This window comes from Nyctereutes procyonoides, unplaced genomic scaffold, assembly GCF_905146905.1.
Source record: "Nyctereutes procyonoides isolate TBG_1078 unplaced genomic scaffold, NYPRO_anot_genome, whole genome shotgun sequence".
NCBI classification, from domain to species: domain Eukaryota; kingdom Metazoa; phylum Chordata; class Mammalia; order Carnivora; family Canidae; genus Nyctereutes; species Nyctereutes procyonoides.
This window is the reverse complement of record NW_026575042.1, coordinates 33,199,499-33,668,936: the sequence shown is the minus strand read 5'-3', so window position 1 is coordinate 33,668,936 and position 469,438 is coordinate 33,199,499. Positions and strand designations below refer to the sequence as shown.

The 469,438-nt window shown below is 35.7% G+C and overlaps 1 protein-coding gene, 1 non-coding gene and 1 pseudogene across 2 annotated transcripts; 2 read left to right on the top strand and 1 right to left on the bottom strand.

The window, feature by feature from the left end:
• The first annotated feature begins 68,692 nt into the window (after positions 1 to 68,692).
• STAG1 (stromal antigen 1) lies at positions 68,693 to 466,455 on the top strand. The gene is made up of 34 exons (XM_055321295.1): positions 68,693 to 68,899; positions 189,697 to 189,807; positions 200,566 to 200,668; positions 216,750 to 216,914; positions 252,633 to 252,729; positions 284,785 to 284,861; positions 299,033 to 299,237; positions 313,626 to 313,777; positions 315,562 to 315,635; positions 341,068 to 341,191; positions 354,027 to 354,125; positions 354,631 to 354,710; positions 361,359 to 361,466; positions 364,746 to 364,860; positions 371,693 to 371,810; positions 382,692 to 382,795; positions 390,265 to 390,357; positions 390,462 to 390,551; positions 390,694 to 390,897; positions 392,078 to 392,148; positions 393,499 to 393,586; positions 410,635 to 410,715; positions 424,421 to 424,513; positions 426,464 to 426,638; positions 428,888 to 429,027; positions 431,999 to 432,100; positions 435,842 to 435,990; positions 436,695 to 436,823; positions 456,061 to 456,266; positions 459,784 to 459,958; positions 462,102 to 462,212; positions 462,727 to 462,841; positions 464,264 to 464,344; positions 464,431 to 466,455. Exons 2-34 carry the CDS (start codon positions 189,779 to 189,781, stop codon positions 464,452 to 464,454), a joined length of 3,777 nt encoding a protein of 1,258 aa, XP_055177270.1. The 5' UTR covers positions 68,693 to 68,899; positions 189,697 to 189,778; the 3' UTR covers positions 464,455 to 466,455.
• On the bottom strand, positions 247,764 to 247,866 carry LOC129507427 (U6 spliceosomal RNA). Its single transcript, XR_008663997.1, has one exon. It is a non-coding gene; the product is annotated as a U6 spliceosomal RNA (small nuclear RNA).
• LOC129507088 (60S ribosomal protein L9-like) lies at positions 388,832 to 389,371 on the top strand (annotated as a pseudogene).
• Positions 466,456 to 469,438: the final 2,983 nt, after the last annotated feature.

Below are 469,438 nucleotides of genomic sequence, written 5' to 3'. Positions count from 1 at the left end.
ACCATTCACTGCCCTTGCCCCTTTGGGAATGGGGCTGTAATGGATCACAGAAGTTTCCTTTAACCCTTCCCACACCCTTTAAAAAGTCCCTTCCTTAAATTCTCAACTATCCCTAGGTGTGCCACAACATCTTTTCCCCACCATCTTTTGCCTACCATTCCAGCACACTATAATAGATTTTACTTCACAGTGATTGGGAAAATTCATGAGAAAACAAAACAAAAAAATGTAAAAGAAAAATGGGGTTTTAAAAGGGTGAGATGTCTCCCAGAGTCATCATGACAATTCCCTGGGCGCTAGGCAACCATCATACTAGATGGTCTCCTCAATGGATCCTCCAGTGTGAGGGCACCAAGGACAGTTTGAATAGACTCAAGAAAGGAATTCAGACCACTCATAACTGATGTATTCACAAAGAAACTGGAGATCATCTGAGTGTCCAATATAATAGAACTTTTGGATGCCTCTTGATAGTGAAGAGACAATCAAGATCTTTATGGAACAAGTGCTGGTGCTCTCCAACTACAGCTGGGGTGATTTTGAATGAGTCAATATCTTAGGATACTTAAAAGAGTCCTGGACACAGTGTCTAAAAAATGTGTTTATGAAAGAGTTGCTGAGTAAAGCAGCTGTTGATGAGGGTCTGGCTGTTTCTGTAGAAAACCCAAAGAATGTTCCCAAAGTGGGAGGATATAAAAGGCAATAGAGTAATAGTTATTACATTCTCCTAGCACTCCATATCACCTTGGTCTAAATCCAGGACCTGACCATTTCTATGGCTTGTAAAAAAAAAAATTGGTTTAACTAGTTTCTTTCTCCACTCTCCTGCAACACACACACACACACACAACAAAACAAGGCACTATTGTGGCAAAACTTACCCAAAAGGAACCCCAGGGGTAGCTGTTTGCAAACAGAATTAATATCCAAGCAAACACACTATTTGTGCTGAATACAAATAACACCAGAACAGAAAAATCTAACATGTATTTTCAGCCTCTCACCCTTTTGAAGAGAAAAACTGCTTTGTTGTTCAGAAAGCAGCCTGGGCATTAATTGCACTGATCTAGATAAGAAGAGGTACAGAAGCACAGGAGCCTCAGAAGGCTAGACTTATCTACAAAACTCAGCTAGATTTTATGTTTCTCTTGGAAGAAGTGGGGGAGGGTAAGAGAAACGTTTTGAGTCTGAAAGTGAGAAAAACAAAGATGTAGAGTGAGCCAAGCTTAAGAGAGAAGGTTTCTGAGAGATTTGAAAGAGTAAGACTAGGGAGTTAGCACAGCTACCATTCTGATGACATAGATATTGAGAAACAGGGGAAAGGATTTTTAGATGTTTTGTTATATGTAACGAACAAAATTCTTTTGTGCATTGAGAGATTTTTCTTGCAAGTGTCAAAACCTCAAAATAAAACTGACTTAAGAAAAGGAATATTTGTAGCTTAATAATTGAAAAATCCATATCTGGATTTCAGGTATGGCTGGATTCAGAGTACAAACAATGTCATCAGGATATGGCCTCTATTCACTTTGATTTCAAAGAGGTTTAGTGATTTCTTCCCACCTCCCCACCTTTCTCCAGTGTTCAATTTATGTCATCCTTACAGCTGACCATTCCAGTAGAAATGGAGCATCTACTTCTAGGTAGTTCCAATAAAACCTTGGGATTATGTATCATTAACAAATTCTGGATTATATACTTAACCATATTCCTTAGTCTGGGAACAAAGAATGGAGAAGAGGTCATTCTTCAAAGGAAAACCAAGGTTCTATTATCAGAAGAAATCATATAGTGATAGACAGGTGAAAAAAGGACATGTATACATATCTCTCAAACTTCAGTTAAGATTTATCATATTTTTCAATTTTTTTATACTAGACAAGTGCTTATTTTGAAAATGACATGTTGACAGGAACAGCAAAGCAGCTGAAATGTTCTTTCAATCTAAAAAATAAAGTGAAATGTCTTGCTGTTCTTATAGAAAGAAGTACCAGAAAAGATTTTTTAAATATATTTTGTTCTGACTTTCTATATACACACAACCTTTATTTAAGTAAACAGGCCCCTTTTCTAGTCCCAGAAAACAATTCAGATCCTTCAAAGCCCAAAGAAGTTACTAGAGTTTCTGATTACCATTGTGGAAATACTTGCTTCTCCTATTACCACCACTACAACTTCACTTTTATAACTGGACACAAAGTTCAGTACTTGTAGCACTTTGGCCTAAACAACTAAGATTTGGTTTGTATACCCATACAGGAAGGCATACAGCAACACCCCATTTCAGGCGCATTCAGACTTTTATCAGCCTCAGGTACCTGGCATATAACCACAAATTTGAAATAAGTGAGGCAACTTGCTATCACAAAGTATAAGTACTTGCCTTACTCTCCAAATTATGTACAAAATTAAAAATGCAAATACATTCATAATTAAAAAGAAACACCCAACAAACTAGGAATAGGAGGAAACAATCTCAACAAAATAAGGGTCATATATGAAAAACCCATAGTTAACATTATATTCAACAGTGAAAGATTGAAAGCTTTTCCTCAGGAATAAGACAAAAATGGCCACTGTCATCACTTCTATTCAACATAATACTACAAATTTTAGCCAGAGCAATTAGGCAAGAAAAAGAAACAGTGTCCAAACTAGAAAGGAAGAAGTAAAATGAACTCTGTTCACAGACATGAGTTTATATGTATAAAACCCTAAATGCTCTACCAAAGAAAACTGATAGAACTGATAAATGAATTCAGCAAAATTGAAGACTACAAAACCAATGTTTAAAAATCAGTTGTGGGCAACCTGGGTGGCTCAGCGGTTTAGTGCCTGCCTTTGGCCCAGCGCGTGATCCTGGAGACCCGGGAGCGAGTCCCACATCAGGCTCCCTGCCTGGAGCCTGCTTCTCCCTCTGCCTGTGTCTCTGCCTCTCTCTCTCTCTCTCTCTCTCTCTCTCTCTCTGTATCTCTCATGAATAAATTAAATCTTTTTAAAAATAAAATAAAATAAATTTAAAAAATAAAAAATCAGTTGCATTTGGAAGGCTCAGTGGTTGAGTGTCTGCCTTCGGCTCAGGCTCATGATTCCGGGGTTCTGGGATGGAGTCCTGCATCGGGATCCCCACAGGGAAACTGCTTCTTCCTCTGCCTATGTCTCTGCCTCTCTCTGTGTGTCTCTCATGAATAAAAATTTTTTAAAAACCAGTTGCATTTCTATATAGTAATAAACTATTTAAAAGGGAAATTAGGGATCCCTGGGTTGCGCAGCGGTTTGGCGCCTGCCTTTGGCCCAGGGCGCGATCCTGGAGACCCGAGATCGAATCCCACGTCAGGCTCCCGGTGCATGGAGCCTACTTTCTCCCTCTGCCTGTGTCTCTGCCTCTCTCTCTCTCTCTCTGTGTGTGTGTGACTATCATAAATAAATAAAAATTAAAAAAAAGGGAAATTAATAAAATTCTATTTACAATAGTTTCAAAAAGAATAAAATACTTAAGAGTAAACTTAACAGACACAAAAAACTTATACACTGAAAATTATAAAATATTGCTGAAAGAAAGACACAAATGGAAAGATATCCTATGTTGATGGACTAAAAGACTTAAATTTACTAAGATGTCAATACAACCCAAAGTGATCTACAAATTGAATGCAACCCCTATCAAAATCCCAATGATGTTTTTGCAAAAATAGAATAATCTATCCTGAAATTCATGTGGAAACTTAAGGGACCCTAAATAACCAAAACAATCTTGAAAATGAAGAACAGGGACACCTGGGTGGCTCAGTGGTTGAGTGTCTGCCTTTGGCTCAGGAGTCCCAGGACCAAGTCCTGCATCAGGCTCCCTGCATGCAGCCTGCTTCTCCCACTGCCTATGTCTCTGCCTCTCTCTATCTGTGTCTCTTATGAATAAATAAAATCTTTAAAAAAAGAAAATGAAGAACAAAATTGGAGGTCTTTTGTATCCTAATTTAAAAACTTACCACAAAGCTAAAGTAATCAGGACCCCTGGGTGGCTCAGTGATTGAGCATCTGCCTTTGGCTCAGGGCATGATCCCAGGGTCCTGGGATGGAGTCCCCACGGGAAGCATGCTTCTCCCTCTGCCTATGTCTCTGTCTGTCTCTGTGTGTCTCTCATGAATAAATAAAATCTTTAAAAAGCTGCAGTAATCAAAATAGTAAAATAGTGTAGTAGTAGCATAAGAGAGACCTATAGACCAATAGAATAGAGCCCAGAAATAAACTCTTATATATACAGTCAAGAGAAATGTACCAAGACCATGCAATGGGGAAAGGATAATCTTTTTAACAAATGATGTTGAGAAAACAACATGGATATCCACATGCAAACAAATGGCATTACACCATATACAAAAATTAACTCAAAATTGGTCAAAGACCTAAATGTAAGGGCCAAAGCTCTTAGAAGTAAACATAGGGCAAAAGCCTGATCACATATGATTTGACAATGATTTCTTGGATGACCAAAGAAACAAGTCAAAATTAAATGTCTTTTGTGCCATCAAAAGAACCTATCAACAGAGTGAACCAAGACAACTCATGGAATGGGAGGAAGTATTTGCAGATCATTTGTCTGATAAGTGTTTTTAATTCAACAACAAAATAAAAAACTGATCAAAAATTATCAAAAGGCTTGGGTAAACATTTTTTCAAAGAAGATATACAAATGGCTAATTTATACATGAAAAAATGTTCAAAATCACTAGTCATTGGGAAATGCAAATCAAAACCACAATGAGGTACCACTTCATATCTATTAGTTATCATAAAAAAAGAAAAACAGAAAATAGCAAGTGTTGACAAGGATGTGTAGAAATTGGAACCCTTGGGCATTGCTGGTAGGAATGTAAAGTGGAAAACCCACTATGGATAACAGTGTGGCAATTACCCAAAAGGTTAAAAATAGAATTACCATATGATTCAGCAATTCTACTTCTGGGTACATACCCAAAAGAAATGAAAGCAGGAACTTGAACAAATATTTGTACACCCATGTTTATAGCAGTACTATTCACAATAGCCAAAATGTAGAAGCAATCCAAATGTGCAGTGACAGATGAATGGATAAACAAAATATGGTATATACATATAATAGATTATTGCTCAGCCTTTAAAGGGAAGGAAATTCTGACTCTTGCTACAGCATAGATGAGCCCTAAGGGCCCTAGGCTAAGTAAAATAAACGAGTCACAAAAGATAAACATTGTATAAATCTACTTACATGAGGTATCTAGAGTAGTCAATTTGTAGAGACTGAAAATAGAATGGCCATACCAAGGCTGGGTGGGTGGGCGAATGAGGACTTAATATTTAAAGGGTACAGAATTTCAGTTGGGGAAGATAAGAAGTTCTGGAATTGGACCATTGGTGGTTGCACAATAATGTGACTATACTTAATGCCAAACAAAAAATTAAAAATCACGGGAGGAATCGCCAATAGGGAGAACAAGCAGATGCAACAGGAAAGATTATTTCCAGCCTTAGTTGGTTCTCACAGGCACTGTGGATCCCCACAGTGGGTGATCCCCACTGTGGATCACCACAGTCCAGGTGATTTGCCTGTTGCTTTTGGCCACAAGGCTACTTTGCCACCACCATGACAATGCTCTAGCCAGACCAACTAGCACCATCAGCTACTTTCTGTATCCCTCACAGTGCTTGCAGGAACCTCTGCATCCCTTCCATCCATACAGGAGTATCAGTAGAGTCACAAGTGTCAACTTAGTTCTCTGCCTTAGTTCTCTGCCTATCTTGTCTATGTCACACTGCATTTGGATTTCATTCCGCTTTTGCCATCCTATGTTGTTCAGAGCCACCCCGTAAAGCCTTCTGCTCCCATATTTTGAAATTGGTATAGAACCCAAGCCCTCTCTACTTTCAGCTTTCTCCACATTTATTTAAAAGCCTTACTGGAAAAAAATAAAATAAATAAAATAAAATAAAATAAAAGCCTTACTGGAATTTCTACCAGGAAGGTCAAAGTCACAATACAAGAATCTGCCTGCTTACTCCCACTCTCACTCTTTCTTCTCTTTTGTGCACTCAAGTAGAAAATTGAATTTTTTCTTTTTCTACTTTTTTCTTTTCTCATTGAATTCCTTTTTTTAGGAGTCCTAATCCTCCCCACCCTCTTGGTTGGTAGATACCTTTGATTGACTAGAGAGGTCACATACATAGAAATGAAAAAAAAAAAAAAGCATTTTGGTATATTCTTTTAAATTAAGTAAAACAGGTGATTTGGGCAATAAGGGAATATAATTGCTCATGTAACTGAACAGTCTGGAGTTTTAGGCCAGGCTAAATCCAAATGCTGAATTAATGGGGTCAGGTCTCAGTTTCTCAGTTTCTCAAATCCACTTCATCACCGACTCTACTTTTGACAGACTTCTTCCCCCTGCAGTTTCAAGATGACCAGCAGAGACTCTGGAACCCATATGCTTCCCTCTTCGTGTGAAGAGAGGAAGAGCACTTTCCCTCTCCAACTTGTTGAACCAAAGTCCTGATCTTAGTCCGGTTGGACCTGTGTTTATTAGCTTAAGATAAACACCAGGGGATCCCTGGGTGGCTCGGTGGTTTGGCACCGGCCCAGGGCGCGATCCTGGAGTCCTGGGATCGAGCATGGAGCCTGCATGGAGCCTGCTTCTCCCTCCTCCTGTGTCTCTGCCTGCATGGAGCCTGCTTGGAGCCTGCTTCACCCTCCTCCTGTGTCTCTGCCACTCTCTCTCTCTCTTTCTTCTCTCTCTATGTCTATCATAAATAGATAAATCTTTAAAAAAAAACACCATATCACATATCCTATATCCCATTCTTTTTTTTTTAATTTTTATTTATTTACGATAGTCACAGAGAGACAGAGAGGCAGAGACACAGGCAGATGGAGAAGCAGGCTCCATGCACCGGGAGCCCGACGTGGGATTCTATCCCGGGTCTCCAGGATCGCGCCCCGGGCCAAAGGCAGGCGCCAAACCACTGCGCCACCCAGGGAATCCCCCTATATCCCATTCTTAAACCAGAAAAGGGATAGTGTCAGGTTCCCCTGAAGCCTGTGGACCATGGGAATCAACGTTAGATACTATTACCAAGAAAAGAGAGAATGTGTGTTAAGTGACCAGAGACATCAATGTCCACTACCGCTGATGTCTACTAGATCTGATTTGACCTGCTACTCAACAGGTATTTATTGAACAAAATATTTTTTAATGCAAAACAGAAACATCTTAATTGGGGTACCTGGTTGGCTCAGTCAGTGAAGCATCTGCCTTTAGCTTAGGTCATGATCCTGGAGCGCCGAGTTGGGTGCCCTGCTGAGTGAGGAGTCTGCTTTGCCCTCTCTCTCTCTGCCCCTCCCCACCTGCTCATGCTTTCTTGTGTGCTCTCTCATGCTCTCAAATAAATAAAATCTTTTTTTTTTTAAAGAAGCTGTTAGTTCTTCAGATGCCCCTTCTGATCCACACAGCAGGGAAACTACCCTCTGTCCACCCCTAGTGGGAGGCTGGAGGCCTTCCTTCTGAGAGTGATGAGGAATGTTCTTTGGAGAAGGAAAATCTGAGTATCAACACTGGCAGAATTGAGCACAACTGAGGTTAGGGAAATCCATATGGGAAACAGGAGGATATGGATGGTTACATACTGAATACTGAAACCACCAGCCCTCTTCTCTGTCCCGGATCCCAGAATATTGACAGCCAGGCCTGTACTGTCCAAGAGACTGGAACATCTTTCTCTGATCATTTTGACAAGCTCCAGAGAAATACTTCAAAATTTTGACCTGGGGATTTGCTAACCAACTGGCCCTGCTAGACCGCTGTATGGTGAAATTCACCATTGACAAGCCCCAATCCATGTTTTCAAAGACTTCAGTCAGCTTTTTATGCCCCATCCTTAAATGTGAGCAGAGTCCAAGGAAACAGAGCCTATTCAGGAAAGAAAAAAAATGTTTTTTGATTATCAAAGTTCTCAGATGGATATTATATCAATGAAAGAAGAAAAGGTTATATTTATAAAAAGGGATTTAAGGGTCCCTGAGTGGCTCAGTTGGTTAAGTGTCCAACTCTTGATTTTGGCTCAGGGCATGATCTCAGGATCCTGGGATTGAGTCCCGTGTTCTGCTCCAAGATCAAGTCTGCTTGAGGATTCTCTTCCTCTGCCCCTCCCCACTCACATATTCTCTCACTCTCTAAAATAAAAGGGGGAGATTTATCAAAAGAAAAGGGTATATTTATACAAAGAGAACCTTAAAATTTAAAACTCGATAGTAGCATTTTTATTTTTTTATTTTTCTTTTTTTTGCATTTTTTTAAACTTAATAAAAATATTGAAAGAGCCAGTCCCCCATAATATGAAAGTAAAAGTAAAAAAAGGTGGAATATTGGTAAGAAAAGATAAGAAGATTAGAAGGTAAGGCAATTGGAAAAGGTAAGAAAATTAGAAGACCTGCTCAGGAAGTCCAAGATCCAGATAAAGAGTCCAAAAAGAGAGAACAGAGAGCACAGAGGGAAGGAAATAATTCTTGGAATAATTCAGGACAATATTCTAGTTTACAGATTGAAAGGGCCTATAGAGTAGCCAGCACAGTACTCTAAAATAGACCTTCATGGGGGATCCCTGGGTGGCCCAGTGGTTTAGCACCTGCCTTCGGCCTAGGGCGTGATCCTGGAGTCCCAGGATCAGGTCCCACATCGAGCTCCCTGCATGGAGACTGCTTGTCCTTCTGCCTGTGTCTCTGCCTCTCTCTGTGTCTGTCATGAATAAATAAAATTAAAAAAAAATAGGCCTTCATCAAGGCATATCTTAGTGAAATTTCAGAACCCTGGGGACAAACAGAACATCTTCTAGCTTCCAGAAAGAAGTGAACAAAATTTTCATAGAGACCATATAAAAAAAAATCAGGAATCAGAATTCTTGGGCTTCTTAAAAAGCCCCTCTGATGTGCTCAGAGCTTCCAACCAAATCTTCAGTGCTCCACTCTAAAATATGAGTTAAAGACAGAAGCCAAAGGAAAAATTGTAAATGATAATAGCAAGAGACTGAGCCCAATCTAAAAGTCTAAAATTCCCTCTCCTCTCCACCACTCCCTGAGCAGCCACTGGAATAGATGGAGCCAGAGCCAGAGACCTGCCTGGGAGCCTTCTCTTTCTTTTCCCCTAGGCTCCACCTCTGCAATAACTACCCTTCTATGTTCATTGTCTCTGTCTCTGTCTCTCTCTCTCTCTTTTTTTCTCTCCCTCACTAGCTTGATGTGAGGGGTTCAATCATGCTGCTTTTCTTGATAGCAACATTATTAATTATGGCTATCTAGGAAATAGACAAAGATCCCGAGTTCAGGCCTTGACAGTAGAGAGCTGCACTTCTTTGTGGACAAAGAATCAGACTAGATTTAATGACAAAATCTAAATTTGTATAAGACTTTCCCATTTCCTTGAAACATAATGCTCCATTGATTGCAAGCTGAGTCATATATTGGGCCTGCTTCTCACACTGTCAGCGGGAAGTGTAATTCCTGAATGACTCCCAGCAGACATTTATAGATTTTTCAGTCTGTTGAGTTATAAAAGATACCCAAAGTCTTTTTTTTTCCTGAAGACCTTTAAATAAATTTTGATCTCAACAGCTAAGTCATTGAACATAATTATATGCAACACACTGGGAGTAATCTGCATAGAAGCAAGAGTTGAGGTAATGAGGCCAGAAAAATATCAAGTAACTGTATGAAGAAACAAAAAACAGAAGACTGAGGACTAGAGTTTCACCTTCCAGTTTGCTCTTATTTAAGAGACAGAAGAAAGTAATAACCGCTCACAGAAAGAAAGAGGGCAAAATTGAGAATAAGTACCAGGACAGAAATTAAAGAGATTATGTGGAGAAAGGGTGGAGGACAGAGTAAAATATGTTGAGGGATGAAGGGATGTAGCAGACCAGTCAGTGCTCTATCCAGAAAGTCTCAGGTCTTATAGGATAGGACTCCTGACTCCAATTGTCTCAGGGCCTTTGTCTGCCCCAACACTGTCAAGCTAGAAACACCCGGGAATTTATGCTCCCCTCTCCTCATTCCAGCAACCCCCAACCAATGACTAACTAGAGTTGATGTATAAACATCCCAGATACCACATCTCTTTGATAACTCTGAGCGCATGCTCAATGCTGAGTCTCAGAGTGCCCAGGCAGGATCAAGTTCAGTTACTCGCAGTGGTTAACTGACTCGATAGGGCACCATTTATCAGCTTCCTTCCTTTTTCCTTCCCACTTCCCTATACTCTTACTGGTCCTTCCTGGCATCCTCTCCAAAAGACTGGAATGATAAAAGACCATTGATAAGATAGCATGTATGTCCTTGAAAGATCAAGGTCAGTAGAATGGAATAGGCAAAAGTCATACAGATGGATTCTAAGGGGACAGTTGGAAATGAGGAATCTGAGCTGGAAATAGAAAACAACTCCTTCCAGAAGCTTAGCATTTAAATGAGAGAAGGAAATGGAGAAATTAATGGGGCAATGGGATTGGGCCAAAAAAAATTGGTGTTTGTGTCTATCTAGGAGAGATCCAATGCATATTTTTTAGACATTTAACTCTAGGGCCATTTATGTATTCCTGGAAGCACCCCTCCCTTTCTAGTTTCGCTTTCTACCTCTCTTCTATTTTTATCATCTCTTTAGCTAGCTCCTCTTCTTTGCCCAGACTTAAATGTTTGTTTTCCTAAGGATTCTACATTTGGCCCCCTCTTCATTTCTTTCTACACCCTCTCTAATAACCTAAATCTCTACCATGACTTAAACGTCCCCCTATACAGTACTGATTTCCTAAATCTGTATCTTTAACCCCTTTCCTGGGCTCCAGATCCATGTATTCAACAGCCTACTTTATAATTTTCCTATCTATCCAGCTGGCACCTCAAATTAATCATGCAAAAATTGAACTTGCTATCTTCTCCTCAAATTCATTTTTTCCTTATATTTAATTGAGGTACTACCATGTATTCAGTTACGCATATCAATCAAATACAAAGTGAGACTCATCCTGAACCTGACTCTCTCATCACCTTCATCCCGTCAGTCATTAAGTTGAATAAGTCATTTCCTTTTCTATAACATCTCCCAAGACTACCCATGCCTTCCATCTCCACTGTTCCTGCCTGAGTTGTGGCCATTGTCATATCTTGCCTGGACCATAAGGGTCTCCTAAGGGGCCTCACTGCTTTTAGCCTTCACACTCCTGCCAAATAGATTTCCTGCTGCTTAAAACATTTCCAGGCCTTCCTGGTGTGTGTGTGTGTGTGTGTGTGTGTGTGTGTGAGAGAGTGTGAGAGAGAGAGAGAGAGAGAGAGAGAGAGAGAGAGAGAGAGAGAGAGAGAGAGAGAGAGAGAGAGAAGATAGAGACTCTTTGGAGGGGTTATGGTCAGAGCTGGAGAAAATTGTGCTGAGGACCAAGCCTGAAAAATATCAGACTTCTGGGTCTGTTTGCAGTAGGTTTAAAATAAGAATCTGCCCACCATCATGAAAGATAGTGACTCCACTGGAATCTTTCCTTGGGGTCAGCCCCTGTGAATCAGGATAGAGATAGGAAAAACATCCCCCCATATTTTTCAACTATTGATGACAGCCACCAGCAGAAGGTCCAAGGTTAAGAAGTAGAGCTGAATGAAGGTCATGATATAGACCGAAAGGTCAAGGTACAGGGGTCCTTCTAAGACAAACATCTTCAAGTTTAAGGCAAAGGCCAACATGGCAAGCCACAAAAGGGCATTTTTTTTCTCTTAGAAAATTCTTATTTAGAAAGTTTGTTCTGAAAAAAAAAATTTTATAAAAAGAAAGTTTTTTCCAGATTGAGGAGGGAAGCATTCTCATCCCAGCTCCCACACCGGTCAGCAATAACATCTGCCGAGATAGTGATCTTCAACCTGAGGCATGAGCAGTCCTACGGGCCCATGAAGACTTTCTAAGGGGTTCAAAGTCAAGATGATTCTAGGAGAATCAATATTCAGATCAACTTTCTTACTTCTTTTGTTTTAAATGATTGCTGTGGATTAGTATCCTGTAGGTTCTCCTATCCTTCCTACCACTTTACAGTTATCCTCCTCCCTGTTTCTGAAAGAAAGACACTCCTCACCCATCCTGGATCTCACCATGGTGTACCAAAAAAGAGTTTGCATGTGTTGTGGAGGACTTGATATTGTGGTGCTGGTGCTGAGAAAGTGAACCACTGGATAAGAAAACTTTCTGTTCTTTCTTCAACAAAATTGGAGGATCTAATCAAGTTATCAGCTGATGCTCTCAACAAAAATAATGTTTTATATTATACTGTTAGTTTTTGGCATAGGACTTAAGAGGAGTTTGAAGCATTGAGTGATGTTTGTTAATGCCTTCCATTTCCATCATCTTATTTATATAATAAGGTTTTCCAAGGCCTATATATATATAAACAAAGAATGTGATTGATGTTGAGTGCTGTCTCTTTCCAGCAATAAGTAATTTTTGTCATGCATTTTTGAACCAGTTTTTTAGATAGCCCTCCACCTCATTAATAAACGTATTCTGAAATAAATTAATTTTATGTGTAATATTACTTATCAAAGTTTGTGATGTATTTTTGTTGTTTTGATCAATTATTTACTTATGTTAACTGTAGTGATAGCTCAATCTAGAGAAATGCTTAAATAATTAAAGTCTAACAGTCATACAAATGTTTTTAAATTCCACTTTAACTTATATATATAATTTTTGTCACAGGGAAGTAAAAAATTGTGATCAATAAAAATCTTTCAAGCATAAAAATATACTAGGATAAAATCCTGTGGAGGAAGTAAAATGAATATAAGCTAAAGGAGGAAAAAAAATCATGTAAAATTTCCTGCTGAAAAAGTGGTTAACCATATGTCTTTTAAGTGGATATTGACTGAAGGAGGGGATTGAGTTGCTTTGGTGTTTATTTTAAAATGCCAATATTTACAAAGTACCAGAAAACATATCCTTTGCAATGATTAAACTCATGATAAACATTTATTTTATTTTATTTTTATTTTTATTTTTTTATTTTATTATTATTTTTTTATGATAAACATTTTAAAGATCAAAAATAGGGACGCCTGGGTGGCTCAGTGGTTGAACATCTGCCTCTGGCTCAGGGAGTGGTCCTGGGGTCCCAGGATTGAGTCCCAGGATTGAGTCCTGAATGGAGTCCCGGGATGGAGTCCCACATCGGGCTCCCCTGGAGGAGCCTGCTTCTCCCTCTGCCTATGTCTCTGCCTCTCTCTCTGTGTCTCTCATGAATAAATAACATCTTTTTTTTTAAACATCTTTTTTCAAGAAAAGATAAAAAATATGCAAGGGTTACATAGTTTTCAAATTCTTTAAGGGAACTTATGAGCAAAATTGTTTGAAGACTACTAAGTTGGGATTCTGCAAGCCAAGCTGATTTTTGTTTTGTTTTGTCTTAAATTAACCAAGACCACAACGTCACCATGGTAAAAGAACTCCTGGTCCTGATAACTGGCCATTAGTACTGAGGATAAACTTCTTAGCGTTGAGCCAGGCTCAAAGGTTCTATCTGCCCATTTCACATTCCATCAGCTTCATATTTGGCAGCCACCTCTCTTCCCTCTTTCCACTCTGCCTCCTCTGTCAACTCGAAACCAGAGCTGTAAGGAATCCATGCATCTCCCCAAAACTTCCATCACATTTTATACTTCAGACCTTTGCTCAACCTGCTCTCTCTGCCTGGGATGAATTTCACCTCTTCCCTGATTTCCTCTTCTCCATCTAACAGTAAATTTCTCCCACAAACTGTCATACATAACTGGCCCTTAATTTAGGGTGACCTACCACCCTGTTTGCCTGGGAATGAGAGATTTCCTTGGAGTGAGGGACATTCGGTGCCGAAGCCAGGAAAGTCCCATCCTAGTTGGCCACTCTCCTATTACATGTTCAAGGGACTCACAATCTGACTTGGGAATAGTGACCCAACTTTAGGTTGTTGGTCTATGTCTTTTCCCTTCTGATAGATTTCTCACCTGGGGAAGACAATCATTCTTCCATATTCCAAGAGCACTTTCTCAGGATAATACAATTCAAGTGCTTTAAGCATTTAAGTTACTCTATTCCCAATTACCAACTCACACTTCAAAAAGCAGTTATTTTGTGATCTTAAAAGAAACACTCTCTTCTAAGTAATTAAACTCATTAAACTTGCATATTTAATTCCTACCAGTGCATGCCTTAGATCATTATTTCAAAATAATTCATCTACAAAGATTGAGGCTCCCAATCTCCTAAAAATAAGTTCAAGAGAAACATTATAAATTTTCTGTGAATGTATGAATGTGTATTTGGGGATGTGGAAGATAGAAGTTTGAGTTTAGGGGATCCCTGGGTGGCTCAGCGGTTTAGAGCCTGCCTTTGGCCCAGGGCGTGATCCTGTAGTCCCGGGATCGAGTCCCACGTCAGGCTCCCGGCATGGAGCCTGCTTCTCCCTCTGCCTGTGTCTCTGCCTCTCTCTCTCTCTCTCTCTGTCTCTATAATAAATAAATAAATCTTAGAAGAAGAAGAAGAAGAAGAAGAAGAAGAAGAAGAAGAAGAAGAAGAAGAAGAAGAAGAAGAAGAAAAAGAAGAAGAAGAAGAAGAAGAAGTTGTTGAGTCTAACCCTCAGGAGAGTTTCCAGAATTACCCCAGACCAGAAAGTGGTCAGGCACAGAGAAGCCATAGAGACATGTTACCTAACTGAGCCTCAGTATTCAATCTGTACAGTAACCATAATAACACTTATCTTATTGGATTATCAAAAGGATTAAGAGAGGCAGTGTAACAAGTTGGTTAGGAGCAGATTCTGGAGTTTAGCAGGCTGGGTTTGAATTTTGTCTTTATAGCTTACCCACTTTGTGACCATGGCCAAGTCACTTAACATCTCTGTACCTCAATTTCTTTATCTGTAAGACAAGGATAATAATAGAAGTTGCTTCATAGGAGCACATGGGTGGCTGAGTGGTTGAGCATTCACCTTTGGCTCAGGTCGTGATCCTGGGGTCATGGGATCCAGCCCCACATCCAGCCCCTGCAGGGAGCCTGCTTCTTCCTCTGCCCATGTCTCCGCCTCTCTCTGCATATCTCTCATGAATAAATAAATAAAATCTGTTTTTTTAAAAAAAGTCTTTTTTTAAAAAAAGAAGCTGCTTCATAAGCTTGTTATGAGAATTAAAGGAATTAATACATACAAAGTACTTAGAACAGTGCCTGGCACATGATAAGTGACACGTAAGTGTTTTCAAATGTGTGTGAAGTGCCTGGAACATTAATAGGCACCTAGGAAACAGAAGCTATTACAGTATTTATAGACATTCTTTCTTAGAATAACTGGATTCAACAGAAGTTCAACAGATTACTGAACCATGAGAATAGATTTTCTAACTCTCCAATGAGAGTCCTTTGTTCAAATTATTTAGGGCTCACTGAGAAAAGACTTTGAGAGGACAGTTTTTTTTTTATTTTTGTTTTTTGCATTGATAAGAAAATCTGACAATTGACAACAGAATTATTTCAAATAAATTGTTTTATATGCACAAGGCTCATCCTGAAGTTTTCATTGCAAGTATTTTATTTTGGTCAGTGTTCTGCTTGCTCAAGACTGAAAGCAAGCATATCCAGCACAGTTCTGGGTCCAGATCAGCAGGCAGCCTTCCTCAGCAGGGCTCCCCCTGGTACACAGGACTGTGAAACCAATTTTGGATTACCATGGTAACTAAGGGAACGTCTAGAAAATTCTCCAAATGAAACATTCATTCAGGGTATCAACAGGCATGGCCTGAGGGGAGTGCGGAGAGGTGGGAAGACAAAAATGTAGTGTCCTTGACTCAACCAAGCTCACAAATCTGTTGGAGAGAAAGAGTGTAAAATAATCACTACCTTTTTTTCCCTTCACATTTTAAAGCTTCTGAAATCATGTGTTGATGGATGAGTTCATTTAATGTTATGGAGTCCCCCGACCTAGATATCGATTATTAACTTAATAGATTAAAAGACCTCTTACAATCTATAAGTTTTTGGAACTGAAAAAAATTGGTATACTTGTGTGCCATGTGCTACGACTGAAGCTCATACAAAGGACAGAGGGGCCAAGCGGTGGGGGTAGGGGGGAAAACTGCCTGAGTATAGTGGAACTCTCTAGGAAGCTTTTTACAAGCTTCTGCCTTGGTTCTGAATTATTTGGATACAGAAAAAGATACAGGGCTCTACTAGCAGTATGCAAATACAATTGCCTCCTCTTTCTCTCCGTCTCCCCCTCTCTATTCAGAAAGCATGGTACACAGCCTCACCTTATAACACACAGACGACAGAAAGACAGAGAGAATCAGGACTTGGTGGTGGCAAGGGAGTGCTGCCAAGTTTTCAAGAGAAAGCAGTTCAGAGTTCTATGAGGCATCTCCTGATTTGGGGGTGCTGGCATTTAAGTCAAACTTTAAAATCATTGAGCGGTGGGATCCCTGGGTGGCGCAGCGGTTTAGCGCCTGCCTTTGGCCCAGGGCACGATCCTGGAGACCCGGGATCGAATCCCACGTCAGGCTCCCGGTGCATGGAGCCTGCCTCTCCCTCTGCCTATGTCTCTGCCTCTCTCTCTCTCTCTCTCTCTCTCTCTGACTATCATAAATAAATAAAAAATATTTAAAAAAATAAAAAAATAAAATCATTGAGCGGGCCAAACAAAGCTCACCTGTGGGCCAGATTTGGCTCAGTAGTTAACAATTTACAACCTCTGCTCTGAAACTTGGACATTAAGCTTTGAGATTCAGCAAGACCTAGGACAGGAAAGAAGGTGTGGTGCCTTTAGGAAATTAGAAAGAGGCAAATGGAAAAGCAGTGGGCCTGACTGACATTCACTCCTCTCTCCTAGGTCTCTCTTTTGCTTCTATGTTTCTGTTCTCTAGTTTGCAGCTGTGACTGATACATATGTCCTCTACTGAACTCTAAACTACCCCCATTGGATCCCTGGGGACTGTCCTGGGCTCCACCTGGAGTCTCTGCCCTGGCTTCTTGGCCAGGAGCTGGTGCTATTTCTAAGCCGCTGGCACTGCTCTCCTCCACCCAATCCCAAGGCTTCTGGCTGGGCCTGTCTTAAGCCCCACCTGTGCTGGCTGTGACACACAGCTAGTAAGGGCCACAAATAGGCCTTGAACTCAATCTGCCTGAGTCCAGTGTTCCATCCACTCAAATACACTCCTTCCCAGGATTAGTATTTTCCTGCAGAAAGACAAGGTAAATCTGGATGTCAGTTTCTGTCTGTGAACTATAAAGCAAATTTGTGAGCATTTCAATTTTGTTCTTTTTTGCCTTTTTTTGCCATCTCATATTCAGGGCCAACCCAGGCCTTACTCATTAGGCACAGCAGATACAGTCTATAGGGCCCAAGCTAATTTTTAGGGTCCATGAAAATTTTAATTTTCTTTTAAACCCAGAATAAAAACAAAATATAAAAATAATGAATATATAAACATACATAATGCCCCTGAACTGTATGCTTAAAAACAACTAAAATGGTAAATTTCATGTTATGTATATTTTACCACAATAAAAAATGTGAATCCAGCCTGGATTATACCGCTTTTTTACCAATACAGTCCTTTTTTTTTTTTTTGAGATATACTAGACATACAGCGTTAAGTTTCAAGTATACAACATAGTAATTGAGCAACTCTATATGCTATGGTATGCTTACCACAAGTGTAACCATCTGTCACCACACAATGCTATTACAATATATGCCCTATTCATCCCTGTGACTTACTAATCTTATACCCTTCATCCCTGTGACTTACTAATTCTATAACTAGAAGCCTGTACCTCTCCCTTTCCTCTGGCAACTAGCAGTTTGTTCTCTGTATTTGTCTGTTTCTGCTCTTTTGACAACACAGTCTTAAAATATATTTTTTTATTTATTTTTTAATGGAGGAAAGGGCCCTAAAATTGAAAAGTGCCCAGGGCTCATGAAAATCATAAGTCAGTCCTGCTAGTAGTGAGTAGTTGGCTAATTCATATCAATGATGAGTTAGTATTTAAGGACCAAATCATACAGACTGAACTTCTTTCACTGGTCAATGGTTTCCAGGGCCTAATCACAAAGGTTATACACTATGATCCAGGTTCCCAACACCTGCCATCTGGTGACAGCTACAGAGCTCGTTCAGGTGAAATACTGAGCGCAGTGCTCCGAGAGCCTTATTAGCTCCAGTCTCCAATGTAGTTCTCTCACATCTTAGCACAGTCAAGACAGATAGTTGGAGACGGTCAATTTTACTCCAAAGGGCATTTAAAAATTAACAACCGGGCAGCCCAGGTGGCTCAGTGGTTTAGCGCCGCCTTCAGCCTGGGACGTGATCCTGGAGACCCGGAATCGAGTCCCACCTCAGGCTCCCGGCATGGAGCCTGCTTGTGTCTCTGCCTCTCTCTCTGTCTCTCATGAATGGATAAATGAAATCTTTAAAAAATAATAATAATAAATAAATAAAAATAAAAATTAACAATCTCTTTCTCGGACTGGTAAAACAGTCTTCTAGTGGCCATTTCTGACTTGACTTTGCTCCCATCCAACCCACTATGACCTTTGTAAATATATATTTCTCTGGAATAAGATTATTCAGGGACTCCCAAAATTTTCATTATGTCACGAATCTTGATGGAAATCCCAGTTTTACTCAGGGCAAGTAAAATAAACGAACTAATGCCCGTTATAGTTTCGGCTGGAATTGTATCAACATACTTGGTACAATTAATATATTTTGAGAAAACAAGTGGGTTTTTCTTCCAGATGCATAGTTTGTGTTGCAATGAGGTCTTTCACACAGTCCCTCCGGGGGAGAAATCATGAATATGCACTTGGAAGTGAAAAGGCACGAGGATCCCTAGAAGTGTCTCAGCAGTCTTTGCCTGACCCTTCTGGAAGGGCAATGTCATTCCAGCCACAGAGAAATTACTGACTAGTTGATGGGGGGAGAAGGGGTGGGGGACAATGAAGAAATATCACATTAAAATTCAATGCAAAGTGAAAGCTTATCTTGAGCAAGGGTAAATGACTCAGCAAGAAACCTGTTTCCTGGATGTTAGTTACTGCTCTCTGCAATTCCTATATTAAATAAAAAAGCAGATTCTCATTATCCACTTAAAGTAATTCTACGACTCACCAGATGGCAAATAAGCAACAAACACATTTCTTAGAATATATTTTAAATCCTAAAATGAAAGCACTGCTTAGGATCACAAGTGCTTGGAAGATTTGGTCATTGAGAGGAACTTGGCCTTTGGCAGAGTGAAAGAGGTTTTGGTTTTGAAGTCTAGCTCTGCTTGTTTGTTCATCTCTGTAGTACATAGTTATCATTTCACATTCTTACACTCAATCCCTTTTCATCTGGTAACAGTTACCAAAAACCACCCCGGCCCCCACCCTCACCCCTAATTTTTCTTGGGAAATAATAAATACACACACAGTCCACTCAATTTAATTATAGGCTGTGCTATTCTGGATAGGGGTTTACAGCAGTGAACAAATCAAAGTCCTTGATGAAACATATTCAGGAATTCAAGTTTATGTGGTATAGGTAAGTATGTGGTCTGGATTATCCCTTAGTAGAATCTCTTGCCTTAAGCATTCATTCAGTAACTGGTTCAGAAATGTGCATGTGTCTTAGATGGGGTTCCCTAGAAGCAGAGCCTGAGGCAAGGATTCAGATGTAAGAAAGACAGGGAGTGTTCTCAGGAGAAACTTGCAAGGGAGTGAAGGAAGTAGGATAGAAGGAAGAGAAAGAAGACAAGCAGAGAGCTGGTTTCAAGTAAAGCCCATGTTTGGCCTGATTTTGTATATGGAAGGAGAAGCTTGCCTCTGGAATACAAATTATGTTAGTTTTTCTGCCTTGAGGCAAGGGAGTTGCCCTTTTATAACTTGTTATCTATTAGTTGTTGGTCTAGAGATAGAGGCTGTGTTACCTTCCAGGCATTCCTGAGCTAAGAGGTTCTTATCAGCCTAGGGCAACTTTCATTAAGTTAAGGTCACAGGTTTAAGCTGCTGGCCACAACTTTGAAACAGCTGTAGGTGGTCTGAAGAAGTGTAAGGAAGGGAGGGAGTACACCAGCTGACAGAGTGAATCTGAGTAGAGCACTAAAAGAATCTACTACTGCATGTGTCCCAATCAGGCTAACCTTATACAGTGAGAGTCTGTTCTGGAACTTCTGTTGGAACCATTGGGAAAATAGTCTCTCCTTTTGCTCCTTGTGAAATTAGTATGATGCATGCCTGCAGCTGCTTAAGCCCACAATGAGTCAACTGAGAGGAAACAAGTTTAAAGAAATAGAGACAGGGCAGCCTGGGTGGCTCAGTGGTTTAGTACCACCTTCGGCCCAGGGCGTGATCCTGGAGTCCCGGGATCAAGTCCCACATCAGGCTCCCTGCATAGAGCCTGCTTCTCCCTCTGCCTGTATCTCTGCCTGTCTCTCATGAATAAATAAATAAAATCTTAAAAAAAAAAAAAGAAATAGAGACAGAATTCTAATGACATTGTTTGAACCTCACAACCAGCCATACAATCAGGCGCATGGCCTTGGCAGCAGGTGATGCCCATTTAGGCAAAGTGTGAAGGATGATGAGTCCCAGGAGCACAAATATTTGAAGGAAGGGCCAACAGGTGCCTGGGTGGCTGAATTGGTTAAGCATCTGCCTTTGGCTCATGTCATGGTCTCTGGCACATCTGGGGCCCACATCAGGCTCTCTGCTCAGTGGGGAGCCTACTGCTCCCTCTCCCTATGCTTGCGGGTCTGCCTACTTGTGCTCTTCCTGTCAAATAAGTAAATCAAATCTTCGAAGAAAAAAAAGAAGAAGAAGAAGCCCCCCAAAAAACAGAAGAGCAAAGAAGCTCTTATGGAGGATGTTGAGAGGTCAGAGAAGTAGGAGCCAAATACAAGATGAGGTTTTGAGCCTATGTCAGTATGGCTTGCATAAATTCCTTTGTGAAATTAGTTTTGTGAAATGTTTTCGGGTGGCACATTCCCCTTTTTCTAGATCTTTTGGAACTGAAATGGACATGTGTGTATTTTTGTCTTCATGCCAATATCCCCTTCTTGGAGATTCTGATGCCTTGTATAGCTCCTGCTCATCCTATAATCCTACCTCTTCTGGGTTAATTTTCTTAGAACTAATGAAAACTAGAGGCACCTGGGTGGCTCAGCTGGTTAAGCTTGTGTCTTCATCTCAGACAATGAGCTCAGTCGGGGTCCTGGGATCAAGTGCCACATCAGTCTCCCTGCTCCGTGGGGTGTCTGCTTCTCCCTCTACGTCTGCCCCCTCCACTCCTGTGCATGCTCTTTATCTCTATATCTCTATCTCAAATGGATAAATAAAATCTTTTAAAAAAACCAATGGAAACTAACCTAAAGGCAACCAAATTCTCAGGATTATTTGAGCTGAAAAGCCCAGAGATTGTCTCTGATAGACATTTTAACTAAAAAAGCCATACAGTGTGGGCCTAACTCAGCACAGGGACAAGCCAGCACCATAACCAGTAGGAGGGCAAAACAATGGCAGAAGAGACCTCTTGGAAAGACAGAAGAAATTGATCCTCACAGAGAAAACGGGTTAATAAAGCAACTACAAAAGCAGCAGAAACCAAGAGTCATGCAACTTCACGAGAACTAGAAGGGTAGCTTCCTGTCCTGACTTTTCTATTTTCCATCCTGTATCACCTGCACAGCTTCATTTCCTGCCCCCATCTGCTTAAGACATTGTACACTGACCTCTTATAATAATGTGTCCTTCACAGAAGCTAACTCAAGTGGCCTTCTGTTCTATTACAAGTCCTTTCTGAAATATGAGACCGAATGCTTATCGCATCTATGTGGCCTGTTAAATGGTTGTGCATTACGTTTAGACCATATCATAGATTGATTTATTGGTACCAATTCTTTACCTTTGCCTGTATCCACACACTTTGCCATGTGACTTTGAAGTTCCTCTCATTAGAGGCAGAATGTATTTCCCCTTACTGTGTGAAAAGCCTCATAACTTGTTTTGGTCAAAAGTACATTAGTAGGTATTATACAAGCAGAAGCTTCAACTATGTTTATGCTGTTGGACCTGCCCTCTTATACCTCTACCATCACCATGAGAAAAACTGTCCCCAGGCAGCTTTTGGCCCATCAGCCTGAGCCCCAGAGAGAAGACATATGTAGCATATCTGAGTCTTACTCTTAACGAGCAGCCAAGCACAGGTGAACCCACAGCTTGAAGCAGAACCAGCCGACCATATCCAGTCTTGATCAGTCAACTTCCAGACACGCACCGGGGAATAAATGAATTTGGGATGATTAGCTACACAGAATTATTGTGACTATAGCCCACTAATAGGTACACTGATAATTCCTGGAATATTCCAGCCCCGCAATGCTATTATACCTTTCCTACAGTTACTGAAATTTCCTTGGCCTTCCCCTCAGTTCACCAGGGGACCTGTGTGGTGGGCCAGCTTTGTACATCAGGCCTCATAGTATTCCAGCTGTCATGAGGCTCCACTGGACACATGAACTTTGGTTCTCCTCAGGGCTCACTCTAAAAACATCATTCTTAGGGAGCCTGGGTGGCTCAGTTGGTTAACCATCCAAGTCTTGATTTCAGCTCAGGTGATGCTCAGAGTCATGGGATCAAGCCTGCATCGGGTTCGTGCTCAGCGCACAGTCTCTTTGTCACTCTCCCTGTGCTCCTCCCCCTGCTCTCTTTCTCTCTCTCATATAAATAAATAAAATCTTTAAAAATAAACAAACAGGGATCCCTGGGTGGCGCAGCGGTTTGGCGCCTGCCTTTGGCCCAGGGCACGATCCTGGAGACCCGGGATCGAGTCCCACATCGGGCTCCCGGTGCATGGAGCCTGCTTCTCCCTCTGCCTGTGTCTCTGCCTCTCTCTCTCTCTCTCTGTAACTATCATAAAACAAATAAAAATTTAAAAAAAAGATTTTAAAAATAAACAAACAAACAAAACCCCACAGCATTCTTCAAGCTCATGGCTCAACCCTAACAAGCCCTCATCTATAGCAGGTGCTAAATTTTGAAGCCTAACTGTAAAGCAGTGCCAGCTACCTTCTTTCTGCCGCAGCCAAGAAGAGATAGTTAAGACGGCTACTAGACACTATTAGGTAATTTACATAAATTATTTCATTTAATCCTCATAGTAAGTCTTAAAATATGTATTGTAAAATGATATGTTATCTCCATTTTCCATTAGAGATTGAGAGAACTCGAGTGGTGTGTCCAAGGTCATCTAGCTGGTTAATGGAAGAAGGAATCAGGGCTCAGCCTTCTACATCCTAGTTGATGTTCTTTCCTCTGCATAGGTCCTAAATCCCAGTGTATCTAGTGCCCTTCAGTATACATCAATTTAACCTAGCTAGGAGGGGACCCAGTAGTTGTGGATTCTGATTTTCTTACTTCAGAAGGAAGATTGAGATTAAGGTGGCAGAAGATTGGGAATTAGAATCCAAACCTCATGACTAAAATTGAGGACATGTTCAGGGCACTGGGCTGCCCCAGCTCTTGGAAAGGACTAAAATTCCATTGCCAAGGAAAAACCTTATTAACAACCCTATTTAATAAGGTCAGCCACACTATATAAGAGACACACAAAAATTGTCTGGTGATTGTCCAGTGTATTCCAGTTTTTGGAGCATTTTCACATCTAAGATATATCCTTGAAGACTCCCCCAGCCCTGGAGATTACCAATTCCTGTGCCCTGTACCAATTCTCCCTGGACTCTCAAAGTGATTGAGTGGCCCATTCAAAACAGAATTGAGACAGGATGAGGGTCAGCTTTTGTGCTGACCATCAGTTCTGCCTCTTGGCTACATGCAAGCTGAGAGAAGCGCCTTCTCAGAAGCTGCAGCTGCACTTTGCGTGCCGGCTGGGCTGCACTCAGCCTCTGTTGGCTCTTTCTGGCATTTCAAGGAGCTGCCAGCAGGCTGAGGGCCAGAAGAAGATCCCATTAAGGAATATGAAACATATGCTTCACTGTTCCTTTGTTGCTGTTAAGAAGACTGAAGAATTAACCATAAGTGAATTTCTGGAAGTGAACAAGCATAGTACCAGAATCAAAAGTGCAAGAGGAAACACCAACTAAAAGAATTACAAAATCCAAACTTGAAGCAATTGTAAAGTTTCAAGCTGTTGGGCAACTGGCTAACCTGCAATGACTTCTCTCTCCCTTCTTCATACTCCAAAGTTTGAAAATGCTATTAAAAAAAAAAGAAAATGCTATTTTTGAGTCATATCCTCCAAATATTAACAGTATTTTTGCAAGACTAGTGATGCATGAGAAATTCCAATAGAACTTTAAAAAATTGAAGTTAAGATTCTCCAACTGTATTTTTACTCTTCTTCTTCTTTTTTTTAATTATTAGTTTCAGGGGGAGATTTTAACAATTCATCTGTTGCATATAACACCCAGTCCTCATTACACCAAATGTCCTCCTTAATGCTCAACACCCATTTATCCCTTCCATGTCTCATGGTTTGCTCTTCTTAAACACCTGGACAGCTGGGCCATTCAGTTCTGATGAGTTTCTCCTTTGTAAATGTCATGGATATGCCATGGTGAATACTAGTCGGAGATCCCCTTCAATGTAAGATTGCTTCCCCAACTGCTAGAACTGCTATTGGCAGTCTTTAGCGATCAGTCCCTTCAGCGATTGTCTCCTCTGTAGAGATTAGCCTCAACCAAGATCAACTTTTCAGACCTGGCCATACCCAGTAAATAAAGATGCTGAAAATAAAATTCTGGCCACTTCAACCTAACTTTGGAAAACTCTGAAGGGCCATTTTCACTGAAACTCCTTTGAGGGAGCCAAGGCTACGAATGGGCTGGCATCGTAGCTTGATTTCTCCCTCTGTCAGTTTCATTCCCTTTCCTTTAGCAGGAATTGATCCCAAGGTCACTTGCCAGTAAACATCCAGCACACTGAATTCCCTCTTAGATCCACTTCCTAGAAAATATATTTGAGATAGTAAACTGTTTCTATATTTTTTCAACTTTTAAGTAGACATTTTTTTAGAGTAGGTATAGGTTGACAGCAAAATTGAGCGGAAGGAAGAGGGATTTCCCATATACTCTTAGCCCACCACACATGTAGCTTCCCCCACTATCAAAATCCCATAGTAGGTTGGTTCATTTGCTGCAAATGATAAAGCTATACTGACATATCATCATCACTCAAAGTCCATAGTTTATATCAGGGTTCTGTAGGTTTTGACAAATGTTTAATGACAATATCTACAATTTTATTGTCATACAAAACAGTTTCATTGCCTTAAAAAAGCCTTTGTGATTCAGATGCAATGAAACGCTGGGACACCTGCACCCCGATGTTTATAGCAGCAATGTCCACAATAGCCAAACTGTGGAAGGAGCCTCGGTGTCCATTGAAAGATGAATGGATAAAGAAGATGTGGTTTATGTATACAATGGAATATTCCTCAGCCATTAGAAATGACAAATACCCACCATTTGCTTCAACGTGGATGGAACTGGACGGTATTATGCTGAGTGAAGTAAGTCAATCGGAGAGGGACAAACATTATATGTTCTCATTCATTTGGGGAATATAAATAATAGTGAAAGGGAATATAAAGGAAGGGAGAAGAAATGTGTGGGAAATATCAGAAAGGAAGACAGAACATGAAGACTCCTAACTCTGGGAAACGAACTAGGGGTGGTGGAAGGGCAGGAGGGCGGGGGGTGGGGGTGAATGGGTGACGGGCACTGAGGGGGGCACTTGAGGGGATGAGCACTGGGTGTTATTCTGTATGTTGGCAAATTGAACACCAATAAAAAATAAATTTATTATAAAAAAAAAACAAAATAAAAACGTGAGGAAATAAAGACCAAAAAAAAAAAAAAAGCCTTTGTGCTCTGCCTATTCAGCCCTCCTCCATCCTTTATCTCTGGCTACCACTGATCTTTTACTGCCTCCATAGTTTTACTTTTTCCATAAATAATGTGAGATAGTTGGAATCATGCAGATATAGTTTCTTTCACTCAATAATATGCTTTAAGCTATTTCCAGGTCTTTTCATGGCTTGAGCTAATGTTTTTTAGTATTGAATAATAATCCACTGTCTGGATGTACTACAGTTTATTTATCCATTCATTTCCTGAGGAATATCTTGATTGCTTCCAAGTTTTAGAAATTATAAATAACGCTGCTGTCAGCATTCCTATGCAGGTTTTTTGTGAACATAAGTTTTCAACTCATTTGGATAAATACCAAGGAGTGTGATTGCTGGATCATATGGTAAGAGTATATTTAGTTTTGTAAGAAACTGCCAAATTGTCTTCCAAAGTGGCTGAACCATTTTGCATTCTAACCAGCAATGTAAGAGTGTTCCTGTTGCTCCACATCCTTGTCAGCATTTGGTATTGTCACTGTTCCAGATTTTGGCCATTCAAATAGGTGTATAGTGGGATCTCATTGTTGTTTCAGTTTGCATTTCCCTGGTGACACATGATGTAGAGCATCTTTTTTTTTTAAGATTTTATTTATTTATTCATGAGAGACACACACAGAGAAAGAGAGAGACAGAGACAGAGAGACAGAGGCAGAGACACAGGCAGAGGGAGGAGCAGGCTTCATGCAGGGAGCCTGACATGGGACTTGATTCCGGGTCGGATCAGGCCCTGATCAGTGCTAAACCGCTGAGCTACCCAGGCTGCCCTAGAGCATTTTTTTCATATGTTTGTTTGCCACTATATATCTTCTTTGGTGAGATATCTGTTAAGGTCTTTGGCCTATTTCTTATTTGAGTTGTTTGTTTTCTTATCTTTGCATTTTAAGAATTCTCTGTATATTTTGGATAACAGTCCTTTATCAGATGCGTCTTTTGCAAATATTTTGTTCCAGTCTGTGGCTTGTCTTCTAATTCTTTTGATGTTTTTTGCTGAGCAGAAGTTTTTAATCTTGATGAAGTTCAGCTTATCAATTATTTCTTTCATGGATTATATTTTTGGTGTTGTACCGAAAAAGACATCATCTATACTCAAGGTCATCTAGGTTTTCTCATCTGTTATGATCCAAGAGTTATATACTTTTGCATTTCACATTTACTTCTGTGATCCATGTTGAGTTAATTTTTTATGAAGGATATAAGATCTGTGTCTAGATTTTTTTTAACCTATGGATGTCCAGTTGTTCCAGACCATTTACTGAAAAGACTATATTTTGTTTATTTTACCACCTTGGCTTCATGTCAAAGATCAATTGACAATATGAGAGTCTATTTTTGGCCTCTCTATTCTGACCTATTTGTCTTTCTTTTGCTGATATCACACTGTCTATGAGATTTGTCACAGCTTTGCTGTTAGGTCTTTAGGTTGGGTGATGTCAGTCCTCTTAATTTCTTTCTTTTTTTTTTAAGGTTTTATTTATTCATGATAGACACACACAGAGAGGCAGAGACACAGGCAGAGGGAGAAGCAGGATCCATGCAGGGAGCCCCATGCGGAACTCGATCCCAGGACTCCAGGATCATGCCTTGAGCCAAAGCCAGACGCTCAACCGCTGAGCCACCCAGGCATCCTGTCAGTCCTGTTTCAATATTATATTGGCTACCCTGGGTGTTTGTCTTTCCACATAAACTCCATTTGTTTATGGCTTTAAATTCTTAATTGTATTTTTATAGCTTTATTGAGGTATAATTGACATAAAACTGTGTGAGTTTTTAAGGTGTACAATTTGATGATTTGATATACATACATATTGCAAAATGTGTGCCACAATAAGGTTAGTCAACACACCCTTTGCCTTACATAATTACTGTTTTGTTGTTATTGTTTGTTGAAATATGATTGATACACAATATCACATTAATTTCAGTGTACAACATAATGATGTGACACGTTTATACATTATGCTATCCTCACTACAAATGTAGCTACCATCTCTAACCATACAGTGCTGTTACAATATCGCTGACTATATTCTCTATGCTGTACATTTTATTACCATGACTTACTCATTCCATAACTTAAAGCCTGTATTTCCCAGTCTCCTTCACCCATTTTACCCATCCCCATTGTCTTCCTCTCTGGCAACCATCAGTTTGTTCATTTTGTTCTCTGTATTTAAGGATCTTTTTCTGCTTTTGTTTTGTTTTTCAGATTCACATATGAGTGAAATCGCATGGTATTTGTCTTTCTCTGATTTTACTTAACATAAAGCTGTCTAGATCCATCTGTGTTGTCACACATGACAAGATCTCATCCTTTTTATGGCTGTGGGATATTCCAGTGACACCCCACATCTTCTTTATGCATTCATCTGTCATTGGACACTTGGGTTGCTTCCACATCTTGGCACTTGTAAATAATGCTGCAATAAACATACCAGTGCTTGTATCTTTTTGAATAAGTGCTTTTGATTTCTTTGGGTAAATACCCAGTAGTGAAATTAACAGACTGTATGGCATTCCTAGTTTCTTGAGGAACCTCCATGTTTTCCACAGTGGCTGTACCAATTTATATTCCCACCAACAGTGCACGAGGGTTCCCTTTTTTCCTCATCCTTGTTTTTTTTTTTTTTAGAATTAATTTTTATTTTTTTATGATAGTCACACAGAGAGAGAGAGAGAAGCAGAGACACAGGCAGAGGGAGAAGCAGGCTCCATGCACCGGGAGCCTGACGTGGGATTCGATCCCGGGTCTCCAGGATTGCACCCTGGGCCAAAGGCAGGCACCAAACTGCTGCGCCACCCAGGGATCCCCTTTTTCCTCATCCTTGTTAACACTTGTTATTTCTTGTCTTCTTGATCCTAGTCATTCTGACAGGCATGAGGCATATTTCATTGTGGTTTTCATTTGTGCTCCCCTGGTAATTAGTGTGTTGAGCATCTTTTCATGTGTTTGTTGGCCATCTGTATGTCCTCTTTGGAAAAATGTCTATTCAGGTCCTCTGCCCATTTTCCAATTGGATTATTTGTTATTTTGGTGTTGAGTTGTATAAGTTCTCTACATATTTTGAATATTAGCCTCTTATTGGATATATCATTTGCAATTATCTTCTCCCATTCAGTAGCTTGCCTTTTCATTTTATCTATGGTTTCTTGTTGTTGTTCTTATGATGAGAACATTTAAGATTTATTCTCACTGTATCTTTCAAGTACATAATACAGCATTGTTAACTATGGTCACTATGGTTGTACATTAGATACCTAAAACTAATTCATCTTATAAGTTTATACTCTTTGACCAACATTTTTCTGTGCTTCCCTCACTCCACCCCCTGGCAACCATCAATCTACTCAAGTTTATACTCTTTGACCAACATTTTTCTGTGCTTCCCTCACTCCACCCCCTGGCAACCATCAATCTACTCTCTATTTCTACCATATTGATGTTTTTAGATTTCACATATAAGTGAGGTCATACAGTATTTGTCTTTATCTGTCTGACTTATTTCACTAAGTATTCATCTATGTTGTTGCAAATGGCAGAATTTTTTATGGTTGAGTAATATTTTATATAGTTGTATATGTATGTGCATACACACATATTTTCATTCATATGTTGATGAACACTTAGGTTGTTTCCATGTCTTGGTTACTCTGAATAAAGGTGTAATGATCATGGGAGTGCAGATATCTTCTCAAGATAGTGATTTCATCTCCTTGATCATTTTTTAATTGGATTATTTGGGGTTTTTTTTCCTATGAGTTGTATGAATTCCTTATATATTTTGGATATTAACCCCTAATCCGACATAGTACTTTCTTCCATTTTTTAGGTTACCTTTTCATTTATTGATTTTATTTATTTGTTTGTTTGTTTGTTTATTTATGCTCTACAAAGGTTTTCCTTTTCTTTTTTTAAGATTTTATTTTTAAGTAATCTCTACACCAAATGTGGGGCTCAAACACACAACCCAGAGATCAAGAGTCACACACCCAACCAACTGAGCCAGCCAGGTGCCCCTGCAGAAGTTTTTTTTCATTTGATGTAGTCCCACTTTTTTATTTTTGCTTTTGTTCCTTTTGCTTTTGGTGTCATATCCTAAAAATCAGTGCCAAGACTGATGTCAATAAACTTTTTCCTGTATTCTAGGAATTCTTCTAGGATTTTCATAGTTTCAAAGCTTATGTATAAATCTTTAATCCATTGTAAAACAGTTTTTGTGAGTGACGTAAGATAGGGATCCAACTTCACCCTTTTTTTAATGTGAATATTCAGTTTTCCTAGCATCTTTAATTGAAGAGATTATCCTTTTGGCATTGCATATTCTTGGCTCCCTTGTCAAACAGTAGTTGACACTATATGTGTAGGGTTATTTCTGGACTCTGAATTCTGTTCCATTAGCTCATGAGTCTGTTTCTATGCCAGTATCATATTGTTTTGATTACTAGAACTTTGTATTATAGTTTGAAATCAGGAACTGTGATTCCTTAAGCTTTGTTCTTTCTCAGGATTGCCTTGGCTGTTATGGAGTCTTTAGTAGTTTCAAATTAATTTTATGGTTATTTTGCTATTTCTGTGAAAATACCATTGGAATTTTGATAGAGATTGCTTTAAGTCTATAAACGGCTTTGGATAGTATGGACATTTTAATATTAACTTTTTAAATTCATGAACATAAGAGATCTTTCCATTTGTTTATATCTTCTTCAGTTTCTTTCATCAATATCTCATAGTTTTTGGTGGATAGAATTCTTATTTCCTTGGCTAAATTTATTCTTAAGTAGTTTATTGTTTTTGGTGCTATTGTAAATGGGATTGTTTTCTTTATTTATTTTTCAGATAGTTCATTGTTAGTATATAGAAATGCAGCTGATTTTTGTAAGTTGCTTTTTGAGATATTATTGAATTAGTTCATTAGTTCCTAAAGATTTTGGTGGAATCTTTAGGGTTTTCTATATATAAGATTATATCATCAGTAAATAATGACAGGTTTACTCCTTCCCTTCCAATTTGGATTTCTTTTATTTCTTTTTCTTGCCTGATTGCTCTGGCTAGGACTTCTAGGATTGTGTTAAATAGGAATGGTAAGACTGGACACCCTTGTCTTTTTCCTGATCTTAGAGGGAAAGCTTCAACCTTTTTATCACTGAGTTTGTGGTTAGCTGTAGGTTTGTCATTTATAACCTTTACATTGTTGAGATATTTTTCTTCTTCTTCTTTTTTTAAAATTTTGTTTATTTATTCATGAGAGACACAGAGACACAGGCAGAGGGAGAAGCAAGCTCCACGCAGGGAGCCCAATGTGGGACTCGATCCCAGGACTCCAGGATCATGCCCTGGGCCAAAGGCAGGAGCCAAACCACTGAGCCACCCAGGGATCCCCGAGATATTTTTCTTCTATACTCAATTTCCTAGAAGTTTTTATCATAAAAGTATACTGAAATTTGCCAAATGCTTTTTCTGCGTCTATTGAGATCATTGTAAAATTATTATCTTTCATTTTATTGATGTGGTCTATCATATTTTTTTATTTGTATATGCTGAACATTCTTTGTATCTAGAGATAAATCCCACTTGATCATGATGTATGATCTTTTTACTGTGCTGTGGAATTTAGTTTGCTAATATTTTGCTGAGAATTTTTACATCTATATTCATCAGGGATATTGGCCTGTAGTTTTCTTTCTTGCAGTGTTTTTATCTGGTTGTAGAATCAGATGAATACTGGCCTTGTAAAAGGAGTCTGAGAGTATTCCTTCCTCTTCAATCTTTTGGAAGAATTTGAGAAGCAGTGACATTAATTCTTCTTTAAATATGTTATTGTATTCATTCATGAAACCTTCTGGTCCTGGGCTTTTCTTTGTTCGGAGGATTTGAATATGGATTCAATCTCTTTCCTTATTATTAGTCTGCTCAAATTTTCTGTTTCTTCATGGTTCAATCTTGATAGGCTGTTTTTAGGAATGTGTCCATTTTTTCTTAGTTGTCCAATTTGTTGATGTATAATCTTTCATAGTAGTCTCCTTTGATTCTTTGTATTTCTTTGATATCAATTTTAATGTCTCCTCATTCATTGATAATTTTATTTGAGTTCTCTCTTTTACTCTTGGTAAATCTAGCTAAGGTTTCTCAATTTTGGTTATCTTTTCAAAAACCAACTCTTAGTTTTATTGATCTTTTCTATTATTTTTCTGCTTTCTTTTTTTATTTTATTTATTATTTTATTTTTATTTATTTATTATTTTTTATTTTTCTGCTTTTCTGCAGGGAGCCTGATGTGGGACTTGATCCCAGGACCCCAGGATCATTCCCTGACCCAATGGCAGACACTCAATCACTGAGCCACCCAGGCACCCCTGTCTCTAGGTATCTTTTTACTTCCCTTTTGGTTCCATCTTTGGCCCATTAGTTGTTCAGGAGAATGTTGTTTAATTTTCACATTTTTGTGAATTTTCAAGTTTTCCTCTTGTTATTTATTTCTAGCTTCGTACTATTGTGGTCAAAAAAGATACTTTGTATGATTTCAGTCTTTTTAAATTTGCTAAGATTTGTTTTATGACCTAACATATGATCTCTCCTGGAAAAATGTTCCATGTGCTCTTGAGAAGAATGTGTATTCTACTGCTATTAGGTGGCATATTTTGTATATGCCTGTTAGATCCATTTGTTCTAAAGTATAGTTCCATCCAATGGAAACATCCAATGTTTCCTTATTATTTTTCTGTTTGGATGATCTTTCCATTGTTGAAAATGGGGTACTGGAGTTTCCTATCACTATTGTGATATCATTATCTAGTTCTCCCTTCATACCTGTTAGCAATTGCTTAATACACTTAGGTGCTCCAATATTTGATGCATATATAGAGTGAGCGAGTGGAAGGGGCAGAGGGAGAGAAAATCTGAAATAGGCTCCATGCCTAGGGCAGAGCCCCAGGCGGGGCTTGATCTCGCCACCCTGAGAATATGATCTGAGCTGAAAGCAAGAGTCCCAACAGTTAACCACCTGAGCCACCCAGGCACCCCTCTTGTTACAGTTTTTGATTTAAAGTATATTTAATCTGATATCAGCATAGCTATCCCTGCTCTCTTTTTGTTTCCATTTGCATGGAATATCTCTTTCCATCCCTTCACTTTGAGTTTACATGTGACCTTGAAGCTGAAGTGAGTCTCTTATAGGCTGCGTATAGTTGGTTTTTAAAAATCTCTTCATGGGTGCCTGGGTGGCTCAGTTGGTTAAGTGTCTATCTTTGGCTCAGGTCATGAACCCTGGGTTTGAGTCCCACATTAGGTTCAGAGTCTGCTTCTTCCTTTCCCTCTGCTCCTTCCTGCCCCATTCGTACTTTCTTTCTCTCAAATAAATAAATAAATAGAATCCTTAAAACTCTATTCAGCCATTCCATGCTTTTTGATAAAAGCATTTTATGTATTTCAATTTAAAGTAATTATTGATAAGTAATGACTTAGTATTCACATCTTATTAGTTGTTTTTTTTTTTTGTAGTTCCTTTGTTCTTTCTTCCTTTTTTGCAGCCTTCCTTTATGAATTAATGATTTTGCATAGCGGTGTACTTTGATTCTCTTATCTTTATCTCATGTATATCTACTATAGGTTTTTGTTTTGTGGTTACTCTGAGGCTTACTTGAACTATCTCATATCTATAATAATCTATTTTAAGTTGGTGACAACTTCAACCATATACAAAATCTCTATCTTTTTACTACCTCCTTCCATTTTATGTTTTTAATGTGGCAACATCTTTTTACATTGTGTATCCATTAATAAATTATTGTAGCTAAGCTATTTCTTTTTTTATATATATTTTTAAAGATTTATTTATGATAGACATAGAGAGAGAGAGAGACAGAGAGAGGCAGAGACACAGGAGGAGGGAGAAGCAGGCTCCATGCCAGGAGCCCGACGTGGGACTCGATCCGGGGACTCCAGGATCGCGCCCTGGGCCAAAGGCAGGCGCTAAACCGCTGAGCCACCCAGGGATCCCCGCTATAGCTATTTCTAATACTTTTGTTCTCTAGCCTTTATTCTAGAGTTAAGTAGTTGCAAATCACCATAGTACAGTATTAAAGTATTCTGAATCTGACTGTATGTTTACTTACCTTTCTAGCATATTGTATATTTTCATGCTACTAATCAGAATCCTTTTGTATCCGTTTTAAGAACTCCTTTAATCACTTCTTGCAGTCCTAGTGGTGATGAACCCCCTCAAAGTTTTTTGTTTGTTTGGGAAAGTTTTTACCTTGCTTTCATTTCTGAAAGACAACTTTACCAGGTAAAGTATTCTTGGTATCAAGCTGTTTTTTTTTTAAATTTTTTTGTTTTCCCAGCACTATGAATATATCATCCTACTCTATTGGCCTGTAAGATTTCTTCTGAGAAATCTATCTATAGCTTCATGGAGATTCTCTTACAGAAGAGAATTATTTTTTCTCTTGCTACTTTAAAAATCTTTTCTTTGTATTTGTGTTTAAACGAGTTTTTTAATAATGTGTCTGAGAAAGTTGTTTTGGATTGAAATTTTGGGACGACCTATTAGCTTCATAAACTTGGATGTCCAAATTTCTCTCCAGGTGTGGGAAGTTCTCAATCATTATTTGAATAAGCTTTCTACCCGTTTCTCTTTCTCTTCTATTTCTGGGATTCCAACAATGCATAGATTGTTTATCTTAATGATATCCGAGGGGTCCCATAGGCCCCTATGTTCTTCTAACAGGAAAATGTCAGATGATCTATCTTTGAGATTGTGGTTTTTCTTTCTGCTTGGTCCAGTCTTCTGTTGGAGCTTTCTATCGATTTTTTTCAATTCCGTCATTGTTTTCTTCAACTCCAAAATTTGTGGGAATTTTTTATGTTTTCTTTTTGTAGAACTTCTTATTTTGTATTGTTTTCCTGATCTCATTAAATTGTCTCTGTGCTCTCTTGAGCTCTCTGAGCATCTTTAGAACAGTTATTTTGAATTATTTATCAGGAAATTCATATATCTCTATTTCTTTGTTTTCAGTTACTAGAAGTTTAATGTTTCTTTGATGTCCCTGATTCTTCATGATCTTCCTTCATGACCTTGCATAGGTGTCTGCACATTTGAAGAAGTCACCTTTTCTAGACTTTATGGACTGACTTTGGCAAGGAAATACCTTCACTTGTGGATAGGGGCACACTGAGGCATGCTGTGATCTCAGGTCTAGTGGTGAGGGGTGCCATGTGTGGGGGCATGTAGCAGTCCCAAGTCCAGGGTGACACGATGACAGTGGCTCAGGCAGCTGAGATCCACAGCATCAACAACTGTCTGATCTTTGGTGAATGCCATGAAGAGTCTACAATGTCTGTAAGGACTATTGGGTACTTCTAGGCCCACTAATTAAAGATCACTGGTAATGGGTAGAGCCAGTGGTATGCACACATCTTGTAGGGCCAGCTATAGGTGCCTGTGTAGTGTCAGAGGCTGGTTGCGGACACATCGATAGTGGCTAGGGCCAGAGCCAGCAGCAAGGACCAGAGCAAACTTCAGGCATATTAGCAGCTGGGGAGCAATGGCTGTAGTATGCACTTCTGTGGCCACAGGGTCTAACCACAAACATGCACACAACAGTGGATGCTGGTGACAGGAGTTGAATCAGTGGTGTACAATTGCACAGCTGGAGGAACTAGCTGTAGGTGATTCCAGTAGTGCAGACCAGTGACAAGAGACAGGGTTTGATCTGTACCAACATGCAGCTTTGGAGGCTCTTGCTTTTGGCCTGGATTCTTGCAGCTGCAGGGTATTGCTGCAGGTGCATGCCAGTGGAGGCTGATGACAGGACACAGACCAGCAGGGTGCAGGCACCTAGCTGGAGGGGCTAGCTGCAGATGAGTCCAGCAGCATCAGCCAGTGACAGGAGATAGGGCCAGGTCTAGGTCCACAAGCAGCTTTGGGGACCTTGGCCTTGTCAGCATGCACTCCCTGTGGCTACAGGAGTTTGCCATAGGCACATGAACAGCTGTGGAAGTCAACCCCAGGGTCCAGACTGGCATCTTATACTCATGAAGCTTTAGAAACAGAGGTTGACTACCAGTGTGGATCTTGGGCTGGCAGGCTTTAGCCAGGGGCAAGGGAAGGAATCAGAAGGGATGCCTTCGAGTGTGAAAACCTGTGGGGCAAAAGCCACTGGAATCTGCAAGACATCTCAGTGGCTATGCTGGGCATTGGTTTCTGCAGTTGCAAAAGCTACTGAAGTCTTCTGCAGAGCAGGTCACTGGGAACCACATGGTTCCCACTGCATGGCTGTTACTGGTAGCCCTTGCTCTTTTTCTTTTTCCTAGCCATCTATGTATGTCTCAGTTTTGCCAGGCTCTGGATGGGGTGAAAGTGAAGTGGGTCATTTATGCATTGCCCCCAAAAGCTGAGGATGCTGGTTGTTCATCCCACTCTCCCTTTACTGAAGAGTTACACCCTTTCTAGCTGGGGAGTTTGCTCCTGGCACTAAGCAGTGCTGGCCTAGGCAATGGGATAATGTAGGCAAAATGAAACTGTTCTTTCTTCTCTTTTTGTACAGTTGTCTTCAGGTTTTTTGTTCCACTCTTGCTAAAGTTTCTTAAGTGGACTCCTGAGCTCTCCCAGAGCTATTTCTGTTTGTGGATACTTGTTTAATTGTTAATTTGGGAGTAGGGGATTTCAATGCTGTGGTCTACACTATCTTGGTGACATCACCCCTTATACTATTTAGAATCAGTTTGTGAATATTTACCAAATAACTTGCTGGAATTTTTATTGGGATTGTGTTGACTCTATAGAGCAATTTGGGAAGAACTGTCATCTTGAACATGAACTAGCTCTTCATTTATTTAGTTATTTGTGGATTTCTTTCATTAGAGTTTTGTAGTTTTTCTCATATAGATGTTATCTATATTTTGTTAGATTTATTCTTAATTATTTCATTTTGGGGATCCTAATATAAATGATATTATGTTTTTAATGTCAAATTCCACTTGTTTGTCACCACTAGATAAAAAAGCAATTGACTTTTGTGTATTGACCTTGTATCCTTATTTTAATTGCTTATTAGTTCTAAGAGAACTTCTGTTATTGATTCTTCCAGGTTTTCTATATAGGTAATCATGTCATCTGTGAACAAAGACAGTTTTATTTTTTCCTTACCAAGACATGTCTTTTATTTCTTTCTTGTCTTACTGCATTAGCTAGGGCTTCATTCAATATGATTTCAAAAACCAGTGATGAAAAGGGAACATATTTGTCTTGTTCCTGATTTTAATGGGAAAACTTTTAGTTTCTCATCTTTAATATCCTGTGTAAGGTTTTTATAGATGTTCTTTATCAAATTAAGGAAGTTTTCTCACTATTCTTAATGTACTGAGAGTTTTTATCATCAGCAGGTACTGGATTTTGTCATATGTTTTTTCTCCATCTATGGCCATCTGTAGGCCAAAGAGATGTCTCTTGGAGGGAAAAAACAAACAAACAAACAAAACAAAACAAAACAAAACAAAAAACACTTTACTGATTGATACCTTAATCTTGGACTTCTAGCCACCAGAATTGTGAGAAAATAAATTTCTGTTGTTTAAGCCACTCCATTTGCAGTCCAAGTAAACTAACATATGGGCTAGTATTAAATACCTTTTGAATGACCCTCACTCACTGGTAAATTATCAATGTTCCAGTTATAGTGTGGTATATTTTGAGTCTTATATTGTCCTTATCTATATCAATATCCAATATTCAATCAGCCAGAAAGTTAAATACAGAAATTCTGACAAATTCTAGTTCATAAAAATTCCATCAAAAAAAGTTTTTAGGGGATCCCTGGGTGGCGCAGCGGTTTGGCGCCTGCCTTTGGCCCAGGACGCGATCCTGGAGACCCGGGATCGAATCCCACGTCGGGCTCCCGGTTCGTGGAGCCTGCTTCTCCCTCTGCCTGTGTCTCTGCGCCTCTCTCTCTCTCTCTGTGTGACTATCATAAATAAAAAAAAAAAAAAAAAAAAAAAATTAAAAAAAAAAAAAAGTTTTTAAATGTACCAAGCAGTTATAACTATAAACATTGTGTTACTATGTATATTCCCTAAAGGCATGGATGAGAATAAAATTACCTGCTTATAATTATTCATATGTAATGATGGCTAAAATATTCAACAGACTAACCTACAGATCTATATCTTTCAAATCATTTTTTCCACTACCCACATACTTCTATTGCCAGGTTCTATATACAACTTCATATGGCAATCCATCCTCTAACTTCACTTTCATATCATGATCTCAAGTAAGTCAACATATCAGGCAAACAGGAGTTTTTTGGAAGCCATTTCTAACCCAGGATAGCAAGTTAATAAGTTGCTATATATGAAATTGACTAACGAGCATATAAATACACTTCACTAAACTCAAACTATTTCACCAAATCAACCTCCTCTTAACTAGATCCCCAAAATCATTCCACACTACACAATTCAAGAAGTATGACATAGGACAATCAAAAATGGAAAATCAATCTCTTATTTTTACAAGGTTTACAAAAATATATCTCTATAAAAACATACTGCCTGGGTCTTCCTGGAGCTCTCAAAGAGGCCTGCGTATGTCAGGATCTCTGAAGCTTAAGCTCTAATGATTTCACAATAAATCTGCCTCTGCCATTGTGAAGGCCTTGATCCTAATGCCGATCAGGAGCTCATCAAATGGCCCTCTGACCTACCCGCTCCAACTGCCTACCTAATTTTCTGGTCTTTTCCCTCTCAGATTAGTGCAAAATCCCACTATAACAATATTGAAATCAACAGATACTTCAAGAATTTCTGCCCTCTGTCTGTGCCCAAAGCCCTGTTCTGATTAGGTTTATTGTGTTCTTCTTGAGTCTCTTTAGTTTGCATTCTGCTCTCCCCTCACTATTGTCACTGTAGGAAGTGTCAACCTCCGTTTATAATTCTAGATACTTGAATAGACCTTGAAAGAGGGAAAATCACAGAGGAAGCAGAATCTAGGTGACCAAGGATGGGAAACCATGGCCAGAAACATAACAGCTTAAATCAGAAAGAAGAGCTCTGTGGTTTTAAAATATTATCTTTTTTAATTTATTTTATTTTTATATTAAATGTGCTCCTTGTGAAAAGTAAAAATAGCATAGTTAAGTTTAATATGAAAAGTAAGAATCTCCCCTGCTCTGAAGCCCTAATATTTACCCCACAGTTAATCATAACCATGGTTGGGTAATTTTCTCTTCTTGTATATTTGAAGGATTGGTTTTAAGAGAAAGATGATGACTCTGGCTTGAGACACATTTTGTTGAGGATTATGATCTTACAACTTGGTGGCAATGTTCCAAGAAACAGCTGGATATTTTAAATAGGCAGTTGGAGAAGTGAGAGCTAATGAGGTAGATCTGGGATTTTTCTTCTTGCATTGTTAATGGTGTGAAAGTGAGAGAACTGTGAGGGAGAGAAATGAGAGGTAGGGGGAAAAATACAGAGCACAATTCTCAACCATAGGCAACATGGGCATTTCAGAATGGCCAATAGAAAGTAAGGCACTTGAAGGAAACAAACAACAGTCAGCGAGGTAAGAAAAGTTGAGAAAAAAAAAAAAAGAAAAGAAAAGTTGAGAAATGCTCTTGAGTTTTACTGACATGTAAACTCTGTTTCCCTGTGAAAATGCAATATAACCAATGCAGCCAATATACCTACTGATGAGAAGACTTACAGCAAGCATAACTACAGTCTGTGCTGTATTTTACTGCAGAACTTCCTGTTGTTTACTCTTGTTTACCAATCTCCTATTCTAAGTTTCTACATGCTAGGCTTTGGACCTCTTATTTCCTGACACGTGGGGACCACAAGCTCTCCCCATGTTTCAGCTTTCTTTTCAGTTCTGCTCTCAGCAATTGTAAAAACTTCCCTCCTGTCTCAGTGGGGTTGTCAAACTTTAAGGCAGCCTTCATGATCCCCAACTCCTGGTATTTATACTCTTGCATAATTCCTTCCCTTTGAGAGTGAGCTAGACCTAGTGAGTTTATTCTGTGGCATAGATGATAGGATGATACTACCATGATTAAATTATAAAACATTGTAACTTCTGCCTTGCTAGTAGATTCTATTGCCTCTGGGCTTGAACTCTTAGAAGTAAGCAGCCATGTAGTAGAGACCAGTGTAACAAGAAACTAAGGGCAACTTTTAGCTAACAGCCAGCAAGGAATTGGAGCCCTCAGTCCAACAATCCATGGATAATGAATGTTGCTAATAATCATTGAGTGAGGCAGCAGCATGATTGTAGCCTATATGTGTGTTATTTGAAGCCATTAAGTTTTGGGGCAATTTTTAAAAAGATTTATTTTATTTTTTATTTTTTTTAAGCAGGTTCCACACCCAACATGGAGCCCAATGCAAGGTTTGAATCAGGATCTGAGCTGAGATCAAGAGTTGGATGTTTAAACAACTGAGCCACATAGGTGCCCTTAAGGTTTTTTATTTTTAAGTAATCTGCAATGTGGGGCTCAGACTCACAACCCTGAGATCAAGTGTTGCATGCTTCACCAATTTAGCTAGCCAGGCTCCCCAGTATGGGGTAATTTTTATATGGCAACAGATAACTAATAAACACACCAAACCTCTAATTCTGGTTGTCTAAGAAGTGTCCCAAATGTCAAGTGTCCATTTCCAGGAGTGTAGGGATACTAGTGATAGGGGGAATAGAGAAGAGTAGTGTATAGGAGAAGAGTTCTGTATGGACAGGACCAATTGGACTTGATCTGCTGGAAGGTGGGAAATTAAAGAGAAGAGTCTGGGTGCCTGGGTGGCTCAGTGGTTGAGCATCTGCCTTCAGCTCAGGGAATGATCCCAGGACCCTGCCTGTTTCTCTCTCTGCCTATGTCTCTGTCTCTCTCTCTTGTCTCTTAAAAAAAAAAGGAGAGGAGTCAACTTGGCTTCCCAGGTGGAGAATGGGTCTATCCACTAGGGAGTGGTACACAAAGGATGAGACGATAGAGAGTTTTGCATATTTTGATCAGTCCTCAAGCTAGAAAAAGTTTTTTTTTTTTTTGAAGATTTTATTTATTTGACAGAGAGAGAGCACAAGTAGAGGGAGTAGGAGACAGAGGGAAAGGGAGAAGTAGTCTCTCTGCTGAGCAGGGAGCCCCCATCATGGGACTCAATCTCAGGACCCTGGGATCATGACCTGACCTGAAGGCAGATGTTTGACTGAGCCACACAGGTAACCCTAGAAAAAGAGCTTGGTTTCAGATTTCCCTTATCCATTTAAAAGCAGATGTGTTTGGAAAATGTTAAGGGTATATATAAAATAATTCTGAAGCTGGGTCATGGGTACATGAAGATAAACTCTGTATTATATAATTTTCTCAAAATGTGTACATGTTTGAAATTTTCCATAGTAAATTTTATTTCTTTAAGTAGGCTCTATGCCCAGCATGGAGCCCAACATGGGGCTTGAACTCATGACCCTGAGATCAAGACCTGAGCTTAGATCAAGAGTTAGATGCTTAACTGACTGGGCTACCCAGGCGCCCCCGTGATAAAAATTTGTAATAGGAAACAGTTAACAGCTAGATGGATCATCAAAGTCTTTCTAAAGGAATAAGGGAGAGAGAGAGAAAAAGAGAGAGAGAGAGAGAACGATAAAGATAATAGGCAGAATAAAAAAATCAAATAAAAGCAGGACTATTTGAAGCACGGGAGAGGAGAGGATCCTGGGAAACTCCCTAAACTGAAGAGGACATTAGCCAGAGCTTTTAAGGGGGAAGCCATGACCTTGCCCACTGAAGGCTCTAAGACAGCCTGAATTCTGAGCTTACAAGGCAGTCCCACCCTCTGGTAAGATGCTTAGGACATCTCATGAATAGAGATGGTAATAGTGTCACGGGTAGAATCATTGTTGAAAGCCACCTGTAAACCAGTCAGGCAAGAATAGGCCAAGAAATAGCCCTAGAAAATGGATCTGGCTAGGGAAAGCACCCAAGTAGGTAAATTGTACACCTTAAACTTACACTATGTTTTATGTCAATTATACCTCAATAAAGCTGGAAAATACAATTAAGATTTTTTTTTTAGATTTTATTTATTTATTCATGAGAGACACACACAGACAGAGAGGCAGAGACACAGGCAGAGAGAGGGAGAAGCAGGCTTCATGCAGGAAGCCCGACATGGGACCGAAGGCGGTGCTAAACCGCTGAGCCACCCGGGCTGCCCCAATTAAGAATTTAAAGCCATAAACAAATGGAGTTTATGTAGAAAGACAATCACCCAGGGTAGCTAATATAATATTGAAACAGGACTGGCAGGATGCCTGGGTGGCTCAGTGGTTGAGCGTCTGCCTTTGGCCCAGGGCATGATCCTGGAGTCCCGGGATCGAGTTTCACATCGGGCTCCCTGCATGGAACCTGCTTCTGCCTCTGCCTGTGTCTCTGCCTCTCTCTGTCTCTGTGTGTGTCTCATGAATAAATAAATAAAAATCTTTTTTTAAATTTTTATTTATTTATGATAGTCACAGAGAGAGAGAGAGAGAGAGAGAGAGAGAGAGAGAGGCGCAGAGACATAGGCAGAGGGAGAAGCAGGCTCCATGCACCGGGAGCCCGATGTGGGATTCGATCCCGGGTCTCCAGGATTGCGCCCTGGGCCAAAGGCAGGCGCCAAACCGCTGCGCCACCCAGGGATCCCAATAAATAAAAATCTTAAAAAACAAAACAAAACAAAAAAACCTCAGAGACATAATCAATTCTACTGCTGCTCTCATCCTACCTCTCCTCTCAGGTACAGAAAGCATCTGCTGCCCTGCAACTGAGTCCTTGCCTTGACAAAATACATTAATAGCAAAACTGGCTCTCAGGGCTGGAGTGGGGGAAAATCACTGATTGTAGCATTTGCCAATATACATGGTGTAAATCCCAATTTGAACTTGATATCACAGAATACAATTGGGAAGAAACAGGTACAAATAACTTAGAAGCAACCCATTCTCTTCAGGTCCCAGCTAAATCTCCATTTCTTCGAAGTTGCCTTTCTGATTAATTCTCACACCAGTCAAGTGTCCCTGTTAAAAAGTCAGGTAGCTTTATAGTACTTTATACTTTTCCATAACACTTATAACAGTTAATTAGAATACTTATTATATACTTAGTTGTTATATAATTAGTTGTCTATTAAACAAGTAGTTATTTATTTATTTTTTAAACAAGTAGTTATTATATAATTAGCTATTTAATGCTTTCATCTTCTGCCAGAATGTAAATCCCTAAGAGGGCAGGAACTATATCTGTCTCGTTCATCACTGTCTCCCAACATTCAACGTGGTGCTTTACATAGAAAAGACACTCAAATATATTTGTCAAATGAATAAAAGCATAACTTATAGGAACTGCTCCTTTATCAGATTTTCCCTGCCTTCTGTCAGAAGGGAAACCTCTTTTTCAGGGCTCATAATCCATCTTGGTCTCAGCCTCTGGGAGGCACATGCAGATTCCCTGGGCCTCACTCTTTCTAGTGGGGGGTCTATGGACTTTGGTCTCATGGTCTCTTTCTAATTCTAAATGTCTGTTTATAGCACAAGTGCTCAGAGACCATTCATTTTAAAGAATCATTCAGGGGCGTCTGGGTGGCTTGGTTGGTTAAGTGTCTGCCTTCCGCTCAAGTCATGATCTCAGGGTCCTGGGACCTAGCCCTGAGTCAGGCTCCCTGCTGGGCGGGGAGCCTGCTTCTTCCTTTACCTCTACCCACCGCGCACCCCACTCATGCTCTCTTTCTCAAATAAATAAATAAAATCTTTAAAACAAAATAAAAGAATCATTTGGTACTTTAGCCCTAAGTTAAAAGTGTATTTTCAGTAGTGAAAATTAGATGTAATTATTTTAATAACTTTCATTATTTAAATATCAATATTTGTGTTTTTAATAAGTCATCTCATTTTTGATATGTTGTGATAAATTACATGCAATTATTTTATACACTTGGAGGTAAAATACAAAATGATGTGTGCAACATTATACAGTTTCTAGAAATGAATATACCAAAATTTATAAAAACTCAATATTTAGTTTTTAAAACATGTTTATTTATATATTATTTATATATATATTATTTATTTATTATAATAGTCTATGTTTGCTATAGAAAATTTGGAAAAGGCACAAAAATACAGGAAGAAAATAAAAATTATCTGTAATTCTATTGCTATAAGAAATCTATTAACATTTTTGTGTAGTTTCTTCTAGTGTTTTTGTTATCTATATCATAAGGCTCAGTTTTTAGGAAAAATTAAATTGTATGCATTTGTAATTTGTTATCCTGCTTGGGTTTTTTGTAAATTGTGGATATCAATTGGTACTCTGTCCTTGAAGGCCAATTAAAAATAATGATACAAATTTAAAATACACAGACATTTTGATCCAGCAATCCTATTTATTCTGCAAGTATACCCCATGTGCATAAAAATGTGGATGTATAAGAATGTTTTAATAGTAAAAGACTAAAAACAACCTGAATGTCCACATGATACATCCATATGATGAAATACTATTCAGCTATTAGAAAGAAAGTACAGTTGACCCTTGAACAACATAGGATTGGGGGTCCTGACCTCCCATGCAGTTAAAAAATCAAATATACATTTCAATTCCCCCTAATTTAACTACTAATATCCTACTGTCAACTGGAAGCCTGACTGATAATATAAACAGTCAATTAATTTATAGTTTGTATGCTATATGTATTACATACTGTATTCCTATAATTAAGTAAGCTAGAGAAAAGAAAATAATAAGAAAGAGAAATACATTTATAGTACTGAACTGTAAAAAATCCACACATAAGTGAATCCACACAGTTTGAACCTGTGTTGTTCAAGGGTCGACTGTAGCTATATAAATAACCCCCAAGTCCAGTTGTTAGAGAAAAAAGACGTAGAACAATGTTAACAATATGCTCTCATCCATGTAAGAAATAAAAAAGTATAAAAGGGAGATTATATACCTTTATGCTAATATACACACAGAGTATTTCAAGAACCAGACATAAGAAATCTATAAAAATCGTTCCTCTGCAGAGGGATCTGGGCATCTGGAACGTGAGGGAGGCTTAGTTTCTCTTGCAGTGTAAGTTTCTTTTTTTAAAACCACGTACATGTATGTTACCTTTTTTAGTTAGAAAAGATTGAAAATGTTTAAAAGGACCTGCAATTCTAATATTCAGAAATATCCACTGTTAACATTGTAATATATTTTCTCCCAGTCTTTTCCTTTGTGTGAGTATATATTGGGGGTATGCATGGATATATATATATATATATAGATATATATATATATATATATCCATGTATATATGCTAATAAGAAACAATCCCCCAAGTAATGTCAAAATTTGTATAAAACTGAACCTATAATCTTGTATATTAATTTCTGTAATATGCTATAATTACATTGTGATATTTTTGTCAATGAATATTATTTGAAAACAAGAATATTTTAAAGTTCTATAAAAATGTATATGCATCTATAAAATGGGATGCATGCCAAATGAGAGCCTCAGGTGACATCATAAGGAATTCTGGTGCTAGAATGGCTTCTCAGAGTTATTCCAAACTCTTCTCAGAGTTATCCCAAATTGGATTGAGATGGGAAGCCTTTTTATACTCTGGTACTGATCAGTCATTAGTTAGATATGGGCCATCCCAGAAACACACATGCCTCTCTGCACCAGAGGCAATCCCTGAAGCTGCTAACAGCACTATCAGAAACTAAAGTAACAAATCCTTCACTCAAAAGGGATGTGGGCAGCATATGATGCTCAGTATCCATTGATGTCTATTCCTGGCTATGCAGCTAGTCTCAGGGTTATAACTGATAGTCATTATCTCCCTCTTGTTCCGTCCATTCGAGATTCCTCTTACCTCAGCTATCACCCTTGCTGGTCTCAGTGGCATACCTAGCAACATGACTCAGACCCTCATTCTTTTTTTTTTTTAAGACTTTATTTATTCATTCATGATAGACACAGAGAGAGAAAGAGAAAGAGAGGCAGAGACACAGGCAGAGGGAGAAGCAGGCTCCATGCCAGGAGCCCGATGCAGGACTTAATCCCAGGGCTCCAGGATCATGCCCTGGGCCAAAGGCAGGTGCTGAACCGCTGAGCCATCCAGGGATCCCCAGACCCTCATTCTTGAATGGTATGAGCTCCTGGTCACTATGCTGTCTTGGGCTGAGATTGCCACATGTCCATTTCTGGTCAAAACTGGGCAAGGGTATACCAAGAGGTGTCCAGCTGGGTCACCTGAATGCCAAACATATTGCTCCATGCCTCTGTTGTACAACTTTCTCATGCCAGAATGGTGACTCCTATTTTTGCCTGCTGATCCCTGGACTCAAAAAACTTCCTCAGGTTGACAGCTATGTCTTGTAGCTCTGTGGAAGTCTTGCTGTGTTCCTTGGTAAGATTCTGCTCTCTTTGGAGACCTGTACCTTCAACCCTACGAAGCTCAATGTTGGGAGACAATTTACCATGGGTCTCTTACATTTCTCCAAACAGACACTGATACCTTTTGTTCAGAGCCATCTTTTCAGGGATGTTTGTATACTGAACAGCTTTAGAAGATAGAGGTGGAGATTTTGTTTCTCTTCAGAACAAAAGACAGCTTTGTTTACTTTCTAGTGTGATAAAGACTGAGTCTCCCTCTGGGGAAACATTTGGGAACATTGTTTGATAAAAGATCAGAGTACCTCAGCCATGATATAAACCCACTGTATGCACAGTGTCTGTCTAGGCCACTTCACATCTTCCTAATGGTACTTGGGGAATAAGGAAAACCAATGCAAACATAAGTCATGTGCAGCTTGCTATGCTGTGAGCAATACAGTCTTCTGACTCTGACCCAAGAGTCTCATGTCTTCTGCCAGCATTCAAAAGTGGCCGACTTGGGCAGCCTGGGTAGCTCAGTGGTTTAGCGCCGTCTTCAGCCCAGGGTGTGATCCTGAAGACCTGGGATCAAGTCCCGTGTCAGGCTCCCTGCATGGAGCCTGCTTCTCCCTCTGCCTCTGCCTATAGTCTCTGCCTCTCTCTCTCTCTCTCTCTCTCTTTGTTTCTTTAATGAATAAATAAGTTAAAAAAAAGTGGCAGACTAACTTCTTAGATTGTAAATAGGGTAAAATCTCAGACCTTTCACGGTTCTCAACAACTATATTACTAAGAGCAGAAGAATTAATACAGCCTTGGGGCAAAAATGTAAATGTATACTACTATCCCTTCCGCATAAATGAGAACCGTTTCTCCTTTTAAAAAATTATTATTTTTAATTTAAATTAAATTAACCAACATATAGTACATTACTAGTTTCAGATGTAGAGTTCAGTAATTCATCAATTGCATGTAACACTGTGCTCATCCCATCATGTCCCATCACGTGAAGGGCCCTCCTTCATGCCCATCACTCAGTTACCCCATCCCTCTACCCACCTCCCCTCCCGCAGCCCTCAGTTTATTTCCCGTAGTTAAAAGTCTCTCACGGTTTGTGTCCCTCTCTGATGTCTTCCCATTCAGTTTTACCTCCCTTCCCCTATGATCCTCTTCACTGTGTCTTATATTACACATGTGAATGAAGCCATATGAAAATGGTCTTTCTCTGATTAATTTTGCTCAGCATTATACCCTCCAGTTCCATTCACATCTATATAAATGGTCAGTGTTCATCCTTTCTGATGGCTGAGCAATATTCAATTGTACATACATACCACGTCTTCTTTATGCATTCATCTGTAGATGGACATCTGGGCTCTTTCCATAGTTTGACTATTGTGGACATGGCTGTTATAAACATTGGTGTACAGGTACCCTTCATATCACTACATTTGTATCTTTGGGGTAAATCCTAGTAGTGTAATTGCTGGGTTGTAAGGTTGCTCTATTTTTAACTTCTTGAGGAATCTGTGTACTATTTTCCAGAGTGGCTATACCAGCTTGCATTCCCACCAATAGTGTAGAGGGTTCCTCTTTCTCTACATCCTTAGCAACATCAATTGTTTCCTGACTTTTTAATTTAAGCCATTCTGACTGGTATGAGGTGGTATCTCATTGTGGTTTTGATTTGTATTTCCCTGATGCTGAGTGATGTGGAACATATTTTCATGTATCTGTTGTCCATTTGTATGTCTTTTCTGGAGAAAAGTCTGTTCATGTCTTCTGCCCATATCTTGACTTGATTATTTGTTTTTTGGGTGTTAAGTTTGATAAGTTCTTTATTGATATTGGATACTAGCCCTTTATCTGATGTCATTGGCAAGTATCTTCTCCCATTCCAAATGTTGCCTTTTAGTTTTGTTGACTGTTTCCTCTGCTGTGCAGAAGCTTTTTATCTGGATGAAGTACAATAGTTCATTTTTGCTTTTGTTTCCGTTGCCTTTAGAGAAGTGTCTAGAAGAAGTTGCTGTGGCTGAGGTTGAAAATGTTGCTGCCTGTGTTCTCCTGTAGGATTTTGATGGATTCCTGTCTCACATTTAGTTCTTTCATCCATTTTGAGTTTATCTTTGCATATGGAGTAAGAAAGTGATCCAGTTTCATTCTTCTACATGTGGCTATCCAGTTTTCCCAACACTAGTTGTTGAAGAGACTGTCTTTTTTTCCCATGGATCTTCTTTTCTGCTCAGTTGACCATAGAGTTGAGGGTCCACTCCTGAGATCTCTGTTCTGTTCCATTAATCTATGTCTCTCTTTTGTGCCAATATGATACTGTCTTGATGATTACAGCTTTGTAATATAGCTTGAAGTCTGGCATTGTGTGCCTCCAGCTTTGGTTTTCTTTTTCAACATTTCTTTGGCTATTCAGGGTTTTCCTGGTTCCATACCAATATTAGGATGATTTGCTCCAGCTCTGTGAAAAAAGTTGATGATATTTGATAGGGATTGCATTGAATGTGTACATTGCTCTGGGTAGCATAAGCTTTTTAATAATATTTATTCTTCCAATCTATGAGCATGGAATGTTTTTCTATTTCTTTGTGTCTTCTTCAATTTCTTTCATGAGTGTTCTGTAGTTTTTAGAGTACAGACCCTTCACCTCTTTGGTTAGGTTTATCCCTAGGTTTGGGGTATAATTATAAATGGGATTGATTTCTTAATTTCTCTTCCTTCTGTCTCACTGTTAGTGTATAGAAATATAACTGATTTCTGTGCATTGATTTTATATCCTGCCACTTTGCTGAATTCCTGTATGAATTCTAGCAATTTTGGGATGGATTCTTTTGGGTTTTGCACATAGAGTATCATATCATCTGCAAAGAGTGAGAGTTTGACTTCTTTTTTTGACAAGTTGAATGCCTTTTATTTCTTTTTTTCATCTGATTGCTGAGGCTATGTTGAACAACAGTGGTGAGAGTGGACATCCCTGTTGTGTTCTTGACCTTAGGGAAAAAGCTCTCAGTTTTTCCCCATTGAGAATGATATTTGCTGTGGGCCTGTCATATATGGCTTTTATGATATTGAGGTATGTTCCCTCTATCCCTATACTGTGGAGAGTTTCAATCAAGAAAGGATGCTATATTTTGCCAAATGCTTTTTCTGCATCAATTGAGAGGATCATATGGTTCTTGTCCTTTCTTTTGTTAATGTAATGTATCACGTTGATTGATTTCCAGGGGTTGAACCACCCTTGCAGTTCAGGAATAAATCTTCCCTGGTTGTGGTGAAAAATTCTTTTAATGTTCCATTGGAGCCTATTAGCTAGTATCTTGGTGAGAATTTTGACATTTGTGTTCATCAGGGATATTGGTCTGTAATTCTTTTTGGTGGAGTCTTTGTCTTGTTTTGGGATCAAGGTAATGCTGGCCTCATAAAATGAGTTTGGAAGTCTTCCTTTCGTTTCTACTTTTTGAAACATCTTCAGAAAAATAGTTATTAATTCTTCTTTATAAGTTTGGTAGAATTCCTCTGGAAAGCCTTCAGCCCTAAACTCTTGTTTGTTGAGAGATTTTTTTTAAAGATTTTATTTATTTATTTGAGAGATAAGAGATAGCAACAGAGATATAGAGAGAACCTGAGAGTGTTGGAAGGAGAGGGAGAAGCAGGCTCCCTGTGGAGCAAGGAGCCTGACCCGGGGCCAAATCCCAGGATTCTGAGATCATGACCTGAGCTGAAAGCAGGCACTTAACCAATTGAGCCACCCAGGCACCCCTGGGAGATTTTTTTAAAAAGATTTAATTAATTAATTTATTTAACAGAGAGATAAAAGAGTCAGAGAGCACAAGCTGGGGGAGTGGCAAAGGGAGAGGGAGAAAAGCAAGCTTCTTGCTGAGCAGGGAGCCCAACATGGGGCTCAATTCCAGGACCCTGGGATCATGACCTGAGCTGAAGGCAAACACTTAAATGACTGAGCCACCCAGACACCCCTATTGGGAGACTTTTGATTACTGCTTCAATTTCCTTGCTAGTTATGGATCTGTTCAGGTTTTTTTATTTATTCCTGTTTCAGTTTTGGTAGTTTATAAGTTTGTAGGAATGCATCCATTTCTTCTAGATTGCTTAATTTGTTGGCAAAAAGTTGCTCATAATATGTTCTTAAAATTGTGTGTATCCCCTTTAATATTTTTTTGCAGGGCTGGTTTAGGGATCACAAATTCCTTAAGTTTCTACTTATCTTGGAAGCTCTTTATCTCTCCTTCCATTCTGAATGACAGCCTTGCTGGATGAAGTATTCTTGGCTGCATTTTTTTTTCTCATTTAGTACCCTGGGTATATCATGCCAGCCCTTTCTGGCCTGCCAGGTCTCTGTGGATAGGTATGTTGCCAGTCTAATGGTCCTATCCTTGTAGATTAAGAATTTCTTGTCTCAGGTTGCTTTCAGGATTTTTCTCTTTATCTCTGAAATTTGCAAGCTTCAGTATTATATGCCAAGGGTTTGATGTATTTTTGTTGATTTTGAGGGGGGTTCTCTGTGCCTCCTGGCCTTGATGCCTGTTTCCTCCCACAGATTAGGGAAGGTCTCAGCTATGATTTGCTCCAATATACCTTCTATCCCTCTCTCTCTTTTCTGTTCCTCGGGGACCCCAGTCAATCTAATACTGATCTGCTTTATGGTATGACTGATCTCTCTAAGCCTCCCCTCATGATCCCTTAGTTGTTTTTCTCTGTTTTCCTCAGCTTCCTTACATTCCAACATTTTGTCTTCTATGTAACTGATTCTCTCTTCTGCCTCATTTACCCTAGCTGTTAGAGTGTCCATTTTAGACTGCATCTCAGTTAAATCATTTTACATTTCAGCTTAATTAGATTTTAGTTCTTTTATTTCTGCACTAAGCGATTCTCTAGTGTCCTTTATGCTTTTTTCAAGCCCAGCTAGCGTCTTCATAATTGTTATTCTGAATTCCAGGTCTGACATTTTACTTATACACATATTGATTAAATCTATGGAAGAAAGTATTGTGGTGAATTCCTCCTTCTAGTCATTTTGTCCAGAGAAGAGCAGATAAACAAGAGAATAAAAAAGAAAAAATTAAAAATAAAGATATCAACTACAACCCCAGAGAAATATACACTAATCAAGTCAGAAGAGGTCAGACGCCAAGAAAGAAAGAAAAAAAAGGGAAAGAGAAAGAATATAATCAAACAGATATTCAGAACTGAGTAATGCACTTGGTCTGGGTGTATTTTGGTCCCTGCGTTAGTAGACACTTGACCCCACAATTGTAAAGAAAGAAAAACTTACATATATACAGAAATAAAATTGAGGAACCCTGGGTGGTGCAGCGGTTTGGCGCCTGCCTTTGGCCCAGGGCGCGATCCTGGAGACCCGGGATCGAGTCCCACGTCGGGCTCCCGGTGCATGGAGCCTGCTTCTGCCTCTGCCTATGTCTCTGCCTCTCTCTCTCTCTCTCTGTGTGACTATCATAAATAAATAAAAATTAAAAAACAAAAAGAAATAAAATTGAATGCAGTGAAAGGAAGGCAAAAATGAAGAGTATATCTATAAAATGTAAATGTAAAAATTAAAAAAAAGACTTTAAAACAAAGCATTGATAAAATAAGAAACAAGGTAAAAAGGAAAAAAAGAAAAGGAATATTTCAAACGAAACATACAAGAATTATGGGAAAACACCTTGAATTCTATTTTCCCCAAGTGCTGGAGTTTTGCAGTTCTGTATGCTCTGTAGACCTGGTATTAGCCTGATGTTCCAGCTGGTCTTCTCTGGGAGGGGCCTGTTGCAAGGATTCTCTGGTGTCTTTGCCAGGGAGGAGTTGTCAGGGGCCAGTGTAAGCTACGGCCGGTTGCTCTATGTGGCTTTCCTTCCCTGAAGGCTTTCCTATGCCACTTCAGAGGATGAAAATAAAAATGGTGGCATCCCAATCTCCAGAGCCAAAGCTGAAAGATCTTGGCCCCCACTTTTCAGCGAACCCTCAGGGAAAAGCAGTCTTTACTTTTGTGTGCACCAAACTCTACACACTCCTGCTATGTGTGCCCTGGTGGATCGTTCTGGGAGGAGGGAGGAGGGTGGCTGGAGGCCTGTGGCTAGCAAGGCCCTCCAAGGAGGGCAGTCCACCAATGATGCGCATTTCCAAGGTTTATGGCAAATTGAACTAAGGGCCCACCCCCCGGGCTAGCTACAGGTAGTTTCCCTGCTCCAGTACTTGGGAACTCTGCGGGCCCAGGCACCCCCATTCTTTCTGACCCTGGGGATACTGAGTCCACACTATCTTACCTAGAATTTTGTCCCACTTTCCCACCTGAGCCCCTTCAGGCAGGGACATCTCTTACTGGAATAACATTCTAAAAGTACTGATTTTGTGTTCAGGGGCTATATCACTTTCTGATAGTCGACTTCCAGAGGCTTCCTACCTTCCCCCACTGTTTATCTTCCAATATATCTCCTCAAATTCACTTTTCCACACTTCCTACCTTATGAAAAATGGTTGCTTTGTAGAATTTCAGCAATTCTTACATCTCAGGTTGAATTCACAGGTGTTTAGAATGATTTGATGGATATCTAGCTGAATTCAGGGGATCAGATGAAACAGGGTCCCCTACTCTTCTGCTGTCTTGCCTGCTTTAATGCAAATTATTTCTGATTCTCCTTTCTTAGATAGATGGAAAAGAACATATTTGTCAGATTAAAAGTCACATATCATGTGCCTGTGTCCATGTTACTCTGTTCTGGCAATGACACCACATCCCATGTCTTTCTTCAGAATCAATGATTTTTGCAGGGACCAGACCAGTGAGCAAAATGGAGGTATGATGGGGTTTCACCACCTTTCTTCCTTTAGCTCTTTAAGAGTAGCACTATTTTCCACCATTCCCCCCAGCAATGCTGTTTTTTATTTGTGTTTTGGCTAGGGGAGGGGGCAGTTTCAGAGTCTTCCATTTGGCCTTCCCCATTATGGCAGCTATTACTTCATAGGCCAAGGACTCAATGAGAGGTCTGTGTTACCTATGAAGTATACATATTCTGATTATACATTTGAGAAGAAATAACTAACATGTGGGTCTACAGACCAGTGGGCCTACTGTAACCTGGACTTTGGATAGGATTTCACTTATTACCTGACCCCCATATGCACCTACTCAAAGAAGGGGACCCTGGTGATTCTTTGGGTCTCCAAGTATCAAAGTCAATTCAGAATCTGTGATCACAGTCCTTGAAATATTTACATATTCCCATTTTCCCAATGCACAATTCTCTGAGTAAACGGCCTTAGGTACAAAGGTTTTAGAACCATCTTTGGGGAAATACTGAGGAAATCATTACTGTGTACATTTGCCATAGTGTTGCAGGTTCCTTCCTCATGGGGACATGCTTTCTTCTTGAGTTAATAGGCTCCAGGTCTAAAAACAGATTCACATTTTAAAACTTGGCAAGGAATTGTGATGTTAATTGGGGTGACTGACTCAGACTCCTGGTAATATATTTTTTAATTCATCTGATTATACAAACTAAGTAATACCCTCATTGGCTAACCATCTATTTTTTTTTCCCTAGGGACACCATGTTCTATTTATTATTTTTATAATTCTTTGTGGATCACTTCCCCCTGACTGCTCCTCTGATTTTATATTACAATAATTGTCCACCTTGGCTTCTGACAACTAAACACCACAATCCAGCCGCTATAATTTTGAGGTCCTATTATACCTATTGCTATCAATAAACGCAGTTCTTTAATGGCTTCCTTTACTTTCAGACCTGGCCTATAGAAAGTCACCACTAAGCCTCTTAATGAGACAGGTGCCCATCACAGCAGTACATTTCTTATGTCCTTGACATATGGCGTAGCCTCCTGACCTTCTGTAAGTGAAGCATCTGGCAGATTTTTCATTTTTACATAATATATGGTCTCCAGCATTACCAATTGTCTAATCTTTTCAATCTTTCTTCCACTGTTTGCCATGGGAACTCTGGGATTTTAACCTCATGGCATTAACCCCTATGGGGCCATCACTTTTTCCATGCTTCTAGAAACCATCCTAATAGCAAATTCACATGGTCTCCTGTGGTTCTATTTATGATGTTAAATCTTGAGTACTGGGAAAGTGCTCCCAAATCTAGTTTCTCTGTTATCCACCTTATATTCTTTACATTTTCATCAAGTACCTTCAAAAGTCAATCCTACACATACAATCTCAGTTCAACCTGACTAGATATTCAAGTTCCTTTGGGGTAGATCCTTTTCTGCGTTATCATATCCAGCACATTGAGACTGAACGTCATTAAGAGCCACTGGACAGGAGACATCCTGAGAGGAAATCTTTTTGAGGGAGGTAATTTGTTGTCTTGAGGGAAAGAGGTCTCTGCATCATCTCTGAACAATGGGGAAGAGATAGGTCTTAATAGAGAACTTTGAGCTATTTCTAGGAATATCCTCATCTAATGTGTTAAGTCTCATTTTTCCCCTCAACCAGGGCCTTGACCTTGGCTTAGTACACTTGTCTTGATTAGAAATTTAATCTTTGGAGCTTAGCCACTATGACTGAGTTTATTCTTCAGCTTACTTTAGTCTCCCACTTCAGGAGATGAGAGCCACTTTGTATGCTATTGAAAAGACTGTTGTCTTTATTTTTAACTTTCAATTGATGATTAATCACACTTAGCTTTTCACTGTCTTTTTCTAGCACATCAATCTGGCTAAGGAACAGCCACCTGTTTTAGTCAGCTTGGGCTACTATAACAAAATACCATAGATAAATGGCTTGAACAAATTTATTTCTTACAGCTCTGCGAAGTCTGAGATCAAGGTACCTGCTGGTCTGTTCGGTTTCTGGTTAGAGATCTCTTCTTGGCAGGCAGATACCTACCTTCTCAAATGTCCTCACAGTGGCCTTTTCTTTGGCATGCATGGAGAGAGAGGGAGAGAGGAAGCAAGAGGGAGAGAGAGGAAAAGAGAGAGAAAGGAAGAGGGGAAGGAAAGAAGGGAGGGAGAGGAAGAGAAAGAGATCTCTATTTCTCTTCTTATAAGACCATTAATCCTATCAGATGAGGATCCTACCCATGACTTCATTTAGCCTTAATTACCTCTTTTTAAAAAAGATGTATTTATTTGAGAGAGAGAGAGAGAGAGAGAGAGAGAGAGAACATGGAGGAAAGGGCATAGGGAGAGGGAGAGAGAAATTCAAGCAGACTCTGAGCTGAGCATGGAGTCTGAAGCAGGGCTCAATCTTATGACCCTGAGATCATAACCTGAGCTGAAACCAAGATCTGGAGGCTTAACCAACTGTGCCATTCAGGTGCCCCTAGCCTGAATTACCTCTTAAAAGTTCTATCTCCAGATATAATCACATTAGGGATTATGACTTCAACATATACATTTGGGGGATACATAGCACTACTCAATTTCATTGTCCTTATAGTTGCTATTTTCCCTATATTTCTGAAATACTTACCCTTCCACTGGTATACTAACCTGATTCAACACCCATGAAAGTTTCACAAGTGAACTGTAATCTTATGATAAGGGTCCTTATTGACAGGTACCTGTCATTACCATTGGCAGATAATGATCAAGCTCTGAAACCCCATCTGAGTGCCTGTTTTTTAAGATCTCAGTCCTGGCACCAACTGTCATTGCTTGAGTTCTCAGGGAAGAGACTATGAGATAGAATTTAACAGGCTCAATATTTGTTAGGGAATGCCCTTGGAATTAATAGTTATAGAAGGGAGGGGAAAGAAACAGGAATGAGCAAAGGGAGAAAAGGACTTGTATGCAGGTTCCATAGGAAGTTTGGGAGATTAGACTTGACCTTCAGAGTTGTTCCAGGTTGGCTAAGATGGTCAGACTCTTATGCCCCAACTTTGTTCAGTAATTGAATGTGGGACACCCAGGGAAGGGCCTAAACTTGAGTAATGTAGCTTTCTGCAATTGTAGCAATCCTGAAGATACCAAAGACTGCCAACAGTACATTCAGTATACTCAGACAACAAGTCCTTATTGTAGGGGAATCTGGGCAGTGCATCACAATGTTCATCACAGGGGTGAAGCGTTTAAATCTCTCACTCCCTCTGTCTTCATAGACGGGAAAGAATTTCCTTTCTCCATGAAGAAAAAGAATGGAAGTACTGCTCAGTTACTCCTCACAGAAGTGGGGATGATTTCTCTGATGGATGAGATTATGAGAAGGGTTTAAGCTTGAAAGACTAAACCCTTTCTAGGCTTTCTCTGTTTCTCTCTTTGTTGCACTCTTTCTCTCTGTCTTTCTTTATCCTCTGGCTTGTCAGTAGGATTCAACAAATTCTGTGTTCTTTAGTGTTATAAGTGTATAGAGCAGGCCTGAATTCCATGGGAAGGCCTGAGGTTGTCCAGTTCTCCCTTTGGAACTAGGTAATGTATTCAGTTGTGGGTTGTAGTGAGGAGACCAATAGCAAGCCCACTGGCCAAACCAAACCTCTTTCTCTAATTGACTTTATCCAAGCTGATTTTTATAAATTGTATTATGAAAATTTCAAACATGACCAAAAGGAGAGAGAATAATACAGTGAATAAAAATATATTCAATACCCATTTAAACAAATGTTAGGATTTTTATTCAAGCCAGTATTTTAATTTTCTTCTGTTTGATTACTGAATCTTATTTCTCATTTGTTTCCATATTTGGGAAGGGAAGAAAATAGGGCCATTTTAAAGATTAAAGAAAAAATCATGAAACTTTACACAAAATCTGGATTTGTGACTGTCCCTGAGGACAAGAAAAAAGAAGAATAAAGAAAACCTGGCAACATTGGACAACATTGCAACAATCAGCTGGCTCTGAGAAGCAGCTACCTGCTTTCAACTGGGCTCCAACTCCTCCATAAGTCACAATCTCCACCCCTCCCAACACGGGGGCCAAGTGTCAGTTTGTCATTCACCATAAGGCTTAAACTGTTGCTTTTATTACACTGAGTTTCCCTCTTCCCTCTACTTACTTATGTTATCTGCCTGGCTCCTGCAGGCATTTGAATTACTGGCCCTTGCTCTACAGCCTTTTTATAGTCTCCCTAAAGACCAAATCCAGTGAAACATAATCACAATGTCTTATTCAGCAAAAAGTATGTACAAAATATCCATCAGCAGATAAGTGGATAAATTATAATATAATCATACAATGCAATACTATAGCAGCACTAAAATGGAATGAATGATTGATAAATGCAACAACATGGCTGAATCTCAATTATGCTGAGTAAAGAAATAAAACAAAAATGAGTACCTAAGTTATTATTCCATTTATATAAAATTCCAGAAAATGCAAATAACTTATAGTGATAGAAAGCAAACCAGTAGACAGAAAGCAGAACAGTGGCTGCCTGGGGATGGGATGAATAAGTGGGGCAGGGGAAAATAAATTACAAAGGGCTATGACAGAACTTTTGGAGTTGATGAGTATATTGATTATTCTGATTGTGGTGATGGTTCTATGGATTTATATATGTGTCATAGCTCATTAAATCATATACTTTGAATTTGTGCAGTTTATTATATGTTGTCACACCTCAGTAAAGCTCTAACCAAACTAAACCAAACCAAACCTAAGCAAACAAAAAATTCAAAACACAAACAAAAAAACTGTACCAACTATTTGCCATATATACTAGTAGGTGCTCAATAAATGTCTACAAAGGTGTCATTGACAGAAGATATTTGTAGTCATTGATTGCTTACATTGATTCGGAAAGAAAAATCTGCAATTCTGATCCTAATAGCTTGCTATTAAATTTTTATCCCTAGAAATGTCATAACACTCAGATTAAAGAGAAAGTCCAAAGGCTTCTGGAAATGGATAACAGTGATTGCCTCTGGAAAGGGGAAATAAGATGTCAAGGGAAAAGGAAAGGCGAGTAACTTTTACTTTTTTAATTGGTTGCATGCATGTAATATTTCTATTAAAAAGTTCTTTTTTAAAAATAACTTGATTATAAAAAAGCACTAAAATGTTATAGAAAGTAATTTGAATATGTGTTTTATAAAATATATATATTTCACATTTCATAAAAAATATATATTTTAGGGAGAGAGAAAACATGTGAATGGGGTGAGGAAAGTGGCAGATGGGGGGCGGAGAGAGAGTGAGAGAGAAAGAGAGAGAGAGAGAAAGAGAATCTTAAGTAGTCTCTATGCCCAGCTCAGAGCTCCTAGTGGAGCTTGATCTAATGACCCTGAGATCATGACCAGAGTCAAAATCAAGAGTCAGACACCTAATCAACTGAGCCACCCAGGAACCCCTGTTTTCATAAAATATTTTAACCAGGAGATGATTTAGAGCTAATAAAGTAAATTAAACATGTATAAACTTCTGATGATGATGAAAGAAATAAGAAACTAGTCATTTATTAAGAATAAGACTATACTTCCATCTAATGTATGAATACCATTGAATACTAGAATACATCAGACAATGCCTTTAGAGTTCTGAGGGAAAGTAAATCAGCTATATAGACTTAGCTGAATAAAAATGCTTTCAAATATTAAAAAACTGAAAGTGGGGCACCTGAGTGGTACAGTCAGTGTCCAACTCTTGGTTACAGCTCAGGTTGTGATTTTAGGGTCATGGGATCAAGCCCCAAGGCAGGCTATGTACTCAGCCAGGAGTGTGCTTAAGACTCTCTCCCTCTGCCCCTCCCCCTGCCCTGCATGCTCTCTCTCTCTCTAAAATAAATAATCTTTTAAAAAATCTGAAAGTTTTCCTCCCACTCTTCCATAAACTACTTATTGACAATATTTTCAAAAAAACCAAGAAGATAAGCCAAAAAAGTAGACATGGTTTCTAGAAAAAGAGTGGCTCCAACTGTGGAGCAGGGTAAAGAGAAGTAAAGGTGGGTAGCAGGGTTAAAGAACAATGAGGTTAAGTGGAGGCAGAAGGCCAAAGTTTCATTAGGTGATTAGGGGCAAACACCAGGGACAAAAGAAAGAGACTCTTCTGTAAAAGAGTAAAGCAAATGAAAAAACGTGATATGATAAATTAGGTAAAATACACAGTGAGGAAAAGAAAGGCAATTTGAAACTCTAGGAAAAATAAAGCCATATAAGCAGTCTGTGGCCCAAATATGAAGCATAAATATTTGGGCAGTTGATGATAAGGAAAGAGAATCCATTTGATCTTCATGTTCTGCACATTCTCCTTTGATGACTTTCTATTGGTTCTGACAGAAGTGCTGTGGAGAAGAAAATGTAATCTTGACACTCTTCTTAGCCTGGAAGTTGGCTGTTAACTTTGAGTCAACCAAAGGACAGAATAGAAAAGACTTACTATGGGGATCTCTGGGTGGTGCAGCGGTTTAGCGCCTGCCTTTGGCCCAGGGCGCGATTCTGGAGACCCAGGATCGAATCCCATGTCGGGCTCCCGGTGCATGGAGCCTGCTTCTCCCTCTGCCTATGTCTCTGCCTCTCTCTCTCTCTCTCTCTCTCTCTCTCTGTGTGTGACTATCATAAATAAATAAAAAAAATTAAAAAAAAAAGAAAAGACTTACTATGTTTAAGGGAGGTGAGTGGAAGGTGAGAAGGAAGAATGGTAGGAGTAAAATTGGAGAGTTGAAATACTTTCTATCTAAGGTTGAAATATTATTTAGAGTTTCATATTATATTATTAAAAGTTACAAAGATAACCAACAAAATAGTTAAATGAATGTAATTGTTAAATGTTGAAGTGGATGTTAGCATAATCCTTACCTTTTATAGCAGGGAGTCATTAGATATTGCATAAAGCTATTATAAGCATATTTAGAAATATTTAAGTAATCACAATCAAACAAAAACATGTAAAAGAGATTCCTGGGGATTGATCCAAGAAGTAGAAAGGGTTATAATAGGGACTCCTGGGCAGCTCAGTGGTTGAGCATCTGCCTTTAGCTCAGGGCACGATCCTGGGGTCCTGGGATCAAGGCCCACAGCAGGATCTGGGTGGTGAGCCTGCTTCTCCCTCTGCCTATGTCTCTGGATCTCTGTGTCTCTCATGAATAAATAAAAAAAAATCTTTAAAAAAGAAGGGTTATAATATTTGTTGCTTTTCATCATAAATTATTTTGTGCTATTTGTTATAATTTAATTTGTTTATTTATTGCCATGTGTGCATTTCTTTGCAAAAACATAGTTTTTTTTTTCTGTTTATATAGAAACAATATTTTGTTTTGTATCTATCCTATCAAAGATGACTCCCTAAAGTTGGGCAGGCTTCATGCCAGATGAAGCAATGAGGTGGAAATTCCAAGGACACCAAGAAACTTGGAGTAAGCAAATGATTGTTCTACTTATATTTTATTCTCTAACTTAAGGAATATATAAGAATCCCTAGCTCCTTTCCACACTAGTTTTAGCCCTCTACTTATGAATTTTCCTTCTTACCTGAGTAGTTCTTGTCCTCCATTTTAGGGGGATAGGGTTTTGCCTGCAACCAGGTTACTAATTCTGAAAGTATTCTTATACTAGGTATTCTAGTCCCTCTTATTACCAACATTGGTAATTGCTCATATTTAGAAGGAATTGTGTTGTTAGTATTAAAAAAGGAATGGAAGGGGTGCCTGGGTGGCTCAGTTGGTTTAGTGTCTGACTCTTGATCTCAGCTCAGGTTTTGATCTCGTGAGTCCTGTGTCAATCTCCATTCTGGGTGTAGAGCCTACATTAAAAAAAAAAAAAAAAAAAAAAAAAAAAAAAGGCAGCCCAGGTGGCTCAGTGGCTTAGTGCTGCCTTCAGCCCAGGGCATGATCCTGGAGACCGGGGATCGAGTCCCATGTCAGGCTCCCTGCATGGAGCCTGCCTCTCCCTCTGCCTGTGTTTCTGCCTGTCTCTCTCTCTGTGTCTCTTGTGAATAAGTAAATAAAATCTTAAAAAAAAAAGTTAAAAAAAAAAAAAGGAATGGAATAACCACAGGTTAATCTGATAGTTAAGGCCTGACATAGCACTACCAGTTGGTGGCACACCTTAACTGCAAGAGTGAGAAAGAAAGGAAAATAATTTCTGATTTTTGCAAAGATCTAACAGTACAAACAACAGCAAATGTCCTATAACTAAGTGAAAATGTGAAGAAGAATACTTCATTTTAGGAGAGTAAAATAAGACTGGTCATGATCCCTAAAATACTATATTACAGATATTCATGCAGTTTATAAAAGTAGTGAAAGTGAAGAATGAGTAAGCATAATCAGAAAACCTCTTTGGTCTAAATATGTAATAGCTGCACCTAGAACTCTGTAAAAAGGGTCAAGAAGGGAAGAATCATGAATAAAATGTTACTTTGAAAAGTCATTTTTATAAGATCTATGTGAAGAAAACTCTGATGAAAGCAATCAGAGAAGAACTACATAAATGGAAAGACAGTCCATGTTCATGGATAGGAAAACTCAGTATCATCAAGATGTCCGTTCTTCCCACTTGATTTGTTGATAGTGCCATTCAAATAAAAGTCCCAGCAAGTTATTTTATGGATATCAACAAAATGATTCTTTTTTTAAAATATTTTATTTATTTATTCATGATAGAAATAGAGAGAGAGAGAGAGAGAGAGAGAGAGAGAGAGAGAGAGAGAGGCAGAGACACAGGCAGAGGGAGAAGCAGGCTACATGCAGGGAGCCTGACATGGGACTCGATCCCAGGACTCCAGGATCGCACCCTGGGCCAAAGGCAGGTGCTAAACCGCTGAGCCACCCAGGGATCCCAACAAAAATGATTCTAAAGTGTATATGGAGAAGCAAGGTGATGGAGGGATGAAATAGATAAAAGGGATCAAGAGTACATTTCCTTAATAAGCATTGAGTAGGGGATCCCTGGGTGGCTTAGTGGTTTAGTGCCTGCCTTCAGCCCAGGGTGTGATCCTGGAGTCCCAGGATCGAGTTCTACATCGGGCTCCCTACATGGAGACTGCTTCTCCCTCTGCCTATGTCTCTGCCTCTCTCTCTCTCTTTCTCTCTGTGTGTCTCTCATGAATAAATAAATAAAATCTTTAAAAAAAAAAAAGCATTGAGTAATGTGCAGAATTGTTGAATCATTATATTGTACATCAGAAACACTAAATGTTAATTATACTTCAATAAAAAGAATAAAGTTTATATGGAGAAACAAAAGACCCAGAACAGCCAGCACAATATTAAAGGAGAAGAACAAAGTTGGTGGACTGATGCTACCTGACTTCAAGACTTATCATTGACCTACAGTAATCAAGATAGTGTGATACTTGGCAAAAGAACAGACAGGTCAATGGAATAGAGGGTCCAGAAATAAAATCTCATAGTCAACTGTTCTCTGACAAAGGAGAAAAGGTGGTAAAATGGAGAAAAGATAGTCTTTCAATAAATGGTTCTGGAACAACTGGACATCTATAGGCAAACAAAACAAAACAAAACAAAACACAACAACCAAAAAACTATAGATCTTACATCCCTCATAAAAAATTAACTCAACATGGATCACAGACCTAAATGTGAAATGCAAAACTATATAACTCCTAGATGATGATAGAGGAAAAAAAACCTAGATGACTTGGGTATAGTGACATCTTTTTAGACACAACAGCAAAGATAAATCTATGAAATAAATAATTGATAAGCTGAACTTCATCAAGATAAAAAACTGCTCAGCAAAAGACAACAACAAAAGAATTAGAAGACAAGCCACAGACTGGGACAAAAAACATGCAAAAGACACATCTGATAAAGGACTGTTATCCAAAATATACAGAGAATTCTTAAAATGCAATGGTAAGAAAACAACTCAAGTAAGAAATAGGCCAAAGACCTTAACAGATATCTCACCAAAGAAGATATATAGTGGCAAACAAGCATATGAAAAGATGCCCTACATCATATGTCACCAGGGAAATGCAAACTGAAACAACAATGAGATCCTACTATACACCAACTGGAATGGCCTAAATGTGGAACACTACACTGACAATACCACATGCTATCAAGGATGGGGAGCAATAGGAACACTCCTATGTTGCTGGTTAGAATGTAAAATGGTTTAGTGGCTTTGTGTGTGTGTGTGTTTTAAAGACTTTTTTATTCATTTGAGAGAAAGTGAGAGAGAGAGAGAGAGAGAGAGAGAGAGAGAGAGAGAGAGAGAGAGAATCTGTGGGAGGAGAAGAGGGAGAAGAAGTAGGCTCCCTGCCAAGCAGGGAGCAGGATGTAGGGCCTAATCCCAGGACTCTGGAAGCATGACCTAAGCTGAAGGCAGATGCCAAACTGAGTGAGCCACCCAGGTACCCTGGTTCAGCCACTTTGGAAGACAATTTGGCAGTTTCTTACAAAACTAAATATACTCCTACCATATGATCCAGCAATCACACTCCTTGGTATTTATCCAAATGAGTTGAAAACATGTTCACAAAAAACTTGCATAGGAATCCTGACAGCAGCGTTATTCATAATTTCCAAAACTTGGAAGCAACCAATATATCCCTCAGTAGATGAATGGATAAATAAATTGTGGTACATCTGGATAATGGATTATTATTCAGCACTAATAAAAAACATGAACAATCAAGTCATGAAAAGACATAGAAGAAACTTTTTTAAAAAAGATTTTATTTATTTATTCATGAGACACACACACACACATAGAGGCAGAGACACAGGCAGAGGGAGAAGCAGGCTCCATGCAGGGAGCCCAACGTGGGACTCGATCCTGGGACCCCAGGATCACACCCTGGGCCAAAGGCAGGAGCTAAACTGCTGAGCCACCCAGGGATCCCCTGACATAGAGGAAACTTAAAGCATATTATTGAGTGAAATAAACCAGTCTGAAAGGCTACATATTGTATGATTATAACAACATGACATTTTGGAAAAGATAAAACTATGGAAAGAATAAAAAAATCAGTGGTTGCCAGGGGTCAGGGAGAAGGAAGGATGAATATACAGAGTACAGATTTTTTGGATAATGAAAATACTAGTATGTTATTATAATGATAGATAGCATTACACATTTATCCAATTCCACAGAACATACACCACCAAGAGTGAACCCTAAGGTAAACTGGACTTTGGGTGATTATGATGTGTCAATATAGGTTCATCTTTGGCAACAAATGTATCATTCTGGTAAGTAATGTTGATAACAGGGAAGAAGGCTATGTATGCGTGGGTGTATGGGAAATCTCTATACCTTCCTCCTTCTATACCTTCTTTATTGTGCCTAAAACCGCTCTAGAAATATAAAATCACTAAAATGAAAAAAGCCTTTTGTGAAAGGAATACCATCATTCTAGTCATGAGAACAAATTGTCTGAACATGTTTCACTTTGAAATCTTCATGTTAAAATTATCCAAATAGGAAAAAAGACAAATTTTAAAGTTACTCTGCCATCTAAATAGTCACAAACTAGGGGTGCCTAGCTGTCAATAGAGCATGCGACTATTAATCTCAGGGTTTTGAGTTTGAGCCCACATTGGGTGTAGAGATTACTTAAGTAAAAAACCTTTAAAAATAGTCACAGACTAGCTCCTAGTATTGTAAGGCAAAATTCTTCATGTATTGATTAATGTTAACCATTTATTCTGCAATGCATTTATATTACACTTACAATACATTGATGTATAACTCTGTAACTGCAATTTTTAAATAAATAATATTAAATATCTACTTTTGTACCAGGTTGGCTAAGAAATTGAGTCGAAATAAAACTGTAGTGGGTATGTGTCTTCCTTTTTTTTAGACATCAAACCTATTAAGGATGAATCTTCAAAGTGGGCCAGGGCTCATTTCAAATGATTTGAAATGAGCAATGAGGTAGAATTCCAAGGTCACCAAGGAACATGGACTAAACAAACCAATACTTTATTCCCTATCCTTAATTTTTTTTTAAGATTTATTTATTTATTTATGATAGAGAGAGACAGGCAGAGACACAGGAGGAGGGAGAAGCAGGCTCCATGCCGGGAGCCCGATGTGGGACTTGATCCCGGGACTCCAGGATCGCGCCCTGGGCCAAAGGCAGGCGCCAAACCGCTGAGCCATCCAGGGATCCCCTATCCTTAATTTTTTAAAAAATATATTTTTAGGTAGGCTCCACGCCCAGTGTGGAGCCAACACAGGGCTTGAACTCACAACCCTGAGATTCAGAAGCTTAACCAACTGAGCCATGGAGGCACCCCAATCTACCCTAAATAATATTTAAGAATCTTTAAGTAATATCCACACTAGTTTCAGATATGTTTTGATATTTTGTTCATAGCTATGGCTTGAAGCTGTTCATGAAAACTGTGGTTTTTGAAAATCTTTGCCAAGAATTTTGGAATCTCGATTAAGAATTTCACAGAAGCAGGGGCTCCTGGGAAATGTGTGATTCCATAACAAAGTCAACATATTATGATAACTCATCACCTTATCTTACCAAATAGCTAAACTTTAAATGTATCTTTTGTTTGCTTCCATTTATGATTTTTTCAGGCTAAATCAACTAATATGAAGAATTTGTGAGAAAATAGGCAGAAATTGGAAAAAGATCAAGTCATTTCTTCAATACCATTAAGTAATTTTGATTAAAATTTATAAACCAAAGGAATCACAAAAAGCTTTTGTGCATTTTTTAAAGGGTGGTGAATGAAAGACAAAGACTTTTTAGAAGGCTATTATTATGCTTGTTAGGACATAAGACAATGGGAGTTGGTGGAGAGGAACAGCCTTGAATGAGGATAAAGCAGTGGGAGAAAAAAGTAAGAAATCTGAATGAGGATATCATGGGAGTTGGGCTATTTTGAAGGAAAAGCATAAAGTCAAGCCTTCCAATTTAGAAACTAGAAGACTAGGTAATTACTTATAAACACCAGCTCAACCATTGAGTTAAGTAAGAGAGCAAAATAAAGAACATTTTAGATTTCTCTAAACTCAGAAAGTTGACTACTCATGCATGCCCTTGGATATTTTAAAAAATTGTCAAAAAGTTCTTAAGATAAAAGCAACACTTCAATAACACCAATGGCATTTCTATATAATCGTTAATTTGTTTAATACTCATAGCAATTCTATGAGACAGGTATTATTGTTATTCCAACAAGTGAGGAAACTGAGGCACAGAGATTTATCCACACAGCTTTCCAGAGCAGTATGGTTCCAGAGTCCTTGTTTTTAATTATTAAACTGAGATGACAATGCTATTAAAGAGAAAATAGGAAATTTGAATTTTAAAAAATATCATTTTAAATGTTTAAATTTTAAGCTGGAGCTTCCTGGCAAGTAAGCTGAACAGGAGGAATTTTAGTTGAGGGAAAAATCAGAAATCAATTTTGGGAGACTTTTGAAGTGAAAGAGTGTAGTAGAGAAGGACAGAGAGGAGTTGAACTGTGGGATGGAAGAAGGAGTAGGAGCTAGCAACAGTATAAGACCAGTAAATCAGGCAGGTTGTAGATACCAGGGATTACCTTAAAATTAAGGGAAATAGGACTTTAAGGAGGGTTTAGGGATTGGATGTGTCAAGAAAATGATGAATGAGAAAATGATTGTTAATTAGAACTCTGTTGATCTTAAAGTGCAATTTCATTTTGCTATTACGAAGTCTGATTGATACAGGCTAAGGAATAAAGTATAAAAGAAGGCGGTGATTGCTTCTTTTCAGAAATGACCGTGAAAGGAAGGTTGATAGTACAGTAATTGGAGAGAATAGTAGCACTGAAATTCTTAGAAAGACAATGGAAACTGTGTTGAAAAACAGAAGCAGCTGGTGGATAAGGACATTGAAGATACAAGACCTTACAAATGTACTGGTGTAAGGAGGTGGGAAGGGATGGCATACGCAGTCCAGGGAGGACTGGCTTTGGAAAGACGGGGAGAACAGGTTTATTTGGTGAGAATTTTTGAGATCACAAACAACATGGGACTACAGACATTTCAAGATGGAGAGAATATCAAATTGGAGAATTTGTAGTCTCATAGCTTTGATCCCAGGAAAACTAAATGAAGTTACATCTATGAGCATGGATTGAGACTAGCATCTTTAATAACAGGGAAAGCTGCCAACAATCTTTGCAGAAAATACAAAATAAATTAACCAGAGAGGAGTGTGTGTGTGTGTGTGTGTGTATAAATATACTAATATTAAAATACATTAGTATACACACACATATATGTATATCTCCAGTCACGAATTCATACCCAGCCAGGTTGGTTGCGACTTCCTCCAGTCAAACAGCCACACACTTTGTGACCTTTTGGGAAAGAAACCAGAAATAGGGGTAACTTACTGGAGACTGGCTGTGAAGACTGTAAAGGGATTGAGCGCTTCTAAGGCAATATTAAAACAGAGCTGGCTCTAGCAACAGAGAACTTAGTCGTAAATGGGGCTGGTGACCTGGGAGATGAAGAATTCACTTTCGGTATTGCAAAGTTGAGGAGGCGAGCCACGGAGAGGCGGGTGGAAGAGGCGCCGTTCAAGGGCAGGGTCGGGTCACGATCTCACGTTAGTACATCTCACGTCCGGCTCCGAGCCCCTGAAAGCCGTCCTCACCGCTGTGGGGGCGAGAAGTCGCCTTCCAGAGCTGAGGCGGCGATTTCCCAGTCTAGCTGCATTCCTTCCTCACTAACTAGCCAATGCTGCCGCCTTATGCAAAGCCGGCACTAGAGAGGATCTGCTTTACAGAGGCAGGGACGACGCCAATCGGCCCGGGGCAGGCACTGTAGCGTTTACCTCGGCGAGGGAGGGCCTGCACAGGCACAGTTCTCAAAACCTCTTCACCCTCCCTCGCGAAAGCGCCTTGCCAACAGTCAACAAAGAGGAGCTACTACAATGCTAAGCTCGGAGGCCCTCTTTACACCCCGGAGGGGCGGGAGAAGGCTTTGGCTCCTCCACACCCTCCCGTTTCCGCAGAACGCGTCCAGGACCGGGGAGGGAGCCGCGCGAAGTCAGGCGGGGCCGCAGGGAAGCACCAGTCTCCAGACCCGGGGAGGGGCCTCGGTGAAGGCGCCGGGGGCGGGTCTCCCTCCAGGTCTCGGAAAAGCTCCGAAAATGGCGGGCAGCTACTCGGCTCGAGGGGCGCGCAGGCGCCACCGTGGCCGTCCTTCCGCCAGCCTCGGGCGGCCCAAGCCCCAGCCACACGCCCTCACCGAGAGGCATCCGCCGATGGCGATTGGCTGAGCCGGGCGCCCGCGCCGTGCGGGGGCGGAGCCTCCACGCAGCAGCCACGTTTCCCGCCCCGCTGGTGCGCGTGCGTGCAATCCCCACAGGAAAGCGTTTGCGCGCGTCCCCGCCGCGGCCCCCAGCTCGCGCCTCAGCTCCCTCCCCTTTCCGGGCAGGCCCGTCCCGTCAGCTAGGCAGTAAGCGTCGCGGCCAGCAGAGGGCGGTCCGGACCCAAGTCTGCAGCGGCGCCATTGGCGTGTGGAAAATGCCACCAGATGGCGGGTTAGGATTGCAGCTCCGTTGAAGGCGCGGCCCCCGCTCCCGAACCCCCGGCGACCACCCCGTAACAACCCCCCCACATCGGGAATAACACACCGGAGACTTTTGGGGGGAAACTAGGTCGACGGCCGGCGGCGCCCGGATGGGCAGCTGAGGTGAGTGCGGGCGGCGGCGACGGCGGCGGGGGGCGGGAAAGGGGGAATGCGGCGGCAGCGGCGCGGGGGCTGGAAGCGCGGATCCAAGATGGAGGCCGGGCGAGAGCGAGAGAGCGAGGGAGCGCGAGCGAGGAGCGGGCGGGCGGGCGGGCCGGGCGCGGGCCCCGCGCGGGGGAGGGAGGCCGCGCGGGCCTGTGCGGGGCGCGGCAGCCGCTGGCCGACCGGGCGGCCGGGGGGGCGCCTGTGGGCGCGGCGGGCACCTCTGAGCCCTCGATCCTCCCCACCCCTCCCGCGGGCCCGAAAATTGTGCCCCCGCCCGCTCGGGCACTACAGCGCCGGGCGCGGAAGCCTTTGTGGCGCGCTCGGGCCCGCCGCCAAGCCCGCCCTCCGCCCTCCGTCCGCCCCCCCCCCCCCCGCCCGGACTCTCGGGACTCGCCCGCGCCCGGCGGGGCCGGGCCGAGGCGGGCTGGTGCGAAAGCCGCCCGCCGCCCGCCGCCCTGCGTTTCTGCGGTGTTTTAGCGGCGTCGTCGTCACATGACAACGAGCTCGCCTCAGCGGAGGGGCCTGGGGGTCGCTCAGCGTGGCGGCCGGCCGAGACGTCTTCTTGGCGGGGTGGGGCAGGGGGCTGGAGCCTGGGGGAGAAGGGGCGTCGAAGCCGGGCTTTCCCGCTATCTGCCCTCCCCGCCCCCGACGGAGGCCTCCCGGCGAAACGTGTTCAGGCCGGAGCACTGCCCCGCTAGTTTGCCAATTCCCCGGGAGAAGAGGCCAATAAAAGTTGTTTTCCCTCCTTTCTCGGGGTGGGGGCGGGGTGAAGAGCTGGGAAACCGGAGCGCCTGGAGTTGGTCCTGGGCCTCGATTGGAGGGTCCGAGCTGGGTGTTTCTTGTGTGCTGTAGGGACTTAAAAAATGTTCAGGTCTTTAAGATTGTCACGTCACCCTTTCTACCCACATTTGAAATGTTTTCGATTCTCTTCACATTGCGGAGAATCGTGCCCGGGGCGTATAAATCAGGGGATGGTTTTGGAAGCTTAGACCCAAAACAATGCTGTTTGTAATGTGACGATAGCAAATTATTTGCTGTTAAGTTCGTGTTAAGAGGATGAATATTTCTCGTGGTCGTGACTCGAAAGGACCCTATTTTTCATCTTCTTAGGAAAATAAAGTGTGAAAGTACTTGAATTGGCATAGGGAAAGTTCTGTTATTTGTGATTTATGTGGGGTTTGAGTAGGACTCTACCTTTTAGTTTTCCGTGTGTTTAAGAAAATGGCAAATTTTGTTGGTAAATATACCTAGGGAAATATACACAACAAGGAAAATAAAAACGATTTATTGTATGATACATTGTACTGTATTTTCATATTTATAGTGTTGATTTCAGATTTAAAATTGCAGAAGGGGGGGGAGAATATTGAAGGATCCGGAAGGATTGTCTACTTTTGGTTTTTGTGAACACTTGAAACACAAATTGCTTTCTAAATAAAGTTCTGGAAAACCTACAGGTGTTTTGCTGAATTTTTTATTTACATTTTTCAAAATGTGTTTTAAGTTTATTCAGGTGGTTTATCAGTGGACATTTTTACAACCAAACTACTTTTGAGTGGAAATTTCTCAGTATCCACTTCGGTTTTGATGTTCTGACAAAGCTAGGAGATACTGAAATAGATGTGAAATGTGGGAAGTTACGTTACTGGGATTCCATCCTTTGAAGACAGTAATACAATTACTGTTGATTTGAATGGCTCTTTTAAAGCCTTAAGGGGGGCTGTGGTGTAGGGGCAAAAACCCTGGACTGAAATTACTTTGAACATTTCCTAGATTTGTCATCTTTGGAATGTCACATTTTGAACCTCATTTTTTTCTCATCACTAAAATGAAGGTAATAAATTATGTGGTAGTTATTTAACAAGATGTGTATGAAAAAGTACTTTTTAATAGTTAAAACTTTAAAAATTTTTTGCAGTTTTAGCCTTTAATCCTTCCATTCTGTATCTGTTTATCTTCATAATCAGTGCTGTGAGGAGATCTGATGCACCTTGAAGAAGAAGATAAATCTTTTTGTAGCCTGGGACCAGGGGTTCAAGAGCACCTGGCTCTACGGATCCTAAACAGACTAGGTCCAGCCACTTGCTACTGACAGAAATCCAAAGGCACAGGCAAAAGGTGGTGAAACAGGAAAGGAGAAGCTTATTTCAGTAAGGCCAGTGCTGGGAGAACTCTCTCCCCCAAAATGCTCAAAATACTTCTAGGTTTGTGTAAGGAAAATGTGGATCAGAGATGGGTGGGGTACGTGAAAGTGGGCGGTGAAGGTCAGGTCATTGTCTTAGGGTCAGTCACATGGGGTCTTCCTGGCTCAGGGCAGTCCTTATTGCTTGCGGGTGTAGTTTTCGGTTCCCATCAGGGGATGCTTTGCCAGTAAGTAGGGTGTTTTGCCTGAGTTAAGAGATGAGCCAGAAAGAGGAGTTTATTCCATAAGAAAGTACACACTGAGGTCAAAATGGAGGTACCTGAAGTTGTGTTTTCTTTTCCCATTTTTTTCTTTGCTGGTTAGTCCTAGAGTGAGGGAGTGTATTCATTTTCTTTTGATGTATAGCAAAGCACAACAAATTTAGGAGCTTAAACAACATCTAGTAATTGAAGGTTTCTGCAGGTGAGAGATCTGGACACTTTGTAGCTAGACTCTGTACAGCATCTCACCTATCTCATCAGGATGTCAGCTATAGCTATAGTTTTTATCTGAGGTTCAGGGTGTTCTTCCAAACTCAGTACTTGTTGGCATAGTTAATTTCCTTGTGGAAATTGGACTTAACACCCTTGTGTTTGTAAGTCCCGCTTGCTAGCTTTTTGCTAGCTTACAGTCTACATAAGCAGTTCATATATGACTGTTGCTTTTATTCAGACAAGCAGGACCCAGTCCCCTTGACTTCCTTTGTGACCTCTAGATTCTCCTTTAAGACCCCTTTTTAAAGCTTATCCAGTTTGGTCAGACACACCCAGGATAATTTCCTTTTGGGACACTCCACTGATTAGGGACCTTAAATACATATACAAAATCTATCTGCCATACAACAACCACTGGAGTGATGATATCTTATTATATTGACAGGTCTTCCCACAGTCAAAGGGAGGAGAATTTATAGGGTGTGGGTCATTGAGGGTTCTTAGATTTTTGCTTACCATTGGGAAAGAAGTATTTTTATGTTTGCCTCCTTAGAATCTGAACATAGGAGAGCCCAGAGGGAGACCAGTAACGCACTTGACAAGTTTACTCATATTTTTTTGTCTTTAAACCTTTTCCTTTCCCACATTTCCTGGTACCTCACTTTAAGTGCCTCTCTCTATAAAAATGTTATATTGTGTTTAGAGGGAATTAAAAGTAAAAACTAAAAATAAAACTTTAATAAGGAAGGCAATAGGAGATTATGTAATTATCATTATTCCTTAATACCTATTGTTTTACCTATTTTAGAGATGAGATTGAGTCTCATAAGAGATTTTAATGCTTAAGATCACACTCCTATTAAGTGACAGATTCAAACTCATTACACCAGGCAATTGCTGTGGTGTGATTAGTCTGTAGTTTGTGAGGAAGAAATTCTTAGGAAAAAGAATAGTTCTTTGGAAGGGTCAGAGGAGGGATATTATTGGTGGAGCAAAAAAGGTAGCAGAAGTTGGGTCATGGTGTGTGGGATGGTTTGAAAAAAGATTTTCAAGAGGAGGCAATTAGTTTTAGTTAAGGATATCAAACTTTAAAGAATATAACTAAGGGGTTAAAATTGTGAGGAGTACACAATTTCTTAATAGAAAGGGGGTATAGTAGGGGCTTGGTCAGTCATTGTTAGCTGAATAAACATAAGTCTTTAGAATTAAGATGTCTCCAGCTACCTTGAGACTCTTTAGGGAAAAGTAGGAAGCAGAGACCTAAAAGAATGCTCCTGCAAAGCTCTAGAATGAGATGAATTTTAAGATAGGAATTAGGATAATGTTTCTGGAGAAGGAGGGGTCAGTTTTCAATAGTTAAGAGGATAGGCTCCTACTTCCTATCTTAGTGCTGAGAGAAACCTTGTTTTATTGACAAATGTGATTGTTTTGAAGTGAGCTTTAAGTACGTCATAGACCAGTTGGTTTTATAGATCTTTTCTCCATGTAATCCATCCCTTAACTGCTTCCCTCAGGTTTTTTTCCTCCCCTCCCTTTAAAAAATTTTATTCATGAGAGACAGAGAGGCAGAGACATAGGCAGAGAGAGAAGCGTGCTCCTTGTCCAGAGCCCAATGCGGAACTCGATCCCAGGACCCCTGGATCATGACCTGAGCCCAAGGCAGACACTCAACTACTGAGCCACCCAGGCGTCCCACCTCCCCCTCTTCTAATTCTGTTTTTCCAGTTAGTGCTTGAAGGACACCTCAGGTCCTACTTTCTTTATAAAATACAATCCTTTGTGTTATGGGCCTGAATGGTGCACTAGTAACTTGCCCAAATGTCTCTATAGAGTTTTGCCATAATGAAACAGCTATAATAATGGCTTTTAAGTTGCTAGAGCTCACAGTTAAAAACATTTTACGCTGTGATCCGGTATAAACACATATAAAATGGAAATAAAAGTTAAATGTTATTTCATTTAACTTTTATGTAGTGCTCTCTATTTTCTAATTTTTTTTCTAATTTTGTTTTTTAAATTAAGAATGTCAGTTGCAGGGATCCCTGGGTGGCGCAGCGGTTTGGCGCCTGCCTTTGGCCCAGGGTGCGATCCTGGAGACCTGGGATCGAATCCCACGTCAGGTTCCCGGTGCATGGAGCCTGCTTCTCCCTCTGCCTATGTCTCTGCCTCTCTCTCTCATTCTGTGTGACTATCATAAATTAAAAAAAAAAAAAAAAAGAATGTCAGTTGCAGCTCACCTAAGTGTACCATGACTCAGAGTTAAAAAAAAAAAAAAGCAGTGAGTTAAATCTTGGTAATCAGAATAGTACAAAGTAAAACTCTAAGAAGAAACTTTCATGTTATCAAATTGGTGAACATTAAGCATTCTGATAATATCAAGTGTTGGTGAGAGTGTAGAGAAAGTATACTCCCTCTTGGCAGGAGTATAAATTGACATGGTCATTTTGCAGAAAAATTTGTTTTATCTACTTAGTCGAAGATAACATGTGAATAAAAATGTTCGTAATAATCTTGCTTGCAGTGGCCAAAATTTAGAAACAAGATGTTTATCAGTGATAGAATGGATAAATAAATGGTGATTTTCAAAAGTTAAAATAGCCTTGATTCCTAGGTTAATTTCACTTAGTCACAGAGTATTTTCCTTTTTTTATTTAATGTTAGGGATTTGGGGATATTCATGAGGGATATTGCTTTGTAGTTTTCTTTGGTTGCAATGTTGTTGTCAGGTTTCAGTATAATGATAATGATGGCCTCATAAAATAGGTTGGGAGGCGCTCCTTTATTTACTGAAAGAATTTTAGCTTTGATACTAATTTTTAATTGAATGTCTATTAGAATTCACCAGTGATACCATCTAGACTTGGAATTTTCTTTGTGGGAAGGTTTTTGGTAACATTCACATTCAATTTTGTTAGTAGACACACGGCTATATTTTGTTTCATCTTGTCCATTTTGGTAAGTTGTATTTTTAAAGACATTTATTTACCTCATTTCATTTATTGATATAAATGATTTACAAGATTCCCTTGATATCCTATTTATTTATTTGTTTGTTTATTTAAAAGGTTTTATTTATTCATGAGAAACAGAGAGAGAGAGAGAGAGAGAGAGAGAAGGGAGAGAGAGGCAGAGATACAATGGCAGAGGGAGAAGCAGGCTCCGGGCTGGGAGCCCGATGCAGGACTCAATCCCAGGTCTCCAGGATCATGCCCTAAGCCAAAGGCAGATGCTCAACCGCTGAGCCACCCAGGCATCCCACCTTAATATCCTTTTAATGTCTGTGGGATCTATAGTGCTATCTCCTCTTTAATATCTGGTGGTGTTAGTATGTCCCTTCTTTTTTTCTTGACCAGTATCATTCTTGGGTTACCAATATTATCTTTTCAAGTAATAGTATTTTTCTCGATCTGTTTTCTCTATCATTTGTTCTTTTCCTTATAATTTTCTTTCCTTCCACATACTTTTTTTTTTTTCTAGCTTCTTTAAAGTGGAATCTTAGGTCATAAATTTTAGATACTTTTTGTTTTCTAATTTAAGCATTAAAAACTATCACTCTTGGCACACCTGGGTGGCTCAGGGGTTGAGTGTCTTCCTAAGGCTCAGGGCGGGATCCTGGGGTCCCAGGATCAAGTCCTGTATCCAGCTTCCTGCTTGGAGCCTGCTTCTCTTTCTGCCTATGTCTCTGCCTCTCTCTGTCTCTGTGTCTCTCATGAATAAATAAATAAAATCTTAAAAAAAAAAAAACAAACCACTGTCATTCTCCTTATAAGCACTGTTGTATTCCACAAATTTTGATATGTTGTTTTTTTGTTATTCAACTTCAAATAATTTCTCATTTGCTTTGTAATTTCTTTGACATGTGTACTACTTAAAAGTGTGTTTAATTTTCAATATTTGGGATGATTTTAGATATCATTATTGATTTCTAACTTCATTTTGAGGTCAGAGAATATACCCAAATATATACCAAAAATAAATATGATTTTAATCCCTTTAAATTTATTGAAACTTGTTTTATCACTGCATTTTATGGACTGTTTTATGGACTTTTCACAGTTGAAAAGAATGTATTGTGCAGTTGTTGGGTGTAGTATTCTGTAAATAACAGATTAAGGTGTTTTGGTAGCATTTTCAAATCATTTGTACATTTGCTTTTTTTGTTTGTTTTTTTAAGGGGGATGTAGTTACATCAGTTGCTGAAAGGTTAAAATATCCAACTGTGATTTCAGTCATAGTTGCCTTTTTCATGCAACTGTCTGTTTCTCTTTTAATTCTGTCAATTTTTGTCTCATTTTTGAGCTCTATTAAGCATATGAAATATGTAATACGATTTGATCTTTTTGTCATTATGATATATTTTTCTTTATCTCTGGTAATAACTTTGTTTTCGGGTCTATTTATGTGATATTAATATAACCACTTCAACTTTCTTGAGCTTACTGTTTCTATAGTATGTCTTTTTTTAAACTGATTTACTTAAAAACTCTTTGTGTTTCATGTGTACCTCTTAAAGGCAGCATATAGTTGTTTTGCTTTTTCCTGGTAATATGGAAGTGGAATCTTTCCTTCATTTATAATAAACCATGATTATGTGCTAATGCCTGTCATGAGTGGTTAAAAGGCCTGAGATTTTACAGTACTCAAAGGCTAAAAAGTTAACCTGCCACAGTTTAGTGGATGCTGGTAGGTGTCATGAGGCTCCTGTTGTGCAGGGAGCCTGCTGTAGGGCTTGATCCTAGGACCCTGGGATCTTGACCTGAGCCAAAGCAGACGCTTAACCAATTGAGCCACCCAGGAGACCCATTTTATAATTCTTTAAACTGTTAACTAGATTTTATGTGTTCTGCCTAATTGACATACCTCACAAAGAGAAAACAGAAAGCAAATAAACACTAAGTTGTAGGATCGCTTCAGCCAACGTTTATCACTCTGTGTATTTTCATTTGTCGCAGATGTATTTATTGCTGCATTTATTTTTGTCATAAGATCTGGTGAGTGGTGGTAGTCACATGGCACAATATCTTGTGTCGTGTTGTAGACTAATTGTCCCAAGGCTGTACAGCTAATAAATGACAGAGCCAGGATTTAAACCCAGACTAATTTTCAGAACCTGGACTCTAAATTTTGTAAAAGGCTATTTTTTTCTTCTTGGCCTCATTTCTGCATGTTGGAATCTTTTGCATTTTCAAGATTATTTTATGGAGACTTACTCTTCTTTCCTGTTCCATCATATAATGGTTCTGTGGTTTTGGGTAGAATATTTAATTTCTGCAGGCCTCAGTTGTCTCATCTCTGTGATGGGAATCCAGTTAAGATTTTTTTCAATCAGTATTTTTGAGTGCCTACTGCATGACGAATATTGAGTATATAAAGATCGTAAATACATAGGTTTTACCCTTAAGCTCCTGTTCTTTTGGGAGACATTGAAACCCAAAACTCCAAAGCAACAAGACAAACTAATGGGAATACATGAAATACTGTGGAGGGGGTTAGATTAAAGATACTTTGGAAGGGTAATGTGCAAAATTAAGGCCTTCTCCCTGTCAGTTCATCCCAAATTACAGACACACTATGTGTTGAAAGTGATAAAAATCAGAAGAGTTTTTCAGCAGAGTCCCTTTATTTTTTTAATTAAAGTAGTTAAATATTATCTGTACTGTTTTTACCTCTAGCAAAATTTCTCTTCATAGTTGTTGAATTGATTTAAGGGTCTAGGTAGAGATTTGAGACACCATTGCCTATCTTTTCAATCTTAGGCAGACAAAGTGTGCTGTATACATAGCCGAGCATGAACATGACCTGGTTGTGTCTTTTGAGGAAATGATTCCTTCTTTATTTTAAAGCTCTGTTGACCATGACTGAATCAGGTTATTATTTTTCCTGTCTCATTTACAGCACTGAGAGAGAGAGAGAGAGAGGCTTCTTATGTTTTCTAGTAGAGATAGTAAAAGGTAGCAAATGTATAGAAATTTTTAGGACCTAACACAGTATATAAAAGCTAAAAATATCTTAAATTGTGTTCTGCTTTATTGTTAGAGCTTAAATTATATTTTGGGAAGAAAATCCCTTACTGTGTATCTTGCATTGTTAGAGATAGTGAAAAAGTTAATTTACTTGTGAAGGAAGCACTGTCACATGCTAAATGGCTAAGAAAGCCATTGTCCGAGAGAGTTCTTGGCACTGGAGCCACACTGCCTGTGTTAAATTCTAATGCAGCCCCTTCATAGGTGAATTCTTGAACTTCTCTTCCTCTCAGTTTTCTCATCTCCAAAATGGGAATAAAAGCCTAACTTCTGTCTGGGGTGCCATAGAAATTAAAAAGTTAGCTTTTAACTATTAGATTGTAGTACATGGTTCGTAAATTCTAAGGACATTAATCTTATATTTAAGAGGCAAATAAAAGTATAATACAGTTAAATGATGAAATTACTTTCTGGAAGCAAAGCATTTTAATTATTTGGTTCTTATCAGCACGTAGAACTAGCAGTAGATTAAAACTTTAGTAGTGAGAGTGGTCAGAGGATGAGATAATCTGGTTAATTGAGATGAGGGTTGTAGCTAGAGTTTTCTGCTTATTGTTAAACATATTTCGAAAAGTGGGCTCTTTTTTTTCTTTCTTAAGAATGTTGCTGCATCTTGGAAAGGTGCTTTCTGGGTAACTGAGAAATCTTGATGTCTGTATCAGGATAATTAATTAATTAATTATTTTAAGATTTTTTTTTTATTTATTCATGACAGAAAGAGAGAGAGAGAGAAGCAGGCTTCGTGCAGGGAGCCTGATGTGGGACTCGATCCCGGGTCTCCAGGATCACACCTGGGCTGAAGGCGGCGCTAAACCTCTGGGCCACTGGGACTGCCCAGGGTAATTATTTATAAATATTAATTTTGCACATATAATTTTGCATACAGAGACTAGGAATGCATTTTACCAAGAGCAGAACATATGTTTAAAGCTACCTCTCTAAGTTTCTAGACAAAATAAGATGATAGATGACTACTTTTTCATCTCATAAAAGTGGAATACAGAGTACAAAACTCTGGTTAATCTATGTTTTTCAGTTACGGATAATTAATATTTTATTTTTTATTTCTATTTTTGAAGTAGGCTCCACGCCTAGCATAACACTGAGCACTTATGACCCTGAGATCAAGAACTGAGCTGAATTGAGTCAGACGCTTAACTGAGTAACCCAGGCACCCTTATTTAGTATTTTATTTTATAAATGTAAAGGAGGCATGATGTAGGAGAGAGAGAAGACTAGTGAATGATTAGAGACCTCGATCCCAGGACTCCAGGAAGAGTCCTGAGTTTTAATTACAGCTTTACCACTCATTAGCCATGTGTCTTTTTAAAATTTATTTATTCATGACAGAGAGAGAGAGAGAGGCAGAGACACAGGCAGAGGGAGAGGGAGAGAAGCAGGCTCCATGCAGGGAGCCCGACATGGTACTCCATCCTGGGTCTCCAGGATCACACCCTGGGCCGAAGGCGGCGCCAAACCGCTGGGCCACTGGGGCTGCCCTAGCCATGTGTCTTTGAATCATTACTTCTCTGGACCTCAGTTTCTTCATTGTAAAATTAGTGTCTTGGACCTAGTTTCCAGAATTCCTGTTAATTTCTTAGTGCCTGCTAAAATAATCAGGAAATCACCTCTGAATCAGATAATGCAGAGGTTTTGATTTCAAAGTCTTTAATTTTGAAAAACCCAGGTGTATCTTTAGCAGGCTCCTTTTGCCTTCTGATCTCCCATTGGTTGTTAGAAAAATTTGTTTTCTCCCGATAAGTTAGTTAATGTTAATACTTAAGATAGTTTTTGGTGCCAGCTTTTGGTGTATGTTTGCTTCTTTATTTGTTGAGAAAGAAGTATGGATTAGCAAGTGTTTTCATATAATTTTATTCATTGTGAGTCATTTATACATTTATTGAAATCTATGGTGAGCCATACACTGTAGGGTCTAAAGTTATTAAAACACAGTTTTTGTTGTTCTTTGTACAGAGAAAGCAACTTAGGACTCCAAACTTAGGTGATGTCTTCTCTAAAAGTCCTTTCCTAAAAGCTTTATTGTTCCTTCTCTCCTCTCCCTCCTTCCTCATATCCAGGGTTGGTCTGAGTGCTCTTCCCTTGTGTTTTAGTAGTAATGCTGTCCCAGGGCTATCATGGAATTGGTGGTTGTGGAATTGGTGCTCTACATAAAGGTACCTGGCCAAGGGGGTAGGTTGTGGCTGAAATCCAGGTTTTATTCTGCTTGATAGACTTCGGGTTTGCTCTTTTCACCTTTTCTAATTCACCTGTCCAAAGGAGGCCTTTTTCCCTAATTCTTACAAAAGAGTCTGTGTATGCTGCCATTAGTGTACCATTAAGAACAGTCTATAGTTTTGATGTTTTTTCCTAGCCAAGTTAAATAGTAGGTAATAAGTGCCTTGAAGTGGTTTAAGTGGGCAAATGCTTCCTAAAGGTGAGTAATAATTCACCTTCACAGAAAGTGAAAGCCAAGCAAGAATGGGATGGTGGAGATAGGGAACACCATCTTAGGTGAATATAGAGGAATTGGGTTGTGATCTAGTGTTGCCCAGTGGCTTCTCAAAGTGTGGTCCATGCACCAGCAGTGTCAGTTTGTTAAGAAATGCATGTTCTTGGACTTCTCCCCAGTCTAACTGAATTAAATTTTGCAGAGTCCAACAATTTTTAACAGGTTATTCTGGTGTTTCTGATGCAGGCTGGAGGAAGTTTAAGAGGTACTACTTACTATATAGCCCACTTGTTGAGGAAGCATTAGTTAGGGCATTGATTACCTATGGAGGAGTGATTAAAATGTAGAGCTGTAAGTAGCATTCCTAGTGTGCTAACTAAAGAGTTTGAACTTTGTCCTTAGGCCAGTAGCTGCACATTAGAATCACCTGGGAGCTTTAAAAATATACCAGTGGCTAGGATCTACCCCAGATCAGCTGACACCAAATCTCTGAGTTTCTGGTGCATCCTAAGGGTGGCGAACTATGTAATTGTCAGACTTTGGTTACTGGTTGTAACAGTATATATGTTTATAGAGAAGGTGTCAAATACTACAAGTAGCATAAAGTAATTAGATAGCACAGCAGTCTCATGTTGGTATTATTCCCATTTCACAGATGAGGTAGAGAGGTTAAGTACCATTTCTCAATATTACTTAGCTAGGAAGTGGTAAGTTTGAGTCCAGAGTTTTGTGACTCTAATCTCTTAAAGCAAATCTTTTTTTATTTTTTATTTTTTTAAAGATTTACTTATTTCAGAAAGAGGGGAGAATGAGCAGGAGGGGCAGAGAGAGAGAAAGAATCCCAAGTAGACTCTGCACTGAGTATGGAGCCAGTTGTGGGGCTTGATCCCATGAATCTGACCCTGAGATCATGATCTGAGCAGAGACCCAGAGTTGGAGGCCCAACTAACTGTGCTACTATGCATGCCCAGAGCAAATCTTATTTTTGAAACCAGGGTTCATGAACTTAGATTGGAAAATATCACATCTGTATCTTCACTAACCTATAAGTGAGATTTGGCATTTTATTTGATTTTGTATGTGGGCAGCAAATCACAGTTGTACTAGCAATACCTGTGATTTTTTTACCAATAGAAATCAGAAATATTTTCATATTAAATTATAGATGTCACAGATGTCCCAAAATACCATTTATCGTAATATGTACTTTAAAATCAGGCTAATTGTTAGACGCAACTTTAGATCTTTTGTTTACTGTGTTAGAGAAACATATGTTACTATATTACAAGTTTGCTTTTTAAATTTGTTAATAGTTAACTAATACAATTAATAGTTAATTTCTAAGCATGTTACCATTTTCTGAGAGAGTTTAGTGGATAGCTTGATATATAGGGTGAATAGGGAATGGAAAAATTCATTTGTTTGGTTATTTCAGAAAGATATCCTTAGAGATATTCTTTTCTTCTCCACTCTTTGACTTGTTAAATAGGACTGAAACTCAAGGGGATCCCTGGGTGGCGCAGCGGTTTGGCGCCTGCCTTTGGCCCAGGGCACGATCCTGGAGACCCGGGATCGAGTCCCGCGTCGGGCTCCCGGTGCATGGAGCCTGCTTCTCCCTCTCCCTCTGCCTGTGTCTCTGCCTCTCTCTCTATGTGTGACTCTCATAAATAAATAAATAAAATTAAAAAAAATAAAATTAAAAAAAAAAAGGACTGAAACTCAAGTTCTTCATTACACATCAAAGTTAATAGATTAAAAAATGCTTTGGGCCTAGAGTGTTTTTTTTTTCCCAAGCACTTCTTAAAAATATATATATAGAAGAAAATGATATGCATTATCTCACCAGGCATTCTGACTATCCTGTGGTCTGATACAGTATTGTTCATAGAACTTTCTGCAATGATGTGTATGTTTTGTGTATTGCTGTTTAGTATGATAGTTATTAACAAAAGTGATGTAAAGAAGCAAAGTAGTATAGTAGTAGCTAACAGCAATATAATAATATAAATAATAATAGCTAGCAGGTTTTTTTTTTATTTATCAGATACTGTTCTAAGCATTTTAATATGTAGCTTTTACGGTAACCCTGTGAAGTGGGTACTATTGTTAAGTCTCAACTTGTAGATGAGGAAACAGGCACAGAGAAGTTAAGTGATTTTTCAAAGATCACATAGCTGGTAATTAGCAGAAATAAGATTTATACCTGGCAGCTTGGCTTCATGTCCCCTTTGTGAGTCACTCCTTTATCTCTTTCTTCAAACCCCCAGATGTGTATACGGAATATTGTCAGAGACAGAGGGAATGTAAGATAAGTCATTTTGTTCTAATTATTAACTAAACATTGTGTAGTACTTTATAGTCTTTGTCCTTTGTTATTATTTGAGTCTAATTATGAATTCAGTTTACTGTTTTATTTTCCGTAAGTAGATTTGTGTTAGATACAGTAGGTATTTTTAGTAATGAACATTGATATTATTAAACAGCAATTTGGATCCCCCCCCACCTAGGTTAATTTTTAAAGCCATTTCATAATCATTTCATAAATCATTTCAAAAATGATTATTAATATGTTTTTTTTTTTTTTTTTTTTTTTTTTTTTTTTGCTTACTGACACTAATTGCAATGTACTTCCGAGGTCATTTTATGATGAATTGGTTTTGGTTAATGGATATTTGGCTTCCCCTAGTCAACATGTATGAATACCTTAACATATGTTACACCCAGTATGTTATGTTTATGGAGATCCAGGAGGGGGAAGGTATCTTTTAGGGACAGAGTTCTATTCTTAGCCATTTTCAGAGCAAGGTGATGGTAGAGTGAGATTAAAAGGGACAAGAGAAATGGCTTTTTTTGTGGCACCTGACTGGATCAGTCAGTAGAACATGTGACCCTTGATTTCAGGGTTGTGAGTTCAAGCCCGACATTTGGCATGGAGCCTACTTAAAACAACAAAACGAAGTAGCATTTTTGATTTATATGCTATAGGCATTGTGCTTGGTGCTTTATAAACATAGCCATCATTTATTGAATGCAGGCTATTTATCACACCTTTCCAGGCTTCAGGTTCATTATATCTGATATTTAATCTGTACACACCCTTCAGATAATATGATGTTGGTAAAGATTTTTTACATATGAAGGCTTTGTTAGGCTCTTCTCCCTTCCATTCTCCTCCCCTCCACTTCAAGGGGGGAAATGATGGTAAATACAGATGGGGAATGAGATGGGAGTGGTGCTGACGTTATCATTGATGCCAACTCGTCTGGTTCATAAGGTTTTCCACTTAAAAGTTTATTCATTTCGTTTTGGCTAGATACTGGAAATACAACAGACAAGGTATTTGTCCTCACGTGAGAGACCGTCAATAATCTGGTAAACATAATCATATACTGATTATGCTGTATTGATACATATACTAATAAATGGTATAAAGGGAATATATGTTACAATGATGGGTAATAATGGGATACATACATTTATACAGTCAGGAAAGGCATTTTCAAGGATATGAAATTTAAGCTGAGACATATGCAGAATCTGGGCAAGAATGATCCAGGCAGAAGGAAGAGCATAAGCAAAATCTTTGCAGCAGAAATGGCTGTGGTGTTTTAGGAAGTGAGAGGAGATCATAGTGACTAGAAGGAACATAACGCAGAAAGGGTGTTAGTGGCATCACATGAGTCTAGAGAGGTAGGCCAGAGTCCAGATTACGTAGGGTGTATTTAGGTAAGGGTTCTAATGAGATTTTATAAGTAAGGTGAGAAACCATTGGAGAGTTTTCAGCAGAGGAACATTTTAAAAAACCTCCCCTTAGTTCAGTGGTTCTCAACAGATATTTTGTTTCCCAGAGGATGTTTGGCAATGTCTGCACACAGTTCTGGTTGTCACAACAGGGGTTGATGGTATATGCTATTGGCATTAGTGGGTAGAGGCCAGGGATGCTGCTCAACCTTTTTCAGTGCACAAGATGGCCCCTTATACCAAGGAATTATTACCTCATAATGTTAACAGTGCCAAGGTTGAGAACTTATGCCCCACTCCTGTGTGAATATTATTAGATTGCAGTGGGGGCGGAATGGAGGAGGGGATGGTTAGATTATATTGGTGTCCAGGTGACAGGTAATAGTGCTTTGGACTATGGTTATAATAGGGGTTATAGAGATGTGTTCTGATTCCATACGTGTTGTGGAGGTAAAGTAGGCATTGAGGGAAAGGGATGAGTCAAAAATGATTTCCAAGTTTCTGACTTTAATAATTGAGTGAATGGTGGTGCTCTTCTAAGATAGAGAAGACTGGAGGGAAGACCAAGAATGAAGGGTTCTGATTTTTAAAATCTTACTTCACAGAACCAGTAATAGAAGACACAATACTATTTTACATACAGTGAGAAGGAAACATATGCCATAATGCCTGTACAGCCTATAATTGGTCATGCCAGCCACACATTGCTTTGACATTTTTTTATTGTCAGAGATTTGACAGTTTCTTCTGCCTTCATTGCACTGCTTGGCGTGTGATAGCTTGTCCTTTGGTATATATTATGCAATAAAATATAATCAAGTTCATCTACTTGTGGCTGTTCTCATATCCCATAATTCACTTCATTGTTGGTTTGCAAGAAAACTTGGGATTATTACTAACAATAATGAATATTTGATTTGATAATCTCTGTTTTTGTACCTTTGTGCATAGTAGCTAACTGTTCATTTCAATGCCAAGTTGTAGAATATTTTAAAAGACATTTTAAAGGTATTTGAAGTCAACATACATGAAACTAACTGCATATAAGTCAGTTGACATGGTGAATATCTATGACTGAATTCATGGTTAAACAATGACAGCTATGTTTCCTTACTGTTTGTCCAGCACAGTTATAAATTCTATTGATTGTGAGATTATCTTTACTTCAGAAATGTTAAAATGGCTCAGTGGTTAAGCATCTGCCTTAGGCTTAGGGCGTGATCCTGGAGTCCCGGGATTGAGTCCCACATCAGGCTTCTTGCATGGAGCCTGCTTCTCCCTCTGCCTATGTCTATGCCTCTCTCTCTCTCTCTCTCTCTCTCTCTCTCTCTCTCTGTCTCTCAAGAATAAATAAATAAAATCTTAAAAAAAGTTAAAATAAGGCAAAAAAGGTACAGTAGAATGTAGAATATAAAATGTAGAATGAATGAAATACACTAGATGGTGTGAAACTTCTTATACCAGTCCATTTTACATATGGTATGGGTAGAAATGGCTGAATAGCATTACTGATGATAGTAGTGTTAATAGTGTGAATGGTTTTTGTGTTTTAAAAGCTTACCTTTTAAGGAAATCACTGGAGGTGAAAATTTGCATTTGAAATGAACTGTTCAGTGTTAGAATTTGTTGAATGGGTAAAGAGGGCAATAAGTAAAGTTCTTAGGCAATATTGTATAAGCTAAGTGATGAAATTAAAGCAATGGAATTGTGTACATGTGTGTTTTGAGGATGTATGCCAGTACTTGCAGCACAATTAGTACACAATAAAGTTGTAGGCGGCAAATGCATCTTAATTTTGGCCAGAGAACCTAACTGCCATTTTTTTTCACACTATGTTGTACATTCTAGTTTAATTTACATAGCTTTGAAAAACCAGTTTGCTAGTAGTTTTGCTGCGTTATGTTAAAGGGATAACCATCACCTAAAACAAACATACTAAAGTTTTATTAACCAAAGCCAAGTATAAATGGTACATACATGCACGTGTGGGTATAATTTCTTTGATGTATAAAATCCAAATCTCTTACCACTACTACCCTTCATCAGAAACATAGCTGTGGCATTTTAGTCCAAGCCATAGCCAGACATCGCAGAAACATCAGGTACTTCTGTCAGGACTGATGGAGATTTATTTTTTCTAATTTATTAATTTCCCCACATAATTTTTTTTTTTTAGATTACTTTTTCAGAGGAAAATAATCCATTAGTTAAGTTGCAAATACCCTTCTATGACTTTGTTTTACTTGTTTGGCATATAATTAAGTACTACTTGGACTGTGAGAAATTATGATAATTCAGGTGTAGCTTTCTTTACTCTTCTTGTCTTCAGGGAAGGGGACATGCTTTTTTGTGCTTCATAGCAGCAGAGCACAGTGCTGGGCAAACTAATAGACATTCAATAAATAGTACTTAGATTCAACCAAATTGAGCAATTTAATTTAGATTTCTACCAAAGACTCTGCTTGATTGTTATACTTTATATCTTTTGCTTAAAAAAATTTTTTTTGAAGATTTTAGTTTTTATTTGAGAGACAGCACAAGTAGAAGGAGTAGAGGGAGAGGGACAAGCAGATCCCTTGCCAAGTGGGGAGCCTGCCTGGTGTTGTAGGGAGCTTTATCTGAGGATGCTGAAATCATGACGTGAGCTGAGAAGTCACATGTTTAACTGAGACACTCAGGTGCCCCACTTTAAACCTTTTAATTAGAGATTATTACATTATAGTTTCAGATATGCTAGTATCATTCTTCCTGAGATTTTTTCTTATCTTCCAGCCATCTTTTATCTGTCTACTTCATTCATTCATTGTAAGCTGTTACTGACCAGTTTCATTCTAAGTTCAAGTTAGACAGAACTTGGAAATAGAAAAATAATTATTTCGGGGGTAGCTTTAGTTGGTTAAGTTTCTGCCTTTGGCTCAGTTTATGATTGCAGGGTCTTGGGGTGGAGCCTTGTGTCATGCTCCCTGCTTGGCAGGGAGTCTGCTTTTCCCTCTCCCTCTGCCCTTTCCCACCCTCGCATCTCTCTACCCCCCACACCTCAAATAAGTAAAATCTTAAAAAAGTAAATAACTCTTGTCATATGACCACTTTAAGCAGACACACACACTTGCACAAATTCTTGTCGATTAAAGGGTGTTATGTTGACGTATGGGATGACTGGTTTGGTTACAAGCAGGGTTTTGGTAAAGATTCACTATTTCACTAAGAAACTTGGAAGCTTCCTTTTGTTGATTAGAAGTATTGGATTTACATAGAAATGTTAAGGAACATACAGATTTGCAATTATAATACTTTAAACATTTGAACTTTTTTCCATTTGGAACCTTTTTAATTCTCTCAAAAAGGGAAATCTGAATTGTTAGGAGCATTTCATTTTCTAAATAATAAGAAATAGTACTTGGCTATGAAAGACTTCTTCATGAATTTTTGCATATGTTGCTGAACTTTTTAAAAATTTTTAAATGATTTATTTATTTTAAAGAGAGAGAGTGCATGCACACAAATGGGGAGAGGGGAGAGATGGGCAGAGGGAGAGAATCTTAAGTAGACCCCCACCCCCACCCCCACCCCTGCTGACGTCAGAGCCCAAGGCTGGAGTGGTGGTGGTGGGGGGTTGATCTCAAGATCCTGAGATCATGACCTGAGCTGAAATCACAAATAGGATGCTTAACTGACTGAGCCATCCAGGTACCCCTTGAATTTTTTTTTTTCTAACGTAGACATTGATAGTTTCTTTTCAGTATTCTAGAGTCTTTTAGTCCTTTGGTAGTTTTTGTCCCCCTTCTGCCTTATTTTTCTTATCTAGCCTGCAGCTTTATCTAACTTTTGAAATATGTTTAGATGCTTTGCACTTTTCTCTGTTTATTGCATTTGTCTAATAGTCAGCCATAGGTCAGTTAATATTTCTTAAATTTATGTACCTGGTTCTGAGCTACTAAGCATATCTGGAGAAAATCACAGCTTTGCAGACTGGTGCCACTAATATTCATGCTCTTCAATCTTTTTTTTTTTAATTTTATTTATTTATTTGTGAGACACACACACACACACACACACAGATAGGCAGAGACACAGGCAGAGGGAGAAGCAGGATCCATGCAGGGAGCCCGATGTGGGACTCGATCCCAGGTCTCCTGGATCACACCCTGGACTGAAGGCGGCGCTAAACCACTGAGCCACCCAGGCTGCCCATGCTCTTCAATCTTAATTGGATCCTCAGCATTACCCAATAATCCTTTTTTATTCCTAGTTCTTTCTCATGTCTCACAGCAGTTATTAACAATTTTTTACTCTTATAGCACCCTTACTTCATTTCTCTCTTTCTTAGTAGATGACTGTATCTATTCATTGAGAAACTTGGACTTAATTATTATTTTAGTTCTGGAAGATGTTGAGATAATTGAAATGAGGCTAGGTAGAGATTACCTTGACATTTGCTGTGCCCATTCCATGGAAGCATACAGCAAACCAAGATACAAATTTTAGGATAAAATTTGGAATGTGTATCTTTGGGGTAATTTAGTTGATTCTATTGTGGGCTAATTTTAGTAAAAAATCACCTTTTTCAATTATGGTTACATTCTTAGAGTAGATTTATGTTTTGAAATTTAAGATTAAAGGAAGTTCTGTGTGTAAAAGGTTCCAAATAAATGTATCATTCTAACTTAAAATTGCAGTAGAACATATTAATGCATAAAGTACACTGCTTATAAGCTTGATGAATTTTTACCCTTGTAATCTCCTAGATCAAGATATAAACCATTTTTCAACACTCCAGAAGGTTTTCTATATTTCTCCTCAGTTATCTCTTCCCCATCCCTCACACCTGTTCCAACTTTTTTAGCTACCAGTTAAGTTTGTACTTTAGCTGCTTTGGCCTTAACATGATTCTTGTGAGATTCGTCCATATTGTGGCATGTATCAGCAATTCTTTTTTTTGTCCCTATGTAGTATTCTGTGTGAATATACCAAAATGAATTACTTTATCCTTTTGTGCATGGATATTTGGGCTATTTTCCTTTGTTGGCTATTGTGATAAAGCGGTTGTGAACATTCTTGTTCAGGTTTCTTGGTGAACATAAACCCTCATTTCTTTTGGATAATTATACTTAGAGTGGAATGCTGAATCATAGTATACTTTCTAATACCACTTTTATAGTGGAACCAAACAGCAGCGTCACTCCTGCCTTTCTATAAGCAGTGTCATTCCTTTTAATAAAGATTTTTTTTAAATTTTTATTTATTTATGATAGTCACACACACACACACACACACAGAGAGAGAGAGAGAGAGAGAGAGGCAGAGACACAGGCAGAGGGAGAAGCAGGCTCCATGCACCGGGAGCCCGATGTGGGATTCGATCCCGGGTCTCCAGGATCACGCCCTGGGCCAAAGGCAGGCGCCAAACCACTGCGCCACCCAGGGATCCCTCCTTTTAATAAAGAATACAAAAAGAGCATTAAGTAGATTTTGTAGCCAGATTCTAAAAGAAGGCACTTACTTGTTTTCATTTATTTATGAAATTAAAATTCTTCATTTGGTTCTAAATTAAACTACTTTTTTTTGTTAGTACTTCCTTTAGTATTGCTTATAAATCTTTTATTCCTTTATTCAAATTTGAATATTTTTCTCTGTTATGGTCTGTTCTGATCCTTGTAAAATTATCTTTCTTGTTTATTAGAGGATTTCTCTGACTACTCATAAGACCAGAAAATAATCATTGGTTTTTCTGGCAGAAATGTTGGCCTTCTTGGTTTTATTGGATTGGCCTTTTAGAGACTTGCAGTGAATACAGTATAAGAACTGTTGGATTCAGAGACTAAAGACCTGAATTTTAATCCAGGTCAGTGTGTTTATTAGTATCATGTCCTTTTGTAAATTACTTTTACCTCATTTCCTTACTTGTATTGGGAATAAACATGTATGTCCTGGTCATTTCAGAGGATGTTGGCTAGTAAAGAGCTAATGTAACAGTGCTCTGCTCTATAGAGTATGAAATGTGAATATAAGCAGCTGTGTTTTGGGGGGGGGACATTTTGTACATTGCAGATTTCTCAACAGCATTCATCCAGTTTATAAAACAAAATATAAGTTGCAGTTTTCAGAGGCATGTAGCAGGGCAGTAGAGTATCTCTAGGGAAGGCTGACTGCCTGATGAGTCATTCTAAGTGTGGCAGGTATTGTTGAACTATGTACAAGACTCTGGTTCTCAGAATTGATATGTTCAGAAGTTCGATTTATTATTTACATCTAGAAGTGATGTAGGTTTCAGCTGATTTCAAGTCCAAAGAATAAACCATACATTATTATATAACACATTATATCACAGGGTATCACATTGTTGATACACATTGATGTAATAAATGTAATTTTCTAGTGAAATAGTCCACCTGTGCTCACCTATCACTGCCTTCTCTTGTAGGAAGACCTGTATCAGATGCAGATTATAATCTGAAGATTGACCACCAAACCTGGAATGAACCCAAAGCTAGTTGGATCATTTTAGTTGTCAGTGTTATTGAGCTGTGATAGCCTGACAAATCTGTCTGCACTACAGCAGATCTGGGTCAGTACACTCTATCGAGGGACAGTGTTGGAGACAAACTGCCAAATTTAATTTGTTTAGACACTCTTCACTATTCAGTTAATTCGGTTTCAGCTTTCATAAAGTCATGGATAAGATCTGGGTCCTGCTTCCCAAGCCACCGTGTTTGGATTTTGTGTATTTACTTTCTTCATTCTACAGATGATTTATTTTATGTTTAATTCTTCCTAATTCTTACCATAATTTTATCTCAGTTTTAAAGGAACCTTTTTCTGTGTGTCTATATATTGCTTCACTAGTGGATTTGAATGTATTCTTGCAAAATTGGTAAGATATATGTTGCTTCTAGTGTACCCTTACTTCTGGATGTAGGGAGAATATGGATTTTGTAGTAAAGCCTGGATTTCAGTATTGGCTATGCCATCTATTTAGCTGAGCCTTTGGTCAAGTTATTTAAGGTCCATCTATTCACCTATCATCCCAGAGGCTCTGTAGTCCTCCTCCTCTTCATCGCCTCTTTCGCCTTCTCCATCACAGTTATGTAGTTTACACAACATGAAGTACTCTCATTTTTAAGTGTATAGTTTAGGGAATTTTAGTTAATTTGCAAAACTATCACCACAATTGACTTTTATAATATACCCATCACCCTGAAAAGAAATTGCACCATTTGCAGCCACTTTCCTGCTAAGGTATTTTTTGTATCTATAAGTTTGCCTTCTTGGGACATTTCATGTAAATGGAACCATACCATATGTGGTCTTTTGTGTTTGGCTTCTTTTATTTCACAGTGTTTTTAGGGATGAGCATGTTAGGGGCACCTCAGTGGCTCAGTTGGTTAAGCGTCTGCCATTGGCTCAGGTTATGATCTCTGGGTCCTGGAATCCAGCCCTGAATCAGGCTTCCTACTCAGTGGGGAGTCTGCCCCTCTCCCTCTACCCCTCCCCCCATTCACGCACGTGCTTGTGGGCTCTCTCTCAAAATCTTTGAAAAAAAGTTACAGCATGTTTCAGGACTTTACTTTTTATTGCTGAAGAGTATTCCATTTATCCATTCACGAATTGACAGACATTTGAGTTTCCACTTTTTGGCTGTTGGCAATAATGTTGCTATGACCATTTGTGTACCAGTCTTCGTTCAGACATATTTCATTTCTCTTCCCTTCCTACCTAGGAGTGGAAGGAATTCCTGGATCATATAGTAAATTTATGTTTGGCGTTTAAAAAATTGCCAAACTGTTTTTAAAATGGTTATATCACTTTACATTTCTGCTTACCAGTGAATGAGGGTTTCAGATTTCCTATTCTTTTTGTCAGAATATTTAGGTTGTCTATTTGATTAGATTTTAGTATCATACATGATGGTAACTGCTATTAGCGAATAAGAATATGCATCATATGATTTTACAGCTAGGAAAAAAAACTCCCTAAAATTCTACTTGTATCAAATGCAAGAATATAATGCTGAATATTTAAAAACCTAGATTTTCTACTAGGTGAATGTGTTTACTTGAAAAATCTCAATACAGAAAAAAAGATTAATACAGAAAGACAAAGGACTCTGTAGAACGGTGGTCAGAATTTACCAGTTTATTAAAAACGGGTTTTTAAAAAACAACTTTCAATTATAGAAAACGTAAAACATGGAGATGATGATAAAAAAGTTTAGTGGATCCTCACTCCTCATCCAGCTTCAGAATTGTTCTCATGTCCAGTCTTGTTTCATCTATACCCATATCAGCAACCCACTCCCCCATATTATTTTGAAGCAAATCCTAGATATCTTAATCATGGCCGTTGTCATACCTAAAGCTATTAGTAATTCTTTACTAATAAGAATGTATTACTTCTGAAGAGTGAAATGGAGAACGAAAATTTAAGTATTTCTATCTTTATCTAGAAATAGAAATACTTAAAAATAGATTTTCAGTCTCAGGAATTAGAGTGTTTTGATATAAATATGTGTTAGTTTTTTGCATTTTTTAAAGAAAATCTCTTCCTTTTTTAGGGGATTTTTAGGTTGTATATCTTCCTCTTCTCCAGGGGAAAAAAATCATGAAGTTCTGAGGAACGGTGTGTTATTATGTATTATATATAATATCATTTGGTCCACTTACATGAGAATAAATATCTTTGGAGCATGGGGTAAGGTTGGAAGGAGTGTGTCACTTTTTTATTTTTATTTTTTTAAAGTAGACTTTATGATGGGCATGGGGGGTTGAATTCACTACCTGCTGACCCTGAGATCAAGTTGTATGCTCTACTGACTGAGCCAGCCAGGGACCTTGGAATTTGCGACTAATAGAAATTCACTTTATTGCTACTTTATGGAAATTGTTTTTATCACTTATATTCAAAATTCAGTTGCCTTAAAAAATTAAATTCTTAAGTGTTACTTTCTATAACATGATTCCTGATTTGGATTATATATCTGCTGGATACTCTTCAAATCCATGGATTGTCTTTTTGTTTGCTTGTTTGTTTTTTGAAAACACTACAGTTTTGCTCTTACTGATAGGTAGAATTGATTTCTTGTTAGTACTAAAGTGACCATAACATCAAAGTCAGTGGTACCTATTTATGGTAAATGTGGGTTTTCATTTTAGTTCCACTACTGACCGACCTGTATGGCCTACTCTGCGTTTTTGAGCCTCACTTTACTTGTGATATGGAGATATTATAATATCTGTTTATTCACTCATGATTATCCGAAGGATAAAATGAAAAGTTAACTAAGTGCATGTGGATTGTTTTTTGGATGTAGGTGTTGGGGCAGAGTTAACAATACTATGTGACTTTATGCTCCATATATTTACAAAACATAGAGAAGTGGAGAGACAGAGTGCAACTATGTATTAGGTGTCCGTTATGTACAATTGTGAAAAGCCATTTAAACAAATTCCCATTTAATCCATAGGACAACGCTGGAAGGGATATATTATCTTCTTTCAAACCAAGGCTTAGAAATGTGAAATAATTTGCAGAAGTTGTATGTTCTTTTCTCACTTTATATATGAGGAAACTAAGGCTTGGAAAGGTGTAATGATTTGGAGAAAGTCTTACAACTAGTAAGTGTCAGAATTTGAGCTCATGGCAGCTTTAATTTGAAGTTTTATGTTGTTTTCTACTAGGGACAGTTGTATATAAGGGAGAGAAAGAACAGATGTTTTTACTCTGTTTCTTCCTTAAGCACTGAAAGCTACTTTGGCCAGTTAGCTAATTAGAAGATAGTTGTAATATAGCCGTATTTGTGGGTTTGGTCAGTAATTTAGATTAAAAAGATTTATTCATGAAAGACACAGAGAGGCAGAGACATAGGCAGAGGGAGCAGCAAGGTCCCCACGAGGATCCCACTCTGGGACTCAACCTCAGGACCCCAGGATCACATCTTGAGTGGAAGGCAGCTGCTCATCCACTGAGCCACTCAGGCATCCCATGGACAGTAATGTATTTAGGCTTTATAGAAGAGTAGAACTTGTTTGAGTCATGTTTTGTTATCTACATGGCTAAATTGGGTTTGTAGGATAAGCATCATAGAAGCACATGGTCAAAGTTATAGGTCATAGCAGTATTTTCAGAACTTCAGTTATTCAGGTACAGATGTCCTCAATTTTGCAATATGTATTTACTACTATTGCTGTTGTTTACCTAGTGCCTTTTTAAGTTGCTGTTTTTCCCAAGTTCATTTCAAAAAGAAACTAGAGTATGTAGTGTAGTGAGTGGGAAACTAATGTCACTTGCCATAAATAGAAAGTAACTGTTAAAATCAATAAACGGCTATAACATTAAAAACTTGGTTAGCGTAGCACCTGAAACTGTTTTACTTAGTCATCAGTGGTTTGCATTATCACTCTTTGGAAATCTCACATTTGAAAGATTTAACTTAAAGTTAAAATCCTTAAAGGATTTTTTATAATTTTCCAAGATAAAACAAACTGATAAAGATTGATCAAAGGAAGTTACAGGCATTCATACTGTAGCAGATCCTCCTGCATTGTTCAAGAAAGAATTCTGAGACACTATATGGTGTAAGTTTATTTGAGTAGCATGGGGACAGGACCCATGGTCAGAAAGGGAGTATTAGATCATAAATGTTTCTTCGATTTTCTACTGGTAAAACTAATTTAGCATGATTTCTCTGGTTCTTATCATTCAGTTTGGTATTAACCGTCATTGAGATACACGGGCAGTCATGAGATGCTTTTAAGGATGTAGCAACCGACATACATTTGATCCTTATTGAAACTTGCAGGCTATAGGTCGGCCTTCTGGGCTAAAGGTGAACATTTCTCTACTACCTTCCCTCGTCACTGCTAAACAAGAGGAAGACTAGAGCAGAAACCGTTTGTGACTAGACCAAAAGTGACCACTTTAAGTGATGGAAACCGTTATAAGTGATTCATGTCAACTTATATATACCTTTCATATATCTTTTAGCAATAGTAATTGAAATGTCTGGTAGACTTTCACATTTATATGCCTTTTGAGAAGAAATAATTTTAATTGTGAAATAAAGCACATAAAGTGTATCAAACATAAATGTACTATTTAAATAATTATAAAATAAACACTGTGAAATTCTACTTTGGTTAAGGACCGGAACATTGTCAGCAATGAAGAAACTCCTCCCCCTGCATGCCTATTGGCATTAAAGCTCCATCCCTCTCCTCTAAATGAACCATTAGCTTGACTTTATGGTTATAATTTTCTTATTTTGAAAAACTATTTCTACCTCTGAAGTGTGTATCTCTAAATATTATAGTTCAGCTTTGTCTTTATTAGAATTTTTTGTAGACGAACTACCTTCTATTTTTTGTGTATTGTTTCCTTCGTTCAGTAGCACATTTGTGAGATTTATCCATGTTGTGTGGACGTATACTTCATTTTTATTACTTTAGTATTCAATTTTCTGACTATACTACAGTTTATCCATTTTACTGTTGATGTGCATTAGATAATTTTTAGTTTGGGACCATTACAAATAATGCTTCTTAAAACACTGCTGTGTATGTTTTTAATATACATGTGTAGCCATTTCTGCTGATTGCGTGTCTAGGAGTAAAATCTCCTGGTCTTAAGGAATGTCATTGGTAAAAACTGACAGATAGTTTTCCAAAGCGGTTTTACCAAACTTTATTTTGTTTTTTAAAGTTTTTTTTTTTTTTAATTCATGGCGGGGGTGGGGCGGGGCGGGGGCGGCAAGCAAGTGAGAGCAGCAGCAGTGGTTAGGGTCAGAGGGAGAGGGAGAAGCAGACTCCCCACTGAGCAGGTAGCCTGAATCTGCACTCTCTCCCAGAATGACCTGAACTGAATGAAGATGCTTAACCTTAACCAACTGAGCCACTCAGGCTCCGCAGTTTTATGAAATTTTAAATCTGCCAGCAATATATGAGAATTTCCTTTCCTTCATATTCTCCTGAGCACTTACTGCCAATCTAAAGTTTTAGCCATTATTGAGCATTTTTATTTGCATTTTCACTGACTATTAATGATATTGAGCACCTCAACTTTGACCATTTTGATATCCTGTTTTGTGAAGTAATTGTTGTCACTTGTCCATTTTTCTGTTGGATTGTCTATTATGATTTATTGAGGCTCTTATATATTCTGAATGTGAATGCTTTGTCAGTTTCAGCATTATTGTTATCTCCTGTAGTTGCCTAACGTGCTTTTTTAAAATGCTTTTAGTTTAGAGAAGTTCTTACATATTTACAGGCATCATTCTTTTCCTGTATACTTAGTCCTTTTTCTTGCCCTGTTAAAAATTTTTTTATCTTACTGGGAGATCATGAAGTTACTCTCCTATATCATTAAGAAATATTTGGGGATCCCTGGGTGGCGCAGCGGTTTAGCGCCTGCCTTTGGCCCAGGGCGCGATCCTGGAGACCCAGGATCGAATCCCACGTCGGGCTCCCGGTGCATGGAGCCTGCTTCTCCCTCTGCCTATATCTCTGCCTCTCTCTCTCTGTGTGACTATCATTTAAAAAAAAAAAAAAAAAAGAAATATTTACTGTTCTGGTTTAGGTATGTACTTTATCTGGAAATGATTTTTTTTTTTATGTGTGTAGTGTTAGATCAAGTTTTAACTTTTTTTTTTTTTTGGATGGATGATGGATATCCAGTTGTCTTAGCACCATTAATGAATAATCAAACACAATATCAAGAAGCTTTCCCATTGCTGCTACAATGTCATCTTTTTATAATACATGTCCATGTATGCATGGTCTATCTCTGGGCCTCTATTTTGTTACATTAGTCTATCCTTGCCTTATTTGTTGACCTTGATGATAAGGGTGATTATTCTATAAAGCATATCTTCCTATCTTCTTTTTCAAGACTTCCTAGTCTTTTGTATTTCAATGTACATTTTAGAACCACCCTATTAGCACCGCCAAACTGACCAAATAAAACCCCTAGCCAAACCACAAAGTGTTTTTGGATTTTGATTAGGGAGAAATGGCATCCTTTATAGCTTTCTAAATAGAAGTTATACATATCTTTTGTTAGATTTATTCTTGGATATTTGATTTTTTAAATGCCATTTTAAGTAGTATCTTTAGTTTGTTTTAAGTGGGTTCACAGAAACTGGGATACTTTAGTCAGGAGTTTTATAACAAAATTTCTGTGAGCAAAATTTTTTGTGAACAAGTTTCATTCTAGTTCCAAGTCATGTCCAGCATTTATGAAGCCTGAGAGATTCAAGATACTACACAAAAGAATTGTTTCTGATAGTGTCATTTTCCCTTTGTTTTCAAAGAAGCTGGACAGTGATTATTGTGTATTGCAATAGAAACATTCACATGGCCATTTCATTTATGTCATGAGTTTATTGTATTTTTCTGTATTTGGCTTTCAGTTGTATTTATGTTTTTAAGCTATTTATAAAAATAGTTTATGATTAAGTAAAGTGGTTTATTTACTATTTTTTAGTTTTAGATTTTTCCTGGCAGACTTTACTTTGCATTACAGTGGGGTAAGGGCTATGACCTAAATAAACATTAAAATGTGAAGTGCCTAATGCAGATTGCAACCTTATTGCAATGGATATGAAATATAAAAAGATTTCAACATTCTAGGACTGTGGAGAGGAACAAAATACAATAGAGATTTAATTCTACATAGTGTGTGTGTGAGAGAAAAAAATTAGACATGAACATTGGAATTGGAGCACTAGAAAGAGAAAGTATCAGAATGAAGGGAAAATGAAATACCTTAGAGAAGGGAGTGATAAGAATATTTTAATAGCTTAGTTGTTTATGGAAAGCCATTATTAATTCATATTTCAATAGTATAAGAAAATTGATTCCTTATAAATAAGCATTTTTATAAAAACTTACTTGAGCGGGGGAACTTTTCTATGCCTTGAAAACAGTATTCAGTTAGAAAGGAAAAAAAAACAATTCTGTGAGATATATATATATTTATTTATACATATTTTTATATATGTGTATGACATGCATATGACTTACTTGGAGTTCTCAATCCCTTGTTTAATTAGAAGTTTGTTTAAATTAACAAAGAATCAATGTTTATCTGTGTAAATTATACTGTAATCTGAGTTTCCTAGATTATAAATTTTCCATCAGGTTGGTTATAAAGCAGGTATAGTAAATTTACACATGATTAAAATAATTGTGAGGATTCATCATGCATTTCAAAGATGCTGGGATTCTTCACTACACATTTTGGGGGAGGTTGTAGAGATGAATTAACAATAATATAAATATTAATATAGAAAACAATGAAACAATTTATTTCATATTAGTGTTTGATAGTTTGTAGTGGTTTTACAGCAATTAAAAAAAATTGAGGTGAAACTCATACAACATACAATTACCTATTTTAAAGAATACAGTTCCCTGGCATTTATTATAATGGTACTGTTGTACAACCACTACCTCTTTCTAGTTTCAGAATGTTTCCATTATGCCAGAAGAATACTTCCGTATTCCCCCGACTCCTATCAAAAATCAGTACTCTGGCAACCACTTACCTGCTTTCTTTGTGGATTTGCTTATTTGTGATACTTCATATAAATTGATTAATATGTATCTGGCTTCTTTCACTTACTATAATTTTTAGTGATGCCTCCAAGTTGCAGTTTGTATCAGTATTCTTTTTCATAGCAGGATGATACTCTTGTATATATATATATATTATATGTTAATATAATACATATATATTATATGTTAATATATATAAATAATATACCACAATTTTATTGTTCATCTAATACCCATTTTAGCTATCATCAGTAGTTCTGCTATAAGTATTTGTGTACCAATTTTTGTGTGAACATGTTTTTTCATTTCTTCTGGGTGTATACTTAGGAGTGGAATTGCTGGATCATATTATTCTTTGTGTAGTTTTTGGAGAACTGCCAAACTGTTCTGCACAGTGCACTATTTTACATTTTTGCCAGCAATGTAGGAATCCTATTGCTCCACATCCTTGCCAACACTTGTTATTTTTATTGTTTTGATCAGAAAAAAAACTCTTCTGGTTATGGTAATATAGTTAAGTTTTGAAATGGAGATGTGTGAGCTCTCCAACGTTTTCTATAATACTGCTTTGACTAGGGGTATGCAATTCCATATGAATTTGCAATTCCATTTGAAATTTGAGGATTGATTTTTCCATTTCCTTATCCTAGTGAATGTGACATAGTATCTCAGTGTAGTCTTGATTCGAATTTTCTTAATGACCAATGAAGGGTGATGAGTATTTTGTCATGTGCTTGTTGGCCAGTTGTACATAGTTTTTGGAAAATAATGTCTTTTCAAGTCCAGTGCTTATTTTTAAAAATTGAATTTTTTGTCTTCTTGTTGTTGTGTTAAAAGAACTCTTTATTTGGGTACTAGACCCTTCTCAGATACATGATTTGCAAGTATTTTCTCCCATTATGTGAGTTATCTTTTAATCCACTTTGTAGTTTCCTTTTTCTTTTTTTAAAAAGATTTTAAAAATTTATTCATGAGAGACACACACAGAGAGAGGCAGAGACATAGGCAGAGGGAGAAGCAGGCCCCTCGTATGGAGCCTGATGTGGGATTTGATCCCAGGACCCCGGGGTCACGACCTGAGCCAAAGGCAGGCGACTCAACCGCTGAGCCACTCAGGCATCCCCTACTTTGTAGTTTCCAAAGTTTTAGAGTTTCATGAGGTACAGTTCATCTTTTTTTTCCCTTTAAGTATATCTGTTTTTGCTGTCATATCTAAGGAACAATTGCTAAGAATTTCATAGTTTTAGCTCTCATTTTTAGGTCTTTGAACTATTTTGAGTTAAGGTTTATATATGATATATAAAGTAAGAGTCTAGCTTCATTCTATTTCATGTGGATATCAAATTATACCAACATCTTTTGTTGAAGAGTCTGCTAAGGAAGCTTCCTTCGATTCCTGGTTTTCTGAGTGTTGTTTTTAGCATGATAGAATGTTGAACTTGTTCCAGTGCTTTTCTTGGGCAAATGATCAGGGGTTTAATTTTTTCCTTTTGCTTTGTTAATGTGGTTTATTACATTGGTGATATTATATTGAGCCATTCTTGCATTCCTGGGGTAAGTCTCACTTGGTCATGGCATATAATTTTTTTAATATGGTATTGTATTTGGTTTGCTAATATTTTGTTGAGAATTTTTACATGTGTATTTATGTACTTTAAGATATATTTTTTTGCATATATATTATATGTTTTTGCCATGTATGCTTATAAAGAACATGGGCCTGTAGTATTACATACTCTTGTATGGAAGAGTTTGGATAGGATTGGTATTAGTTCTTTTTTCAATGTTTATAACTTATTAATTTCCTATTGAAGTATTGATATACATTATATTAGAATCAGGTGTACAAAATGATTAGATAGTTATATAGGTTTTAAAGTAATAATCACAATAAGTCTGTCTACCATCTGTTACCGTACAAAGTTAAATTTTTGTCTTGTGATGAGAACTTTTAAGATTTACTTTTTAAGCATCATTTAAATTTGGAATACAGTATTATTGACTCTAGTCACTGTGCTGTGCATTATATCCCTATGACTTATTTTATAACTGTAAGTTTGTACCTGTTGATCTCCTACACCCACTTTTTTAGTATATGTGCTGCCAAAGCAAGCACTACACCCACTTTTTTACACCCCAACATTCTTCCCCTCTGGCAACCCCTAGTCTGTTTTTTTCTTTGTATGAGTTTTGCTTTGTTTTGTTTTTAGATTCCACTGATGAGTGGAATCATATGGTATTTGTCTTTCTCTGACTTATTTCACTTAGTGTAATAATCCACAGGTCCATGCATGTTGTCACAAATGGCAAGATTCCATTCTTTGTGTGGCTCAGTAATATTCCACTGTATTTTATTATTTATTATTTCTTTATTTAATTTCTTTATTTTTTTTAGAGCAAGAGAGGGTCAGAGGAGGAGGGAGAGAGAGAATCTTAAGCAGGCTCCATGCAGGGCTTGATGTCACAATCCTCAAATGATGACCTGAGCCTAAATCAAGAGTTGGATGCTTAACAGCCTGAGCCACCCAGGTGGTCTTATACCACATTTTCTTTATCCATTCATCCATCTGTGGATCTATGTTAGGTTGCTTCCATATCTTGGCTGTTGTAAATAATGCTGCAGTGAACATATGGATGCATATATTTTTTCCAATTAGAATTTTCATTATCTTTTGGATAAATATCTTTCATTATTTTCCACAGAAGTGGAATTGCTGGATTGTATGGTAGTTCTATTTTTAACTTTTTAAGGAATCTCCATACTACTTTCCATAATGACTTTACTGGTTTGCATTTCCTTAACAGTGAACAAGGTCCCTTTTCTTCTTACTAACCCATGTTATTTCTTGTCTTCCTGAATAACAGCCATTTTGATAGGTGTGAAGTGGTATCTCATTGTAATTTTTTTTTTTTTTAAGATTTTACATATTATTTGATGGCACAAGCAAGGGGAGTGGCAGGCAGAGGGAGAGGGAGAAGCGGTTCCTCACTGAGTGAGGAGCCCAATATGGAGTTCTGGGTTAATGACCTGAGCTGAAGGCAGATGCTTAACCGACTGAGCCACCCCGGCGCCCCTCATTTTAGTATTTTTGTTTTGTTTTACCACCTTACCAGGTCATTTATATTAAAACGGTATACAGCTTATGTTGTAGCTGATCTTCAGAACTTTCTTCATCTAGCAAAATTAAAACTGTACATGTTGAACAACAATGTCCCCTTTTCTTATCCCTAGCCCCTTCTAACAACCACTATTCTATTTTCTCTATGATTTTGACTAGTCTTCTTATAAGTAGAATCATGGAGTATTTGTCTTTTGTTTTCATTTAGCTTAGTATCCTCTAGGTTTATCCAGGTTGTAGCATATGGCAAGATTTCCTTCATTTTTAAGAATGGATTTTTTTTTTTAAGAATGGATATTGTTCCATTGTTTGTATGTACCAAATTTTTGTTTTTTTAAATTTTATTTTATAATTTTGTGTAATCTCTACACCCAACGTGGGGCTCCAACTCATGACCCCAAGCTCCAATGTCACATGGTCTACTAGCTCAGCCAGCCAGCCACCCCATACCAGATTTTCTTTATTCATTTGTTGGTGGATATTTAGACTGATTCCTCCTTTTGGCTATTATGAATAGTGTTGCACACATGCTTTGTAGTTTTTATTTGTATTTCCCTAATGATGAGTGATGTCTTGAGCAACATTTCTTGTGCCTTTTAGCCATCTGTGTGTCTTCTTCAGAAAAATGTCCCATCAGCTCTTCCACCTATTTTTTAAAAATTATTTTTTCCATACTCATTAAAAAAAAAGAGATTTATTTATTAGAGAGAGAGAGAAAACACATGTAGCGGGACGGGCAGAGGGAGAAGCAGGGAGCCTGATGGGAGACTTGATCTCAGAACCCTGAGATCATGACTTGAGCCACAGGTAGCTGCTTAACCCACTGAGCCACTTAGGTGCCCCCATGCCTATTTTTTAATTGAATTGTTGTTACTGAGTCGTATGAGTTCTTTAGGATATTAACCCCTTTAACAGATACATGATTTGCAAGTATCTTTTCCAGATCTGTAGTTTCCTTTTTATTTTGTCAATAATTTTCTTTGCTATGCAGATGCATTTTAGTTTGATATCATACTGATATCAAACTAAATATTGATATTCTTTATTTTTGCTTTTGTTGCCATTGCCTTTGGAGTCAGATCACAAAAAATTTGGGCAATATTGATGTCAGGGAGCTTAATACCTACTTTTCCTTTATAGTTTTATGGTTTTTAGTCTTAACATTCTGATCTTTCATCAATGTGAGTTGATTTTTGTTTGTAAGGTGGTAGTCCAGTTGCATTCTTTTTGCAAGTGGCTGTCTAGTTTTTTCAGCTGCATTTATTAAAGAGATTTGTACTTTCCCCATTGTATATTCTTGTCTACTTTGTTATAAATTAATCGACCATATATGTATGGGTTGATTTCTGGGCTTTCTATTATGTTCCATTGCTCTGTGTGTCTATTTTTATATGAATATTTTGCTATTTTGATTCCTGTAGCTTTGTAATATAGTTTGAATTGAGGGAATGTGATGCCTCTAGCTTTGTTCTTCTTTTTCAAGATTGCTTTGGCAATTTAGCGTCTTTGTGATTCCATACAAATTTTAGGATTTTTTATTCTGTTGTGAAAAATGTCACTGGAATTTTGATGAGGATGTATTGAATATGTAGATTGCTTTGAGTAGTGTGGTCATTTTAACAGTATTCTTGCAGTGCATGAGCATGGATCATCTTTCCATTTATTTGTGTTTTCTTTAGTTTCTTTCATCAACTTATTAGAGTTTTCAGTGTACGTGCTTTTCATCTCTTCAGTTAAATTTATTCCTATATATTTTATTCTTTTTGATATAATTGTAAGTGGAAGTTTTTCCTCAGTTTCTCTTTCTGGTAGTTTATTGGTGTATAAAAATGCAACATGTGTACTCTGCAATGTTATTGAATTCATTTATTAATTTTAACAGTTTTATTGGTGGAATCTTTAGGGTTTTCTATATATGAAGTATCTACAAATAGTTACAGTTTTACTTTTTCTTTTCCAATTTGGATGACCTTTATTTCTTTCTTATGTGTAATTGCTCTGACCAGGACTTCCAGTACTAATGTTGATGCACATTTTTTTTTCTCTTAAGATTTTATTTATTTATTCATGAGAGACACACACATACACACACAGAGAGAGAGAGAGGCAGAGGGAGAAGTAGATTCCACGTAGGGAGCCTGATGCGGGACTCCATCCAGGGTCTCCAGGGCTGCGCCACTAGTGCTGCCCGGTGATGCACATTTTTTTTAAGGTTGGTTGGTTGGTTTGTTTGTTTATTTATTAATTAATTATTTTTAAAGATTTTATTTATTCATCCATGAGAGACACAGATGGAGAGGCAGAGACACAGGCAGAGGGAGAAGCAGGCTCCACACAGGGAGCCTGATGATGGACTCGATCCCGGGTCTCTAGGATCATGCCCTGGGCTGAAGGCAGACGCTAAACCGCTGAGCCACCCAGGGATCCCCTATTTATTTATTTTAGTGTGAGAGTGAGAGCTAGAGTAGGGGTGGGTGGTAGGGGGGGGAGAGAGAGAGAGTCTCAAGCAGACTTCCTGCCAAGCACGGAGCTTAACATGGGGCTCCATCTCATGACCCTGAGATCATGACTTGAGCCAGAATCAAGAGTCAGACTCAACCAACTGAACCATCCAGACACCATGTGTTCCTAATCTTAAAGATTTTCAGCTTTTTGCTGTTACGATATTGGCTATGGGCTTGTCATATATGGCCTTTTTCATATTGAAATGTGTTTTCTCTGTACATACTTCTAACGTAAAAGTTAAAAGTTCTTATGAACGGATTTTGAATTTGTCAACTATTTATCTGAATCTGTTGAGATGATCATAAGATTTTTATCCTTTATTTTGCTAATATGGTATCTCTCCTTGATTTGGGAATGTTGAACCGTCTTTGCATCCCTGGACTAAAATCCCAACCACTTAATCATAGTGTATTATTGATTCATCTATATTCATCAGAGACATCGGCTGGTAATTTTTTCTTTCTTTCTTTTCTTTTCTCTCTCTTTTTTTTTATTTTTTATTTTATTTTTTTTTTAAATTTTTGTTTATTTATGATAGTCACAGAGAGAGAGAGAGAGAGAGAGAGAGAGAGAGAGAGAGAGAGGGAGAAGCAGGCTCCGTGCACCGGGAGCCCGACGTGGGATTCGATCCCGGGTCTTCAGAATCGTGCCCTGGGCCAAAGGCAGGCGCCAAACCGCTGCGCCACCCAGGGATCCCTCTCTTTTTTTTTTAATGTGGTTTCTTGTCTGGTTTTGGTATTAAGGTAATGCTGGCCTAGTAAAATTAGTTTGGAAATAGTCCCTCCTTTTCAATTTTTGGGAAATGTGTTAGAAGGATAGATATTAAATCTTTGAATGTTTTGTAGAATTTACCAGTGAAGTTGTCTGGCTCTGGAGTTTGGTTTGTTAAGAGGTTTTTGATTACTGATCCAATCTCCTTACCCAAAATTGGTTCATTCACATTTTCTGTTTCTTCATGATTCAGTCTTGGAAGATTTTATGTTTCTAGGAATTTATGCATTTCTTCTAGGGTGTCCAGTTTGTTGGTGTATAATTGTTCACAGTAGTCTCTTACCTTTTTATTTCTTTGGTATCAGTTGTAACTCCTCTTTCATTTCTGATTTTATTTGAACCCTCTTTTTTTTTTTTTTTTTTTTGGTTGGTAAGTCTGCTAAAGTTTTGTGAATTTTATGTTTTCAGAGAATCAGCTCTTAGTTTCATTTATCTTTTTTTTAGTCTCCCATTTCATTTATTTCTGCTCTGATCTTTATAATTTCATTCTTTCTACTAACATTGGGCTTCACTTGATTTTTTTTTTTTTTTTTTTTTTAAGATTTTATTTAGTAGAGCAGAGAGCACAAGCAGGGAGTTAGGGGGAGAGGAGCAAAGGGAGAGGGAGAAGCATACCCCCTGTTGAGCAGAGAGCCAAACGGGGAGCCCCCGGTCCCAGAACCCTGGGACTATGACCTGAACTGAAGGCAGTCGTTCAACTTACTGAGCCACCCAGGCACCCCTGATTTTCTGATTACTTTAAAGTTAGATTGTTTGAAATTTTTCTTGTTTTTGAGGTAGGTCTGTATTGCTATAAACTTCCCTCTTAGGATAGCATCTGCTGCATTCCATAGATTTGGTATGTTATTTGGTTTTCATTTGTTTCAAGGTGTTTTTAATTTCTCCCTTGATTTCTTTGTTGATCCATTGGCTGTTCAAGTAGCCTGTTGTTTAGTCTGCACGTATCTGTGATTTTTCTTGTTTTTTTTTTTCTTGCAGTTGATTTCTAGTTTTATATCATTGAGATAGGAAAAGATGCTTGATGTCATTTCAGTCTTCTTAAAGTTATTGACAGTTAATTTGTAGTCTAACATGATTTGTATTGGATAGTGTTCCATGCGCACTTGAAAAAACTTTTCTACACGTGTTTATTAACAACTTTTTGTGCCATTGTTTCCTTCTGATTTTTTTGACTGGATGATCTATCCATTGATGTACATGGGGCATTAAAGTCCCCCACTATTGCTGCATTGCTATCAATATTTCCATTTATTTATTTATATATGTTTTAAAGATTTTATTTGAGAGGGCAAGCATGAGTGATAGGAGCGCATGAGTGGAGGCAGAAAGAGAGGCAGAGAGAGAGGGAGAAGCCTACTTTTTGCTGAGCATGGAGACTGATGCAGGGCTCAATCCCATGATTCTGAGATCATGACCTGAGCTGAAATCAAGATTCAAATGCTTAATCAACTGAGCTACCCAGGCACCCTGGGTCTGGTTGTTTTAAATCTATTCAGGCATTTTGTCTCTTATAAAGTATTTAGTTCTTTTACCTTTAATTATTAGTAGGTATGTATTTGCCATTTTGTTGTTTCTCTCTGTTTTGTAGTTCCTATTTTTTTCTTCCTGTGTTTTCTTCCCTCTTGATTTGATGACTTTCTACTTAAGGACAGCAATTTAACAATCTACTTTCAATGTAATGATAGTAAGTAAAGTTTGCATTCTAAAGCTCATTTACTCCTCTTCCCCACACTTTGTTTTTAATGTAACATTTTGTAGTTTTAAATTTTGTGTCTATCCTAATTAACTATTGTTATTTTTACTACTTCTGCTTTTTAATCTGTATACTAGTTTTATAAGTGATTAATCCACTACCTTATCTTATATGTACCTTCATCAGTGAGATTCTTTTTTTATTTATTTAATTTTTAATTTTTTTATTTATGATAGTCACAGAGAGAGACAGAGAGAGAGGCAGAGACACAGGCAGAGGGAGAAGCAGGCTCCATGCACCGGGAGCCCGATGTGGGATTCGATCCTGGGTCTCCAGGATCGCGCCCTGGGCCAAAGGCAGGCACCAAACCGCTGCGCCACCCAGGGATCCCCATCAGTGAGATTCTTTATAATTATATGTCTTTTTTCTTTTTTCTTAAGATTTTGTTTATTTGGGAAAGATAGAGTGTGTGAGTGGTAGGGAAGGGCAGGAAGAAGCAGACTATCTGCTGAGCAGGGAGCCCGATGGTGGGGTTAGATTCCAGGACCCTGAGATCGTGATCTGAGCCAAAGGCAGATGCTTAACCCAGTGAACCACCCAGGTGCCTCTCATCTGTCTTTTTCTTATAATGTTTTTTCCAACTTGAAGTGCCTTTAACATTTTTTTTTATTTATTTTATGATAGTCACACACACACAGAGAGAGAGAGAGAGAGAGGCAGAGACACAGGCAGAGGGAGAAGCAGGCTCCATGCACCGGGAGCCCGACGTGGGATTTGATCCGGGGTCTCCAGAATTGCGCCCTGGGCCAAAGGCAGGCGCCAAACCGCTGCGCCACCCAGGGATCCCGCCTTTAACATTTCTTGTATGGCTATCTGGTTTAGTTGTGATGAACTGTTTGATTTTTGTTTATCTGGACAGCCTTTTATCTCATTCTGAAAGTACTTAAAAATATTTTATATTGTTAAATAATTTCCTTAAGCAGTATGGGGCTTGAACTTAACAACCCTGAGATCAGGAGCCACTTGCTCTACTGATTGAGCAAGCCAGAAACCCCTTTTTTGTCAATTCTGAATGGTAACTTTGCTGGGAGAATATTCTTGGAAGTTTTTTCTCCCATCAGTGCTTTGAATACATTATGCATCTCCCTTTTGGTATGCTAAGATTCTGCTGAGAAATGTGCTAATAGTCTTATTGGGGGGGGGTTCCCTTGTATATAAGAAGTTTTTGTTTTTGCTTCTTTGAAATTCTCTCCATATTTAAGTCTTGACATTTTAATTGTATTGTGTTGTGGGTCTCTTCAGGTTTATCTTCTTTGAAACTCTGGGCTTCCTGGATTTGGGTATTTGTTTCCTTCCACAGGTTAGGGAAGTTTTTAGCTATTTCTTAAAGTAAGTGTTCTGCCCTTTTCTCTCTTTTCTTTATGGAATCCTTGTAATGTGAAATGTTATTCTGCCTAATGTTGTCCTGAAGTACCTTAAGCTAACTTCACTTTTTAAAATTCTTTTTTTTCTCCCCTCTGTTTTGGTGTGTTAACATTGCCCTGACTTCCTGATTGCTCATTGTTTCTTATGCTTCATCTGGTCTGCTGTTGAACTTCTCTACTGTAGTTTTCAGTTTGGTTATTGTATTCTTCAGATTTGGGACTTTGTTACTTCCTTATGTTCTCTGTCTGTTGCTGAAGTTTTTGCTGTTTTCACTGATTCCTTTCCTGAGTTCACTGAGCATCATAATAACCATTACTTGGGACTCTTAATCAGGTAAACTATGTATCTCCATTTCATTAGTGTTTTTCTCTGGGGTTTTATCTTGTTCTTTTGTTTGGAACATATTCCTCCTCTTTCTGTTGTCTGACTCTCTGTGTTTGTGTCTGGGTATTATTAAGCAAAACAGCTGTCTCTCACAGTCCTGAAGGAGTGGCCTTGTGTAGGAGATGAATCTTATCCTTTAAACAAACTTGCCCTAGCTCTTGGCTTTCTTTAGTCTTTGTAATTGTCAAAGCTGCCTGATTTATTCTTCATAGGTCCAGTTGTTGAGGAAGTGCCAACATCTGCGAGTATTCCAGAGGGAGGGATCTCATTCTGCCTCTAGTTTCAGGCTAATTAGAAGCTAGACCTGTAGGCAGGCAGCAGCTTTTAATTTATCGGAGATATATACAGTCCAGTGGGATGGCATTTGTAAATCATGCTGGACTCTGGACCAGAGAGTCTGTATGTGTCCTCTTGGTTGACAGTTGCAAAAATCAGGGCTCCTGGAGAGTGTGAGCTCTTGTGGGAAGTACTGGCAAGGTGTAGAAAGGCCAGGGGAGAATGCAGAGATGGTGTCCACTGGTCTGTGTTCCCTGAGAGCACATTTATAGCCTCCTTGTGAGGGGAAATTCTGAGTCATGCTCTTTAGCTGAAGCTTCAGTATAAGGAAGTAGATCTCTGCACAGGAAGATTGGGGATGTGTTTTCTTCTGTTGTCTGTGCAGTGCCCTGTGGTTGGTAAAGTGCCAAGAACTGTGTTTCTGTTTCAGACCCACTGAGGCCTGAAGCACAATTCTCCCTGGCCATTAGGGCAAGCCATTAAAGAGCATACCCTGTGTGAGCTTTGTACAGCCACTGGCTTTGGCAGGGTAGTGAGGGTTTTGTGGGAGCAGAGCGCACTTAGAAATGTTACCAGGTTAGAGGGAGAGTGTAAATATGACTCCTGCTAGCACTGGTGCTAGCAATGTATGAGGACTATGCAAAAATGATGCCTGTCAGTGCCTCTGTCCGTCAAGGGAGTTCTAACAGTCTCCTTTTCCTTTGGCAGATGCCTTAATATTAGCAAATGAATCTTCAGTTATGATTCAGGAGCTTTTTCAAACCGCTTTTTATGCTCGCCCCCAGGGCAAATGAATCCTTGTGTGAGCCCTTTAATAGTGAAGTCTGTTCCCTATAGCCCTTCTGGTCCTCTTGGATATAAGCCCCATTGGTTTTCAAAGCTTGGTATTTTAGGGGTTTATCTCTGGTGAAGATCCCTAGAGTTGAGGTGCCTGATGTGGATCACAAATCCTTCACTTCTCAGAGAGAAACTCTCTTTGTAGGATCCTCCCTGATTGTATTTTGTCATGCTCAGGGTAGGATTGTAGAGGAGACTATGCCTATCCTTCAGGTCTTGTCATAGCCCTTTTATCCTTTGTTGTAGAGGAGCTGTTCAGCTAGTTTTCAGATCTTTTTCAGAGGTAATTTTATATGTAGCTGTAGATTTTTTTTGTACCTGTGGGAGGAGGTGAGTTACGATCTTCTCACGCTGCATCTTGAACCACCTCCAATGTTCTTTTTAAAATATTTGGTAGAATTCACCAATGTAGCCATCTAGACCTGAGCTTTTCTTTGCAAGTTTTTGATTATTGATTTTCCTGTTACAGGCATGTTGAGGTTTTTTTTCTTCTTGAGATCATTTTGGTAATTCAGTGTTTTTACACATTTGTCCTTTTCATTTAGATTATCTAATTTGTAAGTGTATAATCATTCATAGTATTATTCTCTTACAGTTTTTTATAAACTGTATAACTTAATACCCATATGAGAGATTTAATACCCATATGAGAGACTGATAGTACAGTAGTCCTTCTTTTTATCCATGGGAATACATTCTTGAACTCCCAGTGACTGCCTGAAATTATAGTTTATAGTCAACCCTACATATAATATGTTTTTTTCTCATACATACACAGGTGTGATATACCTAGTTTATAAACTAGGCACAGTAAGAGATCAATAATGATAAATGTACAATAGGACAATTATAACCATCTACTCTAATGAAAGGTATGAGAATGTGGTCTCTAAAAATATATTATTGTACTATGCTCACCTTTTTCTTGTAATGATATGAAATGATAAAATACCTATGTGATAAGATGATAAAATGCCTATATGATGAGATGATAAAATGCTTAAGTGATGAGACAAGGTGAGGTGAATGACAGTTATTGTGACGTAGCATTAGGCTACTATTTATCTTCTGATAAGTCAGAAGGAGGATCACCTGCTTTTTTGGACCATGGTTGTTGACCACAGGTAAATGAAACAGCAGAAAGCAATAAGCAGAAAGCAATAAGCAGTGTGGGGGTTGGGGGGACTAATGTCTTTACTTTCATTTCTGATCTTCTTTATTTGCATTTTGTTTATTTTTTTATTAACTAAAGGCTAATTTTTAGTTTCATTGATTGTATTTTTCTATTTTCTATTAATCTGTGCTCTAGTTTTTATTATTTCCTTCTTGAGCTGGCTTTGGGCTTAGTTTGCTCTTTTCTGCACTTACTTTAGGTATAAAGTTAGGCTGTCAATTTGAGGTAATTCTTCATTTTTAATATAGGCAATTACAGCTATAAATTACTTTTAATGCATTGTTTTTGTTATATCCTAATGTTTTGGTAACATTTGTATTTTCATTTTCATTAGTTTCAACTTGTTTTCTAATTTTCCTTGAGATTTATTCTTTGAACTATTTTTTATTTAAAAGTAGATTAATAGGCACCTGGGTGGCTCAGTCAGTTAAGCCTCTGCCTTTGGTTCAGGTCATGATCCCCTGGGATTGAGTCCCACATTGGGCTCTCTGCTCAGCCAAGGAGTCTGCTTCTCTCTCTCTCTGTCCCTCTACCCTGCTCATGCATGTGCATGTGTGCTCTCTCTCACACAAATATTTTTTCAAAAAGAGTGGATTCGTATTGCTAATTTTCCAGGTTTTCTTCTGTTATTTCTAGTTTCATTCCATTGTGGTTGGAGAAAATACTTTGTAGGTTTCAGTGAATATAAATTTATATAGGATTATTTTGTTGCCTAACATATAGTTAATCTTTGAGAATGTATTCTTGAGAAGAGTGTATGTTCTCCTTTTGGGTGGGATGTTGTGTACATGTCTATTATATCTAGTTAATTTATAGTATTGTTCAGGTCCTTGGTTTCCTTACTGGTCTTCTATCTAGATGTTCCAGCTATTGCTGAGAGTGTGCCTTTTGAATCTCCAAGTATCATTATCCAACTATCTGTTTCTTCTTTCAGTTCTCCTTGTTTGTATTTGTATTTTGGGGCTTTTTGCTTGCTTATAATTGTTATTTTCTTGTCTAATTAATCCTTTTATCAATATCCAGTGTCTGTTTTTTATAACAATTTTTAGCTTGAAATGTATTTTGTTTGCTATTGATATCAACATCCCAGTTCTCTTTTGGTTACTAGTTGCATGAAAGATCTTTTTCATATTTAAAAGTTTTCAAGCTATTTGTGTCTTTGGGTCTGTGGTAAGTCCCTTTTAAGGAGCATATTAGAAGATCATATTTTAAATCAGTTTTGCCAATCTTTGTCTTAACTGATGAGTTTAAGCCTTTTACATGTATAGTGTTTACTGGTAAGAACTACTGCCACTTTACTGTTTGTATGTGTTACTGAAGCCTCTGTTTTATTATCTTTGTGGTCAGGCAGTGACCTGATAGTTCCTTGAGTGCTTGGATCTAGAAAAGAAAGGGAAAAAAAATCTTAAATTTCATTAACAGATGTTGCCCAGGAAGCCACTTTAGCCAATGGAATTGAAATAGTGGCTGGCCTCTGTGGTAGTCCCACAGTTATTTACCAGGCAGATACAGTTAACCCCATTTTTTGGAAGACATGAAGCCCCTTTTGTCCACCCTAGCACGAGTAAGCTTCACCAGGAATGTAAACTGCCATACCTATACGTGTTTGTCTCTCTGCTGGTTGGGGGGAATGGTGGCTACTACACAAAGTATAGAAATTCATCAAAATTTACTAGCCTCTTTGTTCATTAAGCGCTCTTGTGTTAGGGCAATTGTTTGACTAGACTCCAGAGTTCTAAAATAATTGATTCTCATAGTTCTTGCCAGCTCAATATTGTTTCAGTGGTGGGACTGATTCTTAGAGATTCTTTCTCTGCCATCTTCTGTGATGTCATCTTAACTTTTACTTTTATATGCAGTTCACTCTTGAGCAATAGGAATTTGAACTGTGCAGTCCACTTATGTGGATTTTTTTTTAATATTGGCCAATATTTGTTGGAAATAATTTTAACTATTAGTGATTTTTATTTTATTTTGTTTTTTAAATTTATTTTAAAGATTTTATTTATTCATGAGAGACAGAGAGAGAGAGGTAAAGACATAGGCAGAGGGAGAAGCAGGCTCCCTGCTAGGAGTCTGATTGCGGCACTTGATCCCAGGACCCTGGGAACATGACCCGAGCCAAAGTCAGATGCTCAACCACTGTGAGCCACCCAGGTGCCCAATGATTTTTATTTTAAATTAATGTAAAAGAATAGCTGTATTACATTTGAATCCATAAAACCTAACTCGTATAGTAAAATTGAGGGCAAAGAAATAGTTCTTCATTTTTTATGATGTTAATTAATATACTGCATTTGAAGTTTCAAAGGTTTAAAAGAATGGATTTGTAAAACGATGGTAGCTACTTTCTATTGAGCTACTGCTGTATTCTTAGAATACCAAAAGATGCATTAGATTATCTATTTTTATCCTCATACCATTCCTGGGAGGTAGGTATTTTAGCTTTTCATTTGAAAAAGTTGATGCTCAGGGAGGTTAAGTGTATTAATTTGGTGGGGGAAGGGGATGTGAACACCATACTAGGTGTTAAGTCACAGAGGTAGGAAATAAGTTCAGGTCTTTCCAGCTTTTTTATTTTACTGAGCTGCTTTTGATAATGGCATACAATGACTTTTAGGACTTGCCTGAAAAAGTAGAATGAAGAACTACTTATTTGTGTAGGACTTTTTTCCTATGATTAGATATTAGGTACTGAAGTTTTCATTGAAGTAGCGCTTCTTTTTTGATAAGGTTTTTTACGTAGTTCACCTTTGAACAACATAGGTTTGAACTGCATAGATCCACTTATATGCTGATTTTTTTTCTAATACGGATATTAGAAAATAAAAAAAAAAGCTTGCTTCTGAACCATGTAGCCTAGAATTACTGAAAAAGTTAAGAAAATGTTAGGTATGTCATGAATGCATAAAGTGTATGTAGATACTCATCTATTTTGTCTTTTGCTACCATAAAAAATGCACGAATCTATGATAAAAAGTTAAAATTTGTCAAAACTTATGGACACAAATACAGACCATAGTTGGTGCCAATTGCAGTCAAGAGAAATGTAAACAAACATAAAAATGCAGTATTAAGTGATAACTGCATAAAATTAACTGTGGTACATAACGGTTCTATTGTAATAATTTCATAATGACCTCATGTTGCTATTGTAGTGAGCACAAGTGTTGTGAGTATTTACTTAAAACACTAGGTGACATTAATCATCTCTACGTGAGCAGATCATCTTTCCTGTAAATTGCATATTGTAGTAAAAATAGTGATCTCTTGCTGTTCTCATGTGTTTTTTTGTCATGTTCAGTGCAACACCTTAAACTTTGAATAACACCATGGGACCCATTCAAAGTGCCACTAGTGATGTTGGAAGTGGTCCCAAGCAGCAGAGAAGAGTTACTATATTACAAAAAGTATTTGAATTGCTTGATATATACTGTAGATTGAAGTCTGCATCTGAGTTGCCCACCATTTCAATATAAATGATTCTAGCATACAGGCCATTGTTTAATAAAAGAAGTAAAAAGGAAACTTACAGAAGTTGTTGGCTGTACTTACACTAGCAGGTGTGAAAATCTTGCACTTTTTGCAAAATATTTTGTATTGAAAATGCAGTTTTATGAGGATGCATGATTGTAAAAATGATCTATGTAGATTCTAATATGATTTGAGAAAAAGTGAAGTAATACAAAAGGAAGGTAAAGGATCTGAAGTTGGAGAATTTAATGTGCCAGCAAAGGATGGTTTGATAATTTAAGAAAATGGGTTGCCTTAAGAAATGTCAAGAGAATAGGAGAAGCAGCTTCTGTTGACCAAGAGACAGCAGATGAATTCCCAGATGCATTAAAAAAAAATCATTGAGGAGAAAGAAAGCTGCTTGAACAGATTTTTAATACAAACAGAAATGCCTTATTCTCCGGGGAGGGGTGGTGGAAGCTGCAAGGGACGTATATTAGTAAGGAAAGCAACAAGCACCAGGATTTAAGGCAGGAGGGGATAGGCTAACTTAACTGATCTCAAGACTGTCCTTACCTGAACCCTTGAAGGGGAAAGAGCTATCAGCTGCCAGTCTTGGTTGTACAACAAGAGGTATGGATAGGGGATGCCTGGGTGGCTCAGTGGTTGAGCACCTGCCCTTGCTCAGGGCGTGATCCCTCAGTCTCAGGATTGAGTCCCACATTACGCTTCCTGCCTGGAGCCTGCTTTTCCCTCTGCCTACGTCTCTGCCTTTCTCTCTCTGTGTCTTTCATAAATAAAATCTTAAAAAAAAAAAGAAAGAAAAGAAGGTATGGATAGTGAGAATCCTTTGTCTGGATTGGTTTCATTGATGCTTTGTTTTTGAAGTCAGGATATACCTTTGCCAGTAAGGGACTGCCTTTTAAAGTTCTTTTAATAATGGGCAATGCCTGTGGCCACCCCAGAATGCCATGACTTGAACACCAATGGCATTGGAATGATTTACTTGTCCCCAAACACATCTCTAATTCATCCTCTAGATCAGAGGGTCATAAGAACCTTTAAAGCTCATTATTCACAGCATTTTATAGAATGGATCATTAATACTGTGGAAGAGAATCCTGAAAGAGCATCAAAGTCTGGAAAGACTAGACCATTGAAAGTGGATGGCAGGAACTGTGTGAGATGCTTTTGTGTCATCCTTATTGCCTTGGTATTCATTGTGTAGAACGTTGTGTGCAAGACTTGTATAGAAATGGATAGTCTGTGCATCATAGGTATAAGGTTAGTGATATTTAATATCAGATTAATAATGTGTTAGTTTCCCTACTGTTGTGAAACTTTCTTTCAAAGAATTATTACTGTACAATATGTTTCTGTCTTGTAATTGGAGAAATTGCATGTCAGCCTATCATCAGAGGTAAGTAGTTTTTTTAATGTTTCCAGTGATATGCACATGACTAATATTGTATGTCATAACAGTTTTATTTTTTTTTAAAGATTTATTTATTTATTTATGATAGACACAGAGAGATAGAGAGAGAGAGAGAGGCAGAGACACAGGAGGAGGGAGAAGCAGGCTCCATGCCCGGAGCCCGATGTGGGACTCGATCCCGGACTCCAGGATCGCGCCCTGGGCCAAAGGCAGGCACCAAACCGCTGAGCCACCCAGGGATCCCCCTCATAAGTTTTATAATGATTCATTTGTTAATGTATAGGCTAAGCTACCATGAAGCAATTGCACTGATTATGCTAGGCTATCATGAAGAAAGTATACTGTTGCTTCTTTGTTATTAGTGATGAATTGTTGTATCTATAAAAAATATGAATTTATTTTTCACAATATCTTTTCATTTTGATGTCTAGTATTAATAATACTAAAACATTAACAGTGTTTTGTATCATATAAGATGATATTGATTTAGGTACTGACAGATGATTCATCTTGTAAACAGATGACACAAACTTACAGTATCCGTGAATACAACATAATATTGTAAATGTATTTTCCTTACGATTTTCCGAGCACTTTCTTTAGCTTTAAGACTACAGAATATAATACACATAATGTACAGAATATGTGTTAACCAACTGTTTATTTTTTATTATTTTATTTTATTTTATTTTTTTTAACCAACTGTTTATATTGTTGGTAAAGCTTCAGTTCAGTTCAGTAGTGTATATGTGGATTTTTAACTTTGTGAGAGAGGGTAAAAGGTGTGCTGTCCTAATTCTTGGATTGTTCAAGGGTCAACTGTATGTATACATACATAGACATTTGAGGATAGAATACTGGTATGGTATGAACTAGAGGTTAGGATTTAATGAGGAACTAATAAAACGTTAAAGGAGAAAAATCAGTTTTCACAAAAAGTTTAATATACTATTTTCTGGACAACTTGAATATTTTAAAAATAAAATATACTTAAACCTTTTTAGATGTAATCACTCAAGATAAGGATTGTTATGTCTACTTAAAATATTTGCGATAGTACATTTATTTTTTTTAACTTTTTCTTGTTTTAATTTCTTGCTATTAATCCTGTTATAAGTAACAGAATCATATATTCTATAATTGGAAGGGGCTTTTGAAATAATTGTTATGTATGCCCATTTAACGGATGGAAAAACTGAGTTTGAAACTCAATTGAAAACAGTTTATTGAGGTTAGAAACCCACAGATCCTTCTTCTTAAGTCTTCTAAATTGCTCAAGATAGGAGTGGAGATAGCGTGAGCACTCAAAAATCATTTTCTATAAATAACAATTCTAGTAAAAGTTTATTCTAGACAGAGGAAAAAAACAGTTTGGGAAGTATGCTAAAAAAGAGAGGACCTACAAGGGCATTGTCATATTATAGGCATGTTGAAGAACATAGTACCATATCTGAGAAAAGGAAGAATAAATTTTGCAATTGCAGTGCAATTTTGAATATTCCAAAGTAAGTTTATAGGCATTAGCAGGTGAGAAGAATGGAGGAGGATATAACATGGTAACAAGCATAGAATTTTGAAGGTGCTCACATGTAGACATAGTGTGGCTACTTGATAGGTCCTTATTATTTCTTAGGAGTAATCAAACCTATTTGCTATTAACTTCTCACTGGCTTCTCTGAAAGCATTTTTCATTTAGAAAAGCCTAGATGGAAAAAAAAAAAAAAAAGAAGAAAAGCCTAGATGTAGAGACTTAAAGATTATGAATCACAAGCTATCATTGTTTATTTCATCTGTTTTAGTTCAGTGGTTATTGGGGTTGTATTATATCAAAAATGCCTAGGGTTGTTTTTTGAAAAGCATATGTCCATTTATAGCCTCTCTCTGGTAAATCAGAATATGTAAACATATATGGTCAGTATAGAAAGGAAGATATTTTACAATTTGGAAAAAAAACTACCCAGTGGACTTATTCTGCATCAGCTTCCTATCTATTTACCAAAAAAAGAGGTTAAAAAAGATAAAGAAAAAAAAACAAACTAAAGTCTTTTGTCGGGCAACCCGGGTGGCTCAGCAGTTCAGTGCGGCCTTCGGCCCAGGGCCTGATCCTGGAGACCCAGGATTGAGTCTCACGTCGGGCTCCCTGCATGGAGCCTGCTTCTCCCTCTGCCTGTATCTCTGCCTCTCTCTCTCTCTCTCTCTCTCTCTCTCTCTCTCTTTCTCTCTTTCTCTCTTTCTCCCCCTCTCTCTGTGTCTGTCATGAATAAATTAAAAAAAAGTCTTTTGTCAAAAAACCAAGGAACAAACAAAAAGCAGAAATAGACCTATAAATATGGAGAACAAACTGATAGTTGCCAGAGGGAAGGGGGTGGGGGGAAGGGCAGAATGGGTGAAGGGGAGTGGGAGATACAGACTTTTAGTTAAGGAATGAATAGGTTATGGGGATAAAAGGTACAGCATAAGGAATGTAATGAATGGTATTGTAATAGTGTTGTATGGTCACAGAGATTATGTCTACACTTGTAGTGAGCATATCAAAATGTATATACTTGTTCTGTCACTCTGTTGCACACCTGAAATTAATGTATGTCAACTATAATTCAATTAAATTTAAATTACTTGATATAATTATTCATTACAGTATTTAATACAAAAATCTGTCAAATAGAGGAAAATAATTTGGCTGGAGTCTGAGCAAGAATGTTTTAAAATAATAAGGATGAAGGATGGGAGTTTTAATATATGTTTACTTAAAACTGAAATGGATTGTTGTTTGGGAGAGGAGATGTGACATGGAACGATGTATTACAGAGAAGGACTTGAACCACTAGCCTTAGGAAAAAAAAATAGAAGTGGTCAGTGAATCTTACTGGGTAGCAAATAAACTATGAAAGATAGAATGAGGTATAGCCCTTTTCTTTTGTCTTGTCTTTTCTTGTCTTTTCTTTTCTTTCTTCTTTTCTTTTCTTTCTTTATCTTTTCTATTCTTTTCTTCTTTTCTTTTCTTTTCTTCTTTTCTTCCCTTCCCTTCCCTTTTTCTTCTTCCTTTCTTTCCTTTCTTTCTTTCATGAGAGAGAGAGAGGGGCAGAGACCTAGGCAGAAGGAGAAGCCGGCTTCCTGTGGAGAGCCGATGCAGAACTCAATCCCAGGACCCTGGGATCATGCTCTGAACCAAAGGCAGATGCTCAACCACTGAGCCACCCAGGTGCCCCAGGAGTGACCTTTTTATTTAAAAATTTTTTAAATAAAAAATTGATTGAAACGTGTTAACCAGATGACAGGCTCTATTGTACATAAGTTAGTAAACAAGGGAAAGATCTTTGTCTTAATGGAAATTACATTTCAGGTTGGGGAGGAGGGTACAGTATAAACAATAAGTAAGCATAAATAAATGAGAATTGATAAGTATTCTTGTAAAAGAAAAAATAGAACAAGGTAAGAGGATTAAGAATTGTTGGGTGGTGGTGAAAGGTTGCAGATTTTATTATAATGATAATAATAAACATTGAGAACCAAAGACCTGAAGGAGTAAATGCCTGATTTAGATATCAGGTGGTGATGGCATTGTAGGAAGTTGCATAATACTAACCAAGAGTTTAGGAAAGATTTCTAGGCTAGACATATAAAATTGAGATCGTCATTTTAGATGATATTGAAAACTGTAAGACTAGGGGTTATCTGTAGGGACTGAGTGTAGGTATAAAAAGCACCATGGGAGGATGCTTGAGTGGCTTAGCAGTTGAGTGACTGCTTTGGATCAGGGCATGATCCTGGAGTCCTGGGATCAAGTCCCACATTGAGCTTCCTGCATGGAGCCTGCTTCTCCCTCTGCCTATGTCTCTGCCTTCTCTCTTCTCTCTGAGTCTCTCATGAATAAATAAAGTATTTAAAAAAATAAGCACCATGGGTTATTTTGCGCTTGGATCTGTACTCCAATCTTAAATGATTGGGGAGGAGAGGAGGAGGAGGAGGAGGATCCAGTAAAGGTACCAGCAAAGAAGCACAGCTAGAAGAAATGGAAGCCAACAAATGTTTTCAGTTTTGACTATACTGCTGATGGATCAAGTTAAGATGAGGACTGGGTATTGATCATTGGGTTTAGCAACAAGAAGTTAATGACGATATTGAGTAGCTTTTTTGGTGCCATAATGGAGAAAATGCCTTATAGTGGTGGGATTAAGAGGGAATGGGATGACAGATGTTGGAAATAACAAGTATAAACTGTTCTTTTGAGGCATTTTGTTACAAATGGGATAAAAAAAATAGGGTAGTATCTAGAGTACAACATGGGCTCCAGACAAGTTTTTTTTTTTTTTTCAGTGAAGCAGGAAGCTGAGCAAAAATAGTAAAAAATCTGTTGGAGGATTTTTAAAAAAATTTTTTTAAAAAGATTTATTTAGTTATTTATGATAAAGAGAGAGAGAGCGAGAGGCAGAGACACAGGAGGAGGGAGAAGCAGGTTCCATGCCGGGAGCCCGACGTGGCACTTGATCCCGGGACTCCAGGATCACACCCTGGGCCAAAGGCAGATGCTAAACTGCTGAGCCACCCAGGGATCCCCTTTGTTGGAGGATTGAAGAAAGAATTTAATGTGGGTGAAATGGTTGTCTAGGACAATGGAAAAGTAGCTGGTCATTATTTTTTTTCCAGAAATCTATAAAATAGAATATGAGATTCACTTTACTCACTTTATTATTATTATCTACCTGTCTTCTGAAGAGGTAACTACTATTAATGGCATGTCTGTATCCTTCCATACTAATTTTTCTAGCTACTTAGAAATGTATATTTAGGGATCCCTGGGTGGCGCAGCGGTTTAGTGCCTGTTCTTTGGCCCAGGGCGCGATCCTGGAGACCCAGGATCGAATCCCACGTCGGGCTCCCAGTGCATGGAGCCTGCTTCTCCCTCTGCCTATGTCTCTGCCTCACTCTCTCTCTCATTCTGTGTGACTATCATAAATAAATAAAAATTAAAAAAAAAAGAAATGTATATTTATACATACATACATACATACAATTAAAAACAAGATATAACTGGGCCGTGTAGGTTTGAATATGTTTAAGTCCTAACTTCTGGAACCTGTGAACGTGACTTTTGGAGAAGGGGCTCTGCACATATAATTAAGGATTCGAAGATAAAGTCATCTTGGGTTAGGGTGGGCACCAAATCCAGTGACAGTTGTCCTTAGAAGACACAGAGAAGTGGGTCATGTGATGACAATAGACATGGGGAGAAGGTGCTGTGAAGATGGAAGCAGAGATTGAAATTAGGCAGGCCAGAAGCTAAGGAGCACTTGGGAGCCCCTCAAAACCTGGAAGAGACAAGGAAGGATTTTCCTCTAGAGCCTTTGGAGGTAGCAGGGCACTGGCTGTACCTTAATTTTGAACTTCTTGCCTCCTGAACTGTGAAGAATAAATTTCTGTTGTTTTAAGCCACCAAATTTGTGGACTAGGTATAGTAAAGGCTCATACTATACATCTTTTCCTACACCTTTTAACTTTGAAATCTTGAGCATCTTTCATGTTACTGTGTATGGATTTTGTTCTTATATAACAATTGCATTGTAAGTCCATCAGATGGATCTATTATGCGTGGCTGACATGTCCATGCATTGTGTAGCATGGAGATTTAGTTTATTTCTAGTTTCTATTCCTTCAATATACAGTTATGGTGTAGATTTGTGTTGCTCAAGTATATTCCTGTCAAAATCCTAGATCTGCCAAATATGCTCTCATAAAAGATTGTAATTTATATTCCCACCTTTAGTTTGAGTGTTGCCAACACTATTATGAATCTTTAATTTATCTGATGGATAAAAAATAGTATATTACTGTTTTGTCACACTTGACCATTTGTAAATATTTCATCATACTTAACCATTTGTAAAGCTTCCTAAAAGTGAAGCTCATTGTTTAAAAGAAAATACCAGTTATTTAATAGACTTTAAGTGTATTTTAAGTGACACTCATAACTTTCTTTTCTTTGCAGTTGACAGTTACCTTCCTTTATTAGTTTAATCAAATTCAAGGATAAGTTTACTCTGACATAAAATGTTGAAGAAATAAAAAAGAGAGCTTTGTAACCTTTGAAGACAAAAGTAGAACTTGTGAATGTAATTTGACATGTTGACCTTAAAATATCAAGTAGTTGTGCAATGATAAAATTGTTTAGCTCACAGAAAACTGGTACTGTGTGACCATTAGAAAGCCAGTTTTGGCATGAACTGCAGCTGTTACCACTTAAAATCATGAGTTCTAGATACTTCTCACACCATTCTTCTTTGAACACTATGCCTAGATTTTTTACTTTCCTTCTCCTTTTTTTTTGTATTCTATTTTATTTCTTTAAAGATTTATTCATTTATTTATTTATTTATTTATTTATTTAATTATTTATTTATTTATTTATTTATTTATTTATTTATTTATTTATTTATGATAGAGAGACAGAGAGAGACAGAGAGAGGCAGAGGCAGAGACCCAGGAGGAGGGAGAAGCAGGCTCCATGTCGGGAGCCCGACATGGGACTTGATCCCGGGACTCCAGGATCGCGCCCTGGGCCAAAGGCAGGCACCAAACTATTGAGCCACCCAGGGATCCCCTTTATTTTGTATTTTAAACTCCACTCTTGTATGTGTGTGCAGATTTAATGCTTGAAAGGTAGCTTTTATCTTTTTCTCAAGATGTTGGGAAATTTTCGTTTATCTTTTTATTCAGGAAAATTATAGCTTATATTATCAGTGAAAGTATGGATGTAAACCATGATGGGGACTTTTCATAATAAAAATCCTGTATCTTGTGAAAGTGAAAGAAATCATCATGATGATCTTAATTAACAAAATATATTCAGGGCATCGTTGTTATTTTAAATGAAAGCTAACTGAAGAAGAAAAAATTGCTCCTATGTATAGGAATAGACTTAACAGAAAATATGGGTACTGAATTGAATTGCCACTTGGTACCTACTTTGAAACTAAGTAATGAGTTACTTAAGAAACTCCTATATAAACTACCTCTTCCAACGCCAAAGATTTAATTCATCCCATGGCTCATCTTTTAGTCAGTCTCCTATTGTTGGGATAGACTTGATGTCTGTTGATTCCTAGGTCTGTGAAAGATGACCCACACTTAGTTTAGCATGCTCGGTCTAAAACTATTCTGATATATTTATTTAATTTAGTATACTTAGTAAGTTTGGTGAACTTTGTTCAGATTTACAAAACTTTTTATATCCTTCTTTCTACTTTTTGTCTGCCACAGAAAATAGGGTGAAAAATGGCAAACTCATAAAATTAGGAAAGGCTAAATGGCATTTTGGAAATGGTCACGAGGTAAGTCAACAGCATTTAGGAATGAATTAAAGTTCTTGTCTTGTTGGATGTGAACATAGTTATGAAGGACACTGAAAAACACTGAAGAGCATCAGACCAATATAGTCAAGGTATGATGAGAAAATGCAATTGATTAATTTTCTAAATAGGAGCAATTACGTGGTTTGCTCTCTAGTAAGACAACTGATTAGCAAATCTAGAGGCCGTGGAAACTGTAAGCACCAGTACACAAAAGTATTTTCTAAAATAGGTAGTTCACTTCTGTTCAGATGTTTAATGTGAACAAAATAGGAAACAGTTTCTTGATTCTTAAATAAAGCCCATATAATTGAATTGTTAAACACAGAAGCTTAGGAATGAAGATTTTTTTTACCTAAGTCTCCATGGGACCAACATATTTGCTAGCATTTATTATTCTTAAACCTTCTAAAATGATCCCTCACAACAGATTTTTTTTATTTATTTTTAATTTATTTTAAAGATTTTATTTATTTATTCATGAGAGACACAGAAAGAGCAGAGACACAGGTAGAGGGACAAGCAGACTCCCTGCAGGGAGTCCTATGTGGGACTTGATCCCAGGACTCTGGGATCATGCCCTGAGCCAAAGGCAGACAGACGCTCAACCATTGAGCCACCCAGGCGTCCCAGCAGATTTTTACAAAGACCCCAATTCTGTAGAAGACTATATTTCCTGAAGCAGTGATTTCCCAAGCTTTATGTAGGTTACAATAACAAGAGGAAAGTGTATTTTCCACAAAGTTATTTACTATTTTATGATATACATATTCCGGGATCCCTGGGTGGCGCAGCGGTTTGGCGCCTGCCTTTGGCCCAGGGCGCGATCCTGGAGACCTGGGATCGAATCCCGTATCGGGCTCCCGGTGCATGGAGCCTGCTTCTCCCTCTGCCTGTGTCTCTGCCCCCCCCCCTCTCTGTGACTATCATAAATAAATAAATTAAAAAAAATTTGATATACGTATTCCAAGAAGAGAAAATTATATCTTCAGGAAGTAGGGGTTTACCTTAAGAATTACTTTGCAGGGATCCCTGGGTGGCGCAGTGGTTTGGCGCTTGCCTTTGGCCCAGGGCGCGATCCTGGAGACCTGGGATCGAATCCCACGTCAGGCTCCCGGTGCATGGAACCTGCTTCTCCCTCTGCCTGTGTCTCTGCCTCTCTCTCTCTATCTCTCTGTGACTATCATAAATAAATAAAAATTAAAAGAAAAAAGAATTACTTTGCAACTGTTGTTCCAGGAATAAGTCTTAAAGTAAGGGCTCAATCACTGGTCTTTAGGAATTAATCTAATAAAATTGCATTGAGAGGTAGGAGAGTTTAGGCTTAAACCTTGACTTTGTTGCTTATTTGATTTTTGAGCAAATCATGTAGCTCCTTTAATTAGTTTCCTGTTCTCTAAATTGATTAATGATGAGTATTAATAGGGCTAAGAGAATGTATCTGAAAGTGATTTGTAAGCTATCAAGTGATACATATGTAAAGATGCTTTGTTATATATACATACATAGCCCACTTCTAAAGGTCATAAAATGGAAAGCCAGAGGGAAGTAGAAAAAAGAAAAAAAAAAGTTTAGGGGCACCTGGGAGGCTCATTCAGTTCAGTGGCTTGTTGGCTCAGGTCATGACCTCAGGGTCCTGAGATTGAGCGCCACATCAGACTCTGCATATGTGTGGAGCCTGTTTAAGACTCCCTCTTTCCCTCTGCCCTTCCCATCTTCTCTCTTTAAAAAAAGGTTTAAAAGTGGACTCTTATAATATTAAAATTTCAAATAAAAATTTATCTTAGTTTCTAAGGTTTGCAAAGAGTAATGCCAAGATAAGCTGTTTATACCAAAAGTTGACATTTGGCTCAACGATCATTTACAATTCAAATGTTTTTTAAAAATTGAAACAAACAAGACTTGTATTAGTGCTAAATGTCTAGTGATTATTTCTATAGTTATGTGTATATCATAAAAGATATATGACTGCAGATATCTGACTTGCACTAAATTTACCCCATGTTTATTTAAACATTTCATATATAGTTCAGTTTCTATAAATATATACTATAACTCTTCTGTTAAACAAGATACACATCCAGGGAATGCAGTCAAACTGAGGAAATTTTGGTCCCTTCATTTTCTATTCCTCTTAGTTGCATAACTCCACATTTTAAAGTGTCTGGGTTGTGTCTAATTTCAAAGAGTTCATGTAAATGAAATTTATCACAGTCATAGGTGGTTGTCAGTATTTGTGATTGAACGCTTATTTTCTAAACCAGAGGTCCTTAGGTAACTGCCATTAGAAACAACAGCTGCTTGTTAAAAATCTCTGATGCTTATCTAAGACTAACTGAATAAAAATCAACCTTGATTATACACTGGAATTATCTGGAGAGTTTAAAAAATACTGATGGCTGAATCCCACCTCAAGAGAATTTATTTAATTGGTCTGGGTTGTGGGTACTGTATTAAAATTACCTGGAGAACTTCTTAAAATGGAGATTTTTGGGCTCCAAATGGAGAGTTTGTAATTTAGTAGGTCAGGGTTGGAGCCTGAGAATTTTGTAGTTCTAATAAATTGGCAGATGATGGATGTTACTAATCCTGAGGCCACACTTTGAGAACTGTATTCTGAGGATGTAAACCACCTGTTTAATTTGGAGACTATGTAATATTAAAAAAACAAGTCCATAAGGAATATAGAAAATGTAATAGATTTCAAAGTAAAAACTGTTAAGTGTGGTAAACTCTAAATCTTAATTTTTAAAGCAAGAAGAATATTACTATATTCATTATATTCATAAGGCTAAAATCTTTAGAGTTCACTTATACTGAAAAATCCCCAGTACTATAAATAATAACTTAGCAAAAAGAATATCCTCAGAGATGTTAAAGAAAACAAATGTTTCTGTCAGGTTTATTGGGGTAACAGTAAAATTTACTCTTTCATGAGTTTTGACATATGGAACGTTTGTGTAACCATCAACCAGAATCACAGTGTAGGAGTCCTAACACTTCTGTCATGTCCCTGTGTGGTCAGCTCCTTTTCCAAACTAAGTTCCTGATAATCCCTGATGTCTTTTCTCACTTTGTAGTTCTGCCTCTTCCAGAATGTCATAAAAATGGAATTAGCTAATATGTAGTCTTTTCATTTTGGCTTCTTTCAGTAAGTATAATGCATTTGAGATTCATTCATTTTGTGTTTATCAGTCCATCCTCCCTCCCTCCCTCCCTCCCTCTCTTTCACAGCAGTTTAGATTCACAGCAAAATTGAGCTGAAAGTGCAGAGATCACATATAACCCTTTCTTCCCTCATGCATACACAGCTTTGTCCTTAGCAACAGTGGTTCATTGTTTCTATTCAGTGAACCTATGCCGACATGTCATTTCACCCAAAGTCCATAGTTTACATTAGGATGAATCCTAGTTCATTCTTGCTCTTGTACTTAGTGAGTTTTGACAAAAATATAATGGTATGAACCCACTATTACAGTGTCATACACATACAACAACAGTTTCACTGCCCTAAAAATCTGTGCTTTAGCCTATTCATCTCTTCTACTTCTTTAACCCCTGACAACCACTGATATTTTTAATGTTCTCTATAGTTTTGTCTTTACCAGATGCCATGTAGTTGGAATTACAGTATGTAGTGTTTTCAGTTGGCTTTTTTCCTCTCTTAGTAATGTGCATTTAAATTTCCTCCATATCTTTTCATGACTTGATAACTCATTTCTTTTTACTGTTGAATAATATCTTTATGTATTCACTTGCTGTGGACATGGTGGTTACTTACAAGTTGTAGCAGTTATGAATAAAAGCTGTTATAAACATCCATGTGTAGGTTTTTATGTGAACATAAGTTTTCAGTTCATTCGGATAACTTTCAGTTGCTGGATTGTATGGTAAGAGTATGTATAGTTTTGTAAGAAACTGCCAAATTGTCTTCCAGGTGCCTGTACCATTTTGCATTCCTGCCAGCAGTGTAAGAGAGTTCCTATAGCTCTACATTCTCATCAGCATTTGATATTGTCAGTGTTATATATTTTGGCTATTCTAATAAATGTGTTAGTATCTTGTTTTATGTGATGTTGAGTATCTTTTTGTATGCTTATATGCCACCTTTGTATCTTTTATGAGCTGTCTGATCAGATCTTTTGCACAATTTTTAATTGGATTGTTTATTTTTCTGTTGAGTTTTAGGAATTCTTTGTATATTTTAGATACAGTCCTATATCAGATATTTGTTTGCAAATATTTTCTACCAGTCTTGGCTTTGCTTATTCTCTTGACACTGTCTTATGCAAAGCAGAAGTTTTAAATTTAACGTTGTCAAATTTATCAGTTTTCTTTCCTGAATTGTACTTTAATTTGTTCTAGCACCAAATGTTGACAAGCTTCGTTTTCTCCATTTGTATTGTATAACCTTTACTCTTGTCAAAGGTTGGTTGACTGTATTTGTTGGTCTTTTTCTGGGGTCTGTATACTGTTAATCTAGTTTACTGTTCTTTTGCCAATAAATAATATCTTGATTACTGTAGATTTATATCATCTTAATTAAAGGTTGGTAGTGTCATTTTCCTGAGTTTATTCTTTTTAAATGTTATGTTGGCTATTCAGGGTCTTTTGCCTCCCCATGGAAAATTTGGAATGTTTGTGGTTTACTTGCTGGGATTTTGGTTGGGATTGTGTTGAATTTATAGATTAAGTTGAGAAGAGCTAACATCATGACAATATTGAGTTTTCCTATTCCTGGAATTATCTTTTCATTTATTTGGTTCTTGGAGTTCTTTCATCAGAGTCTTACAGTTTTCCTTATGTAGATCTTATCTAAAGTTTTTTGAGATTTATACCTAAATCTGTCTTTTTTTTTTTTCCCTTGGGTACTAATGTAGATGGTATTGTGTTTTAATTTCAAATTTCACTTGTTCATTACTGATATATGGGAAAATGATTGGCTTTTGAACATTAACCTTATTTCTTGCAACCTTGCCATAATTGCTTGTTAGTTTAGGAGTTTTCCTATTCTTTCAGGTTTTCTATACAGACAGTCATGACATCTGCAGATAAAGACATTTGTTTTATTTTTCTCATTCTTTGTGCCTTTAATTTCCTTTTTTTGGTCTTATTGCATTAACCAGGACTTCTAGTACAGTGTTGAGAAAGAGTGACGAGAAGGGACATCCCTGCCTTGTCCTGATTTTAGCAGGAGAACTTCTGGTTTCTCACCATTAAGTATGAGTTTAGCTGTAGGCTTGTTTTTTCTTTAATTGTATTAAAATACATAGAACAAAGAATTTATCATGTTAATTTTGAAATGTGAAAATACGAAACACTGCTGAAATCTACATTCTTGTACAACCAATCTCAATTCTTTTCATGTTGTAAATTGAAATTTAGATACCTATTAAACAATTATTTTTTTCCCTTCCCTGCAGCCATTGGCAGCCACTGGCAGCCACCATCCTTTCTGCCTCTATGAATTTAACCAGCCTAGGTTATATAAGTAGAATCCTGTGAATATTTATATTTTTGAGATTGATTTATTTTACCTAGCATGATGTCCTCAAAGAGTGAATACTATTCCACTGATGTGTATACCACATCATTATCCATTCATCCATCCATTTGTGTTGCTTCTGCATTTTGCTATTGTGAATAATGCTGCTCTGAATTTGGGTGTACAGATCCCTCTTTGTAACCCTGTTCTTAGTTCTTTTGGATATATACTCAAAAGTAGAATTGCTGGATAATTTATACCACCTTTAATTTCATTTGGCAGCATTTTGTAGTTTTTAGTATACAAGGCTTTTTCTTCCTTTATTACATTTATTGTTAAGTATTCTTTTTGATGTTAATGAAATTGTTGTCTTAGTTTAATTTCAAATTATTCACATTTAGTGTATAGAAACACAGCTGCTATTTCTGTACTGATATTGTATCATACAACGTTACTAATTTTTTTTATTAGTGGTAAAATTTTTTTTGTAGGATCTTTAGGATTTTCCACATATAATTTGTCATCTACAAACAGTTTTAATTCTTATCCAATTTGGATGCCATTTATTTCTTTTTCTTGCCTAATTGCTGTGGCTTCAGCTACTTAGAACTTCTAGTACTGTGTTAAATAGAAGTGATGAAAGTAGGCATCCTTAACCCCTTCCAGATTTTAGATAATTTTTTAGCCTTTCATTATCGAGTGTGATGTTAGATATGGGTTTTTCATATATGGTCTTTTTATGTTAATGTAGTTCCTCCTATTCCTTATTGTTGAGCGTTTTTATTTTCTTTTTTTTTTTTCTTCTTCTGTTGAGTGTTTTTAATCATGAAAGGGTGTTGAATTTTTAAAAATTCTTTAACTCCATCGGTTTGTATGGTCATATAATTCTTTCCTTTCATCCTGGTAATGTAGGAGGGGCACATGGCTGACTCAGTAGAGCATGTGACTCTTGATCTCAGGTTGTGAGTTCAAGCCCTATGTTGGGGGTAGAGATGACATTCTCTTATTGTGGTGCATTACATTGATTTTCAGATGTTGAGCCATCTTTACTTTCTAGGAATAATTCCTATTTCATTATGGTGTGCAGTTCTTTTAGTATGCTCCTAAGTTTAATTTGCTAGTGTTTAGTTGAGTCTTGAAACATTTTATTTTATTTTGTTTTATAAAAAAGATTTTATTTATTTATTCATGAGAGACACAGAGAGAGAGGCACAGACATAGGCAGTGGGAGAAGCAGGCTCCATGCAGGAAGCCCAATGTGGGACTCGATCCTGGGACCGTGGGATCATTCCCTGAGCCAAAGGCATCAACCACTGAGCCACCCAGGCATCCCATGTCTTGAAACATGAAATTATTTTTGTTTATATAATCCAGTCTTAGTAAATGCCAGGGGTTATGGTCATTTTTTTTAAATGGAGAATTTGTATTCCATGGTATTTCTTATTTATCACCTCATGCTTATATACTGCCTTACTTGGATTATGCTTGAGTTAAGAGTGTTTATTGTTCCCCTAAAGCTATAGGCAGATCCAAAATATAAACGAAGGGCTTAATTTCACCTATGAACAGCAGGGATTAATTTCACATATGCTAGTTTAAGTCATACAATTAATTGTTGGTGACTTTGATACAGTCTTCAGTTCTAGTATAAAAGATGCACATTCAACAACTGGGCATAGATAAGTTGTCATAACATTCTGAACTATAATTCTTAGATTAGGGGCACCTGGGTGGGCAGCGGTTGAGCATCTGCATTTGGCTCAGGGCGTGATCCCGGGGTCTTGGGATGAAGTCCTGTATCAGGCTCCCTGCAGAGAGCATACTTCTTCCGCTGCCTATATCTCAGCCTCTCTGTCTGTGTCTCTTTCCCAATTATGAATTAAATAAATAAAATCTTAAAAAATAATAATTCTTAATATAATTTTAGTTTAAGATATCATATTTTTTTTTTTTAATTTATGATAGTCACACACAGAGAGAGAGAGAGAGAGAGAGAGAGGCAGAGACACAGGCAGAGGGAGAAGCAGGCTCCATGCACCGGGAGCCCGACGTGGGATTCGATCCCGGATCCCCAGGATCGTGCCCTGGGCCAAAGGCAGGTGCCAAACCGCTGCGCCACCCAGGGATCCCCAAGATATCATAATTTTAAAAGCTTTTCCACAATATAATTCAGTTGATAATTTGTATTCATTTTTTCATATTTATGTATTAACACAAAATTTTTTTGTGAGTGCTACAACCAATGTTTAGTGTTTTTAAAAGATTACATGTAAGTATATTTTTTTCATTTTTATATTTGGCAAAATTTATACCTTGATGTACCTGTTTAAGATGAAAAAATATGAGTTTATAATTATACAGAAAGACATAAATGAGAATTTATCCCCTGTGCCATTCTTTTTGGCTTGATTCTCAACTTTGGCTTCCTACTGCATCAGATCTACCCCCACCTCAAACTAAATCTGGTAAATAGTATAGTATTCTATATTGCTCCATATATTTCTCTCTCTGTTCATATAATCTTATACAAATAATTGTATTCCCAATTACATATATCGGCTTGTTGGCATGATGAGTTTAAAAAAATGAGATCATTATACATACTTGTCTGCAATTTTGTTTTCATTAATGCCTCAGAGAAATCCCCTATCTGAGGCATAATTCTGCTGTCTATCTAATATATAACTCTAGTTTATGAGTTTTAGCATTCCATAATGAATGCTTCATGGTGTGTTATATAACATTTATTTAATTATTCCCACATTTATGGGGGTATAATTTCCAGGTCTTTGGTATTTTAAAAGAGGTTGCATATTTGAATTTGTTCTGAATTTCAGGTGCTTATATTTCTGTGGGGTAGATTTGCAGAAGTAGAATTGCTGGGTTGAAGGTAGGTGTTGCCCAATAGCTTTCACAAATTTTTTTCACAAAAATTTTCTAGTAGTAGTAGTGTGAAAATACTTTTTTCTGTGTTTCTCCGCCAGAAATTGGGTGATAGTTTTTAAAACATTTGCTAGTCTAATAGGTATAATGTTAAATTTTTAATCTGAATTTTCCTGAGTATTAATGATTTTGAGCCTCTTTTCTTGTTTGTGGACATTTGTGTATGTTCTTTTGTGAGTCATTCTTTTCATATCCTTTGCCCAAATTCTGTTGTTTGTCTTTTTCAAATTGTAGGAGCTCACTGTGTGTTAAAACATTGATACCCATTACCTTTGTTGCAAATGCTTTTATTTTTCCCCAGGTACAAAAGCTTTTAATTTATATGAATTCCTTTATACTTTATAGTTTTGAGTTGTGAATAAGATGTTGCCTATCTTTTCCGACAAATTTTTCTTGTCTTTTCTTTACAATTCGTGTTCATCATGAATTTATTTTATTTTATTGGTATTTTTAAATATTTATTTATTTATTAATTAGAGACACAGAGAAGCAGAGTTCGTGTTCATCATGAATTTATTTTATTTTATTGGTATTTTTAAAGATTTTATTTATTTATTAATTAGAGACACACACAGAGAGGCAGAGATGCAACACAGGCAGAGGGAGAAGCAGGCTCCTCACAGGGAACCTGATGTAGGACTCAATCCCCAGATCGGGGAAGGCAGATGCTCAACGGCTGAGTACTCAGGTATCCCTTGAGTTTATTTTTTAAGTCTTTTTTTTTTTTTTGAAAGATTTTATTTATTTATTCATGACAGTCACACAGAGAGAGACAGAGAGGCAGAGACCCAGGCAGAGGGAGAAGCAGGCTCCATGCACCGGGAGCCCGACGTGGGACTCGATCCCGGGTCTCCAGGATCGCGCCCCGGGCCAAAGGCAGGCGCCAAACTGCTGCGCCACCCAGGGATCCCTATTTTTTAAGTCTTATAACATTAGGACATCCAGGTTTTTTCCTAGAAGATTATAGCACTTTTTTAAAAAAATTCAGGAAGTCATTCATTTCTCACTCATTTGATTGCCCTTACTTTATTCAGAATTTTCATTTTTATGGTATTTTTCTAAATTGTCTGGTATTTTATTGGCAGTATTGTTTGTGTATCAATACTGTATTGAGTTGTTTTCTTTGATGACCTGTTTGGATACTCTTAAGTAGGTTCAACTTACCCCTTTTTTTCTTTGGTTGGTCTATAGCATTAGTTCATTTATATATATATATATATATATATATATATATATATGATAATTTCTTTCTTAAAAACATAAAATCCTTTGGATTCTAATTTGAATTACATGAAATTTACTGTCATAGAGGGTAACTGACATTTCTACAATGGTGCTTTACAAATATAGTGTTTATGCTTTTTAAATAAGAATGTATAGTGCTAAAAAAAAAAGAAAAGAATGTATAGTGCTGCCTGGGTGGCACAGTTGAGTAGCGTCTGACCCTTGATTTTGGCTCAGGTTGTGATCTCAGGGTCCTGTGATCGAGTCTTGAGTCATGCTCCTCACTCAGCATGGATTCAGTTTGAGATTCTTCCTCTCTCATTTGTGCTCTCTTTCAAATAAATAAATCTTTAAAAAAGCAATGTATTGTTTCTGTATATTAGTGTCAAATGATTTAGTCATTTAAAAGCCTTATGTAGGTCTTGTTGGCTGTTGTAGTGAGAACATTAAAAATTTTTTTTATTTAAATTCAATTAATTAACATATAATGTATTATTGGTTTCAGAGGTATAGGGCAATAATTCATCAGTTTTATATATAATACCAGTGCTTATATCACGTACCCTCCTTAATTTAATGTTCATCACCCAGTTATCCTGATTCCCACCCCTCCTGTAGTGAGAACATTTTAATCTCACTTCAATTTCTGATTGTTGTTTCTCCAATGTAAAACCTATTGATTTTGTATATTGCTCTTTTCTCCAGCTTTCAGCTAGTGAATGGATAAACAATATATGGTATATTCATATGATGAAGTATTATTTAGTCATAAAAAGGAATGAATATTGATTTGTGCTGTAACATGGATGAATTTTGAAAGCATTATGCTTAAAGAAGCCAAATCCAGAAGTTCATATAATACAATACCAATTACGTGAAATCTTTAGGTAAATCCCAGGGAGCCAAAAAAATAAATTAGTGATTGAAATATTAGTAGATTAGTGATTTGGGATGATGAAAATATTCTGGAATTAGATAATGGTGAAGATTACACAACTTTGAATAAAAACTACTGAATTGTATAAAAGGATTTTATGGTATGTGAATTATATCTCAATTTTTAGAAAGAAATTGTAATGTATGTTAGGGTTTTAGGGTTGAATTTGGTGTTAGATAACAGAAAACTAGACTGCACTGGCTTGATAAAATAGGACTTTTTCTTACATAATTGTTATTGATTCACTAGTGCAGTGATATCAGAACAGATGTTTCTGTGATTAAATTTTGGCCTCTCTTTCATGTTTGCATATGGCTATTATGGCTCCAGGGGCTGGATTATAGAGGAAGCAACAATAACTGTACCAGGAACTGCAAAACAGTCTTCATCTCTCATTGGCTCCACCATGTTAAATGGTCACTTGTGGTTGGAAGTTGGTTGGGGAAAAGAGGGTGGAGAATAAGATTTAGGTCAGAAACTTTCTGACACAGTGAGCTTTCCTGTCTAGATACTTATTTTGACTAATGTTATTTAATGTTTCACAGTTGGAAAGGACATTTGTTGTTGGTTTCATAGTCTTATATGTAAGTGGTTTTTCCCAGCTCACTCAGTTTTTTTCTTTTTTAAAGTTCTCTACATTTTCAGGGGTTGTCTATAGCAATTTATTTATGGAAAAGGGAAGAGGGAACTAATTATTCAAGACTCCATTCAGGGATCCCTGGGTGGCGCAGCGGTTTGGCGCCTGCCTTTGGCCCAGGGCGCGATCCTGGAGACCCGGGATCGAATCCCACGTCGGGCTCCCGGTGCATGGAGCCTGCTTCTCCCTCTGCCTGTGTCTCTGCCTCTCTCTCTCTCTCTCTGTGACTATCATAAATAAATAAAAAAAAAAATCAAGACTCCATTCAGGTTTTTTTTTTTAAGCAACTTTGTTGAGTCAGAATTGACATACCATAAAGTGTACATACTTACAGTGTATAATTTATTAAGTTTTGACATAGTGTACACCTACAGAAACAGGAATCACCCCAGTCAAGATACTTTTTAAAAAATTAGTGTTGTTGGGGTGCCTGGGTAGCTAAGTCGGTTAGGTGTCTGCCTTCAGCTCAGGTCATGATTCCAGAATCCTGGATAGAGGCCTGCATTGGGCTCATTGCTCAGTGGAGAGCCTACTTCTTCTCCCTCTCCTTTACTGCCCCCCCCGACTTTTGCCCTCTCTCAATCTGTCTCTTTCTCTCTGTCAAATAAATACATAAAATCTTTAAAAGAAATAAAAATTAACTGTCCTCTTTTAAATTGAAATATAATTAACATATAACATTATGTTAGTTTCAGGTATACAATATAAGATTTGATATTTCTATATATTGTGAAATGATCACAAGTAAGTCTAGTTAACATTCATCCTTTTTTTTTTTGATAAGAACTTTTAAGAATCACTCAACTTTCAGGTATGCAATATAGTAGTATTAACTATAGTTGTATACATAGCTGTATATTATATCTCCAGGACTTCATTATTTTATAACTTGAAGTTTGTACCTTTTGATTACCTTCACCTATTTTACCTACCCCTACCCCTGTCTCTGGCAACCACCAATCTGTGTTTATGAATCCAGTGGGTTCTTTTTTTTTTTTTTTTTTTTTTTTTTTTGTTGGTTGGTTTTGCTTTTGCTTTTGTTTCATGGATTCCATATATAAGTGAGATCATACAGTATCTGTCGTTTTGTCTTATATAACTTAGCATAATGCCCTCAGGGTCCATCTATGTTGTTACAAATGGCAAAATTCCATTCTTTTTTAAGGCTGAACAGCGTGTGTGTGTGTGTGTGTGTGTGTGTGTGATTTTTTTTTAAGATTTTATTTATTTATTTGAGAGAGATCAAGAGAGTATGAGCTGAGAAGGAGGCAGATGGAGAGGGAGAAAGAGGCAGATGGAGAGGAGAGACAGACTCCCTAATGAGCAGGGAGCCTGATGCGGGGCTTGATCCCAAGGCCCTGGGATCATGACCTGAACCTGAAGGCAGGCATTTAACTGACCTCGCTACCCAGGTGCCCTGTAAGTGATACTTTTTTTTTTTTTTTTTAATCTCTTCATCCATGGATGGAGACTTAGGTTGTTTCTATGTCTTGACTATGGTAAACTGTGTTGCATGAATTTGGGAATGCAGATATCTCTTGGAGATAGTGTGTTTTTTCCCTTCAGATAAATACCCAGAAGTGGAATTACTGTATCCCATGGTAGTTCTTTTAGCCTTTTGAAGATACTGTTTTCCATAGTGGTTACACCAATTTACATTCCTACCAGCAGTGTACAAGGGTTCTCTTTTCTTAGAACCTTCCTTGCCAACAGTTGTTACTTCTAGTGTTTTTGATGGTAGCTGTTCTAACAGGTATGGGATGGTATAACTCATTATGGTTTTGATTTGTATTTCTCTGATGATCTGTTGATGTTGAGCCTTTTTTTAATGTATCAGTTGACTATATGTCTTTTTGGAACAATGTCTACTCAGATCCTCTGCCCATAAGTTTCGTAACCCAATTATTAAATTTATTCCTAGGTATTTTTTTTTATTTTTTAATTTTTATTTATTTATGATAGTCACAGAGAGAGAGAGAGAGGCGCAGAGACACAGGCAGAGGGAGAAGCATGCTCCATGCACCGGGAGCCCGACGTGGGATTCGATCCTGGGTCTCCAGGATCGCGCCCTGGGCCAAAGGCAGGCGCCAAACCGCTGCGCCACCCAGGGATCCCTATTCCTAGGTATTTTATTCTTTCTAATGTAGTTATAAATGGGATTCTATTGTTGCTACTTCTTACAGTCAACTTCACTAGAGAAATAGTGTTTGTACAATGTGGATTCTAAGAGGTTTTTTTTTTTAAAGTGTATTTGATGTGAATTGTTACTTTAGTTTCAGGTGTACAGGTATAATTTTAGTTTTGACAGATGTATACATTTTTGTAGCCACCATGACCACAGTCAGATGAAAAACATTTCTAGCACTCCAGAAAGTTTCCTCGTGTTCCTTTCCAGTCCTTTACCCCACCACTGTCCTTATTTCAGCCAACCACAGTTCTGCTTTCTCTCACTATTATGGGACAGAATTTTTAAATAGAATTTCATTTAGATAGAATTATGTTATGTGTACTGTTTTGCTTCTGGCTTCTTTCAGTGAGACATTGCTTTTAAGAGTTATGCATGTTGTTGAATTCATTCTTTACTGGTGTATAGCATTCCATTGTATGGATATACTTAGTCTGTTTCTTCATTCACCTATTGTTGGACATTTAGGTTCTTATCAATTTAGGGCTCTTTTGAATAAATCTTCTCATGAAAACTTATATATAAGTCTTTGTTTAAATATAAGTTTTTATATCCACAAATAACCTAAAATGGCTCCATGTGACCACATTACCATTATTACTCTAAGGAAAATTACGGTAATTTTTTACTATAGCATTTATTCCATATTCATGTTTACCCAGTTGATTCCAGAAGTCTTTCATAGTGCCCCTCCCCACTTGTATGTCACAGCCCACAGTTGTTATATCTTTGTTTTCTATTAATATAGAAACTCCCTCTCTTATCCCAAGATGTGACTTTTTTTTGTCTTTTAAAGATTAATGTATTTTTTAGAGAGAGAGAGAGAGCATGCATGCAGTCAAGTGGGGGGAGGGGCATAGGGAGAGGGAGAAAGAAATCTCAAGCAGACTCTGCACTTGTGCAGATCCTGTCTTGGGGCTTGATCTCATATCCCTGAGATAGTGACCTAAGCCAAAATTAAAGAGTCAGATGCTTACCTGACTGAGCCACCTGAGTCCCCCTAGATAGTGCCTTTTTAAATAGGCAAGGTTGCCACTTATATTTCCTATTTGTATTACAATTAGTATTCCCTTTCCTTCTCCAAAATAAAATATAAAATAAGAAGGGCGGTATTTATCCTGGGCTCGGTACATACTCAACTTTATCACATGGTGAAGAGATTTTAAGGTAAAAACTAGTTATGACTAAGAATCTCTAGCAAACATAGTCATTTAGTATGTTTGAAGGCTAATACTAGCTTTATTGCATCTTAACTTTTGCATTATTTGCAGTTATTTATAATAATAGATAAAATAAGTAAATGCAGTGCATTTATTGCAATTATCTGTTTATTGTCTCATCCTTTGATACTTTACTAACTCTTGAGATTCCCCCCCCATATCTGACAACACAATTATGCAGCTTTAACTAGTCTAAATCTACTTTTGCTGTTTTTAGAAGTTTTAAGAATAAACTGGTTCACCCTCTGTCTTTAAGGTCACCCTCTATCTTATCTTCCTTATTCCACTTTCCACTTCGGTAGAAAACAGCTATCTCTTCATCAGGGTGTACCGTCTATTAGGATAATGCTCAAATTGTAATGACAGTGGTTATCTACGATAAGAGTAGATTTTGGGAGTTTTGTTTTGATTTTGGGAGTCATGTGTTCTTATATTTTCTTTCTTCTGGACTGATGAGCTTGAATATTCCATGCTGATATGTTGTGTGTAGTCTATTGTTTTTCTCAGTATCTGAACTGCCAGTTTAGGTCACCTTTTTACTGTGGCATTTTCTAATGATACACGTGTCTTTCAAGATCTGTAGTTTACCTACCTGCTATACTAATTCTCTTTGTATCTTCTTGTGACTAGCTTGTGGGTGTGTGGGCGCAGTGTGCGTGTGTGTGTGTGGGGGGGTGGGGGGGGGCGTTGGAATGGAATGGTTAGTACATTTGCTAAATGCTTACCTTGTTCCAAGTTCTCTAGTTTTTAATTTTACATCATGATGACAATGCTTTGTTAATTTCAGTTTCATTGTGAACTTCCAGTGGATATGTGTGGATGTCAAAAATACAAAATAGCAAGATTTTGTTAGTCTTTTTCTTTCTCTGAATTGCATTGTTTTAAAAACGTGTATCTTATATATACATATACACCTGTTTAGGCGTATGATACATCTGGAAAGATAGAGACAAAATTCGTCACAGTGGGTCCACTTGCCTCTGGGGTCAGTGATTGTAAAAATCTTACTTTTCACTATGGCCCCTTACAGATCTTCTGTCACTTCAAAGCACACATATCTTTGTGTACACACACACACACACCCATTTAAAATACTGTTTCCACTTTACCTAAAGCATTGTAGCAGGAGCAATAATTTTTAGCTTGTAGGTTTTATTTTTGTGGGCTAGCCTGAATTCTCATGACATTTCTATTTAGTTGGGCACAAGTATGTTGTCTATAATACTAGTAGCTATAGCTTATAGTTCAAGGGAATCTGTGCTTTGGTAAGCAATAACAACAACAACAAAAAAGAGAAGTGTTTCTGAATATTTATTTGATTGAAACTGTAGAAAAGTGTTTTATTGGTGAATGGGTTATGTGAATCAGCCCATGTTTCAGCAACTCAACTTCTAGCACCCTGTAAGTAAGTCACTCAGGTTGAGGACATTATTTATTTATTTTTTATCTCTTTGGTTCTGTGCTTAAATCAGTGAGCTCATTTATATACATTTATATCTGCTCATTATGTCAGCATATTACTTTCTCATTAAAATCTTTATGTCTTGTTTTTCGACTGTTTCTCATTTTATCTTTACATTTTTCTTAATGCTATCAAAGAAATATCTAGAGATATGTTTAACTTTTAGTATTTATTTCCTGTCTGCATTTGTGAAGATAGTAGGCTGTATTAGGAACTAAATAAGAGTATGAGGTAGTGCCTATCATAGGCAGGCATAAAGCTTCTGGAAGAGAAAAGACATTAAGCTATATGGTGTATATATATGTTTTTCTTGTAATTTATATTAAGGAGAAAAAATATCATTAAAAATCAAGAGCTTTTTGTTCCTGTGTTGTTTGTGGCAGTCTTTACAGATGTGAAACTAGAATATACAAAATCCATCAAGAGCTAGAAAATCTATCCATTATTGAAACCCCTCATATGGGTCAATTAACATTTATGCCACTATGTATACATGATTTTTTTCTTGAAAATACAGGTTGATTTTAAAAAATTGAGAATTTTTTTTAGCTCTTCAAAGTGAATGTACTTTTGTTCTGGTAAATTAGGGTCTTGGTAGAATGTAAATTTTGCAGTATAGCCTAAAAATTACTTAATTATGAATCTGTTTTTTTCCTTGGCTTTGCCACTTACTCACTTGGTGACTTTGACCTCATACATCAAATTCTGCATTTATTAAGTGGTAATACTAGAGGCTTTCTTAGCTGCAGGCTGGGAAAACCAAGAGATAATACATAATTATGTGCTTTTAACCACAGACGTTGCTGGTAATTTTGAGTCGTTCTATAAAATTGAAATGATTAGTGAATAACTTGACTGTAAACTGTTGCTGACATTTATATATAGAAATCATTGAAAATTTCCTGGAAATTATGTGATATGTTTTAGTTATTTTTGTGCTAAGTGTCACGATTTCATTAGTCAAATGTAAAGTTGTTATATGGAATAAAGGTATATATTATGTCTTAACAGAGTGCTCTTGAATGTTATGACTTATAAATTTTTTTTTTGTTGTTACTACTTAATAAGAAACCAATTTTCTGTAGTAATATGGCTCTGAAGTTTTGAGAAGAATCAGTTTGTCAGTTTAGGGCCTTTTAAATTTTTTAATTAATTTAAAGAATTTTTTATTTTAGAGAGTACAAATGGGAGGGGCAGAGGGAGAGAGAGAATCTCAAGCAAACTCCATACTGAGCGAGGAGCCTATTGAGGGGCTTGATCTCAGGACACAAGAGTTGGTGGCTTAACAACTGTACAACCCAGGCGCCCCAGGGTTTTTTTTTTAAAGTATAAATTTTTAAGAGTTTAATTTTCCTAATTACTAGAATCTCATAATGTGAGCTGTAAATAGTATAGAAAATATAAATAGGCAAAAAGAACTTGTACCACCAGTAGATAACCATCATTAAAACATTTTGATGTTTATTCTTTTAATCTTTTGGTGTGTGTTGCAGGTTCAGGCTTATTATACACAGACACAAAGTTAATTCTAAGCACATCTGTTACTTTTTTCATTTAGAAGTTACTTTTTGTGACAGATGATTTTTGGATTCTTTTTAGCAATATGGTCCTTAGTTCAAACAGATTTTAGGGAGAAATCAAGTAAATAAAACATAAATGTGGAACTGCTCTGGTTGAAGGTAGCACGGAAATATAAAGCCTCAGTGTTTGGCTTTCTTCAGTGGCCCAAAGTGTCTGCCTTGGAAGTACCTCTGAAGAACTCTATGCTTCCTATAGGATATATGGTTGAAAATTTCTACTAAATATTTTTAATGGCTGCAGAATATTGCCTTATGTGGCACCTGTGGTTCTTGAATGCAACCTGCCTTGAGGAATGTCATTAGCCAACAGACTCCAGCTACAGAGCCTTAGGAATTTGCTGCTGCACTGAGCCTTGCCATATTCTCCCTGGGCAGCTCCTTGCCAGTAACAGCATGGCACACTGAGTCTAGCCATTTCTTCTGAATTTGGGACTTCTCTATGGGCAGTCTTTGCACCTGAATTCCGTAGAGAGCTGGCATACAGAGCTGCAGTGATGTGAGGCTTAACACAGTCATCAGACCTGCATTGCAGCCAGAAGGCTTTCTCTGCTTATTCAACTTACTTTCCCTTTCCTTTTTTTTTTTAAATTTTTTTTAAAATTTATTTATGATAGTCACAGAGAGAGAGAGAGAGGCAGACACAGGCAGAGGGAGAAGCAGGCTCCATGCAGGGAGCCCGATGTGGGATTTGATCCCGGGTCTCCAGGATCGCGCCCTGGGCCAAAGGCAGGCGCCAAACCGCTGCGCCACCCAGGGATCCCCTCCCTTTCCTTTTTTATAGGCATTTCTCAAAAAGAAGTTCTTTTACTTCTAACTCCATCTTGGTTCTCCTTTCTAGACAACCTGACCTGATACATCCGTGTGTATGTGGTGTTTTTTTCCTACCATATCACATTTATTTATTTATTTATTTATTTATTTATTTATTTATTTATTTATTTATTTATTATTTATCTATTTATCTATTTATCTATTTATCTATTTATCTATCTATTTATTTATTTATTTATTTGAGAGCCCACACGCACAAGTGGGGTGAGGAGCAGAGGGAGAATCAGACTCCCCACTGAGCAGGGAACTCGATGCGGGGGGTTCTATCCTGGGATTCCGAGATCATTACCTGACCCGAAGGCAGACATTTAACCGACTGAGCCACCCAGGTGCCCCTTTTATTACATATTTTTAAGAGTTATAAATAATAATGTTCATGGTTTTAAGAAAAGCAAACAAGGGCACAAAGTGAAAAGTAAAATACTGTTCTTTTCTCCCAACCTTCATTTTGATTACCTATGTCATATTCTCACTTATATCATTATTTCCTGGTTTATCATCTTCAGGTAGTGTCTATTTTCTTACTCTTTCTGAAATATAAGGGGATTAGTGTATCTAGCATAGCATTTCTTTTATATTTGCTCCCCCATCTTTTAGCTAATGATGTTATTATTTTACATTGTCAAGCGTTTGTTTATACTTAATATCTGTAATTTGGACTTTTTTTAAAAAAAGATTTTTTTGTGAGAGATACAGAGAGGCAGAGACATAGGCAGAGGAGGAAGTGGGCTCCCCTTGGGGAGTCCGATGTGGGTCTCAATCTCAGGACCCCGGGATTACAAACTGAGCCAAAGGCAGATGCTCAGCCACTGAGCTACCTAGATGCCCCTATAATTTGGACTTTGACTATAAATTGATTTTAAAAACTGAAGATCAACAGTAGTATTTACCATATTATAATTACTTAAATATAATTTAGTCCTGAACCAAGTGATTTGTTTGAAACTATAAAGGAGGAATGTAATTCTATGTATCTTAGCTCTGCCAAGGAAAATATTCAAATTTCTTTCTAGATACTCAACTATTTCTGTTCCTTTTGTTCATGTTGTTTTCTTCAGTAGGTTAAGAACACAAGCCATACTACTTGGGGTTGAATCCCAGCATCAATAGCTACTGGTAATGTGATTGTGAATGAGTTAATTAGACTCTTGGTATTAAGATTTCTGAATTGCAAAATTGGTTTAGCAGTTCTTGTATTAGTTTTCTGTTACCATTGCAACAAATTACTACAACTTAGCATTTTTGAGTGTTCGTATGTCAGAAATTCAGTGGGTTAGGCTGAGTCTCTGTAAAGTCTTATAAGGCCCAAATCTGTTGGTAGGGCTGGTTCCTTTTTGGAAGCTTTGGGAGAGAAACTTTCCTTGATCATTCAAATGGTTGGCAGAATTGGTTTCTAAGCAGTTGTAGGACCAAGCTCCCATTTCCTTGTTCATTGTTGCAGTGGGGAGGGGAGTCATTCTCAGCTCCTAGAGACCACTCACATTCCTTGGTTTATGGTGCCTTGCATCCCTGAACCAACCATGAAGGTTCGAGTTTCTCCTAAGCTTCAAATCTTGCTTGCCTCTTCTGCTGATCCTTGATCTTCTGCCTCCTTTTATTTTTAAGAAAGGGCTCGTGTGATTACATTTGGGCTTCCCTGTGTAATTTACGATAATATCTCTGTTTTTAAGTTCCCAATTTTTTTTTTGCCATATAATGAGACATACACAGAAGTAACAGCAGAGAGTGAAAATCATGATGGGACCAACATCTTGCCTACCACAGTCCTCCCTCAAGCCTTTGTGATCCATATCTATCTCATAAGTACATTCACCTCATGCCAAGATCCCCAAAGGTTTCATCCTATTACAGTATCAATTCAGAGTTAAAAAAAAAAATCTCATCTAAATTTCATCAGCTCCGAAGCCCCTACCTAAGTCTTGTATTTAAACTAAGTATGATGGAGACTTTCTGTCTGTGGACTTACCTGTAAAACTAAAGAAACCATTTCCTTCAAAGATACAATGGTGGGACAACTTTAGGATGATAGTTAAAGACAATTTTGTTTAAAAAGGGAGAGAATAGAAAAAAGGAGTCATAAGTTTCTAGTAGTTTCAAAGACCAGCTAGGAAAGAACATTAGATGTCAAGGCCTGGGAATAATCCTCTGTAGTTTGCAGCTTTACCCTCTGGGCTTGCCCTCCCTGGTTATTTTTGTAGGTTTTTATTCTTTTGTTTTTCTTCAGATTTGCTAGTTCTTGATTGTCTGTATATAGTCATGAAAAATTAAGTTGGTCAGTTTAGGGTAACTGACTCGAGAGTTTCTTTGCTGCAGGGTTTCAGTCATAGATCTCTTTCTGGACTGTGGCATGTGGTAGGTTTCTTTAATGTACTCTAAGACATGCATTCTCAAAGAGGTAGAAATTGGTTAGGGGGTTAATTTTTTAATGGATAAGCCACAGATACATATATACACAGAATACAAACATATATAGTATATCTGTGGTACTAAAATTTCATGTAGGTTATGTTTAGGGGATAAATGTCTAAAAAAAACTCCTTGGAGGGCAGTCCTGGTGGCTCAGCGGTTTAGCGTCACCTTCAGCCCAGGGTGTGAACCTGGAGACCCGGGATCGGGTCGGGCTCCCTGCATGGAGCCTGCTTCTCCCTCTGCCTGTGTCTCTGCCTCTCTCTCTCTCTCTCTCTCTGTGTCTCTTATGAATAAATAAGTAAAATCTTAAAAAAAAAAAAACAAAACAAAACAAAACTCCTTGGAGGTCAGTAATGGAAAGAAAGGTGGGGAAATAGTGTTTGTATAATTGAGGAGGAGGCAGGCTATAGGTAGCCAAAATTGTCAAACTAATCATGGCTTATTTGGGAGAATGGGAGTGCTTTAGTGTCTCAATTGCTGCTCTGCTTTTCTTTTAGGCCTCAACATCCACCCTAGAGCCCTCCACTGAATTGTACACTGTATTTAGAACATTAGTTTTCTAATTTTAAAAACTGAGATCCATAGTATAAAATGTTTTACACTGTAACTTAGTACATACATACAATTTTATAAATATGTAATGGTGCAAAAGTTTCATGAAATTGTACATATTTTCTATTCTAGATCATTAAATTGCTAGTTGTACCCACCAAAAGTATTTCAAACTTAGAGTTTGAAGAACACTTTAGACTAGTACTTTGGCTTAATCCTGAGGCTGACAGCCATAGAAGAGGAGAGGCCTAGTCATTTGGAATGCAGTTCTTTAATTACTGATTTACTTAGTTATATCCTTGATGAAATCCCACCTCCGCCTCTTGCTCATTGTATTTTAAGCTTAGAGCCTCTCTTTGGCTTTGTTGGGAAGACCCAAACCACTATCTTGGTTGCATTTTCCTTTGCTCATTTTTTCTTAATCTCATGTTATTGGTTATATTTTCAAGGTGTTACCCACAATTTCTAATCTGGAAGTGTATTTCTTTTTCTCCCATACTTTTATAGTTTGATTTATTTTCTTTTTGAGTTTGTTTAAAAATGGAACAAAACAACATCCTGTTGTTACCTGAAGACTGGGAGGGGTAGAAAAGACGCATTTCTGTGCTCAGTCTGCTATCTTGAATTGGAAGTCCTGTAGTTTAACAGTTCTCAAGTTTTATATTTTGGTGTTTCCAATTTTTCTAAAAGCTTGCTACTACTAAACTGTATGCATGGCCATGATTATTTTTAGGAATGATTATAATATGTTGACTACCTGTGTCCTATAAAATTTAGTTACCTATAAAATCTTTAATTTCCCTTTTCACTGGTACTAATTGGTTGGGTCATGGTTAAGTGAGGTGGTTTCTGGTGAAGCTATCACATTTTTAAAATTCTAGTTCTGCCATTTTTAGCTCTTTGCCATTAGGCAAATTACCTCATTTCTCTGTACCTGTTTGCTTATTCTAAAGCAAGGATAAAGTTTTGACTTCATAGAGATGTTGTAAGAATTAAATGTTAGGGCATGTGAAGAAAGCTCTTAGGACAGTGCTTATCATGTATCATTTAGTAATGTTTTTTTTCTATATTATCATCATAGCTATACTGATCCACACATATATATCCTTTTGCATAAAAAGAAAATTACATATATTTTATCCTCTTGAACATTATTTATCCAGACATCATAGGTGAGCCAGTTCCTTTGTTTTCAACCTACTTGATTTTCATTTAAAAAAATCTAATTGTTTGTTTTGCTGGAATTATTAAAAAATAATTATGTCAATAATAGGATATTGGCATAACTAAGAGTGAGTTAGCTAAACTAAGAGAAAGGGTGAGATGTGATTAGAGAAACACCAGTTTGTTAGGATAAAGCGTTGGAGATTGCAAGCCCTATTCACTTACATGGGCTTCATGGGTCATAGTTAAAGTTACCAGGTATAGAGTCAGAGTGGGTTAGAACATTGATCCTACAACTTACTGGCTATATGACCTTGGGTAAGTTACTTATGTTTTCTATGCCTCAGTTTCACTAACTGTAAAGTAGAGGTAATAAGGGATATTGTGAATATCCCATGAATTAACACATGCATATTGCTTAATTGTACTTAGCTATTAGTATTAATATTTTGTAAGGATTTTGAATTCAGGGTTTGGTCATGTTCAGAGTTTATGTTATTATTAGGAATGCAGGGTTGAAATAAAGGGTGAGATTTTTATATTGAAAAGAGAAATGTACTGTGTACTTCCACTCTTTGGGGATGGAATACCATTTAGGACAAAGGAATTATTTAGATTAGAAAATACTTCATTAATAAAACAATACTTCAATCATTGGACCTTCCAGGCTTGTTTGGAGGTCTTAGGAACCATACCCAGTCATTGCTATGGTGACTTGTTGCTAGTTCTCTCACTGAACAGCCTTTTAATCAATTTCTGTTTTTCATTCTTGTTATACCTCACTTTCTGAATTTCTGCTTTAGTAAAGAGTAGTTAGTACTCAGCTTTTTAATCCATCCTTTGAAGCTGTACAAAATTTAAAGTTAAAATATATAAGAAACAGTATTTTATGTTACGCAATTTGTAGTTTCTTTTAGAGTTTATTACTCAAAATATTTTCTTTTCCAGTTTTTGACAATTAGGTTAGTAGCCATTTCACAATGTTTTATTTAGTAATCCTATCTGTAGCAATTTTTTCCTAAGTACATAACACTTTGAGTAATACTTTTTATGCCTTCTGTTTTATTACACGAGTTAGATGTTTGAGTATAGTTGTAGAAATAGGTTTCTCAAGACTGCTAAGTTTTGTTTACTATTTGTCTTTAATTATGAACATTCATTTAGTATCAATTTTGAGGTTACAGAGACAAGATTTTTTTAATTGCAGAGTTGCACCATATTCAAATGACTTCACTGGTTAACCCTGGCTGACTGTACTATCTTTTTATGAGAAGGAATTTCCCCATATTAGTCTTGGAAGAAGAGAGATGTCTGTCTCTGATAAATTGCTAAAATAATGATTTTTCTTGAAAACAGTAGAATTTAGTATTTGCCTATAGATCTTCTCATTACCTGCGAAGTATGTGTTTGACACATGCATACACACAGACATGCCATATGTATGTTGAAAAACATTTTGATCTACCAAATTTGAGCCAACTTTTTCATTAGTAAAATTGCATGAAAATTTGGCAGTTTATTACAGCATAAGTTCATTCATTCATTACTCTTGATGGTCCATTGCTGAATGTAGTTCTGATCATTCTTCTTTGCTGTGTCAGTTTTGTGCATTACTAAACATGACATTCAATCACTCTGTTATTAATTATAAGCTTGATTTTGAAAATTACAGCTGCAATAGCATTTGGTTCAAGAATATCAAATATCCCTTTTGTTAGGAAGTAGTTGCCCTGTTGAGGTAGTTGAGTTTTTTGTTTCCTTTGGGTAATAGGCTATGTTGAGCTTTGGTTGTTAATTGATAGATGTGGTATCCTCTCTGTGAGAGCTTTTAAAATGCATAACACGTATTTCAGAAAGCAGCTGTTGCTATGGCAACTCTCGGGTCACTTGCAGCTCAGCTTACATGATTGGCTGTTAATGGAGTCTAATATGCTTGAGAAGAGAATTGAGCAAATGAAAGAAGGTTTTGAAGAAATCCTCTTAAACCTCTTGAAGTTAAACTGAAAAGCACATGAAAATTTAACACTTATATTACTGTTTTATACAATTGTACTGAAAGTAGTTTTATGAATAATGAAAGTGAGACAGGACAGATTTTTGGAAAAAATAATTTTCCGAACACTTTGAGGAATGTTGGAAGCGTGTGCTGTCACTTTTTTTCATTTTACTGTTGTTTAAAGAAATGCTCTTAACAGATATCAGTTACGTTTTGTATTCTACCCTCTTGTAGCACCTTCCTCAGAGGAGTTAATTAGATTGAGGCATGAGAAGGTTGTTAATTGTGCAGGGTCAGAAAGAATGGTAAAACCAAGAATCATATCTACATTTACTCTGGTGAAGCTATTAAGAGTCTGCCCTGATTTGAATTCTTAAGGTAGTCCGATGAACCTGCCTCTCTCAGGGATATGTGAATGATGTATAAAAAGGGTGGTGGTGGTATGTACTTTAGATTTTAAGACCTATAAAGTAGGTAAAATGAAGTTTAATTGAGAGCTGCCGTAGTAAAAATTAATAGAGCCAGGGAAAATGACACACAGTATTATCTGTCTTGTTAAAGGATGGAGTTTTGGTCAGCATCTATCACCTCTTTTTTTTTTTTTATTTTATTTATGATAGTCACACAGAGAGAGAGAGAGAGAGAGAGAGAGAGGCAGAGACACAGGCAGAGGGAGAAGCAGGCTCCATGCACCGGGAGCCCGACGTGGGATTCGATCCCGGGTCTCCAGGATCGCGCCCTGGGCCAAAGGCAGGCGCCAAACCGCTGCACCACCCAGGGATCCCTACCACCTCTTTAATAGTAGTACTAGAATGAGGACAGTTTTACTAATTTTGGCAGTTAAATAAATCATATGTAATTAAACTGTATTATGGAATTTAAAGTTTAGATTAAATGCATTAAAATAGTAAATTCACTTTAGAGTGATTTTACTTTGTTAAACCCATGTCAGCTGGCTAGTTCAGCAAGTGTAGGAAATAGGTCTAGGACATGCAGCTTATTTTAAGTATTTGCTGTTTCCACTTTATGGTAGGGTTTTAAAAAAATTACTGATTATGGTGGTAGTGTTAAAATTGATACACTAAATAAGTTACAGCTATTGGTATGTATAGTTCTTTTAGATATTCTGATTTTGCTAGCAGAAATAACCAGTGATAAAAAATTAATCAGCACTTTTAAACACCCTAAATTACTTTTGATTTATTATTTTCTTTATTGAGAAAATAACTTCGAGATATTAAAGAAAACTTTTCATGATAGGCTACATATATAAGTATAGAGTACCACCAGTTCTGTTTTGATACAACACTTTAGAAGTTAAGTAAACACCTTCTAAACACTAAAATCTGTTAAGTTCGTGATCACTATGACCTTTGAAAATATTTTTAAAAATAATTTTGTTTTTAAATGTCTGGTGACTATAGATCCTGGTCTACTTTGGGCAATTCTGGTATCTGTTATCTAATGTAATTATTGATAGTGCTCCCATTTTATATTTAATACCAGGAAGTATAACAAAAAGTAAAGGAAGTCACATATAAATTTGTAACTCATAGATAGCCACCATCAACATTTTAGTGCACTTCCCTTTCAATCTTTCTGTGCACACGAACATATAACATATATAAAACATATACAGTAGAGGCTATCCTATTTATCCTACCGTATCCATCCATATTTTCCTTCTATAATATATCAAACATTTTGTGTTTAATTTACTACAAATACTGTTTTTAATGATCTATCTATCTGTATATATATATATATATATATATATATATATATATCCGAAGTAAATGCTCTCCATTTGTAGGGCTTAGGTTCTTTGAGGGTTTTTTGTTTTTTGCTAGTCAGGACAGGTAAACACCTTTACTACCTGTAAATATGTTTATATTTTTATTTTAGGGTAGAATGATAGAATAGGAATCACCAAATCAAAGATTATTGAATTTTGAAGGGTTTCAATATGTATTACTTTTGTAGAGGAACTTGTAATATTTTTTACTTTGAAGTTTTTAAAAATTTACTTGTTGGACTTCACGTGCAAAGGGTTGAATTAATCTTGTCCTCAGTTCATGAAACATGGTAATTCCTGACTCATTCAAGGTGTTGCTTTTGTTTTTTTTATCCACCTTTTTTTTTTTTAAGATTTTATTTATTTATTCATGAGAGAGAGAGAGAGACAGAGACAGAGACACAGGCAGAGGGAGAAGCAGGCTCCATGTGGGGAGCCTGACATGGGACTCGATCCCAGATCTCCAGGATCACGCCCTGGGCTGAAGGCGGCGCTAAACCGCTGAGCCACCCGGGCTGCCCTGCATTGTCCACCCTTTTTTGTCTTCTCCCATAGGCATTCATTTAATATGTTTGATATATATACATGTATTGGTATGCATTCTTATAAAACATGTTATGTGGATTTTTTTTCAAGTTCTTGTTTATTGAATCTAATGACTTCCATAGTGTACATTAGTATTCCAATGTGTATATCTGCCATGTTTCACTTAACCATTATCCCAGTGCAGTGATGGACACTGTAATTCCTCCATCTCCCTGCTATTACAGTTCTGAAAAAGATCATCCCTTATAAACTCTTATGGATATGTATTACACAACTGACTTAGGTCTGTATATACCCAGTTTCACTAAATACTGCCATATTACTCCTGTGAGTAGTTGTGCCAGTCTTTACTTCCAGTAGGGGTATATGAGGAGTCCTTTATTTCTATTACAGATAAATCCCAATACCAGTATGGTGTGTCCTATCACAATTAGTTGGAAAGGTAGGCAGAAGTTTTTTCATCTAGCTGCTTACCTCCAGGTTGCAGAAGTGTAACTGTTTTCCAGTAACTTCTCTTCCGTCTTTCTAGGCTTGTATTGTTGCAGTGTTTTGTCAGGTAGACTAGTGAAGCGGTTAAGAGCATGTTCTCAGGATCTAGTCAGCTTGGAGTTAAATCTTGACTTTGTTGCTTAGTAATTGTGTGACCCTGAGCTTTGCATAGGGTTGCTTCAGTTTTGTAATTTGTAAAATGAAGGTAAGAGAAGTTTCCTGCTTTTGTGAATATATGTATATTGTTAGAATAGTGGCTGAGCACACAGTAACTGCTTTGTGAGTAGATTACTGTTACCAAGTTAAAAATCCAGCTGAAATTTAGAATGGAATTGCATTGAATTGATACATTTGAGGGAGAAATCACATGATAAGCTGTCCCATCCAACAGCATGAATAGCTCTGTTGATCAAAACTTTCTGAGTATTTGAATGAAATTAGATTGTCTTTTATTTCTTCATGACACTCATTATTCTTGATCACTAGCTTTTAATTTTGTCTTGGGACAAAATTCGATGTTTTGGATTTGATACTGTCTGGATTTGATATTTGGTAATAACCTGATATTGGTTGTTACAACTTGGGCAATGCCATTGCACCTAGTGGGTACAAGCCAGAGATGTTGCTTAGCATCCTGTAGTGCATAGGCTAGCCCTCAGTTATCCAGCTCAGTGTTAATAATGCTGAGTTTAGAAATCCTATTTAGGTATATTGTTTTGTTGCCTTTGTGAATGGTTATGGCTATTTGAGAGGAATTTTGGGGATTTTCTGTTACCTTGTGTCTGGCAGTCTAGCTGAACTTTTTCTTTGTAGACTCGGATATTTTTTCTGTGTAGATGATAAGGTCTCTTTCCTTCTCATTTCTCTTTCTTCCTTTCCTTCTCCTCCATCTCTCTTCTCATAGTATTGATAAAGACCTTTACTATTATGTTAAATGATAGCAGTGACAATGAGCATATTTATATTGCTCCCAACTTTGTAGAGTGTGTTTAAACTTTCTTAACATTAAGTAACACCAGAAATATGAAGATATAAATCTCATTTTACCTTGCCATTGTTATTACCACTTAAGATGTGTTCTTGAGTGAAGAGTGCTTAACTTCACTATTACACAAAGAAATGTAAAAAAGCAGTAATGAAATGATGCTTCGTGTATCACTAGTGATATCAAGAATTTTTCTACAAGTGCTTTAGTCATTTTTCTCTGTATCTTTGTCTTTTACCAGTTTTTTGGTTTCAGTGTTTTTCTAAGTTATGACTTATTCGAGTGTTAACACTTTGGCTATTTTTTGTGATAGTTCCCTTGTCTTGCTTGTTTTGATGTGCAGAAATTTAACAAAGTTTAATCTTCTTACCTCAGTAAGATCTTTTATTGCTTTTTAAGCACAAGAAGATCTTTAATTTCTTGAAACTTTCTTCTATGACATTTTCCTGGTTAAACAAGGGTATACTTATCAATCCTTTTTCTTTTGTTCTAAATCGTTTACCTGACTTCAGGTGTTACTTTTTCTCCTGAAATGCTAGATTAATAAGTGTATCCTTGTTTGTGTACTTTGTTCCCTTACCCCATGCCCATTGGTTTACATAGAGCTCAGGATTTTATGGAGGTACCTCAGGGGCCATTGAAGATATGGCACTGAGGTTTGGGCTTGATAAAGGGACAGGGCTCCAGACTTCCTACCTAGATTATTTTTGTGTTGGACATTTCTGACTGAATGATCCACTGTTAACCTCTTCTAAGACTGAACCTATTATCTTTACCCTCTCTCCTGCGGGGTCCTTCCATCCCCAATTCTTTATTCTGCTTCAGTTTTTTTCCTCTTTGTTCTTCCATCATTCTCTCATGTATAGAATTTGAAATATATTGCCTTCAATGGCACTTTTTGATTCACTTCATCCAGTCCACTGCTAAGGGTTACCAGTTTGGTTTTTATATTGTTTATTCTTGAATTTATCTCTTTACCTGTGTGATTAATATGTAAAATAATCCAGTATGGTTGTAGGATGGAGGATTGATTTGAGGGAAATAAGAAGACTAGAAGACTATTGAGATATCATGGGGACACTGGGAGCCTTTATTAGCACAGTGTGAGTAGGATTAGAGAGGAAGGCATAGATTTAAGATGCATTTTATTGGTAAAGTGGGCAAGATTCAAGGGAGTCAAGGCTGATCTCAGGATTTCTGATTTTCTTTCTTTTTTTTTTTAACTTTTATTTTTTAAATTTTTATTTATTCATGAGAGAGAGAGAGAGAAAGGGGGCGGGCAGAGACACAGGCAGAGGGAAAAGCAGGCTCCATGCAGGGAGCCTGACGTGGGACTCGATCCCAGGACTCCAGGATCTGGCCCAGGGCTGAAGGCGGCACTAAACCGCTGAGCCACCCGGGCTGCCCGATTTCTGATTTTCTAGCTTGTGTGAGAAGATGGTGAGATGAATAATTTTAAGGAAAAACATAATTTTAAAATTTAGTCTTATTATTTTTTTGAAGGAAGATGAGGTACTATTCAGAAGAAAAGCTCAGTTTATGGTGCGTCATGACAAAAGTCTTCATTTTGCAATCAAGAAAATATACATATGAAGCAATAATAAAATCTTATCTGAAAAAAAGATTCTGTAGTTTAGATATTTTAAAACATTGGCATTAGCAACCTTTAAAAAAAAAAAGTAATTTCTCTACCTAATGTGGAGCTTGAACTCCCTAATTCAAGATCAAGAGTGACATGTTCCACAACTGAGCTAGCCAGATGCCCCAAATTAACAGCCTTTTTGACTGCCTAACGTACCTAAAGGATTCATCTCATCCATGTCCCATTTAATGTTGTCAGGGCAAGAGTTGGGGAATATTTTGGGAGGTTGGGAGAGGGGTCTGCTCCCCCAACCTAGATGACTTAGCAACATCAGTGGTGGTTAAAAACTGGTCTACAAACAAACAAGCAGATTCTTAAATACAGAGAACTTGGGGTTGTCAGAAAGGAGGTGGATGAGAAAATGGGTGAAATCAGTAAAGGGGACTAAGAGGTATACAATTCCAGTTATAAAATAAATGAGTTATGGGTATCTGGGTGGCTCATTTGGTTAAGTGTCTGCCTTCAGCTCAGGTCATGATCCCTCGGTCCTAGGATCAAACCTTGCATGAGGCTCTGCACTCAGTGGGGAGTCTGTTTTTTTTTTTTCTCTCTCAAATAAATAAATCTTTAAATATGGTGACTACACTTATTGTGAACATTGAATAATGTATAGAACTGAGGAATCAATATGGTGTATATTTGAAACTACTGTAACATCGTACATCAATTATAATTTAATAAACATGTCTTACAGTGTAAAAAAGAGTCATGGTCTAGTTTAAAGGAGTGCTGTGATATAGGTAGAGATCTCTTTTTTATTATTACTAACTTTTTATTAAGGAAAATTTCAAACCAATGCAAAAGTAGATGCAATTGTATAGTGGACCACTGTGTAATTATTACCTAACTTGAACTTTTATGATCTCTGTTTTTTGTGTGTACACTTCCAATTCTTTATTCATTTGGAGCAAAACTGTGACATCATAACATTTCATTTGTAAATAATTTAGTTGGTATCTATAAAAGATAATTTCAAGAAACATTAAAAGCATCAATGATAATTTTTATATAACATATTTCCTAGTGATATTTTTTTGAAAAGGTAGTTTCAGCAGAGAATTAGAGGTAAAATTAGATTTTTTATTTTACAGGTTTTTGTTTTCTATTTATTTCTTGGTGGGGGGTGGAGAGAGTGCACGAGCTGGCATGGGGTTGGGGCAGAGGAAGAGGGAGAGAGAGAATCTTAAGCAGGAGGCTCCATGCCCAGCGCAGAGCCAGATGAGGGACTCAGTCTTACGACCCTGAAATCATTATCCGTGCCGAAATCAAGAGTCAAACGTTTAACCAACTGAACCACCTGGGCCCCCAAGATTTTTTATTTTATTTTATTTATTTTTTTTAATTTTTATTTCTTTATGATAGTCACAGAGAGAGAGAGGCAGAGACACAGGCAGAGGGAGAAGCAGGCTCCATGCACTGGGAGCCCGACGTGGGATTCGATCCCGGGTCTCCAGGATCGCGCCCTGGGCTAAAGGCAGGCGCTAAACCGCTGCGCCACCCAGGGATCCCAAGATTTTTTATTTTAAACTAGGGGAGGGAATGAGAAAATCTGCTTTTCTAGGAAAGAAAACAGAGTGTGCTACCTTGGAAGGATAGGGGGTTGCAGTGTTTCTGTTTTAAGTGATTGGGGACACTTGAATGGTTTGTAGGCTTGGGGAAAGAGATAGTGGAGAATGAACTATTTACATGGGGGGATGGAGCAAAAACAAGGGGAAGGATACCTTATCTACTGTGATAACATTGAAGGACAAAGAATAAGTATGAGAGAGGTAAACAGGTAGTTCTTAACTAACGACTTCATTTTTTTTTTTTTTTAAATGAACTTCAGGGAAGCTGGAGGTTGGCCATGGGAGAGGTTCTTAAGATTAGTGAAAGTTTGTAATAATTGTTGAAGAGAATGAGAGAAGAAGTCCGTCATGGACAAATAAAAAGAATGCTTTAGAAGGATTAAGATTCCACTTTAAATTGGAGATCAAAATTTAGAATAGTATAAATTTTCAAGTCCCTGATCCTTTTTCCACCACCACTTAGTCTCTTGGCTGTTTAAGAGAAGATAGTTTGTGGGGTTATTTTAGACTTAGACTTTTGTGTGACAAGTCCTACAGAAGAACACAAGGGTAAAACGTGTTGGTGAGGAAGTGGTTTAGGAGATCATTCATGTATATACTTACTAAGGAAAGGACATGACAAAGGGACTAGTAGACAGTGTAAGGAATGTATGAAATTGAGGAACAAATACAAGGATAATATGTGGGCACAAGAAAGTTGTGAATATTGGAAGATGTGGTCAGATTGGTTGTGTCTGTCAAAGTTTATAGATGGAAGACCAAAGGCTGTGTGAAGTTTTTGGAATTGATAAGGTTCAGGAGTCTTGACACTTGGGTTTTAGATAAATGTTGCCCATGGTGGTAGGACATAATGGTAGGACAGAAATCTGACTAAGATGCAGATATCTTCAGTGAATGTGGAGCGCAGTACTAGGCGATCAGGAAGTGAATAGATGACACCAAGGAGGAAGATTAGAAGGTGCTATATAGGTAGAGGGTGGGAGCAGTAGTGGTTTAGGAGAGATAATAGGTAACTAAGAGAGTTAAGAGTGTGGAATAATATTTGTTCTAGTTTCAGCTTGTTCAAAATGGCTAAATTTTTCTATATGAAGATGTCTGAGACCTTGGCCTTGTCATAAAGCTCAAAATAGTTATGTATAATTATAAAACTGGGCAATTTTGTAAATAGGTGCCAAAATTCCATGGTCAGTAAAATTCTAGGAAACTTTTGAAGTTTTATCACTTCATTCTGTGAATGTAACATTTGAAATGTTAAAGAGATACAGAAATATGGAAGAAGAGGGAAATGTGGTAAAAGGTGCAAAGGAGGTGGGGAGTGGTATGAGCACAGGTAATTTGGGCTGAAGAAAACAAAACTTAACCATTTTACCTATAATAGAGCATGTCATTAGAGGTAGTTGGAGAAGAGAGTAGGTTTTAACACCGAAACAAACTTACCTTCATATGTTTCACCTTTTCACTAGATTGTCTTCAGTAAAAACCTCATGTTCCCATGAGAGAGTATCCCTTAGAGCCCTTTTGGGATGGGGAGATAAAGCAATGTACCTCTAAAAAGTGAAATCAGGGGAGTCTTTAGTATCATTTAGGTTTGCCATTCAATATGCTTAAGTGTTTTGGGATTTAATGTAAAACATCAGTTTTCTTAGACGCTTATACATGGAATCATTCATACTCTACAGATTCTAGTTAATAGAGTTTTTCCTTGAGTCTCTGGAATACCTAATGTTTAATGAGAGCATGTGACTGAAATATTTCATGTTTGTAAGTAGTGAGATACAAGAAGTGTCCAGTTTACTAGTAAACTGATAATGAAATATAACAGCCTTCATTAAACCTGATCATTGTGTTAAAATAGTAAGCTACAACAATGATGATATCCTAGAACATTGAGGACAATAGTTTTTTGTACCTTCACTAACTCCCTGAATCACTGTCATTGATGGTAGTAAGCTTGGCAGTGGGGAATGCTAGAGAAATAAAGAGAAGAAACCTGACCAGAGTCATCCCTGGAGTATATTTAATCAAGATGATTGCCTGGGGCAGCTGGCAGTCATGGTGCTCCAGTGAGTAGTGATGAAACTGTGTGGTTATTGTTCTGAGACTTTTATAGATACATGTCACCTAACTTTCTCTTGTACCCTCAATTTTAATCAATGGCATTTTGAGAAGCTTTTTATTGGAACGCTTCAGTCTCCTTGTAAGATTTTTTTCTTAATTTTCTCCTAATTGTGAGCATATTATTTACTTCACAGTAAATAGACAACTGTATGATCTGTAGTTTCATATCGTAACAGTACATTATCTTGACTTAGCTTACAATTACTAAGATAGTATCCTTTGGAACTCCTGGTGTGTGATCGGCAAACTCTTATGGTATGATTATGGGCTATACAAATTTAAATTATCCACAGTGAAATAGCATAATAAATTAAGTGTCTAATATTTTAATGTGCAAAATTTGATAGAAGATTCTCTTGAAGCAAAAAAAATATTTAAAAGTCACATAATTTCAAAGTTATATGTCTAATAAATTGTTGGCTGTCAGCATCATTGCCACATGGCCATATGACCAAGAATAATCACTGCCCCAGCCCACCTTGGCCATTACACTTGTACATCCTTCAAGTTATTCCAATATTATTCCCTTAGAGAATCTTTCTAAGACCTCCTTTTAAAGTACATTATCACCTCATGTCATTTCTCACAATCTGAAATTGTCATGTTTCTCCTTTCATTTATTGCCTGATTCATTCCTCCTCCTCCTCCTCCCCCCCCCCTTTTTTTTAAGATTTTATTTATTCATGAGAGACAGAGAGGCAGAGACATAGAGGGAGAAGCAGGCTCCTCACAAGGCGCCTGATGTGTGGGACTCGATCCCCGGATCTGGAATCATGCCCTGAGCCAAAGGCAGATGCTCAGCCGCTCAACTGCTGAGCTACCACGGTATCCTGAACATGCCATGCCATCTTCTTAAAAGACTGGGATTTCATCTAATTTATTTACTGCTCTGTTCAGCACTTTTTTACCGCTCTGTTCAGCACTGTATGTTAGCATACAGGAGTTACTCAGCATACATTTTAAAGTGGTTTTGAATAAGTAAATTCTAAACAGAACTCTTATGGAATAGAGGAGTGTTGTGGGCTAATTTAGTGCACCCCAAAAAGATATGTTCAAGTCCTGTGAATGTGCCCATATTTGGAAATAGAGTCTTTGCAGATGTAATTAAGTTAACATGAAGTCATACTCAGGGGGGGCCCTAATCCAGTAGCCTGGTCTCCTTATAGAAAGAGAAAACAGAGACTTAGGAAGGAAGAACTATGTGAAGACCTAAAAACACACAGATATGGGGAAGACAGCCATTAAGGTTGGAGGCAGAGATAGAAGTTATGCTTCAGCAAACCAAGAAATGCCTGAGGCTATCAGAAGCTGGAAGAGGCAAGAAAGGATTCCCTCCCCTAGAGGCTTTCAGAGGGAGCCTGGCTCTGCCAACATCTTGAATTTGAACTTGGCCTCCAGAATGTGAGATAATAAATTTCTTTTGTTTAAAGCCATCCAGTTTATGGTACTTTGTTATGGTAGCCTCAAAGAACCAATACAAGGGAAGAGCCTTAGAAAAGCAAAATATAAGCACAAGGGATAAAAGAACATACTCCCACTGTTGAAGCCTCTGACTTTCAGCATTCTTTGATTAGTCTTTATGGTTTTGAACATTTTTAGCATTTTGAGGCATGTAAAAATATCATTGCTTTTATCAGATGGTTTCTTTTTTTCCCCTGCAAGGATTTATTGAAATTCCATTTGTTCCACATAACAGTCTCATGGAACTGTATGGGATATAACAGTCATTTTGTTTAAGTATTATAATTTGATTATAATCAGGAAAAATAATGATCATAGTCTCAATCTTCAAGAGATAGAGACCATATTGAGTAGGGAAGAGGAGGAGGAACCTACATAGCACCAATGCCCAGTTTTTGTAAGTGAATTAATAAGAATAAACAAATGTTTTGAACCTGGGGAGAAAGTGGGAGGATGATTTGATAGCATACATTACCTGGTTTTTCCTTCATGTTGGATGTTTTAATGTGTTGCATTTTCGCATACAGTTTGGCAGTTATTTTGGAATATTCTTCCCTCCAGAAATAATTTAAGTCTTTAAGTTGTAAAAATAATACAGAAATTTCTTCTCTGTACCCTTAATCTGACTTCTCCAAATGCCAGTAACTTTCATAACCACAGTATAATCATAAAAAACCCAGAAAATTAACTGATATCGTACTGTTAATATGCAGACCTTATTCATATTTTATCACTTGTCCCATTGATGTCTGTTTTCTGATTCAGTATCCAAGCTAGGATCACAATTTGCATTTAGTTGTCATATCTCTTCTCTAACATGCACAGTACCTCAGCATTTCTAAGTCTTTCATGACCTTAACACTTTAAGAGAATACTGGCCTATTATTTTGTAGCATGCCCGTCAGTTTGGGTTTATGTGATTATCCTGTGATTAGATTCAGTTTTTTCTTTTTTTGGCAAGAGTACCACAGAACTGAAGTTGTGCTCCTGTTTGCTCATTATATTAGTGGGAGGCCCCTGCTGATATAGGTCATTACTTAGTGGTGTTAACTGTGTTCCCTTGGTTAAGGAGGGTTTGCCAGCTTTCTCCTGTGTAAATTACAATTTTCTGCTTTGTAATTAATTAGTATCTTTTAGGAAGATACTTTCAGACTGTATAAGTTTCTTACTATATTTTGCTTATCAGTTTTAGCATCTTTAATGATTCCTGCCTGAAAAAATTATATTTATCAAGTGTAAATCTTTAAAAAAATCTTTAAAATGGTATTTTAGTGGATCAATTGATGTGAAGAGAACTTACACATAGCTCGCACTGGATTTAAAATAACAACACAAAATTATATACTTTAATTATTATTCACCAGCCAATATTTATTTGGATTTTCCAATTGTAAAAGAACTTTCCAAACCAATTCACAAAGTAATGAACCACTTCAATCTCATATCTTCCATCTGGTTTGACTTCACTCCTTAACATTCATTTAGTCATAGGGATTAATGAAGAACCCATTACTTCCTAATTATGGTCCCATAGAATTTGTTTTTTCACTACTTCATCAAAATTAATAGGCATATATTCTTCAAGATATTTAGAATCTACCTATTATGGTCTAAGCGTAATTTTTCTGTTTTCTGAATTTTAAGTTCCTTAAGAATGGGAACCATAATTTAAACATTTTTGGATACTTACATTGTGTAACATTAACTTACATTTAGTAGATTTTAAATACCAGGGAGGGTATAGAATGGAGGGTCAAGATGGTCTTGGCTTTTTAAGTTTGTGGATTTTTTTCCCCCATGAAACTAAGCATATAGAAAACTTTGAGAATGTTTCCTAACGACTGCAGATTCATCCCTAGCCCAGAAAACAGAAAAAAATGTGTGCTGCACTGAGAAAGGTTTATTATATTGTTTCTGTTTCAAAATTAGAATTAGTATCATAGAGCCAGTTTTGCAAATTACAGAGTTAATAATAGATGGAGACAATGATTATATGGACAGAGAATGGATTAGATGTCATTAAACTTGAGCTATAAATTATGGTTCAGATTTTACTTTTTAACTTTTATTTAAAAAGTTTTTTTTTTAAACTGGATTAATATACTCATATATTTTGAGGGGAGCTGAAAAAAAAGGCTTGATTTTTAGTGATGTTTTCCTCACCAGATTAAAAGTGATTACCATTTGTGCTTTTGTTAAATTTTATAATTTTTTTCTTAGGACTGTAATAAAGTGATGGTAGTTTCCATACTTCAAATAATTCTTTGAAAGATGTATTTATTATCTTAGAGTATGCATGTGAGGGCATGGTGGGGGAGAGTGTGGGGCCAGGGGCAATGGGAGAGAACTTCAAGCAAACTCCCTGCTGAGTGCATGGTCAGACTCAGTGATCGGCCCCATGACCCTGAGATGATGACCTCAGCTGAAACCAAGAGTCAGATGCTGGGCAGCCTGGGTGGCTCAGCAGTTTAGTGCCGCCTTCAGCCTGGGTGTGATCCTGGGGACCTGGGATCGAGTCCCATGTCAGGCTCCCTTCATGGAGTCTGTTTTTCCCTCTGCCTGTGTCTCTGCTTCTCTCTCTCTCTGTGTGTTTCTCTCATGAATAGATAAATAAAATCTTAAGAAAAAAGAGATGCTTAACTGACTAAGCCACCCAGGTGCCCCTACTTGAAATAGTTTTAATATGAAAATTATGGGGCTATACAAGTTAATTATTTTGATGAGGTTTTTTAAAGAAGTCATTTTCTTATAAATGTTTTTGTTTTTGTAGAAGTTTTTTTTAACAGCGGATGTTTGTTTGTTTTAGCCAGATGATTTATTTGGAATACTTTTATTGTTCCCCATCTGGAGTCACTAAACTGGTGATACACTGGTTTTCATAATGAAGTTGTTGTCAGATGATTCTTATTTGTATGAGTCAGTATATCAGGAAAATATTTTAATGTAATTTTTAGATGAGGAGAAGTTAAATGGTGGTATTTGAATTTTGGAAAAACTTTAATTTAAAAAAATTTTATATATACTTTTTATTTACATTCAATTTGCCAACATATAACACCCAGTGCTCATCTCATCCGGTGCCCTACTTAAATCCTGTCATCCAGTTACCCTGTCCCTCCACCCACCTCCCCTTTTGCAACCCTTAGTTTCCCAGAGTTACAAGTCTCTCATGGTTTTTCTTCCTAATTTTTCCCCTCAGGCCCCACCCCCCCTTCCCTTATGGTCCCTTGCACTATTTCTTATATTCTACACATGAAACCATATGATACTTGTCTTTGTCCAATTGACTTATTTTACTCCGCGTAATACCCTCCAATTCCATCCATGTCAGTGTAAATGGCAGATATTCATCCTTTCTGATGGCTGAGTAATATTCCTTTGTGTGTGTGTGTGTGTGTGTGTGTGCACATTTTCTTTATCCATTCATCTGTTGAAGGACATTTTGGATCTTTCCACAGTTTGGCTGCTGTGGACATTTTTGCTCTGCATATGGGGTACAGGTGTCCCATCGTTTCACTACATTTTTATCTTTGGGGTAAACTTTGTTACAGATTTCTTTTTAGCTTAACTGAACTTGAGGCCAGAAAAAATGGTCTGTATTGTTTTAGTCCTTTTTAGTTTGTGTAGGTCATGTGGTCAGTTTTTGCAAATGTTCTATGTGTGCTTGAAGTCTATGTGTATTATATATATATTTGCTAAATGCAGTTGTGTCCATCAGGTTAAGGTTGTTCTATAATTGTGTGAAATATTTTATATGCTTTAATCTTTACTTTTCTAGCAGTTACTGAGAGAAGTGTTCTTAAATCTACATCTGTATCTTTGTGGTAAATACACAGTAGTGCAGTTGCTGGGTAGTATGATAGCTCTATTTTTAACTTCTTGAGGAACCTCTACATTGTTTTCCAGAGTGGCTGCACCAGCTTGCATTCCCACCAATGTTGCAAGAGGAGTTCCCCTTTCTCCATATCCTCGCCAACATTTGGTGTTTCCTGTCTTGTTATTTTTAACCATTCTCACTGGTGGAAAAAAACTTTAATTTTAAAGGATTACAATCCCATTTTCATATAAAGCACATGGAAATATAAATGTAAGGTTCTGTAATTTTGACAAACAGGCTGTCAGTTTTCTATCTCCACATATTCTTTCTTATATATGTTGTACAGTGTGATTTGTATGAGGCAATTTTATTTTATTTTTTTTGAGTTCCTTTTTACTTGCTATTTGAAAGGCTGATGGCACTTTTTTAAAAAAAGTTTTTATTTTAATCATATGGTGCTCATCTCCATCGATGCACTCCTTAATCCTCATCACCTATTTCATCCATCCCCCTGCCTACCTCCCCGCTGATAACCATTAGTTTTCTGTCTTTAGTTAAGAGTCTATTTCTTGGTTTGTCTCTTTCTCTCTTTTTCCTTGTTTGTTTTGTTTCTTAGATTCCACGTATGAGTGAAATCATATAGTGTTTGTCTTGATCTGACTTATTTCACTTATCATTATTTACTCTAGCTACATCCATCCATGTTGCATCCATGTTGTTGCAAAAGACAAAATTTCATTTTTTTCACTATATAATATTCCATTGTGTATATATAATACATTATCCATTTATCAATTCATGAACATTTGAGCTCCTTCCATATCTTGGCTATTGTTAATAGTGCTACCATAAACAGAGGTCTGTGTATCCCTTTGAATTATTGTTATTTGTATTTTTTGGGTAAATCCCCAGTAATGTGATCACTGGATCATAGAGTAGTACTGTTTTTAACTTTATGAGGAACTTCCATACTCTTTTCCACAATGGCTACACCAGTTTGCATTCCCACCAACATTGCATGAGGTTCCTTTTTCTCCACATTCTTGTCAACACCTCTGGTTTCTTGTGTGTGTGTGTGTGTGTGTGTGTGTGTGTGTGTGTGTGTGTGTGTATTTTAGCCATTCAGACACATAAGAGATGATAGCTCATTGTAGTTTTGATTTGCATTTAACTGATGATGAGTAATGTTGAACATGTTTGCATATGTCTGTTGGCAATCTGTGTCTTTGGAGGAATGTCTGTTCATCTTTTCTGACACCTTTTAATTGGATTATTCATTTTTGGGTGTTGAATTTTATAACTTCTTTTTATATTTTGGTTACTAACCCTTAATTGGACATGTCATTTGCAAATACCTCCTCCATTTCTTAGGTTGCCTTTTAGTTTTGTTGATTTTTTTTTCTGTGAAAAATGCTGATGGTATGATATTTGATAGGGATTGCATTAAATGTGTAGATTGCTCTGGGTAGTATAGACATTTTAACAGTATTCTTCTGATTCATGAGCATGGAATATTTTTCCATTTCTTTGTGTTGTCTTTAATTTCTTTTTTTTTAGTGTTTTATAGTTTTCAGAGTACAGGTCTTTCCTTGGTCAGGTTTATTCCTAAATATGTTACTATATTTTATGCAATTGTAAATGAGATTATTTTCCTTTTATAAAAAATTTTATTTATTTGAGAGAGAGAGCTAGCACAAGTGGGATTAGGGTCAGAGTGAGAGGGAAAAGCAGACCCCCTGCTAAGCAGGGAGCCCATTGTGGGGCTGGATCCCAGGACCCTGAGATTATGACCTGAGCCAAAGGCACTTAACTGACTGAGCCATCCAGGCACCTGAGATTATTTTCTTAATTTCTCTTTCTGCTGCTACATAATTGATGTAGAGAAATGCAACAGATTTCTGTACATTGAATTTTGTATCCTGCGACTTTGCTGAGTTTATCAACTCTAGTAGTTTTTTGGTGAAGTCTTTCAGATTTTCTATATATAGTATATTGTGTCATCTACAAATAGTGAAAGTTTTACTGCTTCCTTATGGATTTAGATGCCTTTTATTTTTTTATCTCTTTTTGCTGTCTGATTGCTGAGACTAGGACTTTATTATATTGAGGTGTGTTCCTTCTAAACCTATTTTATTGAGGGTTTTTATTATGCATAGATGCCATACTTTGTCAGATGCTTTTTCTGCATTTTGTGAAACGATCATATGATTATTATCATTTCTCTTACTTTTTTTTTCATTTCTCTTATTGATGTGATGCATCATTGTATTATTGATTGATTTGTGAATAATGAACCACCTTTGCAATCCAGGAATAAAACCCACTTGATCATGGTGAGTGATGTTTTTAATGTATTATTGGTTTCAGTTTGCTAGTATTATTTTGGGAAATTTTGCATCTGTGTTCATTGGAGATTGTACCCTGTAGTTCTCTTTTTTTTGTGGTGTCTTTATCTGGTTTTGGTATCAGGATAATGCTGGCCTCATAGGATGCATTTGGAAGTTTTTCTTCTCATCTATTTTGTGGAATAGTTTGAGAAGTATAATTATTCTTTAGATGTTTGGTAGAATTCACTTGTGATGCTGTTTGGTCCTGGATTTTTGTTTGTTAGGAGTTTTTAAATTACTAATTCAATTTCGTTGGTGGTAGTTAATCCTTTCAAAATTTCTATTTCTTCCTGTTTCAGTATTGGTAGATATGTTTCTAGGAATTTCTTCATTTTTTCTAGGTCGTTTAATTTCTTGGCATATAGTTTTTCATAGTATTCTAATTGTATTTTTGTGGTGTTGGTGGTTTTGTCTCCTCTCTCATTTGTGATTTTATTTATTTGGTTCCTTTTTCTTTTATTCTTAATGAGTCTGGCTAGAAGTTTATCAGTTTTATTGATTTTTTTTTTTCAACGAACCAGTTTCTGGTTTTATTGGTATGTTCTATTGTGTTTCTAGTTCCTATATCGTTTCATTCCTTCCGTTACCTTTAGGTTTTGTTGTTCTTTTTCTAGCTCCTTTAGGTATAAGGTTAGGTTGTTTATTTGGGATCTTGCTTCTTGAGGTAGGCTTATATTGCTGTAAACTTCTGTTTTAGAACTTCTTTTGCTGTGTCAAGGTTTGGAACCATTCTCATTTTCATTTGTTTTTTTATACTGTTTTGTTTCTTTGATTTCCTGGTTGATCTGTTCATCGTTTAGTAGCATGTTATTTATTAACCTCCATGTATTTGTAGTCTTTCCGTATTTTTTTCTTGTGGTTGATTTCTAGTTTCATAGCATTGTGGCCAGAAAAGATGTGTGATACGACTCTGATCTTTTTAATTTGTCGAGCCTTGTTTTGTGACCTAATATGTTATCTGTTCTGGAGAATATTCCATGTGTACTTGAAAAGAATGTGTATTCTGTTTATTTAAAGATTTTATTTATTTATTTGAGATAGAGCAAGAGCAGTGGTGGAGGAGGGAGAAGGCAGAAGGAGAGGGAGAAGCACACATCTTGCTGAGCAGAGTGGGGCTGGATTCCAGGACCCAGAGATAATGACCTGAGCTAAAGGTAGACACTTAACTGACTGAGCCACCCAGGCACTCCTATTCAGCTGTTTTAAGATGGAGTGTTCTGAATATATCTGTTAAATCCATCTGGTCCAGTGTGTCATTAAAAGCCTTTGTTTCCTTGTTGATTTTCTGTTTAGATGATTTGTCCATTGATGAAAATGGAGTCTAAAGTCCCCTACTGTTATTGTATTACTATTGATTAGTTCCTTTATGTTTTTTATTCACTGTTTTATGTATTTGAATACTTCCATTTTGGTGTATAGATATATTTACAATTGTTATATTTTCTTGTTAGATTGTCCTATTATTATTTGGTCTGTTGTTACAGTCTTTGTGTGTGTTTTTTTTAAGATTTACTTTATTTATTCATGAGAGACACTGAGAGAGCAGAGACATAGGCAGAGGGAGAAGCAGGCTCCATTGGGGAGCCTGATACTTGGATCCCAGGACCCTGATCCCAGGATCATGGGATCATGACCAGAGTCAAAGGCAGCCTCTCAACCACTGAGCTTACCCAAGCGCCCCACAGTTTTTGTTTTAAAGTCTATTTTGTTTGATGAAAGTATGTCCATTCATGCTTTCTTTTTGCAGCCTATTGCATGATAAATGTTTCTTCATCCCCTCACTTTCAATAGGCAGGTATTTTTAGGTCTGAAAGGAGTCTCTTTTGCAGGCAGCATATGGCTGCTTCTTGTTTTTTTTATCCATTCTGTCACCTATGTCTTTTGTTTGGAGCATTTAGTCCATTTATATTCAGAGTAATTATTGATGGATATGTGTTTATTGCCATTTTATTACTTGTTTCATCATTGTTTTTGGATATTTTCTCTAATCCTTTCTTGTCTTTCATGGTTTACTCTTGTTTTGTTTTGTTTGCGATATATTTGGATTTCTCTTTATTATTTGCATACTCATTAGTGGCTTTTAAAAAATTCCATTAGGTTTGTGTATAACATCTTCTGCACCTAGTAGTTTATATTAGATTGATGGTTAAGTTTGAACCCATTTTTTATTGTTCTTCTCCCCGTGTGTAAGGTATATGGTGTCATATTTTATATCCTTTTATTTTTGGAGTTCCTTGACTGATGATTTTACAGAAACGTTTTTATTGCTTTTGTTTCCTACCTCTGTACTGTCATCTTTGGTCTTTCTATTGAAAGACTTCCTGTTAATATTTCTTGCAGAACTTTAGTGGTCATGAATTCCTGTAGTTTTTGTTTGTCTGGGAAACTCTTTATCACTTCTATTCTGAATGATAGCATTCCTGGATAGAGTATTCTTTGCTGTTGTTTTTTCCCTTTCAGTGCTTTGAGTATATCAAGCTACTTCTTTCTGACTTGGAAAGTTTCTGCTGAAAGATTTCCTTGTATTTTTTTGTGGTTTCCTTTGCATGTACTGTCTTGTTTTCTTGATGCTTTTAATATTTTTTTCTTGATGATTATTTTTCCTTTTTAATTTACAGTATGTCTTTGTGTATAGATCTATAGATCTGCTTTTGCTGATTTTGTTGGGTGTTCTCTGTGCCTCCTATATCTGGATATCTGTTTCCTTCCCCAAATGAGGAAATTTTCAGGTTTAATTTTTTTCAAATAAATTCTCTGCCCCCTTTCATCTCTTTTTCTTCTGGCAGTTTTTAAATACAAATATCCTTCTGTTTGATGGAGTCACTGAATTCCCTAAGACTATGCTTGTATTGCATAATTCTTTTCTCTCTTTTATTCAGCTTGAGTACTTTCCATTATTCTGATTTCTAGATTATTAATTCATTCCTCTGCTTCTTCCAGCCTTTTGCTCATTACATCAGTTGTATTTCTTATTTTGCTTAATGGACCCTTTATCTCTATGCTATTCCTTATCTCTGTGTTAATGGGTCTCACTGATGCCCTCCACTCTATTCTCAAGCCCAGTGAGCATCCTTATGATTATTGCTTTAAATTCTCCATCAGTCGTGTTATTTTTATTTGTTTTGCTTAGATGTCAGGCTGTGCCTTGTCGTATTCTTTCATTTGGGAGAGATTCCTATATCTTTTTTTTTTTTCATCTAAGTCTCTATGCCTGTTTCTCTCTGTTAGAAAAGTCAGCTATGTCTCCTGCTCTTGAGCGTCATGACCTTACGAAGAAGTGGTCCTATAGTGCTCAGTAGTGTTACCTGTTTTCCAGAGCATTCCAGTGTCTTGGCTGCTCTATTCTCAGGCTTGTCATCTTCAGTTCTCTCAGCCTGTTGTGGATAGTGTTTGGTTTCTAGCCTCAGTGTGGCTTGTTTTAAGTAGGTCTACTCTGATCTGCTTGTGAAATGAGACCTATTGCTGCTGCCACTGGAAAGGAGGCCTCACAGAACTTCTGGATTGGGAGATGTGGTGTTGGCAGGAGCTTGGGCCAGTCTTCTGGGGAGGGAGCCCACTGTGCTGGGACTGAGGCAAGTGTGACTGGAATGGTAGATTTTCTGGAGTGCTGAGAGGTGGGGGCTTGGTGTAATCCAGTTAGGTAGCAAGTGGCCATGCTGTGCTGGTTCCCACAGGTGGTTTTGTGTTTTTTGCTGTGGGACAGAGAGCAGGAAATGGCACTTACCAGATCTTTTTTTCTTTCTCCAGAGGGTTATTTTTGTGAATGCTGCCTCTTTGGGGCACACTTGGAAATGAGCAGCTAACCTCCCCACTGGTTCCATGATGTAAGTGCATGGGCTATTTACCCTTGCCTTTTCTCCAAGAGAGCACAATGCCCTTGGAACTCTCAGAGCCAAGCCCAGTGACCTTTAAAACTCTAGTCTTTAAAGCCCTGCTGGCTATAAGAACTCATGAAATTCCTGCCGGCTCACTTTCCAAGCCAATTGCTCTGGGGATTCATTTTCCCCATGTGCTCCTCTGTGTGTTCCTTTGTCTCTCTTCCTTCTCTGTGGCTCCATGGCCATTGCAGCTGCAACCGTCCATTCTTCCCCCAAACTGTGTCTCCATACTTCCCACCTTCTTTGATGTGCCCTCTTCTTTAGTTGTGGAATTTCTTCTACCCCTCCTTAGAATGATTTCTGGGGTATTTAGGATCATTTGATAGTTACCTAGTTGTATTCATGGGAATAGGTGACCCCAGGATCCTCCTACTCCTCTGCAACCATCTTACTTCTTTTCAAGGAAAAAGACTGTGATGGCATTTTTAATACTCTTTAAGCTTAGAGCATGCCAATCAATGATGTATTTATTTGGGATCAATTATTTGTACGCTTGTACCTATATACAATAACATTGGAAGGCTTTGTACTTAAACACATTTAAGTTACAATTTTTATTTTAAAATGCTAATGGATTTATATTTTTAATGGTTTCCCAAATTTTGATTGAATTGGACTAATAATAGAGATATGGGTAAATGTTGACTCTTCCACAAATCTATATACTAAGCCCCCTGTAGTCTTTGAACTTTCATCCTTCCCAACCTACTCTGTGGTTTGGTATAGCGTTTTATATTTCTTTTCTCTTGAGTCTACTTTGTGTTTATAATTTTTTTGTTTGTTTTTTAAAAATATTTTATTTATTTATTTATTTGACAGAGAGAGAGAGAGAGAGAGAGAGAGAACGAACAAGCAGGGGGAGCCACAGAGGATGAGGGAAAAGCAGGCTCTTCACTGAAGAAAGAGCCTGATGTGGGGCTCGAACCCAGGACTCTGGGATCATGACCTGAGCTGAAGGCAGATGCTTAACCAAATGAGCCACCCAGGTGCCCCAAATTTTACTCCTGTTTGTTAGATTTGTTAATTTGTATCTCATTTCTAATCCCTTATCAAAGCTCTAGTTTGAATCTATCCAACTGATGCTCTTAGATTTTTCTGCCTTTTTTCACGTAGTATATCTGCCTTAGTTGTACTCCTAAAACCCAACTATTTACCTTGGCCGGGATGCAGTATTCGTAGAGAGAAACCAGTATGGATCTTGCCATAATCTGAGTTCTTTTGTAGTTCCAGTGTTTTACAGATTTCTCGAAATCAGAAATTTCAGTTAGGTTAAAAGGTAGTAAATTATATAATAGCTATGTAACCAATTAGAAATTATAATGAAAAAAGACCCCATGTATAATAGCATCAAGAGCACACTAATGAATTGTATCTTTATGTTTTACTGTTATTTATCATTAAGCCCCTTTTCTGGGTGCCAGAATTCAGAATTCTTTAGGAACAGAAAGAGAGGATAATTTTTTCTAAAAGATCATAAATCACCTGAAGAGTTAGAAATGCCAGTGAATCACTAAAAATATGTGGCATATTGCTGTGAACTTAAAACTACTCTTAAAAAATAGTTTATTGATTATAAAAGGAATAACAGTGATAAAAGTAGGGAACTGGGGGCATGTGGATGGCTCTGTTGATTAAGCATCTGCTTTCAGCTCAGGTCATGAACTCAGGGTCATGTGGGATTGAGCCCCACATTGGGCTTCCTGCCCAGTTGGTACTCGTCTTCTCCCTCTCTCTCTCTCTCTGCCCCTCCTCATGTGTGCCCACCTGCACTCTCTCTCTGTCTCAAGTAAATAAAATCTTTAAAAAAAATAAAATTTGTAACACTCCTAATTACAAAATCATACACATACATACCTAAAATATGTGGCAAAAAGTTCTCTCAGTTTTATGTACAAAGTGGTGTGAAAGCTCAGAAGGCCTAACTTTGCCTTGGTTTCAAGGTTAGAGCTGCCCAGTTTCCTTCAGGAAGAGTGAGTTTTGTGGCATGGGGTAGTATGTGCACAAACACAGAAGCAGAAGAGAAATAAGCACTTTGGAATTAAGACTAAAGTTGAGATGTTAGGAGAGTGTTTCTGGTGTAAATTCATACCATTGGAGTGTAAGAAGATAAAGTTTGGGGAATACTGAAAGTCAAGGAAAAATGTGAGTAGATAAGGAGATGTGAAGGCATCATTTTGGGAAAGAAGTTGAATGTGTTTATCATGGAATTGTATTGTCAGTGCTTAATGTGTAAAGGTTTTGGGAGAAACTGGTTAATACAGAAAAAATTAAAAGCTTGTTACTTTCCTTTAATCCAAGGGCATTTCATTTGAGTTGTGGGATTGTATCTGTTTGTAAGATCATTTGGAGGGGCTTTTTCAAACTTACCTATCTTCTATTCTGATACACATTATTCTTTGGTTTCATCCTCTAGCCTCTGCTTGGTCTCTCACTTTTCCACTCTACCAGCTTTAGGTGTCACTGCTAAATGAGTTTACTGAGAATTCAACCCTAACATGTTCTTGGTTTTTTCTTTTAAAGAAAAAGCTCCTGTCTTTGGTTTGTTAACTTTGGGGGTTTTCTTCATGTCCAGTGTTGCATTCTCTGCTTTAAAAAAATGTGTGCGCATATACACCCGCACACATGTATATGCATACACACTGCTTGTTAATTCAACAAATAATTGCTAAGCTGCAGGCATAAAAAATATGGCAGTGAAGGAAGGAAAAGGAAAAAGAAAAAAAAAAGTTGCTCTCACAGAGCTGACATTCATTCCTTTTTATTTGCTCCTTTCTCCTGTAGCTGGGAGTTAATATTTATTAAAGAGTTATGGGCATTCTTCCACTTACTCCTCTGAATAGTCATTTGAAGTTTTCTTCTTTTCTTAAAGATTCTATTTATTTGAGAGGGAGGGAAGGGGGGAGAGAGAGAGAGAGAGAGGAAAAAAAAAAAAAAACCAAAGCGAGCAAAGAGCAGGAGGAGGGAGAAGCAGACTCCCCACTGAGCAGGTTGCCTGATGAGGGACTTGATCCCAGGGAGATGGGATCATGACCTGGCCCAAAGGCAGCCGCTTAAACCAACTGAGCCATGCAGGTGCCCCTGAAGTTTTCTTCTTTTATTCCTCTTTGAGATGTGGGAACACTGAGGCATAGTAAGTTATAGTTGGAAAGCATATCTGTCCTATCAGCCTGGATAACCTGGCCTCAGAGCCCAATGTCTTAAACCACTCTGCTATATTCCTTTTGATTTTAAGTTTATGTTACTCAGAAATGCTAAGAAGGATAGTTTTTTTGTAGTATGTTATTAGAAGAGAAAGCAGACTAATGAACCAATTTGCCCTTACTGATGAACCTTTTATCTCTGTCCCATTGAGCACGTATTTCAATTTTGGTATAAATTACCCTTCTCTTTAATAGTTGAATGATTTTAGATTAATATTTTCAGAAGCTTACTACTTCCCCATTTCTTATGTCTTAATGCTGCCTATTTCCTATTTGGGCCATCTTGTGGTGTGAATTGCTGTGTACCTTGGAAGATTAATTCTATTTTGACATTCTTTTTATTCAATAAAAGAGGTAGAAAATCTTTCTCGTTTATAGTTGGCCTTTCAGCAACATGGGAGCTAGGGGTGCAACCCCTCTCATAGTTGAAAATCTGCATATAACTTTAGACTGCCCTAAAACTTTACTATTAGCCTACTGTTGACCAGAATCCTTTCTGGTAACATAAATAGTCTGTTGACACATATTTTGTATGTTACATGTTTTCTGTACTATATTCTTACAATAAAGTAAGCTAGAGAAAATAAAGTGTTATTAGGAAAATCATAAGGGAAGATAGATTTATAGTACTGTGCTGTAATTATCAAAAAAAATCCATGTGTAAATAGACTTGTGTAGTTCATACCTGTGCTGTTCAAGTGTCAACTGTATAGGCTAAATTCTACTGGGAAGAGAGATTGGAGCTTTGTTTTCTTGATTAAATGCTGCTTAAATTCTGTATGGTATGAAGTATATATTCATGTGTGTTTATTGGACAGAATTTTTTCTCTTAATATCTTTAATTTAATAAAAACAAAGGTAACAGATTCATAATCCTAGTAAAAATAGTAAATGGATATGTTCCTTCTATTTTTTTAAATATGTTTTTTAAAGATTTTATTTATTCATGAGAGACAAAGAGACAGAGACACAGGCAGAGGGAGAAGCAGGCTCCCCACAGGAAGCCCAATGTGGGACTCCATCCCTGGACCCGGGATCACGCCCTGAGCCTAAGGCAGACACTCAACTGCTGAACCACCCAAGCATCCCATTCCTTGTATTTTGATACAGAATAGTACTTACTGAAATAGTTGAAAAGAAGTTATAGAAATAATATAATTGTCATTTTAATCATTGCTTTGTAAATTGTGTCTGTGTTGTGTGTATGCATGCATGCATCCATATATACATACAGATTCACTGCAAAGAGATTCTCTCAAGATTTTATATATTTGTGAGAGAGAGGAGAGGGACAAGCAACTCTTTGCTCAGCCTGGAGCCCACTGTTGGGCTTGATCCCATGACCTTGAGATTATGACCTGAACCAAAATCATGACTCAAATGCTTTAACTGACTGAATCATCCAGGTGTCCCCACTGGTAAGAGATTCTTTAAGACAACTCAGATAAATAATTAGGGATGATAAAGGAGGTGCCTGAATTAATTAGATTGTATTATATGTCTACAGAGTGAATTCTTCTGATTAAAGAATAGGATTTTGTACTATACAGATGAAAATGCATGTAATTGGAAAAAATTGGATATTTCTCTTTGACCTTTATTCTTTATTCAGGTCATAGCAATCTGTTTTATGCTAAGAAATGAACAGAGTAACAGTCATATTCTGCATTTTTCTTCCTGTCTTCATCTGTGGCAGTGACTGTATGACACACAGATGGAGATACCAAATGTTGAAGTAGAAAGGGTATTGTTTCTCTGTATCTGTGAGTTCACATGCACTCTTACATACATGTGCCTAAGTCCACATAAAATTATAATATTGTCCATGGAAAAATTAATATTCAGTATAAGGACATATATTAGCATCTGTTGAAAACATTAAACTGTTGATAGGCTATTTACTTTTTTTTTTTTTTAAGACACTTTAGTTTTAAGAGCAGCTTTAGGATCACAGCAGAATTGAGCAGAACACACAGGGACTTCTTGTACCTTTTGTTCCCACATACAGCCTCCCTCACTATCAATATCTTGCACCAGAATGATACATCTGTTCAGTCAGGGTACCTACACTGACACATGATTATCCTCCAAAGTCTGCAGTTTACATTAGGGCTCATTCACTCTTAGTGTATATTTTGTGGGTTTTGATAGATGTATAATGACATGTCTTTATGATATCATATAGAAAACTTTCACTGACCTAAGATTCCTCTGTGCTCTTTTTTTGCCCTCCTGCCCCCTAACTTCTGGCATATACTGATCTTTTTTTACTGTTTTCATAGTCTTGCCTTTTCTGGAATGCTATGTAGTTGAACTCATATACTATGTAGCAGTTTCAGATTGGCTTCTTTTAGTTAATAGCATGCATTTAATATTCCTCCATGTCTTTTCATAGCTTGATAGCTCATTTCTTTTAGGGCTGAGTAATATTCCATTGCCTGCATGTACCACAGTTTGTTTATTCATCTCCTGAAGGAGAACTTGTTTGCTTCCATGTTTTGACAATTATTTAAAAAGTTGCTGAAAACATCTGTGTGCAGGTTTTTGTATGAAGATGTTTTCATCTCTTTTGGATAAATACCTTAGGAGCATGATTGCCAGATCATGTTTTAAGAGTATGTTTATAGTTTTGAAAGAAACAGCCAAATTGCCTTCCAAAGTTGCTGTATCATCTTACATTCCTGTTTCACATTCTTATCAGCATTTGGTTTTATCAGTGTTCTGGAGTTTTGAATAGAGGTGAATAGAGGTATCTCACTTTTTTTTTTTTTTTTTGTATTTTGCAGTTCCTTAGTGACATAAGATGTTTGAGTATTTTTTCATGTTATTTATCTGCCATGTGTGTATTTTCTTCATTGAGGTGTTGTTTCAGAAATTATGGTCATATTTTAATACATTGATTGTTTTTTTATTTTTGGAGTTTGTTTTTTTTGTATATTTTGAATGACTTCAGAAATTAGAAAGACAAAAATGTTTTTGCAAATATTATTTCCCAGTTTGTGAGTTGTCTTCTCATTTTCATGATAGGTGTCCTTTGAGAAGGAGAATTTTAAAATTCTGGTGAAGTCCAGTTTCTCTAAAAGTTTTTTCGTAGCTTTGCCTTTGGTGTTGCCTTTGGTGTTGTGTCCTTATCATACCCAAGGTCATCTAGATTTTCTCCTATGTCATTTTCTAATGGTTTTAAACTTTTGAGTTTGCATTTAGGTCTTAGATCCATTTTAAGTTAACTTTGTGATGAATGTAAGATCTGTATTTAAGGGCTTTTGTTTTGTTTTGTTTTTGGCATGTTGATGTCTAGTTCCATATGTTCTGGGTTTTTTTTTTTTTTTTTTTTTTTTTTAAAGAAAAGACTGTCTTTTATCCATAGTATTGTCTTTGCTCCTTTGTTGAAGATCAGTTGTGACTGTATTTATGTGGGTCTATTTCTAGTCTCTCTATTCTCTTCTATTGATCTACTTTGGGTTTTTAGTAATATCACAGTGTTGATTACTGTAGTTTTATAGTTCTATAGTGGTGTCATTCTTCCAACTTGTTTTTCTCTGTTAATATTGAGTTGACGATTCTGGGTCTTTTTTACCTTCCCTGTAAACTTTAGTATCAGATTGTGATATATACAAAATAATTTGCTGGGATTCTGATTGGGATTGTGTTGAATCTATAAATCAATTTGGGAAGGATTGATGTCTTGACAGTATTGAATCTTCTTATCTGGGAACATGAAATAGCTATACATTTATTTAGTTCTTGGATTTTGTTTATCAGAGTTTTATAGTTTTCTTTATTTAGGTCTTGGGCATATTTTGATAGATTTATACCTGTTTTCTCTCCTTTTTTTGATGCTAAGGTAAATGGTATCATACTGTTAATTTCAAATTCTAATTATTCATTGTTTGCTTATATGAAAGTTACTGTAATTGTTTATTCTGGGAGGAAGGGTTTTTTTTGGGGGGGGATCCATTTTTTGATTTTCAGAATAGACAGTTGTGTAATCTGTGTACAAAGAAAGCTTGATTTCTTTCTTCCCAGTCTGTACCTTTTATTTTCTTGTCTTAACGCACTTGCTTGGACTTCAGGATAGTGTTGAAAAGGAATTGGTAAGAGGGAGTTATCCTTGTTTTGCTCCTGTTCTTAGCAGGAGCTAGTTTCTCACAATTATGTAGGGTGTTAGCTGTAGGATTTTTGTAGAGTTCAAGTTAAGGAAGTTCTCTATTTTATTTGCCAAGAGTTTTTATTAAAATCACAAATGCATGTTGGATTTTTGAAAATGCGTTCTGTTCAGTTATTGATACCACTATGTGATTTTTCTCTTTGCCACTTGATGTGTGATAGGTTTACATTATGTGATTTTCAAATGTTAAGTAATTGTACATATCTGGGGTAAATCCCACTTGGTTGTTGTGTACAATTCTTTTAATACATTTAAAACTCTTGATTTGCTAATATGTTGTTGAGGATTTTTACATCTGTGTTTATGAGAGATATTGCTCTGCAGTTTTCTTGTGTTCTTTGTCTGGTTTTTGTTACTAAGATAATATCCTCATAGAATGAGTTAGGGAAGTATTTCCTCTACTTGTGTCTTCTGGAAGATATTTTTCCCTAAATATTTGGTAGAATTCATTAGTGAGCCCATCTGGGCCTGGTGTATTTTATTTTGTTTTTTGTTTTTTTGGTCTTGGAAGGTTTTTAATTATTTAGTTTCTTAAATAGAATAGGACTATTCAGATTTTTTTTTGCAGGTAGTGTCTTTCAAGGAATTGGTCTGTTTCATCTAAGTTATCACATTTGTGGGAATAGTTCAGTATACTTTTTTTTATCATTTTGATGTCATGGGATTCTGTACTGGTATTTCCTCTTTGATTTCTCATATTAGTAACTTTTGTTTCTTTTTCTTAATCAGTCTCCCTAGAGGTTGTTTTTATTTTTAATCTTTTTGAAAAAAAGTCTTTGGTTTCAGTTATTTTTATTATTGATTTACTGTTTCATTTGATTTCTGCTCTTTTTTTTTCTGCTTGTTTTTGCTTTTTCTAGTTTTCTAAGATGAAAGTTTATTAAATGATTGGTTTTAGATATTTCTTTTCTATCATAATGCATTCAATGCTGTAAATTTCTAAGAACTGCTTTTGCTACACCTGTAAATTTTGTTAACTTGTATTTTCATAATCACTTAACTCAAAATTTCTATTGAAATTTCTTTGATTTGTGTTATTTAAAAGTATGTTGCTGATCTTCAAGCGTTTTGGGATTTTTCAGGTATCCTTATAGTGATTTCTAATTTCACTGTAATGTGTAGTATGCACCATGATTTTTATTCTTTCAAATTTTTAAATACACAAATGTGTATTTAATGACTCATAATGTGGTCTATCTGATCAGTGTTCTACATGAGGTTGAGAAGAATGTGAATACTGCTTTTAATAGATGAAGTAGTGTATAGATGTTAATTTTATCTGGATGATTGGTGAAGTTACTAAGTTTACCTATATCCTTACTGATTTTCTGCCTGATAATTCCTAGTTTTGTTGCCATTAAAAAAAAATCCTTTAGAAGTTTGGCTGATAAAAATGAGGGAAATAATTCTTTTGGGCTTTATTTTGAGGGTGAGAACTGATTGAAGAAATGGAAGAGTCAGGAACCCTGAGAAGAAGTAATCAGGTCAGCTCAGAGGACAATGTTTGTGATCATGAAAAATATACTTAGATATTTTAAGAATTTCCAGAAAGATGTGGGGATGGGAGAGGAGGGAAGGGATCTTTTTTTATGTAGAGTATCTTCAAAACCCAGCTAACTCTGAAAAAATGGGGAATTTTTATTTTTGAAAATCAGAATTAACACAATGCCTAGCATGTAGGCAATACTCCGTAGATACTTATTAATATTGACTATTCTCAATATTAAGAAAAAAAAGAAATCTAAGTGGTTACAAAGCAATATGAGTTTAAGGAAGTTGACTTATAAAAATGGAATAGATTCATGTATGGCCAAAGGATGATAGGATGATTTATAAAAATGATAAAACTTTTGGAATAATGTTAGGATGGCTTATAAAAAATATTAAGTGCAAACAAGACTTTTAAAACGGATTAGAACAAATAATTAGATTAAGGTTTGGAATAATATTAAGTGAAAGACTAAACCCCTCATTTATTTATATCTTCTTCACTGAGGGAAATATATCCTAAAGCTGTACAGAGTACACAAGGCAAAATGTACAGATTTCTTTTCTTTTCTTTTCTTTTCTTTTCTTTTCTTTTCTTTTCTTTTCTTTTCTTTTCTTTTTTTTCCTTCCTTCCTTTCTCTCTCTCTCTCTCTCTCTCTCTCTCTCTTTCTTTCTCCCTTCCTCCCTTCCTCCCTTCTTTCTAAGATTGACAGAGAGAGAGGGGGGGGAAGAGCACAAGCAGGGCAAGTGGCAGGCAGAAGGAGAGGGAGAAGTAGGTTCCCTGTAGAGCAGGGAGCCTAATATGGGGCTTGATCTCAGGACTGTTGGGACCATGACCTTAGCCAAAGGTAGATGCCCAACCGATAGAGTCACCCAGGTGCCCCAAATATGTACAGATTTCTAAGATAAAATTGAATGTGCTCACTAAGATCAGATACTCAGTGAAAAAAGTATATAGAGAATAAGAATGCACCAGATTATTTTAAGTAAAATATCCATGAATTGAGATTTTAAAAATCTTGAAAATGTCCGGAAATCATCATTAGCTATCTTGCTATATGTTCTAAAAGTCTGTTTTGGACTTTGTTTTCAAAGCAGGGTAGTTACAGGCTAGAGCAGGAAGGGGTATACTCATGTGTTCTAACTTTAAAGGTGGATTGATGTAAAACTAAAACTGGACTAGTTTAAATAAGCTTAAATATATAGTAAGTATATTTTTATATTTAAACAGATTCAATGTATACTGGTAAAAGAAGTGTGTATTGGTACAGTATTTTTAGAGGGAAATTTGGCAGTAAAAAATTGTATGAATGTTTTATAAATGTTCATCACAAGGAATCTGTCCTACAAATATGTTTGTGTAGTTGAGGAATGATAGATGACAGCATTGTATACAGTAGTAAAAAAAAAATAGAGACATGCTAAATTTTCATTAAGGAATGGCTTAAATACTTTTAGATGGCCATTTTAAAGCATTTACGTATTAAATAATAAAACAAATGAGGTAGTATGTCTACAATGCTTTTCTGAGTGAAAAAATGCAAATTCCATGGGAATATGTAAAACATTCCATTTTTGTGTTTCTTTTTTTTTGTCATTTTTGTGTTTCTTAAATGAAGTTGTATAATCTTATATATTTATAGGAATCAGGTAATATGAATCTGCTTTGTTATTTTTCCAAGTACCTTTGGTTCTTTTTTTTTTTTTTTTAGCTTTGGTTCTTATAGTTTCTTTTTCTTTTCCTATTCATTTGAGAATTATTTCAGTAATTTCTATAAAAAATTCTGGTTGTATTTAAAAGAAGTGTTCATTTGCAGGCAATATTTACAAACCTCAGTTTCTGTTTTTCCATCTCTTTTTTTGTCAGTCCTCTTCAACCTCTAATAACCACTGACCTGTTCTTTTTCTTTGTACTTTTCCATGATATCTCATAAGTGGAATTATATGGTATGTGTGTAGTCTGTGCCCTTAAGATTCATCAATATTGTGGTATGTATCAATCAGTAGTAGTCTTTTCCTTTTAATTGTTCAATAGTATTTCATTGTATGGATGTACCATATTATATATCCAGTCATTTGCTTTAGGACCTTTTGGGGAATGTTTCTAGTTTGGGGTATTATGAATAAAGCTGCTATAAACATTTGAGTGTATGTTTTGTGTGAATGTAAGCTTTCTTTTCAATTTGACAAATACCTAGGAGAGACAATGCACAGTGGTGGTTAATGTGTGTAACTTTTTAAGGAACTGCCAACCTTTTTTGAAAGAGTTTATGCTATTTTTCATTTTCTTTAGCCATATGTGAAATTTCCTATTATTCTGTCCCCTCACCAACATTTGGAATGGTCTGTCTTTTTAAGTTAGTATATTCTAATATGTATGTAGTACTATTTCCTTGTTCTAGTTTCCATTTCCCTAATTGTAATTAAAGAGCATCCATTGTAATATTTATCATCTGTTTCTCTTCTTTGGTAAAATGTCATTTAAATCTTGCACACATTCAAATATGTTTGGATTTTTTTTCATTTTTGAGTTCTGAGAGGTCTTTATAATTTTTCAAGGTGTTTGTCAGATATGTGATCTGCAGGTGTGTTCTCCCGGTCTATAACTTGTCTTTGCATTTTCTTTTATTTGTGGAGAAAAGAGAAGCAGCCCAGCACATGCATGCGCATGCACGCACACACACACACACACACACACATATACATGTATATACGTGTTTATGGATGATGCTTTTGGTGTCATATATGACAACTCTTTACCTAACCCAGAAGACAGAGATTTTTGCAAACTTTCTATCTTCCAGTTTTGTGATTATAGCCATCCTAATGGGTGTACAAATATTACATTATGGTTTTGATTTGTATTTCTCTAGTATTTCTCTGGGACTAGTGATATTGAGCCTCTTTTAATGTGTTTGTTGGCCAGATACATATTTTCTTTGGAGAAGCGTCTACTCAAGTCCTTTGATAATTTTTTTAAAGATTTATTTATTTATTCATGAGAGAGAGAAAGAGAGAGAGAAGCAGGCTCCATGCCAGGAGCCCGACGTGGGACTTGATCCCGGGACTCCAGGATCGCACTCTGGGCCAAAGGCAGGTGCTAAACCACTGAGCCACCCAGGGATCCCTGTTTGATAATTTTTTAATTGGAATTTTATTTCTTGTTAGGTTTTAACAGTAATATTCTGGATAATAGATTCTTATCAGATATATGATTTGCACATATTTTTTCTCCATTCCTTTGCTTTCTCTTTTGTTTTTAAAAGATTTCCTTGTTTATTTTGAGAGAGAGAAAGCACGTGCACACACATGCTAGAACATGGGGAACAGAGGAGCAGATGAAGAGTGTCTTAAATAGACTCCTCACTGAGTGCAGAGTCCGCTGTAGGGGCTCCATCTCACAACCCTGTGATCACCACTTGAGCTGAAACCAAGAAGTGGTTGCTTTAATCAACTGTGCCACCCAGGCGCCCCTCCTTTGCTTGTTTTTTTTTTACTCCTTTGATAGTGTCCTTTGATGCACAGAAGTTTCTGATTTCTTTTTTAACATTTATTTGAGAGAGAGAGTGAGCTAGCTCTTGACAGACAGCACACTGACAAGCAGGGGAAGGGGCAGTGGGAGAGGGGAGAGAGAGAGAACCCCAAGTAGACTTCCCATTGAGCATAGAGCAAACTGGGGGCTTGATCCCAGGACCCATGAGATCATGATCTGAGCTGAAACCAGGAGCCAGTCACTAGACTGAGCCATACAAATAGCCCCACAAGTTTCTGATTTTGATGAAGTCTATCTTATCCATTTTTTTTCTTGCTGTCTGTGCTTTTGGTGTCCTGTGTAAAAAATTAATGCCACATTGAGTGTCATGAAGCTTTTGGTCTATGTTTTCTGAAAAGAGTTTAATGGTTTTAGCTCTTACATTTAGACGTTTGATCTGTTCTGAGTTAATTTTTGTGTATGATGTATGGTCAAGGTATAACTTCATTCTTTTGTATATGAATGTCTACTGTTCCAAGTATCATTTGTTGAAAAGACTGTCTTTTCCATATTGCTTGGTCTTGTCACCCTTGTGAAAATTCATTTGACATTATATGTGAGGATTTATTTTTGGGCTCTCATCTATTGCGTTTTTTTTTTTTCTTCTTTATGCCAGAAACACAGTCTTGATTATTGTCATTCTGTGGTATGTTTTGAAATCAGGAAGTATGAGACCTTCAGTTTTGGTCTTCTTTTTAAATATAGTTGTGGCTTTTAAGAGTTTCTTCCTTGAGATTTCATACAAATTTTGGATGGAATCTCCTATTTCTGCAGAAATGTAATTGGGCTATTGATAGCATTGTATTGAATCTGTACATTGTTATGAGGTTGACAGTATCCAAAACAGTAATAAGTTTTCCTATTCATGAACAATGGATGTCTTTCCATTTGTTGATGACATCTTTCATTTCTTTCAGCAGTGTTTTGTAGTTTTCAGTGTATAGGTGTTCTACCTTGGTTGTTTATTTTTATGTTTTATTCTTTCTGATAGCATTGCAAATGGAAATTTCCCTTTATTTCCTTCTTGATTTGTTCATTGTTAGTGAATAAAAACACAACCAGCTTTTTGTCTTAATTTTTGTATCCTGCACCATTGATATATTTATTCATTTTAATAAACAGTTGATTTTTTGTGTTATTCTCACCCTGTAACTTTTCTTTACTAGTACTTTGTTGCTGTTGATTCCCTATTTTCTGTATATAAAATATTATGCTGTCTGTGAATGGAGATAACTTAATTCTTTTTCTGTTGGGATGCTATTCATGTCTCTTTCTTGCCTAATTTTCTCTTATCTCTCACTAGAACATGTTATAGTACATGTTTAAAGCTTTGGTGAAAATGGACATTGTTATATTCTTCCTAATTTTAGTTGGAAAGCTTTTATTTTAATCTTTCACCATTTATATGAAGCTACCTATGTGTATTTCATAAGTGCCTTTGTCATATTAAGAAAGTTCCCTTTTTAGTTTTTAAAATGTTTTTATTATGAAAGAGTATTTGGCTTTTTGTTTTCCCTTGAGATTTTGCCAGATGCTTACTGTCATAAGTTGAGATGATCATGTAGTTCATTTTTCTTTTTTCTTTCTTTTTCTTTCTTTCTTTCTTTCTTTCTTTCTTTCTTTCTTTCTTTCTTTCTTTCTTTCTTTCTTTCTTTCTTCTTTCTTTCTTCTTCCTTCCTTCCTTCCTTCCTTCCTTCCTTCCTTCCTTCCTTCCTTCCTTCTTTTCTTTACTTTTTTTTCTTTTCTTTTTTCTTACTAATGTGTTAAATCAATCAGCGTTTCTAAGTTGAACCACTGTTGGATTCTTATAATAAATCTCACTTGTCTATGCCATTTATTACATTCAGTATGCAGTTGGATACTGTTTGCTAGGTTTTTGTTTTTGTTTTTGCTGTTAGGATTTTTTACATCAGCATAATCTGTTCAGATTTTCTGTTTTTCTTGAGCCAGTTTTGTTGGCAATTTGTGTGTTTCTAGGAATTGTCCATTTCATAGTGAGTTATGTAATTTATTGTCATACAGCTGTCCATTCTAGTAATCCTTTTATTTCTGTAAGGTGGATAGCAATATTCCTACCTGCATTTGTAATTATAGTCACATCTTTTATTCTTTGTACTTGGTGTATTTAAAGTCTTTTTTATTGATTTTTTTTAAAGAACCAATTTTTGATCTCAGTAATTTTTCTAGTGTCTATTTTCTCAGTAATTTTTCTAGTGTCTATTTTCTGTCTTCTGTAATTTTTATTTCTTCCTTTTTCAGACTTTAGGTTTAGTTGGCTCTTCATTTTTTCATTCCTTGTATTGTAGAGTTAGCTTGTTGAATTTAGTTTTCTTTTTTTTAAAGTGCAGCTAATACTGCCCTCAGAGCACTGCTTTTGCATCTCATTTTTTGTCATACAGTGTTTTTGTTTTCATATGTGTCAAAGTAGTCTTCTTTTATTCTTTCTTTGACCCATTAAGAATATGTTGTTTTATTTGCACATATTTGTGAATGTTCCAGTTTTTTTCCTGTTTTTCATATCTAACTCCTTTTCATTATGTTCAGGGAAGACACATCCTGTGATTCTATCATTTAAAATTTACTGAGACCCTGTGTGAAAAATTAGCTATTCTGGAGAATGTTGTATTTGTATTTCAGAATAATGTATATTCTGTTTTTGGGTATAGTGTTACATATATTTTAGGTCTAGTGGGTTTATGGTGCTGTTCCTTTCCTTTGTTTCCTCATTGCTCTTTTGTCTGACACTGTGTTTAGTTAAAAGTGGTTTATTATTATTATTTTTTTAAATCTTTTTTTTTTTTAATTTGTGATAGTCTCAGAGAGAGAGAGAGAGAGAGAGAGAGAGGCACAGAGACACAGGCAGAGGGAGAAGCAGGCTCCATGCACCGGGAGCCCGACGTGGGACTCGATCCCGGGTCTCCAGGATCGTGCCCTGGGCCAAAGGCAGGCGCCAAACCGCTGCACCACCCAGGGATCCCCCTAAAAGTGGTTTATTGAAATCATTATTATAGTACTGTTTCTTCCTCAGTTCTGTCATTGTTTCACGTATTTTGAACTGTGCTGTTTGGTATATATATGTTTATGATTGTCTTATATTTTGATGAATTGGTCAATTTTGCTCAAATATGTTCTTTTATCTCTTATAAAAGTTTGGACTAAAATTTTATTTTGTTTCACATTCACATAACTACTCCAACTTTCTTTTGGTGACTAATTGAATAGAATATCTTTTTGCATGTTCTTATTTTCAACTTCTTTGTGTATCTAAGTCTAAAATGAGTCTGTTGTAGACAGCATATAATTGGATCAATTTTTAAAAATCTCTATTATGCCAATCTGTCTCTTAACTCTGGATGAATTTAATGTTAGCCTAAAAAGTAAAACTGCTGGTTATTTTACCAGCAAAAGATAGGTTTATTTGGGAGTAACAGAGAATTGTAATTTGGGACGAGCAAGCTATAGCAAAAGTATAGGGAAGTTGGAAGAACAAAGAAAAGGTATGCCCTTTTACAGAGGAAAGGGAGAAGTTGGGAGGGTTATAAACAGAAAGTTCATCGGTGTAAACTCAGAATTCTAAGTATAGTGGCTTCACATTGGCTGAGTGTTGTCTCTGATTGGCTTGTCTATTGCAGGTAGAGTAAGTAACCTTCCTTTGTCCTGCTGGGATAGTAAAGCAGTATTTACATGTAATGTTCATCTCTTTCTGTTGGATCTACAATTAATGTTGAGCACTGTGTGTGAATGTCTTTTGCTAGTTTCCCAACTCCATTCTAAACGATGTTTCTTTTTATTCACAAATATGTTTAAAATGATTGCTGATAAGGAAGGACTTTTGCTAGCGAAACAGTTGTGTTTCACTATTTGTGTTCTTTATGTATTATTTCTTCTTGCTGCTCACTGCCTCCATCACTACCCTTTTTTGTATTTGATCTTTTTCTAATGTACCATTTTCATTTTTACTTTCACTATATTTTAAAATTATTTTCTTAATAATTATCCTGGTGATTATAATTAATATTCTAAATTTATACACATTTAGTTTGAATTGATAATAGCTTAGATTTAATAACATAAAATTCTGATACTATAGCCATCCCTCTCCCTTATGTTACTGTTATAAATTATATCTTATTTTTTGTGTGTGATTCCAGTATTATTAACATACAGTGTTATATTAGCTCCAGGTGTACAATATAGTGATTAAACAATTCTCTACATTTCTCAGTGCTCAGTGCTCATCGTGATAAGGTTACGCTTAATTTCCTTCACCTATTTTATCCACCCCCATCCACCTCTCTTCTGGTAACCATTAGTTTGTTCTTTATACGAACAAACCTCTTATGAGTCTGCTTTTTTGGTTTGTCTCTTTCTTTCTTTATTTTCAGTCTCTTTTCTTCCTTTATTTTTACATTTTTTGATTCCACGTATGATTGAAATCACATGGTATTTGTCTTTCTCTGACTTATTTTGTATTCTCTAGATCTATCCTTGTTGCAAGTGGTAGGATTTCATTCTTTTTTATGGCTGAGTGATACTTGTATATACCACTTACCCTTTATGTATTTAACTACTGATGGACACTTCGGCTATTTCCATAATTTGGCTACTTTAAATAATGCTGTAGTAAACACAAAGTTCTCATATATTTTTGAGTTAATGTTTTCATATTCTTCAGGTAAATGCCGAGTAGTGGAATTATTGGATCATATGGTAGTTCTGTTTTTAATTTTTTGCAGAACCTCCATACTGTTTTCCACAGCAGCCGCACCAGTTTGCATTCCACATCTTCACCAACACTTGTTTCTTGTGTTTTTGAATTAGTTGTTTTCACTGGTATGAGGTATTACCTCATTGTTATTTTGATTTGTGTTTCCCTGATAATAAGTGACGTTGGACATCTTTTCATGTGCGTTTTGGCCCTTCTGTATGTCGTCTTTGGAGGAATGTTTCTTCATGTCTTCTGTTTATTTTGTTTAGATGCTAACCCTTTAACAGATACGTCACTTGCAGATATCTTCTCCCATTCAGTAAGATGTCTTTTAATCTTTCAGTGTGCAGAAACTTTTCCTTTTAATATAGGTCTAATAGTTTATTTTTGCTTTTATTTCCCTTTTCTTAGGGGACATCTAGAAAAATGTTGCTTCAGCTAATGTCATAGAAATTATTTCCTGTCTGTTGTCCTAGGGTTTTTTTTTTTTTTTTATTTTAAATTTCAGATCTCACATCTGGGTACTTAATCTATTTGAGTTTGTTTCTTTGTATGATGTAAGAATGTGGTCCAGTTTCATTCTTAAGTATGTAGCTGTCCAATTTTCCCAAAACTGTAAATTATATCTTTATACATTGCATGTCTAGTAACATAGTTACATAATTATTGTGTGTGTGTGTGTGTGTGTGTATAAGTCTTAGAGGAAATAAAAATATAAATTACAGGATAAAATTCAGTAATATTGGCTTCTGTATTTTCCTCTGTAGTTAATTTTTACCAGTGTTCTTTTTTCTTTCTTTTTTTTTTTTAATTTTTTATTTATTTATGACAGTCACAGAGAGAGAGAGGCAGAGACACAGGCAGAGGGAGAAGCAGGCTCCATGCACCGGGAGCCTGATGTGGGATTCGATCCCGGGTCTCCAGGATCGCGCCCTGGGCCAAAGACAGGCGCCAAACCACTGCGCCACCCAGGGATCCCAGTGTTCTTTTTTCTTTAGATGGCTTCATGTTATTGCCTGTTTCTTTTTATTTTTCTGCGAAGGACTCCTGTTAGCAATTCTTGTAGGGTTTTTTTTGTTTTTGTTTTTGTTTTTTTTTTTTTTTTTTAATTCTTGTAGGTTAGGTGAGGTCTAGCAACAAAGTTTCCTGAACTTTTGTTTTTCTAGGAATGTCTTCATTTTTTTCCCACTTATGAGGGATAGTTTGCTAGATATAGAATTTTTGTTTGGCAGATTTTCCCCAACACTTTAGGTCTGTCATCCAACTGCCTTCTAGTTTACATGGTTTCTGATGAGAAATTGGCTGTTATTCTTACTGAAGATTAGTTGTATGTAATGAGTCATTTCTGTTTTACTTCTTTCAATGTTTTCTTATTGTCTTTACCTTTTATTATTTGATTGTAGTTTATATCTGTGAATCTCTTTTGCGTTTGTCCTACTTAGAGTTGACATTCCTGATTTTGCAGATTTCTATATTTGGTGAAAATTGGTAAGTTTTTCACCACTATCAAGACAGTCTTTCAACTCCCCTTTCTTTATGTTCTTCTGGAAGTCTACCTTTCTTCTTCTGAAAGTCTCAGCCCGATATCTGTGCTTATTCAGAGATGGTTTCTGTCAACCTCTTCTTTCCTTGTCAATGGGCCATAATTCCTTTTCTTTGTATGTTTTGTGTTTGTCGTTGTTAAAAACTGGACCTTTTCAGTATTATAATACGATAATACTAGACACTAGATTATTTTTTTTCCCCAGGGTTTATTTCCTCTTGAGATCTGCAGCCATCTGCTTAGTGACTTTTTAAAAGTATTTTTTTAAATGACTGTACTCTGTGTCGTGTGTGGTAACTGAAATTTTGTGATTTCCATACTCAGCAGTTAACTTACTGATTTTTTAAGCCAGTAGGAGTCAAAAGGAAAAAAAAAAAACCAATCTTTTGGTGTTTGCTGAGTTATTCCCTCAAAGGTTAGCCATGCTGCTTACTTCTTTGCCCTAGTCTTCACCTTATGCTTGCACAGAGGCCCAGTGATTAGCTAGAGTTGCAAGCCTGTAGTACTCTCATATCTTGTGTTATGTATGCTTCTGTCCCTGGTATAGGTGATTAATGATTTAAAGCCTTTGAGCCCCATCATATCTTCCTTCTATCCTCTTTATTCTAAAGCTTTTCAGATTGTCTGCTGTTTTTCATACTCCCACTGTCTGTTGCCTCAGGCAGCTGCCTTGTAGTATGTTTTCAGCTCCTTTGGAAAGATGACATCTGAGAAGCCCTTCAAAAGACACAACTATAATTTTTGGGAATAAGATCCGTGTTGCTTTCTTTGCTACCATTAAGCTGAATCAGGAATTTGGTCTGTCATCCTTACGGGCACTGTTGATCTGGGGGAGGGGAGTTGGTAGATAAATATGCAAAAATGTTACAGTGCTTTCTTTCCATACTTAGTAGGCTCTTTATTACGTACACTTTGTTATAGTCTTTATTAGATTTCAGATGTTGTCTGTAAAATTTGATTTTGTCAGTTTTGCAAACTTAAGACTTGCTTTACTAAGAGGCTGGTTATTGGAGCTTCTATTCTTCCATTTTCCAGAACATCAATCCTTTCTTCCATTTTTGAAGATTATTATCACTAAGTATATAAATCAGTATTTACTTTTTTTCTTTCAGCACTTGAAAGATGTTATTGCATTGACTTTCAGTTTATATAGTTTTCAAAAAGAGTCTCATGAAGTTCTTATCTTTGTTTTTCTATATGTGAGAGAATCTTTTTCTTTAGCTCTCTTTTTAATTGTCTCCTTAACTTCAGATTTTAGCAGTAAATATATTTCAGGATATTTATTCTAGTTGGGAATTCTCTGATTCCATTTGTGTTTTAATATCTTACATTATTTTTGAAAAGTTCTTCTCTATTAATCTCTTTTACTCTGTTTTTTTCTCTCTTGGGATTCCAAACATATATATTTATTTTATTCTATTTGATACTGTATCATAGCTCATCTTGGATGCTGTATTTTGTTTCACTTTCCCTCCTTTTTTTTTTTTTTTCTTTGATAGGCTTTATTTTTTTTAGGGGAGTTTTATGTTCACAACAGGCTTGAACACGTGGTAGAGAGATTTCCTCTATACCCTAGTTCCTACATGCCTACAGCCTCCCTCACTTTCAAGTTTTCATACCAGAGTGGTACATCGGTTATAATCAGTGAACCTACATTGACATGTCATTATCATCTGAAGTTCATAGTTTACATTAGGGTATACTTTTCGCGTTGTATAGTCTATGGGTTTTAATAAAGGGGCAGACAGAGAGGAGAGAGAAACCCAAGCAGACTCCATGCTTAGCGCAGAACCCAATGCAGGGCTTGATCCCAAGATCCCAGGATCATGACCTGAGCCAGAACTGAGAGTTGGACGCTTAACTGCCTAAGCCACCCAGGTGCCCCTAGGGGCAACTTTAAATAAAGCTGCTATAAACATCCTCGTGTACATTTTTGTGTAGAATTAAGCTTTTAATTTATTTGGATAAATATCAAGGACTGTGTATGACAGTAGTACTGATTGATCATATCATAGTCTGTATATTCTGTATTCATTTTACTTTAAAATATTTTTTTTCAAAGGATTTAAGTAGACATTTTCTCTAAGAAGACATTAATGACCAATGGGTAGATGGAAACGGTGTTTAACATTACTAATTATCAGCAAAATGCAATCAGAACCACAAGGAAATACTACCTCATAATTGTTAGAATGTCTGTTATCAGAAAGTTAGGGGTATATGCTGGTGAGGTAGAGAAAACTGAACCTTTTACAGTGTTGGTGGGAATATAAACTAAGAAAGCTTCTATAGGAAATGGTATGGAGGTTTCTCAAACAATTAAAACTACCATGTGATCCAGCAGTCTTACTTTGAGTCCATTTCCAAAGGAAGTGAAATTATCATCCTGAAAACATGTCTGTATTCTCATGTTTATGACAACATTATAGTTGCCAAGTTACAGAAAATTTAAATGGTTATTGATGAATGAATAAATAAAAGCTGGTGCATATTTTACATACAATGGAATATTATTTCGTCTTACAGGAAATCTTGTCATCTGTGACAACATGGATGAACCTGGAGGACATTACGCTAAGTGAAATAAGTCAGAAAAAGAGAAATATCAAATGGCATCACTTACATAAGTCGAATTCATAGAGAGTAGAAAGTCTTTGCCAAGGACTGGGGGTGTTTGAAATAGTAAGAGACTGGTTAAGGGGTAAAGCTTTCAGTTTCAGATGAATATGGTCTGAAGATCTAATGTGTAATGTGGTAACATACAGTTGATAACACTGAATTATATAATGGAAATTCGCTGAGAGTAGAATTTAAGTGTTTTCACAGTCGGAAAAGAAGGTATATATGTGAGGTGATGGATATATTAATTAATTTGATGGGGAAAGCCCTTCACAATGTGTACATGTATCAAATCATCACATATGCATTAAATATTGTACGGTTTTATTTATCAATTATATCTTAGTAAAGCTGGAAATAAAATAATTGTCTTTTTCTTTTTTTAATTAACAGGATTGACGTTGAGGTTATTTAAGAAGTTTTGAATTGTACAGCCTTGATTCCTTTGCTCCATTGTGGAAAGACCTCTTCAGCAATGATTACTTCAGAGTTACCAGTGTTACAGTAAGTATTACAGTTTTCTTATGTTTTTTTTTTTTTTTTTTTTTTGTTTATGATAGTTACAGAGAGAGAGAGAGAGGCAGAGACACAGGCAGAGGGAGAAGCAGGCTCCATGCACCGGGAGCCCGACGTGGGATTCGATCCCGGGTCTCCAGGATCGCGCCCTGGGCCAAAGGCAGGCGCCATACCGCTGCGCCACCCAGGGATCCCATGTTTTAAAAAAATATGACATTTATGTATGAAATGCTTTCTTTAATAAGACCTATCAAATAGGTTCTCTGATATTTGACCAATATGCCTGAGATCAAACAGCTGTTAGATTGTACAATTACCATATCTGTGCATGACCCTTGCTATTGTAATAGCAGTATTTTTGTGGTATTGAATAAAGATGTTACTGTCCTTATCAGGAGTCTCCACACAATGATCCACGGACCAAATCTGGAATGCTGCCTGGTTTTTTTGTTTTTTTTTTTTTCTTTGTTTTATAAATAAAGTGTTACCAATACAGAGCTACTCTCTTTCTTTTACAAATTCTTTGACTGCTTTTGTGCCAGAAGTTGTGATAGTGAATTGCCTGCAAAATGTAAATATTTTTTTGGACTGTTTATAGAAGTTTATTAACTCCTACATCATACTGTTTCTCTGACCCATACTCTCCCACCTCCCTCACCTTCTTTTCCTTAGATTGATGATGTTGGGCCGTTCTGGTTGCATTGGCATTTCTGGTAGCATCTCATTAGATTTGTTGGAGTTCTAGGACAGATCTAGAATTGGGTTTTATTTTGTATTCATTGGGAAATTCATTGTAGTAGCAGATAGTTTTCCTTTTGTAGATTTCATCAGGCTGCAAATTAGGAATCTGCATACTGTGATCTTCTATGAGAAAAATGGTTTAAATATAATGAAAATGATTTAACAGTTTATGTAATTATTTATATTTTTATTGTCCCAGTTCATTTATATACCTCTTTCCTAAGATCTTGTCTAAGAGATCATAGGCACTTTTTAATTGGTTACCTGGCCTTGTTTTTTTCCTCCAGGTATCTAAGACAAAGAAAAGCTGTCTAAATTTCTTTACCTGCTTGAAAAAACTATCAGTACCTGGGACGCTTGGGTGGCTCAGCGCTTGAGCATCTGTCTTTGGCTCAGGGCATGATCCTGGGGTCGGGATCAAGTCCCACATTGGGCTCCTTGCTGGGAGCCTGCTTCTCCCTCTGTCTCTGCCTCTCTCTCTCTCTCTCTCTCTCTCTCTCTCTCTCTCTCTCTCTCTTTCTCTGTGTCTATCATGAATAAATAAATAAAATCTTTAAAGAAAAAAAAAAGAAAAAGTATCCGTACCTATGTTTCTTTTTCCACCCAAATATAGGAGATGAAATTTAAGCCCTTTCTAATTAGTTAACTCATGTGTTTTAATACTCTCTAACTTGAAGAATTTTGGAAATGTCCACAATAATATTTTCTTCTTCTTCTTTTTTAATCTTTGTCCTACCTGCAGTGCCTACTTACCTCTACTCTTACCTGGCTAGCTCACTAATCCTGTAGGTCTTAGCTGATGTGCCATGCCTCCAGTAAAGCTCCTCTTTCCCCTCAGAGTTGGGGTCGGTTAGGAAATGTTCTTTGCTTTTCTTCTAGCACTACACTTAACAGAATAACCCTAGTTTCTGCCTAAACTGCACTTTTTAATCTTATACCATTGAGTATTAGGTAGGCCCATTAGAAAATATGTCTTTAATTAAATATGGGACAGAGGTTGTATTTAAGTAAATACTGTATTTAAAGAGATGTATCAGCACAGTAGTATTTAACATCATTTTCTTGTGAATGTAAACCTGTATTATGATTATGGATAGTGCGTAGTTGTGATCTGTTAGGTGGGTAAATTAACTTTGCTTTCAATCTGTCAGTGGGAGATAGTACTCTTGGCCATGTTGAGATCTAGGGAACATTTATTGGGGCATACAGTTCTTTGAGGATTTTGACAGATATTTTAGCAGCATATGTTACCTTGTTTAATCCAGCCGGCAATACTGTGTCTGCATTATAAGTGAAAGGAGATGTATTTCTTTGTGTCTGTAAATGTTAGTTTCCTTCATTTGTAAAGTGAAGACAAAAAATTAGAAATCAGTCTTGGGGTGCCTGGGTGGCTCAGTTGATTTCAGCTCTTGATCTCAGGGTTGTTAATTCAAGCCTCATTTTGGGCTCGATGCTGAACGTGGAGCCTACTTAAAGAAAAAGAAAAGAAATTGATGTCTACAGTGTCTTTAAAAACAAAAATATTCTGACTCAGTTCTTAATATTTAGTTCAGTAATGGTTTTTATAAGTAGATCAAGAAAGGTAATTCCTGTGAGTGAACTTGTTATTTCTTGGCTTACTTAGATATTATTATCACTGATGCATTTGTCACCTTAGTGATGTTTTTACTATTAGGCATTGTGAAATATTATCAGTTACCACATATTTTTATATTTTCCTACGTAGTATAGTACCTGAAAGTATGTTAGTTTCTGGGGAGAAAGAACATGTAGTAGAGATTCAGTCTGTGGTGGTATGAAGCTTATATAAATAGGTATAAATGACATAATCATAAATGTATAGATCTGCTATTGTGGGTGCTAGGAAGGTAAATTAGAGAATTTTTTGAAAAATTTCCATATGCCTTGATTTAGCTACTTTCCTATGGAAAAGACAGTTGAGCTTAACTGAAGCAGATGAAAGGTTTGAGAAGAAGGGATCAGGGTATTAATTTTAGACTGAAGATATGGCATGTATAGAGATCTTGAGTTAGGAGAAACCATGGTATGTTTGAGAGACTGAAACAAAGCTCTTCTTTCTTTTCTTTCTTCAGGGTTGGGGATGGAGAGTGACATGAGATTAAGGCTTGTGAGTAGAGTGGGGCTGTATCATACAGGAACCTTCTTAAATGATATTAGGAATTTTGAGTTTTTCTTTTTAGGGACAGTAGGAAGTCACTTTAGGATTTTAAGCATGAAAGAGATGCATGGAGAGATTTAGAAAATCACTCCTAGGGTAGTATAGTGGTTATTTGGCAATAGTTGAAGCAAGGAGACCTATTAGGAGGAGGATATGTAGTATGCAAACCAGTTATATTGACAACTTGAACCGAAGTAATTACAGTGCAAATGGAGGGATGTAGACAGAATTTAGAGAGTTTTAGGGAGTAAAATTTATTTTTTTATCTGATTCTTCAATTCTTTTAATTACTCTTTAGTAGTCTTATAAATGTGAACATTAGTCAGTAACAGGACCTTGTAGGTTTTTTGCAGCAGTAGGTCAAAGTTTGAATTTTTTTTTAAAAGGTTTTATTTATTTACTCATGAGAAACACACAGAGGCAGAGACATAGGCAGAGGGAGAAGCAGGTTCTCAGCGGGGACCCCAATGCGGAACGCAATCCCAGGACTCTGGGAGCATGACCTGAGCCAAAGGCAGACACTCAATTACTGAGCTACCCAGGCGCCCTGAAAATTTGAAATTTTGATCAAACATTCTGTGTCTGTTCTAGAGAGAAATTTGTTACTGTGTAATCAGAGTTACTGTACAAGAACAATTGTTTTAGCTCTGTAATAGTGTAAATCTAGAGACAGATGGGGCATTTCCGTGGCTCAATCAGTTAAGTGTCTGCCTTCAGCTCAGAGCATGATTTCAGGGTGCCAGCACTGGGCTCCCTGCACAGCTGGGAGTCTGCTTCCCCTTTTGTGCTCTCTCTCCCTCTCTTGCTCACTCTTAAATAAATAAATAAAATCTTTAAAGTAAAATAAAGTTAGAGATAGTCTAAGTGCTCACTGATAGGGAAGTAATTAAATAAATTTCCTATGTATCGTGGAGTACTATTCAGGAATTCTGTGTATTGGTATGGAAGATTCTTATTAATTAAAAAATTTAAAACTGAAATATAGTTAGAAGAAGAAAGTAAAACAATAAAATAAATACAATATTTTGATATGTATTTATATATGCAAAAACATAAATAGGGCAGGGTAGTGCTCACACTGTTAAAAATGTTATGCTGCAGGTTGGGATTCAGAGTTAGTTTGTGGTAATGTGAAACTCTTCCTTGTATTCTTATGTACTTGCTATTGCTTGAAATTAAAAAAATTATATATGTGTTACATATTCTAATAAACATGCATACTAATTGGAATGTATTAGTAATTGTTGGTAATAGCCATCACCATTTAAATTGGCTGCAGTTGGCAGAATTAGAAAATAAATTGTATCTTTTTCATATCAGTAAACTGTAGTGCTCAAGGATAAATTATTTCACTAACACATTACATATTATATGCTAGAACAAACCTGTTCTTATAGTTGCTTTGTGATTTAAAGTATCAAAAGCACTAGTAGATTTTGTTCACAAATGAGCAAAAGGAAAACATAATATTTGCGGTCTAGTATTCTGTTATGGAGATAGAGAATTCAAGTTTACCTTGAGATCTAAGTGGACTGTGCCATCTCCTAGGTATGTGACTATGAACAAGATTATCACATTTTCAGATCTTTCATTTGTTTATCTATATTGATATAATAATGTTTTTTTTTTTTTTTAATTTTTATTTATTTATGATAGTCACAGAGAGAGAGAGAGAGAGAGAGGCAGAGGGAGAAGCAGGCTCCATGCACCGGGAGCCCGACGTGGGATTCAATCCCGGGTCTCCAGGATCGCGCCCTGGGCCAAAGGCAGGCGCTAAACCGCTGCGCCACCCAAGGATCCCATAATAATGTTTTCTTACAAGGTTTTTGTGCATATTGTAGATATGCACTTAGATATAAGTAGCACACGGGTATATCTTAACATAATCTATTTGGTCTATATTAAGGAAGAAAGTATGATTTGTTCTTTATCCGAGATGAATAAGATGAACTAGATCAGAAATTGATGACTGTTAGTGGCTCAGATTCCTGCTTTTATGAATATTATTGGACTGCAGCCATGTCTATTCACTTACATATTAGGTATGGCTGTATTCAGGCTATGATGCTAGAGTTGAGTGGTAGAGAGATTTTCAAATCCCCAACCCTAATATATTTACGGTGTAGCCCTGGACTAGATCAATATTATTTATAATTTTATTTTATCTTTTTTTTATTTTTTTATTTTTATGATAGTCACACAGAGAGAGAGAGAGGCAGAGACACAGGCAGAGGGAGAAGCAGGCTCCATGCCCCGGGAACCCGACGTGGGACTCAATCCCGGGTCTCCAGGATCGCGCCCTGGGCCAAAGGCAGGCGCTTAAACTGCTGTGCCACCCAGGGATCCCTTATTTTATCTTTTTAATAAGTTTTGTAAAAACTTTCATTTCAGTATAATGAATATACATTGTTATGGTAGTTTCAGGGTTAAGTGTAGTGATTCAATGCTTTTGTGAATCCTTGACTAAATTTTAAAAAGCTACTTATTTTTACTGCTTATTTTTCTTACTCTTGCTCTATGGTATTTCTTTTCCATTCAGGGGGTCCCCTTTAATATTTTTTGTAAGACTGGTTTAGTAGTCATGAACTTCTTTAACTTTTGTGTGTCTGGGAAACTCTTTCTTTCTCCTTTTATTCTGAACAATAGCCTTGCTGGATTGAGTATTCTTGCTTGTAGGTTTCTTTCTTTCAGCACTTTGAATATATTATGCCACTCTATTGGCCTGCAGAGTTTCTGCTGAAAAATCAGCTGATTGCCTTCTGGAGTTTTCCTTGTATGTGTTTTCTTTTCTCTTGCTACTTTTAAAAATTCATCACTACTTTTACCATTTTAATTACTAGGTGTCTTGGCATGTACCTCATTGGCTTGATTTTGTTGGGGGCTCTCTGTGTTTTCTGGATGTAGATTTCTGTTTCCTTCCCCATATTCAGGAAGTTTTCACCTATTATTTTTTCAGATGAATTTCACGCCCCCTTTTCTCTCCATTTTTTTTTTTCCTGGGATCCCTGTAATGCAAATGTTACTATACTTGTGTCACTGAATTCCTTAAGTCTGTTTTCATTTTTTATTTTTTTCTCTCATTCAGCTTCATTGGTTTTCATTAGTCTGTCCTCCAAGTTGCTGATATATTCTTCTGCTTCCTCTAGTCTACGGTTTATGCCCTCTAGGGTATTTTAATTTAAATTATTGAGTTCTTCATCTCTGTTTTGTTCTTTTTTATATTTTTTAATCTCTTTGTTAAAGCTTTCTCTGAGGTCCCCTACTCTTTTCTCAAGTCCAGTGAGTATCTTTATGACTATTACTTTAAATCCTCTCTCAGGTATATTACCTCCATTTCATTTAGTTCTCTAGCTGTGATTTTGCCCTGTTCTTTTATTTGGGACATATTCCTCTGTCTCATTTTTTCTCTCTGTGTCTGTTTCTCTGTTTCAGGAAAGTCAGTTACATCTCCTCCCATTGGAAGTAATGGCCTTATGAGGTCCTGTAGTTCCCTACAGTGCAGTGTCCCCTGTTCACTTGAACCTTTCATTTCAGGGGTGTCTTCTCTGAGTGTCTTATGTATCTTGCTTTTGTGGTTGAGCCTCAGTTGCTTTTATTTTAGTCCTCTGTAATGTCTCTCTTTGTCTATTCTGAGCACTGTTTGGTTCCTTTGTTATTAGTGGGCCTGTCTGGGTGTCCTTGGGACTGAGTTAGATCAGACCAGGCATTTGCCAGAGCTACAGTAGCACCATCCTGCAGGGCACTCTCCCTATGCCCACCCATTTCATTGGTGGGGAGTATCTTACCCATTGCCAGGCATGCAGTCAAACTGGCGTGTGTGGTTTTCTTCCCTGTGCCCCAGGCAGGAGTGACTTTGGGGTGTACTAGTCTATGTTGGAGGTGCTTGCACACTGCCATGCTTGTGGTACAGCTTTGGATAGTCTTCTGTGGAGGTCGGGTTAGATGGGCAGGTCCACAGGAGAGCATGAGGCAAGGACCCTATTAGCAAGCTAGATAATGTGTTTGTACCGCATCTGTAGGTGTCCATGTATCTAGGATGAGATACATGGCAGCTGGTACCTGCCAGCTATTTTGTTCTTGGAGAAGTTTCCCAAAGATCCCTACCTCTCCAGCATATGCTCTGAGATTAGTAAACAAATTTCCTTCCCTTAACCCAAGTCGTCTTTCAGACTGCTGCTTCTGTTATGTATTTCCCGGGCTGTTTGTTAATGCTGTTTTATGCTTTTTTCTTTTTAAGGCAGGGATTCTGTTTCCTCTTGTCCTCTAGCTCTCCCAGAGGCAGCCTGTTTATTTTTAAAGTTCCTGGTGTTAAGCTCCAGTGATTGTAAGGGCTTGTAAAATTAAGCCACTCTGGTTTTTAAAGCCAAATGTTATGGTGATTAGTCTTCCTAGTGCAGGTCCTCCATCCATTGGGTGCCTGGGGTGCCTGGTGTGGTCTTACTTCTACTCTCTTGTTATCTGTGGCTTCTTGCCCTCCCATGGACAGTCCTGTGGGTCTGTTAAGCTCCCAACAAATCTCTGCCCTTCTACCCTCTTTGTGGCCTCTTCTCTACATTTACTTGTAGGGAGTCTGTTGTGACAGTCTTTTGATCATTTTCTGGGTTATATATGGTGTTGTGGGTGTTATCTCAGTGTATCCATGGGTTGGTGTGAGCCTAGGATCCTTCTACTCTACCATCTTCCTCAGAAATCTCAATCTTTTTTCGGTTTACAGTTTTAAACACCAGATCACCTTTGATGATTTGCAAGTAAGGAAGTATGGTTTTTTTATTTTTTTTAAGATTTTTATTTTTAAGATTTTATTTTTTTAAAGATTTTATTTATTTATTCATGAAAGACACACAGAGAGTTAGAGGCAGAGACACAGGCTCCCCGCAAAGAGCCCAATGTGGGAGTCTATCCTGGGTCTCCAGGATCACACCCTGGGCTGAAGGCGCCGCTAAACTGCTGAGCCACCCGGGCTGCCCAGTAAGTAAGTATTGTGATGTTAAGAATTTTACTGGCAATATGTTATGGTATAGAATGCCTTGCATGAGGGAAATAGAAATAGATTAGTTGAGATTAATTTAGGAAGTGATGGCTATGGTAATAACCATGGAAAGAATTGTAGAATTATTATATTGAGGACAACTTGGGAGCACTTGTTAGCTAATGACACAAGAGGAAGATTGATACGTTTCTAGGTACATGAGTAAGACAGGGTAATGGTGGCCATGATAAATATGCATAACAACTTAAAGTACAGTTGTGCATTAACTAAATAAATCAGTTAATTGTATTGCCATGAGCAGACAGCTAAAAATAAATTAGTGTTGGAGTTAACTTCATTTGTGATATTTGGAGAATTTGATATGGCATGCAAAGAAGAGTGCTACACATGATTTAAAAATATTGAATTATAGATGATCAGGTCTATTTTCAAAAATCTTTTGATTAAAATTTAACTTAAATATATAGTATAATTAGTTTCAGGGGTAGAATTTAGTGATTCATCAGTTGTATATAACACCCACTGCTCATTCCATCAAGTGCCCTCCTTAATGCCCATCACTCAGTTACCCCATCCTCCTACCCATTTCCCTTCCAGCAACCCTGTTTGTTTCCTAGAATCAAGAGTCTTTTATGGTTTGTCTCTCATTCTGTTTTTATATCTTATTTTATTTTTCCTTCCCTTCTCTGTTTTGTTTCTTAAATTCCACATATGAGTGAAATCATATGGTATTTGCCTTTCTCTGACTGACTTGTTTTGCTTAGCATTACTACCCTCTGGTTCTAACCACCTTTTTGCAAATGGCATGATTTCATTCTTTTTGATAATTAAGTAATATTCTATAGTGTGTGTGTGTGTGTGCATGTACACATGCACACCACATCTTCTTTATCCATTCATCTGTTGGTGAACATCTGGGCTCTTTCCATATTTTGGCTATTGTGAACGTTGCAGCTATAAACATTGGGTTGCATGTGCCCCAGCAAGGATGCTATTTTAGTATCCTTTTGGTAAATACCTAGTAGTGCAATTGCTGGGTTGTAGGGTAGTTATATTTTTAGGTTTTTGAGGAACCTCCATACTGTTTTCCAAAGTGGCTGCACCAGTTTGTATTCCCACCAACAGTGTAAGAGGGTTTCCCTTTCTCCGCATCCTCACCAACGTTTGTTGTTTCCTGAGTTGTTAATTATAGCCATTCTGACTGGTGTGAGGTGGCATCTCATTAGTTTTGATTTGTATTTTCCTGATGCTGAGTAATGTTGAGTGTTTATTGGGCTAATGTGTATATTAGCCCTTTGTCTGTCTATGGAGAAATGAGTGAAAAGGTCTATTGATAATGTTGAAGTTATAGAAGCTATGTATCAAGTGGATTAGATCTTCCAGAGAGTATGGTATAAAGGGAGGAGTGGCAGACATTAAAGAATTCAGCTTTAGGCAATTGACACAAAGAGGAAATGGAACTGAGAGCTTTCAGTGAAGCAGGTGGAGAAATAGTAAGTTGTGTGTCATATTCCCCTTTGCTGTGTTCTCTTTTTTGTATTTGCAATTTTAATGCAGATTCTTTATACTGTTAGTAAGAAGATTTAGAGAAGAAGTTGTTCATACTATTTATATCTTTTCAGTGATGTGGTGGAGCCAACCTGTACTGTCCTGGGGAGCTGAATATTAAATTTCCAGGAATTTTGTGACCAGTTAAATTAACCTTGTCATTATAAAAAGTTAAGTTTTATATACTTAAAATTAAATAAATCATATTAAAAATAAAAGTAATAAATTCTCAAAACTCACCACTTTCTCATTAGTTTACATGTTACTGTTTTCTATGCTCTTGAATATTTTATTTACATCTATTATATCTATATGGTAAAAATACTTTTTAGTGGTGTACTACTGTTTATTACTTCTCAACTCTGTTGATAGCCCTTTGGTAGTTTGAAATTATGGTAGGAGTATTTACATTATGAAAATCAGCAAACACTACAGATTAGGGCTTAATTTATTGTTTTTTTCATTTGTCTATAGACTTAAAGTGATGAAATTATTGTTAATATTGTAGATTAAAGATATATCACATTTATAGCCATTACAGTATAACACACATAGTTAAGAATTATATTTCCAGTATTTTGAGAACTGTTACTGATTAAGAAATTGCCCACAGCATTGACTAAATGAGTGAAGCTCTCAAAAAAAGTCTGTCATTCCATGTATCCTGTTCATTAAGTGAACATAAATATCAATGATTTTTCATGTCAGAACTGTGTGTGTTCATTGGTTTTCAACCAAACATTAAGTATGGATACAAAAGTGACAAATTATAATTTTATATTAATCGATTAGTTATATGGAATTTACAATAAGACTACTGTACATTTTTAAATTGTCAGTACATTGTTACATATCCTTTATATCAGTAACATTTCTTATCATGTATGTGCATATATTTTTGAAGAGCCGGTTGTTAAACTTTTACTAGTACTCTATTGACTTTCATTTTATAAAATGAATAATATTCTTCCTAAGACTTCATTTTTTTGTATTGATAAATTCATCTTTTACAATTGAATTTTCATTTATATTTTGTGTAGCAGCTGCCATTTCCACAATCATTTCTTTCTCTTTGTTTCTCTGTCAATTTGAGGATTCTTGTCACTCAGTGTTATGTGATACAGGCAGGAAGGATAACATTTTCAATTTCCAGGATTTTTTTCTGGAAGTGGAAGAAAAAAACACTTTTTAACAGCCATGTTCCAGGAGGTAAGGAAAATAGTAGAACAAAACTGCATTGTTTGTATGAATTAATTTGTTCGCTAAAATAATATATCACATTTTCTAGGGATTCAACTAATGAAACTACTGCCCATTCTGATGCTGGCAGCGAACTTGAAGAGACAGAGATCAAAGGAAAAAGAAAAAGGGGTCGTCCTGGTCGGCCTCCAGTATGTATTATACTTGTCTTTGTTCTTGTAATGTTTACTGAGTAAAGGGGCTTCATATAAGCTGCTTGTTAATTCTAGTTCTGTTAATACTTTTATTTATTTTTTTTTTTAAATTTTTATTTATTTATTTATGATAGTCACACAGTGAGAGAGAGAGAGGCAGAGACATAGGCAGAGGGAGAAGCAGGCTCCGTGCACCAGGAGCCCGACGTGGGATTCGATCCTGGGTCTCCAGGATCGCGCCCTGGGCCAAAGGCAGGCGCCAAACTGCTGCGCCACACAGGGATCCCCTGTTAATACTTTTAAAAAAATTTGGTAGCATATTAGAGATTCTTGAAAACTTTGCTTTATGAATTGGATTGACAGTGATCAGAAAAAGGAGCTTGATTTTCGTCTTTTTTGTTCTCCATGCTGCACTTGTAAATAAATTGTGATCCATGTAAAGACATGGAGAAGATGATTAATATGAAATGAGATGTAGTTAATTATGACTTCCCTGATTTTTAGAGGGAATTGTTGCTTTCTTGTGAGCTCCTAAGCATGCATTTTGGTAGTATTAGTTTGGGATTTGGGCCTAGTGTCAGAATATATTCTCATTGATACATGATGGAGAAGTTAAGAAGAATTCTGGATATCCTTATTCTAGAGGGGTATCTTTATATATTTTTGTGTACACCAGTCATTATTCAGTTTAAGGTAGCATAAGCTCTCAGAGACCGTATCACTCACCATGTCAAGGGTTAAGGTTTATATTATTCTACACTCATTTTTATGATATGATTTGGTATTAGCAATTTTTTTTCTATTTTGTGAATATTCTTCTGGAAAATTTCAGTCTCCTTTTGTGAGAGGCACGATATTATAATGAACTCTCTGTATAATCATTACCCAGCTATAACAGCTATCAAGTCATTGCTAATCTTGTTTCATTTCTCCATCCCTTATTTCCTTCCCATTTTATTTTCAAGGTCATCATCATTCCACCTGTAAAAATTTCAGAATGCATTTCTAAAAGACACATGCTTGCCTTTTCTTTTAAAACTTTTATTATTGAAGTATAGTTGACATAAAATGTTTTGTTAGTTTCAGGTTCACAACATTGTGATTTGACTATTCAGTATATGATGCAGTGCTCACCGTGATAAGTATAATTACCTGTCACCATACAGTGTTAGTACAATATTTTTTTTAAAAAAAGATTTTATTTATTCATGAGAGACACAGAGAGCCAGAGATAGGCAGAGGGAGAAGCAGGCTCCCTGCAGGGACCCTGGTGCGGAACTCGAGCTCTGTACTCTCGGATCACACGAGCCAAAGGCAGACGCTCAACCGCTGAGCCACCCAAGTGTCCCATGTTAGTATAATATTATTGACTATATTCCCTATGCTGTATTTTTTAATACTTGTTACTAATTTAGTTTCTAAGTGGAAATTTGTACCCCTTAATCCCTTGTACTTATTTTGCTCCTCCAACCCCTCTCCACCCCTTCCCCTGCCCCTCTGGCAACCACTACTTTGTTCCCTGTATTTATGAATCTGTTTTTTTTCTTTTTTGTTTTTTTTTTTTTTAGGTTTTACATATAAGTGAAATCATATGGTATTTGTTTTTCTCCATCTAACATATTTTGCTTAGCATAATACCCTATAGGTCAATCATGTTGTATGAATGTCCATCCATTTGCCATACTGATAGAAAGATTTCAGTTTTCTTTATGGCTGAATAATATTCGTGTGTGTGTGTGTGTGTATGTCATCTTTTTTAATCGATTCATCTATCAGTGGACAATTTAGATTTTTTCTGTATCTTAGCTATTTTAAATAATGCTCCAGTGAACATAGGGGTACATATATCTTTTTGAATTAGTCTTTTTGTTTGCTTTGGGTAAATACCCAGTAGTGGAGGAAATACTACGTCATATGGCATTTCTATTTTTAATTTTTTTAGGAATCTCCGTAATGGTTTTCATAGTAGCTATGCCAATTACATTCCCACTAATGGTGCATGAAAGTTCCCTTTCTCCACATCCTTGCTAGCACTTGTTGTTTCTTGTTTTTTTTTTTGATACTAGACATTCTAACTGTTGTGATACGTTATTGTGGTTTTGATTTGCATTTCCTTGATGATTATTAATGTTCAGCATCTTTTCATGGGTCTGTTGGTCATCTGTATGTTTTCTTAGGAAAAATGTCTATTTAGTTCCTCTGCCCAAGGCTTGATTTATTTTTATTTAACAATACATATCATTATCATATCTCAAAATAAAAACATTGTATAAACATCATCAAATTAACTACTTTAAAGTTTATATTTCATAAATGTTACTATTTTTAAAGTATAGTTTGTTGATTTGAATTTTGATGCAAATAAAATCTACTTGTTGGAATTGATTGTCATATTAACCAGTTATTATAAATATGTCCTTGTGACTTAAGACTTTTTTGTGTATTATTGGTATTCTATCCATGTTTCTTTGCTTCAGTTTTTAATTAGCTTCACTGAATCTTCATAACCTTTAATTTTCTAGCATAATCTTAGTTTTAAAAAAGGTTGGAGGGATGACTTCTACCATTTTCTCTACACTCTTATATTCCACCTTTATTTAAAAGGAAAAAAATTGTAGAGGAAAAGACATACACTAAAGTTAGTATTTATAATACTTCTCAATTTTGTTAGAATATTTGGTGGTAGAATTCCTTATGAAGCATTTTGGGAAAAGTTCAAGAGCTCTACACTTAGACACTGATCTAGTTCCCCTTACTATTTCTCAGGCTATAGGCAAGTTACATTGTTTTCACTAGGATTCAAATGAGTTAAAGGTGCAAATTGTAAATAAGACTAAACTTGCTTGAAGGTTGGAGAATGAACTGCCTATATGATTGCTTACTTGAATTTGTTTTCCTTCAGTTGAAATTCTTTATAAGACTCCAATTAAGTTCTTCCTTCTTCAAAAACTTTTTTTTTTTTTTCCTGAAGAGAATTTATCATCCCTTCAGCAGGCTGTTGTGTTATTCTTTAGAACTTGGCTAATTTTGATATGTGTATAGCTGCATTCGTATAATATTTTTGTTTTCCTTGTTGAGAAGAATTATGCATATTCAAACTTAGCTCTTTTGTGGTTAAAATATGATTTAATTGTACTAAAATTGCTACTCCATAATCTAGTAGGTAAATAGTACATGTTCATCCCATGTTAATAAAATTGAAAATGAGTTTACCAGGATAGGATGGTGCATTCCAGAGACTTGTGTTAGATTTTAGTCCATTTCTTCACACTCATTAGTTCACATGGGTATCTATACTCACTTCCACCTGACTTAAGCCTGTTTGTTGACCATGGAAAGAACACAACTTCCTGAATTTTTCCTCTGGCTTTGCACTAACCTGATGGTATTTATGTCATTTAATTGTAACATTAGTATAATGACATAGTCTTACGTGCAGTTTACAAAATAGAAAACAAAAGTATGAAGTACTAATCCGCCTAGGGTCACATACAGTATTTAAGTGGCAAAGCTACGTTTTGAACTTGCATTTTAAACTCCCAAAGTCTGTCTATCGAGAATGCCAAAGTGCCAAGCTATTTTATATTGAGAGATTTTATATTTTATGTTGAGAGATTTTATATTTTATATTTCATATTGAGAGATGTAATTGTCAGAGTGATCAGGTTTAACATATGCTCCAGTACCTGTTCTGAAGGTTGCTTGGACATTTTCAGTCAGCTGGCTCCATTTTGGACAATTCTAAGTTGTGATTGATACATACTTTGTGCTGTTTTAATATTTATATTTTTAAAGAAGACTTCATGATCTCTAGTTTTGTTTACTCAGCCATATGAAAACAAATAGTATAAGGACTTTCTGTTATGGGTAGTATTCTTTTCATTTCTAAATTCTTACAAGGCATCTCATTGTTGGTATTTCTTTTTGGTATAATATTTCAGAGACCTTGTTTGTTATTAAAACACTTATATTTTGTAGTTGTCCTAATCAATACTTTTTATTGTAACTCTCTAGCCAATTGATTAACAATCTCTAAACAAACCCTATATCGTGTTTATACTGACACTATGATTGTATTAACAAATAATAGTATCATGTCCTTTGTCTACACACACTACTCGCTTGGTGATGATATCCAGTCTCATGACTTTAAATACCATGTCTAAGTTTATGTTGGTAAGATTTATATCTCCAGGCTGGACTTTACTCTGGACTCCAAAGTCATTAACATGTCTGTTGAGTTTCTTTCTTTAGATAGTTAATGGGGCCATGATGTTTAAAAAATCAAACTGCTAAGCTGTCTATCCCCTGCCCACCTCTTTTGTATAATGGCAACTTCAACCCTCCCCGTTGCTCAGGCTTTAAACCTGTGGTCATTTTTGACTCTTTCTCACCTGTATTCGGTATATCAGCAAATGCCGTCTAATCGATTTTCATATTGTGTCATTTTTTTTTTTTAACTGAAAAACTGATTTAAGACACTGTCAGATACTTTTGCTCAAATCTGTCAGGATTGTTCCTTGTCTTAGGACCGTGTCTCATTTTCTTATTGACATCTCCCCTAAAAGTGGTATTTAAAATTGCAAATCCTCACTCCTACCCAAGGAGACTTATACACATGGAAGAAGGTGATTGTGTGTGTGTTTGTGTTTTTCCCTCTTTCCACAATACTTGATTTCCATCTAATGTAGTATACATTTAACTTATGTACTGTCTCCCCCCTACTAGAAGATAAGCTTCATGAAGATAGGGACTGAAGATAAGGATTTTTATCTGGTTTGTGGAGTGCTGTGTAGTAGTGTATGACTTTCATTAGGTGTTCATTAAATACATGAATGAATGGTGTTTAATTTTGTTAAATTGTCACTCTTTTTTCCTGGTGTTTAAAATTCTTTTATTTTGAAATAATTTCAGATACAGAAAATTTGTAAGAATTCTGCAAAGAATTTCTATGCCGATTCTTCACACAGATTTTCCACATGTTAGCATTTTGCAATGTTTATTTTTATCATTTTCTCTATATATGTACATATATGTAAATATATATTTTTATATATATAAACCTGTATAGTAGCCCTCCCCCCCATCTACAAGGGACTCCTGATGGATACCTGAAATTGCAGATGGGAACAAACTTTATATATACTATTTTTACCCTGTATATACATACTTACGATAAAGTTTAATTTTATTTATTTAGTTATTGAGAGAGATCATGTGTGCATGCAATTGGGGACGAGGGGCAGAGGGAGAGGCAGAATTGCATGCAGGCTCCATGCTCAGCACAGAGCCTTATGCGGGGCTCAGTCTCACTACCCTGTGATCATGACCTGAGCTGAAATCAAGAGTTGAATTGCTTAATCGACTGAGCCACCCAGGTGCCCCAGTAAAGTTTAATTTACAAGTTACACATATTAAGAGATTAACAACAATAACTAAGAACAATTAAAACTGTATACTGTAATAAGAATTACATGAATGTGGTGTCTCTCACATATCTTATTGTTATGTAGTCACCCTTCTTCTTGTGATGATGTGAGATGAGAATACGCTTATATGATGAGATGACATGAGGTGAATGATGTAGGCATTGTGTCATAGTGTCACTCTACTATTGATCTTCTAATGATAACTCAGAAGGAGGATCACCTGCTTCTGGACTGTGGTTGACTATAAGTAACTCAAACTGAGGAAGGTGAACCTGTGGATAAGGAGGTCTATTATATTATTTATCCATTATTACTTTTAAACTGTTTGAGAGGAACATACATGGTACTTTACTCCCAATGCTTTAGTATGAATTTCCTTAAAATCAAGGATATTCTCTTACACAATCACAGCACAGTTATGAAAATAATATTGATATAATACTGTTATCTGTATCCTTCATTCCACTTTTGCCAGTTGTCCTAGTAATTCCCTAAGCAAAGAAAAAAAAATGGTTTCCCTTTGGGTCAGAATTCAGTCCAGAATTTCATTTGTCATGTAAGTGAACTCATCTGTAAACTAACCTATCTTGAGTCTCTAGTTTAAAGTTTTATTAAGGATTTTGTTTTCTTTGTTCTATTTAAATGAAAACTGAACTTCTATTCTCAGAATTATTTAACTTTTATATTTGCCTTGGCTGAAATGGAAAGTTAAATCAAAAGATACAATTTTTATTTTAATTTCTATATATTCATACCCATAGAAGATGGAGAATACACACGAAAATATTAACAAGCATTGGAAGAATAGGTAAATTTGTGAGAGTTGGATCTCCTAAATTCCTTGATACTTTTATGTAGAATATTGTGAATTTCCTGACGTTTAATATTTTATATAATTTTTAAAGGCTTTATGGTACTTTGTACCAAATTAAATAATTCCTTATTATTGAACATTTATGTTAAAAATTCTTCATTAATCTAAGCCATACTGGCGTAAACTATCACAAATAAATTTTCCATACTGACACAAACTATTTCCCAAATTTTGCTATAGATCCTTTGATCTTTTTTTTAAATCCTAAATTCTTAAAAGTGGAGTTGGTCAGCCAGAAAGGTATGCCATGTTTTGAAAGCTTTGGAGGTGTATTGCTGGTTTGCCTTTCACACAGCAAAATACATAGCATTGCCCATCTTACTGTTGATTATACTAATTATTAAAAATTTGCTTATTTTTAAGTGATGTAAATTTTAACAATATGTTTTGAAATATTGATCATTATTGTTTCTTTTTTGAATTGCCCATTTATCATTTTCTATAGCACTTTCCTATTTTTATGTTTCTAAAACCAGTAATCTCATTATAAAATGATTTTTTTGTAACTTAAGCCTACACACTTTTCTGATCACTTTTTGAAATGTATTCATCATTTGGACTTCTATCTCCTTTCTCAGATCAACTTTGTTACCTATTTTATTATTAATTTTTCATTTAATATTCTATAGACTAATTTTTAGTTTGGAGTTCCTTAATTTAGTTAAAGCATAGCATAATTCTTCCAGGAACTCACAATTAAAATGTGAATCACCATTCAGTTTTCTCATCCCACATTCCATTCCCTCCCTTCTATATCTAATTAGATCTGATTTGGTAAATTTTTATTTCACAGTGTCTTCTACATCTGTCTCTTCTTTTACATTCCCCAATTTCCTTTTTTTAGGTTTCACTTTATAGGGAGTTTGAACTGTTAACTTCCTGCCTTTAGTCTTTTCCCTTTTTTATTACATTAAAAAAAAATAGTGCCAAGTTGACTTTTTTTTTTTTTAACTTGTTTAGATAATAAGAAGTGCCTTTTTGTTGTGAGTTATGGTCTTCTATTTTGCCTTACAACCTAATATTTTATTGTGTTTCCTTATTTATAAACTTTCATTCAATCAGATACATTTCTTTATCCTTCTCTATGTGTGGGTGTCTTGTGCTTCATGGTGTTTTTCCTTTCTAGAAACCTTGTTTCCTGAATTCTATTTATGGTAATCATACCAATTTTACTAATCCATTAAGTTCCAACTGGCAGCTCATCTCTTCTGTGAAACTTTCTCTGGTTATCTGTTACTGGAAGTTCTCTGTCCCTTCATAGAACACTTGGAGCACTTACCTTAAATTTCTATGACAAATATTTTTTATAGACTGTAGTGTACTATATTATGTTGCAGTTATTTGTGTTCCTGGTTGTTAAAAAATAATTTGTATGTAATGATTTTGTATTAAGTTATTCCAAATATGTTTATATACACGATTGTGAAAGGGTCGGTGTTATTGCACATTCAGAGCTTACAAATAAATTCAGGTAAGGCACAAAACTAAAAAACAATATTGGTAAATCTGTGTCTCTTAAAGTTTCTAGAAAAGTCATTGCATATTCAGAGTGCAGTTCATTTTATACAAAGCTGTTGGGATAGCGTAGTTTAGGGTTGTTAATTTTCCTGCACAGCAATGCTAACTTAAAACAGTTTACCAGAAGTATAGATACACATTTAAATTAAGTAACAGACACTTTTTCATAAAGCATTTGTTCTAAACTCTGACATTTGATTACATCATTTTCGCAAAGATGCAGTGAAGAGTGTGTAGCTTAATGATTTCATGAGCATATTTTCTGTGAAAGCCATTACTTAATAGTTTTAGGCAGGCTTTGTTTTGGGTAGTTTTGTTTTCCTACATGTAATTATTTATTAGCATCCCACTCTCCACTCCCCACCCCCCACCCCATGTCCTTTGAATTAGCTCCAGCAATGAACACATGACTCTAGGTTTCTTTGGTAGTAACCCTATGAACCATGGACATCTCATTTAAACTGTTTTTAATGGTATTTGAAGCATGAGTCTTCCTCCACCACCAGTTGACAGCATTGTATTGGGATGTTGAAAAATACATCTTAAATACTGTAAGTTCTTTGAAAACCGTGTGTGGTAGTGTATGGAAGGATAAACTTTTTAATGTATCTGGTACATAGTAACTGCATGATGAATAAAGAAATAAAAGTTGTGTTGAATAGTGAAAAAAAAAGTCTCTCTTCTCGAACCTTGTGTTCTGTAGATGGAATTAGCTTGTCTTTGCTAATGGTTAGATTCAGGTTCTGCATATTTGGCTATAATACCACTTAAGTATCACTTGAGCTCATAAGCAGGAATTCTGGAAGGTTAAAGTAGGTGAGACTCTGTAAGACATGACTTAGAAATTAGACATGCCCCCTGGGTTGAGACAGGTATTTGGGAAGAGATCCACTTTGCTATTAATTTAAGAAAGATGGGCATCCCTGGGTGGCTCAGCGGTTTGGCGCCTGCCTTTGGCCCAGGGCGCGATCCTGGAGTCCTGGGATCGAGTCCCACGTTGGGCTCCTGGCATGGAGCCTGCTTCTCCCTCTGCCTATGTCTCTGCCTCTCTCTTTCTCTATGTATATCATGAATAAATAAATAAATATTTTTTAAAAATTTAAGAAAGATTTCCTAGGCAAGAAGTAGTTGGGGTAGATGGGGTTAGTGGATCACGTTTTGTCAGGAAGATGTGTATGTGTGTGTGTGTGTGTGTGTGTCCAGAATCAGTAAGCATTTAGAGATGTCTTCTTAGCTAGATCTTTGCCATATCTGTGGTCTGGCAGCCTCTTGTGGGAGACATACCTAATGGCCTGAGATTCAAGGATAGGACTTCAGTCAGTCCCCGAGGTAAACTGATAATGGTAGGACGGAACTCTAGTTCCAGAGGAACTAGTTTACTAGCTAGGTTACTAAGGTATTACTAATCTGTGAATTAAGGCAAGGACTCTTGAAACAACTAAGCAAGTTTGGTGTGGAACATCATCTGTTTCTTTCATCTGAGCACTTTGGATCCTTATTTAGGAATGGGAATACACCTACAGGCGGTCTCACCTTTGTGGCAAAAATGTGTAGGGAAGGGAGCCTGTTAAGGCACAAGTTATTAAAGGGTTACATATGTAGTATTACCTGTTAAAATAACTGCCAAAATTCATAAATTTCCCCTACATCTCTGGCCCCCTGCCAGACTCCAAGCAAACATGTGATTTGAGTGGGATAAATGTAGTTTATATGTCTGAGATGGGGATTCTTCTCAGGACTGCAAAATTGTATCCTTTGGGTATAACCTGAAGATTGATTGTATGTATCCTGTGTTGCATTATTACCTTCTCTCTTCTTAATCTTTATTAGGGACAGTCTTTCTGAGCATCTTTTACTGTTTATTACTGTCCGAATTTGGAACATGGGAAAATCACTCTTGGGATAATGGGGATAAAATAGCTGGATCTTAGATGAGATGAAATGGATTTTTATGATCTTTCCCCCCTTTATGATCCATTCTAAAGGATCCCAGGTGTGAGAATTCTGGCTTATTTCCTCTTTACTTAGGGAGTTTAGCTCATATTACCTATATACTATATAATGTATGTCTATGTGACACGCACAAACATTTCTACACATACACAGACTTACTTGTCATTGTGTTATTTGTAATTGTAAAATATCCAGAATAAAATAAATGCCCACCAGCAAGTTGTCTAAAAAAATTACTGTATGTCTGTTCAATGCAACACTACAGCTTTCAGAAAAGAATTAAGGTATTCTCTAGGACAGACTATAGATTGACTAAAAATATGTGAAAATAGAATGGTGCAGAACTGTGCATAAGTAACAAAGTATAATAGATATGTGGAAATATATAAGAAATATATATGTATATAATGTATTTGGGTTTTTCCCCATTTTTTTTTATTCTGGTGAAATACACCTAAAAATCTGCCAACTTAACCATTTTCACGTGTACAGTTCAATTGTATTAAATACATTCAGAATATTGTGCAGTCATTACCACCATCTCCAGAAATTTCTTTTTTTTTAATTTTTATTTATTTATGATAGTCACAGAGAGAAAGAGAGAGAGAGAGAGAGAAAGAGGGGCAGAGACACAGGCAGAGGGAGAAGCAGGCTCCATGCACCGGGAGCCCGACGTGGGATTCGATCCCGGGTCTCCAGGATCGCGCCCTGGGCCAAAGGCAGGCGCCAAACCGCAGCGCCACCCAGGGATCCCTCCAGAAATTTCTTATTTTAAAACTGTAATTCTAATAAATAAGACATGAGGATACAATGTTGAGCATAGAAAATATAGGAAGTAATATTTTAAGAATTTTGTACAGTAACATGATAACTAGATTATTTGTGGTGGTCACTTCATCATATATATTAATATTGACTCATTATTATGTCATATACCTGAAACTATTATAAAATTGATATACTTTAATAAAAACAAAAATGTAAACTCTATCCCCATTAAACAATAATGGCCTATTTCTGCTTTCCCTCTGGTAACCAGTTTCTATCTATGATTTTGAATAAGTACCTTATATAAGTGGAATGATAATAGTATTTGCCTTTTGTGACTGGCTTCTTTTACCTAGGATAATGTCCTCAAGGTTCACCCATGTTGTAGATTATGTTAGAATTTCCTTCCCTTTTAAAGTGGAATATTCCATTGTGTGTATATACCACATTTGCCTATCCATTCATCCATCAGTAGATCCTGGGGTTGCTTTTAAGTGTGGGCTATTGTGAATAATGTTGCTGGGTGTACAAATAAGTTTTTGAGACCCTACTTTCCGTTCTTTTGGTTATATAGTTACATGTGTAATTGGATGATCTTATGTTATTTTTATTTTTAATATTTTGAGGCACTGACATACTGTTTCCCACAATGGCTGTACCATTTTACATTCCCATCAACAGTGCATGATGGAATGTGGAGAATTCTGATTGATGAGAAATCAGAATTCTCCATATCCTCTCCAAGAAATGTTTTCTCTTTTTTTGATAGTAGCCATCTTAATAATTTTTAAAAATATTTTATTTATTTATTCATGCGAGACACACAGAGAGAGGGGCAGAGACACAGGCAGAGAGAGAAGCAGGCTCCCTGCAGGGAGCCTGATGTAGGACTCGATCCTGGGACTCCAGGATCACGCCCTGAGCTGCTTATCTGCTGAGCCACTCAAGCATCCCATAGTCATCTTAATAATTGAGGAGTTCCATCTCATTGTAGTTTTAATGTGCAGGTCCCTAATGATTAGTGAGATTGATCATCTTTTCCCTGTGCTTAATGGCCGTTTACATATCTTATTTGGAGAAATGTCTAGTTAATAAGTTCTTTATATATTATGGTTATTAATCCCTTATCAGATATGATTTGTAAATATTTCTTCCCATTCCGTGGGTTGCCTTTTGCTCCTTACCCATTGAGTGGTTTTGGCACCCTTGTCAAAAATCATTAAACCATACATATGAGAGTTTGTTTCTGGGCTCTCTTTTATATTCTACTGATCTATATGTTTGCTTTTATGCCAACACCACACTGTTTTCATAGTGTATTTTTGTAATATGTTTTGAACTCAAGAAGTGTGAGTCTTCCACTGTTTTTTTTTTTTTCCCCCTTAAGATTGTTTTGGTCATTTTAGTTCCTTTTGGGATTCCCTGTGAATTATAGAGTGTTTTTCTATTTCTGCAAAATGGGTAATTTAGATTTTGATAGAGATTGCATTGAATCTGTAGGTTACTTAGGGAAGTATTGACCTCTTAAGAATATTCTTCCAACCCATGAACATAGAATGGATTTCCATTTATTTCTTCTTTTTTATAAAAGATTTTATTTGAGAAAGAGAAAGACTGAGAGAGAGCAGGAGCAGGGCAGAGAGAGAAAGGGAGAAGCAGGCTCCCAATGGAGCAGGGAGCTTAACATGGGGCTTGATCCCAGGACCCTGAGATCATGACCTGAGCTGAAGGCAGACGCTTAACCAACTGAGCCACCCAGGTGCCCTGGTTTCTTTTTTAATTTCATATGCATTTCTTTGTTTATATGACATACAAGTACTGAGTAGTAGTGTTTGTCTCTTAGGAGAGTAGATTGTGGATTGAGGGTAGGGGTGGGCAAGTTTTCATTATATAACATTAATCACCTTTTGATTTAGGCCATGTGAGTGTATAACTTATTTAATATGGAAAAATAACATTTTGCTTCCTCTCTTCAAACACACATATATGCATATACAACACACACACACAGAAACATGTGCTTGCATGATACTGAGAAAATACCTGTTACTCTGAAGAGTGAGCCCAGATACAAGACTTATTAGGAGGAGCCAAAATCAAGAGTCTAGCTACAGAGAATGAATGCATGAAATGTTTTTAGGCAACCTTATTAGCCTGTAAAGATGGATATTTGGTATGGTAGGTGACTGAACAGATAGTAAATAATAGCCTTACTTGCCATGCTGAAGAGTTTGGATTTTAAATTGATGGTTAGGAGGGTCACTAAAGGTTAAGATGTGATGGCATTACTTTTGTAGTATAAGAATTACTGTGGGTATAGTATTGGAATAATGTGGGATCGTTCAACAGAAATAGGATGTGAGCCACATCTGCAACTTCATATTTTCTACTAAGATCCCCCAAAAATGGGTAATAAAATTAATTTTAATATATCTAATATGTTATTTCCTCATGTAATTAATGTAACATTATAAGTGAGATATTTTATATGTTATTTTTCATTTTAAATCTTTACAATCTTGTGACTATTTTATGCTTACTGTCCAGACATTTTATTTTTGACTAGTCCTATTTCACATTCTCAGCTACATGAGAGTAGGGGCTACCATGTTAGTGCAAGTGTAGACAATCGAGGCCTAGTCAGGAAATAGTATCTATTCCAGTAATTGGAACAGAAAACTTTATTGTGAAGAATTATTAAAAATCCTTAGTCATGTGTCATTTAGGAATTGCAAATTAAGATAACAATGAGATAACAACTGTATATCTATTAGAATAGCTGAAATCCAAAAACCTGACAAAGCTGTCAAGACTACAAAGCATTAGGAACTCTCATTCATCATTGGGAATGCAAAAATTATATATACTTTGGAAGACATTCTGGCAGGTTTTTCTACAAAGCTAAATGTAGTTTTATCGTATGATTCAATAATAATCATCCAGGGCACCTCGGTGGCTCAGTGGTTGAGCATCTGCCTTTGCCTCAGTTTGTGATCTCAGGGTCCTGGGATCGAGTCCCACATCAGGCTCCTCGTGGGAAGCCTGCTCTCCCTATGTGTCTGCCTCTCTCTCTTTGTCTCTCATGAATAAAGAAATAAAATCTTTAAAAAAAATAATAATCATCCTAGATTTTTATGTAACTCATTTGAAAATTATGTCTTTACAAAATGCTATATATAAATGTGTATAGCAGCTTTATTCCTAACTGTCAAGAAATGGTGACCAAGATGTCCATCATTAGGTAAGTGAATGGCAAAATGTGATGCATTCATACAATGGAATATTATTTAGGAATGAAAAGAAATTGGCTATTCAGCCACTAAGACATAGATGAAACTCAAATGTATATTGTTAAAGTGAAAGATACAGCCTAAAGAGGCTACATATTGTGTGATTTAACTATGTGAATCTGTAAAAACTAAAACTATAGTTAGGATCAAAGAATTCATTGTTTGTCAAAGAGAAGTGGGAGGGTGGAGTAGGAGAAACACAGGGATTTTTTTTTCAGATGATGAAAACTTTTCTTTGATATTATATTGTGCATACATGACACTGTACATTTGTTGAAACCCATTGAACTTCACTGAAAAAGTGAATTTTATAAGTATAGATTTTATAAATTCATTTAGGAGGTTAGGTGGATACTAGGATGGAATGTAGCACGTGACAAAGCAGTCTACCTCTTTTTGAAGTATTTGAAACCATGTCACTGGAGCGAGTTGGCAGGAAGTTGCTGACTTAAGTAACTTTGGAAATGAATCTGTAATACTAAAATCAAAGAAACTACGTTGTATATATAAGCAATATAATCTGGTTAATGAAATTGTTTCTTTTGGGGTATGATTGAACAGTTCTAATACTGCATACTAGTGGGTGCCAGGTTTGTCACTGTTGGGTTGGGACCATACCGATTTATTTATTTAAATAAATAAATAAATAAATAAAATATAAATGAATATATTTACATGTATATATAGAGAGCACATATTTCTTTGCTTTAGAGCCTAGAAGAAAGGACACTCAATATCAAGAAACAAAACCTATTGCCCAGATCTTCTTCTGATATCATTCTCCAATAAAAGGAACTAGAGTCCTTGGAGTATTGGCTGGTTTTTAAATTGAGGAAGGGAATATATAAGATGAGCCTGCAGAATATTATGCTGTCAGAACGTAATTAGTAAGGCACATAAGTACACACACAGATGGGCGTATGTGAAATGGATGTAAGAGCCAAATAAAAGATTTCCCAATGGCCAGAGCTGAAGCAGGTTGAATAGTAGAACTGTGTTGAATTATAACCCAGAGGATAAAATAAATTCTAATGAATCCACATTAGTTTAAATGATTGAATGAATGAGAACAGACATGTCTCCCATACTAAAGAATTTCTAAATATATGTAAATACTTCTCCCTGAAAGAAATGTTGAATAACTCCCCACCTCTTAAATGTGGGATGTATGAAGTATCTTTTTTCCAAAAGTACACTATGGAAGGGGGTGGAAAAGTAACTTTACAGTGGAGAAACCTGACAAGCACCACCTTAGTCAATTGATTAAAGTCAGCATTTACAGTAATAAATCATGTTGGTAGTGTATACCTTTGATATGAGGTGAAAAAAATCTTCTCCAAACCCTTATCTCAGTGCAGTGATGAGAAAAACCATCAGACAAAACCTAGTTGATGAACATTCTATAAAACACTTGGCCAGAAATCCTCACAACGGTCAAGATTACTTGAGTCTCAGAGACCTACCTCAGGTAAGAAATATAGGGAGGCAAAAAATATCTGAAAGGACAAATCCATGTGGCTTATTGATAGAGTTTCAAGACGTGTGTATTATATTTGGCAATGCTATTTTCATTGGTTAAGTTTGGTGAAGCAGCAACCATGATGAGTTTATATATGAATGAAATTTATGGGAATAATAATAGTGACTGCTGGTGATTCTATCAAATTGCCCTTGGCTTAAAGGTTAGACATAAAGTGGTAGCTAATGTTGAGTTTTTTTAAAAAATTGGGGAGATGGGATGAGTATCAATTCCGTCAAGGCAGGAGTGTTTATATAGTTTATTGTTGTATTTCTAGAACCTAGAACAATTTTAAATATGTTCAGTGTATGTTTGTTACATGAGTTGAGTGGATAAGAAGTACTTGAGGATCTATATGGAGAAGTTGAATATGCAGTATTTCCAAGTTAAATTTTATTGAATGAGGTTTCTGAGGGAATAGACTATTGAGGAAGGTATAAAGAAAGAGATGTAAAGCAGGCATGGTTAAAATCTTCAGCTTTGGCATCATTGTTGTGTAAAACACTAACTTCTTTTTAAATTTTCATGTCTTATATAAATTACACTTTACCGTTTGCAGTTTGTTTTTAATTACTAAAAGTTGTAAAGCTTCCTTTGGTCAGGAATTGTATCTCTTACCTGTAGGTAGTGCTAAGTATTTATCACAGGGTCATACATAACTGAGGTATTCTGCATAAAGCAAAGTGTACCTGTGTTTAATTTAATGTTTCCCTCATCTTTTTATCAGTCTACAAATAAGAAACCTCGAAAATCTCCAGGAGAGAAGAGTAGAATTGAATCTACTGTTAGAGGAACAGGTCGTGGAAGAGCTAATGGGCACCCTCAACAGAATGGTGAAGGGGAGCCTGTCACATTATTTGAAGTGGTGAAATTGGGGAAAAGTGCAATGCAGGTAAATTTTAAGTGTTTTTATTTACAAAGCAGTACACCTATGTGAATCCTTTTAAGTGACATTTTACATATCTTGCTGATTGTATAACATTGAGAAATTTATCTTAAAAACTTTTGTTTTCTAAACAGTATTAGGAAAGGCACTTTAGATTACAGTGTACTAAGTAAAATGACTTTTGTATAATAGCTACCTAAGAAAATTTTTATTGCCATAGTATATTTTTTTAGAATCAGGCTTAAAATAAGTAATATGTGTACTGAAGAATATTTCAAATAAGAAAGGGTATAAAAAAGGATTAAATAGTGAACTAGGAATAACCATAATTAATATTCCATAATTATTTTGTGTATGTGATCTTTTATAAACTTCTTATTCTCCCTTCTCTTTCCTCATTCACTTAACATATATTACTAAATATTCTGCAAGAGCTCATAATTATTGGCTTCTTACTAATTTATTGTAAGGTAAACCATAATTATTTTGCTATTCTTTTAGTGCATCTTTACATTTTTTTTACTGTTAACAGAAGTCATTCATGTTTACTTCTTCAATTCTTATTTTCGTTTTAAAATAGTTGAGGTAAAATTATTTGGTGAAAGGTTATTTCTTAACTGTGTAATACATAAATACATTCTACTCTCCAAAAAACTTTACTAGTATATCTTTCACCAGAGTCTGCCTAGCAACTGAATACTTTATATTTAGAATCTATTTGGTAACATCGGTGAAAATTGTATTTCATTGTTTTATTTATTTACTTAGTTATTTACTTTTAAAGATTGATTTATTTATTGAGGGAGAGAAAAATCCAAGCAGATTCCACACTAATCATAGAGCCCCACACAGGGCTTGATCCCATGACCCTGAGATCATGACCTGAGCTGAAACCAAGAGTTGGAGGCTCAGCAGACTGCACCACCTAGGTGCCACTGTAATTCATTATTTTAATCTGTATTTCTTTGATCACCAATAATAAAAGTTCAGCCTTTTTATTCACTATTTATTTGCTCATTTTTTATGCTGAATTTTCAGTTTCTTTAAAATTTAGGTAACTTATGGGGATCCCTGGGTGGCGCAGCGGTTTGGCGCCTGCCTTTGGCCCGGGGCGCGATCCTGGAGGCCCGGGATCGAATCCCACGTCGGGCTCCCAGTGCATGGAGCCTGCTTCTCCCTCTGCCTGTGTCTCTGCCTCTCTCTCTCTCTCTGTAACTATCATAAACAAATAATAAAAAAAAATAAAAATAAAAAAATAAAATTTAGGTAACTTATGAAACAGGTTTACTTTTAGAACTTTTCATTAGTATACTTTTTATTTTTTAACCTGTATTTCCTTTTGCATTCCTTAAGGGAGTTTGGTGTTTACTCCTTTTTATGTATGTTACCAAATTAATATGTTCAAGGATCTTGGAATTCATGTGGGAAGAGAGGGAGGTGGGGTAGTGTGATGATGCTAATGGTAAACGAAATACAAAATTTCCAGTTAATTTGAAGCAATAGTCAGACTCTAAGATACATAAGTATAATTTTAAAATAATGACCTTTAGCCACAAAGCTTGATAGTTTCTTTATTACACTTTAGTAGAAAAATTGTTAGCAAGCTATAAATATTTTATTTTTGAAGGGTATTTTATGGCTTTCCACTTATAGGTGGAAACTTAAGCAGAAAAATGAAGGAAATTTATTTTTTATTTTTATCTTTTATTTGTATTATTTTTTATAGATTTATTTATTTATTTTAGAGAGAGCATGCCAGTGTGAGCAGGGGAATGGGCAGAGGGAGAGAATCCTCAAACAGACTTCCTGCTGAGTGCAGAGCCTGACATGAGGCTTGATCCCAGGATCCCAAGATCATGACCAGAGCCGAAATCAAGAGTCGGATGCTTAACCGACTGAGCCCCTCAGACACCCCAAGGAGGTTTAGTTTTATGTATAAATTTAAACATTGCATTTCAGTATTTGCTTTCATTTTTTTCATGTAAGATTTTATAAGATCTTTGTATTTATAAAGATAATTTTAATGTATATTGTATTAAATCTCAATACCAGCTTAAAATATGAAAAATAACTTCAATATTTAATGTAACAAAATCTGGTTTAGAATTTGAAACCAAATAATGACTATTTTGTAATTTTTTTTCATTCAGGATTCTAATTATGGGCATTATTTCCTCTGAATTTACTTTTTAATTTTTAATGTTTTTATACTATTCCTTAACATTACTGGGCCATAATTTATTTAAACAGTTTTTATTTCACCTGCTTTATTCTTAAAATATAAACTACACTACTAAAACTAGTTTACTATTCATATAAACCAGAATAGTTTTATTTTATTAACCATAATACTTCTTTGAATAGTCAGATATCTATCTAAAATGTATGTGTGGGAGTGTTTTTGTAACATAAATTTCTGAAAGTAGTTGCTGAGTAGAGGGAATGCATATTTAAAAAATTGATGTTTCTTTTATTGAAGGTGGCACACTAATCTCACTATTTATTACCTCCTCATTTCAAACATAATGATAGATGAATATTAAAAAGAAAATACAGACATTAATGAGTTTAGAAACTATTTGTGTGCTTAAAGTAGAAGATAGTCTACAATGATGAAGAGGATTGGGTTTAGCATAGAGAAGAAGGTACTTACAGCCAAGAATTTGGTTTTTATGTGTTAAAAGGACTCAAATTGTTTCATGAAACAGAGGAATAGAGTCAGGCTTATTAGTACATGAAGCCAGGCCCTAACATTAGTCTCCATACTTTTAAGGAGACTGAAGAAAGGCACTGATGACTGTTGCATAAGCTAAAGCATATGTTTAGGGGATTATGTATCCCAGGTTACCTTTGAGACTCCTAGTTTATGCTTATTGTTTATGTAGTTATTAATAGAGACTCTTAATACTCAAGAGGGTCCTTGGTTGGATAATAATCTAAAACTTTATTTATGGGAAATCAAGAGCTGAGAAAAGGGAGAAGACAGGCATTGTTCTTAAAATGAGGACCAGAATTGAAATGTCTGCTTAACTAAGTTGGTGACTGGGTCTGTAAAAATTCACCATATTATTTTAAAGCTGTAAACTCTAAACCTGCATTATATGATCTAGTTCTGCAGTGGAGTGACCAGATAAGCAGAGATAAACACAAAACTTCAGATGGGGAGGGATGAATAGTAAAAGAAATAAATAGCAATTTAAGGTACTAGAGAGATGAAAGGAGAAATTATATCTAACAAAAAAGGGAATAAATTTAATTAGTTTTACTGAGGGAAAGAAACGACAGTAGATGCCATCAAAGGGAGAATTCAAAAATTGACATTTATTGGGCATTCGTTTAGAATGTAGTCCGGAGAAATAAAGAAGTAAATGTGAAAGAGCAGTTACGTGACTTTGGTATGTATTGAAGGGCTCAAAATATGCTAGAGGAAGAAATAAAAGGGAATAGAAGAGACATGGTTTTTAGGAGATAATTTTAGAAAAATTTCTTAGGCATATTTCCTCAGATCCAGAGTTTGTTCTCAGGAGTGAGCAATATAAGTAAAAATAATTACTTCTTTTTAAATAGTAGAGTATAGCTGCAGAACATGAAGGATTAAAAGGGAATCTTTAAATAATTTCAAGGAATATTTGATCCTATTGTCTGACCACAGTGCAAATAACATTGAAATACAAAAAAATAGATTCTTTTGAATTATACTTACAGATATGGTTAAGAGGTTATATAAAGAGTTGATGTGTGAATGTTAATTAAAATACTGTTAGTAAAAATATTGAGGCCAGTTAAAGCACTAATTGAATAAATATACAGTCTTAAATGTATTAATATTAGCAAAAGCAGTAGAAACTAGAAAAAGAGCAAACCTGAGGAAATTAAGAAGAAAGAGAAATAATTAGGAAGGAAGGGATAAAGTAGAAATGGAAATCAAATAGAGAAAGAAATTGTAGAAAAAGCCAATTAAATAAAAATAATAATGATTGGGGGTCAATACGTTTTTAAAACCTAAAATTCTATCTGCATAAAGGTGGTTTACTATCCAAGGATAGTAAAATATTTTTAATAGTAAACTATTATACTATTAAAAAATATTTTACTATAATATACCAGATAGACATGTTTTGGAAGGGAGAACTTATCCTTATGTGAAATGTTTAGAAAAAAAGCATTTGATAAAGTTTAGGTGATGTTTGTGATGAACAGTAACTCTTAGTGAAATAGGAACAAGAGGGAATTTCCTTAGCTTGGTAAGGAAGATATAAAATTATACATACTCATAGAATATGGAATTGTCTTTGCAGATTTTTCAGGATAAATTATAGACTGTTAGAACTAATGAAAGTGTTCGGCGAAATTCCTAGAATAAAATTGACATTAAAAAATCAGCCTTCTGTACAGCAGTAATAATCTATTAGAATATGTAATAGGAGACAAGAGCTCATTCAAATAAAGTGCTAAAGATTGAACTAATAAAATTTTGGCTATAACACTATAAAATACTGTGTCTCACTCATCAGATTGAATAACATTAAAATAGTAGAAGATACTAAGGGTCAGTAAAACTATAGAGTGCCAACTATTGGGAGTACAAATCTGTCTAAACCCTTTGGAAAAAAATTTGGCATTATCAAGAAAAGTTGGATGACCTATCCATTTTTCATTCATTTTGCAAATATTTAATGAGTGCCTACACTGTGGAAGCCATCTTTTTATTCTTTGATTTTGTTTTTTAAATTGTGACTACTTTGAAGAAAAGCAATCGTTTCCTAGATGTAACCTCTAGAACTTTTTTTGTGTATATAAAGGAGGCAAATACAATTCTTTTTATTGCTGTTTTGCTTATAATAGCAAAAAAATACATTTAGAACCTAAATGTATATGAATAGGATAATCGATAAATAAAATGTGGTATTTGGAAACTTAAGTTTTCTGTAGTGATTAAAATGAGTGAACTAGAGCTATAGGTAGGTACTGTTATGCATTATTTCAGAAATGCAGAAATGCATTTTAAAGAACAAAGCAAAGCTACAGAATGATACATACTATATTGTACCACTTATAGTAAAGTGTAAACACATAAGTTCAAATCAAGTTTATGATATTGTTTACCTAGAAGATAGAAAGAGAATGGGATCAGATAGGTCCATGTGGGGTGCTGCAACTGAAACTGCCGAAGAAGGAAAAAGAAATAAGTGTGGTTGTAAAATATTAAGTGTCGTTGAAGCTGGGTCCTCTTTACCTTGTCTATCGTGTTTATTGTGTTATCTGAAATAAAAATAAGTGTTTCTGAAATGCTTTCCCAAACAAGGTCTTTTTTAGTCAGTATGTTTGGAAAATGACTGCATCCTTTCCCCTTTGGAGAGGTACAAAATGTGAAAGCTTTGATTAGATTTGTATTGAAGAACCTGATTACTTTTGTTTATTCAGCATTCCGTAAACCCTTGATTCCTACAACTATTTATGGCTTTCCTGTCTTTTCTCCCTATCAGAATTGTAAAGAATCCATTTCACTAGCTGAATAGGTACTTATGCACCTCTTGTAACCAGAGGCTGTATATTCAGAACTAAAACCACAGTTTTGTCCTCAGGGAAGCATATTGTAGAATACTTTAGTAAGAAGATACACAGGGTGGGTTGAAAACACGAAAAATTCACTTAGGCCTATGGAAGGCTTGCCTAAATACATAAAGCTTGTACTGTGACTTGAATGATGGGTGGGAATTAGATAGGCAGCAAAGAGTATTTCTTATAGTAGAAACAAGACATGTAAAGATGAGATCTATACCTTTTACTGTAGAGGGCATACAATGCTCTAGTAAAAATAGAGCTAAGAGAAAGGTTAGATTCTGTACATTGAGTGTTTTGATAGGGAAAAAAACCAAGAAGACAGAAAAGCCATACATAATTGTAGGAATCAAGGGTTTGTGGGATGCTGAATAAACAAACAAACAAACAAATCAGGTTCTTTAATACAAATCTTCTCAAAATCTTCACATTTTGTGCCTCCAACAGGGGAAAGAATGTAGTGATTTTCCAAAAACATTGGCTACAGAAGACCTTTTTGTAAAATTGATGACATTTTAGAAAGAAAAGGACTTTATTGATGAATAGTAGCATTTTTAGAAATACTTTCCTGGATGTAGTTTAGATAATGATTTGGAGGTTGTAGGACTGGAATCAGAATCTTTTTACTGATCCAGATTTTTACTAATCAATTAGGAAGAAATGCATATTTAAATTTAGAGTGTCAGTGAGGATGAAGAGGAAGTGGCAGAGTCTACAAATATTAAGGCTATGGTGTGATTCTGAAAGATGAGAAAAAGGAAAAAATCTAAGGTGATTTCTAGTTTGACTTGGTGGTGTCCACCAAAGAAAATTTGCATGACGATAGGTGTTGGAGGATGGATATGGAAATAATTTGGTTTGGACATTCTGACTTTTAGATATGTGACACTGAATGCATGTTGAATTTTGGAACATTCATGTTATTTACTTAATCTAACTGGTATTTTTTTTTTGTAGTTATGAGCTTATTAGTAAGCATTTAAGTGAACTTCTGTAATCCATTGGTATTTGAATTCTGTTCCCTCAGATATCAACTAAAAACGTTGGATTATATAGGTTATTCATTCAACAAAAATTCATTAAAAGCTGATTGTTTCAGGCATGGGGTTAGGTGCAAGAGATACAGATGAACTAAACTTGTCTGATCCTTGTCTGCCTAAACTTTCTAATCATATAAGGGAAAGAAAATCCTCCATATTAATCAAATGGTCTGTTAATATACCATCACAAACCATTGATAAATATTAATTGTCTTAGTGTACTACTTACTAATAATAACTTCTGTGAATAGGAATTGGAGTTAGAGTATAAATGAGATGTACCTCCTGACACAATTTAGTCTTCTGTTTGCTTTTGACATGTGACTCTGAAGGGAAAACTGGTTTGTCCATTTCAGTATGATTGGAAAAAGAGAGATGTCTTAGAGGATAGTCTGTGATCATTCTCTCTCCCTTAGAGAGGAAGCTTTGTTCTGATGTAAAGGAAACTTGAATTTTTAAAGGCCATTGATTTCTTCTAGTCCCCAACATACAAATGATGTTGCCAAAATCTCAACATATAAAATACAGAGAAATTCTTCCTCAAGGTTTAGCTGTGTGCGTTTTACTGACTACACTAAAGAAAGTGGAAAAGCACCTGTGAGTTTATTTAAATCTCACCTGTTAACTTGTGTTTGAACTCATAGTTATATAATGATTTCATAGAAATTAGATACATTACTGAGCCATTAATAAAATGGATAAAAGTGTTTCATAACAACTGAATTTCTAAATGTTCATCGCAAAACTTAAAAGGTTCAATAAGTAGTAAAATGGCTGGACAATATTGAAGAAGTGTAATTATAAAAGAAATTCTAATGAGATATTAGGAGAGAGAGCAAGTATATCACTGACTGAAATGAATGACAAAGATGGCCAGAAGATATTGAAGGAAGGAAATATTACAATGAAGATAGTGAGGAGTAAAACCTTAGAGAATTAAGCAGATATAAATACTAGCTATGATTAGTAGAATTAGTCAAAATATAACATAAGAAATATGTGTTTATAGCTATGACTACTGCTGTAAGATATTGGATAAAGGATTTAAAAATCATAAAAAAATAAAAATCATATAAAAATACTAAAACTTTTGTTCTGATTTTTAAAATTTAAATTCAGTTTGCCAACATACAGTATAGCATCCAGTGCTCATCTTGTCCCATGCCCTCCTTAACGCCTGTCACCTGATACCCTATCCCTCTACCCGCCTCTGCTCTGTAACCCTTTGTTTCCAGAGTTAGGAGTCTCTCATGGTTTCTCTTAATTTTTCCCCAGTTTCTCCACCTTCCCTATGGTCCCTTGCACTATTTCTATTTCTTATATCCCACAGATGAGTGAAACCATATGATAATTGTTTTTCTCCGATTGACTTATTTCACTCAGCATAATACCCTCCAGTTCTATCCACGTCTGTGTAAATGGCAGATATTCATCCTTTCTGATGGCTGAGTAATATTCCTTTACACACACACACCACATCTTCTTTATCCATTCATCTGTTGAAGGAAATCTTAGCTCCTTCCATAACTTGGCTATTGTGGACATTGCTGCTATGCATATTGGGGTGCAGGTGTCCCATAATTTCACTACATCTGTATCTTTGGGGTAAATACCCTGTAGTGCAAAATGTAGGTCATACATTTAATCTGATTTTTAACATCATAATGAAAAATTTAAATTTAACATAAACATCTAGAATAAGCTTAGCTGAAGTAGAAAACTGTAAATAGATGTTTAAACAAGACAGAAGTTTATTTTTCTCATATATAAAATAGCATAGATACGTGATCGTTCCCACGGTAGCAGGAAGTTGTCTAATAATTGAAGTTGTTAATATTTTAACAGTCAAAATGTACATAATCACAGTTTCGGTAGCTATATATTTTGATATTACTAAAAAATGAAATTTGTATATGAAAGGAAGCTGTGGGCAGCACAGTTGTAGATACTCACCCATGCAGCACACTTTGGGTTCTGTTACAAAGCCCCATGAGTATCTTTCTGTCCTATCCAGTTCTTATTCCTATGTCTTGATCCTAATGAGGAGTCTACATTAATAATGACAGTCAGCCACATTACATTTCACATGTCCCATGATTGAGTTGATAATTTAGGGGTGGAGGTGGAAGGGGAGGAGTGCTACTGGTGCCAGGCCCTGGGTTCTTGAGGTGAACTCTCCATTCTAGACCTCTTAGTTCCTACAGATAAAGGCAAACAAGAGTGGCCAGAGCCTGGTAATGCCTAACAATTGTACCTTTGTGGACATTGATTACCTGTACAACCTCAAATGTGACAGAAATGGTATTTGAAGGTCCAGTAGTACAACCAGATGTTATTTTGCTAGTGGGTGAACCTGATGGTCATCCATGATTTGGAAAAAGAAGACCTGATCCTACAATATAGCATCTTTGTTGGAATAGCATCCCTGCTAGGATGCCTGTGCCTTTTAAATGCAGGCTGGGAAGCTAAGCTGCAGAGGCTCTTTTGTGACTGTTATTTGATAACATTCCACATACATGCTGGTGGTACACTATAGGCAGCTCATTCTATATTAAGCAGCAGTAGAACACCTCTGGGAAAATCCTTGATGAGATGGACATTGCTAGCTCTGCCTATTTTGAATCTTTATTTATTTATTTTTATTTATTTATTCAGAGAGAGAGAGGCAGAGACACAGGCAGAGGGAGAAGCAGGCTCCATGCAAGGAGCCCGACGCGGGACTTGATCCCGGGTCCCCAGGATCACACCCCAGGCTGAAGGCGGTGCTAAACCACTGTGCCACTGGGGCTGCCCCAGCTCTGCCTATTTTGAGATGAGGGCTAGGGATGAATTACTCTCCCAGGATGATAGCCTTCTCAATATACACTTCTCTGGAAGTCCCCTGCTGGTAATTTTTACATGGATAAGAAATCCCCTCTCATCCCTTATGGACATTTGACAACTAGCCCCCATGTTATCATTGTGGTGGTCCTTTTGGCCATTGTTGGTAATATTGAAAACCTGGTGCTCATTATCAATAGGAAGAAGGGGAAGATTGGAATCAAGGACTGGGGAGTTAACTATATAGTCCAACATAGGTCTATGTGGGGATGGGTAAGAGGATAGGATTCAGGACCACATCAGGGTAAAACTTGTTTCTTGACCTAAAGCAGGTACTTCCTCTACTGCTATTTTTTGTTCTCTCTCGTCCCCTCCATCTGAACAGTTGTGGTCCCTGGGCCATCTCTCTTTCTGGCTTTATGTCCCATCCTCTTTTGAAGAATTCTTCTAATATTCTTTTTTCCTCTTGGTCCAGAGAAAATAAATCCTGGTTCAGAGAGAAGTAAAGGCAGACACAAGAAGTTTTCATTGAATGGTATCTTTGATTATGTTTAAAAGGTTAAGATGATATCCCAGGATTGTTTAAAAGTGATGGAATACCTTTTGAAGGCTTAAATGAAATTAGGTGAGAAACTGTTTTTCTTTTTTATTTTAGGTTACTTTTATTTGCTATATCTCATTACAGAGGAAAGATTAGCAGCTTAACCCTGAATTATCTGCTAGGTCATGTGGTCTTCTTGATGAGCAGAAAATTTGGACTTACTTAATAGCCATATTACACTCTGTTATACCACCACCAGATATATTTCTCGCTTAAAGGGGATCTTGTTTTAGTGGCCTAAACACTTTTTTTTTTTTTTGGAGCAGACTGTCTAGAAACTGTCAGTGTTTATTCTTTAGCTCACCGTTATTATAGCTGATATTAGTAATATTATATAAAAATGTACATATTTGGTCTTTGGTAATTTGGGGGAATTTCTTAATATAATGAATTTAATAAAACATGAAGAAGACATAAGGAAAAAGTTTGAATTTGTATAGATTATGCCTCCCAAAACCACAAACAGCTTGTTTTTTTGGATCCTAGAGGAGGATGTATGTAAGAGGCAAAGGAAATAAATAGAACTTCACCAATACTAATTGGATGAATGAAATCATTACATCAGTCAAGGTATTATCAAACCAAGGCACATACCTTAGAATCATAGCATCTTAATTTGATCTTCAGAAACCTTCAGATTTTATAGTCTAGGATTTTCATAGAAATGATTATATATTTTTATACAGTAATCATTGTTAGTCCCTTTTAGAGATTTGGCTGAATTACCTTTAAACTCCTTAATTATTTAAGTACCATGGTCACGTCTTATCATGTGTGTATTTTAAATTGAGATTGGAACTGGTCCAGGATATTTCACAAAATCAGCTTAGTGCCTTAAAACTTTTAGGTTATTTGAGAAGAGTAAGGAAGTTCTAAACATAAACTTCATTTCTCCTAGTTTCTTTGTTTGATTATGTAGTATTTGAATTACTAAGTTTTTTTTTTTAAGCACTCTAGTCCTCCACTTTCTTAGAATGAAAAGTAGTAATATATAGAATATACAGAATGTTTTAGGACAGAAGATATAAATTGTGTATTTCATAGGTATTTGAAAATCTTCAAATGATAGGTTAATATTTACTTAAAAGTGGTTTTGGGTTTTTATTTTTTTTAATGGTTTTTACATAATTACAGTGTCTCTCTGAAATTAACTGTGGATCTTTTAACTTGTTCTCAAAAATTTTAGCAGCTACGTAGGGTAGCTCTAAAAATTAAATTACAAATACTGGTGGCTTATCATGATAGACTTTAACTTCTCATTCTCTAACCATTCTATACCAGAATTAGTCGTACTCATCTTTTCTTCATGTGATGATTCAGGGATCACTCTCCTTCCATTTTCTGGTTCTTTTTTCCTTTAGAGCTTCAATGTAGTTTCCATTTGGACGTTAGAATAGAAGAGAGCATAGAACAGTACTACTTCTTAGAAGCTTTTGGTCCATCTGTTTACATTCCATTAATGGGAACTTAGTGCATACTAAAGTGATCTGGGTAATGTAGTTGGTGACTGGGTACCTGCTTTCCTATTTTAGTACACACTGTGGAAAGGAGAACACAAATTTGTATGCCACAGTTACTTTTAGATTATTAGAGTAGAGGTATTATTACATATTTTTGTTTTTAATTTCTTTAGAAGACAGTACATTATAAAAGATGCTGTTTAGTGTTAGGATAAGAGCATTAACTGCCTATAAATTATTTAGAACTAAAGTCCTAAAGGAAGCTAGGAACTCTAATTAGGAATTTTTACAACCTCTATTGAGTCATATCCAAAGTTACCTACGATTATGCACATGTTTAGCTTTGGGAAAAATACATTGCTATATTGTTCTAGTACTTGCTGATATCAAGCTGTGGCTTTGAGTGTTTCAGATATTATTAATTTTCTTCATGATATCCCCTAATCTTCCAAAGGCATCATCCAGTTATATCATCTTTTATACAGATGTTCAAGGACTGATCAAGTAAAGATATGACTGTTACTATCTGTGTATACATATATTTGATTATATATCAGTATAATAGTTTATTTTATGAAGTCATTTTTAGTTAAAATGGCCTTTATGTACATACATAGTTGTATATATTTGTCTTATTGGTTATAACTATTTAAATACATATAAAATAGGTTGGTTTTTTTACTGGCTTTATTACTAAAGAGGGAACCTAACTTATATTAATGCTTCTGGCTGAAATACGTTACTTATACTTTCAGTAATTTAAATATAGAAAACATGCTTAAATAAAGGTATTGAGGTATCAGTGAGATTTCTTCCTTTTTTCACCTCAGTAAATTTGGATTGAGTGCACTTGTACAATTTCTTACTCTGTATGCTAACTTTAATCATATATAAAGTAGAACCCCTTCTCCTGCACCAAAAATATTTAAAATTTTTTTCAAACTGCTGAAGAAAATTATATATATCTGTTAATATAGTTCCTTATTTTGATAAGCTTTTGTCCTAAGACTTTGAGATAGAAGATGGAGGAGATCTCTTTCCTTCTGATGAGGACCTTTGATCTAGTATAGGATTTGTTAACCTGGAGTCAGTGCTAGAATTATGAGAAGAACAGTAAAAGATTTGGAATTGATTTTAAAGAAATAAGAGGAAGCCAATCTAGGATATTTAAAAGAATTGTTAATGACATTTAAGATTAAATTTGTAGCAGTATCACATTATTTAACTGTTTGATATTCCTCCTGGAGCTCTGTAACCAAATATTAGAAATATGAATTTCCTGTTCAGTATAAAGAACAAAAACATAGGTTGTGATTGGTGTGAGGGACTTCCTTTTTAGTTGTTATAGTCTTTTGAGGGTTTTGAATTAGTTGAAACAAAGACTGATCTGACATAGATAATCTTAGAAAATATCTTGTAGATATTGTGCTGTTGGCAGCATCATTAGGATAGGATATGACTGTCTCTTAACTGAGTGCAGAAAGGACTCAGTTGAATCTACTTCAAGAAGGATAAAAACCCCATATCCCCTCTTAAAATTCCAACCTTTACCCATCACTCAGAGATACTTACCTTGTTATATTCTTTGCTGGCTTCTTGTAAACTCTATCATCGTGTGATATTAAACTTGATTATGCTTAGGTTTTTTCTTTTCATGTGTTGTAAGTAGATCTGACATATTAAACTATATTTTTACTAAAACATATATTTTACTCTCTATATATGTATATTTCAAACATTTTATTTATTTAGAGAAAGAGAGAGAGAGTATGAGTAGGAGGAGATGTAGAGGGAGAAGGCGAGAGAAAATCCCAAGCAGACTTTGTGTGGATCTCAGAGCTTGACATGGGGCTCCATATCTCGACCTGAGATCATGACCTGAGCCAGACAGAATCAAGAGTTGGATGCTTAATTTACTAAGTCACCCAGCTGCCCCGATTTTATTCCATATTTTAACAAGGAAGAATATGGTTAATAGGACTGAACAAGGTTATTGTGCATGATCTGATAGGAACTCATTTACCTATTATATCCATAGCCTAACTTTATTTCTTACGAATATATTAATATTTTGTAATTTAGGTATCTTGATTTCAGACGATACATAAAAGAGAACTCAATGCTTTGAGTTTTTGCCAACTTTATGACAATTCATGCAGCAACCTCAAGATAAGCACATTTACACTATAGTTGTCAAAATACTCTGTGTCATCATATCCACTCATATTTCCTTTTAAAAATTTTTTTTATTTAAATTTCCTTAACATATGTATTATTAGCTTCAGAGGTAGTATTCGGTGATTCATCAGTTATATATGACAGCCAGTGCTCATTACTTTAAGTGCCCTCCTTAGCCCATCACTCAGTTACCCTATCTCCCCAACCATCTCCCCTCCAGCAACCCTCATTGTGTTTCTTGTAGTTAAGAATCTCTTATGGTTTGCCTCTCTCTGTTGTCCTCTTGTTTTTCCTTCCTTTCCCCTATGTTCACTTGTCTTGTTTCTTAAATTCCATATATGAGTGAAATCATACAGTATTTGTCTTTCTCTGACTTCTTTCACTTAGCATAATACCCTCTAGCTCCACCCACCTTGTTACAAATGGCAAGATTTCATTGTTATTGATGCCAGAGTAATACTCCATTGTGTGTGTGTGTGTGTGTGTGTGTGTGTGTGTGTGTGTGTGAAACATCTTCTTTATCCGTTTATCTCTTGGTGGAAATCTGGGTTCTTTCTATATTTTAACTATTGTGGACATTACTCCTATAAACATTGGGGTGCATGTGCTCTTCAAATCATTGTTTTTATCCTTTGGATAAATATCTAGTAGTGCAGTTGCTGGGTTTTCAAGTGGCTCTATTTTTAACTTTTTGAGCAACCTCCATACTGTTTTCCAAAATGGCTGCACCAGTTTGCTTTCCCACCAATAGTATAAGAGGGTTTCCCTTTCTCCACACTCTCATCAACATCTGTTGTTTCCTGAGTTAATTTTAGCCATTCTGACTGGTGTGAGCTAGTATTTTTATAGTCCTTGTTTTGAATTCTAGTTCTGACGTCTTACTTATATCTGTAATTGTTAAATCCTTGGCAGTGAGTACTGGCTCCTGTTCTTTCTTTTTTGGTGATCGCTTTTGCATTGTCATTATGTGCAGAAAGGAACAGATGAAGGAGAGGGAAAATAAAACAATAGAAACCACAAAAACAAAAAAATATCTACACTAATCAGAAGATAATAGAAACAAACAAAAAAAATCAAACTATAAGTAGAACAGAGCACAACTATTAACTATATCCTTGTTTATTTTGGTCTGTTTGTTAGAAGAAGGAAGTAGAATACAAAATAGCTAAGAAATTAAAACATATATAGAAAACATAAAATTGAAATAAACGAAAAGAAACCAAATATTAAGAAAATAAATATATAACATAAACATAAAATTAAAATTACAAAATACTTTAAGAATTGATAGGAAAATAGTTGAAAAGTAAAAAATAAATAAGTAAATAATAGGTAAATAAATTAGACTAAAGATTAATAAGAGAAAAACCATAGATACCATTTTCCTCAAGAGCTGAAATTTTGTAATTCTCTGTGACCTGTAAACTTTGTATTAGCTCGATGTTCTTGCTGTTCTTCTGTTGGAAGGGCCTGTTGCATGATTTTCCAAGTGTCCCTGCCTGGGAGGAATTGCACCCCCCTTGCCAGGGAGCTGAGGTCAATGTAGGTGGCTCAGGATCTCACTGTGTCATGCTGTTTTGCTCCCTGAGGGTTTTCGCACCCATTTGTGGGGGGCTAACGAAAATGGCAAAGCCTCCCATTTCTAGCAGGGGTGCTGAAATTTCCCGTCCCCCACTCTTTAGTGAGCCTTCACAGAAAAGCAGTCAGTCTTGTCTCCCTTCTATCCCTCTGACCTGGGTGTTCACCTAGCCTGTTACTCAGCATTCTCAGGCACAGAACCCATTTTGAGTCTCCAAACTATATCTACTCCTGCAATGCAGATCTGTGCTGTTCTTCCCAGGGGAGGAAGGGGGGATCTCCAAACACCTTTGCATTTTGCTCCACCTCTTTCTGGAGAATAGATGCCTGTCCATGCAGTGGTTTGTGGTTTATGGTTTATGGCAGTACCAAGCAGAAAGGAAGTGCCTACACTCGCTGTTTGCAGGCCGTGTCTTTGCTTTGATGCTTGGGAACTCTGCCACCCTTGGGCACCTTGAAAATACTGAATCCATGTGGTCCCATCTGGGATTCCACCTCACTTTGCCCCCCAAGCACTTTTCAGGAGGACTTCTAAAAGTTCGATTTTGAATTCCGTTGCTTATTACACTTTCCAGGAGTTGGCTTACGTAGACTCTCCCCCTTATCCTGTGGTTTAATTTCCACTATTTCACCTCAGATTCACATCTCTGCACCTTGTACCCTGCAAAATGTGATTGCTTTTCTATTTGTAGAATTGCAGCAATTCATTTTTTTCTCAGATCTCTGGTTAATTTCACAGGCATTCAGAATGACTTGATAACTATTTAGCTGAATTCTAGAGACCAACTATTTAGCTGCAGTTAGGGTCTGGGTCTCCTAGTTCTTAGCTATCTTAATTCCTCCTCTGAAAATATCTATTTTGAAATGCTAACAAATTGGACAACTTAGAAGAAATGGAGACATTCCTAGAAATATAAAACATTGAAAACCGAATCTGGAAGAAATAAGATAATGTTAACAGACTGTTTGCTAGCAATAAAATTAAAATAAGTAATTAAAAAATAAATAAATTCCCACTGATGACAACAGGTCCACGACCAGTTGTTTTCTCAGGCAAATTCTTTTTTTTTTTTTAATTTTATTTATTTATGATAGGCACACAGTGAGAGAGAGAGAGAGAGGCAGAGACATAGGCAGAGGGAGAAGCAGGCTCCATGCACCCGGGTCTCCAGGATCGCGCCCTGGGCCCAAAGGCAGGCACTAAACCGCTGCGCCACCCAGGGATCCCCTCTCAGGCAAATTCTACCAAACACTTAAAGAAGAGGTAATGACTATACTTAAAATCTATTCCAAAAATTTTTTGAGGAAGGAAAGCTTCCAAATTAATTGTATCATGCTAGCATTACCCTGATTCACAAAGCAGGTAAAGATATTACTCCAAAAGGGAAAACTAAATCCCAGTATCTCTGATGGACATAGATGCAAAAATCTTCAAAAAATATTAACAAGCCGAATCTGTCAATACATTAAAAAATTCATTCACCATGGTCAAGTAGAATTTATTCCTGGAAAAAAACAAAAGAATTTATTCCTGGAATACATAGTAGCTCAGTATTTACCAAGCAAAGAGTGTGATACATTACGTTAATAAGAGAAAATATTAAAACCGTATAATCTCCAGAAAAAGCATTTGAGAAAGTACACCTAGTCATGATAAAAACCCAAGAGAAACAGATTTAGAGGGAACATATCTCAACATAATAAAGCCTATATATGAATAACCCACATGCAATATCATACTCAATGGTGAAAACTGATGCCCTTGCCTCTAAGATAAGAAACGGGACAAGAATGTCTACTCTTACCACTTTTTTCTACATAATAATGGAAATCCTGGCCAGAGTAGTCAGTCAACAAAAAGAAATTAAAGGCGTCCATATTGGTAAAGAAGTAAAACTTTCAGTATTTGCAGATAACATGGTCCTATATATATACATAATCCTAAAGACCACTCAAAACTACCAGAACTGACAAAGGAATTCAATAAATCCTAGGATTAAAAATTAGTATACAGAAACCTGTTGCATAAATATACACTAATAATGAAGTAGCAGAAAGAGAAATTAAGAAAACAGTCCCCATCCCATTTACAGTTGCACCAAAAAGAATGAAATGCTTAGAAATAAACTTTACCAGGAGATGACCTATACTCGGAAACTAATACTGATGAAAGAAATTGAAGGTAACAAACACATGGAAAAATAAGTCTATGCTCATGGATTGGAGGAACTAATATTTTTAAAATGTCAATATTACGCAAAGCCATCTACAGATTTAATGCTGTTCCTATCAAAATGCCAACAACATTTTTCACAGAACTGGAACAAATAATCCTAAAATTTGTATAGAACCACAGGTCTACACAGAAGACCCAGTATTGCTAAAGCAATATTGAAAAAGAAGAACAAAGCCAGAGATACCAATCTCAGATTTAAATGTATACTATAAAGCTGACACAAAAATAGATGCAGAGATAATTGAAACAGAATAGAGTCTAGAAATGAGCCCATGCTTATATGGTCATCTATGACAAATGACGCAAGAATGTACAATGTGGCAAAAAAAATTCTTTCCAACAGATGATTTTGGAAAAAGTGGATGGCTACGTGCAAAAGAATGAAAATGGACCACTTTTTTACATCATACACATAAACTCAAAAAGAATTAAAGACCTGAAATCATAAAATTTGCAGACAAAGAAACAGGAAGTAATTTCTTTGACCTTGGCTACAAAAATACTTACTAGATATGTCTACTCTGTCAATGGAAACAAAAGTTAAACTAAACTATTGGGACTACACTGTAATAAAAGTGCTTGCACAGCAAAGGAAACAAAAATACAAAAGGGAATCTACTGAATGAGAGAAGATACTTGGAAATGATATGTCTTAACTAGGGGTCAATATCCAAAATACATTAAAAATTTATTAAGCTACACTGTAAAGGAGCAAAAAATCCAATTAAAAATGGGCAGAGGACCTGAATAGACATTTTTCAAAAAAAAAAAAAAACAGACAACCAAAAGACACATGAAAAGCTCAAATCACTATCAGGGCAATGGGAATAAAAATCACGGTGAGATATTCTTTTTTACCTATCAAAATGTCTAAAATAAAAAAAATAAGTGATGGAAAGATTGTAGAGAAAAGGAACCCTTATGCACTGTTGGTAGGAAATAATTGGTATAGCACTATGGAAAACAGTATGGAGATTCCTTAAATTAAAAATAGAACTATCATATGATTAAGTAATTCCATTTCTGGGTATTTGCCCAAAGAAAATGCAAACACTACTTTGAAGAGATATGTATACCCTTATGTTTATTACAACTTTATTTACAATAGCCAAGATATGAAAGCAATCTTAGTGTCCAGTGATAGATGAATGAATAAAGAAAATGTGCTACACACACAGACATGCACACCCATTGCTCAGCCATAAAGAAGAGTTAAATCTTGCCATTTGCAACAACATGGACAGACCTAGGGTATAATGCTAGTAAAACACAAAGAAAAACAAATATGATTTCAGTCATGTAGTATTTATGAAAAAACCAAGTGAACAAATAATAGTGAAGAAATAGAAAAGACTTAAAAACAGAACAAACTGGTCGTTGTCAGAGGGGGTTTGGGTTGTATCAGGGGTGTGAAGTACGTATAGGAGATTAAGTGTATACTTAGTTTTGATAAGCACTGAGAAATGTATAGAACTTTTGAGTCATTGTATTTTACATCTTGAAACTAATATAACACTATGTTAATTATACTTGAATTAAAAATTAAAGAAAATATTCATTTACCAAAGCCCTGGTAACAGTAAGACTTCTCATTTTATAATAGTATTTGTCATTTTGAAAGACAAAAATGGTGGCATTTTGAATGTTTCTTTGATTATAAGTTTTCTTTGATTCGAAGTAACTCAGGTTACATTTTTTTCTGAAATATTTATTGTCCAGTTACAATTCCTTTAAAAGTATAAAAAAATTCATTTATATAATACAGAAATAATAAAAATTTTAGGGATTGTTTTTGGTATTGCTGAAGTGATTGGAAAGTACAAATTAAACTTAATTAGCCAAGAAAATTCCCAAAATGAAAAGTAATGAGAGGCTCACTCTAATAGTAGACTATCTCGTAAAGCTACAGATAATATTAATGTAAATCATTTATTCAACAACTGGCAGATGGATCAGTTGACCAAAAAAAGACCTAAGTATATATAGTAATTGTTAATAATTATGTTCTGTCCTTTCTCTTCATAATTAACAGTTGATTAACAATTTGGAAAAAGATCTGTTGCATCATACAATATACCAAAGTCTAGATGTAGCAAAGAATTAAATAATAAAAAATAATATAATAGAATAATTAGAAAGCATATAGATGGAATATTGTTGGATTTGAGAATTATAAAATTATAAAAGCATATTTAAATATTTTCCTTATTTCAATACTATTAATATTTCACCCTTTTACCATTATAAAATATTTCCTGTTTAGTGCTTCTGAACTTCATGTTAATTTGATGTTAATATTGCCATTATAGCATTTCTTTTTATCTTTTGATCTACATCTTTATTTTTATAAATTAAATTTTATTTTTATATAAGCAACACATGCACATGATTAAAAAAAAAAATCAAATGGTATAGTGACCAAAATAGCAGTCCCCTATTTTTTTCCCCACCCCCCGTCTTGCTTCTTAGAGTAGTTTCATTTCAGTTTTTTTTCTGTTATTTACGTAATTTTTTGACAGGATTATGGTAATAGAACAGGATGACCAGGAAGTAGCAGATACTTTTAAAGGCTTAGTAAGATATATGTGAAATAGATATTGGGAGATAACCCCCTAAAAACTTTAGGAGCCAGTGGTTATATTACTAAAGTATCTGGCCATTCTGTTTTCTGGGACATGTCATCAAAATAGTGAAATAAGAGAGTACCTGGGTCGCTCAGTGGTTGAGTGTCTGCCTTTGGCTCAGATCATGATCCCAGGGTCCTGGGATTAAGTCTCCATACAGGGAGCCTGCTTCTCCCTCTGCCTATGTCTCTGCCCCTCTCTTTGTCTCTCTCATGAATAAATGAATAAAATCTTTTTTAAAAAGATAGTGAAGTAAGATGATGTTTTGTGTAATGTAAAGATGGTGAAGGTGTCTGAGTATTGTTGTGGTGGACAGACATAAGTGTGGCCCCTCAGAAATTGTTCCTGGTATTCATGTTCTTGACTCCTTCCTTGTGTGACACCTGTGGCTTACTTCTAACCATCAGTTATAGCCACCATGATGGGCGGGGGCGCAATTCTGTGATTACATTGTTATGTAAGATGTTATTTTATTAGCACATTTGCTCTAGGGACTTTTCCTTGTTGGTTTAACAAAGTAAGTGATGTTGGGGAACCCCATGTGGCAAGGAACTGTTCATATCTTCTTGGCCTGGAGAGTTCTTTCCAGCCACTTCCAACAGAAGGTCCGGAACCTCAGTTTTACAACCAGTCACAAGGAAATAAATTCTTCCAACAATATAAGTGAGCTTGGAAGTGGATTCTTTCACATTTGAGTCTCCAAATAAGAATATAGAGCAGTAAACACATTGATTGCAGTCATGTGAGACCCTAAACAGATTTAGGTGAGGTGTGTCTAGATTCCTTACTCCAGGGATCCCTGGGTGGCTCAGCAGTTTAGCGCCTGCCTCCAGGGCATGATCCTGGAGTCCTGGGATCGAGTCCCACATTGGGCTTCCTGCATATGGAGTCTGCTTCTCCTTCTGCCTGTGCCTCTGCCTCTCTTTCTGTGTGTCTCATGAATAAATAAAAAAATCTTAAAAAAAAAATAGATTCCTGACTCACAGAAATTGTGAGAGAATAGATGGCCAAGACAGCTATATTATGGCAGAGAGCAGGAGTATTAACATAGTGCAGATGCAACAGTGGGAAGGTATCCTTCTTCTATTCTAGGCAATAATGTCTTACTTTAAGAGATGATTTTTAATTGGAGAAAAAGGCATTAGCTTGGTCAGTAGTTGCATATCAAGTGCTAGGCATTGCAGTTAAGTTTCAAGTCACCATCTGATTAAGTTTGTGATAATCCATAGTTCTCTAGGATCGATCTGTTATGTATACCAAACTGTTGAGTTTAACTGGGATGTAATAGTTTTCATCACCTCTGCTTCTTTGAAGTCTGATTAAACTCTGCACTTACTCCAGGGATATAACATTGCTTCTAGTTTATTGTTTTTGATAAGGAGAGGAAGTTCCATGAACTTTAGACATCCCTGCCATTATGCCCCCTTACCTCATGGGTCAGAAAATCCACATGGGGTTCTTCCAGTTGTCAGGTATGTCTGTCCCAAGTGTATATTTAGAAACCAAGGAAATAACCACAGAGGGGTCCCTCAACTATGTTCACTATCCGTCAGACTTGATTTATAACTCCATATATCACCTGACCACAGTTAAGTCTCTAATTTAACTGGTGGACCACAGTAGCATTTTGAATCCCTAGGAATTAAGATCAGTTCAGAGAGAGTGTCTATTTATACATGAAATGTTTAGATATTTCCTTTTCACAGTGCATCATACCTCTAATTAATGGCTACAAATTGAGGAAGGAGTAGAGGGTGTATAGTGTGTGCTTGTAATCGTTATGCAAGGTTTTTCTTCAAAAGACCTACCTTTTTTTTTTTTTAAGATTTTATTTATTTATTCATGGGAGACACACAGGCAGAGACATAGGCAGAGGGAGGAGAAGCAGGCTCCATGTAGGGAGCCTGATGTGGGACTCGATCCCAGGACTCCAGGATCATGCCCTGAGCTGAAGGCAGAGGCTCAACCATTGAGTTACCCAGGTGTCCCTTCTTCAAGGGACCTACCTTGTTTCCATATCATTTGATGTTCTTTGGATCTGTAAACTAACTCAGGATTAGCAGCAAGTGAAGGCTATAACTCTCCAATGTGTTGGTTGATCTGTTAGATTTCTGGCTACCAGATCCAGAATTTTTTCTGTTGCATAAATCAAATAATGTTATGGTAGGCTTTGTCCTCTATTGTTCCTAGGAGTACTCTATTGCCAAAGATCTCTCTATAGGGCAAGACCTTCTGATTACCGGTAGATCCCTGCTGCCTTTAACAGATAATGTTCCCACCTTATCTTTCATGATTAAATATGGCCACTTGAGTCATGTTACCTTGGATGCCATCATGTCCGTTGAAACCTCGGAGGTTTTCTTAATGGCCACATACCTTATACTGGGCTTACATAGGAGACTAACCACAGACCTTCATAAGGATGTAGATTCTCCCTTTACCAGTGTGGTTCTCATTGCCTTCTGGTCCCTCTTATGCAACACAGTTGAGGAGTAGGGATATGAAGTTCTTACCTGATAAATCCAGTCCCATATTCCTAAATCCCTAAATCATTAGGATTCTTTACTCCATCCATATCAATGCCAGGGAACCTCTGTTTTCTTAACCTTTAAATACAACTCTTAGCTCACCAACCAGATAAGAAATTATTGTAATTTCTAGCTATATGAACTGACACGTTAAAGCAGTAAGTATGCTTATATCCATTAGTTTGCCCTGAGGTAGAATTCTATTTCGTCCTCCTTAGTTAGATACTTTTAGAATCCACTCCCACATGTGGCCCTTAGGTTTCTGTTGGGTATGAAAGCTCTTCACTGTTGGGACATTGTGAGTACTTGTCTCCCTGTCAAATGTTGAGATTTGACCGTAGTTATGAATCTAGTGGTAATAGAGCAGGTTGTGGGTCCTAAAAATGAGCATTCCTTTTCAGGGTATCTGCCCATGTAAGATTATCAGAGATTTTTCAAGACAGGGAAGGCTAGTATTCTCAGATACTGGAAAGCAAGCTACTTTCACTCATATTGGAGGCTCCCAATTATGAGTGGGGTTTTCGGGAGGGGGGACTATGGACAGGGTCAAAATTGTTAAGTTCCATGTAGGATAAACCAGGTATCTCTGTTCCTAGCTTCAGAATCCCATTCTTTTCCTGTTCCACGTCCTAATTTTCAAATGAAATACTTGATGAGACTGAATTAAACTGTTGTTGTAACTCAGCAACCTACACAATTTAATTTTTGCCTTGATTGTCAGCAGTATCATTCCCACACCTACAAGAAAGAAGATAATTCTTCTTGGGGAATGTTGGAAGTTATCTGGTTCTCTCATTGTGACTTAAGCTGAGAAATTGTGGACTGAGCTTGTCATTTTCTAAGTGCTCAAGTATATACAAAAAGATTTGTACTATACTACTGTCCTTACAGTTATCATTACTGCTGTAATGGCAGTAATAGCCACTTAAGCTTTCAAAGAATGTGCTTGATTTAATGCTTCATCATAGTGTGCCACAGGTGATAGCTTGATTAGTTTTCTGGAACTATTCCATGTAATAGATTACTAGTATCCCTTTTCTTTGGTGAGGAGCTCTGCCCTGTGCTTAATCCCAAGAGCATGACCAAACCATTCCCCAAATCTAATCTTTACTGGTTTATCTTCTGGAACCACTCCTGGGACCAATTTTGAACCAATGGATTTAATCCAGAGTCAGAAACCACACAGTTATTTGATTTGGTAAAATCACATATAATTAATAAATTATGATAAAGGAATAACTATAAAGATGTAAAGATAACACTAAAGAGACTCTCTAGTTGAAAGAGATTTCTCAAGGAAAGGGAGACTTGAATGTGGGGATTCTCTTCCCCAGGCTTGGGTTTGGACCTTGTTGGAGAAAGTGAATTTGCAGCCTGTTGAATGGCAGAGAGGTTCACTGGATTGTCTTAGCCAGAGCTGGTTCACATTTGCTAGGCAGCAGGAAACAAATTCTGAGATCTAGTTCTGTTGCCAGTGGTAGACAGAGGAAGATGAGGCACTGCTGCCAGATGAGAATTGGAGCATGCCAGTGTCTGTGTTAGGAGGGTTGCATCAAGAGGGTAATCACCAGTCCCAGGCTGTAGCACAAGAATGCCAAAGAACTGCACACTCTTCCTCTCCCTCTCCCTCTGCTTCTTTTCCTGCTCTCTTTCAAATAAATCTTAAAAAAAAAAAAAAAAGAAATGCACACTCTTAGCATGAGGATGAGATAAACTACTACTGATCGACTGCAGCAAGAGTGAAAAACACAAAAATCTAACATATCAAAACTAGGAAGAGAAGTCCCCTTTCCTCTTTGAGTGTCCTTCCAGAGCTCTGTGCTAATAAAGCTTAACTTAGTGTTTACTGTGCAGGAGGGGTACTTGTAAAGTCTAGTCCATTATTATAGAGCAGATACTGGTAGGGTACTTTTGGTGCTGAGGCACAATAAATTGGTAATTGATGTACAGAGGTTTTCCTCAAATGTCTGGTGTTGGCAGCTATATGCTTATCTTAAGAGAGAGACATTGAATGCAGATGAGTGATTTGTATGTAGAAGTAGAGTTTGTATATGTTGGGTTTAATTATTGGTCCTGATATTTATAAGATTTTCTCTTTTTCCTTGGAATTCATGAATTTTATCTAGCTATAGTTATATATATCATTTCCCATTAATTCTGGCAGGAAGAAAGTAAGTCATGTTTATATTCAGATTTAAGTCTTTTATTGATCAGATAGATTTTCCTCTTAGAATGATCAGCTTCATTGTGTTTTTTTCCTTCTTGTTCCTTGTTAAACACTTATATATGTTAGATCTCCTATATACACATCTGCCAAGTATTATACCCCTTTCCTTATGAATTCATTTTTATATTTTTCTTTTATATTGAGATTTATTTCCCCCACTGACCTTCTAGGACGTTAAATTCATTTTCCATAGTGATTATTCTTTCATAGAACCCATGAGTGGGTAGCCCCGGTGGCGCAGCGGTTTAGCGCCGCCTGCAGCCCAGGGTGTGATCCTGGAGACCCTGGATCGAGTCCCACGTCAGGCTCCCTGCATGGAGCCTGCTTCTCCCTCTGCCTGTGTCTCTGCCTCTCTCTCTCTGTCTCTATGAATAAATAAATAAAAATCTTAAAAAAAAACAAAAACCAATGAGTATAGGAGTCAGCTCAACTTATCCTAGTGGTCCCCCTGCAGTTCCTCTGAGGCCAAGAATTTATGGTGGGTCTTCCTTGGACTGCATGCCTCAGGGCTTCTACCTACCCTAAAGAAGATTAAGTAATCTCTGAAGGGTCCAGTTTTTGAAGGAAGAAATAGCAGTCTTTCCAGGGTTGGTTGGTTGTTTTTGGTCTGGTATCTACTCATCTCATGCTTAGCTCAGAAAAGTACTTAATTTTCTATTTCTTTTCTCTACCAACCTCTACAAGAATCCATAGCCTTGCTTGCATCCTGCAGGCTTTGCTGCCTTGCCTGCCCTAGCAGTTGTTTTGTCCTGAATGAAAGTGTGATGGCCAGTATATAAAAAATTCATATTCAGGTCATCATTTGCCAGAATCCCTCAGATGAGAGCTTCTGCAAGATAAATATCACATGTTATGAACTGGAGAGAAATATTATAAAAGCTTGACGTTAAGAGAAGTGATATTTAAAAGTGTCATTTTAATTTTTCTGTACCATTTTATTTAGGCATCACCGTTACAGTACTCAGGCTTATATACTTGCTGTTAGTCTTTCAGTTTCAAAAGCAGATGATAAAAAACTAGTACCAAGTGAAAGTATTAAATATGCTGTGTATGGGACGTTGTGTTTGTCTGAAAAAGCATTGAAGTGATACTGTAATCTGTGATTCCATTCCTAACTATGGAATAAAATCTACCCTGTTACTTGAAGGTCACTTCATTTGTCTGAGATTAAAAACAAATTTCTCTGAATTTATGCAATAATGCAGTTGAGTAAAAGGGCAGTCATGGGTTCACATTGGCCAGAAACTGCAGTTAGTCAGTATAGTAGGAATAAGAGTAACAATGAAAGAAATAGCATTACATGTGTAAGATTAGTTTTTTCCCTTGAAGTATTAACTTAAAAAAAGTCAACAACAGTGGAAAAAACCGTCTTTGGAGAGCTTTGAAAACCAAGAACAATTTACCTTATACCTGAGGGTAAAATAACAGTTTAGTCTCATGGAGTAATAAAGAACTCTCAGTCTACCTGTGGAGTACTTACATTCACTGAAAACATGTATATGATATTGCTATAAGCTACACTGAAAAAAATAATCTAAATATTAATTATTAAATAGTCATTCTCAGTTTGAAAGAGGAAAAGCCCTTGATTTAAGATTTCTAGTTAGGGGGGATTCCTGGGTGGCTCAGCAGTTTAGCACCTGCCTTTGGCCCAGGGTAGGATCCTGGAGTCCTGGGGTCGAGTCCCAGGTCAGGCTCCCAGCATGGAGCCTGCTTCTCCCTCTGCCTATGTCTCTGCCTCTCTCTTTCTCTCTCTGTCTATCATGAATAAATAAATAAAATATTTTAAAAAAACTGGTGTGTAGCATGTGTACTATTTAAAAAAAAAGATTTCTAGTTAGGGTCATTAGTTTACAATGTAGCATGTTATCTTTGCCATCTGCTTGTCTTCCTCTGAAGCAAATGAATCTCCTCTTAAGTAACACTATAGAATACTGATTCTCTGTGTCCTTGTCCGCTTAACCAAGGTCTTATCAAATGGCCTGCTGAAAGAAGCATATTTATCTACTACAGTTTGAATAATAAGCATTCATGTACTGTGTAGAGATCCGGATTGAATTGATTGAGCTTTCTTTTAGGTTTAGCTTATAAAATGCTTAGAAGATTTAAAACTCATTTTTAACTGTAACATTGACTGTTCTGTGCCACATATTTGTATTTTCTCTTTGAACTTTGACCTTTTATTGTTTTCACTTTAGTTTTTCCCAATTTTTAAAATGTTATTTTTCTAACTACCTCAAATTTTTATTATACTCTCCTTTATTATAATATGATAAAATCGTTATAGCAAATGCAATGATTTTTCTTTCTTTAAACTGTGATTCAAATGCTACATGTGGTTTTCTTGTTGAGAACTTATGGCTAAGTTCTTAGAGATTTTCTTTGTAGGTAAGGCTTAGATGTAAATGTTTTGGAATGAATTGAGGGCAAACCTATCAGTGTCACAGTTTGAATTTTTTCACACCTTTTTCCTTTTACATTACTATAAATGTATATGTAAAATATTATTTTAAATGTAGAATCATATTATGCATATTCCTTTTGTTACTTAGTCATAAAAAACCTTTTATCAGTGCTGAAATAGATATAGCTCATTTGTATTAATAGTTGTATTTCATTTAACTGTATATATCATAATTAAGCAAAACATTCATTTGCAGTCATTTAGATTACTTAGCCTTTTTGCTCCAGTAAACAGTACTATAATATCATGCAGGTGAGTATTTTTTCTATGAAGGAAGAAACCTATATATAAATAGTTGTAGCCAGAGGGACAGCTTTTGGCAGGCATGACTGACCACCTAAGAAAATTTATTTTTCCCTTCTCATAGTAGAGAAAGTCCAAGGACAGTACTGGCAAATGGAGATTCCATGTTTCTACTTCCCTTGCATTGAGATGTTGCTAGTTAACAAGTTCATGCCAATGAAGTATGTTACCCAAAGTGATATGTATGATTCCCAAGCTTGGATTGTAGAAATCTACTATGCTTTTCTGTGTGTTCCTCTTCCATCAGCTGGATATTGGTTTTTCAGGGTCAACCTTAGAAGCTTCTTATAGAGGATCATAGAGCTTCTGTCAACTTAGGTCCCACAATGATTTTGTGACTATAACTTGTAATTTAGATATTGAGAAGCTGTGACATTCTCTTTGACAGACTGTAGGTATGTTATCGTAAGTGTTCTTTGTGGGAGTGCCTGATTGGCTTAGTTAATACAGCATGCAGATCTTGATCTTGGGGTTATAAATTTGAGCCCCACATTGGGTGTAGAGATTAAAGAAACAAGAAGTGTTTTTACTGTTAATCTTGCAATTATACTGCACTTATCTTTCCCTACTACTTAAATAAGGACCGCTCATATTGAAATGTAATATGAGTTTCTTAAGGTGAAAGTTTAAATCTTTGAATTAGACCTTTCTTTTGTAAGTATTTAAAGCTATATACCTCTCTCTAAACACTGTTTTAGCTATATACTACACATTTTGATAATGTGTTTTCTTCATGATGTGTTCTTCATGATGAATTTATCACCTTATTAGTATAAAATGCTTTTTTATATTTGATACTCCTTCTCTTGATTTCTACTTTTGTCTGATACAAACCTAGTCATAAACAGTTTTATTATAGTTGAAGTTTGCAAGTAACATTTTTTCATTCTTCTGGTACAGCCTATCTGTTCTCTTGTATTTAAAAGTGTGTCTCTTGTAGATATCATGAAATTGGGTCTTTTTTCCAGTCTGAATAGTCATTCAGGAGGAATGTTTAGTCCATTTATTTGGCTTTGTTTAGTTTCCTTAGTCTGAAAAGTTTTTATTTTGCTTTTATTTGAAAGAGTTTTTTTCTAGATTAAAAATTCTGCATTTTTCTTTCCCCTCACTTTTTATTGAGATATAGTTGACATACTACCTTCTGTAAGTTTAAAGTGTGTAACTTTCATTTGATATATTTATATATTGTTGAGTTTTGCTAATATTTTCTTGAGCAATTTGCATCTGTGTTTATCAAGGATATTAGTCTGTCATTTTCTTTTGGCATTTTGGTCTTGTTTTGGCATCACGGTAATGCTTGCCTCATAAAGTGAATTTGGTTCACTTTATGTTCCCTCCTCTTCTGTTAGAAAGGATTTGTATTTTTCTTTGAATGTTTGAATGTAGAATTCATCAGTGAAGCTGACTGTAATGTCGTTTGTTAGGAGGCTTTTGGTAACTTATTTAGTCCCCTTACTGGTAAGTGGTCTATTCAGGTTTTCCATTAGGTAATGATTGAGTCTTGGGAGGTTTTATTTTCTAAGAATTTATCCATTTCTTCTAAATTGTCCAGTTTGTATATAATTATTTATAGTAGTATCTTATGATCCTTTCTATTTTTGTGATATCAGTTTTAACATATTTTATTTCTGATTTTGAGTCCTCTTCTACATGAGTCTAATTTTGTCATCCTGTTTATCTTTTCAGAGAAGCAGCTTTTAGTTTCATTGACCTTTTCTATTATCCCTTTAGTTTCTATTTCACTTACTTGTACTCTCATCTTTGTTATTTTCTTTCTTCTACCTTTGGGCTGTAATTGTTCTTTTTTTCCCCCCTAGTTTCTTAAGGTATAAAGTTGGTTGTTTAAGTTTTATATTGCTTCTTCATGTAAGCATTTATCACTGTGAGCTTCTGTCTTAGAACTGCTTTTGCTTCATCCCATAAATTTTGGTATATTAAATTTCCATTTTCCTGTGTCTCAAGGGAAGAAGAAAAGGAATAGAGAAGAACTAAAAAGATAGCTAGAAAATAATTAACAAAATGGCATTAAGTACATACTTATCATTAATTAGTTTAAATATAAATGGACTAAATTTGCAAATCAGAAGACATGAGGTGGCTGAATGGATAACAAAAAGAAGAGCCATCTACATGAGAGACTCACCCTAGATGTAAGGACTCATATGGCCTGAAAGGGTGGCAAAAGGTATCCCATGCAAATGGAAACTGGAGGAAACCTATACTTATCCCATCCAAATTGGATTTTAAAAACAAGGATTGTAAAAAAATAAAAATAAAAAAAAGAACAAGGATTGTGTTACGAGACAAGAAATCGTGTTACAGAATGATAAAGGGGCCAATCCAATAAGAAGATACAACATTTGTAAATATTTATGCACCCAACATAGTAGCAGCTAAATATGTTAAGAAAATATTAAGAGACCTAAAGGAGAAATGTACAGTAATACAATAATGGCAGACTTTAATATCCTACTTACATCAATGCAGAGATCATTTATACAGAGTCAATAAGGAAACCTCAAATGACAGGTTAGACTAAATGGTCCTAACAGATATTTGCAGTACATTCCATCTAAAAGAACAGAATACACATTCTTCTCAAGTTCACATGGAACTGTGTTCCAATATAGATCTTTTGTTAGGCTGGAAAACAAGTCTTAATGAGGGTCAGAGTCACAGCAAACATATTTATTTTACCTCCACAATAGTATGAAACTAGAAATTAATTACACGAAGAAAACTGAAAAATCGATAAATCTGTGGAGATTAAACAACATGCTATTTAACAATCAAAAGAAATCAAAAGAGAAATAGAAAAATAACTTGATCCATCATTTTTTAAAATAAGCTTCCTACATTTTCTTCTTCTCATTTCTCTTTGGGACTTCAATGATGTGTATGTTATTTCTTTTGTTGGTATGCCATAATTCCCATAAGCTTTCTTCATTTCTTTTCACTCTTCTTTTTCCTCCTGTATTTAGATAATTTCATTTGATCTGAATACTAGTTTACTGATGCTCCTTTCAGCTTATTCAAATTCATTGTTGAAACTCTTATTTAATTCTTCATTATAGTCATTGTATTGTTCAGCTCCAAAACTTCTGTTGTTCTTTCTTATGTTTTCTTTCTCTGTTGGACTTCTCATTTTGTTATTTTTTTCTGAGGTATTTTTTTTCTGATATCTTTGTTTATCTGTGTTCTCTTACAGCTCTCTTGAGTAGCTGTATAATTTTTTTTAATATGGAATGCTTAATGAGTTTGCATGTCATCCTTGCATAAGGGCCATGCTAATCTTCTCTGAATAATTTCAGTTTTAATATATTTGCTGCAGAAGCAAGCACAAAAAACTATTTTGAATTTTATGTCCAGCAGTTTCTGGATCTGCATTTCTTTGGGCCAGTTACTGAAGGTGAACTGTATTCCTTTTGTGGAGACATAGTTCCTTGATTCTTCATAATCCTGAAGTTGTGTTTTCATCTCAGTGCATGAAGAATCAGTTACCTCTCCCAAACTCATAGACTGACTTCCATAAGAGAAACCTTTCACCTGTGTGTGAGGGCACACTTTTAATTATGCAGTGACCCTTGGTCTGCTGGTGTAAGGTGAGAAATGTGGGTTGTGGTGGCACTGGGTCCAGGAAGGTGTGGTATCTTTTTGGCTCAGGCCACCAGTTTCCACTGTATTTACAACTGGGTGGTCTTTAGTGAGGACTGTGGAAGATCTGCACTGGCTAAAAGGGCTGTTTTGGTCCTTAGAAATACCTCCAGGTTTGGTAGCTAGGGACCAAGGAAGACCTTGGAGGTGGCAGAATCAGTGGTGTGCACATACTCAACTGTGATTGGAGCTTGAGTTGGGGGAGGGGGGTCGGTATGTAATCACACAGCCTGGAGGAGCTAGGTATGGGTAGGCAAAGTGGTACCAGACAGTGACAGAAGGTGGGGCCTGATCTGGGCCTACCAGCAGCTGCAGGATTTCTTGACTTCTGGTACACTTAACAGTGGCTGCATATTTCCTTAGCCTTGTTGCATGCATGCATGCTGCATTGGAGGCCAGTGATAAGTGTTAGGCCAGTGGTGCACAGTTAGGGCCTACTTCTGAGGCCCTCAGAGAGTGTTCATTGATGAGGGAGTGGTGTTAGGCTGGTGTCTCATACTCACCTAGCTGTAGAATCTCAAGTTGGCTGCTTATGCAGCTCCTTGCCTCCCTCCTGTGGGAGTGTAAGAGGGACTGGTGTCTTATGCGTATGTAGCTATAGAGATCCTGCACAGCTGTGGGGCAGATCAGGTTGGTGGTAGGGGAAGGTTTCTGGGAGAGACTCAGGCAGCTGGTTTCAGCTAACAAAAATACCTATGGGGAGAAAGCTGGCAGGATCTGCAGGAGTCCACAGTGGCTGTGCTAACCTTTGACTTTGTCAGTGGTAAAATATGCAGAATTTGTCTATAGAGCAGATCTCTGTGAACCACGATTGCTCTTGGTGCTTGTTTGCTATTAATAGCTTCTCTTTTACTGTTGTTCTAGCTGGCTCAGTACATCTATGGGCTACTGATCTAGATGGGGTGAAACCAAAACTGGACCTCTGCAAGTGCCCTGCAAGGCTGGGGGAGCCAGTTGCTCACCACACTCTTACTTTCCTAGCAAGAAAAACTCTTTTTAACTAGGGAGTTCCTTCAGAGCACCGTGAAATGTGTTAGTTTGGAGGATGGGATTATGCAGGCAAAGTAAAGTTGCCTTCCTTCTCTTGTGTGATGATTTTCACTTATTGTTAAAATATGCTAAGTGGACTGTAGAGGTCTCCTGAATCTGTTGTTTGTCCAGTTGTTGATCTTTGTGGGTCCAGGAAGGTGATCTTTGTGGGACCACAGGGAACTGATGGTAGGGTTTTTTTTCTTTCAGTACTTTAAATATGTCTTTCCAATATCCGTTGGCTTTCATTTTTTTGATGAGACGTGTGCCGTATTTCTTATCCTTTGTCCCCTTGTATGTACCTTATGGCTACGTAAAAATATTTTTTCTAGTGAAGATTTCCCACAATTTAATTTTTTTTTAAAGATCTTCTTTATTTATTCATAAGAGACACAGAAAGAGAGAGAGAAGCAGAGACACAGGCAGAGGGAGAAGCAGGCTCCATGCAGGGAGCCCGACGTGGGACTCAATCCCGGGTCTCCAGGATCAGGCCCTGGGCTGAAGGTGGCACTAAACCGCTGAGCCACTGGGCTGCCCCCCACAATTTAATTTTGATGTGTTTTATGTAGTTTTATCCTGCCCCCCTAGGCCAAGGTCTTATATATTATGAAATACTATTTAATCCACCCAACTATGCCCATACTTGGCAATGCCTCTAACAAGCACCAGTGTCTGCCAATTTAAGAAGGCTTTATCTCTCTGGAGTTTAGTTCTTTATATTCTTTTCCTTTTACCCCTCTCTGATAACTTTTAAAATGTATAACTTTGTTTCCTTTCAGATGAATAACCAATTATACCAGAATCATTTATTAAATTAACTACTGCTTTTCCTCAGAAATTGAAGTAACTCCTTTGTCACAGCTTAAGTTTTATATATACCTGGATTTATTTCTGTGCTCTATTTTCTTATATTACTTTTATAATCCTGCATTATTTTCAATCTATATTGTTTTCAATATCTTTGTGTTGAATTTTAATATTTATAATGCAAATCTGTGTTCACTCGTATTATTCAGAATGTTTTTGGGTTCCTCACACATAACTAGTGGGATAATAAAAATTGATATTGTCACTTTGGGAGTTAAAATTTGTTCACCATCTTCAGAGTGTTTTCACAGTGCTGGGCCCCATGTAGAAGTGGAGAAATGGCTTCCTCTTTAGTTTTGTGTCATACTTCCTTACCTTGGCCAAAAAGCATGAAAACTTTTCTGCTTGGGCCATGAGTCTTAAAATCACTTGACCTGCTTTATCCACCATTCTTAGTCAACATGTTCTTGACACATTATTCAGCAGAGCTGAACCTTGAACAAATAACATGGCATGCTTTCTTTTTCTTTTTACCCTCTTCTACAGCCATAATATTCTAATTTTCTGTTTACTTTTAAAGTAAAACCTTCCAGACACTAATGTGATGAGACAGAGAAACAGTGTTATATACATCAGAATTAAAAAGAAAATAATAAAAGTCCTTTCTTTTTCATGGAAGAAGGGAATAAGATTGCTCTTCAGTAGAAGAGGTCATTAAAGAAGGCATATGTTCAACCAGAATGGTTAAATTAATAGGACTGATAATATATATAGTATTGGTAAGGAAATGGAACACCCAATATCATAATACTACTTATGGGGTATAATTTAATACACCGGTTTTGGAAAATTTTTTGACTTTGTCTACTACCCATCTACACGCATGTGTTCCGGGTGTTAATAAGTTTGTTACTGGGTATATATACAACAGAAAAAAGTTTATGATGTCCATCAAAATATTTATACAGTCATGTTAATAGCCATTTTATTCATAATAGCCTTAAAATGAAAATAATAATCATGTATTTAAATAGTAAAGTGACAAGTAAATTGTGGTATGTTAATACAATTAGAGGCTACACAGCAATGCAAAGAAAGGAGGTACTGATACACAAAACAACTGGTTCAATTTTGATTAAAAGAAGTCAAACATAAAAGATGATGCTATTTATATGTTTCAAACATTGTCCTGTGTTAAGGAATAATAGTAAACCGTTTTAGCTGGGGATGGTTATTGATTGAAAGGGAGCATCAAGGAGCTGTTTCAGTCTTAGAAAGAAAGGTCTTGTATTTTCATCTTGGTTATGATTACACAGGTGTATGTATTTGTAAAATTTTATCAAGGTGTAACTTAAATTTCATACATCTTGCTGTATAGAATTGTTTTTCCACATAAAAGTAAAAATTATCTTAAAAGTGTTTAAAATGATCTTTATGCATTTTCTCTGATAACCTACCCTACTGGAAGAAACCTCAAACAAAATTGCCTTCAAGTGTACTATTTGGAATCACAGTAAAATTGCCTAATAATTTGGAAAGACTTTATTGATAGAGCACTAAGGCTTTTTTTTTTTTAACTCATTATGTGAAACTTATTTAGGTGATTTTCTGCATCCTGTGAGTTTTTATAATTTTTCCACTTTAACACGTATACCTTTCTTGAACTTATTCTTAGATAATTATAGTTATGAACAGGCTCCTCCTCCATTTATGTTTCCTTTTTTTTCATTTATGTTTCTTATATATTGCCAATATCTAAAAGTTATTTTGTACATTTATCTTTTGTCACTTGTCAAATTTTTTCTATCATGAATCTTTTGAGTCACTTTAGTAGAGACTGTTAGGTGTTTTTTTTCAACTGTTGGAAAGGGAGAATTTTCCTTATTAAGACTTTACTCATTTTTACTCTTAACTAAAAACTTAAAACCTGTGTCAGATAGTTAGGGATACATCCTTGCCTTGATCCTGTTTGGTTTGAAATGTCTTGAGCATTTCAACAACAACAACAAAATATATATATATATATATTTTTTTTTAACAAATATACCTTTGTCTTTACCTTGCTTATATACATTTCATCTGTTCAGTTTTTCTAGAAGTTGTTAAGTTTGGCTGCACAATTTTATTGGATACCATTTTGAGATCTAGTAATATGATCATTTAATTTCTTTCCTTCATTCATAAATTGAATTTTTAAATTTCCTAGTATTGATTCATTTATGTACTCCTGACAAAAATGATTTTGGTTATACATGGTGTGTACTCTTTTTATGAATTAGTAATAGAAGAGATTTTTTGATACTTAATTTCTATCTATATTTAAATGTAGTTTAGCTTTTGTGTTATTTTCACAATGTGGTTTGAATATTACTGTCTAAAATTGTTTAATTATTGTACTAGTCAGATTTGTATTTTGGTCTAAACAAATTTTGAAACTTAGTAACTCATCTTCTAATTACCTTTAAAAATAAAGGAACCTTTAGTTTTATTTGGCTATAGAGAAATCATTTCTTTAAGTAGACACACAGCTAAAATCACAAACTTTAAAAATATTTATTTACTGTATTTTCAGTTTTCTTGAAGTTTTCATTTTTATATATTTTTTTTCTACAGTCCGTGGTGGATGACTGGATTGAATCATATAAACAAGACAGGGACATCGCACTTCTGGATTTAATCAACTTTTTTATCCAGTGTTCAGGATGTCGAGGTACATAATATTGGGATAAATAATGTGCTTTGATTCTGTCAGTGTCAAATTTATTTCACCTTTCTTTAGTTGTATATAATCCATCCTAGAACTATGTGCTAATCTTTTTCTGCTAAAGAAAATTATTATTTAAGGATACTTCATCTTTCTGTTCACTTTTGCTATGAAATAACTTCTGAAATTTCATGAAATTTTGAAGGAAATCTAAAATTTATTTAATGAATTTGTGAATTGACATTTTAGATCATAAGCTTTTCCTGATATTATTAGTAGCTATGCTCCATATTAAGAATTTTGCTAGTTGCTAACATTATTTTGTATCATTGTCAATATTTTGGTCCTCATTGTATAGATGAAGTACTTGAAGCTTCAATAATTTGTTTTAGGTAACATAAGTACCAGAATCAGATTTCTTAAGTTTATCATCCATTGGAAATCCATAGGCAGTTTTTAAAAATAAAATGCAGGGACATCTGGCTGGCTCAGTGGTTGACTATCTGCCTTTGGCTCAGGTCATGATCCTGGGGTCCTGGGATCGAGTCCCACATGCAGGAGCCTGCTTATCCCTCATGTTTCTGCTTCCTTCTCTATCTGTGTCTTATGAGTAAATAAATAAAATCTTAAAAAAAAAACCTTAAAAATTAAAATGTAATTTTATTTTTACATTAATATTTAACTGATATTTTTCTTGGGAATAGATAAATCTTAACAGATTATAAAGTGCTACATGGGGGCAGCCAATTGATAAATCAGCATCCTTTGCTTTTTAGCACAGAAAGTACAGTGATCTTTTATTGAGATCACTATTACAGTTGATTTCTTGAAGGCTTTCTTATTTCTATTTGTCACTAACAGTATTGATACAAGTAGTTTATCAGATATTTACAGAACACCTATCTTTTACTGAGTACTCTTCCAGAGGATACAAATGTTACCAAGATAGTTTCTGCCCCAGTAAGTATTAGAGTATGTGTAATTTTCAAAGGAGGCTTTATTACATACAAGGAACAGAAAGGGAGATTTACCAGTAGTTCAATAAAGTGCTCATCAGTGCCATCTTAAGAATAATACTGTTTACAATTTAATAACAATATGTGCTAAACTTTGTATTTGTTCCTTTAATCTATTGGTTAATAGATCAAGCAGTTGTAATTTTTATAGATCAAGAAACTGAGAATAAAGGGCTTAGGTAAGTTTTTGGACATCATACAGTTAGTTTAAGTGCCAAACTCAAGATTCAGAGTCAGGCTTTTCTTAATCTGAGTCTGGGTCCCTAAGGGCAAGATATTATGGGACCAATAGAGAAGGGCTTCTGATCTAGCCCAGGCTTTGTATCTCTATGTATTTGTGAATGTTGGAGCATTTGTAAGAAAGTACATCCCAGAGGAAGAAACTGTGATGAGACTGAGGCTGAGAATAAGAAAGTTAAAGAGGATGAGAAGGGCCAAGGTTAACAGACTATGTATAAATACCTGAAGACAAGAAAGCAGGGTACACTCTTGGACATAAATGGAGTTTGAACCTGAATCCTAGAGCATTGATTGGTGAAGAGTGACAGGAGATTCTACTATTTGGAGGAACCTGACTTTGATTTTGCAGCCTTAAAATCGATAAGGCAATCACTGACTGATACTTTAAATGTATTATGTATCTAAGTGTTCTGTTGGATTCGGTTTTGATTTTAAAACAACTGATAGTCTTTACAATTTTCCCTTTTGTAATTCATTCCCAGGATTCAAAAGCTTTAGAATATATAAAGCAAAAAGTCTTTACCACTTCCTGCCTTCCCATCTATCTCCAAAGAGTTAATCGCATTTAACTGTTTTATATTCATCTGTTAGCATTTTTAATCTAATTTTGTATATATAAGTAGGAATATATATTCTTTCCTTTCCCACCACTGTTACACAAAAGCTACTGATGTATAGGAGCTTTTTAAATACAACATTCCTTTGTGTGTATGTACAATAATTTAGTTTAACTAGTCTATTAAGACCATTGCATTATTTGTAATCTTTTGCTATTACAAACAGTACTGTAATGAGTATTTTTGTGTATACCTTATTTGCTCTTTGTGGAAGAATGTGGGAAAATGTTTTTGTAAAATTGTATCAGATACTGCCAAACTTCTGCTATATGAATTGCGCCCATTTTTAATCCCATTAGTAGTACATGAGTATTTCTTCTCAGTCTTTACAAGTGTTTTTATCAAACTTTGAGGTCAGCCTTATAAATGATTTAAAAATTATGTGTCAGTGTGATTTCTTTTTTAAATTGAGGTGAAATTCACTTAGCGTACAATTAGCCATTTTATCTATTTACTTTTATAATTAACCATTTTAAATTGTAACAGTTCAGCAACTTTTAGTACATTCACAATGTTGAATGTTGTGTGACCACTTCTCTATTATCAAAATGTTTTTATCACTCCAGGAGAGTATCTCATATTTATTAAGTAGTCATTCCCATTCTTCTCCTTCAACCCTTGACAAATACTAATCTGCTATCTGTTTGTATAGATTTGCTTGTTTTAGTCCTTTTATATAAAGCAGTTATATAACATGTGACCTTTTATGTCTGATTTTTTTCACTTAACCAAAATGTCTTCAAGGTTTATCAAGGTAGTGCCGTGTATCTATAATTAATTCCCTTTTATAGCTGAATAACATTGTGGTGTAGATCACAATTTTTAAATTTATTCATTTGTTAACGTATATTTGGATCATTTCCATCTTTTGTTGGTTATTGTAAATATTGCTACTATAAACATGAACAATTCTGTATGAGTACTTGTTTCTTGATTTTGGGGGATAAATACCTAGGAATTGCTGGATCCTGGGGTAATTCTGTTTTCCTTTTTAGGGAACTGTCAGATTATTTTCTACAGCAGCTGTAGCATATATTCCTTCAAAAAATGTTTCTTCCCTCCTCTCCATACTGTTTTCCACAGTGACCACACCAGTTTACATTCCCACCAACAATGCACTAGGATTCCCTTTTCTCCACATCCTTGTGAACACTTGCTGTTCGTTCTTTCTTTCTTTCTTTCTTTCTTTCTTTCTTTCTTTCTTTCTTTCATTTATTCATTGTATCCTAGTGGGTATGATTTGTGTCCTTAATTATCAGTGATCTTGAACATATTTTCCTGTGCTTTTTGACCATTTGTATATCTTAAGAAAATGTGTATTCAAGTCCCTGTTCACTTCTAAATTAGTTTTCCTTTTGTTGTGCATTGTTAAGAGTTCTGTATGTATTCTGAATACTAAACACTTATTAGATATTTAGTCCATTTTTTATGTTATTTATTTTTTGCTCATGCTGGTAGTCTCAAATCTAAGAATCCATTGCTAAATAAAAGGGCATAAAGATTTGTAAAAATAACAAATAAAGATTTGTATTTTTTTTTCAAATAGAGACAGTCCCCAACTTATGGTTCAACTTGTGATTTTTTTAAATTTATTTTTAAAGATTTATATGTTTAATTTTAGAGAGAGTCGGGGGCAGGGGGAGAGACAGAGGGAGAGAGGTAGACAGTCTTAAGCAGATTTCCTGATGCCGAGCTCACGACCTGAACTGAAACCAGGAGTCAGATGCTTAACCAACTGCACCATCCAGATGCCCCTCAACTTGTGATTTTTTACTCTACATACAGTAGTACAAAAATAATACACATTCTATAAAAACTGCACTTCTCATTTTGAATTTTGACCTTTTCTTGGGCTTAGAGGTATGTGATAGGATACTGTCTTCTGATACTGTACAGAAGCAGTGAGCCATACCTCCCAGTCAGTCACACAATAATGAAGGTAAACAGCAAAACACTCACAGCCATTCTTTACCTCTATAATCATTCTACTTTTCACTTTAAGTACAGTATTCAGTAAATTACATGAGGTGTTCAACACTGTATTATAAAATAGGCTTTGTAGTAGATGATTTTACCCAACTGTAGGCTAACGAAATGTTCTGAGCACAGGTAAGGGAGGCTGGGCTAAGCTATGATATTCACTGGGTTGGATATATTAAATGCATTTCTGATTTATTTTCAGTTAATTATGATGGGTTGATCTGGATGTAACCCTATCATAAGTGAAGGAAAATCTGTAGTTTTATACTTTTAGCCTTATAATTAGGTTGTTGATCGTGGTTAATTTTTGTATATGGATGATTTTAATTTGTATTTCTTTTAGGAGTGAGACTTGAGAGCTAATTCTATTACTTTTTCCTTGAATTCTCTGTTCCTATCCTTTGCCAATTTTCCTTTCTGGTATCTTCTTAGTTTCTGAAGAGGCATTTGAAAAAATGGATTTTTAAAACACTTTGATAAAAGTCATAGAATGATCTTTTTATGATATGATTAATGAAGAAAGCACTTGCACTGTCTTTCACAATTGGAATATAATAAAAATCCAGAAATATACCCAAGTACAAATGAGACTTTAGTAAGCATATCTTAAAACATGAAAGAAGAGAAAGACAAATTGCAACTACACTGAGATCTCATTTTTCACTTATCAGATTGGCAAATTTAAAAATTACAACAACAACAACAAAACATTACAACAACACTCTGTTGGTTAAGCTATTAGAAAATAGACACTCTTACATTGTTTCTTTCCCCCCATTGTTACATTGTTTCGTAGAATAAAAATTGATACATCTCTGATGGAAATAGATTTGGCAATATCTCCCAAAACTACATTTGTTTTATTCCAGCCATTGTACTTCTATAAATTTGCCATGAAGATGCAGCTCCAGAATTAAGAAAATGAAGGCACAGGGTTACTCAGTACGATATTATTTGCTAATGCAAAATATTAGAAACAACGTAAATACTCATATATAGGAGAGTGATTAAGTAAGTTATCATAAAGGTACAAAATGGAATTTTGTAAAAAATTCTGTGAAAAAGAATGAGGAAGATCTCTGTGGACTGATGCAGGGAGATTTTCAGGATATGTTTTTAGGGGTGAAATGCAAAGTGCAAAAGAGCATCTACAGTATGCAACTTTCTTGGGAAGGAAGAAGGGGAAAATGGACTATATACATATATCTTCCCCTTTTGAGCAAAAGGAAAGAGGAAAGACAAAAGAGAATATCGACTGGCTACCTGCAGGGTGTGTTTGTATATATAAATGAGGTATAAAGTCTAGAAGGAATCGGGGTAAAAGGATGATACTTGAGTATACCTTCTTTTAAATTGAAGAATAGTTGACATCCAACACTGTATTAGTTTGACGTATACAACGTAATGGTTTCACATTTATATACATTATGAAATGTTCACAGTGATTTGTAGTTAATCTCTCACCCATACAAAGTTATTACAGTATTATTGACTACATTTTAAAAAATTTTATTTATTTATTCATGAGAGAGAGAGAGAGGCAGAGATACAGGCAGAGGGACAAGCAGGCTTTATGCAGGGAGCCTGACATGGAACTCGATTTTGGGTCTCCAGGATCATGCCCCGGGCTGCAGGTTGTGCTAAACCACTGTGCCACTGGGGCTGCCCTATAACTAGAACTTTATATGTCTTAATCCCCTTTACCTATTTCACCCAGTTCCTTCCTCCATTCCTCTGGCAACCATCAGTTCTATGTATATATGAGTCTGTTTCTGTTTTCTTTGTTCATTTGTTTTGTTTCTTAGATTCCATTTACATGTGAAAACGTGGTATTTCTCTTTGTCTGACTTGTTTCACATAGCATTGTATTCTCTAGGTCTGTCCATGTCATATGCATGCCCATCAATTTGCTGTGATGATGGCAAGATTTTATTCTTTTTTATGAACAAGTAATATTTAAGTGTGCATGCCTGTGTGTTTACACGCACACATTCTATTGATGGACATTTAAGTTGCTTCTATATCTTGCCTATTATAAATAATGCTGCAGTAAACATAGGTGTGCATATCTTTTCAAATTAGTGTTTTCATTTTCTTCAGGTAAATACCCAGAAGTGGAATTAATGGATTATAATGTATTTCTTTTATTAATCTTTTTGAGGAACCTCCACACTATTTTCCTTAGTGGCTCACTAACTTATTTTCTCACTAACAGTGCATAAAGCTTCCTCCCTTTTTCCACACTCTTCTCAATACTTATTGCTTGTCTTTTTGTTACTGGCCATTCTGGCTGGTGTGAAGTGATACCTCATTGTGGTTCTGATTTGCATTTCCCTGATGATAGGTGACGTTGAGCATCTTTTCATGTGTCTTTTGGCCATCTTTATGTAATCTTCGCAGAAAATGTCTATGTTTTCTGCCCTTTTTTCACTTTTTTCCTTTTTTTTTTTTAAGATTCTATTTATTCATGAGAGACAGAGAGAGAGAGAGAGAGAGAGAGAGAGAGAGGCAGGCAGGGACACAGGCAGAGGGAGAAGCAGGCCCCATGCAGGGAGCCTGACGTGGGACTCGATCCTGGGTCTTCAGGATCACACCCTGGGTTGAAGGTGGCGCTAAACTGCTGAGCCACCCGGGCTGCCCTCTGCCCATTTTTAAATCAGATTATTTGTTCTTTGGGAGTTGAATTTTATGAGTTCTTTATGTATTTTAGACATTAATCCTTCATCAGATAGAAGATTTCAAATATTTTGTCCTGTTTATTACATTTCCTTTTTGTTTTATTGATGGTTTGTTTGCTTCATTGTGCAAAAGCTTTTTAGTTTGATGTAGCCCCAATTGTTTATATTTGCTTTTTTTGCCCTACTCAAGGAGATAGAACCCAAAAAATATTGGTTAAGACTGGTGGTCAGTGGTTTACTGCCTGTTTTCTTTTAGGAGTTTTATGTTTTTAGGTCTTATATTGAGGTCTTAATCCATTTTGAGTTGTTTTTTTTTTTCTATACGGTAAAAGAAAGTGGTCCAGCCTTTTCTCTCACACTCTCTTTCTCTCTCTCTCTTTCTCTCAAATAAATATATCTTCAATTTTTTTTTAAAAAAGAGAACGTGGTCCAGTTTTATTCTTTTGCATGTAGCTGCCCAGTTTTGTCAGCATGGTTTTTTGAAGACTGTCTTTTCACTATTGTATATTCTTGCTTCCTTTATCATAGATTAATTGACTATATGCATATATTGGTTTATTTCTAGAGTCTCTGTTCTGTTGATATATGTATTTGTTTTTGTTTGTATTGAATCTGTGAATTGCTTTGGGTAGTGTGGACATTTTAACAATATTCAGTCTTTTAATCAGTGAGCATGGTATATCTTTTTATTGTCTTCAGTTTCTTTTATATCAGTGTCTTAATAGTTTTTAGAGTACAAGTCTTTCACCTTTCTTGGTTAAATTTATTCCTAAATATTTATTCTTTTTGATGCAGTTATAAATTTCTTTTTCTGCTAGTTTTAGTGTATACAAACATAACCAGTTTCTTTATATTAATTTCATACCCTGTAACTTTACTGACTGTAAACAATCAGTAAACACTGATTGTGTTTATTAGTTCTAATAGTTTCTTGATGGAGTTTTTAGGGTTTTCTATATATAGTGTCATGTCATCTGCAAATAATGACACTTTAACCCTGTCCTTACCAGTTTGGATGCCTTTTCTTTCTTTTTGTTGTCTGATTGCTGTGGCTAGGACTTCAAGTGTATGTTGAATAAAGGTGGTGAGAGTAGACATCCTTATCTTGCTCCTGATCTTGAAGGAACAGCTTTCAGCTGTTTACCATTGTGACGTTAAGTGATTTCTCATATTTGACCTTTATTATATTGAGATGTGTTTCTTCTCTATTCTGTTCAGAACTTTTATCATAGATGGATTTTGCCAAATGCTTTTCCTGCATCTCTTGAGATAATCATAGGGTTTTTATTCTTTTATTTTGTTAATATGGTGTATCACATTGATTTGCAGATATTGAACCATGCTTGCATCCCTGGAATAAATTCCACTTGATTATAGTAAATGATCCTTTTAATATATTGTTGAATTCAATTTGCTAATATTTTGTTTAGGATTTTTGCATATATATTTCAGGGATATTGGCCTGTAATTGTCTTTAAGTGTCTTTGTCTGGTTTTGGTATATATGTAATGCTAGTCTTGGAGAATGAATTTAAAAACATTTTTTCCTCTTGAGTTTTTTGGAGTAATTTGGGAAGGATAGTTATTAATTCTTTTTAAAATGTTTGGTAGAATTCCCCTGTGAAGCCATCTGATTATGGCCTTTGGTTTGTTGACAGTTTTTGATTACTGATTGAATTCCATTACTTAGTAACCTGTCCAGATTTTCTTTTTCTTCCCTAGTCATTCTTGGAAGATTGCATGTTTCCAGGAATTTATCCATTCCTCTTAGAAATCCATTTTGTTGGTGTATAATGTTTTCGTAGCAATCTCTTATTCTTTGTATTTCTATGGTGTTGGCTATAATTTGTCTTTCATTTGTAAGTTTTTTATGTCCTTTCTCTTTTGATGACTGTGGCTAAAGGCTTATCAATTTTCTTGATTTTTTCGAAGAACTAGATCTTATTGATCTTTTCTATTGTTGATTTAGTCTGTAATTAGGTTTTTTCCACTTTGTTCTTATTTTTTCTTTATACTTAGTGCTTTGTTTATTCTTTTTCTGTTTCCTTTAGGTGTAAGGTTAAATTGCTTACTTGAGTTTTTTATTTGTTTCTTGAGGTAGGTTTGTATTGCTATAAACTTCTCTTACAACTGATTTTTGTTTTTTAAATATTTTGAACTGCTGTGTTTCCAATTTCATTTGTCTCAGGTATTTTCTGATGTACTTTTTGGCTTCTTTGTTGCCCCATTGGTGGTTTATTAGAATATTGTTTAGCTTTTTCAGGCGTTTTTGAGGTTTTTTCTTAAAACTATTAGTTTTATAGTGTTGGGATTTTAAAAAGATACTTGATAGGATTTTAACCTTCATAAATTTATTGAGACTTGTTTTGTGGCCTACCATGTTATCTATCCTGGAGAATCTTCTATTATGCACTTGAAAACTGTGTATTCTGCTAAATTTTGATGGAATGTTCTGTATATATCTGTTAAGTCTGTTTCATTTTTTGTGTTGTTCAGAGACAGTGTCTCCTTCTTGAGTTTCTGGCTGAATGATTTATCCAGTTATGTAAGTGAGGTGTTACAGCCCTCTACTATTATTGTGTCAATGTCATTTTCTCCTTTTATGTTTCTAAATATTTGCTTTTATATGTAGGTGCTCCTATGTTCAGTACATAGATATTTAAAACTGTTATATTTTCTTGCTGGACTTTTCCCTTGATCATTAGGTATTGCCTTTCTTTGTTGCTTCAGTCTTTGTTTTAAAGTCTATTTCGTTTGATCTATGTATGTATTGCTACTGCAGCTTTTTTTTTGGTGGGGGGGGCTTCTCTTTGCATTGAATAGGTTTTCATTCACTTTGAATGTGTAGATGTTTCTAGGTTCGAAGTGAGTTTCTTGTGGTCAGCATATGGATGGGTCTTTTTTTAGTATAGAGTTGTCCTATTAGATCATTTTAGTCTGCTTACATTCATAGTGGTTATTGATAAGTATCTACTTAATGCTGTTTTATTAACTATTTTCTGGTTGTTTTTGTAGTTCTGCTTTGTTCCTGTCTTACTCTCTTTCCTTTTGATTTGATTACTTTCTTTAGCATTATGCTTTTTTTCTTTTTCTTTATTTTATATCTTTTTAAAGTTTGGTTTGTGGTTATCATGAGGTTCATATGTAACATCCTAGACATATAAATTTATTTTAAATTGATGGTTGCTTAAGTTTGAACACATTCAAAAAACATTACATTTTTACTGCTTCCATATTTGATGTTGCCTTAATTTATTCTTTTTTGTTAAGATTTTATTTATTTATTCATGAGAGACGCAGGGAGAGAGAGAGAGAGACAGACAGACAGACAGACAGACAGACACAGGCAGAGGGAGAAGCAGGCTCCATGCAGGGAGCCTGACGTGGGACTTGATCCCAGGTCTCCAGGATCAGGTCCTGGGCTGAAGGTGGCACTAAACCGCTGAGCCACCTGGGCTGTCCTATTCTCATTTTTAAAATTCTTTTTTCTTTTGGTTCTTTTGGTTCTTTTTTATACTTTCTATCTCTTTCTTGAAGTTCTCACTGAGTTCATCCACTCTTGTCTCAAGTCTGGTGAGAATCTTTATGACCATTATTTTGAATTCTTTATCAGGTAGATTGTTTATCACAATTTCATTTAGTCGTTTTTCTGAGATGTTATCTTAATTTTTTGTTTTTCTGTCTCTTCATTTTGTCTTACTCTGTGTGTTTGTTTCTATGTATTAGGTAGGTGAGGGACATCTTCTGGTCTTGAAAATAGTGACCTAATATATGTGGGGCTTTTATTAGCTCAATCTCCTTTGGTCACCAAAACTAGGTACTTCAAGGGTTTCCCCTGCATAGGTTGTGTGTTGCCTCCCTACTGTGACTGTGTATTGTCTGCTGTGGTTGTTTTTGGAGTGGCTGGCCTCTAGCCCAGCTGGCTGCAATTAGCATTTTTAGCTACTGTGGGCCACACTAGTAGATAAGGATGTCCCTTGACTTGGCTGGCTGAGTGTTCTGTCTGAAGCTTCTGTAGTTGTTTTTGTTGGGTGTGCTTAGCCCCCAGCCATAGTTGACTGACAGGCCTGGCTATAGCTATTGTGTTAGTAGTAGTGGTGGGTGGGGCTGTTTCCCCCTTCTGACTGCAGGATTTCCTTTTGAAGAGTGCCAGTCCTGGCCTGTGCTGCCTGTCAAGGGTGACAGGGCAGTAGTCACTTTGTGGGCATGTTGGTTTTAATTGAGGTTGCTTACTGGGTATGAGTGAGCAAGAGCCGCTTTGGTAGATGCCAGCTGGTGCTGGTCCCCAAGGGATCACCAAGGCATGACAAGGGGTGCCAATAAGACATATGGAGAGTGTCAGAACTGGCTCTTGTCATCTCATTGGTCAACCTAGGATGAAGGAGAACCGGAAAAATGGTGCCTGCCAGCACTTCCACTTTTGAAGAAAATTACTCCAGATCCCTGCTGTTTTGGCAAATGCCCTAAAATTAGTCAATAAGTCGTTTCTGCGATGCAGGTGCTTTGCACACTATTTCATTGCTGGATCTCAGAATGAGTGATATTGTGTACTAGCCCATTAGAGCATTGTTTCAATTTCCTGTAGCACTCTAGCTCTTTTAGAATTAAGCCCTGTTGATTTTCAAAGTCAGACACAAATGGGGCCACATCTTGGTTTAGATTGCCAGGATGGGGCTTGTGCCTGATGTGGGGCTTGATCTCCTCACTCCTCAGGTAATCCTTTGTGTTTGTGATATCCCTCTTGCTTGTTGTACTTTTTCACTGTGTTTTTTGTTGATTTATTATTGTTTGTTTCTGATTGAATCTCTGCCCCTCCTACCCTTCTTAAGGTGGCGTTTTCTTTATTTCTTTAGCTGTTTAGGCTTCAGGTCATTTTAAGAGTGAGTTGTAGTATATATAGTTTAGCCTTGATATGTCTGTAGGAGGAAGTGAGCTTAGGATCGTCCTACTTTGGCATCTTCTCAAGCTCCCAGAATATACTTTGGAATAGTCCTGACTTTTGGGGTTGCCTTAATATTTGTTCCACTAATCCATGAGCATGGAATGGAATGTCTTTCCATTTGTGTCATGTTCAGTATCTTTCATCAGTGTTTTATAATTTTCAGAGTACAGGTAATAGACCCCTCCTCCTTTTTAAAAGATTTTATTTGAGAGAGAGAGTGTGTGTGAGTGCATGAGCCAGGTTGGGGGGGGGTGGTTGGTCAGAGAGGGACAGGCAGACTCCTTGCTGAGTGGGGAGCCTGATGCAGGGCTTGATCCTGTGACCCTGAGATTTCAACCTGAGCCACGGTCAGATGCTTACCCTCTTTATAAGATTAAGATGGGGAATGTGTTGGAAATTACTCCATGGTACTCCTCACTTGATTGTATATATGAAGATGAATTTCCAGTGCATCAACAATTTAAGTATAAAATCAACAAATAGCAGAAACAGAAAAGGAAATAGTAAATACCAGTAAGAAAGAATAAAAGCACTAGAAGTAAATATGGAAGAATTCCTTTACTAAGTGGGAAGGTCTTTTATTAATGTGACTCAATTCTGACTCAAAACTTGTAAACGAAAATTTAAAATTTATAAATAAAATTAGTAAGTTAAAAGAACACTAAAAATGTACTTCGAGTGCAGAGTATAGGGAAAGTTGAAAGATAGGAAAAATGGGGTGATTTTTTTTATTACAATCTCCCTATTCTATATTGAAGTAAGACTTGTGTTGAAATCCTTGTGTTAGACCTCTTGTGTTCAAAAGCATTTCCCAAAGCTAGATTGCTATTTGGTTGTATCAGCCCATTTTTTCTAAAGCTATGTAATAGTTAAAAACAAAATGATATTAAACAGTCCACTGAAGAGGGAAGAGAATCAGAGAAGGAATGAAAAAACACAAACCTTTCTTTTCTAGTTGTTGGCTAAAAGGGACACCTCTTCCAGTAACATGACAAATTGTATTGTCATGAGTGAAGAGTCTGTGCAGCTCTCCTCTTTTTTGTAGCTCTCGTATCATTATTTTCTTACCTTTACCCTGGAGTCTAGTAGATGTTATTGATTTCCTACTTTAGCTGTCTTAAGTTGGATCAGGACCCCTATTTGTTTCCTTCACTCTGCCCACACATCTGTATTCTCCTCATTAAAAAATCTCTTCATTTGAACCATCTGGAATGATTTGTATTTACTTCTGGGAATCCTCAGTTAGAATTAATTGACTAATTCATTGTGTAATAACAGGATGGATTCAGTATCAGTGGAGTAGGAAGGATGGGGATGGAAAAGTTGGTTTAAATACTATTGACTTGGGGCACCTGGGTGGCTCAGTCAGTTAAGCATCCTACTCTTGATTTCCGCTCAGGTCATGAGATCTCACCCATCATCTGTGCTCTGTGCACAGAGTTTGCTTGTCATTCTCTTTCTGCTCCTACCCTAGCTTACACACTCTCACTCTCATTAAATACATACATACATACATAAAATTCACTTAGAGTTGCTTTTCTAATGTTGTGTAACTTTATAAACTTCATAGGAATAAATTCTAAGGAAGCTAAGACAAAACAATGATAGGATATCTTTATAATATTCTGCATGACAAAATAACGATATGTTATCCCTGTTTTAAAATATTTAATGCATCCTTGATAATGGGCATATATATTTGGGTATACCCTAATGCCAGTATATAACATATTTCAGAAATACATATCACAGATATTGGTACTGATAGATTTTTTTTAACAAATGTGCCTGTTTTTACTTAATAAAGGGTGCGTTTATGAAACGTGATTTAGATTAGAAGCACCGTCTTTTTTAGTTGGTTGTAACAAGTAATGACTCCGTTTTGTGGTGTTTGTGACTAACACTGGACTTCCAAATGCATGAGGGTCTTCTAGGAGTGCAGGATTGCTGGAGAATTATGAGAGACCATATCCTAAGGAATGCTTACTCCTAGGGTTTCCTGAACTTTCCCATTTTGTGGGCCAGTTAGTGTCTCAGTAATGTTTTCATGGTATCTGTATGCAAAAACAAAACAAAACTTAGCAATTCCTTTTTGTGGTAGTTAGTTTTAACCAATTTATTTATGTCCTAACAATTTAGGAGTTCGTTGGAAACATTGCATGCTATTCTTATATAACCATAATTACTTACTAAAGGATATATATACCCATTGGACATTGTACAATTTCTTAAATTTTAGAATCACTCACCTTTCCTGTTCTATGTTGGTTTTCCAGCAGTATTTATGAGAACTCAGAGTATAATGATATGAACATCATCTGATGTTGAGACTGTGAATTACCTCATGCTAATAGTTCCTATCTTGCTTGACAAATACTCGACATTGCTGTATTTCCCTTTGAAATTTTAAAATAACCCCGCAGTTCCTTTATGATTTTGCTTCATGGCCAAGAGCATCTCAGTACACAATTTAGCCACTATAGCTTTAACCATTGACTGACTGAGAGCTAGTATATAGATACCCCAACTCCTTTGTCCCTCAGGTGAGATAACTTTGAAGTGCATGGCCTACTCAGACTTTGAGAGTTTTCCAAGGAGTTTAATTGGGCTCCAGTTATCCATGGTAGTGCTTGGCTACTTAACACACTATTATTATTATTATTATTTTAATAAATTAATTTTTTATTGGTGTTCAATTTACCAACATACAGAATAACACCCAGTGCTCATCCCGTCAAGTGTCCCCCTCAGTGCCCGTCACCCACTCACCCCCAACCCCCGCCCTCATAACACACTATTATTATCTGCTTTTTAAACTTGTTTTATTTCGCACTCCCATTACCAGTTTTATATGGGATCTCTTCCGAAAATAAACTACTTTTACTGATATTATAACTGTCTCAATCTCTTTAGAAGATAGAAACAGTTCATTATGGTTTAATTAATAATAATTATTTAATCAGTTAATCGTTAATCAGTTAATTAATACTGTTTCAAAGTCTGCTTTCATAAATTCTCTCCTTATAACACAGTGTATGTATATTGATAGTTCAGTACTATTTTTATTAAATCCTTTTTAATTGTGGTATGTGTACAGAAGAGTACATAAAGTGTAGATGTACAGGTTAAGCAATAATTATATTATGAATCCCAGTGTTACCAGTACTCAGCTCAAGGAAAATAACATTGCCAGGAATTCAGAAGACTTCTCTATCATGACCACTTCCATTTTCCACAGAGATAAAAATACTAGTTTGATTTTTGTGATAATAATTTCCTTGCCTTTCTTTATAGCTTTACCATGAGTGGATCCATCCTTAAACAGTTTAGTTTTGCCTTCCTTTCTTCTTTAGATAATTAATTGTTCTCTTTTGTACATAATTAATTCTACGTACTCTTTTGTCTTTTTTCTGCTCAAATATTCTATCTATGAGATTCATTTATGTTTCCTATGCCATAATTTATTCATTTTTGTTGATGTAAAGCAAATAATTCTTTGATGTGGTGGTCTTTCCCGTGCATTGTAGAATTTTTAACAGCATCTCTGGTCTCTATCCTTCAGATGCCAGTTGCACATTCCTGTCTCTCCTTCTACACTCCCTTCTCTTGTTTTGACAACCAAAAATGTTTTCAGATAATGTTAAATGTCCCCGTGGGTGCAAAATTGCCATTCTGTGAGAATTACCCTCAAGTATTTACTATGTGAATATACAAGTTAATTTAAATTACCCACACTTGAAGGAAATTAGGTTGTTGCCAGCTTTTGAATAGGATGAACAGTGTTACTCTAAGCTGTCTTTAGTACATGTTAGTTCAATATCCATGTAACACAAGGTGCTGTAGTTTGTGTACTGAGAAGTGAAATTGCTGAAGTAAAAGAGATGGAACTTTTCTAGGGTAATGCCAAACTGTTTTCTGAAGTGGTTGTAGAAATTTCTTGTCCTTTTGTATTTTCATGTATGTTTTAGAATTGGATTGTCAAGTTCCATTAAAAAAAAAAACAAAAACTTGGAGTTTTGAATAGAATAAAATTTAATTTGTAAATTTCTTAACTATCATAATATTGCCATTAAGGCTGGGTAATTACTTGTTGAGGGGAGCTTTGCTGCATTGTAGAATATTTAGCAGCATCTCTGACCTCTATCCCTAAATGCCAGTAGCGTCCCACCCTAACCTGCAATTATTCATATCTGTGGGGAGTGGAAAACTAAAGTTGAGAACTACTGCTGGATAGGAGGGGTGAATTTACATCTTTATAAAATCATATCTTCAAATTCATGATCATTGTATATATGTTTCCATTTATTTAGATCTTTATTTTTTCTCGTTTCAGAGGGTATTTTTGTGCATGAGTGAAAAGGTCTGTACATCTATTAAAATCTGTAGTTTTGGACTTAAACATTTAAAAAAGTTATTATAAACAGTGTCTTTCTGTAAAGTAGATTTTATTTTTTAGAGGAGTTTTAGGTCTACAAAAAAATTGGGCCAAAATTTGGAGAGTTCTTTTCTCTCTGCCAGTTTCCCCTGTTAATAACATCTTGCATTAGCTTGGTATATTGTTACAATTGGTAAACCAGTATTGATTCGTTATTAACTAAAGCTCATAGCTTACATTAGGGTTGTCTCTTTGTGTTTCAAAGTTCCATGGGTTTCTGCAAATGAATAGTGTTATGTATCCACCATTATAGTATCAAACTGAATAGTTTCACTGCCCTAAAAATCCCCACTGTGCTCCTTCTGAATATCCCTACCCACCCCTAACTCTCTACCCCTCATTCCTGGGTACCACTGATTTTTTAATGTTAAAATCTAACATTCCTTCCTGAAATGAATTCACCTTGATCATGATGCATTATATTTTTAAAATTATTGCTTGGTTTGATTGGCTAATACCTTGTTTAGGATTTTTTTTTGTATTTGTATTCATCAATGAAATTGGCCTGTAATTTTCCCTTTCCATTCTTTCCATCTCAGATTTTATTATCAAGTCTTTACTAAATGAATGGTGGAGAATATCCTCTTTTTGTTTTTGTTTTTTGTTTTCCTGGAAGAGTGTATGAGATTGGAATTGTTTCTAGAACATTTGGTAGAATTTGCTCTTGAAACCATATGGACTTGAATTTTTTTAGTTTTTTTATTTATCGGAAGATTTTAAACTACTGATTCAATTTCTTTAATTTAGCACTATGCAGGCTTGTTTGCTTCTAACAAGCTTATTTTTTAGGAAATTATCCATTTCATTTGAATTTTTGAATTTATTTAATATGGTTATTTTTAATAGCCCCATTTATTTTATTTTTAAAAAGATTTTATTTATTTATTCATGAGAGAGACGGAGAGAGAGGCAGAGACATAGGCAGAGGGGGAAGCAGGTTCCCCGTGGGGGAGCCTGGTGTTGGGACTCAATCCCAAGACCCCGGGGTCATGACCTGAGCCAAAGGCAGATGCTCACTCACTGAGCCATCCAGGCACCCACCCCTTATATTTTAATGTGTGTATCTTTTTGTGATATTTCTTTTCATTAGTTCAAAATATTTTCTATTTTTTTTTCTTTGATTCATGAATTATTTAAAGGCTTATTTCTTAACCTCCAAACATGAAATTTTCTGGTTAACTTTTTTTAAATTTTAAATTCAGTTTGCCAACATATAGTATAACACCCAGTGCTCATCATATTACGTGCCTTCCTAATGCCCATCACCCAGTTACCCCATCCCCGCACCTACCTCCCCTTCTGCAATCCTTTGTTTTCCAGAAATAAGAGTATCTCATGGTTTGTCTTCCTTTCTAATTTTTCCTCATTCAGTTTCCCCTCCTTCCCTTATTGTCCACATATAAGTAAAACCATATGGTAATTGTCATTCTCTGATTGAGCTATTTCACTTAGCATAATACACTCCAGTTCCATCCACATCAATGTAAATGGTAGATACTCATCCTTTCTGATTGCTGACTACTATTACATTGAGTATGTATGCATGCATACACACACACACTACATCATTATCCATCTGTCAAAGGACATCTTGGCTCCTTCCACAGTTTGGCTATTGCGGACCTTGCTGCTATGCACATTGGGGTGCAGGTATCCCATTGTTTCACTACATTTGTATCTTTGGGGTAAATTTTATTATTGATTTCTTAGCTTTATTGAACTTGATGCCAGAAAAAATGGTCTGTATGGTTTTAGTCCTTTTTTAGTTTGTGTAGGCCACGTGGTCAGTTTTTGCAAACGTTTTATGTGTGCATGAAATCTGTATGTATTATGTATTTGCTAAATGCAGTGGTGTCCATCAGGTTAAGATCGTTCTATAATTGTGTGGAATACTTTATATCCTTTTAATCTTTACTTTTCTAGCAGTTACTGAGAAAAGTTTTTAAATTTACATCATGACTGTAGATTTATATATTTCTTCTTGATTTCTCTTTGAAGGCTTTCCCCTTCCCTCATCCTCTTTTTCATGTCCTCTCCCTCCCCCTTCACGTGCTTTGTTATTGGGTACATATAAAATATTCAGATATTTCTTATAACTCACATATTTTACATTTACTTAATGGTCTTTATCTCTGGCAGTGCTTTTTCTAAAATTTTATTTATTTGAATACTAATGAAACTCCTTTTATGGTTTTTGTGGCCCACTCTTTTCTCTTTTTCTCTTTTCATTGTTCTTGTATCCTCACCTCTTACATGCCTTTTATAAACAACATATAGACAGATTGTACTTTTTTAATCAGTCTGAAAACTATTTTAATTGTATCATTGAGTTATTTTTACATTTAATGTAAATATTGGGTGTTTGGATTATATTGAACTAATGTTTGTTGTTTGTCCTGACTGCTTTATATGTTTTTCTTGTTTTGTTTTTCTTTCTTGTCTTTAGATTCTTTGAATTCATAAGAATTCATCCCCCCCCCCTACTTATTTGGACATTTTTGTACTCTTTACATGCATTTAATGGTTACCCTAGAGATTATAAAAATCATACTTAATGTAGCACAATCCAAAGGTAATTACTACCTTCACCCTTTCCCCAGACAGTACAAGGACTTCCATTTACATTACTTCCTTCTTTGTGTTGTAATTTAAATCCGTTTCATTTTCCCATAGTCATTATTTAAAAAAAAATAAGGTTATTGTTTTAGCTGTACCCATATATGAATAACACCCAGTGCTCATCCCGTCAAGTGCCCCCCTCAGTGCCCGTTACCCATTCACCCCCACCCCCCGCCCTCCTCCTCTTCCACCACCCCTAGTTCGTTTCCCCGAGTTAGGAGTCTTTTTCTTCTCCCTTCCCTTATATTCCCTTTCACTGTTATTTATATTCCCCAAATGAATGAGAACATACACTGTTTGTCCTTCTCCGATTGACTTACTTCACTCAGCATAATACCCTCCAGTTCCATCCACGTTGAAGCAAATGGTGGGTATTTGTCATTTCTAATGGCCGAGTAATATTCCATTGTATACATAAACCACATATTCTTTATCCATTCATCTTTCGATGGACACCGAGGCTCCTTCCACAGTTTGGCTATTGTGGACATTGCTGCTAGAAACATCGGGATGCAGGTGTCCCGGCGTTTCATTGCATCTGAATCTTTAGGGTAAATCCCCAACAGTGCAATTGCTGGGTCGTAGGGCAGGTCTATTTTTAACTCTTTGAGGAACCTCCACACAGTTTTCCAGAGTGGCTGCACCAGTTCACATTCCCACCACAGTGTAAGAAGGTTCCCTTTTCTTCGCATCCTCTCCAACATTTGTTGTTTCCTGCCTTGTTAATTTTCCCCATTCTCACTGGTGTGAGGTGGTATCTCATTGTGGTTTTGATTTGTATTTCCCTGATAGCAAGTGATACAGAGCATTTTCTCATGTGCATGTTGGCCATGTCTGTGTCTTCCTCTGTGAGATTTCTGTTCATGTCTTTTGCCCATTTCATGATTGGATTGTTTGTTTCTTTGGTGTTGAGTTTAATAAGTTCTTTATAGATCTTGGAAACTAGCCCTTTATCTGATATGTCCTTTGCAAATATCTTCTCCCATTCTGTAGGTTGGCTTTGAGTTTTGTTGACTGTATCCTTTGCTGTGCAAAAGCTTCTTATCTTGATGAAGTCCCAATAGTTCATTTTTGCTTTTGTTTCTTTTGCCTTCTTCATGTTTCTTGCAAGAAGTTACTGTGGCCGAGTTCAAAAGGGCGTTGCCTGTGTTCTTCTCTAGGATTTTGATGGAATCTTGTCTCACATTTAGATCTTTCATCCATTTTGAGTTTATCTTTGTGTATGGTGAAAGAGAGTGGTCTAGTTTCATTCCTCTCCATGTGGATGTCCAATTTTCCCAGCACCATTTATTGAAGAGACTGTCTTTCTTCCAATGGATAGTCTTTCCTTCTTTATCGAATATTAGTTGACCATAAAGTTCAGGGTCCACTTCTGGGTTCTCTATTCTGTTCCATTGATCTATGTGTCTGTTTTTGTGCCAGTACCACACTGTCTTGATGACCACAGCTTTGTAGTACAACCTGAAATCTGGCATTGTGATGCCCCCAGAAAATCTGGCATTGTGATGCCCCCAGACATTTTATTTGTCCTTTTTAAAAAATGTTATATGTGTCTGAGATCACATCTGCCTAAAGTGCAGCATTTAGAAAATCTAATGAGATTCTATTGGACATTCTGTAGACTTTGAAGATTTATATAACTTTGTCTGAAGATTTGAATAACATGTCTTCTGTTTCTTAAAATATATATTGATGGTTATATTGTATATTGGGAGTTATTTTCTTTAGTTCATTGAAGACATTTTATTTTTATTTTTTTTAAGTTTTTTTTTTTAATTTAATTTTATTTTATTTATTTATGATAGGCACACAGTGAGAGAGAGAGAGAGGCAGAGACACAGGCAGAGGGAGAAGCAGGCTCCATGCACCGGGAGCCTGATATGGGATTCGATCCCGGGTCTCCAGGATCGCGCCCTGGGCCAAAGGCAGGCGCTAAATCGCTGTGCCACCCAGGGATCCCCTGAAGACATTTTATTGTCTTCTGGCTTGTATTGTTGTTGAGAAATAGAAATAATAATTTTCTCTTTCAATACTTGTATTTCCCAAAGTTTAAGATTTCGTTTTGTTTCTGGTATTCTGTCTTACTATATTATATTCTATGTATAAAATATAATTCTTTGAGGTGGCCCAGTCAATTAAGCTGCTGCCTTAGCTCCGGTCATGATCCCAGGACCCTGGGATCCAACCCTGCCTCAGGCTCCTCACTCAACAGGGAGTCTGCTTCTCCTTCTACCTCTGCCCATTCCCCCCTTTCATGGGCTTTTTCTCTCTTTCTTTTTCAAATAAATCTTTTTTAAAAAAACATAGTTCTTTGGATTGGTTTCTTTCATCCGTTACCTTTTTAAATATTGCTCCTTCTCATTTTATTTCTCTTCTCCACCAGTAACTTTGTTTAAACTTTGCATATGGTCTTCTATGTATTTTTGCATTTTGAATATCTGTGCAGCTTTCTGTGTAATATATTTCCTTTCTTTGTTTACTTTTTTTCATCTGTGGCAATCTATTTCAGTTACCATATTGGTCCTTTCTAGAAACAATAGTTAACATGGATATCTCTCTTTTTTTAACATGGTTATATATATATATTTATTCTGATACACACATACACACACACTGATTTCCCACTACATCATAAGGTCTCAAATGCTTATCAAAATGTTTTTCTTATTTTCATTTGCATTTCAGGAAGGTTTATATAAATAATACTGTTTATAATACTACCCTATATTCTTTTAAATATTTATTTATTTGAGAGAGAAAGATTGGGAGAGCGCTTGTATGCACAAATGGGAGCAAAGAGTAGAGGGAGAGGGTGGAGCCAACTCCATGTTGAGTAGGGAGCCCAACTTGGGGCTTGATCCCTGGATCCGGAGATCAGGACTTGAGCTGGAGGCAGGCATTTAATCAACTGAGCCACCCAGGTGCCCCATGTGGCTGTCTTTTACAGAAAAAGAAGTCCATGGAATTGTTCCCTGTGAATTTTCATTTAGTCGTGTATTTTCCTTTTTTAACATGAATTTTTTTATTATCTGTATCTGATAATTCTAATACAAGTCTTAATGAGTCTGTTTCTGTGTTTTTTTGGCTTGTTGCTTTGCATATCCCCTTTCTTCTTGATATGTTTACTTTTTATTCTAAGCTCCACATTTTCTCTCAAGTTTATGAAGCCTAGGATAAAGGTCCATTCCTCTTGAGAAGATTCAACATTTGCTTGACAGGTGCCCAGAAGTACTACCAATTGAGGCTATTTTCAACTAAGTCCAGTCTGAAGTTTTCTGTATCAGATTAAGTGAATTTAGGATATTTGTGAGAGCACCAGTGTTTGATTACTACCACTCAGGTATCTGTCTCCTTCTACACCATATTAAAAAAAAAGTTTGCTTTATAGACCACAGGATATGAGGTGTTAGACTTACTACAGGTTTAACCTTAACTTACAAATGAAATCCTTTGAGCCCCCACTTCATAAGAGTTATTTCCTTTAAGGCTCTTCATCTCGGAAGTCCCAACTTGTATATTATAGTCTCAGTAAATATTGTCAGAGAAAAAGTGATTTTAATGCTCTTTCTGTATTTTGGTTTCTGGTTTTAATTTGTTTTTATTATACTGATTTCCCGCTACTTCATAAGGTTTCAAATGCTTTTCAAAATGTTTTTCATATTTTCATTCATATTTCAGGAAGGTTTATATAAATAATAATGTATATAATACTACCCTAATCAGAACTTTATGTATCAATTTAAAGTGATTTCTTCCCTTGTATAATTGTGTGTGTGTAAATGTAAGTCATAATTTTGAGAATTTTACACTTTGGACATATTTTGCATATTTGTGGGGGGTTTTTTATATTGTAAGATAATTTCTACTTTCATAGATTTCATAGATTTATCATCTCTTGGGACTAATTAAAAGTCTCAATTTCTCATTATTCTCAATGTTTTTGGAAAGGCTTTCAAATGTAGAGACATAGTTTCTATTTTAGGAAGAAGACAGTGATAACCACAGATAATCCTGATGGGTTTATCATTTAGGAAAAACTTTTGGATGTACAGAGTATAGGAAAAAATTGTTAAAATAAGAGGAGAGTGGAACACGAAATATTTTGGCATATTTTATCCTTCTTTTTCTAGATCCAGTGAGTTTCTGAAGAGTTTTATATATATCGAATTTATGTACCCTAACTTAGTCTTTAAAAGTATTATAAGAATCACCTAAATATAATCAACTGTTTTTTTTTTCTATGAAGACACAAGGGCAGTTAAATGGAGAAATAATCATCTTTTCAGCAAATGTTACATGAACAATTGGGTATCCATGTAGAAAAACTGAACTAAACACAAATCTTAAACCTTTGCACAAAACTTAACTCATGTAAGATGTAAGACTCTAAATTTCTAAAATAAAGCATAAGAAAAGTCTGTATGACCTTATAAACCTAAGGGCATGAAGTGGTGAAGTTTTGAGGTTTAAAGCTGTAACAACCAAGACCATGAAAGAAGCAATTGGCAAGTTGGACCTTATTGAAATTAAAATAAAAAAATTTAAATGTTTCTGCTCTGCAAAAGACATTAAGAAAATTAAAAGAAAAGTCACAGACTGGGAGAACATATTTACAAGACACATGTATGATAAAGGGCTTGTGTTCAAAATACACAAAGAGCTCTGTAAGCTGAATGATAAGAAAATAAATAGCCCAATTAAAAAAAAAAAAGGGCAAAGACCTAAACAGACATTTCACCAAAAGAGGGTACACAGATGGCAAATAAACATTTGAAAACATACCCACATCATTTGTCAGAAGGGCAGTGCAAATTAAAACAACAAAAAGAGGGACGCCTGGGTGTCTCAATGGTTGAGTGTCTGTCTGCTCAGGGCGTGATCCTGGAATCCCAGGATCCAGTCCCACATGGGGCTTCCTCTATGGAGCCTGCTTCTCCCTCTGCCTATGTCTTTGCCTCTCTCTATCTCTCATGAATAAATAAATAAATAATCTTAAAAAAATAAATAGAACAATAAAAAGATAGTACTACACAACTATTAGAATGACTAAAATTAAAAAAACAAAAACAAAACCCCACAACAACCGGACAGTAGCAATCACTGCGAAGGAAGGAAATCATGGTCGGTGGGAATGTAAAATGGTATAGCCACTTTGGAAGGCAGTCTGACAGTTTCTTACAAAATTAAACGTAGCCTTACTGTAAAATCCAGCAATCACACTCTTAGGTATTTAACCAACTAATTTGAAACATGTCCACCTGCACATATTTATAGTAATTCATTAGTTAGCAAAAACTGAAAAAATCAAGATGTCCTTCAGTAGATGAAATGGATAAGCTGTGGTACATCCATACAGTAGAATACTATTTGGAGATAAGAAGAAATGAGCATTCACACCATGCAAAAAGCATAGATGAATATTAATAGGTATTGCAGAGTGAAAAAATCCAGTCTGAAAGGCAACATACTGTGATTCCAGTTTATGTCACATTCTGGAAATTGGTAAATTGTAGAGATGGTAAACAAATCAGTGTTTGACAGGGTTTTAGGTGAATCACAGGGCATTAGGGTGGTGTAGCTATTATGTATGGTGCTGTAATGGTGGATATATGATACTATGCATGTTTCTAATAGAACCTGTAGCACAAAGAATAAACAATGATGTTTACACATTTTTAAAAAATTCCTCATGAGGTCATTCCAGGATGAATTCAGACTGTGGCAAAAGAATCAAACTGTATTACAAAAACATGAAATAGCCCTACTGAAAGGGTTTGGGGGAAAAGTACTGTTCTAAATAACTGAAGAGTGGAGTCTGTAACATTAAAGGCAATAGGAACTGTATAAAAGCACGGCATTCTAGTTGCAGTTATTTTCCACAGGGGTATTGGCTACCAAGTCTAAAGTCACTATATACATGTGTACAGGAATTGAAAAATTAAGTAAATAGATGGTTGATGGTGGGAATCAGAGTTTTCACTGTTGGAGATTTCACTGTAGGAAATTGTGGTTAAAAACAAGGGGAAGACTCTACAATATTCCATGTGGTAATGGAGAAATATTTACAGGTATGTTTGTATACACACCAATATATTTCCTGTTCTTTAAGCTGAGAGGGCCTAAAAGAAATAAAATTCCATTAGCAATGAGCCAGTAGCAATTTTTTCTCTTCAATTCTCTGAGACTAAAAATCTTAAAAAAAAAAAAAAAGATTTATTTATTTTATTTTATTTTAGACATAGAGAGGCAGAGACACAGGAGGAGGGAGAAGCAGGCTCCTGACGTGGGACTCGATCCCGGGACTCCAGGATTGTGCCCTGGGCCAAAGGGAGGCGCTAAACCGCTGAGCCACCCAGGGATCCCCCAAGACTAAAAATCTTTGATATCTTTCCCCTAATGTATAATTTTTACATTTTGGAGTTCTCAAATTCCTTTAGTAATAGCCTGGAAATTTGAGACTTACTCCATAAAAGTGCATAGACCTAAATTTTCATGCAGTTTCAAAAAGTCCGTAGATTTTTAAGAATCTTTGTGCCACAGATTAAGAAACCCTGCTTCTCTTGAATCATATTAATATTAGTAGTAGTGGATGAGGGAGCATATGGACGTTTTAAAAAGTAAATTTATTTTTCTCTTCATCCTTTAATTCTTGTCTTATGTGGACTGAAGATGAGGTTATTTTAATAGTTGCTGAAGGTTTGGTGAAAGTGTTTTGAAAGATTATAGCCCTAGGACAATACTTACATTTGGCACTGGGCTATACTAGCAGGGCTCAACCAAGCTCCAAAATTTGAAATTCTAATATTTAGTAAATTTATCTGTTCTCGAAATGAAGTGTAGCCTATGCAGCATTGAAAGAGCAGCCAGTTGGTACTCCCATATCATGTGCCAAAATGTGAGTTTTCTTTTTGAACATTTAGTTTGATGTTTCACTTACCTTTTGTTTTTACAGAGGAAGAAGGATTTAAGCTTTTTATAAGGAATGTTACCAAGTACAGTCTGCCATCTAGAGACAGACTATTCACTGAAGATACAGTCACAACAGTTTCTTTTCTTTATTCATATGGGTTGCCTGCGGAAACCTATATAACAACTTCAATTTTTTTTTTTTAAGTAGTTTCCGCGCCCAGCGAGGAGCCCAGGGTGGGGCTTTAACTCCTCATGCTGAGGTCAAGACCTGAGCTGAGATGAAAAGTTAGACACTTAACTGAGACACCCAGCCTACCTCAACAATTTCTATTTTTAAGGCATCCTAAAAGGCCGACAAGTTTCTAAACGTGTATATTTGTAATAACCTATGAGGTAATTTTTCTCTATTTGTGTACATACTAGCTAGACAAACTGCATGTATCACAAGATATTTATAACTAAGCTTGAAATGTTCACTAAAAAGCAGCCAAAGTATCTGTCTCTTTCTCTTCCTTTCTCTCATCCCTCTTCTCAAATCTTAAGAAGGACTTTTAAATGTATGCAGTCACTGCAGTCTTAGATAGCTTGTTAAATTCTATATTCTGGTATGCAGTGTTCCTTTAGTAAATATTTCTCAGTTTGAGTAGCCTCAGCATTTCTTCTCCTTTTCTGATTTAGATTTTCTTTAGTAATTTATCTGTATTTACTTTCAGTCTTTCTCCTCTTTATTTTGATTTACAACCTGCTGTCCAGTAAAGTAAAAAACAGAAAATGAGACTACCAAAAATCATCTGTTATATGCTTAGATTTTCTCTCATCCATCACCAGATTAGATTTTATTTACTAAGACTTTATAATCCTATCTTTAAAAGAAAATTCTTAAAATAGAAAGCTGTTGTTTCCTGTATGGAACAGTTAGTAAGAAAGCTATGAGGAAGGTTCTTTGCTAAGTGTTCTTAGGCAATGTTGATATATTTTACCCACAGCCAGGTTCAGTAATTTTGAAGGAGCCAGAATGTGATAGAAGATACAAACCCAAAAGAGCCTTTGTTATATTTGGATAAATTGATTTGCTAGTAAATAAAGTTTTGTATATTTTCAGTTTTCTCTTCTGTCTTCTTTACCTAGTTGGAAGGATACCGAGAAGGCTAGAGTTCTTGCTTAGGCTGTCATCATAGAATAGAGGAAGGGTAGAATTGAAAATGAGAAAGATGAGGTGAGACAGTTCTCTAAACCATGTGGTTCTTAAAAAAAAAATAATAAACCATGTGGTTCTTGTAAATGGAGAAAAAGAGTTTTTGGGTTCTTGGTTCTTTGACAATGACTTCTTTATCACCTTAACTCATCTCCGTGATGGGTTCTAGTCATTTTGGATAGATATTTAGTGTTAATGTATGTGATTGATTCCACTCTGGGAGTGGAGGCTTTGTTCTGGGTGATGGGAAAACTGCTGGAATGACTCTGCCTGGTTTTGGAATAAAATAGGTTACTTGTCTCATTCTTCAAATGGCATTAACCTGGCAACATGGATAGTTAGGAATATGGCTTTCAGTAGAGCTCAACTAAGAAACTAGAACTTTTAGCTTCCCTCCAAAATGGGCAGGATAATCTATCAAAAAAATGAATGCTCATAGTAAGTGAGCATCGTACATGCTACCAGTACAATACTAAATTCTTTACATTTGTTATTTTATTTAGTTCTCATCTGTACTTAGTAATTTGTCTAATACACATTTTTTTTTTCAGTGCCTCTTATGTACCAAGCGCTATTCCAGGCACTAGTAATTACAGCATGGAACAAAAATTCCTAGTCTAAAGTAGTATTCTCACCATTTTAACGATTAGAAATCTGAGTTTCATAGAGGACAATTGATTTTTTTCATTGTCCTGTAGCTTAGTAACTGTTGGAACTGAGATTTAAACCCTACTATATCTGATGCCAAAGATTTTAAACCACCTAGGATGACTTCTTGAGGGTTTTGCTAACTGTTGTGGTTACTGTAACCACAATTACAGTTTTCATTGTTGTCCATATCACTAATTATACCAAAGATATGTTCTCCAGCCCTATTTTCCACTCCATTTTTTTGTATTCTATAATAGCTGGTAAGAATAACATAAAATTTTGTGTTTCTGGCAAACTTATGTCAAGAATTCTTCGACTACCCTCCAGTGAGTCCATATTGGTAATGACTACACAAATGCTTAATAGGCAAAGTTTAATAGCAATCTGTCTTTTAGTTTAGTTTTTAACATTTTTTGTTTGAAATATATTCATTACTTATTTTGATTAATACATACACAGAGTTCAAATTTCAGGAAATGCAAAGCCTATACAATTCAGTATCTCCATTATATCCCTAAACCTCAACCACATATTTCTCTTCTCTGAGGCAACCAATATTTGTGTCTTTCCAAAAATATTTAAAGCACATACAATCAAATGCATATATATCCCTTTTTTTCATGTATGAATATATCCTACAGATCTTTCCATATCAAATACAGATATGTTTATTATCAACAGCACCATAGATCCCACTGATTTTAGTCAGTAGTGGTTAGTCATGGACCCTATAGTCAGACTGCATGCATATAGACCATGAATCTGCTACTGGGAAACCCCTTTTGCAAATTGCTAGATCTTTAGGTGCCTCAGTTTTCTGTTCTGTAAAATGAGAGAAAAATAGTACATTCTTCATAGGTATTGTTGTGAAGATTAAATGTGTAAACTTAAGGGGCTTATTTTTCAGAACAGTGCCTGCCAAGTAATGAGCCACTCAAGTGTTAGCCGCCGCCACCAACACCACCACCACTGTCATTATCATCAACACTTTGAGTTGTTAATCAGAATCTTGTGGGTATATGGATTTTTCCTTCTGCTATCACAAACAGTGCTTCAGGGAATAACGTTGTACTTTCATTATCTCATCTGTGTGTGAGTTTATGCATTCTTTGCAACAAGTATAATACAAAGTCCAAGGAGTGTGTAAATTTGTAATTTCAATAAACATTTGCTAAAGTGCATATTATAGGAATTGTTTCAAGTTCTCTCCAGCAGTTTGACATAATTTAAATGATCAAGAACTTGATGGTAGCTTTCTGATGTTATTCTGTTTCTGGAATTATTCATGGTTAAATATGACCATTTTGAAAGTTCGTTATATTCATTAGAAGTATAATTTATTTTTTTATACAGAATATGTATGTTCGTAGGTTATCTGAAGATTCTCACAGATAGTGTTTCAGAGAGTGGAACATAATCTTTTCATTCTTTATTTTCAGATAATTATATTTCTGTGAATCTGGGTTATTTCATATCTTTAATTTACTTTTATTATTCATTGTCAAAGCTTAATATAGGAGACAGAAGATTTAGGGTGTCAGGCATTTTTTGAGGAACTGGGGGAAATACAAAGATTAATAAGTAGTAGTCCCTGCCATACTTTTTTCTAGTGGGTGAGTTAAATGCAGACCATATCCAGGTTAGAAAATGTAGAAAGGGACACAGAAAAATATGTGGGTTTTTTTTTTTGTTTTTTGTTTTTTGTTTTAGAAAAATATGTTAGACAGAACTTTGGAAATTACCTGTAGAATAAATACTTATTCAGGTAAATGACTAATAGTAAGCAAAAAATCAAAGTTAGTCATCAGAGAATATAGTACAAGGATATAGTGTTACAGAAACCAATATAATAAGCAAATATTTTAAATAGGGTATTACTAAGAAAGACTTTGATATAACAATGAGCAGATAATAGGTGTGAAGAAGCAGTTACAGAAGAGTTGTGGGACTAGACTGAAGAAGAATGAACAGTTAGCAAGCAAAAAGTAAATAGGCTAATGTTTTGAATAGTCATTGTGGCACCAGAAGGATTTAACTCTAAAAAAAAATACCTCAATGACAAGTTTCTGTTCATTTTCAAAAATACAGCTTTAAACATCTGATTTTATTTTATATATGATAGTCATTTTAAAGATGCTAAGCATGGGACTGGTTTTTATTTTGCTTTTAATACTAGTTACTGTTTTGTTGCCTTTCACTATAATACTAAATTAATGCAGCAAAATAGTCTTCCCTTTTTGAACTAACTTGCTAGTCCATTGAAGTTATAGATAAGATTTCACTGTATATGAAAACCACCATATCAGTCATGGAAGTAGAATTGAACATTATTTTTACTAATATTTACCAATGACATATGTAACTTTTTAAGTAATCTCTACACCCGGTGTGGGAATCAAACCTACGACCTTGAGTTCAAGAGTCGCATGCTCTATTTACTGAGCCAGCCAGGCACTCCTGACATGTAACTTTTTACTGAACCAATAGCATTAGTCTTGTCCTTTCTCTGGACTTTTTTTTTTTTTTTTAAGATTTTATTTGTTTATTCATGAGAGACACAGAGAGGGAGAGAGAGGCAGATATATAGGCTGAGGGAGAAGCAAGCTCCCTGCAAGGAGTCCAATGCGGGACTTGATCCCAGATTCCAGGATCGTGCCCTAAGCCAAAGGCAGACACTCAACCGCTGAGCCACCCAGGCGTCCCGATTTTTTTTAAAATCAATTTTACCAAGATAATAGTTTATATACATTAAAATATACACGTTTTAAATGTACAGATAAATGACTTCTGAGAAATGCATATAACCATTTAATGATACTCCAAGCAAAATATAAAATATTTCCATCTAAGAACAACTAATTCTTCTCACGTTTAATAACTTAAAAATCTAATCTTACTTCTTTTGTTTGGTTAGTTCTTAATGAAAATAGTTTTGCTTATTGAGAGTACCATGAAAAAACTCCTGAAATTCCATGCTTTTTATATAAAGGACTCTATTTCAGGTTGATAAAAATAGTTAATGACCCAAACAAGGTTAAATATAGTTAAAACAATTGTGCGTGATTTGAGTGATTTTTATTTATTCATTTATTTTGGGGGGGATAGGGGGGCAGAGAGAGAGAGAGAGAGAGAATCAGGCTCCACACCTGACATGACCTGATGCAGGGTTTGTTTGGTCCCACAACCCTGAGATCATGACCCAAGCCTAAATCAAGAGTTTGATGTTCAACTGTCTGAGCCACCCATGTGCTCCTAATTTGAGTGATTTTTAAAGAATGTTTGGCAGAAAGTTACATTTACTTGAGATAATTTATAACTAGAATCCAAAGCATTTTTTAAAAAAAACTCTGAAAATTAAGGCAGATTATAGTGTAAATAACCTGTCTTCAATGCTATAAATATTATCTAGTTTTCCTATAAAAAAATGAAGTCACAATATAAAAGTTTCCCATTTTGTTTAGGAAATTGCAGATTGAAAAGGAACTCTAAAAATATTTTCCCTTGTGTTATTCACCTTTCAATCTATCCTCTACAGCTGGATGTAGGGGATACCTGTTGGTGATAATTAATGAATTCTGCATCCTGAAAATGAACAAGAGAGCTATACATCAAGTAATTAAAACATGCTTAGAAATGGTTGTGATTAAAAATATGGGAGAGATCATTTTTCTCATTTTGTAGGTTAATAAAAATTAAGTCAAATTAAGTTTAATATGCCTAATGTGTCATTGCAGTTTTTTTATTGGGACTCTGAATTAAGAGTACACTTTGATTACTTCTGGGGGCTGTCTACTGCTCCATGCTTTTTCCTGTAAGAGTATAGTACACTTTAGAAACTTTTCCTTCTTGTATTCCTAAATACGGTTTGAATTGGAGCTGGTAATAATCACTGGCAAGGAACCTGTCAGAGATTATAATGTATTTTCTTATTGATTCATTGAGTCTTATTCTCATGATTTTCAACTTGAATATTTTACATGTATACAGTTAAAACTGAATCTCATGTAATTACATTATTAGGCCAGTATTCTCTGTAACTCCAGATTGATTTTGAACTTTATTTTAATTTATTTAAATTATGTTAATTTTTAATACAAGTTTTTGATATAAACCACTTATTTTAAGAGTGATGGTATTTATATAATTTTTGAGATAAAAATTATGTAGCTAATATAAAAGTAATAGTAAAGAATGAGGTGAGAAAGGGGTTAACTTTTTTTTATACTTATGTTGAAGTTATCAAGCTATTTTTCATGTTCAGATAGAACAGATTTAACTGACAGGTGTCATTAGATTAAGGAACATTTAGTTTTAACTTATAGGATATTCTGATGATAAAGAATATCAGAAAGAGACATGAAGATAGTAATATTGTCTATACTTGGGTGTTATTCATACTAAGGTAATCATCTATGTGTCTGGATAGCACCAGTCAATCCTTAGGGCCCTCCTTACAATATAAATTTATTATTTTATGTCTTCATCTTTTCCTTCCCAAAAACTCCTCTCAGTTTTTTTCCTCCTGCTTAGCTAATTCACAGAATATTTAGGTTTTATTCAATTTTATTTGTTTGTTTATTTATTTATTTGAATATTTAGGTTTTAAAAAATATGTCTAAAGAACTGAAGTTCTTGAACAAGGGATTCCCTTAGGTAGGAATCAGGGGGGAAGAAAAAAACCCAAAAACTTTGATATAAAATTTTCAAACACTGGTCAGTTTAAATTTAATGTTTAGCATGGGATAGAAAAAGATTAACTGTAAAATCTGTTGTTCCACAGGTACTGTGAGAATAGAGATGTTTCGAAATATGCAGAATGCAGAAATCATCAGAAAAATGACTGAAGAATTTGATGAGGTATAGACTTCAATATTTATACATTTATACTATACACAATATTTATATTATTTTAAAATGATGTATATGTTGATTATTTTAAGTTTTATTTTAGTTTGGTATTTAGTTTAAAAGAAGATACACTATTTCCTCATTTATATGATAATCCATGTTACTAATTCCAAAGTTAATGATCTTTGGCACTTTCTTTACATTGCATGGAGGTATCACTTAATAAAGACTGGTAACTGATACAGATAATAAAATTAGTGGTATGAAGTAGAATTTGATTCTTGACATTCATTCTTGAAGACCACCTAAAATCCCCCAAATAAAAATGCATCTCCAGTAGTTTTATGTTCTATAGAATTAGTGATGTTAAATGTTTTAAAGTAAAAAGGGTTTGGGGGTCAAAGAAGTGTGAGTAGGCTGAATATTATACCTATTTCTGTTTTAGAGATGGCCAAAACACGTTACCTTATTTAAAGTTCTTAGAAATCCTGATGGAAAAATAACCTGCTTAACTGCATTTAATCCATGTTTCCTAAAATTATTTTATGTAGATCTCTCTCTATTGCCCGCTCCTCACCTCCTCATCCCCATTTCGTGTATAAATAAGTTTCTATTTGGACAGTCTACTTGAGAATATTCTGATTTCTACTTAGAATACATGTTTTCTTTGCTAGTCTTCATGAATTAATCAGCTTTACACTGATTGTAAATGTTGAAACAGTTTGACAATTTTATTTTTGTATTCTGTTTATGATGAACTCATTTTATGTCATGCTTTAGGCGACCATTAATTTTAGTTTAATATTCTGCCTTTTCATTTAAATAAGATTTCTATTTTTTGTAGGTGTTCTTTTTTCTTGACTTTCAACACTAACAACAAAGATGTTTTTTTTTCCAAGTCTACTCTTTCAGTGGGATGGGCATAGCCTTTTTTTTTTATTATTTGTAGTAGTAGGAATATTTATATTTGACTTTAAAAAGTACTACAAATACATGGTAAAATACACTTCATTCTCATGAAGTGTTCACCTTTATTCTTGTGATACACACTAAAGCATTCTCATGAGCATCTTTACAGAAACATTCTGTCGGTGCCTTTCAGACTAGTCACATTCCATGAGAGATAGGGGAGACCTTACATTATGACCCATCTATATATAATGTCCATAATTACTTGTTTTCATTTCTGGTGGCCAAAACATTCTGAAATTCCAAAGGATGATTTTTTCCTTCAATTTAATGGTTGCAAAATTGGCCCTGACTAACCTGAGGCTATTAAATGTTTTATTTATCTCAGTGTGAATATTTATATGTATTGCTGGTGAAATATGAATGTTCTTGATGACAGGGGGCTGCCCCAGATTCTTTTGGGTTATGATGGAATATAAAGCTTATGTACTATATTAGCTTCCAAAATTCAAAAATTTCTGGATTCTGAAACATTTCTATGAAATTACTTTTCATTTCTTTTAAAAGGTTTTTTTTTTTTTTTGGTAACTTCATGAGTTTATATATGACAAATAGAAAATAACAAAGCCAAATAAAGGTGCAAGTGGTAGATTTTCTTTTTTTTTTAATAATAAATTTATTTTTTATTGGTGTTCAATTTGCCAACATACAGAATAACACCCAGTGCTCATCCCTTCAAGTGCCCCTCTCAGTACCCGTCACCCATTCACCCCCACCCCCCACCCTCCTCCCCTTCTACCACCCCTAGTTCGTTTCCCAGAGTTAGGAGTCTTCATGTTCTGTCTCCCTTTCTGATATTTCCTACCCATTTCTTCTCCCTTCCCTTCTATTCCCTTATACTATTATTTATATTCCCCAAATGAATGAGACTATATAATGTTTGTCCTCCTCCGATTGACTTATTTCACTCAGCATAATACCCTCCAGTTCCATCCACGTTGAAGCAAATGGTAGGTATTTGTCATTTCTAATGGCTGAGTAATATTCCATTGTATAAATAAACCACATCTTCTTTATCCATTCATCTTTCGATGGACACCGAGGCTCCTTCAAGTGGTAGGTTTTCTCACCAAATACTGTACTAAAAACCATGTCAGGCTTGCAACACAGGTGATGGAGGTCACAGATTAAAAAGTAGTACGTATCTTGGACCTTAAGGACACTATTAAGAGTTTAAGACGGTATTTCCCAGACTTTGTTGCATATTAATATCATTTGGGGATATTTAAAAACTGATGCTTGGCTCTCTCCCTTATTCCCAGACTTTCTGGTTTAATTTGTATGGCATGTAATCTGGTCTTGGGATTTTTAAAGTTCACCAGGTGACTCCAATATACAAACTTTAGGAGAAACTTTGAGAGAAAACCAAGGTTTAAGCTTTAAAAACACTTTATATGGGAGAATAGAATGAGGGGAAATACAATGTGAATACACAGTGAAATTTCAAAACAGGATATCATTGCTTTGTAGTAAGATTCTGAGATAAGTAGGGGTAGATGAGTAATTCAGTAAAATGAAGATCATGATATATCTAAGAAAATATTCCTGTGAATATTTTCAAATATTCAAGTGTATTAGAAGAATAGTAAACTGTACCAAAACTGATGAGTAAAATATAGGAAATGAAATTATTTAAAAAGGTGTTTATTTCATATTCTTAAGTATTATCTCCCAATATTTGAGAATACTAACTACATCAAAAAAGAATGTTTTAAAAACCACCATTTAATGAATAAGTCATAAGGATAAAAGATACAGACAGCATAGGGAATATAGTCATTGGTATTGTAATAGTGTTATATGGCGGCAGTTGGTCGCTACACTTGTGGTAAGCATAGCATTATGTCTGACCTTGTCCAATCACTGTATTGTACACCTGAAACTAATGTAACATTGTTTATCCATTCATCCAAACATTGAAGCTGTGCTTCAGATAAATAAATAAATAGTTAGATAGATAGATGGATAGATGGATGATTCTAAAAGAAAACATTCTGTTTTTCCTATTTGACGGTACAGCTAACACAATTTTATTAGAATATATTCATTTAAAGCAGAATTATATTAATTACTAAGGCTATTTTATCGTTAAGTAAGCACTTTAGCAAAAACCTGTATTTAAAGGCTTAGATAATGCTAAATATACAGTATTTTTACTGTTTTTGTTTCTTCAAAATACTGTATAGGTCTTTTAGCCCCTGGGAGTGGAAAGAGGTTAGTTTTGGTAAATTGTATTTTGTGGTAAAATTCGGAAAGATTTGATGACAGGATCCATTGGATCCCAAGAGCTTAGAGCAATATCTGGTTTACAAGGAGTAACTATTAAAATTTTGTTAGATGAATTGATGCATTAAATTATAGCAAAATAAAGGTGAGGTGTGTTAGAAGTAGCTTAGATTGAAGGTGTTTATGTTTGGACAAGGTGGTCCAAGAGTATATTATTGCCTGAGAAAGTATAGAAGCTACTATTCCTTATTACAAACTGAGTCTAATGTTTGTTTCTTTTTTTAAAAAAACCTTATAGGCCTGCACACAGCCAAAAGTGCTACGTAATTGTAATATCAACGTAATTTAGAAATATATTAATTCTCAGAGCAGTCTGTGGCTCTTCAGTCAGTAGATAAATTTAGTTCCTGTTAGAGACAGCCCCTGACACATAAAGCAAAATGTAGTAGCATTTCTTCCCCAGGTTATTAGAGTCACATCTCCAAATGTAAACTCTTAAGTATGTTTTCCAAAGGTCACTTTGCATCGTTTTCATACATTGAAATGGGACATCTAGATAGCGATATTTTGCAACACAGTACAATTAATGTATTCACTTGGTGCCTTTAATTCTTGTCTATGTTATTTTGTATTGCTCACAATTACAGAATTTTTTACACTGTGCGTCTTCTATAATGATTACAACTTACCCAATGGCTTTTTTCTCTTGTTTCTAACCATATGCATTTCTGTGAATTTGTTTATGTAGACTTAAGTATAGAACTTCTCATTTGTTTATCCATTTGATCATTTATTAGTTAAAAGATTAAAAATTTTAAGAAATGTAAAAATGATTAAGTATTATACAAACGGAAAAAATATAAATGAAATGCCAAGGATATGGTGGAAGAAAACTCAAATTACTTCTAGTCTCAAATTAAAGTCTAAATTTTTAAAAATTTTACATTCCATAATAAAATATTTTTCAGCCTATTGTCTTAATAATAGTGAATACCTATGATAAAGCTAAACAATTATTCTCTTCTCCTCTTCATCTTCCCTATGCTCCTCCTCAGAAGGCTAGAGTTGTTATCTTGTCGGTAGAGTGCTTAAGGAGTAGCTGCCTGGTGATCGTTTCAGACTTTCTTAGTTTGAATTGTCTTATTTTTAAAATATGTGATAAATAAATATAGACAAAGGTTTTTTTTTCCTTCTACCTTTGGTAATCAGATCAAATAATAAATAAAATAAAAATATAAATATTATCATATTACATTTATTTATATTTATAATATTTATTAAATTACACTTATAGTGTAATTTGCAGCATATACTTATTTATAGATTAAATGCATACACTTACCAACACCCTTGAGCATTGAGCTCTTCTTTCTCTCTTAAAATACCTCAGATACAATACAATCTGAAATATTAACCTAGTGAGGGCCTACAAAGCTTATTTTATATACTAAATATTAGTAATAATTTATTTCTTAATTTAAAATTAAGAGAAGTTTTATTTCTTAATTAAAAATAGAGAAGTTTTAATATTTTCTTGCAGTACACCACTCAGTTGGTGTTGTATATATCACTTTGGAAACCACTTCATAATTGAGGAAGGTAAACAAGAATATTAAAGAAAGGAAGCAAAGTTGGGAGTACGAAGTGCCGAAAAGTAAAAAGAATAATCACATAGAAAAACTCATGAAGACTCAAGAAATTATAATCATTTGTAATGTGAAAAGGTACAAAATAGGAAGTAATACACCTGTGAACTTTGTAGTGCAAAATATTAGAGACCAGAGGAAACCTGTTGAATGGTAATAATAGCAAATACTTATGTGTACTGTGTGCTTGGCACTGTATGTTCTTTACACATATCTAATTTTATGAAGTAGGTCTTATATATTACTATTATCTCCATTTTACAGATGAGAAAATGGAGGCAAAAGGGATTAAGGAAGTTGCCTAAGATCACACAACTAGTAAATGATAAAGTCAGGAATGACACCCAGAATATCTGGTTCCTGAGTTCATATTCATAACTACAACCCTGTTGTGCCTAGTATACAATATAAGTCTGTAATCTGAAGTAACTCGGAGAAAATCACTCAAGTAATAATTGTACTGTTTACACTTAGACTCCACTTAGACACCTTCAATCATATAATACACTTCTGGCTATTTTTGTTACCAGATGTCTTATGGCCAACCAAATAAGTTATGGAATTAAATTAGTATCTTTTTGAAAGGACCAGTTATATTCTATTGATATATGTTGAATCTTTTTGGATTTAACCCATTCAGTTATATTATTTGAGACATCTCTCCTTATGAGAAATGCGTAAATGAGATACTCATAAGCCAACAGTAACATTTTTATCAATGGATACTAGTTTAAATCCCCATCTGATTTTGATTAGATACGATGAACTGTATATTTAGGTTATAGCTATATCCTGGTCATGTCAAGATTTTTATTTTTCAGTTGTAAAATATATCTATAAAGCATGATTTTATGATGATATAAATGAATCCTATTTATATTTGCTAATCATTAAGATCTTTTAAATTATCTAGCTAAAGCTAGGTATTTGTTCTCTATTATTGATTTTAGGTATAACTTTTTATTTTAACCACTGTCAAATGAACTATTTAGTCTTTCAAACTTATTTATACAGGATTTACTTTTGTATTTATTCAGTAAATATTTATTGAACACTTACTGTTTGACATTTTCTTAAGAACTATATATTTAGAGATTAACAAGGTTATATAGCTCTAGAAAATGATTTCGTGTCCTAAATGGGGAAAGAGCTTTATGAACTAATAGCAGTAATACTTTGAGAAGTTCAGTAGTTGAGAAATAAAAGACCCCGTGAGATCCCAGAGGATGAGGTAACTATCTGAGATGTGAGAGCTTTACAAGTTACTTAATCCTAAAACTAAGTTTTTAAAGATGAATAGAAGTTCACCAGAAAAACCAGGAAGGAGTTTATAGGGAAGATAGAGTTTAGGATATATAGCAGAAAACTGAGGTACGAAGCTAGAGAAATTAGACTAAAATATTGTATTTAATACTTAAAAATAAACCATCCCAAAACCATTGTTCTCCTAGGTGTACTAGACAGTGCCCAAGATAAATGCTGGAGATAAAGAGATAAGAGAGGGGTTTGAAAAATACTACAAATTTTTATAGCATTCACTTGTGGAAGTTTTTTTTCCAGATGTATTTTTACATAATTTCTTTAATTGGTGTATGTATGCAAGTTCAATTTCCTAATACTTTAAGGCTGAGATTTGTCAGAATTGAGAATTATCTTAGACTCAATTAGCAGAGGTCTGATAGTAAAGAATATTTTCTTGTTTGCCTTATGGAAGTCAGCCAAAATAATCTATCTAAATAATTAATCTTTATGACTTTTTAAACTTAAAAACAAACATAGTTCAAACTATATAGTTAATAATACATTTTATTTAGCCCACTCAGAGCTTTGTTTTATATAATGTTTTCCACTGGATCTTTCCAAGGATAAGTAATACCATTTTCTTTGTTTGACACACGGTTCTTATGCATTCTGACTTTTTGAGAGAAAATAAAAATGAAAAACTGTGATATATAAATGCATAAATATAATTTTACATCATAAATACTAACTATAACATTGTAATAATTTAGATAATGGTACTCCAGAATTTGGAATTTCTCCTAGTGATTTCAGAAACTTGGTATCCTCAAGTATATAAATTTGGTAGTTTGAAATACTTTAATATACTCTTTTTAAAAAAATTATGTGCCATTTGATACACACAAAGAATATATGTAACATATATATAGAAGGTATGTAAATCTGACTTCTCCAACTTAAGAACTCAAATACCAGTGAAATACTACTGAAATACCTATGTGTTCCTCCACACTCCCATTCCAATCCTTCTCCTGAGAGGTAATCATTATCTTGAATTTTGTAACCTTTTCTTACTGATAAATCATTTACTGCTCTTAATGAAATGTTTGTGAGGACTCATGGGTGAGTAGGGACCACACATTTGGAGGTACTCCATAACTGTTACTTGATGCCAATTTAGGGCAGAACATATTTAAAAGGACTGATTGGCAGTCTCACTGCTGCTTTGACTTTACATATTCTCCTCATTTCTCTTTGTGGCTAAGGAAACATAGATTGTCAACATTTATGATAGATGAAGGAGAAAAATATAGGGATCATTTAGATATCATCCTTCCCATTATTTTTGTCCCATATTGACAGTATCATTTTTCTGGTGATTCATTCATTGTTTGAAGAAATAGTTGAGTGCCTGTTAAACATTCTAAGCATTTGAGGACATAGCAATGAATAACCAAAAATCCCTTCCCTCATGGAATTTACGTTTTAGTTGGGAGAGGAAGCCAGTGAATAAAATACCTAGACAAAATATTGTAGTATGATAAATATGATAAATGACAGTAAATGCTATATTAGAAAAATAAAGTAGAGAAGGAGGAAGAGATTGGGAATGGAAGGATGATTTTACATAGGATGGTCAGGAAAACCTCTCTAAGAATGTGACCTTAAGTGAACAATTGAAGGAAGTAATTGAGAACCATGTGTATATCTAGGGGAAGAGAAAATTTAAACTGCACAAATGGCCTTGAGATAGAAACATACCTAGGATATTAGAGAGACAACAAAGAAGCCAGTGTGGCTAAAGCATGTTGATTTATATATTGATTGCATTTGATTGTTTTATTGTCAGTACTTTTTAAAAATATAAAATACTTCCTCCACGGTTTTTTCTTTGCATGACATTAACTTTTAGTTGACAACAACCTAGTTATCTTGTAAAGTATCCTAGATTTTTTTTTCCCTCATGATGTCATTTAACTTTTTCCTGACAGTTAAGAATACATGGACTTAAAATCCCAGGACCAGAATCCTGTAGCTTTGTGATCTAGGACAGGGTGTTTAAGATCTTATTTTTCTCTTTATACATAACTAGTAGTTACCATAGTATATAAATAATGCAAAATTATGGATTTGAAGAGTACATGCCATATAAATGCTAGTTATATCTTATACATGAGAATTTCTCCCCTTGTATTCATCTGAATGTATTTGGAGAAGTTGCTTTCTTACTGGACCTTTTTTGTTTGCTGTGTATTATCCTTGCAGATTTCTGCCTGATATTCTTCCCACTCTGAGCTTCTCTCTGCCTTTCTATACCTGTTTATTTGATATGATTTACCTTTGCATTTGTTTATTCAATAAATTCCTTGGGCAAAGCATCATGGTAAGACTGCACTCAAAGAATTTAAGTATTAGTTATGGACAATTGATTATTTAGGCTATTTGATTATTATCTTTATTTTGGTATCATTATATTGTTTTCTTAGCTCCTAAAAAAAAAAAAAGAAATTACTGTTTTGTGAAAGAGGTTAGTTTTCAATATCCCATTGCCCTTCATTAACTAGACAGTTTTCTTTTTTTTTTTTTTAAGATTTATTTATTTATTTGAGAGAGCACACAAGCAGAAGAGGCAGAGGGAGAGAGAAATTTGAAGCAGGAAACAGCCTTTTGAAGTAGATACAGGAGATTTTTTTCTCCCCACCCCCCTTTTTAACGATTTTATTTATTTATTTATGAAAGACACAGAGAGAGGCAGAGATACGGTCAGAGGGAGAAGCAGGCTTCCCATGGGGAACCTGATATGGGACTTGGTCTCAGGACCCCGGGATCACAACCTGAGCTGACAGCAGACACTCAACCACTGAGCCACCTATGCACCCCAAGATTTTTTTAAGAGTTTCTTCCCTTTTTTAAAAAAGGCTTATTTATTTTATTTTTTATTTATTTTAGATTTTATTTATTTATTCATGAGAGACACACAGAAAGAGGCAGAGACATAGGCAGGAGAAGCAGGCTCCCTGTGGGTAGCCTCATGTGGGACTTGATCCCAGGGCCCAGGATCATGCCCTGAGCCAAAGGCAGACACTCAACCACTGAGCCACTGAGATGCCCCATGTTTTATTTATTTTAGAGAGAGTGCATGCATGTGTGCACATGAGTGTGAGCAGGAGGGGAGGGACAGAGAGGGAGAGAGAGAATCTCAAGCAGACTCCTCACTGATCAAGGAGCCTGAGGTGGGCTGGGGTTAGATCTCAAGACCTTGAGATCATGACCTGAACCAAATCAAGAGTTGGTTGCTCAACTGACTGAGCCACCCAGGTGCCCCCATAGAGATTTTTCCTTTTAATCATAGTATTTCAATATGGTACAAAAATGTAAAAGGACAAAAGGTCGGTTTAGTTAGGAATTGAGCTGGTTTTGTGTTCTGTTGTTGATGTCATTGTCTTTAGTGAACCACAGTTCAGATTCCTCTAGTGGTAGGCTACTTTTGTCTTGTTCATAGGATACCCAGAGGGGTTTTCTCAGTGTTCGTGTTGCACTCTCAGCTCTCTCTGTTCTTGTGTGGCAGAGACCACTCCTACTCCATGCTCCTGCCTGTCTTTCAAGTGGTGTTGCTTATGGCCTGGTACTTATATAATGAGGGCGATTCTTCATTGTCCTACTGCTAAAGTCTTAAGCATAGTTTTTGTGCCTGGAGCCACTGAGGGACCTTCTCAGCTTTCCTGGCCATTATGTCTGTGGCTGGTTTCAGGTAGAGTTTTCCATCTCTCCCAATGCTAGCAGATCTCTGTTTGATATTAGTATTAGGATTCAGGGTCCAAGACAATGTTTTGTCTTTTTCTTGCTTCCAGGTGGAGGATTTTTTCTTTCACCTTCTCGTAGCTGCAGTGGGTCTTTGCCTGTGCTGTGGTGGTGACTCAGTTTACTGACCCATCTCCATCAGATTAAGTCTTTTAATTTGCAGGAGACAAAAGTCTGGAGATGTGAGCTAGACTGTTGTTACCTTTCCCCCAGCAAGTGAAGATCTTGCCCTGCAGAATTACACTACCATGTGAGATGCTCTCTGTTCTCAGAATTTGTTTTAAATACCCAATTGAGACATGTGTAAAAGAGCTTTTGAATGAGTGCAAACTTCTTTTCCTTCCACGCTGACACACTAGTCCACACTTTGACAGACTAGCCCGCACTTCATCTTTGACAGTTCATTAAAATTTTAAGTTCATTTCTTACCCATTTTTTGTGGAGACCTTTTCCTCTTAGGCTCTGCCACAAACAATAGAGCTTGTTTGCTTCACCTCTTCTTGGAGAGGCTTACTCTTTAGAAATTATAGTTAATTCAGCTCAAGATGGGCTCAAGAAAAGTTCTCTGTGTGTGTGTGTGTGTGTGTGGATTCAGCTATTTCTCATTGTTGGTAGCCTACTACATTCTAAGTGGAAGCCAAACCCTATTGTTAGGCTTTTGACTTTGCTTTTAATTTTGTTTAAATACAAAAATTACTTTTTATGTAGGTCAATCTGTTAGTCTTCTATGACTTCTGGTTTTTGTATTGTACTTAGTAAAAGACTTCTTCACCTTGAGAATATTTCCCATGTTTTCTGCTACTTTGCTGAATGTTTTTAAGTGTTTTGATTCATTAGGAATTAATTTTGGGGTAAGGTGCAATCTAATTTTCTTTCTAATGAACTGCCAGTTGTATCAAAATCATTTACTGAATAATTTATTTTTCCTCACTGCTTATAATGCTACTATAACAGTAGGACTGAAATTATCTGTGAGTAGCAGAAAATCTGACCAACAATGGCTTGAATTCACAGGAGTAAATTTGTCTTAGCAAAATAAATCTCAGAGTAGACAAAACATGGTTGGTACTGCATCTCAGCAGAGCAAAGACCTAGACTTTTTCCATCCATCATTTTTATCTGCATTCTTGTCCTTTTGTGGTGTAAAATCGCTGTTGAGCATCCAGGACTACACATGAGTTCTAGGTCACTGAGAGAGGAAGTGACAAAGACTAAAGAAATCATACTTGTTTAGTCTGGCCATTTTAAAAGGCTTTTCCAGAAGCCCTACCTAGCAAGTTACGAGTTTTTTCCTCAGATATTTCTTGCACATTATTTTCCAGGCTACTAATGTATCTCTTATCATTAGTAGTACTGTTCTTTCCTTCAATTCATTAACTGAATTGTTTAAACATGAAAGAAAATATTAGATATATGCAGTTCCATGTTCATTGCATATTACCCAAGATGTAGAAACAACCTAAGTGTTCATCACTGGATGAGTGGTTAAAGAAAATGTGGCGCATATATATATATATATATATATATATATATATGGGATACAACAGAATATATATATATGTATATATATGAATAATATATACAAAAGAATATTATTCAGCTGTTAAAAAAGAAAGGAAATCTTGCCATTGTGACAACATGGTTGGACCTTGATGGTATTATGTTAAGTGAAATAAGACAAAAAAGGACAAATACCATATGCTTTCACTTATTTGGGGAATCAAAAAAAAAAAAAAGCACCCCCCCCCAAACTCATAGAACAGATTAGTAATTGTCACTGGTAGGAGGTTTGGGGGCAGGCAAAGGGGTGAAAAGATACAAACTTCCAGTTATAAAATATGTAAGTCATAGGAATATAATGTATAGCATGATAACTATAGTTAATGCTGTTTTGCATATGTGAAAGTTGCTAAGAGAGTTGCTCTTAAAAGTTCTAATCACAAGAAAAAATCAATGACTTTCTGTAACTGTATGGTGACAGATACTAATTAGACTTATTGTGATCATTTCACAGTATATACAAATATGGAATCATTATGTTGTATATCTGAAACTAATACAATGTTATATGTGAATTATAAATCAGTAAATAAAATATTTTAGTTCCCTAGGGGTTTTTTTAATTTTTAAATTTTATTTATTTATTTTTTTAAGATTTTATTTATTCATGAGAGACACAGAGAGAGAGGCAGACGTAGGCAGAGAGAGAGATGCAGGCTCCATGCAGGGTGCCCGAGGTGGGTGGGACTCAATCCGGAGACTCCAGGATCACGCCCTGGGCCGAAGGCAGACGCTCAACTGCTGAGCCACCCAGGCGTCCCAAGGTTTTTTGTTTGTTTGTTTTTAAATTTTGATTTGTTTTGTGCTACATTTGAATCCTTTGAAGTATACTTAGTTTTTTATTATTTATTTGTAAATGCGTATTTTCCTGCCCTTCCTCTTGCTTGCTGTTGGGCTTGTTTAGATGGATTATTTATCTATTTTTTTTAGAGATTTTATTTATTTATTTGACCGAGAGGGTGTGTACAAGCAGGGGGAGTATCAGAGGGAGAGGGAGAAGCAGGCTCTCCACTGAGTAGGGAGCCCAATGCAGGGCTTGATGGGACCATGACCTGAGTGAAGGCAGATGCATAACCAACTAAGCTGCCTAGGCGCTCCTCGATAGATTATTTAGATAAATGATATTCTTTGTTGTTGAGCATTAAATGACTGAATCTCACAGTTGATATAAAGCAAGAGAAGTTCTACTCTTATGAGCTTTTATGATACAGAAGCAACAGCAGCCTGTTGATATACCTTTGAAAAGCATCTCACATTTCCACTCTTTTACTCTCTCCAGTCTACCCCTGACACTCCCACTTTCAAGGACTAGGAAGATTCAGCCAGCCCCTTCAGTTCCTTTTTGATCCTTTTGAGGCTTAGTTAACTCCCTAACACTCATATAGCACCAAAATTTTGACTTCCTTTTCAGGTATTTGACCAAGTGCTAAGTAAACTCTTACTTATTTCTGATTTCTCTTCCTTGCTCTTGGGATTTCCTGCTATTCTAAGTATCATACTCGTTCTCTTTCCTGAGATATCAACACAGCCCAAGCCTTTACTCATACCTAATTTCTTTTTTTTTAATTTATATATATATATATTTTAATTAATTAATTAATTAATTATTTATGATAGTCAGAGAGAGAGAGAGAGAGAGAGGTAGAGACATAGGCAGAGGGAGAAGCAGGCTCCATGCACTGGGAGCCCGACGTGGGATTCGATCCCGGGTCTCCAGGATCGCGCCCTGGGCCAAAGGCAGGCGCTAAACCGCTGTGCCACCCAGGGATCCCTATATATTTTTTTTAATTTTTTTTTTTATTTTGATACCTAATTTCTTTGAAGCACTTTGGTCTAGAGAAAGCAAATAGCGATAAATTGGGAATATTCAGATACCATTTTCAAAGAATCTCTCAATGCTTTGTCAATTTATATTTTTCTACCAAGATGTTTTAGTCTAGAGTAGGGCACCTCTAACCAGTTGGATCCAATGTCAGTTTCATGTTATGTTTTTGTTTTTAATTTAAATTCAAGTTAGTTAACTTAGCGTATTATTGATTTCAGGGTAGAATTTAGTGTTTCATCTGTTGCATGTAATACTCAGTGCTCATTACATCAAGTAGCCATCTTACTGCCCATCACCCCATTACCCTATCCAGTTTCATGCTACAATCTGATAATACCAAGAACCCATATTAGATTTCTTTTCTTTGAAAAGTTAATCTGCTCTATAAAAGAAAATTAATAGAACATTTTTCATAAAATTGGAAGAAATAGAGTTGCAGTTTCAGATACAAAATACTATTTTTGTATTTCATAATGAAATACACTTTTGAAATTCTCAGTTCTTAAAAATTCTATTTTAAATAATTGAAAGATGCTGATTAGTTTGATCTGAATTCAGTAGCAAATATCTTTTCTAGTCTAAACTTCTTTAATTTTTTGTTGTTTATACTTCAAAGTATCTCAACTAGGACCCAAGTGTAACAACATCGGAACTATTCTTTTTTGAATGTTGGCTTAAAATAATGAATTAAATACTTGGTTCTAAATAATAATTATGAGCACTGCATGAATTATTTAATTGTGGAAGATCAAAAAGAAACAATAGATACAAAACTATCCGTATACTTATGTAAGTCACCTTCAATATCCACATCTACTTTTGAAAAAAAAAAAGTTTGTAGGTAGGGAAAAAAGCTTTAATCAAATTGATATCATATGTCAAATTTAATATGTTCTTTTTATTCCTTTTAGGACAGTGGTGATTATCCCCTTACCATGCCTGGACCTCAGTGGAAAAAGTTTCGTTCAAACTTCTGTGAATTTATTGGAGTCCTGATTCGACAGTGTCAGTATAGCATAATTTATGATGAGTATATGATGGACACAGTAATCTCCCTTTTGACTGGTTTGTCAGACTCCCAGGTCAGAGCTTTTAGGCATACAAGTACCCTTGCTGGTAAGTAACCAATGTTCTCTTTCTGTTTTATTTATTTTTGTTAAATATGTTCTATTGCACTTAAAATGTATTTAGATTAAATATTAATTTAATTTTACTTTGCTCTTGAAAAATACCATCTCTCCCCTCCCCCAAATTCATCTGAATGGCTTGTGTTATCTGTTTAGGTAAGATGTATGACTATTTTGATAACTGGCATTTTATGACCTGAGAATGAAAACTGAAAATTTCTGGCAAATTTCAGCAAATCTCTCTCTTAATGTTTAATAATTTTAATACATCATTATATTATAATCCAAGAGATTTTAGGAGTCCACTAGACCATATTCTTCGGTAAACCCCAAAATGAGTAGTTGAAATTCTAAATTCATAGTGGTGTTTTTTTCACTTTATTATATTGTTTTATTGCTCATTATTATAAATAAATGTATAAGTATTTGTTTATATATTTGAAACAATTCTACCTACTTACAGTTGCTACATAGCAACATTATTCCTATTCCTACTGATGTAATAATAACCTAAGTTTTTCTAGATGTAATATCTCTGAAAACAGTTCATTTAGATAGGCTAGATAATCTGAAGAATTGACAGATTAGTTTTCACTATTCATTTTGGAATTATCTAGAGAATTTCTCAGCCAAGTATATGTATTTTTTCCTTGTTTCTCTATAACAAGTCAATTTCAATAATTTAGCAATTGTTCTGGTTTCCCTCAACTGCTTTAACTGTGCTTACCGAAAATGACTGTTCTTTTTCATCTGTGATGTAGAGCAAGCACACACGTGTATACATGCTCATTTGTGTAAATACTCCCAGAATACATCCTTTTTAGTAGCAGTAACTTTGTATTCATCTTACACATTACAATGACAAATACCAGATTTAATTTCATTAATCGTATTTAATTTCGCATTTAAATTAAATTTCTCATTTATCAAATATATTTAAATCTTTGGTTCTCAAACTTTTGCAAGTACCAGAATTATCTGCAGGGCTTATTGAAACAGATTGCATGGCCTTACCTCCAGAGTCTAACAGATTTTAGGTTTCCTGATATTTTGGGGAATACACATTGATAACCCGTGGTTTAAAAATCTTATCATTTTCTGGCTTAATCTGCTGCCTGAAGCCAATATGATAATATTACCTATGGTCATTCATGTTTTCTTCCATTCCACTTTTTTCATTTCCTTTTTTCCCCTTATTTAATCCATATTCCTATCCATTATCTTCTTAGTTACATGTCTATGTAAAATAAACATGAACCACATTTTCAAGAGTAACATTTTCCTTAGTATTAGGAAAAGAGGAAGATCTACCCAATTTTATCTTTTTCAAAAGGTAAAATAAAAATAGTTTATTGCTGAAAAAATTCCTATACAGAACAAACATCAAACAGTTTAAATTCTGTGTTTTGAGAGTATCTTCTTGCTCGTTATTAGGAAAAAAAGACATCTTGTACCCAAGATTCTTTAAAAGATATTGCAAATACACTATTATTTTAAATTATCTGATAATTACACAATTTTTTCTTTCTGATTTCATGACTTTTTTAGTATCTTCTTTGAGTTGCTTTTTTCTTTTTCTTCATATATTCCATTGAGTTTTCATCTTATTTTCCTCTATGTACAGTAATGCCCATTTAGCTGGTTGTCAGATGGATAGTAAATGCACAAGAAAGAATAACATATTGTAGAAATAAGTAGAATATTTTTACTTTTAAAATGTCTTTCCTGAAAAATGCACTCTAAGATTCTTTTGCATTTGTCCTCCACTGCCATGTAAATGAAGTATTACTGTATTTTACTGATTTTATAATAGTCCATTTCACCTCTCCTTTCCATTGGCCCATTTTCACTGACTTTTATTGTTGTATTGTTTTCCCTATATTTATCTTCTGGCAATCTGTATACGCTTATTTTACATATACTTAAATATATTTTAATTGTAGCTTTCCTCTTACCCTTTTGAGTAGCTTCCTCCTCCTTCCCAGTATTTTTCTGCCTTTTTTTCCCCACAGTTTATCAGTGTTCATGATAGCTTTTTAAACTGCTTTGTATATCATCTAGCCTATTTGAATTTGAAATTATTTTTTTAGATCACATATCAAGAAAAATGGAAGGAAATCAACATGTTTATACTGATCTTTTAAAAAGTGGAAACATTTCTCAAGTGATTCTCAAATTTACTTCAAAATATTACTATTCTTGCTATGTCTACGGTTATTATATCTTTCAAGACTCAGTTTCATAAAATGTAGGACTTGTCAGTCACCTTTAACAAAGCACAGAGATCTTGCTGAGAACTTAAGACCTGACTGGATAATAAATTATCCATATTTTTAAGGAATTTTTTGTTGTTGTTCTCATCTTTTCTCTCTCTCTCTCTTTTTAATGATATGTATACAAGGGGTAGATTAAAAGATAATCATTTTTATTCACTTTGCAGGACGAGTCTTGGGGACTAGATAAAATGGGCAGGAACATTTAATCCTCTGCTTCAAAGACTATGTGCATGGACAGTTACAAGGCAGTTATGGCCAGATATGATTATCGGCTTTGGAATAAAATGCTCCTTGACATTGCTTATATCTTAGCTGAGAAGAGAGACAATCAGGTTAGTTGTTCTGTAGGGTACAGATGCGATGAGTTCCAGAGCTTCATGAGTCATCAGAGTGGTCCTATCAGTAGTACTTTTAATTGATCTTCCAAATAACTCATTTGCTTGTTCAGTTTAATATGTGTCCCTATTATCAGTGTTTATGCATTGTTTTTAATTGTATACTTTTATCATATTTTTATTAAAAATTTTCATCATTCGGTAGTTGTTTAGGTCTGTTTATTCTACAGTTAACAGTAGTCTCATTTTTCCTTTGGAAGTAAACCATGTTTCCCCTTTTCTTAGAATTCTTTCTGTCATTAAATTGAGACAGATTGCTAGCTATTACATTTTATATTTTCCGTATTTTTTTTTCTGTTATCTTAATTGGAATTTTAAAACATTCTCGCATTTGACCTAGTGCTTCACATTGCTGTACAGTTTTCATTAACTATTAATTTATAGAATTAAGTGCCCTTATTTCTGTTCTAAATAGCACCTCAGTTGGATTTACTGTGGATACAATTTATATAAGTAACATTTTGTCATTATTTTGGTGAATATAGAATCTGAGACTGGGCACAATTTCTTTATTCCCCAGTTTGATAAAATTTTCATGAGGAAATAATCTCTTTTCTTTCCCCACCAAGGTCAAAATTAGATAGAATTCCTCCTGTTTTATCATTTCATTGTTTGGTATTACAGAGTCTGTTTTTTCAGATCTATATATAGTTAAATTAGTTTTAGACATTTGCTTTAAAAATATTTGCCAATACTTTACAGAGTGTTGATTTTAAATTTTTGGTAGATGGCAATTTACAGGTTAAGTAATGCTGATTTAATTTTTTTATTTTTTGCTGTTTCCTCACCTATATCATTTTCTATGATGTTATAAATAGATTAATATTGACTACCACTCACTGCTAAGGTGAAAATGCTAATTTCAACAAAGGGAGATTAAGAATACAAAATTTGTATTAATAATAGCATGGTAATTGGTTCTAATTTTTTCTAAAGTGAATTCTGGGAAAATTAGAAAATGTAGTTAAGATCATCATATAATAGTCAAGTGGCCTAAGTATGCTGAGAGGCCCAGCTTCACTAGTAGTTAACAATAGGTCACTTCAGACCCTTGAGGGAGTAAACATTTCTTTATACTTTATTGTTTAATATTATTATGTTTACATATAGTTGATTTTTATATTGACATATGATTCACTGTTAATATTTTTAACCACGTCAGAGTCTCTGGACTTATGTAGTTTGAGGAAAGATACTGTATATGAAATTGCTTTGTTCTCTAGTCATAGACTGAAAATCATTTTGCTTCAGTAAATAGGCATCTTTTCTTTGGCTTTCAGTTGCTGAAACCATATAATACAGTGGTTCAAAAAATGGGTTCTGTGCCAGACTTTCCGGATCCATATGTCTTGCTGTCTTTCACTAGTTGGGTAACATGGACAAATCCTTTTATCTACCTGGCTTCATTTTCTTCACATGCAAAGTGAGGAAGATCATGATAGCTACCTTTTTAAAAGAGATCAAGAGGGCATGGACCAGTGCCTGACATTTAGTAAGCTGCTCCTATTATTCTGTAATGACAAGAAGAGCTAATAGCATTGGCAATGTTTCAGTTCATTCATGTTTTTACTCAGAATATATTGAAGACCTACTCTGTTTTAGTAATAAAAGACATTGCAGGTGGGGAAATCAGAAACAAATTAGATCTTTCAAAAACTATTAAGAAAACTAGTAGCATGCTTTTTCATTTTACTTAGCTTGTAGGTCCCAAATTCTCTTTATTAATTTCAATTAAACTCTTGAATAGACAGAATATTTTTGGTTTCTATGGTTAGGACCTGAAAAATTTAGGTCAGTTTGGCATCATCAAAAAGCAGATTATAGGATAAATAATCTTTTACATATTTTTTTCTTATGATTCATTATTTTATTCCTCTAAAGACTTAATTTCTCATTGCTTTGTACTTTTACTTTATTTATTTATTTATTTATTTATTTATTTATTTATTATTTTTTTATGATAGAGAGAGAGAGGCAGAGACATAGGCAGAGGGAGAAGCAGGCTCCATGCACCAGGAGCCCAACGTGGGATTCGATCCCGGGTCTCCAGGATCGCGCCCTGAGCCAAAGGCAGGCGCTAAACTGCTGCGCCACACAGGGATCCCCTACTTTTAGTTTTTTTTTAAAACTTTATTACCTTTGTTTTTCTTATCTCTACTCTAGAGATAATACTTTCCAGTTTTCCAGGATTTGTATACTGTAGACTTTCGGTGTTCTTATGGGATTAATGCCCAATAATTGACCAAATTCATGAATGCCACTATATCTATAACGGTATTCATAAAATACAATAAACTTTAAAATGTTTTTAATTTATTCATGTAAATTTGTAAATATTTCTTTCAAATATGTAAATATAATGTGTTTTCTTGTTATGTGTTTTAGTAATGTGTTTTCTAGTTAAAGAACCTTCATTTTCTTAGATTTATTTCTTTCTGTTACAAAGTATGAAAATTTGCTTTCTTTTGGGGACCAGTAAAGAAATTTTGAGAGAGAGGTAGAAACATAGGCAGAGAGGGAAGCAGGCTCCCCACGGGGAGCCCAGTGTGGGACTTGATCCCTGGACCCTGGGATCATGTCTCCAGCCAAAGGCAGACACTCAACCACTGAGCCACCAGGAGTCCTTTTCTTTTAAGATTTATTTACTTATTTAAGAGAGAGAGAAAGAGAGCACATGAGCATGCAGAGGGAGAGGGAGAAGCAGACTCCCTGCTGAGCAGGGAGCCTGATGGTGGGCCTGGATTCCAGGTCCCTGGGTTCATGACTTGAGCTGAAGGCAGACACTTAACTGACTGAGCCACCCAGGTGCCACTTTGTTTTAATTAAATTTAATTACTTAATTAGATTTTATTTATTTATTTGACAGAGAGAACACAGCAGAGGGAGCAGCAGGGAGAAGCAGGCCTCCCATTGAGCAGGGAGCCCAACGTGGGGCTCAATCCCAGGACCCTGAGATCATGACCCAAGCAGAAGTCAGGCACTTAACTGACTGAGTCACCCAGGCACCCCCACTTTTATTTTAAAACAAATAATAGGATTAATTTTGTAGCATGCATTTTCTGTGCTTTTATTTTTTATAATCATGTCTGATATGGCAGGTTCATTTTCCACAATCTGAATGTCTTTTAAGTTATTTAACTTTTTAAATTGTTCAGATCCTTTGTCTTTTATTGGAGTCCTTATCATCTTTTGCTTTCTTCCTTAATTTATTCTCTCCTTTTTGGGGATCCCTGGGTGGCGCAGTGGTTTGGCGCCTGCCTTTGGCCCAGGGCGCGATCCTGGAGACCCGGGATCGAATCCCACGTCGGGCTCCCGGTGCATGGAGCCTGCTTCTCCCTCTGCCTATGTCTCTGCCTCTCTCACTCTCTCTCTCTCTCTGTGTGACTATCACAAATAAATTTTAAAAAAATGTTTAAAAAATATATATATTCTCTCCTTTTTGGTTATTTATTTATTTATTTTTTTGATAGCTTTGAGGAGGGTTTTTTTTTTTGGGAAGTATAATATTTAAGACTTTACATGCCTGAAAAGTATATTTTTATCCTCCTTTTTAATTTTCTTCAAAATTTTTCCTCTAGCTTCCAGTGTTTCTGTTGAGAAGTCCAGTGCTTTTTCAACTTTCGATTCTGATACTTTTTCTTGTCTTTGGCAGCTTTTAAATTTTCTCTTTATCCTGGTATTCTGAAATATCATGGTGATATACCCTGATGTGTATATATATTTTTTCCCATACATTATACTTACCACTCTTTGATCATTATCTAGTGCTTGGATTGTTAATCTCTTGTGGTTTCTCATTTTCCAACTCTTTTCTTTTTAACATTGTTTCATTGATGTAAATTGTTCTCTTATCTCTTTGACAATGTTAATTATTATTCTGAAGTTTTTTTCTGCACCCTACTCTTATCTTCTGATTCTCTGCTCTTATCCCTCTCTTTCATGTTGGAGACTTTCCTCAAATATCTGCTTCTTGGTACTCTACTATTGCTAAGAGTAAAACATGAAAAAGGCAGTTACCAGAGAAGGAAGGTGTGTGTGTGAGAGAGAAAAAGAGAGAGAATGTGTTGTGTTTGACAGAGTGAGACAGTGGTTTTGTCTTCTTTGGTTAGCATCACTATAGGACGGTCCTGTGGTCAGCTAACATTTTCACTGTAGACCCTAAACTGTTGCTATAGATAATTATTTTCCATGAAGAAGTTCACCTTCTTTGCAGAAGGATCTTTCAGTACAGTTGCTCTGTACCGTTTGGGAGTTGGGCAGGGTGAAGCAGCATCCAGGGCACTCTGCAATTCACATATATCCCTCTTCTGTATCTGATGATTCCAAATCTCTGGTTCATTTTATTGGGGGAATAAACTTTCTGGATTTCCAAGATGGGTGTATGATGGAGAAATTGCTTGACTCCCGAGGTTGAAGTAGATATTTTGGGATTTAATAAATTACTATACAGACTTTGAAATAAAACTATTTTTAGAGCTTACCTCTCTCCATCTTCTGTGGAACTTTGTACTTCTTTTTTTTTTTTTTTAACTTTGTACTTCTAATTCCTGAATGCTCTGGCTTCTGCAGAGCAAAATAGTTATTTTATTTTTCTTTTTAAAAAGTTTTTCCTAAAAAAATTTTTTTTCCTTTCTGTTATTTTTTATAAAGAATTTATTTGTTTATAATTTAAAAGAATTTATTGTTTATGTGGAGAGAGAGCATGTGTGATTGTGTGCACAAGGGCAGAGGGAGGGAGAAGCAGACTTCCCACTGAGTAGGGAACCCAATACAGGGCTCAGTCCCAGGATGCTGGAATCATGACCTGAGCCAAAGGCAGATGATTAACTTACTGAGCCACTTAGGTGCCCCTATTTTTCTTTTAGATATACATAGTTGTAATTACTTTTTTGACCATTGGGTTTGATTTGTATGCTCTCTGCTCATCCTTCTCCTTTGCATCCGCATATATTAATATATTGTGGTTTGGATTTACAAATATTTTTCTCAATTTATTTGTTTTCTCTTTGTTCTTTTGATTGGATTTTCAAGAGAGAGAGGGATTGGTTAAATCTCTTACCATTTTGGGGTACCTGGCTGGCTCAGTAAAGCATATGACTCTTGATCTTGGAGTTTTGAGTTTAAGCCCCAAGTTGGGCATAAAGTTTACTTAAAAATAAAATTAAATTAAAAATTTAAAAAACCTTGATCATTTATAAAGTAGATGTTTGTTGTAAGCCTTTTTGTTTGTTAAAATAGCTTTATAAAACTAAAGAAGGAGTAGTATATCATCCCTCTTTTAAAAATATAGTTTGTCCCATTATTGAACATACTTCTAAGGCATTACAGTGATAGTTTTCAGAAGTATAGTAGGTATCATTATATATAAATGGTGTTTTTTAGTTTTCATGTTTATGTTTAGGAACATGTAAATGTAAATTGTTGTATATTGGTTAAAAGAGTCTACAATCTTAATTTCATCCATCCCATTTGCCAGTAACCACTTCTTTTTGTTTTGGTGTTTTCCTTTCATGCTGCCAATTCCAGTATAGTTTTTCTTCTGTTGAGACTTTAAATCTTATGCTATATTTTTGGTGTTCTTCACACCCTTCATATCTTCACTTCCCCCACTTTCCTAGCTTAGATCCTTTCATCCAGATTTATTACAGTCATGTCCCTTTCTCACACCCTCAATATCTTTGCCTTTCTTTCCCTCCATCATACCTCCTTGGAAAACCCTGTCCTCCATATCTGTACCAGAGCAGCTGAAAGTTAAGAAAAACATAAAATCATAATGGCTGGGCTTTAAGATTTTTCTCATAAGTGGGCCTTTAATGTTGCCTAGCAATCCTATTAGAGTATTCTACTATGTAGATACTCGTACTTACGAATTATTTCATACCTTCTTCTCAAACCTGTAACATCCCCTATTTTCTTACTTTCACACTTAGCTGATTATTTTGCTTGCTTAATAGAGACAACAGAATTCTTCAAGGATTAGACCTACTTACCTAGGTGCAGCTATATTATAACCTCTAAGGTTGATCCTTGCCCTGGTGAAGTGGATCTGACCCCTGGTTTCCACCCCAAGAACTTTGCTCTTCAATGTTTTCTCTCTACCAACTTCAGTTTCCCTACTTTTATTAGATAATTCTCATCATTATACTAATATGGCATTAAACGCTTATCTTTTAGGAATATTCTCTGTTAGTTAAGGTGCTCCATAGACACAGAACCAATAGGAGATATTTTACTTACTGGTATATACATACATATCAAGATGTGTATGTGTATCAAGATATGTATATCTTGGTATGTATGTATGTATGTATATACCAAGATATATTTGGGGAGAGGAAGTTTTATTTGAAGGAGTTTGCTCACACAGTTACGGGAGCTGGCAAATTTGAGATCTGTAGGGTAGAATAGCAGGCTAGAAACAGGCTGGAGTTGTACAGTCCTGAGGCAGAAATTGCTTCTCTAGGAAACCTCATTATTTTGTTCTTAGAGTTTTCAAGTGACTAGAGAAAACCCACCACATTATTGAAGGTAATTTCCTCTACTTAAAATCAACTGATTATAGATGTTAACCATATCTACAAAATACCTTCACAGTAATACCTGGATTAGTGTTTGATTAAATAATTGAATTATTTGACAGTAAGACTGACCATTACATCCTCCCTTGTTTCCCCATTCCCTTCTAGCTACATTCACATTTCTCTACTGTTCTTTATGGCAAATCTTAACTATTTCTGTTCATCATCCACTGATATCTTTACTTACTCTCCTCCTGCTCTCTTTAAACCCACTCCAAATAGTTTTCTTTTTCTGCCATATTACTGCCTCTGCTTTTGTTGCAGTCAGCAATTACCTTTTATTGTCCAAATCACTGGGAAGCTCCCAAACGTCATCTTTCTCTCTCAGTAGACATAGTTATTGCTTCCATCTGAAATCACTATCTTCACTTGTTTTCTGGAATACACTGTTTGAGTGGATCTTTGAAAGCTAAACTGTAAAGATTGAATTATCTCAGAACTCAAGTTTTAAGCCCTTTAATCTTTTGTTTTTATTCTCACTCTTTACTGAATAAAGTGAAAACCAATTCCATAGTTTTACTATTTCTGCCAAAAAGTGATAGTGGAAGAGGTAATACAGCCACATGATTTAAAATTCAGAATAAAAAACTATATAGTAAAATGTCCTTCTTCCACCCATGGCTCTCAGCCATCAAATTCTCTTCCTTGAAGGCAACCAAAGTTGCCAGTCTCATATATTTTTTCCAGAGATTATGAATATAATGGCACATACATATTCATTGAGAGCAGTATGATGTAGAACTTAAGAACTTGGACTATGGAGCATGACTGCCTGTAATCAAATTCTGTCTCTGCCAGTTACTGGCTGTGTAACTGGCAAGTCTCTTAGCTGATCTTGGGCTCAGTTTTCTTCTATGTACAAAAGGAATAATTAGAATATACTTGATAGAATTGTGAAGTATATAATGAAGTATTCTTCAACAAATATCTTGGGGATCACTGGATGGCTCAGCGGTTTAGTGCCTGCCTTTTGCCCAGGGTGTGGTCCTGGAGTCCTGGGATCGACCCACATCAGGCTCCCTGCATGGAGCCTGCTTCTCTCTCTGCCTGTGTCTCTGCCTCTCTCTCTCTCTCTGTGTGTGTCTCTCATGAATAAATAAATTAAAAGATCCTTAAAAAAAAATAAAAAACACCCCAAAACAGAAAAAAACAAATACCTTCAAATATAACAAATATCAAATAAATTATGGCTCATTTTTTCTGATGACTGAGTAGTTTGTTCATTGGTCAGATGTACTGTCTAGTTTTATGGCTCTAAGTAACAATGTCTTTTTTTAAAAGACTTTTTCTATTTGAGAGAAAGATAGCAAGCACAAGCAGAGGGGAGAGGGAGAAGCAGGCTCCTCCCTTAACAGGGAGCCAGACTCGGGACTTGATCTCAGGCTTGATCTCAGGACCCTGGGATCATGACTGAACCAAAGGCAGACGCTTAACAGACTGAGCCACCTGGGAGCCCCAATAACAATGACTTTGATGATGGCTTCCAAATGTTATTCCACTTAGATACCTAATAAGCACAAAGCTTTCTAATTACCCTTGCCTTTTCTTTTATTTCCTACGTTATAATCTGTCATGGTTTTTTTTTAGCTCTACCTTCAAAATCTCTCTACCAAAAAAAAAAAAAAAATCTCTCTACCAAAATGAGATCATTTTAATCTAAGCCAGTATTGCTTTACTGAAAGCCAACAACTTGAGAATCATCGTTGCAGACTTTTGCCAAAATATTTTCAGCTCTCAATGTTCTTCTATTTGGTCTCCCTTTTTCTTTTCCACTTTTACTCTTCTATAATCTGTTCACACAACAGTTTGAAATGTAAATCAGACTATTTCCCACTCACACTATATTTTCCAGTGGGTCTTACCTCATTTGAATTTAATTCCTGAGTCATAACTAGATCCTAGTAGAACTCTCGTAACCTGGCCTCTTGATTTCTTCCTTACCCTCACTTGTTTTTGTGCTTCAGCCACACCAAATCCCTTGCTCTTTTATGAGTGCGCTCATCATAACAATTTATCTCATAACCTTCATACTTTTTACTCCCTCTCCCTGGAACACTTTTGTGTCATATAATCATATGCTCATTTCCTCAATGTTGATATGTGAGCTCTGCAGAGAGGCTTCCTACCTGACTACCCTTTTTACTCTAATTTTTTTTTTACTATACTTTTAAAAAATCATCTCGTATTTTTCTTTATAGATTTTTCATTAACTGACATACTTTTTTTCATTTGTATATTCTGTTTCTGTTTATTGTCTGCTCCACACTAGAATATAATAATCATGAGGCAGGTACTCTTGTCTCATTCACTTTTGTAATTCTAATTCATGGAACAGTGCTAAGTACATGTTGAATTGATAAATGAGTAAGGAAGCACTAAATTAGTGTTTATTGAACTCTCTGTGGTAAAAGACTAGTTTTTTAATTATCAATCTGTTACAACCTAATACTTTTGTGAAATGGAATAAAATGAAGTATATGTTTCTTAGTATCATTTTATTATTGGAGTCCGTGGATATAAGATCACTGTCAGATTGTTATAAAAATTTCTAAAAGCTTACTTGCAAATTTGTACTGATAATGAACTGTTAACAAAGTATTTGTGGTCAGCACCTATTTCCAGACCATATTATGAGTAGCACAGCACTTAAACAAGTTTGCCATTCTATAGCCACCAGTTAAAATTCAAAGGCTAAAACAGTATTTTTCTCTTTGGTAAACAAGTAGAGACTATTTCAAAGCTGGTATCACAGAATCCAGGCTGAATTCCTGTAGGATTATTAATTTATAAAATAGTTCCTTTAGAAATACCAGTAAAATTTAATTAGTGTTCCCTCTGTGCAGGAAGGAGTCTTTTTCACTGGACTCAGTCAGATATCACAATCCCCATGTGATGTCTGTGTCATTAAATTAAAAGTCTTTTCTTCAGTAGCTATTTATTTGCTAGTATGTTGGTATGTGAAATGAAAATTTCCAAAGCTTAAGTTTTACAGATCAATAAGCATTTTATCTCAGTAAATAGTGTTCTATCCTAATACTTCTGTGAAAATTTATTGATCATTTTGCATTTTTATTTGCTTTAGTATGTTGATTTTTTATGTTTATGTATCTAGGATGGGAGGAGGGTCATTACACACAATGGCAATTGGGAGTTTGGGATCTGGGATTACAAGGAGATAAATAGCTAAAAGCAAAAGTCCTTTTTTAAAAAAAATTTTATTTAAGAGAGAGAGAGAGAGCGAGCACGTGCACATGCACACACAAGTTGGGGGGAAGAGCAAAGAGAGAGGGAGAAGCAGACTTCCTGCTGAGCAGGGAGCCCAATGCAGGGCTAGATCCCAGGACTTCTAGATCATGACCTGTGCCAAGGCAGACGCTTACCTACTGAGTTCACCAAGACACACCAAAAGCAAAAATCTTTAAATTGAAGAATTCTGTGTCTTGGTTTCCTCTAGTGAATCCCAGCTAGGGTTCATGTTAATTTTAATGCTTTCTGACTCCTTCATCTACAAGTAATTTTGTTTTGGGGATCTAGAAGTATTTACTGAATTAAGCTCCATTGGTATGATTTTGTGTTTTTTTTTTCCATTGGTATGATTTTGTATCCTCAGGGCAAACTCTGTCACATTATTATCTCTGACTTGGGTATTGTGAATGGCCCAGATCCCTCTTGTCTTTGAGCTATTCTCTTTTTTATACAGATTAGTTTAAAAAGTGGTTTTAACTTTCATAGTATCATCAGATATCCTGTTGACAATGTGTGAAATATTGTAAAATCAGTAGACTGTATTTTGAAGCAAGAATATTTCTTGTTTACTATTTGAGACACTGTATATTAAGAAATACTTTAATTAAATGTATTTCTAAGTGGTCACTAACTTAAATACATTTGCTTATATCTTCTATTTTAGCTGAAGGGCAGCAGTCACTAATAATATGGAATTGGCAAAAATACAGATAGTTTCAGGTTAACAATTGTGTGTATGTGTAGGTAATAGATACAGATAACATGTATATTTATGTGTAATTAAAGGGAAATAGTGAAGTTTTAAGAGAAATGCATGCTTATATATAGTTATGGGTATGTTTGCAGATAATCAGATCAGTATTCTAAAACACTAATTGGTTCATTTTTTTATAACTGTACATTCATTCATATTTGCAGATAAATAAATAACCTAGAAGAAAAAAAAAGGGAAGTTACTTTACCTGCACAAACTCTCTTATTCCTTTCCGATATTTTCTACACTATCATCATTTCAATAATGAAAATAAATATGAATAGAGAAAAGTTTAAGGTTTGTGTCATACCTGTTTCTCAGATGACTTGAAATAGAAGTTTGAAAGTTTTTAAAGATTTGCGAATACAAGTGAACATTGAGAGCACATGATGTAATGAGCACTGAGTATTATATAGGACTGAGAGTCACTGACCTCTACCTCTGAAACCAATAATACATTATATGTTGATTAATTGAATTTAAATTTAAAAATAAAAGTACATTAACAGTGTGGGAAAATAGGTCAATCGGAAATTCACAGGATAAATTTTTAATTAATGAGTTTGATAGAATATGTATTTCAGGGTTTGAAGGTTATGCTATATTCACAGAGGTGAGGAACAGCAAGCAGAAAACCCATCTTTCTGAGTAAAGATCATGAATTGATTGTAAACATCTAAGGCATCTTTGAAGTGTCTAAATAAAGGTATTGAAAAAGCGATTGTGTATACACAGAATTCGTGGTCAGAAGAGAGTTCTAATAGACATGATTAGTACGCCCTTACTAAAGTATGCATATTTGATGGTGGGGAAGAGGAGTTGTTAAATCTTTCTTACTTATTGATAATTAGGATGACGCTGTTTTTTTATTTTATTTTATTTTTGAGGCTGTTTTTAAATGGGAAATATTAATGAACCAAGCTATAGAGACACTGAGGCACAGAAAAACAGCTTAAGATGATGACTTTATTTCTGTAAAATAAGTTTCATTTTTTAATTTATGACTGAGTTATAAAACATAGAAACTGAGTCGTTTCTTTCCTTCATCCATTTCCATTATAAATTTGTAATCTTATGGATAAAGATCTGATTAATAGGTGAATACCATCATCTTCCTTAATTTCATAGCCATGAAGCTCATGACTGCATTGGTGAATGTTGCCTTAAACCTCAGTATTCATCAAGATAATACACAAAGACAATATGAAGCTGAAAGAAATAAAATGATTGGGAAGAGAGCCAATGAAAGGTTGGAGCTACTTCTTCAGAAACGGAAAGAGGTAAGTTTCATGTTTCGTACTATCTGTAAAAAGGCATATGTGCATTTTTTAAATTTATTTAAGTTAGATTATGTGATCTCAGACTTTTCAAATTAACCTGGAATGGTCAGCCAATTATCTGAATGCTGTCTGATGATAGAAGAAAATCCTAAAACAATCCTACTTTTGAAAGAAGGTAATCTGGAGGTTAGGTAACTCAGAAGGATTATCAAGCTGTGAAAAGCATAATAAATACTAAGATCAGAGCTGGGGGCCAGCAAAGCGGCATTTCCAGAAGGAAGCCAAAGTCTTCATACTAGGTGATAAAGTATTTCTGTGAATAAAATTGGTCCCAGTTTTACACTGAGATTTTCATATATATGCTGAAAGTGTTTTAAACTGGCTTTTTAGTAGATAACATTTTGAATCTGTCCATTAGGAAATAAAATTTTAAATGTACAGTATTAGTCTGTATTTTAACTTGGAAAAAGAATAATATATTGCTGTAAGTAAATTATCAATGAATAATGGGTTGTACAGGCAACAGGAAGCAGCAAACTTATGTCTAAGTTATCATTTGTAGTCTATTAGGGTGTTAGGGCTACTGTTACAAATAGAGCAAACTGAGTGGCTTAAAAGAACAAATTTATAGTCTCATGGTTCTATAAGCTAGAAGTGGAGGATAACTCCGTTTTTTCCATGACTTCCTTGTGTATCTGTCTCTAACTCTCTCCTTTCTATAAAGAAACCAATCCTATTGGATTTGGGGCCCACTTTAATCCAGAATGACCTCATCTTAACTAATTACATCTGCCACAATCGTGTTTCCAAATAAGATTTGAGGTACTGAGGCATTAGGACTTCATCATATGAGTTTCTAAGGAACACAATTAAAATGATAATAAATACTATACTTGAAATATTGTGAAAGTAAAATTTGGAGTAGTACATTACTAAATACTACTAACCAAACTGTATGTCTCATAATTTTTTATATAATAAATGCAGGAAAAGTAATTTTTAAAACTTAAAATAAATTGCAGTAATTTGAATTTTTTACTGTGTAAGGATTCCCAACTTTATTTTCATAAACTTGAAATCATATAGCGAAAGAAGTCTGAAGGAGAAGGAGTTTTATTTTCACATTCTTGTATGTAATAAAAGCAAATATTTCACTGAGTATTAACTGCAGAACAGATTATAAAAAATATCACTTGGAATGTAATTTTATATCATTGCTTTTATTCCTGTTGAGCAGTGAATAAGCTCAAACTTTATTCAGTAGTATTACCTGAATCTTATATCATTACTGTATTGTTTGTTTTTTTCCGTGCGTTCCACCACTAATGAGGGTCCTTCTTATCTTTTAGTCTACCTTCTAAATTGGAAACTTGGCCTACTCTCATTATGAGCTAAACAGATGAGAGTAACGTTTGGATATTTTAGATAGAATATTTTCTTTTACTGTGGCAAATGTTACAATCAAGGATGATCTGTTACAAAAAGAGGCAAAACAAGCCAGGGACCTGACTTTGTTAGAAGAGGTATAGAAATAGGGGCTTCTTTCCAAATTTGGGACCACAGCAACACTACTCCTGTTAGTCACTGTGTGTATTTGTAAAGAGAGACAAAGGTTCTAACATCAGTGTAGTAAAGCTGTTGAAGTAAGTAATTTCAGACATCTGTTGAATAATAAGTGAGAAAAAAGAACTGGTAATTACTAAGAATAAGAAGAACCGGGAATTAAAAATAACTGAAACTGTGCATTTCAAATAAAATCAGGATTAATTTTTTTTTTATTTCAGCTACAGGAAAACCAGGATGAAATTGAAAATATGATGAACTCTATTTTTAAGGGTATATTTGTTCATAGATACCGGTAAGGAATTTTATAAATCACTTTAGATTTTTAACTTAATTTATTGCTTCTGTGTAGACTTAGATAATTATAAAAATGAAAAGGCTAAATAAATGTCATACTGTTCTTGTGAAGGAAGTTGTACCATTACCACATTTTTAAAAATTCAGAACATATATTGTTAGAGACATTCAGTATACTTGCATTTGTACTGATGGAATATTAATTAATATGATAATCATTAAGTTAACATGGCCTTTAATAAAATGTGACTGTCTTGGTATTTGAAAACATTTTAATGTCCTACTTCTTGCCCTGTGATACTTATCTTGTTCCATGGTCAGATTAATCAACAGTCTTTTAAAAATACCTCTGTGAAGATAAGAGAAAAGTTGACAGAAAAGGGCACCTCTGTAAATAATCAACAGCACTTTTTTACCTTCAGCTATATACATGAAAGTAGAAGCAAAGTATTTTTGGTATGTTCCCTGACAAACAAGTTTAATTTGTCTTTCTGTTAACTTTTATTTTTTATTTTCTTTAATTTATTATTATTATTTTTTAATTTATGATAGTCACAGAGAGAGAGAGAGAGAGGCAGAGACACAGGCAGAGGGAGAAGCAGGCTCCATGCACCGGGAGCCTGATGTGGGATTTGATCCCAGGTCTCCAGGATCGGGCCCTGGGCCAAAGGCAGGCGCCAAACCGCTGCGCTACCCAGGGATCCCTCTGTGAACTTTTAAATTACCAACTACATTATTAAACAGCGTACTTCATGGAGAATTAATTATATACATATACTTGTTACCTTCTGTTAATTACGCATGGTATGATATGTGTTAAGGTAGATAGATAATAGAGAACTGTTTTTAGACACATTTGAGATTTTAATTGGCCAGTTAATTTAAAAAGTTAGTTAAAACAGGGAAATCGTTTTTAAAAAAAGAAACGTAACTTTCACATTTTAACTTAAACATTTTAATTCAGTTATTTCAATTAATTTGAATTTGAATTCAATTCAAAATATAAAAATACCTTTTGATCTTTCTGGTTCTCAAAGAAAAACACTGACTCAAAAAGATATATGCACCCCCATGCTCATTGTATCCTTACTATAGCCAAAATATAAAAACAACCTGTAGATGGATAAAGAAATTGTAGTATATATACAATGGAATATTACTCAGCCATTAAAAAATCCTGAAACCTTACCATTTGTAATAATATAAATGGATCTCAAGAGCATTATACTAAGTGAAATAAGCCAGAGAAAGACAAGTATTGTGCTGATATATGTGGAATCTTAAAAAACAAAACAAAACCAAGCTCATAGATGCAGAGAACAGATTGGTGATTGCCAGAGCAGAATAGGTAGGAGAAATGAGTGAAGGAGGTCAAAAAGAAAAAAGGAAAAAAATACGGTGCCCTACTGAGCAACCCAGAAAATAGTTCACTGTTATCTAATAAATTGTGCCTTTTATATTATTAGGAAATTCAGGCAAATTTAATAAACTTGAACTTAACTTCCTTCATGGGTAATGGAACTATTAGAACCTGAATGATAAAATTGCACAGGAAAAATCTGTTTAAGAGCTGATTAAAAAAGACAGAGAGACACTATGCAACCTGATAGGGATACAGACTACACATACTACACAACCACTACACACACACACACACACACACACACACACACACAAATCCTAAAGTTCAAGAAGTTTGGGATTTGGGGAACTAGGTCAACCAATTAAAAAAATAAAGCCACCTATCTTTTTAGGAAACTTCAAAATTAGTGAACAAAACTGCTTATATTTACTCACAAATGTACCATATACATTTCTCCTCATTCCTGAGTTTCTGTCTGTTACATTTTACTTCATTTTACAGCATTTTACTTCAACCTGTTTTATTTTTTATGTGAAAAATTCTTTATTTCACCTAAAAAAGGGGGGGGGTCCAAGACTTCTACTTCAAGTATGAATTGTTTGAAGTTTCATATCTTCTTTTTTATATAACTACATAGTTTTGAAATGAATTATTGAAGAATTAATTTTTAAAAAAGATTTTATGTATTTGAAAAAGAATGAACGCACACAAGCAGGGGGAGGGGCAAAAGGGAGAGGGAGAAGTCGATTCCCCACTGAGCAGGGAACCTAACACCGGCTCTAACCCAGGACCCTGAGATCATGACCGGAGATGAAGGCAGATGCTTAACCATCTGAGCCACTCAGATATCACCCTGAAAAATTATTTTATAAAAAATTAAGAACCTCCATATACCTGTCATGCAGTCATACAGTAATGATTTATAAGAAATATATATTTGGTCATTTGGAACTTTCAGTCCTACCCCCCAACCTCTGGGAAGTTGGCAGGGGTGGAGGGGCTGGAGGTTGAATCAGCTGATGGCAGTGACTTGGTTAATCATAAATATGCAGTAAAGCCTCCATAAAAAACTAAAAAGAATAGGTTCAGAGAGCTTCTGGGTTATTGAACACATGGAGTTGCAAGGAGAGTAGCACACCTATAGAGGGCGTGAAAAATTTTTTTCCCTTATCTCATATCTTATCTTTGTATCTCTTTATATGGCTGTTGATTCAAATCCTTTATCATATCCTTTAATGAATTGGTAAATGTAAGTATTTGTTTCCCTGAGTTCTTTGAGCCACTCTAGCATATTAAAAGAAGCTAAGGAGGGGGCACTTGCGTAACACAGTCATTAAGCTTCTGACTCTTGGTTTTGGCTCAGGTTGTGATCTCATGGTGTCAGGCTTTGTGCTGAGCACAGAGTCTACTTGTGATTTTCTCTCCTTTCCGCGCTCTTTTAAATAAAGAAGTATATATATATATTTTTAAAAAGAACCTAAGGGAGGAGGAGGTGATTGGAACCTCCTATCTGTAGCCTGTGGGTCAGAAGCACAGGTAATAAAAAGCCTAGGTCTTGCGACTGGCATCTAAAGCAAGGGGTGGAGATAAATGGCAAAAGTTTTCTCTTGCCATTTTGTAATTCTTCCCTATCTTGCTTTCCGCCAGTCAGCCCCACCCCCATACTCAAGCAGTTATTAATTTGCTGATTTGTTTTCATTTTTAAGGATTTCATAAATTTGGAATTGTAAAGTGTATGCTGTTTTTGTTATTTTTTCATCTGACTTTTTTCACTAAGCAAAATTTGTCTTTCATCATTAAGACTGTTAAATTGTAAGGTTTTCATAGATGCCCTTTATGAAGTTGAGGAAATCTCCCTTCTTTTCTTAGTTTTCTAAGACAGTTTATTAGAATTGGATCTTAGATTTTGTCAAATGCTTTTCTATATCTGTTGAGATCAGTAAATGCAGTTTTTCTTCTTTGGAAGACTGTTAATATGAATTAAATTGGTTGACATTCAAATATTAGCCTTAAATTCTTGGGATAAAACCCTCATAGTCATGATATATTATTCTTTCTATATAATGTTACATATAATTTCCTGAATTTTCCTAAGAATTTTGGTTCTGTGTTCAAGAGAGATAAATCTCTTTATTTTATTGAATGTCTCTCACTGCTTTTGGTACCATGGTAATGCTGGCTTTGTTGAATGGATTGTAATATAGTCTCTCCTTTTTAATTTTCTGTAAGAGTTTAATAGTATCATTACTATTTTTCTTCAGATAGATAGTTATTATACTATTGGGCCCTAGAATTTTCTTTATAAGATATTTCTAAGTGCAAATTAAATTTCTTTAATAGATACAAGTCTGTTCACTTTATATCTTACATGAAAATGATACATTGATCTGAGTTACTGAATTATATTCCACAAGTATTAGCATAAGGTTGGTTATAATATCGGTGGTTTCACATGTCTTGTATCAGTTGTATTTACGTTTCTTAAAAATTGAGATTTGAGGAGGAAGAGTTAAGATGCTGGAGGAGTATGGAGACCTTAAGCTTGCCTCCTCCCTTGAATGCAGCTAGACAAATACCAAATCATTATGAACACCCAAGAAGTCAATCTGAGGACTGAGAGAACAGAACTACAAGTCTTACAAGTAGAATTGTAGAAGGTAGAAGCTATGGAAGGTTGATTTGGGGGAGATAAGAACTACAGGTGCTATAGAGGAGAGGGAGCCCTGCTTATGGAGAACTACTGGAAGGTATAAAAAGCAATGGAGTGTAAAATCTGAAGTTTCAGGAGGCTGTCATCTGCCTTAGTGGTTCTCTGTGAGGAAGGAGTGCGGAAACCCAGGAGGAGCAGGCAGCATGGTCTTGGGATTTGTGGTTCACGGGGGGAGAAAGTTTTCCTACTTGAAGTGCATTTGGTACAGGTGATCACCCTCTTCAGGGGCAAAAGACCTAGCAGGTACCAATGAGCTGCCACCTTCCCCAGCAAAGGAACAAAGATGGCAGGTGAGAGCAGCAAACCTTAGCTCTGGCTTTGTGCTCCGATTTATCATAAACTCCTAACTGTTGCGTGGTTGCGTGATATTTTCTGGGACAAGCCAGAACTGGCCATAGCACAATGACACCCTCCCTCAGAGGATCAGCACAGGTTCCTGCCTGGGGTGGGGAGGTGGTCTCTGAAGTTTGGAGTTTCAAAACAGCCCCGCCTGAGGTAAAATCCAAGAATGTGATGCCACCTGGCAAGCAGAGAGCTCGGACATAGACAAGGTGAAGGCAGGGATCTCACGAAGCTGAGGACACAGCAGGGGTGATTTTTTGCTCATCTGTAAGGAGTTACTGAGGAGTGGTGGGCATGAGCTCCCTACACTTGAAACAAGAGAGCAGGGTAAACCCAGTTGCACCCCACACCCATCAGCACTGATCTACTTCAATGAAAAAACTGCCACCCTGGGGAGGCCTGAGACTCTTAAACCAAGCACAGTCCTCTGTGTCCTATAGGTGCATCTCTACTAGGTTAGGTCCCCCTGAGAATCAGAGTAGCAGGCCCCTCCCCAAGACCAGCACGACCCGTGCCCACACCAAGTCTACTCATCATAGAGTGCTAGAAAGTTTCAGCTCTGGGGGAAATTGGCTGTAGCTTCCATTTCATTTTTATTTAAAATTTTTTTCTATTGTTTTTCCCTTTATAAGTTTGTTTAAATTTAAAATCAATTAGCATATAGTGTATTATTAGTTGCAGAGGTAGAGTTCAGTGATTCATCAGCCTTTTATAATACCCGGTCCTCATTACATCACATGCCCTCCTTAATGTCCATTACCCAGTTACCTGCTCTCTGCAGCCCCTCACACCCAGCAACCCTCAGTTTGTTTCCCATGATTCCCTTACAATTTGTCTCATTCTATGATTTCATCTTATTTTTCCTTCTTTCTCCTACAATCCTCTGTTTTGTTAAATTCCACATGAGTGAGATTATATAATGATCGTCTCTCTTTGACTTATTTCGCTTAGCGTAATACCCTCTGGTTCCATCCCTGCTGTTGGAAATGGCAAGATTTCATTCTTTTTGTTGGTTGAGTAGTATTCCATTGTGTATATATACTACATCTTCTTAATCCATTCATCTGTCAGTGGTTATCTAGAGTCTTTCCATAGTTTGATTATTATAAATAGCACTGCTTAAACATTGGAGTGCAAGTGCCCCTTTGGATCACTACATTTGTGTCTTTGGGGTAAATATGTAGTGTTGCAATTGCAGGGTAATAGGGTAGCTGTATTTTCAACTTTTTGAGGAACCTCTATACTGTTTTCCACAGTGGCTGCACCAGCTTGCATTCCCACCAACAGTGTAAACAGGTTCCCCTTTATCCACATAGTCGCCAACATCTTTGTTTCCTGAACTGTTAATTTTGATGTGAAGTATATCTCATTGTGATTTTGATTTGTATTTCTCTGATGCCAAGTAATGTGGAGCATTTTTTTGCATGTCTGTTGGCCATTTGTATGAGGAGAAATGTCTGTTCATATCTTCTGTCCATTTTTTGACTAGATTATTTGTTCTTTTGATGTTGAGTTTGATAAGTTCTTTATAGATTTTGGATACTAGCCCTTTATATGATATATCACTTGCAAATATCTTCTCCCATTCTATTGGTTGTCTTTTGGTTTATATAGAACACTCATGAAAGAAATTGAGGAAGACAAAAGAGATGGGAAAAGTCCCATGCTTATGGATGGAAAGAATAAATATTGTTAAAATGTCTATGCTATGTAGAAGAACCTGTACATTTACTGCAATCCCCATCAAAAGACCATCAACTTTTTTTCATAGAGCTGGAACAAATAATCCTAAAATTTGTATAGAACTAGAAAAGATCCCAGATAGCCAAAGAACTGTTGAAGAAGAAAAACAAAGCTGGGGGCATCACAATTCTGGACTTCAGGCTATATTACAAAGCTGTAATCATCAAGACACTATGGTACTGGCACAGAAACAGGTACATAGATCAATGGAGAATAGAGAACCCAGAAATGGACCCTCAACTCTATGGTCAGCTAATTTTCGACAAAGCCAGAAAGAATATCCAATTGAAAAAACTCTCTTCAACAGATAGTTTTGGGAAAAATTAGATAGCCGCATGCAGAAGAGTGAAACCGGACCATTTTCTTACACCATATACAAAAATAGACTCAAAATGATTGAAAGATTGACTTTTAATAATTTTCTCAATTTAATTTTTTATTTTATTTTTATTAATACATATATTTATTTATTATTTTTTAAGATTTTAATTTATTTATTCATGAGAGACGGAGAGAGAGAGAGAGAGAGGCAGAGACACAGGCAGAGGGAGAAGCAGGCTCCATGCAGGGAACCCGACGTGGGACTCGATCCTGGGTCTCCAGGATCACACTTTAGGCTGTAGGCAGCGCTAAACTGCTGAGCCACCAGGGCTGCCCTATTAATACACATATTTTTAATTTTATCTTTTGGATCTAGCTTCCTTTAACAAGCAGACCAAAACACACCGAGGATCTAGCTTTTTTTTTTTTTTTCTTTTTTCCTTCTTTTTTTTTTGGACAAAATGACAAGATGGAGAATTCACCCCCAAAAAAAGAACAAGAAGTAGAAATAATTGCTAGGAACTTAATCGATACAGATACAAGTAAGATATCTGAACTAGAATTTAAAACAATTATAAGAATACTAACTGGCTAGGAAAAAAGTATAGAAGACACTAGGGAATCCTTTACTGCAGTGATAAAAGAATAAAAATCTAGTCAGGCCCGAATTTAAAATGCTATAACTGAGACACCAATCCAAATGGATATCATAACAATGGGGATGGATGAAGCAGATTAATGAATGAGTGACATGGAAGATAAAATTATGAGAAATAATGAAGCCGAAATGAAGAGGGAAAGAAAGGTATTGGATCACAAAGGTAGACTTACGGAACTTAGCAACTTCTTAAAATGTAATAACATTCCAACTCCCAGAAGCTGAAGAAAGAGCAAAAGGGGCAGAAGGTTTATTTGAGCAAATTACAGCTGAAAACTTTCCATAATCTGAGGAAGGACACACACATCAAAATCCAAGAAGCACAGAGAACCCCCATTAAATTCAACAAAAGCTGGCCCTCACCTAAGCGTATTATAGCCAAATTCAGAAAACACACAAAGAAGGGATCCTAAAAGCAGCAGAGGAAAAAAGCAACAAGGAAACAAGGGCTTTGAATGCCACACTGGACCAGGTGGACTTAACAGATATTTTTCAGAACAATTCGTCCTAGAACAGCAGAACACATTGTTTTCAAATGCATATTGAACATTCTCCAGAATAGATCACATACTGGATCACAAATCAGCCCTCATCAAGATCATTCTATGCATATTTTCACACCAAACACTATGAAACTTGAGGTTAACCACTAGAAGAAATTTGCAAAGACCACAGACACATGGTGGTTAAAGAGCATACTACTAAAGGATGAATGGGTTAGCCAGGAAATTAAAGAAGAAATTTTAAAAAGTATTTAGGCAACAGTCCAAAACCTTTGGGATACAGCAAAGGCAATCATAAGAGGGAAGTGTATTGTAATAGAGACCTACATCAAAAAACAAGAAAAGTCTCAAATATATAATCTAAAAGAGGAACAGTAAATAAAGCCTAAAGCCTGCAGAAGTAGGGAAATAATAAAGATGAGAACAGAAATAAATGATATAGAAACAAAAAATGCAATAGAACAGATGAATGAAACTAAGAACTGATTCTTCAAAGAATTAATAAAATTGATAAACCCCTAGCCAGACTAACTAAAAAAGAAAAGACAATGGATCCAAGTAAAATCATGAATGAAAGAGAAAAGATCACAACCAACATCACAGAAATACAAATAAATCATAAGAGAACATTATGAAAAATTATATACCAACACAATGGGCAGTCTGAAAGAAGTGGACAAATTGCTAGAAACATACAAACTACCAAAACTGAAAAAGGAAGAAATAGAAAATCTGAACAGATCCATAACCAGCAAAGAAATTGAATCAGTAATCAGAAATCTCCCAACAAAGAAAAGTCTGGCACTAGATGGCTTCACAGAGAAATTCTACCTGACATTTAAAGACGAATTTAATACTTCTCAAATTATTTCAAAAAATAGAAATGGAAGGGGTACCAGGGTGGCTCTGTTGGTTAAGAGTCTGAGTTGGTTTCACTGTATATCATGGTCTTGGATTCCTGAGATCAAGCCTGGCATCAGGCTTCCATGCTCAATGGGGAGTCTGCTTCTCTCTCTCCCTTTGTCCTCCCCCCCCCCCCACATGCTCTCTCTCTCTCTCTCAAATCAATAAATAAATCCTAAAAAAAAAAAAAAAAGAAAGAAAGAAATGGAAGGAAAACTTCCAAACTCCTTCTGCAAGGCCAGCATTACCTTGATTCCAAAACCAGACAAAGACCTCACTAGAAAGGAGAATTGGGCCAATATCCCTGATTAAAGTGGATGCAGACATTCTCAACAAGATATTAGCAAATCAAATCCAACAGTACATCAAAAGAATTATTCACCACATTCAAGTGGGATTTACTCTTGTGCTGCAAGGGTGATTCAATATTCATAAATCAATCACTGTGATACACCACATTAATAAAAGAAAGGACAAGAACCATATGATCTTCTCAATGGATGCAGAAAAAGAATTTGACAAAATACAGCATCTATTCCTAAAAACCCTCCACAAGAAGTGCCTGGGTTGCTCAGTTGGTTAAGCATCTTCCTTCAGCTCAGGTCATGATCCCAGCATCATAGGATCAATTCCACATTGGGCTCCCTGCTCAGCAGGATCTGCTTCTCCCTTTCCCTCTCCCCCTGCTGATTCCCTCTCTCTCTCTCTAATAAAAAAGTGAACTGTTTTTTAAAAAACCTCAACAAAGTAGAGGTAGATGGAACATACCTCAACTGTCATAAAGTCCATATACAAAAGACTTACAGCCAGTATCATACTCAGTGGGGAAAAACTGAGAGCTTTTCTTCTATAGTCAGGAGTAAGACAGAGATGTCCACTCTCACCATTACTATTTAACATAGTACTGGAAGTCTTAGCTTCAGCAGTCAGACAGGAAAAAGAACTAGAAGGCATACAAATACCAAGGAAGAAGTCAAACTTACTCTTTGCAGGTGACTTGACAGTCTATGTAGAAAACCCAAACAACTCCAACAAAAAATTTTTAGAACTAATACACAAATTTAACAATGTCACAGGATATAAAATCAATGTATAGAGATCTGTTGTATTTCTATATACTAATTATGAAAACAGAGAAAAAGAAATAAAAGAATCAATCCCATTTGCAGTTGCACCTAAAACAATATAATACTTAGGAATAAATCTAACCAAAGAGGTAAAAGATATGTACTCTGAAGACTATAGAACACTTATGAAAGAAATTGAAGAGGACACAAAGAAATGAAAAAAATTTTCTATGCTCATGGATTACAAGAACAGACATTGTTAAAATGTCTGTACTCTTCAAAGCAATCTACACAATTAATGCAATCTCTATCAACAGCATTTTTCACAGAGCTAGAACAAACCTCAATTTTGTATGGAACCATAGAAGGTCCCAAATAGCCAAAGCAATCTTTTTTTTTTTTTTTTTTTTAAAGGGAATTTTTCTTTTTTTTTTTTAAAGCATTTTATTTTTTTTAATTTTTATTTTATTTATGATCTTCACAGAGAGAGAGAGAGAGAGAGAGGCAGAGACACAGGCAGAGGGAGAAGCAGGCTCCATGCAGGGAGACTGATGTGGGACTCGATCCCAGGTCTCCAGGATCGCGCCCTGGGCCAAAGGCAGGCGCTAAACCGCTGCGCCACCCAGGGATCCCTAGCCAAAGCAATCTTGAAAGAGAAAAGCAAAGCTGAAAGCATCATGATTCTGGACCTCAGGCTATATTACAAAATTGTAGTCATCAATATAGTATGGTACTGGCACAAAAAGAGTTTAATGGAACAGAATAGAAAACCCAGAGATGGACCCACATGTATATGGTCAGTTAATCTTTGACAAAACAGAAAAGAATATTTCCAATGGAAAAAAAAGTCTCCAACAAACAGTGCTGGGAAAACAGGACAGCAATATGGAAAAAAAACTGGACCACTTTCGTATACCATACTGGAGCATAAACCCAAAATGGATGAAAGATCTAACTGTGAGACAGGAAACCATCAGAATCCTAGAGGAAAACAGAGGCACCAATCTTTTTGACCTTGACCTTGTCTGTAGCAACTTTTTACTAGACACATCTCCAGAAACAAGAGAAACTGAATCAAAAATGAACTGTTGGGACTTCATCAAGATAAAAAGCTTCTGCACAATGGGGGAAACAACAAAACTAAAAGCCTATGGAATGGGAGAGAAGATATTTGCAAATGACATATCTGCTAAAGGGTTAGTATCCAAAAACTACAAAGAACTTACCAAGCTCAACACCCAAAAGCCAAATAACCCAGTTAAGAAATGGGCAGAAGACATGAATAAATGTTTTTCCAAAGAAGACATCCAGATAGCTAACTGACAATGAAAAGATGCTGAACATCACTCATCATCAGGGAAATACAATTAAAAACCATGGTGAGATACCATTTTATACTTGTCAGAAATGCTAAAATTAACAACACAAGAAACAACATGTGTTAATGAGAATGCAAAGAAAGAGGACCTCTTGCACTGTTGGTGGAAGCACAAACTGGGGCAGCCACTCTAGAGAACAGTATGTAGGTTCCTTAAAAAGTTAAAAATAGAACCATCTACAATCCAGAAATACCACTACTAGGTATTTAACCAAATGATATAAAAATACAGACTCGAAGGAGTACATGCACCCTGATGTTTATAGCAGCATTATCAATAGTAGCCGAACTGTGGAAAGAGCCCAAATGTCCATTGACTGATAAAGGGATAAAAGAAAATGTGGTATGTATATATACGGTGGGATATTACTCTAGCATAAAAAGAATGAAATCTTGTTATTTGGAAGATATGGATAGAGCTAGAGAGTATATTTTACTAAGTGAAATAAGTCAGAGAAAGGCAAGTACCATATATGATCTCACTCATATGTGGAATTTAAGAAACAAAACAGATGAACAAATGGGTGGGGAAAAAAATAGAAAAAGAGAGATGGAAACATCATAAGAGACTTTAAGAGACCTGAGGGTTGATGGATGGAGGTAGGTTGAGGATGGTCTAGATTAGTGATGGGTATTAGGAAGTGTACTTGTTATGATGATGAACATTGTGAGTTATATGTAATTGATGAATCACTGAATTGTACTCCTGAAGCCAGTATTGTGCTGTATGATACCTAGAATTTACATAAAAATTTGAAAAAAGAAAAATTAGATTTTGTTTACAATGAAGTTCTCTTATTTTTCTGTTTACTGTTTCATTCCTGTTTTTATTTATTATTTCCTTTCTCCTGCTTAATCTGGTTTTCATTTGCTCTGCTTTTTCTCAAGTTGAAAAGTGTGGCAATTGAGTTGAGTCCTATCTTCTAATACTAGAATTTATTCCTGTAAGTCTGTCTGTTAGTACTGCTTTAGCTGTTTCCCCTAAATTTGGATATGTTGTGTTTCCATTTTCATTTCAAAATGCTTCCTATTTCCATTTGACCTATGGTTTATTTAGAAATGTAGTATTTAGTTTACACATATCTTAATGTTTCTGTTACTGATTTTTAATTTAATTTCATTGTAGTCAGAGAACATACATTATATAATTTGAATGCTTTTAAATGTTTTAAGATTTGTTTTATGACTGACAATGGGGTCTATCTTGATAAACATTCTATTTACTCAGGAAAAAGTACATACTGTGCTGCTGATTTTAGGTCAAAATCATTTGGTAGTGTTGAAGTCTTTTCTATCCTTTACTGATTTTGTCTACTTATACTTACCATTATTGAGAGGGATTTTGTGGGAGTACTTTTGTGTGCTTGATACAAGTCATTATTATGTAAATGATTTGCAGGGTTTTTTTCCTTGCCTGTGGCTCTGTTTTCATTTTCTTAATGACAACCTTTTGAAGAGCAAAAGTTTTCAGTTGATGAAGTCATTTATCTCTTTTTCTTTTTGATGTTATATCTGTGAACATTGTGCCTAAACCCAGGTTTTCTCCTTGTGTTTTATTCTAGAAATTTAATAGCTTTTAAATAAAAGTATATGGACCATTGTTTCAGTTAATTTTTGTGTATTTTGGATACAAGGATATACTCTATGTTTTACATATGTATATTCATTTGTCCAAGGACCTTTTGGTGAAATGCTCCCTTACTCCAGTTGAATTTTCTTGGAGGTTTTTTTCTATTTTGAAGTAGGCTCCAAACCCAACATGAAGCCCAACAAGGGATTTTTAACTCCCAAACCTGAGATCAAGACCTGAGCTGTGATAAAGAGTGGGATAATTAACTATCTGAGCCACCCAGGCCCACCCCCTCCCTTTTTTTAAAGTAATCTCTACACCCAGTGTGGGGCTCAAATCATGACATCCATGTTAAGAGTCCCATGCTCTCTCTACTGACTGAGCCAACCAGGTACCCCTCCTTGGAGCTTTTCTTTAAAACCAAATGATGATGAATGCAAAGATTAATTTATGGAATTTCAGATCTCTTTATCCTTATGCCCAGACCATCTATATTGATTATATAGTAGCTTTAGAGTAATTTTTAAGTCTTTGAAATATAATTGACATAGATTATGCAAGTTAAAGTTGTACAGTGTGATGATTTGATTCACATATATATTCTGAAGTGATTACCACTATAAGGTTATTTAACACCTCAGTCACCTCACATTAGTACTAGTTTTTGTGGTGGTGATTATATTTTAAGATTTACTCTTAGACATTTCGAAGTATGTAGTAAATGCAATTTTATTAACTGTAGTCACAATGCTATACATTAGATCTCCAGAATTTATTCATCTTATAACTGGAAGTTTTACTCTTTAACTAACATCTCCCCATTTCTCTCACTGCCCAGTCTCTGGCAAACCATTCTACTCTATTTCTAGGAGTTTGGCTTTTTTAGATTCCACATATAAATAGAACATACAGTGTTTGTCTTTTAGGATACGTTTTTAAAATTAGATTGTGTTAAATCCTCCTACTTTGTTCTTTTTCAAAATTGTGACGATTATATAGATTCTTTGCATTTCTGTATAAATTTTAGGATTAGCTTGTCAATTTTTACATAAAATTTTACTGGAGGGACATTTGGGTGGTTCAGTGGTTGAGTGTCTGCCTTTGGCTCAGGTTGTGATCCTGGGGTCTTGGGATGGTGTTCCGCATCAAGCTTACCACAGGGAGCCTGCTTCTTTCTCTGCCTATGTCTCTGCCTCTCTGTGTGTATCTCTCATGAATACATAAGTAAAATCTTAAAAAAAAAAAAAGTTTACTGGAATTCTGATGGAGAATATGATAACTCTGTAGACCAATTCAGAGAGAATTGCATTGTTCACAGTATTGACTCTTCCAATCTATGAATATAGATTGTTACCTCAATTTGTTGAGATATGCTTTATTTCTCTTAGCTGTTTTTTATGATTTTCCAGGTACAAGTCTTACATTCCTTTTGTTAAATTTATTTCTAAGTCTTTTCATTTTTATCCTATTGTACATGAAATTGTCTTCTTAATTTCAGTTCTAGATTCTTCCTTATTAATATATAAAATTGCAGTTTTTTTATATTCCTCCAGAATGACAAGTTACTTTCATTTGTTGTATCGTTTTGAAATTTTGTTTGTTTTTACAAGTTATTTAAGATTTTGCCTATACAGATCATATCATATGTGAATAAAGACCATTTTTATTTTTACTTTCTAAGTCTAAAGACTTTTTCTGTGTCTTGGCTTACGTCCCCTTCCCCTTCCTTTCCTTTTATAACCTTATTGCACTGGCTGTAGAATCTCCAGTACAAAACTGAATAAAACTAGTAAGAGAGGACAGCGTTTTGTTTTTTCTGATCTTTCTCTGATCTTGGGAAGACAATTCAATCTTTAAGGTTACTAGCTTTTAAGTTTTATATTAATATCCTTTACAGGATGAGGAAATTCCCTTCTAGCCTAATTTTCTTGTTTTTATCATGATTGGTTTGGGTTTTTTCTGTTTCGGTTAAGATGAAAATACAGACTTTTTCCTTTTTTATTCTATTAGTTGATCTTCAGATATTAAGCCAGTTTTACCTTCTGGGAAAAAATTCTACATGATCATGATACCTAATCCTTTTTTTATGCTGCTGGATTTAGTTTGCTAATGCAATGTTAAGGATTTTTGTGTATACTTCCATAGGGAAGGGCATTAATCTAGTTACTGGCCTTATAAAGTACTCTGTGAAGTGTTCCCTTCTCTGTTTTCTGAAAGAGTTTATGAAAGATTGATACTATTTCTTTTTTATAATTTGATAGGATTCACCAGTGAAGCCTTTTAAACCTATGGGTTTTTTTGGGTGAAGATTTTCAATTATTGATTATATTATCTTATTATAGATCTATCCCAGTTTTTCTGTTTGTTGATTCATTATAGAAATTTGTGTCTTTCAGACAATATGTCCACTACATATATATTGCAGATTTGACGGCATAATGTTGCTCATGGTATTTCCTTACCAAATTTTTTTATCTCTTTTTTTAAACGATTTTTATTTGTATATTTATTTGAGAGAGAGAGACCATACTCATGAGCAGGGGGAGGGGCAGAGGGATAGATGATCTGAAGCCGACTCTGTATTGAATGCAGAGCCAGCCATGGGGCTCCGTCTCACAACCACAAGATCATAGCCTGAGCTCAAACCGTGATTCAGACACTTAACTAAGCCACCCAGGAACCCCACGATCCTTTTCATCTCTGCAGGATTGTCAGTGATGTCTGTTTATTTTTTGTTTGTAATTTGTGTCGTTTTTTTTTTTTAATCTTGGTCAGTCTACTTAAAGGTTTATCAGTTTTTTTGCTCTTTTTAAAGATCAAATGTTTGATTTCGTTAACATTATATATTTTTTTATTCCCATTGATTTTTTGCATAATCTTTATTATTTCCTTTAATCTGATTGCTTTAGTTTTAATTTATTCATCTCTTTCTAGTTTCTTAAGACAGAAACTCAGATTACTGATCTTATATCCTTCTTTCTTTCTTATCTAGCATTTTAAGCTGTGAATTTCCCACAAAGCACTGCTTTCATGACATCTAAGGACTGTTGATATGCATGCTGTATTTTAATTTTTATTCCATACAAATTATTTCCTTACTTCTTTATTGTGATTTCTTTGATGGAGTTAAGTCTTTTGATTTTAAAATATTTGGAGGTTTCCCTTAATTTCTTTTGTTAATTACTAATTTAATTTTGTTGTGGTTACCAAGCATACTTTTAAGGGATTTCAGTCATTTTACCTTTAATGGGACTTATTTTTTCCCCCAACCAGTTGCATTACTGGAAAAAAAAAAAAATTCCATGCCAGAATGCCATAGATTTCTGCTGTTTTAACACAGAAGTTAACTTTTTTATGAATAAATGCTTCTCAGGTTTTTTTGATTAATTGTGAGAAAACTAAAATGATTGTTTTTGTCTTTTTAGTTGTTTTTGGGGGGAGAATGTTTCCCAACCACTTCTCTCTCCCATTGCCTAACCTTCATTTCTGAAAGGTGTTTTCTCTTGGTATGGAGTTCTAAGTTGACATTTTTTGGTTTTTTTAGCACTTTAAAGGAATTGATCCACTTACTGTAGTTTCCCTTGCTTCCAACTAGAAAGAAATCTGTCATTCTTTTCTAATATACTTTATAGTTAATTTGTCTTTTTGCTGTAGTTGCATTTAAGTGTTTTGTTCCTACAACTAGTTTTAACCAATTCTGTTAGGTTCTTTGGTGTCATTTGCTTAATGTTTCATTTATCTCTTTCATGCTCTCCTCTGGCCTCTTGAACATATATACCTGCTATAACAACCGTTTTAATACTCTTTTTAAATTTTTTTAAAATTATTTATTCATCAGAGACAGAGACATAGGCTGAGGGAGAAGCAAGCTCCCTGCAGGGAGCCTTATGTGGCACTCGATCCCAGGACCCTGAGATCATGACCCGAGCCAAAGGCAGCCATTCAGCCACTGAGCCACACAGGCGCCCCTGTTTTAATGTTCTTATAAATATTCATCCACTTTTTTGAGACACAATTATGTGTGATTCTTTCAGGATTTGTTCTTAAGGTTTGTTAAATGGACCAGACCAGCATTTTGTCTAAGACTAATTTCCTCCTGATACTAAGATATTATTTTCTATATTCTACTCAATGCCCTATGAATTATGGGTTTTTTTGCTCAGGCTCATTGGAACACAAAATATTCCAAGCACTCTGCGCTGTCTCCTCTTTCATTCTTTCCCTAGACTTGGGTAGCTTGTTCACATGTGTATGCTCTTTAGTACTCAGCTGAAGAGGTGATAGGGTCTTTGTGCAGATCCTCAGAGCTTCCTCACTCTGTGCATCTCTCCCTTCCTTTTACTGTGCCTTGTAAAAGTCTAGCCACTTTGTCCTATAGAGTTCCAGCTATTTACCCTCAACTCGGATATACCACAACTCTGCCTATGTTTCTTTGCTGATACTGCTACTTGGCAGGCACCAAGTAGCAAGACCTGAGCTGAAGTCAGATACTGACTGAGCCACCCAGATGCCCCAAAATGAATACGAATAACCTTATTCGTTTTAAGAATTACCTTATTACCTCTCAAAGATTACTTTTCTTCTCTGCCTAATAGCCAACATTTAAAAAAAAAACATTATTTTATGTATATTATGCATTTTTTAGTTTTTTCAAGTGGATATATAAATTCTGCCCATCATGACTCAGCCATGCAATGGGTGCAAAATACACATTTTTCTTGTTATTTTAGTTCAGTCTTCAACACTAAAATAATATAGTTCTTATTTTAGAGATTCACCCTTATTGAGTCTAGCTGAAGTTTTCAACTTGTTATCCTCATAGGAACAATTCTTTGATTTTCTGTTACTTTATTGATTTTTTTAATGAGGCCTTAAATAAACTATTATTGGCTCCGTCACCAGCTTTTGATACGTTAAAATTTCAACTAGTCATAAGAGGATTGCAAACAGTTAAGAATGTGACCTGCCTTCCAAAGTTATCAGTAGAGATACCAATCACTGATTTTTCCAGAAGTATTGGTTAATCTACTTTATTGATTAAGGGATGATGTTACTGCATGTACATACCAGAAGTAGGAGGTGCTGTGCAGCAGTATGATGCTTTAACACTGAGTCTCACCTGCCACCTTAATGTCAAATAAATAATTAAATATTAATCTATATGCTGTGTGATCTAACTACTAGTTTATAGGAAATATGGAAAATAGAACAGCCTTTTGTCTGACTCACTCTTCATAGTATTGTTTTAGGCCAGAATGTGATGAATTCTACAGACCATAAATGACCCAATTCCTTCAGCAAGAAAATGGCATATAATACGAACAAGTAGATATAAAAACACAGCTTAAAATATTGGATATGAAAAATATATTCGCGATATGTACATAAATATTTAGTCAGCAAGATATACTCTCAGACTATTGAAGAGGCATTTAGTGAATTAGAATATAATACTGAGGAATTAACCGAGGCAAAGGAGGTATGGAACATTTCTAATACATGGGGGATTGTTTGAGAGGCTTCATAAGTCTTTATATATAATTTTAAAAGAAGAAGGAGTTTTAGAAAGAAGTAGTGTTAATGAGATAACTGAAATTTTATAAAATTGGTTTAAAAAGGTAGAATTGTCAGATTGGAAAGACTTAACGAGTATTGAAGATAAGAAAAATATTTCATGTCTAGACATACCGTAGTCAAAGTACAAAACACCAAAAATTATGAGAAAGTCTTAAAAGCAACCAAAAAGGAAAGAGTGTCTGTTATTTCAGTGATGGTAAAGAGTTAAAAAGTTATTAGGCCATAAGAGCAAATAAATAATGGAAGAAGAGGTAAAAGAGGAAAGATTTCAACAATTTTGAAACAATGAAAAATGGATGTCTGTTGTTTTCTAGTTGTCTTTCATCTTTTTATACTACAATGAAACATTTTAGAATGTTTTCAGAGCTATTGTTACACAATACTGTGGTATGATTTATTCTGAACAAATAGCCATTTTTAAATTTTAGTCATCTTCCTCATATTTCATTTTTGACTTAACCTGTGTGTCAGTTTGATAGTTAAAATGTGAATATAAATTAAATATATTGTTCTTTAAAAGCTAATGTATTCTTGACATTCAACTTGTAATCTTATGCCTAAACTTCTTTAATAGTAAAATATTAAGGAGTAATACAGGGTAGCAGATAGCCATGTCACCTGCTCTGTATTTTGTTACTATTTTCACAAATAGGTAATGCAACAAAAATGAGATAGAAAACATTTCCGGGGATCCCTGGGTGGCGCAGCAGTTTGGCACCTGCCTTTGGCCCAGGGCACGATCCTGGAGACCCGGGATTGAGTCCCACGTCAGGCTTCCGGAGCATGGAGCCTGCTTCTCCCTCTGCTTGTGTCTCTGCGTCTCTCTCTCTCTCTCTGTGTGTGACTATCGTAGATAAATTAAAAAAAAGAAAGCATTTCCGATTTTTTATTATATATATTTTTTATTATATAGGTACTACATTTCTAATCCATTTTAAGTAACTCTGATCATCCTGGAATAATTAATTGAAAGATTTGGATTTAACTAGCAAACAGGAGAGTTTCAGCTATTCAGGTCTGCTTTTAAACATTGCTGCCTCAGAGAAGCCTTCCTTGACCCCATCTTCTCCCCTCCATCACTTTATGTGCCTCTGTTCCCTATACTTCCCTTTACTAACATTTAACATTTGCCAAGATAACTTATTTTAATCATCTTTCCATAAATTAAGGTCTTTATTCTTAAATTCTTGTTCTCAGTCTAATAATGGATACAGTGTATCTTTTCAGTAATTCTTAAGCTGTTCTTTTCTCCCTTGGGCTGTTTTTTAAAAATTCTCTATAGTTCTATTTTGGAAATTATAATTTTTTAAGCCAAGTATTAATGACAGAATTGGTTGAGACATGAATTCATTTTGTGCTACAATTTAGATAGCAGCCTTCTTGGCACTTGTAATTATTTCTCACTCTAGAGCTCTCATGAGATTCCTTGTATGTGAGAGATAATTGTAAGTGTCAAAACGCCCATATTAGCCAAGAGTTATTCTCCAAAATTTATATTGCAGTCATTTTAATTTAGTGTACTTCCTTATTGGGAAAGCATCTGTAAGAGTAGTATAAGAAACATTTCATTAAAATTCACTAGAGTTAAATTTCATTTTGTTGTAAGCAGAAAATAATTTGATTTCCATCTGCCATGAAAGTGATCCAAAATGAAAATTTTAAGTCCAGATATTAAAGGGTCACATCTCCCAAAAGGGCACACTAACTACGAGGATCAGCAAATTAAATTTTTCATAGAAATGAACATAATCAAATTTATGCTGTAAAATAGAGTTATAACAAAGGGTTAATTATTTTCTAGATTTTTTTTTTCCTTTTTGACTTCAGAAGTAAAATGTATCTTGACTTCAATTTAGTTGTTTAGATCAAGGCCCCTTTATCAGAATTATGAAAATTAGTTCATCTTAATGATTGTCTTTATACCTTCCCCTTGTATTAACATTTTAATCCCCTACTTTAATATTTGCTTTGGAATCTCCCAAACATCTGCAGGTAAACATTACTTTTCTAAATGGACTGAGGCTGTTGGAGATAGAGATTAAGGAGTTAAAAAAAAAGTTTAATATGAAAATCAAAGATTAGAAGAATATTTCAAAACATGTTGCATTTTTATTTTATACTTCATCTACTGAAATAGAATGTTCATAGAGGGTAAAAAAGCTATATCTGGTAGTAAAAAGATATAACAGAATTAACACCATAGGAGCTTGAAAGAATAATTGTTTGTATTTAGAGCAGAAAGAAGGCATTGTAAGCATAGAGATGACCACAGATACATAGATACTGATGCGCTTGAGCTATATGGATTAAGGAAGAACTCATTCATGGACCACACTATAAGAAGATTAGTTACTGGTATGGACCCTCAATAATAGTAGAAAGTAATAATATCTTTTGCCATGTAACAAATTACTCTAAAACTTGGTAATATAAAACAATGAACAGTTATTATCTCATAATTTAGCATAAGCTTTCTCATCAGATTGCAGTCAAGACTTTGGTCCAGGCTGCAGGCCTTTGAAAACTTGAGTAGGGTTGGACTATTTGCTTCTAAGATGGCTTACTCACATGGCTGGTACCAGTTATTTACCACATGGAGTTCTCTGTAGGGCAGCTAGAATGTCCTCAAGACATGGCTCAGAGGGAATGATCCAAGAGAGAAAACAAAGCATAAGTCACAATCTCTTTTTTGACCTTAACCTCGAGTCAAAATCCATCATTACTACTGCATTATGTCTGTTAGAAACAAATTACTAAGTACAGCCACATTTTACAAAATAAGAACTTGTCTGCATTAAAACTATTAACAAAGAATGTGTGGACATATTTTAAAACTACCACAAAGTAGTTCTAATTGTACTTATGATCTGTGATTATAGAATATAATTACTTGTAGAGAATGAAGGCAAAGGAGATTGGAGTTTTAAAATCTAAACAGAAGACAAATCCCTAGGGACTTTTAATAATAGCAGAATGTATTATTATCTGACTACACAGTCAAATTGTAAGTCTAAAAAGGATATAAAAATTTTAAAGTTAAGATGACCCTTAAGTTTAAGGGTCAGATTGGCATCTGAAATAGACAAGGAATGTGATTCCAAAAGACAAGTTGTATCAAAACGTTGGCAGTGCAACAGAGAGGATCTGTGTTCTAAGAACATAAGCTTTACAGAATCTAAGCAAAACTAAAAGTCATTAGTAATTTGGCATGGATATAGAAGTGGTTATTTAAAAAAAAGGTTGTTTTTTTTTTTTTTTTTTTTTTTTTTTTTATGATAGTCACACAGAGAGGGAGAGAGAGAGGCAGAGACACAGGCAGAGGGAGAAGCAGGCTCCATGCACCGGGAGCCCGACGTGGGATTCAATCCCGGGTCTCCAGGATCGCGCCCTGGGCCAAAGGCAGGCGCCAAACCGCTGCGCCACCCAGGGATCCCCTAAAAAAAAGGTTTTGAACAAGATTTCTTTACTGAAAGCTAGGCCTATATATTCTCTAGCCTTAGGAATTAGAGACTCATAATCTCAATTCCAATGTAATGGTATTCATAATGGTGGTAATACCAGTGGTAATGAACAGAATGATTTAACTGTGTATATTTGCAGTTGTCATACTTAATAGTCTGTAGTTTTGGGGTTTTTGTTTGTTTGGTTTTTTGTTTTTGTTTTTTTTTTTTTTAAGTAGTCCGTAGTTTTAATCAACATACCATACCTATTCATTTGGTCCTCAGCCTACTTTTTTGATGCTGTTTAATTAAAAAGCCTGGGTTTTGTTTGTTTGTTTGTTTGTTTGTTTGTTTGCATTTTGGGGATTATGGTTTTGGGGGTTTTTTTGCTTTGTTGCTTTTTTGGTTTGGGGGATTTTTTTTGATTGATTTTTACAAGGGTAATACAGTAGAGAGTAAGTTTAACAGGTCTCTGGGAAAGCTAAAGTGATATGATTTGGGGCATTTTGTGATTGTGTTTGGAGGGGGGCTGTTTTATTTTTGCTGTTGTGATCATTTGTTTTTATTTGATCAACTCAGGAAAAAACAAAGTATATGAACTTGTGGTTAGTTCACAAAGACGGAAACATATTAAATAGCAGAATAATACCAAATGTTGGCCAAAGATATGAAGCACACAATAATTTATGGAAAAAATTGTTAATGTTTAATAAAACAAAATGTATATTCCTTCTTACCTATAAATTTCGCTGTTAGGTATAAAAATAGTGTCTTACAGACTTAGTTGACCATGTCCCAACATTAGATACACAGTAGTTCAAAAAACAAAACAAAACAAAAAACCAGGGGGTCCCTGGGTGGCTCAGCGGTTTAGCACCTGCCTTCGGCCCAGGGCATAATCCTGGAGCCTCAGGATCAAATCCCACATCAGACTCCCAGCATGGAGCCTGCTTCTCCCTCTGCCTATGTCTCTGCCATTCTCTCTCTCTCTCTCTCTCTCTCTCTCTCTCTCTCTGTCTCTCTGTCTCTCACGAATAAATAAATAAAATCTTAAAAACAGACAAACAAACAAAAAAAAAACCAGGTTGCCTGGATGGCTCACTGGTTGGTTGAGTGTCTGCCTTCAGCTCAGGGTGTGATCCCAAGGTCCCAGGCTCAAGTCCTGCTTTGGGCTCCCCACAGGAAGCCTACTTCTCTCTGTGTATGTCTCTGCCTTTCTCTCTGTGTTGTGTCTCTCATGAATAAATAAATAATTTTTTTTAAAAAAAACAAAACAATATATTTACTTGCCTTAACACACAAAGCTTATTTATATTTTCTCTCCTAAATATTTTGTTTTTGTTGCCACTAAATGATTTTATTCCATAATATGCTAATAGATAGTGATATACTATTTGAAAACACTGCTTAGGTAAACTTTCATACATATGCAAAAGTAAGCATAGATAAGAATGTTCATGACATTCATTGTTAATAATAGTAAAAACATGGAAACAATCTAAATGTCTGCCAGTGAAAGAATATGTAAATGGTTTATAATTTCTCTATATGCAGAGAGGAAAGCTGAACATCAGTTAAAATTAATTACTGGCTCTGGAGCTATATAAATCAGTTTGTGTGAATTGCAGTACATGGTTTGTACAAAAAGCAAGTTGGAGAGGATATCTACAAGATAGATATATATAAAGTTTTAAGATATGTAAAACTATACATATGAAGCTAAAGCATAAAGATACAGAAAAGAATGATAGTCATTGAACCAAGGATAATCATATACTATTTGGGAGGGAGATGCATCAACAAGAGGTATACTGGAAGTTTCCACTATAGTATTTTATTTCTTACCTGAACAGTACATACATATAAATTCATTATATTGTCTTTTGTATATTCAGTATTATAATGGTTTAGGAACATCCTTTCCAGTTGTAGGAAAGCTACTTTTTCTACTGTATTATTTGTAAATGTCTAGATTGATGATGCTTAATTAAAAGATTATAATAATTTTTAAAAAGATTATAATAATAAACACTTATGGAAGGTTTAGTAGATACCAGGCATAGTTCTAAGTATTTTACTTTTTTTTCTTTTTTTTTAATAAATGATTTCATCTCACAGTAACTTTGTTAGGTCTGGGCTAGGTATGGTTATTATTCCTGTTTTATAAATGAGAAAATCTAAGAAAGAAGGAAGTAACTTTCCTAAAGCTACGCAGCTAGTAAATAGTGGAGCTAGGATTTGAACTTAGTATGTTTTGCTCCAGAGCCTATACCATTAGCTCATATGCTTAGAATCTCTCCATAAGAAAGGCATTGGGGCACCTGATTGGTTCAGTCAGTTAAGCCCCTGACTCTTGATTTCAGGTCAGGTCATGATCTCAGGGCCCTGAGATCAAGTCCCTCATCGGACTCCATGCTACTTAAGATTTTCTCTCTCCCTCCCCCCTTGCCCTTTTCCCCTACCCCAGCTCCTGTGTGCTTGCTGTCTCGTGCTCTTTCTTAAAAAAAGAAAAAAGAAAAAGGTATTTTCAAAATGTAGGCAATCTAAAGATTATGACTTAGCAATATGGCTTTGAAAGAGAAAATTACTCACATTTTTATTCTTGAGCAATAACAGGGACTTAGAAGGAACTGAAATTTATTAAAATAGAGAATTAAATACCAGAATGCTACAAACTCACCTATTTTGTCACAAGAGAGAAACTAAGAAAAGCTCCTTAATTAAGATTCTAGCTAAAGGGGCAGCCCCAGTGGCTCAGCGGTTTAGTGTTGCCTTCAGCCTGGGGTGTGATCCTGGAGGCCCCGGGATCGAGTCCCACATCGGGCTCCCTGCATGGAGCCTGCTTCTCCTTCTGCCTATGTCTCTGCCTCTCTCTCTCTGTGTCTGTCATGATTAAATAAAATCTTAAAAAAAAAAAAAAGATTCTAGCTAAATTATTGCGAGATTAACAATTAATTGACAGATGATTACCTTATATAAATTGGAGAATTAAAAATTACATAAAATTTTAACTTATTTATATACAGTAAATTAGAAACCTTGAAGATCAATCTACAAAGGAAAGTTAAGGTTTACCTTATTACATTTAATATGATTTTTTTAAAAAAAACTATAGCTATAACCTGTTGCAAAATCAGGTAAAAATATTAAAATTGTATTTGTTCATGGTTCATTGATTTTAGAGTAGGAAAATCATCCCAGGAGGGTTATATTAGATGCTTATAGTGAGATGAAAAGCCATCTGGGCATGGAGCCAAAAACCTGACTTTTGGTAACTTTACAGTATAGTCCAAGATTGTTCCCAGTGTGACTAAATGTGAATTATTAGTACAATTACTTCAAAGTTTTGGTTTTGTAAACTGTTGTATATTTTCACATAATACAAGCTTCTGACATTTACCCTTATAGATACGAATTTGTGTTTTTATCATATTATTTTCTCTTAACTCAATAGATGTATGCTAGCTTAAATTTACAATTATTTAGAGAGACAATTTTTGAATTCTACATTATTCTGTATTTGGATGGTGGTTTGCTGGTTTTCCTCAGATTTAACATGTTTGTGGACTCCATAATAGTTGTGAGGCTTTCAGAAAGTTCTAAGTGCCATTTCCTATTCCCGTGAAAATTAGATGATTTCCAGATGTATGTTTTTCAGTTTGGTATTGGTAATTTTTATTTTATAGGAAACATCTAAAAGAAGATATTCAAATTAGAGGACTTTTGAGAGTATAGCTGTAAATACAGTGTTAGGACTAATATTTATTCTTCCTGAAAATTAGTATGAAGTACATTCTAGTTTTGGATATTAATTTGAGGTTTGTCTGGTGTTTTTTTTTTTTTTTCCTCCTCTAGTGATGCTATTGCTGAGATTAGAGCCATTTGTATTGAAGAAATTGGAGTATGGATGAAAATGTATAGTGATGCCTTCCTCAATGACAGTTACCTAAAATATGTTGGCTGGACTCTTCATGATAGGGTAAGTTACTCTATTCTAGGCTTTCATAGAAGATATTTTTGTCTCCGTACTAGAATGCTAGGAGTTAAGATGGCAGTGGTTGATTTTTTAATAGCTGTAATAATATGGAATTTTAAGACCATCCACCCGAATAACTTTTTATTTGATGGCCATGACAAAACTTGAGACATTGGCCCATGTGAAAACTCTATCTTACTTAGTTATAATAATGTCTAAAACCAAGTTGACAACCTGGCATATCTAAAGTTTTAAGAGGATATAACGTCGTAAGAAGCTAATTATAATCTTTTTTCTACTTTGGAATCAAAACTAGAAAAATATGAACAACAAAAAAACTTCTTTCTTTTGAATTTGTTAAGGTCATGCTACAGTATTTTATCAGAGATGAATAGATTTATTGGATTCTAGAATATTTGATCTAAAAATCTATTTTTATTTCTATGCCCTTAGAAAAGGCTCTGATTTTAAAAGGAATCCCACATTATTGAATGCTGAATAAGTATCCTCAAAATAACCAAGGGAGGAGTGACAGATCTTTGGAACGTTTATATTGAATGACTTGACATTCTATAACTTGAATTGTCAGATATTCACAAGTATAGAAGTCTTACAACAATTTATTTTAAATTGTTGTATTCCATTATTTGAATTGTTAAAAGTATAATAACAATTAGAAGACATTTTTAATGCAATTATATTCTTAGACTTTTAAGACAATTTTCATAATATTCTAAGATTTATTTTCTATGTATTACCATTAACAGCCTGTAGAGCATTTACTTTTTAAATAGCACCATGCTAGTGACGCTTGGGTGGGTCAGTTGGTTGAGTTGTCTGACTTGATTTTGCTGGAGTCATGATCTCAGGGTTGTGAGAAGGAACCCTGCATCAGACTCAGCACTTGGTAGGGAGTCTGCTTGAGATTCTCCTCTCCCTTGCCCTCTGCTCCTCCCCTCAGACCCCCTCAAGCACATGTGCTCTCTCTCTCTCTAAAATAAATAAATAAATCTTTTTAAAATAAACAAATAGCAGGCTAAGTATTATCAAAGATATTTTGAAAACCACAAAATTGCATGTAATGAAACAGCCCAGGAGAATTATACAAGCCGTTTTTGCTGCTAGAGAGAGTTCAGAGTATAGGGAGATCATTACAAGTTGGCTGTTTAACTTCATAATTACTTATTTTTAATTGATGATTTTTAAAAGGGGTTCTTAATCCCTACTTTATTTGGAGGAACAGCCAGTTAGTTCATGGTGAATTTTTTCCTGAATATTTATCTTCCCTAGCAATTTAAACTTATTTCCTTTGTGCTAATAAATCCCAGACTTGATCCTATGTTTTCTTTTTCTAATCCTCATGTGAAATTCAGGACTTTCACAGCTAAGCCTCATCTCAGGTTTATCCAATTAAGTTTTATACATTATGAGAGAAAGTAGAATTAAACAATGTGTCCTCACAAGTGTATACACATGCCTAAATCCAACAAGACAAATTTTTTAGTAGGAATACATTTAAAGTTCTGCATTTTATTTCCCACCACTACCATGCCATTTTTCCTCCTCTGGGAAAAACACATTTGTTGTGGCTTACCAAAAAACAAACCACCATTATTTTAAAATAAGTCATTAAACTGTGTTTATATAAATTTTCTGTCCAGATAAAGAAAGAAGGGGGTTGGTTTTGTTCATTGTGATAAAAGGATATGAAGATACTATTTTCAGTATGTTTTTATTAAACCTCTTTTATAATCTCCCATTACTTCATTTAGAAAAGCTGTTTTAATCCCTTCTCAGCTTTCCTTTTTCTCATTCTGATGTCACCATAATCTTGTACTTTTTTTTCCTCTGAGGGGTGTAGTCATTGCTGTCTCTCCTTAAACATCCTTTTGAAATTACTTATTCTACAGGCTATGGCCTGTGCCTTCAGACTGTCCTGTGTCTTTTCAAATGAGCTGATGAAATTCCTGTCTTTTTTTCCTTAAGATTACATTGTGGGACACCTGGTTGGCTCAGTCAGTTAAGCATCTGCCTTTGGCTCAGGTCATGATTCCAGAGTCCTGGAATCAAACCCCACATCTGGCTACCTGCTCAGCAGAGAGCCTGCTTTTCCTTCTCCCTCTGCTGCTCCCCCTGCTTGCACACGTTCTCTCTGTTAAATAAATAAATAAAATACTTTTAAAGGTTACATTGTAATTGTAAATTGCTTTTTTCCCCCAGTTTTGTTGAGATGTAACATTATATTAGTTTAAGGTGTACAACATAAAGATTTGATACTCCATGTCTTGATTTCAGAATATCGGTCTCCCCTCCTCAGTAAGACAGTTTTGTGGGTTTTTTTTGATACTGCCAATTTATATAAATTTTATAAGTTTTGGTCAGTAGAAAGACAAACAATTTCTAACAACTAAAAGAGCTATTTAGGGATCCCTGGGTGGCGCAGCGGTTTGGCGCCTGCTTTTGGCCCAGGGCGCGATCCTGGAGACCCGGGATCGAATCCCATGTCGGGCTCCCGGTGCATGGAGCCTGCTTCTCCCTCTGCCTGTGTCTCTGCGCCTCTCTCTCCTCTCTCTCTCTCTCTCTCTCTCTATCATAAATAAATAAAAATTTTAAAAAAATTTAAAAGAGCTATTTATTAGAAATTCAGTTTGTCTTTCTGTTGACCAAAACTTATTTCTAAACTCTCTACCCATTGGTTTTTTAATTCTTTCATAGATGATGACACATAATAGGTCTAATTTATTTTTATTTTTTTAAAGATTTTATTTATTTATTCATAGACACAGAGAGAAAGAGGCAGAGACACAGGCAGAGGGAGAAGCAGGATCCATGCAGGGAGCCCGATGTGGGACTCGATCCTGGGACCCCAGGATCACACCCCAGGCTGTAGGCAGCGCCAAACCGCTGCGCCACCAGGGCTGCCCAATAGGTCTAATTTAAATACAACTATAGTAATCTGTCTCTAGACTATCCTAGTCTCTTTATATTTATGCTTATGAGGCTTGATTACCTTTCTCTTTCGTTACAGTTTGTCAGTATTGCTCTGTATTGCTTTCACTATTAGCTTATGTGTACAGTCTTCTACTTTTAAAATTTTTATTTATTTTTTTGGAGTGAGAAGAGGGGCAGGAGGAGAGAGATTCTCATCCATATGAGAACCCAGCACAGGGCTTGATCTCATGACCCTGAGATCATGACCTAAACTAAAATCACAATTTGGACACTTAACGGACTAAGCCACCCAGGCACCTCTAGTTCTTCTCCTCTCTTGATCCCTGGTATCAGAATCTCTGTAGTGCTTGGGTGGAGTCTATTTTCTGTTAGTCCACCCCCTTTTCTCTTCTCTGTGTTGACTCATCCCATATTCTATTTCTTTTAAGTTCCCCCAAAACCTTTTTAGCTCTGTATATGCCAAGCAAATGATATCTGATGCCTATCACCAGAGGTAGGAGTTCAAACACTTGTGCCCACTGAATCTTGAAATCAGGTTTGCAAAAAAAAAAAAAATCAGGTTTGCTGAGGAAAACACAAGACAGTCAAGCACTGGGTGAAACAATGCTTTACTCATATAAGTACGGACAGAGCAAGAGTGGTTTCATTAATGGGCATTGGTCCTCCAGGGCCAGCAGGGCAGTTTCCCTACATGCACCTCTCTTATGCTACAGAACTAAGGACCCTGCCCCCTCCCCTCAGGAGATAGATTTAATAATGAGTTTGGCCAAGTACCATATGTGATTCACATGCTTAAGCAGAACAAGAGGACCCACATTGAGTCTGAAATAGGAAAGCTGTTTACACAAGGCACTTACCCCAGCTGTGATTGCAAAGGCTCATCTCTTGATAAGGAAATGTTCCAGGAGCATGGCCCATTCTTATGTAGCTAAGTAGAGGTCAAAAGACTATATGCAGAGGACTGCCTTTTCCAGCAGTCCATACCTCACCTCTGCTTGGCCCCTGAAGTGGCAAATAAAGCATATCGAATCCTGCCTGTATGACCATTGCCCACCCCAAACTTTAAGATGGAGTTGGTTTTAGTAGGGTCTTTGAACAACCTATAGGAATGTGGATTGCTCATAAAGCTTCCCTGTCATTTGGAGATGGCACTTTACCATGGTGATTAAGAGAGCCAGACCCAGGAGGATGATCAGGCTTCTCTGGAAGATAATCTTCAACTAGGAACCCCATGTACCTGAATTAAGCCAACTAAAAAGGTTAAAAAGTGATTCTAAGGGAATTGTGAATGTACAGCTAATAACCATCCCAACTGAGTCTGGATATTTCACCAGCTCAGTTTTTAACTTACCTGAATTGGCGATGTATGCAAAGCAAGAAATGCTGGCAGTCACACAAACACCACCCTCTTCTGCCACTAGATGGCTGAGGGTTTACCAATACCACATAGGCTAGTGAGTTCAGTAAGTTTTGTTGATCTGGTATGCTTAGACAGTAGCATTAACTTTCTGCCATGGTTAAGAACAGATTGTATACCATTTTTTTAGTGCCTGGTTAATTTGTCTTCCCAGGAGGGAACTGGGTACTACTCTGTGGTGTGTTAGCAAAGTGGGTCCTTTCCAGCCTTCTGTGGCACAGTGAGGCAATAAAATCTTTCCCTTGTGCACATACATTCTGTTGTCCATTGGAGTCCACAGAGAAATACATAACCCAGAAGGGTACAGGTGACATCTGCCAGGGATTTGTTCTCATAATGCTGACTAGGTCAGATAATACACAGTTCCCAGCCTGCTTTTGCCTTGTGGTTGCAGAGAAAGAAAAGTTACATATTGGACTTGCAATTCCAAAATGTCAGCATAGATCAGTAATAACCATTCTGGTATAAGGATCTTTTTCTGTCACATCACAGATAGGTAGGGGACTCCAAAGCATGCCTGCATCTCAACCTGTATTGAAGGACTTGCCTAGTGATTTGATTCATTGATAGCTTGAGGAAAGTCTGAATAGTTGTGTATTGACCAGGCCATTACAGTGGGAGTGCAGGATAAGAGGGACTTTATTCTGGAATGACAAATCCAGCATTGGTTAAGTTTGCCTTCTTTCACTATGGCTGTATTAATCTTTATCAAGGTGTTATTGTACCAGGCATTGTATAGCAGAGGATTCTATAGAAATGAGAAGAAAGTAAAATTTCTACCCATCTTTCACTCCATGAACCTCCTGAGGCCAGAGATGCCCTGGTCTTCTGCTTGGGGTGCTAGCTGCCTGGGTATTACAACCTAGGCTGTCTGTCCCAGTCCTGATGCTACTGCCTTTTTGAGCACCCAGTGCATTGTTGCTTGACCCAGACTTATTCTCCTCAGTTGGCCAATCCCAAAAAAGGAAGTCATGTGCTGCACACACTTGACATGTCCAGTAATGTCCCCCACCTGATTTGAAGGGTCAGATGTTCCCAGCACTACTAGAAGGACCCTAGCACCATGGTACTTCTTGGTTTTGTCTCCCATCCTATGGTTTCCCATAGAAGGGAGGTGCCCAAGAGAAGCATCAGAGGGCCATGTCCAGTGTGCTATGATAGCCGGAACGATAAACTACCCCAAAGGCATACACTCCAAGGGAAAAAAAAGAATGATTAGTACCCTGAGATTGGGATTTTACAGGCACAGCCTAAACACATCGCTGCCTACTCCATCTCCACCCCGTCCAAACTCAGTGTTTCCCAATATACATTGTAATGCCATATTTTCCTTGCACTGCAGTGTATTGTTTGTAGCCATACAACCCTAGTCAGATGAGGATATCAGTCCACTATCAGGCTGCCTTGGTATTCTTTTTTAGTTGCTGTGTGAGTCAGCCATTCATTCATTGAGTGGCTCCATTGGTATGCTACTGCTAGTGTGCATGGAAACTACATATTCCATGAGAATATGCTCATTTGTTGTTTTACTTGAGTAATGAAGGGTATTCCTTGGTTAGAGCAAAATCTTATAGGGTATCCAAAAATACAACATAAATTTTGTTCAAGGACCAGCTATATAGTTTCAGCCAGCGTCCAAATGTCAGAGTAGAATAGCAGTGGTGTAGCCTGAGTATGTGTTAATGGCAATGAGACATCATCTGTATCCGTGGGTGTGGGTGGGATGTACAGTATGATCATTCTGCCAGATCTAGGTAGGTCCCAGGCCTTGGTTAATGTGTCCAGTTCTCCTCCCTGCATGATCTAAGTATATTAAGAAGAATCACAAGATTGCACTGTATCTTTAGTCTTAGTGTCTTCCAAGGTCATCCCTTGGGCTTTATCAAATTTTGGGGTGTGGAGGGGGGCTTTATCACATTTTTTGCATCTGTAATGGACTCCCAAGTCCAGTCCATAGATGTACCCAGTGGGAAATTGTTGAAGCCTTCTAGGCACAAGCTAGATTGGCACAAGAGTGCTGTTTATGTTTTATTTTAAAAGGTCTGTGGGGGGCGGGGGTCCTGCCCTTGCCCCCTCAAATAAATAAATCTTTTAAAAGGGGTGGGTATTGGGTGCAGCTTTTGGAGGTTTGCAGATTCAAAGTCTATGAGGTAGGGTACCTGGTTGGCCCAGCAGTTGAGCATCTGCCTTCGGCTCTAGGCATGATCCTGGAGTCCTGGGATCTAGTCCCGCATTGGGCTCCCTGCATGGAACATATTTCTCCCTCTGCCTATGTCTCTGCCTCTCTCTTTCTGTATCTCTCATGAATAAATAAATAAAATATTTGAAAAACAGAAAAACAATTGCTGTAAGGCCTGTGCGTCCCAGTGACAATTTCCTGCTGCCACAGACCAGTCAGTTAGGTGGGTTGTGGAAACCTGCAGTTCCATCAGGCTAGCAAGTTTCAAAGGTCCCAAAGCTGTTCCTGGGCCATGGCTTGTTGAACAGCTTCCAAGGCCTGCTGCAGCAAAGGGCTTCATTTAAAATTGGCTGCTTTGTGGGTCATCTCAATGAAAGGAACCAAGAAAGCAACCTGGAGGGACACATGCTATTTTTATTATCCAAAGAGGCCCACTAGATGTTGGGCTTCCATTTTATTAGTAGATGCTGTCAGGGCCTATATTTTTTGTTTGATATCTCTGGAATACTTCTTTGGTTTGCCACTCAAGTAGCCCCTAGGAATTGGACCAGCTCTGCCAGGTCCAGGACTTTATCTGGTTTTATAGTCAAATCGGCACTAATCATTCCATCAGTGACTAAGTACAGCACTGTAGCAACATGTTTTTCAGTTAGCCCAACTGTCAGGATGTTATTAATATAATGGATGACTAAAATATCAGTGGGGGCTTAGGCTTATTAAAGATCAAGCCCCATTCAGTAATGGCATATTGCAAAAAGTATAGTGAAAGTGTATTGCAGGTTGTTTTGTGTGAATGCAAATTGGTCCTGATCCTCATACTACAAAGGGACCAAGTAGGGCGGGGGGGGGGGGGGGGGGGGGGGGGGGGGGGCTCAGCGGTTTAGCACCGCCTTCAGCCCAGGGCCTGATCCTGGAGACCCGGGATCAAGTCCCACATCAGGCTCCCTGCATGGAGCCTGCTTCTCCCTCTGCCTTTGTCTCTGCCTCTCTCTCTATCTGTGTGTCTCTCATGAATAAATAAATAAAAATCTTTAAAAAAAAAAAACAAAAAGGGGGACCAAGTAAAAGTCATTAGCCTTTTCCCTTAGAAACTTACAAGTTTCCCATATGGATTGCCACCATTGCAGTAATGATGATAATGTCAAGGGCCAAAGCTGGAGCTTCTGTGTTTAATCTGTGATGATCTGTCAGCCTCCAAGCTCCAGAGGCCTTCCTGATTGGCCAGACTGGGCTATTAAATTATAACAGTATGGTTATCAGCACCTCTGCTTGTCTTAAGTCTTGAATTAACAGAATTTCCCCCATCATGGATTCAGTATTTTTGTTGGAACAGTGTACCATGGTTTGGACATGGAGTTAGCAAGGAATTAACTGGTCCATTATGCTTGAGTCTGCCCTTGTTGTGCATACCCCTTGAGGTAGTTAGTGATGATGTTCAGTATGGTGTTTCAGTACTGTACACAGCCAAAATGTTAATACCTGTTTATGTACTCAGTAGTGGGAACCACAATCATCAGCATCCAAAATGGTCCAAAGTACCCCAACCACAAACACATGTGAACTTATCTTTAATGGGTGACTGCCCTCCTCAAAACCATCCAGAGCCACTTTTTCCTTTTTTTAAAAAAATTGATTTAATTTTTTTAACTTTTTTTTAAAATTTTTTTATTGGAGTTCAATTTGCCAACATATAGCATAACACCCAGTGCTCATCCCGCCAAGTGCCCTCCTCAGTGCCCATCACCCAGTCACCCCAACCCTCCACCACCTCCCCTTCCACTACCCCTTGTTCGTTTCCCAGAGTTAGGTGTCTCTCATGTTTTGTCACCCTCACTGATATTTTCACTCATTTTCTCTCCTTTCCCTTTATTCCCTTTCACTAATTTTTATATTCCCCAAATGAATGAGACCATATAATGTTTGTCCTTTTCTGATTGACTTATTTCACTCAGCATAATACCCTCCAGGTCCCTCCATGTCGAAGCAAATGGTGGGTATTTGTCGTTTCTAATGGCTGAGTAATATTCCATTGTATACATATACCACATCTTCTTTATCCATTCATCTTTCGGTGGACACCGAGGCTCCTTCCATAGTTTGGCTATTGTAGACATTGCTGCTATAAACATCGGGGTGCAGGTGTCCCATTGTTTCACTGCATCTCTATCTTTGGGGTAAATCCCCAACAGTGCAATTGCTGGGTTGTAGGGCAGATCTATTTTTAACTCTTTGAGGAAGCTCCACACAGTTTTCCAATGTGGCTGTACCAGTTCACATTCCCACCAACAGTGCAAGAGGGTTCCCCTTTCTCCACATCCTCGCCAACATTTGTGGTTTCCTGCCTTGTTAATTTTCCCCATTCTCACTGGTGTGAGGTGGTATCTTATTGTGGTTTTGATATGTATTTCCCTGATGGCCAGTGATGCAGAGCATTTTCTCATGTGCTTATTGGCCATGTCTATGTCTTCCTCTGTGAAATTTCTGTTCATGTCTTTTGCCCATTTCATGATTGGATTGTTTGTTTCTTTGGTGTTGAGTTTAATAAGTTCTTTATAGATCTTGGATACTAGCCCTTTATCTGATAGATCATTTGCAAATATCTTCTCCCATTCTGTAGGTTGGCTTTTAGTTTTGTTGACTGTCTCTTTTGCTGTGCAGAAGCTTTTTATCTTGATGAAGTCCCAATAATTCATTTTTGCTTTTGTTTCTCTTATCTTCATGGATGTATCTTGCAAGAAGTTGCTGTCTGAGCCACTTTTTCAATCATACCCCTAAGGGACACTAGAATTATTGTTATTGGGGCACTAATACTCAAGGGCCCTGATAAAAGTCTGAATTCTACCTCCCCATTACATTCTATCATGACAGAGGCATAGACTTTCCAGTGGGGACCCAGAGACATTGGCCCCATCCGTAACTGTGCTATAAACATTTGAGTCTATAGTGCCCCCTTCATCAGACATTGCATCAGCCAGGCTGCATGAGACTCCCCTTGACTTTTGCCCACATCTGTCCTTCACTTTCAGAGAAGGACTTCATTCAACAGTTTTGTTTTCAGCAACGCCATCAATGGTTTCACAGTGAGTGAAAACAATCTTACATGAGGCCTGCAGGCAACTTGGATGAGGAGAAGTTTCCTGCATGGGACCCCTTTCCTTCTCTCAGAAATTATTTGTGACCCCTAAGACGCCATAAGTTGGAAGATGGCGTGGGAACAGGAAGGCAGTCAAGAGCTAGAATATAGTTTGCCTACATTTTGTCTCTCTCTTCTCTCTCTCTAAGTAAGTAAAAATCTTTTAAAAAATTATTTATTGAGCAGCAGCTATATGTTAGGCACTGTGTTAAGCAGTATTCACCTTTGAATAAGATTTTGTGTAATGGACAAATAACAAAGCTTTTAGATAGTATAATAGAAATAACTTACAGAGTATAGTAGAGCCCCCAGAAAGAACTTTTTTACCAAAAAGGCAACTAGAGTTTTTATCTATTTCAGTATTTTGAAGTACTGTCATGGGTATCATCTTATTTAATTGTTAAGCTCCTGTAGTGTAGGCAGGGCATATCATAAATAAAGAACCAAGACTTGGGAGAGATCACTGGACAAAGTGAAGATAAAATTCAATTAATGTCTTTCCTCTACCTGTAATTGGCTTTGTGAACTTGGATAGATGGAGTCATTTCATCTTTGACAGCCTTATTTTCAAATCTATAATTCGAGAGGAGTAAGGAAACTCTGCACATGCTGTCTTAGATCTGGGGTTGTGATTTTATGTTGGGACAGCTGTCCTTAGTCTTTTGCTCGTCCATCATTGATTCCTCGTGAGTATATTTTATCATATAATACTTTTGTTGCCTTTCCCCTGTCTTGCCTCCTGTAAGACGATGTCCTGTGAGCATTTCCGTGGACTATCCTTTGACTTTGCTGCCCATTAAAATTATTAGCACACACACCCCCAGCATCTAATAGTTGTAAGATTCTACATTGTCTCTGCTATTCTGTACCACTATTCTTATCTCCATTGCTGTCAGAGACTAAATTTTGAGTGTCTCCTGTCAGCCTAAGACTACAGAATACAGTTACTACAGATCTTCTCAGTAATGTCTGTACCCCTATCACCAGTGTTTTCCTTATTACCTTGGTAAACAGAGTATACTCTGAGCACTTATGGGGAACATACTCAACTGGGAGGTCTTCTGAGCTTTATAATAGATCCTTTCTGGCATGCTTTCCATGTGTCTTTAAATTCCTTCCATCACAGTCTGCCACAATGATTTTGGCTCCTCTATTTCATTTAATATGCACCATTGCTTTTTAGAACTATCCAACAAGATGTTAAGCCATTTCCAGGGGCCTTTACAGGGTCTTACATCCTATTTCAAAGGAGAGTACCCTATATCCAAGAACTCTCCCGTACCCTGTTTTCTTTTCCCACATCCTCAGCAGCCACCAGCATATTCTCCTGGTTCTTTCTGGTTCAGATTACCATTCCTACAGCACTCTGTTACATATATTCGCTTATTAATTTCATATTAAAGGGCTATCTTAGGGGTTGTCCTGACCTGAAAGAAGAAGGTTAGGCTGTTTTATCCTATATCATTATCCACTCTGGGCCTCATCCTAGAAGAGGGAAAGGATGTAAACAGGAGGGCAGTGTGGAGCACAACCTTCCAGGAATCTCTGTGCCAGGTGATTCTTTTTCAACCGTGATCAGTTCTTCAGAAAGAGGTGCAGGTATGAACCATTGGCAGTCAACATAGGAGCAAGCAGAAAGAGTAGCCGAGTAGCCTTGTATACTAGACTATGGGGATCTGGATTGGGCCTCAAGAGCATCTACTATAGGTATTCCAGGTACTTCCTATGTGCTAGTGACTTTACCAACAAATCTCATCTCATTTAGTGGTGTACTAGAGATAACTTGAATCAGATTGCAAGACACTTATTATGCACATTCCTTTGCAAATATGACTTCAGTAATATGAATTCAATAATATCTCATTGGTAGCTCAAAATTGTCTGTGGTTGGAGTATTTACATCACAGAAATACAGAAATACACAAATACAACAATTCAGGACCCCATCCCTCAGAACTGGTTGTTAAAACTCACCAGCGGGGCACCTGGGTGGCTCAGTCACTTAAGTGTCTGACTCTTGATTTCAGCTCAGGTCTTGATCTCAGGGTCTTTGACTCTTGATTTCAGCTCAGGTCTTGATCTCAGGGTCTTGAGATCGACCCCCCCTCCCTCCACTCAGGTTCCCTGCTGGATGTGGAACCTGCTTGCTTAAGATTCTCTCTCCCCCCTGCCCCCTTCACCTTCCTTTAATAAAAAAAGTAAATAAAAAAAATAAAAATAAAATAAAATAAATTAAAAAATATAATAAATAAATAAATAAATAAATAAATAAAGTAAATAATAATAAACCTTAACCAGCATACGTCTGTATTTAATCCTTGCTACAGCCTTATGAAGTTGGTTATCACTACTTTATAAATGAAAAAAACTGAGTATCAGAATGATTAATATACTTGCTATCTCTCATATTGCTAATAAGCTATAGAATTGGAAATAAAATCTAGTTGTGTTTGATTCTAGAACTTAGACTTCTGTTACAGCACATTACTTTTTTTTTTAAAGAGAAATTTCAGTGTCCTTAGAATAATTTGAGAGAATTGGCTAAATTTCTAGATGGTCCTGACTGTACTTTGATCCCCAACATTTTCTACTCTAAGTTAATGACATTATTAAAGATACTCCACTAATAAATAGCCAAACCATTTCACTCTATTAATTTCCCTGTTTTAAATATTTTGTTTACCTTTTTTCCTAACCCGTCTTTCTGGAATATAAAAGGCACTCAGAAAATATTTGTTAAATGAATAAATGATGACTCTATCATATGACATTAGTTTTTTCTACAGGAGTATTTAGTAGTTACTATACAAAGGGCAAATTATCTTACCTTTCTCTAATTAAAATCATAGGTTAAAAATTTTCTTAGAATGCCACTGTATAACACAGAATTACTCAATGTTGAATCAGAATTGGTAAATATTTGAAAAAGGTGTAGCTTACTCTCAAGTAACTAAGGGGTTTTCAGTGCATTTTTAATTAAATAAAATGCAACACAGACTGTACAACTGCTTAGTTCCACCCTATGTTAAATTAAAATATGATGTAAATTGAATGGATAAGCTGAACATTACTTCAGCCTTCACATAGGCTGATCTTTTCAACTTTGGTGGCATGGAAGCTTACCACTTCTGTTATGTTTTTATTTGTATATCTGAAGCAAGGAGAAGTCAGACTGAAATGTTTGAAAGCTCTACAGAGTCTATATACCAATAGAGAATTATTCCCCAAATTGGAGTTATTCACTAACCGATTCAAGGTAAGCATTAAGAATGCTTAGTTTATTTTTTTACTTTTAAAATGCTAGTTATAGCTAGTTTAGTAAATAGCATTACCATAACAAGTATTTAGTTCATATTCTTTACTACATATTCTTTAAATAAACCTCATTCATCTATGAATCTCTGCTTTACAAAAGATATTACCAACATGAGTTATTTATTGCCTTCAACAGAAGGTTCTTCTGCTTAAAATAAGATTTTCTCTATATACAGCTTTTTATAGTTATATTAATTTTGCACGTTAAAGTTTATTTGTCTCAGTGTTACGGTATGTCAGTTAATGAGAAGAGAAAGATTTTAGATTATGAACGTTTATACTAACACGTCCTTTGTTTGAGTAAGACTGTGATAATTTGAGTTTAAGAGTAAAGCATTCCATTTAATCTCACATTAGCCTTCCATATACTACCCAAAGATACTGCTTTAGATCCTTCCCATTTTATTTTCTGCTCATATTTGATTTGATTTTTAATTATTTTTCAGGATCGCATTGTATCAATGACACTTGATAAGGAATATGATGTTGCTGTTGAAGCTATTCGATTGGTTACCCTGATACTTCAGTAAGTATAATGTTTGTCCAACTCTTGATCTCAGCTCAGATCTTGATCTCAGTGTCGCGAGTTCAGGCCTTGCATTTGGCGCCATACTGGGTGTGGAGCCTACTTTAAAAAGTTATTTTTTAAAAATAATCTTGGTATTTTAATGTCTTTCTCCTGGCATTATTGATGTACTTCACATATTTAACCCTAATATATATTATCACTTTAGGCTCTACTATTACTTTTAAGGTTAGGTTTGAAACAATGTTTTCTGTTTTTCTTTCTTTTGGTTTTTTATTTTGACTGTTGTTTGTTTCTTCTATGTAAAAGTTATCTTATGCAGTCCAGAGAAAATATCAAGAAAGTATTAACCTTTCTATTTAAGGAAAGAGAGAAGGCCTTTCAAAGGATAGGTTTTTCAAATAGGCTTCTTTGGAATGGAATAGAACTATGAGAAAGAAAATAAGGTATTTATATTATGTCATTCATATGATAGAAATTTAAAATAGCAATAATTATCCATAGAGCTTTGACTAAAACCTGGGCAGAATATATATGAAAAAATGTAGGCCTTAGCAAAATCATTAAAAATTCTCCTCATAATCAGTTATGTTGTATCTGTCATATACCAGATACCATCTATGTCAGGCCATTGTTTTGATCTTTTTTTACCCCTTCCTAATCTAGTACTTACTCTTTATCATTGTAGCTTTATAATATAGTATATGCTATCCATAAGCCCTCCTTCTTGGTTGATTCCTTCCTTTTTTTTTAAAGATTTTATTTACTTATTCATGAGAGACATAGAGAGGCAGAGACATAGGCAAGGGAAGAAGCAAGCTCCCTGCGGTGAGCCCGAGGGGAACTCCATCACAGGACCCAGGAATCACACCCTGAGCCAAAGGCAGATGCCTCTGGGAAATTCCTTCTTCTTTGCCTTTCTTTTTAAAATCTACTAGCTACTTGTGGATTATGTTTCTTCCATATGAATATCTTTTGAAGTACATCTAATTTCTCAAAAACTATGGCTAGGATTTTAAATATTAGAAATGCATTTGTTACTGAACCATCTGCCATAGCCTCTAACTCAGGAACAAATGGTTGTAAACCTTGGTATGTTCCCATAGCCAAACTACTCCATCCCAGGGAATAACGAAGGGATTGGACAAATTGAAAGCATAGCTCCTGGCTAGGCTTAGCAACACTGTTAATGAACAAACTCAGATAAACTCATTTCAAGAGAAGCCAATAACTCAAGAGGTGAAGGTTTTGAAAAGAAATGGACCTGGGGGACCTGGCAGGCATAAGTTTTAACAGCCAACCTCCCCAGCTAATGGACACCTAGAATCCTATAGAAAGAGGTTAGAGGGGTATGTGCAAGAGGGCAGGCAGAGAGCATGCAGTCACAGGTGAAGTTCAGTTTGTGTTTAGCCCTTCATCATGGGCAGGGGTGTCTTCCAGGCATTCTGTTGCTAACAGGACTTTTTTGGTTTGGCTATAAGGGGTGTTCCAGTCATTGCAAAACACCTTCATCAGGGCCTCAAGAAAGTACAATAAATCAGGGCAGTGAGTTTTGGTTAGAATTAGCTATCTTGCCTATTTCTGGTTTTAACTGTTGGGGTCTATGGCTGAGTAACAGGGCTCACCAAAGAATTGAATTTTATGATAGATTTAAGAGAGAATTCAATTCTTTACAATTATATGTCATTTAGGCATAAAAATGATGCATTTCTTGATTCATATCATTAGATATTCTATGTAAGGTTTAATTTTTTTCAAAAGGCATGTATTAGGTTGATTCTAAAATACTTCTTGGTTTTGTTGTTATATGATGAGTATTTACTGTTCAAGATACTTTCTACTTGATCATTTCTGGGACATAAAAATGTTTAATTTATATATTAGTCTTATATGTGCACAACCTATTAGAACTCTTATATATTCTGATGGTTTGTTGGTTCTCTTGGATTTACTATGTAGATTATTATGTGTTACAAGCAAATAATTTCAGTTTTGTCTTCTCATTGCCTAACCTTAAAACTTTTGCTTCATTCTCTTATGTAATTGCATTAAGCAAGACATTTAGCACTATAAATTTATCATTGAGAGTGGATCTTTTTGTCCTTATTCTAAGAAGATAAAGTTCTCTGTTGCTGTGATTTCAGAGATAGGGTTTTTTTTTTTTTTAAGATTTTATTAATTTATTCAGGGAGAGGCAGAGATGGGGAGCCTGTTGCGGGACTCAATCCCATGACCCCAGGATCACAACCTGAGCCAAAGGCAGACGCCCAACCACTGAGCCACCCAGGTGTCCCAGAGAGATCAGTTTTTGATACAAGATAGAAGTTCCTTTGTATTCTGAGTTTTCTGGGAATTTCTTTTCATCTGTGGATGAGCTTGAATGAAATTGATTATTTGTCTAATGGAAAACCACACTTATATTTCTAGAATAAATCCTATTTGAACATAACACATTTGGTTTTATTGTGCTTTGCTTGAATACAATGTTATTTTAAGATCTTATTTAGGATTTTCTTATTTGTGCTTATGTGTAAATTCGATGGAATTTTTTTGTCCTTTATCCAACTTTGAAATCAAGGTTATATTTTTTTGTAAAATTATCTTCATTAGTTTGTCACCTTTCTGGTCTGAAACAAATTTTCTGTGGCAGAGATTAATTCTTGAAATTTTGAAAGAATTGCCTTGTTAAAGCCATGTTAATTTTGAATTTCCTTTAAGGGAAAGGTCTTTGATTAACATTTTTACTTATTCATTGGTTATCTATCTAAATTATCTTTTATTTCTTACTATACTAATTTTGACTTTTAATAAACTTTTTAATATATCAATTTCATCACAGTTTTTAAATTTTGTAGTTGATATTATTCACAATATTGTGCTATTACTTATTAATTTCTCTTTTTTTGTATCCTCTTTTTCTTGATCATCATGTCAGAAGTTTGGTTTGTCTTAACTACTCTTTTTAGAGAACAAACGTCTTTTGGCTCATTTGTTTCTTGTTTTCTAATAATTATACTTAACATATTAAATATACTTCTAAGCACTACTTTACTACTTTCCAAAATATTTGGACATCAAGTGTTTTCATAGATATTCAATGATAAATGTTTTTATTACATTTATGGTTCCTGGTTTAATTATGGATTATTCAGTAGTATTTTTCTGTTCTTTCTAAATCAGATTTTTTCAAGCTGTTGTTTTTTATTGTATTGTCTGAGAATGTGTTCTGATTGGTTTGGTCATTTTCTAAATTTTCTAAATATGTTTAATTAACTAGGAGCACCTGAGTGGCACAGTTGGTTAAGTCTCTTGGTTTCTTTTTTTTTTTTTTAAGATTTTATTTATTTATTCATGAGAGACATAAAGAGAGAGAGAGGCAGAGACAGAGGCAAAGGGAGAAGCAGACTCCATGCAGGAAGCCCAATGTGGGACTCGATCCCGGGATTCCAGGATCATGCCCTGGGCCGAAGGCAGGCACTAAGCCACTGAGCAGGGATCCCCAGCCTCTTGGAGAGGTTGTGATCTCAAGGGGTTGAGAGATTGGGCCCCATGTTGGGCTCCACACTCCGAGCAGTCTGCTTGAGATTCTCTCTCCTTCTCCTCCTTCTACTCATGCACTCTCGCTCTCTCTCAAATAAATAAATCTTTTTTAAAAACCCTAATTGTATATATAGTTATGTATTTATATTCATTACTTTGAATTTAGTTAAATTACTATACCTTTGAAGTTTTTCCTTTTCAAGTCTTTTTAAAAATATTTGACCCCCTAGTCAATGTTTACTTGTAAATTTCACAAACTTGCAAGTATCTTTCCCTCAAACAAAAAAAAAATACTTGACACTCTCCACTTACCCATCTGTTTTGTCAGAATTGTCTGGTGTTTAAGATCTCTATTGTTAATGATACACATGTGTGTCCTTGTTTATTATGTTTTAATATTTGCTCATACAGAGAGGAGTAAGCTTTCCTTTGATATTTCTTTTTCCTTTTTTTCAAGGTAAGAGTAATATCATAGACTTCTCCAAGATTATTTCTACTGCTAATTTATAAATTTCCTTAAAGAGTGTTTTCAAATCATCTGAGACCTTGTTGGCTAAAATATCCTACTTTCATAACAATTTAGAAAAATGGTTTAACTTGTTTCAAAAGTCTGTTTTTAAGGTTCGTTTCTACATTTTCATTGGAGGAGATATGGGCAGAACATGTCTTCTTTAGGAGGTATAGTTATGGCCCTCCAGTTGTGTCAGATATCCTGATTCATTAGGTGGATTCCTCAGAGATCTCTCCCCACTCTAGGTATTTGGGACTTCAGTTCCACAGAGTAGACAGTGCCTCCTCTGTTTACTTTGGGTCTCAGCTCCGGACCTTCAGGTTTCCTCTATTGTAATTGCTTGCCCTGTAGGTAGTCTTGTTGGGCACAGTCTTTTAAAATTTTTCAGACTGGCTCTTTTAAAGTGTTCCATATCTGGTCTACAGAAAACACAGCCTATTTATGGATGATACACTTCTACCACTTCTCTTCTTAATTTATTACCATGGGTAGCTCCAGTCAACTTTTCACAGTTATATTTTTTTAAGCTCTGCGCTTTTCCTAAACCTCCTCATAATTATAAGGGATGTTTATGAATTTTTTACAGCGGTTCTCTGAAACTTCGTGCTCTAGTTTCGCTCGCAGAGGTTTCAAAGTTACACAGTACTCTGACATTTTTCTCTTGAAACAAATCCTCTCTATCCATTGTATTGCTCAGTCCCCTAATTTATATATTCTTTTGGTGACTAATGAGCTGAGTATCACAAAACCAGCTTTCTAGTGTTTTACAGCATTTACTTGAAATGATCTGGCCTTATTTCTCTTGGCTTACGTGATCTCTATCAAAACAACAGGTAAAGTCAGGTGTAACATCTTGTTACATCTCTCTTTTTCTTCTTTTGGCATAGATTATTTTCTTTTCACTTGTAAGTTTGAGTTCCTGAAATATCTTGTTAAACTTTGTTTCTTTAGGAGTTTAGCTTTCTCCTAGGGGGTATTAGCTAATTTAGCTGATGTTGTATAATTGGGTGAAGGAATAAAACTTAGACCTTAGTCTTGTGCCTCATAATTTGTTAGGGGTAAGAATTGGGCATAGGCAAAAACACTTCTGCTTTAGGACAGAAAGCCTCTGGTTGTAGTTTGTAATTCTTCTTCAGTAGTCTTAAAACTGTCTCCTTCAGGGAGTAGTAGCTCAGTTGGCTAAGCATCTGCCATTGGCTCAGATCTTGGGATTGAGGCAAAGGGAATCTGTGGCTCTCTCCCTCTTCACCCCTCACTGTGCTCATGCTCTCTTTCTCGCTCACTCTCTCTCTCTCAAATAAATAAATAAAATCTTAAAAAAAATAAAACAACAACTAACTGTCTTGATAATCTCATGACCTTCAGGATATGGAAGGGAAATTACAGGGACAGTGTAGGTTGTGAGCTAGCCATTCTGCCTACATTTGTTATTAATTTCTCAGTGCCTCTTGGTTCCAGTACGACCCTATTGATACCTTCTCACACTATATTTGGCTACTTTTTTTTTTGCTTCACAGAATTAGAACCAGCAGTGTTGAGAGGGGGAATAAAGTGTACTTTTAAAAAATGCTCTTTTCTTTTAAAAAGAGTCCTTGATATCCAGTTCCTTTCATTCAGAACTATAGTCCCTTATACTGTGATGCTGCAGCTGTCTTCTTTTGCTGCAGAGGTCACTCTGATTTTATGTTTATTTGAGAGATCCCTCAACCTCCTCCTCTGAGACGTTTCTAGGATTGAACTCTGAAGAATGAATTTATACCCACCCCTACATCTTGTCAAGCCCTGTACAGCCCAGCAATTCTACACTTTATCTACTTATTATTAATATTATTAATCTCTAATCATATCCGACATTTATAAGCATGTTAATAGGAAATAGATGTTCCTTTTGGAGGGGAAGAAACTTAAAAACACATTCTAACAAAGTAAGAAATGACTCAAACTTTAAGAATACATGAGTGGAAAGATGGGAAATTTGTGTTAGTATAAAGGAATTATTGTGACCTCTGAATCCACTTTATATAGAAAGAGACTAAATGGTATTGTAAGTATAGTGGTAAAATAAAACTTAAAACAAAAAAAATTTAAAAATAAAAAAATTTAAAACAGATTTGTCAGGGCTCATGACTGTCCCAGTTGGTAGAATATGTGACTATTTATCTTGAGTGTTTTGAGTTTAAACCCCATATTGGGCATAGAGCTAAGAAATCAATAAGACAATTCTATAAGGAGTAGTTCATCTACTATAATAATAATTTAACTGTGAAACAGATATATTCCCAGTGCCTATCAACAAAAATGTTTTGTACACTTAAAAGAAATAGAGCTAATTTGGGCTATATATATGATCCCAGGGTACCATGGATGTCCTTTGTGTGGGAAGAAATGTGGACATTTTATCGGTTTCCTGAATTTTATATAATAATTAGCTATCTTTTATAATTGGAGAAAGTTACTTCCAAAGTAAGATTGAATAGAGATGAAAATAAAATCAATATGCCTTGAGCTTTTATAATGAACTTTATAAAATGTAAATAAAGATAGAACTGAAAGTAAACATTTATTTTGGCTCAGATGTTGCTTTGTGAATTTTTCAGTGGAAGTGAAGAAGCTCTTTCCAATGAAGACTGTGAAAATGTTTACCACTTGGTGTACTCAGCACATCGCCCTGTTGCTGTGGCAGCTGGAGAATTCCTTCACAAAAAGTGAGTTAATTATCTTTGAAACCAGGTTCTACTTTGGTTTTGTTGTTGTTTTAGAGTTAGAAGAAGAGAGCAATAGAATAGTGTTAGAAGTGGCCACTTCAAATTTGGGGGGCTGTAATATCCTTTTAGCCTATGTGCACATCATAAATTAAATCCCTGAGAACGATGTCCTTTATGACATACTCCTTTTTCCTGAAATCTAAAAGGATGGTTCTCAACTAGGATGTGAGTGGAGATTGGGGAAGTACATGAAGTGTATAGACGTTTCCACAGATAATGTATTTCATTTCACCATTTTTTTTTCCTTTTTAAAATTCTTAGTTCTCATATTAACTTCTCAACAATAGTAATCTAAAATCGCCTTCAAAATGCCTCCCAACTTTTCATGTTTTTTTTTAATGGGGAGTGAGGATTGTTTTAGGCAGTAATCTATAGTGATTCTGAAAGTTATATATACTGTTGCAGTTTAATTAAAAAGCAAAACCTCATCTCTTTTTTTTGACAAAGCATAGAGTTAATGAGAGTTTATGAATATAATTAAATATTCTATTAAATACGTTTTGAGGGATCCCTGGGTGGCGCAGCGGTTTAGCGCCGGTCTTTGGCCCAGGGCACGATCCTGGAGACCCGGGATCGAATCCCACGTCGGGCTCCCGGTGCATGGAGCCTGCTTCTCCCTCTGCCTGTGTCTCTGCCTCTCTCTCTCTCTCTGTGTGACTATCATAAATAAATAAAAATTTAAAAAAAAAAAAAGCTTTTAAATACGTTTTGATGTTGGTCTTTTGTATGATCTATAATTTATTAGTAAATTAATTCATAAAGTTTAAACATCTGGGGGGATTTACTTTTTTTTGTTTTTTTGTTGCTAGATTTAACTTAGTGACTTTAATTGTAGGCAGGTGAATCTAGAAGTCTACTACATGTAGTAATTTGTGATTATTATTCAGCACAGACATAAATCATGCATTGGGCATAATGGTTGTGCATGGGTGATTAACTTTAATAATGGCCTGGCCCTCCATTCAGCATCTGCATCTCCATGCTGCAGCAACAAACTGTTCTCTACTTGGTGTGGTACCTTTCAATGTAGGAAATGTTGATTCTATGTGAAAAATCTCTTTAAAAAGGAAGTTGACTGGGGCACCTGGGTGGCTCAGTAGTTGAGTGTCTGCCTCTCGCTCAGGGCGTGATCCTGGGGTCCTGGGATCAAGTCCCACATCAGGCTCCCCATAGGGAGCTTGCATCTCTCTCTCTGCCTATGTCTCTGCTTCTGTCTCTCATGAATAAATAAATAAAATATTTTAAAAAATAAAGGAAGCTGGCTACCTTTATTACTAGTGAGTGCATGCTAGTAATGAAAGTAAGGGAGAAAGTCAAACTTTTAGGCATGACTCTTAAAGTAATATATTGACTTTTCCACTGATTCTGATATCTGTGGCTAATAGAATAGTGTTGTTTCCATATTTATCTTGAGGTGTTGACTGTCACAAATATCAAGGGTGTATTGTAGTCTTTTCCTTTTCCAGGACTGTTATATTCTAGTTAGTCTCTATTTTCTACTTAACTTTTCAAAAAGCTTTGTGTTTTTAGAATTTATTACTTTTATAGTTTCAATGAAAAAGATTACATAGAGTGGTTCTGTATAGAATGGGGGCCATAAACTGGCAGCACTGGGGTCAGGTCAGAAAGACCCTTGGATATATCTTATCTACATTGTATTTTTCTAAGTTTGAGATACTTGCTCAGCAAGTTTAAAATTGGAATGTTTTACATAAAAATCCACAAATATAAGCCTTTATTTCTTTGTGAAAATGAAATAAATTTCTATTCAAATGGAAGGTTCACTCCATAAGCTTGTTTTAATGCCCTTGCCCAGGAGATTCACAGTTTGAGAACTTCTGAAGCCTAATTATGTCTTTGAGCATTCCCCTATCATTTAATATTGTCATGTTTTAAAATCTTAACAAGTAAGTTTTGGAATAGCTTCAGGAGTTCTGTGATTAAGTTTAAAAGAAAAACATGCAAGGGTGCACATACACATGTTGTCTGCTTTGTAGTTTAATTTATATGCTGTACACAAGCTCAATCACACGTCTATAAAATAGTAAAATATATCTGAAATGAGTATTTTAATAGTCATCAAAAATCTACAGTTTAGTTTTAGAAAACTTAGGCTGATTCCTAAGTACCTTACATTTATATATAGTAAGTATGATTATCCAGTTTTGTACATTTCAGTTATAAAGGACACGTATTTTTTTCCATTTGTTCCTTCCTCTGAAAGCTATCTAAGTAAACAGAATTTTCTCTTAAACCAGTCCAATAGCTATACTGATGTAGCTTCAAAGTAATGTTCTAATCTTCTCCTCTTGCCATATAATTTCCCCTACCCCCAAAATACTCAACTTTTCTGTATTCATTTTCTGCTTGAGATCAGCTTATTTTATGTCATATGAAATTATTCTTTATTCATTTATTTTAGCCTCTCATCTGAAAGGCTTACTGTAATTTCCATATCTAAACCAACACACTATATTCCTATTCCTACTTGTTTTTCCTTATAACACTCAAGATAGTATATATTTATCTACTATTTATTTCTGTTAGAGTGAGAGCTCAATGAGAATAGGGATTTTTGTCTTTGTCCACTGTTACATCCCATTTTCCCAGAGCAATACCTGGAAATAAAGCACGTAGAGCATTCCTTAAAATATTTTAGAATAAATCTTAGCAAGTTAAAATTTCTGAATCATGTCTTCATCATAATTTAGAAGTTTTACCATTAGGTGATATTTTTAATAATATAGTGTTTATGTCATTTTATTCTGTACTGATTAGTGAGTACTGTTTTTAGGTAATAAGCTGAAAATGTTAGAAGTAATCATTAAAAGAATGAATTTTTATAATTGTTGATAGAACATATAGTTAAATTATTTAATTCATTCTGAATATTTAAGAGAAAATAGAACTCTTTAAAATTATATATATTCTAATGTCTATCACATAGGATGAAAACAGTTTATATTTTTTGTAAATACTTAAACATTGATTAGTCAAAAAGCTTCCTTTTACATTGTGTATATGATTGAATTATGCAGAATTTTTTAGAACCAATAATTTTTAACCTATAAAAGCATCAGTCACATGGTTTGAAATAAATCAGTAAGCTGATATCTGATACTGTATTTTTAAACACTAAAATAATTTGTACAATGAAGGAAAAGACTAAAATTGATATCCATGCCAATTCATAATGCTCTTGTTTTACTTAATTTGTAGGCTGTTTAGCAGACATGACCCACAAGCAGAAGAAGCATTAGCAAAGAGGAGAGGAAGGAATAGTCCAAATGGGAACCTTATTAGGATGCTGGTTCTTTTCTTTCTTGAAAGTGAGGTAAATTTTAACATAAGTCCTTATTTTTTTGTGTTAGATTACATTTTAAATAAAAGTGTCATTTAATTCATTGTAATTGATTATTTTTAAATCCTATGAAAATAAGCCTGTTTCTCACAAAACTGACTGCATGTCTATCTGATTATAGAATTTGTATTCTGCCTTTTATGGGAGTATATATGCAGGTGTAGGTCAATACTGAATATAGGCTAGCAATTTTTAAACTTAGAATATCATAATACTACATAATTGTTGCTTTTTATTTTTCTTGAATTTTTGTGGATAACTTTTAAATTACATAAAGAGCTTGTAAAAGTTGTCAAGCAGTTAAAACCATTAGTCCTGACTTGTTTGAAAATTACATTTTTTAAGGAGAAATAAAATATGAATTTAAATGTTTAATTAATAGATGTACACTCTCCATTAGTAATATTTCCATATGACATTTTGGTGTTAGTTATCACTTAAATAATTTTGCAGTTAACATTCATAATATAGTATCTATCAGAATCTGCTTGTACAAGTGAACTTTGGTTTGCCCAGAAAAAATCTAGAGATCTCGGACCCTGAATTTTACCCAGAAAAATATTTTTAGTTTGTGCTAGAATGTCCAAGAATGTAAGAAACTTCAAAATTCTGACTGCTCAAATTTGAAAGTGCTGGAGGTATGAGAAATAGACAAACAGGCAGCCTATATGAAAATTGAGATCAGAGAATTAGGAGCTGTGTCAGTAGAATAAGTGAAGTTTGGACAAAGCAGGGCAAAAGAGTCACCTTTATTTTTTAAGCAAATTGAAAAGAACAAAACGAATAAAGTCAGGAACAAAACTGGGGAGTTGCATTTGAGTAAAGGATGTGTTTAGGAATAGTATTTTTAAATATGTATTGATTACATGAGGATCTTGTTAAATAACATGCAAATTTTAATTCAGTAGTTCTGGGATGTGGTCAGAGAGGCTGCATTTTTAAATGCTCTTAGATGTGTATTTATGTATTTATGTATTTATGTCTGCCCTGGCCCAGGGACCGACCATACTTTATGTTGTAAGGGTTTAAAACATTATTTTCTTAAAAAGTAAGTATGGATTATTGTGGAATAAAATTCAAAATGCTTGTGAGGTTTAAGATAAAACACTAAATACTCAGTAAATATACTGTGATAGACCATTTCAACTTCTACCTTTAGTCCCTTAGATTTTAAAGGAACCAGGATTAAAAGTATTATGCAAAGTCAAGTCCTGTATGAAAATTTTACTTTAATAGCAACAGTACTTTCAAAAATTGATAGAGATGAGACATTCAAATAATATTTAGATTGTTGAAAAGTTTAAGGAATATGACGATCTAAAACTAATTGAAATTGTTCATTGAAAGAAGACTTTTTGGGTCTCTGAAAGCCCGAGGACTTTTCTTTTTGGTATATTAAAAGGCATAAGGACTTAGTTTTACACAGTTTCATCTTTTAATTAAAGCTGTAATTTGTAATGTGTATTGCCACTCTGTTTGCAGGTGATATTACTATATTCTTGTGTTTGCTGCTATCTACTAAAGTGTTATAAGAATATTAAAATATATTTCCCAGTTCCCCTCTATAGCATTCTTGTCAGCTGCAGAAGCAATTGCAAGTCATGTTTAAAAGGTTTTAGTTAATTCATAGTAATATTGCTCTTTATAGTCACCAGCATTTCACAATAAGCATTCTGGGTTAAAATCTCTTTTCTTATCCTGTAAAACTAGTGTACACCTGGAGCTGAATGCTTGTTAAAGCCATATTCTTATGGTGGGATTCTGTTTGTGTCCTACTCTGAATTCCTCTTTATTATAGCACATGTTAGTAATAAAAAGTTGAATTGCAAGAAACTTTAGAAGTCATAATGTAGAATAAGTATAGCTTTATAGAAAATTACCAGTTAACTAGGATTAACTGAAGTGATTATCATCTTTCTTTCTTTGTTTTACTGGACGTTAAGAACAACATTTTAGTAATAGAATTCTAAAATACTGTAGCAAAAGAGGTTTATAATAAATAGAGTAGTTTCTCTCTTTTATATATGAATTACAGGTAAAATAATGGAGATTAAGATATATATCTAAACTAGTTAATTTTCTTTCCTTTTTATACCAAAATAACATTTTAAAGCCATCACAATCTTTATAGCAGTCATTTATTTCAGTGATAAAATGCCTTGTGTGGTTTCAGTGTGTGACAGTTGGTAAGATAAATGGTATTTGAATGTGGCGAGCCTAGATTTCCCTATATCTAATGTGACCATAGAACTTACTATATAAACTGATGCTTTTCAGAGTGACAAAGGTATTATTAATAATTATTCCAAAGCAATAAGCATAACCCAAAACATTGCTGATGATAAAGAAGTATGATCACCTTCCTTCTAGGCATATGAAGTGATGGAGTTAATTATAACAGTCATTTAAGATGGAAGATTAACAGACATTATTAACATATCCAGGAAATCTCCCCATAATGCTCATTAATGATAGTATATGAATGATAACTTTTTTCGCCTTTACTTTCATATGTTCTTCAAGATTCACCAATAACTGGCTCTGTCTTAGCAGAGAATAAAACCTAGTATAGAAGTATTTAGAATTTTAAGCCTAGTATCTTAGGGTGATTATTTGCATTATAAATAATTTTTCATAAAAATCAAGTAAGGTTCTATTATGCAGTCAACTCTGTTAGTGTATTTAACTACTTGATGAAGAGGTCAATAGGTAGAGAAAACAGGTAAAATATTATGAGTAACTTTGAAACCAGTTAAAGATGAATCAGAATGTACCCAGAAAATTGTAATTAAAGTCAACAGGAAAATGAGCTTAATTTACCTTACATACAAGTTTAGGAGAGACCCTATAAAATAAATTACATTCAGATACAGCAGAGTAAAATCCACCTAGATATAAATATAATTTTACATATAACTTTATATGTTATATGTATTTTGTAAATAAATTTAAATGTAACTTTTTCTATTTTACAGTGACTCTTTATCTATTGGGTTACCTTTTTTTTTCCATCTAATTCCTGAAGAATGCTTGCAGATGCTTGATTTTCATGCTGTTTTTATGAAATCATGATACCAAAAACTATTCTTAGAAAATTTATTTTTGTTTCATTATTAGTTTTCCAGGTATTTCAGGATTTTCTGTAGCCATTGAGAATGTTTCAGGGCCTTCCTTCCAATAGCTTTATCTTTCACTACCAATAGAAGGTCATTGGTATAAAGTTTCTGAAAGATGCTTATTACACCTTTTACTCTTTTTAGCCATGTTAGAATTTTTTTTTTCTGAAACATGGATTCACATGATATTCTTGTAGAGATTTGAGACTAGCAAGTTATGTGGTCATCACATATGCCCCAAGACAGAAAGACTGTATTATAAACATTATGTCAAGCTAATGTCTTGACTGACCTTGTTAATATTGATTGTTGTTGCTCATACTGGTGAATTTGAAACTCATAATCAGAAAATGGGCCAACACATAATCATGTCCTTCTGGTATAAGCATTGAGTTTGAAAAAACTGGTTACTGGTATTAACATAATGGAGTCTACTCAGCTACCACCTTAACTAATCAAAAAGATGAAGAAATTGTCAAAGAAGTTAGCATCTCCATTGAGAACATTGGCTATCACATACAAAAAATTTCTGGAAAAATGACAACATGCCTGATTTTTAATATGCCTTGGTTCAAGGCATAGAGAAGTCATCTTTAAAAATGCCAATGATCATGGAATTATACTACTTAAAGCCTTGAATTGAGCCAATAACTCATTCACCTAAAAACCCTAGGCTGGAATAAGTCAAAATGAAAGAGAACTGTGGATAATTTGTGAAAGTTGTAAAGTAAATTATTAACTCTAATTCCATTAGAATTAACCCATAGCACCATCCATTACAAGGGAAAAAAAAATAGGAACATTTTTCAGATTTTTCTGGTAGAAATCTGAAGTAAACCAAATATCTGAGCAGCACAGGCTGCTAAAAGGATTAAGCTACAGGTAAGTAAGTGGCTGTCTTTAGCTGAGTTTATTCTTCCCTTTGGAAACATATTTAGGATGTAGACATTGGTCTGAGGAGCAGGGGAGTTGATGAATGCCCCAGATAATTTATGGCCACCAGGAGGTACAGGGAACCTAGGCATTCAAAAGACATGAATACCTACATGTTAAAAGGAAAAGCCTGCCTGATTATAGATTTCCCTCTTTCCACTTCCCTTCATAGCCCAGGAACCCAGGGCCTTGCAATCAGGATTGGCATTACCAGTATTCTTGAATCTAGAATATTAACAGTATATGAACTAACAACGAAGAATCACTGAAACTTGAAGCACAAAATCCAACATCAGTGAAAATTTTTTATTCCCCCAGATGTAACAAGAAGCCATTATGAAAGAGGAAGGGGGGCATTCATAGAAATTAGAAACATGATTTCCAAAATTTAGGAGTGAAGCAGATCATTAAATGGCCTGAACACAACCAAAGATTGGTTGTAGATTAAAAAACAAGGGATTTTTCCAAAAGATAGTACAAAAGAAGTGTGAGAAGGAAACTAAAAGGAAGTACAGATTAATAAGTTTTATTATTCTGTAGGAGTAATAGGAACAGGAGTTCTGTAAAGAGAGCTTAGAGAGGAGGAACTAAACAAAGGACATTCAGTTAAAATGTTTACACCATGTACCCTTTATAGAAAATATTACTTGATGTTTCCTAGCAAAATAAAAAATACCATAAAAGGAAAACAAGGAATATGAGTAACATTGGCAAACAAATAAATCTGAAAAAACTTAAAACTAAACCTACATAATATGGCTGTGAAACTTACTGCAAATGCCTAAAAATTATTCTTAAAATGTAGGAGTGTAATGTAAAATTAAATGAAGAGAAATAAATAAATGTGTTAGGGATCACAAATGTTTACAGAAAGCTGAGGAGACAGTATCATGTAAGATAAACCAGAATTGAGAACCAAAAATATTAAGAGAAACAGAGAAGAGATATTTTATATGTATAGGTCTAATCCACCAAAAATATAATTGTGAACCTTTTTCTACCTGTTTTATAGGTATACTTAATATGTACACATAGGCATAAAAGCTAGTTTATTTAACATTTGACATAGGGGTTAATTGTGGTGAAATAGACATGACAGAATCGGTTATTTTAACTGTTTTGAGGTATACAGTTCATTGGCTTAAATACAATCACATAACTATGCAAATTTCAATGCCATCCATCTCAAGAACTTTAAAAACCTTCCTGAACTGAGAACTGAAACTCTATACCCATTAAATAATAACTCCATTCCAACATAGGTTTTAATAGCTACAACTTTGAAACTATTTGGTTTTCTGTTTTCTGCTGTTAATTTGCATTTTTGAAACCAGGTCGTACATCACTTGTAGCTATCATTGTTGGAATGATGTTACTGATGACCTGAGAACAGTAGTTTCGTAGGATATATAAATCTGGAAAGTTTGAATGTATCTTACTATAAACCTTTGCTTGTGTTCTCTCTAAGCAGAGATGCTAATAACCTTATCTACTCTGGAGAAAACCACTGGAAAACTCTGTGTGTGCATATGCTTGTATGTGTGGTTTTCCTGAGACATTTGAGGAGCTAGAATGTAAGATTTAAAATGCAATGAAGCATAGAATTAGGAGTGCAGATGAAGCAGAACTTTAAATATCATCAAAATGCACATAGAAGAATTAATGATAGAATCAGGAATGAAGAAGAAAACCAACTCACTTATCAAATATGCCAGTAGATAAATAAACAACCAGTAGATCTAGAAAGGAGACTTTTATTTGGGGCCACTATTCATGATGCAAAAAGTTTTCTCTCACAAGTATAAGCACATGTAACTGAAATAAGAGTTGTATGAAATAGTACTTAACTTTCTATGTGCTATATACTTTTTTTTTAAACGTTGGTCTCAACGCATTAAGTTATTTTAACAACCAATGAATAGATTGAAACGTATAGTTTGAAAAACACTAATCTAGAAACTGGTTTATCTAGATGTTATAAGCCTCAAAGGTAGAAGAACTTTTATATAAAGGTGGAGAACTTAGTTGAAGCAGAAACTGAAACAGTACCAACATCTCTATTTACTTTCTCCGAAAAGTTTTTTGTATAATATTCTTCATGATGTAATAACTAATAAGTGTTAGAGAGTTTGGTATGAAGTGTTTGATAAGGAACATGAGAGTATTTGTTACTGTGGGAACATGGGCCAAAGAAATTGGCAAGAGTAATGAGCAGCAAAAAGTTAGTATGGGGTAGGATAGGGAATGCAGTGAGTTAAATGGAAATGAGAATACAAAAAAGAAGAAATAGAGTAACTTAACATTTTGACCTTGACCAAGATGACAGAGATGTAAAGTAAGTAATACTGGTACCAAATTTTCAAAGGAATTCTGGGAGAAAGGAATTGATTTCCTTTAAAAAAAATTAAAAAAGCTAATTATAGAAACAAACCAAGAATAATGAAAAGTGACCTTGATCTAATTTGTAATTTCAGGAATTTTGTTAACTAGTTATATTCTCATTTTCCACATCTATAAATGATGTCACTGGACTAGGAGATCCTTAAAATTGCTACTGAAAAAAAAAATTATCAAGTTTATGTATTACATCCCCATTATTTACAATGGCATACAAATATATTTATTCTTTTCTAAGTGGCTCTTGTAAATGTTGTGACCAAGCCATTTCATTTATAAGGAAAATGGTTTATTAAATTGACATATTAGTAATTTCTTCATTAAATATTCTTTAATCATAATTGATTTGTTATTTTTAGTTACACGAACATGCAGCCTACTTGGTGGACAGTTTGTGGGAGAGCTCTCAAGAACTATTGAAAGATTGGGAATGTATGACAGAGTTGCTTTTAGAAGAACCTGTTCAAGGAGAGGAAGGTATAGTATTTTGACAAGTTGCTTTTTACATATTGATTGGGGTTCCCATAAACACACCATTCTGTATAGGTCACTCCTTAACATTAAATACATGTAAACATGCTGTGTGTCTTTTTGCGAAGAGAACAGTTTGTTTCCTGAAATAAGTAAGGATATCTTTAGAGTCTATTACATCTTTTTAGATGAGGAATGCTACCAGCTGCACAAATTCTTAAAAATCTTTGTGTTATGTAATGACAAAAAAAGTTTTCTTTATGCTGATTTGAGACACAAAATACTGATGTACTTAACGTAAAAAATAATATGCACCCAGAATGTTATTATATTTATGTGTGAACTTGGGAAAGCCTTTGACACTCAAGGACTTAATAGATCATAACCAATCCCCTTTTGTTATATTTTCTTAATTATTAAAACCAGAAAACTAAAAAATTTATTTACTGAGCTTCAAGAAATTGGGAGAAATAATTGTTATATGATAATTTCTGAAGTATGTATCTTATTACATGTTACATAATAACATGAGCCACAAAATGGATATGTATATTTAATAAAATAGTTATATTCTAATTCTAAAAGTTTATGTGAAAATTAGTTTTTTTTTTTGAAAATTAGTTTCTTAAAACTAGAAATGCTTTTTCCTAAATGGTTTGTTTTTCAAACTAACACATAGTAGTACTTTGAAGAACTTGTATTTCACTTAATCCATACAACAAACCTATAATATAGATGATACTTTGATGTAAGCAACACTTGTGAACTAAACCTGGACTTAAGAATCAAAAGAAATACGTTCAGACTTTTAACTCTCTATTCTTTGTGACTACTATTCTCATTTTTCTGATCTTTTAGCTTCCTTTTCTTTATAATATAAAGGTTATTTTCCTTATATATCTTGTATAGTTTTTGTGAGGATTAAGTAAAATACTGTTGATTCCTTCTTCTGTTTACCTATTTTTCTGTGTGATTCAACCCTCTGGGATATAAGAACAAAAATGAGTCATCAAGTGCAGTGGACCAAACAGGTCACTATAGGAGAGGGATCATCCCCCAATGTTCTTTCCAAGCAGTGATGCTAATTGGTATTATCTACCCTGGCTTTGACAAATTCAATGACAGAAACAACAGGTATGCGTCATATACAAATATACTCCAGTAAAGTGGCCCAAATTGCCTCCTTTAAACTCAAAATATTTGCCTAATAACCTCATTCTTAATCTGTAACACAAATTCTTCCCTAAAATTTCCCAGACTTTCTTTTAAGGTTGAGATTATTAGAGTATATTTGACCCCACTTTATTTACTTTACTTGCATGTGTTTTTTCCCTCTGGATATCCTTGATAAGAAAATGGCTCTATTACTAAATTGATGGGGCCTCCTGCTCACTAGGTCAAACTCGCAACATTACTCCAAATCTCTTTTACTTTTGTGATCACAGAAACACAACAAACATGAACACACATTCTACATTTTCTCCTTATTTTACTTACACATATTCACTGCTAGGTTCACTGACTTTATGCATTCTATTTCTAATGAATCTTAATATTTTCTCTAATAAAATCAATTCTCCTTCTGATCACAACAGCCCAGTCAACACTTGAGCAAAGTGTCTGGCATAGTGTTTAGTAGTACATTCCATTCATTTTTTTACCGTTGACTGTCACCATAGAATCAGCATATTATCAGAGCAAGTTAGAGCTTGTTGTCATGATTCCATGCCATTTTTTATTTTTTGTCACCCCATGCTGTATAAAGGATATGTCCAAGGAGAAGAATGGAGGCAAGGGATATAAATTAAGGGTAGAAGAGCCAAAGTGCTATGCTTTGGTATTGTTAACTTTTTACTCATTTAAATAAGATGTACCAGACAGTAAATAGTAATACTATTTAGTATTACTAATTTAGTATTACTTAGTCAATAGTAATTACTAAGTCTGTCTTGTCAAGGTGTTTTGCATGGGTTTTACCTTATTGATATAACTATGTACTATTAGGTATTTTGTTATGATTCAAATTTAGTTGGCATTGGGTTTAATTTCAGTGAAGAAGTTAATTTGGTTTGGTGTAATTTGGTTTGGTTGGTTTGATCTTAGCTAGAAAAGTGAGTTCTAAAATGGGAAAAAGTTCTTAAGTGAACCATAGTTTTAGGATATGATTGAACCTGGGGAAGCAAGACTGGGGAAATTAAGAATAACAAGTACAGAACTGTATCTGTATCGTGACTCAGCTTTTTTCACACATTTGTTCATATGCATGTTGTGCCACGTGTTAGCTCTGGCATGGGAAGGCATCTAAAACAATTTTCTGTGCTGTTATTTTGCTGTATTTTATCATAACAAAATGCTGCCAGTAACTGACTTATTTTTGAGACTTGATTAGAAATTAAGTTATATTTTATTTAGGTGGAAAATGATAGGTATTCCAGTGGATAAAGTTCAGTTAGCAGTTGGAAACAGGTCTAAAACTGGGGGAAACACCTTGTCAAAGACTTAACCAATAGCAACGTAAAAACTGCCTCAGTGTTTTAAAGGGACAGGGTTTTGCTGGTGGTGGTGGTAGTGGTGATTGTGTGTGTGTGTGTGTGTGCGTGTGTGTGTGTGTGCTATAGCAAAATCAAATTACTGAGTAAATTTTTAGTATAGTATTAGGGCCTTGGTAATAGGTAACCAGGCAACAAGACCATAAGTAAGCCATTTAATTTATCTGAGTCTCTGCTTCTGCATCTATGAAAAAGAAAATCCCTAAAATTTAATGTAGGTAATTTTCTGTGGTCATTTCTGTGATCCAGTACTATATAAAGTAAATACAGATAAGTGTAATTCTTCAAAGCAAGGAATCGTTAATTTATTTATGATTTAAAAATATGTATTGATCACCTTCTGTATGCTGACTGTTCACACTAAACACTAAGGGTACAGTCTTAAATAAGGTCAGCTCACTGTTTCTCGTTGGGAGGCAGATCAAAACCAAGTAAACAGAATAATTTCAAGAGTTAATAAGTGGGATGGATGATAATGATAATAAAGGAGAGGGTCTGTCTTTAGATTGAATCCTTAAAGGAAGATTCTCTGAGGAAGCCACATATGAGCACCAAGAATCTGAAGAATGAGGAAGCTAGCCACAGAAAGTGTCTAAAGAGCTATCTAGGTAGATAGCGACTGCAAAGGATATGAAGCATGAATGATACTGTTATGTTCCAGGAGCTGCAATAGCTGGAATACAGTGAACCAGTGGCACAGATGAAATAGAGGCAGAACCCAGATAATGTAGAACATTTTAATTTGTAAGTAGATTTATTTAGTTCGTTCTAAGTTATAGGAAGACATGGAAGGACTTTTTTTTCCAAAAAACTAAAGGTATTTAATTTAAAGTTTGCTCTTATGCTAATGCCAGGTCCAGTCTAATGTGTTGTTTTGTTTTGATTTTCCTTTTTTAAAAAAATTTTATTTAGATGCAACTAATTAACATACAGTGTATCATATTGATAGAGGTCAGTGATTCATCAGTCTTCTGTAATACCCAGTGCTCGTTACATCATGTGCCCTACTTAATATCCATCACCCAGTCACCCTGTACCCCCACCCTTTCCCTCCAGAAAACTTCAGTTTGTTCCTATGATTAAGAGTCTTTTACGGTTTGTCTCCCTCTCTGATTTCCTCTTGTTTTATTTTTTTCCTCTTTTCCCCTATGATTATCTGTTTTGTTTCTTAAATTCCACATGGGAGCGACATCATATGATAAATGTCTTTCTCTGATTGACTTATTTCACTTAACATAATATTCTCTAGTTCCATCCACATTATTGCAAATGGCAAGGTGTTTTTTTTTTTTTTTTTTTTTTATGGCTGAGTAGTAGTCCATTATATATGTCACATCTTCTTTATCCATTCGTCTGTCAGTGGGTATCTGGGCTTTTTCCATAGTTTGACTATTGTGGTCATTGCTGCTATAAACATTGCGGTACAGGTGCCCCTTCAGATCACTACATTTGTATATTTGGAGTAAATACCCAGTAGTGCAATTGCTGGGTTGTAAGGTAGCTCTATCTTCAACTTTTTGAAGAACTTCCATACTGTTTTCCACAATGGCTGTACCATCTTGCATTCCAACCAAAAGTATAAGAGGATTCCCCTTTCTCCACATCCTTGTCAACATATTTTGTTTCCTGACTTGTTAACTTACAGCCATTCTGGCTGGTAAGAGGTGGTATCTCATTGTGGTTTTGATTTGTATTTCCCTGATGCCGTTTGATATTGAGCGTTTTTTCATGTGTCTGTTGTGCATTTATATGTCTGCCTTGGAGAAATGTCTGTTCATGTCTTCTGCCCATTCTTGATTGGATTATTTGTTCTTTTGGTGTTGAGTTTGATAAGTTCTTTATAGATTTTGGATACTAGCCCTTTGTCTGATGTGTCATTTACAAATCTCTTCTCCCATTCTGTAGATTGCCTTTTGGTTTTGTTATCTGTTTGCTTTGCCATGCAAAAGTTTTTTATCTTAATGAAGTCCCAATAGTTCATTTTTGCTTATGTTTCCCTTGCCTTTGGAGACCTGTCTAGCAAGAACTTGCTGCTTCCAAGGTCACAGAGGTTGCTGCCTATGTTCTTTAAACGTACTGTTGGATCCTGTTGGCCGGTATCTTGGTGAGAATTTTTGCATCCACGTTCATCAGGGATATTGGTCTGTAATTCTTTCTTTTTGGTGGGATCTTTATCTGGTTTGGGGAGCAAGCTAATGCTGACCTCCTATAACAAGTTTGGAAGGTTTTTTTCCATTTCTGTTTTTTGAGACAGCTTTAGAAAAATAGATATTCTTCTTCAGATGTTTGGTAGTATTCCCCTGGAAGCCATCTGGCCCTGGATTCTTGTTTGTTGGGGGATTTTTGATTGCTGCATCAATTTCCTTGATGAGTATGGGTCTGTTCAGGTTTTCTGTTCCTTCCTGTTTTAGTTTTGGTAGTTTATGTGTTTCTAGGAATTTATCCATTTCTTACAGATTGCCTAATTTGTTGGCATGTAGTTGCTCATAATATATTCTTATAATTGTTTGTATTCTGTGTTGGTTTGATCTCTCCTCTTTCATTAATGATTTTATTTATTTCAGTCCTTCCTGTTTTCTTTTTGACAGGTCTGGCCAGTGGCATATCAATCTTAATTCTTTCAGAGAACCAACTTCTTAATTTTGTTGATCCATTCTACTGTTCTTCTGGTCTCTATATGTCATTGATTTCTACTCTAATCTTTATTAATTCTCTTCTCCTGCTGGGTTTAGGCTTCATTTGCTGTTCTTTCTCCAGCTCCTTTAGGTTTAAAGTTAGGTTGTATATTTAAGATCTTTCTTGTTTCTTGAGAAAGGCTTGTATTACTATATACTTTCTTCTTAGGACCACTTTTGCTGCATCCTAAAGGTTTTGAACAATTCTCTTGTCGTTTTCATTTGTTTATATGAATTTTTAAAATTATTTAATTTTCTCATTGGTCCATTCATTCTTTAGTAGGATGCTCTTTAACCTCTACGTATTTGAGTTCTTTCCAAATTTCCCCTTGTGATTCAATTCCTGTTTCAAAGTATTACAGTTTGGGCGCACTTGGGTGGCTCAGTTGTTGAGCATCTGCCTTTGGCTTGAGGCGTGATCCCGGGGTATTGGGATCAAGTCCCACATCAGGCTTATCACAGGGAGCCTGCTTCTCCCTCTGCCTATATTTTTGTGTCTCTTATGAATAAATAAATAAAATCTTTTTTAAAAAAAGTATCGTGGTCTGAAAATATGCAGGGAATGATCCAAGTCTTTGGGTACCAGTTGGGACCTGATTTGTGGCCCAGTATATGATCTATTCTGGAGAGTGTTCCACATGCACTCAAGAAGAATGTGTTTTCTGTTGCTCTAGGATGGAATGCTCTGAATATATCTGTAATGTCTATCTGGTCCAGTGTGTCATTCAAAGCCCATGTTTCCATGTTGATTTTCTGCTTATGATCTGTTCAATTGCTGTGAGTGGCATGTTAAAGTCCCCTATTATTTTATTATTAACAATATGTTTATTTTTGTTATTAATTGGTTTAGCACATGGCTGCTGCTCCCATGTTATTGGCATAAATATTTATAGTTGTTAGATCTTCTTGTTGGATAGACCCTTTTAATTATGATAGTGTCCTTCCTCATCTCTTACTACAGTCGTTGGCTTAATACCAAATTTGTCTGATATAAGGATTGCAACTCCAGCTTTCTTTTGATCTCCATTAGCATGATAAATGGTTTTTCACCCCCTCACTTTCAATCTGGAGGTCTCTTTGGGTCTAGACTGAATTCTTTGGCAGGTAGTGTATCAATGGGTCTTGCTTCTTTATCCAATCTGATACCCCATGTCTTTTGATTGGGCATTTAGCCCATTTACATTCAGAGTAACTTGAAAGATATGAATTTAGTGCCATTGCATTACCTGTAAAGTCACTGTTTCTGGAGATTGTCTCTGTTCTTTTCTGGTCTATATTACTTTTGGGCTCTCTTCACTTAAAGCATCCCTTTTAATATTTCTTGTAGGGCTGGTTTTGTGATCACAAATTCTTTTAAATTCTGTTTGTCCTGGAAGATTTTTATCTCTCCTTCTATTTTGAATGAGATCTTAGCTGGATAAAGTATTCTTGGCTGCATATTTTTCTCATTTAGCACCCTGAATATATCATGCCAGTCCTTTCTGGTCTGCCAGGTCTCTGTGGATAGATCTTCTGCCATTCTAATATTTCTACCCTTGTAGGTTACAGACCTCTTATCCTGAGCTTCTTTCAGAGTTTTCTCTTTGTGAAATTTGCAAGTTTCACTGTTACATGTCTAGGTGCTTACCTATTTTATGGATTTTGAGAAAAGTTCTCTGTGCCTCCTGGATTTGGATGCCTGTTTCCTTTCCCAAATTAGAGAAATTCTCTGCTATAATTTTCTCCAATATACCTTCAGCCCACCCCCCTTCTTCTGGGATCCCAGTTATCCTAATATTGTTTACTTTATGGTATCATTTATCTCCCAAATTCTCCCATGGTGATCCCATAGCTTATAGTCTCTTCTTTTCCTCAGCTTCTTTATTCTCCATTACTTTGTCTTCTAGATCACTAATTCTCTTTTCTGCCTCATTTATCTTAGCAGTTAGAGCCTCCATTTTTTATTGCAACTCATTAATAGCCTTTTTGATTTTGAATTGTTAGATTTTAATTCTTTTATCTCTCCCTAAGGGATTCTCTAGAGTCTTCTATGCTTTTTTCAAGTCTGCTAATATCTTTATAACTGTTCTATTTGAACACGTGGAAGGATTTTAAACAAGGGAGTGATATGATCCCTTTTGTATTTTAAGAAAAATGCTATTCATAAACATGCTTGGAATAGGCAGAAGGCCAGTTAGATAACTGTGGCAATGGTCTCTATGGGAAATGACAATAAAAATATGGAAGAGGAAGATGGATTATGAAAAGAACCTAGGCCAAGTTTTAAAGATTATGGATAGGGGACAAAAGCAGGAAGAGAAAAACAGAGCTTTAGCAAGCTATATAAAAAGATAAGAGATGGTATGCCTGGGTGGCTGAGTGGTTGGCACCTGCCTTCGGCTCAGGTCGTGATCCTGGGTTCTGGATTCAGTCCCACATTGGGCTCCCTGTGAGGAGCTTGCTTCTCCCTCTGCCTATGTCTCTGCCTCTCTCTCTCTCGGTCTTTGTCTCTCATGAATAAATAAATAAATCTTTTTTAAAAAATAAAGATAAGGGAGAATTATACCCTTTAGAAGCTCAGTAAAGAGAATATTCAAGAGATCTATGGCTAATAATATCACATATTGCAGAGGAGAAGAAGGGCTATGCAAAGATTATTAGTTTTCGTGATGACTCAGGTTGTTGGTGACTTTTAAGCATTTCTTTTCAGTGGTAGGCAAGGAGAGAAGCCACAGTTCAAGATGATGTGAGTAAAAAATCAACAGTGAGAAAATGGAGATGATGTGCAGTGGTTTCTGAAGGTTTAGAAGGAGCCTTATCTGCAGCCAAATGTGAAAAATTATGAAATTTTAGAATTATAAAAATAGAAACCTAGTTGTTTCATTGAGTAAGAAGCTTTTTTCCTATTATTAGGCTTTTAACCAGGGAGTATAATGTGGAAAAGCTGAAACTGTTTCATGTGGCTCCCTAAGAAAGGTTGAAGTTCATTTGTTTCTCTTAAAACAGTTAAAATGTTAAAACCAAAAAATGATTGAATTAGGATGAACAAAAATATTCTTATACAAGGTGATTTTAGAATTAAAAGGACAGTATTATTATGCCTTTGCCTTTTCATTGTTGTTGCCCATTTTTGTAAATAACATAAACTTCTAAAGCTTAATCTCTTTAATTTATACCTAAATCTGTTCTATAATTCCCATATCTATTGGCCTTTAATGTTAAATAAGTATACAAAGAAAGGGGGGGGGGAGAGAGAGAGACAGAGATAGAATTAAGCAGTTTAAATTAGTGCCAAAAATCTATCTCTAAAAATATATAGGAATGAATTCAATAAGAAAAGTACAAGATAGTGTGAAGAAAACCGTAATGTTTTTTTTAAATGACATTGGATAAATCTCAAAAATAAAGAGCTATGTTATGTTGCTGGCTGAAAATGTTATTAAAATGTCGGTTCTTCCCATGTAATGTCTGACTTTTTAAAAATACCAGTTCAAGAGGTGCCTGGGTGGCTCAGTGGGTTAAGGATCTGACTCTTGATTTTTCTTTGATCATGATCTCAGGGTTTTGAGATCAGCCCCACATCAGGCTCTGCACTGGGCATGGAACCTACTTAAGATTCTCTCTTTTCCTCTCCTCTGCCTCTCCCACTTCCCTATTGCATTCTCTTTCTGAATGAATGAATGAATGAATGAATGAAATATCAGTTCAAATCCAATGGGTTTGAGAGTTCTGGGAGGTGACACGAGAGGAGGAACTCAGCAAAATGATTTCAAAGTTTATATAGAATTTTTTTCCTTCTGTTTAAAAGGTAGTATAGCTTAGTGCTTAAGAGCACAGACTCTGAATCAGACTACCTGGGTTCATGTCTTGACTCTACCACTAGCTAAGTACTTCAGAAGTTATTCAGCCTCTCTGTAGCTCATTTTCCCTGCCTATAAAATGTGAAAATATTAGCCCTTATCTCTTAGAATTGCTTTGAGGATAAAACAAGTTAATACATACAAATCATAACAGTACCTTACACATAAAAGAATGCGTAATTGTTTGCTACTAGCAATATAGAAATTAGAAAATATTTAGAAAAAAGACTAATATATAACTTAATTCAACTAATTTGAACATTTAGTTGAACAAGATTAAAGCAGCTATCATCAAAAGTGTGGCATTATAATAGGAATAGATATATAGATTAGTGAAACTAAATAAAGAATCCAGAAATAGTCTAATTATATATGAGAACCTAAAACACTTCTAAAGTGTTTATATGTGACATTTAAATTCAGCAGGGAAAGCCTGTTTACTTAACAGTGGTGGAGGCTTAATTGACTGTTTAGGTGTAGGAATAAATAGGCCCATAACTTCGTGCTATCAGCAGAAATAAATTCCAGACAGAGTAAAGATATAAAAGCTAGAGAAAGAGAAAAACATTAGAAAATATATTTCTGTAATCTCTCAGAAAAGGACATCTTTGAAATCAATACAAGAAATCCAGAAGTCTTTTTGTATCTATATGAAATGATGGATATTAGTTAACTTTGTGATAATCATATCACAATATATATGTCAAATCGTTATACTGTACAACTTAAATTTATAAAGTGTTATATGTCAATTATGTCTCATTTAAACTGGAAAGGAAAAAAGCCAGAAGATATAAAACAACTCAGTACAGATTTGACTTTGTAAAAATTAACAATTTCTATTAAAAAGAATTTCTGTCTGACAAAGGATACCATGAAGAGTCTGACATCAAAAGGAAAAACCGGGAGAGTTCTCTCTCATCCAGAGACAAAGTTACTACTTCTTATGTACAAAAAAGATGAATAACAGTAGAAAATGGCAAAGAATAAATAGAAAAATCTCAGAAAAAAATTCTAAGTCAATAAACAAGAAAATACATTTCACTAATTAGTAGGAAGGAAGAAGTAAAATAAGAGTGAAATACCATTTTTCAGTCACTGAATTGGCAAAAATAGAAAGGATTATGACATCTAGTGCTAGCCAGGGATATGAGGAACCAAATATCACCATTGCAGCTGGAGTTTTGGATTACAGTAAATAACTTTATATTTATCAATATCAAAATTTTAACCTTTGACCCATTACCCTCCTTGGAATTTATTTACAAAAATAAAAGTATCAGTTACATAAATATATAGTATTAATGATATTTATTACTGCTTTGTTTATAGTAACAACATATGGAAACAATTTGAGTAAATAGAAGGACGAAATTGTGGAACACTCATGTAATAACTTGTAATTATTTAAGAAAACTATTCATATGTAGATATAGTGACTTGAAAGATAATCAAAATTTATTACTTTTCAAAAATATATATAGCGCTTTTTTTATTTAAAAAAGACATCCTATGCTGTGAGCCTTAAAATGATCTAGAAGGAAATCTTGGTACTGCCTAATTCATAAATATGATCTTAGAGAAGACTTAGGTATTAGAAGAAACCAGAGGGTATCTTCTTTTTCCTTTTTATATCTCTTTCTTGTTTGACTTATAAGTACATACTACTTCATAAAAAAGCAAAATAAATACAAAAGATAGAGCTTACCCTCAGTCCTTAATCAGTAATAGAATATGTTTGCACTTTTTTATAATTGTGTTCTCTTTAATACATGGTTATTGTAAAACTATCTACTCATACTAATGCATTTTGTTTCACTTTAGCAATGTCTGACCGTCAAGAGAGTGCTCTTATAGAGCTAATGGTTTGTACAATTCGTCAAGCTGCCGAGGCACATCCTCCGGTGGGAAGGGGTACTGGCAAGAGAGTAAGTTGTATTAGTGAGAAGTCTACAAAAAGACTTTTAATGTATTTAACTATCTTAAATATTTCAAAATTTTAGTGGTATATGTATCCATAAAACATGGTATTTTTGTAAATGATATATGCTGCAGTGCTTTGTCTTTATATCCTATCTACTACTTAGGTTTCAGAAATAAATTCTTTTCTTCCATGTTCCCAAAGCACCTCTCTCTACCTGCTTTTGTTCTAGTATTATAATAATTTTCACGTTCATATCTTTTAAAAATGCAGAAAGTTCTGGAAGCAAACACTTATTTTTACTCCTGCATTTAGCAACTGTTTTTTTTTTTCTTTTTTTTGGATAGTTAATTTTTCTTTGTGTGTTAATTCCCTTATTTGTAATACAGGGCTAATACAGGTTTTAGTGCTATTAAAGATAAATTGAGATAATCACTATACAGAGATCAACTCTGGTAGTATGCAGAGGTGGGTAATTCCTCTCTGCACGAAAAAAAGAAAGCAAGCAAGCATGAAACTTCAGAATTTGTCCAAAAAACGTATCAAAGGGCTCTGGAAATTTACCAAAGATAAAAAAACACATCGAGAAGCATTTATTTTTGAAAAACTACCAAAGCTTCAGGTAAAAGCAACACGAGTCTACTGCCTTTGTGTCTAGGGTTATAATCCACACACACAGCACCCCCACAGACTCGATATAATTTTACAAGAGTGGTACATCTGCAGAAACCAGAAGCTTTGCACTCATAGGGGGCAGATTCATGGTACAAATGACAAAAGTCCAGAGCTTTGTGAACCAGAAATGGCAAACATGATAGAAACAAGGAAAAACCCACAGCTGTGATATTCAAAGGTTGTGGTCCCAGATGGGAAGAACAGTAGACCAACCAAGAATCTAAGTAAGAAATCCTGGAAATGAGAAAGCCATAAAAAGAATTAGATGAGCTCTCCATACATCACTGGCTACTGAGAAACCTGAGATAACCCAATGGAAAATAAAATTCAAAAGCAAACTTAAGAACTGACTAGATTTTGTTTTTTCTTTGTCATTTTTATGTTTTTATTTTTTATTTTAATTCTAGTATAGTTAACATTATGATACATGTATACACACACACATCACTATTTTATGTTACATTGTTACATTTATATATACATTCATATATATAATAGAGTGATTCAACAATTCTGTACATTACCAGTGCTCATCATAAGTGTACTCTTTAATCCCCATCACCCAAACCCCCCACTCACCTCCCCTCTGGTAACATCAGTTTGTTCTCTATAGTTAAGAGTCTATTTCTTGGTTTGTGTGTCTTTTTTTTTTTTTAACCCCCTTTGCTCCTCTCTTTCTTAAATTCCACATATGATTAAGATCATATGCTATTTGTCTTTCTTTGACTTATTTCACTTAGCATTATACTCTCCAGCTTCATCCACATCATTACAACTGCCAAGATTTCATTGTTTTCTATGGCTAAAAATATACCATTATATCTATATATATAATAGGAACATTTTATATATATATATATATATATATATATATATATATATACACACACACACACACACACACACCACATCTTCATTATCCATTCATTTATTGATGGACACCAGGCTGCTTCCATAATTTGACTATTTTAATAATGTTGCAATGAGCATAAAGGTGTATGTATCCCTTTAAGTTAGTGTTTTTGTATTTTTTGTATTTTACCTAGTAGTGTAAGTACTGGATTGTGGCATAGTTCTAGTTTTAACTTTTTGAGAAAACACTATACTATTTTCCACAGTGTCTGCACCAGTTTGCATTCCACCAGTGGCACGAGGGTTTCTTTTTCTCCACATTCCCACTGACACTTCTTGTTTCTTGAAGAACTGGCTGAACTTTGAATATGCTTTTTAACTCTGGTCTCAGAGGGGAGAACCCTTATAGATTTGAAATTTAAAGATTACTTTTTTAAATATAAAACTAGAAAAATAAGTTAAAAATTCATAATTACTACAATATACTACCTAAAAATGTTGACTCTTCCAGAAAAAACACAGCCATGCAAAGAAACAATGAAATATGACCATACATAGGGGGAGGGAGGAGGAAGCAGAGAGTAGAAATGGCTTCTCAGTAGGCCTAATTGTTGGATTTAGCAAAAATTTCAGGGCCCTTTTTATAAATATGTTGAAAGAATCAAAGGAAAATATGTTCAAAGATTTACAGGACAATATGATAACAGAAATAAGGAAAAAATGGAAATTCTGGAGTTGAAAAGTACAATGACAAATTAAAAATTCATTAGATGGACTTAATAGCAAATTTGAGATGACAGGAAAGAAACATTTAACATGGAGATAGATTAATAAAAATTATTTGGGCAGCCTGGGTACTCAGCGGTTTAGTGCTGCCTTCAGCCCAGGGTGTGATCCTGGAGACCTGAGATCGAGTCTCACATTGGGCTCCCTGCATGGAGCCTGCTTCTCCCTCTGCCTCTCTCTCTCTCTCTCTCTCTCTTTGTCTCATGAATAAATAAATAAAATCTTTTTTAAAATTAATTATTAAATAAAATATAAATTATTCATTCTGAAGAACAAAGAGGAAAGAAGATTGAAGAAAAGAACAGAGCCCAAGAAACTTGTGAAACAACATTAAGTTAATTAAATTTGTGCAGTGAGAGTTCCAGAGAGAAAGGAATTGAGAGAAAGAAAAGGAAAGAAAAACATTCAAAGAAATATTTGCCAAAACTTTCCAAATCTGATAAGAAACATTAATCCACAAACCAAGAAGTTTAACACAATTCAAGTAGGATAAACACAAAAGATTCATCTCTAGACAGGATAGTCACTGTCTAATGCCAAAAACAAAAAATCTTGAAAGCAATGAAAAGAAAACAAGTCATGTAGAGGGCATTTGTAATCAGATTAACAATTAATTTTTTATCAGAGACAGTGGAGGCCAGAAAACTGATAAAATACCATAGTCACTGAAAGAAAACAGAATCGCCAACCAAGAATTCTAAATCCAGCAAAACTATCTTTCAAATATGAAGGTGAATTAAAAACATTCCCAGATAAACAGAGATTCACAGACATGTTGCTTAGAAGACCAGCCTTAAAAGAAATACTAAAAGAAGCCCTTCAAGCTGTAAAGAATAATTACCAGATGGTAATTCTAATCCATAGGAAGGAATGAAAAGTACCAGAAATGATAAATATGTAGGTGAATACAAATACATTTTTTCTTTTTTCTCTTTATTAAAAGGGACATAAGATCATTTAAAGCAATAATTATAGCACTCAGGTATTAAGATTATAAAATATGTAGATTATGTGACAACAATAAAATAAAGGGTAAAAGAAATAGAATTATATTGGAGCAAAATGGATATATTTTCTGTAATTAAATATCAGCCTGAAGTTGATTATTATAAATTAAAGAGTATATTAGAATCCCCAAAGAAGGTGGTAAAGAAGGAACAGGAAAAAAAAAAAACCCGTTAGATTAAAGATAGCAAAATGGCTGACATGAATTCAACCATATCAAAACTTAAATATGGATATAGAGAGGGGTCCCTGGGTGCCTCAGTTGGTTAAGCATCCAATTCTTGGTTTCAGCTTGTGTCATGTCCTCAAGGTCCTGGTATTAAGCTCCATGCTCAGCAGGGAATCTACTTCAGGATACTCTCTCCCCCTCTCCCTCTGCTCCTCCTCCAGCTTGCATGCATGCTCGCGCCCATGCACTCACTTGCTCACGCACGCGCTCTCTCTATATATAGATAGATAGATAAGTAGGTAGGTAGGTAGGCAGGTAGGTAGATAGATATACACACATGTGTGTATGTGTATATATGTGTACATATATGTGTATTATCTATGTGTGTGTATATATGTACAGAAATTGAAAAATAGAAATTGAGAAAACTATGGACTAGGTATGAAAAGATACTAAGACATTATTGTTTCATTTTGTTGGAGGTTCCAGGTTTTATTATTCTTAAGTCTTCATTGTTAAAAAATATACACTTACAGGTGAAGTGAAATGATATACCAAGAATTTGCCTTAAAATGTTACAGAAAAAAAGAACTGTAGGGACTTAAAGAGGCAATAATGACAAATTATTAGTTTTTAAATTTTCCAAAATAAAAGTTTTCAAAATATGTGTTGTCACAACTTTGAGTTGAGAGCCTGTCCAGGCTAAACATTTCTTATTCTTCTGACATATCTTAATAATTTATTGTGTGCTTTCTTGTTTTCTCACCAAGTTCACTTTCTACCTTTACTGTTTATATTAGTTGACTATTGCTATGGAAAAAATTACTTTAAAACTTAAAGATTTAAAACGGTAATCTTTCATTATTTTACAGTTTCTGTGGATCAGAAACTTGGGAGTGCCTTAGCTGTTTTTTTGGCTTAAGGTTCTCATAGGGTTGCATTTAAGATGTTAACCAGGGCTTTAGCCTCTGAAGATCTGGTTGTTAATAATACTTCCATAAAAAAAAAAAAATATTTCCATAATGGCTTACTTCTGTGACTGGCAAGTTAGTGTTGATTGTTAGTGGGAGACTTAGGTCCCCAACTTCTGGACCTCTCAGTAGGACTTTGAATATTTTTATGACATGGTTGCTTCCCCTTTCCCCCACCCTCAGAGTAAATAATCCAAGCAAGAATAAAACAGAATGAGTGATCCAAAGGAGAGTAAGGTAGACTCTGTTTCTTTTATGAGCTAGTTCTCAAAAGTCACATAACATCATTTCCATGGTCTCCTATTGTTTATACATGTCAACCTTAGACAGTATGCAAATAGACTATATAAGAGCATGAATACCAGGAGGCAGAGGTCCCTGGAAGTCACATTGAAGGCTAATTCTTATATTACCCTAGCACAGGAATCTCCAAGCTGTGGTGCCTTTTAATGGAATAGTATTTAAAGTTAAAATTTTGTCACTAAGAGTATTCTCAATTGATTGTCAATTGACTATTTCTGATGGACACTTTGAGTATTCAGAGCTAAGAAATATGTATATATTTCTCTGTATATCTGTATTTAAATTACATATATTATTATTTATGACTTAAATTTAGCATAACAAGGTATTTTACATCTTTGATTTTGTATTTTTTCCCATTTTTATTTTTTGGAAATACATAAAATATTTACATAGTTAAAAAGTCAAAACCATGTAAAAACATACATTCAGAGAAATCTTTCGTATTTTTATTTCTCCCTTTACACCCGATTCTTACGAATAAGCATTTTTATTTGTTTTCAGATATCCTTCCAGTGTTTCATTTTACAAGTACAGATAAATGCATGTACTCTGTCCTCTTTCCTCTCCCTCAAAAGGTAGCTTATTTTATATAGAGTTCTGTACCTTATATTTTTATTTAACAGTATATCCTAGATTAGATATCACTCTATGCCGATATTTGGAGATCTTCCTTTTCTTATGGCTGCATAGTATCCATTATCCATTAAGACTGTTTAGAGTCTTTTGGGTTGCCAATCTTTTACTACTAGAAATAATGTACTATTAAAAATAATTCACAGTGAGTAATATCATGTCATTTCGTACCTGTACCACTTGTATTGGTGAGGTAGATTACTTAAAAGTGGGATCATTAGGTCAGAGGAAAAATGTGTGTACAAACTTGTTAGATACTGGCAAATTCCTCCTTCATAGGTAGTATGCCATTTTTACCATCCCATCAGAGGTTTTGAGGATTAAGTGAGTTCATGCATATAGACTGCCTAACATATGATCACTTAATCAAAGACAGCTATCTCTCTAAAATCAGTATCTTTAGACCTTTCATACATTGCCAAATGAATTTCATGATATGGCAATACCCTGAATATATTCCTAGACATATATTCCACTTTATATGTAGTCCCTTCTGTTACTTTGTGCAAAACTAAATGCGATATTGTACATCATTCCAAAGTGATTATTTTGTGTTTTAAGAGGTTGAAAAACAATAAAGTTCCTGGAAGAGGAATCAGATAGGAGACCCTATTCTTTCACATATTCTCAAACATCTGTGAGAATGATGAAGACCATTCTTAGCAATCAGACTATTATGTCAACATCACACTGAAGGGATGCACTATTATCGTAAAGAGCCCCAGAGGAGACCTGAGAAGAGACTTGAATCACATCAATGTAGAACTAAGTCTCCTTGGAATGAAAAAGAAGAGGCTCCAACTTGAGAGAAATAGAAAAGAAATGGCTGTGTATAGCCACATGCAGAACATTATCAAGAGCATTGCACTGGGCTTCTGTTACAAGATGAGGTCTGTGTATGCTCACTTCCTCATCATCATTGTTATTCAGGACAGTGGTTCTCATATTGAAATCCAAAATTTCTTGGGTAAAAAATACATCCACAGGGTTCGGATGAAGCCAGGTGTTGCTTGTTCATTATCTCAGGCCCAGAAAGATGAGTTAATTCTTGAAGGAAATGACCATGAACTTGTATCAAACTCAGCTATTTTGATTCAGCAAACCACAATAGTAAAAAAGGATCTCAGAAAATTTGGGAAAGGTATCAGTTTCTGAAAAAGAAACAGCTCAGCAGGCTGATGAGTAAAATCTAAGTTGTCCTGCTACAGAAACAAGGTGCCAGGTTTTTCAGTTATTTGGGATATCTTAAAGGTGTAATAAAAGCTATATTGATTTTTAAAATTAGAGCTTATATTTATAAAGTGATAATTTATATTGGAATGCTTCTTTTCTATAAACTGTTCAACACTGTGGTGCTAAGTTTCTTCTTTGAGATAATAACAAAATGCAAAATACCTTGGGGAAATGATTATTTTGACTGAACTTGCATTTTAATATCTTATTTTTGGAACCACTTATGGTTTAACTAGTTTGAACATGGGACAAGGTGAGGAGCATTATCAGCTTCAATTTGTTCAGTGATATCAGTCTGTACCCCTATGTCTTGATTATTGCCTAACAGACTTATGAACTTAGAAGGACAACTAAATATAAATGAGTCCAGAGACATTGTTAGTTATGCTTTAAAAAATAAGTGAAAATTTATTAGCTGCTGACAATAAAAAACATTACTTTCTAAAGTATTTTTAGAAAAGTGTGTTTAACATAGGGGAGATTACTGTTAACATATTGAGGTTAAAACCCCAGAAAAAATTATTTCACTGTTCCAATATTTTTGTATTCATGACTGGTTTTATAGAAATATTTATTTTTGTTTTTATTTAAACAAGTAGTAATTTATCTAAACTGTGATGATTCTTAAATAAGTAGCTATTTAGTAAAGTAATTACTACAGTATTTCTAATGTAGTGATAGAAATAAGCATAAAACTAGAGATATTTATTTTCGTAATTAGTTTGTTAAGCTCCTGAAAATTCTCGAATACATTATTCACCAATGCTTCATCATTCTGTGTAACATTCTAGATTTATAAATTATTATGTGACATTATATTCTTTGCCCATTTCATTTTATTTCTAGGTGCTAACTGCCAAAGAAAGAAAAACTCAAATTGATGATAGAAACAAATTGACTGAGCATTTTATTATCACACTTCCTATGTTACTATCAAAGGTATAGTTTCATTTATGTTTCTCTGATAATATGCCACTAAGTTTGCTTACTACACTGAACTATTAAAGTAGTTACTTCTTTTTTCTTTCTTCTCTTCCTTCTAGTATTCTGCAGATGCAGAGAAGGTAGCAAACTTGCTACAAATCCCACAGTATTTTGATCTAGAAATTTATAGCACAGGTAGAATGGAAAAGGTAAGATACCATGAAATTAATTCTATTATAGTCAGTTTAATTAACTGGATTATTTCATTTTCATGTAATCTAGGCTTACTATTTGACAGATGCTTATTTTTATAAATCTTAATATCATAGTGTTTCTTTTTTTCCTCCTCAGCATCTGGATGCTTTATTAAAACAGATCAAGTTTGTTGTGGAGAAACATGTAGAATCAGATGTTCTAGAAGCCTGCAGTAAAACCTATAGCATCTTATGCAGTGAAGAATACACCATTCAAAACAGAGTTGACATAGCTCGAAGTCAGCTGATTGACGAGTTTGTAGATCGATTCAATCATTCTGTGGAAGATCTGCTGCAAGAGGTCTGTCTTAAAGTTAACACGTGTATGTGATAATTTTGGCTAATGATTCAAAGTTGAATGTGCGAATCATTTCCATTTTAAAGTAAAATCTAGTGGAATTCTCTACCTTGTTCAGATCTTAGCAGCATTATTACAACTGTTCATCCTGTAATGATTAATCATGATTATACTTTATTTTAAAAACCTGTTTTGGGGTGTCTGGGTGACTCAATCCGTTAAGCGTCAGACTCTTGATTTCAGCTGAGGTTATGATCTCAGGTTTGTGAGATCAAGACCTGCATCAGGCTCCACACTATGCATGGAGCCTGCTTAGGATTCTCTCTCTGTCTCTCTCTCTCTCACTTCCTCCCACCCCTTCCCCTCCTCATTAAAAAAAAAAAAAAAAAAAAGTTAAATTTTTTTCTCTTTTAAGAAAAATCTTTTTAAGGTCTGGCTTTTCTTAATTCATTTTTTTACTTTCTTTTCCTGGAACCTAATTTACATTTTAATATTACTAAACTATTATGATGTGCTAATGAATAGAACATAAAAATTAAGTGTGCTTGTAAGGGACAGTCCCTTATAAGTTGTATGCCCAGGATAACAACAAACATCTCCAACTGGTTATTTTTATAATAATTTTTATGATTCCTTCTCCCTCCAGTCACTGTGAAGCAATTTGGAATCTCCACTGTTGTCTATGCTCTGATGGCCAGGGTGATGGGATTTTCTTTTTAATCCACATAACCAGTTTTTTCCTACTTCTAACTTTTAATCTTAACCTTTATTTTTTTCAACGATTTTTGATTTTTCATTGTGATTTTAAGCTGCAAAAGTAACAAACTGTCAGTAAAATCTTTGAAGTATGTACCTTTTCACTCAGCAGCTTCAGTGAATTTATTCTAAAGTATTAATCAGAAAAAAAATAAAGTATTAATCAGAAAAGTGGGCAATGTTAATGTTTACAACATTGTTTAAAATGCAAAAATGGTTCTTCTCTCTGAGTGTTATGATTATAGGTGTTTTTTATTTTGTGTTTTTTTGCTTATTTGTACCTTCTTAATTACCAACGTGAATGTTGGTAATAATAAAAAATAATAAAAAAGAATTCTCTTAGGCAGTAAATATTAATAGACTTTCATGTGAATTTCAGGAGATTAAAGTTATGGTAATGAAATAATGTCTGTTTTTTTATTTATAGGGAGAAGAAGCTGATGATGATGACATTTACAATGTTCTTTCCACATTAAAGCGGTTAACCTCTTTTCATAAGTATGTCATTTTACTTAGGTTTGGTTAATAACATTATAATTGCCAACATAAAAGTAGACTGTTACGATATTTAACATCCTTATAGCAATGGGAAATTTTAGACAACAAGATGTGATTTTTTTTCATAAAGAAAAATTCAGATTTTCTTCAGATACATTATGAGGTTTTATTGATTACTTAAGGAGTAATATTTATTATAAGATTTATCATTTAGCGTTGCAAATGTACGAGTTTGTTAATCAGTATTAGTAACAAATTAGATGGGCTTATTTTATAGGCTTAGAGTTTTATAGGTATAATTTTCAGTTGATAACTTTTGGAAATCTTACTAAATAAGAAAAAAAGATTTTGAGAAATGCCATGAAAGTTATATTTTGATCTTTTTGTCCTAAATTGTTCTTGTTTGTCTGTTTATTATTGTGCTCTTATTGTGTAGACAGAATAGCTAGGCTTGAATGAGGAAAAAAGACTCAGATTAATGAAGTATCTTTTTAAAATTGTAATTAACATGTCCCTTGTTAATGAGATATGCTTCTCCATAAAGAAAGGAAAATAGAGATCTTTTTTGATAAAAGAATGTTTTAAGTGTAGCCATTAAATTAATGAATACTTCAGATTCAAGACCTTCCTTTATACACAAGTACTTTGTTTGGAATTCTGTGGAGAAATAAATTCTTCATTTTGAAAATATTTTGACGTTTCAAAATAAAAGTTAACAGCCATTGATCTACTATTTTAACTGTAGAACTCATGAGAAAATAAAATGTTAGCATTATTTCAGTTAAGAAGCCTATAGCTTTGCCATATTTCCTTTCTCCTAGTTTTACCTTTCTTGTGAATACAATCTCCTTTTCAAAAATAATGCCTGTATTTATTTTGAAATTGTAGATGGATTTGTTAAAATGTATTTTAATATACTAGGAAGAATGAAATGTAATACAGGCTTAGGTTGACTGTGTAGTAATAATCTTCATTTAAAGGTATGAATATTTTTGTTAATTGATTTCTTTTCATTAATTCATAGTATCTGCTTGTGTATTCTCTGTCTCCTCTCCCCCTCTCATTTTTCCTGTCCCTCCTTCACTTTTCCTCTTTTTCTTTCTTTCTTTCTTTCTTTCTTTCTTTCTTTCTTTCTTTCTTTTCTTTCTCTTTCTTTCTCTTCTTTCTTTCTTTCTTTCTTTCTTTCTTTCTTTCTTTCTAGTTTGGGTGAACTTAGAATATTTCTTTATCAATCTTTTTCAATTCTATAAGAAAACAAAGTTATTTTATATTTCCACCCACTGAAACTGAGCTCAAATTTAAATTTTCCTCTACTCTAGAATAAAGTTAATGCATTTTTGTTTATTTTAGTGCTCATGATCTCACAAAATGGGATCTATTTGGTAATTGCTACAGATTATTGAAGACTGGAATTGAACATGGAGCTATGCCAGAACAGGTAGGAGTTTATTGATACTCCTTCTTTGTCATTTTAGAAAGCTAAAGTTCTCTGAGATCACACAGGATTATCAAAAGCCTTTTGTAGAAAGTAGTTGATAATTCTTAAATGTAGCTGTTTCCTTTGAGAATTATTGCCATAGTGATTAATGTTACTGATAGGTATATCTTCAGGTTTGAGAAAAAAAAAAGTGGAAAATCTCTGCTATAATATATTTCAAACATTTAATACTAAAGTAAGCATTATTACTCTTTTGGGAAAAAATACCAGTAATTACTGCAGTAGTAATTTCAGAACTTGTTTAATTCAGTTTGATAAAAATTCCTGATTATGGCTGTATTCCAGGCACTGTTCTAGAGATTGGTAAGTGTAAGCCTTAGGTATGGCTTACTTTTTGTAGTAGAACCATAGTTAAGTAAACTTGGGACTTTTAGCAGATTTTATTTAATTTATGTATTCTATTTAAATTCAATTTGGGATGGAAAGAGCAGAAATTCACCAAATTTTTAGTCTAGAGGGGATTTAAAATAGTCCATTTAATTCTATATAAGAAATAATAACAGATGTCCTTGATTATGTTAGGTGTTTCTATTGTAGTTTGTGGAAAGTAGCTAAATATTTAACTTTTATTGTTTTACTTCATTTATTGCTGACTCCTCAGCTTTCATCCTCTCTTCATCTCAAATTTTTCAGTAGCCTAAATACTACTCACTAATATTCCCAACCTGTTCTTCAATGTTGAAAGGGCATGATAAAGATATTCCTTGTTTTGGTTACCTCATTTTCCTCAAGAAAATAATGAGAATAGCATATCTCTATTTCATCTGGAAATTATAACTATGTCAAAATTTCTGTTTTAACTTACTACGCTATCATTTATTGTCATAGAACTTGTAACAGTCTTACATTGTTGTCTTCTTTGGTTATCTTGGTTTTCTGCTACTTATTTTTACTGTATATGTATTATTTCCCCCCATTTTATTTTAGTTTTTGTGAGTAAAAGAACAGATACATGTGGTATTTGCTTAAACTCATTCTTAGGCACATATTCTTTTTTCTTTAATTCCACTATAATTAACATGCAATGTTATTACATTAGTTTCAGGTTTACAATATAGTGATTCATCAATTCTATACTTTACTCAGTGCTCATCATGATAAGTATATTCTTAATCTCCTTCACCTATTTCACCCATTTCCCCACTCACCACCAGTTTGTTCTCTATAGTTAGTCTATATTTTGGTTTGTCTCTTTTCTTTGTTTATTTGGGGTTTTTTCTTAAATTCCACATCATACATTATTTGTCTTTTTCTGACTATTTCTCCTAGCATGCTATTCTCTAGCTCCATCCATGTTGTTGCAAATGGCAAGATTTCATTTTTGTTATGGTGAAGTAATATTCCTTTGTGTATATATATGCATACATAAACGTCACCTCTTCTTTATCCATTCATCTTATCAGAGGACACAGGTGGCGTCCATAATTTTCCTATAGTAAATAATGCTGCGATAAACATAGGGGTGCAAATATCTTTTTGAATTAATATCTTTGTATTCTTTGGGTAAAAAAAGAATTATGGGATCATTTGTAATTTTTTGAGGAACCTCCATACTGTTTTCCACAGTGGCTATACCACTTTGTATTCCCACCAGCAGTGCATAGCAGTTTCTTTTCTCCCCCCACATCCTCACCAACACTTATTATTTCTTGTATTTTCAAATTTAGCTATTCTGACAAGTGTGAGATGATATCTTACTATAGTTTTGATTTGCATTTCCTGATGATGAGCGATAATGATTACTTTTTATGTGTCTTTTGTCCATGTGTATGTTTTCTTTGAAGAAATATCTGTTCCTGTATTCTGCCCAGTTTTTAATTGTATTATTTGTTTTTAAGGTGTTGAGTTGCACTAGTTCTTTACATATTTTGGATACTCACGCTTTGTCAGAGATGTCATCTACAATTACCTTCTCCCATTCAGTGGGTTGCCTTTTAAGTTTTGTTGATTATTTCCTTTGCTGTACAGAAGCTTTTTATTTTGATGTGGTCTCAGTTGTTTATTTTTGCTTTTGTTTCCTTTGCTATAGAATATCTGTCTAGAAAGATGTTGCTATGGCCCATGTCAGAAAAATTACTGCCTTTGCTCTTTTCTAGGAATTTTATGGTTTCTAGTCTCACATTTAGATCTGTAATCCATTTAAGTTTATTTTTCTGTATGGTGTAAGAAAATGGTCCAGTTTCATTCTTTTGCATGTTGCTATCCAGCTTTCCCAGCACCATTAGTTGAAGAGACTGCCTTTTTTCCCATTGCATATTCTTACCTTCTTTATTGAAGATTAATTGACCATATAATTTCGGGTTTATTTTTAGGCTTCTGTTTTATTACATTGATTGTGTGTGTGTGTGTGTATATATATATATATATATATATATATATATACTATACACACATATATATATATGTTTTTGTGCCAGTATCCTCTTGTTTTGATTACTGCAGTTGTGTGGTATATAGTGAAATCTGGTATTGTGATAACCTCCAGTTGTGTTCTTTTTTTCAAGACTGCTTTGGCTATTCGAGGTCTTTTGTGGTTTCACACAGATTTTAAGATTGTTCCAGTTCTGTGAAAAATGTTGATGTTTTGATAGGGATTGCATTAAATCTGTAGCTTGCTTTGGGTACTATGGACATTTTAACAGTATTTGTTCTTCCAATCCATGATCATATCTTATTATTTGTGTCCTTAGATACATTCTTAAAACTGTAGTCGTGTATATGAAGTTTTAGTGCATCACTACTAGATTATACCCTTGTTTACTTTACGAATTAGAAACTATTAAAAAAATAAATAAATAAATAAATAAAAATAGAAACTATTTAGCAGCTTTTAGAATCATGTCATTAGATACACAATACTGAAAATCCAAAAAGCATACAGGATTCGACCAGTTCTTCATAGGACCATGGACGCTTACTCTTTAGATTGCCAGCCTGTACTTTAAATTAAAATTCAAAGAAAATACTCTTTTAGGGCAAGCATATCAAATAACTACCAGAATATTTACCTTTAGTTATGTTTCACATTCTGAAGGTAGTTTAAAATTTATTTTCTGGCTGTCTGATTTTTATTGTCCATATGCTTGACTATTTGTTTTCCATGGTAGCTAACCATTTATCTACAAGTTTCTTTGTCCCACTCTTCAGAGTTAACTGAATTCTTTTTTTTCTTTCCTCTTTTCTGATCTGTCTTTTCTCATGCCAGTACTGTTTTAACTATTAGAACTTCAGAATATGACTGATGTTTAAAAGAATTTACCTATTCTAATATTTTTTTTAAGATTTTATTTATTCATGAAAGACAGAGAGAGAGAAAGGCAGAGACACAGGCAGAGGGAGAAGCAGGCTCCATGCAGGGAGCCTGACATGGGACTCGATCCCGGGTCTCCAGGATCATGCCCTGGGCTGAAGGCAGCGCTAAACCGCTGAGCCACCTGGGCTGCCCCTTCTAATAATTTTTTAAAGTCAAATTATAGAAAAGCTATTGTAGAAAATGAACTCTTACCCTTTCATCTGCTTCATACACTGTCATAATAGTTTTCCACAACTGCCTACTTGCACACTTTATATGTGTATATGTTTTTATTTTATATAAATATGCCTATGTAAAACATATTAATAACATTGTTCATAGCAGTTTTTCCTTAGCCCAGAATTCAAGGAAAGTAACACATTACATTTAGTTGTTATGTCTTTTTCTTTGTTGTCTCTTTTAATCTGGAATACTTTTTGTGCTTTTCTTTGATGACATTTTGAAGAATACAGGCCAGTTATTTTATAGAATGTATTTAACTTAGATCTGTCTAATGTACATGTTTAGATTCATCCATATAAGGAATTTTTGATGGTAATGCTATAACAAATGATATTTGTCTTCAATGTATCATATCAGGAGGCACTTGATACCAATTTGTTCGTTATGGTGACATTAACTTTGATCACTTTAGTAAGGTAGAGTCTATCAAGTCTGTCCTTTGGTTTTCATTTTCTTGTTACATGTGGAAAGATTCCTCAAGACTATGTAAATATTCCTATTTCTTACAAAACTTTGATATAATGTTAGCATCTATTTTTGATTCCTGCCTGAGTCATTTATTTCTGTCATGGTCACAAAATGGTAAATTAAATGGTGATATTCTGTCATATATTTATGTCATTTGTTGGCCCTCTGCTATAATGCCCTTCCCCATTTATTCGTTCATTTTTTTAAAATTCATATGGACTTATGGATTGCCACTTTATTCCTATTTTGTCTAATTGGTTAAAATTTAGTCCTTTTGTTATTTATTTTGGTCCTCAAATTATTGTAGAATAAGCCAAAGGGAATTCCTTTCAAACTTCTCCTGTGTGCTTTTCAGTATTTTTGTGAGCATTTCCTTTCTTTCTGGAATAATATGCTATCTGGCATCTGCTTGTGCTCTCCCATATGCTAATGAATTTTTAACCTATGATAGGTATTAAAAGTTACTACAGTTCCATAACTCAGTGATTATTAACTGGTAACCCACATTTCAGAACTTATTATAATATTTCTTCATACATTTTTTTGTAAAAAAAAAGCAACAAAAAAATTCTCCTTATTCTGTTTTGTGATTTTATGCTATTTCCTGTTGATACACTTAAAAGTTTATATCTTGTGTTAGGTAATATCTAAGAAGAAATAAAATATTAAACTTCTGCTTTAATATATAGTTTGTCTATATATTACATTTTTAGAATCAGTTATCTGAATTGATTCTAAAAATTAAAAACCAATAAACAATATTTGTAAATTGTTTTGGTAAATACTTGCTATATAACAAAACCGTATGAGTAAACCCATTAAGAAGGAAATGTAATCATATATCACTAACTTTGGGCCTCTCAAGGCATCAATAACAGAAAACTTGTTTTGTACTCATTATATACCACGTAATACTTTAAGTCTTTACATGTATCCATTTGTTTAAGCTTATGACAACCCTTTGGAATATGTATCATCACTCATTTTTTTTATTGATGATGAAACTGAAACACAGATAATAAATAATTTGCCTAATGTCAGATAGCTATTGCATACCCACTCAAACCAAGCTTTTAAATTCTGTTTGTTGTCTCTTTACATTGTTTGCTGCTAATTTGGTACCATTCTTTACAATATCCCATCCCTTTTGCCCCACGTCAAACTCTTCTTTTTTTGCATTTTTTCTAAACATCTTTTGTATTTTTTCAGTGGGAATTGGAAGAGATTAAATGCTGGTACTGAATCTGTCATCGTGAACTGACAATTGACACATTTCTTGAAACTGAACATAATACAGGGGTTAAGTTTAACTTCAGTCACATTATTACTCTTGGATAGATTATGACTTACATAAATAATGCAGTCATATTTTCTTTAGAAGCATGTTGATAATTTCCTACTTTCCTTAGAAGACTAAATATTTATTTCCTTGGTTGAGCTTAGAAATTATTTCCGTTATCCACGTCTGACTCTTCTTGGGATGGTGTATCAAAAATTTGCCACCGCACACACACACACACACATCTAGACTACCACCTACCCATTCATAATTGACCAAAAATGTGTTTAAGTGTCAGATCCTGAGGATATAACAGTATATTAAAGCAGTCCTTAATCTCAAGAGACTTATATTTTTTTCAAATTCTACCTCCTCAGTATTTCTTTTGCCCTTCTATCATTTCCTTAACCTTAGCTTATCATTTCCATAGTTTAAACTTCATATTTTCTCTTGTGAATCATAGTACTAGGTTATCTCCTTTTTCTTAGTTTCAGCCTCTTTCTAATGTAGCTTCTGTTCCAGTAATTTTAAACTATATGTATGTATCTGAAAACCTAACAGAGTTGTTGGGTTTTTTGTTTTTAAATACTAACATACTCTTAAATACCATTGTAAGAATAAATTGTGTTAATCACTTTAGAAGGATATTTGTCAATCTGTCAAAATTAAAAGTAAACATATCCTTAACTGACATTTATAAATTAGGAATTTAGACTACAGATGTATACTTGGGCATGTGTAAAAAGAAGTAGGTACAAAGATGTTCATTGTGACATTATTTATAATTTAAAACTTAAAATAAAGTGTCGATCAGAGAACCTGTTCACTTTGGTACTATAAGTTTTGATTCTGTGCAATGCTTTATAACTATAAATTTAAAAATAAAGTTATTATTATTGATGTTAAATATTCTGTGTAAGAAGGAATTTAATGAAAAGGCAAGGAGCAGAATGATATATAAATTTAAAGAAGTGATAAAATCTCCATCAATGGATATTAGTTGACAGATTATTCTGGAATGATACATAAGGAACTGTTCAACAGTGACTTTGTCATTGGAAGATGAGATCTCTAGTGACCAAGACGCTTAATTTGAATAGAACAGCTGTTGGATACTATACTGTATACAATTATTGCTTTTTAAATTTAAAAATCACTTGTTTAATAACTGGAAATTGAGATTTTAAAAACGTGCCATTTACAATAGCACCAAAAAACATGAAATAGTTAGGTATAAATCTAACAAAATATGTGCAAGATCTGTATGCAAAAAGCTATAGAAAACTAATGAAAGAAATTGAAGATCTTAATCAATGAAGATATATCATATTCATGAATTAGAAGACTCAATATTGTTAAGATGTCAGTTTTCCCCAAACTGGTCTTAGATTAACATACTTTCATTTAAAATCTCTGCAGGATTTCTTGTCAGAAACTGACAGCTTGATTCATAAAGTTTATGTGGAAGGAAGAGCAAAAGAAATAACCAAAAGAATTTTGAAAAAGAATAACAAAGTTAGAATGTTTACAATACCTGATTTCAAGACCGAACTGTAGCTTTAATAGTGTGGTACTAAAGAAAGGATAGACATATGCAAAGGAGCAGTATCGAGAATCCAGAAAGAAATACACTCATATATATCTGGTCAGTTGATTTTTGACAAAGATGCTGGGGAGTTCTTTGGGAAAAAGAATCTTTTTACAAATGGTTTTGAAATAGTTGAGTATACATATGAAAAAAACCCTCAATTTCACACTTCACACATATACAAAATAACTCAAAGTAGACCATTTAGATTATAAGCCTAAGTGCAAAACCTGCAAGTATAAAACATCTAAAAGAACACGCAAGAGTTAAACATTTTGTGACCTTTAAGTTAAAGATTTCTTAAATACATAAGAATCATGATCCATCATTGAAAAATTTTGAAAGTACACATTCAGCAAAATTAAGTACTTCTGCCCTTGAAAGACAGTATTAAGAGAATTGAAAAGATAATCATAAAGACTGGGAAATAATTATAAATCACATATCTGGTAACAGACTTGTACTCAAAAAGATAAAGATCTTTCAAAATTCAGTGGTAAGAAAAGCAACAGATACTTCAGTAAAGAAGATAGATGACAAACACATGAAAAGCAAATTATCCATTAGCCATTAGTGAAATGAATGTGAAAAGCATGATGAGATAATACTACAAATCATTTAGAGAGCTGTGGAACTCATACATTGTTGGTGGAAATGCAAAATGATACAGTCACTTCAGAAAGCAGTTTGGCAGTTTCTTTGGATGTTAAATAGACACTTATCTGATCCAGCAGCCCCTTTCCTGAGTATTTATCCAAGAAAAATGAAAATTTAGGTTCACATAAAGACCTATATGAGAGGGGTGCCTAGGTGGCTCCATTAGTTAAGCTTCAGACTCTTGATTTCAGCTCAGGTCATGATCTCAGGATCATGAGATCAAGCCCCAAGTTTGGCTTTGCACTTGGTATGGAAGCCTGCTTGAGATTCTCTACCTCTTCCTCTGCCCCTCCCCCTGCTCATGCTCTCTATCGCTCATAAAAATAAATAATAAATAAATAAGTAAGTAAATGTTTTAAAACAAAAACAAAACTTATACCAGAATGTGCATAGCAGCTGTATTCAAAATTGCCCAAAGCTGCAAACAACTCAGATGTTCATCAACTAGTGAAAGTATAAAAACAAATTGTACGGACGCCTGGGTGGCTCCACGGTTGAGCGTCTACTTTTGGCTCAGGGCATGATCCTGGAGTTCCAGGATCAAGTCCCACATTGGGCTCCCTGCATGAAGCCTGCCTCTCCCTCTGCCCATGTCTCTGCCTCTCTCTCTGTGTCTTTCATGAATAAATAAATAAAATCTTTAAAAAAAAAACACACACACACACACACAACTGTATTATCATCCATACAATAGAATAATTCTCAGCGGGATCCCTGGGTGGCGCAGCGGTTTGGCGCCTGCCTTTGGCCCAGGGCGCGATCCTGGAGACCCCGGATCGAATCCCACATCGGGCTCCCAGTGCATGGAGCCTGCTTCTCCCTCTGCCTGTGTCTCTGCCTGCCTCTCTCTCTCTCTCTCTCTCTCTCTCTCTCTCTCTCTCTCTCATAAATAAATAAAAATTAAAAAAATAGAATAATTCTCAGCAATAAAATGGAAGGTGCTACAGTTACATGTAACAACATGGATGATCCCCAGTAACATTATATGGAGTCAAACCAGATACACAAAGCTACATGCTGTACAATTTTATTATACATTTGGGAAAAAGCAAAACTATATGTCAGAAAACAGGTATCCAGAATGGGGCAAGGGCCTCACTACAGAAGAGCAAAGGAGAATTGGAGGGATGGTGAAAATATTCTATTTCTTAATTGTTTTGTTGGTTACCTGGCTACACATTTGTCAAACTGCAGAACTGTGTGTTGAAAACAGATTTTTCTTTATATATAAATTATACTTTGATTTTTTTCAAATGCAAAAGGGTACAAATAAGAGTAGGTATGTCTCATACTTATTAAAGGATATTTCAAAGCCTGACCAATGTATATTTTGAGGTTTAGAAAACCCCAGACCAAAACACAAGAACAAAAGACGTTTATCACGTGGTAGAAATTTCAGAACTAAGAACCACCAATTGATATCATCTTTATTATTTTTCAGCTCTCTAGCAAAGTTGGATATAATGATTTAAAATTAATTGTTTAAAAAGGTTGTTGAATTATTCCTGTTGACTAAATCTTCAGGAGTGGAACATGAAAATTTGTATTTTTTTTAATCTTCCTAGATCCTTCAGAGGCATGGATAGGGTGAAGTACATCTGTTTCCTCAAAGGACAATATCAGTGTTACACCATTTTTTGAAAAGCCCAAAAATATAAAAATTAAACAGTATATTGTCCAGTGATATGTATATATAATAAAACTTTTTTTTAAGAGCCAGGACATTATATATATATGAAATTTAGTAGAAGTTTGTCAGTCCTAAGGAATAGGGGAAGAGATCATAGGTAGATACAAAGTTATTGGTATCACACTAGTTCTTAAATTTGGTTGTCTGTTCAAAAGTTAATTTTATTATTACACTTTATATATCTATTTTGAAGTACCAAATATTACTTTAAAACATCTTAAAGAACAGATAGAAGCACTTCTCTTTGCTGTTACAAGTGGGTATTTTTGAAACACTTGATCATGTCAACTCTTCTGTTCAAATATGAACATGATATTATCTGCACATTATTTAGCACTCTTAGGATAACATCCATATTTTTTTTTGTCATAGTGAGGTGACCTTGTTATTGTCCAAACAAGTGTTCTTCTGAAAGTGAAAGGAGTTACTCTTAATTATTCCAAGACTTACGTATAAAGCTGGATGTATAGTCACTCTCCTACAAGGAAGGCCCTCTGTGGTTTGGTTTCTGCTGATCTAGCCTCAGTGTGCACTTAACTGTACTAGCCTTTTGAGTTTATTGGTGAAGCTTTTTTTGAAATTTCTATTCCTTCAACCTACATTTTCCCTTTGTTGCCAGATTAAATCTTACATCTTTCTTAATTTTTAATATACACTTTTGCTTCCCTAGAAAGTTTTCCCTAACCATTATCACTCCTTTCTAGCTAACACAGAGTCCTTCTTGCCCCTCAGCACCTGTATGTATTCTTAGTCAAACCAGTTATTAAATGTTATAGTTGATACTTACTTATGTTCCTATTAGATTCATCTCTGAGATCCAGGGAATATATTTGTCTTAAGCTCCTATTCTAACAAATGGATACTGAGTAAACATCTACTTGAAAAATGGAGTTCATGTAGTGAACATTTGGTAACAATGTTATTTTTTCATATTACTATTTTAAATTGTACAGTTCTATCTCTGATTATTATATCTCTCTAAAATTACCGTTATGTTTTCCCATCTTTTTGTTACATGTTTTTGTTGTAGTAAAACTCATAATATGAGATCTACTCTCTTAACAAATTTTTAAGTGTATAATACAGAATTGTTAACTATAAGCACAATGTTGTACAGTAGATCTCTAGGTCATATTAATTTATAAGCTTTTTTCTATATTAATGTTCTTAGCCTGATGTCATTTGTTACAGTAATTTATCAATGGAACTTTTTAAATTTTATATATCTTGCTGCCTGGAATATAAATATTCTTTATATAATCAGAATTCTTAGTTGTTTTCTGTTGTTGTTTTTTTTTCTTTGATGTCTTGCTTAGAAAGCCTTTCCATACATTTCCAAGTCATTTAAATACTCACCATTTGTTTCACTTTGTGTATGTCTTTAAGTGACTATTCTTTGCTTGGAATTATGGATGTCCCCTACTTTCACCCTTTCATAAAGACCATAATTCTCTCTCCACTAAGTATTAGGTTATTGTTTCTTAATGAGTAAGGAATGGTTGAGATGCTATATATACGGTGTTTGGACAGCTGTTTGTATTATTGTAGCATTTCAAGGTCATTAGCAAAAATTATTCATTGAGTCTTTTAGGCAGATCACTGAGATAGAAAGTGGCAAGTTCTTTCTTGATGTTACAGCCTCCATTGTTTGGGGGAGAAAAGGCTAGTACACATGAACTGTTTAAAAGTAGGCCTGAAGTGGTATGATGTGAACTCCCTGTCCAGTGTGCTTTCCACTATATACAAAGCCCCCTTTTGGAGATCAGTATGAAGAGATATCACTAAAAAGACCTAATATTTCACACTGGACTTAACTATTGACAAACTGCATTTTTCTTCATATTCTTGTTTTAAAAAATGCTTGGAATTTCTGTGAAAACCTAACAGCAAAACTCTGGGGTACAAAACTGCCAGGGGTTAATGTGCATTAGCCTGCTATGTAACGCATTCCTTGGGAAGTCTTTTAATTTTTTAGTTACAGAAATTAACTATATGAATTTTTTTACCTCCGTATTTTATCCTTCTAATGGATTTTTTATTTAATTTATAATATACTATGCTCACTGATAATACAACACATTGGATGATCCTTCATTCCCAAAGCATATGTAGAATTTAGGAATCTTTCCTCTTATTAAAGAGGTTACCTTATCCTTATGATTTACCTTAAGGTTTGTGCTTTTCTTAGCATTTTCTCAAAAAAATATTACTACAATCTCTACTCTTTGCCATATTACTATTTTTTTAATTATTACACAGTAAAATTGACTTATTTTCCTTTTTAAATATTTTTTTAAATTTATTTATGATATACATAGAGGCAGAGACACAGGCAGAGGAATAAGCAGGCTCCATGCCGGGAGCCCGACACAGGACTCAATCCCGGGACTCCAGGATCGCGCCCTGGGCCAAAGGCAGGTGCCAAACTGCTGAGCCACCCAGGGATCCCCGACTTATTTTCCTTTTATGTAAAGTTACAAATTTTAACGTGTGTCTAGATTTATGTAATCACCACCACAATCAGGATATGGAACAGTTTTCATCATTCCTTTTTAAAATATCCCCTTTCGGGACACCTGGGTGGCTCAGCAGTTGAGCGTCCACCTTTGGCTCAGGGCATGATCCCAGAGTCCCAGGATCGAGTCCCACATCGGGACATCTCCTGGAAACCACTGCTCTACTTTTTATTGCTATGATTTTATCTTTTTGAGATTTCCAAATAAATGGAATCATAGTGTATGTAAAACCCTTTAGAGCATGAAGTCTTTGAGTAAGCATAATGTCTTCACTGACCATAATGCCTTTAAGATTAATCCAAATTGTTTGAATCAATAGTTGGTTTGTTTTTAAATTAATAGTTGGTTCAATTCTCCTCCATTGTGTAGATAGACCTGTTTGTTTTATCCATTCACCTATTGAGAGGCATTTGGATTGTTCCCATCTTTTGGCTCTCACTACTAAAGCTGCTCTAAACATATGTGTACAGCTTTTTGTTTCAACAGAAGTTTTCATTTCTCTAAAGTAAATACCCACAACTGCAATTGCAGGTATTAGGTTATAAGTGTATATTTAACTTAATTGCCAAACCATTTTCCAGAGTGTCTGTATCATTCTTCATTCCTGCTAGCAGTGTGAGAATCCCAGTTGTTCCATATCCACATACTTGATATTATTAGTAGTTTTTATTTTAGCCAACTTAGTAGGTATGCAGTTGTATCTCATTGTGCTTTTAATGTACATTTCCTTGATGCAAATGGTGTTAAACATCTTTTCTTGTGCTCATTTGCCAGCCTTACATTCTTCTTGGTAATAATTAATATTACTTCATTAATTTGCATCTAAAGGCTTTTTTTAAAAAGGGAATATTGTCACTCATATTAACCTACTCTAAGCATGATAGGTCAATATTGGATGTGAGAAGCAGAATGTATTAAGTTTGGTTCTTCTCTTTTGTCATATACTTAACCACTAAAAAATTGATCCTCCATTCCCTTAACATCTCTTGCAAACAGAAAAGTGAAAGAGCCCCAATTTATCCCACAGCTATTCTATAGATTTTTACTATTTTAAGCATATCCTATATATGTAGATGTAGTGTATCTATACATGTATATATTACATATGCATAGTCATATTTCCTTATTCTATAGTCTTATTTTCCTTAAAAAGTCAATTTTTCTAAACATAAGCATTCTAGGAGCTTATCATTTGGTCTTATTACATGTAATACTACAGTTCATCTTCAAGATGTGTGATATCATTAGCTAGAGGTTGAATGATTCTCATTAATTCAATCTGTTAATCAAAAATAGAGAGCTATGGTTCCGTAAATAGGTAAAAGTAATTACTAAGGGAAAGACTAAAATTTTTTATGTTAAGATAATGCTAACTGCTATAATTAGATTAATCTCAATACCTTAGTGGCTTAACACAATTAGAAATTTATTTCTCACCCCCATGACTATAAAGTGCAGTTAAGAGAAGTGGAGTGTCACTGGACCACCCAATCATTCAAGAAACCAAGGCTTCCTGGGTTATTGATATCCTGCAGGCAGGAAGGAGAGTAGAAGATAGAAAAGGCATTCCTGCTTCCTAACTACTTTGCCCAGAAATGTGCAGTACACATTACCGTTGTCCTCCCAGGAATAGTGATAGCTCACGGAAACAGGAGGACAGAGGAGTAGGGTCAGAAGAAATTCTTTGTTATCAGCCGAGTATTTGTTATGTTATTTGAAGGCCCTCTCTGGTTTCAGAGTGTTAATCAAGGAAAGGCAGAAGAACTGTGGTCCTCATCGGTTAAAACAATCTCTTTTACCTTTTTCAGTTTTTTATTGTTTGTCCTTGTTTTATCTGTCTGTACTACAGAAAGATGAAGTTGCTGATAAATGACTTCTGGACAAGTTGGGATAACATCACTTATTATGGAGGATAAAATATCAGTATGACTGATGTAAAGCCCAGACGGAAGTGTTCTAAATTTTCTTTTGAAATGTGGTCAGCTGTATTGTTATATAATTATACCAATGAGAAGGCAGAATTCTTCCTAGTCAATGAAAGTAAACTTTTTATTTTAAAATAATGCGGTGGATCCCTTAAAGTGAATTCATGATGAATGTCAATATATGACAGATTAAAATAGGGATGCTCTGTTTGAAATATGTATTGGAGTGACCAAGTGTCTCCTCCCATCATAACCATGGCCTCCAAGAAACTTCTGCAAAACTTTGGAACAGTTTGAATAACTTCCTAGTATATAGGCCAATAGAAATGTATTAGGAAAGGACATTATATTTGTGATGATTAGGAGAAATGGTAACTAAAATTAAACAATTCTTCAACATTACTTTTTTTATATCCTAATTTTCCATTGATAATGTTAATTTGTATATTACTTTTCTAGTAATCTAACAATTCAGGTTGTTTCAAAGTAGAGAGAAATTTTAATACTCTCTTTTCCTTCTACACAAATCACTTTACCTCATATCTACTAAATTAGAAGTTATCAAAAAATGTCTCAGGATTAGTACATGTACTATATTAAGCATCTTCTAAGTATAGTAAGGTGATTTCTTCAGCATTAAAATTTATAACTTGACAATGTTTCAGTAGTCTTGTTTCTGGCATTCTGACATGAGTCAGTAATTTAATTATTATGTTTGTAAAACCCTGACATCATCTCACTGGTGTTGCATCAAAAGCAGCACTACTCATCCCTCTAATGATTTATTTTTAGTGCTGAGGAAGAGCATTGGAGATATCTTTTGTTTATGTGATCTAAAACCTAAAATTTTTTAAGTAAAACTAGCTAGAATTCTAACTACTTCTTTCCACATTTACTGATTTTTCTTTTGATTTATTATCTATATATATTTATTTTTATCTACATATTTATTTTTCTATATATTTTTCATTTTCTACATATATTCTTATGGTTTTTAGTTTATCAAGTGGGGAAGATAATGGAGATACTATAATAATGTAATATGTTATTATTCTTTATTGCAATAAAGATAAACCATGTATTCAAACAAAAATGTAGTAAAGGGCCTATCCAAAATGAAATTCTCCTATAGTTAAAATTCTTAATCAGTTTTGTTTTCCTGAATTCTGTTGTCTCTGAAAAATAGGGACAAATTTTCACAAAATGAGAATTCATTGCCAATAAAAAATGAAAACATGCCCATCTCCATTAGTAAGAGATAGAGAGAAGTTAGTATAGGTTAATACTACATTAAAATAGTATTCTTGGGGGTCCCTGGGTGGATCAGATGGTTAAGTGTCTGCCTTTAGCTCAGGTTATGATATCAGGGTCCTGGGATCAAGCCCCACATCCGGGCTCCCAGATCACTGGGAAGTCTGCTTCTCCTTTGCCTCTCCAGCTGCTCATTCTCTCTTTCTCTCTCAAATGAATAAATAAAATCTTAAATAAAATAATACTCTTGGTACTATCTACCAAAAAATTAAACATACACATACTACATATAATCCAGCAATCATTTTCCTAGAGCAGTGGTCCTTAAAGTATAGTTTGAAGAGCCCTGGTGATTTCCAGGGCACATCTATGAGGTCAGACTGTTTTGTTTTGTTTTTTAATAATTTTTTTTAAGATTTTATTTATTTATTCATGAGAGACAGAGGCAGAGCCACAGGCAGAGGGTGAAGCAGGCTGCATGCAAAGAGCCCGACATAGGACTCGATCCCAGATCCTGGGATCATGCCCTGAGCCAAAGGTGGACACTTAACCACTGAGCCACCCAGGTGTCCCAGACTGTTTTCATAATAAGAGGAAGATGTTATTTGCTTTCTTCATTTGTTCTCTCACAAATGTACATTGGAATATTGGTGTCATGTCAAAGAATAGCCACATTTACCTGCAAAGACCACTAAAAATATACCTTTTTTTTCCAACTGACTAGTGACACTGGATTTCTTCATATACTTCAATCGAAACAGCATATTTTAATAAAATGCAGAAACACATTGAAACTGTTTTCTATTAAACCAGACATTTAAAGATTTGTAAAAATGTAAAACAGTGTAATTCTTCCCACTAAATATTTTTCATTTTAGAAGTTTAGTTCTTCCTCAGAAGTACATTTTTTTGTTAAAATTATTTTAGTTTTAAAATGAACAAATATTTGTAACATTTATTATTTTTAATTTCTTACATGATAAATCTGTTAAATAACCCATATAAAAAAAGCAATTTAGTTTTTTTTTAGAGTAATCTTTTAGAATTTTTTTTTTAAGATTTTATTTATTCATGAAAGACAGAGAAGCAGAGAAATAGAAGGAGAAGCAGTCTCCCTGCAGGAAGCCCCATTCAGGACTTGATCCCAGGACTCTGGGATCACACCATGAGCCAAAGGTGATGCTCAACCACTGAGCTTCCCTTTAGTAATTTTTAAGAATGTAAAGAGGTCCTGAGAACTAAAAAACTTCAAGAACCTCTGAGCTAGACAGGTGCATGCATGAACACCAGGAGACATGTGTAAGAAAGTTCATAGCAGCATTCTTCATAATGGCCTAAAATCAGAAGCATTGTAAAAGCTCAACAATAGAATGAATAAATAGGATATTCTAAATATGATACAAGACCAAAAAATAATGAACCACGGCTACATGCAACAATATATATAAATCTTAACTATAAATGTTAAAATGAAAAAAGATTCAAAGTAATTCATATTGCATGATTTCATTTATATAATGTTCACAAATAGGTGTTAATAAACTCAGTATTTAGAAACACAGACTTAGGTAGTTAAAATGTACTGACTGCCTGATTAGTCAAAATGGCTATTACCTTTAAAGAGACGAGAAGACATTATATTGGGAGAAGGTGCTAGCAATGTTCTATTTCTTGACTTGGGTAGTGTTCATGAAGGTATTTTTCTCTTATGCACATTTCTGTATAAATGTTCTATTCATAGTAGAAATATTTTAAAACAAAATAATCATTTATTATAAAATCTGGATAAAAATTTCTTCAATCTCCCTTTTAAAAATCTGAGCAAATACAATAGATTTTTGTTTAAAGCATAGTGTTATTTGGGTCCATATTTATTGACATACATTATATTTTTGTTCTCTAGACTGATATGTTGGTTTGTCTTTTTTTACCTAAATATTATTTTACACATTTTAACTTTCTACAAAAATTTGGACTTGAAAACTTATTATAAGAAAAAACTATGATAAACATTGTTCTCTTAATACTGTACAAACATAAATTATGTCTCATTTGTTTGAATTTTTTTATTTGATACAGATAGTCGTACAGGCACTGCAGTGTTCCCATTACTCGATTCTTTGGCAGTTGGTGAAAATTACTGATGGTTCTCCTTCCAAAGTAAGTAAGAGTTTCTGAAGGCAGAAGGGTTATTATTATTACTAAAATAAAATACCTTGCTTAAATCATTACTTACTAATTTATTCTTACCAGTTACAATAAATTATAATTTTTAATGAAGTATATAGTAATTATTATCAATTCTTGCTTTATCCTATGAGTAAGTATATTTTACCTCTTTGAAAGATAACCAGTTCTTCAAGCAATAGATGCAGAACTGTATAGATACACAAATTTAAAAGTCTTACCAGAAATCATTATAGTAGAAAACACAAGAGCTCTGATAGGTGGCATGATATTAAAAAGAATAATATTGAAGGTAATGCTATGTAAGTCTTAGTTTTGGAATTATAGCACCTTGGGGTCCAAACTAAACACTCTTGTTAAAAAAAAAAATTATCTAGTAATTTTTTTTTCATTTTAATCTAGCCATGACCATTCAAAACAAAAAGGAAAATACAAGTTAGATTAAATTAAACTAGGACCCAAGAGAGTCAAACAGAGCCTAAAGCCTACTAAACTTGAGGACATTTTGTAATGTACACAAATCCCAAGGCCCTCCGGTGTAGACTATCTAATAAGTAGCACATCTCCCCTGATCAAGTTGGGATTCTAAAGAGTTACTTCCAGCACAAGGGTAAATTAGAAATAAACCCATACCAGCTCCATTCATGGGGGAATATAGGGAAAATAGCCTGTCTTAAAATGTCATTGAATAAAAGGGAGAAAGTAGGTCTTTCATTGAAAGTTTATAACCATGAATGAGCTTTCATGTAGATTTCCACCCTAAATTCATACTACTTTAGTGGTCCATTAAAAAATTTAAAAAGTTAAGATTTTGATTTAAAATATTCTGTGTTGGTGATTATCTCCAGGCACCTAACACAATCAAGTGTAAATCCTTTCTAAAGGAACTTGCCTCAAAGAGGCAGATAAAATTTTAAGAAATATTAGCTCCTGGTAAAGATTACACAACTCAGAAGAAAAGAAACCATGAACAGAATCATGAAGAGAATCAGACCAAAAAAATGCTATTTATACATTGAAATTATCTGATACAAATATAAAATAAATATATTGCAGTTTTGCAAGAGAGGCTTTAACTAAAGAGCAAACACTTGATAAAGAACCAAGTCAAAATACCACAATGTTTACATATCCTCATCTTAACAAAACAGAAGATATTCAACCAGTAAAGAAGGTTAATGATACATTATAGAACCAACAGCATGATATACAGCATTCCTTTTTTCCTAATTAATAACTTGAAGATTTCTCTGCCTTTAGAAAGAAATTGGGGTTTTTATTTATTATCAATTAGAGCAAGAATAATTGGTTAGCATCGTGTTTTTTATATTTTATTGACAGTTTTAGTCTTGAAAAGCAGAAATCAAAATTAACCTTTTATTAGTAACAAAAGTCACTTTAAAGTGTATAATGCTTTCAAGTTTTTGAAATGTTCCTTAATATGACAAAGGAGATTGAATATATATAAGTTAAAATTTGATAGCAAGAGTTTATATGTTGCAAACAGAGTTACTTTTGTTTTCATGTTTTCATCTAGTTGATTTTGGTATTCCATTTTTTAACCTGTTACAGTAAAATTATTTTGAAATTCCTTAGCTTTCTGTTTAATTTTGGTCTGACTCATTCTTCTAATAAAAGATATCTTCATTTTTTATCATTTGTCATAATACAGATTTCGTAATTATTGTCACAGTGGCAGTGCAGCTTTTGTGGTCATCACTGATTTTCTTTATGCCAGAAAATGCAGCATCTTTTAGGAGCATTATTATTCAGTTGATTTCTGTTTATAGTTTTGTGTTTATACATACTGTATGTGAAATTCTCCTTACTAAAATGTTTCTCAGATTATTTCTTCTCATTTTGAAGTTGTTGGTAATTTTTTTAACCCATGTATATTCAATAATCATTGAGTGTTGGTTATATCTATCATTTAAAAGTTATTCTCTAAGTGATAATCTTGAAAAGAATGAATTTTCAAGACACAGCAAACTTTAAAAATTAATCTCTCATTGCTAAGATTTATCCTTTTAAAACAATTATTATAAAAAATTTTTAAAAATTTAAAAAGCAATTATTGTAATGACTCGTATGTAATAATCACTAGATTAGTAATTGCCAGTTTTCTAATCCCATGTAATGTAGGATATCTTTGAAAATTTAAGATCCGCATAAATAAGCTTTGTATGTGTTTAATCTCTATTATTAATATCCCATCTGATAAGATATCAACTCCCTAACTATAGTTTCAACCACGTCATTAGCTTGTTGTACAAATAACCTTGAGGCAAACCACTTGATAGAACAGATAATGTATGTCCAAGCATTTTATCTGTTGTGAAATGCTTTCCAGATATTAGTAACAACTAAAATAATCACTTATCGTTGTCAGATTACTTATTTGTAAAATTAAAAATTGTACTTGGCCAGTCAACTCTAGCTCTAAAATTCTTCAGTTTTCTAAGGTTAATAACTGCTTTACCTGTAGATGTCTGGGTAGGTATACAAGAATCTTAATAGTGGTTAACTCTGGGAAAGAGAAATTCTTTGGGGTCAAGCATAAGAAGGAGAGAAACTTATTTTTGCTTTATAGCTTTTGTTACTGTCTGAGGGATTGTTTTTGTTGATGACTATATCTAACAGTGATAATTTTATCACAAAAACTTTCGAAAGCTGCTAGTACAAAAACATCCTGATTATCTCATCCTAATCTTAGATTTTGATTTATCACATATAGCTCAGAGTTGTTGAGCTTGGATAAATACTAGAAAAATGCCTAGTGTGTCCTGTATCTTATTTGCTGTCGCAGTATTATTCTGTTGTTTATAAGTGTGATATTAAAGCTATAAGGAAATTTGCAAGTGATCTGATGAGACCTGCTTGTTTTAGGTAAGACCTAGAAAGGGACATTGTTATTATTTTTACCTTGTTGATATTTTACATTTTATAAGTCACTTGAATTAAGTGCTTTAACTTAATTAAATATTCCTAATAATTCTGTAAAATGGATGTTATGATAATCCCACTGTACAAATAAGGAACTTGATACTTAGAAACATTGGGACTTGATTAAGATCTGAAACTTAGAGAGCACAAGTCTTTTGAATCTCAATCTAGAAGTTTTTCTGTTGTCACTTTTTAAATTCTTCATTCCTCTTAAAACAACTAGTTCTAAAAGGTTTTGTTTTTTATAAATAAATTTTCTAAGGGCACATTGGTTGACTCCTTTCTGAACACAAGCTAACAATGTTAATCAGTTGGGTACCAAAAAGTTAAGTAAGTTATGTCATATAGCCAGGTTTTTTTTCATCATTCAGTATCCCCAGTAGGATATATTTAATGAGAAGTTGCTATGATTTTAAATGCCTCAGTTTGTAATGACAGTGAATTACAATTGAAGTATACAAAGGACTTTGGTAATGCAGTCTATCCTTTTTCCTTTGTTCCCTGAAATTTAAATTTGATACTGTAGCCCCTTGGGGTCTATGTATTTAAAATGTGTAATGTTGATCACTTAGAGACAACTTGAAAGTGTTCTTATTTGAATTATTTTCAGTTTTTATTGTTGAGCAATTATTATGTTAATGTGAAATGAACCATTTTGCTAGCGAGCTGAACTAGCCGGCTAATCAGTTTTTCGCTACTCACTTTTATAGAAATTCCTTTAAATCTCTGAGGAAGTCATGTTTTTGATTAATCAGTTATGCTTATTAGTTTGGGATGTAAAATATAAAGTAGAATGGTTTTCATAAATTCAGGCTCTCCTACTTGACTATTTATTCATTGTAAAAAATATATAAATAAAATTTCTGAATCTTACCACTTATGGATAACCACTGTTAATATTTTGGTGTATTTTCTTTCAGTACTTCTCACATATTTCAGCCTTATTGAGATCATAATGTATTTACAGTTTACAAAGTTTTGTGTCTCCTCTTCAATCAGCATTTCCTTTAGCTACTAAGAAGTGTTTGTAGATAATATTTTAATGTATGGATGATAGTCCGTAATTTATTTTACCACTCTTGCCTCTTGGATTTTTAGGTTGTTTAAGCATGTTAATAAAATTGATGATGCCATGATGGACATTCTGATGCAAAAGTTTGTTCTGTGTTTTACACTGTTTCATCTTGTATTATATTCTTAGAAATGGAACTGTTGGGTCAGAGATGGTACATACTTTTAGTCTTGATATATATTGCCACATTGCTTTTTAGAGAGTACTTTCTAAAATTTATTTTTTTTCTCTATTGTTTATGACAATAAATATATCATTCAGAAAATTATGAATGGTAGTTATATTTGAAGTTTAAATTCAAGTTATAATTTAACACAACAGTGAACACTTTCATAAAATAAAGTATATGAGAAGACTATATATCAAGAACAGGATTAGATCTTTATTTGAATTGGAAGTGCATTGGGTTTTACCAATGGGTATTTCCTCTGTTCCCCTAATTTCCAGAGTTGAAGCTCTTTGGCAGTCACACAGGTCATGCTCAGTATACTTTGCTCCGGTGCCCCCTAGTGCTGGTCCTGTAGAAGCAGCCTTCAGTTTCTCTTCTCTAACAGAAAACATCCTTCTTCCTTCAGCTCCTTCTGGACATATACAAAGACATGTAAAGAGCCAGGTAAATAAGAGTTAGGGCTAATATAATGCCCCTGTTGCCTTTTTTGGCCTGGGGATGTAGAATTTATCCTCAATATTTTTTTTTCCTCCTAGGAGGAGCTGTCCTACTCTCTATAATCTTAAATTTGTAGCTCTCAGCCTTACCCTGCATGTTCCTATTATAGACAGCAGTAGGGAGGGCCTGGGGAAAACATCCCTGCCTTCTGGGCCCTGGCCCTATTCCTTGTCTTTTAAATAAAAGAAAGTCAACATCCCTCAGGTAGCTAGCTGCAAGTGAATTTATTATTGAAGTATTTAGCTGCAAAATTTATTCCTCCATTACCCTCTTGACTGAAGGGTCTCAATTCCAACTTGTTTACCTCCAAACAGACTGAGGAAGGGAAGGGTTAGGATGAACATGGGACTGGTGGTGGCCAACCCAGTGAGGAGACATGTTTTACCTTGCTATTCTTCATGAAATATACATTTTTTACAAGTGTATTAGAAATAGGCTCAAATATGTAAAAATCTACAGGCTGCTTTCTACACCTTTCTTTTCTCTTCCCTTCCCAGTCCTTTAGAATAAATAAGAAAGAAAGACAGCTCACCTGGGACCTACCCCAAATTTCCTGTAAGAACAAAATACAGATAGCACCTCACTATTTGCAGAATTAACTACTTTGTGGGGGGAGGGGAATGGGGCCAATAGTGAAAAGTAATAGCTTTTCCTCTTGGAACAAATTTTTAGTAGTGTGTAACCATTTTACTTCATTCTTTTTTTTCTTGAATGTTTCCCCCCTACCTTTTATTTTATGAGAATTCTATCCTTAGTAACTATCTAGTTAATTTTAAAGCCTTTCCTTTTGATTGTTCCATGACTTCAGAGTCATTCGAGAGTCCTATCTCAGGTGTTGATTGGCTGGTCTAGGAGAGTTTAAGGAGAAAGATCCAGATCTTGATTAATAGCCATTTCTTATTCAGCTCTCAGAATGTTCTTTAAAAAAAAAAAATCTGAAATACTGAAGTAGGTTCATACCAAAATCTGAACTTCTCCAGAATTTTATCTAACTCTAACATTCTAAAAGCCTCTGAAAACCAGAAGTAAATATGTTCAATTATAAAAGAACCTACAAGTTATGAGTCTAGCATTACATTAATAATTATATGCTGTTTGCAACCCTATTCCTGGGGCCCCATTCTTAAAAATTGCTGTCTGTTAAGGAAAGACAGTATAAGGCTTCCTCAGTTTTACTAGCCTATTCAGTAAGGTGCTGTTTTTACTTATACAGGGACAGTGGTCTTTAAAGTACCTATTTTATAGGTGCAGATTTTATAAATACTGAAACTCCTTAACATATTTAATACCTTATGATATAAGAAATAAGCCAGGACTGAGAAGATCTATCCAAGTAACAATTATTATAGTGTGAAAGTATGTTTAAACTGAGCTTTTCAGAGATCTAAAGCAATATTTAGAATATTTAAACAAAACAGAACACTTCCCACTTTCTAGTACAGAGATTGGGATTTGCCTCACCAGAATTAATGATAAAAGTGTACTTTCCGGTCTGTCCATTTATTTGAATAGAAAGGAAATGGGTGTTTCATATTCTACTTAATACCTCTGATAACATAATGCATACCTTCCTACAGTAGGTTTTTTGTTTTAAAATGTATTTTTTTTCCAGCAGCCATTCTAAAGTTACCAGGTATTTGTTTAAAGGACTTCTTGTTACAGACCCAAGTTATATATATAAAAAACTCCTAGCTTATAAGTAGGGTTTATTTCCAGCATTTTTGTGTTAGATCATGATCTTTGGAGTTAAATCTAAGTTCAAATTTTGGTGCCATTTCTTACCACCTGTGGCAAAGAAGCAAGTTACTTCCCTCTTTGAACTTCAGTTTCCTATTGTGTATGTGATATTCACTGTGGGATAGGGTTTTGGGGAAGATTGAATTGAAGGAAATGTTTTAGCAAGCAACAACTGTTGTTTTGATGGCATTAAATTGCAGTCCTAACCTATGCCTTCCTAATCTCCCCTTTCAAAATCAAGAATTGATACTAAACGAACTGTTCTCTAAGGCTGTGGGAGTATGTAAACATGCTTAGTAGCTAGTGTAGGTTTGAGAAAGAACATGGTAGATTTTTGTTCTTCACCTGTATCTTGGAATACTTTGGAAATTCAAGTCTCTCACTTTGGTCCTAGCAGCCACTATTTTTCCCCTGCTCCTTTCACTCCTTAAGCTTCTTTCATCTTTGTACACTACAGGAAATAAGTCAGATATTTTGGAACTACAATAGGCAGCTGAAGGAATCCTGGATCATAAGTAGATTAGTTTGAGGCAAAGTCAGAAGATGGGGATTCAAATTACCAAGAACAGCAACACTGAAAACTAGGTATTACAACTAGAGTTTAAATATTCAATAGTTGCTTTAATGTATACTGACAAAAGTGGCACATCCTCTCCCCCACCCTAAAGAGAAGCTAGTAGCAGCTATTCATTGAAGAAAGCAATTTTTAAAATATTATATAGGGTTTACTTCTCCACAGTGGTGATGGTTTTTACATCTTTTGCTCACTGATGTGTCCCAAGTGAATGAATTTAGTTCCATTTGTTTTTATCATATTTAATGTGGATAATGACTTAATTGGGCTGAAAAATAATATAATGAGCCTCATTATGTGTTAGTAATAGCACTAAGTACAAGTAAACATAACACAGTTTATGTTCCAAAGAGCTTTATAGCCCAGTATAGACTGGGCACACTACAGCCTTTGGACCCATACCCTGACCTTTGTTTTTATAATAAAGTTTTAATGGAACACAGCCATGCTCGTTCATTCATGTACTGTCCAGGGCTGCTTTTCTTACAGTAGCAAAATAGTTGGGACAGAGACTATACGACCCATGAAACCTAAAATACTACAGTCTGAATGACGCTTTACACAAAAAGTTTGCCAATCCCTGACCTCACCAAGTAACCCCTTGCTCTTGTTTACCAGACTTTGTCAATAATCCTGTTTTTCTATTCTGGGTAAATAGTTTTGAGCCCCTTCTTTATCATGAAAATTGATCACTAAATTCTTCACAGGCTTTATTTTCATATTCTAACATCTTTGACCTGGTCTTGGTCCTCATTTTACAACTTCTCTGTTCTTTTGCTGCCCATTCTAAAATATGTATTTGTTATATATTGATAGTGTTGAACTGGTTTTGTGTATGTACTACTAGTTCTTCAGTGGCTTCAGTTTTCTGGCTGTAATTATCTTAATGGTATTTCATATCTATAGATAAGTAGACAACTAAATTAGGTTTTTCTCTAGACACACAAAATTGTGATACATAATGAAAATGTACAAAGATGAAGGAAGCTAAAGAAGTCAGTACAGAAGAAAAATAGTGACCAAATTGAGAAACTTGACTTCCTTCATTATTATTCCAAAATACAGAGGGAGGACAAAATCTGCTATACTGTATCCCAGACCTACACTAGATACATGTTTGTGTGTGTATAGGACCTAAACTGACCTTTCTTCACTGATTGTGGTCATATTGAGATACTTGGTTCTTAAGGAACAGTCTACATTTAAGATCTCTTTTTCTAGGATGTTAGAGCCTTTGTGCCTTTGAGAAAACTCCTTTCTTATATGAGTTATATGATAAATTCACTGTCTTAATTATGCCAGCCTTATTCAGGGTTTTTCATTGTTGAGATTTTGCCAGCCAGAGTGTAAAAACATCTTAATTACTTGAAATTCTTGGTTTCAAAAAACTACCAGGAAGAAAAACAAAAACAAAAAACTTGGGCCCAGCTAGTGAGACAACTTCCAAAATGGATAAAAAAGAATGTAGCCCCAAGATATTAAAACTTAAATCTCAGGATAATCTTATCACCTAAACCATTCAAATTCTTTCCACAGCTACTTGGGAAAAGTGTCCTGATGCCAAGCTACTTTTTGAAAATAAAAGAAAACACTGGTTCCATTTAGGAAAAAGCATTTGAAAACAAGTACTATATAGTTAGTTCATATTATAGCTTATACTGTACTGAGATTACTCTTCTTTTCACTCTCTGCCTTTAGTTCTCACCTCTATAATTTAGGTACTCTGGCTAGAAAGGGGATTTTATAAGTAAAGTAAGTGTTCAAAGTTGTAGAGGTACTCCCTAAACATTCTAGTTTCTTAAAATTACAGTCTGGATAACTAGCATATCTTGCTCTTGGGTTGTTGTTTTTCAGTGTCCTCTGAGTTGACCATCTTTTTTTGTTTATATATAAATATATTTGAGTATTTTGAGTTTCAATTTTCTTATCTCCATAATGTCTTTTTCCTCAACATATTAATTTACCCACTTAATAGAAAAAAGTCATTATAGTACAATGGTTAAGAGCACAAAATGGAGGCAAACTGCTTTGGTCTTTGGGACTGCATTTAACATCTCTGTGCCTCTTTGTATGTAAAATGGGAGAGTGATGATAATATCAATATCCATCACAGTTTGGAGGATTAGTTGAGTTAATTCACAAAAAGCTTAGAGTAGTGCCTGGTACATAGTGTGTGTCAGTAAATGTTAACTTTATTATTATTGAATTCTAGCCCAGAAAAAAATACTACATATAAAAATGTTCCTGTTTATTCAGTGTAAGTTAAGCATGTTTAGTTTTTCTCATAATGACTTTACAGCTATTACAGCAGGAGAAAAGGTATTTCATTCCAGAATATATGGAATGTAACAAGTTTCCTCAAACTTTAAAACAGCGGGGCACCTGGGTGTCTCAACCACGGTGGCTCAGTGGTTGAGCATCTGCCTTTGGCTCAGGGTGTGATCCTTGGGTCCTGAGATTGAGTCCCACATCAGGCTTCCCTGCAGGGAGCCTACTTCTCCCTCTGCCTGTATCTCTGCCTCTCTCTGTGTGTCTCTCATGAATAAATAAAATCTTTCCAAACAAAAAATTGTTTTTAACAGCCAACAGTTTATTTTAAAAGGAGTTCAAGTAAATGTGCTAATTTTTGTGGTTTAAGCTCTCATTATTGGCCCTATTAAGCATCTTCTTATATTTTTTTCTTACTTTTTCTTACCCTTTTGAATATCATATATTCTTGCTTTTCAAAGGACATTCAGAATAAAGCCAACTCTGAAACTTACCTTAATGCTGGAATTTTAAAATCGTAGACTCTGAACCTCTTAAAATTTTGGTTTAACATCCTGAAAATTTCTAAAGATTTTTACTACCATGTAACCCAGTAGTGGCTGTTAACTTGAGCACAATCACAGTCTTGGGAATCATAATTCCAACTATTTAAATCAAATGAAATATAGTAAGATGCCTGCATAATGAAGTGGGAAATTGTACAGTGAATAAAAAGCACTATATTCTGAAATCCACAAGAACCTAAATTCTACTCTCAGCTGTTTAAAGGGATTTACCATATAAAGATTAGTTAAAATATACAGTTTCTCTTTCCACTTACCTAAACCTATTGTTACTGGTATTTCTTTTAATGGAATCTGACTACAATTAACTTTCTTGAGCACTCAAATATTTAGGTTGCATCCAAATCTAGTCCAAACTTTACAACTAAAGGCTTTTAGCTTCTAATTTTTGGTTCCTTCTCATTCATTTCTTCTTTAAATACTTCTGATTAGTTTTGGTAGGTTGCTTACTTATTTGCAATGTTAAGTATACAACTTTTCAAATGAATTGGCAAGTTGTCATTTTGTGTAAGATATATCTGCTTTATGATTGACCTTTAAAGGAATACTTGCCTCCAACTCCAAAGATAGCTCCCTAGACAGCTTCTTTGCATACTAACCAAAAAATTTAAGGAAATAAAGAAGCATTACTACCTCCTAGCATCATTTTTTAGAACTCTGTTCATAGTTTGGTAAAACAAACACATTACACATTTAACCCTAGGATTGTAGTATCATCTATATTATGTATACTTAACATTTCATTCAGTAAATATTTATTAAACACCTCCCATGTGCCAAGCACTATTCTAGGTACTAGCAAGGGAACAGTGAACATTCATCCTTTGAATACTAGGAGGTTTAACCAGTTAGCACCTATCTGTTCTCATTGGAATGCCTAGGAATCAATTCAACAGAATCACAGAATGCCATAGAACCTCATCATTCAGATTCAGTTATAGTTTTTTTGACTCTATAATCCTGAGATGTAAGTTTTCTAAGGTCACGTAACTAGTCAGTAGCCTGGCTTGCTTTTTGTTTTTCTTTCAGTTATTCAGCAAACATTCTCAATTTTTTTTTTCTATTGGAAAGATTTAAAAAAAATCCTCCATCAATCTCAAAAGACCCTTCTAGCAGCCATCTTTTTTTTTTTTTTTTGACTCTTGACCAACTTTTTTATAAGAGTTTGACTTCTTTTTCTTTCAACCCACTGCAGTCTGACTTCAGCCCTTTTAATTCCACTGAAAGTGTTCTCCTCAAGGTCACTCACAACCTTATCATTGCTGATATGAGATACTTTCTAATCCTTAGCTTGTCTTTTCTTTGTGGCATTTAAATTACTACATCCATTTTTTAATTTTTTTCTTTACATTTTTTAATGGTTTCTTTGCAGAAGATGCCATATTCTTCTGGTTTTTATTCCTACTCAGACCATTTCTTACATTTCTTCACATGCTCTTCTTTCTCAGTTCCCCAAGATACTTTTGTCCACCTTCTCTACATAATCTCTTTGAGTAATCTGGTGTACTTCCATCGCTTCTGTTGCCATCTAAATGCCGAGGACTCTCAGATATTAATTCTTGCTTAATAAATTCTTTCCCATGGGCTTTGAACTCCTGTAGTGAACTTCCTACTACACATCTCCAGTAGGATATTTTTCAGATCATCTCCAGTAGGAATCTCAGATCATCATCTCCAAATTGAACTGTTAGGTCAGTGTTTTTTTTTGTGTGTGTGTGTGTTAACTATTTCGGTGATTTACCCATCATCCACCTAATAGGTAACTACCTAATAGGTAACTAAAAGAACTTTAGGATTAATCAATGCCCCCCATTCTGATTAGTGCATAAGTTCTATGCTGCTGTTTTAATTTCTCCTCAAACTGTTTCACATCTTTACTGCTAACATTTTATTTTCAGGCCTTTATTCTAAATTATTCCTATGGCTTTTGTTAATATGTAAGGAAACATAGAATAGTGATTAAAGAGCATGGATTTTAGACAGAAGAGTCAGATAACCCCATATTTGGATCCTTACTCTGTCACTTAGAATCTGTGGGTGTTCTGAAGTTCAGTTGCCTCATCTGAATAGTAGCATTTCATACAGTGATTGTGAGAGTTAAATTTATGGCCCATAGAACACAGTACCTGGTACATAATAAGCATTCAGCAGAAGATTGTATTTACCATTAAGTAGCCTCCCTGTTCCACATCATTCTCCATTCTGCTTAGAATATGATTCTTTAAAACAAAATTCTAGCACTCTCCTGATAAGAATTCTTTTATAGTAGTTCTTTATTGCTACTAGGATAATACCCAGATGACTTAACAAGGGTTTTTAAATGATCTTCTATTTAAATGGAAATGGATCCTGTTTTCCTCTTCAGCTTTCTCTTTTGCTCTCTCCTCCCTATTTGTGCCCTAGTTGCAATAAATTAACAGCCTCTCAAAAGTGTGTTCAGGCTTCTGAACATTTTGTGCCGTCAGATACCTTTCTCTATAGCTAGATAAGTTTTAGTTGTTTAAAACTCAGCTTACATGTTACCATCTTTGGGAACCCTTCTGTGACTACTTTTAACTCTGGATTAGGCTTTCCAACATAGTACTCCTTATATCCTAGTGCAGCTGCCTGTTCTCTTGTCTGTTTCCCCTAATGTATAATGAATCTTTGAAATTAGAGAAGGTCAAAGAATGTTGAGTTTTGGTTGTTGGATGTTCATCTGCAGGAACAATAAAGGTTTTAAAGACAGTGTTCTTTTTACTGTTCTGCAAAAAATGAGCTTATTCTTCCAAATACTACACTCATTTTAGCAAGAGGGAATGTGTGTAATTTTTTAAGTATCTTTATTTGGGATGTGAAGATCCCAAAAGGGAGTGAGTTCTGCCATCTGCTTTTTTTTTTTTTTTTTAAAAAAAAAAAAAGGTAGCTTCAAAAACTTTAGTTTAATAGAGTACTCTTTAAAAGTGATTTCTATATCATCCGCCTTTGCTAATTTAATAACTCTTCATCACTACTTTAAATATCTATGTCATTTTGAATTATCTTCATGTATCTTCCTCATTAGTACAAATATGAGCTCTGATATCAGACAGTGTGGTTTCAAACCCTTGCTAATAATGACTACTTCTAATCAATACAAATACTAAATTATGGAACAGTAAGCCCTTCAAACCAGTGCCCGACACATTTAGGTGCTTGATAAATTTAAATTTCCTTTTATACTTTTCAAATGTTTCACATTGAATGTTATATGGCCATCTAATTAAATTCTGTTCACTCATTCAATTTTAAATTAGAGCCCATCCTATTATGAAGGTCCCTCCATCTCAGCTCTCTTTGCTACAGTTAATACCAAAAATTTTGAATACTTAATTACTCTCTGATTGGTCTAATACCCTGATAGGATGTTAACTCTTTGAAGGCATGGACAGTCTTAAAATTATTTTTCTCCCATTGGTATTTTGCAGAGTGCTAAGAATATGGGAGAAACTCAATATATATTTGTTGCTTAATTGATTTTTTTCAGTGTGCTGCTGTGCTCCCTCACCATACTACCAACTAACATGTATTTAGGAAGACTAATAATTTTAGTATCAACCCAAGTAAACCATACTTATAAAGGAAAATATGTTGGGAGAAATTATACTGAGCGTTCCTAAGCTAAATAGAATTGAGTGTTTGGGATTATCAGTTTTGCTGCCCCTTCCATTAGGATAACTAGGAAATAACTATATAATTTGGTTCCCAACAACAAATTTGGTTTTATGAATTTCCTTAACAATAAACCAATTGGCTACTTTCCATTTATTATTTCTTCTGGATCATTTTTCTAGGAGATTGTAATTCATGTTTACAAATTTGAATGTGTCTTACAGGAGGATTTGTTGGTATTGAGGAAAACAGTGAAATCCTTTTTGGCTGTTTGCCAACAGTGCCTATCTAATGTTAATACTCCAGTGAAGGAACAGGTAAGAAATTATCAGTTAAGAGCTCTCAATAAAAAACAAATATACTGAATAATAATAATAAGATGCAATTTTTAATGGCAGTTCTTAGTGTACGAATCTGTCCCTAACATTTATGGAATCTGGAAAAGAGTATAGATGAATGAATATATAATTTAACAAAGCAAGCTAACGAACTTGTTACAGGTCTTTTTACCTAGACAAGTACACTGTACTACTGATGTAGTTCCATAATTCCTAAAATTCCTAAGAATTCTGTCCTAAAACAGGGAGGTTTGGGGAGCTGGAAGAACTTCTCACACACACATGTAAACACTTCAGCCCACATGTCCAAACTCTGTCATTATCTCCTCAAACATCTGCCTTGGGGCCAACAAGTACACACACAGGTGATACAGTATGCGTAGGGAAGAGACTTGTGCAGGCTTTGGTAGCAGAATCAGGTCTCTTAGCGCAAGGAATCCCTGAGTCCCTGCACCTGAAAAGTAGGGCTATAAGTAGGTTTATTCCATCAATTCAATAGACTCCTCATTCCTTGGGTAGGGCAGCACAGCCCAAGGCAATACCATTTCCATGAAGTGATTTTGTGAGCTGTTTAATTATACTAGTCTGTTGGAAGTACTTTTATGTAAAGTACTATTATATAAAACAAGATACTTTTTTCCATATTTTTTTATAATAATACTGGGATAGAAAATGGCTAGTTAGTCTAGTTAAAGAATACTGTAGTACTTATCCTTTGCTATCCCTTCTTACAAGTAGGTTATCACAGGTCTCTATTAAAGTTATCAGGATATAACTTAAAATGGGAACAGATATGGTCTTCCCTAAATCTTACTCTCTAAACCTTCTGAACCCCATCAGAGCTGTCTGAAAGTACCTAGCTCAGGACATTTAAACCAAAAATTCAGTGTTTCTACATCATCACTGGTTATATCTCAAACTGTGGCCTCCATAAAATATATATACACATTCCCCTGGATTCTCTTTATGCTCCCCTTTTCAAATGGCTCTTTCTAAGTATCTTTATGTAATTCATGATTGTGTAATCAGAGCATGAACTGCCATGATTCTCACTGGAGATGGATAGCCTAGTATACAACCATCTCCAAATACATACCAAAATTATGTTTTCCCATGGATATCAATATTTAGAAGGGGGTAAGTGAATGATTTTGAGTTATCAGAGTCCACAGTTAACCCACAACAAAATCATTTATAGTAAACTGATGACATAGGCTTATTTCATGCTATTCATTAAATAGGGCATATTTGACAACATTAACTATAATACTTTTCTTTAGGGAATTTTTTTTTTAGGGAAATGTTTTGAATGTCCCCTTCTGTGATTAAATTTGTTGGCAAGCTTTCAGATCCTGGTTTCTATATGAATGGTCTTAAATTCAGTTTTAAATGTTAGAGGGGTTTTGTTTTGTTTGTTTTGCATTCGATTTTTTTAAGGAAGAATCCTAAGAAAAAAGAAAAAGAAGAAGAAGAATCCTAAGTAGTAGCTTTAAGGTTTAGAGTACTGCATTGTAATTTGTTTGGATAATATAGTTTGTCTTGAGATTTATACTTATTATTTAATTAAGCAATATATGATTGATTTCTAACCTGTCATAATTTATTATATTAATTTCATATTTCCAGAGTTGGCTTTAGGTCATTTATTTTTTAAGTTGAAATCAGAATCTCTTAACTATTTTGAATTAATACAGCCAAGTAAAAGAAATAGACTATATTTAGTGAGAAAAAGTCTTAAATAGGACTAGTAGTATTTAATGAGAAAAAGTAATTTCATTAAGTTTGGAAATTAAATAGTTGAAATTTAAGTATTCTATTTGTGCTATGGTATTGTTATTGAGGTGCACTTAATTTAGTATGTTTTCATTAACATTGATCTGACTTGTAGTTGTATTTATATATTACTGATGAATTCCCTTTGCATTGCAGGCATTCATGTTACTCTGTGATCTTCTGATGATATTTAGCCACCAATTAATGACAGGTGGCAGAGAAGGTCTTCAGCCTTTGGTGTTTAATCCAGATACTGGACTCCAGTCTGAACTCCTCAGTTTTGTAATGGATCATGTTTTCATTGACCAAGATGAGGAGAACCAGAGCATGGGTATTTGTAGCTCTTATCTGGTCAATGTTGATCTTTTTTTTTACCAACCCCAAAAGATATCAGGAAATAATTTAAATTCAGTTCTAAAAAAGTAGAATTTCTCTCTTTTAAAAGGGTACCTGGGTTGCTCAGTCTATTAAGTGACTCTTAAGTTTGGCTCAGGTCAAGATCTCAGGATCGTGAGATCAGGCAAGCCTCGGGCTCCATGCTGGGCATGGACCCTGCTTAAGATTCTCTTTCTTTCTCCTCTCTCTTTCTCTCTCTCTTTCTCAAAATATAAATAAAAATAGAGTTGCTACATTCTTGTAGTTCAGAAACCAACAAGAATGAAAATGTACACAGTGAAGTCTCCCTCCTTTAGAACAGTACCTTAGAGGTCTTTCCCTGACACTACATATAGAGCTTCTTTATTCTTTTTCTAATAGCTACAAAGTAATTTATTGTTTATAGCATATTTTGTTATCCACCTCCTATTGATGTTTGGCTCATTTCCAGTCTTCTGCTATTACAAATTATGCTATAATGAATAATTGTGTACATTTGTTATTTCCCACATATGTAAAATATATATTCAGATAGATATGTTTCTAATTGAACTATGTCCAGGTTCATAATTTTTCTAAAGGAAAACATCCAAGTTCCTTTCTATTCCTGAATAGTCATCATATATTACTTAAATTAACAAAATATAAGATATTAAGTATTAAAAGATTGTTATCAAACCTCACCAGTCAAAATTGTGCCAAACCTGCATAATAATAATGTAGCATAATTAGACCAAATAGAAGTAATTGTAAATAAGTGTTGCTTAGCTTATTTGTGAAATAGATGAGTTAGGATCTGTAGCATATCTGATCTGTGGATCTACTTGGTGCTGTTAGAGTATTTTTTACTTAACAGAACATTTTAGAAAATACTAAATTGTGAAACAAAGTCTCTCTTTAGGGTCCATTTTAATCTCAGGAGATAAAATTTATTTACTACTTGTTTTAAGCAAAAAGATTTCCAACTTCTCAAAGCAGTGGTGCTTCACAGCAGGACCAATTAGTAAAAAGGAAAGAGAGAAGTTGAGTAAGTTCTTCCATGATTATACACATGTGAAGAAGGAAAGAAAGAACACTCCACAACTAAGGGCAAGCCAAGACGTGAGAAAGTCAGTGCACATTTTAACAAATGTGTCAACATCTGGAGCCTTGTGAAGAAATTTTTTCTAGGATTTAAAATAGACACACCAGTAGGGCCTGAGAATTAAAAAAAAAAAAAAACTGAGGAAGAAACACTACTCATTTTGAAAGAATTTAATAGCAAGCTTTGTTTTAAAAATTGTGTATGTGTAGGGGCAGCTTGGGTGGCTTAGCATCCCAGTTGGTCAGTTAAGCATCCAACTCTTGACTTCAGCTCAGATCTTGATCTCAAGGTCATGAATTAAAGCCCTGTGTTTGCCACTCACCCAGTGTGGAGTCTACATTTAAAATATGTGTGTGTGTGTGTGTGTGTGTGTGTGTGTGTAGACATAAATGGTTTGCAAAATATATCATGCTGATAATGTAACCATGTTAAGGACAAGCACTGAAAATTAACATCTCTATTTATTTCCATTACTCCCCACATATTTCTTTCTAAAAGAAAACCTTTCCCTATATCTTAAAAATTTCCAGAAATTTCTTCTCTGTTGAAATACAGCTAGTAGCATATAAAGAATATTGAAATGAGAAGAGATAGCATTTTTAAGGTAAACCGACAACAGTAGTATTATGATAAAAATATAAGAAAAAAACTTATCTGTGGTTTGCTTATCTTAGTCTTTGTTATGACAGTTTCCTAGATGGTAAGAACCTTTGTACCTACTAAATGTTTAATAAGTGTATAACTAGGGCACCTGGGTGGTCAGTTGGTTAAGTGTCTGCCTCAGCTCAGGTCATGATCCCAAGGTCCTAGGATCGAGTCCTGAATCAGGCTCCCTTCTCAGTGGGGAGTCTGCTTCTCCCTCTCCCTCTGTTCCTCTTCCTGCTTATGCTTTCTCTTTTTTTCTCTCTCTCTCAAATGAGTAAATTAAAAAATCTTTTTTTTTAAGTGTATAACAATAGCACCCTAAAATAATCAGTTCAGCTAACAGTTTTTATCTTACTTAAAACTGAATAGTACTGTTTGTAAAGTTATAAGTTGGTATTTGATTATACAGATTGTCTACATTGTTTTACCTTGGATGAAGAGCCAAAGTTCATAACCAATTTATTTTCTGTGGTTAGAGGGTGATGAAGAAGATGAAGCTAATAAAATTGAGGCCTTACATAAAAGAAGGAATCTACTTGCTGCCTTCAGCAAACTTATCATTTATGATATTGTTGACATGCATGCAGCTGCAGACATCTTTAAACACTACATGAAGGTATAGTTTCATAGTCTTATTTTTTTCCTTCCATCTCAGTGGTACAGAAATCTGGACTTAAAAATGAAAAGATAATAAACTAAATTGGCAGGTAACTATGTATTGTTGGTGATTTTCTGATATATATAAGATTTCTTTTATAGCTTATAAGCTTTTCGTCAGTCTATACCATTATATCAACCCCATGAAGTAGAATATCTTCACATTAATTGAAAGAACATCTTATTTTCATGAGGTATAAAGCCTCTTGATCAACATGGAAGAAACCTAGTCTTTCTTATGACATCTCTTCAAGACGTTTTTATAAGTATGTCTGCTAAGTACCATGCCGCCTGCCAGGCACTAAAGTTACAAAGATTTTTAAAATTCCTGCTCTAGGGGCACCTGGGTGGTGCAGTCAGTTAAGCATCTGACTCTTAGTTTTGCCTCAGGTCATGATCTCTTGGGTCTTGGAGTTGAGCCCTGCAATTCTAGGGAGTCTGCTTGAAGACTCTCCCTCTGCCCCTCCCACTACTTGCACTCTATCTGTCTTTCAAATACATCTTTAAAAAAATAATAAAATTCCTGCTCTTAAGTAGTCTAAAGCTGAAGATTGTCAACAATTAGACAATTGTATTATATCGTATAATAGAGGTATGCATAGGGGTTTCGGGAAATACATAAGAGACACCAAACTCTAAAGAAATAGAAGGATTAATAGAAACTGCTTAGAAGTGACTTCTGAACTAAGTCTGAGATGATAAGCATAAATTAGTAAGCAAAGAAGTAGTGGGAGGACTTGTGGGCAGATGGAAGTTCATGGACAAAGACACAAAGGAATGTGAATTTTTGGGAGGAAATGCAAGTAATTTGATGTAGCAAGATAGATTGCTTATGAGATTGGAGCCAGAGGTGAGATTTAAAGAATGTGTCGCTAAACTATATGCTGTGTGTGAAGCCTAGATTTTTTTCTTGAGGGACGTTAAGAAGGTGTTGAAGGTTTTAAACCATTCTTTATAGGACGGGATTTTGATAGGTACCTACCTTCCTGGCTGTTTGCTCTGCTTTCCTTAAGCTCCATTTTGTTTCTGACCCTCTAAAAAAGTAGTGCTCAGAAATCTTTATGACAGGCACATCTGTTTTTACCTTGTTCTTCTGTCACAGATAGTGTTTTGCCCATGTTCAGAATATTGCGCGCAAGCCGCATTGATTCACTCATTTGTGTCTTTATCCATGTTTAGTTATAGTCCAGTTCTAGTTGTGACATAGTAACTAATTCATCATATTTTGCTGAACAACTGCACAACTGTGCTGATAGAAATCTTTAAAAAATGTGATTTCTGCATTAAGGAGCTTATAGAATGATAGAGAAACTGAAATACAAACATAATATGTAGCATGGTAATAATGAGTGGCTGCCTGTGTTCTGTGCCATTTATGTTTGAGACACTGTTCTAAGGCTTTTACATATTTTCATTGATTTCAGTAATCCTTTTAGGTAGGAAATATCATCATTTACAGATAAGGTAATTAAAGCTCCAAGAGGTTAAGTAACCTTCAAAGGTCACTTAACTTTTATAAGTAGCAAAGACGGAAATTTGATTCTAGGTTTGTCTAGCTTCAAAGCTTAGCTCTTCCCATTAGACCATAAAGCCTCAGCATGATTATTATAGTAGTAGATGTACAAATTACAAAGTAAACATAAAACAGAGAGAGAGACTTAAGTGAAAGAAACCTGAGAAGGCTTCCTAAAGTAATGTGTAAACACAGTTTGAGTGCATGAATATGAACTTACAATGGTTTTTCCTTTTTATCCCTTAACAGTACTGTGTTAGTTTCAAGAAATGAGCTTTATCCAAAACTTATTATCATCCTTAGCAATTTTTGCACCTCTGCTCATTATAAGCTTTAATTTTTTGAGAGTATTCTAATAGTTATTTGCTATTCTTTGTTATATATCCTCAGTTTATGAGGCTTTTTGCCCCAGTTTTCCATGTGACCACTGCAAATATTAATTTATTGGAGATGTGCCTGTTGAACCACCTCAGTATATTAAGATATCGTTTTCTTTTTTACACCTCACATCATGGAAACATACCCATCTTTTTGAAAATTATAAAAGCCCAATTGCCAAGCTAATATACTCACTTCTTCACCTAGTTCATAGGTTTTTAGTCTTTAGCTTGGAAATAATATCCAGATTTAGTGGTTTTAAATAAGGTTTTTCCTAATTATTTACTCACAAGAAATATTCTTAAAATCCTGTGTCAAAAAAAAATTTGAATTATAAAGAAATTAAATACTTCTCAGTCACTATTGAAGAAGTCAGTGTTTTAATTTTTTATCTTAGAGTAGTAAAATATAGACATATTGGGGAGCAGAGAATGACATAGTACACAGAGGTATTAAATGAAAGGTCTGTTACACCAATCTACCCTTCCCCTTTATTTAGGCCCACTACCCACAGGCAAGCAATTTTAAGTGTTTTGGTTTGGGACACCTGGGTGGCTCAGCGGTTGAGCGTCTGCCTTTGGCTCCGGGCGTGATCCTGGAGTCCCTGCTGCTTCTCCCTCTGCCTATGTCTTTGCCTCTCTCTGTGTCTCTCATGAATAAATAAATAAAATCTTTTTAAAAAAAATAAGTGTTTTGGTTTTAGTTCTTTATGAAGTTTCTACCCACATTCTGTTTCTTGATTTGTCAACTTTAAAGTGCTATTGAAGCCATGTTACAAAGAATAAGGAATTTTATTTACATATGTCACTTCCTCCCCTCCTGGAATTCCTAGTTTTTCAGTGAATGTTAGTTACTTAATAAACTTAAATATCAAATGTGTATTCCTTCAACTTTAGACAGTATCTTTTATCTCTGATATGTTTAAGATGAAGAAATTAAACACCTCTGAGCTCCCCCTTTACATTCTTTAACCAGTTCACTATTTGTCTCATGAAATTTCAGTAATTTTAAATCTGTGTTTTCTTTCTTTTTCTCACAGTATTACAATGACTATGGTGATATTATTAAGGAAACACTGAGTAAAACCAGACAGATTGATAAAATTCAGTGTGCCAAGACCCTCATTCTCAGTTTACAGCAGGTAAGAAATCTGATGAAAGGAAAGAGTTAACGAGTACAATTAATGTTATTTAACACTTTTATGTGTTTAGTATGTCTTACTCATTTAAACTAGGTCATTGTATCAGTACATTACTATGGATACTTTATGGTATAAAGACATGTGTTACAGGTCTTTTCTGTTGAGATATCTTACAGTTCACATTTCAAATAGATGAAATCCTAAAGTGATCTATTCTTGGACCAGATGAAATGCCAAACAAACTTTTAAAAAGTAATCATTTAAATAGAAAAATCTAAATATTTATTTTAAAAATATTTAATGAAGAAAGGGCAAAAATAGCATTCAAATAAGAAAATAAGTCATGTATATTATGTAAATAAGAGTCCCTAATAAATGGCTAGTGAATTAATACAGAGATTTCAAGAGATGGGTGGGGCTGTAGGTATGTGTATATAAACAAATACAGGGACTCCTGGGTGGCTCTGGCTGAGTGTATCTGCCTTTGCCTCAGGGCATGATCCTGGGATAGGGATGGAGTCCCCACATCAGGCTCCCTGCAGGGATAAGCCTGCTTATCCCTCTGCTGATGTCTCTGCCTCTCTCTCTCTGTGTCTCTCTCATGAATAAATAAATCTTTAAAAATAAATACATTTATACTTCAACACACTGAACAAATGTTAAGTGAGTTCAGGGAAATATTCAATCTTATGTAACAGATCCTACAAATCAGTGACAAAGATAAATCCTGTAGAAAAGTAAGCAAGGAATATGAAAGTGGGATGCCCAGGTGGCTCAGCGGTTGAGCAGTTGAGTGCCTTTGGCTCAGGGCGTGATCCTGGAGTCCCGGGAGAGTCCCATTTCAGGCTCCCTGTGGGGAGCCTGCTTCTCCCTCTGCCTCTCTCTCTGTCTCATGAATAGATAAATAAAATCTTTTTTTTAAAAAAAAAGGACTATGAAAAGCCAGTTTTCAGAAGAGGAAACCTTAAAAACCAATAACCATATGAAAAGAGGCATAATTTCATTAATAATGAAATACAAGTTGAAACAAAGGTATTTATCACTTATGGGCAGATTAGCATGAATGTAGATGATTGTTAAAACCAGTGATTGGGACGCCTGGGTGGCTCAGCGGTTGAGCGTCTACTTTTGGCTCAGGGCGTGATCCTGAGGTCTGGGATCAGAGTCCCACACCGAGCTCCTTATAGGGAGCCTGCTTCACCCTCTGCTTATGTCTCTGCCTCTCTCTGTGTCTCTCATGAATAAATAAATAAAATCTTTAAAAAAATACCAATGATTGATAAAATTGTAGAGAAAAAGATCATTTATAAAAGAAATTGCTTTTACCTTCTTGAAATATAATTTTGCAGGCTATTTCAAAATTGAAGATATATGCTCCTTTTAAAAATCACTATTCTTGTTGCTAGGTATCTGCATTGGTACATGCAGGTACAACAGAGATATGTATGTAAAAGATGTTTTATTGCAGGAAGTCTGTAATGTTGAAAAATTGGAGATAGTCTAAATGTCCATTAGCAGAGGAATGGTTAAAGTGTGATACTCTGAAATAGCTAAAAGATTTTCAAAACAAAATATTAAGCGAAAAATAGCAAGTTTCAGAGAAAGAGGAACCCTCTTACACTGTTAGTGGGAATGCAAACTGGTGCAGCCTCTCTGAAAAAACAGTATTATGGAGATTCTTCAAAAAGTTAAAAATTTAAAAATTTTTTTAAAAAATTTAAAAAGTTAAAAATAGAACTACTGTATGACCCAGCAATTGTACTTCTGTGTATTTACCAAAGAATATAAAAATACAAATTCAAAGAGATGCATGTACCCTGATATCTATATTCTATATATTATATATTATTAACAACAGCCAAATTATGGAAAGAGCCCAGATGTCCATTGACTGATGAATGGGTAAAGAAGATGTGGTGTGTATATATATATATATATATATATATATATATATATATATACACACACACACACACACACACACACACACACACATATACAACAGAGTATTACTCATCTCCGTAAAGAATGAAATCTTGCTGTTTGCAAAATAATGTGGAAGGAGCCTAGAGACTGTTGTGCTAAGTGAAAATAGAGAAGGACAAATACCTATGACTTCTCTCATATATGGAATTTAAACAAAACAGATGATGAATATAGAGGGAAAAAAGAAAAAAACAAAAACAGGAGAAACCAAAAAACAAACTCTTAACAATAGAGAACAGACTGAGAATTACTGGAGGGGAGGTGGACAGGGGGATGGGCTAAACGTGTGATGGGTAGTAAAGAGGGCTCTTGGAATGAACACTGGGTGTTGTATGTAAGTGATGAATCACTAAATTCTACACCTAAAACTACTATTACGCTGTGTGTTAACTAACTGGAATTTAATTAAAAATTTGAAAAAGAAAAAAATTGAAAGTTTAAGGACAAAATACATAGTATACTATCATTTATATTAAAAGTCTTACATACATATATATATTAATACGTCTAAACTGGTCTAGAAAACCTTGAAACTTAAACATTGTTTACTTGGAGAGAAGAATGCTAATGGGAAAGAGGAAGAAGAACTTTTAATTTTTATATTCCTTTAATTTTGCACAGAGATATATATTCTTTGTATTCATTGTAAGTGTAAATTTTAAAATTTAAGGCTATTGTGTGCAACCATCTCTGAAAACATTTAGAAGGTGAAGAATTTATAATTACCTGTGAATAAATTTGAAAATGTTTGGAAGAACTGCTGTTTCTAATTACAGCACTGTAAGTAGTTCAGGCCAATATGTTGCTGTAGAAAACTGAAAAGATGAACAACATCATTAATAGAAGTATTATTTTAATGGAATGGTATGATAAAAGTGAATTGAGAGATGGAAGATAAGGAAGTGAAAAAAACAAATGTAAACAATACTTTTCAGGATTTTTGCCAAAAAGTTTCAAAACAATGTATTGATAGCTGGTATAGAAGATTGAGTTAAGAAGTTAGTTTTTTGTATTTGGGGGGGGTGTTTAAGATGCATGCATGTAGTAGAAGGAATAGTTAAGGATCAGGGCAGAGCAATAAGCACAGGAGCTAAATTGCTGAATAGGTAAAATGGAATGAGATCTAGTACTTAAGGAGGGAGCTGCTTTAGAGGAAAGCCTGGACTATTAATCTCTCATAATAGGAGGGAAGAGAGATGTGTACAGATAAATTTAAGTTTCTGACCTTGGTGGTAGAATGATAGCTTTTATATTCTTTAGTACTTAAGGATATTCAGTTGTTGTTATTTTGACACAATATATGTAATGTGTGTGTAATTTATAAAACTCCTCCACCCAGCTTAAGAACTTTTTTGTATATTTTGGTTTGGGGTGGGAAAACCACCCCATATATCCAAATGTCTTCTTTTACATAATGTTCTTGTCTAAGATATAATAAGTGAAAAAATAAAGTTCTGAACCCTGTATTTCATATATTGCTATCCTTATAAAAATAAAAAGAATACATGTTTATGAATACAAATATATTTCTATAAACATATTTCCTTTCCCCAGCCCAAAACATATTATCTTTTGTTAAAAAGAAAATTGGAGATTTTGGAGAAAGGTAACAATGTGGCTACAGTTCAATGCTAGAAGGGAAATAAATATTTTACCATATACCTTTTAAATATTTTTAAATTATATTACCTATTTTAATAATAAATAAAATATTTCTTAGCTGTAGGTTTTTTCCTCTTTTTTTCTTTCAATCAGTTGTTTAATGAACTTGTTCAAGAGCAAGGTCCCAACCTAGATAGGACATCTGCCCATGTCAGCGGCATTAAAGAGTTGGCACGTCGCTTTGCCCTAACATTTGGATTGGATCAGATCAAGACACGAGAAGCAGTTGCCACACTTCACAAGTGAGTGAGCTGAATAAATACTTTCTGTTTTAGAGACTCTGGTTTCCTGAATTTAACTGAAATAGCTGTTATTTGACCCATAGTGGAAAATGATAAAATTTTTAAGTTATAAGTACTTTACAGATTGTGTAGTCTGGTGAGTCTCAACGGGGAGGGCCTTTTTAATTTGAAAAACACTTTGCTGCCTATTTTTTCAACTTACAAAGTATAGAAATTAAAGTTTAACAAAATATTCTTATCTAGGCTGTCAGAATGTTATGGGAGGGAGACAAGGGTTTAAAAACACTGTGCAATACTGATTTGGTCTTTCACTTATTTCATAACTGAAAATTTAATGACAGAAAAAGTTAAATACCTCACTTTTAAATACCTCACAGCTGCTTGATACCATGACCAATTCTGAGAACCAAATTTGCTGATAATCTAATTACCTTTCCAGGGTATTGTGCTACCCCTACAAGGTGCACATAAGAATTTAGCTTTGTTTAACAACTTAAAGTTTTTTACTATAAATAATAGAAATATTATTAGGTACATATGTCCTACAAATTAACATTGTTTTACACTTCAAATTTATCAAATTTATTAGATTTTATTATATTCAGTGATGATTTTCCTGCCTACCCAACTTTGAAATTCTAGTCCATTTAGAGAACTATACTACCTACCTGGAAAAATAAGGTGATACTTATCTTTTACTTCAGGGATGGCATAGAATTTGCCTTTAAATACCAAAATCAGAAAGGACAAGAATATCCGCCTCCTAATCTGGCTTTCCTGGAAGTACTGAGTGAATTTTCTTCTAAACTTCTTCGGCAGGACAAAAAGACTGTGTAAGTTGTTTTTATCATGATACCCTTGTAATTTTAATCTTTTTTTTTTGAAAAATGTTAATCATCTAGATGTAATTACTGTTGATAACATAAGCTCTAATAGTTAAGGAACTATAGTTTCCTTTCAAGCGTTTATACAGTTCTTTTTTTGCTTGCCTTTAGTACTCTGGAATTAAATAAGGGAAATGATTTCTTACTTTACAACTCAAAGAAGTAAGGACATTGACTTAGCTTTTGTGTAACCCATTCTTTCTTCCTTTTATATTAACATATTTTAATTTTATAAGTGACCCTTGAACAACATGGGTTAGGGACATCAACCCCCTCACAATCGAAAATCGTATAGAACTTTTTTTTTTAATTTAAAATAAATGAAAAGCGTATTCAATAGATTTTAAATTTCAAACTTTTTTTATTTAATTTTTTAAATTTTTATTATTGAAGTATAGTTAACATACAATGTTATATTAGTTTCAGGAGTACCAACACAGTGTGACTCGACAGTTCTATACATTACTCAGTGCTCACCATGATAAGTGTAATAGTTATGTCTGTCATCATACAACATCATTACAGTATTATTGACTATGTCCTCTCTGCTGTACTACATGTAAGTTTTGACTCCCCAAAAACTTAACCTTTAATAGCCTACTACTGTAAACCTTATTGATAACAGTCAACATATTTCATGTTACACATATCATATGCTATATTCTTACAATAAAGTAAGCTAGAGAAAAGAAAATGTTAAAGTCATGAAGAAAGAAATATATTTACAGTAGTATGGTGTATTTTTCAAAAGAAATCCACATATAAGTGGACCTGCACAATTCAAACTCACATTCAAAGGTAAACCGCATTTTTTATTTGACTTGGTTCAAGAAGATTTTTTTTCAGCAGTTTAAATAATATATGCAATTTTTCATTTAAAAAAATATTGATGGGATCCTGAATTTTAAAAATTGGTAGGAGGGTCTGTCAGTTGTAATAATAAGGTAAATGAACAGAAATTTGGAGCGACAGTGAAAAATTTTATAAATATGAGTGCTAATTCTAAGGAAAGATGTTGACTTCATGTTAGTCAGAAAATATTTATTAAGCCCCTAATCTGGTCAAGTAACGTTCTATGGCTGTTGTTCTAGTATGGCCAGACAGTGAACAATGCAAAGTGTCTGCCCCTAGAAAGCTTTTGTTTTGATGCAGAGAGACACAACATAAACACAGGAACAAGAGTCTCAGGCACTGAAATAGAATAATGTGATAGAGAACAAGTGATATTAGGATTTGTGGGGGTGAGGTGGTCTGAAAACTTTTTTTATATAGGCATTTACAGGTATACATTTTACACTGAGCATTACCTTAACTGCATCTCATAGATCTGGTAGCTTGCATTTTTGTTTTCATTCATCTCAAAGTATTTTTTTTTCATTTCCCTTGTATATTATTTTATATATTGGTTATTAAGGAATATTTTGTTTAGTTTCCCCATATTTGTGAATTTCCAAATTTTATTTCCATTATTGATTTCTAATTTCATTCCATTGTGATTGAGAACATGCTTTGTATAATTTCAGTCCTTTCAAATTTATTGAGGCTTGTTTTACAGACCAACATATTTGCAGAATGTTCCACATATACTTGGTAATATGTATTTTTCGACTGATGTTGAGTTACGGTATTGAGATAGATATTAGGTCACATGGCTTATAATTTTGGTGTCTTTTTTTAATACTACTCAAGTCTTCTATTTCTTTGTTAATATTTTGTCTAGTTCTAGCCATTATTGAAAGTGGGGTATTGGAGTCTCCCCAACTATTATTTCTGAGATTTTATTTTTCCTTTCAATTCTGTCACTTTTTGCTCCATATATTTTGGAGCTAGCTCTGTTGTTCAGTATACATGTTTATAATTGTTATGTCTTCTTGATGGATTGACTCTTAGATATCATTATAAAATGTCCTTCTCTGTCTCTAGTAACTTTGGTCTTAAAACTTATTTTGTCTTGGGGTGCCTGGGTGGCTCAGTCTGTTGCTTTCCCCTGCTCCGGTCATGATCCCAGAGTCCCAGGATCAAACTTGCCATCAGGCTGCCTGCCCAGTGGGGTCAGCTTCTCCCACTCTCTCTGCTCTTCCCCCTGCTTGTGCCCAATCACTCTCGCTCTCTCTCACTCTCAAAGAAATAAAATCTTTTAAAAAAATATATTTATTTGTCTGATACTAATGTAACCATTCCAGCTGTATTTCAGTTACTGTTTGCATGGCATATCTTTTTTCCATCCTTTCACTTTCTGCCTTTTTTTTTAATTAATTAATTAATTAATTAATTAATTAATTATGATAGTCACACAGAGAGAGAGAGAGGCAGAGACATAGGCAGAGGGAGAAGCAGGCTCCATGCACCGGGAGCCCGACGTGGGATTCGATCCCGGGTCTCCAGGATCGCGCCCTGGGCCAAAGGCAGGCACCAAACCGCTGCGCCACCCAGGGATCCCCACTTTCTGCCTTTTTATCTTTGAATCTAAAATGTGTTTCTAATAGATAACATGTAGTTGGATCATTTTTTGTGTGTGTTTTTTTAAATCCAGTTTCTGCCATTATACTGTTTAATCCAGTTTCTGCCATTATACTGTTTTTTATAGATCTTTGTTTTTTTCCTCCTTTCCTGCTTTATTTTAAATGAAGTGCATATTTTCTAGCATAACATTTACTTTCTTCAAAAAATACTTAATTTTACTTTTTTAGTTATTTCCTTAGTGGGTTTTTTGTTTTTGTTTTTTTTTGGGGGGGGGTGGGTAGGCCTTAAAATGTGCATCTTACCAAAATTTCTTCAAATTTATTCTAAGGAAGTATAAAAGCTTTACTCCTATATAGCTCCATTACTGTTTTCCCCCTTTGGTGTCATTATTGTTACACAAACTACATCTAAATATGTTACATACCCAACAATACATTATAATTTTTACTTGATATAATTGTATGTCTTTTAAATACACTGAAAGAAGAAATGGAGCCAAGTATATATTTATTATGGAGTTTGTTATAATAACCTTCTTATTTACCATTTCTGGTTCTCTTCATTTCTTCCTGTGGATTTAAAATATCTGACATCATTTCCTTATGCTAATACATCTTTGCTCCCACCTACTTCCTTTTGTGTTTACTGTCAAATATATTACATTTCTCTGTTATTAGCTCAACAATATAGTAATACATATTGTTTTATATAATTGCTATTTAAATTGGTGAAAAGAATAAATATGCAATTATATTGTCCTTTCTAACTACCTAGTAATTACTTTTCAGCTCTTTTTGTTTTTTTGTTTTTAGGATTTTATTTATTTATTCATGAGGGACACAAAGAGAGAGAGGCAGAGATCTAGGCAGAGGGAGAAGGAGGCTCCATGCAGGAAGCTCGATGTAGGACTCTCGATCCTGGGACTCGGATCACTCCCTGAGCTAAAGGCAGACACACTCAACCACTGAGCCACCCAGGCGTCTCCAGCTCTTTTGGGGTTTTTGGTTTGTTTGTTTGGTTTTTTTAAGATTTCATTTATTTATTCATGAGAGAGAGAAAGAGAGGCAGGGACACAGGCAGAGGGAGAATCAGGCTCCATGCAGGGAGCCCAATATGGAACTCGATCCTGGGACTCCAGGATTATGCCCTGGGCCAGAGGCAGGCACTAAACTGCTGAGCCACCCAGGGATCCCTCTTTTTGTTTTTTATATGTAGATTATTCTCTGGCATCATTTGCTTTCAGCCTGAGAACATCTTTTATTATTTCTTGTAAGGCATGTCAGTCAGCAACAAATTCTGTTTTTATTCCTTCTGGGAGTGTCTTTCTTTATTTTAACTTTGGAATATAGTTTTGCTAGATCTAACATTCTCTATTTTTTAAGTTATTTATTTATTTATGAGAGAGAGAGCGCGCATGCAAGCATGAGTTAGGGGGGAGGTGTGGAAGGAGAAGCAAATTGCCCACTGAGCAGGAAGCCTGACTCAGGAGTTGATCCCAGGACCCCAGGATCATGACATGAGCCAAAGGCAGACACTTAAACCGCCTAACCAACTGAGCCACCCAGGCACCCAGCTAGATACAACATTCTTGTTTGATTGTGTGTTACTTTCGATACCTTGACTATGTTATCCCTCTGCCTTTGCCATTGCATCTAATGAAAAGTCATTGGAGTTTAAGCTTAATGGAGCTCCCTTGTATGTAATGAGTTACTTTCTCTTTTTTCAAGATATTTTCTTTATCTTTGGTCTTTAGCATTTGCCTGTGATGTGTCTGGGTGTGGAGCTTTTTACATTTTTTCGTTTGGACTTTGTTGAGCCTTGAGAATGTGTAGATTTAATAATATTTTCCATCAAATTTGGAAATAGCCATTATTTCTTTAAATTTATTTGTTCCTTCTTCTGGCATCATTATAATTATCAGTGCACTTAATGATATCCCACATGTTTGTGAGGCTCTGTTCATTTTTCTTCATTCTTTTTTCTCTCTGCTCTTCGGAATGCATAGTCTCTACTGATACATTTTTAAGATTACTATTTATTCTGCCAGCTCAAATCTGTTGAGCCTCTATGGAAAATTTTTTATTTCTGCTATTGTACTTTTCAGCTGCAGAATTTCCATTGGTTCTTTTTCATCATCTTTTTTTTTTTTAATTCATTTGAGAGAGAGAATGGAATGTGGGGAGGGACAGAGAGAAAAGAATCCCAAGGAGACTTGCTGCTGAGCACAGACCCTGATGGGGGCTCCGTATCAGGACCCTGAGATCAACCTGAGCCAAAACCAAGAGGCGGATGCTTACCTGACTGAGCCACTCAGGTGCCTCCATCATTTCTTTTTATTCATATCCTCTACTTAGTGAGATAATGACATCATAATTTTCATTCTTTTTTTTTTAATTTTAATACTAAATTTATTTTTTAATGGTGTTCAATTTGCCAACATACAGAATAACACCCACTGCTCATCCCGTCAAGTGCCCCCGTCAATGCCCATCACCCATTCACCCCCCACCCCCCACCCTACTCCTCTTCCACCACCCCTAGTTCGTTTCCCAGAGTTAGGAGTCTTTATGTTCTGTCTCCCTTTCTGATATTTCCTACCCATTTCTTCTCCCTTCCCTTCTATTCCCTTTCACTATTATTTATATTCCCCAAATGAATGAGATCATATAATGTTTGTCCTCCGATTGACTTACTTCACTCACCATAATACCCTCCAGTTCCATCCACGTTGAAGCAAATGGTGGGTATTTGTCATTTCTAATGGCTGAGGAATATTCCATTGTATACATAAACCACATCTTGTTTATCCATTCATCTTTCGATGGACACCGAGGCTCCTTCCACAGTTTGGCTATTGTGGACATTGCTGCTAGAAACATCGGGGTGCAGGTGTCCCGGCGTTTCATTGCATCTGTATCTTTGGGGTAAATCCCCAACAGTGTAATTGCTGGGTCGTAGAGCAGGTCTATTTTTAACTCTTTGAGGAACCTCCACACAGCTTTCCAGAGTGGCTGCACCAGTTCACATTCCCACCCACAGTGTAAGAGGGTTCCCTTTTCTTCGCATCCTCTCCAACATTTGTGGTTTCCTGCCTTGTTAATTTTCCCCATTCTCACTGGTGTGAGGTGGTATCTCATTGTGGTTTTGATTTGTATTTCCCTGATGGCAAGTGATGCAGAGCATTTTCTCATGTGCATGTTGGCCATGTCTACGTCTTCCTCTGTGAGATTTCTCTTCATGTCTTTTGCCCATTTCATGATTGGATTGTTTGTTTCTTTGGTGTTGAGTTTAATAAGTTCTTCATAGATCTTGGAAACTAGCCCTTTATCTGATACGTCATTTGCAAATATCTTCTCCCATTCTGTAGGTTGTCTTTGAGTTTTGTTGACTGTATCCTTTCCTGTGCAAAAGCTTCTTATCTTGATGAAGTCCCAATAGTTCATTTTTGCTTTTGTTTCTTTTGCCTTCGTGGATGTATCTTGCAAGAAATTACTGTGGCCGAGTTCAAAAAGGGTGTTGCTGTGTTCTCCTCTAGGATTTTGATGGACTCTTGTCTCACATTTAGATCTTTCACCCATTTTGAGTTTATCTTTGTGTATGGTGAAAGAGAGTGGTCTAGTTTCATTCCTCTCCATGTGGATGTCCAATTTTCCCAGCACCATTTATTGAAGACACTGTCTTTCTTCCAGTGGATAGTCATTCCTCCTTTATCGAATATTAGTTGACCATAAAGTTCAGGGTCCACTTCTGGGTTCTCTATTCTGTTCCATTGATCTATGTGTCTGTTTTTGTGCCAGTACCACACTGTCTTGATGACCACAGCTTTGTAGTACAACCTGAAATCTGGCATTGTGATGCCCCCAGCTATGGTTTTCTTTTTTAAAATTCCCCTGGCTATTCGGGGTCTTTTCTGATTCCACACAAATCTTAAAATAATTTGTTCTAACTCTCTGAAGAAAGTCCATGGTATTTTGATAGGGATTGCATTAAACGTGTAAATTGCCCTGGGTAACATTGACATTTTCACAATATTAATTCTTCCAATCCATGAGCATGGAATATTTTTCCATCTCTTTGTGTCTTCCTCAATTTCTTTCAGAAGTGTTCTATAGTTTTTAGGGTATAGATCCTTTACCTCTTTGGTTAGGTTTATTCCTAGGTCTCTTAAGCTTTTGGGTGCAATTGTAAATGGGATTGACTCCTTAATTTCTCTTTCTTCAGTCTCATTGTTAGTGTATAAAAATGCCACTGATTTCTGGGCATTGATTTTGTATCCTGCCATGCTACCAAATTGCTGTATGAGTTCTAGCAATCTTGGGGTGGAGGTTTTGGGTTTTCTATGTAGAGTAACATGTCATCGACAAAGAGGGAGAGTCTGACTTCGTCTTTGCCAATTTGATTGCCTTTAATGTCTTTTTGTTGTCTGATTGCTGAGGCTAGGACTTCCAGTACTATGTTGAATAGCAGTGGTGAGAGTGGACATCCCTGTCTTGTTCCTGATCTTAGGGAAAGGCTCCCAGTGCTTCCCCATTGAGAATGATATTTGCTGTGGGCTTTTCGTAGATGGCTTTTAAGATGTTGAGGAATGTTCCCTCTATCCCTACACTCTGAAGAGTTGATTAGGAATGGATGCTGTATTTTGTCAAATGCTTTCTCTGCATCTAATGAGAGGATCCTATGGTTCTTGGTTTTTCTCTTGCTGATATGATGAATCACATTGCTTGTTGTATGAGTGTTGAACCAGCCTTGTGTCCTGGGAATAAATCCTACTTGGTCATGGTGAATAATTTTCTTAATGTACTGTTGGATCCTATTGGCTAGTGTCTTGTTGAGAATTTTTGCATCCATGTTCATCAGGGATATTGGTCTGTAATTCTCCTTTTTGGTGGGGTCTTTGTCTGGTTTTGGAATTAAGGTGATGCTGGCCTCATAGAACGAATTTGGAAGTACTCCATCTCTTTCTATCTTTCCAGACAGCTTTAGTAGAATAGGTATGATTTCTTCTTTAAACGTTTGATAGAATTCCCTTGGGAAGCCCTCTGGTTCTGGACTTTTGTGTCTTGGGAGGTTTTTGATGACTGCTTCAATTTCCTCCTTGGTTATTGGCCTGTCCAGGTTTTCTATTTCTTCCTGTTCCAGTTTTGGTAGTTTGTGGCTTTCCAGAAATGCGTCTATTTCTTTAGATTGCCTAATTTATTGGCGTATAGCTGTTCATAATATGTTTTTAAAATCGTTTGTATTTCCTTGGTGTTGGTAGTGATCTCTCCTTTCTCATTCATGATTTTATTAATTTGAGTCTTCTCTCTCTTCTTTTTAATAAGGCTGGCTAATGGTTTATCTATCTTATTAATTCTTTCAAAGGACCAACTCCTGGTTTTGTTGATCTGTTCCACAGTTCTTCTGGTCTCGATTTCGTTGAGTTCTGCTCGAATCTTAATTAACTCTCTTCTTCTGCTGGGTGTAGGATCTGCCTGCTGTTTTTTCTCTAGCTCCTTTAGGTGTAAGGTTAGCTTTTGTATTTGAGTTCTTTCCAGTTTTTGAATGGATGCTTGTATTGCGATGTATTTCCCCCTCAGGACTGCTTTTGCTGCATCCCAAAGATTTTGAACGGTTGTATCTTCATTCTCATTAGTTTCCATGAATCTTTTTAATTCTTCCTTAATTTCCTGGTTGACCCTTTCATCTTTTAGCAGGATGGTCCTTAACCTCCACGTGTTTGAAGTCCTTCCAAACTTCTTGTTGTGATTGAGTTCTAGTTTCAAGGCATTATGGTCTGAGAATATGCAGGGGACGATCCCAACCTTTTGGTATCGGTTCAGACCCGATTTGTGACCCAGTATGTGGTCTATTCTGAAGAAAGTTCCATGTGCACTTGAGAAGAATGTGTATTCAGTTGAGTTTGGATGTAAAGTTCTGTAGATATCTGTGAAATCCCATCTCGTCCAGTGTATCATTTAAAGCTCTCGTTTCTTTGTGGATGTTGTGTTTAGAAGACCTATCGAGTGTAGAAAGCGCTAGATTGAAGTCACCAAGTATAAGTGTATTATTTTCTAAGTATGTCTTAACCTTGGTTATTAATTGATATATTTGGGAGCTCCCACATTTGGGACATATATATTGAGGATTGTTAAGTCCTCTTGTTGGATAGATCCTTTAAGTATGATATAGTGTCCCTCTTCATCTCTCACTACAGTCTTTGGGGTAAATTTTAGTTTATCTGATATGAGGATGGCTACCCCTGCTTTCTTTTGAGGACCATTTGAATAGTAAATGGTTCTCCAACCTTTTATTTTCAGGCTATAGGTGTCCTTCTGTCTAAAATGAGTCTCTTGTAGACAGCAGATAGATGGGTCCTGCTTTTTTATCCAGTCTGAAACCCTGCGCCTTTTGATGGGGTCATTAAGCCCGTTCACGTTCAGAGTTACTATTGACAGATATGAGTTTAGTGTCATCATGATATCTATTCAGTCCTTGTTTTTGTGGATTGTTCCACTGAACTTCTTCTTAAAGGGGAATTTTAAGAGTCCCCCTTAAAATTTCTTGCAGAGTTGCTTTGGGGGTCACATATTCTTTCAGTTCCTGCCTGTCTTGGAAGCTCTTTATCTCTCCTTCCATTCTGAATGAGAGCCTTGCTGGATAAAGTATTCTTGGTTCTATGTTTTTCTCATTTAGGACCCTGGCCTGCCAGGTCTCTGTGGAGAGGTCTGCTGTTACCCTAATACTCCTCCCCATAAAAGTCAGGGATTTCTTGTCTCTTGCTGCTTTAAGGATCTTCTCTTTATCTTTGGAATTTGCTAGCTTAACTATTAAATGTCGAGGTGTTGAACGGTTTTTATTAATTTTAGGGGGGGATCTCTCTATTTCCTGGATCTGAATGCCTGTTTCCCTTCCCAGATTAGGAAAGTTTTCAGCTATGATTTGTTCAAATACATATTCCGGACTTCTGTCCCTTTCGGCACCCTCGGGAACACCAATTAAACGTAGGTTTTTCTTCCTCAGGCTGTCGTTTATTTCCCTTAATCTATCCTCATGGTCTTTTAATTGTTTCTTTTTTCCTCAGTTTCTCTCTTTGCCATCAACTTGTCTTCTATGTCACTCACTCGTTCTTCCACCTCGTTAACCCTCGTCGTTAGGACTTCTAGTTTGGATTGCATCTCATTCAATTGATTTTTAATTTCTGCCTGTTTGGATCTAAATTCTGCAGTCATGAAGTCTCTTGAGTCCTTTATGCTTTTTTCTAGAGCCACCAGTAGCTGTATAGTAGTGCTTCTGAATTGGCTTTCTGACATTGAATTGTAATCCAGATTTTGTAACTCTGTGGGAGAGAGGGCTGTTTCTGATTCTTTCTTTTGAGGTGAGGTTTTCCTTCTAGTCATTTTGCTCAGTGCAGAGTGGCCAAAAACAAGTTGTATTGGGAAAAGGAGAAAAAGAGAGGAGAGAAAGAAGGGGAAAAAAGAGAAAAATAAAAAAGGAAGAAAAAAGGGAAGAAAAAGAGAAAGGAAAAAGGGTGGGGGAAGCAAACAGAAATCAAAAAGCAAAAAAAAAAAAAAAAAAAAAACACGGGGGGGGGGAGTATCTTCTGATTCTGTATACTTTAAGTCCCTTGACTTCCCCTGGAACTTGGCCATCTAGCTGGTCTTCTGGGGGAGGGACCTGTTGTGCTGATTTTCAGGTGTTAGCACGTGGGGGAGCTGCTCTGCCCCTTGCCTGGTGCAGGGCTCAGTGGGGGTTGTTTACCCCGTGAGGCCCCAGGAGGATCAACCGCAGTGGCAGCGGCCAGCCCTGGAGTCCTGGATTCAGCTCCCGCAGTAACTCCAGAGCTCTCCGTCTGCAGGGCCTGGATGCTCGGGGCGGGGTGGGGGGGGGCGGGCTGCTGATCTGCTCAGCTTGGGCAGGAGCGTCCTTGCTGTCCTGGGCCCTCCGGGCCTCTGCCTGTCCCGGGGGGAGGCCGGATCCTGGGCGGTGTCCCCGGCACCCTGTGCTCACGGGTCTGCACTGTTGGATTGGTGCTCCCGGCCGGGAAGCCTCCCCCGCGGAGCCACCGCCCGAGCCCCTCCGAGCTGCTCCCGGGCCCCGCCGTGCGCGCTGCAGCTCTTTAGGGAGCTCGGTGCACTCTCCCCGGGGCGCAGGTGTCTGTTAGTGTCCCAGGGAGCCTGAGGGCATCCCCGCCCTCCTGGGGTCTTGCTCTAACTCCCTGTGAGCCCCTTTCTGTCCGGGAAGATTGATGATGCTCCTGCTTCTCCGGGACGGGGCTCTCCTGTCCTGGGGGCACTCGCCCGACCTTAGCCCGGCTCCTTGCGGGGCCCCTCCCCCCTTGGATGCCTTTTGTTTATTTCTTTTTCTCCGTCTTCCTACCTTGATAGAAGCGTGAACTCTTCTCACTGTAGCATTCCAGCTGTTCTCTCTTTAAATCTCAGGCCGAATTCATAGATTTTCAGGATGATTTGAAGGTTATCTAGGTAATTTGGTGGGGACAGGTGACTTGGGGACCCTACTCTTTTTGCCATCTTGCCCCTCCCTCTTCATTCTTTATATATATTTTGAGTTATTTGAATATTTTTAAATAATAGCTTTATAACCTTTATGGACCACCATTTTTATCACTCATTTTTTACTGCTACATATAGGTCACACTTCCCTATTTATTTGAATGTCTCATAATTTTTTGTTGAAAACTGAACAGTTTTGATAATGTTGCACGTAGGATATATTGTGAAATAATTTAGCTACTCATGATACTGATTTGCTGTGCCCCTAGATATTGATGTTGTTTGATCATTTGTTTAAAGACTTGGATGAACAAACTCTTTGAAGTCCGTTTCTCTTGCAATGTGCAGTCTCTGCTGTCCCTACTCAGATTTTTTTTCCTCTTGTTTATCATTTGGCGTGAATACCTAGGAGTCACCCCTATATCAGCATTAGACTCATTAATCAAAAGTTGCACTTAAACCTCCTGGGTCATTTAGATTTTTACTTTTTACTATTTGACATATGTGTGGCTTTTGAAGGCTGCTGTCACAGTTTAGGGGGTTTACTTTGTCCCATGGTCAACCAGAGGACTAGCAGCTTGGAAATCCCCTCTCTGATTGCTCCTGAGAAGGGCAGCCTTGGGTATGTGCAGTCTTCCAGACCAGGGAAGTATGTGATTTAAATTAATGTAATTCAATTTGGTTTTATTTGATTTAGCTTAATTTTTAGAGAAGTTGTGGTTCACAGCAAAATTAAGGGAAAGATACAGAGAATTCCCATATATCCCCTTACCCTAGCCTCCCCATTATCAACAACTACCACCAAAGTGATACCATAGTTACAATTCATCAATCTACCTTTGACCAATCACAATCACCAATGTTCATGATTACATGATTACATGTTCAACATTACATCAAGTTCACTCTTGATGTTGTACATTCTGTGGGTTTAGACAAATATCTAATGACATGCCTCCATCATTATGGTATCATGGAGTATTTTTTTCACTTCCCTAAAAATCCTCTGTTCTGCTTGTGCATCCTTCCTCTCCTCCCTAATCCCTTGCAGTGATCATTTTATTGTTTTATACTTTTGCCTTTTCCAGAATGTTATATAGTTGGAATCACAGAGTATGTAGCCTTTTCAGAAAATCTTCTTTCACTTAGTAATACACATTTAAAGTTCCTCGGTGTCTTTTTATTGCTTAATAGTTCATTTCTTTTTTGTGTTGAGTAATATTCCATTGCCTAGAAGTACCCCCAAATGATTTATCCATTCACCTACTGAAGGACATCTTAGTTACTTTCTAGTTTTTTTTATAAATTTTTTTTAAATTTTTATTTATTTATGATAGTCACAGAGAGAGAGAGAGAGAGAGAGAGAGAGAGAGAGAGGCAGAGACACAGGCAGAGGGAGAAGCAGGCTCCATGCACCGGGAGCCCGATGTGGGATTCGATCCCGGGTCTCCAGGATCGCGCCCTGGGCCAAAGGCAGGCGCTAAACCGCTGCGCCACCCAGGAATCCCAGTTACTTTCTAGTTTTGGCAGTTATGAATAAAAGTGCTATGAACATCCCTGTATAAGTAATTGTGAGGACTTAATTTGTCAGGTCTTTTGAGATGTGTGATTGCTGGATCACATGGTAAGAGTATGTTTAGTTTTGTTAGAAACTGCCAAACTGTCTTCCAAAGTTGCTATACCATTTTCTGTTCCCACCAGCAATGTATGAGAGTTTCTGTTCTGCATCCTCACCAGAATTGGATAGTGTCATTGTGTGTTGTGGTATTTCATTTTAATTTGCATTTCCCTAATAACATATGAGGTGGAGTATCTTTTCATGTGCTTATTTGCCATCTGTATATTTTCTTTGGTAAGGTATTTATTCATATCTGAAGGCCATTTTTTAATCAGGTTGTTTTTAAGAATTCTTTGTTAGATAGCAGTTCCTTTATCATATGTGTATTTTGCAAATATTTTCTCCCAGTCTGTGGTTATCATCTTTCTCTAGACAGTGTCTTTTGCAGAACAAAAGTTTTTAATTTTAATTCCCACGTCAACAATTACTATTCCAGGGACCTTGCCTTTAGTGTTGTATCTAAAAAGTCATTGCCAGGATGCCTGGTGGCTCAGCAGTTTAGTGCCTGCCCTCCGCCCAGGGTGTGATCCTGGAGTCCCAGGATCAAGTTCCACATCAGGCTCCCTGCATGGAGTCTGCTTCTCCCTCTGCCTGTGTCTTTGCCCCCGCTCCCCCTCCCCCTCTCATAAATCCCCCTCTCATGAATAAATAAAATCTTAAAAAAAGAAAAAGTCATTGCCATACCCTGGGTTATCTAGGTTTTCTTCTATATTGTTTTCTATAGATTTACATTTAGGTTATTAATCCATTTTGAGTTGATTTTTGTGAAAGATAAAAGGTCTGTCTGGATTAATTTATTTGCTTATGAACATCCAGTTGTTCTAGCACCACTTACTGAAGAGACTGCCTTTCTTCCATTTTATTGCCTTTGCTCCTTTTGTCAGAGATCAGTTTGACTATATTTATTATTGAATCAATTCATTTAATAGATACAGTCCTATTCAGATTGTCTATTTCTTCTTGTGTGAAATTTGACAGTTTGTGTGTTTCAAGTAATTGGTCTCTTTGATGTGGATTATCAAATATGTGGGCATAGAGTTGTTTATAGTATTCCTTTACTTTCCTGTTAATGTCCATAGGATCTGTAATGATGTGTTTTCTTTAATTTCTGGTATTAGTAGTTTGTTACCCTCTCTTCCTCCCTCCACCACCCCCTGAGGGCTGTCTAGAGACCAATCAATTTTACTGTTCTTTTCAAAGAACTAGCTTTTAATTTTGCTGATTTTCTATATTACTTTCTGTTTTTAATTTCATTGATTTCTACTCCAATTTTTATTATTTTCTTTCACTCTATTTTGGTTATCTTTTTCTAGTTTTCTAAAGTAGAAGCTTAGATTATTGATTTTGAATCTTTTTCCTTCTGGCATGTGCATCAGTGCTATAACTTTCTTTTAACCACTGCTTTCACTGCATTGCACAAATTTGGTATGCTGTTATTTTCATTTAGTTCCAAATGTTTTTAAATTTCTCTTGGGATTTCTTCTTTATCTCATGTGTTATTTTAAAGCATAATGTTTAATCTCTGTGTATCTTCCTGATAATGGTTTCTAGTTTAATTAAATTTCTAATTAATTTTAAGAGCAAACATTGTATGATTTTTGTTCTTTTAAATTTGTTAAGATGTGTTTTATGACCTAAAATGTAAACTCTTGATGAATGTTAACAGGTGAGCTTGAGAGAAATGTGTATTCTGCTTTTGGATGTAGTTAGTCTGTAGATATTAATTCTATCTAGTTGACTGATGGTGTTGTTGAGTTCAACTATGTCCTTACTGATTTTCTGGCTGCTGAAACTGTCCATTTCTGATTAGAGGGATGTTGAAGTCTTCAACTGTGATAGTGGATTCATCTATTTCTAACTGCAGTTTCTTTTTGCAGTTAGTTTTTGCCTCATATAGTTTGATGCTCTGTTGTAAGCACATACATGGTAAGGATTATTATATCTCTTGGAGCATTGACTCCTGTATCACTGTATAATGCCCTTCTTTATTTCTGATAACTTTCCTTACTTTGAAGTGTGCTCTGTCTAAAATGTAACTACTCTCTTTTGATAATTATTATCATCCATTTACTTACTTTTAATTTATATGTGTCTTTACATTTAAAGTAGATTTCTTGTAGACAGCCTATACTTGAGTCTTGTTTTTTTAATCCACTCTGACAATCTTCTACTTGGTGCACTTATAACATTGATATTCAAATTGATTACTGATATAGTTGGATTACACCTACATATTCCTTACTGTTTCTATTTGTTGCCCTTTTCTTTGCTTTTATTTTGTCTTCCACTCTTTTTTCTACCTTTTGCAAAAAGTTTTAATTGAGCATTTTATGATCCCATTTGCTCTCTTTTCTCAGCATGTTGATACTCTTTAAGTGGTTGCCTTAGAGTTTACAATATATATTTACAGCTAATGTAAGTCCACGTTTAAATAATACTCTATCATTTCATGGGTAGTATGAGTACCTTATAATAACAGAATAATCCTAATTCATTCCTCCTATCTCTTGTATCATTGGTGTCATTCATTTCATATATATATATGTATATATATAGCCAAATATATATGCATGTATATGATATATACAAAGCATACATAATCAAATACAATGTTGGTATTATTTTGAGCAAAAACTTGTTAGATCAGTTAAGAAAAATTAATGTTTTTATATTTCTTTCTTCAGTATTCTTTCTTTATGCAGATTAATGTCTCTGACCTATATTATTTTCCTTCTAAAGCATTTCTTTCTTTTTTTAAGATTTTATTTATTTGAGAGAGAGTGCATGTGTGGGAAAAGAGGCAGAGGGAGAGGGAGAGTATCTCAAGCAGACTGTTCAGAGTATGGAGCCCAATGCAAGGCTCTATCTCAACCCTGAAACCAAGTCTGATGCTTAACTGACTGAACCACCTAAGTGCCCTTCTAAAGCACTTCTTTTAACATTTCATGCAAAGCAGGTCTTCTAGCAAGAATTTTCTCGATTTTTATTTGTCTGAGAAAGTCTTTATTTTTCTTTCACTTTTTTTTAATTTTTATTTATTTATGGTAGTCACACAGAGAGAGAGAGAGAGAGGCAGAGACATAGGCAGAGGGAGAAGCAGGCTCCATGCACCGGGAGCCCAACGTGGGATTTGATCCCGGGTCACGCCCTGGGCCAAAGGCAGGCGCCAAACCGCTACGCCACCCAGGGATCCCTAAAATTACCCTTTAAAAGTGAAGGAAAGGGATCCCTTGGTGGCGCAGCGGTTTGGCGCCTGCCTTTGGCACAGGGCGTGATCCTGGAGACCCGGGATCAAATCCCACGTCGGGCTCCCGGTGCATGGAGCCTGTTTCTCCCTCTGCCTATGTCTCTGCCTCTCTCTCTCTCTCTCTCTCTGTGTGACTATCATAAATAAATAAAAATTTTAAAAAAAATAAAGGGTAATTTTACAGGGCACAGAATTCTAGTTTGGTGGAGTTTTTCTCTTAATCCTTTACTCCACTGTCTTCTTGCTTGCATGGTTTTTAAGGAGAAGTTAGACACCATAAAGTACATCTTTTTCTTCTGGCTTCTTTCAGGAGTTTCTTCTGATATTTTATTGTGGAAATCTGATTGAGCTTATGAAAATGTAGTACTTTTGTCATTTTTATCTTTTTTGGTATTTTCTGAGTTTCCTGGATCTAAGGTTTGGTATCTGATGTTAATTTGGGAAAATTCACTGTCATTTTTGTTTTAAATTATTGTTATTATTGTCGTGTATCTCCTTCTGATATTCCATTATGTTCACACCTTTTATAGTTGTTATTGTAGTCAGATGTTATGTTTTTTTCTCCATCTATATTCTCTTTGCTTTTCAGTTTTCAAGGATTCTCTTGCCATGTCCCCTAGAGCAGAGGTTTTTTCCTCAGCTGTGTCTAGTCTTACAAATAAGCTTACCAGAGGCATTCTTTGTTTCCTTTACAGTTGTTATCTCTAGCATTTCTTTTTGGTTCTTAGGATTTCCATCTGTCTGCTTTCATTGTTCATCTCTTCGTATGCTGTCTACTGTTTCCATTAGAGCCCTTTAGCATATTGATAGTTGTTTTAAATTGCCAGTCTGATAATTCTATTATTTCTGCCATATCTGATTCTGGTGTTTGCTCTGTCCTTCAAAATATATCTTTGCCTTTTGGTATGCCTTACAATTTTGTCTTGATAGCCAGACATGCTGTACTGGATAAAAGGAACTGCTGTAAACATTTGCAGTAATATATACTGTAAACCTTTAGTAATATGATGATGAAGCATGGGAAGAGAGGAAGCACTCTGTAGTCCTATAGGTCTCAATCTGTTAGTGAACCTATGCCCCTGGACATAAATTTCACAAGTGTTTCTTAGTTTTTTTCTTTACCCATAGTTGGGACAAAATGTAGAGTGGGCTGGAGTTGGGTATTTCCCTTCCCCCAGATCAGTTAGGTTCTGACAGTATCCCAGCAAGTTGTGCTCTACTTTACCTGTTTCTCCTGAAAAGACGTTTTATTAAGAATAATATACTCTGGGGCACGTGGGTGGCTCAGTCAGTTAAGCATCTGCCTTCAACTCAGGTCATGGTCCTAGGGTCCTGGGATCAAGTCCTGCATCAGGCTCTTTGCTCAGCGGGGAGTCTGCTTCTCCCCCTCCCTCCGAGGCCCCTGCTCTCTCTGACTCTCGCTCTCTCTTTAATAAGTGAATCCAAAAATAATCTTAAAAAAAAAAAAAGAATAATATAGTCTGGCAGATTTCAAAATGGTTCCTTTTCCTCTCCCCCTGCCATAAGTTCAGGGAGTTTCTTCTGATATTTTATTGTGGAAATCTGATTGAGCTTCTGGAGGTAAATCTCACGTTATGAAGAGGTCTCCCTATGACTGAGTCCCCTGAGTTTGGAACTCTCAGACTTGTCCACAGAGAACCTCTAACAATTTATGAATTATGGCAAATTTTCCTGCCGCAGCAATGGTGCTCAAGGTAGTTCTGTTTCTGAGTCTGTTCCAATAAGCTGTTACCTCCTGTGTCTTCCTTCCAGTCTTGAGGAAAGCTGTTTTCCTCTCTCTGGATCCAGGAAGTTGTTGATTTTTTAGTCTGTTGAGCTCTTTACTTGATAGGGATGCAGTGACAACTTCCAGGCTCCTTACATGAAGAACTGGAAACCAGTCTACTATGATTTTATCTTTAAGTCTGCCTTTCTAAGAGTTGCTTGTGGGTCATAGTTTATTTTTCAACCAGTGTTTGGGTAGAGGTTTGTATTTGAGCCCTTTGTGCCAGGGAGGCTTTCTCCCTATGTTGATATATCGATGTGGGGCATTGGGAATGATAACAAGACTGCCCTCATCCACTGTTCTTTTTGCCCATGAGTGGGTGCAGCTTAAGCATATGTGCAGATCCTTGCCAACATCTAGGATCATCTGTGATCCCAGGAGGGCTCTTCTTGGCTATCTTTTCCCTGGTTCTCTCTGTTAAATTTCTGACTGCTCTACTCTTTGTTTGGTTGCTGGGTAGAACTTTTATGCCACTCAGCAGGAGCTAGGGGTGTGACAGCATCCCTCTTCTCTCAGAATAACACCCTTTTCTGTGGGCAGGTGTCCAGGAGTAACCCCTAGCTCTTAGCTTGTCCCTTAGCCTGTTTTGCCTGAGAGGGAGTTAGTACCCGATGAGTAGGGAATGGGGAAGAAGGGAGCCTCCTCCCTTCCAACTACTGTCCAGAATAGAGCTTCTGCAACCCATCAATGGCCTACTTCTTCCAAGGTAGGTCTAGATGAGGAGCTCCCATCTTATCCGTGTCTATCTAGAGTAGAGCTCCTGGAGTAATACCTCCATAACACAGAGCAGTGGTGGGGGACGGGACAAGGGACATGGGAAGGGATTGTGGTTCAAAAGTGCTATAAACTGTTTTACTGAGATTTAGTAGATTTTCTTGAATAAATGTTTCTTTTACTTAGAACATATTTCTCTATGCCCTTAGGGCAACTAATAAATACTTTAAATAATTGTCTTTTATCATTTTTACCGGTTAAAAAGTTGTTATGCAAAGCTTCTCCCTCCACCATTATAGAAATCTGGCCCTTGTTTGAACACTTTAAAAGAAAATTCAATAATCTTGTGAGCTAAACTGATTTTTTTTTTTGACATTGATATAGGGCAGCCCGGGTGGCTCAGTGGTTTAGCGTGCTGCCTTAAGCCCAGGGCCTAGTCCTGGAGACCCAGGATTGAGTCCCACGTCAAGCTCCCTGCATGGAGCCTGCTTCTCCTTCTGCCTGTGTCTGCCTCTCTCTCTATCTCTCTGTGTCTCTCATGAATAAATAAATAAAATATTAAAAAAAAAAAAACACTGTTAACACACACAACCTTAGTAATACATTCACCTATGCAAAAGCATTCCAGTGCTCACTTCAGCAGCATATATAGTAAAATTGGAACAATAAACGTATTCCAAGAATATGTGAAGTAAAACCTTACATTCTCCTCCCTCTTTTCGAGAGGTAACTACTGTTAACAGTATAATGTATGTCCTTGGGGATTCTTCAGAACTTTCAAAGAGAGAGCCTCACTTTATTAAACAATTAAATTAGTGATTCATGAAGTGCTATCATGAAAATCACTGTTTCTTTTATTGTGTTTCTAGTCATTCATACCTAGAAAAATTCCTTACGGAGCAGATGATGGAAAGGCGGGAAGATGTATGGCTTCCACTCATTTCCTATAGAAATTCATTAGTCACTGGAGGTGAAGATGATAGAATGTCTGTGAACAGTGGAAGTAGCAGCAGTAAAACGTCCTCAGTGAGGAATAAGAAAGGACGACCCCCACTTCACAAAAAAAGAGTAGAAGGTAAGTCTTCCTTTATTCTGTGTGACAAGTAATTTCCTTACTGTTGCAGAGGTAAATAAAGTGGCAAATTTGTTGAAGCAGGATAATACTGTTAAGCAGATTATATCTTTGTATATTTGACACATACTGAGAGGTTAAGGCAAAAAGTTGGAAAAGATAAAGTGACACATAAAAGGGTCAAGGAAAAAGAAGTTGGAAGAGCATGAAACACAGAGGAAGATGGTGTAGAGAAAAAGAGCAAACAGTTTTAAAGGTTTATAAAATTGATTCCCATGTCATAGACCCTGTAATACATTAAAATTTAAAAGAAGAGAGTCATAATGTCAGTTATCAAAATTCATTCTAATGTAGAAGGGATTCTGATAAGTTGAGAGTAGACCTCTGCAGCAAATTGAATATACCAAAACAACTTTCCATTTCTACCCCATGGATGAATATTTTTGTGCGTTAAAATAATGATAGCCAACTTTGGTTTTATAACCCTCACGGACTGTTGGAAACAGGTTGCTGAGTTATCATGAATGTGTGATCATTGGTAGTTATTCATGTATCCAAAAAAGACTGAAAATTGCTTTGTTACAGCATTACTCTTAAACTAAGAAAACTCAAAGTAAACATGCTATTCCCTGAAAGAGCCTTCCACCATCTCCATGCTTTTCTTAATAAATGTTCTCCAGAACGAGAGAGAGGAAGGCAGTGATCTGAATCCCATTCCTCTGCTCCTTTTTACAACCTTCTGTTATCTTTCAGCATCTCACCTCTGCTTCCTAAAAACTAGTGACTCATGAAGGATTTTGCTACAACCTGTAGCAAAATTAATTAAAATTTAAATCTGTTTCTTTCATCATTGGGGAGGCACTACTGACTACCGATGAAGAGCACAAACTCTGAAATTAGAGTTCTAAAATTCATACTTGGCTTTCTAGTTTTAAGCTGTATGACTTTTGAGCATGTGATTTAACCTCCCTAAGCCTCAATCACTGATCGAATAAGGGATGATCAGAGTACCTATCTTGTAAATATTGTAAATATTAAATGAGATATTCCAAATAAAACAGTATATACACAGAGAGGTTACTTAGCAAAGAGCGTGGTACATAGGTAGCATGCAGTAAATGTTAGCTACTATTGTCAGAATATCAATACTTCAAAGAGAATAAAAGATACGAAAATATTTACAGAATTAATGTTAAAGATTTTCTTTCAAGTTTTACATTTGGGACTGAAAATCTTTTTGGTCCAGAGAATGAAAATACTAAACTTTATCTTTGTAGTATAGGTTCCTAAACTTTTCTCTAAATAATGACTCCAGTCACTTGCTTTTGAAAATGCCTTCTAGAGCATCATCTATCAGGATGGCCCCCCAACCCACCCAATCCATCCATCCATCCGTCAATCAATCTATCTGGATTTAAATCCGGATATATAGATATTCCTTTAGCTTTTTCTTAGATGTAATACTCATTTTAGCCAACATTCATTAAATTCTTGCTGTGCACCAGGAATGTGTTAGCATTTAATCATTTACTTAACTAACATCTGTAAAGCACTTAGGTCAGTCCGTGCCACACAGTAAATGCTATATAAATGTTTTATGAATGAACTGTGAGTTCAACACTATTATCTGTATTTCACACAGAAGAAACTAAAGCTTAGAGAATTTAACCATATAAAATTCACTAATGGGGCAGTCAGTATTATCTTCAGGACAAAGAAAAGCATATATGGACCAGATAATTTGGTTGTTGTTAAATTGCAAAAAAGAAAACCTGCTTTTTGTCAGATTGAAATTTACCAAGAGACTAAGGTAGGTCATGTGCCCAGAATCCTTAGGCAGCAGTTTTATCTGTTTGGAATAAAAATGAGAAAGCTTTGCAAGAAGTGTATTTATTGAAGAAACCTGAAGGGTTAGGAGGATCTCTTCAAGAAGAGTGAATTCTTCTTGAAGTTAATTCATTAAGTCTTTACCAAGCACCTTTCTAAGATCTGTGGGAAATGCTGGAGATTAGGTATTAATAAAAATGTTCACAGTCCAGATAGGCAGATGGGAAGGCAGAGAAGCAAGCAACTTTAGTACCAATTGGGAAGCGCTCTGATGGGCCAAAAGGTTTTCTGGAATATAAGGGGAGTGATCAAACTCTTAACAAATCAGGAAAGATTTTCTGGAAAAGATGACATGTAGTAGAGCTGAAAGATAGGTTTACCAAGTTAATAGCATAAGTGATACCATTCTTATAAAATTTTAAGTGTAGTAAAAATAAAAGTTAGGAATTAAATATTGAATGAAAAGTGATATGAATAAAAGAAGATGGAACCTCTTTTTGCTGATTAACTAAAGAAGGGATTAAATAGTGATCTTTGGATCAGTGGAATGACCTTAGGTAAGTATTTCCAGGAACCAAAAAGCTGATCTAGAACATACACATGTGTCTGACAATTTTTAAAACACTGAGAGATGAAATGTTTGATAGCAAATGAGGAATCTAACATGCTGCACAAATCTCTGAGATTTAATGGAGGAAGAAAAACAGATTCATACTGTGTACTTTGTGATTTAAATTCTTTTTTTTTCTTTCATTTAAATTCTTCAGAAGAGTAAGCATAGTAGTAATACTTTTAAGTCTTCACATATTAAGAAAATTACTTAGAATGTTTATAGTAGGAGCTTTATAATTATGTAAGATTATATCCACCTATAGTTTAGATACATAAATACTGCTTTAATATATTCACATCTTTGTAAATGATCTTCAGAAGAAGGAAGAAACAGCTCTTGGTCCCTTGAAGAAATTTAATTCTAATTACAGAGATAACATATACACTTGACAAATCACCTGCCATTCCAAGCCAACGTGTAATTAAATCCTAAGTAAGTAGGAATAATTGTTTCCTCCAGAGGTTAAAAGAGAACGGGAAGCAGGGGCTGGGCAGGGTGATTAAGGAGGGCTTCCTGAAAGATGTAGAACTTAGAAGCATGAAAACAGCCTCTTAACCCATCCCCACATGTACAACCTAGCAGAAAGAAGTATTTCTCTGGTGACAGTGTCCGAGTTATGCAGTGGGATTTACTGATTTCTCTGTAAAGGCCTGCCAGACTTTAAGTGCTGCTACTTGAGGCTCCTGCAAAAGCCTAGCAAATAGGCCCTTTATTGCTTGAGCAAAGGAGGTTAGAGGGGTCTCTAGCTGGCCTAATTCTTCCCCTTCTGCAGTGAATTAATCCTTAGAGATGGAGAGACTTGAAAGCAAGGAAAAGGTAAGGATAACATGTTTGATTATAATATCCTACATCCATTTAATCCTTAAAACTATAAGGTTGAGTATTGATATCCTCCTTTTGTATATGAGAAAACTGAGTTTGGAAGCTCAGTAACTTTCATAAAGTCACACAAGTAAGTGGTATAAGTGGGATTCAAACGAGGCAATCTAACCCAGGAGCCATGTTCTGCAAGTCTGTGCTGTGACTTCTACCAGAGTTCACTCCACTCAACATTTTGTGACTCTAACTGGAATTTTACAGATGAAAGTCTGGATAATACATGGCTAAACAGGACTGACACCATGATTCAGACTCCTGGCCCTCTGCCAGCACCACAGCTCACTTCCACTGTACTGCGGGAGAATAGCCGGCCCATGGGAGAGCAGATTCAGGAACCTGAGTCTGAACATGGTTCTGAACCTGACTTTTTACATAAGTAAGTAGTAAAGATTCATTTTCTTGTTATAAAATCCTTAATTGTTAAAGAAAAGCTATCAAAGAAAAACTTTATTTGTTAAAATATTATTGATTAGTTCATGAGAAAAAAACCACAAGCAGAGGCTATGTATTTTATATTAGAAGATACATAATAAGTCTGCCAGCACTTGTGGATATCAGTTAATCAAAGTCCAGAGACCTTTAAACTAAACATGGTGCCTCGATAAGTGCTGATTTCAGTTGAAGTTTAGGGATTCATTGGTCTGTTTCTTCTCAGAGACTTATGAAAGAGACATGCAGGTTATTTCCCTAAGAGTCTCTGCTAAGGTTGTTACTAGTCTGGACACCAAATAAATAGACTACTGCTTTTATCATCCATTTAATTAACAGTACTTTGGGTCAAGATTATATTCTAAACTGTTATGGATGAAGGTATTTGTCAAGATATTTGATAAATTCTGGGAACAGTTGCCCTTTCCCTAAGAAAGCAAGCCTTACCTTTACCCACACTAGTAATTAATCTGTTTTCTAGTACCAGGGCCCCCAAAATTTTGGAGAAGGCAAGATGATGATATGACTTCTGCTATAAAAAAACATAAAAAAAAAAACTTTAACTTTTTCTTTGTTGTTTTCCATCCAACTTTTAAGTTGTCCTATCTCCTTGTGTTTCTGTTCACATTAGGGAAATGCTCTCAATTACTCTGATGGATGAGGGAGAATTTCCAGTTGACCTCAACAAATTTAGCAGGTTGAAAATGAAAAGAGGCAGTGTTAGAAGTATTCAGATCCTGGGTTTTCATAAAGCGTCTTTGCTCAAAGGGTCTGCATTTCTTCAAAGCTAAAATGATAGTCGTTGTCAGCCACTGCATAACAGCATCCTTAGAGAGAACTTGCCTTATAACCAGCATTCCCACCCTACTTCCTAGAGGCCGGATTTTTCCTTATTTGAGCACCCTACCTTACTTCCCTGACTTTACCATTTATTAGTTCCTCCCCTCTATGATCTACTTTTCCCTGCTATAGGTTTATCCATTTAATCAAAGTGCTAACACCACATGATATAAAGACAGCTGCTCAGAGAGAACTTCATGTGGCAGATGTTATCTACCAAAAACCATTAAGGTTTACATCCTGTAAAATCCCCAAGAGGCATGTGTTTATGCAAGTGTCCATGTGCCAGTAAGTATAGAGAGCAAGTGACAATTTAACTCAGCATGCACCTCACTCCAAATCTGTTCAGAAGGAGCGAGAAAAAAATGTGTTAATTTTCGTTGTTCAACTCTAGAGAGCTCTGAGCCACAGGACCAGGATCATTTCTGCCCCTTAGGGGCCTGGCTGTCCAAGTAGGAACTCTTGTTTGGCAGAGATTTTGGGGAATGAAGCTGATAAATTAAGCACTGGTAGGGGAGGGAAAGATTTTACCCAACTCTCTTAGGATCCCTGACTGGGTCTGAAGATTTAGACAGATCAAGAGGAGAAAAGCATACACATTTTATTGAATTCTTTACATGTACATAGGAGCTTTTACCATAGAATGAAAACCTGACAAAGTTATCAAGGCAGGAAGCTCTTATACATTTTAAACAAAGAATAAGTTTATGAAGAATTGATAAGACCAAGGGGATTTGGACTACGAGTAGTCTCAACTGAGACTATGTAGTCCATATCTTCTTTAATTAATTAGGAAGATAAGGTTGGTTTAACAAGGTTTGTTTGCAGATTCCTCTTGTGCCATCTCTGGATTGGTAAGAGTCTGTCTCCCATAAAATGAGAATTTATTTCCTGCCTTAAGGCAGAAAAGGAGGAGCTTTTTCTGTGTTCACTCCTTCTTAAATGCCTTCAGCTCAAAATAACCTGTACCGTAGAGGCAGTATCTTGAAGTGACATACTTTGGTTTCCTTTACACCTAACAAGCAGCCACAACCAGCATCTCTTGGAGACTTAGGCATCTCTTTGGGCAACTACTGCCATTTTTGCAAAGGTAGGTCCTTCAATAATGATTTGTCTCACCCTTGACTCTATAATAAATCCAGGTAACTCCTCATACATTGCGAGTAGGCCAACCAACTATGGCCTTCTTAGCACGGGACTGATTAGCTAAATTTATCTTTTGTCACAAAATGAATAATGTATTCTCTTAGTCCTCAGATGCAAATTTCTTGGTTGGGCCAACCGAAATTAGAAGATTTAAATCGGAAGGACAGAACAGGAATGAACTACATGAAAGTGAGAACTGGAGTAAGGCATGCCGTGTAAGTGTTATCATCAAGTATCACAAGAACATGACTATGTGATGCTGGTCATTTTGTGGAATGACAGCTTTCCTCAGACATTTGGACTCAGAAGAGGAGTTAATCGTAATTAGTATAATTCAGTATATGCCACGCAATGTAGGATAGAAATAGAGGGTGTGAACTTTTGAGCTTTCACCATTTATATCCTAGTGCTGCCACTTGTCAGCTCCATGGCCTTGGCAAGCTCTAAAATCTCAATGCCTCGGGTTCTGCATTTGTAAATGTGGGATAATGATACCAATCAGAGTTTTGTGGAAATTGATCATAGCTAAGTAAATGTTAAAAAAATCTTGAATGAAACAAATAAATGATCCTTACTTACCTTAGGAGTTCAGGTTCATAGATTATGCAGCCTGTGGGTTGTGACTGGAACCTATGCTTTCATTGGTTAGAAGACCTACTGTAAGAAAGAGCCAGGACTCCAAATTCAAGGAGTCTGAACATCTTCCTGATCATGCTTTTTCCTTATCAGTCGGGGCTTAATGGAGGAAGATGCTGAGCCCATCTTTGAAGATGTGATGATGTCATCCCGGAGCCAGTTAGAAGATATGAATGAAGAGTTTGAAGACACCATGGTTATTGATCTGGTAAGGAAATTTCCATACATTTTATTCTCTTAAAATATGTGAAAGTGTTGGTGTAAGATGATGCTCTTGTTTTCAGAATCCCATGGGAAGGAGAGGTGTGAAGGTTGTAAACATGGCAGCAGGCAGGACCAGTGTAATGCTTATTAGCACATTTGGATGAGCTTGTATTTTTCAAGCCTGCTTTCCTAGTAGTCAGATTTTAAATTCTGGCAATAACAGGAACTAGTTCCTTATTACCTTCCGGAGAAGGGGCTCACACTATATCTTTCCGTATAGAGTGTGCATCTGTTCTCTTAAACTTGGAATCTGATGATACAGTGTGTTCCAGCACCGAATATGAACCATATTTGTTCAGTGTGAAAAAACATCTTTGAAATAAGGAAACCTGAATATGGACTAGGTATAGATGATATTAAGAAATTAGTGACTTTGTCAGGAATAGTAATACATGGTGGTTATATTTGGGTTTTTTGTTTTTGTTTTGGAATTTCCATCAGAAATTCATTTTGAAGCAGTTATGGGTAAAATGACATAGATAAGAAAAAACAGTGTGGAGACTCAATGAAATGAGATTAGCCAAAGGTTTGACAGTTGAAGCTAGGTGATGGGTACATCGGAGTTGATTGAACTTCTTTATGTATTAATTTGCAAGGGCTGCTATACAAGTACCACTGAATAGATGGCTTAAACAATAAAAATTTTCTAACATTTCTGGAGGCTATAAAAGTCTGAGATCATGGTATCGGGGAGATTGAGGCTTCTCAGAGATTTCATTGAGACTTCTCTCCTTGTAGATATAGATGGTCAGTTCTTTGGTCTTCATATGATCTTTCCTATGTGTCTCTTCTTAGGAGGATATAAATCAGATTAGAATCCACTCGTATGACCTCATTTTATTCAACTCAGTATCTTTTTATAGGTCCTATGTCCAAATAACATTCTGAGATCACATTCTGAGGTACTAGGAGTTAGGGCTTCAATATGTGAATTTGGAGGGATGTAATTTAGTTCATAATGTTCTGCCTTGTAGGTTTTAAATCTTCTATAATGAAAAGCTTTTCTAAGAAATATAAAGGATATCATGTCACTCCATTCTCTCCCTTCCTATCTGTAGCTTTCCATCTACCTGCTTTGGGGAATTGAGAGATCAATTTTATAATCATTCCATGATTCAAAGGCATGTTCTATGTTTGTAGGCCCCAAAATTATATATATGTATCTACATATTCAGTTTATTCATTGTAATTTGAAATCCTTTTTTTTTAAAAGTGTATGCTCCATGTAAAAGCCACATTCTTTTTCTTTCAAAAGTTGATCTTCAACAGCTCAATTTTGTGATACCATCAGAAATATTAGCACCTTACTATCACAGTTCATTGTCTTAATGTATTGAAAAAAAAATATTTTGGCTTCTCTTTCCAGCCCCCATCAAGAAATCGGCGAGAGAGAGCTGAGCTGAGGCCAGATTTCTTTGATTCTGCAGCTATCATAGAAGATGATTCAGTAAATGTTAAATTAATACTGCTTTTTATTTATGGTTTCTGGGTCTTGTTTATGCACAAAGTTAATTGTGTTTCTCATTTTTCTAGGGATTTGGAATGCCTATGTTCTGAAGTCTGAAGAAAATTTACAAATCTGGAACTCTATTATTTAGAGCTAGAGGCCTATATACTGTGATAGCTTGTATGGGGGAAAAAACACTTTTGATGTGATCTGATTTGTTTTTTAATCAAATGATTGAGGTCAATCCCTTTTTGTAGTGACAGAAGAGGAGCATGTAAATTACCCAAGGGAATGTTGGTGAATGTCACCTCAGAAAGACTGACCTGAAAAATCATTTGTGTCCTAATATTGGACTTATCCCAATACAGATGTGTGTGTTTTTCTGGAGGGAGGAAAAAATTTTAAATTTTTAAAACCGCTGTCAAGATAAACACTGTTATACACCTGTTTTATGAAAACTCAGCATTGAGTAAAAAAAAAAAAAAAAAAAAAAATATTTTTAACTTTATTTTCCTGTTGTACAATTTAAAAACCGTTTTAACATTTTGCCTTTTTATGTTTTAAAAGCTAACCATTTTTATTAAACCTATGAGTAAGCAGCTCATCCTAATTGCCGAAGAGTGTTTTGGAGCTCACTGGATTTGGTTGACCTTGTGGAATACAGAAATACGGAGGAGCAGAATATTGACAAGCTAAGATGAAATTCTGACAGTGCATCTCTGCCAAAAACCACACACCCTCTGTGGATATGGATTCCCTGATTTTATATACTCTTGAATAAAAAGGTTTATTTTTATTTATAAGGGGGCATAAAATAAGAAATGTCCATGCAGCCATTTTCCAACAGATGCTGTACACCATTCATTTTATATAGAATAGGGAGATTCAAATACAGTACATTTTCTATTGGTATTTGTTCTGTGCATTTTTAGCAACTTCTACCAGCAAATAAAGTATTCTCAGAAAAACAAAAATGGTTCTCAAGTTATCAGTTTGCTGTTTTTACTACTTATTTCATGCCCTGCCAAATTCAAATTACATAGACTTCCGTTTTCTTAAAAAGATAATCATGAAGAACTTCTTTGCCATTCAAAAATAATTTTAAGTGTAACATAACTGTGTCTACTTCCCATGCACTTAATACCTTATGCGCTAATTTTGTGAATTAAGTTTACCAATTATAGAAGTATGTGCTGCATAGAAGTCTGTGCTTAGAGGGTGAAGTTCCTAAGCTTACCTTGAAATACAGCTACATTTCAGTGTTAAATGTGCATATTAATTATTTGGGGGAAAGAAATTATGAATCTTCAGGACAGCCTTCAATGGTTTAGAGTTACAGTCTACTTAGACTTTTATGACTTGCTGCTATTGTTTTAAAAAGCCCAGTTCGTTTCTACCTTTCTGATTTTTCAAAGTAAGCCTCAATTCCAAACTAATCCATCCACACCTGTTTCTGGGCTGGTTTTTAAAGTAGCTGCAACAGAATCATGAGGCTTTCCCTTCTTACCAAAAATGAAAAGCATTTTTTTTTACTACTCTGTGCACCCAATGATTATTTTCTGCTGGGAAAGCAAATGGATTATTCATTCTTTTAGTAAACACAAAACGAATTTTTCTCAATATTTGTACAGTTCTGAAAAACCTGGTCACCAAAAATGTTACATCTGCTGATTTTAGCAATTCCTGGGCTCCAGTTTGAGGGGCTGGGGTCTCACTTTCTTCCAGAAATGTGGGCCTCACTGGACATGAAGGGGCAGGAATAACTGGACTGTCCATCACTGCCAGCCCTGCCTACAGTTCTGGCCAAGGAGGAAGCTGGGAGGTGCCCTGGCACATGCACAGAGTGATCCTTTGCTTGACAGTTTCATGTGGAAAACAGATGCTGACTTAGAATTGTAGACTACCATGCAACAAAAAAAAAGGCTTAATATCTACTCCAATGGGTTTGCAGTTCAGTTTGAAGTCAATCGAATTTTTGTATTTTCAGTGTCTCCTTGATTGGTTTTGCTAGTAATTCTGTAAATTGTACATTTGCAATATGAGGTTTTTTTCCTTTTGTACAATTTGAAACTGATGCTTCACCTTTCCTTTAATAAACTATTCAAAATCAGTCCTGTGGTAGTCATCCTATTGTTGTTAATAGGTAAAGTGTTAAAGAGATGATTTCTGTCCCCCTGCTCGAGAGCTTGCTTATTCCTATAATTTGTTAACTAATGGGAGGTGGGTTTTTTTTTTTTAAGATTTTATTTATTCATGAGAGACAGAGACCTAGGCAGAGGGAAGAGGAGGCTCCCTGTGAAAGCATGATGTGGGACTCGATCCCAGGACCGCAGGATAACACTATGAGCCAAAGGCAGACACATTCAACCACTGAGGCACCCAAGTGTTCCCCCTCACTTTTTTTTTTTTTAAGAAATTTAGGACTCGTTCAATCATTTTCTCTCGTTTTGTGGATTTCCCTGGAGAAACTGTGGTTTGAGAGGAGGTCCCTTGCAGGCTGAGTTTTGAAGGATGTATTCGGAGTTTGTAGCTTGGATCCTTCTCCTGCCCGAGATCTAGCCCCTAGACTTATGCATGATTACACCCAAATAGCAGCCCTTTAAAGATCACTTGGATTCTACAAAGCCATGTTAGAGTTTCTCTTGACATTGGTGCCAGACATCACTCATAAAAACTCATGCCCTACACTTTATGAGCCTGCCCTTGTTCTCTGGGCCATGTTCATTACATGGCCTAAGATGTCTGCGCAGAAAGAGCAGGGATGCAAGAAAAACTCTCCAGGCAGCCAAGGAGGAAGGTAATAAGGAAAGGGTCTCTGTGGTAGCTCATCTTTAAGACTACAAGGTAATGAGATTGGACCAGAGCTTTATCCAGTGTGATTCTATCTTGGGACAAACTTGAAAGCTCCCAGATGTGGTTTGACTATGACTGTATTTGGCCCTGCTTCCAGAAGAGAATCCATCAAACAAGGAGCTGTTGTCTTCATGGAAAACAATGGCTCAGTGCCCTTACCTCAGGCTTTTGATGCCAAGCCAAACTCAGGTAAGGTTCCATCTATGCCTTGCTCTGTTGGGATCTTTATTATGCATCGCTTTTTGCCATCAAAAGCTCTACTACTGAGCTACACCCTTAGACATCACTTTTTGAAGGACAGCTTTCTGTTCTCACCAGGAGAGAGGGACATCGTCAGAAGGCTACTATATCTACCCAAATGTGCTGGCTGGAGTCCACAGAGGCCCCAAACTGAGGCGCTGGCCATTAAGTGACCATAGCTCCTGTTTGGAATAGGGGAGATCATGCCCACAGAGGTGCAGCAGGAGGACCAGTGGTTCTTACTAAAAAATAAAGCCACAGCTCTCTCGAAATCCTTCAGAATCAGAAGGATGTAAAATAGTCCCATCTGTCAAACAGTTGAAGTTTAGGGCTGATTCAACAATTTCATCAAAAGTGTTTGTTAATGTATGAGTGTCCTTCATAGGCTTCTCTGAGCAGACCATGTCGAAAGCACCAGCAGCAGCCAAAAGCATCCGTGCATCCAGAGGCAGAGAACTCAACGGAGACCAAGACGTGGTCAGAAGAGAAGCTGGAAGAACTTTTCGAGGACACAATCAACTGGAAGGCTGCATTGTGAATGTGCTGTTATTCTAGCAACTTAAAAAGAAGACAGGTCATCATGCATGAGGTAGGAAACCTTTCCAAATTTGGGTAGCTCTTTGGGTTGAGACAATCCCAATGGAGCAAACCACCACCACCTTTCTCCCTTAGGAGCTCATCTCACCTATTTCATCAGTTGAGATGCACTGTTCTGAATGGTTAGAAGGCCTGGAGTTTAGATAATTCTACCTGGGTTCAAATCACAGCTTCACCACTCTAGCTGTGTGGCTCAGGAAGAATTGGTTTACTTAAAGCAAGAGGAGCGGGGCAGGTCCAGTAGGACACTTGTAGTATCTCTTAAACTTTGCCTCAATTCTCACTATATTACCTGCTCTCAATCTAAAGACAGACACTTGCCACTGCTCTGCTCAATACACCCAAATTCTCTAGCTACAAGACTCCATAGTTTTCTTTTTCCCCCTTAAGGAAAGAATTCCAGTTGGGGAAGGCCTTTCTAAACAGCAGCCACCGGAGAATACTCTGCTGCCATTCTCCAGGCATTGTCATCCATAGATGCTGGTCTACTTTGCGAGGTCTTGCATCTCTGTGCTTCCTTGGTCACCAGGCTTGGTTTATTGCATGGGACTTCTCCCACCATCTCCATGCCAAGGCTTCCCAGAAGTCACTTTGCCCAAATGCTTTATTCCTCTACCTCTTAGAGCAGTCCCAAAACAAGCCCTTCTCAGTGCCCAGATTTCACAACCTGGTAAAGCACATCTTGGACCCCCTTCCTCAAAAATAAATAAACTCATAAGCTTGTATTTTTATATAGACTACAGCAGTCACCCTTCATATAGTCCAAATCCTAGGTTAGCTGACCCCAGAAATTGGACTAGCCAAGCAATTTGAAGATACTCAGTCACATGCAAATCAACCCGCATGACTTCTTAAGAGGCCTCTAAAAGCCCACGAGTCTGCCATCACTCCTTTCCCCTGGTTTATAGTCTTTCTGCTGGTGCCAAACAGGAGTATAAAGAACCTTTGGCCAGTTTCTGCCCCCTAGAAATTCACCATCTACTTAGGAAGACAAAAATATATATACATATATATATATATATATGCATGAAAATGCATGAACAGATGCTTTAAAAAAAAAAAAAAAAAAACAGCTGCAGTAAGCAAAATCAGTTCAAGCCCACAGGTTGAGATGAACCAAGTCAGGTCCTTCCTTCAGCATGAGCAAATTGGAGCTACTCAACAAGAGGGTGTGTTCCAGAGAGCTGTAGGCTTAAACTCACTTGGTAAGCATGGGAGGGACATTCTGTGTGGGCTAAAGACTGGACTTTGGAGAGCAGGGTCCTATGTACTGGAAGTGCTGAAGCAGAAAAATGCAATAAAATATAGATCGGGAATTAGTCTATTAGCTCAGAACAAGATTTCTGGCATTAAGAGTAGGTCACAGAGAAACACCAGTGGGAAGACGCACCTAGAGTCTGACTA

Coding starts and splice junctions, on each gene's coding strand:
- STAG1 (XM_055321295.1), top strand. CDS start 189,779: ATGATTACTTCAGAGTTACCAGTGTTACA. Junction 189,808..200,565: donor TCAGAGTTACCAGTGTTACA/GTAAGTATTACA, acceptor CACATTTTCTAG/GGATTCAACTAATGAAACTA. Junction 464,345..464,430: donor CTATCATAGAAGATGATTCA/GTAAATGTTAAA, acceptor TCATTTTTCTAG/GGATTTGGAATGCCTATGTT.